The 461363-nt window shown below is 44.1% G+C and overlaps 10 protein-coding genes across 21 annotated transcripts; 5 read left to right on the top strand and 5 right to left on the bottom strand.

Annotated features, from left to right (window-relative positions):
• Positions 1-24946: 24946 nt before the first annotated feature.
• On the bottom strand, positions 24947-36937 carry LOC128761958 (TBC1 domain family member 10A-like). The gene is made up of 9 exons (XM_053869616.1): positions 36294-36937; positions 32757-32856; positions 29958-30065; positions 29646-29752; positions 29452-29566; positions 28398-28463; positions 27831-28020; positions 27610-27764; positions 24947-27002 (listed from the first exon to the last, which is right to left on the bottom strand). Exons 1-9 carry the CDS (start codon positions 36476-36478, stop codon positions 26529-26531), a joined length of 1500 nt encoding a protein of 499 aa, XP_053725591.1. The 5' UTR covers positions 36479-36937; the 3' UTR covers positions 24947-26528.
• A 378-nt stretch (positions 36938-37315) lies between these two features.
• sf3a1 (splicing factor 3a, subunit 1) lies at positions 37316-42960 on the bottom strand. 2 transcript variants are annotated; one of them, XM_053869607.1, is made up of 16 exons: positions 42882-42960; positions 42693-42770; positions 41368-41471; positions 41088-41289; positions 40742-40999; positions 40444-40518; positions 40214-40364; positions 39942-40138; positions 39623-39740; positions 39229-39536; positions 38903-39151; positions 38629-38830; positions 38406-38557; positions 38045-38146; positions 37900-37971; positions 37316-37823 (listed from the first exon to the last, which is right to left on the bottom strand). In XM_053869607.1, exons 2-16 carry the CDS (start codon positions 42738-42740, stop codon positions 37722-37724), a joined length of 2340 nt encoding a protein of 779 aa, XP_053725582.1. In that variant the 5' UTR covers positions 42741-42770; positions 42882-42960; the 3' UTR covers positions 37316-37721. The 2 variants fall into 2 exon arrangements, with proteins under 2 accessions (XP_053725582.1, XP_053725583.1); XM_053869608.1 differs by lacking the exon at positions 42882-42960 and having other exon boundaries at positions 42693-42875.
• ccdc157 (coiled-coil domain containing 157) lies at positions 42648-48145 on the top strand. Of its 5 annotated transcripts, XM_053869612.1 has the most exons (11): positions 42651-43311; positions 43380-43530; positions 43864-44443; positions 45307-45384; positions 45457-45626; positions 45914-46090; positions 46155-46323; positions 46438-46577; positions 46653-46726; positions 47029-47253; positions 47376-48145. In XM_053869612.1, the coding sequence occupies exons 1-10, from the start codon at positions 43064-43066 to the stop codon at positions 47228-47230; spliced, it is 1989 nt and encodes a 662-aa protein (XP_053725587.1). In that variant the 5' UTR covers positions 42651-43063; the 3' UTR covers positions 47231-47253; positions 47376-48145. The 5 variants fall into 5 exon arrangements, 4 of the variants coding, with proteins under 4 accessions (XP_053725589.1, XP_053725588.1, XP_053725587.1 ...); XM_053869613.1 differs by having other exon boundaries at positions 42650-43311; positions 47033-48145; XM_053869611.1 differs by having other exon boundaries at positions 42652-43311; positions 47029-48145.
• slc7a4 (solute carrier family 7 member 4) lies at positions 47826-57932 on the bottom strand. Of its 2 annotated transcripts, none has more exons than XM_053869609.1 (5): positions 57805-57932; positions 55615-56679; positions 53531-54231; positions 52968-53076; positions 47826-50011 (listed from the first exon to the last, which is right to left on the bottom strand). In XM_053869609.1, exons 2-5 carry the CDS (start codon positions 56594-56596, stop codon positions 49800-49802), a joined length of 2004 nt encoding a protein of 667 aa, XP_053725584.1. In that variant the 5' UTR covers positions 56597-56679; positions 57805-57932; the 3' UTR covers positions 47826-49799. The 2 variants fall into 2 exon arrangements, with proteins under 2 accessions (XP_053725584.1, XP_053725585.1); XM_053869610.1 differs by lacking the exon at positions 57805-57932 and adding an exon at positions 57400-57644.
• A 228-nt stretch (positions 57933-58160) lies between these two features.
• Positions 58161-61004, bottom strand: dgcr6 (DiGeorge syndrome critical region gene 6). Its single transcript, XM_053869617.1, has 5 exons — positions 60732-61004; positions 60492-60652; positions 60249-60349; positions 60033-60173; positions 58161-59728 (listed from the first exon to the last, which is right to left on the bottom strand). The coding sequence occupies exons 1-5, from the start codon at positions 60833-60835 to the stop codon at positions 59651-59653; spliced, it is 585 nt and encodes a 194-aa protein (XP_053725592.1). The 5' UTR covers positions 60836-61004; the 3' UTR covers positions 58161-59650.
• LOC128761953 (rasGAP-activating-like protein 1) lies at positions 59810-77472 on the top strand. Its single transcript, XM_053869606.1, has 22 exons — positions 59810-60720; positions 61884-62152; positions 62287-62343; positions 63728-63841; positions 63998-64059; positions 64878-65007; positions 65396-65477; positions 65538-65678; positions 66536-66627; positions 67515-67632; positions 67709-67862; positions 69469-69533; positions 69663-69775; positions 70151-70343; positions 71166-71303; positions 71770-71914; positions 72898-73070; positions 73358-73495; positions 74387-74522; positions 74624-74744; positions 74863-74939; positions 76654-77472. The coding sequence occupies exons 2-22, from the start codon at positions 62022-62024 to the stop codon at positions 76797-76799; spliced, it is 2526 nt and encodes an 841-aa protein (XP_053725581.1). The 5' UTR covers positions 59810-60720; positions 61884-62021; the 3' UTR covers positions 76800-77472.
• Positions 77473-81238: 3766 nt separating this feature from the next.
• Positions 81239-122879, bottom strand: dtx1 (deltex 1, E3 ubiquitin ligase). Of its 2 annotated transcripts, none has more exons than XM_053870164.1 (10): positions 122592-122879; positions 121803-122346; positions 98791-99520; positions 90938-90999; positions 90631-90792; positions 88591-88652; positions 88354-88512; positions 86665-86826; positions 85800-85889; positions 81239-84969 (listed from the first exon to the last, which is right to left on the bottom strand). In XM_053870164.1, the coding sequence occupies exons 2-10, from the start codon at positions 122059-122061 to the stop codon at positions 84745-84747; spliced, it is 1911 nt and encodes a 636-aa protein (XP_053726139.1). In that variant the 5' UTR covers positions 122062-122346; positions 122592-122879; the 3' UTR covers positions 81239-84744. The 2 variants fall into 2 exon arrangements, with proteins under 2 accessions (XP_053726139.1, XP_053726140.1); XM_053870165.1 differs by having other exon boundaries at positions 90631-90762.
• A 2511-nt stretch (positions 122880-125390) lies between these two features.
• On the top strand, positions 125391-348366 carry ttc28 (tetratricopeptide repeat domain 28). Of its 3 annotated transcripts, XM_053870003.1 has the most exons (25): positions 125391-125763; positions 132466-132765; positions 264252-264399; positions 270531-270803; positions 271601-271731; positions 299294-299801; positions 315284-316080; positions 317106-317650; positions 319442-319965; positions 324116-324225; positions 330464-330593; positions 330671-330889; positions 334671-334830; positions 337240-337380; positions 341021-341165; positions 341255-341434; positions 341505-342043; positions 342146-342393; positions 342861-342985; positions 343053-343284; positions 343366-343442; positions 344671-344694; positions 345373-345502; positions 345575-345682; positions 346073-348366. In XM_053870003.1, exons 1-25 carry the CDS (start codon positions 125740-125742, stop codon positions 347683-347685), a joined length of 7431 nt encoding a protein of 2476 aa, XP_053725978.1. In that variant the 5' UTR covers positions 125391-125739; the 3' UTR covers positions 347686-348366. The 3 variants fall into 3 exon arrangements, with proteins under 3 accessions (XP_053725978.1, XP_053725979.1, XP_053725980.1); XM_053870004.1 differs by lacking the exon at positions 344671-344694; XM_053870005.1 differs by lacking the exons at positions 125391-125763; positions 132466-132765 and adding an exon at positions 207942-208709.
• A 1133-nt stretch (positions 348367-349499) lies between these two features.
• Positions 349500-368772, top strand: LOC128762002 (phosphatidylinositol transfer protein beta isoform). Its single transcript, XM_053869710.1, has 11 exons — positions 349500-349598; positions 351803-351833; positions 352234-352379; positions 352698-352789; positions 352884-352891; positions 352975-353049; positions 353120-353203; positions 357770-357847; positions 359745-359855; positions 360387-360509; positions 362502-368772. Exons 1-11 carry the CDS (start codon positions 349579-349581, stop codon positions 362547-362549), a joined length of 816 nt encoding a protein of 271 aa, XP_053725685.1. The 5' UTR covers positions 349500-349578; the 3' UTR covers positions 362550-368772.
• Positions 368773-368878: 106 nt separating this feature from the next.
• LOC128762000 (transcriptional activator MN1-like) lies at positions 368879-384534 on the top strand. Of its 3 annotated transcripts, none has more exons than XM_053869709.1 (3): positions 368879-371090; positions 371183-374262; positions 374339-374514. In XM_053869709.1, the coding sequence occupies exons 2-3, from the start codon at positions 371238-371240 to the stop codon at positions 374365-374367; spliced, it is 3054 nt and encodes a 1017-aa protein (XP_053725684.1). In that variant the 5' UTR covers positions 368879-371090; positions 371183-371237; the 3' UTR covers positions 374368-374514. The 3 variants fall into 3 exon arrangements, with proteins under 3 accessions (XP_053725684.1, XP_053725682.1, XP_053725683.1); XM_053869707.1 differs by adding an exon at positions 383353-384534 and having other exon boundaries at positions 368881-371090; positions 371183-374748; XM_053869708.1 differs by lacking the exon at positions 368879-371090 and adding an exon at positions 383353-384534 and having other exon boundaries at positions 371098-374748.
• Positions 384535-461363: the final 76829 nt, after the last annotated feature.

The raw sequence follows: 461363 nt of genomic DNA, 5'->3' as shown, positions 1-461363 counted from the left end.
CCCAGTGTTTTTTTTCAGCCATAATCTCTACAAGCACACTTCGGAGTGACATGTTTTTATGGGCCCAAAAAAAAGGCAAACAGCTTTCAGCATTCCAACACAGCAGACACATCTGTCTATTCATAAGTGGCAAAGCTTGCAGAGGGGGAGGGGATCAGCCTCACCTGTCGGAGGTAGAAAGCCCTTCAGCGAAGATACGGAGCATGAAACAAAAAGAGTGAGTTTTACTGACACATGCCAGATCAGGAAGGAGCGCACTTAACCCTTTCAGGGCGTTACGAGACACAACTGCAGGTCATGAATTAAACAAAGCATCTGAGATTATCTTGGGCTAACATCCTGTCAGCATATTCACGAGGCGTTAACGTGTTAAACCTCGGCCAAACACACCAGGATAAGTAGGCCAACCCTATAAAGTTGGGTGTTAAGATTGGGTCGTAACAGTGTTTGGACGCGGCTCTTTCCGCATTCAGCAGTTCATGTCCGCGACGTTGCCGTCGTTTGCGCCATTTCGTCACACAAATAGAGCGAGAGCAAGTCGCGCTTCCGCCCAGTTGGAGTTTCGTGTCGAACAATCTTACACAGTAAAACACTTGAAATTTGAAGCGTCATACACTGTTGACATGTGACGTGCACACACAGTCAAAAATGTCACACACCCGCAGGCACACAAATGAAATTTCCCGTTTTTCCATTTTGGATAGAAAATGAAATTGAAGCAGGAAACAGGAAATAACTTATTTTAACTTATCAAGTGAAGGACTGCACTTCGATCCACAAGTCAGAAAGTAGCTGAGTAATAGCTTTGGTTTGGACAGTTTCCACATTTAAATTGAGGGATTTATTTATTTTTTTGGCTGAGAATAATAATAATAATCTCATTTTGCGTTTTGTCCAAGTGGATCTGATGCTGCGCCTGTAAACCATGCTGTTGAAAAACAGACAAATCACAGATTCCGTCTCCAGAAAAAAGGTAGAATCCAATTGTTTTGCGTGCTCCCCCTCCCTGGCTCTCTCCGCGGTTATCAGCCGGTCTCTGGAGGAGCGCTGGTTTCCGTAAACGTGATGGGGAGATGTTTCCTGTGGCAGGTCTGTCTGCTGCTGATTAGAGTCCATCCATCAGCCGGACCTCCTCAGAGCCGAGAGGAGGCGGCTGGTCAGATCTTCTGCTCTGTCCTGACCAACCTCCCGTCCAAACAAGACCCCCCTCACCGCCTCACACACACTGTCAACAAGGATGGGTGGTGTGGTGCTGGAAGAGAAGATGTGATCGCAAGTTTATACTGGCGCACATGATAAATGTGTGTCAGCAAAACAGATTCAGAATAAGTTATTGTCAACGTTGGGTTTTTCTGTAAAGCTCACGCAACTGCCGATATGCAACACTTTAAGAAAGAATATACATGATGTCGGAGTGGAAGTGGACATAACAACATGATTTATGAGTGCTTGCGCGAAAAAGAGAAAACTGTCTGTTCAAGTCTCACAAGCCGTTGAGCAGAGGAACATCCTGATGAGTGGATATTGAATTGAACTACAGTGAAGGATTCTTTGACACGTTTTTCTGTTCACTCTGTCCTTGAATCTGCTTTTTCTTGCACATTGTTTCTAACATCTTTTGTATTTGTTTTTGCACTTTGTGATATCATTTCTATTTTATTGTGAGATGTTGGGTACAGAGCATGTTACGAAAATAATTTCCATTGTTTCATAATAAATGTATTAGATGGTAAAAAGACTTTATGTTCAGAAGAACTCATTCGCTACACCAAGATCTTTATCCCACTGCATATAAAGCTACGATAAGGAAGAAAACTTGGAATAAAAACACACCCTCTCACATTCAAATGCGTGTTTTGTGGATAAAAAAAAGATGTTGTTTCATCATAGCAGCCCAGAATGATAACAGAGGTTGGGATTCAGTTGGTGGTTCATATCAATCTGATCGCTGCAGTAAATATAGGGTTCTTCTCCCCGAGGGACCCCGGGTAAAGCACCTACAATGGCAGGATGCCCCCCACCCCAGTCTAAAAACAGCCGCCCGTTCATGCCCCCCATGGTGCTCCGGCAGATTTCCAAGCTCCCCGCCACTTTCCTCGGCCTCCAGCGTCGTGAGTAAACAGGAGGTTGCGAGCTTACATCCCTGTCAGAGGAAGCCGCACAAGGTCTGGAGGGTGAACTCTCCTGGTCGTCCGCGGGGCCACACTATGGAAGAGTGACTCAGAGAAAGTGCCTAAAGAGAGCAGTCCATTGTTTTGGAGACCCTTTATGGATGCATGGCAATGTACAGCAGTTTGTGTGCCCCTCTGCTTTTACAATGACGGCGGAAGGACCGTCGTCCTGTCTGCTAGCACGGTGTACAAGGTTGTATCTGTCAGGGAAGGGCTTCACTTCCAATAAAGAAGACAGCATCTATCGAAATGTAGCTGATTCAGCACATCCCTCACAGAGTAGATACCTGGCAACATGTCTTAAGTGAAGTTGAGCAGGAGGATACGGAGGTGCTGACACGTCAGGCAAGCATGTGACCTGAGGCTCGATGAAGAGATGAACAGCACTGAAATGAAAATCTATGACAGTCACGCGACGTTATTGTGTCTGTGAAGTCAGACTTTTGTGTGTCGTTGTGAGTACATTTAACTCACCTGAGGTGCAACTGAACATGAGACGGGCAGGAATTTGCTGAAATTTATGCTGCAATGTGACTTTGAGTGATTGAAGGGCCCCTCGCAGGCATGTAGTTTTACGGATGTAAAACATTCCTCAGGGAGCCCTAAGTGACACGCTGCCACTGACCGTACACCTCTACCTGTCACAGCGCTGAACCTCAGGCGCAGTCGGACAATGCCCAGGTCAACAGGTCTGCGCTGCAATAACAGCTTCCATTCCTCAGGTACGACCTTTGCCCCGGTAGTAAGGGTCTGAGGAAGGTCAGGAAAACAGTCTGAGGAAAAATAATATGCTTTATCACAATCCAATCTGGAGTTCATCACCAGTGGAGGCTGAAAACACCCAGAGTCGGTTCTGTGATTAGAGCTTCCCCTCGGATGAATGTGGGTCAGGGGAGTCCACTTCCATGGCGCTGCTACTGTGGCAGGGGGAGAGAGGATCCCAGCTGCGGCGACACACCACCAAAACAAGAGGCTGGGCGGGAAAGATTGATGCAGCCGTTAATACGTTTGAGAGGAAGGATTACAGCATCACATTGTGAGTGTGGACGTAGTAGAAGAAGCGCAGGAGGCACTCGGAACAGACAGTGACGGATTTGCTGAACTCTTGGCGAGCGCCGCTGCTATTGTTCTGAACCTGCGCAGGCTTGTCTTTAGGTCAGATGCAGCAGGTTTTGAACAGCAGACTTCCTCTTTGTAATCCAGCTGCCGTCCATCACCAGTGAGGTCTGCAGAAGATTCAGGCAGCTGCTGCTGATATTTCTGCTCAGTTGGGAGTCAGCAAAAAACCTGAATCTGGTATTACTTGTTCTAAAGTCATCAATATTAAAGTATAAAACCTAAACTGATGAAATTCAGCTCATTCAGTGTTGCCAACTTAGCGACTTTGTCGCTATTTTTAGCTGCTTTCTGGACCCCCCGAGGGAGAAAACTAGACAAAAGCGACAAATCTAGCCACTTTTTTTGGTGATCAGAGGATCCAAGATCACGGGAGGGGGAAAAAATAATTGCGCCGTTTTCTCTCTTTCCCTGTGCAGAGAAAGAGACAGCTCCAAAAAAAAAATTTAAAAAAACAAGCAAGTATATGTAATAACAGCACCAATAAAATGTCAGTCTCTGTCTTCTGATGCTGGGGAGTTGGCAACACTGAGCTCATTCAGCTGAGCGAAATATTCTACTCATGAATGTCCTTATATACTGTATATCATGGCCGTATTATTGAAAAAGCAGGGCTGCTCTTCGATAAGACAAACTGAGTTGCTGCTTGGCCACATGATGATCAATCATAATTCATGCTCTAAAAAATAACTTATTGGAAAACAGGCTGCACATGTGTCAGAGAAAAGAATACGTCATGAAAAGTATAATAGAGTTTTGGAAAGTAATGATGAAATGCTTTATAGTTCAGCTTCAGAACTTCGCAATATTTCCATGTATTTTATAATAGAGCTTTGACTTTAGTGGAAATAGAGGTAATTTGTACATATAGACAGATAGTCATCAAAAAAAAAAAGGAGAACCGCCATCAACAACTAATTTCAGAAAGAGTGCATAGCGACTCTACGGTCAACAGTAGAGATGCAAAGCTGAGGGGAGCGTGGTGCTTTCAGGACACGATACGCGATACGGTACAGACCACTACTTGTTTAAAAATGTATTTACTGGAAAAATACTGAAGGATTCCGTATATCAAGGGACAGTGGCTTTGGTTTTATTCGTCATGCAACAGTTGCTAGCTGTCTAGCAAATTATGATATCGCTAACTGCTAGCAACAACTAGTGTTCTGAAGGTTATGTAGGTAAATAAGATGAGATACAACAGTTATACTACAAGCTGAGTATCTGTCCATTGAGGTGGGCGACTAACTAGATTTGGGTTGCTAGCTTTGTTAGCGCCTCTGCTAAAGTCACCGTTCACCAGACATTTTCACCTGTTATTCCCATCTATTGTGCCACTTGTGGTGAGATACATAACAGTGTATCATAGCTCCAATAGCAAATGTGACTGTGGTTTGTATTACTCTGTTTACTAAATGCTACGTGTGCGCACTACGTGCGTCTCCCAGGCTCCTCTTGTGCTGCACTGACAGACCCGCTACATTCCTCCGCTAACAAGCGTCTTCAGAGAGAAAAGGGAGGCGCAGCGTCTTATCTGAGCAAATTCCTGCAGCAGGCAATTAGCTGCCAAGTGAGGTCATTAAATCACAAATCCGCTGTTTGCGAGTGAATTTGCTGCGATAAAACCGCTCATGCACATTCCATCACCCGTGGAAAAGTAGAGCCGCCAAGGTCGTGACAAGTGTTTTCTGTGAGAGCCGCCAGCCTGATAAGTGCCGTTCCACTGAAGAGGCTGCGATACGCTTCACGCAGACTCAAGCAAGTGCAAGACTTTCATTGGACTGCAAACACTGGTCGGAGGCCTCCAGTCGGTCACGTCATACGCTCTGGAAGTACATCACAAGTACCGCTTTGTTCGAAGAATCATGTTTTTGGATATAATGTTGCCGTCACTTTCACCCACGACAAAAGCTAACAGCCATCATTTTGGTCGTCCACCACATAACTGTCTGACAATGACATTTCCCTCTTTGTAGATGGAATTCACAACTGTTTTTTTAATGTGATGTGTCAGTTTGTTATGGTCACATTTAGTTGTGCAATCGGTCACACTGCTGCTTACACACAAACCTCAGTTGATTGTAGGTTTTGGGGAAGTTATGACTGAAGAAAACATGGAGTAATCTGGTTGGATGTTATTGAGGGAAAATATCTGCTTATTTTATGGAGAAAAAAGTACAAAAAAGGGAAAATATGTCCTTATTTTGTGGAGAAAAAGGCACAAAAACGGAAAATATGTTCTTATTTTGTGGAGAAAAAAGTACAAAAACGGAAAATATGTGCTTATTTTGCGGAGAAAAAAGTACAAAAAGGGAAAATATGTGCTTATTTTGTGGAGAAAACGGTACAAAAAGGGAAAATATCAGCTTATTTTATGGAGGAAAAAAAATACAAAAAAGGGAAAATATGTGCTTATTTTGTGGTGAAAAAAGTACAGAAAGGGAAAATATGCGCTTATTTTGTGGAGAAAAAAGTACAAAAAGGGAAAATATCAGCTTATTTTATGGAGAAAAAAGTACAAAAAGGGAAAATATGTGCTTATTTTGTGGTGAAAAAAGTACAGAAAGGGAAAATATGCGCTTATTTTGTGGAGAAAAAAGTACAAAAAGGGAAAATATCAGCTTATTTTATGGAGAAAAAAGTACAAAAAGGGAAAATATGTGCATATTTTGTGGAGAAAAAAGTACAAATAGGGAAAAAATGTGCTTATTTTATGGAGAAAAAAGTACAAAAAGGGAAAATATGTGCTTATTTTGTGGAGAAAAAGGTACAAAAAGGGAAAATATGTGCTTATTTTATGGAGAAAAAAGTACAAAAAGGGAAAATATGTGCTTATTTTGTGGAGAAAAAGGTACAAAAAGGGAAAATATGTGCTTATTTTGTGGAGAAAAAGGTACAAAAAGGGAAAATATGTGCTTATTTTGTGGAGAAAAAAGTACAAAAAGGGAAAATATGTGCTTATTTTATGGAGAAAAAAGTACAAAAAGGAAAAATATCAGCTTATTTTATGGAGACAAAAAGTACAAAAAGGGAAAATATCAGCTTATTTTATGGAGAAAAAAGTACAAAAAGGCAAAATATGTGCTTATTTTATGGAGAAAAAAAGTACAAATGGTAAAGAGCGGGAGGGAAAATGTGACATCAAATAAAACTAAAAATACAAGGCATTTAAAAAACAAATTCCATTTTATGCTTGAAAAACCTTTTTTTTTAATAACAGCGATGCACCTATCTAACTGCTGTTTGAGTGATCCAACGTCTCAGTGTGTTTGGTTGAAGGCTTTATATTAGGGCTTAAACTTTAACACGTTCATATGATTATTTCATGAGAGAAAAAAAGATCATGAAATGACACAACTTTGCAGGGGGATTTTTCAGCGCTCCAGTTCCAGGTGCACCACATGATGTAATGTGATGTCAGAGCCTCCAGAACATCCATGATGAGGGAGGCTAAACAATATTGCACAGATGGAGATTTTTAAAAAGTGTTAAAAACTTTAGGATTGAAGCACAAAAAATGTTGCTTAGTTTGAGTTTCATCAATGGAGCACTTCCACTGGCAGTAACACAGAAGTGAAGTGAACCACAGCTACGCTTCACTTCGTCCAAAATGTCCACCTGCACTGTTCGATGAAAAAAGTCTCTCTGTCCCCGTCCCTGCAGTGGCCGGCCACAGCTTGTCGGAGCTTATATACATTACTGTCTTGAGTGTGAGGCTGCGGAGTGACCTGCCGCTGGCCCCGGCACACGCCCAATAAGAGTCGAGCGCAGCAGCAAGGCGCCAGTGTGGAGATGACAGCTCCAACTGGGAGAGGAATGGCTGAGGCAGAGCTCACCTACTGTATCATCCCCCCACATCAGCCTGTCGCTGCCTCCGCTCTAACTCCTGCAGCTCACAGGAAGACTCCCGGCTGAGAGCGAGAAAGCTGTCGTGCTCTCAATGAGTTTTAAGGACGACAACTGTGTGGGTCGATGATGTATACAGAGGGGAACAAAAGGAGGCTATTCCAAGGCTGTGTGCCCCTGAAAGTAATAATACACACTCGCACACAGATTATTGTCACTCAGTGGCGGCCGCCTTGACTCCTCAGGATCTGCTTCTCCAAACACACCCTCTTCCTGTTTTCACAGGGAGAGAATGGGAGCAGCAGTGGAGGAGAGTGAGGACGCAGCAGGGTGAAGGTGAGGGTGAAGAAGCCTGGGAGGGTCTCTGTAAGCCTTGTCCATCCTTCCTCCAGTCGCCTTCTTATTCAAGGAGCATGCAGATAGAAGTCGCCACTGGCAGAACAGACGGATGTGAGTCATACAGATGTACATCTGAGATGAATATGGCCCGATAGTTCTGGGTACTGGAGACTGTCCCAGCTACTCAGGGCAAGAGGTGGGCATCTGTCCAGCACAGGGCTACTATAGACGGACATTTTATTTTTTTATCCATAATGATCTCTTTTAATATTAGTGGCCACTCTTAGTTAATAAAAATGTAAATGTTGAAAAAAATATATATACACAGTAGGAAACAATGTAATACAATGCACAGAAATGTAAGTCATGTAAAAATGCGATACATGTCTGCAAGGTGGCAGCAACAACCGATGGCAGCCAAACAACTGAAGCAGTACGAGAACATTGAACAAAACATCAGCAATGATTCACCAAATTCAACATTGAACTGACACATAAATCTGTTTGTCAACAAGATGCAAAGAGGCTGACAAGGAACCAAAGCGTTGCTGTGCTGCAGCGTCTTCTCCGCATCCCTGCAGGAAGTCTAAGATGTTGTCTGCTCTCATGAGGGATCGCGGGACACCAAGTTGCAGAGCCAAGCTGCTCTGAACCAACCCGTGATCACCTGCGCTTCAGCGGTATGAGAAATCAAAACATGAACTCCGTCCTCATTTCAAGGCTTTGAACTGTTCCCAAACAAAGAGGACACTTCAGAGGACACTCAGGAAAACATGAGCTGCTCGCATGAGAACTGCTGATTCGTCATGGTGCCTGTCTGAGCAGGCGTATAGTGTCTTCCTGGAGCCTGAGCTGAAGCACCTCACAGCTGTGTGGCTTTGGTTGAGGCATAAAAATCTCAAGCAGAACAGAGCTCCACCTGAACAAGGTTCTGAATATGTTGTTACTGAACAAGGTTCTGTTTGGAGCACAGAAGCTCTCATTCAAGCATCGGACAGCAGGTCAAAGGTCATGTTGCAGAAAGGATTTTTAAGGTGACGTGTACTTGCCCGAGACCGTTCAGAGGTTAAGTACAAAAGACTTATAGTCTTTAGCTGTTCAGGAATCATCCAAAATGCTCTTTAGAAATAGCACTCAGAAGCAGCAGCACTATTTAGCAGTGACGCACTAAGTTTGTCTTGAATTGGTGTAGAATTTCTCTCTTTCTTCTCAACACATCAACACACACTTATGTTCGGATTAAAACCCTTCATTACGTCACCAGTTTTAATAAATGTCAACCCCACTTTAACCATGGGGAGTCGCCCCCCTCCCCCACATGTGAATTTTTCCCCAACATATAATTATTCCCAGCAGCCAGACATGTCCGTCACCTGTTGATCACAGAGCCCAGCTTCTATACCGGGCTTGTTTCTCCTGCTGCCGCGTCTCTTTGATCAATAATTCCATCAGGCACCAATATGGGCAGCAAATAGGGGCTTATTGTGGTGTAATTACAGGCCCGGGTCTCTGTGTGGGAGCCAGGGCCGTCAGCTGTGCCGTGCTCTGGTTCCTCGCAGCTCTTTCAACTGGAACCGGCAGCTTGCAGACACACACCTCTTTCTTCTGCGGTGGCCGCGGAGGATTCTGCAGAAGTCACCAGTAACGTGAGCGAGCATCTCATTGGGGATGGAAATGGAGAGCACCTGTGACATCTGGAGAGGCTGAGCCGCACGTGCGCTCTCTCATTCTCACTCACTCACAGTCTCTCAACGTTTGGGCAAAACCGCTATGCTAGCTAGCAGGACTATAAAATAGGAACGGTGTTGTTCACAGGTGAATATTTAGTTTTGCATGAAGTCATTTAAGCTCGACCACGATCCGTTTTCGAAATCTGAATCGATTTTTCCCATTACAATGAATGGAAAAAGAAATAATGCGTTCCGAGCCTTAAAATAGTCTTTTGTAGGAGTGAATGTAGAGTGTGTGCTGCAGGTGCGCTGTTCCTCTATGTGTGTGGCCGCTGCATGTGGGAGGGGTTGCCGAGTGAGTGACGTCTCTCCAGAAGTGAAGAGGTGCCCGGTGCGTGTCCAGCTCTGAATGTGCGCTTCTGTGCAGTTTGGCTGTGACAAAGTCATAAACCAAGTCACGCTCTGTCCCAGACTCGCCTCATCCCTGTCCCAGCTCCAGCCCACAACAGGACATCAAACCCTGGAGTGAGAGTGAGCACCTCCCCTGTGACACTCTACCACGGTCCAGTGCGAAGACAGGAAAGGTTTTACACCTCAATATGAAGAAAAAACAGTCAGTAAATGTAGCTAACGGGACACTTCTGCTCACAGAGGCTGCGTTATACACAATAACAAAGCGCGTCGTGGGTCAGCTGATAGCACGTTATGTTTTTTCCGGCTTATTTCGGGGGCGTTCGAGGTCTGGATTTTCGTTCGAAATCCGAAGCAAAAAAATCTCAAAATTTTTGTTCGAATTCCAAGTTTGAAAACCGAGGCACCACTGTATAGCCAACGTGGTTGGTGGGTGCTTAATAAGTGACAACACTATACGTGAAAAAGGATTTTGTGATGCGAATTGTTTTAAAATATGCAGCATTGTTTCATGTTGTGGGGTTATAAAAAATGAGAGTATTTCCAGAAAAACAAAATAAAATAGAAACACATGCTTTTCGGAGGTGATGAGAAAATGGGGTGACTTTTGAATGATCCAAAACAAATGTATATTATTGGCGATGAGAGGTGTCTTCCTGAAGCAACACTAACAGGAAACACCTTCCCGTCTCTACCTCAGTCCCATTCACTCCTGCCTGTTCTAATCTCATCTGCTGGCTCTTCTTACACTACACACCAGCATAACTCCTCTTCTTTAGGGTCCCTCTGCTCCTGTCCACACCCTCGCCCAAAGCCAGCCTCCTCACTTAACCTCTCGAGTCAGGTTAGATTATCTCAGTGCTCAGTGTAACAGCATCACCACTGCTCCATCAAAACAAATGTAAAATTCAGAGTCAAAAGCGGGTGACCTCTCGTGCAGCAATCGTTCTCTCACGTCTCTGACCATCCGAGGTGCAGATGTTCGTCTGGGGTTGAGGTGACAACAGCACACACACACGCGCGCGCCATCGTGGCTGCAGCAAGATTTATGATCTGCTATAATGAGTTCATATTAGTACAGCGAGGAAACTCCAGATGTGATTCAGAAATGAGGCTCCAGTTACAGTGGGGAAACGTTGCCCAGCGAGGAAGCTGCTTATTTTCACTACAGTAGGTCAAATGTAAGTCAGTGATGTCAGCGCTTCGGAGTCACATTGTGTTCTACTGCGCGCAAACAACAAACGCACTGCGGTACAGTGGTCGCCCAGTGAGCGTGCGCTCCACACCGTGATGAACATCTGCTCCAAATGCAGCGGGGAGTGGAGACATGCTGGATTGATTATGCTTTTCCAGTTTTACATTCTCCCAGACAAAGTGTGTGGCGTGGAGTTCTCCTTGCAATCTTTCAATCACCTGATCAGGCGGCGGATGGAAACTTGTATTTTATCATCCTGGAAAGTTTAGAACGACAGATTGGTATTTGAAGTATTTTTTTTCTTTATAAAGTTTTGGATCAGGAGGCTAACACTCACACTCTCATCCAACCATCACCGGCTGACAGGACTTTGCTTACTGACCATATTGAGGCCATTTTAAGGATGATGTTTAAATTCACATCCACTTAGTAAAGGTCATTTAATTCACCTCATACAGTCCATTTAATGAAGCAGGACATAGATACATATAGGTTAGCTGTCCAATGGTTTGGAGACAGTGGCACTGAGGAAAAGACAGGAGGCAGAGCTGGAGGTAGCAGAGATGGAGATGCTGAGCTTCTCTCTGGGAGTGAGCAGGATGGATAGGATCAGAGGGACAACTCATGTGCTCAGGTGTTTAGGAGACAAAGTCAGAGAGGCTAGATGGAGATGGTTTGGACATGTACAGAGGAGAGAGAGCAAGTACATTGGTAGGAAGATGTTGAGGTTGGACCTGCCAGGCAGAAGGTGGAGAGGAAGGCCAAAGAGGAGATTGATGGAGGTGGTGAAGGAGGACATGAGCTGAAAGGAAAAGAAGAAGAAGAAGAAGTTTAGCTGTCCGATGGCCCATTGACAGGGCAGATCTCAGTCTGCAATACGAACCAAGAGGCACTGTGTGAGCCGCCCAAATGGTCATTCAATGGACTGAGCCATGTTTCATTGAGCTTAAGTGTATTTAAACAAATGTTGGACAATAAAACCAGCACCATTATTCACCCCTTAAGCAATGCAGGCTGTTTAAAGGACCATGAAGACCATTTTTTTGGAGCGGAGTTTGTGTTTCCTTCAACTATTTAATCTTGTGACACATAATCCTGTTCAACACTCAGTTGCCAGGATGATGATGAGAGCGTGTTGCTTTGTTTTCTTTCTGTACATTTATATAATAGTACATTTCTAAAAGATCAACAGAGATGAATGTACTTATAGTCATTTATAGCAGATGAGTGCTTACAGTAAAGTCTTGCCAAAAATATGATGACTAAATCATAATTTCATGTCATGTTTGACTGACCATTTTTATTCAGGAATTAGATGACATGAACTTCTTCATTTCACTTGTTCGTAGTGACTAAAGGACCATATTACATAAAGGTATCAGACAGTGTGTCAATATGGCCTTGAGAACTACAGCAGCCCGAGTCAAAACCTGAGACAACAAAATGAGTTATGCTGAGTTGCAGTGATGTTTTAGAGGTTGAACATCTTGGAAACCAAAGTCTTCTCACTTCACATTTTATTGCTTTGACTTCTGACTTCTGACCCAACGGTCGCTTGTTTTGACTTGTGACTTTCTTCTGTTGACTTTGCTTATTGTTGCGCTGGAGTTTCTCAGCCTGTCGTAGCCATGAGTTGGAGTGAAAGGCTGCATCAGTCTGTTTCCATGAAAACACACACTCAATTATTACTTACCTCATGCCAGTCTTGGTTTTGTTGTATCTCATAAAAAAGTATGATCAAATCACTTAATGTTTTTCTTATACACTGGTTCATGTTCTATTGAAATGGATGAATTATTATTTTTTAACTAATGTGTTCATGTGTTTTGCCTGTGTCTACACTGCTCCACTTGCACAACTTCACTGCACAGAGAACCAGGTTGAAGAATCGGTTGCTCATCCCACTATCCACAGTTGAAATCCATGTTTGACAGACAGGCCGACATGCCAACAAAAGCATAACCTCCTCAGCTCAGGTGTTAAAGATATGATGAAAATATGTTGCTGGCTTTATAGGATTATATTGGATTTGGAAGTTTGACATTCCTGCTTTAATTTGCAACATCATTCCCCAGATGAAACCATGAGAGTCTCTGACCAAAGACGGCAGTCATCTAGCGGCGCCAAGACTCTGATACTCCTTTAATGTTTCATTGTTTGCAAGTGTGAATCACCATAGCTTTGTGTTGATCTGCTTCATTTCTACACGGTTGACTCATCCAATATTGTACGACATTGTTCAGCCCAACAATTGACAGACATCCTCGTGGACATCCTTCATATCTGGCCTTCACATCTGATTGTTTACTGTGGTGATGGCTCACCTTCTCTCAAGTGTCCTTCTTTGAACAGGTTTATTTTTGGAGATCTCCTCTGCGTCATGGTCCCCCGCCAGTTTTGCTCAGGAGTACGGGAATTATTTTGGGAATCTCTCTGTGAGTTTTGGGAAAACAACAATGATAAGTAAAGTACTGCACAAGACATGGACACACAACCAAACTGTGCACAACAGACAGGCTCAGTTGTGTCGCTAGAATTTCAACTGAATATAAATACAGGAACCGAAGCGTAATAAAAATGTAATCTGGGGGCTCAAGAAGCTCATATGGCGCATCGAGGAATCTTTAGCGCATTTGTAGTCTATACAAACGCTTATTCAGTTTGGGATCAGGAGCGAAGGTGCCCCTCACATGACCCTTGGACTTGCACAGAGATGTTCAGAGTGAAACCTGGCACAGAAGATCTGATCAACAATCCATCCTTGTGGATCATAATCCAGAATAGAGCAACAATATTGTGAGAGCAGATCCCAGCCGCCGGCTCAAAATGAACCCTGAAGTCTGCTGTGTGTGGCTGCAGTGAGAGAGTCAGTGTGCAGGTACGTGGGGAGGCTCATTGGAAACAACTCTGAAGCCACAATCCTGCTCCGCTCATGGGCAGCAAACCGGCTTAGTTTGTTTGTAGCGTTTTCCCATGCGTGGCCGATTTCTCCCAGGGCTGGTGTTGTTCCTGGGCTGGAGCGTAGCGGGAACAATGAGTGTAATTATTTTAATAAAACCACTTGTTAGTATCCAATTGGTCATGGGCCAGAGAAGAAGTCGCAGATACAACATTGGAAGCTTTTTCTGGGCTCAGACCGATGCTCTTTCCACATTTCCTTTAAAGCTGGGGCCTATGTGGAGGAAGACCTGAAGCAGATGTGCCGACTGTGACGCGTCTAGATGGGATTAGTGCTCAATAGGATGGAGAAGAAACACAGACAAAAGTATCAGTGCATGAGGTTCGCTTAAACGGCTTTTGACGTCTGTTTCATTTCGGTAAAACAGCTCTGACCCAGGAAGACCACAGCAGCAAACATCAAGAAGAAGAACTCCGTCACCAGTTCTTCACGAACAGGATGCAATTTGAATTTAGATTCTGCCCCGAAACCTAGTTGGGACAATTCTCTCCCTAACACTTGTTTTGGCTCAAACACTCGTGTAAGTGTAGTGTGTCCCAATACTCCTGCTCCCTTCAGACCGAGGGGGCGTCGGAGCTGACTAGAAACCAAGTGGGAAGACGAAGTGCGGATAGATTCCCAGGACACCAAACCATGGTGTGAAGAAAAAAATCTACTGGAAAAATCTCTGACACGACCTTTAACTCAGTCAGGGAACAAAAGTGAGACCTTTGCTTTTGAACAGATCCCACACTCCATCCTCCCCTCACTTGTGAACAAGAGCCCCAGGACCTATCTGACGTAGATTATTTTTTAACGCACATTTATGAAACGTCTTTCAAAGGATTGGTTGACCATCTTCAGCTGAAGAACTTGAATTTTAAAATGCAGGGGTTTTCCTTGTTTTATGTTCTTGTGATGAAACCTTTCAGAAGGAAATGATCTGTAACATTGTTTTGAAACTCTTCTCTGCTCAGTGTCGGATAAATAATTACGTTGGATTTTTACACGGGAGCAGGTTTATTTGAGCTTCCTGCCAGGGCCTCCTGCCTGCGCTGAGATTTGTGGTTCCGCCCAGTGTTGTGGAGAGAAGCGTTGAACCATCAAACACCAGCGTGTTTTCCCAAACCTTCACGTGTGGATGGAGGGCCGTGGGTGAGCGCTGACAGTCGGAGCCATCAAAGTGGCTCTGCCGCTGCCAAATGTCAGAAGGCCACGAACAATGGCAGGAAGGGGCTGAGGGTCTTCAGGAGATGAGACGCACAAACATCTTCAGACTGGTCCTGAGGATCTGGGTAAGAGGGTTTCGCTTCCTGTTTTTGACTCAAATGGCGGCGAGCGTGTGCCAACTCCACTAATGACTCAGACGTGGTGAGCCGGCGCTAATCGTCCAACGTTCACGTGCGTGAGCCGGGTCTTCATCAGTGATGTGTCTATGAACACAATGGTTTGTTGAGAGGACTTCCTCCCCATATGGCGGCCTGAGCCGTGCTCCAACACTAATCTGCCCCCGCTGTTTATAAAATAAACAGCCACCCCCCCAAACACCGAGCCGCCGGACTCCCCCTTCGCCTGTGCCCTCAACGTTGCATCTGGATGACCTTTGACCTTGCTTCCTGTCCAGTGGCATGGAGGCAAAATGTGCACTGTATGCATATTTTACTGAGCGGAAGCGGGGATTACCAGCCAGCTCCCGGTGGAGGAAGCCACACATGTGCCATCCACCCACTCCCCCATTCATTCACCAAAGGAGGCACATTATATACATATTACTGTACATCACACCAGCTCTGTTTATTAATGTGAAGATTGGCAGCTTGTCTTCAGTCTTACCCACCAAAATAAAATACATTCTCCTGCGAAATGATCAATAATGAAGCGCCTCCACATGGATCCAAGAAGAGACGATGCGTGAGGCAACTGACGGTCCCTTCACTCCCTCCAATAAGAAGATAAGCTGCTGAGAAGCGGCTCCGTTATTAGTGTAACGTTACATCTAATTGCTAAATCGCTGCCATTCAAAAGACAACAGCATTAACTTCTCAAAACAAGTGTGTTTTCACACACGGACCCCCCACCCTCGCTCGATGCCTGGCCCAGCGGTGGAGGAATGAGTCAAGATAAGCCAGCGCTCGGCCTCCGTCAACACATGAGGCTCGCGGAGGCGAGTAGAGTTACAGACGCGGGGAGGCCGGGGGGGCGGAGGGGGGGGCTCCTCTGGGGCTCTGTGGGAGTGGGGTAGGTGCCGGGGGCCGCTAAGAAGCTGGAGGCGGCTAATCTGCCCCCGGCTGCTCCTCTGATGCCCACCATCTGTGTCTGTAAGTCATCATCATGCAAGAAATAAACAGCTACCCAGTGAGAGCCAGCAGGACCCTGTGATCTACTGTTGCAGCGCAGTCCCACGTTTGTACCCATCTTCACGTGCGACTCCCTCATCTGATCATACCGGCAGTGGAAGACACTACGCACATGAGTGAGGCCGCTGGTGAGCCCTTCTATATTTTAGTCACAGAGATACAAATAAGTAAGAAATTAAATCTCAATAGCACCTTTAAATGTCAATGAAAGGAAGGATGATCAAAAGAAACTTTTTAAAAAGGCTTCAGTTTCAGCTAATATTGGCGACAGGCTGCCTTGAAGAACTAAACCATCTTATAACAGTGGTTAATCCTGGGCTGTGAACTATTTCTGGGAGTGTTGGGGCGACCCACAGTGGCTCTCTAAACAGCAAAACTCTTGCTCAAGCTGCGAGACTCTGACTGCTTATTCAGGTCGAGCTGCCTGGTTAGATGCTGACTTTCCATCATTGTGGACCCTATGCTCTACAGTTAAGTCTCATGAGCTTTCCTGCGAGTCATAGAATGTCAGCCATATGACACATGTTTGTCTCAGGACTTGCACTGAAGGCAGGCAGGCTTTTTAAAAAATCTTCTTTGTGTTGATGCTCCGTCACCACTTCCAGTTCCTCATCTTCACCAGCTGGTCACCCTGACCTGCACATGTGAATTGTGACCTTTCATGCAGAAAAAAAGTGATGCCTTTGTTTAGAGCAGCTGCCTAGCTACCTGATGCCCTATGATAACCCCAGTTCAAGCGGCAATAAAGGGATTTTGAAAAGCGATAATGCATATGTTTCCATCCAAGCTTGATGCAGGCGAAAGGTATTTCATGAAATTTTTGAAATAAAAACAGAGCGTGATATAATGATGACACTTTATTGGTGTCATGATGATACTACAGTCGCAGTACTGCTACTAGTACAGGTCAACATCTCAGACTGGCCTCCAGTAGCCTGGCCTTCCACGATGAGTATTTAGATTGGAGTTACAGAAGATCGATGAAACAATGCGAATAACAGATGAATTACATATAAACTTTCATTCGCAGGGAGCATTTCTCCAGGTGCACCACATTATACACTGTGATGTCAGAACCAAAACATCCATGATGAAGGAGAGACGATGAGGGGAGCCACTTCAAGAGTCGGGTTTTTTCGTGGACGGATTCGATTCAAATGACGTGATTTTTATATTAAGTATAAATATTAAAAAGTGATTTATCATTTTTTTCTTCTTCGCGTTTCTCCCTCTCCTCAAATCTTGGTAGCAGTGGCGCCCTCTATTGACGAGCCACCTACTACAATGTATAGTTTCCTCAGGTGATGGCGGTGAAGGATCAGGTCACGAGGTAAGTCAAGTTACGACCATTTATAACAGACACAGATCAAGCCAGAGGATCAAAACTGAGCTGTGAAGTTCTGAAAATTGTGGCTGTACATTTGATGGGCAGGTGACATCACCTCCAACTCTGGCACATGCGTCTCTGTCATGAATGACTTCGTGGTTGCTCCGGCTTCATTCGTAAATTCCCTGGGATTCATGCCGACATATTTCCTGGCAGAGCCTCCGCCGGATTCCGCAGGTGTCAGGAAAGGTTCCCCTCACATGCTCGGACGGTTTCAGGAGCCCGGGGGGCTGCTGAACCAGAGGATGTGCAGAGGTCAGAGGCCTCCAATGGAGATTAAGCCAAATACCTAAAACTCCTGGAGGAGGTGGCCCGTGCAGGTGTGCAGCCTGGACTCACCCCCCTCATCCCCTTCATCTGGAGTCAAAATAGCCCGCAGGAGAAAAACAGCCAGCAGGTGATTAGCAGATGTAGTTATTACGCCTCATTTACCTTTTTACTGTTCAGCCACTCTGCGTTATTTCACACGACAGAGGGGCCTTGTTTTTGACGGCACAGCAGAGACACACCGGGAGACGGAGGTGAAGGTTAGAGAACCCTCCCGAATTATTATGGATTCTTTCCCTCTCCAGCATTTTGAGAGTGTTTTTGAGACAGACTCGCTCTTTTGTGTATCCATGTAGAGCAGGGGTCACCAACATGGTGCGCACAGGCAGAGTAGCACATGGGCTGTGTAAAACATATTAAATACATTTTCATGTAATAACCATCTTATTACATTTGATTTAGTGATTTAATTTTTGGAAATTATTGTGAAAACTCATCAATGAGACAAGTATTTGAGAGGAATATCATTTATCAAACCTCGGTTTCGAACGTCCTGGACACGCACCGGGCACCTCTTCACTTCTGGAGAGACGTCACTCACTCGGCAACCCCTCCCACATGCAGCGGCCACACACATGGAGGAACAGCCACCTGCAGCAGACACTCTACATTCACTCCTACAAAAGACTATTTTAAGGCTTGGAACGCATTCCTTCTTTTTCCATTCACCGTAATGGGAAAAATCGATTCAGATTTCGAACAATTCGCTACTCGAACGGCCGTCTGGAACGGATTGTGGTCGAGAACCAAGGTACCACTGTACATTGTTATTTCAGAAGTGTGTACTGGCAGCCCTTCAGGTCACACAGTTGAGAAACACATCGAAAAAACAGTGGCCCACTTCCTCATCGTTTGATATTAAGCCTTTGATATGCCAATTACTGTCCAAAACATTTGCTTTTGTTATTCGTTTTTGCGTAGCATGTAGTTGAATGAGAAGCAGCCCCTTCATGAATGGCAACAAAACCATGAACCATGGTGCATTTTTACTGGTTAACACAACATGATTCCTGCTAAAAGAAACAAACCAGTTTTTTGTTTTGTGTAGCATCTGGTTTGATGTAAACTACCTGTGATAAAAAGTGCAACAAGAGCTTGAATAGGTGAGAAAATCGGGGAGGAATGAACAAGAACCATGGAGGTGCGAGGGTCTGGCGTGTCAGAGTCAGGCTGTTTCTCCTGCGCACCACATGACAGAACCTTCTTGAATCTTTCAGGACAAAATGTCTTCTTCATGTTGAAGGAAGACGCAGAAGTCCAAACTGTGAAGTATGAAGGAATAATCCCCCCAAAATTCTTCTGCTAAATGAGCGTCTAATTTGCTGGTTTGTTTCTCCTGGCCCATTAGGAATGGTCCTCTGAGAACATGAGCACACAGAGTGAGGGTGCGAACATGTGATTCCAGGGAACGGACTATTACAGTAATGGCCCAGAGCTGCGTTTGAACAGCGCGCAGCGATGCTTGTCAGCTCAATGACTGTCAAACAGCCGCTAATCCGGAGTGCAGCCTCCACCGGGAGGCGCCGAAATGCGAACCCTGATGACATTTAAAGCGCCTTGCTAAATGCACCCGGGAGGGTTTTTTGGCTTGTTATTTTTTGGTAAAGCTACCAGCTGACATGTGGAGTCACTTGCGAAGCGTAAATAGAAGGGAAAGTTCTGTTCTAAATGATACAGAGACGCGGTGTATATTTGGCGGTGATACAGTGGAGAGTCCAGCCTCAGAACTCTGGGATGAAAAAGCATCGCTAAGGATGAAACAAGTGTTCCAGGTTCGTCTCTGTCTAATAGGGTTTAAACTGCTCTTCAGGATGAGTCATTACAGCGAGTCCACCTCTGACCTTGTTTAATGTTCATGTCGTCTGCTTGTTCTCCGACTCAGCCTCCTCTACGGCGCCCTCACTGGCCACGCAGCTTCATCATCGGCGTCCTGTCCGAACGATCCACATCTCCCCACTCATCATCTCCGGACGAACCAAAGCAGTGTCAGAGTTGAGAAACAGACCAGGTGTTAGACGGCGACATTCGCTGCAGCAAGCTCGATCATTCGAGCAGCACGTCAGAGGGGAGACATGGGAAGCTGAGGATGGGGAGCCAGAAAAGTGGAGATGAACTGAGGAAGGACTATGATGGAGAAGGCTAGTGGATGTTGGACTTTGCCAACTGTTTGCAGAGACTGAGGAGGTTCACCTCCAGACCAAAGAGGACAGTTGAGAAATGATGTGTGTTCTCTCTTCCAGTGAAAGTAGCATAAGTGTTGTCCTGCTGGAGTCAAAAGAGAGAGTTGCTAGTGGGGATTCAAGGCCACAGGTTGGGCGAGAGACTACTGGCTCCACCTCTAGGACACTATGGTGCTGTTTACACTGTGACTGAAAGGATAGAACCCGTGTCACGTGCCTGAATCCCACCCCAACGTTTGGAATCTGGAGGAAACTTGGGGCGACAATGTCTTCGTCACTGTTGTGAAAAGCTCCAGTGGAAAAACTTTGTTTCTGACTTAGACCAGCGTTTTTCAATCCTGGTGCTGCGGCACACTGACAACACTTATGCTACTGTTCGCTGACATAAATGCGCTCCAAAATGTAAAGAGAGAAAGAATAGTAGTTTTTATGAAGCAAGTTCAGGTAAAGAATGTTAAGGATTTGTCTGGAAACACAAAACTACAATAAAAGAGAAGTGATAAAACCCAAACAGTAAAGACAAGGAAGTAAAGAAATAAATACATCATGATATATTTCGCCATATTGCCCGCCCCTTTCTGGACACATTTGAAACAAATACATTTTCTACTATTTGTTTCTGCAAATATCCTGGCTAAATGAGTGTCAGTAGTCAGTTTTTCACAAATGAAGAGGGCTTATCTATAGGACTTTAAGCACAAGTGCGCTCGGGCCCAGGTTCCTTTGGTGGTGAGCCCCGGGATTTTTTCAATGAACGAAGGGTGTCGTGGCTGGAAAAAGGTTGAAAAAGACTGACTTAGACACTGACTTGAAGCGCATCGCTTTTTTATGGAGAAGACTTTGAAAAATGACAAAGAAAGTGATGGATCCAGTGGTTTTCACTATCGCTGCGTAAACATGGTGTGAGACCTTGTTTTTGGATCAGAATAGGATCAAAGTTGATCCTTCCTTCAGGTGAAACACTGTCAGAGGTAAATTTATACCTTTCACTGAAACACTCAGGATATTCTTGTATCTCTGTCCAAGGTGTTTTCCATTTTCTGCTGGAAAGCGAAGAGGCCCAGACGTCTCACTCTCAAGAAAGCAACAACACGGGGTGTAATCTCTCCAGCTTGTTCTGGTCTCCTCCCATCTGGGTTTGCCCCGGAACACCTCACCATAGAGGCGTCTAGGAGGCATCAAGCCTGCTACTTCCTTCTGTTGCTGCATGTGGGATGGACCTAGTCCACACAGCTCCTCATCCTTCAGATGATTCGATTACCCATTTTAAGTCAAAGACAAATGTTCTCCCTGAGTGCAATAACCGAGACTTCATCCCCAGCGCCACGAAAAGTGCAGAGCGGCTCAGAATGTCGGGCCTCATATTTGTTACTGTGGCCTTTTAATGTGACCTGAGCCCGCCTGTCAAGCTCCATCAAACATGGGAACTGGATACCTGCGGAACACAGGCGCCTTTGCTTGGCCTTAACCCACCAGGCCCTGGGAGAGGAGAGAAAGTGGCCCGCATCACATGAATCACGCTTTGTGACGGGGGTCCGTTCGGTCTGGGATCACACGGAGGACCACAAGTCTCTCTTTTTACTGCTCCTGGGCCTGGTAGCTGAGGAGGAGAGAGGCGGGATGGCCCTGCGAAGCCGTGGATTTCCGTTGATGCAGAGATAAATCAGATCATCTCTGGAGTGAGGGGCCGAGCACAGAGGGCGCCTTCTTGCCTTTCCGCCTTTGAGATGTAAATGGAACGGTGGCACTGAAAGAGGTCCAGGTGTCCGATGCAAAGAGGGAAAGCGTGACAGCGCATGCATTCCTGAGGCCTCCACCATTAACCGTCTCGCTGCCTCCGTGGGCCCAAGATAATCTGCAGCAGCAGCATATACTCTGTTGCCATGACAGGGACTTGTATCTCACTTCCTGGGAAAAGAATCCAGGAATGGTAAAACATGCAGAATTAGGATTCAGTTTTAGATGCGAACCCAAAATGGTTTTCAGTCATCGATAGCGTCGACAACAAAAATCTGTGCGTCGATGCGTCATGTTGCTTTTCTCTGGAATCATGAAAATATGTTTATTTCTGTTCCTTTATTTGGTTCCTGACTGAGGTCCGACTCCAACTGGCCACCATCGCTGCGCGCCACTGGCTCCGCGTCTCCACCTCCGCGTCACCACCTCCGACTGACCGCCTCAGTCACAGTCACGGAGGAATTTGAGCAGCGACGGGTCGTAGTGTTCTAAAGTGTGGCTTCATTTTGTTTGCGAAGATAACGCGTCTTAAGGACGAGCAAACCCCTTCGACACCTTGGTAGAATGATGAGAGAGTGTTCCGTGTTTGGTCTGTGACGTCACACACGCTCGAGCTAACAGCTAGCATGTCGGTTAGTACGAAGCTAACTTGCTGTAGATGTGGTGAAGTGTCCTCAGACTCTCTCCTCCTAATAATAATAACCAGACCTGAACTAGGGAGCTACACTGAACACATCGTTTTAGATTATTATTCAAATAAGACCTTTTGATGTGGATGTTGGTCAGATATTTTATATGAGATACATATCTGTGCAGTGATAAAGACTCTCTGTCAACTGTTTTATGCTTCATGCTTCACAGGGTTAAAACATGGTCCTGGATTATGTGACATTATTTTAATATGCTTGTTTAATAATGTTTGTTGTCTGAGTATCACAGTGAGATGATTTAAGCAACTTAAGGTTGAAGAGAAATTCAAAACAGGTCCAAATAAAGGTAAGTGGACTGATCGAAAATAATCATTAGTGAGTTAGTTTTCAGCATCATCCCTGACCCCATGAGTCTCACACACACGCACCAGAGCCCCGCCAGGCAGATTGAAATTTAATGTTGGCTGAGATAACAGATGACAGGGACGGTCGTCCCAACCCGCTCTCCTCCTCTCCTCAGAGGAGCAGAGGTCAACAGCTGCGGCTCACGCCCCGCCGCACTATTAGGGAGCAGTTAGTGAGGTCATCAAGGTAGCAATTTGGCCTGCAGCAGCCCGGGGCAGCAGAGCGGCTGCGCCCACACCTCTGGTGCAGAAGAGGCTCTGCGGCAGGTCAAACCGGGAGTTAGGGAAAGAATGGCAACCTGTCATTAGTTCAAACGAGGAGGGATGCTCCGCCGTGACCTTGTTTATGGGGGTGAGGCACCTCCACGCCAAGTTAGCAGGACGGTTTGAGTGGAATGTCCTGTGAGTGACCTTTATCCATGCAAAACACATGCAAAAGAGACATACACTGGACGCGAACCAGCAATCTTGTGACACACAGGGATGTGCTTTAACCGCTATACTGCCTCTAAGTCACATGACCAGCTGTTCAGGTGAGCCTTACAGCCCTAGATATTTGTAGGATGTGGCTCTTTTCAGCACAGCTGTAAAGAAATGTGGCTCTGTGAGTCAGACCTCAGTGACTTTGGACTGGCCCAAGCATGTCTAAAAATTAACAAGACGATTTACTGGTGTTGAATTTAGAACTTCTGTAGCCAGCAAGGAGGTCCATGAGGGTTTGGTTGGTCAGTCGACTCCAGGAGCCCAACAATTTGTACCTCATTCTGGTGACTCCCTCCAGGTCTGTTGCCCAGGACAGCAGCAGACCTCAGCTTTCACTCGGAGCGGAGCCAGAGCCATGTGTCCTATATGTTGGCTTTCAACTCCAAAGAGTCAAGATTTGCCCTCCACAGCACGCTCACCTCTACCAGACCAGAAGTTTAAACCTCAAACAATTCAGTTGAAGAAAAACCATCTCAGCATTCATTTGATCTCTCTCAGTAGAACCTTGTCAAGTGTGTTAGAAACAAATCTTTCAAATCTTTTCATCACTTTTTTAAGGAGAAAATTGCGACATGGATTGAGACTGCAAGTAGTCGTGAATGCCACACGACCGTTTGGTGAAAAACATGACTCACTTTGTTTTCTCGCTCCACAATCCTGCCATAAATCTCTGGTTTTACTTTTCTATTGTTCCCTCTCAGTCATATTTCCCTCCCGCAGAGCAGACAATGGCCTTCCTGTTGACACTGACCAACACATGGGTGGTGGAGTGGCCACCTTGGTGGAGGGTGTTCATAAACGTTCCTAAATTGTTGTGTGGATGCAGCCATCAACAACCAAAAGCCTTGTTGTTTGACCTTTTTTTCAAGGTCATATAAGGTGCACCTTATTCTGAGCGGTTCCTTGGTGTCTTAGAATGTTCAGAGTCTCCCTTAAAGCTGTCTGGTTCTCTTGCTTTTAGTTTGGTTATTGCAGAGAGAGTCATTTTGAGTCAGTGGAAACCCTCTTCTCTAGCCTGTTACAACAAACGGCTGAATGACATGGTTTTTCTCTCTCATATCTTGAAGAAATGCGATACACGCTCTGATCTGAGGTCCATTTTTGGAGGCTTTTGAGGAGGACAATGAATGATTTTGCGTTTTGAATTGTTTTTCCTCTGGGAAAAGTGGTACAAACCCATCATATATGAATCACTTAACTGCAATGTGGACACTGCTGCGATGTGTACAATAGTTCCCTGAATCATGGCATTTGATATATATTTCATGTTATTATTGTTTAATATTATATATTTTTTTATTATTATTTTTGTCTTGTGATTTTTTTTTTAATAATTATTCTTTGTTGCTTAGGTGGGGAGGTGGGGTGATGTTTTTTTTCCAGTGTCCATGAGTATTTTTGACTGAAAATGAAAATAATGAAAAATCGTCAGACTTATATTTTAGACCTATTGGATGTTTTGATGTCTGGCTTATTAAATTTTAGGGCCGTTGCACCACCCAACAATGGACCAACAATTTCATTCATGAATGTGAATGTGTCCGTTAACTTGACAAATTCCACTCAATCCTGCCTCCAACACTCGACTGTCAGGGTTGATGCGACGCAAAGCGATGACGTGTGGCGCCATCTGCTGTCGCGCACTTCCATCGCAACAACCAAAGAAAATACCGTTATAGAGAACAGTCGTCCAAAAGAAATCAATATGACGAGTTGTGACTTTTTTTTAATTTTTTTTAATTAATTTATAAAATCTCCCCAGGTGATGTCTGGATGCTTCCCAACAGCCAACCACCAGCAGGTCGACTGATCAAACCCCACTAGTGTTGCACGCTTTGGTTATAAGAACACGTTTTTATGGAGACTTTACACTCTCAGCAATCTTCGTTTCTTATGACACATCAAAAATATATCGATAGAAATCGTCATTTTTTACAACATAAAAACAGAACAGCCAGGCGAAAGTGTGTAGTTATACAAGCCACTATAACTATTGCATAAAGGAAAGTGTCAGAAGGTGTGTGTGATCATTCGAGACCGATTACCTTTTGTCCAATAACTCAACTCAAACTTATGTACAAGCAAATAGGTGCCGCGAAGCTTTTCCCTTTAGTGGCGAACACGAGCCAGAGTGATTGTCCACCTGCAGGCCGCTGCACTGAAACGTCACCTGACTTTCCTCGGAAGCAAGAGGTCTGCTTTGGAGAGTCTAGAGAGGACCTGAACATCCGAGTCAGCACCATTTAGTGTTCAGGAGGAAAACGGTTGTCTCAACAAATACAGACCAGCGCTTGGCAGGAGGCAGCATTTTGGACAGATAGGAGAAAAAACAAAAACAAAAAAGGAGGAACGTGGTGTTCCCTCACTTCCCTGCTCAACTCCCCCGGTACGCTCAGTTTTGGTCAGTTATAATAAGTCGAACAAAAAGAAATGACCACTGATGCAAAGGCAAAAATAAATAACTGAATTCAGATGAAGCAATTCAGTTCGATCCAAACGTTAAGACGACGAAATGCTCCTCGACTGACGACACAACTCCCACACTAAGACGGAATCGCAGTCCTGCTGTGATCAGCTTAAACTAGGAATATTGCTGACGTCCCCAGTCAAAACACACGTGAAATTTAAGGCCTCGCTGTGATGATTGTGAACCCTTTTCTGCAAATATAATGCATTTTAAAATGTTGGACTCAAACTTTTTTTTTCGTTTTCCGCGGACTCATGGGTCAGAAGAGGGGTGAAGACACCTGCAGGACCAGGAGCTGGTGTGCACATCACCTCCAAGCAGACCTGACTCTGTGTGTGTGTGTGTGTCACGCAATGCTGAGATGGATAACGTAAGATAGTGTGTGTGGTCTCATGGAACAGTACAGTCGACCTGAACTGTGACACACAACATGAAACCAAGACCATTCTTATTCCGCCTGTATTAATGTTTTACGCCGTCGTTGTTGAACGCACTTGCACAGGTGTGAGGTCACAGTAGTGGCTGCAACACTCCAGACGAGTGTCAGACATGTTAACCGGAAGCACAGGTGCAAAGTCACAACTTCCAGCTTGGTCTCCAGGAGGGTGTAAAGCAGTTCTCAACAGTGAGATGTTTAGTATTGAGGCAGCAGCAGCAGCAGGGGCATTTGACTATAGTGTTGCCGTGACTGTGCCACACCCCTCCTGGCCCGGGCGGCGGCTGCCTTTAATAGTAGTAACTCTACTGCTGTTTCAATGCTGCCCACAAGCTAGTAGATGAGAGTAGGAGTATAACACACTTGTGTGAAGGTCAGGCTGGTGATGCTGGTGCTCATGACTCACGCACACAGTTACAGGTAAGTGTCCTGCTCTGTGCTGCTGAGGCTTTGAGTGGATTGCTGAAGAGGCGACTCTTTGGCAGGAGGTTCATCTGCAGGCGGCGAGGCCTGCAGCTGAGCGGAGTCTTTTTCAGTCTGTGGCGCCATGCTGACAGCAGGTGGCGCTGGTGGATCAGCTGGCGGAGGTGGAGTGTCGCTGGGGAGCGGGTAGGGGTTGGGGATCTCCTCTGCCAGCAGCGAATTCTTCTTGCTCTTCCGCTTGCTCCTCTTGTCCTTCCTCAGCTGCGGCGTGGGCATCTCCAGCACGATGGTGGGGTTCTGCTGCAGGTCCTGGCGCCGCGGCGGGTCGGCCAGCATGATGAGGCGCGCGCCGTGCATCCTGGGCGGGGATTTGAAGTTCAGCTCGCCGCGATTCTTTTTCCATCGCTTCAGCTGGGAGTGATGCTCTCGTTCCACGTCCCGGGCCGTCACGGGGACTTCCAGGACCTGCGGCAGACGCACAACGCAGTCATTGACTGAACAGAAAAAAAGTGACTGGAAGAGCGAGCGGAACACGAATGTCAAAGGGTCTCAGGCTGGGACGGCCAGTGTGGACAGCGCTTCACACAAGAGCCGCTTTTGTCTGTGTGAACAGAGACTCACACAAGAACTGGGAAGATGACGCTCACCAGCAGTCTGTAATGGGTTCATCATCTCCAGACCACAGAACATCTGCAGAGCCAGCAACACAGGAGAGACATGCCCAGCCTACAGTATGTTCTCAACCGCCCTGCACAACCTCGCCCTTTAATGCGCGTTTAAACCGCAGTGCTGCCTCCTATCGACGGATTTTGGTACTGAAACACTACAGGACAAGAAACATTTCCCAAGTCAATAATAACTGGATAAAATCCAGGCCAAGGTCTATAGAAAAGAACACGTTTGGATTCCAGGAACATGAACTTGTCTCTCATGACTGAAGGTAAGTTTTTTATTTTCTTAAAAAAAGGGGTCACACATGAAAAGAACCTTCAGCAACTTGCCATGTCAGCTGACGGTGAAATCTTCTCCGGCCAACACTTCAAACACAGCAGATCACGGCTGAGACTCTCACCTCTCGCACCATAAAGCCCTCCTGCATGTAGCGTGGCTCAATGGCTCGAAGGAGCTCCATGGTTTCGTACTGGCCCTGACAGGCCTTCAGCTTCTCACGACTTCCCAGCATGGACTTGAGCAGCACCAGGCCCACTCGGAATATGATCTTCACTCCTGAGAGACAAAGAAACCCACTTGTCCAAAGCCATTCTCGTGATGCTTCGCGAGGTCAGGGCTCACCGTCACAGAGGAACATGTCCCAGACCCGCAGCACCGAGGCCCAGGGCAGCGTCCTGGAGAAGGCGCACATGAACCACTCGGTCATGTAGAGGATGGGGTCAATTTTGTGCTTCTCCAGGTGGCGGTACGCGAGTGGAGAGGTGCGTCGCAGCAGAGCAAACAGGATCTCGCCGTCCAACTGGATGGCTTCCTGGCACAGGTAGGAAGGGTTCAGTGCGGAAGCAAAGGCCATATTCAAGTTCAGTGAAGCTGAAACATGACACTATTGCCGATGTTCAGCAGTCAGAACTAAACTAGAGCACATCAAACTGCTGCAGGCCTCAATGCACAGCGACGCCAGCGTTTCCCTTCAGGCTTCCAACTCACTTATTAGACAGTAAAGCTTAATAAAGTGCAAAGGCTTATTAACCGACTTCGTGCGAACACAGTCAACAACACTTCTGAGGTCTAATCACAGCTTTACTGACACCACGTCTGCGTCACAGCGTGTCAACAGCGAGCGCTTCAGTGGCAGCGAAACAACAGTAAAACATGCTGTTAAAAGCTTCTGAGGTGCAGCAGCCTCACCAGGCCGGGGCTGTAGTAGCCAGGAAGGTACTTCTCACAAATCTGCACAAGTCCCCAGAAGGCATCCTGTGGAAAAACATACAGATGGTGATGTCAGACGGCTCCCGAGGACATTTATCTGCGCTCACATGCGAGTCAGGCTCCAACAGGAAATTGCTTCTTTTGATAATCAAAGAAAGAGAAACAGCCCCTTTGCTGGCTTTTGTGGACCTCGCTTTATTTGGTATCTAAAGTAAAATATACCGTATGAACTGGTAAATAATTGAAAAGGGGAGCAGTTCTGTGCCAAAGAAAATAAAAGGCCTCATTTGTATCTACTTTCATCATAACTATCTCTCCAGGGAGTTGGGTGCCGGTTTCATTGTCACGGTCAGAGTGTGGAGATGATGTCATCTCCGCAGGTGACACTTCCTTTTAAAATGTCAAACTTTGATCAGAAAGTATTGACGAATAATCTGGAGCGGCCTCCTAGTGGTTATTTATGACTGAATATACCATTTAAAAATGTCAAAATATTATATCTGACTCTTGTGAAGGACTGTAAAAATGAGGCCACAACCACGTGGCCTTCAACATCATCGGGATCTGGTTGTGAAATATAATAAAAAGGGGACATCAGGGGTGTCAAAACACAACAAGGGACTGCTGGCAGTTTTCAGGCCAATATGAAAAAGATGATCCATTTCTGATGTTGCACTGAATAGCTGGACTTCTGGGGTCAGTGACTGCACGAGGCTGAGGTGTGGTCCGTTGTGACCCTTTATGCAATACATGTCTTTAACTTAAGCTCGAGTCTTGTTTTGTTGTCGACACGCCCGCTGTAGCTGATCCCTGCCCGTGTCTCAGGACAATACTTGGGTTACCTTGCTGCAGAGAATTTCAAACCAGGCTTTACAATGTTTCACCCCCACAATAGTACACAAGCCAAAGAGACCATTTCAGGGGGAAGACTGCGTAAGATGACCCTAAATTGCTTTATACGCATCAACAAATCCAGCCAAATTCTGCCGTACAGCTTATCAATGACAGACAATGAAGTCAGGAGATGAGCTACCTCAGCGGGCATGTGCATGAGCAGCACGGCAGCGATGGGAGCCTGAGCCTGACAGTAACCCTCCTCTGGTCTGTACAGAGTGTAGGCCTTCAGAACCCGGAACAGATCCTTCTGCCTGCAGAGATTCATCGGACAATGAATCAAAAAGATCAGGTCCTATTACTTCCAGTTTGCAGGTTCACAGCAGGACTCACCCATGTCCTCCACGTGACACAAACATCTCATGGAATGGGAACTGCCGATGCAGGTCTTTCTCAATGACATCGATCCATTTCGGGTCCCCTGGTTGACTGTCCAGCTCCTGACAAATACATAGAAACCGCTGGTTAGCAGAACAACACAGCTTCAACCACAGACCGAACAATTCCACTGAACCATGTCGGCGTGCGTGAATTTAAGAACATCTCAGCCACAATAGAAACACCAGAGAGAAGCCACAGTTTCTGTTACAATCTAAATTGCGGTTGTAATTCAGAATTAAGAAGTGAAAGATGCTGCTGTCTGACCTGGAACTTTCCTTGGTTCTGCTCTCGCTTCACTTTCCCTCCAGAGAGGTAGAGCCAGGCTCGACCTCGCAGCGCCGGCGGGATTCCTTTTTGGCAGCGCAGCCTCACCTGAGCAGCAGGGAGGGAAACAGAGCTCATCAGATGGAAGATGTTTACCTTCACTTCTTCATTGAACACTTCAAATAACCACACCGCTGGATACTGGTGATTTTGCAAAAGGTTTAGCACATCTGTGCTGAAGTCATAGTTTCATTCTTCTGATGTGAAAACTATGGAGCCTTCAAGTCTGATTAGCTGCTGCTTTTGTGCAGAGGAACAGCATGTGACCTATTACATCACTGGAGTTAAGACCAGTAGGAGTAGATGCCAGTCACTGCTGGTACAATTCCTGCACTCTGGATCATTTACATCATTCAAAATTCTGCTTCGTCTCACATGAATAACTGCAGCCATAATCTTTGAGACGGAACACAAAGAAAAGAGCTGGGCTGGGGACAGAACTCGCCTTGTTTCACACGACTTTACAAAAACGTAGCGTAGAATCTTATCACTAAAACAACTTCCATGATTCAAGAACTGTGGTAGCTGACAGCATGAGTAAAGTTCATTACTGGGATTCGAACTCACAGCACTTGTGTGAAAGCGCAGTGTGGTAGCCAGCACTATAATAGTCAAAGCCCTCTGAAACATTTGTCACACCAGTTGTGAAGGACTGATTTGATTTGTGCTAGTTCTGCACGGAGGGCACGGGCACCTGAGCAGCATCGGACTGAGGCCAGAACCAAGGCAGAGTCTGAAAGAGATGCTAGATCGCACAGCCATGCGACGCACGCGCAACTCAGGACTGTTGTTCTGTGAGGTCCTATCAAGCTCAACAATAAACTCAAGTTACAATGACCTGAATATGATCAGTTCCCATGATGCTTTTGCAGCTCAGTCAACCACTCAGTGGTTGATCAGTAAAATAGGGAATTTACAGGCAAAGAGCTTTGTGTCTCGAAAAGACAGAGACATTGATACATCAGACGCATGAAATTACAGGCGTTTTATACACACTAAAGCATTCAAATGCGCCGTTTTCACCCACGAGTATAACACCAAGCATCCCTGCAGCTCCGGCTCCACAAACTGGCTCAGCTGTGGGGAACTGACCGGGCGAACAAAACACCTGTTGGTTTGCCTTCAGTTTTGAGTTTGTTTTCATCACCAGTCTCCATTTTGGACCCCGTTTTCAAAAGAAGTTATGTCACGTTTCCTTGTGCATTTTTAAGATGGTATGCGGCCATCTTTCTACAATGGACAACAAGATCTCTGCTTACAGACTATAGAAAAATATGAACAGATTTGCATTGTGTAATATGGATTCATGCATTCATTCAACTGCATCCATTCAACCTCCTGTTCCTTGAATGAGTTATGTGAAGAAATGTTAAGTCATATTTCTCTATTGACTTACTATAAGACAACGCAGCTTAGGTCTAATTATATTACATATTATATTTGTCCGATTTTTCAGTAACAACAACAAATAGTCAATATATAAATATGCAGATCACTGAAACTTAGTCATTTATAAGTAGCTCCCGAGGTGAAAAGGTCTGGGCTTTTCAAGAAAATCCATTCATAGTTTTTTGGTGCTCAGGGTCTCCAGCATCGGGACCCTACACTAGGATTTTCACAGAGGCAAAATGAGCTTGAAGTCTGTATGGTTCCATCGAATAGTAAGAAGCCTATTGAATGGTGAATGCATAGATGTTGTAGGCAGAGAACGGTGCACTTAATTCTCCACTATCACCATCTGCAGTTGATCATTGTCCTTTATGATCCATAAACCTCTCTCTTTAACATATAGAGAAAAAGGAAGGCTATCTGTTTCACTCAGGCACAAAAGCTACTAGCTAGGAAAGGCGAAATAAACAAGAAGGGGTTTTTTTTTTCACAAAAACAATGTACATTTGCACCTCAACGCTGGAAATGGTGTCTAAATTCAGAGCACTACAAAATTCCCAGGGGGCGTGTCCCCGCAGTTGTGTTATACTGCACCTTATACGAAATGTAAGCCAGATTTGAGGACATTAGTAGACAGTATTTTGTTTAAAATGGTTTGAAACAACTCATAACACTGAGACCAAGTGACCTTGATTGCCTTTTAGCAAGTGGAACGACTACGACCAGACAATGGCGGAGCATGAAAACAATGACCTTCAGTTTGTGATGCATGTTGGCACATTCCTCCCTCCCTGTGCACTTGACTACTCATAGTCTAAACACACACAAGCTCGCGCGCACACACACACACACACACACACACACACACACACACACACACACACACACACACACACACACACACACACACACACACACACACACACACACACACACACACACACACACACACACACACACACACACACACACACACACACACACACACACACACACACACACACACACACACACAGGCATATTTCGTCTCCTCTCCTCAGAGCAGAAGTCGGTGGAGCCCCACCCTGGATATGAATAACATTTGTCACGTTACGTGGTGTAATGACTGGATAGGTCAGGTCCTGCCCTGCTGCTGACTCATGGAAATGAGGTTAGCTTGCACCTCAGTGTGGAACTGCTGAAAGAGCTTTACCAGGTAAGCAAAGAGAAGCAGCGAACATCCTGTTCTCATCCGTGAGCAAACAAGACTCCATTTGTTCTGATCATGCACGGCTCAACGGCACGTGGAAATATGAGTGTCACAGATCAAGTTAATCACATCAGCCCATGTATTGGTCAGGAAGCACAGACCTTATTGTATCTCTTGATCATCCACTTGTCCCAGTGGTTCAGCATGTCCAGCCACTTCACCTCCCTCTGCCTCAGGACGGCAGGAGGCACATCCTGAGCTCTGGAAACACAACAAACACAAGTTTATTTCAAATGAAATACTGTCGGATGAACAGATTCACATCATATAAATAAGTTGCTGCTGAATTTCATTTCATTTTAGATTTTCCATAAAAACATTTTTTATATTTACTTTCTGAGATATAAAAAAATAAATAACATAAAAAATACAACTTCTGTAAAACAGATGTTATCAAAGCAGTTTCTAAACATTGCAAGAAACTTCCATCTTTGGACATAGGAGCTACTTGTGTGGCCGTCAGTTGTATGAACACCAAAACGTGCAGTCGGCCTAAAATAACCACCAGTGAGCGCAATTTGAGGGGGGAAATAAATCACAGACACAGTCCTTTTAATGGAGCGACTCATTCTGCCTCAAAGAGTTGCTTTCCTCTGACTTAAACATTTAGGTGAGACCACAACAAAAGAGAAAAAACAACATGCTATATTTTTCAAATGAAAAGGAGAACGTCAGCAGACTGGAACCAACATCATGAGTGAGGTCTGACATTTAACTGAGCAATACAATTATCTCATCAGAACAGGCCTGTAATTCTACCCTTCAAAGATTCTTTTTTTTAACCAGGGACCTTCGTCTTTTACTTAGAAAAGCGGGAAATCTGTTCAGCAATATGGTGAAGTGCTGCTTCAGCTCGGAGAGAAGAGACACACTACTTTATGTCAGTGCCAAGCAGAACAAGTTCAACCCAGCGTTTGTGGATACACAGAGCCAAGAGAGGCCCTGCAAGTTACTGGGCACTGACGTTGTGGCTGCCAAAACCTCTGAGTCAGGAAGTATCCCGCTTCCCCGGTGATGGATCCAGCTTTAGGATGAACTCATACATTGGAATCACTTACAGGAATCGGTTGTCAGGAAGTTGTCTTAAGGTCAAAAAATGCTTAGTTGTTGAAAACACGGGCTGTTTTTCATATTAAATATGGTATGAATCCACACGGATCTTTTCCTAAGAGTCACAGATCCCGACAGTGGGCGAGGCAGTGTGACTGCTCCAGCCCATACTTGATGAAGGCAATGCATCATAATGCAACACAAGTGGGGAGCAGGGGGGGTTCCAAGTAGGAGTCATACTTACTGCTGCGACACAAAGTTATGATGACAACAAACCCTCGAAACCACTGAAAGCCCCGAAACACTCCAGCAGGAAAAAATAAACACAGTGTGAAGAGGAGAGAGCGTGTGTCTCACGAAGCTGTGAAAGTCAAGCTGATGATCAATTGAGTATTGAGGGAAGGTTGACACAAAAATGATTCTGTTCTGAGTAACATCTTTTATCCATGTTATTGACATCAAAAAATGAAAATAAAAAGTATAATGGCCATGAAATATTGATATGCAACACTGACAAAAAGGTCTAAAATCTTCCATGCTTCAATTGTACCTCATACCTCTGGCATTCATGGGAAGAATTGCCTTTTATTTCAGATAGAGCAGGGTGTAAAAAGTTGTTAAGCAATGAAAGAAATCAGAAGCAAATCACAGGGATCTGGATGAGCTGATGGAAGAGAGGACCAAAACTCGCTAGTTGACTTTCATGGGCTCCAACAAACAAAGCTGCCTGAAACTACTTTAGACTTTTGTGCGATCAAAATGATGGTGCATTTGAGTTTTAGTGCTGGGCAAATTAATACCACTACATTGTGGACAGAAGAAATTCAAGAAAGATTATCACTATGCAACAAATAACCCAAGGAATAATGTTTAAAGTAAAACAGAATGATCCCAGGAGAACTTGGAGCCGTGGCCCCAGCACCAGTTCAGTCATCCAGATGGCTAGTTGGTGAATCATTAACTGGGTAATGTTAACAAAAACTCAAATTTCCATTAGACACTTTTCCTCTTATCTGCGCCGTGAAGCATTACACTGGTGACTAATGGGTTAAACCTGTGCTGGAGGCAGGGGCACACATTTGACTAGGTTTAGAAACTTAATTAAATTCATGGTCCTGAAATCACATTTGGAATCACATGGCCTGTTTCAAAACACGACCCGGGACTCAAGCGAGACGAAATTTCCCAGGCTAAAAAAGCGAGGAGAAGCAGGATCTTGTGACTCGGTTCTGGTCAACATGGACGGTCAGAAACACAAAGTCTAATGTCTCTCACTTTAATGGCTCAAGCCAGGGTCCAACACAGACAGCTGCGAAATATCAAATACATTTGAATATTCAATAGACGTAAATCAGTCTTTTTTTTAGCAAGACAGGTATTACTATTATGCACTAGCATCGCTGTGAAAGTTTAGTCCTGAGATGCCGTCCTTGCGACTCAATAATGGCCGTGATATGAACTCTAAACATGCAACCCAGAAACATCCAACGGAGTATTTCGGTGGTTGCACTGTGGTTCATTTAGGTTGAAACATAAATAACAAATATCGATGTCAACGTGAAACTAAAGCTGCTGAATTACGGCTCTGAGACTGAGGGAGAACTATCAGTCAGATGGGATCTGACAGTCTGTTTGTTGAACACACACCAGGTTTTATCACGCTTCAGAGTTCAAGTAGCAGGTGAGTCTTTAAATGACTGTGTGTTGTCGTCCTTGTCTGATCCCTTGATCAACTCACAGCACCATCACCCAGCAGTCTGGGCTTCTATTTCTCCATTCAGAAGATTAAACAGTCTGACCTTTCCTTTCCATTGTGCGTGTGTACACGACTGTCTAAGACTGGACGCTGACCAAAACAAAGCATTCTCGACCAAGTCTTTGTCCAGAATCAGTTAGTAAAGCGCAAATCAGAATTTAAAATGCTGTCTGCTGCTTGGTCAGTGATGTGTGACAGCATCCTTCCATGAAATGACCTGTAATAGCTGTGTTAGTCTGGCCTGACTGTCACTCAATATTTCAAGGTAAACACATAAATATCTGACAAATAAAACCATGTCACCGACTGTAACACATGGTGTGTCCAGGTTGACAAACACGTGACTTTTCTGAGTGTGCATGGTTGTAAATAGTAAGCCCTCAAGTGCTGTTTTGAAATTTAATATTGGAATTGCCCAAAATTAGGTTTGAACAGTTTGTTGTCCCGATGGTCTCACTGCTTTTAATCGATTAGTCGACTAATAGAAGACATATATTTCATCCAAATATCTTCAAAGTTCTGACATAGCAGCACAATATAATTCTTAATGTATATATGACATTGTCAGTGTAGCTACAGGGAGAAAATACCAAGCGTATCACTCCCGCTAAATAAAGATTATAGGCAACTTCAAGTGACTTTGATGGTGACACGAGTTGAGCTCACTTGGGCAACAACAAAGATGCAAAATGGGCGTTTTTTAAATAGTGCTTTTCGCATCATAAATCAACTGGCACTCGAAAGAAAGTGGGCACAACATGCCACGCGGCTGGCGTTCAACAAAAACACACGACTTTCGAAGCATGTTACAGCTGAATCGAACGAGACTTACGATTCTTCCGAGTACTGCTGCGCTCCGCCGATAAATCCATATTTGTCCGTTTGTCTCTCGCTGGCGAAGCCGTTGATCTCGGAGTCGGACCCGAGCGAGCTCTCGTCGTCTATGTGGCTGCTGCTGATGGTCCGGATGCTGCGGGTGTCCACCGCAGCCTGGCGGCCGTTCTCCGTTTTGGCCATGATGGTCGGACGTGCTAGCACGGCGGCTAGTCAGGGCAGCTAACGTCAGAGCGTTTGTTGACAGCCTCGAGTCAAAAGTGCTCCCCAGCATATGGTGTCGAATCGAACCTGGGCCAGGCCATTCATCCGCGCTGTCGACCGATACACACGCGAACCGGTGGCTCACCCATCAAACGTTAAACCGCAACTGCCGAACTGAAACCAACTGAGGAGCAGAGATTGAACACTCGCTAGCTCGGCTGCTAATGTCAAGTTAGCGCAAAACTTTCCCCTGCTCTGAGCCCAACTCAACTAAGTAGAGTGTTTTTCATTGTTAGCGACTCACTAACTGGATTACCCTGACACGTCTGCGGCTAATTCAGGCTTAGCTCGATGTCCTGGCACCGCGGGTGGACAGACGGAGCTTTCCCGGCAGCAGCAGACACCCAGCGGAGCGCTCGCTTTACCAGCCCTGCTGGCTCAGCAGCAGGGGCTCCTCTAGCTGCCGCCCTCGGTACTGCAGCTCGCATAGCGCCTGCCGATCACGCCCACGTTCAGCAACACCTACAGTATCTCTACAACACATGTTGCCTCGGAATATAAAAACGACTTTTAAGGCATTTGCTTTTCCATTTTTGGTCAATATCAAGACGAACTAGTGAATTACTAGTTATACTAGCACCATTATTACTGTTCCAAAAATACATTTTCTTCATCTCACACACACATTGGACTGGTTGTGATGTTGTAAACATAGCACATCAGGTCCCACAAATGTAGATGAGATTAATACTGTGGGAACATCAAAAACACGTTCATTCAACAAGGGTGGCTAAAAGAAAGTTTGTTTGATGTCAGTTTAATATTGAACATCAATAGCATGAAATCCCTTACACAAAAGTTGAACTGCAACAAACCATATTGTCTTGTAAATCAGAATACTGGAGTTTGAAAAACAAAAATATGCTGTCCCTCACTGTTGTGGACAACAGGACAGGATGTTACAAAAGCCAATGACTCCATGTTTAACAAGAACATTTGGTATAGGATTTGCTTGTCACATTATATTGACCTTTCTTATTCCTTTATTTAAATCAACATAATGGGAATATCACAGTTGACTGATTCATTGTGGCTACACATATATTTCCACCGTTCTTGAACAACAACTAGATTTTTTTTCCTTTTTTTTACGATAAGAATATAAAAAAAAAAACAAGCAAGCAACAATGCATCTGCATGAGGCCTGTTCGGTCTCGCAGGCTCACTTCTTTCTTCCTCCTCTCTCCTTCAGAGCCAAGTGGATCACTGAACCGTTGTTCATGTTGTAATACGCAAGCGAATTGGAGTCTTTGATGAAGATACCCTGAAAAAAAAAGTGTAATCATCATGAAGTACATTTGCTTTTCATTAACCCTCAGTATGTCAACTGATGTATTTACCTCGTACTGCAACTTCTGTTTCCCCGCTGGCATCCCAGTAGCCTCATGGATCTTGACTTTGATGACAGACACCTATTGAGACAATTGGTCCGTGAGACACACCCAGAGACTGACGACAAAGCAACTACACAAGTAGCTGAACTACCTGGTCTGTGAGTGGGACGGTGAAGTTCAGCACTTGGCCGGTCAGCTTCCATTCAGACTTATCCTGCATGTTGGGGACCTGCACCTTAACTGCCACTGGACCCTGGAACAACAGGATGAACAGACATTTTTGATTAGAAAATTGACTCATGACAGCAGCAACCCATAAAAGTTCATGGTCAAAAACAGTGAGAGGGTTCGAGTCCAACCACTAAAGTGTCACTCATGTCTAAAGCAATACGTCCGTGGTGATGGCGGCTCCTATGTACTCAGAGACGCCTCATGTTTATATGCTATTGAAGAGATGGTTGTAATGTTCTCGGCCAGTGACTTAACACTGACTTTGGAGAAGTCTGACAAACCTTGTTTCTACGAAGGAACTCCTCCTCAGGAATGAGGTTTTCCTCTGTTTTCATCTTCTTGCTCATCGGCTCGTCATCATGAAGTGAGGCTGGATGGGGTGGAGGCATGGGGGCACTGGGAGGTTGTGGAACTGGAGGAGCTGGGACAAACGCTACAAGAAGACGAGCAGGATTTTAAGTAAAGGCATCTTGGGGACAAGTGTTTGGAGAGCTGTCATATTACCGGCTGGAACCACCATGGGAGGAGGTCTGGGGGCCATGAGATGCGGTGCGGGTGGCATGGGAACCACATTGATGCGAGGAGCGGGAATCATGGGAGGCATTGGCGCTAAAACCTGTCCTGGAGCAAGACGCACCACTGGAGCCACTGATGGCCTCGGAATGACAGGCACGGCAGAGAGAAGAGTAGTGCGCACTGGCGCCACCTATCAAGACAACTGAGGCGTTGAAGAAGAAGAAAAACAATCACGGTCCCTATTTTTCAAAGAGAAACTCACAGAAACAGGCGGGCGAGAGATCGCAGGAATTGGTGGGGCTGGTTTGGGCATACTGGGCGAAGACGACGGTATCGCAGATGGGTGATGCATTTCATTCGGCTTGCTCGGGCCAATTTTCTCCTTGTTGTCGTCCTCTCCGACCAGGCCTTTAGCCTTGTGAATGGCTTCGATCTGCTCTTGGAGGGTGATGTTGGCTTGAGCTGCCTGCTGGGTGCGAGCCATGCTTCCTGAGTGGCCATCCCAGGTCACCTACAACAACAGGAGAACAGCACATTTAGCGCACAAACACGTCTAGGCGAATCTTTTCTAAAGTTCCCAACACAAACCTTCTCCTCAGGCTTCTGGATTTCTTCTTCTCCGATCTTCTTACCGATGGCTGTCTCTTCAACACCGAAGATATCAGTACGCCTCTCAGCCAGCTGCTTCAAGCTGCTCTCGATATCCAGGCCAGGAGCGTACACCTCATCTTCAGTCTGCCTGTCTCTGATGCTCCGGTCTCTCTGCTCCAGCCAGCGAGGATCCAGCAGACCGATACGCATGTGCTCCTGCATCTTACTGGCCAGGATCCTCTCACCCGTGATGGGTGAGATGAGATATTCATCTGTAGCTATGACTGTTGGCTGAGGTTTGGAAGCTGGTGATAAAACAACACAATATTAAAGTCACTCATTTTCAGAAGCTGTGTCATGGTTAGTGTCAGAGTGGGCAGAGGCCAGCTACCTTTGGGATCATAGTCTTTACGGATGATGACCTGGTCAGGAGTCGGGGGCAGTGGAGGCGGCATTGGGTTCTCAGGTGGCAATGGTACCTTCATGACGTCGTCCTCATTATCGGATCCCTGGAAGAACAGGATATTATTACTGTCTGTTTTTTATTGGTGATTTTGTATCAGTTTGGCAGAATAGCTCCACTGCAGCAATACTAAAATTGTCAGTGTCAAATAAAAAAATAAAAAAAAAACATTCAAAATTTTTAAAAACACATTTTTTAAACAAAGCAATTACAATTCCTTCATATTGTTTTGCTCTCTTTGACTCACCTCATCCATATCCTGAAGCTGAGTGTCTTGATCAGGTTGTGACAGCATGCCAATGTTTCTGCTCTCACGCTCATCTTCCTCATCTTCGCTTTCAACCTCCATCTCAACCTCCTCGCTCTCGCCATACTTCTCGTAGCGCTCCTGGATGAGGATGCGAGCGCCGAGCTCCTCTGGGGTGGTTGGTGGTGGGAAGTGACCTGGAAGACAGACAAACGTTACTTGACATATCTCTTCATATCATTTTCTCAGTGAGATGATTTAAAATCCATTACCTTGCTCATTGGGTTGGAAGTCCACTGTCTCTACCACCACAAAGTCATGCCAGTCAATTTGAGCGTACGCCACTCTTTCCTTCTCCCGCTCCTCTTCCTCCTTCTTTCGCTCTCGCTCCTGATACTTGGCCCACTCGACACGGTACCTCACCTGGAGATAAGCACTCAAATTATTTATACTGAATATGATCTGAAGACATGAATAAAGGCGCAGAAGTCTCAGACATTACCTGGTCCATGACTTCTTTTGGATTCTCGGCCTCTCGTTTCATCTTAGCCAGCAGGCTTTTGGGAGGAATTAGAATCTGCAAGTTTGAAGAATAATGAAAAGATTAATCATGAACCAAAAACTCTTCATTCTGACCAGTAAAAAAAAACACATTACAGACCTAAAGAGGCAAAGATTTTTTTTTGGTTGAGCGTGTTGTATCGTCTTAGCTTGTTTTAGTTTAACCAACAATGACATCATGCTAAACATAAGGCATCTATATACGTGAACCACAGACAATCATGGAGTCCATTACTCACTTTGGTATACTGCTCCACCAGTTTGGTGAAGTAGTTAAAAAGGCTGTGCTGTGGTCGCAGGAAATCAAATTGGTAGTTCCTCTGTTCCCTCTGCATTAGCTGAGTGAGGAACTGACGTCCGTTGCGGGCAACAAACTGGGCGGTCAACTTGACTACATCCAGGTCAAATGCAGAGATTGACGGAGGGTCGGCTATGAACTCGAAATCAGGAGGAGGTTCTTTTGGGATCACAATCTCCTGAATGACCTGTGACTGCACCTGTACATTCACAGAAATAAAGAAAATGCCATCAACACAGACATATAAATAGCGAAATTCAATATTTAAAATATCAAATTAGGCCTACCTTCTGAGGCAGCTGCTGCTGTTGCATCGTCTGTTGCATAACTTTAGGCACCGCTGCAGATGGCTCCTGAGCCTTTCCTTCCTTAAATTCATTGACCTTATGTCGGTAGTAGGCATGGTATGGATCGTTGGGGTTGAGGAAATTAAACTTTGGATTGTTGATCTCATTCTGTCTGATTCTTGCTTCAAATTCAGGCCCGTTCCTGGAAACAAAGCATTAGAATGGCACTCAAAGACGTACTCAATTGAGTACAAAACACTCACAAACACAAGTAACTCACCTGGCAACAAAGCTGGCTGTCTTGTCAACAATGTTTCGGACTTCAGGAGGAGGGTAAATGATACCCACGATCGGTTTAGTGGCAGGCGTTTCTTCTGCATCATTCTGTTTTAGAGTTCAGAAGCATTAAAATGATTTAAACAATCCCAGACATGAAAATCTTTATTATCGTAGTACATTATTAAATTAAGCTGAAAACCAACTACAGTGGTGCCTCGGTTTTCGTCTCGGAATTGGACCCACGATGCGCTTTGTTATTGTGTATAACGCAGCCTCTGTATGCAGACGTGTCCCGTTAGCTCCATTTACTGACTGTTTTTTCTTCATATTGAGGTGTAAAACCTTTCCTGTCTCCGCACTGGACCGTGGTCGAGTGTCACAGGGGAGGTGCTCGCTCTCACTCCAGGGTTTGATGTCCTGTTGTGGGCTGGAGCTGGGACAGGGATGAGGCGAGTCTCGGACAGAGCGTTACTTGCTTTATGACATTGTCACAGCCAAACTGCACAGAAGCGCACATTCAGAGCTGGACACGCACCGGGCACCTCTTCACTTCTGTCACTCACTCGGCAACCCCTCCCACATGCAGCGGCCACACACATAGATGAACAGCTCTACACTCTACATTCACTCCTACAAAAGCCTATTTTAAGGCTTGGAACGCATTCTTTCTTTTTCCATTCATTGTAATGGGAAAAATCAATTCAGATTTCGAACAAATCGCTTCTCGAATGGCCGTCTGGAACGGATTGTGGCCGAGTACCGAGGTACCACTGTATTTGAAAAGAGATCTTTAGTAGAAATCTCTGTCCGCAGTAAAACAAGACACAGATGTGTAAATGCAAAAGTAATTCTGACAATTTTATCAATAATTAATTGATCGTCACTGATATATTTAACCAACATGATTACATTTTTCGTATTTTAGCCAAAATACATATTAATAAAGGTTAAATAAGTTATAATAAAAAAAGGAGATACATAAAAGTGAAATGACTAATGACAAGATCATTACAGTGTAACATAAGAGGATATAGGTGACTTGGCCTCTTAAATACGGTGCATTCCAGTGTGTGTATAAACCGCACCAACGTGCTTCTCTATATCATTTTACGTGATTCGGTCGTTTATACAATGACGTTGGACATTAAAACGAGTCGTGGCGTTGAAGTTAGCCGACAAGCTTAAGTCATTACTTTATTATGGTGTTATCTTTGATCAGTCTTCCACACAATTGACCAATTGCATGAATGAAAGCTGCATGATAAAAGAACAAGCGCTGAACTCCAGTAAGCGCCAGCGAATAGCTATGTAGCTTAGCTAAGTTACCTTGTTGTTGGGCTCCGGCTGGATGATCTGAACAGGCCCCGGTGGCATGGTGGCGTCTTTCGATCAGTTGGAAGCGCTCTAAAAGCGATTATGGCCGATAAAATACCGTTAATTTATTTTCACCTACCCCACGAACAACACATTGCTATGCTGAGTGAAAAAAAAAACCGAAAATCTTTGAGGACTTACCGCGTCGTGCTTACGTTGACCCCGGTTCAATGGAAGCCAACTACTTCCGGGACACCCTCGCAATGCATTGTGGAACATGGTGTACTCTATTTCCTCAACGTTGTCAAGGAGACGACGCGGCAACAAGTGACATCTGACAGTCGTCTCATTTTAGACTGCAGTGAATCCATTATCAGGGTGAAATGACGCAGTTTTTGGGGCGCCAGGATTGTATGGACAGCCTGCGGAGAGACCTCGTCGATCTCCAAGGTGCGATTGTGGACGTGTTTTCGAAAACCGGTCCGGTCCAATGTCCCTCCTGGAAGTTCCCGGACAAGCTTTCATGCAACCTGGACATGGTGTCTCTCCTGGATCAATACGACCATGTGGAGGGGGAAGATGCCTTCAACCAGCACGCCCACATTGTTCTGCTGGAGCTGGTTATCGACAGGTAGCACGGAACTCATGACAAAGGCACAATGTGAGGAGGTTGATTATTATATTTTATATCTTCTTAAGGTTATTACTTCTTCTGCAAAGCTTTGACTCGTATGTTGAGGCACCTGGAAGCAGCAAGCAGAAAAGATCCACCCAGCAGAAAGGATGCATTTCCATTGGACTCGTTGTCATCAAGTACTGGAGTCATTTAGTTGAATTTACCAACAATAAGGTAAGAATATTGTGTACGATAAAGCTTACTGGCAACATTGTATATTTGTAAATTATTTTGCATATGTTTGAGTGGTGATGCTGTGAACCAAACTGCCATTCTATTGATGTTATATTTGTTATCAATGAAGATAACAAATCCAACAAACATTCTGTTTTTTGGTCGTCGCTAGATTCTGAAGAAGCCAAACTGTGTTTCACTCAAATAGAAAACTACATCTTAACTGTATAATCTGTTGAGGTCAAGACTTCTGTGAACCATTTAGAAACATTTGAGGGACATTATTTAAACAGCTTCTTTTGTTTTATCATTTCTACTTTCCCCTTTCCAAAGATGATGAGCCCAGAAACAGGCCCATCCAACGTCACTGAAGCCATCCCAAACTCCTGCAACCTGTCACCGAGCCTCGCCGACCCCGTTGAAAGTCACCCGTGTTCCACTGATGTTGTGAGCCACAGTGCCAGCTGCCAGACAGGAGAGCTACCCTGCGACGCCTGCAATGAAGTGCAGTCCGTTCTGAGACAGACGGGCGCAGCACTGGTCGGACTGTTTACGGCTGAAGGTTTGCCTTCGTCCATGCAGTCTCTTCTCGCTGCCTCAGAGGACCATCTTGAACCGGGTCAGATGACTGATGTTGATGTGGCACAGTGGGCCAGTGAGCAGCTCAGAGACCTGCGGCGCTTGGGCAAACACATAAGAGAAGTGAGGGAGACAGTTCAGCCTCTGAAAAAACAACTGACTGCAGCAGAGGAAGAGCGGGAGAAACTCAGATTAGAGAGCGAGAGTGCGATAAAGCAACTGGAGACAGAAGTGAAGAAGTATAGCGCCACTGTTACAAAACTGGAAAAGACACAGACGTTGATGAAAGACAAGGAAGAAAAGCTGCTCGAGGAGCAAAAGCAGCTTCTAACAGGTAACAATGCTTCTTTCTGTTTTCATTTGAGCCAAAGGGAATCAACCTTCTGTCTGTCTTTATCTTTCCTTGCATCATAGGCCACAGCTGGTGTTCCTCAGGGCTCAGTCCTGGCAAAATTCATACATTCATTATCACAACTGCGCTGCTTATTACTGTGACTACATGATAATCCCAAGACACGTGGCAGCTAGGATGATAACAACAACAACAAACATGGAGGAATCCCTGAACAAAAGCAAACAAAAGTAATGCTTTTGTTCAGGGATGTTTTTTGCAACGCAATATCCAGGGTTTCCACTACTCTGAATGTACTTGAAATTCTAATACAAATATTTCCAAGACATTAAAAGAGCTTTAGTTTAAATAAGGTTTTATAAAAAACTTGAATGTTGCCACCATCATGATTTATTGTGCCATTGTCAAACTGATGCAAAATAAACAATATTTTGTTGTTTAAATGCATGTATGGGTCCATCATTTGATTCAGCAATAAACAACATTCTTTCAAATTAAACAATGTGGCTTCTTGTGGCAAATATTCTTATACGATTAAACTGCGATTAATTGAGATTAATTAATCCCAAATGAACTAGATTTTTTTAATCGAATCTCACCCCTAATAAAAATACATCACCACAACAACTGGAGTAATAGGTGCTACATTAGCTCAGATCAAGTCATGCTTTAACATTAGCATCTGCAGCGTGATTAATAAATATACTACGATTAATTGAGATTAATTAATCGCAAATTCTCGAATTAATTAATGATTTTTTTAAATCGAGTTCCACCCCTAAAATAAACAAAACACCATGCTGCTCTCTCCACCTTCCTCATCACTTATACTCATGTATCAACAGAGTTATTCTCTCTGAAGGAAAGCAACTCAACACTGGAAGAAAAGCTGACTTTGGAACAGCAGTCATTACAAGCGCATCGTAAGTTTGGATGTGTGATTTGACTGGTTGATACTCGTTGGTTCTGTTCATCACTGGAACTATATTCATCAGAGGCAGAGCAGGCCTCTCTGCTGGAGAAAGTGAGGACGCTGCAGATGGAAGAAGACTTGTGTGGCAAACTACAGAAGAGAGTCGTGAAACTTGAGCGTCAACTCTCGGAACAGCAGCTGCTTTATGAGAAGGAAAAGGCCAAATACCAAAGTGCGTGCCGTCAACAAGAGGTGATTCTTTGTTATGATTCTTTCTATCAAAGCTGTAACAAATGATTTAGTGTATATTATTTAATATTTCCAGGACATTTTATTGAGAGATAGATAGTCAGATAAATACAGATCGTATTACCTCTTGGGGAAGTTTAAAAAACGGGTTTATTTTATATTAAACTGCAGATATATCGCATTCATAAGTGATGTTTAATATTTATCATGAATACACATCTTCAAAGTCTAAACAGGAAGTTGAAATGACATTTTTAAAATGCTGATGTCTTATATGAAACGTGTTTCAGTCGATGCAGGTGAAGCAGAAGTCTCTTCTGGAGCGTGTGGACACTTTGGATGTGGAGTGTGAGGAGCTGCACAGACAGTTGGGACTGAAGGAAGAGGCTGAGTTGGACCTCTACTCTCAGCTGCAGGAGATGTCGCGAGAAAAAGAACACGTGCTGACGCAGCTCACACCTCAGAAGGTATTTTCAGACACTCTCACTCAGATCAGATATGGGATTGTTAAGTCTGTTGTTGACTTCCTAGGAACTCTGTGTGTATCTGGAGAGGGATAAGAGAAGACTGGAGTCAGATGTTGGTGATTTGAAGAGGAGTGTGGATGATCTGCAGGAACTTGTTCAGTCGCTGAAAGAGAGAGAGAGGCTTCTGGTGGCTTTTCCTGAGCTCAGTCCACTGACTTTGGTCCAACCACAGAGTGAGCGACAGCTGAATCATGACACAGTTCATCAGTAGTAATGTGCTCAGGACTGACCAGAGGTGGCGGTATGCACGCTGTTCTAGTGATGTGATGTGATATTGTGGTCACAAGGTACAGGAAATGTGCTTTTGGATATGGAGCAGCAGTTCCAGGCAAATTCCATTCGGATCAAAGTTCTGGAGCGAGAGAACGCGTCACTTCATACGAGTCTGGTCAAACTGAAGGAAAGAGCCCAAGGTGATGAAGTGGAGGTAGGACTCATTTATTCACCTAAAAACATGTGTTATTGAATTTGGTTAATGGTTTTTTTTTCACTTGTAAATCAGGACACATCTCATCCATTGTCATCCGGCACATCACCAGGGCACAGCCACGTGTTGGCGTCACGCACCAGTTCAGCGTAAGTATGCTGATATATTCTGTCCTGAAGAAGGTGGGAAGCCATGTTAAGGCTTTACTGCAGGAGGTGTGCTCTCTTGGTGAGGAAGTTAAAACCATGACCTTCAGGAAGATGGCTCGAAGCAGGGCGCACTGAGGAAGTTGTGCTTTCATTTATTCAGTCAGGTGTAGAGAGGAAGGTGATCAGGTGATGGGGTTCTCCAGAAGCTTTGAAGGGTTACTTTTGAAATGATCCAAGCAGCTTTAGAAAGGTAGCTGGAGGTATTGTTCTATGGTCTGAGATGCTTTTACCTGCTCCCTCAGACAGAGTGGCAGTGAAGCCATATCCGCTGACCTGGAGATCTGCAGGTGGTCTGAGTCTCCTACACCCACCGTTTCTCCGCCATCTGTGAAGCTCCACCTTCAAACCCTGGAGCTCAAACCCGACGCCACGAAGGCTTCAGCCAGAAAACACAGAACTTCCCACTCGGCTCCATCCAGAGTCTACAGACTGAGAAGAAAGTGAACCACAGAGAGTGAAATGCAGAAGTGAGACTGACTGAGTCACTATGTGTCTGATCCAAATGGAATCAGAATAATTGTGAAAAGACTTGATTCTGAAAGGCTGTAAATGTGTTGACTGAACAGTGAAGGTTGCTTTGATCTCGCAGCTTTGGCAACATCCAGTAATGTCACCGAGCTGCAAAATAAGATCTGTGAGCCTCAAGTGGAGCCTCACATCAGGGTACGTGCACTGCCAAGAAAAGCCATACGTGGAATTAGAGAGGTGACAACAATATTCTCCATCGCATTTCACCAGGATTCGACGTCATGAGTGTGTCACTGCTGCTTAGTAACAAGCCAATTTCTAGTCTTTCCATGTGAATTAACACCTGATTCAGGATTTCCAAGAAGGAGCTGTGACCCCCAGGTTAATCTGTAAAGCAGATCAGACTTATAGTTGTCCCTTCATCCGTGTCATTTAATTTCATGCCATTTCAGACATTGTGAGCACGACCCCCTTTTTTCTCAACCACACACACAGTAATATCAGCCACACACACCCTGTGATATCAATGTTAGCACACTGCATAAAAAAAAACCCTGTAAATGCTGCTGAAAACATTTATTTTTTTGTACATTTTGCGATCGATACAGACGTATAATACAACAGAACGATCAAGATTGTAATGTGCAAGGTAAGAGGTAAGAAACAAGCTGATATCATAAATCTGTGCTTCGACAAGACAGCAGTAGAAGTGACAAAAAAAAGGTCTTACAAAAGCACGACGGCAACAATACCCGGCCTCCACATCAAAAGCAGAAGAATGACACATTTAAAATAGTGCGCAAAGTTGCACAAAACATGTGACAACTCTACATTCTCTCAAGTGTGTTTATTTGGTTTGTTAAATAATTGTTATATAAGAACAGTGAAATAAAGTGGAACTGATAAACCGTTTGGTCAGTTTGCTGATTTAAAATGTTTAAGGCCATTGGTTTCATTTGTAACATGCAATATAGAATAAATCTGATATGTTTCGGAGAGCAAAACATCTGATAAGTGGGACGGCCTTGCGGCAGCTGTGGGAGCCCCTCCGTATATTCCGCTCTCTAATCCAGGTCGAACTACAGGCTGCTGCAAATCTGTCGGGATTAGAAGCATCGGGAGTGAGACAAAGCAACAGCCCAGATTTGAAAATACCTCAGTTCAATAGATTTGTGCCTTTTATATCCAGAAGGTACCACAGAGTCGTCATATGATAAGATAAAAGAGTAAGAAATGTGCTTTGCTATTTTAATCCCTTGTTGTATGAGGGGAGACTTGTGTGAGAAATATCAAAATATATAGGGTTTAGGTAGTTTGGAGAAGCTTCCACTGCATATGTACTGCACCTACAGTAGGCCTGTCACGATAACAAGTCAATTAATCGGACAATAATAAAACAATGAACTGTCATTTTGCTGGCCTCGATTAACACAATGCGCATGTTTGCTTGTTTGATTTCCTTGTCTCCCGTCTCTTACTGCTGCCTATCTTTGCTCGCTGACAGGAGGGCTCATACTGCATCGGTTTTTAGATGCATCTTCAGGCGCATTTGTAAACTTCAGTTTAATTGTTATAATTAGTTTATAATATTAAAAGTAATTTAAAATACAGTGTGCTAATAATAGTAAGAGCACTTGTACTAAATGAAGGTTTGTATTTAAAGAGTGTGCTTGAGGTATTATTGACACACTGCCATTACATTAGTGGTTACGGTTTAAAAATATTGCAATAATATCATTTTTCAGCAATAATTTGTGGGACAATTAATCGAGCAGCAAAATGTGCAATCGTGACAGGCCTCGTGTGTTGATGCTCTAAATCTGGGTTGTTGCGCAACACAATCACTACAATTCCCACAATGCAGCAGTAAACTTTTCAAGCGCCTAAGCGTCAGAGAGCTGTATGCTTCAGAGAAAGTGTTCATCCTGTTTTGTTTGGGACTATATTCCTGGTTTTAGTCTCTATTTAAATGACAAACGTTGCTGTTTTAATTACATTTTAAAATGAATAATGCCCCAATATGAATCACAGGAATGTTTACTTAATGAAATGAAAGGAGCATTAATGTAATAAAATAATATTTATTGTATTAAAAAGTGGAATTGTAGCCTAAGACTCTGGGCTGGGCAGTAAGTACGAAAACACAAGGTTAACGTCATCGGAGTCTTGCTTCTCCTGAGACTTAAAGGGACAACGCTTGTCACTTTAAATTCTGCTTGAGTTTCAGAAAAATAACAGGTGCTTACATATCCAATTTCTTCCACTGAGTGTAACTGAATGGACACAACGAAAGCACCGTACACAGTAAACACGTGGCAAGGTTGCGAGAAAGAGCTGGTCTTTTGAGGATGTAACTCACTGAAGAGGTGTAAAGTGGTAATAAAGCTCTCTATAGAACATTCGAGTATTACATGATAGAGACAGATATGCTTCACAAAGAGACGGCGTGCAGACCCGCCTGTGGTCAGTCACACACCAGCCAGAGTGAGAGAGTAATAGTGGAGAGTCCGGGAGAGACGCTGATGATGGTGGTGGAGCGCTCGCATCATCTGGTCCCGTTGTCGGATGCCGGTGCTGTGGAGGGGTTAACGTCAGGCAGTGAGGGGTCCACCTGACCCTCAGGCTGGACGGACTGGACCGTCTCCACCAGGCTACCACTGGGCAACACGACATAGCGAGCAGCCATGTCTTGGGGTTGCAGTTCTCGCAGGCCTTCCTTACTATGCCACATTCCGTAGCCGAAATACACAACCAGGCCTGAGAAGAAGACACAACAGTCATCTCTTATAAAAGAGAAAGGCAGGAACCTATGCAAGCTGAAGGAGTGTCATGGTACTTAAAGAATATATATTTTTTAACTTTTAACTTTTCTGTACTTTTCACTTAACTTTTTAACTTTTTTAGTTTAGTTAACTTGTGGAATACTACTTGAATGTAAGTATGTAACGGAGGAAAACGATAAAATGATTTAAAAAAAGAACATGAATATTGTTACATCCAGCAAGGTGTTAATGTTTTCATTGGATTTGGTTTGTTTGTCTGTCAGTTTATTGGCCTGTGCTCAAAGTAACTTGAAAAGTTATGGAAGAAATTTTCATGAAATATGTGGGAGTGATCGCAATCCAGAATTTTTTTTTTTCATGTCAACAACTATTGGCTTCTCTGTCACAATAAACACCTTCCTTTTCATGAACCATGTTCCAGCGAGTTTTCAGCCCGACACAGAAAATATGTTCACTCCTCGAGCTCTTTACTGGCTTACACAAGGAGATTTTAGCTGAAGAATAATTATCATAATTTTCTTCCGGCATGATGGCAAGCCTTCCTGGAACCCACAGCTGAGCTATTTGGCTAGGAAAGCACGCACCACCAGTTTGGCCGGGCAGAGCGGAGCCGTTGCTTCCTCTACGCAATTAAAATACTTGATTGTTTTGGAAATCAGAGGTGCCAGCTGTCGATTCTTGGGTGTGGTTCCCTCAAATTTCCTGTCGTGAAATAACTAACATTATATGTTCTCTTTTCGAATGTAACATTGCGCCACCAAAGGAAGTGGAGTTGTGTTATATATGCTGTCCAGGAATGAGCTGCAGGATTTCACTTGGATTACTAAACCTGCATAGTGTGACCTCTCCACCACACGCGGCCCTTCGACTGTATGAATGCACCCTCCTGCAGTAAACCAGATCTCGTAAAAATGTGACTTTGCTTTTTTTGGTTCATTATGACAGCAACTCAGACATCACTTCCTTGTTATATGTAATTTTTCTTTTTTCATTTGACTGTTTTGTATTTAATATACATTATGGCTGTATATTCGGTCACCGATGGTGATCGGCAAATGCCTCTACGCTAGCCACCAGTATCTAAAACTTTTGAAAACGTCTGGAGTGGAAACTTTCATAAATGCCGTGCTCTCTGTCTCGAAGTCCCGCTACAAGCGGCCAGTATGTAAATATATCACGGACGTAGCAAAGTCTCAAGAGACTCACCAAACAGTGACATCTAACATCAAATTAAATGTTGTTCAGTTTTGACAGAATAGTTGCTGCATTGTGGAAGTTTTTTCCCCCTATTTTTTGCCTTCTTGAAGAGGTGTATTAAAACTGTCAAACTGAATTAAAATGATTTAATGGATCATGTTTTCACATCATGTACACAGAAGGTCTCCTTTTGATTACAAATTCATTGCCAATCCATGTGATCCGTATCAGTGATCGGCACTGTGGATGGTGATCGGCAGCAAAAACCCTGATCAGAACATCCCTAATATACATCTTAAAATGTACGGTACACAACCACGCCAGCCCCGAGTTTTCTCATCATAATAACATTTTCTCATTCCCTTTGTCTCGGCGGCCCCTCGGCACAGTCACAGTACAGTACATAATGTGGCCCCTGAGGAAATATACCGCTGGTCTAAACTGTCTGAGGGCTCTTACTATGACTCCTAAGTGGCTGACTAGAGAATTGATTTTCAACAACAATCGTCCAAATGAAATGAAGACATGCTAAGAATCATGGGCAGGACTTGATCCTCTTAGTGAAGAAGAGGAACCTACGGAGGGGAGACATTCCCAGAGACCCTCAGGGTGAGCTATTCCACGAGCGAGCATCTTGTTAACATGCTGAGAGCTGACAGTGGTGTTTAAAGGGCTTATTGGTCCAGCAGTGCCTTAAGCGAATCATGTCGCTCCAGCAATCCTCCTCTCTCAGAGTGGCCTTAGCTCGGCTTACAACCTGACAACTTGATTATGATCACGGTTGATTCATTTATTACAAATGAATCTGAAAAGACCTTCTAAAATAAGAAGCATATTGTGCACATTCTTGGGAGTTTTGAGTCGAATTAACTCCATATAAAACTTTGGTTTCAAGTGCATTGACTTGTGTGAAATAGTCATGAATTTCATGACTGGTATTCAGAACATTTCCCAGCTTCCCAGTTTTTTGTCAGTCTCCTCTAACACATTGTAAACACCCACATGACAAACAATATGATGGCTACATTATTGTAACAAATTTTTAAGTTTTTGTGTCAAATTCATTTTCTTGAAAACCCACAAGTTGTTGGTTTTTCATTTCTGTTGTCAGGGAAGTTGTACATTTTGACTCCCACTATTACAGTCAACATTTGTCTCATCGTGGTTCCAGCATGAGGTTTTAAGAAGCTCCCTCTTCTTCTCTGCACCTCGTCATCTGATGTTAGCATAAACAGTCTTTGTAGATTTGTAATGTATCTATTTTCTTTTCATTAGGTATTTTGCTTCCACAACGAATGAAGCATTATTAAAGAGCATGGAAAATGGCATCAAGGTGGGTTACTCACCTCATTTGGTGCTTTTTATTTATTTTTTTGGCTGTTGTCAGAAAAACTAATAATAGATATAATAATTTTCTGTATGTCTGGCTCAAAAGTTGCAACTCTAAACCATTGTGTTTGTTTTTTATCAGAATTATTTTCCGTTATTAATGTTTACTGCCAATGTTCATTTACATGTACAATGCTGACCCAAATATTGCACACCTTATTTAGCTGTCAAATCTATGTAACCCCTGCTGGTGTTACTGTGACGATGAGAGATGCACAAATGTGAGTGACACATATGTAAAGCTAATTTACCCAGGGATTATAAGAGCTGTAATCCGAAACTTAAAGGTGATAGGATCAATAAAGACAAAAACAGCATGAGATCTGCAAGTGTGTGTTTCTTACCGACAGCGATCCAAACTGCGAAGCGGATCCAGGTTAAATAGCTGAGTTTGAGCATCAGGAACACGTTAATGAGGATGCTGGCAGCTGGGGTCACAGGAACCAGAGGGACCTGAAACAGGCAGCGCTGAGTCAAATCTGACTTCTTTAGTTAAAATGACTGACAAAGTACACGAACAAAAGAAGTTTTCAAGGTGAATTAGGGCATAACACATATGGCAGAGCAAGTTGGGGATAGAATCATAACTGAAATGCTAATAATCTGATCCAGATAGTTGGTTTCAGTGCATGTGTTCTGATTTTACATTAAAAAGGTGAAGCTTTGAATACAGTTTTTAACATATCATGAGAGAACGGAGCACATGGAAAACATATGTTCCCATAGACTTAGGCAGACTGAGTCAGAGAACGTATACAATAGTTCATATAAAAACAACCGTCCTTCCAAAGAGTCAAAATGGACACTGTTCTACTTTGCAAAAACGCTTTTCCATTTCTAGGATTGAATCACAATGTTATCAGTTCTCTGATAGTAACGAAAGACCTATACATCCTTATCGACTCACCTGGAAAGTTTTGGTGTTGGTCTGGGGTTCATGAACCCAAATGAGAGCCAAACTGATAACAAAAGCACTAATGAAAATAACCAACAGCAGTGACAAGCTCCAGACGGGCAGGGCCAGCTGACTGCTCCCAAACACAACAACAGAGCAGAGGGACACGGAGCTGACGAAAACAACCATCACACAGATGGCCACCACCTCGCCTGGCTCAGCGTCTCCCAGCATCCGGCCCAGGTACGGCTCCCATCGAGCCTTGAGCTGCCCGACTCCTCTCCGCTCTTTTGTCTTCTGCCGCTCCACCAGCTGGAGTTTGTCAGAGAATGACTCATACTGCTTCACTTCCTCGCTGTCTCCGTGGATGGACTGGGACTCGGCGTTGGCACCGGAGGACTCTGCCGGGGGGTTGGGAGAAGATGCTGACTTGGAGCTGGTCTTCTCCGGCTGGAAGCGCAGCACGATGACGCTTGCAGCAACAAAGGTGTAGGCCAGCAGAGTCCCGATGGACAGGAACTGCACCAAGGCCTCCAGGTCGAAGATGAGCGCCAGAATTGACATTAGGACTCCAAAAACCAGGATTGCGTTTACAGGAACTTTGGTTAAAGGGTTGACACGAGCAAAAATGGAGAAGAATAGCCCATCCTCTGCCATGGCGTACACGATCCGAGGGAGCGAGAAGAGATTGCACAGCAGCACAGTGTTCATAGCTGAAACACACACATGAGCATAAATGTTAAAATAGAAGTCAACAATTTTTATTGCAATGTAGACACACAAGTATATTTACACTAGTGAAAGAAATATATATCGATATTTATTATTTAAGTCAGTGTTTGTTATGTCATACAAACTTTTTTTTTTTTATCAGACAAACATACTTTGATTTAATAATATCTCAAGGTAAAAATAGACTTCTTTGATGAATAACAGTACTTTGTTTTTAGCAAGCTTGGACATGTAATGTTTGGCTCAGTATCTGCCAAAAACGAATTAATTAAATAAGGCCAGTGCTATCCAAGTGATGTTTGTAGCTCTACTTAACAAAGATAAATACTATGTTGTTACTCTATGATTATGATCTATTTACTATTGGTATTCTGGGCTGCGTCAATATAGTTTAACTATCTGTTTAGATGAGAAAACAAGTAATAAATAAGTACAATATATATTACAACAGAAGACATATGGAACTAATGACAGTATTTCAAGACTGAATATCACATCTTGAAAGACTTCCACTTCAGAGACAAAACATTTCTGCAGGAGATTGATTTCACAAAACTGTAGTTCAAAGGTATAAAAATGTTGACATGTCCAAGTAGATCTGAACTATACAACAGTTGAACACACTAGTCCATGTGGAATCATGTGGAAAGGAAAAATATGTGTCACATGACCACCAGTATAAAAATAAGCATTGTGTGTGCAGCACATTTGTTTGCTGAGGTGGGGAATAATTTTTCTCACAATGTTGTGTTGCTCCACCCTATCCTTCATTCCATAATCAATTTATTTTCCTTACACAGTATATCCCCTCTATTTTCTCCATTAAAAAGTCTTTTTTTGGCCTTGTGTTGGTGCTGTACACAAGTGAATAAAAAACAAACTTTCAAGAGAGAAAATACACAAAGGGCAACAATAAATTACATGAAACATGATAAGACAGTTGACAAAATATAAGCATAAAAGATAAACCCTAGCAATATAATAACTACCAAGATCATCTGTGAGTCTAGATACAGATGTGCTTCAAGATGTGTTTTTAAAAGTGGACAGTGAGTGTTTGCCTGATATGAAGAGGGAGGACATTCCTTAGATAAACCGCAAACCATCTCCCCTCTCAACTTCATTTTCGTTTTTGGGGACTAAACTAGCAGATGGTCAGCTGACCTGAGGGACCAGCAAGGGACATGAGAGTTTAGAAGCTCTGCCATATTTGGTTTGGTGAAGTTAGAAGTTCATCAGCAGACAGTGCCACGAAGTCTGTTGCATTACTACTCAGTGTAGTAGTAGGAAATAATCTCCTACACATGAAACACCCGGGTGGTCGTAATCTTTTGGCTTTCGTGGATCAACAATATGATACTCACCACAGATGGAGCCAACAGCTACAACAATCCCGGCCCAACTGTAACCCCGACGGAAGAAGGCGTCCGACAGAGCAGAGTTGGGGTCCAGCGTGTGCCAGGGAACCATGAGCGTTAGCACGGCGGAGACCAGGATGTAGGCGGTAGCTGCCAGCGCCAGGGCAATGGCCGTGGCAATGGGAACGGCCTTCTGAGGGTTCTTAGCCTCTTCACTAGAAGAAGCGATGACATCAAAACCTACAAACGCGTAGAAACAGGTGGCGGAGCCGGCAAGAATTCCCGACCAACCAAACGGAGCGAACCCCCCTTCTTTCTTGCTCCAGTTGGATGAGTCTGCCAGTATGAACCCAAAGACGAGGATGAAGGTGATGACGCCCATACTGATGAGGGAGAAGATGTGGTTGAGGTAAGAGGACACTTGGACGCCGAAGGAAATGAAGAAGGATGCCACGATCAGAATTCCGGCTGCCAGGAAGTCGGGGTAATGAGCCAGGATCGGAACATCCCAGCGCATGACGTGTGTTTCCGTAAAGTTTTGGATGGCGTGGTTGAAAATGGAGTCCAGGTAGCCGCTCCACGCCCTCGCCACAGCAGCACCACCAATCATGTTCTCCAAGATCACATTCCATCCGATCAGGAAGGCCCAAATCTCCCCCACTGACACATAGGTGAACATGTAGGCAGATCCTGTTTTGGGGATGCGTGCACCAAACTCCGCATAACAAAAGGCCGCCAGCAGTGAAGCAAAGCCTGCGAAGAGGTAGGATATAATGACAGCGGGTCCGGCGATGTCTTTTGCAACTGTTCCTGTCAGGACGTAGAGCCCAGAGCCCACCATCCCACCCACCCCCAGCAAAGTCAGGTCCAGAGTTGACAGGCAGCGTTTCAGTGACGTGGCCATCATGTCATCTTCCAACGTCTTCAGACGATTCAATTTCTGGCAAAAGCGCACAGCTGGCGCGAGGCCTCTGGGGCAGGTTGCCATGGCTACGGATCTTGTTAGGTCGGCGGGGAGGATGTCACTTTTTTTCAGTCACACGGGATCCATTATCTCTCCACTAAGCTGACCTGTAAGACAGTTGACAAATGAAAACGTCAGTCAGGAAAACCAAGAGAGCTTCTGTGGTGTGAGGCGGTGACTCAGGGGATGAATGTGAATCCTACATGTCAAAGACTGACATTTACAGTCTCTGATCACCAGGAGGACACAATACTTAGCAACTCATAAGGTCAGCGTCAATAAAAAGACATCAAATACAGAGTAAAAAAATAAACCCATGAGTGAACACAACATATGGTGTTGCATATAAACTTCATTTCTTTAATGCAGTGCATCTGTTTTAGCTCAAATGTAGTTTGAAATTACGGCCTCAAGTAGACGCCATATTTGTTCAGTTGTTTCCTCAACTTCTAATAAGCTGTGTCAAGACTTCCTTATTTATTATGTCACGTCATTTCACTGAGATGAGGAGGCCACCACATTGGTTTTGCGGTTAGAGCTGCAACTTCACAGCAAGAATCGATGTGTCCGGTGATGCGCTGATAACCATGAAAGAACCAACTTTTCAACCAAAAACTACTCATTATTATCAAGTGGAATTATTCACTGAAACTATTGCACTTTCTTATCTTAATTTTATCCAAAGTATTTTCTTTAATATAATAATATTAATATTTTTTATATTACATTCACATCCATTAAACCTCTTTTTAAAAATAGCATTCTACATTGACTTAATGTCACTATCATCGTATGTTGCATGTAACATCTGGCTATATAAAGCTTACCATATTGTGCCACCACACGGTTCGATCTTTCAACCATGCACTCGCTCGCTCGCTCATCCAGAACAGGATCATGTTACAGCGAAACACACTCCGATATGGAAGCAGACTGTTGACACTCGAACATCCTATTCCTGCCCTCCACCGGCGGCTCTTACGTAACGCTTTATTCCCTATCACTAATAAAACCACGCCTGCCGAGCGCAGCCTTACATTGACATGAATATGACGATGTTGCACACCCTTCAAACGCGATGTAAACGGACACAGCGCGCGAGCGACTATTGAATAATTGATATCAAGATGGAGACGGTGAGGGTCGTTAATACGTGAGGTGTTCGCCGCCTTCATCACTCAAACCAAGGTGAGTCGCGGGGAGATAAAACTAACGTGTTGATTTAAACGTACCTTCGGCGTGACATATGTCGTCCCCAGTGTTGTTGGTCCTGCAGCGGCCGGTGCGCATCGCCTGGTGATGATGGAGCAGAAGCTGCGTCGTGGACGAAAGCGACGGACTCCGGAGCCGAGCAGCTTCTTAAAGCGACAGTAGCACTGCAGGAGGAGGTGGGGTCACCAGCGACCCCCACCGGCGACACGACCATGGCAGGGGAAGTAATAGGATTTCACTTGAGTTTTGTGTCCTCTGTACGATGTATAGCAACCAGTCAGTAGCTCGTCTTTCCATCCATTCATATTCATCCACTTTTATAATTCAAATATAAACTGTAACCAACAAATTTGCAGAAATGATTCAATATTCATCAGGTGAATTAGAGGGGAAATGTAACAAAAAAATTTCAATTGGACAGTGCAAACGAAAGGACTTTCATGTTTCTGTTGGGAGGGTGAAACTATGGAACACTTTGTCTTTAGATTGTAAACAATGCACAACCATATACAGTTCAAGATTTTTTGTATGCTTGATTTATGCCGGTAAAATGATTCTGTACGTGGGAGAATATGTTCAAATCACATTTGTCTCTTTTGTTTTTAATACAGAACAATACATTTCTTTTTTTATTATTTAAGGAGGAGGTGATTCTTCTCACTCCTTTTTGAATATGTCTCTCTATGTCTTATGTTGTCCTATTTTCTTATCCACTTTGTCTCTCATATAAACTTTACTACAGTTATTTGTTTAATAAGTGTGACCACTCTGTTCTCCACAAGGACTATTTCTTGCAACAGTGAAAAAGTAAAAGTACCCCTAGTAAAGACCCCTTGCTATTTACTCACAAAAGAACAAGTTAATTGGTAATCAAAATATAACTATAAAAAGACCAATAACACTGACCAAAATTGGAACCTGACTGATGTAGCTGATTCATTTTAAATAAATAATGAAACAATATTAAAGAACACGGACAGGTATCATCAGAAACCACTACAATAGCATTGGTATTACACATTATACTTCCGTTTTTTTCACATAAACTCTAAATACCCATGGTTACCAAACATCAGCAACGTTGTCAATGTGAATATATAACTAGACATATTCATGACACTTGACAGAATGCACAAAGAATTGAGTAATTTTAATGTGTTTAATGTAGATATTTCATGTGATTGCCCCCCCCAAAATAATATAATCACTCCTATGTATGTAAAATGATTAACTACAATGATATTATACTAATATTCAAACTTTGCTTGTGTGTCAATGACATAAAATACTGTCACAGTCTTAAATAAATCCAGAAATGGTGTAAATTTCAACAAAGTTAAACCTTCAGCTCGAGCACAAGACAATTTCTGATCTTGTGAAAACTGCAGGACATGGAATAGAAAAAGCCCATGAGACACTTTCCTTCTTTCGAACAACACCACCGTGTAGTCTTGAGTCAAGTTTCTGCTTCAGAAGTCAAGGACAAGACATGTCCCAGAACATGTGACTCTCATCCTCTTAATGAACAGAACTTTGGGGAAGAGAAGAGGCCATTTGTGTGAGCTAATAACCTTCATGTGATTCTGCTCTCCATGTCTCTGTCACTCCCAGCCAAAAACCAGAATGCAGTTTTCACGGAGAGTTCGAGGAAGGTCAAAGCGTGTGAGCACTGGCTTAATTAGTAGTCTGACAGGTTCGATGACTGATCTACTAACGTCCTTATCTCTGCCTGGTGTTGATCCTGCTGTTACTGTCGGAGTGGCAATCCCTCCTGCTGAACATACATAGAGATCCCAAACAACCAGCAGCTCATGGCAAAGTGGAGAGGGTTGTCGTTGTTTATGACGTCGATAGAATTTCTGTTTTTCACGAAGCCACGAACTGTGTGTCCTTCTGCTGAAGCTTCAGGATCAATTCAAGCAGGTTCATCTGCATCATCAGCTCCTGCAGAAAGACAAGAGTGAAAAATCAATATCTCAGGACACAAAGAACACACTACACTAACAGCCCACATGGTTAGCTTAGTAATGATTTCTTGTCGAGTAAGGTAAAGCTGCTCATTTTACAGTCCCAGATGAATACTTGACTAACAAGTATGGCCTTGCCAGAGATGAACACGTTTTCCAGTATTTCTTTATAGCATCTATGTCTAAACGGTACTTTTTTCTGAAGCTCCTCAATCATAATGCAACCGCTCCTCACAATGAAGGACTCCCCTCTCCTGTCCAAGGGAAGAACTGCTCTCAACCTGAGGATTTGTGGTGGTGTAGAATCCAGGGACTCCAGCTTTCTCCAGCGTGGTCTGCTGATCTATAACCTTCTGATCAATTTCCACTACAATCTTCTTATCCATCATGCTCTGCTCTTCTCGCACACGCATTTCCAGAGCCTGGTAGAGGCAATAAAAACGGAGTGAAAAATAGTGAGGATGAATTGAATGAGAAATAATGTCGGGTTATCTCACCTCCTGCTCTGCTTGTTGATTTGACTTGAGAAGTGCGAGGTTGTGGGATTTGCAGGACTGCAGTGATTCCTTGTGTCGCCGAACAAGGTCCTGCTTCAATGCTTAACAAATACAAAGCATATCAACCGTTTATAGTATTAATAGCAGGCCTTATCAGCAACCCTCCTCCACATATGTAGTACACAAGTAAAGTGTTCAATCAATAATCGGCTTATTACTTCGCTTATGGTCAGAAAAAGTCACCTTGATGTTCACAGTGCAGCTTCTGTCGCTGGTTGTAGAGGTTCTTCTCAGTCAGGTGTTGGATATCGAGCAGCCCCTGAACTATATCGTACACTGTCCCATCGATGAGAGCCAGGGCCAGATCACTGAGGGTGCTGTAGGACAGTCGCTGCTGGTAGGAGCTGAAGACAACACGTTGTTGCAAACATTGTCACTCCGTGCCTCATCTCTGGAGGCCACAGGCGGCAAGGTAAATCTTACCTGGGCAGATCTTTGACTAAGGCCTGCAGCTCTGACAACAAGAAGTAATGTCTCTCCTGTTGTTTAGCGGAGTCGATGCTAATGACTGCAGGATACACATCCATCTCCTACAGCGGTTTCATAAAATGAGACGGATTAAATGCAATTCTAGAAGAAAATATTGAAATATAATATATAGGTATCAATATAAAAAAAAAACGTCTTAAGAGGATGACATTGCTTTAAATCAGCGTCTACCGAAAGTCATTGTATTGTTTACACTCTCGGTTCCTTTAGGACCCCGCTGGGCTGTCCTGAAACATGCCTGTTCATAATGTCTTGCTAGGCGGTTGTAGTTGAACACTAGATGGGGCTGTTCAATATATCAAGAACCAGCCAAAGTAAGAGTAAGGTAAGAGTGAAATGTAATAGCAAAATACAAAGATACAGAGTACAAAAAATACTAAATACTAAAAAAATACTAAGTTTACTTACGCTCTTACTTGTCATTTTGGTTCCATCGACTGTTTCTGTTATACAGTAATGTGTAAAGCAGCATGTAGAGAATTAAAGAATTAGCATCTTACAATTATCAAATATTGAGGAGCCATTTATTTGTGTGTCTCTTGGTTGTTTGTAAGAGTAATATTTGATCATTTGTACTAAATGCTGTGACACTGCCGCTGACTCACAACAACAATTCATGTGTGCACCTGACTCCAGCAGCTGAAGGCGTCTGTATGGAAACTGTGTCCTTCTGCTTCTGTTGGCTTCCTTTGAGTTCTGCCTTCAGTCCAAACCATGCAGCTCTGGTGTTTGCCCGGCCTTTAATCCGTGCACACCATTAGTAGGATAGACTTGTTGGGGTGACCCCCACTTCATGCCTCAGTGGATGCACAGGCTCTAAAATATTTTTACACTAATTAATTAAATATCGTAAACAGAATTGCTCTTTTGATCACCATGTAATGATGAAGAAGTCAACGCATTTAGAAAATTATTGGTAAAATAGTTCTTATATCTTCATTAATGTATCTTGGTTGTGGTAAAAAGTTGTCCTATGTATTGGACAAAAGTTAAATTTGATTGATATCCCTTTTGTATAGATATATCTTTTTATTTGCTTTTGTGTTTGTTTAATTGGAAACATATAAACGTTATTGTTTTTTATAGCCTCTCCGAGAGCGACAGTGTAACCGGAAGTAGCAACAACGCCCCCCCGCCGTGTTTACCTGCTGGTGTGATTTTGTCCGGCGGGAGCGCGCACGTGTCGCGCGCCTGCGAGGGTCGGCGCGCCGTCACGAAGGTGGCATGAGCAGTCGAGGGAGAACGGTGAGTTCGGGAGGATTGGAGCTGCTTGATGAGAGCTGCACCACCATGGCCAGGAACACATCGCTGTATTTTCGGATAGTCGAGGGAAGGAACCTCCCTGCGAAGGACGTGTGAGTAATTTAGGGTTTCCTTAGCGAGCTTTGTCGGACCTGTTCATCTGCGTTATTTCACTCTCATGTGTCAAATACCTGAATGTCAAATTAGATTCTGTTTCAGAAAAAAAAAAACATCTGTTCTCTTGCAGCTCTGGAACCAGCGATCCGTACTGTATCGTCAAAGTTGACAATGAAGTTGTTGCAAGGTATTGTCCCCCCCTTTTTTTTGTCTTACTGCTGATCGCATGCGATCAAGGAGAAGTGTTGATGTGTATGATCCCGGAGACAGCGTGGTCTGAGAACCTGATCCCGGTGTGTCCTTTAAAATACCCGCAGGTAACCATGGAGAGGATGCATTCATTACTGCATGCAGCCGCCGCTGTGAGCTCAGGCCAGCTGGGTTTGAGTTGGATTCCATGTTTTTGAGGCAGTAGACAGTCAGTACTGTGTAAAGGAGTATTTGGATTTAACTTGGGGTGATGTGGAGTAGATCATTTACATTTAAATAGTCCACATTTTTCACTCTTTTTTTGTGATGTAGGCTGTCAAAATACTGAGAAACATCAATGGAAAGCACAACGTTGTAGTGGTCCCTTCACCTTTTCAAGTCGTCTATTAAAAATTCTCTTTTATTATTTCATTGACATAAATCAAAGGTAGAGTCATGCGTTAACCTGAACGACCTTTGTGATCGACCAGTAGATGAAGGTCAAATCTGAGTCTGAGTTTCCCATGATGATTGATGGTAGGTGACACAAGCTCAAACATGTGACTCTGGGCTGGACGAACCATCGGATGAAGCGCCAGTTGGAGATCTTAACCCCAAAACAAAGTTTATTTATCTGCAGCCCTTTTGATTATTATTTTACTATAACCTCTTGATGAGTGGAGTCATTGTGTGCAACGGATCAATGCCTTTGTTTTCATAGCACGCCCACTTTCGGTCGGTCTGATAGTGAGTCTCTGTTCTGACCCATGTGTGCTTACTTCTTCATTTCCCACCGTGGTGCTTCTTTAATACTGGCTTCTAAACATTTACTGTTCAGAGTTTGTCTTATTTGTGGTCTAAATATCACGGAATGTGAGCTCATATATCATTGAAAGTAACATCCTTAGAAAGGAAACCTTGACGTTATTTTCAACACCAAACTGTTTAAATGTCACACATGCCTCTATTTTGATGTCGCAAATGGCTCCCCCAGTATGTTAGTCACCTTTGTTGCTCAACAACTGCCAGTCCACCATCGCTGTTGTCCACCTTGTGACCATTATTTGAGTTAAGTCGTGCAGATAACGCTTACGAATAGGCTCTTTTATTTATTTAATAATTAATTACTGATGTTAATAATAAATATATATTTTTAAATTAATTAATTAATTTTTCCTTCTTCCTAAAAAAGTCAGTGGAAGTAGAAGCAATTTCCAATAGAGAGTTAAATGAAGTTATAGAAAAGAATTATACTACAGTATAAGAGTGTTTATCATATATATGTGTGTATTTTTTTCCGTCTTCCTAAAAAATCAATTTGTAACCATACAATAGAACAATGAACAACTTGAAAACGTGAGTCTCCCATTGATTTTCTTCAGGACGGCAACAATGTGGAAGAACCTTAATCCTTTCTGGGGAGAAGAATACACCCTGCACCTCCCCATGGGGTTTCACTCGCTGTCCTTCCAGGTCATGGATGAAGACACGATTGGGTGAGTCACCTCAGAGCTGCGTCTGCAACATGAGCGATGTTTATCTTGGATCACGAGTTCATTCAATCCAGACAGCAAGTAAACAAAAGTATCTTATATCTCACTGACGTAAATAAGGAAGATTGATTTGAGTGGACTTTCAATGTTCTCCTGCAGCCATGATGACGTTATTGGGAAGATAACTCTCACCAAAGAAGCCATTGGATCGCAAGCTAAAGGTACGACTGACTGTTTATATGCGCTGTGCGGTCACATGAGGGAGTCAAAGGTCAGGCCGATTGCAGAAATATAACTTTTTAAAGCTTCTGGGAAAGTTTTCAGTGGGAAACGTTTCCCCCGCCGGTGAAGAGACGGTCACATGTTGATGTATTTATGAGTCGACTCTCAAGCTTTGTGTTTGTATGGCCCTGATTTGTGGGTCATAAATCATCTTCAATGTTTTAGAATGAATGAAACACTGAATCACCTACTGAGTTTTGAAATCGACCTAAAAATTTAAATAAAAAATGTAATAAACGGGTTGTTTTGTCCAAGGCTGCTCATTTTAAAATCACTTTTATTCACTTTGTATTTTGGTTTTGCTTTTTCTATTAAGGTACTGTATCATAATCATTTTTGTGTTATAATTGTCATCTATGTTTTGATATTAGTATCTTGTTTGAGCTTATATTTAAGACGTTAATATTAAAATTACTGTTTCTTGCTTGTTTTATTTGTCACAACACGATGATGTAGTTATTTTTTTAAATGGCAGATTTATTAATACATACATTTATACATACATAAACCTCACCCTATTATTTATATTCACTTTGTTTGTCTCTTAATAAAGACATTGTGTTTGCTTTTACTTCACAGTGTTGTCTGCAATTTACATTGAAATACAAGTTTTGTCCTTAAAATAAAGCCTTACATCTGATTTGCTGTCACTAAACATCCAGTGTGATTTCTGTTTTTTTTGTTTGTCTTTTGAGCAACATTTTTACTCACTTTACGTCTCCTAATATACCTAATTCATGATGTCTGGTCTCGCCAGGTGTGGACTGCTGGCTGAACCTGACAAGGGTTGACCCAGATGAAGAGGTCCAAGGGGAGATCCACTTAATTCTGGAGCTTCTGAAGGAAGGAGAGAAGATAAGCCTGCGATGTCAAGTCATTGAAGCAAGGTAGCATCAAGAAAATGAGCTTCATTGAAATGTATCTGAACATTCATCACTGCTGAGCCTTGCTCAGAACAAACTGATCGACAGTTGCTAAATCTGAAGACTTCCTCACTAGCCTCCGTGCTCCAGTGTGCCGCTATCACACCACTCCATGCCCCATCTGCGTCCCAGCCTGTCTCCCTCTCGGTCTCCTCACTAATAAGTCGGTCGATCAGTGTTTGACACAGTTATTCAAACCTCAGCTCAGAGTAATGTTTGATCGATTGGGGTCAGGTGAATCGGGGCTCATCAATCTTTAGTGACGGCTGTAACATGCGCGTCAGGTGAAATAAGCTCTCCGGCCCGATGATGTATGGCTCCTGATGCGATATTCATTGTGCTCCCACCTCAGAGACTTGGCACCCAGAGACATTTCGGGAACCTCTGATCCATTTGCAAGAGTCATATTCAACACCCACAGCGCTGAGACCACAGTGAGTGAACTGATGTCTGGAATGCAACAGATAGATTCAGTTAACCTCATACGTCTTCAGATCATCAAAAAGACCCGCTTCCCTCATTGGTCCGAGACCCTGGACTTGGAGTTGGACCCTGAGGAGCTCAACGGCGAGGGAACTGTCACTGTGGAGGTGTGGGACTGGGACATGGTGGGCAAGAATGACTTCTTAGGAAAGGTAAGTTTAAGTGACTCAACGAATTATCAAAGTTCAACCGCTTACTTCCGTCTGAATGAGGTCTGGATATGAGGTCTGGACATGCCACAGCTCCCGAGCTGCATGTGGCTCTTTGCCCAGTTTCATGCGGCTCTTCACCACATGAGCCGCGAAAATTAGTCGGAAAAGTAAGAGCTATTCTAGTGAAATTTCAAGATATTGGTGGAAGACTCTGAATCCCGTTTAACTTTGAAACGTAAGCAGTGTGCCTCGCCGCACATGCACTAAGCCCTTCCCCTATTCAATGGCAATGAGAGTCGCAGTCCTTAAACTTAACATGACTTAGTTCTGCGTTTCACTTTGGCATGACCTAAATTAAACATATGGCATGTGTTTCGCGTCCGTTTAATTCAGTTAATTCAGTGAAGATGAGGCGCTCCAGTCTGCAGCGTCGCTCACAGACCGGGGCCACGTTATTGGTGGAATGAGCCACGTAAAAATATAAATAAATTAATATAATATATCTGTGCCGCTTGATATTTTGAAGACGATCACGGTAAAATGTATCCACCCCTGATCTAGCAAATATCAATGTTCAATAATAACAACGTCACAAGAAAATAGAGGTCCACAAGATCATGTCAAAATTGGTGACTGCAACCCCAATTGCACTGAGGACAGTTGACCAGACGCCCACAGGAAAACCCTGCCTTCGCTGTCTACGTGTAGATTATATATCCCAAGCCTCGCCTTATACATGTAGTGTGTGTTGAAGATTTCCTCATGTTTTGCTAGCACCTGTTCTGTTCTGCTTCGGTGGTTCCCTGTTCTCCATCCAGGCTGCTGTTCTCACTTCTAATCTTATCTTGCGACTACAGGTGGAGATTCCCTTCGCTTGTTTGCATAAGACGCCTCACTTCGAGAGCTGGCTTCGATTGTTACCCCTGAGAAACAGCGAGGTGGATCCCGGGTAAGGATCCCTGTTTATGTGTCATAGTTTCCTCCAGGTTTTATTTTAGCAATGTTTGGGGCTGTGACCTGACATTATCTTTACCAGCGTATCCTGATAATTGTAGAACCAGGTGGGGCTGAGTGTGATGCAACTGGAAGTGTGATGGCGAAATGAAGCTGCTAATTAGGTTGAGATTCACACTTTCAGTGGGAAACACATGCACAACACAGATTGGCTCGCAGCCAAAGTCTCCATCAAAGGAAAAATGCTCATCGGTATGGTGCTACAAAGGAAAGGAAAACAGCAAAATAGATGCTGTAGAGGTAAACACAATTTCTTCACACACAGACACAAAGCGTTTGTTCACTCTGGTGACCTCCTGGGTTGCCTTCAGTGTGATGTTCTCCTAGATATACACACCCTTAGCAGGGCAGCCAGCGTGCTGTAATGTCAGTGAGCTGGCTGAAGCTTCCACAAGTTCACAAGAGGCTAAGTATGTTAAAAAAAAAAAGATAATTTTGCCCCTAATATGGGACGTGACTTGGACTAGAACAGTGCTTCTCATTTACTTTCCCCCCAGGAAGAAGTAAATTGTAAATTGTTATAAAGACACCTCTGCATAACATTGCATCCTTGTTCATATTAAAGAAAAGAAAAAAGTAATATACACCAACTTATAATAAACAAAAACATTATTAACATTGTTTTTGTCAGAAAAGATTTAAAAGTGCATCAATTTGCCTGAAATTAAAAAAAAAAAAAAATTATGAGAGGATGTGCAATTGTAGTAAGGCAAAAAAGTAACAAAGTACCCTGAGGTCACATGACCTCACTATTCGAGAAGGACTGGATTAGAAAGTTATAAAAAAGCAACATCTCTAGATTTGTAATGTTCTTCTTCTCAGTGGCAAACTGGGAGCATTGCGGCTTAAAGTTCGTCTGGTGGAGGATCGGATTTTGCCCTCAGCATACTATCAACCCCTCATTGACCTTCTGGTGGAGTCCGTCATCTCCCCAACTGAGGTGCAGGTCATTTACACAGAAGATCACAAGGATTGTTTTTTTTATGTCATTTATTTCCTTTGGATTTTCGCCCCAGGTGGAGGACGTCAGTGCTCTGACTATGCTGGAGGAGGTGACCACTGTGGAGAGCCGCCAAGATGTGGCCATGACTCTGGTCAAGATCTACCTGGGCCAAGGTCTGGTGGTTCCTTTCCTGGATTATCTCAACACCCGAGAGGTCAACCACACCAGTAAGAGCCATCGTCTTAAAGAGCACTCACACCCATGATACGATGGAGTGCTGTAGTGTGTGCATATTGCTTATGAAGAACCAAAGGAGTCTCAGACAAGTGGAATATTTCTGTGAATCTACATTACCCCCCGAGTCCATGGTGATTACATCATCATGTGTGGTTGGACTGTCATCATGTCAGTGAGTCAGTGGTTATTTTAGATTGTGTTGGGACTTTTGCTCCTCGGACAGCTCCTGCTCGCCCGCTGACAGTGAAATGACTTCAGGTCTGTGACTCTGTGGTGTGTGGGCGGCTCCATCCCACCAGCGCTATATTTGCTGTTTGTCACCCAACTTCTCCCCGGTCCGGATTAGTCACGTTTCTGCCTCCACATCACACGGCGATTCCTCTAATTCGCGCTCTTACATTGTTGTTGGAGTACGTTGCGATAATGAGCATCCGGCCAAAGTTTCCATAGCAACTCCACAGGACTGGAAATGGTCTATCACAGATAGATGATAGTGACGAGCCAGACGTGATGAGACAGGAGCCACAAACATACACCACACACACCCACAAGGATCACTAACGCTAATGTCTTTTTTTTTTTGCCATGAAAATATTTACTTGGCAGTTAAATTAGGTTTGAGAGGATTAGCAGTCACTCAGAGGATTAGTGAAGTCGGATTTGTCTCACTCTCACTCCTACACTGGCGTGAACACAAACAGTTCTATGGAATGTGGAGCTGTCCTCGTCATCGGTGCAGCAGGTAGATTCACGGTTCGCTTGGATGTTCCCATGAAAATGAATGAAAATTGGTTGAAGCACCACTTCATGATGGTGATTTCAACAGTAAAAATGACATCACTCTCAAGGTCATTATTTAATATGGTCACTGGCTGTTATCCTCTGCTTGTGAACAACATAGATTGTGTGTTTGAATCCCACAAAGGGATGAGTGAGCTGGCTAATGCTAGAACACCGAACTTTGCATTGAATAAAGTGCCGAATGGAGCCTGTTGTTTCTCCAGACTCTGTCCTCAGCGGAATGGAGTCCTGTAGAAGAGTAGATGTACAGCTGTAAGAACGATAATGTCAAAGCTATCATCGACCACAGACTCTTTGATGATGCAACCCTGCCAGTTGAAATCTCTGAAGGAAATGGTGGCGTGGCAAACTCTGCGACTGGTGACGTGTAGAGTCTGATCATCTATTCAGAATTCAAGACGTTTCCATGACGGCAACTGAGAACAGAAGCTTTTGAACCTCATTGCTGGACCACTTTAACAAATATATATATATATTTTATATTTTATATATACATACTTTAACACTATATATATATATATATATATATATATATATATATATATATATATATATATATATATATATATATATAGTGTTAACAGTTGTTTTGAAACTTTATACTGGAATACTGGAAATTTAAATGTGGTGTAAAAGCTATGTGTCCTGTTAATGTGTCCTTTGTGAAATGGTCCCATACTTTCATGTTTTGGGTCTCTTCTTATAGTGGATTGTGCTAAGAAAGACATCACGACATTCACGTTATTGTCATTTGATTCACTTCTATTTTATTGATTTATTTGTGTCCCTTTACAGCTGACCCCAACACTTTATTTCGCTCCAACTCACTCGCATCCAAAGCCATGGAGCAGTTCATGAAGGTGAGTGCTCGCTTTAATGTCAGCTCAGTGAGAGACAGTATACGGCTCATGGTTAGCCATGAAGGTGTAGTGGAGCTGAGATGCCAGATGTTGTTTCCTCATCTCAGGTGTATTAAATATTCCCAACAGGCAGTTGGTATGTTGTATCTCCATGAGGTTCTGAAACCCATCATCAACCGCATCTTCGAGGAGAAGAAGTACATCGAGCTGGACCCTTGTAAGATTGACCTGAACCGACTCAGGTAACTTGTCGACGCATTCCTGCTTCTCCGTAGTGTTTCTGAGTGAAAATGTCACAACAAAAATCTACAGTTTCTTCTCACTCCACCCATGAGAAGAAGACATCAGTGTAAGATGAAGAAAGCAATGTGAAATAGAGGGCTGGCTGTTGCTTGGCAACTGCGACGAGCCCCCTGAGATGTCGATCTCTGACATCCAGTATGATCTTGCATCTCACATCCTCTCTGCTGGCAGTCGCCTCGCCTGCTGTCACCTCGTGTTTTCTCCCGTGTTTTAGTTTTTCTTCAGAAATAATTCTCTCATGTAAAACATCAGCTCTCCACCTGTGAGTGTCTTATGGTTGACGTAGCCACTAAGGTTTCTGATTCTCCACGCAGGAGGATTTCGTTTAAAGGGGCGGTTTCAGAGGCAGAGGTGCGTGACAGCAGCGTGGAGATGCTGCAGAGCTACTTGACCAGCATCATAGAGTCCATTGTGGGCTCAGTTGAGCAGTGTCCTCCTGTCATGAGGGTGGCCTTCAAGCAATTACACAAGAGGGTGGAGGAGCAGTTCACTGACCCAGAGAACGAGGTCAGTCCTGGGACTCAGAGAAAATGAACTATAATACGTTACCATACGGTTGAGAAGATCCGGCCTTTTGTCCGTCCATTTATTTTATTTATCCACCCATCCATTCCAACCCCATATGTTCCATCCAACTGTCACAAGACCATCCTTCCAATGCAACAGTTGCAACACCATCCACCCATTGCTTGCAACACTGTTTTCCATCTTATACCCATCTATCCAACCATCCATCAATCTATTTATCTCAACACTTTCTATCCACCAATTTATCCATCCGTCTCAACACTTACGATCCCATCCATCCCACCATCCACTCACCCCATTCATGCCCTTATACTCCATCTATCAGTCGCATCTCTGCTGTCCATACATCCATCCATCAGTCCGTCCTGTTGAGCTCAACAGTTCATATCCACCAATTTATCCATCCATCTCAACACTTACGATCCCATCCATCCAACCATCCACTCACCCATTTAAACCTCATATACTGTATTCCATCCATCAGTCACAAAACCATCCATCCCAACACCTTGTTTTCCATCCATTTAACCCCACATATTCCATCCAGCCGTCCCATCATTTCATATCCCTTCTGTCGATGTGTCCCTGAGCAAAGCTTTTAACCCCCGATTGCTCTCGGCACCGTCCCTGAGTGGCAAACTAAATATCCTTGCAAGAAGATCAATAAAGCGTACTTTCGGTCCTCATCCGTCCATCCTTTCACCCATCCAGCTCAGCATCATATACACCCGTCTATATCAACATGGTGTGTTTCCATAAAATCGCTTTTATTTATGGTCTTTGTGTTTTTTCTTCTCCCAGGATGTGAAGTACCTAGCGATCAGTGGGTTCTTCTTCCTGCGTTTCTTCGCTCCTGCCATCCTCACACCTAAACTGTTTCAGCTGAGGGACCAGCATGCTGACACCCGCACCAGTAGGACTCTGCTGCTACTGGCCAAGGTAGCATTCACAACAAAAACAAACAGCCGTTCCTGTGAATAATTTACTCTAGACGTGCCACTCTTGCTGGAGACTGTAAACATGCGATGGAGGGGCCACATGCTGCTTCAGACTCAATAGCAGTGTGACTTGTGTGTGTGTGTTTGTTGTCCCACGGTAAAGAAAACTTGCGCGTCCGTCCTTCTCTTGCTAATGCTTGGATAGATGCTGACCGTGGTGCTGAAGTGCTGTTGCCATGGGTCCGCACAGAAGGGGAAGGTGCTATTTTTACTCCGCATGTGCTTCAACCTGTCTGTGGTTCAAAGCTGAATATTAGAGAGGGACTTCCTCTTTGCCCTCAGGCAGGTGTGGGCTGGACAAAAGGCCTCACAGCGTGATTGGCCTCAGAGGATGGGCCTTTTGATCCCCAACTGATGTCCGTGAGGAGGCGGCCGATACTTAATAATTATGTCTCTGATATTGGCAGGCTTTACAGAGCGTTGGGAACCTGGGACTTCAGCTGGGTCACGGAAAAGAGCAGTGGATGACCCCGCTACATCCCATCATTCTTCAAAGCGTGTCTTCAGTCAAGGACTTTCTGGACAAGATGATAGACATCGATCACGACTCTGGTAAGAGATGAGAGCCTCATTCAGACTGTGATGTTATTAAGGATGAAGCACAGAAACTGTTTTGTATTTCAAGCCTTTAAGAAGTAGGGTATTGTATTGAGTTTATTGAGGTTTGAGTAAGTTTTTAAATTTTCACTGCACCACACATGCACAGAGAAGATGAGCGAGCGCCAACTTGGCACTGCCTATCTCAGTCATCATATCCAGTCTGCAGTCCTGACTCCACCACCAGGCCATAGCAGACCCCTCCACAGCATCCCACCGACAGAAATAACTAAAATAAAATCCACACTATTTGTTTACTTTACTGTCTTTATGTAGCAGTTTTTCGATGCAAGGTCTGGGTTAATAAAAAAAAGTGTGGCTGCTCAGAAGTGGTTACGGGGTGTGTAACCTTTGTCTGAACCGGGGCTCAGTGGAGTAAAGAGTTTTAAGCTGAAGTGTTTGGGGGCGGAGCCGCTTTAGCAGGCCTAACAAATGCACTGCACACCATCTGGCTTTCAGGGAAAATGGCGAAGCTTTGCTGGAACAGAAAAGGAATAAAAAATTCAGCAAAACAATGCTTAGCGACTTAGTGAAATATTAATAACCAGTTGGAAGAAAAGAGGCGCCATGGTAAATGAGCTGGCGGGGAGCTGAAGTGAGAAGTCACCGGCACCTCGCCCATGCCGCGGCCGATGCCTTGGCTGCCTTCGCCCCGTCATCTGTCGCCGGGTCTGTTGTTGTGAATCATCTGCACTCTGACTTCTCACGTTTCAGCCTCCTCGCACTCATCACACCCACCCTTTCCCTCTCAGAGGCCAGTGTGACACTCACTTTTCAGAAAAATTTAAAAAAATAGAAGAGCCGTTGTATTGATCAGGAGTATCCACCCAGAATTTTAAGTTCATGACAAAATGATGCTTTTAAAATCGTGAAACAAGATTTATCGTCACAGCACCACCTTGTGTCTGAATCACAGAATGTCATTCTGTCTGTTGCAGCGTCAGAGCTGCCACAAAGAGCCGTGTTCATGCCCTCGGTCACAGTCAAAGAGGGATACCTGTACAAGCACAAGGCGGAGGGAACCCAAATTCTGTCTCGCTTTGCCTTCAAGAAGCGCTACTTCTGGTTGACCAGCGAGACCCTGTCTTATGCCAAGACCCCTGACTGGCAGGTGAGTGGGAGGGTGGTTCGTCTTTAACGCTGCCAGTGAGTCAGAGACCCTGGTCTCGGTGTCAGTGAAAGTTGCGTGAAAGTGACTCAAGTGTCAGTAAACTCTGCCCCTTTTAAGATCCTCTCGCAAGGAAAACAATTCTGCTTTCACCGTCATCTCATTCACGTTATTGACTGGCCTCCTCCTTTGATTTTACCCTGCAATATTTCTAAAAATCAGCCACAAGCTATTGCAGGCCATTATTTCACAGTGAATTTGTCTGCGGTTGCTGTGGTGAATTATTGCAGGTGCGGGCCTCCATCCCGATCCAGTGTGTGAGTGCTGTGGAGAGGGTGGATGAAAATGCCTTTCAGCAGCAGAATGTGATGCAGGTCATCACCCAGGACAACGACGGGCAGCTGCACACCATCTACATCCAGTGCAAGGTGAGTTATTAAACCCTTGCAAAGCTTGTTGATTCAAACTCACTGGTTTAGATTTATAAGTCCGTAGCACATGACCTTGTGTATCGGTAAGGACCCCATACTCAACTACCTTCTCTCAGGCCCAGAAATGTTTTAGTTCATGTACACAGGATTTTATTTAGTACGCCACATATTTGTATCGAAAAATGTTAACTCTCATAGTTAACATATATGAATCTAGTTCAATCTAGGAGTTTTTTTTTTTTTTTTTTTAGTTCAGTTTAGTTTAGTTTCAGTTAAACCCCTTACATGTCTTCTTCCAAAAATCGAAACGAAAACAAAAATGTTTTTAACAATTTAAATTTTTTTGTAGAACACGTGTCCAGAAATTAACTCAGTTTGATGATGTTATCATTTATACACTAGTTGGATCACGTTATGTAACAAAAGAAATCTCTTTAGGTTAATAGACTTAATAAAGTGGAAGGTGAAAAGTGGAAATATGTTATATTTATCTATGAGATTAAATGTATATAAAAAAGGAAAACTTGTCTGGTATTATTATTATATTATTTTTTAAAGAATTTTGCATTAACCCTTGGACATTGAACATTTGTTTTATTTCAAATTTTGAAATAAGTCGGTATTTTACAATGAAAAGCGACAACAAGTAATCAAAACTTTAAGTCCCCCAAATAATCTAGAGATTTAAACACAAATTGAAAATCTGATATCTGAGTGTCATATTTTCTGAATTTTTACTAAAATGGAAAAAATGGAAATGATACACACTCAGAGTCTGTGGAGGCTCGGCTACATGTTCAGTGGGGATGCCGTTGTTAAATCTGTGAAGTTGTTACAGGAATAAAACACCACAATTTTCTAATTTTGCTTCTTGTATTGTTTTATTAGAACGTTAATGAGTTGAACCAGTGGCTGTCAGCCATCAGAAAACTTAGTATTTGTAATGAAGGGATGTTGCCCTCCTTCCACCCGGGGGCTCATCGCAGCGGGAAGTGGAGCTGCTGCTTGCAGACGGATCGCGCTGGTAATTCTTCTCCGTTATTATTCTTAATAAAACTAAATTCAAGCTACTTTGTAAGAAGTTTCCTGTGATCCTTTCTTTCACCTTTCATGCTTGTTCTGCAGTTGCTGGCTGCAGCAGAACCCACTCAGCTGTGACTCTTGGGGACTGGAGTGACCCCTTAGATCCAGACGTGGAGACGCAGACTATATTCAAGCAGTTCCTCCAGGGAAGAGACAAACTCAGGTCAGCCCCGACCAGATGTAATTCCATCCTTCTACACCAGAGGCCAGTGTTACTGCGCCGTTGCTTCTCACCACCAGTGTGCGAGAGAAAGCCTCATGTTTTCCTTCTGGTTCTGCAGGAAAAAATATTTGGAGACTCCCGAAGGTGATCCGGAGCCCAGCCATAATGAAGCGCTCAACTGTGATCGTCCAACAGGTCTGTCGTCCACTTCTACACTGACTTGTTTTTGATGGGTTACGAGTCACTTAAAGTCAGTGATGCAAATAAAAAATCCACTTGTTGTAATAGTAATATCAATGTTTTGGAAAATATTGCTAGTTCATTTTTCTATAATTCAACACACACAAAAGGTGAAAATGAAATACAATTTTAACAAGAAAATATTATGGTTTATAAATTCACTTCCATAAAGTTCTACACTGTGTCAGAAAAAAACTAAACCTGCTTCTCTTTTTTCTGTTTAAAGTCTATTTTTTTCTTTTAATTAAGAAAATGTAACTACATTCAGTAGTTTATCCTAACAGGGCCCAACTTCTTCCATCTATAGCTGTTAAACGTTGCAGTAGAAATGCTGTCCCAGAGAGAAAATTATTGTTGAAGTTTTGACTATTCAGTGGTACCTCGGTTCTTGACCACAATCTGTTCCAGACTGCTGTTCGAGAGGCGAATCGATTTTTCCCATTACTGTTAATGGAAAAAGAAATAATGCGTTCCAAGCCTTAAAATAGGCTTCTGTAGGAGTGAATGTAGAGTGTCTGCTGCAGGTGCGCTGTTCCTCTATGTGTGTGGCCGCTGCATGTGGGAGGGGTTGCCGAGTGAGTGACGTCTCTCCAGAAGTGAAGAGGTGCCCGGTGCGTGTCCAGCTCTGAATGTGCGCTTCTGTGCAGTTTGGCTGTGACAAAGTCATAAACCAAGTCACGCTCTGTCCCAGACTGGCCTCATCACTGTCCCAGCTCCAGCCCACAACAGGACATCAAACCCTGGAGTGAGAGCGAGCACCTCCCCTGTGACACTCTACCTTTTTTCATGATCGAGTTCTGGATTTTTGTTCGAATTCTGAGACGTTCGAAAACCGAGGCTCCACTGTATTATTCTGTAGCAAATGTGTGCATTTGCTACAGAATAATGCTACAGTCTACTGTGGTTAAAATGTGATATTGACTGTGAACACGAGTGTAACCTTATCCTGACAGCACAGACTTTTTCGGTCTCTACTACACAACGAAAGACCTGAACATATATCTCTCCCTCCCTCTCCTGTCTGCCGACCCAGGTTCATTACTTCAAACCTAGTTCTGCATCATGTGACTGAGTCTCCAGAATTATCTTACTGAGGACAAAATGTAGTATCTTAATGCATATTTGAAGATCCAACTTTTTTTTTTTTTTACTTTCACCGAGTCACGGATGCTTTTTACCTTTATGTTTCACTGAACTTCCTGAAAGCGCCGGTCCACGTCACTGATGTTCCCTTCCAGCTGCTTGAATCAGGAAGAGAAATAATTCATAATGGCCGCCCAATATGAAGTTCTTACTCTCTTTTAGGTGTATCCGAGTGTTTTTCATTGATTCACATGAGAATCTCTTACAGTTAAGTGATAGGCACCTGTGTATGTCTAATATAAACACATCCATTTTATTCAGATTTGTGCCACACAAAGTGATGAACAGTTGCCATATTGTGTTTCACTAGTTATGGGCTCAGGATGTTGTGGGTTTTTCTCACTTGTATGTGTACATTTATTTGTTGGGATTCTGTAGCCAATGGGCATGAGAGAATCAGAGCAGGCGGTTCAGTAACCTGGGCACTGACTGGCTCAGTGAAGTAGCATGTATGTGTTTATGTTTCAATGTACTCTGCCACTGGATTCAAGTTAAGTGTATAAACGCCTAAGTCCATTTTCCTCAGGTGTTGCAGATGGAGCGGAATGCCACGTTCCCCCCCAAAAGGCAGGTCGCAGCTCCGCCGCCCGACTCCTGATGGTGATCGACGACTTGGAACAAGCTCACGCTACGTTCCAGGAGAAAGAGAACGGCGTTATTTTGGATCCCTAGAATTAAACCCAGCTGGGATTCGCTTCAATAAAGAAGTGACGGGACTCCTGTAATCGTCCAGGAAGAGATGCGGCCGCAGACTTTTACTGCGTTTTAAATATTTATTTTCTCAGAGTGCCAGCGACTTCAGCACTGCCACAGAGGCTTTTATATCGGACTGTGTCTGGCAACGTTTATTCGTAGGAATGAGCAATCGCTGCATGATCTCTTATCAACTTGTGATGGAATGTGAAAATTGTCTTTTTATATATTTGTAAAGTTTTTATGCAAACGGCTTGTTGTATTGTCACTCTGAAAATCTGTAAATCTGCTTCAATGAAGGATTTGTAACATTTTATGCGTCCTCATAGAAACTGCATACGACAAGAAGGAATATTGTTTGTGTTGAGGCCACCATTCCGTGATCGCCTCATTGTTATTTGGGTAATATTTACCTGCCATATTGAATATTAATATCCTAAATAAATGTTACAAAATATCTTTCCATCAATGTTATGTAAATGCTTTTATACTGCCACTTATCTGAGGCTGCAGTCTGTCTATTTAAGATGCCAAACACAGGAATTTGATGAAGTCTTTTAGTCATCTAGAGCTCTGAGCTCTGAGCACCAGCCGACACTCCAGTCAATAGGCCATGTGGTTTATTTATGTCTTTTGTTACTTGCTGCATTCAAAACGCATTGTCATCGATTGGTGAAGTTCCTCAAGATCTCCCTCATGAGCTTTTGTTGTGTCAAAAATAAAGACAAGGCACCCATCCCTCGAGCGCATCCTCTGTTGTTTGTTTTTATGTGAATTTTATTTTACAATATTGGAACCCATGAACCACATTTGACAAGGAAGTTGCACCTGTGAGGGCGAAACAGTCCTTAAAATCGTCTTTTGAATTAGTTTTTGACAAAGAGGTTCTACAATTCTGTTGTTATTGAGTCATGAAATCTGAAGGTAACATCTAAGCTGTCTGTCTGTCTGTCTGTCTATCATCTGTCTGTCTGTCTGTCTATCTGTCTATCTATCTATCTATCTATCTGTCTGTCTGTCTGTCTGTCTGTCTGTCTGTCTGTCTGTCTGTCTGTCTGTCTGTCTATCTATCTATCTATCTATCTATCTATCTATCTATCTATCTATCTATCTATCTATCTATCTATCTATCTATCTATCTGTCTGTCTGTCTGTCTGTCTGTCTGTCTGTCTGTCTGTCTGTCTGTCTGTCTGTCTGTCTGTCTGTCTGTCATCTGACTGTCTGTCTGTCTGTCTATCTATCTATCTATCTATCTATCTATCTATCTATCTATCTATCTGTCTGTCTGTCTGTCTGTCTGTCTGTCTGTCTGTCTGTCTGTCTGTCTGTCTGTCATCCGACTGTCTGTCTGTCTATCTATCTATCTATCTATCTATCTATCTATCTATCTATCTATCTATCTGTCTGTCTGTCTATCTATCTATCTATCTATCTATCTATCTATCTATCTATCTATCTATCTATCTATCTATCTATCTATCTATCTGTCTGTCTGTCTGTCTATCTGTCTATCATGTAGTCTTGCTTTTTCCTGTCTCAGAAAATGTGTATAAAATAGTAGTAAAGTATCCTGAAGTGTTATTATCATGTTAGCTAGCATTCCTTTGACTGCAGAACACTGCTGAGAGCAACACAGCCAGACTTAAACTTAAATATATATCTATTTTAACTTGTGATTGAAGGACCACCTGATGTCCACTAAAGGATCCAGGAAAAAAACTGGGAGTGAAGTTGGAACCAGCTGTGGCGCATATGTACTGGTAACTTTAAAGACTTAGAGACTTCACTGCTTCACATTAATTTGACTGAACTTGCATTGACTCCAAAAACAACAGCATAAACGCAACATGTTATATTGCTCTCCTATTGTTCTCAGTGCTTTGGCCCAGTAAGCTAATAACAAGAGATTTTTTGAGTTATTCCATACGGTTTTGTTCTCCCAGTGTCCCATATGACAAACACATGGCAGAGCCTCACTACGAGTACAAAAACCTGAAATATCTTAGTATCCCTCTCTCTTTAGAACTAACATTCAGAGTAAAAAGTGACTTCCCTTAACTCTGGCAGCAGTGACAAACAGCAGCCAGATACAGAAAATGACTATAAAGCAAATTTACTACCAGTGACAAATACCACTGCTGCACCTCAAACCTTGAGAAAAGCTCATTTATGTCCATTTACTGCGGCGCGGCTCCCAACAGCAGCTAAGCTGACAGCCATAGCATGAGGAAAATAGGTCATACATGATTCAGTATTCAGAGTGTCACCCTAGTTTTGGCCAATGGTCTTGCTCATCCTCATTGCTGTGACTCCCCCTCAGCATGTAGAACCCACTCAGGTGGTGTAGAATCGCATGATCCAGCTCAGCCATACAGATGAATGAACCCATGACTTGTGTGTGTGTTGAAACCACTTTCAAAATACGAAAAGTGTTTGGCACTACAGGTCAGCCAGCAACTTCCTGTCTTGGCAAAGAATTGATGCCAGGTGAAGGGATGCATATGTGAGAGTTAAAATACCAAAGTGAATACAGTAGCTGGGATTATTTAGATCAGAGGTGGGCAGTTAAATTTCCTAAAGGGCCACATTATAAACTGTGACCGTGGTGAGGGGCCATCAAGCCAAAATAAAGGTGGCGGTGACTTCGAAATGTGAAGGAAAAAAATCTTCCGTGACGAAGACAAAATGAACCACAAAAGGTTCAGTGGAATTAAGAAGGATATTAAGAAGTGAAAATATGGCATGAACCAACTTACTGCATCAGTTGTATAGTTTTGGTGTGAACTCAGGAGGGCCACAAAAACACAGGCAAAGGGCCGCATATGGCCCCAGGGCCGCATTTGTCCAGGTCTGATTTAAAGTAAAGGGGTGACTTCTTATGTGACAGATGCGTGATTTGTCTTTTTCTGTGTTCTTTCTTGTGCATGTATTTTTAAGATTCATAGATTTTACTTTGATCCTCCTCCAAACATCAAGCAGTGTAGATAGAAATGTGTGCACCATTTATTTTACTTTTTTTTTTTTTACGTGGCTCATAATAATAATAATAATGATACATTTTATTTAAAAGCGCCTTTCTGAACACTCAAGGACACTGTACAGGAAGTAAGAACAATAACAATAAAAGAGCAATAAAATCAATGAAAACACACAGACAGAACATGGAATGTAGATGGAAGATGGAATAATGTTGCTCCGGTCTGTGTGTGTGAGTGATGCTGCAGACTGGAGCGTCTCATCTTCACTACACTGAATTAAACAGACTTCACCACCATCAACAATGAATAACAGGTGAAACACACACCATACTTTCAGTTCAGGGACGGACACAGTGAAACGTGGAACTCAGTCATGTAAATCGTGTTGGTCATGGATCTGATGACGGTCCAAGTCGTAGAACCACGACTCACATCGCCATTGAACGTGCTTCAAAAGTTTCAGTTGCATCATAGTGAACAAAAAAACAATGCTTTAGACAAAAATGTCAGAGACAGCAACAATGTTTATTATGTTATTTAGTGTTTTACTCTGACTCTGACAGGGGGGGCACATAAATACAGTCAAAGCCACACTTTCCCCCAGGTTTGCATTACGTGCTTGTGTGTCATCCAGTGACTGACCAATGGCTACATACAAACAAACAAAAAACCCTCCACGTTGCTCATCAAAACCTGCTATAGAATTATACATACTGCTTACTTGCAAGAGAAAGAAAAGTTTGTGGAGAACCATCATTATGGGCGATGATGGTATCTGTTCCAAAGAACCGAGTAGAAAAATGTGTTATGAAAATATTACAATACAAGGCAAAAATAGGATTTCAGTGTATTTTTTTGCAGTTTATTGACATTTTATCCTCAGCATAAAATTGGATATAAATAGTGGACGATCTATTAAAGTGAGAGTGTCTTGGCGACAGAATTCATGGTTTAAACAAGTGAAAAGAATATGATTTTATTTTATTACAAGGTATTTTTTCTGTTAAAATACTCCTTAAATGATTTACAGTAAATGCATGTGAAACTGTACTCAATAGGTACTTTAGGTATTTATCTTCAAAGACCTAACATATCATTATGTTTATAATTCAATTCGTAATGAATTATAAAAAGGAGAAAAGTATACATTTTTATATTTTTTATAGTTTTTGCACTGACCTTATGAATAAATGTGGGCAAAGGGCTGCACTTTGACCAGGTCTAGTGTAGATGTTTTGACATTTTGTTTGCTACTTGGCAAGAAGTTGACTTTGAAGTTCAGTTTGTGATACAACTTGATGTTTTTGTTCCGTCGAGCGGCTGATAACAAAACAGCCTTGAGATTTGTGACGTGTCTTGGGTCAATCACATGAATAATCCTGCTTTTTATGGATGACTCCGACGTCTGCAGTGCATGGATGAGCTTCGCTTTGTGTTTCGAGTCAGGAAAGGACGACAGGGGCGCTGAAGGGGCCCTGGTGCGGGCACGTTTATTTTCCACGAGAAACACACAGACATGCAACATGATCATCACAACCGACTGGTAGATTAAGAAGCCCTTTATAGTTAAATAAATGTCTCTGGTAACATCTCACTTTGAAAATAGCAATACGTGGAGACTGATCCATAGAAATCAAACCACAAACACATGGTCCTAATGGGCACCCAGAACGGAAACCGCGCCGATGGTCCACACGTCAGGGCGATCGAGGCGGGCAGCCAAACGCTGCGCCGTCCTCTCTCGAAAAACAAATACGTCTCTACCTAGCTGGAGTTGAGATGCAGACCACAGTGCTGAGCCACGTGACTCTTCCGAAGATACTACAATGTTTGAGTTGCGACGTCAGCTAGCTTGCTCACAGAATGGTTAACATGCAACGTTACTGCATCTTTTATAGGACACCGACCTCTGACCGGCGCGCTCGCCTCACATCCACACAGACTGAGACACAACTATATCCACACCAGATGTTACATGAGCGTTAAAAGACAGAAGATTTGGGTTGATCTCATCCCTTCTCACTCTGAAACTGAATATAGATATGAAGAGAAATACAGCAATTCTATGCAACTGGTCAATAAAAGTAATAAAAAATATATATTTTGTAAAACATTCTTGGAACCTCCTCACTTAGCATGGACACTTCCTATAAAGACAAATCAAAAGAAACAAATCTGCCTTTTGCTACAAGTAAATGTTCTAAAACTATGAAATTGCATAAACACCATTTCCTCTCGGTTCATCAGACGAACACTGTCAAATCCCCCAGTGCCGAATAATTCTGTACACACCTGAAAAAGGGCCGGCGTTCGCTGGTACTTCGAGGCCGACGCCAACAGGAATAGATATTTGGGTTTCTGCCAGGAATGAAACACTCGATCTTTAAAAGTCCCTGATAGTTTCGAAGCATTCTCACTACCTGCTGCCCTCCACTGCTGAGGGCGTCAGAAAGAATGGTTCCCTTTTTCATGACGCATCAAGTAAATCCATGAAAACTACCAGTGAAGTTAAGAGTGACTTGAGATACAATAGTTAATTAGATGAAGCCACATTTATGCCATTTGTTAAAGCGATTGTTTGGATCGTTTTATGGAAAAAAAATACTGGATGATCGACAGTTCAAGTCAAAGGTTTTCATTCAAAACGCTCCTTGTGACAAGTAGAAAGCTCATTTTACTGCTATGATACATTGAAATAAGCTTAGCAACAGGTTGAGCTCATTTTCATCGTCGACGGAAAAATAAAAAATTGCCAGAAAAAGTAAAAAGCAAATGGAGTGGCTGCTCACTCTGCTGTCCTGGACACACCCGGAACATTACGGAGAGTCAAAGTTGATCTCAAAAATGAGTCAAACAGGCTTGAATTTTCTGAATCTCAATGAATCAAATTGAGCTTTGGCTCATCCAACAGTGATAACTGTTGCAGTGCATTGTCAGTCGTGAAGCACGAGTGATGCTTTCTACCGGACGCTGCTGTGAGACAGGAACTGACATCGCAAGCACAGGTATTTATATTGCTGGCCTGATGGAGAACTTGACAAGCCTTTTAACTACATCAGTTTTATTCCACAAATACTTTAAATCCAAAAGAAATTCACCAGTAATGATGAAAGTAATCATTTCCAAAATGAGGAGGGAAAATTGTCAAGGCGTTCTGCGCTTGTCTTGTCTGCTCATCTTTACCTCCCTCGTGTTCAAGCCGTTCAAACCAGTTTAAATCGAGACACTGGCGCATCTTCTCCTATCTAAGTAACAGATGAGTAGAGCCGGGCTCCACAACAGTCCAAAACACATGAAATGATTTCTGAGTCTTAACAATGTGCTCCGCCAGACAGCAGCCAACGCAGCGTCTCACGCTGAATAATTGCAGCTGATATTAACCCCGTCGGGCCAACAGGAAATGCTGACCAAACCAGTTCTGGACCAGCAGAAAAGAGCAATTGCCAATTTGAAAAAAGGAATAGCCTTTTCCATGCGGCTAAAACTCCCTCGCCCCCTCCCCCCAGCGACGGTGATGAAACACCTTGACCGCATTCGCCGGTCCCACGGCGGCTCCACTACACAGACTCTACATGGACGACAGCAGCAAACGCGAGCACTACTTGTAATATTAGACGTCAATAACATGTCATATATATATATGTATATTTCAACGATCCCTGACATTCCGACAAAATACTATTTGCCAGTTTATATATATATATTCATGTGCCTCTGTGTAGATATGTGGGCCACTCGTCTTTACATCGGTATAAAAATAAAGTACAGCATAAACTCCAGAAAGTGAGCTTACATGTTTAAGGTACATCATATCTGTTTTCAAACTTAAAAAAAGGAAACAGATTCCAATGCATTAAAGACATTTTAAATAAATCTGTTGCTTCAAAGTTCAGTGGAAGACTGTGATTGGCCTTCTCGTGAATTCCACAGCGCGGTCGCCAACCTGATAAACCTGACATCAATATCCTGCGTGTTGAAACTGATCCCATATATTTATGGTGAGTTATGATGGTATCGTAGAGTTCCAAGTTCAGCTGGAGCTCGTGGGTACTAGATCTGATGGCGACGATAAGGTGAGGAAAATGTAGCTCGAAGCCGGAGCTACGATTTGCATGGTTTCTGGAAGGCGGAAAGATGTTTTGGCGCTGGAAGCAGGAGGCCGGCGCGTTGCCTGACAGCAAATAAGCTCACGAGGGAGATGGAGATCGCAGGCAGGCATGTAGCCATAAATGGATCTCAGAGGGAAAGCGCCATCCAATGGAGGCATGTGGGGCTCTTCTCCTTGAGGAGAAGGCTGGAGATAATAACTGCCTTGGAGCACAGGCTTGATGGATCGTGCCGGTGTCAACATTTGCCCCAGCTAGGAAAATAACGCACGTTTGATATTCACCGAGGTCGGCGTCATTACTGTGTCAACAAAACAAATGAGTTCAACCTTGGAGTGCAGCAACCACACAACCTACGACATTCATGTTGCTACGCTCTGCCTGCCTAGATCCTCTCACAAACACGACAACACACGACAGCAAGCAGCAATGATTCTCAGCCTTTTTCGCTCACTAGTTCATGCACTACGGAACCTTTAGTACACAGCTCTTCTCACTAATGTTCACCAGGTAGTGAATAGCGCTGGAGGATGTCATGTTCTAACAATTTAGTCTTGAGAAGTTCGGCACTAAAAGTTATTGCAGATTTGGTTCAACATTCAAAAGACAGCTCTGGCGCGGGCCTTGATCTTTCAGCTGTAGTGCAGTGGAACCAAACTCGTGGTTAAACCCAAAATTGTTAACAATGTCAACAAAAAAATCTCAGCTAGTCGTTCCTCCGCCCAAAATTTGCATGAGTTGAACATGCTTGAGGCATTATGAGGAGAAAGCAGAGGGGTTCTTCAAATCAAATATATTGATCTTAACCGCCACATGACTGGTTTCATCTCAGACCACTCTCAGTCCTTCAGGTTCTCCTCGCCGACCCCTTGTGCCGCAAGCTCAGTCAGGACGTTGTCCAAATAGTTGTGGTCCGGGTAGCCGTGACCCGTCAGGTTGGAGCCAAACTCCGTCTTGTGATGGATCTCATTCCACACCACCGTGTCCGACTCGCCTGTGGTGCTGGAGGTGCCGATGGTGAAGATGAGGCGACGGTCCCATGCCATGATGAGAAGCTTGAGGACCTGAAGGTGAAGAAGAAGATTTTAACCACTCTGGCTCCTGATTTCCCTTCAGCTTGTGTGAACGTGCACGGCAAGATTTAAAGTCCTGCCTTTGAAGTTTTTGTTCAAGTACATGAAGCCCACTGTCTGTTCCAAACTTTCAACCCATTTGAAAAAAGTCAGTTTTTGCAGTGTTTTCTTTCAAATACAAATGCAGATGGAAATGAGATGAAAAACATCATGTCATTTTAGGAATCCATAACAAAAAAAAATATGCAAAAAAATATATAGGGCTGCAACTAACAACTATTTTACTGGTCGACAGGTCAACATATGACATGGACGGGTTGAACTCTGTCATGTATAAAAGAGTATTGGAAAAAAGAAAGGGAATATATGTGAATTGAACTTAGTATTTGAATTTAAATTGTCCTTTGATGTGTCCTCTTTTAATGAAATGGTCCCACACTTTGGACATTGGTCATTTAGGGACCGAGTTAGTTGACTATGTCGACTAGTCATTGTTGCCCTACGAGCATTTAATGGGCATGATAAAGGATCAGACAAAACTTCTCACATTTGTGCGGTAAGGACGTACAGTATGTCAGAAAAATAGACAGCAAATATTAAATACTAGAAAGGAAGAAATACATTCAAGTAATTCCCAGTATTTCACATCAAACATTTACACTCATAACAAAAATTTTATGATCTCAAACCGTTTTGAGAAACGGTTGACAGAACACGTATAAGTATTTGGCCAATAGAATCTGCAGTGGGGAAGACATTCAGAGCAGCGTTCTCACGAACCGAGGATGTTTTCAGACCTCTGCTCTGCAGATCGAACTCACCTTCCTGCCTTTGTCGTTGTCCGGGAGATAACAGTGTCGCGGGAAACCTCTGGCGCTGAACTTCTTCCCAGGGTTCGGGTGCTCATTGGTCTGCAATGACGTTAGCGCTCATGAGATCTTCTTATTTGACATAGAGTAAATGCTGTCATTACACCAAGGATGCGGAGTGCGAGGGGCTTTATTAATGGCCTTGTTAATGTATTAAAAAATGCGTTGTTCCTGTGTGTGTCGCTGTCTTCAGCGCTACTTGCATATTGCGTGAAGAAGATGTCTGCTGTTATTAGTCTCGCACATCTTGCGGTCAATTCATTTATGGATTGCTCCAACATAAATAAGACTTGACTTCAATACTCAGTTAGTGGGAAGACTGCAGGCCGAAGACGGATGACCTCCCGATATACAGTGTGCTGCCCTGCGTGCTCAGGTGACCTGCTGTGTGGGTCCCCAGAGAGGCGCGTCCTTCTATCGAGGTTGAAAAAGGTCACTTTATTGACTGGCAAAGCCAGCCCCTGTAGTCAGGATGAAATATGCACCATCCCCTCTGTTGAACGCCCAGACTGCAAAACACCCATTCCTCCAGGAGCGTGACGTGCATCTAATGGCTTTCGGTCGATGAGACTCATTTAAGTTATTTTCATGTCGCAAGGAATCACTTGATAGATATCACCAAATAATGGCTCTTTTACTTCGAGGTGTGAATGCGTTGAGTGATGGCGGATATTTCCTATCACAGTTTCTCGTCTGAGGACACAGTCGCTCACCTTGCAGCACGGACAACTGTCCGTCAAACCTCATAAAGGAGCTGTTGTGGGGACAGTAAAGACTGAGGGACGCGGGAGATTTAGTGGCGCGCTACGGTCCTCACCTGAATGCCTGCAGGAATGTCATAGACGATGCGGATGGTCTTGGAGTCTGGGTAGCCGGGGAGGCAATGCGGGATGACGTGATACTCCATCTTCCCAGGAGGCTGGGTCCCAGTCTTCTCCCCGTAGATGGACTTGCACGTTGGACACTGGAGGCTTCCGTCCTGAAGAGGAAGCAGACAAGGTTGGCCTAAAACTTGCCTCATGAAGTCATCTAAAGAAACATTTCAGCTCTAAGATGGGAACAGACGTCCTTCTCCCCAAAACGCCAGAGTTTCCTGAGTTGTTCCCAGCAGATGTTATACTTGGTCATCCAGGCTACCTACCTAGTGGAGTCTAGTCACATGTCTTCCCTTCCCTGCTGAGGAAAGTTATCAGCTAGACCAGGGGTGGCCAACCAGTCAGAGGCTGAGAGCCACATTGTTTTATGTTGCAGAAAGGAACCACATCCTACAAATATGTAAGGCTGTAAGACTCACCTGGTCATGTGACTTAGCGGCAGGATGGCGGTTAAAGCACATCCCAGTGTGTCACAAGGTTGCTGGTTCACATCCGGTGTATGTCCCTTGTGCACGTATTTTTAAAATTCATACATTTTACCATGATCCTCCTCGAAATATCAAATATGACAAATATGTTGCACCATTTATTTGACTTATATATTTTCACGTGGCTCATGCCACCAATAACGTCGGCCCAGTCCGTGTATGTGAGTGACGCTGCAGACTGGAGCATCTCATCTTCACTCCACTGAATTAAATGGACATCACAGCGATCATAAATGAATAACAGGAGAAACACATGCCATACGTTTAGTTCAGGGGATGACATGTAAATTGTGTTGATCGTGGATCTGATGACGGTCCAAGTCTTAGGACCGTGACTCACATCTGTATTGAACGTGCTCCAAGCCCCGTCCCTCCGGCTTGAAGCACTTGTGGCGAAGTTTATTGTTTACGTTTCAAAGTTAAACGCAAGTCAAAGTCATTGAACAATATTTTGAAAATTTGCCAGAATCGCTCTTACTTTTTTGTCTTATTTCCTGTATAAAGGATCATCGCAATAGCAACTTGACCAACATGGCGGGCAGTTCGGCGGCTCCTTTGGTGAAGAGCCGCATGAAACTGGGGAAAGAGGCGCATTGCATTCCCACGCAAAGCCTGATGGAGATTGCTGGGAGGGGGGTTGTCTTGGCCTCAACTCTTGGACAATGGATGGAGGCATCCAATGGCCCATTAGTCAAACTCAATATTTTATCTGTTCATTCTTTATCCCAGCGTTACATGAAGGTTTCTGCTTCCAATGAACAGGATGGGTAACCAACAGAAACCAACAAAAGCAAGAGGCAAACACAAAGAAAAGCCGGAGCGAGAATGAAACCTCAGAGGCCACAGTAGCTACCACTGAGTCCCACTGCTTCCCAACACTAACACGTTCTGTTATTCATTCACTTTCTGCCGCTAAATGAATTAGTTCTGCTTAAACGCTCCATTCATGACGATAAAGTCGGGAAGAATGTGAACAAAACAGTGGCACTGAATGAGCTGCTGCGGTTTCGGAAGTACAGAATCTTCCATGGGGTTTCAGGAACAGAATCTCTGAGAGTAGATTCTCTCTCACTCTGGCCGTCAAAGTTTATCATTTCAGACCGTGACATCAGAACAATTTCTGGCTCACGAGGATCTTCTCACCTTATTGCCGTTGTTGTACATGGCCACCAGGCACAGCAGATGGTACATGTGCCCGCACTTGCCAAGTTTTCCCACCAGTTCTGGCTTGATGCCCTTCTGCTGCAGGACGCCTTCGTAGCCGGACGCCATGACCAGCCTCTCCATGCAGATGGTGCAGTCCTGGAATAGCCAGACGAAATGCTTCTCACACGCCTGTTCATCGCGCTTTCACGCCAAACTTGCGAGTCTTCTCATTACCTCGTCTGGAGCCACTTTAATCTTCTCTGTGTATCTGCGCACCACATCCTCCGGGTTTTTTCCTGGACAGAAGAATAAAACATGAGAGGGGCCCGGCTGACAAGAGAACAACGCCTCCATCGTGATGGATGACAAACGTCTTCATCTTGGTGTGATCTTGCTAAACGTGTATAAATAAAGCAGCCATGAAAGAAGGGGTCACCTTCAAACCGGCAGATCACATGGTAATCCCTCCGAGTGGAAGAACCTCTGCTGCTTCAGTACCTTCCAGACATCCTCCCCCCCCCACCCAGCTGTTCTCTGAACATCAGAGGAGCAACAGCCAGAGAAGCAGAAGGGGGCAGCGGTGAGAGCGAAATAAAGAACTGAGGATTGATCTACCATTATGTAATGGTTTCACGCAGCCAACACACAGATCTAGTCATGTTGTTCATACAGCGAGATCACGTCAACACATCTGACTGCTGCACTCTCATGAAACACTGAGGCTTCACAGAACTCTTCTTCCAGGCTGTTTTTAGAATTTCAACATGAACAAGTCACTTATTTCCATTAACACCAAGGTTACGTTGTATAAAACTTATCGTCCTGCTCATCTTGTGTTATTTATTAGGGGTGGGATTCGATAAAAAAATATATTTGTGATGAATTAATCTCAGTTTAATGGTATAAGAATATTTGCCACAAGAAGCCACATTTTTCAATTTGAATGAATTTGGTATATTACTGAATCAAATGATGGAGCCATACATACATTTAACCAACAAAATATTGTTTATTTTGAATCAGTTGGACAATAGCACAATAAATCACGATGGTGGCTACATTCAAGTTTTTATATCACCTTATTTAAACCAAAGCTCTTTTAAGGTTTTGAAAATAACTGTATAAGAATTTCAGTTTCATAAGTCCATTCAGTGTAGTGGAAACCCTGGCCATTGTGTAGTGAAAAACATCCCTGAACAGAGGCAAACAGATGCTTTTGTTTGCTTTTGTTCTGGGATTCCTCCATGTTTGTTGTTGTTGTTATCATCCCAGCTGCCACGTGTCTTGTGCATTAGTGTGATCAGTGGAGCAGGAACTCCTGCACTGACAAAGGTTCCCTGTTGTCTGGAGAGCAAAATAAAATAAAATAAAATAAAATTAATCATAGTTAATGCGTTACAGTTCCACCACTAGTTATTAAATGAAGCTGGGGTGTCAAACGTAAGGCCTGTGGGCCGACACCAACCCGCTCCATCATTTAACGTTGCAGTATTTTTCCCGCCAACAGACAGTGGAGATGTTAGCAAAGTGGTCTGGAAGACAAACAATGGCAAAGAAGTTAGGGATTCAATAAAAAGGACAGAACTCTTACTGTAGTAAAACTGGAGAGATATTTTCATTAAATTCAAATGAGTTTATTCTTAAGAATGCATTTCACTTTTGGCATCTTGTGTGTGTTTATGCCTCACAACTACATTTAGGGCAAAATTCAGATTTTTCAGACAATTTTTTACACTTGTCTCTATGTGCTGTGTGGACACTGTTGCAGTCTGTTATTTGTCCATCAAAAATGTCTCACAGCTTATATAACAATTTCTGTGTATCATGTATTGGTCACATTTTTTTTCTCGACCCTGGTAAAAAATATTTTAAAAACTCCAATTCCCAGCGCCAGAATCTCCCACAACAAAAGACCGTCTCGTCCTCAGAGAAAATGAAACTACAGTAAATTTAAACGGCGTGTTGCTCCTCATAAGACGATGGAGAGAATCTCCGCATGACCGGCCAAGAGGAGGAGGTCGGTGCAGAGATGCAAATACAGCAGCCTGACTGATCAATTAGGACGAAGAGTCTCGTGGGAGGAGGCCGGTTTCCTCGGCTCACATCGACCAGCACTGATTCAAACCTTGGCAGTCAAACTTCACAGAGAATTCCATCTGAAACGGCCTCACTACGGCAGTCAAGTGTGAATAATCGGGTTTTACGGCTGCCATTTTGAAGAAAAAAAAATCCCATAAATGATAGCGTGGTATTTCTCTGGCTCCTCTGCCTCACCTCTCCTCAGGTGCTTCTTCTTGGTTTTGCGCCGCATGCCATTGATCCCCGGCACAGGCTTCATGTCGCTCTTGTTGATGGGTGGTGGGTGCAGGATGGGCTTTGGGGCTCGGGTGAGACAGACGGGTAGACCTGCAGCGCACATCAGGATACCGGTCATACCTGATGCATATACGTAACACACACACACAAACATGAAAAAGAAAATGAAAAGGGGGGTAACTGTATTTCCAGTCTTAATCGATCACACTAAAGATATGATGAGCTGTTTGTTAAGAGGATCGGAGAAAGAAGAACGTCGACTCACCTGCTAATGCCGGGTGAACTGGTCCGGAACCAGTCAGGTTCTTCACTGGGAGTGCTGGAACTCTGCAGGGAAAATAGAGAACGGGTTACTTTTTAATTCTCGGGAAACTGTGGGCTTTAAAATGACAGGTTTGGTGCCTTCACCCTGAATGATCCCAGCAGGTGTTCGGTCACCTTCGTCTCTCTCGCTCTGAAATCTGTTATTATCTGCACCATGTGACAAGACTGAGCACTTTGCGGCCAAACGCTTGCACTTCAAATGACCCCAGTCAGATTGCATAAGAATAGATCTATCCAGCTGTCATTTCGCAAAGACAGAGGAGTCCAAGCAACACTTCCCCATCCCTTCATCTCTTTAGTTCATACAGGTTGTAGCAGTGTCTTCTGGTTCTGGTGGATCCTTACACGAGCAAAGAATGTCAAGTATATTGAAGCATAGCTTTTCAGATGAGGAAATGAAAAGTAGCGAAGAGTTGGGCGCAGGTCACATTGTTTCCCATCTCCCGATCTACTGGCCGTGCACGTCATTGCGCAAAAACACTGAAGTAAAATGTCACATTTGCTTCAACACGCTGTTCTCAGCAGCAGCGATGGGATGAGACAGCTTGACTCACGCACAAAGAGCCGCAGCCGAGGTTGATTCATGTTGACATTTGTTGAGGCCGCAGTCCGCCACAAACACCGATGACAGAGACGGTTGACTCGCGCACTCGTGAGGTCTGTGGAGCGAGGCGGGCGAAAGCACTCAGGGCTTTAATAAGACGACAAGTGGGCCACTCTTATTTCATGGAGGCCTGACTTTTGATTTAGGCAACATCCCCGAGGGTCATCGAGCGTTGCAGAACAAGCTACCTGTCAAACAGCAGTATGTTCAACATCAAGAGCTACAGCTTGAAAATCTATCAAAGATGGATGACGCTAGTGAACCGTTAGATGTTGCAGTCTCAGACACTTATGTCAGCTGGGGATTTAGATTTTAATGTCTTCATTCAGTCGCAACAAAATAGTTTTTTAAATATTCATTGTGGGGTGATTTAATACCATGATAACTAGTCAACAAGAAGACCCTTAACTGGTCAAGTCATCTGGTGTTAGGATGAAGAGGCACAGTATTCATGTAAGAAGTAGTTGGTACACAATGCAAGATGCTTGACAGAGAGTGCAGCACACCTCCCTCTCCCTTGTTGCTAATACAATGTAAATTAAATTTCCTTATAAGGTAAAACTGCAAGTACACATCTACATTGGCCCATGGTCGTATCACCTGTCCATTATCTTGACTTATCAAACACATTCCACTGCTTTTCAAATCTCTCCGACCTTTGACCGTGACACGGCTGAGGACTTGAGCTTCAGGCATCTCACAAATCCACATCAAAAGATTTAGCTTTGATATCAGCCAGAGCTTCTGCTGCGGACTCCAAACTGGATCTTCAATGAGCAGTGAGCCAGAGAGTGTGCAGAAGCCCAGCTGAGGCTAGGAGGGGGGGGGGGGGGGGATCTTTATGATGTATAGTTCTTACTTTTTACTTACGCCAAATACAGTGTTACATTTCTATTTGTGCTCGTTCATACGAAGGCAATACACTTTGTGGTGCAAACTTTATTTTAATGGGTTCTTGTCGCTATTCAGCAGGATTTTCCTGTTGGATCAGGATATTTTTCATGTATTCTGGACCGTGACAAAGCCTCTGATGTTAGCACAATACTTATAATACACAGATTTCAGTAGGGAGAGAAGCCAGGACGTGGGTCAGCCATTGTTTTAGGAGGCTTCCCAGGACTGGTCCAACTGGCAGCAGGTGCCGGGGCAGCCTCAGTGGTGAGATGATGGTTGACTTGAGAACGCCTCAGTGTTCCCCAGGAGGGCTGAGGTGGTTTCTGCGGAGAGGAGTCTGCTGCGTTGCTCCGGATGCTGCCCACGTGACCCGACTTTACTTTCTACTAGCTTTCATTTGAATTTGTTTACAGCACCGTCCACTGCTCATTGCTTTTCTTTTTTTTCACCATCATACAATGCACATACAATACATAAGTATAAGTATATGCACAGCACATTTAGTTATTTTATTTCAAGAGCCTCTGACAGCAGGCAGCAGAATAAACAAAATAAATAGAAGCAGATTTTTTTTATTCTGGTTCCAAGTTCTTGAAATGCTGCATCAATTATGTCCAATGTAAATAAAATTTGTCTGATCCTCAAAGTATGAATTTAAATTTTTCCCATTTAAGATGGTGCCTAATATCACGAAGCCAAGCTCTATGGGCCGGAGGTGTCAGTAAAGCTATTGGTGCACCTACAGGCATTAGATAGTTGCTGCAACAATCTTACAAATACTGGTCACACTTTACATTTTACCCTGGAATAGTCACTGAAATTCAATATTCAGCGCTAAACAACACCACAATTAATATTTATTTCTTTGTTTTATGTTGATGTTTGTATTTTAATTTAATTTAATTTAATTTAATTTAATTTAATTTAATTTAATTTAATTTAATTTAATTTTATTGTATTATTACAATGTTTTTGTATGATGTATTGTATTGTATGACTTTGACTAGTTGGTGGGATCCCCACTGAGCACGGCAATAAATCTGATTCTGATTCATAGTTACTATGTGTTCCCAAACTATCTTACAGGTAACACAACAATGAGCACCTCCCTACCTTAAACAAGCCATTGAATGTGGAGAAAAAGCTTCACCATCATGCATATAAGTCAATGACCTTCGCGATAAAATAAAAGTGAAGCGACATCTTGAACTCAGTCATTCTCTGTCTACCATTTAAAAGCCGTCCCCTATGTTGTGTTTCGACATCAGCGCTGATGTCCTGCCACTTTGACAAGGTGTGTTCAGTCGACCGGCCTGAATTTCATCACCTCGGCATTTCTCTCGCCCTGCCAACTCTTGTTTTGCTTCTCCTCCTGACCCGTGTTCTCCACTTCCTTTCCAGTGCCCATCTTCTCACAGCGTGCTGCACCCATCTCTTCCTCTGCGTGCTCCTCCTTGAGACAAAAACAGACCGTGCAAATCCCTTTCACCACCATTTCTGTAACAGTTTTCTTTTAGCTGAGTGAAGATGAGAACTTGAACCCCCAAAACAGAGCGCATGACGGCCCAGCGAAGTGCTGACAGAAGCCCACGCCTTTATTAAAGACCATAAACAAAGAGTTTAAAGGAGAGGAATTCTTCATAATTGCGCATGGATGTGTGAGGAAGGGGATTACAAGACGCCTGGCGCGCGTCACCACACACCTACGACGCCCACAGGAGAAGAGATAACAGCATCAAGTCTTTCTAAATTGCGCTAGTTTGGTCCAGATGAGAGCTCATGATTTATTCATTCATTTCAGTATTAATTTTGTCCAAGGAAGAGCGCCGGAGCGAAGTGGTGAGGCAGCCCACAGGGGGATAATGATCTGCACTCAGCACACACTACTCCCCAGCCAGAAGTGAGACGAGCACATTTAAGCAGACAATTTTGCCGTGAAGGAGTCTTGGTGTGAACTCGGCTTCACTTCCAACAATCTGTATCTCTTTCATCTGCAGAGGCTCATGCAGATCCTGGGAGAGAAGGGGGACATGGACCAGCCTAAACCTTGTGGCTGATGTTTCTGTTAGGTTGAAGGTTTTAAAAGACGACGGTGCTAAACCGAATACGCATGATCAGACCATGTTGCAGAACCCAACTGGCCATGGTCACGATGAACAGATTATGTGAGTCAGAGGTCCCGCACAGTGTCATATTTTTATGTTTTAAAAATCACATTTCAATCTCTGAAAAAACACTAAAGTATCGATTTATGAGGCAATGAATAGAACCGTTTGTGTAAAAGGTTCTTGTGGACACCAGGTTTGGCAACAGAAGATCCTTCAGTAACATCCTTTTAGTGCAGTTAAAAAAAAAAAAAAAAAAAAAAAAAATCAAAGCCTATGTGGCTTTTACAGCCTTCCGTTGTGCACAAATGCGAGTCATGTATTTTTAATAATTGTTTTTATTGTGCATTTATCTACTTGTATGGCCCTTTTCTCCTCTTCCTTTCCTAAAATACACACTATAAATACACGCGACTCAAGTTTACAATTCAGATTTAAGTTCTAACCCATGCTATTGAGTAAATCAGTCAGTAAACACATAAACTACAAGTGCACAGCAGAAATCTAAGCAACACTGATGTCAGTCAATACAGTACAGTAAGTCACACATTCCTGCTGATGCTGATCCAGAACACTACAGCGAACAACTTGGAAAGTTCAAACACATACATTATTTAAAATCTTATCACGCACTTAAGGGCATATCGACCACTTTGACATCGCATGTATGTGTACAGTTGGCGACCTTCGAGCTATAATGACGCAGCCGGCATCTGCTGTGACTATACAGGTCGTGCTTTACAAGCCTCAATTCTTCATTTTACCGCGTGTGAAATGTCGGCGTCAGACAGTGATTTATCGGCTCTCAGCTCTCACAATATGAGGGCGACGTGATTTGTGGACAAATGGCAGCAGATGATGCCACCTGAAATACGTGTGCATGTACCAGAGCACATAAAAACACACCCATCGCTTTTATACTGCAACAGCAGCTCCAAATGACAGACTCTCTGCGGTTATAAACACCTCGTGTGAGCCGTGGTCGCAATGTCCACAACACACGCTTCTGCTTGGATTTAAAAAAAAATGTTTTTGTGTTGATGTAAATGACTAAACTTACATTTCTCTTGCTGAAAATAGTACTACGATGAACCTGATACTGAACCAAGAGCTGAGCTCAAGCTCCACTTTTGATGGTCAGAGCAGTTTTTATTATTTTTTTTATTTTTTTTATACTTAATAAATCTTTTTAATCTGTCATAGGTGTTCACTGTATTTAACATTCAAACATAAGTCAAACAAAAAATATTATTATTGAATATATATATATATATATATATATATATATATATATATATATATATACAAACTTATGAAAAAGGTAAAATTGCATGATGTACATATTTCAGCCATTTAATGTTCAAAATTCAATAATAAAAGCATCTTATCTGTGATGTGAAACCTCTACATTTGGAACCTAAATAAACAGGTGGAGAAATTGAGTTTCATTCACCCAACAAAGTGACCTGATACGTAGAGGGGAGAGTGTAACGGACCAGAGAAAGCGGGTGAAATCACGGCAGTGTAAAAGTGGCTGCAACAGTGACGGCAAAGAAGCTGACAAAAACACAACAGTGTATTTACATTAATCTGTTGTAGCGTGGTAATTTGAGGGTGAAAGCAACGTCGTGTTAAGTACCTGACAAAGGCTTTAGTGGGGCGTGGGTGTGTGAACGTTACACTCTGTGTGGGCTCCTCTCTTATCTGTCTGTAGCACACTTGTGGTAATGTGAGTTCACATGACACTGTGTGTGTGTGTGTGTGTGTGTGTGTGTGCGCCTGTTCACCACATTCATCCTGTGCGCTGAACCACTCGCCTGGGAACCGATGTTTGTCTCTGTCTCTCACTCAGCTCCCAACAAAGATCTCAAAAGTGGAAGACGGGCTTTATCTATTTTATGTGCCACACATCTGCACCCACTCTTTGCCAGCACAGACAGTCGCCAGTGCTCAGCCTCTCCAGTGAGTTCTTCCTGTTGTGTGAGTTCCACTCACAATCATCAACACAACAAACAGCAAAGTGAATGGAGAACATACTTTATATAGTTTATAACTCCGTCAGATGATAAAACCTTGAGAGATATCTGAGATATATATATATAAAGTAGATGAATGACTTGATATTGTGGGTGTAATTATGTGTGAATAATGGAAATATGTGACGTTAAGTAGAGCATGAGGAGATTATATTCATTGATAAAATCTGAAAAATAGAGTGTTTATGTTTTATATTTTAAGAAAATCTACTAATGATTTTGGATGGATAGACATTATAATTGAGGAACTCCAGTTAATAATAATAATAATAATAATAATAATGCAATCATTTAGAGAAAAACATGTCAAACATTTTTTGGTTTCATTCAGGTAAAAAAAACGAATGTGAAACTCTATTTCAAAAACACAAAACTCAGAGTTGAGAACATCCTTTGTGGTCTATTTATGTTTGAGTGAACAGCTGTGTGGCTAATATTTTAAGAGTAGAGCATTAGAAAATTATATTTTGCCAATGAGAGGTAAAATTCGTTGAATAAAAATTCAAATATTCATTCAAAACTCAAACACACTAACTAACTAAATGAAATGAGTGAGTGAAGTATCTTTGAAAAATCAAATTGTGTTGTGGTGAAAAATACAAAAATGTGGAGACCTGCTTTCAAAATAGACTCAAAGTTAAATGAATGTTAGCCTGTTAAATAGTCCATTAAATAAAGATAAAAAATACACAAATAAACTTGAATTGAGGTGAGATGGATTTAAAATAATTTGTTTTCTGAATTCTTTTATTAAAAAAAGGCAAAAACAGAAAAATGAAAATAAAAATGTGCAAAATGTGAACGATTGATGACTAAATCCTAACTGATGTGCATTGCCATGCAAAATAAAACAAAAAGAAATCAATTCAGCTCAAAGGTGAGGAGGGTTAAACAGCCCTGCTGTAATAAATATCGACTTCATCTTGCTGCTGGGTAGATTTGGCATATTGGCTGCCTGACACATTGACTCACTTCTGCTTTGTAGTACATGTGAAAACAGGAATGGATATCTTTGACCTCAACCCCAGCTCAGGTAGATCACGGACACGGAAACACAAACTTACAACAAAAGCCTTCAATGTGTGACAACTAGCTACTTGGAACGGAGACGAATCCCATCAATCCACCTAACGTTTGTGTCGACACAAGATTGAATGTTGACTAAAATGCCACTTAGGAAAAGTGGGTCGAGCACGTGTACTAGTGACGCAGCACACATTGTTTACAAAGAGCGGTTGGCCAGAACAGCTGAGAACCCAAAGCTTCATGGTATCTCCCTTGCAAAGTACAACAACTCAATAGCAGCATAATCTTATTCCTGTAAGAGAGATTTTATGTAAATCTCTTAGGCTTCTAAAGCAGCACAGAAAAGGCTGAAAAGGAGGGAGAACATGCTGAAGTGTCTCTTTTCCCCTGAGCTGAAAGCACAAAATTGAACCCAATTAGATCGGAGGAGGGTTTATTTTAGCAAAAGAAAGCAGGACTGGAGTATCGGTTACAACACTTTTGCTTGGTTTCTCTGCCCGCATGGCTCTGAGGTCGGAGCACTCTGCTGAAGTCTCCCGTTTTTTTCCTCTTGATCCATTATTCATCCTTCCCCGGTGGAGCGGTGCCTCCATGGCAAATAGGCTTCCACAGCTACACCAGAGTCCACTTCACATGTCTGACTGCTCACACACACACAGCCACATCATCAAACAAAGATGCCGTTGGTTACACACTCACACAAGCCGGCTCGCATCCAGGACGTCCACACGGGCGCTTTCACATCTCATGAGCGGATACAGCGGGGAGCGATAGTAACAAATGAGAAGTATTTTCTTGCTGCTGGTTTTCTCACCAACGTAAGCTCATTATCGGCCTGAAACCAGAGCAGCCGATACTCTTATGGCTGTAACCTCAGATGAAGAGGATGAAGACCTTTCGGAAGATTAGCTGCTCTGCATATTAACAGATATTCTTTAAAAAAAAACAAACTCGGCGAGAGCGACTCAGAAAGCGAGTGACAGTAGGACAATGGTGCATTTAAATTCAGGCTGATGCTTTGTGAACCAGACAAGCAGAAGTGGAGATTGTCTCCCTTTAGTTCCTTCCCTTTGGCTGAAAATGACCATCATGCATGGGCTATATTTGGAGTGAGTGTTTGCTACGTTACCCTGGTGGGATGGTGCCTCTGGCTGTCCCCATGGAAATGCGCTGAGTGCCCGGGCGGTTCAAGTTGTTCTGTCCGTTTATGGTGAGCGCATGGTGGCCGGTCAGCGAAGGCATCACGGGGGAGCAGGGGAAGTTGGCGGTTGAGTGAGGTGACTGCACCTGCTCGGCTTTGGCCGGCCCGCTTCCGACGTTGATGTTGTTGTTGGTGCCGGAGGAGGCGGTCGTCGGCGACCAGAGGGACGTCCCAGCAAAGGTGTTGCTCTGCCGGACGGCTGTTGGCGCGTTTCCCTGATTGGCCGCGGTACCGCCGTGGTGCTTCCGACGCTGTGAGGCGAGGATGGCATTGGACGCCGCTCTGGTGCTGTTGACAAGGATGCATTGCTGACAGGAACAGGGCTGTCCCGAGCTGGCGCCCACAGGCCAGGACTGGGATTTGGGGATGGAGCCCATGATGAGCGGGTACGCCAGGTCCATGCGCCGGCGAAGTCGCCGCTTGCGCTGGGTCTGCCTGTTTGTTTGGGACATGCTGTTGAAGTCGATGAGGTAGCAGAATCCAAGAGAGGTGAGGTCCAGCCAGGGGTGCTGCTTCTCGTAAGCATTCTGGATGGTCACGCTAATCTCCATGTCGTACGGCGTCCACGAGCCGTTGTCATTTTCCCACTCCCACACCACGCCTTTACCTGGCGCTGACGAAGGCTCGTAGAAGTTCCTCTGCACTGGTCTCATGGTTCCTAGGGAGGAGAACCGACACGTCAGTCATTACGGAAATCTGAAGCTCTGAAGCTGCTTCTAATGGAGAAAACTGGAGCTTAAATCCGTCATTCTTAAGAAAGGAGTGGGGCCCTTGGCCCTCTACTAAAAGCTTTTTTAACGCCTTCGGGTTGTGAGGACCGCGAGACGCTCAGTTTTAATACATTAGCCACGTATGGTGGCAGTAGTGAATCACTGAATTGACTTGACAGCTGCAAATCTGTGACAGTTACCAACAATAGAGAAGTTCTTGAAAGGAAAAAATGATAAAGAAAGTCATAGCGCCCCAACAGTAAACGCTGTTCATGAAAGCACCAGTAGAAGCAGTTTTGAATTAGATTTAATGGCAATATTTTCATTTACACTTGACTAATATCTTCTTTGGCATTTAAATAAAAAATATGATTTTTATTTTATGATATTTAGACATGGTTTTAATATATTTATTCTATTCATTTTTTTCCAATTTTCTCAATAGTTTGCATCAAGTGTATTTTTCTTCTTCAGTAAATTTGATGAATATGACTTGAACCTGGTTGTGCTGCCGGTTGGACGTTTCGTTGACAAATCTTTGCAGTGATAACGCGGTTTCATGTCATTTCACAAGGTTTTGGTTTGTTGACGTGTAAGTAGATTAAATATGGTAAATCAGTTCCACTGAATGGGCCCTGGGTCCATGTGTACTGGGAAAGATGGACCCCGAGATGAAATAGCTGAAGAACCCCTGACTTAAATGACACTTTTGATGCAGAAAATGGGAGGAGAAAACCAAGGCACCACCCTCTGAACCCTCCAGCTAACTTGAACTGAGGCCTCCAGGCATGGTGTTACAAATGGTGGCTCTCAGGCTCCTCCACCTGAGAGCTGAGTTTGCACCCGCTTGGAAAAACATCCTTGTGAGCGCCTTTAATGGGGTATTAAACTGAAGGAAACACACCCCGTCCGCTCCGTCACCACTGCCTTTCTGCTAACATCCAGATGTTGGACGTCAGCTGGCAGCTCGGTGCCTCCCTCCACTGCAGGTCACTAAGCTCCCACCTTCATTATAACACAATTACTGCGCTCACTTGGGAAATCAGGGCACCTTCGTCTATCCATCTCCTGGACACACGTCAGCGGGGACGCGCCGACACCCCCCCCAGCTAATTTAACGGGTAAGTGCCTCCTCCTCTGCCGGGGCGCTATGGAAATGTGTCGGAGCGTGAATGGGACGGTGGCATCTACCGGTGTCGTGGTGGATCCAGAAAATAGACGTCAGCAGAAAAGGGTGACCTTGAGTCGCCACTGCAGACGGCTGCTTAAGGACTCGGCCTGATGGCTAATTCCATTCGCTGCCGAAAACACACACACACACACACACAGACGGATGACTGCTCAGTCAGCCAGCAGCTGCGCCTCTCACGACTTCACTCAGTCATGTAGAATCTTTTTTTTCTCCGCACTACCTGCACTACCTCTCTCCTCTTACCTAAAGAGTTATAAAAATAAAAATCCAGAGGAAGACTTTGTAGATATCAGGACATGAACTCAAACTTTCAGCGTGTGATCAAACATTCCAGGTGGAATGAAATATTCATCACCGTAATTGATAGCGGTATAACTGCATTAGCCCTGCGCTCCCATGACAGCAGTGGACAGCTCGCTCGGCCCGCAGGGGAGAATTAGCTCAGAAAATGTTTCAGGACAGATCAATAATGGCACCGATCCAGTCTCGCTCAGTGGTGAGTTTTTGAATGTTTTGTGGTCCACTTCAACACCGACACACAATGAGTACTACACTGACAGCATTGTGATTCTGGATCTCAAAAATCACTGGAAACATAAATAAATCATTTTTTCACTTTTAATCTTACGTCATCTTCTGAATTTAAATTATTCATTGACCAAGAGACCCATTATTGGATGCTTCCACACCTACTTTAATTTAGTGTTTCGACTCATAACTTGTCTTGTTTTCCGCTGATGCTGTGTATTCAAACTAGAAAATCACTCAAGAAAGCGAAAACCTGGGCCAAGCTGCTCATTAACACCCATAATTTTTCAACATATAATTCAGTACAATTTCAGCTTCTGCATATGACAAAACCTCTTTATCTTATACTATTATTTTTCTGTATCACTGAAGGAGTTAAAAGTCTTTAAAAACTTTGAACAGTGCAAGAGTTTCTGGAGACATTTACCATTTAAAATGGAATTGAATTTATGAATTTATACACAAAATTTATGATCCATTTGGTCACACTTTCTTCACCTCTCATTTTCATTAGTGTTATAATCAAGACCACTGCAACTGAGTCCAAGACATAATGGAGTCTGAGACAAGACCAAGACAGTGTATATCAGGAGTCTCAGACTGATCCACGAATGAGCTGCAGTGGATGCAGGCACACATTGGTGAACAGATCAGGTCTCAGCAGCACCAGTCTGACAGCAACAGTCTTCAGACACCTTGGTGTTTCTGGATCCTCCTGATGGGTTAGGAACAAAAACTGTGTCCTACTGTGGCCCTTTTGTGGATCATTTTGAGACCCCTGATAAACATCAAAGAAAAAAAGAAAACAAAACTGAACAAAAATTCTTCTTTGACCATTTATGCTTACCGATAACCACCGATAACTCTGTTGGTCTTGAATAGAAATCCAGAGTCTGTGTCGTGCAAAAGTGGTCTTAAGACTGAGACCAATCTCGAGCACTACAACACTACTATATAAACACGTATTTGAACATTTTCAGTTTTATCAAAACATTTCACTGTAAGTAAGGTGCAGGATCTGATGGGATATAAATAAACCAGTCATTTGTCTGGGGTCCCCAAACTATTTGTTAAAGAGAAGCACAGAAGGAAGTGCGACCGTCTCCACCGACCAAACAAATGCTGATGCAACTCATTCCTTTACAGAATGCCGCTACTATCACTGAAGAGTTGTGCATGTTAAGCTAAATTAGACAAATAAAACACAGAGCTATCAGAAGCTGTGCAGTCCAGAATGTTCATGGTAACTTTTGCCCTTTGAGTGACCCAGTGGAGAAGATGTGTTGACATCATAACGGCTGAAATGACGCTCATTTCCTCTGATTATTGAAGCAGACAAGTGTTGATGTTGGCCGGTTGAGCCTCACAGGAAAGCGTCCACTCCCCTGCTGACCCCATGTTCTTTTGGCTCCGCTCCTGTTTGGTGTCCTCCCTCTTTCCATGTCCGCTAAGTTACGAGGGACTGAGCCCATCAGGTGAACTCAGAGTCCCTCACCCCCTAAAGAGTGCAGGTGAGGACACACTGACCGCTGGTGGGTGAAAAACTTCAGTCTATCTGTTCTGAGAAGCATTTGTTTTGCAGCAAATCACTCACTGGAATGGAAAGGCGGGCGACATCAGACTGCAACAACATGGAGTGAAGCAGACTCATCGTCATCCACAGCCAGACCTGGTGATGGCTGAACACAGCATCACAATGAAGACAGTTTGACCTCGCTATGCTTGAAGCCGTTCTTTTCTTCACACTTAAACCCTTCACAGCAACAGAATTTAATTTGACAAAATGCCTTCACCAGGCATTTATCTGGCCCTGAAACACACTCAGTCAAACTATTTCCTGAGGAGACAGCCCTGGCCCAGTTTCACGCGGCTCTTCACCAAATGAGCCGCCGAACTGGCTGCCATTTTGGTCGAGTTGCTGTTGAGATGATCGGATATATCGGATTATACAGGAAATAAGTAAGAACTATACCGACAAAATGTCAAAATATTGTATCGCATTGTAATAAGACTTTGACTTGGGTTTATCTTTAAACTTCACCGCACGTGCTTCAAGGTGGGGTGCTATCTACACCGCTTGATATTCGAAGGAGGATCACAGAAAATGAATTTTAAAAATCCATGTACAAGAGACATACGCCGGACGCTGACCAGAAACCTTGTGACACACAGGGATGTGCTTCAACCGCTATACTGCCGCTAAGTCAAGTGACCAGCGACCTGCTCGACTTACGTTCACTCGTACTTAAGACCACAGCTGGCAGATACTTTTTTATTCATTTTTTTTTTTTTATTCAATGTCTGGCACCGCAGCTCATTGCAGCCCAGCATCGCGTACGACAGTTACGGCAGAACAGTATCCCAGCATCTCACTCTCACACAGCTATCTACCACTGCAGTAGTACCTATAACCCTTGCGTCGGCAATTACGTCCAATCCGACTTACGACCAGTTGGTCGGAACCGATCCCGGTAGTAAGTTAGATGTATTTGTAGGATGTGGCTCTTGTCAGCAGCACAGTAAAACAATGTGGCTCTGACTGGTTTAGAGTAACCACTTCACTTCTCTTTGCTTTTGGACCGAGGGAGGAAACCAGAGGACTCGGAGCAAACCAAAACAAGAGACAACATACAAACTCCAGACAAGGTCAGAGTAGCCTAAAGCTGCAGGTTTGAAAATGTCTCCCCGACTAATTCTTCTGATATAAAATAGGGAGAAAACTGAGGCATTGTTTGGGAGCGCTGCCCATTTCTTAGAGGTTGTCAACCATCCTCCCTTCTCCATCTCCTCCGCTGGTGAAGCCAGCGTTCGCCTCCACCATCTCGCCTGGCTCCCCTCCAGCTCCGTCTTGCCCGGCCATTCTTCACATTTTCCACCCTGTCACCTCACCGGACCCCCGTCCTGCTCTCACAGAACGCGGACGGAGAGCGGCAATATCCAGGGGCGGAATAAGAGCCCACATCACCTTGTAGTTAATGCTCTTCTGCTGGGGAAGTGGCCGGATCAAGCGTTTACATTACATCCTGATAATTTATAAGCCGTTGCAATTTCCCTCCTGCCGCGATGAGCCTATTTAAATGTAGAAGCTGCTCGTTTTCCTTTTAAGCACAAGAAGAGAGGCCAGTAACAGGTCCTGCACCACATGCCTCGGATCTGTCTGTTAAAAATGAGCTCACCAGGAGGAATACTTAGGAAGAGAGGCGCTGCAGTCGGACAGCACAGGCCAAAGTAACAATCTCTCAGTGCATTAGTTAGCGTTATTATCTGCCCTCGGACGAGAGATGCGGAACAAGGCCTTACATGGGGTACGACTTCTACATTTAAGACCGTTTCTCCTTTATTCCCATGATGTCGTAAAGTCTTGGAAGTTCAGTTTAAGGTCAATGCTAAATGAAAACCTCTCATATGGAAATCAATGGAACTGCCTCTGCCAGTGTTACTCTGTAATTACTTTCCACCGTAAAGGCACAGGCTCTGAAACCTCGAAGCACACGCGCTTCCTGGGTCAGCTGAGGCTGTTCCTAATTTCCTTTTACATTTCGTGACATCCAGCCGAAACAAAAAAGCCTGCTGAGCAGAGAGCCCTGTTTATGTCCGACAATATGCTAATAGATTCTACAGCATGTTGGGAAATAAAATAATTGAAGCACGTTTGATGTTTTCACATAAACCCCACAGCGCAGAGTGAAAAAAAAGCAACTTTCATCTTCTAAAAATAGGACTTCACAAACAATAAACCAGCGCCGGCTGTTAGTATGATGAAGAACGCTGCCGAGCGGTTAAAAATGCATCACTCGCAGAGCGAGAGGGAGAAGAGATCTATCGCGAAATACGAACTTGCCATTGAAACGCGACGTCAACAGACAGTGGAAAGCGACTGCGGTACCTGGAAGCGCTGTCAGAGCATTATCGTCTCAGCAACGATTTAGGAGAGATCACAGCGCACAGTAAATGAGGTCGACGCTAAGATGGTCTTACCACAATGTAAGGCGTGAGATCAAAATTTGCTAAGCTCATGACTTTAGTTTGAGGCTTTCGTTTCACACAACAAAGCCCGAGCCTCTTCGAATGACTGGAACTGAAAAGATGAAGAGGTCGGCGTGCACTGGCATCTCAGCAACTAGAAAAACACAACAGTACTTCTGCGACAGCTGAGGAAAATGTGTGATCTGTCTCCAGATAATACAAAGAGAAATATTGATAAGTCATCTCATTTACTTTTTATGGAATTAGTAACCCAAGTAATTCATTCAAAACGTAGCAGTTCCTTGTAGTTTCTTTCTTTCTTTATCTATTTTTAAGTTTGTAATCTTGTGAACTTCTTAAATTCCTCTGGGCTGGACTATGAACCCAGGGTCAATTGGTTACGGCAAGGTATGGTAGCTGCCACACATTTACTCCAGGGGAAAATGTAAATGGAAGGAACTGATAACTCCATTTCTTTAAAAAAGACATATAAGCTAACGACAGATGAAACTACGGACGAGCCTACGGAGGTCAGAGCGAGGCGATTGTCATTATCAGCACAATGTGTTTTGCTGAGCTAACAGGGTTTCCGCCTCACGTGAAGGAGCGTGGCACACGGCCATGTCTTACGTGAGAGTCGCCACGTCATGAGAAAAATGGTCTCTTTTTAAGGATGAAATCTCACGAGATCATCGAAGCACAAGGATAACCCGTAACACGTCAAGAAGGTGGACAGGAATATGATGGTTGTTGGCATGATTTTCACCGGAAGAAACCTCATCATGACTGAAGTCTGTTGCTAGTGGAACTCACACATTATGGTCGGACATATGAAGAGATGGACCGCTGCTCATTGCAGTGAGATTTACTTCTCATGATTAAAAACGAACATTTTTATTCTCCCCAACTTAGTCAACATCAAAACATTCTCCCCAGCCTCAATGTTCCTCTATTGCTTCTTATTGGCTGCGTTCCTTGAGTTTTTTTCCAGACGCGCCTCTGCCTCAGTTTCAAAAAATCCAGGTGGAAACTGAAAAAATGAAAATAAGATAAAAATGAAAAGATGAAGCAGAACGCCAAATAGATGTTTTATGAGGATCCTTTTGGAGCATTGACCGGTTGTTTAAAAAAAAAAAAAAAAAAGTAAATGGCCTTGTTATTCACTTCGATATTTTGAAATGGCTCACAGTCATATGAATTCATTTGAATTTGAAATGAAAGCACAAGCGACAGACGCCGGACACGCGCCAGCAACCTTTAGGGATGAACGCTAACTGCAAAATCAAGTGGGCTGTAACTGACACAGTTTTATTGAGGTCATTGCTAGCAATGACCTCAATGGGACAGCTACATTCTGAAACTTGCTTGCAGAACCTACACAACAAACGGAAAAGTTCATTGCCTTTTTATGAAAATTTCTTTGAAATCTGTCCTTCCTATTTTGAATTATGGTGTTAACCCAGATACACAGAGACAGACCGGCAGACAGTCAAACGCAGACCTCATTTTTGTCTAATATCTTATATGCTCAGTCAGAGTAAATAGGGGACGTGATTATTGTTATTATTGTTACTATAATTTGTGGTTCTATGTTGAGTGAATTTCACATTGAGCATTGCACTGAGTGCTGTTAAAACAGGCTGGAGCAGCTAGCATCCACCCTGGTTCTCTGACGTGCCTTTGTCTCTGCTGACGTGATGGATGAACAAGAGCACAGGAGGTTGGTGATGGTTGAGAGGTTGGAAGAAGGGAGCAGAGACATAAAAAGAATGAGAGAAGGGATGGGGTGTAAAATAGATGAGACAGCAAGAAGACAGAAGCAGGGAGGGAGGTAAAGATAGTCTAATGGAAGGAGAGGTGGAGGAAAGTGGGAGGCAGGTACAGAGTGAGACGCTGGATTGGATGGACAAGTGCCAGTGGAGAAAGTCAGAGTAAGGCGGGGAGGAAGTCGACGAGAGCAGGACTTCAATAACCAAAGAAGATGTCTCACTTCTGCTGCAGAAAGTGAGAGCAGCAATGAAACAGTGGAGAGAAGAGGCTCGGTTCCCACTGCAGCCATCATCGCCTCGTCTCCACACGGGCCAGAACCCTTCCTGTGTTCTTGTGCAGCGTTTGCACTTTGTGAGGTTAACACAGAATCTGGAGGAAACCGAGTCAAAGTGCTGTCCACCTGCCAGCTCCCGCTGCAGAGAAGCAACACACTGAAACAACATCCCGGTTCCGAAATGTCGGAGGCCCCTTTGCCTCATTTAACCTCCGTGGTAGTTTGATGAATGAAGGAGAACACGTTTTCAGACGGAAGTGCGCTGGAGCTAAAAGTTCAGTCCTGGACTTCCCTCTGGTCCCGTCTCTTAGAAAGTAAAAACAAAAGAAGAAAAACTGAAATGAACTCTTTTGGAGAACTGTCAAACTAAAGCAATGACTTACAAATGTGTACTGGGACTCGGAGTGTGTTGTGGTGGATCCATTTTGAAGAGGACACCACAAGTGTGAGGTTGTCTCCATCTCTTTCACACACTCGTCAGCTCCTTTACGACCAGCAGGAACCTTGTTAGCATGTCAGCGAGATGCCACAACCTCACAAGGGCAACGCAGCAGCAGGCATCGCTGCAGGCTCCACACACACACACACACACACACACACACACACACACACACACACACACACACACACACACACACACACGGTCAGTTGCATCAATGACAGACCGTCTCTGCCAAGGAGAAGTTCCACAGCCCAAGTGAAACAGGCTTCTTACACTCAGATGAGTCTCGTTCACACACTAGAAGTGAACCAGACTCATCAACTTCATTGTGGTAGGACAGCTGATCCGTCACAGCAGAAACAGCTTTCAATTCTTTTTTATGGTTGTTGTTGTGGACCAATGAGGTTTAAGTTTCAATCCATCACCACATTTTTGTCCCGAGGCAGCAGCCAACTGGAGGGCGTTTTGAAATCCTGGTGTGAGTCCAATTTCAGCACGGAGCTGTTGACTATCGCGCTGGCACATTTGAAAACGTCGAACAAGAGAAGCTATAAATCGTCACAGAGAAAATCCTCAAAAGTCTGCAGTTTTTCCAAGTGGAGAAGTCGAGCTATTTGAGAGCAGCAACTGATGAGGAGGAGGAGGAGGAGTGAAAATCAATTACGATGACGGGTAGTTTAAAATATATGTTGACTTTACAGCCTAAAATGTAGTCATATAATATGGCTGATGTAGTGCTAGACTCATTGATTTGCCAATACAGGCCTCAGTAAGTATTAGGAAGTGAGCAAGGCCATAGGATTTGAAGGAGTGATCAGAAACAACCAAGCATGAGGCCACTTTGGACAAACAAGATCTCTGTCGGTTCATACCTGCCTATACTGAGAGCTACGTCATGATTCATAACACAACTTAAAACTATGGGTCTGTGGGTCACATCAGGCCGATGATATACTTCAGTCATAAATCTATTTCATAACATGGCTGACAAACACACAGCTTTCCCTCCACAAGTTCCATAACGCACTGCAACCTATTAAGCAGCCTTTCAGCCAGGATTTTATCAAAAGCAACAGGGCGTCCAAAGCTCAGCCCACAACCTATTCACCTCCCAACACCACATGACTGTCTTAACTTGCTTTTTAAAAAGAGGTTGTCAACATTTATATATATATATATATATATATATATATATATATATGTATTTTTTTTTTTTTTTTTGAATGACTGACTATATTGTTCCCTGTTAAGCCCTGCTTGCATTCGGCAAGCATGTAATCCTCCCCTCCCCAGCGCAGTTATCAGGGAGCGGGGGGAGGAGCTTTGTGACAAAACAACGGCAATTTTTTTTTTTTTTTAAGCGTAATTAAAAGAGTTATTTTTGTTAACGACTGTGTTAAAATTGGAACGTGTCGGCGTCAATAACAGTGCTTCCATGCCGCGAGGGTGGCGACTCGTGAGATATGGATAACCACCACATTGCAAACAGAGAAACAGGCAGAAACACCCTCTTCATAGACACCAGTGAGATGACACTCTGAGTAGTGCATCATATAGGCACTAACAATGGGAAATTTAAGGCGTCCTGCTGGGAAAAACTAGGCGTCCTCCGAGCTAAAAGCCTGCAATTACGCCATTAAAGCAGTTGTAGTCTAAGAATAGTTTTTATTTTCAGTGCTGTTTGGAATGCGACTTTTTGGTTGACACTTCTGACTGTTTTTCAACCGTATATCAGGTTCCAACTGATTCACAATTTCGATAGCTGCGGTTATATTCACACTTTGTGCATACCTACAGTAGACTGTTTAATGTGTGTGCATGTGGAAGTGTGTAGGAAGGATCACTCAAGCGTTACTACAAAACACTACCAGTTAGCTGCTGTAATGTTATTTTATTGTTGTTTGCAGCGACATGCAAATCTCTGCCAGACTGAAGGCATCAAAGGAGGCGTGGTCAGGGCGAGGAGACTGGAAAATCGGAGCAAACTGGAGCGCTGACAGAAACGCTACATTTCTACTTATGGAGAAATTTACTTAAAGAAACTTACTATAGCGCTCCACTGGGATCTATTATCAGTTTAAAAGCCCAGACTACTACTGTTTCACGGGCTACTATTCCATTTCACCCAGCAAGCCAAGAAGGCATAGTATCAAATAAGACAGAGACTCAACACTGTAAAAGGCTTTAGAGCAGATTAAGTGCTCGATTCTGTCCAGTCCCACATCGCTCCCCTGATATGCGAATTGAATAATATGGAGACAGCGGTTGTTGCCTCAGGATCAGCTCTTGCTTCTTTCTGCACCATTGAAATCCAGTGACAAAATATCCACACAAAATTGGAAGAACAGGCAGCATCTTTGTAACTTTCTCCAGCACCCTGACTTATTGTCCATTTGGGGGTGTGTCGCCATGTGGTTATACAATCCTCAACTGTGAGTTTTGTGATACGCAGGTTACCATTTTTAGACATTACATATCGTGGTGGAATTTGGTTTGCATGCTTTTATTTTGGCGAGCCGCTGAGATGGTCGACGTCCGGTGCTGAATGTTGGGAGACAAATAAAACTGGAGCAACAAACAGCACCAGTGTTATTTGTAATGAACATGTAACTCGACACATATGATCTATTTCAGACCAAAGGAGATTATTGTAGAAAACGTTATCACTTCCTCTTCTCTTTGTAACAGGGGTTGTTGTCTTGCTATCACAGCAAGCAATTACTGCTAACTCAATTGAGCAAAAGTGAAGGTGACACCCAATATTTCAGGGTTCCACCTCCGACATGCAGCTATCTCTCTCTGTGACAACGTCGTACATCACGTCAGGCATCGCAGCAGGACAACAGCCGTACATTAGTGAAATCATTGCATGCGCTCGGCGCTGAACAGATTGATCGCCGATCCCATGACAGAGCAGAGACTGTTCTCCATCAGACTGGCCCCCGTCGAACACGAAATGCTCACAGCAACATGACTGTCTCCAGAATGAATCACACGCTGCAAGGACGCTGTACTTAAAGTCACACGCGGCCTGGGATCTATTACCAGGAAGGGTGCTGACGACCAGAGAGGCTGTTTCATGGAAGGCGCCGTGATGGAAAATAACTGCCGCGGATATTACACCTGACAAATAAAGTGGGTCGGACTCATTGAGATGAACAGCCAGCAGATAATAAGTTTGTGGGGAGAAGCTTCTTCCAATAACTGTCGGTCACAGTCTGAAGAACAATCGAGCAGTCCGCGATGCATCTCGCGTGAGGTCAAAGGTCGTGAGATTGGCGCATGCCAACAGCCAACAAACACAGTCAACATTTCTTACAGACTTTGTTGGAAGACCCCCACAATATTTCAATGATGATTTATGATAATATTTTCTGTTACAGCGATTCTACACCACCTAAACTTAAAGCTGTGAATCTGTACTGGTGCCTCCAAATGACCTAATAGCTGCAAGAAAGATGCATAATTTATAGAGAGCTATCCTCAATTAATAATTAATTATTTCCAGAGAATTCTGAGCAAATCCAGTGCAGTTTGGGTTCAACTTTGAAAATTCATATCTATATATAAACCGGGTGGGCAAACAAGGCCTGGAGCGATGCAACACCATCGATGCAGAACTTCTGTGATGCCCTTGAACTTTCAAGAATCACATCACAGGTGTGAAAGTCCACAGCACTTGCTGTGAAAAATACGTAAAGAGTTGATATATTCTCGTTTAAGATGGAAAATACTGACTGCTCTTATTTCAGATGCATAAAAAACAGCATGTTAGAGGAATATTTTTAAGGTCTTTTCGTTTTTTATGGAAAATTTGATTGTCCAACTTAATATATACAATATATATATATATATATATATATATATATATATATAGAGAGAGAGAGAGAGAGAGAGAGAGAGACAGAGAGAGAGAGAGTGCTGTGTGAAATACCACACACACACACACACACAATAGAAACAAAATAATCCAGCATGTAAAATGAACCAAAAACTAAAATACTGTTGCAGTAATAAAGTTATATAGTGTATTACTGTAATCATAATTGTGTTATTAATTGATTTTCATTTCTTTTAAAATTATATTTCTGTGTAAAGCGTCTACTGTAAAGTTTCTAACTCCAGTTAATGCTGATAAAGACATTTGCTATGTTATTTTAAGTATCGTTGCCTCTTATTTCCATTGCAAACTGACGGTGGCAGGAGCCCAGTGACAAGTCGGCGACACCCTGTCAGATTGACCTCCATCTACAAAGTGAAAGACTGACATGCTTCTCTTTCCTTGGTCAACACTCCATCAACATCCAGAAGTTTCCATGAACGTCGAGCGCTGATGTGTCCAGGAGAGGAAGCGTGAACTCGCTCCAGCTCTGAGGCTGAGCTTCTGACACCACTGCCCTTCTCAGCACTTCAGGTTGCTACTGGCTCTCCTTGGCTTTTAAGCTTTCATTTGCTTCCAGCAGACACGGTCCAACATGTCGACCTGTCTTCTGCTCTCTTAATGTGCTCGGTGCCATTAGTGGGTTCTTCACTCTTGCCACTAATGACCACCCACGTGTGATGAATTTCTTATATTCATGTCACTGACTAACAACACACTGAAATAATCATAATAACAGAAGTTTGGCTGTTAAATTCCACATGACAGTGAGCTTTAAATTCCGCTGTAAATTGTCTTGGCATCTTAAAATGATTGATTTTCTCTTTGATCCACAGCCGTATTTTGTGTGTAGTTTTATGTCGCCAGGTATCAGGTGCATACCAGCATTTGTTCATTTGAGAACGGACAATAGTCATTGCTCAAGTTTTAGTCAAGTCTCTACTTCAATGGTCTCAGAAAGGAGAACTAAGAGGTGTAACTATTCCACTATCTGAGTTCTAATGTTAGAGCTTGTTCCCTGCCTGAGTGAAGGTGCTGAAGTATCATGGAGTCTTGTTCATGAGTAAAGACTGGAGTGACAAAACAAAGCTGTACTCAGTCGTGAGGACGGTGAAGAAGGTAGCTGAAACAAGGCTTCTCTTCCAGCTTTCTTTTTTTCCATGTTCCATGAGAGGCTCACTGTAGAACCAAAGAGAATCCAAGTGCACTGGCTAGGGCTTCTCACCTAGATGCTTCCTAGATAGTTAGGTGTTTATATTTTTTAATAATAACTTAATGTCTCATCCGTTCCGGAGAAGAGATCCTTTTCTTTTGAAGAAAAAGTCTTTTCTTTGAGGCTCCAGCGATTTGTCATGCGACTGCTGCACGTCACCACAGAGCGCTGGTGTGATCCAGAGCAAATGTGGAGACCAAAGCGCAGTGGAATTGGTTGCACTGCTCCAGTGTAGACCAAGACTGATCAAAGGGGGGGGGTGATCTTGGCTCGCCTTGATCCGTGGTGGCCGTTGTTACGTCACCGCAGCTCTGGTCTCTCTCTCAAACGATGCCTTCTGTAAATGTGACACGCTTATGTAAATGAAACCGCTGCCGTTTGACAGAAGACCAACACACTTGCTTTTTCACGCGTCGCTTCCAAACATCTGGCTCATCCTGTCTTTCACTGCGTGGACATGGAAGCTTATACGGTGTAACCAGTGGACGGAGCTAAATTTGTCCAAGTAATCACACATTTAGCTTCTGTTTAAAAAGAATAATTGAAAAAGCCTTTAAACTAGAAAGTTTAATTTGATTCCAGGCCACTGTAAAATGGAAAGTCACTTGGGAGAAGCTCCGAGGAGTTAGCACCAACAACCCCAATCCACCCTGAAATTTACACCACTCAGACTTAATCGTCCCTTTTTCAACCTTGTTGTATCTTCAGTCCTCATGATGCTGCGTTGTTTCTGTTCATTCAAGCCGCCACCCGAGCTCACGTGTCTTGGGCTGCGACCCCGAGTGCTTCTTCTGACAGTTGTTTACTGTATCTTCAATAACAAGAACGGCCTCTGCTTCTGGTTGGAGATGTGTGGCGTTTCTAAGCATAACTGTTTACAGAGAGGTGATTTGGCTCGGCGACTGTGGAGTTTTTCTGCTGACTCACGCATGCATGTTGGCGGTGGTCTGCCTCGTATGCATGTGGAGGCAGATCTACAGAACTCACACTGACAAACACAGGCTTAAATGGAGAACACGCTGATCATATTTATGCAGTAGCAGACTGAAAATTACCATCACAGGAGACTGATCCTTTGTCGACTTACCAGTCTTACAATTGGTATGAACTGACAGTCTGTTTCTGTCGATTAAATCAGATTTAAAAACGTACAAACAAAATGTTTATTTTTATGTTCAGAAATAAGACGATCTTCTTTGTTTATCAGGGTTTCCATAGTTCCTGTTGAGCCTCCACCCCAGCCACACCGATCTTCTTCCTACTTAATATATAATCATAATATCACAGCCATGAACTACATTGCTTACCTATTTTTTTTTATCTGATGGTGCTGTTTCTAGAATTCTTTGTCAAACAGTGTCAAAGTCCACTTCTTAACCTCAATACCTTTGTCTCCAAAAAGAATGCAGCAGTTGCTTATTTTTAGCTTTGGTTGTTGGTGTTGTGTCAGGGAAATGTTTTAAAAACTTTTTTAAAGTAATCTTTTCATATACTCTAAAGTGAATTTCCAAAATAAGAGCATGCCTGTGTGGCTATCTAACTGAACCAGTTGACTATATGTGGGAGCCACCTGTGTCACAGGCAGAGGCTGGGTCATATGAAACATGAGCCTCAAATGGTCCTGGGGTTATGATTTAGTATTTCATATCGAATTCAATATATATTTCTCTGGTGTGTTTCGGCTAACCGACACATGCATTCTGCTTTTCAAAACACTCAAACTTTTGAACCTGCAATAGTTGTGAAACACAACCTGTTGCTTCACTCCTGTGTTTGTTATCTACTATACAGTACATTCTACTTCCATTTTTGTTCTCATTCCATTACTAGCTTAATAGCTGGTCCTTGGCTCCACACTTTTATTAAGATGTGTCTGTTCATCTTCCAGACTTGATGCACGTTTGACCCCAACCTCAACTCCTCGCCTCGCTGGCTGACTAGAAGGACTCTGGAGATGTTTTTGTTTGAAATCTCAAACACGGGTGATGTTAGCACTCCTGGCGTTTTTACTGGGTCACCATCTGCATCGGGACGCATGACTGAGCCTATCGCTGCCCTCAGATCCTCCCGACTCTGCAGAAAGGAAGACAGTGAGTGGAGTATCGCTTCAAAGTGGCTTCCTTGATAAAAGAGATAAGAGCTCCGCCTCAGAAGTGAAAAGTGGTGACACTCCCGTTTCAAAGTTAAACGGCCCGGCCGCGAGACGCCACCAGCGGCAGAAGCTTCGCAGTCTGCTCATCTCTGTAACGCGATTAGAATGTGGGCACAGAGACCGAAGCACTCCATCCCCTGAAAACATGACTCACCGACAGGAGCAGAACTCTGACGGTGAGGGTTTTAACTGATTAAATGTGGTGAGAACTTCCCAAAAATTCAATTACAGTTAATTACAAAGTGATGATGCTGACAGCTGTGGAGGACAGGTGAAGGTGCTAAATGTACAGTAGGCGCCTCACGAATATACACACATTTTGATAGATTCACTTACCTGCAGTGACCACCACAGTTAAGAATCAGCTTTGGGAGGAAACCAAGACACTTTCTATTGTTATTACAACCCCTGTGTAACAGCCTGTCGCGCTCATTTAAAACAATAACCGAAGACATCATACAGCATGTTCACGACGCAGCGTCGGGACCTTAATGTATTCCATCAGAAAGCAGCTGAACAGCCAAGACTCCAGATTAGATAGCATGTGTTAGAGAGACCCAGCAGGGGAATGTGAGCACTTATGTGCGCGGCCCTTACAGTGTCATTTCACACACTCCTCTCTAAATGTCACTTGCCATCAGGAAAACCCTCCACATCTCCTTCCGTCTCTCTCACACTCCTTTGTTTCTCCTTCCACAGAGCTACTTTTCCTGCAGACATTTCAGCAGCTGCTAGACATTATAGTCGAGTGACACCTCCACATTCATGACACAGTAATGTTATTAAAGGACAGGCATCCTGGAATTATGAAACAAGAGTGGGTTGGATTATTTGATTCAAATTTGCCTCTTGAGCCACATGTATGTAGAATATTACAGGAACTTAACAACAAATTTGGATTAACAGTTTGTAATTATACAATAATTATTAACGCCCCAAATCCCCTCCCACCCTCGCTACCTGTTAAAAAACAACCTAAAATAAATATACAAATAAACTAATAAATACATATAAATACAAAAATTACGGAATTGAAGAAGTGGTAGCGAAACAAGGAAGCACAGGGGGAAGTTTTGACATTTACCGAGTTGGTGACAATAAAAACCCTATTGCTCTCCAATCTGTAGTGACTTTTTTTCAGAAAAAACACACCAAAAACCACCATAACCACCTCCATGATGTGTTACGTGTTATCCACTGGTTTCAATGTTTCCACTTTGTTTTAATATGTTTCATCATGTGAGAGTCCATCTTCAAAAAGAGACCATTTTTCTGAACCGAGGCGGATCTCAACTAAACCGTGGTAGTGCTGCACAATTGTTTAGAAATTAATAAGTGATAACCCAGAAAAAAAAAACAAACTAAAGAATGATATAATCCGATGAATGCGTTGTATGTTCTCTCATTGTTACGGTGCATAAAACAGAAAAGCAACCGTCGAGGTTCATAGATGTGAGATGAAAAGGTGGATGATTGTGAGGCTGACTAGGTCTGGCAACCACTGACTGGAGATGCTTAACAAAGATTTCTACTGATCCAAAGAGAAATGGCAATGCATGTTTGTGGATGGGTCATTACTTCCTGAACATCATCTTTGTATTCATGATGATGTCGCGACCACATTTACAACACACTGTTTTATTGTGCTGCGTCTCCGAAACACCCACTCAGTCCACGTAAGCAGATAGCAACTGCTGGTGGGACGGTTCGATCATCTAATCCCGTAAAATGTCCAATTTCGTTCCATATTTATTCAGCTAAATCTAAAAGTAGAACAGTAGGCCTTCAGGCTCTGTTGCTTCTTCTGACGCAGGAGGGATTTCACAGAAGTCCGCTCTGATGCGTGCGGCTTTCTGACCTTTAGCATCTTTATAGAATCCCGTTTGCAGCTTCCTCCCACAGAGCTCCAAAAAAGTTCCCACATGTATTTTACTACAAAGGTTGTTTTTTTTAAGCTCAATGCTTTTATTCGCAGCATTATCCCAGTCAGCAGGTTGGATCGCCTTTTTCTGCAAACTGTTTGGTTAGCATTTCACAAACCAGATATGGGAACAAGAGCCTCTCTTCTTTGTCCTCTGATTTGACACTTTCATTAGTCAGGAGGTCATTTAACGCAGGGAGGGAAAGGGAGGGGACAAGGTTCCTGTGATTATGCAACTAAGACAACAGGACAGCAAACCTCTAGTGACAGATTATCTCTGCAGCAGCCGACCATTCAGTTCTATCTTTACTCCAACACCATCTCCAAATGACGTGACACAGTTTTCCCCGCAGGATTTGCTCATTTGCAAAGGTCACTTTAAACGTTGCTCAGCTAAAACCCCCTCTTGTGTTTTATCTCACTGTATTTACGTATTGGGCAACCCTTTCTGTTGTCTCAGCACTTCTCAGTTTTACTTGAATTAAAACTGTTTTTCTTGGAGCCTCATTAAAGAAAACATAACTCCATATTTGTGGAGAAACATTCATGAGTTTGGTGAGGTTCTATTTTTAGGAAAAGCAACGTCTCAAACATATTAAAATGTAATAATAATAACACATCATGAAACCGAAAAACGAAATTACTCTGTTGAGCATATTCTTATGGATTTATCTTTAAGCACAAGACTAAATGGAAATATGAAGATTTGTCCAATGTGAGACCGAGGCACCTGCTCTGTCTATATTTCCGACCCTAGTTCTTCGCAGAAGAGTAAACACGGTGGAGTCAATGCTTCTCCGTAGCACAGGAGACTTGATATACGATGGAAATGGCAGATAAGCTGGTATGTTTTGGCTGCTGGAGTGGGTGTAGTGAAAGGGGATCAGTCCACAGCAGTGTTCAGAGGTTCAAACGCCACTCTGGGGAGAAGAACAAATCGATCCCACTTGGCGGGACGCCAGCCACGGCCCTAACCACACCAACGTTCTGCGCACGTGCCTCCATGCTCAGACATCCACCCAGTATTCATATTTAACATGATCTTGGCGTGTTATTTTTTGTGCATGACCTGGTAACTTGTGCCTTGTGCTCACAGGTTTGAATCCGGCATAAGACAACCCTGGGTCTGAACCAAACCTTCCAGTGTGGGATTTCCCTCCATCATGAGTTATTTCCTGCGGGAACCCCCACTTATTTCCACAGAACAGATGTTCATTGATGACTTTACATTGGTAGGTATCTGTATAATAATTAATAAAAAGTATAAGTCTTCATAAGCATATTGCAGCAAGGTCATCCTTCACACCGGCACTAACCTCCGTGCCAAAGCATATTTGATTTCTAGTGATGAATTTGAGGAATTTATTTGTTTGTCTTCATCACTACATACTAAACTCTAATGCGACCAGTGAGGTGAGTACTTCTGCTGCGGTTGTTTCGGCAAGTACGTTATTGTTCATTCTTTTGGCTCAGACAAACCAAATGCTTCATCTTTAACATTTGCATCTGATCATTTGAGTCGCCAAACAAAGCATCCAAACACATCACCACTCTCCTGGTCACCAAACCTACACAAGATCCAAGAGATTCACCACTGGTTGCACTAAAGTCAACATATCCATACGCCCAAGTATTGCGATACTTGATTGTGCAATAAGTATTGTAAGGATATTTTTGCTAAAATATCTTAATACTTGACAGAGTGGTATTGTCTTGATATTTTAAGCCGGCTACATCAATACTGAATATATCTATAGATATTTGGAAATGCAGCTGCATTTGCGACATGTTGAATAATAACCTTCTTTGTTTTTGTACACTGGAGTTACTTTATTGAGCAATTCATTCCTCTGTGCAAACTTTATTTGAAAATACGACTGAATTGACATTATAAGAATAAACTTGTTTTCATGCACATAATATTGTACTGCATTATCTGATTTCCCCCTTTAAAATGATGATGTTTTTTAACAGTTGCTAAGACATGAAAAATGGAGAAAATAAACCTTGACCTGACCCTTTCAAAACACATTTTTAAAATACATTTTTTAAGATGTAGATTGAGTTTCAGTCATGTTGCGCTACTGGCTCAGACATCTACATCATTCACAAGCAAGATTTGTATTTTTCCCTGCCAAAAATCCAACTCTGCATTTTCCCAGTCCCGAGCGTTGCACGGTAGTCGCAGTGTACTGGTGCAGACTTTTGCTTCAAACTTTTCATGGTCATTGTGTTGTTATATTTAAATACCACTCAGCGCCAGCTCTCCACCAAACTGTTGATTAGAAGGTACCGACCTGACGCATCTGCGGTGATGTGACGGTGCTTCCATTAGAAATATTCACGGCGATAAACCGCAGCCACCGTGTCATTAGCTGAACGTTGGTTTAAACCCACAGCAGCTCCTCCCTGACCACAGAGAGCAGGCAAGGAGCAACACCACAGCTGCTGCTGCTGCTGCTTTAAATTGCACCCCAATACACACACACACATACACACAATTTGGGGACACCAAGTTCCCACAACGCTCTTTGCTGCCCTGCCAAAAAACAGCCTCAGAGAACTCGGAGATTACGGGCTTTGCAACTAAATGGGGTTTCCCCACAGGGACACTCTGTAAGCCTCCAGCGGGGTAAGTGGCTGTGGCTGATGCTGTGATACAAATATAGCTAAATACCATCTCAAACAGATGCAGTACAGTGTGGAGCGAGTCTGCTTTCTTGTGCTGAGAGGGATGTCTACCGATTGACAGAGGTGTGTCCATGTTTGGGAACCAGTCGAGGCAGAGATGCCCGCGTCTGTCAGGTCCCGCTGCGACAGGTTTATCCCGGCCGCGGAGGGCAGCGCAGTGAGGGGAGATAGACGTCATTGCCACGGTGCAGTGGTAATGGCTGACAAACAGTGGCTCTGGTGTTTTTGTGCTCTGGTTTATCAAGGGAGACAACACCACCACTGGGAGGGAGCCAGTTACAGACGGATGTCCTCTCTCGACATTAATCAGTATCAGATGGAAGGAAAACAGGCTGCACTGTTTTATGCTGCCCTGCCATCTGACCCTCTTCAGTTCAAGAAGAAGTTCCTGTGTCAAAGATATGAGGAGGAGCAGCTTCATGGCCCAAACTTTGGATCATTTGAAGAGAGTGAACCATAATAGCCTTCATCTCCTGGTGATGGTACAGATGAAGCTTCCACCCAACACTGGCATGGACATTGCCCACCGTCTATTGGCTTTCAATACCTCTATCGTGCCAGGAGAAGATCATATTCCAGGAGGTCTTCAGCAGCTGAAGGTTGCTTTAATGCTGTGCCCTTGAATCTCCCTCTTCCCCACATCTCAGTTTCAGAGAACTGAATGAGCCTGAGAGAATATTCTGGCTCACTCCCGATTGATTGTAGTTGTCATTACTATAAAAAAAAAAATCGTTTTAAAATGATTCCGCTGACAAAACTAAATATAGTGTCCACTGCTGTTTGTTTCTATTTTTCCTTTTTCACATCTGCAGGGACGAAACATACTGATTGGACATCTAGGGATTTTACTTTGGCACTTGCTGTTGGCTCAAGTACAAACTGTTTTTAGTAACTCAAATTTCCTCCAGTTTCTTCAAGCACTTTCCTCTATTTTATTTTTAAGAAGAAGAATATTCCTTGTGCTGGAGAACATTTAGAAGCTGGACTTCTCTCAGGTCATTGCAAACTTTTCATAATTCATAACATTTTTCCCACCTGATTTCTAGTTGACTTCCTCCAGCGGTTTATTCGTGTATGCAGTGTGGCAGAATTCTAAATATGGAAGGATTCAGAGAGCATCGCTGCATCTTTCACTTGAAACACTTCAACTGGGGGAAGTTCAAACACACCCAGTGACAGAACTGGACAGAAGCTGTGATCCAAATTTGGCCAGTACACACAAAGAAACTTTAGATCTGGTTGATCGATATAAAAGTATTTCTCTGTCGCATGATTAAAGTCGTCACCACACAGTTTTGTGCAGCTTCTACATTTGAAAATACAAATAGATATAGTCATTTAGTTCCATTTCTTTGTCATCTATTCATATTATTTAGTTTTATCCTCGGGTGCTTTCCAGCTCACGGCTGCCCAGGTTGAAACATGACAATGGTCTGACTCTTTGTCTTGTCTGCCTGCCTGCAGTCTCCCTTGATATCGTCCCACGCTTGCTCATCCTCATGCCCTTCGCTCTTGAATCTTGTCTATAAAAACGTGACTTTGAGAGGCCCAACTTGGTGTGTCACAGTTAAAAAGAACTGCCTTCAGCTCTCGTTCTATAGAAACTTACAGTCACTTACAGTCGTGCTCCATTTGTGTAATCCTCGATGGCGACTGGGGATTTAAACGTACATAAAATCTGTTTGTCTTGAGGCCACAGGAACAGCCTGCTCAGCCTTTATAGCTCAGTCACATACTTCAGACGTGGCGTACTTAAAAGGTAATGTTTGTCTCTAAAGCACTCTAAACAATTACGCTGACTCTTCACACAAGTGAATGAAACAAGCAGTGAAGAGTGAGGAGCATCACTGTGTTCTGCTGCGCTGGTTTGCCAGCTGAACGCGTCTCTGTGACCTTTGCCAAGGTCATGGCATTATCCCGAGTGAATAAATAATTCAGCACTTTTTCCCCATCAAGGTTGTTTGTATGCTGCTGCGTTGACCTTTATTATCCAAACCGACTTGTGGCTGATTAACATGGACCGTCCCGGAGCGGCAGGGACATAGAGGACTCCAGCGTTCTCTCCCCTGGTGGTTACATAACGTCTGTGAGTCAATTACACAGAGGCCGTTTTAATCGGTCCCAGTGAGATAAGAAGGCGAGCGGGTTCTGCTTTAAGAGGACGCGTGCGGGAAGAAGAGGCTGTGCCACAAGTCTCTCACCTGTGTCCTGTCGGAACTGATGCATGGACTGCAGGTCGATGACGTACGGAGCAAGCTGAGCGTCCACCTGTCCCAGGACGACAGTTCCTCTCGCGTCCCCTTTCAGGACATTCTCAATATGGTGGCAAACGGCGGCGCTGTAGGGTCTCCATCGCCCGTGCTCGTTCAGCCATTCCCAGACCACCACCCGGGCCAGGTTCTGAGGCGGGTAGCCCAGACCGTTGACAGGCACCAGCATCCCTGATCCAGGACGAGCCATCGGGCCTCCACAGTTCAGCTGCCGGCCGGTGTCTTCCCTGACACTGTGACCCCGTCAGTCAACAGTGCCACATTTTCATCAGCGCCCAACAAGAAGAGCTTCGATCAGCAAGTGGTTTTGTTTATCCTCAATTATCTCCAGGGAGCAGCTTTGCAGGCATCGTCGTCCATCCGTGCTTCCTGGCTGCTTTGATCATTCAAAAATAATAAATAAATAAAAACGTGCCTCTGATGTCTTGAGCAGATGCTGGTGAGCGGTTTCGGGGCAGCAGTGGGTAAACAATCTCTGCAACACAGAAGTGACACACAAGTGTTTCACCTGAAGGGCTCCGTGCACGACAACTGTAAACTGACAGTGTTTGTGTTGTGCATTCTGCTCGGTGGATCGATCAGTGAATACAGATCGTTGAGCTGTTTCATCCACGTCATGTGTTCGAATGACGGTGCTGATACAGACCTGTAGGCAGCTCACATCTGGCAGGTAATGTGCCACTGTTTAAATCTAAAAAAGAAAGACGCATGATCACCAACCTGTTCGCGGCTACGCATCCACGCTGCTCCCCATCACAGAACCTGCCGTCCACGTCCACGCACCAGCTCCGATCGTCCGGTGTCGTTGCAGAAAACCACGTCGTCGTTCGCTTCCATCAGCTCCAGACATCAGCGAGTCCGTCCGTGCCCCGCTTCCGTTGGCTGGCCGCGAGCCAGCCCTTCGTGCAAAAGCGTCGCTCACTTGAACTCGCACGCAGTGGGACTCGGAATCGACATCAGATTGCGCACGGACATCCAGACGCACCTGTGCCGTTATTCACTGTAAGAAATCACACCAGCTCGTGAAGCGAGCGTCAATGTGGGTTCACTACTTCCGGTGTCAGATTTCAAAATAAACCTCCTGTTGTCAAAACCTGTCGAACGAGCCTCTACAGAACAGTTGGTGTACATTAATTCCTGTTTCTCTTATTTATTATAAATGCGACGTACTGATAATTTTTTTACGGTAAATGTAGTTTGTTTAGTCAATATTTATTTAAGTTCAGTCGATTGCTCAAGCTACTTTTCACGGGTGCAATTTTACAAACTGAATTTTCCAGTGGCAGAAGTGTATTTTATTCAATCTATTGCCAGGTAGAATTACATGCTGTTTTACATGCGAGTAATTTCCCCAACACCACTGGTATGTTCTCCTCATACTGTACTACTGTGATCTCCCTCATTCCAACAACATATTGTGGAGTTAAATGATGACACTAAATTGACGGTGTGTGAGTGGTTCTTCTGGTGTATGAGCCTTGTGCTAGACCGTTGTTGACCCATTGCAAGACTCTCATCCTATGTAGCTGGGATGGGATGTTTCAGTAGATGTATCTCACTCTGATCATTTGATCAGTCTTATAGTTGGTCATGTTTAAGGTAAATTAAATAATGGTCAAACTCAAGGTCTGGAGGGCAAATTCAGTCCAAGTCACCAAGTCTTTTTATGTGCCCCTCGGGAGCTTTAAATATGTATCTATAACATGATCAAAATCAAATGTAACACTAGTATAAGTGCACCAAGACTAGACTATTAGTATTGCATGTTTGAAATATCCAACAGAGAGATGAGACAATAACAATAGATCTGGGACCTTTCACAAGCAGTAGGTTGATGGAAATTGACATGCATCTCAAATGTCTCTTAAATACTGCTTTTCAAAGTAGGTTACAGAATCATGACTTTATGAACAACTGTAAGAGAATGGAGTCCATTTTTTTCTGTTGTTTCCTTTTATGTTATTGTCTGCAGCTCAGGGCCTTGCTCACAATCATCTTGAGTAAGAACCTTTTCAGTTCAGTTGGCCAGTGTGGCACAAAAAAAGAGATTAAATAATCTATTTTTTAAAGAAATGTCGAATCAATACCCTTAGTCATATTCATCCGACACAAACAAGTCAGGCTTCTTCCAATGCACGCCGCAGTTTCACCCAGAAAGAATCTTTCTTTGCTTCTAAAGGCCGACAACAAAGTCAGCTCCCTATTCGAGAGCGTTAGAATAAATCTTAATAAATATAACTGGTGGCAGAGATGCCTGCCTGCCACTCATTCGGCTCTCCACCGTTATGCAATGTTGAAAAGACATGACTGTCATGACAGTTCATCCACACCAGGAGTCTGTAGCAGTTCAGGACTTCCAACATGCCTATGGCGAAATGATCATGAAAATACATTGTAGCAACGTCGCCATCTACTGCTCAAGTGCCATAGTTGCATCTGGCCTAGAATTTAGTGCGCACTTTCTAGATGTTAAATGGTTTTAAGAAACTGTAAAGCGCGTCTTATATTTCTACTATGAAGAAACAAAGCAAACCATATTTCAGATCACATTATAATTAAGGATATTTAAACGGCATTTCATTTTGCTGAATGATGATTCAATGAGAGATGAAGCAGAAAAAGAGAAGCCAAAATATATGTCTACATTGGACCAGAAGACTCCGAGTGAAAAACACATCTGTTCATAAGTTGTGCGGTCTAAACAGAAATAAGTATAGTCACCACATTACCTGCAAGGAGGTGGTGGAGGAAATCAGAGTTCATCGTGCAAAAAAGTCTCCAGTGCATTACATACATGTTTTAAATAAAGTTGTACGGGTTAATTTCACTTTTGGTACTGCTAAAGTGTACGTTTCTTTCCTAACCACACACACGTTCGGAATAGGTCCAAGAATATTTATACATGTACACACACAGACAAATGTCACGACCAGCAGTAATGTGTGTCAAGTGAGACACAACAGAGAAGACACTGACCCCCACATGATTTTATTTATTTATTTAAAATCTTCGTGCTTCCAGGGCAAAACAGCTGTCTCCTTTACAACCAACCTCCCTTTGTCATTTCCTGTGACAGTATCCAACCACATGCGCACACACTGACATTGACACAGGCGGATGAACTGCATGAATCGGACGAGGACGTTGTGTTACACATATGGTGACATTGGAATCTTCTGCTTTTCACGCTTTACTTTCAAGTCATTCAAATACTTAGCTGTATATGCTATATCTAAATCTATTTATTCCTACTTCAGGCACATTTCAGCTCATACTACTATTACTACTACTACTACTATTAACAACAACAACAACAACAACAATTCTATTAATAATAATAATAATAATAATAATAATAATAATAATAATAATAATAATAATAATAATAATAATAAGAAGAAGAAGAAGAAGAAGAAGAAGAAGAAGAAAAATACTGAGCTGGGACGGTGGCTCTTCCCGCTTCTGCCCACAGCTCTGGCAACCGCTCTACACGGCACTGGCGAGGCAACTGTAGCTGAGGTTGTTTGCCGAACTATAAAAGCAAACAAATACGAGTAAGTGAGCTTGAGTTTGCCTCAGCTCTTCTGCCAATGGGCTGCCTGCCTCCTCCTCTTCCTCCTGCACAAATCCGCTATGGCAACGAGAGGAAAAAAAAACAGGAAAAAAAGGAAAAGATTTGACAACATGGCGCACTTTCCCTGAGAAAAGTTCCTACACTGACCTGCCTTTGGACCTTTCCGCTCGACTTTCTCGCTCCTTCGTGGACGTTCCCGCCGTGGTTTGAGCAACTTATAACACGCATAAGGAGGACAAAACGGCCAATAACGGAGTGTGATGGGAAGAGAGCGAGCTACAGCAGGCTCACAGGATGGAAGCGGCTCAGAAAGAAAAGGTAATAAAGACTTTTGTCGCTTCAAGTTGCACTGTCTGCTCCGAGAAACGGCGGCTTTCGGCAGCTTGTTCTGTTCTCGAGCAAACCATGCGTGATGGAGCACTGACGTTCTGCTCCACAGACTGGACCTGGCTGACAAGATAAGGATATTACACAGTCTTGAGCAGCCCACGACCTTCTTCTGAAATAAGCTAGCATGCTTCCAAATGGATAAAAACAAAAACTTTTCCAAAACATTGCAGCTTTGTCCCTTTTCAACACTTTAGAATTCCTATGGCTATGCAGCAGAAGCTAAACAATATGTTGACACATTTACTGGTGCATATTCTCAAACTGATTCGTAAAAAGAACACAACAAAATTGGGAAATTCATGATACTAAATTATAAAGCTTGGTTGTCAAGGGGGCCAAAGCACGTCCTGTGGGCCACATGTGGCCCCTCGACTGGAATTGGAAGACGCTACATATATTGCACTCAGAGTAAACTTATATTTTTGTTCTACACAAATGTATTCTCCGTAAATATTTACATTTTATTTTGGTCAAAACACATATAATTTGAATCCATATCAGAACTTTCCCCCTCAATTTCGACATATGCTGTTTTATCCAAGATTAATGAGATATTAATGACTGTAAAGCACAGCATCAAACTTCAGGCCCAAACCCAGATCAACAAGTGAGCTTTAAATGTTTGAAGTTTGAGAACTAAATTCTGTATGGATTTGAAGTGTACTGACTGAAAAGTAAATAACTTCCAGCGCATGTCAATATCATAACCACAAACTCAATTAAACTGATATCATAAATATCAGCAATTAATGTGTGAACTTCCAAAAAATGTCAGTTCTTCAAAGCCAAAAACAGTCTTTCTTGTGTTGCAAATGAAAAAGGCGACTGGTATTGCACTAAATTTTTACTTTTGCCACATTTTAGTAAACAGTACCCTCCAGTAAATGTGAATTTTATCGAATTTTATTGTCTTGAAAGCCTGAATAAGCTAGATGCATTGTCCATGAGTGTGAGTCGTCCATCCTGTACATGCCCTGTGATAAACCCAAGAGGAAGATAATTGACTTATTTGAATGATTTTTCTCAGATGTATCAATTCATTCCCAGGTTATGATGACACACTGATCACATCCTCTTGTACCAAGCTTCTAACACAGATCAAGATTGATGTTTGTGCCGCAGACTGATACTGCACTTTGCATATTGAAGCGCAGGTCCAGCTAATATATTCAATATATCATGTCAATATGTTGCTGCACTTCTGACGCATGATTGCAAAGAAGTGATGTCAAGAAACATGTCGTCTGTTATGAGCCTGGGGATCAACGTGGTGGATGATGTGCTGCTTATATCACTCCCTTGCGAGCTTGCACGCAGTGTATTTCCTGCCAGTGTCATATAATCATGGATGAAGCAAAGCTGAAGAAGCTAAAACTTCCTATATAGAGAGAAAAAAGAGAACTATTTGCAGCTTCAGTACCCTTCATTAAAGTATAAAAAAGTTGAATAATAAACCCAGAAGTATTGCGGTAAAATGGTTATTGTAACATGTCAAAACACCCCATTATACCTTTATTTAAATGACAAGTCATTTGCTGCCTAGACTGAAAATATTCTTGAGCGGACCAAACTGAGCCAGCAACACTCATGTATAAAAGTTGGTGTGATGAGGAGGTGCCCAGCATCTGATGACTGAAGTTTGGTTGCTATGGTTGGAATGATCAGAAGAATGTGCTGGAATTACTCATGTGACTAGATGTGTTGACTCCCATTAAAGTGATGCTGGGAGAATAGGGCTGCAACTACTGTACAGACAGGCTAAAACCCTAGAGGACTGATGATGCTCACCCTTGCTTCTGCAGTCACATGATTCTCACTGTGCTGCTGCTGTCTGGGTCTCTGGGTGGCTTCAGCTCAGTGACGCCACCGAAGGTGATTCTCTGCTCCCATCCCTGCTTTGTTTAGTAGGAAGACCCCCGGATTCATAGGCTGTAAACAGCGAATACACATTCATTAAAGGCCGAACAAGTTTCGGTCTTCGTCCTTAGAGTTGGAGTATAAAGCTCACTGAATTCTAAATAAGCTGCAGTACCTGGTGTCAAGATTACACTTCAGAAACAGACCATTCTGATCATTTCCTGGCTGGACGCAAAGAAAAAACAACTTTAGAGACAGAAGAGTCGTGCAAAAACAAAACGGATTGAAAGGCAATGATATGAAAACTGCTTCATGATTTGTAACTTTGAATTTCTTTGAACCCAGAACTGTCTGCTGCTTCTCCTCCCTCGGCCTCTGGAAGTAATTACACCGCCTGCCCAATCCCAGAATTCAGTCTGGGGAGGAGGTGTGGTGAGAAAGAGGTAGAGCGGAGGTTTGGCCAAAAAACATGCAGCCAGAGAGCATTTTCATGATTCAGTAAAACTCCTAAAACCATCGCAGTAAAACTCAAGTGCTACTTCATTTAGCTTCTGATATTAGTCTGATTGAATAAAGATGTTATCGAAGTGGTCGCCAGTGTTCTTTAAGTTACATTTTCCTTGGTTTCATTGGTCTCCTTTCACTTTTAAAAGCTCAGTCCTGTTTGCATTCTGAATGGAGTGCGGATTGAATTAGCTTTTTGTGAGTGCTGATCAAGAACTTTTCATACTAGAAAGGCACTGAGATGCCAAGGAGTTCATTTCACATGACTTTATGAAAACACAGCAAAGCAATAAAACAACTTCCATGATTCAGTTGTGTTGACTCATGGCTAAAAACAAAGTTCTCTGCTCGGATTTGAACTTGCACTGCTTGTGTAAGGCAGCGTGTTGTAACCATTGCAATCAGAATGAACAGTAACAACACATTTTGTCACCAGAGTCAGTTGAATGTTGATTTATTGCAGCGATAGGACTGCATGTTTTGTTTTATTGAGACAAGTTTCATAGCTTTTCGACAGTTCTCAGCGGAACTGGGCGCACGAGCAGCAGAGGTGGGAGGCCATTCAACAACAAACGCTGACTACATTTCATGAAAATCCATTCACAAAACACAACATCAGCCACTCTGTGGTGAATATAATGGTGTACCCTGCATCCTACCCTGGATCCTAATGAGTGTCAAGAGTCCAGGTGTGCTGCTGATAGGGCACCTCTGGTCTTCAACAATAGAACTCGGATGCTTGTCCAAAACAATGACCTCCATTAGCATTGGTTTCGCCTCTGTTAACATTCATTTGTTAGCCTCTTGGTAGCACTCAAATTCGGCCTGTGATTTGAGTTGAAGTGTCTTGTTTTAATGCTGCATCTGCACATCTTGTGAACTGCAATTCGGATGTCATTTTTCTTGATGGATAAGTGTTGCTGCCATCGTGGCTCTAATGTCTGCTGCTGCAGGTCCTACTGTGCAGGCAGGGCTGCAGCATCACAACAAGTTGTGTGATTTTCTGGAGAAATGCCACCTTTGTTTTGTCGTTTTTACATCCTGATGTAAGATTTTAAGGAGTAATAACATTCATCACATTTATAAATAGCATCTTATTAAAATGAATAAATAAATAATATAATATCGTCTTATATTTGTCATTTTACCGGCTGATCATGATGATGTCATAAATGCCCATATCAGCGCATATAAATCATCGACGCAGCCCTATTTGTCTGTCTCACTTTCCGTTGTTTTCCACGATCCAGAGCTAAAGGGTGCTGGTTGTCAAATCTTGAGGGAGTATGAAGTCGAGATGTGTCACTCAATGTTCCTGGGTTATTGCTATTTTTGCTAAATAAATAAGACACTTGCCAATAATGCCGCCGCCTGAGCTTGGCTTTGCTTGCTTCAGGAAAAAGCATCAAGGATGCAACTTGCCAACTTAAACATGCGGCTTATCTGTGGGGAGGAAGAGATGAAAATGTCTGCAACCATAAGTACCATCTCCAATTTTCTGTCGTCACAGAGTGGCATCGACTGTATAATTCGCTCCGTGGGCCTTTTTTGGATTCTGATATCTAAAGGAGCTGTTTCGAGTGTAGTGCATTGATCTGTAATCGTCGTTATTCAGACGCTGTTCAGAAGTAGAGAGACTGAAATGATCATGTGAGGACAAAAGCAGCTCTCCTGACAGCCAGACAGAAACACTGAAGCTCAAACTCACAAATCAAAACAAAGACATGCAGAGAAGAAGACAAATGTTCTGCCAAGTTCCTGATCTCTGACAGACTCTTTTTATTCTCCTGTAGCGGAGGATGATTGAAAGCGCGATGCTCTGTGATAACAGCCGTCGGTATATTGTTTCTTTAGACGTTGATCAGAAGAAACCTGATCCTTAAAAGTGTAGATTTGAAGTCTTCAGTCTTCTCATATGTTCAGAACGAACATATAAAGCTGGATCTTGTTGTGTCTGAGGTCTTAATAGTCAGTATAAATATTTCCAGGTTTATTTTTCCTTTGCCTTTTAAATACGTCACATCTGAGGTTAGGTCAGGCTGAATTCTTCATCTCTTCTAGAGGAAGAGCAGTGTGATCACCCAGTCAGACCTTCAAAACAGCATCCAACTTACACACCACTTCGGTCCTTCCCACTTTGAGACTCTCCTCATTGATCCACCATTTTGACTGGCCGATTTCAGCATGATCGGTGAATGCTGGTCACTACCTGTCATTGCCAATCGATCACGTGTAACAACTGGCGCTCAGATGAAGCCCCGCTGGTTGTTCTTTTGATCTGTCATTCAAAGTTTGCATCCTGCAGCACATGCACGGGAAAATGCTGGGAAGCGCCTTCATATTAAAGACGCTATTTAAAACACCAGCACTTGACAGAGCACAGAGAGTTTTCTGGGCTCATGAAAGTGGGGTCGCTGGTTCCTCAACAGTCGGCTGTTAGCGCAGCTAACACCTGCCGATCCAAGCATGACATTTGGAATGTTCATCTAATTTCCCAAGAAATAATCATTAATTTCACCAAGATAGATGACCAGCCCTTCGGAAATGACTGGAACCGTCACCGTTTTGGAGTCGGGTGCAGCATTCACAGGTCACTTGTATCTGAAACTTTTGAAAAAGTCCTGACTGGAAACTTTCATCAATGCAGTGCTTTCTGTCTCAGAGTTCCGCTGCAGGCATCAAGTGAGTAAATATTTCACGTACATCGTGTCAGAGATTCACCAGACTGTGACGTCTCACATCAAGTTAAACGTTTTTCAGTCGTCCTTTTGACAGAATGGTTGCTGCATTCTGCAAGGGTTTCGTATTTTTTGCCTTGTTGAAGAGGTAAAAACGTGTCTGAATTCAAATGACTTGAAGTTCATTTTTTCCCATCATGCAGACAGAAGATCTCATCGTTTTGATTACAAATCCACTGTCAATCTTTGTGATCGGTATCGGTGACCGGTGGTGATCGGCTGATCGGTAATCGGCAGGTTATCTCTGGTAATCCTGATCAGAGCATCCCCAGTATAACACTGTTAATGTGGTAAATGACTATTTTAAATGCAAATGTCTGGTTTTTGATTTGGTGTGTAAAGGCCCATTTCCAGCAACCATCAGTCCAGTGTTGTTATTAGGGATGCACAGATACCAGTGTATTTTTTTTCCAAAGTGGGTAGTGTATGAGTACTAGCATTTGAGTATTTGTAGTACTTATGCCAATTACACATTCTATCCGAAATGGAGTGGCCTGCGCATTCACCAGATCTCAACCCCATTGAGCTGTTGCGGGAGCAGCTGGACAGTGTGATGCCTAAGAAGTGCCCAATCCAACTTGTGGGAAGAGTTTCTGGAAACGAGGGGTGACATACTAAAAGCTAGAATGCGATAGGTCTGCAATGCTGTAACTGCTACAAATGGAGCATTCTTTGACAAAAGCAAAGTTTGAAGGACAAAATGATTATTTCAAATAAATCAGTCATAAATTATTTTTAGTATACTGACAGTATTTTCAATTCATTTTGCAACTCATTTGATGTATAAAATGTTCTCATCGAAAACATAAAACTGTCTCGGTGACCCCAAACTTTTGAACAGTAGTGTATCCTACATTAACTTACGATTTGACTTTGACTTGTTTTATGAGTGCCAATTAGATGTATAACGTGATTGCATTTTATTGCAATTTGAAATTATAATTGTTCTTATTTGATTGGCGGCTCCGTTGAGCGTGTTTCTTATCTGCTCTCTGTCTGATAATGCTGACAGAAAGCACCCTCCCCTCTCCGACCCCCGCTCTTACTACCAACTCAGCTGGACAGCATGAATTTTAAAAATCCATTTGGAGAAAGGTTTAAAGCTCCGTCTGAAGATTGGGATGTTCTGTAAGCATTTGCAGGCCGTGCTCTGCCAGTTAGAGAAAATGCAGAACTGGCTTGGCTGACAAATTTCAAGCAAAAACCGATCAGACTTTCATGTAGCGAGAGCTGCTCTATGAAGGGGTGTAAATCAGTCAAAAGTCTGAAATGAAATATTTCTTCTCTTTGCTGTGCCGCCGTCATTTTTACATTTTTGGCGCACAGCGCTTGGTCCAGATGACTTTTGGCTATTCACTTGAAAGAATTTCCACTTAAAGCTCCAGTTGAATGCTTTTACATTCGTATGTGCAAATGCCATCGGGCGGTTAAGAGCCAAGTTTAGTGTGTGTGTGGGTTCTTAATGAACAGCATTCCTTTCTTTGAGTTCTGTGGGACTTGATTGTAACTCCTCGCTGGCGTCTCCCCGCAGTTCTCAATCTTCGGCGCTCGGACAGTGGGCCGACCCCTACGGAGTGTGTCCGGGGACGGCGGTGGACGCTGCGGTCTCAGCAAAGCAGAGTTCATGGAGAAGGTGCAGCAGAGCAATGAGGCGTGTCAGCGCGGCGACTTCCAGGCTGCGGTGCAGTTGTACGGCGAAGCCCTGCAGGCCGACCCGCAGAACTGCATCCTCTACAGCAACCGCTCGGCCGCTCTGCTCAAACTGGGCCAGCACCAGGCGGCTCTGGTCGATGCAGAAAGAGCTTGCGAGCTCAATCCCAAATGGCCGAAGGTAAGACTCACCCTCCTCATCTGATGTAGCGACGCTGCACGAACATGATGATGGCAGTGAGCTGCGTTGTGTTAAATTAACCAGTGTTTGCCGCAGACTGCTATTACATGAGCGGTGAAAACCCTACTAATGACCATGTTTTGATGAAACTCCATTTATGTTGTTACATATGCAGATTATTTATAATCTGTTTACACTTTGCTGAGTAAACCCTCTCACATTCATCACATGATTATCAGCTACTCACTCCCACATTCTGGTCTCTTTCTGTAGAAACACGCTGCTTTGCTGCTCCTCTACCTTTGGTTTCCCTCATACATTCTGGTCTCTTTCTGTAGAAACACGCTGCTTTGCTGCTCCTCTACCTTTGGTTTCCCTCATACATTCTGGTCTCTTTCTGTAGAAACACTGCTTTGCTGCTCCTCTACCTTTGGTTTTCCTCATACAGTCTGGTCTCTTTCTGTAGAAACACGCTGCTTTGCTGCTCCTCTACCTTTGGTTTTCCTCATACATTCTGGTCTCTCTCTGTAGAAACACACTGCTTTGCTGCTCCTCTACCTTTGGTTTCCCTCATACATTCTGGTCTCTTTCTGTAGAAACACGCTGCTTTGCTGCTCCTCTACCTTTGGTTTTCCTCATACATTCTGGTCTCTTTCTGTAGAAACACGCTGCTTTGCTGCTCCTCTACCTTTGGTTTTCCTCATACAGTCTGGTCTCTTTCTGTAGAAACACGCTGCTTTGCTGCTCCTCTACCTTTGGTTTCCCTCATACATTCTGGTCTCTTTCTGTAGAAACATGCTGCTTTGCTGCTCCTCTACCTTTGGTTTTCCTCATACAGTCTGTTCTCTCCCTGTAGAAACACACTGCTTTCATTCATTTAAATTCATCGTCATGTTTTGGCTTTATAACTAGACATTTAATGCTGCCCATAATTTACTTCTGAGGAGCAGAGTATAATCTCCTTGCGTCCATACTTCATATTTTCTTCATACTGTATATCAAAATCACAAATTGTGCCACAATCAGGTACTTTGTTTGTTGTCTTTGATCCAATTCCTGCTCATTTTGGTTCAATGAAAATGTCAATGCTGTAAGTGGCGCAACATGAATAATTGTGGTGACTCCATCACTTCTTAAGATAAGTGGCAGTAGTAGTACAAGTAGTTTAGCATAAAAGGTTTAATAGCACGTCTGACCTTAAGCCGTTCCTGTTCCGTTTTTAAAAATAATTACATATTATATTGCTGGCACTTATCTAGTCGCATGCTGGTTGTGATTTTGTTAACAGAATAACTCCAACTAACCGAGTAATGTAACTTACAATGTTGGTTGGAAACACACTAACTTAGAAGTGATTTGATTTTCTACTGCCGATAAATGATAAATAAATTTTGTGTCTGTAGAATACAACCTATGATCAAATCACTGTGATAAATCAATTCCCCAGTGACTATGGTGTTTACCAATATTTTGAAGGTTTTTTTTGCATTCATCTGAGCGGTAGCTTCTTCTTCGTGGCTGTCATGTCGGTACTTTGTAGCACTACTGCCACCTACCGTCTGTTTGAGATCATTGCTCTAAGAATATCAAACATTGATTTTTTTTATTTTAAAGACATCTCAATAAGCCTTTGGATGAGAGATTTGGTGGAGGTTTGCGCTCTCTGAGTGTATTTTCTGTTCTGTTTCGGTTTCCTCTTCCATCCAGCAACTTACATGGATGTGAGTGGCAGTACAGTCCTAAGAGCCATCGCTCCCTCGCTCCTGTGGCAGATGTTTAATAAATGGTTGCTGTACGCCATATTATGAGAGCAAATATAAGCCTAACAGGAACAGAGAACTACATCAGTACTCAGCCAGATCACTAACACTGTTTATACCATGACGCATGACTAGCACAGTCCAAAATCAACCCTCTCTTCACCTGATTCCTCAAAACTCAGGTTGCAATTCTGAGATAAATGCTCTTAGATGAACCTACTCCCATCTTTTTTATTGTTATTGATCCTGTTTAAATGAGAATCTGTGCAGTTCTTAGATGACTTCACTCACCACCACGGCACTCACCCTATGATGATTGAGCTCATGACTTCATCTGTCTCTGAATGGTCTAATCCTGGAGGAGACTATGTGGGTTTATTTAGCTAAATGAGCCCTTTGTTGTAATGTGTTTGTCAGGTCAGAGCCAGAATTTGCTTGCTACTTTTTGTTTTAATTCTGGGTTAGCCTGTAGTTGAAGTCTTTATTTATGTGTTTGCATGTCAACAAGGGTCCAAACAACCTTAAAAAAAAGACTTGTTTTTGGACTGACTCTGATGTTTTTAGCTCATTTTCAAGTCTCTAACTAATGCAGCAGACTTTGGTCAGAGGAAACGCACACAATCACAGGAAGAGCACGGAAGGAGACTTTAAAACTTGGTGCGATTGCGAGTCACCCAGCGCCAGCCTCTCGGGCGTATTCATGTTTAGCCCTCACACATATCATTTTAATGCGACAAACGTGTAAAAGATGCATTTTGTTTCCTTGCATTGTGTGCACTCTGTGAGGCCACAAGTTTGTCAATTCCCTGCACGCCCTCTCCACTGTAGCTGCTGATCAATACCAAGTTTTCTGAGGTCTTGTCTTTGATCTTGTCCAGGCTTCGCAGATAAAGCCCCGATGGATTTCACATTACTCAGCCCGCTGTTGGAGAGAGATTCCTCCCAGTGATGGCTGCGCATTGATCGGGGGATTTCACTTGCAGAGTTACTTTTGTCTGTCAGGGAAAATTGACGATTATGTGGATTTATTTGGGGAAATTATTAGGCAGGTGGAGAGAACCAATGAGTGTTTGTTTGTGATTCCTGTGATGTCAAAAGGCCCTGCAGGTGTAATGTGGTTTACCTATCCTGTGAATAGTCAACCATAAATGCTTTCAGTGGTGAGAAGATCATAGGTTATGGATTGAAATTAGTTGAAAGCATGATGGTCAGAATGTATATTTCAAATTTGACAAAGCAAAGATTGGTGTGAAACAACATGGTAATAAAATAAATCAAAATTAAGTCAGGATTACTCTAAATGTCAAGTGTTATAGTAACAACAAACATATGCAACATTAAAGAAATATATTATTTAAAAAATCAATGTTGTATTACATAGAATATGTGCTTAAAAATACAGACAAGAGGCGATCTATGTTTTGAAATATAAATATGTTTAAATGATTATAGTGTGGTTTTATCTACTGATAAGTCACAGGCACAGACAGTCAAAGGTGTCCATGTGTCCACCGAGCACCTGGTGTCAACAGGTCTTCACTGCTTCAATATAAAGTTGTCAATCCTTTATCGTCTCCGGATACTCTGAGCCGCGCAAGACATTAATTTCGGAGAGATTTCAATATTCCGTTCAGGCCAGCGAGGCTGAAGGATAATTGAAAATTGCTGCTAAAATCATTCCCCTTTTCTCCACTTTATATGCTGTGTAAGCACAATGAAGGCTTTGTGGTCGGGTGGGGGATGGTGGCCTTAATCGAGCCTGTGTAGCTGTGCTCCGACTTGGATTTAGGAGCCTAACGGCTCTGGCTGTCTCTTGCTGGGAGTTACCGACTCAGTGAGGATGTTACTTTTGTATCACTAGGTAAAGAGATTACGGTGTCTGACGTGCTGACAGCCGCATCAGATCCCTGCTGGTCCTCTGGTGGGATGCGTTTCTTTTCATCACCACAAGGGGGCAGTGCTGCCAAAGAGGACGGCCATGTTTAGCCCAGGCTTCATAGTCGTTCTCAGCATATATCATAAATCAATGCTGTCCAAATATCAGCATGAGAACCTTTTAGACTGAATTTGCCTTCTGTTTTTTTCCCCTCACCAGCTGAAGGTCGGTTCAGAGAAAGTAGTTTTCAGTGTTGTGCCTGCACAAGATTCTCACCTATATGATCGGTCCATGTAAGGGCCGTCCACAGTCCAGCTATAAGCCCAGCAGCTGGGACATATTGGGGCCACTCACACTATGCAATGGTCGGTACATCCCAAAAAGAGTCCAGAGAAGGGTGGTGCAAATTAGGTATTGGTATTAATTACAATGCAATATACAATAAAATACCAAATATAGTTGTGTTGTAACTAACATTTAGGATCATCACTATTTTACAAACTCATAAAATTATTAGGTGACTCAAAGGCTATTTTTTGTGTGGACTGAAAGAAATGTCGAAGATTGGAAACCAGAATGTAGGGCTTTGTTTATTGAGATAAGATAAAGTGAAAGCCATGCCAGCAAGCATTTGACCTGCAGAGGATTGTATTCTCTACCTTATGTTACAAACCTACTAGAAATCCAATTTGACCTCCTGCTTTGATGTGTGATGACAACATCTTACAAGAGCACACTTCACTCCAGAAACTCAACATTCAATACTTTGTGCTGTGATATAAAATAGCCGCATAACACTCTGGTCGTGAAGCATTGAAGCAAGATGATTCCCTGACCATAAACAAGGTCATAGAATACCACATCTTGCTTTGAGAATGTGCATTAGATAGTCTGTTGTTTCCATTAGTCAGGGTGTCGTACACACTACAAATGAGTGTGATTAATCAGGGAATGGAACTTTAACGTCACGCAACATAGTGGTGCATTATGAGACTTGCGGTACAAGTTCTTGGGGGGTTGTTTGGAATCACAGTTCATTCATTCATGAAAGGATTTGCCGCTCTTTTTGGTGGAGAGCGTCGCATCATGTGCTCCAGTAACTCTGTGTTGCAGCAGTGCAAGCATGTTCTTCAGTGCTACTGCCACCTGCTGTCAGATTGAGCTCATTGCTATCAATGGTATCAATATATATAGAGAGAAAATAAATGGAGAGCGATAGAAAAAAAGAGTTGTGGGTGGAAGTGAATGGTTTCTTGGAAATCTGTGTTCTGATGTGACTGTGGTGCTCTGAGTTTAACCCAACTGCCTGCCACGTTTTCTTCTGACCTTGGTTAGTGCATTTCTCCAGAATTTCTCTGTTCGCCGTTCTGTGGCCCGTGATGGATTCAGCGAACAAATGAGTGAGGATCATACACCAAGGTGTTATGCATTGCTGCACAGAACTGATTAGTGATGATGGTCCTGCCACTGACGGGGGGCCTCGGGGAAAGAGAAGTGCCGCCGTGCCCGGTGTCATACAGGCCATCTGCCACACGTGGATGTTCGATGACAGAACAGGGATTAAATCTCAGAAGTGTGCCGGCATTCAGCTCCATTGTAAGAACATAATATCATCAATCACTCCTCCGCACCACCATCACAAGCGTACTTCAGGATTGGCCCGTCAAACGGTGACAGGCCTGCTTCTGCTGCCCATAAGCCCCAGTGAGCAGCCCACCCCTCCTGAAGCCCACAGGCGGCTGGTGAAGGAACCCCCCTTGTCTAATCTGTCAGCTTCCCCTGCAGCGAGTGCCAACAAACACATTCAGAAGGAAAATGTGCGGCTTAATGACCCGAGACAGCTCCGGGCCCTTTGTACCTCGCCCTTTTGGTGAATATAAAAAGCTTAAATGAGAACAAAATAGGGTGTCATTTCATAGACGGGGGCCTGGTGCTTGTGTGTGTCTGCTCACGTTTCAAGCCATTGAGCCGCCGTCAGAGGGGAACTGTAAGAAAGCGCTCGCTCAAGTCGCAATGTGTGATTAATGTAGGAAATGAGTGTTTGCATGTTTCTATAAACCACTCCAGCCGACATCGTTTGTGGCACTGTTTAGTTTACATCCGAATGCTTTCGCGCCCACAATTAATCAGGTTTCATTTTCTAAAGCAGTTTAATCATCTGACCGTAATTAAATGTGACTGGTGTCGAGATGGACTGCATCCTAATGGAGTATGGCTATTGCACATTGTTATACTCGGGTCTTATGAACCTCAAATGTGCGCTTTGTTTTTGATAGCAGCTGTTAGTTGTGCTAACAACCCATGTAAAACGGTCCTTATCTGCCTCAAGAGATTGAATTCAATTTGTGTGCTCAGAAAGTGAGTTCACGTCCTGGGCATCATCTCTGGACTCACACTTCAGCGGATAGGGTTCATAGGTTTGTCCTGAGGCAGATGCTTGTGTTATATCCATAGTTTTTGACCCCAACGCCTCCAATCTGTTGTGTTCTGATAGAAAAGCCATTCAAGCAGGCGAGTACTAGTCAGACCTCGAACTGGTGGAGGGATTCCTAACCTTAAACGTGATGTCTTAAGAGGCAATATTTGGGCATTTTTGTATGGATCCCAAACTATCATCACAAAGCAGTAGTTGGCACTAAAGAAGTATGACATCAGCGTCATTCAATTTGTTTTTTTACAGCTAACATTGTTTTGTTTAGGACGAAGAAAAGTGGCACCAACACAGGTGATAACCTCCTTTGGAACTTGAGTCAACGAAAGTCATTGTAGATTTGGGACTTCATCCGCTCAACATCTGCAAAGTACCACGAAACTCCAGGCATTACAAAACTATCAAGGATCAGTGATGGTGGTTACATATGAATGTTTCCTGACTCAAACTTTCTTTAAGCAGATCTACTCTCAGTGGGGGAGCGATGAAGAACAACCAATACAGTGAGCACAGCAGCTAATCATCTGCAAAGAATAGTAACAAGATCTGAAGATCATTCACATCCTGTAGAAAATTCACCTGTAAAGTCCTGAGTGGGGCCTTTTTTATGCTTGAATACACCACTTAGCTCATACTGATATAAATAAAGTGCCTCACAATTTAGACATTTAGACTTGTGTCTGTAGATTTGAATAAAAACCCTTTAATTCTGTTGCCAATGTACTGCACCTCCTTGCAGCCAACTGTCTCCTCTGTCATCAGTCAAGCTGCTGAAAGTTCCAAGGGAACTAAGACAACTGCGACGTCAAGGGAAATGTCTCGGGCACTTGCTTACGCACGGTTCTTGGCTATAATGGTTCTAATCACGAGGATTCTCTCTCCTCAAGCGTTTATTGTTTGCACCCACTCGTAATGATTCGTCAAATCTGTTTCCCAAATGAGCCTGTGACATATTTTTAGTTTCCCAGCGAATGCAATCGCTCGTGAACATTTTTCACTTTCCCCAACATGAAGCGTCCCCAGGCGTCCCAGTGGAGGAGCTCTGGGTTTTTACCGAGACAATGAGTGGAAAGGTCACCGAGTGTGAAGAGCTGAAAAGAGACTGTAATTACAGCACCAGCATATCCAGCAATTGTGTACAGAATAGATGCTGACACCCTGATGAGACCAAAAGCTTCTTTTCCCCGCAGTGCTCGGTGATGAGACTGCGGAGTGTGGAGCGGAGAGAGGAGCGCTGGGTGTGATTTTAAGACCTGTGGCTGAGGCATGTGTATGAAGACGGTCTACGGTTTATTAATGCTCTTCTGTCGGGATTACCGTCTGGAGTGTTGGCTCTGCAGAATAAAGACCTGGATTTTTTCGATTCAGTCTTGTCACGTCGTCAGTGGGCCGCTAAAGAATATTGACCGTAAAACTCAAGCAATTATTCCGAAGAAAGGCGTCGTTTTATGATGACAAAGGCGTTTATGACATTCTATAATGAAAAGAATGAAACTAGATAAGTAAAAGATTTATAATACTAATAAACAAAGGAAATAAAATCTGATTTTTTTCAATTGAAATATTATAAATAAAGAAAACTAATGTGAGATATTGCCAAAGGACAATAATATTCATTTGGGGAACATAATTAAAAGTTTTCGATTGAGGAAAGAAAGTGCACATTTTGATTGTGTTTTGTTTGGAATATTCATGGTTGTTTCTGTTTCTTTTCAGTTAATTTAATCAAATGAGCTGAAACAGCAACTTGAAAATGAAATACTCACCCTCCTTCAAAAAAAAAAATCTGATTTGGGGAGAGTTTTATGTAAATGAGTCCCCAATCATGTTGCAAATTAATTTTTAATATGTAACCTGATGAATATTTATGCCAGCCTGAATCTGTGCCAAGGCTGACATCACAATGTTTACCTATGCAGTTATTCTAAAGAATCCGAGTCTCACCCTCAACTGGCCAGCTTCATTCTAATGATCCGCTAAATTTGTACCGGAAAATCCATCTGAACAGCAGGCTGCTCATATGTTAAAAAAAACAAACCAGTGTGAAAACCAGTGCAAGTCACCCAGTTCAGAGTTCGGAGTTTGCTGTGGCCAAAAAAAACTAGCTAACTTGCTCCATCATATTAGCTCATTAAGATCATATGAATTTTCATAAAGTGGCTCCTTTTTATCAACATAAAATATTCATTCCACCTTCCAGCCATTAATTCTCAACAGTGGAAATATAATTTGGCAAATGAAGGCGTGTTTTTGCATTTTACGGTCTGTTTTGTTGTTGACAACATTCATACTTCTGCTTCATCCTCCTCACATCATGTCTCAGAGAAGGTCCAACCAACCTGTTCCTTTGGGCACGACCTAAAACATGTGATCATGGAGGAACGATTAGGAACCTTTGCCTTTTCGTTGAGCTCTTTCTTCATCTTCACGGAACAATATTGTCACTACCGGAGTCAGTCTGTCTTATGCAGCATCCTTCCCTCACTCACCAGAAGATGGTTCAACTCCTCAAATTGGGGAGAAACTTTCTATTGAGATTTTAAGGTTTCAGCCTGAAGGAGCCAACCTCTCTCCCTGTTAAAATTATGTCCTTTGCTTAATTTGATTCTCTTCAATAGACATTCTGTTAGCATCTTCTTGCAATGCAATGGATTCTTGCCGGTTTCATTGACTTCATTTGACAGGCTTAAAGACGTCCTCTGTGTGTGTTCCCCTTGGATTAAAAGAATCCTGCACATCTGCAGTGTCTTAACCATATGATTATAGTGTTGTTAAGACTTCTGTTCCTCTTCATGAGAGTTTGTGCTTTGGGTTAAAATAAGGTCTCGCTGTCTTTTTCCCCTCTTCGCCCGGGCGGCCGCTGTTTTCCACTGCCGTTTCGGACTTTGCCACGGAGAGAGTCGAGTCATGAACCACTAATGAGAGGGTTCCCTTTAGCTTCCATCCAGCCAGCTAATGAACAAGTCAAATGAATGGCATTTAATTACAGACCTGAGCGAGCGGGACGGACGCAGGCCTGGCGCTTGCAGACGCTAACCTGAAATTATTTGTCTGGAAAATTTGTGAAATAAGCGAGAGCAATTAAACGACATTTTTTTTTCAGCCTTTAGAAAAGCTTGTGGTCAGGCAGCGCCGCGCTTGTGCCCCGGCGAAGGAAAAGTGATCACACGCGATTTGGCTCTTTTGATTTCGACAGTAGTTCTTGGCAGCTGCGTCAGATATATCAAAGTCAACGTTTTCTCTTTTTGGTATGCAGCAGCGCCTCGACTTTGGTGGCTTGCAGTGGTGCTCTGCTGGGGAATACGGCGCACGCTGGCTAATGATCTTGTATTATGTTTGATGGTAGAAGAAGCTTTTGATCGGGTGTGTTCTCAAAAACCTGATGAATAGGATTCATGACAATCTAATTTATCCTTCAAACAACTTCACAACTTTTTCTTTGACTCTCAAAGACTGTGAGAAAAGTATAGCTGTGGTGCACTACTCATCTTGACTCTTACTTCCTGTTTACTCTTTAAAAGAAGGACGTGCACAGTACTTGTTTACTATTCTGAGTCACAATTGGTCTCAAGCAAGTCTCATGTTATTCTATATTTATATTTACAACAATAGTGTTTGTCTATAAGCCTGTGAAGGATTTGTATTCCTTATTTTAAGAATATGTGTTACGCACGACTCCCTCAGTGAAAAGCCTCAACTGGCTTTTTCATCTTGAAAATTTATTATGTGAACTGCTATTTTTAGAACGCTGTTTCTTTTCTCAATAGAAATGTATGAGCGATGATTACGAATCCCTCTGCTTGCTGTGTTGGTGGCCAAGCGGTTTTGTCTCTGCCACTCAGGCGCCCGGCAAATTGCAGTGCCGAGTAAAATTCAATCTGCCTTCAAGTAACACAATATCAGGCATTAAAAACACACGAAAAATGTCCTCTGTGTGATGATGACCGCTACTTGTGAGCAGCTGCTGTGTCCAGCATCGTCTAAAAATAAAATGTTTTAGTGCCGGGTGATTTCATTTGATGTCATCGCTCTGTCGTGACCCCCACTTTCTCCCCGTGAGCGTGTTTCCAGACTGTCCTGAGGCTAAATGAGTCAGAACTGGCTGATGTCACCCTGATCGTAATCTGTGAAGCCCATCAACACCTCAGATTCATGATTTGTTTGGATTCTGGGAGTATGCCTGTTCCCTTTTTTTACAGCGTGTTATCGAGTTATATGATTATATTGTGTATTCACTGGGGACCCACACCCATGAAGGATCTGCAGCCGCCATCTTTGCTTGTATCCATTGAGGTATAATGCAGAAAACACACATCTGTGTGTCAATAAAATCTTTCTTATTTCATAGGTAATGTTCTAAATTTATAAGCTCAAACCACATGATTTATTTTTGAAATAATACAGTATGTATGAAGTCATTTTCCCTCCTCTATTCTTCACTGACTACAGCCTCACGGTAGCCTATAAAAACTCTGGAAGCCTATGAATTCTTTTCTTTTCTGTTAGTTGGGGACGAAAGTGGAGCCTGTGTTCAGATGAGGTACTTGAGTGCCGCTAAGCTCTAAAGTTATTGACCATTACTCTAAACTTGTTCATGTCGTCATAGTTAAATCTACTTGCTCCACAGTCCAAAAATGATTCATCTGGACTGAGCCTCAGGTTCTCAGATATGGTACCTGTCATTCGTCTCTTTCAGCATGCCTGAAGCAGAATGTGCTGACTGGGTAGAAGTTGTAGACCTCAACATAACTTTGCTGTGCTGAGTCCAGTTTGCTGCTGAAATGAACACCCAACCATTTCACCAGTTAATACCTCTTCTATTCCGCTTTGTCCTCCAGAGCGAGATTGCAGGGGGAGCTGTGCCAATCTCAGCACCAACAGGTGATAGGCAGGGGATGCCGTGGCCAAGTTGCCAGTTCATCACACGGCAACTCGCCCACACATTCACACCCATGGGCAATTTAGAGCGCCCAGTTAACCTGAACCCCAAACAATGTTTTTGGACTGTGGGAGGAAACCAGAGAACCTGGAGAAAACCCACACGCACCCAGGCAAACTCAATGCGGCAAGGCGAGAGTGCTAACCACTAGGCTGCTGTGTGGCAATAAACCACCTTTAATATCTATAGATTTAGTGGTGAGTGGTGATATTTTTGTGTTGCTTCACACGTATGGCGTAACATAGTGATGTTGGGAAAATGGTCTTCTGCGTCCTATATTGAGGCCAAAGGCAGCCTTCCATGTTGCATGTTGACACATAGGTATTTCAATGAAGTATGCTGAAGAACGCTTTGTTCCGATGTGGCGTTCAAGGAGCGTTGGAGCGAGAGGTGTCGGTACACTGATGGAAGTCACTGAGACTGAAATGCATGGATTTTTCTGAGGCTTTATATTGCAAGTGACATGTTGTTTTATGTAGAAGGTCAGGAGTGCCATGGCTTACCTAACCGCTGTTTCTCATACGTGATGAGCTGCCCACAGCATCAGGAAATGCTGCTGAAGGTGGAGCATGTCCTTCGGTTGAAAACCTATTGTGTTAACATGCAACGCAGAAGACTGCATAGGATGCAAAAGTCCTCTTTCCCAACATCAATATATTACGCCATGGGAGTAAGGATGTGTAGCGAAGGCGAAGTATTTTCTTCATACAGAACTACTTCCGAGATAGACGCTTCTGATATTGTGGCATTTGTGTGTTATTCAGGCCTTCTGCGAGAAGGCAATATTGAGGTATATTACATTTACTTGTAAATCGGAAAAACAAAGATGACGGCTTTTCCGTTGCTACGTCAAACTTGACCTTTCTGTTGGCATAATTATTTCAGAGCCTGAGACTGACTCCTGCCAATTCCTGAAACGTTATTTGTGCAACAGTGCACTCACCTGACGCAGAACGCCATCTTTTCTTCCCGCTGGTAAGCCAGTCGAGACCGATTGGGTCCTCGTTGAGGCAGAAAGGCAGAAATGGCCACTGAACTAAATCGAGTTGGGTGACAATTAGCATCTGGTTAATGCTTGTTCTTTTATATATTATTATTCTTTTCACCAATAGTAGGGCATCAATGTGTGGAAGATCATCGGTCGGTGCTTTTTCACTTCCACGTGGGATTTTTTTGGGCCTTACTGTTCTGGAATTGCTCTTTACTGTCTTCACTGCAGCAACAGTGAGCTCATCTTGTACAGCAACAAAAAGCACTTTTCTGTTTCATGGGGAGTCGTTATTGATTGACCACCTGCGGGCCGTAAACATAAGTCTCTGTTATGAAAATGCCAGAAACAGTACGCGTCAGACGTATTGGATTTGAAAGTTTTGTTTTTTTGTTTGTTTCCGATATTGTTTACTAGATAAGCAATTCAGAAAATGAACTGCCTGAGGTCCCAGTGTCCCAAAAGAAATAAAATCTGTTAAAGGCTTGGTAAGCACCTCAAACCAGAAACTTTCAATCATGTTAAAGAATGTCTGAAACTACGGAATGCTTTTTCCCCCTGGATGCAACAAATTGATTACTGGCTTAATAGCTTTTTGCCTGCTATTCCATGGCAGGAAAATGTCAAAAGACCCAGAGAATGAAAGCTCATTGACATGCTGACGGCATAACCGCACACTGCTGATAGCGGATCAACCCCACAAGCCCGAGGAAATGAGGAAAACAATTGCACCATGCTCCCAGCACATCACCCCTGTGGTTATACAGATGTGCTTCCTCTCTTCTTTTAGGGGATCCTCTGGTTTCCCACCTCGGCTGATGCTGGCTCCGCCCACATGGGAGCGTAACAGACCTCAGGCCCAGGAGCTGGAAGTCTCCAGAATTAGCACAGCCTTGTACTGCTACATGGAGCAAGCAATCCCGTTGGGGAAGTGGGGTAGTGCCGAGAGCAACCCACGAGAAGCCCATTAGTATACACTGCATAAGCGTGGAGAGATGAAGAGCAGCGCTGGGAGTTTGTTTCCGTCCCACAACTGCTTCCCAATTCAGTCGCACTCACCTCCCAACTTAAGGTGACTGGAATACAATGGTTTTCTGTAGTGTCACATCCAGGAGCTGATTCACACCTGCTCCGTAACATGTGGTGAGCAGATAGCACTCAGAAGTCTGGAAACCACTGATGTATAATTAACACGCTGGGGTCGCTGCTCCATCTTGCTGTGTGTTTCTCACCACATCTCTTCAGTATCGCACCAAAGTGGTAATGGCCTGGTTTTTCGCACATACTTGCACAGGGATGAAGGTTCTATAATTCTCTCTCCAGGTGTGGAGAGGGAGTTTATTATTCTTGTTTAGTTTTAGAAACAGAAGCTTCCTATGTTACTCTAAAGTGAGGATGTCACCGGAGTCATTGTCGGCAGATCAGCACTGCCTGATCTATTCGGGAATTCTTCTATTATTAGGCTGAATTTAATATTTCATATTAAAGCCATGACTAGCAACGTCTTGGTTGATCATCCATGACCATGGCTCGAAGAACTATTACGGCACATATTCGATCAGCTTCTGCAGTGTCACTAGGTTTATTTTCAGGGTTGTAGTGATACTTTCATGTTTGTTTTTGGCAAAGTAGGGTTGGTTTTGAACCGGCTGCCCTGCAGGACCCTTTAATAACGTCTTGCTGACGTTTTACTGGACCAGTCTAGCTCTGTCCTCTCACCTGAGACCACTTTGTGATCCCAGTTCTCAGATTTACGGCGGAACATCAACGTCCCCACCACAATATGGTCATGAATCGCAGGAAGGTGGAGGAAACTGACTTGTCATCACGAAAGAAAACCAATGATGGAACAACCAGGCCATTCTGTGTGTTCAGGGTAGTCAGTTGACCTCATTCTATTGGGTACAAAACGTTGTTGGACCCTAACCCAAGAGGAGACTTGTAGCTGTGTCTATTAGCTTAGTTGCTGAGTTAAATCCAGGTTTATGACAAACAAGTAACCTTGTGGTTTGTCTATATCTGTCCTAACATCCTCTTTTTGTCTGTTCATCGCACCGTAGTGCAAGTTCTTCTGTAATTATTGACTAAACATGCATGTCGTGTATGATTAATGATATGAAATAATTCATGAATGTTTGGAAGGCAGTCCGGAATAATGAGCGCCTCATATTATGCTAGCATGTTTCTGCGATCAGTCACACATGAGACAATTTAAATATTCAAATTCTACTCAGCCAAAGATGAATCTTCTCCCTCTGTCTGAGTGGTTTTTGTGTGTAATGGCCTCCAGTCTAATTCATTCTTCTAAAGTGCTCCTTCTAGATCTCTGGGCTCGTTCTTAGGCAGCTAAATTACTTACTTGTGTCAGGTAATTACAATTACTCTGTTTGAGTGCCTGGACCGCCGTGTCTTACTTCGATATTTCCCTCTAATTCTTTTCTTCAATAATGAGTTTTACACAGAAAGGCAGGAGAAACAATAACGACAGCCGCGGAATGGAGCGGCCTGCGGTGAAATATCTGCTGTGAAACACAGAGTACAGGTGGTGTGTTTATGTGTGAGTAGCTGACAGATGCCTGCGTTGATATGGATACGAGCTTGGTATTTGACCAGAGGCTCCACTGCACCACCCAAGCGTTTACAATCATTCGCCAACACTACTGCATTAGAATTGAATTCGCAGAACAATCTAGATTATCACCACCAAGCAATCGTGAAATAATGCATTCATTGTTTTGGACGAGAACGTAGATGCAGTGAGTCGACATTAGACTGGTAAGATATGACGCGAAGGTCATCATGCTGCATCATCGCTATTCCTTTGTCCGCATAGGATGATTGCCTTCTCATCATTGTTGCTCTTTGAAGGAAATCTTGTGTCAATCTGGCCTGCGGAATCATTTGGTTTGTGACAGCTTCAAACACTTGTAGGCAAAATTCCACTAAATATTAATTTAAAATGCATTGAAAACTACAAGATAAGAAAGTTGATGTGTACCTGTGGATCAAGGGGAAATAACCTTGTGTCCTGAGAATAAAAAGGGAGGCTCAGTAAACCCTGAAAGTAGGCCAGAACCAGCTGTTAGATTGATATGACACATTAATGTAGACTCTTTCAATATGTCTAACTTTCATCAATGCGTCGTAGCGACCCATCCTTACTCTCATGGTGTCATATATTGATGTTGGGGAAGTGGATTTTTCTGTCCTAAAGTAGCCGGAGGTGGCCTTCAGCATTGCATATGAATGCATTAGGTTTTCAATTGAAGCACATGTTCACCTTTCATGGCATTTCTGGCCGTGGCTAGCACGTCACATTCTACATGTAACAACGTGCCATTTGCCATTGAAAGCCCCTCAGACAGTCATAGTGACTTTCTGTATTAGCACTGTCAGTAAGGAGGAGAAAATCCACGATGATTCAGTGAAGAGAGCTTTGGAACGTCAACATGCAACGCTAAAGGCTGATTTTTTCTTCAGTATAGGACATCTCAAAAGCCCACTGGGAGTGAGGATGGATTGGTTCTATGAGTATTTTTCCACCAAAAGACTACCCTCTTATGCGGCAGGACTCCCAGCTACATACTATAACAGCCAAAACTCACTTTTTTGTCATTCTTGTTTATTGACAATATTGTTATATCTTTGGTACCTGTTCATCTCACCCCAGCCTCAGTGTTGTACTGATGCATATGAACAATGCATAGTGTGGCTGTCGTCTAGGGGTAGCCGCCCAGACCTACTTTCCAATCTGAATTCAGTCACCTGGCGCACCTTTTTGTGGGTAAACTGTGTGTAGTAAAAACTCTTCGGGGCTTGGTGAAAAGTCTTAAGAAGTCGGCATGACCTTTGCACTTTGCCAGTAAGGCTCATCCTGGCGCTCCATTCTTCAATATATTTCTTATTCTCTTACTTTAAGAATTATTTGACTATTATTATTATTTTTTAAATAGACTTTCACTGTGTTTATAGTTTTTGCCATTGTTTCGTTGTTGTTCCTCAATAAAAAAAGGAGGATCGAAAATGGGGCACGATTGCGTCATATTTTTTTCCCTGTGTTGTAAATAGGTTAGTTACACATTCCTACTGTCCAGTTAAGCGACCAGTAAGCACACTCACATGCAAATAAAGAGGATTAGGAGTCCACTCCGACGAGCCAACCACCTGATTGTTTCTGGAGCAGTTCTATAATAATAATAATGTAAAACTGAAATATTTGATCAAGTCTTCTTGAATATAGCTCCAGCATCAGGAGCAAAGCTGGTTGTATTATCAAGTCACATTTTAGAAAAATCTAAACTGATAAACACTCGATCAGATTACAAAGCTTAACATGGTTATTAACAGTTTCAGAGACAAATACAAATGTGAAAGAAGAGTTAGCTTACAGTGGTTGTTTAAGGGGACTTTTTGGTCTGTATGGACTCAAGATGACAAATAAAAGAAAGCACCTTTTGCTGTTTTGCTGATGGTGATATACTGTAGAAGCCAAGACTGAAGCATGGTGTGAAGCTGGGCAATTGTATGCTGAGAGAGTTGGAATTTCCTGAGTTGATATTTGTGCGATTTAGGTTGTTATGAGGGATGAGTTGTAGTCTGGATTGTTGCGGTGTTGTTTATCAGGTCTACAAAACTAGATTCCCTGCTGTTATTATCATATATATCATGAATCAGTTCAATATTTTACTTTTATTTCAACAACTCAGTTGACGCAACCACAGCAGAAACCGTGTTTGGTGTTAGATATGGAGTGAAAGATAGAACAGTGAAAAACAGAAACAACTGGGTGCAATATTATTGCTGCGATAGTTGTTTTAGGTGATTCATCTACCTCACATTGTCACGTTGAAAAGCATTTATTTAGAAGTTCAGGGCAAATGCAGGTTGTGTTCATGCGTCTTTGATCAGCTCTTTTGCAGTCACAGATAAATGATCACGGCCTCTTTCAAAAAACACATCTCTCCCCTTAAATGTCAGCGTCAGTATCAGCACCACGGGACTTCCCGCACGACTCCACCAAATCAGGTAATGAAGTGACAGACTTAACAGTTGCTGTATGCAAAACTCATTGCTTCACTGACTTTATATCCTCACATTGATGTCGTCAGAAAGAACGTTTACATGACTTCTGGCAGGCTGACAGGCTGTAAGCTCGCAGGAAATGACTGTCACACGTTGCATTGAGCTTGTAGTTTAATAGTTTCATTTTTGACAAAAGAGTTTCTGCATCAGTTAAGTGCTCATGTTAGATCACTTAGACCACCAAAGAGCACTTTAGAATGATTAATTCCTTCAAGATCTGAGTAAGTAAATATTGGCTCTGCATCTGGAAGAACGTTGCTCAATTTCACTCAGTCCGACACGCCGCAACTGTAGGTAACCACAAACCTCACTCATGCTCTTAATACAATAATTTTTCCAGGGGTAATGTGAGATTGTCTCATCAGGCAGAAATAAAAATAGGGGAAAAATAAAGTATCACTTCACATTTGCTAGTAGAACAACTCTTGTTTTTTAGCTTGAATTGAAATAATCTTGAGCTGGCTGTCGTGAATAAAATAACTAAATAGAGGTTCTCATTCTGAATAATTCATACACTTAACATGACATCCAACCCTGATCCTGTGACATACTGTAACGTTGCTTGCACTCGCTGTAAAGTGAGGATCCCGTAACACAGCGAAGACAGTTGACTGAACCAGAATCGGCTCGCTTGACACAAACTGATACTTTGGTGGCGACTCAGCGGAGATAACAAGACGTCGCATCAGCAAGTTCTGATAGCAGTGGTAAAAGAATACTGTGTTGACCTTGAGACTGGACTACGGTCAGTTGTTGGTCTAATATTCATAAAGAACATATGATATGCTAATGTTACGGTAATTTATCATGAGCTATAGGATACTGTAATAGTCGTACTTTGTATGAGGCTCCTATTTTTTATTTTCCTTTAGTGTTGACATAATATTTTTGTTTATTTTGTTCATTAAATCTCTGGTATTTAAATTCAACTATAATGTAGTGCTAAATCTTTTTATTTATTTACGAGGTCTACAACAACAGAGTGAGTTGGTACTTTAGTTCATCAATCCGAATGAGAAATAATGGATAAAATATCACTGAAACTTGCATATGGATTTGTCCAACAAAACTTATATAAATGTTAAGTTTATGTCAGTGTTAAATTCAGCAGCTAGTCTGTAGAATGACTCGTGATCTAAGTCGTGCCGCTTTCATCTACCAGTGCGCGCTGCCTTCACACATCACAAAACCATATGTGAGGTTGGCGTGGCGTCATTCTTATTTTCTTTCTTTTCGTCAAGACACCAGGAACACCAGTGTTGAGCATGAGCTCACGTTTAATCAACGGTTGTGGGTTCTGTCCTTAGTGAGTCTGAGCAGTTCTCCCGCCTGCCACCGCCGTTTAATACGCAGCAAGTAGCGGCGAGAGAGAAGCCGTTCAGGATCAATAAAAAAGTCAAGTTGGATACAAGAGCAGATGACAGGAGCGGAGGGCTGCTGGTGAACTCACTTTCACAGGTGCTGGAAAACTGAATTGATTTGTGGCACCTCAACATTAGACATCAGATTAACAAAATGAATCAATGTTTTAAACTGTACAGCTTAGAAGAAAAAGCATCTTCTCTGATACAGACGCATGTTTTTGACTTCATTATTGTGGATTTCACAGAATATGCTAAAGTTATTTGGCGCTTTTTTATTCTGACACAATTTTGAATTAAACTCATTGTTGTCAGATGCGACTATATGTGTTATTACAATTGCAAGTATTTTGTGTAGTTTGATTTGTTTGAAGGATTTGTTGACATTTGAAGGATTTGTTTTACACTCGGTGAAGCTAGACATACATGCATTTTGAACAACAAATAGAACACTAGACTATACGCCCATGTCTACAGCTCAAATAGTCATGTCCGCAAGCTGAAGTAATTGATGTAAATAATGAAAAATTCCTCTGACCTACTTTAGATTTACATTCTTTAATGTTGCCTCACAATATTACACAACATTGCAGTGACAATGTAGCTGACGACTCAGCAGTTTGTGTGTCTTCAGATGCCGGAGCAGCAATAGCATGTGGAGTTCACAGTCAAAGTGCGACAACTATTTGACTGGCAAAAGCATGTTTGTGTCATTACGACAATAATTAAAACAGCCTTGCACAGGAGGGCACTGGGGTAATTAACGTCAGTGACAATGAATATCAATTATCATTACCTCATCGTCTTGACAGTTGGTTCCTGCAGATGGCGCAGAGTTTTATAGCCACCTGTGACCCTCATATAGCCCAACCTTAATGCTTAGTGATGCTTAAAATTCATGAGGAAGTAGCAGGATGGTGGTGCAACTCTATAGCTTGTGGTACAGTATGTCAGCTTGTATTTTGATAACATCATCTGACAAGGCATGACCACCTCGGCTGAGAGATGATGGAAGGACAGGAATGCACTCTGATGGCATTTCCAGTTGGCAATCCTTTGGATTTCAAGTAGTGCTCAACAAGTTGAGTATCTGGAAAAACGTTTGGGCTCTTCTGTCTGCGAGGCATGGTAGTGCACGGCTGATGTGTGTCTGTGATCTCCGGATGATGCCTCACAAGAATAGCTTACAAGCTAGGGAAGTTTTTCATTGGCCGCACTCCGTGTGCGCCATGTCCATGGGGCTTCTGGGCATTTGGTAAAACCAGAAATGACGCCAAACTACTGAAGACGCAGTTGGTTGGATCTCATTCTCCGCCATCTTTATTATGGTGCTTTCTGCATTCCAGAACAGACTGTGCAGTGATGTCAGGATATAGCGTGTACGGTAGCAGACATTTTAAATGGATTCAGCATCATTGAAAATGAGAATCGAATTTTATTGGCGCACCCCAACTCAAAGTAGCACTTTCTACTCTTGAAGTGTAGCCAGAAGTACAGGCACCAAGCCGTCAGATGGAAGACGATCTCACCTGATACCTGCCGGCAGTGATCTCACGATGTGAGACATACACATCATTTACCCATGAGGAAAGAGGTGATCTCCACAGCTGCGCCAGGAACACACAAGCAGTGGCAGATAGTGCCATGAATATATACACGCTTGTTACTGACTTGCGTCGGACTGCTCCAGTAAATCTGGGACATTGGTCTCTTCTTCTCATGCGATTGAATGAACTGATAATGCATACCGCTGGAGTCATGAAGAGGAACCCTGTGGTGTGAGTCTAAAGATTTCCAGTAAATGTTTATAATGGAACTCAAAACTATTACGTATTGTGCTCAAATATCACTCCTCCCCTCCTTATTTGGTTCCCTCTCCATTCATTGTTAGCTGTCACTCTGATCGCACGCGTTGTTTTAAGTAGTCCTGCAAGTAGTTTCCTAATTACCGTTCAGTGAGAACGTATTTTTCCAGAACGTGTGCATGAATAAATGTGTGAAATGGAGCTCACAATAGTGTTGCGTTCATGGTTTTGATCTACTGAGCCATGGAGTTTCTGTTTATTATAATTTAATGTTACTTAATTAGAGCATGGTGCCAGGCTGCCCTGCTAAAATGATGTAAGTGGGAGAAAGACCAACTGAGTGTTGGAAGACCAAATTATAAAAGGAACGTAATTTGCTCGTTCTCTGGAGCAGCACCGATGAAATCAGTGCCGACAGATTACTTGTACTTTCCCGCATCGTAGGAAAGAGGCAGTGACCGCTCAAAATTGGTAGCAGACTTCTTGTCAAAGGTGTAAAATAGATGCTGCTGTCAGTACCAAGTGATACAGTTGTTACTAAGATCACGCGGCTAAAAGGGTTGTCTTGAAAGTTGGGTCAATAACGCCTGCAGCTGTGTGCATTTTAACTCGACTCAAACGCAACAAACACTTTACAAGAAACCTTTTGCTTCCACTGGGAAAAACTGGAAGCTAACTTGAACCCGTCAGAAGGGCTGGGTGATTCTTTGACCTGCCAACTCCCTTGCTCTCTGCGAGCTACCTGGTGCCCATGGGCACCATATTGGTGACCGCTCATCTGGCTTATCTGGCGTCACCCCGTGTCTCAATTGAACTCGAGCTTGCCAGCTCCTTGGATGCACTGCTCTTCCGGACCATTAGAGGTCGCCGTGTTCTGAATATGACTGTTGATGGCGAAGACCTGTCAGTTCAAAATATGGTATGTACGTTCTGTTGTTGCAGGAATGAGCTCCCATAGTCACTTGTTTCACTGCTTGTCTGGCATTTTGAAAACAGTATATTAAAAAAATCCAGAATAATGGAGATGGAACGATATGAAAAAAAAATATTGTGATAATTTACAGGTTTCTGTAATTTAGGTCACAATCCAACCTGCTGCCATAGATAACAGTTGTTCTGGTATCGTCTCTCCCCCACTCTGATCACTCTAGACACCATCCCAGCCCTCATCACACGTGCCTGTTCAGTCACATCTCTGGATGCTTGTCATCCCTCTCTCACCAGAAATCTTCCTTTCGATCTCACCTTTTCTTGATGTCTTAGTCAGCTCCATTAAGTTCCTCCTTATGCTATGCATTTTAGTCAATATTTTTAATTGATTTTCCAGCAAAAAAACATTGAAAATGCTGAGTCTTTTGATGGCATTTCCAAATCCGACATCAGTTTTTCGTTGTGTGAAATTAGGCAAAATTGACGCCCACCATATACTCGTGAGATCTAGACAGCAACAATGACTTGTCTGTGGCTGGACGTTAAAGTGATGTTTGTCATTCTCCTGCGATGAAATTCAGGGAGACATGGACAAAATATGTCTCTGAATTTAAAACAGCCGTGGGGATTAACGTGATCAGGGGATTTTCACATACTCTGTCGCCTTTTGAACAGAAGCGAAGATTCAGTCGCGAATAGTGCACTTTGGGAAAAGGAGACGCTTTAGATTGTAAGCGTCCTTGGAAAGAGGCCTTGAAAAACAGCTAACCTGTAAGAAAGATTCATTTATAATGCATGTATCCCAGCAGCTGCTTGAATACTCCAGGTTCCTCAGTGCCTTAAGTCAGGATTTTCAAAGTCTACAGGCTTGTCTGGATCTGAGCTCTCGGGTCCACTATATTGCCTCAGAGTAGATGCCTTTTCAGGAGAGAGTTCTGTAGAATCCTGCACGAAAACAGAATTAAAAACGTTCCTGAAAATCATTTAAACATCAGGAATGAAAATAAATATTCCCAGTTCTGAGGTAAAAAAAAACAACAAAAAAATGTCTGCTATTGTTTAAGTGTTTCAAACTTTTTTTATGGATAATCATTACATCTATAAAAATGGAGGTCACCACGGTTGGAGTGGTCATGATGTTTCTGCCTGCCAGTGGATTCAGCAGTGATTCTGAGCGAGACACAACAAATTGCCTCCTTGCGTCAGCTGCATGTGTTAAATCATGACCTGCGTAAAAAAGAGGTCACAGCCTTGGTAGTGCGATGATGCCTGGGAAACTCTTATCTAACAATGAGCTGAAAACAGGAAACAACTTTGGATGATTATCAACAAAGCTCGGAAATCACCTCTTTCGTTCGCCAAGGTCACGGTTGTAAGTGTCATATGATCAACACTTTCTTGTTTGTAGCTTTCCAGAGGTGGACTGAGCTAAATATAGGTTATTGTATTGCATCGAATGATTCACTAAGCTTTTCATGCTTCACTCAGTCACACCATCTATATGTTGGACTGCGGGAGGAAACCGGAGTGCCTGGAGAAAATCCGCCCCAGCATAGGGAAAACATACAAACTCCACATAAAGGAGATTTCAAAACCAACAGTTGCCTCAAGCTGAGTGTTCACATTCAATATTTATCGAAGCCACTTTCGCACTGCAATTGGAAGCCGTTTTTTTTTTCCGACAAGGTTGTGCGCTCCCGGAAACTCCAGGCCTAAGGCCAACATTTCTACCTGAAAATTCATCACTTTAAAGGCTAATGAACGCTATCAGGAAGTGAGCCTGGTTCCAAGCAGTGCATCAGAGCTTCACTTGATCTTGGTTTTAAGATTTATGAAAGTTGGGGCGTTGTCAGAGGTAAATGTATTTCTTGGCTGAATCAGCTATGCAAACATTTAGGACAGAAAAATGTTCCAGCACTAGAGTAAATGAGTGTCAATGTGTTGGTGTGCATGGATTGGGACCACGTGTACTACGGAAAATGTGAGATTCTCTTGATCAGTGGTCAGTTATTACATGAGATGAGATTAGATAAGATGGTAAAATAGCCATGTTGGTCCTGAGGAACCTTGTTCTGTGTACAGAAGGAAAAAAAAATGGGGTGACAGTACTGTCCAGACGATGTGGAAGTGCAGTACAGTGTCAGTCCTGCAGTTCAGATTATACGGTAGTGAGGCAGTTCTTCAATAAATCTTCTCAACCTCTCAATAAACAATATATGCATTCAGTCACCATGATTTCAATGATCATAAACTATTTACGTATTTACGTATTTAAGAGTCAGTCACTAAATACCTAAAGTAAATAAACATTTCTAATTCAAATGTGCATGTTGATTTTATATGCCACAGTGTTCATATGTGGCAAAACATCTTCAAGCGTTCGTCATGAAATCTGAATGTATCTTGCATCTGAGTGCTTTTTAATGATGTCGTGTTTCCATCGACTCATAAAAGGAATAAATTGCGCATTTACCCAACGCATTGACATGTTTATTTATGAAACCGGTTCCTTTCAATTTCATCGGCGTACTTTGTGTAATTGCACATTTGCATTCACAGCAACCGCATCCCAAAGCAACTCTTTCTGGCACAAAGCGTCCGTCAAAGACGCTCAGTTTTCATCATCCTTAATGACTATGATGTAAGTGAAGGACTTATTTCACGCAAACAAGAAATGAGGTTTCTTCACACGCTGGGTCTGCTCGGATCTCTTCATTCTAGGTTACACCTTCTTCCCCTAATCCTGGTATTACACCGTCACCCGTCTAAAAATAAGTCCTCACAGTCCTTTGTTGGACCTTGGCACAGTTTATTCTTAACCAAACATAATTAAAGATGATAGTTGGAAGGCTGCGAAGAGCCCTCAGGGGATTTGAGATCTTTTGTGTGACACCTATAATTAATAAGAGAAAGCAGGTCTGTTAAATGGGGCTAGCTGGAGGACTCAAGGAGACGCGGCGGCAGTATATCATCCCTTAATGTCCCAACACTTTAAGCTTTAATTGTTTTTATTTCAATGCTATTCTAATATTCTTGGCTTATTTGCAGTTGTCGCAAGGCAAAATGTTTGAGAGAAAGATGCAGATCTCACTGCAGGTGCTGATGGCTATCTTCCCGAGTGGCTTGTTGGCGACAGAACTTAACATCAGATCATGCTGGAACAGACCTGAAGCTGTGACAAAGAGTACAAATGGAAATCCACTTGAAAGAGACTATATTACAACTATATTAATATCAATCTTTTACCCTCCCTCCCCTTCAGTAGTGCGTCATGAAATCCCTCGATTTGAACCATTGACAAGATACAAATGCAGTGAGAGCCGAAGATTGTGGGTTGCTGAAGCAAAATCAAATCACACAGTGTAAACCAACACAATATTTCATGAATAAAAACACTAATTCAAGTAAGGTGTTCTCATTTTCCAAATAGATATTGCGCTAAATGGACTCATTTAAACTAATAATGAGCTTCATTTTGTTAGTACGTGATCAGACTGCTGCTTTTTCCTGTTGATCATTTCTCTGTATGGAGCATAGCTCATTGTTTGCATGGTGCGCCATCACTTTTTTTTAATGCAGTCAAGAACGTTTGGGGCCATATCGCATGATGTTTCTGTTATTACAAGTGAAATGCAATCCATCAGTAAATGCAAGGCTCTGTATTTCAGTGGGAATTGTATTTGAAAGAAAAATCAATCTTCAAAAATTTCAGCTTTATTGAAATGACACCAGACTGATGCTTCATTCACATGTCTTATACCATTTGACTCAGTCAGATTATTTCTGCGTGCTGGTTTGAAGATCATATTGACTGCGGGACCTTCCTATTGACATGTGTTGGTTAGGGTTAACTTCAAGTTCAGTATGCGTGTTCACGTCAGCAAACATTTTGGAGATAAAAAATTACCCAAAAGTACACCATGCATGTCAAACATGTCTGATGTGAAGATGTTGAACTGATAATCAGATCATTTTGTGCTTCTTTTTCAGCATGAAATCCACAAATGTGGGTTACTTTAGAATGATACGGCAATAGTGGGGTTAGGGAAGAATGGAAGAGGATTAGGGCCAGTGAAGAAAAATTCTTACTTAAAAGTCAGAATTCTGAAATTAAAGTCAGAATTCTGAGTGCTTTAGTCTCTGACTGGGTCTTTCTTCAATACAAACCACATATCCCCCATATAGACCACATATTCGACATATTCTCTTCAGAGTCCGAATGCTCATAACAGTCTGAGCATGATGTGCCACTACTGCAAGTATTTCTTTATTGCTAAGTGAAAGTCTAATGCACAGCTTGATGAAGTCATCCAAATCTGGCTTATCAACCTCCATTGTGTGAGTTGTAGCCTCCATCAGTCACTTTATCTGCGCAAGAAAAAGAAACCAATCATATTTTAAAATTGCTGAAATAATGTAGTGTCTGATACAGAAACAGTATACGTATATTTTGTATATAATAATGTATAGTAATAATGTATAATAATAATAATGTTCTCATTTATGGCCAGTTATGAATATTACATGTCGTCTCCTCACAGCTGTATCTTCACAGCCTGTGAAGAAAACAAAGACTTTAATCTCAGAATTCTGAGTTTAAAGTCAGAATTCTGCCTGGCCCTAATCCTCTTCCGCAAGGAAGTGAAGAACTATGACCTTTGCTATTTTTTTGTCAGCCCTGTGAAAACAGATTACATGTTTATTAAATGTAGATTTGCCTTAACTCAGTATTTTGGTGTGAAAGAGGCAGCAGCAGTTGTCATCGCTGATGTTTGGGCCCGTGTTTTGGCATGTTACCAGTGACAGATGGCTGGGCAGATCAATATATGTGCTCTGTGTCAGGGAGTTTGATAGGTGTGCTGGTGGGCTGCTTGGCATTGTCCTGAAAGTAAGGCAGATGAAACAATGTGATCAACACAGGAGCAATGAATACGGAGCAAAGACATTGCACAGAAGACAATACCAGCTGTGTCAACTGCACGACTTATCACTAGATGTGTCACAGGTTTTTGGTTTGGTGTGGGATAAAAGAAGGGATGAGCGAGAGCTGACTGAAAGTGGATTTGATCAAAATACTTGAGAGTGAAAGACTTGAGGCTTTTGGTGAACAAAAACCAATTGCACAGACGCATAGCTAGCAACTTTATTCTGAAGTCTGAGGTCAAAAGCAGAAGCTCAGTCCCATTAGGCGAACAAAGAACAAAGGGGAAGATATTCCTCAGAACCTGGAACACAGGTGGGTCAGTGAAGCAATATTATGAATCTAATCCAGGCTGAGGTGTCCTGGGAGAGGCAATGGAGAAAACTGAAGGCAGAGGCCACTATCAAGGTTCAGAGATCTGGCAGTTGGATGGCCTGGAGGTACCCCACATAAGAATGGAAGGAACATACAAAGTCCATGCAGAAAGGACAGAGGTTCACCCCAGACCCAGGATTGCCTCAAGGTAGCCTGCAAGCGATATTTCGGAGGCTTTAAATGTGACCAGTATTAAAAATTAATCCAACTAGAGTCACTAGATTCTGTTGAGTTGCTTTAGAACTGGACTGTTTTGTATGTCCACTGTACATATGATCATGCAGGCAGTCAAGTTTATGGAGGGATTTGGATGGTCTATGATGCATTAGAGCATTTGTAGCTGGGGTTACACTGTTGGTTATGGAGAGGCTGCTGTGAAGTACAGCACCTCGTCTCATACTGTGGACCGTGGAATATTAAAATTGAGGCGGCAAGCTTTGGCAGGAATTCTGTTTTCATGTCACTTAAAGAAAGTTGTGGGACAGTGCAGCCAAGGATGTAGGAGGAAGGAAGGGAGGGACTGGGCTTTATGGGGAATTGTGTCATCTATATACAGTAGAGTGGAGGTGATGTGAACTGTTGCTGAAAGAGTGAGGGTGAATGATGAGGACCGGGGTCCAAGGACAGCGCTTTTTGGGAACCCAATGTTGACTTGGGAGGGTTGGAATGGAGAGTATTTCAGCCATGTAAACTGCTTGCTCTTTATTACCCGCATGAGAGGCATAGTGAGTGATGGAAGTCCATCTCCAGTAGAATGTTCGTACTGCGAGTAGGAGGCCTCCTTCAAGTAAAAGGGCTCCTGATCTGTCATTCAGGCCGAGATTAAATCAGGAACTGAAAAAGTGTTTTCATTCAAATGCAACTTTGGCACATTAAATGTAGCTCTTACTAAAATTAGAACTTGAAACTACTTGAGATTTTACTCTCTGGGTTTTCTGACCATCTGTACTGACTGGTTTGTGATTGGATGCTTATTTTAGCATGGCGGTGGATCGTGATTGGCTCTGATGTGGTGGAATAATGTCTGGCACAGCTGTCTCAACCTCTGCTCTGATCTCTCAGCAGGGTGAGGGCGGGGGTCTTTGTCTTATATAAGAGAGCGTTTATTGGATGTGGCAGACTAATAAAGAGCCTCACTTTGGAGTAGAGGTGAGAGGTCATCGCTGGTGATAAGAGGCTAGATGAGTACTTGCGAGTGTCTGTCTTTTTTTCTGTCTGTTTTTAGGCCCTCGTTCATAGTGGCCACGTCCTCCGGGGAATGAAGGGAGAACTGGACCCGGATTACAGCGTCTCAACGCCATGTTCCTGTCACTCAAAGAAGGAACATTTCCTGTTTCCCCCGTTTTAAAAGTAGTCTAAGAAGCATGGGAGGACCAGAGGGGCCAGGGGGATAATGAAGAGATACTACCCTGCTATCAACGAAAGAATATCAATTTCAGATGACATATTATCGAGAGATGGAGCCGCCATCAAGTCTTATGAAGGGGTGTCACACCATTGTGCATCTTGAGATATGTGATGTGCAGATGAGAATGGGTGAAATTGAGGACACGAGGGACTTGAGGGCGTTATTTTTCGATTAGGCTGCATATTCAGAACTGGCGCGACATTCCCATGGATCCGTGTCTTTCCTTGAAAGTCCACTAATGTGCGGCGACATAATTATCATCACAGTTTAATAATAGTAAATTACCAACTGCGCCAAAATTAAGATGGAAACATACTTAAACAAGGACGAGATAGTGGTGACGGCTACACTCAAAGGTCATGAATAGAATGTCTGCAATGGGCTACATCTTTGTTTGCTTTTCTGTCTTGACTCTTAATGATATATGCAGTAAAAACATGTGTGTTATTTCATAATCCATTTCTCATCCTGCAGGAAATTATGACTTTGAAAATGTTGCATTAACTTGTGCGGCAAAGGAAGGCATACATTATTAAATAATTTTTCTGAAGGCAACTGTCAGGTGCCTCGAGATTGAGTCGTACTGACAACGGAATTATGGCTATAAATATTTAGATTTGTGGGAATAGAGGGGAAAAAATGATTCAATTCTCGGGTGTCAGATTTGACCAGGTGTTGCTTTCTGTGAACGTTAATGCTACCTGATATTTTCTCCCAAATAATTGCAAATGAAACCCTTTCATATCTTCAAATGTAACAAAAGGAATTCTGTACACCAGGATTATTTCCAATTTTACAGATTTATGACAATATTTATCATCCGTTTTTATATTTGGGATTTTTCAATGAGACCTCGAGTGGGTATTCTTGAGAGACACACCTTCTTCTGCTCAGCCTTTTGTTTATATTTGAAGTGTTCCTCTGTGCCGGGGACTGCTTGATGGCCGGGTGTTGCTTCTCAGATGGCCCATTCTCTCTCAAGGCTTGGGAGAGAGTAATTGGTGGTAAGCGCACAGCTGCTCACTTCACACTGCCGCCGCCGCCGCCGCTGATGGAGAAGCCATGTTTTTGCTGTTATGAAGCCAGTAAATTCAATTTACTGCAGATTTTACAGTGTGTGCAGCGAGCTTCGCCTGAGACGTGATAATGCTTCACTCCTCACTGGGGGCTCTGATTCAAGTTTGTTTATTGGGGCATGGGCTGCTGTTGTTTTGCAGGCGACAGGTGAACAGGGGATTGCACTAATTACAACCTCTCTGCTGCTTCTTTGTTGCCATTTTCATCCTCTTGTTATCGGAGAGAGTTTAATTTTCCATTGCCATGCATTGGTCCAACTAACCCCTGTCAGGTAGAGTGAACCTTGTACTTGCTGAGACGTTGTAGCACAAACCTAGGCCAAAATCTTTTTTTTTTTTTGTGTTTTGTGGTTGCAAAGGCTTTAAAAACCTGGATGAAAGTTGGGACATTGCCTTTTTGGTACTATTCTGATCAGTTCATGGATGACTTGCCAGTGCCAGTGAAACTACTACAACTTCAAGCCACTCATGCTCCCCCCTCCTGGCTGTGTGTGTAATGTACAGTGTCTTTTAATGTATGTGCTACACTGCATTCTCCTGTATAAAAAGCTAATCTAGTCACATTGGTACGGTGGCCAGGAGAGCTCACAGCAAATGCAAAACGCAAACTTCCTTGGCAACCGTACATAGGCCATAGAAAACAGCAGAATGCCAGCATTCACATTGGTGCCAAATGTTTTCCCTTCAAAATATGTGTCACAAATCATTTTCCCATCATTCCAGGAGTTATTTATTTATGTTTCACTATGTATCATTGTCTTCAGTAGTACACATGGACGCTCTGCTGAGTTGGAGGGATGAAGATTCTGACTGGATGCAAACTCAAGCTTAGTTCACCCACTCAATTTAGTATGAGCACATGTTTGGTAATTTTACCAAAGGTGAAAGTCCAGATTGTCTTTACTGACATCATGGGGTAAAGTATTGATGGGCACATGAGCCCTCATACAAATTTGAACAACCATTCCCATGGAACTTCACATCATTTTTAAACTGAGTGCTCCATCTGATGGGTTTTTAAAATGCACACACAGTTTCATGAAGCCTCATTTACCCATCACTAGGGTAAAGATAACTGACATTACGGACTGAAAACCCACCAATTACAAAGCAACAGGAACCATTCCCATCTTTTATGAAAATTCAATCAGTATTTTATGATCTCCAGGCAGTGGAACCATCCTCGCAGACGTAAAATAAAATATCATCATCGTGGTCCCTGTGCGTTTGGCTAGACAAGTGCTGTTTGGAAAGCTGTAACGGATCACTTCACAACTGTCCGACGGCATTTCTGCACAGATTTTGCTTTAACACAATAATGTACGACGTTGTCATTTTGCGTTGTGTCGCGTCTCCTCTGTTTTTTCCCCTCCCTGTCTAGTGCACCTCAGCTGGCTGTGTGTTTTTGCTCTGATTGTTATGCAGACTGTCCTCCACCAGCCCGTCTGCTGGAGCTCTCGCGGGGCATGTCTTTCCCTAATAAACAGCTCAGTGCATTTGTCTAATTTCTCCTTATTAATGTGCCAGGAACAGAACCACCCGGAGTATTAGGAATTACCCTGAATTGCCCTGCGGACTCATTGCTGTATGAGAATGGAAGGGCCTCATCATTAATGTTTCATAGCTTAATCATACTTCAGGCTTTGGTTTGCCTACTAAAGAATATGAGTTGTGTGTGCGTGTGGTTATTAAAAAATGGGAAGGGTCTCCGCAGAGGGCTCACTGAGGTTGTTCATCTCTTTTATAGTGTTTGTTGTCAAAGCTCCGTCTCACTCTGGCTGACACTGTGTCAGCTATTAGGCAAGGCTGCGGACACCACATGCTTTATTTTTGCGGGTCTGCTGAAGTGCTATTGTGTGTTGTGACATGCGACTATTTGAAACCCTGTTCTCTTCTGAACACTCTGGTTTCCTCCCGCAGTCCTAAAACACGCAGATGTTGACTGGTGACGGTCTGGAGGTGTGAGTGAGTGATGTGTATGTACCCGTGTGACCCCATTAAGAAAATGAATAAATTAACTTTGACACGTTTGGTCTTGCTTTTAATTGTGTTATTGACAAAATTAGGCTAAAATGTGTTGCATCATCGCTGGGTATATCGTGGTTGGCATAAATCATTTGACCACTATTGTGGTGTTTGAGACACTTTGCAGCTCATACAAATATCATTTCTTTGTATGTGCCATATCTCTCTGAAAAAGATGGCGATTCACTGCGTTTTTTAAACACCTGACTGGCGATAGATCGCAAACAAGTTAGGCGGGGCTTCGCTCATTGCACAAATGAGACCATTCATCACAGCTCTGCTCGCCTGTATGCTCCCTCTCGTGAACAATTAACGTGCCGCAGATATTTTACTGCTCTTCTGTCCCCTTCTGTTCCTCTCTCTGTCCAGGTCCTTGTTGTACCTGAAGGCGTCGTGACTGCATTCTCTCTAGCTTGTCTGGCAAATATAGACATTGTGCTGAAGGGTTTTATGCTTGTGAATAATGTTCATTTTTCACCGGATATTGATTTAAATATGAAGCAAAGTGAGTGCTGAAGATTGAAGGGATTTATTCCACTCACCATTTGCTCAACAAACTGAACTGATTGTTTGGAAAATAACCTGAAGACGAACACAGCGATGGTCTGAAAACTATAAATGTAGCTGTCACTGGAATTGATTGTAATGCAACAAAGCAATGAATTTCATTTGTGCATCTTGCTTTTGTTACCAAGAAGTCTTGCCCAAACAGTTCAATGGTAAATCAACGTGTAAACCAGACTGCAATAAGATTAAAAGTTCTGTTGTAGTTTACCATAAAAACCCGAAGCCAAGGATGTGAAGTGTTTTTCTATTAAGACCCGCCCCTAAATATAACTGTCCATCATATGACTCACTGTGTATGTTGTATACGTTGAAATTCAATTCTTTCCGATCACATTTTGGACACAAACTGCGGTTCAAACGAATAATCTTCAGGGCATTAAATATGCAGGATGAAAATATTGCACCTCACATATACCATGAACCTCTGTTGCAGTCTGTCATCAGACCCAGCCGACACTTGCTTTTCTTGACAGCTGAGAGGCAGCTCACGACTTCTCCCATTGCTTCACCTCGCTTATTGTGTAGCTCGACTCTGTTTCTTGCCAGTGATGAGCTCCAGGCGCCTTCTGATACCAAAGTCAACATCGAAAGATTTACTTCTGAGCTTACCGAGTCTAAAGCAGTATAAATCCCCCACTCGCCTGTTTTTCTTTGTGCACTTCCTTTTTTAATTCCTCCTCTCCTTGGTTTCGCCAGAGTTTTATGTGGGATCAATATGCAGGTCAATATTTATGGTTAGATATTTACCTATCCAATTTGGTTTAAGTGGCCTGCTGTCCTGGTGCTAATAGAGACTGAAGCCCACGAGGGTTGGATGTGGGTGTGTAGCGGACAAAACTTGTCAGCATAAATCAGCTGCCACTTTAAATAACATGTCATCCATGTCCATGCCAACTTTTCCATTTTTTTCTCTTCTTTTTTTTTTCTAAATCACACTTCTTGTCTTGGTTTCATGCTTCTCACGTGTGAATGTTAATGGGGAATTATTTCTGTGTACACGCCCGAATGTTTGGACTAATGGCATCATGAAGACAGAGGTATGAATACTAAATGATAACCGTGATAGACAACGCGTCCCCTAATGGACTCTTCATCTGTCATGTGCTGTGTTTATGTTTACATGCACGGTGCAACTTGGCTGCAGGCTGTTCAGTGCTGAAAACACATTTTTTTTAATGACCTTTTTTTTTATTACTGTGATGAAAAAAAACACACCTTGAATTTATATTATGTCTGAGGCATAAAGATAAATGTGCTATACAAACTATTGGCAGCCGTAATTTGTTTCAACTTCCTTAAATAGTCAATAGTAGCTATGATATTTTTTGTCACATTCCCTCACATGTAGTATTTTATTGATCACGTTTAAGGCCGTCTTGCCCTGCCCCCAATTACAATATGGAAATGCTGACCCCAACCACCCAGCCAGGACCTTCCTTGACTCTGCAGTTGTCTGCCAGAGGAGATCCAAAAGGCAACATGCACCTCCACCTTTAAAGCACTGGCTTTTATCACCTTGCATTCATTTAATATTGGCCGAACGGGTATTTTGCTGAGACCTCATTCATCATCATTACCTTTTCAGTACTATTATTATTAGTATACGTTATTGTATTATTATTATTATTATTTTATACTCCAATTCATGCAGGGACGATACACCATTTCCCATTATTTATTTTATTTTATTTTATTATTTATTATTTAATTCACATCAGTTTTTTTTTTTCTATTTATAAAGAGGATTATTCACTCTCATAAATATACAAAGCAGTTTATGTGCCATAAAAAGTTTCAAGAGGATCTTCTGACAATAACAGACCTGAGAACTCTGTCATAACTGGCATGAAACTTCTTTGTCACGCAAGCCAAGTGACATAATATATATATATATATATATATATATATATATATATATATATATATATATATATATATATATATATATATATATATATATAATGAATGCAGTCTGTGATGCGCTTGGCGAAATGTGGAGTGACAGTTGGCAGCCAGGTGGAAGCATCAGCAACTCGTACCCATCAATGAGTTCATGGTGTGCGTTTGACAATAGCTGGTGTTTGAAAATAAAAGCTTGTCACTTGTATTTAACTTGTGTTTTTGCAGCTCCGTTGAACATGTGACACGCCTGAGCTCAGCGCACCGTCTGTTCACCCAGAAACTGATATGATGTTGCATCTTCTGGACAAAGAAAATTGGTTCTGAGTAATATAGATATATGACATTTTCAGGACAAAAAATGTGATATTTTTGATAATAGATTCCTCCCACTCCTACAGTAATAGCAAAGCCTTATAAGCTTCTCTGCACTTTCTTCACTTCTTCATTATTTGCAAGACTAGCCTCTCAGGCTACATTAGTCTGGCAGATATGTAGTTCATTTTGAGGTGGTATAAGTACACATACGTCTCTAAAGCTCAAAGATGACTTTTCCTAATCATCCAAGAAACTGTATTTAGAGAATATTTGGTTTCAAATTCCATTTCAAGTCAATAACATACACTGTCAATTAGCCAATGAGGAGCAAAAGGTGTCGTGAAACCTGTTAGTGATGTGAAAATGCATCAGCTACTGTGGATTTCTACTGTGGAGCGTGGCAAGACTCGCCCCCTCCTCAACCTCTATGATGCAGAGTTATAAAACATGCTTTCAGAGACCTTGGGAATTCACACACATCTGCGCCTTTTCTTCTGCATACACTCTTAAGCACACTGTTTGCAGACGGAGATCTGGGGATGACACAATAGCAAATAAGTGACACTCTCCACGCACAAAGAGCATCAGGCTGTGTTAACGTTGAGACCGAAAATGTGCCATCTACACTTAAGCCGCAACACTGAGTAGCGTTTCCTCAGCGCTTAAAGAAAGCAATATGTTCCTCCAGGCTTTGCAGTGGAGACGTAATAAAGAGAGATTAAAAATCATAAGACAAAACAATTGATTTAAACGTCACGGTGCATCTTGTCCCTCCCCCTGCCCTGCTTTTTATTGGTTATTGTCACTGGGATTGTTCGTGGTGAGTGTTCCTAGGAGACTCTGTCAAGCTGAGGGATCCTTGCAGAGGAGCTTGGTGTGTAAGCACTAAAAGAGGGAGGGGAGGGGGCCATGGTTGGAACATCAATAATTCACAATGGTATTGCTAGGGAAACAGGATGTGAAGGTGTAAGGACCAATAACACATCGCTCACTAAGCAGCGTGCAAATGAAGCAGATTCAAGCCCGGACATTTATTTTCTTGCCATCGCTAGGGGGCATAAATATCGTGATCACATAAAATCTTTATTAATAGCAGTGATTTCAAAGAAGCTGTGTCTCCCCCCCACAAGCTCTGGGTTTAATTTACTGGTCTGTTGAGGCTTCTGATTTTATAAACTCAGTATGGTCGAAAAGAGCATGTGGCTATTTCCCAGGTCTGCTGATTAAATTTCCAATCATAGCCTGCAGGGCACTGGCATTACCACCATAAAATACCTCCACGCTGCGCCGCCGTCCAGACTGAAATTGCTCTTGCTCCGAATAAACTCGGCTGTTTCCTTATTATTGATTTCTGTTGAGATGAGAAGGAGGGAAATGGAGTTTAGGCTATCATTAAAACAGAGACACGGAGGAATTCAGGTGAACAGCTCGCATTAGTGGCGGCTTTTGTTGCCTCCGCCACCACAGGTGCTGAGTGGGCTTCATGAAGAATTCCCTCATGTGCTGTTGGCTGCTTGCTGAGCTGGTTCCCGATATGGATGCGGGTCTAATCCATGACTGCGCTGATTGGGTCAATCATAAATATTTTTCATTTGGAGACGACGATGGTGTGAAGTGCAGTAAGTCGGATCCGTGGCAGGGTTTATGTTTCATCTGCTTCATATGAAGGCAATTACATGGAGATTTAAATCCGATAGCCGCCTGGTAGCTCCATCCTACAGCGCTCGGCAGCACTTTCCGCTTGTTTTTCGGCTTCTCGCCCGTCCCCGGTGACTAGTTCCCCTCCTCTCAGTTGCCCCTCCACGATTTTCTCATTAGTGATTAGAACAGAGTTTCCATTTCCAGGCTATTGACTGTGCTGTTGGAGACTGAGAGCCCATCACATATACGTTGCTCACACTAATTGTTTCCAGTCATAATGAAGTTCCTCTCAGTGTAGGAATGGTAGTTAAGACACATTAAGATGTTGGCTACACTACTACTGTGAATACAACCTGTCACCTTCTCCTCATGATTACATATTTAGTGGCATTAAGTAACGCTTAAAACAATTAGCTGAATCACAACCGCACACTCTCTAACTAGGCCTGGGTGACATGGACAAAAAAAAGATCGCAATCTGAATATTTTTTTTTCATATCACTAGATCTAGATTATTCTCAATTTTTTAAAGATTGTTTTCAAAATGCCAGGTTTTGAAGCATCTGTAATGAAGAGTGTAGAAACTACTACTGTTAAAACATGAATTGACATTAATCCAAAAACAGTACATTAAGTTAAAATATCATAGAAACTATACACAACAAAGAAAATACACACAATTAACTCTCTACAAATGTGGGAAATACAACCGTACATTCTATAACAACAACGGAAATGAAATAAAGTAGATGCTCTGAATCACTCTGTCAAAACCATTTGCCACAAACACTGTGATCCTTATTGACAGTTGCCAAAAACACCAACAAACAACACGTCTTCTCAATGAGTCGAAAAAAATGTACTCAATTTTAGTATAAGACATATATATGTTGGAGTGGCACATCTTCGCCAACATTGGTCGGATTCAAAACATGGCGACCTCAAGTGGACAAGGAAGACAGGAATGTCCAAGTAGCCAGTGAGACTGTGTTAAATGGAGAAACAGAGTGATCTAGGTTATCTAGATCATCCAGACATTTTCCACAGTCCTTAAGGTCGATTCATCGCCAGCCCTATGTCTTATGCAGGTGTCTTCCGTCAGCAAAATAAATCAGAGAAGATGAGATGAGATTGAGAGAACAGTGTGAATGTGTGGGCTAGAACAACTTGTCATTATAGGTGACTGAGGTCAACTTTTATATTAGCGGCTGATGGCTTCATGTGTCAACATGGCTTTTGTAACAAGGTGACGCCATAGCACGCACAAGTGAGGACAACCCGCGGTAAGAGGAGAAATGGCCGAGGCTCTAAGACAAAACGTTGAACCTATGGGATCATTTCACAATGGTCACATCAAAAGCAAAAGTCACCTCTGAAAGCACAGTTTGAGAAGTGACAACAATGTTTGACATATTACCTTTATTTCTTCTTTCTTTTTTTAATGACTGCACACTGTGCTGTGATCAGTCGTGTCGGTGTGTTTAGCTCCCTCTACACGTCATGTGCTGACTAGTCCCCTGAAACAAAATTGGTTGTTTTTGGCTGCGATTCAAACTTGTTAATAGAAATGGATGTCTTTCAACTTAATTTTTGACGACAGTTGTGTACATCAGACGACAGTTCTGTATGTTAAGCTGCACGAGGTCTATTTTGTGTGAAGCTCTAGTTCAAATCTACTGTAAAGATAGACAATTTGTCAAGGGATTGTGGTTTCGAGGGATTGGGACGGTAATGAGGTTACAATGGCTTGTGTAAATGATCAGATCCAGCAGTGTTCTGAACCTCTGTTGCTGATCAGATCACAAGACCACTGGCAACAACACTAACTGAACAGTAGAGATGGGGTAGTGACCTTATATCCTCCTTTGATGTACCTCGAAGAGCCAAGCGATTTGTTCAGCTTCTTGGTCTAGAAAGGAGATATGGTGGCCTGTTTAGGGTGGAGACAAAAGCATGTATACGTGAAACATTGCCCCCTCTTTGATTTAGGAATGTATTGTCCCCACGCGGGCTGATACTGAAGCTAAGGTAGCAGGGAACCCTGAAGTTGTAGTTGTTATCTCTGGCATCTGCAGGAGTGAAATGAACCTTTATTTCATCTTTTCTGGTGCAGGTTTTTGGAATTTCCCAACAAATTCCAGATCATAACTTACATACAGCTAATAGCGACGCATTGTAAGATGCTTGTTGTTCTTCTTACTCGAGGTTGTTGAGTTTCAGGGTTATTGGGTCACTGATTATTTATTATGTTGAATGACAGAGGCTTCATTGTCTGCTCATTAAAGTATTACTCATTAATCCTGATTGTTATATGCTGTGGATTGTTTCAGTGTAATCCACTTACATGTATTTAAAAAAATCCCTGTTATTCCATTAATGATCTCAAACTTAGTCAAACAATTCACGAACTCTTGTTAGGGATGTTGTGGTGTCAAAGGTGTTGTAGAACAGTGTGTGTACTGTTTGCCAGCTGCTCTCTGCGAAATCCTGATGGGGGAAACCCAAATACAAGTGAATCCTGGAGCGAGTCTCCTCCCAGTCCCTTGCTGGGAACACCTCCAAAGGGAGGCAGCCAAGAGCCAGTCTTTGTTGTCCACATCACCTCGATTGACTTCTCAGTGGAAGGGAGCAGCAGCCAGTTCAGGCAGGCTGTTCCAACTCTAATTCTGTTACTTATATTGGAGGACGCCAGACAGCAAGGAAACTTTTTCAACTGCTAGATCAACAGTTTAAGAAAGCAGCGCTGAATACAGTTTAAAGTGACTTTCGCTTGTTCACAGGTCCCAATCATGGCTGCCTATTATGGGCTGGTGGCCCATCGTAAGGAAACAGCAGATATAAAGGAAAAAAAAAGCTAAAATAAATCATAAAAACACGTCACAGGAAGGAAATGTGGAGACATTAAAAGATAATACACCCACATCCCAAAATATTAAGCTGCTGAAGATATTGTTTGCATTTATGGACATTGCCTTGACCTCCCTTTGATCTGAAACATACTTGTCGGTCCACCTTTAAAACTCATTTTATTAGGCTTGCATGTATGAAATATCCGCCAAACTTTTACTTAGTTCTACGTCATTGAGAGTTAAGCCATCCAACTATACGGTCGAGCAAGTCCAAACATCACCTACGTGATGGTGTGATTGAAGCTAAAGCTATTTCATCTCAAATGAAAATCTTTGTCTCTGAGTCAATGTTGAGTCAAAGCACTGTGTTTGGCAAAGGCCCCATGCCCCATGTTACGTCAATTGGTCTAATTTCATGATCAAATGCGTCAGGAGAATGTTCTATTTTGGATCAAACGAAACTTTAAGTAGCACAGAATGACTTGGTTATCTTTAGTTCACTGCCAGGGATTTCTTCTATTTATTTTATTATTATTATTATTATAATTTCTGGCCTGACACTTTGTTCCCGTTTCTCCATTTCGTATACTGATTTCAAAATATTATAAAGTTTTGGAAACTATTGCAGTCTAAGCCAGGCATGTCAAACTCAAGAACGTAAAAAAGTAACATGACAGAAAACTTAATATTCACCCTTTTAAGACTTGAAATACATCTGTGACTGAGGAACCTGTCGATGCAGAGGAACAGCTCTTTCTCCTGAATGGACAAGCTTCACCCAGACAAGACTTATTTTGTTCAGTTTGTCTGCAATCTTTCACTAGAATTTGTGTTAAGTTACTCAGCATGACTCCTGCACGAGGTGTGAAAGAAGACCAATGGAGTTCCTCAAAGTGAAATCTGTATTTCTCGGACCAGTTTTAATGATGTGTGTCCGTGTATTTTTTAAATTGACCTCGTAAAGCATTGTTTTGTTGTCAGCGTGCTATTCAGACGGCACGATGTGTTGCTCCATAAGGTTCTTGCCAAAAAATGATGTCAGAAAAGACAGCTCAAAGTACTTATTATTCTGAGATTTTGTTTCAAAATCACTGGGTGTTAAGAGCGGTAAAGTCATTGCATATGAGGGCGCCAGAATCTCTCAGTGCCAGTAGAAAGCATTATGAGTCACTGTGCCACTTCACCCAAAAGAGGAGGCCATTAACCAGCGTCTGCTCTTCACAACTGGCAGGAGTCTTCCCACACTGTGCCAGGAACAAATTGATTCCACTGCCGTTCATTCTTCTCTTCCTCATGCAGCATCCATTTGTTTCCGAAGTGATAAAACAGAGGAAGCTGAGCAAATGTGTCACACACTCAGACCTTTGTGTTGTAGTTCAAACACTGTCACAGCAGAAAAATAGAGTGATGTTCTGATATCAGCAGACGTCTGCTTCAAGTGACCCATAAACATGGCACTACGCTCCTCCTGTCAAGTGTTTCATAGCACAGCCTTTTATTCTTCCTCTCATCCGCTCAGGGGATGATTCACTCCTCACCCTCTTACCGCTTCTTTAATATACCTTCTGTCACGGCTTCAGCCCGTGTCAAATCTCTGCTCGGCCCTGACACCTGGCAGTGGAGCAAGACATGCATTATGTTTCCTGGGCAGCAGCACTGAACGTTCGAGCAGCCCCAAGAGCCGACGCCTGTGAAGAACACTCGCTGCTCCAGTGAATTCCACATACATTAGTCTCTCATCCAGCGCTGAAGAAGTGTCTGTCAGATAATCATCCACTACTGTCAGTATTCGCTTTAAGCCAATTTTGCTTACTCAAGGCAAATTGCATTATTGCGTGATCAATGAATTTACAATTATGGTCAGCCTTTTAATGCTATTATGAATTTATGTTCAGCAAAATGCCATGTTAATTTAATCTAAGGTAACCTGAAGGCAGACTGAATTTGACTTTTTTTTCCCATAAAGGCAACATTAGTATTTAATGAGAAGCAGTTATAAAGTGTTCATCGTTCTCTAGAATATTTCTTCCTTTTAAAGTTTCCTCGGTTCCTCATGTCCCATCCTGTCTTGTTCCCTTTTAATAATTCATATTTGTCCGCATTGTGACTAGCAGAACAGAAGAAACAGATTTATCGTATGATAAACAAAAATTTAGTCATGAATGTGTTGTATATACTGTTGGCAAAAGAGAGGGCCACAAAAACACAGGCAAGGGGCCGCAAATGGCCCACGGGCCGCACCCTGCCCAGGTCTGCTTTAGAAGTTGTTGTCCACTCTTGACTTGCAAGCACATTGTGGTTAGCTGATGATCATCCTCCAACTCCGCTGACGATCCCTCTATCTTTTGTTGAAGCTGCTCCCCAAGTATTGCATGACACCAGAAAGCAGCTAACAATACGAGACTGCTGCTGTTTTATTAATCCCCTTCTTCCCAAATAGATATCCCTTCTTCTCTAAGAAAAGTTGTCATTTCATTGGCAGCACTAAAACTTGTTTTAGCACTTTAGGAAAAGGTAAATAACAATGTCTTTCAATTATTCATGAGCACAACAGCGAGATCTTTGATGAGGAAACCCGTCTTGATTTCCTGACTTTAAAGCACTCGGCTCTCTCTCTCTCTCTCTCTCTCTCTCTCTCTCTCTCTCTCTCTGTGCGACTGCTTGCTTTCTAGATGTGGATGATTCTAACTACGGTGGATGGAGTGTTGCTTTTGTTACATTGTGGCCTAATTAAAGCCGATATTGACTTTAAAACTCAATGTCAGGGAAATCTGTATACAGGCAAAAAAAAGGGGCTCATGCAGAGTTTTTGACTCTCACTGGAAAGGTCAGACAATTTAACAGTTCCGTCTTGATTTTGCCTTCAAGGCCTGGCTAATCATGCATAAACATGAATGAAAGAAACGTCTTTATTATAGGTGCCTCTTGATGAACTGAGCTCACTTGAGGCAAGTGCATTCCACTTGTTTTGAGTGGACGGTGGAAATAATTTAGGACAAAGGTGTCAAATTAAAATGAAACGGCCACAGCAATGACATGAAAACTAGCTGTTCAGAAGCTGCGACTCCATTTGTTATCATGAGCTCTGAAAGAACATGACTCAAGACGCTGAGCCTGTGCAGATTTTATCATGTGACATATCTGTACAGGCCGTTAAGACCAAACTCAAGTGACTTGAAGCGTCTTTCTTTCCCACCTTTCACCAAATTGCCTTCTACCTGTTTTCATTTTCAGAATTTTTCTGGATCAGTTCTCGATATTTATCATCTCTGCTTGTTAAGTTACAGCTGGTCGAAGTGAAATGCTTTATGCATAATAACTCTGGGTCATGATATTGTCATTCTCTGTGCACTTTAAACTAGTTTTGAATTTGTTTTAATCTTGATGCATTCATAGCTCTTATGGACTTGGTGGGACAGATTCGGCCCCTGGGCCTTGAGTTCGACTTGGGCCACTAAACTGTTAATGTCTGCGAATGAGAGAGAATCACAAAGAAAATGTAGAAGTATCAATGTGTGTGTCGAAAAATTAAAGAAATGAATTTTATAGATGTATATGCTGTATGTGTAGTATATACTGAGTGGACAGTGAATCAGCGTATTACAAAATGGCATTCCTGAACCTACAGTGGAACTGCTCATTTGCATATAGGAGAAAAGGCACTTCAGATAATTCGCTGTAGCAATTATCATCTTTATTATTCTGCGGCCATCACACGTTCTCTTTTGTCATTTGCGTTCACACATTTATGAACCAGGTCGTCACTTTGACGAATCTGGTGTGACAATTGCGATCCTCCCTGCTGGCTGTGGGCCTACTACGCTGACTTCTAGGGCACAATTCCCGGTTCAACCCCAGGTAAATAGAGGGGCTTCATCAGCAAGGGCATCTGGTATAGAATCCATGCCAGAATAACACACTGAGTTGTTCCCCAAAAAAAGACCAAGCCAAATATTATCACGTCTGTCTATGGCAGGGTGTATAGCGCTGGAGGTTGAGTTACATGCGCCCCTTTGAAAAGTCATAGCTATGATAGGGAACCGTGGATGATCACACCTGGTGTCCTTGAGCACAACTTTTTGTGGATTCCACTTAGTTTTTATGGTATTAAAACAAGTGTGTTATATGAAATTATATTATTACATCCTGGAGACCGAGCATCCCCCAATTGGGCTTTTCTCTGCACCTCTACATAGGGACGTGTTGTGCTTTTGTGTTGGAGTAAACTTCAAGCTGTGTTAAAAATAATAATAATTGGGCGCACTGATTTAGAACTCCCAACATGTGCAATGAATATCCATAACTTTCCAAACTTTGTTCCCGTGTGTTTGTCAGGAGAGTGAGTCACCAGCCACAGACTTTACTTCCCTAGATTGATTTGAAATCTGGATACAAATTGTTTTTAATAGTTGTCAGAGTTAACCAGGTCAAAGTCTTTCCATGTGTACTTTGAGTTTCTCTGTGACTCCAACAGCGGCAAAAAAGAAATGTGGAATATTATATCAGCATCAGATCCACGCTGAGCCTGACTCTTCGAATGCATCAATAATTGATTATTGAAGGCGCATGGCTTCAACTGTTTCACATCACTGCTGAGAGGCTCATGTTGGTGAGGCTGAGACGTCTGTGCAGGTCTGGATATTCAGGGCCTTAATTTAAGGTCAAAAAATGCTCCCTTCAGAATTATCGCTCATCAGCACGCTGACATAACCTCAGGGATAAACAAGGTGTTTTGGAGAGAGGCACCGAAAGTAATCAGTAACAGTAAATGAGCAAACTCCACAGGGTGCACTTAAATCTGACTAGCTTTACAAATGTGAAGAGATTTGGCTTGGATCTTCCTGATGAGAGCGATTCATCTGGAGTTGCGCTGCATCAGCCTGAACTTTACTAATGACCCATTAGGCTCAACGGCTGCCACCTTTTTCTAACCGGCCTGATACAAATTCAAATTTAAATGTCATGCTGTGGCACCAACAAGAGTTTCTTCCCCTCTTTCCTTTTCCTTTTATTGACAAGAAGGTGGAACGCTTCAGGGATTCAACGCTCACAACTCCTGAGCTCCTCAGAAGCTGCCAACAAATGTCGCCGTCTCATCGGAAAACAAAAACTAATGAAGGCGCAAATGAACCGTTCCTAAATTAAAATTCCGTACAACAAAGAATTATCTTGGAATGTCACGCTAGATGCTGATCTGCAGTCTGGCAACCGTGTTCATAAACGATAAATGAAACAAAGTGATGTAGACTATTCATCAACAACAGATTTAACAAGCATGCAAACAAGTTACGACTTCCTGGTGCAGTCATTTCGCTGAGGAGTGTGACATCAGTTCTTGCTAAGATCGATCGGTCCTTGAGAAGAGCTGAGATTCAAGACACAGCTCCAAGTTTCCAAGCCTAGTAGTGACCAAAGGAACCAGATCGGAGTTTTTATCTTTCACTTCTGTCTTACACTCCTCAGACCTGGACGCAGATTTATGCAGAAGAGATGGAAACATGATCAAAAAGCTGATGCAAGCATAAGATGTAATTGGGTTTTGCTGAAAGTCTTGTACAGTTAGAGAGCTATAATAATCTGCAGCTTGTATCGCCACGGTCTGTTTTGCTCGCTTCATGATGCAACATAAGAGTTGCCTCAGCAACAAGTTCGTCCTGCTCAGCAAAAGGAGGAAAGACTTAACTTAATGGCCCATCGGTATCTGCTGTCCCGACACACTGTTCGGTCGCCAGTTCGCCAGTTAAATGCATAATTGAATGCCATTATTCTCCCAATAATCTAGTTCACACGTCGTGACTGCATATGACATTCATTACCCGCTTGGTCAACATTTTTTAGCATACATATGAAAATATCTGGCGCCCTACAGCGCGCCGTCTACCTGAGGTACTTCCAGCCTCATTTGCATGCACCTCATATTTGTTTTAGCCAGAGAGACCGTGGGCTAATGCAGTGCACAAACACAGACAGGCTCTCTCACACGACTGCCAGCTCCTTCGTATCCATCCGTCTGTCATGTTAACGGCTTTTAATGGCGCCGCATCTCATTCACGGAGGCGAGAGTGTCATCTTCTGTTCTCGCTTGTGCCTCCGCCCACGAAGGAATGCAAAGTGGTTATTTAAAAATAAATATTTTTCACATAATGTAAAACTTGCTTTTATTGCTTCCTTCAGCTCTGGCTGATATAAACTAATGAAGCAACATGCAATGATGCTGTTAAATATTGTAATAGCTAAATCACTTGCTCTACATTAAAGAAAAGCCCCTGCAGGAAGTGATGGTACACTGATTCATAATAGGTGGATTAAAGCATGGCTTGTTCCAAATGCTCTTCAGAATACACTGGTGTTGCATGCTGGAAAACCCTTGTCCATTCACATACACGCTTCCTCCGGTACTAAAAACTCAGACGTGCTTGTCTGACAAGTTTGTCAGCAACATATCTATAGCCATCCACCAAGCGTTTCAAACTGATGGTGATATTCTTGGATATTGGTTTACCAACTAGTAACATGATACACTGGAAAACAAATCTAAATCTCTCAAAACGTCAGGTGTTGTTAGCTAGCTGTAGCTATGTTTGCTCCTCTGCCACAAGATTTGGCAAAAAACTCCAGTAGGATCAGTTAATACAAGTATTCTGATGAACGGTAACTCACGTATACTTCTTTTAAAGTAGTGCCTGCCCACGCCCAATTGTTTTGTAATCCGAAAAGCCTTCATGCAGCCTTTAAAACACCCGCACACACACCTCAAGGATGACATTCTTTTAAAAAATTTTTCATCTCCATATGTCTGCTGGAATCAGAGATTATATTTTACCAGGAAGTTGGAACTGTGACAGTAAAAGCTGGAGAAACTTGTTTCAAAAATCTAATCTTCATTGTCAGTTTCATTGTGCAAAGTTTCTTTAGAGCCAGTGAGATTTTTTTTAACTGATCCTTTTTCTAGTTTAAGAAGAGTTTAAGAAGCAGTTGTATAGAGTTGGCTATAACAATGAGCCAAAGAAATGGTTCTATTGGACTTATTCCCCTCCAACCTTCAGCTCTAACTCTTTCATCTTCACATCGACTTCATTATTGTTGTGCAAAAACAAAACAAAAATAAAACATTGATAAAATAAGTAGAGAAGTTTCGACCAGGATTTTTTAAAAACTGTGGCTTAGTTGTTTTTTATATTTGACTTCAGTACTTTATTAGGAATATTTTAAATATAAGAGTTTCCTTTATGCACTTCTTATGTGCTGCAACTGATTTCTGACTGTGAAAGATGAGCGGTTGTTAGGGCAACATTCACGTTACATCTTTGGTGTCGAGGTTTGTCTGCAGATTTCCACCATAGAGGTACAGGGGTGAGAGTTAGGTCGGCCTTGTTTCTGTTTCCTATAAGTAGTGTTGGATGAGGATGGTAGTGATTGGACAAGTCTGATTATTGTAAAAAAAAAATTACAGACCCAACTGTGACTGTTTCAAGTGTGGCTCGCAGAACGTTGAACCTGGAGGACAACTTGAACACTTTGCTAAAGAATGCACGAGATGCTGCAGCACCAGCATGAGATGAATGAGGGTACATTTTTGGAGAAGTATGATGGACCATAGTGACAAATGATGGAGTAAGACTGACATAGATGTCTCAGGTTGGGACATGTACACCCATTTGTACATCGAAGCACTTTGCCATGCTTTTTGTGAACCTCAGCTACACAGCCACTCGTGGCCGGAGCTGAGGTAAAGGAGTTGCGGTTGACCTGAGACTTGATTTCCTCACACACACGCAATTCTAGTGCTTTTTTAGGACTCACTTCCAAATCAACTTGGATCATCCGCCCCAGTCTTCTCAGAGCACACTCTCCTCCAGACAGCATGCTTAATAAACTTTTTGCCGCTTTGCCATAGTCAAAAATCTAAGCGTGCAATTGTAAAATAATTGAGTGCAGTGATATGAAATATTGAATGAATATGCTGACTGCTAAACTTCTGCTTCCTCCAATATGTCAAGTGAGGAAAGCGAGCAGCTTTACACCCTTCACACTCCCACTAATTGATTTAAATTTTAATTTGATAACAAGATGGAAATTGAAATTATTGGTTGTCGGAGAGTGCGGCATCTGCGGTCAGTGTCGCTTCGCTGTGGGACTCTCGTCCAAATTTGTTCCCAAAGTAATTCTCAACACGGTCAAATAAGAAAAGAGAGGGAGGAATTTTATCATGTAGGGATTTTTAAGTTTGACTGGTATAAAAACAGACAGTTCTTCCTTTCCTTTAATAAAGTATGCATCAGTAAATAAACTCATGTGGAACATATTCAAGATTAGAAAAGCACTCAGAGAGTGCAAACCTCTGCAAGGTGCTTCAGTCCACCTCTGACTAAATCTCCCAAGTATCCTTTAAAGTACATTCCCGGGTCCAGACGGTAATCCAGATCACTCCCAAAATTGAATTTGTTCCTGAAGATTTCATCTAGATCCAGAGCCAGACAGAGAGACGAACCAACAGCGTCAGAAACATAACCTTTTGGCTTACGAAGCCTGATGCCTTTGTATCAGTTAACTAGGTCCTACATCCTGAAAAATCCCATTAACAACACCAGTGTTTGTTGTGTTTTAATAGCACACTTTCACAAGTGGGAAATGGTTAACTATCCGCTTCACTCTAATGGACCTCTTTTTAACACTTTCTCACCCTCTCTGTCTCCTGCTGTTCAGCCTCTGAATATTAATGGCGATAACAATTTGCCGACTGCTGCTCTGTTCATTTACTGTCTGGTTTAAAAATAAAAGCAGCTGGTGGTTTCTGTGTTGGCACTCAGATCTAGTGGGTCGCTGTACCTGCTGCTCCAGATGCTCAAAATGACGGCGTCCGCACTCTGGAGCCTGGTTGCTCCCCTGGACGGTGCGCAGCTGCTTCTGAAAGCCTTCCTCCATGCTCAGTCTGCACTTCACTTCACAAGCAGCCTGCAGATTACTGCAGTTTCAGCACTGCGAAATCCTGCGCAAGGATTTTTTTTTTGAAATTCTTGACGCATTTGAATCAGATAATGAATGGAGCAAATGTTTGGAGCAGATGGGCTTTTGAATTTTTCAGTGGCTCATGAAGACAGACCAATAACCAAAGCCCTGATTAAATGTAAAGGATGCTTCACTTATCTCGCCTGAGTGTGGAGCCTCTGTCGCAGGTTATCATTGGATCCAGTCTGAGCTCCTGTTAAATGGGTCATCTGTGCTGCTATAAATCCTGCCACTCAAGATCTCGCTTTGGACCGTCATAGTCATGTAATAGCAACCACTATATATGAGGTAACCAACCGCACAAGTGATGAATGAAGACATGAGCAGTTGCTGTAACCAGACATGCGATTTGACCCATCAGTGCCAGGCATCATGGCAGGGTAGTGTAGCCTCACTGCAAGAGGGTGGGTTTGAATCAGAATCAGAATCAGAAAAACTTTATTAAGCCCAAGGGAAATTGTGTTCGTAACGTGCTCCGCACACATCACAATAAATTAAAAAATAAATAATATTATAAAGTGCAAAAAAACTATACCAAAGAGCTAAGAAACAATGTGCAAGAAAATGCAGTTCAAGAAGAATTGTAATTTTTTCAGGGATGAATTGCAAGTTTTTGTAGCCACAGGAAGAAAGGACCTCCTGTGGCACTCGGTCTTTGACATGGGTCGTCTCAGTCTGTTGGTCCACGTGCTTCTGTATTGGACCAGGAGCTGATGGAGGGGGTGGGTGATGTTGTCCAGGATGCTCCTTAGTTTCAGGAGCATCCTTCTCTCCATAACCATCTCCAAGGAGTCCACTTTCACCCCCACCACATCACCAGCTTTGTGGATGAGTTTGTTGAGTCTGTTAGTGTCCGCCACTGTTAGTCTGCTGCCCCAGCAAACCACAGCAAACAGAATTGCACTGGACACCACCGACTCATAAAACATCCTCAGCATTGTCCTGCAGACGTTGAAGGACCTGAGCCTCCTCAAGAAGTAGAGACGACTCTGTCCTTTGTTGTAAAGGGCCTCAGTGTTCCGAGCCCAGTCCAGTTTATTGTCCTGCTGAAGACTGGGTTTGGGGTGAATCTTAGTGGGGATGTTGTTTTTTTGCCTCCCTAAAATGTGCTTCTTTTTGGTGGAAAATGATGGCTTTTTATCTCCACCATAAAAGAACCTATACAAAAATGTAGGATATTTCTCCGCCAACAAGTTTTTGTTTCAGATTTTTACACATGAGAATGAGTGTCTGTCTATGCCCTGCGTTACTAGCAATCTGTTGGTATCCACTTGGCATCACGTGTTGCGATACCGCACCACTATGATCGATGGACAGGAATTCACAGCCGCCTCTCAACCCGTGGTACAAAAGTAGGTCTATCTTATGGGGGCAGGCCACTGGAGAATCGACATGACGAATCGGAATGACAGACCTGGAGAGTCGACATGACGGATTGGAATGTCAGACTTGTAGCCTCTTCTGTAGTAGTATATTAAAAGCACGTTTTTGGAGACTGTGTCAGTTAGAAGCAGCTGGGTGAGATGTGATTGCTAGCAACTGCTACTATTTGCTTCTCCTACTGTGGCCTCTTTTTCTTCTAGATGAAAGTTTCCTCTCTATATGCAGTATGTCACCGAAAATACAGTCTCTGATTGGTTTATGTTCCGTGACTTGTCGGCAGAGTTCAACTTTGGGTACGGTGCCACTTGAAAGGCGCCATGCTGGTGGCCCATATTGTTCCATAACAGTTTGTCACACGTAAAGTGCCAAGTCACGTAGGTGATTTAGAGCGTGCTGAAACAATGACGGTCAGCACCGTTGCAGAAAACAGGCATAAAACAAACTTGCAAAAGAATGAAGTTTGAATTTCTAGGAACATAAACCAAACTTTCTGGACTGTGAGAGTAAAGTACGAGGGTCCACGAATGAATACAACAGAACAATTTCCTGCAACATGAAGCACATAATCCTTTCTCACTTTAAGAACACTTTGCTTAGTTTTTGCACAAACTGTACTTGTCAAAAATGAGAACACATGATGAAAAGTGCATTTATTGACTACAATACTTGCAGTTTTATGCAGCAAAGAAGCTAGAGTCATGACACAATAACAGAAAATTGTTTGGCCTTAAGGTTGATGGAATACTGTGATCAAAGCTGGACTGCCAGTTGAGGCAATGCCACACAAAGTATGGGCAAACCATTTGTTTAATGTGGGAAAACTTCTATGGCATATTAAAATTGCAATTATCGTAAGTGTGCATAGATGTTAGAACTTAAGTGATGATAAAAAATGATAATACATATTTATTTTGGCAATATTATTATTACGCTTGCATAAAAGAGCACCAACAAATTCAAAATCCATCTTGAAAAAAACCTAAATTACCCTCTTCAAACTATTGTTTTGGATTAGTTGCGTACATTATTAATCCTGTTCTTGAAGCATATTGTGAAGTCTGCAGTATAGCAGGGTTGTTGTAACCCCTGAGTCTCACAAATGTGATGTGTTTGGAGAAAGCACTCATTGCATTGGACACTCTTTGAAATGACTGAAACGACTGAGGAGGCTGCCGCTGTCATCTTGTGCATGACTCAATCAGAGGAAGTCAACTGTCAATATCCTCTCAATCTATTCCTACGTCCATTTTTCTTCTCCGAGTTGTTCCTCCTTCTTTTTCTCCCTCACCCGTTCCACTCTTGTCACTCTGCCAGCCCTCAGGCTGTGAGCTCTCAGTTGCCATGGTAATGATGGAGTTTCTCATCTTTGTAATGTGATGTCTTATTAGGTTTCATTGGGGCGTGTGTCACTTTTTTATTTCACGCGCCATTTGCTGAGCTTCGCTCTCCCATTGAAAACCCTCACGCCTGAGAGGTGAGCCGTCACTGCGCCGATGGTGAGGTGTAAAAGCTCAACTGCAGGTTTGTCAAGAGGGTCCTGGTGAGGACGGTGGTGGGAGGAGATGTGACTCGCTACCCAGAGAGTACATGTCCTTAGTTGCAGTGTTAACTCACAGCAACGATAGATGAATCAGAATGTGAAAGGCGTGCGTCTCACCAGTACTGAGCTTGATTTTGCTCTGTGCCAGTGAGGGGTTTCTGCTGTGACCCAGCAGGAGGCAATGTCTGTGTTCTCGCAATCCACCAGCAAGATAAGGCTTTATTTGTGCTACACAACCTCTACTCCATGTCTTGTGATGTTTTTGGATTTAATGGATGGCAAACTATATTACTGATGATAGCTATGGGAAAACAAGGCATCTGGATCTGAATGGTTTTTAGCTAAGTATCCAGGAGTGGATAGTGGATTTAAATCTTGTACAGGGTAGGAGTTTTAGCTGGACTAAATGCATCTGGGGATTGTAGAAGTGGGAGTGATCTACTTATGAGCTGTTGGAGACTATATGAGGATATGTCACGGTCCATACTAGTCGGGGATTATGGGCCTAAAACTGGGCATATACTGTGTGGTTCTTTAAAGTGCATTATTCAGCTGCTGCACATACTGTACTGTACGAGTGAATCACAATTACACATGATTCCTGTTCCCACACTGTACGATCCAACGCTTGGATGGTCTCTTCAATGTCAGTGTAGGTGGCGCTCCCGGATTGAAAATGTTAAGGAATGGATGTTCAACTCCAAGGATTTTAGAGCAGAGAGTGCCACCTAGCGGGTTCTGAAAACGAAGACAATGTTTCATGAAACCTCAAAAGCCCACCACTACTTAGACTGTAAGTCCATATACGACATGTCGGAATCTCAAGTACGACGAAGGAGTAGAAGCTGGAAGTATGAAATGCATGGATGTTTACAGATTCTCTCCTGTGACTTGCTGAGAATGGACAACTAGGGGAAGTGCATTGGCTGTCTGTACCGTCCTATGTGCAGACACAAAAAAGAAAAGGCGTCAAGAACGTTACGCCATGCTGCTCTATCTTTGTCTTATCTTATCCTTGTTTTCTCTTCCGTATTTGTGCTCGCGAATGTGTAGTGTGATAGGTTGAGCTAAACTGTCTTGTGAGACTGCTTCAGCATTGCACTAACCTCATAAGGTACGATCAAATGGTTTGATTTTTATCTGATCGATGGGGAGGTGGTCGCCACGTATCAACCACCTGATCCCCAAAATAGTCGCATGAGTAAAAAATTGTGTCCTAATTTGCCAAAAATCACCCAGCTTTATGTTTAACATGCCTGATCTTAGGTGTCACTTTTGTTTCAGAACTCCAAAAGGCAGCCACAGTATGTTGTGACATCAGCTGATATGATGGCAATGAAACACTGTACTCACCAGACAACTATACTTTTTTGGACACACCTGCTGGATATTGACTGACAGGACTGGCAACAAGCTAAATTAGCTGCTAACTGCTACGCAAATGTTGTGATAGCAGGCTGCAGTCACTGTGTGTCGGATGAAATGTTCGATTCCCTTTAAACTCAGGAATGTGTCACGTTGTCAGGGGAATGCAGTTAATCACCGCAATAATTCGCCGCTAGTGCCGCTCTCGAAGTAAGCCGTTCCATTCACAAAAATTCCTCCTATACATCGGCAGCAATCACCACGTAAAGATCGCAGGCTGGCGGCAAGCTGAGTGCCTTAAGCCAGCCAAATAATTGACAGCAATTCACGCGGAGGCCTGATAATCAATGACTTGTATTTAAAGCAGGAAGCAATTTTTGCATTGTCTCTATGCAAACCCTTTTTCCCTGTATGTACGCAATTACAGCCGCTGCTTTGAACTGAGCGTTGGAGAAAAAAAGAAACAGCGAGAGCGGCGCATGTGGTCGATATCTGATCAATATTAGCCCAGATGCCACTGTCAAACACATCAATAGAGTTTCTCCAAGAGAGGTTTTCATCCCCCCACCGTGTATTAACTGCCTTATGTCACCCCACGGGGCTTTAAATTACCACGCCTGCTTCATCTGTTCTGTCCTCAGCCCTCTATCGGCGTTTTAGTGACGAGAGCTGACAGCACCATTGTGACTGTGGATACTCGTGTAGTGCCGGCACATTGTTGATTCCATAGCCTTGCAGAGACTCTCTAAAGCAGGGCACAATAAAGTGCTGCATAGTTAAGTGATTCAGTTCAATAAGTCTTACTGAAGATGGCCTCGACACTCCTGATCAAATACTACATTCTGCCATTACATGACTGCCAATCCAGGACGGTGTGTGTGGAGATACTGCTCACCAAACTGCTTTTCCTTTCCATGGAAACTATTTTCACTTCAAGGATGCTTTCTTGGCCTAAAGAAAAAAATAAAACTGATCTATGTTTACAGTAATATGACTTTTTTTTTCATGTACACACTTCTTCCTTGGAAGCCAACATATTGTGATGAAATGAGATATATTGGTGGATACAATGATATGAATGACATATCCTTATTTCACTTTGGAACGGTTAAAAGAGGTCATCAGAGGAGGCTATCTCGGCGCTTTGCGTCTGTTGGAGTTGGTAGCCAGGTTTCTGGTCAAGCGGGTTGCCTGGTTTCTTGTTGAGTGGGTTGCCAGATTTACTACCGCAGTGCACGTTTGTTTTTCAAATCACAGCCTATGCGATCCGAAAATTCTTTACTAAAATAGTTAAGGTCCAAAAAGCCAAAAACTGGAGTCCAAAATGAATAGTACAGGATTTTATTAGGTCATTGATTAGCATCAGGAACCGTAGCATCACTGTCCCTCTGGCTCAACAGCGCTAAGGAACACTATGCTGGCAAGGAGATGTTCTGTGACGGACTATTATTAGTTCCTTTTTGTTTTGTGGGTTCAGGCAAAAATCCTGCCATTGTTTTAGTAGCTTTGATTTTGTAATTATTGTAGAACAAGCTGGTGTGCACTGGAGAGGCTATATTTGATCTTGCGTTTTTGTTGTATTTTATGCTTTATTTAATTTTTAGAAAATAGATAAATACTGGATGAAATGTCGACAGGAACGTCCTGGTAATGCACTTAAGGAATATGCATGATATTCCAACATTAAAGGATGGTTTTAATAAACATTCCAAGTAGATGCCTCTCAGTGGAATACTACTGCTCTGCTGTTGCCTCTTATCCTTTCAGTTTCACAAATATTAGGCTAAACTCCAAATGTTGCCGTGAAAAGAGCAAATGCAACCACATTCTTACCTTTTGAACTTTTTGCACTGGACTAAAAACAGCATATGGTTGAATTAACACAATTCCCGCCCAGCAAACTGTGCTGAATTTAAGCTTTGAAGTACTCTGACGATTCTCGGTATTAATGCTCCTGGAAACCTTATTTTGGATGGGCGTCATGAATAATATAAGCAGGCAGTGGCGTGTGTTTTGAGACAAATCTTTTCAGTCTAATGAGCGAGTGAGGTACGTTTCACCTTCGCTTTTGTGCAACTCTATTTAAATCGGCGTTGACTTGGCCATGTGTGGTCTCTCCTCCATGAATGCACTTGTTTTTTTAAGTATCTTCGACAGGCTCACAGAGGAGGGACGTTCTGCTTTAGATGGCATCTGTTATCTTCCCCTTCCTCTGGCTTCATGCCAGGTGTGCGTTTGTCAGATGGCAGTGCTGCTAAGATGGTGCTTGTAATGGATGTTGACACTGTCGCGATGCATTCTCCTTGACTGGGCCATTTATAGTATTTTCAGAGCTTGCACATCATAATTTGTATCTACATTCATCACAGTGAAATTAGCTTGCCATCCTCCGAGCTTACCTTGGTCTGTCAGAGTCTATCTGGATGTAGAAGTGTCTGAAGGGAAGAGTCTTGTCAACACAAAATAACTCAATAATGGATTCATTAAAGTCATCTGAACTTGAATTTGTTTGACGTCTCACTCATCTACCGCTTCATCAGGGGCTCAATCACAACTTGCTAAAGCTTTTCTTTTTGTTACTACCCAGAGCTCAAACAACTGATGAATGACCAGATCTACAGATTTTCCCTGTGCCTCTGTTCTTTATTCACCACAACAGACCAGCAGAGTCCTCAGGGTTTCTGCCACATATTCGCTAGTGTGGCGCACCGCCATGTCTTAAACTACGACACTGTCAGAAAAATTATCTCTTTTTAAAGATTAAATCTCACCTGATCAAACGTATTACAATGAAGTGGAAACATCAAAACAAATGGATAACACGTAACACATCATGGCTGTGGACATGAACGTGACGGTTACGACTGAAGTCTGTTGCTTGTGGAACTCAAGTCATGCATTCCTGGCCAGACGTGAAGAGACGGCCCGCGTGAGAATGGCTTGGAGTTACTTCTCAGGATTAAAAACCTGCGTTTTTACTGTCACCAACTCTGTTCGTTCCCCTCTGTTTCTCTATCACTTCTTGATTGGCTGCGTTTTTTTCCGTTGTTCCAAGGGGAATTCTGAAAGGAACCCTGGACTCCTGATGACTGAGAACCTGGCATCAATCTCAAGTCATGGTCTCCTATTTCTGACTCACTGAGAACCGTGGTATCATAGGAGCTCTGATCCTCCTCTTGACTGTTAATGGTCTCACCTAGATGTAGGACCAAGGTAAGGTCAGGAGTTGGACAAAATAATATGACAGTATAACTACAGTGGTTGAAAATATTGACGTTTTAGCAATTTGGTGCATTTCCTTGTCCCCACTGTCAGTATCTAATACCTCATGGTGTGTTTGTGGGTTCCAGTTGCATAAAGGAGGGTAAAATGGGCAGAGGTAGTGTCCAGTGATATTCTATTGCCTCTCCTTCTGACTGTGACTGTGACATAACAGACTGACCATGCTGTAGATTAGATTGGATTAACTTTCTTCGGCACACATAAGGACATAAGACAATAACTCGCTGAAACTGCTGAGCCATTTTGCACTTGGTTACACTGTTTGTTCCTGTTTACATGCAGCAGACAAACTGTCGAGTAATGTGGCCTGCGTGAGGACGGGTGGCACTGTGACCACTTAAGTCCTTCTGGTTCAACTTCCAATTGGCTGAGGGTGTTAAACACTAGAAAGGGAACACTGTCTGACACCAGGACAGTGAAGCGGTCCCTTCTACAGGTTGCTGGATTGGATTACACTGCCACTGAAACGGTTTCACATGAAACTAGTGAAGAATCTGAGGAGACTTTCCATATGTAGATCAAATGTTGGCTTAAAAAACAGACTAGAATGTGTCCATCTTTGTATTCCTCAGATTAAATTCAATGTTTTCCTTTTGTATATTAGTGATGATATACCGTTGATAAAATTTCTTGCACTGTATCGTTGCTTGCAAATGATTTGATATTGTCGTTGTCAGGGGTCAAATATCCATGCAGTATGAAATCTTGAGGTCTCACGCTACTGTCCATCCTGGCTGTGTTATAATACAAAATTGCCATTTAATAAATGATGATGAGTCATTTCAGTCTACTCACCTTCAGTGTGAGGAATTAATAAAAGTTGCATGATTTCTGGTTTCAGGCCAATTCAGCGATAATTAACCGCGGAGTGAAGTGAGAAAATTGTGAGGTTTGCTCTAAAATCTGAAGGAGCAGATTTGGGTCAGGGAGATTTGGGGGTGGTGAGGCAGCTGGGGAGCTGGTTTGGACTGTGGAGGCCGCCCTGTGTACCATCTGGATGAGCTGATTGTGTTGCAAGCCAGTTAACCTCATCAAAAACTGTGCCGTGCGTGGCAAGAAGCCTGGAGCATCCATATCCGGCTTAGATGATTATGACTACCGTTCTGAACCTCTCCGGTGCGTGTGCTTTATCCCTCATAAATGTTAGTTGCTGCGTCGATCATTTGAGCCACGACATCAGGTACAAAAGGAACTGAGAACTGGGCCTTGTGACCACCCAGCGTTTTGTGTGGTGCAGGGTGCAGTGAGGTAAGAGCCGGGAAGGTTGAAGTCTTCCCCTCACAAACTGCAAACATGGTGAAACTTTCCTGACCACTGACATTCTGTGTGGTAACAAGCCACGACTTCTTGTCGTTTCGCCTCCTGGCGCGGTTTGATGAGGTCATCAATTGTGCCAATAAATGTGTCAGGACGCCACAAGCCTTTGACGAAACCCAGGTGTTATCATTTTTCCCACAAGGTAATGAAAGGCTGATAACAAAAACACACACACTGTACAGTGCATAGTCTAAATCAAGGCCATTTCCTTTCTCTCTCCATATTACTCTATGCACTCTCCACTCAGGGCAAAGCTTCAAAATAGCGCATGCTGTTCATGCTTAAGTGACATGAAATGAAAAAAAGAGAAAAACACCACCTTTCGTTGAGATGTCAGGTTCCGTAATAATCAATTCTTAAGCACCACTTCTGTGCCGCCGTTGTTGAGACAGTTTTGTCAGGAAGGTGAAAATCAACACCTCTCAACTCTGAAGTGGTGACCCAGGTTCTAATAGCTCTGATTACATCCCGCTTGTGTTTTTAAATGTAGCGCAGGAGCCACTTATGAGACAATGAGATTCTCGCTGTTCGTTTTCCTGTTTCTGTCGCTTGCAGAAGGTGATTGACACGTTGACGTGCGGTGGGTTGCTTGAAGAACAAATTACAGTTCTGGTTTTGTGATTGGAGTCGGGGTTCTCTCATGGATTGTTTTTTTTTCCTAGAAGAATTGCTGTCTCCAATTGGGGAGTGGGGGAAGCGATTTGACGGATTTTGACAACGGGGAACTCAAAAGTACATGCTTCACAGTCCTCCACTTCTCACTACATTTCGCCAAAAAAGAAGCTGAAAACTCTGCCCATGTAAAGATGAACCCAACATAGGGGGCCCGTATGCTGCTAAAGTGTTGGGGAGAACCCTGGGAATGAGACAGTCCGACTGTTGAGTCAGCACTTTGATGTACTTGAAGCAGTTAAGTGTGTTTGCAGGGCATTTAATATGACCCTAGTGGAGCACTGTGTCCAGTTTCTTTGACAAAAATATGCCTTTTCCTCAGTGCTTCATTGTCTCTGTAGTGACCGGTCAGAAGTAGAACCCACTTTAACAGTCATCGCTCAAAACAGTATTTTTTTTCACATGTAATGTCAAATTGGCCTGGTATTTACTATAGATGTTTCACAGAGTGAGTCTGCTGTGTTGGGATTCTACTCTCCTCAACGGCAGTCTTCTTCTGTTCTTCTGAGATTTTTTTTTTTGGCAAAAACCTCAATTGTCTTTCTTAATTTTCTGTTTTGTATTCATCTCTTTCGAGTGACAGGCACAGCCAAGCTCAGATGCTAAAGCGGCCAGATTGTGACTGAGATTGTGTTGACCTCTCTCTGTTCAAAACACTTGACCTTTGGTTGCTCCTGATGGTTCACCTCCTCACCTCTTGTCAATGACTATGTGACTCATACATGAGCACATTTGAGTAGTTGGAAGTAAAATCACTAAGTAATAAAAATACTGCACACAAGCAAAAGAGTTGTTACCAGGTTACTTCAATGGGTATATGAATCATTTGTTGTTTTTAAATCAAAAGAAATTCTTCACACATTAATGTGCATTGACAAAGTTTTCCTAAATGGAGGACACAACTGCATTAAAAACTTAAGATGTCGGGACTTGAAATGGATTCAGGTCATCAGCCCTGACACCCTCATTATTTTTGCTTGGGTGTAAAATATTTCCATTTCAAAATTGACTATGTACAGACGCATTATTAAGCTGTTGTGTATCTACCTGTATTATGCGTCTCGGGGCCCCAATGAGGATTTGTGTGGCACCAACACCCAGAAGCCTGTCTGTGGTAGCCCTTCATTTATGGCAAGTTGACTCTGCACCATTTCCTTCTTTGAAATTATGAAAAAAATAACAGCGCAGTAAGCCTTGCCATCACTCAAGAACTATCAGGTGATCAAAGAGTAGCAAAATAAAAGTAAAAGGCTCTTTTGTTTCTATCAGTCAAACTAAAAAGTGGGACGATGACCAAGTAGCTAAAACACATGGGCACTGAACTACATTTGAGCTGTTATGCTACATCCATGACAGTTGCTAGGTAACACAAATGCACACTTCCTGTTACACTAGTGTCAAGCACTCATTTCAAGACTGACCATCTTTTTGCCTACTAAATTATATTATACTACGTCTAATGTCTAGAATGTCAACACATGCTTCAAAGAAATATTATTACATTAATAAATGACAGGGGGCACAATCGTTTTTAACAAGCATACACTTCGGTGAAATGCAACAGATGTTTTGGGTGGTTATTATAGTGTTGCTATCTCCATCCCTGTCATCTTGATTCGGTACAACAGACCACACACACACAGTCTGTGCACAGCATGATGAAAGACAATGGGAGCTTGATGCACAAAGAGCATCTACACATCTGTTGTGCTCTTTAGGGGGAGATTTGGTGGATACCCGCCCTCTTTGTGATATGCTGGGGTGTGGGAAGCTGCATTTAGGACACAGCATGGAAACTCAGAAACTCTCATGCTCATCTTTCAACTGTCTTACATCATCTCTTGTCCTTTTCTTCTTGGCCCACATCAATCGCTTTAAGGCGAAGCCTACAGGGAAGGCCAGTAGATGGTCTCCTCAGGGTTTTCAGTTTTGAAGAAACCCGCTTGCTTTTTTATCCTGCGACCATTTGTGAAGTCGGAGAGCAGAGTTCTGAGTGTGGAACACTGAACTGTGATATGGGCCTTCGTCAACAAGCTGTGTTTCTCAAGTGGACCCGTTTGATGTGTTTCAGTGAGCCACACTAGAAACAGCTGTTGCTACACAGCGCGAAATGAAGGTTAATGGCTGATGAAGGTGGATGCAAGTGAAACGCTGCACAGCTCAACCAAAAAATAAGTTTATACATTTTCTTGTGTAAGAACGGCTTTGCTGCTCACAGTGGCAAGTCGAAACTATTCTGTGGAGCAAATCTAGATCAGTAGGCGCCCAAACTCCCTCAGTTGGTCCTTAACTTTCTCCACCTAGTATGTCACTTCAATCTTCTTCTCTGGCACTGCCCATCAGAAGTCGCCACATCAAGACAGCCTCCTTCATGCCAGTCTATCATGCGCATTCTAGTCTGACCTTTCCTCTTCACGACCTCCTTTATTGTGCCCATGAACCCCAGTCGTTGTCTTCGCCTTCTTATTTTACCTGGTACCTCCACTTCTGTCATTCTTTTCCCCTCTCACCAATAAATGAAGAGCATTTTCATGTCTGAGGATTTTGCTCAGAAGAGAACCTATTATAGTATATAACAGTTACATAATAAGAATCTTTTAATAGTAATATAATCGTAATAATTTCTTGAGTTACAGACAACACAAACCACATTTTTTTCTTTCCAGGACAGGACTATCAAAGGCAAGAACCTCTGTCATAAAAAAAAAAAAAAAAAAAAAAAAACACGTGTGCAATAACACTTTCACAGATTGTACTAGCTAGAAATGCTGCACTTGTCATACAGAGTGTCAAACCCACTGTGCTTCTGGTGAGTCAGTAATCCTGTTTGCCTGTACGTCTGATCAGAGCTTTACATTAAGATGCGCTTCTTCACAGCTCACTAATGTCTGATTAAGTGATTAAATGCTAACATGGAGTAGTACAAGTTTGTACTTACCACAGAGCCTGAAGTGGTTTAACATGGGGTGTGCTGTAGTGATGAAGTCAAAGTAGGATTTATTTGAGGTCCACGGTGATGGAGATGCTGAGATGTGATAAATGGCAAATGTACTACGATGAAGTGATGAGTCACGGAGTGTGTGTCAGATTAGAGGTCCAATAAAAGTGGTATTTGTATCTGGTCAGTGGAGGTATATATGTGTGTATATGTGTGTGTGTGTGTGTGTGCAGGGTGAGGGTGGTGATGGATGAGGAACGAGCAAGAGAAGGACGAGGCATGAAATAGAATGAGGATAAAGGACAGCGAAGTCCTGGCCAGTGTGGGGAGGGGGAAGGAGACTGAGACAGAGATAGAGAGACCGAGAGTCGAGAAAGAATGAGGGTCACGGAAAGACTAAGCCACTCCTAAAATTGCTGATGGTTGCTGGTCCGGGCTACACCGTGGATTCACTGGCAAATTTGCATTCACTTTGACAGTATCTGAGAAGTGAATCAGGTACTTCCTGGGCTGACAGCTGAAGGTCTTTCATACCACAGAAGGTGAAGACTACAAAGGGAATTAAAGAGCCAGAAGTCTGTTTTGGAGGGAATTATATAAAACCTTCAGGAATAGTGTTCCAGTTCGGAGAATAGAAGATGTGGGATGAGGATACAAGAGAACGAACACAGCAGGTTGTGGGATTCAAATCCAATTTTCTTAAATCAACCTTATTTCCAGGAGGATCCACAAGAAAGATCATTGGTGATGATGTCAATTTGATTTTGAGAATTCCACGGTTAACTTTGCGGCTTTCTTTTTAATGACCTTCTTAATGCGCTGCCCCGGATCTCACGCTGTGACTCATTTTCATTCTGGGTGTCATGATCTGTTTGAGGAGAGCAGGATGGTATTCGAACATCTTCATATTCCCTCCTTATCCATCTGTCACTGAGTGACGTTGGCTGCTCAGAGATAGTGGTTGCTGTCTTCTGTGGTCCCTTTCTTGCTTTCTCCATCATCTACGACGCCATCGATCAATCTGCTCTGTCCTCTGTGGCTGACTCACAGCTGTCTTCCTCTCTTCCTGGACGTTCAGGCATTGGCTGATGACCTTGGTTTTTCTCCTTTAATGGGCAGTGTGTAACCAGGAAAAACAGATGGCTCTCTAACTTGGGACTGGACTCTTGAACTGGGCAAGAAATCCAGCCAAAACAGCGACTGCAGTAACAGACTCTCGCTCTGTGGGGTGCATTCCGGTAACTCTCTTCCTGAACCAATCGAAACTGTGACCAAGGAGTGTAGCAAACAGCGATCATTTGACTAAATGTGAAAGGAGAAGGGAAGGCTTGGGAGGTGCCTCTCTGGATTTTGGTTCTGGACTATCTCATATTTTGAATTTGGAGGGAGTTGTGTTGCTATAGGCTTTGATTTTGTCCTATCGATCTTGAAAAGTTTTACTGTGGACTCCGACAGGAGGCTGTGCAGGAGTGGAGTGAAGATGATTCAAGGGGAAAAGTCAAACTATAGACAGCAGAGGAGATCGCTGTTGTCATGTGAGGGGTAGCGGAAAGACTTTGATGGGAACGGACTGCCCTTGGAGTGAAGCCGAACCCCCTCGTGACTTCCCGTTTCTGCTGTGTCAGCTGCCGATGCTGACACTCAGCATGATGTGTATCAATAGATTCATTCCTAATGTATTTGTCACCACATACATACATACACATGCTTGGCCGAGGATATCATGTTTAGCACCCTTTAATGAAGGATCACTACACCTAACCCTGGTTTCAATGAAGGCAAAAAAAGCACAGCGGTCTGACTGGCCTGCACCAGTGGAATATAAATGAAGACAACTTGCTGATACATTAGAGCTGGACGAAGGGCCAGGGTGAAGGAGGACACCTAACTTTGATACCGTGGTGACACTCATGCTACTTTCCTGTAACTGAGCCATGTGTTTTCAATCCGCACGTCAGCTGTCAGGATGAAAGAGCGGCCTGTCTGTGCTACACCACTAATTTAAGGGATTAACACCTGTTCTACCAAGGCACATTAATCCAAATCCCACTTTAACCCCTTTGATCTAAAGTCAGAGCCATTTAAAGAGTGGACTGGCCTAATACCCCAACAACAGTGACCAGAGACTCTACACTTACCTGACCGAGCAGCTGATATCATGCTACACTTTGCAGGCTTCTCATTACCAGCGCGTTCTTTCCGTACCGCGCGCACGGAGTCATTAGTGAATCTTTTTGTGCATCACTTCTCCCCACACTTCAAAAGGGTTAATTAACATTTCATGTGCTCTCACAGGTTTAGGTTATTTAAAGCAGGGTAGGCTGTCGTTAGCATGAAACTCTGCCACTATAAAGATATTATAGCCTCATAACCAAAGGGAAAATGTTCGGTCGACAGTGTCAGGGTGGCTTTGTCTTGAAGCACCTTTCATCAGTCAGACCTGGACGCTTCCGGATTGTCAAATATGAGGAAGATATGGTAAGCTCATATTTTGAGATGAGCACAGCTCTATAGCGACCACTTCAAACAGGCTCGGTTGCCCACATGATGCAGCTTTGCTCAGATGTCGAAAAACCTATTTATCAATTAAAGGAAACGTCAGGCATTGAAGGGTCCATGATTCAACCAAGCCGTAGAAAGAAGAAAAGCTGTTTTCATTCTGTGTGCAAAAAAAAAAAAAAATCAATAACATTTTGTTTCCATGCACGACAAATGACATCATGATCATAGGAATGTGATACTCTGTTGACATATCTGGGTCAAACGCCAGTGCCATTTTATGACGTAGTCAGAGGAACCGACTCTGTAAACAACTCTGACGGTAATATCAGATATGAGATTATCGGACGTGTATGCACGTTTTGACAATGTTGTTTCACTCCACTATTTTTCTTTGAAAACTGAGGCTATGGCAGTCTGGCATTTGAAACGAACTCCCAGGCCTCTAGATTCACGTATAGCTGGTGACTCCCCGAAAGTGTCAGCGGAGAGTCCCTTGTTCTCTCAACATGCTTCAGTCCTTTTTTTACACATTTTTTATGAAGATATACATCTTTTGGGAATACTAACGGGCTTACAATTTCACTGGTGCAAACATTTTTTTGTCACTGATATATGTATGAACAGTCAGGATATTCCTCTAGTGATGTCATCAAGGTGCGCCTCAAGATCTTGCATAGTGCAACACTGTGCTTCCACTTAACTTTGCTCCTATTTGCTCTTGAATCCAACAGAACCACCTTCGTAGATAACATACGTGAATTTTATACGGCATATTTCCGGAAAGTATTGTCCACCTTGTATGTAAACTGTTAGTTATGGATTTAGATACTCTGGAATGGTAACACGCCGCTGTTAGGATTTAAAATAAAAGGCAATACTTTACCAGCCAAACTGTTTTCCTACCCTCATCGTGGGTGGTGACTGAAAGACCAAGCTCGCACACATACTGTATGTGGCTGAAATTAGGCTTGATCTGGGTGAGGAGCTTGGTCGTCTGGGAGAGCCTCAAAATAGAACTGCTCTGTGTCCGATCAAAAGAAGCCTCTTGAGATGGCTCGAAAGGGATGGGAGTAGACCCTGGGGACAGAGCTAGAACATGCTAGGGTCATGTGTCAGTTGAGCTGGGGTAGTATACCCTTGTTGAAAGTATCTCTTCTGTGCTCCGACGTGGAAAGCTTTCAGCGAAGCAAGCTAAAGATGACTAGCTTGATGGCAGCTGTGTAAATATTTTATATGAACGGTGATGTCTCAACGTACATTGTAATGTGGAGCAGCAGGCTTCTATGTTGTGACTGTCTAAGTTAATCCTGTGCCTCTTCTGATGTTGCAAACATATCAAACACTTTAAATGAGAGTCTTATCGCTTTTGAAGCCTCCGAGTGAAAACCGTAACACGGTTGTTGATTCTCAATAAACCAGATGCTAGAACACATTTATTTCAACCTCAGAGAAGCATACAAATATATAAAGCACGTCACGTTTATAGGGATCATGCAAGTGTTGACTAGTTTTGCAGTAGAAATAAACCTGCTGAAGCTTGGCTTGGAGTTATGGTCTTGTTAACTTACAAGGGTGCCGAGTTTCTGAGATCCCTGTGTGTGGAGAGAATGTGGAAATGGTTGGTACCTTGACCTGCCTCAGCAGCTTGATTCACGGCTCATCCACATGTGAGGCTGAGGTCAACTGCAGCTCGGCCTTGACCTGGCAGGGTTGAACTCCTTTGGAAAGATGTGATGCGACCTGTTTGAACTGACGGATAAAGATCAGAGTGACACTGTACATTCCGAGGTAAACTTGTTTGCTGACAGACTAAATCAAGTACTAAAAATCAGATTCATATTTAGTTGGAATTGCCACCTTCCTGGTGGACCACCCTGACAAGGTAACGTGAATGTTGTATGAATAATAACAATAAAAAATATCAGTCAAGTAAAAATAAGCGACTCTAAATTTGGATGGGCTATGGTTGGTTGGTTGGGTTTTGAACTCTTCATCTACGTGTTGCTTCTCTGTGCTGAGCTGTGCTCTCTCTTGTGGTGCTGGTCATCTGTGTGTACAGTCATGCGCCCAAAGTAATCAAAACACAAAGTATCTTGTGCACAAGCCGTATGATTTCAAGTCTTTCCTCTGTCAAATGTGGTGTCTATTCATATCTCATTTGTAGTTCTAACTATGAGAAGTCGACATGAGTCTCAGAAGTTGCCAAAAGTTTAGTAATTTCCTGAAAACCTCTCCTTTTAGCTCATAAGAGGCAATACCACGTACATGCCCGAGGTTGTGTGCCTCAAGTGTGGGATTGTTTGTTATGGAAACGCACAACCGATTTGATAAGAGTGAGAGCTTTAAACAAAAACAGACTGTGGGAAAATTTGTTGTGGTGACGTTGCCGAAAAAGGTAATTGAAAAATGGCGGCATGTGTTTGGGTTTTGTGGATTTCTAAATGAAGGACTGGTAATGGGTGGGACCGACCACACAGCGGTTTCTGTGCGAGCGTGTGTGTGTTTGTATTCATGGAGACAGATAGTCACACACATTTGGACACATCGTTCTGATCCATCACTGTGTTTAGTGTGTAGGCCGAGGACCACACAGGATCTCCGGCTCATGTATCGCAGTCTGTGGCGGTGTTGTTATTATTGATCCGACCGCAGATGTCAAGCTGGAGCACATAGTTGACATTTAAACAATTGGTGTTGGCCTGTTTCATCCATGTCCAAGGACAATGTAGTATCAGGCGCAGCAGAAGGCAAAGTGCCCACCATTTACAGGTCACTTCTTATAATGTTGTGCAGATTCCCAGCCCAAATTAAACAAGGAGCCATGTGTCACACCGTTAGATTTCAGCGATGCTTTTGCAGTGTCGTTCTGTTGTGTTGTACTACTTGTAAATGAGTCACAATGATCTACCAACCATAAAAATACATTTGTTATAGTTTAAATAAATATATTCACTATTCTTTATTGCTCTTGTTATTGTTATTATCTTGCTTGTTATTCGTTTCTCTCTGCAGCAGGTTCAGAAAAAGAGACTCTGCTGGCTGAGACACGCCGTGCAAAGCATCTTCAAACTGCAGAAAATACTGAAAATATCAGATAAATAAAATGTAAAGTAAAGCCACACCTTAGCCTGTTCAACCAAAACTATTTTGTTAAATGAGAAAACAATAGAGGAATATGATTTTACATTTGTTTACATAACATTTGCACGGTGGCAGTTGCATGACTGCATGAATCAAGAATGCAAATCTGTTCATGTTTTTCCGGAGAAAGGTCAGTGATTTTCGACATACCGGCTTCTGAGCAAGTTTTGAAGGTCCAGCGTTGAGACTGGTCATGAAAACAAACTAGGCAATGCTCTGAATGTGTATCATGCTCCTAGTCTACCACCTATATTTTAAGTTGAAAAACATTTATTTAGATGTATTAATCATACACATTACTGAAAAGCACACACAGCTCTCTGAGAAATTGCAATGAAATCCATAAATCATTTATGTTGAACATCCACTGCTCCTGTTAATGATGTAATATAGACGTACTATCCGACAGGCTTTAGATCTTGACAGCGTTTTTGCATAATGTCACATAATGTAAATCAATATTTTCAGTATGGTGCTGTGGTTTTTGTGGCTGCTCTCCATCCACTCACTTCTCTGCAACAATTTGCCAGGATCAGTGGGTGTTTTTCGCGAGGCTTCAGCGCACCGTATCAAGTTCTGATAGTTTTTCGATTAGAGACATACGGAGCCGGTTATTACTTCATTAAACTCATAACCATTTCACCTCTCGTCTTTTCCATATTAGACGCGGGATTTTTATAAAACAATATCAGTGTGTTCAAGGCAGGAAAATGAAAAAAAGCCTCTTTGGCTCCTGTAAGGCAGTTAATATCACAATTTCATTTCATAGCGAATAATGAGGAAAAAAAGATTAAATGTCAAAAGTTGAATGTGCAGTAATACACTTAATAAGAAGTAGTATGAAGCTGACTTTTTTTAAATAGGAATTGGAGTTTAGATGGCATCGATTAACCAAGCCTGAATTGGCGGTCACCAAAATATCGCACACTGCATGTTGGGTTTTGGAAGCCGTTACCACATTTGAACTCAGGTTTTGACCTCCTGCTCTGAAGCCAACCCCCACCACAGCTTGATTTATGATGCGCTGGTGCTTCAGATGGACTCCATGTTGGAGCGTGCGCCGTGAAATGGGAAAGAGATGATCTACAGGCGGTTAACAGACTGGCTGAATTCATCCATGGAGAGAACGTCTCAAACTAGTCTGGTTATTTGAGCCTTTTAAGTGTGATGTTACAGTGTATGAAAAGACCATATCACAATAAATCAGCCGTTTCAGGACTAGCCAGTCCTGCACCCAGTTCACTTGGGGTGAAGTGTTTTTTCCCCAATGGTTTGGACCATTATATTCAAATGCAATTTCTATATACACATCAAGAAGATGCTGAAATTCTGACTCCTCTAATTCAGACCTATCATAGTAGCCGTGGATTCAAACCAGCATTAACTGATAGTGAACCAATCCATGCTGAAAGTCAAAGGCTGACATGGTTGGATCTCTTCTTGCAGTGATGTCACCCTTTATGGTTTGATCCTGTAATCCCTCAACTGGACCTTCGAGAAGGGTATTAAGGATCTGCAGTGATCATACTCCAGTCAATCACTATGTCATGAATAGAACATATTTTTCTCGATTTAAAGTGTCTTCCACGTGCCTTAAGTGAGCAGTTTTGTGCACAATTCTCTTCATGTCGTGTCACTGATGTAGATTTGTGAAGCTCCATGTCTAAAACTGGAGACTTGTCGATACGCTGTTAGTGATGATTGTGTGTGTATAACTGAGTGAATCCAACCACAGATGGAATCATGACGGAGTCCACCACTGACCTGACAATCGGAAGGTCTGGTTAAAAGCCCATTTGTACGGATCTGGATTCTGACGGCTCCGTCTGTCTGTGTTCATTTCTACCATATTCCTGCACGTTTCCACAAACCTTATGGACCAGACCAGCAGTACCACCGGAAACCGTGGTGGACAGTGTTGCTGTTACTACCAGCTATGTAGCACTGATGAGACAGGAAGAACACATAACAATGACGGAAACTTTCCGTCCTCCAGTTGCGATATATTTAACGGCCTCACCGTCCACCGCCTCCTACAACGCTGCCTCCGTTTTCCGCTTTTGTGCGAGAGGCACATCATCATTACTTCTTCCACAGTCACCATGTTGGTTTCGGAGTTTGTCATGGGCTGCTCCCCCTGCTGGATATATGGGTGGACAGCAATACAAAGTTAAAGAACGTAACATTTGAAATGAACGTGTACAATTCCGTACATAAAGAGAGTATAAGTGGGCCTGAAATCATAATGTGTGATTTTTAGAATCCACTGTTATAAGTTGATTGATGCCTTATTGAGCTTATATTACCCTGCATTTTAATGTCAATGTAGTTTTAGTCCTGCGCTGCTGCAAGATTGTCACGTTGTGACCAGTTTTGCTGAACTTGATTACTTTCCGAGACAGGAGGTGAAGGAATTTGGTTTCTGTGCAGACAGAACCAGACTCCTTCAAGTGTAGATGAGTTTTTCCCATCACTCCTGTCTGCCCTCGAGATAAAGCTGCTCCTCGTGGACAGGACCGAGCAAACAAATAAGGTTTGAAGTGTGTTGCCATCCGTTGCTCTGGGCAGGTTGGGTGGCCGGCGCACACGACCTTCTCTTCGCAGGGCCTCCTCACCCCCATCCATCCCTATTAGAGGACACTTATCAGGGACAGAAACCTCGCTGTCACACTCCCAGCTGGGCTTCCCTGGAGAAAATGTTGTGACGCGTGATACCCCCGTGCTCAGAGATCCCTGTTTATGTGTCTTGTGTGTTTCGATTATATTTGTGGTCGGGGGGTTTGTTCGGCGCAGATACGACCCTGCGACTCTGCGATAGGCAGGGGCTCATTAATTAGAGGGTCTCATTATCCCCCCTCAGGCTCCAGACACTTAATCAACACCCAGCTCCAACGAAAAGACACACACTCACAATCACACACTTGCAAACACACATTCAGACTAACTCTGACACGTGGCGCAGAATGGGGCGTTGAAAAAGAAGAGGTGAATGAATGGGTGTTGATGCGAGTTATTTGTTTTCCCTGATGTTGTGTGTGTGCTTGTCATCGCTGTTTAGCACTTTTATTATTATAATGTTGTTAAGCCTTCAAGGCAGGTTCATCCATCTGCCATGTCTCACTCTCCAGGAAATTCATCAAACACTGGAAATTAAAGCCTTATCCATTTTCCAACCTGGAGGTTGAACAAATGAGTCTGTATTTTCTTGTGATGGTTGTATCTATAGTTTGTATGCTATCTATTACAGTAATGCACTTTGCTGTGTGAACAATGAGGCTGTTTGCTTTACACCCTGACTGGAAGTTGTTAATACATTCAGTTCCGTACATTCAGGATTAGTATTTTACCTTGTAACGACTGTTTAATATCGTAGTTAGCATTAGAAGGATAGAAGCTTACAATGGTTTATTTTGGATCGGTGCTTTTGATTTAATGATAGACTATCTACACAGGAATTTATTTAAAAAAAAATAAAAAAACATTTTCCATTCATGAAATTACTTATCATGTGACCCTCTCCTGAGGAAATTCTGTTCACGTGGATGTATACTGCCCGTAAACATCAGCAGGATCTAGAAGTGACAAAAGGACAGCTTTTTTGACTGACTCTCGACACCAAAGACGGTCTGCACCGCGGCACTAACAGAGGTCACAGCTCACGTGACTTCTTTCTTCAAACCTTTATCGACACTCGTATAGCACCAAGGTTTGCTTCAATCATTACAGTTGGCTTAAAACTAAATGCAGTACCCAATCAATGCATCCCAAAATGACAAAATTCAAGAGTTATTGCTGTTTTGAAGCAATGTGAGTGAATGGATGTTAAAGATTTAGCCATAAGCTCCCCAAAACTAGAATGAAAACAAAGTACTTATGTTTAAGTATGTAGATTAGGAACAAGAAGTGCAAGAAAGATTAAGTTGATAAAATGGTTCGTCAAATAATCTGTCAGGATGTGTACTTAAATATAAATATAGATGGCCCTTTTCATTTGACCCTTTCCCAAAAAGCTTTTTAGTGTTTTGGTGAACTTACAACCCATTTTATGACTGTGTTGTGAATGAATGTGTTGGTGAAAGCGAACAACCATGTCTTGATATCCTAGTAGGTTCCACGTTTAGCCATCTTTTAGGTTGGAAGACGGATCTTTAGAGTGACATACTTTTTATTATGTTTACATTCTTTGCACATATTGGCAAACAGGTTTCTTTGCACTGGTTTCTTTGTAATAAATGATAAATTTCCCCCCATTTTTCACTCAGAAGCACTTTGGCTGCACTGAGCAGAAACTAGCCTCAAAAATACCAGTAAAATCGTGATAAAATCGAAATCCTGATGTCACAATAAAATAATCATGACATGATATTTTAGCATATTATCCACCATAGGTGACAATATAATTTTAAATGAAAGTAACCCAAGTGGATAGAGGAATGTTCTCCTTGAGTCCTGTGTAGTATCACAGAGATACTGATGATGTGGATAATTTAACATAATTAATCGATTTTTTTCTTCATGTGTACATAAATTAACAGTACAAAGGGCCACAGAAGTACATGTAATATACAATTCGATGCGCAGCAGCTCTGTGATATTAAAGCAATGTTCTGAACATGCACAGCTGTGCAAATAGCAATGAGGCGTTTTACATGTTGGAAATATTCAGGGAGCAGTAATAATTTAATTTGACAGTGTTTACATGGGCGTCGGTAATGCATGACCTCGTTTTTACTATTCAGCCAAAACGACATTTTTCCCAAAAGTGCGTGATGAAAAATTAGACTCCGAAACCAGTTAGTATTCAGATATTCATTCTTGTTTCCTGCATGTGTCTGCCGGTGACTGGAGGGCTCATCCTCACGTGAGTGTGGTCGACGAGCAGCGAGGATGAAGAGCGAGGAGAAAGCAGCAGGTTTTCATTTATGTTGTTGATATGAGAAATAGTGGTGGGGTACCTTGTAATCCTTTGTCATCCACTTTCAAAATAAAATAAGACGGGTTGCGACTTCCGCTGACCATATTAACGTTGTATCATTACGGACATTTAGGAGTGAAAACAGTGAGGTGTTGTAATATGGTTTCTACTGTAGTCTTTAGGTTAAATTTACATGATCTACAGTACATGATGTATACGGACGTACACGTTCTGGGGTAGTACCGAGGGGGTTCCCAGTCCATCTCCTCAGTCTACCATGATCTTGGTCTTTTCCAAGTTTGACTTTCGAGAAACACTAAAGCAGAGAAATATCCAGAAGAAATCTGGTTTGACTAACTTCTCTTGAGTTACCCCAGCTTTACCTTGAACTTTCTGGGGGAACATCCAGACTCAGTCTTGTTTAATGTTGACTGGTTAGCTCAAGCAAGACACTTAGCATTTGTAGGCGTCAGTCAACCAATGGTTGCCCAGCGCATCATTGCACCACTGTGATGCTTTTTTTCATAGGTCAAACTTTCTTCAAAGGGACAGACAGTACAGTGCCCCCTTTGAAGTCTGAAGTCTCGATCCATCCTCCATAACTCGTGAACAAGACACATAGATACTTAGTATTCCATGGATATTCAACCATGTTCGGATTGAGAGCAACAGTCTGAGGGGCACTGATCCTCATCTCACTTGCTTTGGCTGTCAACAATTCCACTAGTTTATGGATGTCTTTAGCCTGATGGAACGAACACAACAACATCATCAGTGAAAAGCACCGATGAGATCCCGAAGTCACCTTTCTGAAAGTGTAATGCGAATGCAAACATTGGAAGACTCAATTATTTATAAGGGTACCTGCTTATCTTTTCTCAGAAATCTTGGGACAGTCTGACCTTCACAGTCCGATGCTAGTTCTTTCCAAACTCTCTTGTTTTCCCATAGAATTATAATCTTATACCACTACGCATTATATTAGAACAACACCGAAACAAACCAGCGCAGCAGCCTAAATCATATTTATGAAAGTAGACGCAAACATAAGGCTGCGACATTTTTGAGGGCATGGTTGGCAAGAACAAGAAGAGGAAGTACAAACTTTTAAACAGCTCCAAGTTGTGGAAAATGAAAGAGCGGGGTTGTGTTTCCCTCTGAAGCCCGGAGTCTGATTTCCTGTGCGGCTATGATTGGGAAAGCAGAGGCACGCACAGGGAGCCGCTCCTGTATGGAGAAGCCAGATGACAGGCTTCACTTCGGAACAGACGGTCGCTGAATGGCACACCAAAGTGGCCCCTGATTGATCATCTGACAAGCCTTTCATGATACAATCTCATGTGTATACCTCTGTTGGATGTGCTTTAAAGAGTACACGCACAGGAGGAGCGGTCAAAGGAAGCAGATGAATAAGAATGCGATTGTACTTTAGTGTATGTGAAGAGTTATTTGTCCCGATATTCTCAAAGTGCAGCCGTTACTCTTGCCACCATGGGAACCAGCCACACAAACACAAGGAAGCTGGGCACCGTCTTTATTTATATTTCTGTGGGGTTGTACTTGGTTATGACACATACTGCTAGCGAGGGAATGGGAGTAGTTGCCAGAATAAGCCCTGAGAAATACCTAAGCACATTGGTGATGGAGATGAAAGGTTTATTCAGATATGGAGGGCAACACATTCTCACTCCTAACGTCTCAGATATTGACGGTTGTCAGATGGACTTTCGCATCCCATGTTGACATAGAAATCCGCCTTTTGCATTAGGCTTTTCCATGAAATCAAATATTTCTACTCCCCCAGAAGTTGTTGGCGTTCAGTCAGAATGAAGCCAGGGTGTGCCGATCATGAGCCTCCTTGTTACCTTACTTGTGGTGATACTCAGTATGCATACTGTAGTACTGTACGAGACCATGAGCTTGAATTAATGTGCTACACCTTACGGGACCATGATGGAAGCGCATGGTCACATGAGGTAATAATATACAACATATATACCAAGTGACATCAACTTGCGGTGCAGGATTGTGACCTTAATGGTTGCCGCCCCATGTCTTAACCGTTACATCACTTACATTTAGCAAGCTGGACTGTCCAATGAAGCGCTGCCTACGGCATAAGGAAATGCTGTGGAGAGAAAACATTTGATTCTGTTGACAGCCAAGAGGCCCATTTATGAACGTTATGATCAACATTACATACAGATCTGGGTACGTACGGAGCCTTCTGTCCATGCTCTGCGTTCATTTCGTCCGTATTTTTGCTTGTTTCCACCAAGCTTAGGACCAAACGGAGCCGTACCACTGGAAACCGGAAGCCGTGTTGCTGTTAGTACCTGATACGTAGCTCTAATGAGACAATAGTGGCATATTTAATGGCCTCACTGACCACCACCTCCGACTACACTGCCACCGTTTTTGTCTTTAGTGCAAGAGGTACGTTATCAATACTTCAGTCGCCTTGTTGGTCTTGAAGTTTGTCTTTGTCATAAACTTTTGACGATATATTAGTGAACAGTAATACCAGCGTAAATAATGCATGGAAGTATATGATCATTGATGGTAGCATTGTTTGACACGGACAAGTGCAATTTCGTATGAAAAGGAGCATAAATGGACCTTAATAGGTCAAAATGCAATGTGGACAACTGATTGCCCAAAATTCCACTTGACAGCCATCTCACTTGTGGTTTCAATGACGATGAGGGTAAATTCTGATGCCTGATTCAGCTGCAGAGAGCAGCTGGGAGCCAGTGATGGGAGTAGAAGACGGATGAACTTGTCCTGTCATTCAGTCAAAGCAACAACTTCCAAAGATTTTCAATGGGTTCCTCAGTATATAAAAATATATTTAAATGTATATCATTTGTGAGATGATAAAGAGACGCTAGAATTCGCCTCTTGAAGTTTGTGCCAATAAAGTTATTAATTCACCGGAGGCTTGTGCCAATGACAGATGAGGCACTCTCTTGATTAAATATGTATTTTTAAAACAATTTAACTGGAGATAAGTAGATCAAAATGAAAAGTTGTTTTAAAAGCAGCCCACAAAGTACTGATGCCCTTGCTCCATATTTAAATATTCTCTCCTCTAAAAAATAATATTGAGACTTTAGTAGCTAACGTTTATGCCAACAGAGGACTATAATTACAGCTTGGCGTTTCCGTTCGTCATCCAAACTTCCTCCAAGCATCTTCATCTCTCATTGCAAACACAAGGTTTTGGTTCATGATATATCCAACTTTTGGGCGATTTGAGTGATACAATTTTCTGCCGGCTCTAACCGGGAAGGAAGTGTTAAAACACCGTGTTCATGTTCATCCACGTGGATTAGCCAGTGTCTCATGGACTCCCAGTGCACAGCAGGAGTTTATCCATTAGGCCATATGTCAGATTGTCCCCTCCTCCTGGGTGTCTTTTGTTATCTGAATGACCCTGATGTGCACCGTGGACCCCCATGACCCTGCTGAGACACCAGCTTATTGACCAGCTCACAGCTCCATAGACTCCATTACCTAAACCAATTTAAATCACAAGCCAATTGTTTGCACTACGTGTGATACGGGCATACCCACAATCTCACCACCAACCTCTCATACTCTCATATGATGGAGGTATAGTTGTATCGAGTTGCCACAAACACACTGCATAATGAATCCCTCTCTAGGAAAAGGTGATTCTTTGGTGTTGACTTTAAAAACTCAGAAAAGCAGGGGCAAATCCTTGGTAACGTTATGCACACAAAGGCAGTGCCCAGTAAAATATTGCACTGCATACTGTTTTTGACAAGCCCCTCAGAGCAGGAGGAAATGGCGGAAAAGGTACATAAACGAAGGTGCAGTTTTCCCGCAGCCCTCGTGTTTTTATGCATATAGTGTCCTTAATGGGAGAATTCAATCTTCTGTGCTTGCTGGAACTGCCGCCTCGCCCGACGGAGATCTGGACGGCAGGTTCACACAAGCAAGGAAGAGAGGTGTATCTTCTTAGCTCATTAACACCATTTCCATCAGCAATTTGTGTGGTAATTTACAGGTGTGAGGTGGCACCAGCAAAAAAAAAAAAAAAAGTTGTGGGCTGTTTGTGTAATGTTGCGGTACTCACTGAACACTGACATGAATGCGTAAGCATAGGCAATTGTTTCGGTTAGATGAAGAAGGTCAGAAAAAGAGAAGAGTCTTACATGTAAAATAAACATTCCTTGTTTATTTTAGTCTGAGCAGCTCAAGCAACTACTGTACCTCAATCTATGGTGGCCTGAAGTGGACAAAAAGACACTCTAAAGAGGGATTCATCCGTTTTAGAAAGGATAAATATTTATGGACGTTGCTCTTCTCTGATATCCAGAGACTTAAAGTGTGTGATTTGATATTAATATATGCTTCACCGTCTGTATACTTATGTGAAGATTAATGTTATTTATATTTATTTTCAATATACTACAGAATTAAACATAACATGTTTTTTTTTACTACATTCACATTCTGTTTTGTTTCAGTACTGAGTCACAATTAAGTTATAAGCTTCTACGGTAGCCAATAATCTTAAGTAAATCCAATTACAGTCATTTCTCAAAAATAAACTGGTGCCCTGTGTGGGAGTTCTAATTTGGTTGGAATATTCTCTCAGTACTTGTACTTTGAAACACTGTTGGTTAAATTATGCGACATGAACAACATCTTTAGCCTGTTTTTATCTTGGATTTGCTCCACGATACTGACGCTGTCTAAGCCTCCGGTGTGATCGTGGTTGCGTCCGCCTTCTCCTCAGGTTCCGGAGTCGGTCGGTGAGTGAGCGGGGTGGACTGAAGTGGGCAGCCCACGGTCCGCCCCCCTGTCTGTTCCGTGCGTAATGGTGCAGCGCAGTGGAAAGCGGCGGCGCTATGACCCTGCAGCGTGTGCTCTGCTGCGAGTGTGTAAACTGTGAGGGAGGAAGTCATCACCGAGTCCAGTTTGTTGCTGTTGCAGGAATCACTATATCCTTCCAGCCCCTCAAACAAATTCCAGGGATTTTTTTTGCGCTTTTCCTCCTCCTCTTTCTGCGCGTCACCTCCCCGCCTGTCGCGCTGTCGATGCCGGACTCCTTCATCTTCACCTCGGAAAGTGTGTTTCAGTCACTGGAAAAGCGGATTGGATCACTGTGATAAACCTTTTTGGAGGAAAACAACCGCTTTTTCTTAAATCCCGGCGCAGCGGACTCAGTTGCACCGCCTCGGTATTACTGTCTAACCCACTTATCTGGACTAGTTGGGAAAGTTGAAGGAATCCTTTTTCAAAAACGTGGACGCAGAAGGGAGTGGGCTCCTAGCGCGCTTGGATTTACGCACAGTCTCTCACCAGCGCTCGACAGCATGTGTGTGTGACTTGTCCTCCCGAGGTGTACCGTGGATTTACCCGCTGTCTGATCCGCGTGGACGCTGTCGTCTGCCCCTAAAATAACCCGCAAAGCCGAGAGTCGCACCTCATCATGCGTTGCTTCGTGGAGAACATCTGCGGCAAAGCTGAGGGAAGTGTCCAGACAGCATGACTTACCCGGAGGATTTCTCAGAAACGACACTCCAGTCTTGTATGAGATCTTAATGCTGTTCCTTTTTGGTTTACAAATATGATGAAATGGCAGCCCCGGAAGAAGGTGAGTCTGTTTTCTCTCCATTTATGGCAACAAACATCTTCCATCCATCACCTTTTGGATCCTGAACTCGGAGTCTAATGTCTTGAATAATAGCACTTCCATATGACTCTCAGGAGAAACCGATGAAGACACACGAGAAGTTCAATAACGTATAGAAACAGATGGTGAAACGGCACAACTCTATTAAATCTCTGTCTAAAAGTTGAAGGACTGGCTGTCAATCTGCATTTCTCAGACTTGGCCGGGTTTTTCTTTTCCCACTCAGATGCATTTGTAGCGCAGTCTGACTCTCAGGTCCGCTTCCACAGCCTCGGAGTATTACAGCATGGAAAATATGTGAAAATCTTCTGGGGTCCGTAAAAATGGAGAACACTGTGATGCGTGCGTGGCAGATGGCTATCAGCAGGGGGCGCTTTGTCAACAAGAAGCTGTGTGAATGACCATTGTAGGAGGAGTGAACGGATCATCACCCTCAAACTCATCAGTTCTACGCGTTTGGCTCAAACCAGATGCTTTTCTATTGAGTTGTGCATCTCGGGGTTCAAGCGTCACTTGTCACAAGAGGCTCTATCTCTCCACTGCTGCTGGTGCGGAAAGTAATTGAAGCCCATTTCAGTGTGTTTGAAGCCACTAATCCGTGGCAGCCAAATGAATTTGTATGATATTTGTTCCATGTCAAGTGTCATCAATGTGCAATTTCACCACCATAGATGGGATGAAAGTGGAGGATCAAAACAAAGCTCCTTAATGTGAAATCATCAACAGAGAAAATGTAAAAAGCTGTGAGTGAGCGCTAATGATTTCTGCAGCTGTGCAGTGTATCTGCCAGATTCATCCATGAGAAGCCCTTTGAGGAGTAAAAGCCTCTCCTCGCTGCATGAAATTGATTCCCAGTCACACTGCAGTCATGAGTGCTCTACCTGAAAGTACCGGCTCCGTTACGTTCGCTTTTGATTTCAAGAAATTTGACTGAAGTGATCACTGCAGGATGTAACGCAAGAGTTTGACTCATTAACCTGTTGGCGGCGTTGGAGCCCGGATGCATACCAGCGGACGTTTATTCATAATAGAAAACTGCTGTGTTTAATTTTCGGGGTATTATTGTCTGTGTCTTGTAAACCTGGTTCAGCGCCAGGGAGAGTCTTAGTTTTAAACAGCTATTCTTCTCCGCCCTGAAAGAGAAACTGTTTATTCCAGCTGCTCGTTTTTTAACATGGAAACCTCGAGGTCATTGGGTTTGGTTCAACTCGGCTTCGTGTTTTGCCACCATGGTGGTGAGAAAAGATGGCTTCTTGACTGAGACACTGTGAGTGTCTTAAGTGTGAGACCCCAGACTCTCTAGACACTTGTGTGTGGGGTAGAACAAGTTAGCCGAATGAGTTGCAAGCATGTCCCGTGTATGGATTTGAGTGAACCAGTCAGGGAAGTCCTTGCTGGATTCATTACCGTTTTATTTTACTGCCAAACAGGAGTAAAGAGGAGCCCAGGTCCCTCCTGAGACACTGGTTAGGTGCTGTTCATTTGAGGGGGTTGAGTCAGTTCTTAATGTCTGGTTGGTCTACCTCAAAGATGGAGAGGAACTCACGAACATCCTGGTTTGTCACTCAGTCAGAGGTGGCTGAACAAGCCAGGAGAAGTCAGAGTCCCATAATGCAGACAAAGTTCAGAGAGAGGAGCTCTGACACAAGAGCAATAAGCAGAGATACATGTGCCAGAGTAGAAGATGCACAGGATTTTTTGGTTGTGACTTGGACTTAAACTGAAATGTTAGAGGGACTGCTCATGCAGAGAAGTTTGGAGAGTTGGACAATAGACGTAATGGAGGTTCATGGATGTTATTATTGAGCACAAGGTGTGTGACAAGTAGGGACGGTGATCAAGATAAGTCAAAGTTAAAGAGGCAGTTTGCAGTGGCACCCTGGGAAATACTGAGAGAAGAAGAATCATTTGACGTCATCCCCTCTGAAGAACAGCCAAGATGGAGGGAATTCGCTCAAGTGAAACTTGACAGTGAGGAAGAGTTTGCCAGTTTAGTGAAAATAGCCTTGTAGTTAAGCGCTCAAAATTCTTCAACAAGATTCAGGGAACTCAATACTCCAATGTTCACAGTCATTTCGTTGACATGTGCAGTTAAACAAAGGGATTTATTTACTGACTTTGCTCCAAATTTGTGCTACATGCTGTGAATATCCTGACAAGAACTGAAAAGGTCACATGACTACAAGCAATCATTGACTCAGCTGGTGTTGATCGTGTTTTCAGACCACTTCATCTTTGCTGTTTCGATTAAAATAAAGGCGTCGTGATCCAAAATATTATTGACAATAACCTGGAACACACCATATAAAACATGCATGATTGTGTGTGATTCCTCTCAGAAGCATATGCATCTGTTCCTGCAGAAGTAGAGCTGAGATATGATTCATATTTCCAAATGGTCTTCTAGAGGATAAAGAATATTGTATTCTGTGGTCAATGTCATGTAATATCCAGGTATTGTGTTGCGCTAAATACAAAATAACACACACCAAGAGTGTAAACAACTTCAAGGACAGTGGTGATTTGTTTTTGTCACGTATGTTTGTGCAGCTCCCAGATCTTCAGGGTTGACATATAGCTTTCTCCGGCGAGAGCGACAGGATGCCCCGCTCATGTTTCTGTGCCCAGACTCGCTGGGAGCTGAGACTCGTGCTGTCAACCTCCACACTCTTACATCTCTCACCATGTTCGCTGGCTTTTCACCTCAGGGAGTTTCTCTTGCTCACTTTCTTTGATTCTGTATTATTTATGAGCCACTATGGGGAAGGGGCTATCGCTCGCGCTCTCTCTCTCTCCAGTCCTCCGGCGATCCCTGTGACGTCTCTCGGCTGGCAGCCGCAGCAGTGGCTCTGGACTATCGGAATACATTTTCAAACAAGCAAAACTGTTTGCATTTGTGAAGACAAGTTCCCTGAGAATCCTGGCTGTAGACTTTCTGAGCTGTCTGAACGTGTTGTGGCGCATTTGTCCACTATTTCACCATGGTGTGGCATTGGATTGGAAGCGACATGCATTTTCTTTAGAGTATCCATTCGTCCACTTTATTCCGATTATAGATGGTAGGTTTGTTGGAGCTTAGGACGAAACAAACAGGGCCAACGCTCAAGTTTCTTCAGGAACTTCCTCCATCTTTAGGTGGACTACAGAGTCATTTTTAGGAGACTAAATATCTGCAGTATGACCAGGGTCTGCCCCCAGTTCGTCTCCGAGTCTGAAGCTCCTTTGGGAAGAAAAGCTCAGCAGAGATTCATTGGTTCATCTATAGTCCACCCTCAACCTATGGTCACAAGGATTCTGGGTCATGACTGTGTTGAGTTGGGTCCTTGCAAGGGCATCAGACTGGATGCCACCCCAACACAAAGGAGAAGCCGTTTGACTCTGACCTATAGAGAAAAGTCCTTTCGCTTCCTTGTGACCATAAGTGTGCTACACATTCTCACTTCCAAGGTGTCAAATAGCGACTCCCTTCAAGCGCACTTGGCCCGCGATGTTGACACCTAAGTCAGCCTCCAGTGTTACATGTTGATGCAATGGGCTATTGAAGCACATGTTCCGTCTACTGCGGCAGATCCTGACGCCATGGGCAGCGAGTCGTGTTAACGAAAAACGGAGGTTGAGTTAGGGTTTGCCATGGGATGGCGCTCCTTTCTCTCTATACACTACAATGTGTCACTTGGTATAGAAAGCGCTCTTGGTGAGGTAATAATCTTGACAGTACAGCTGGACGAAGAGAGGCAGAGACGCTGATAAAATTTGAGATGGGTGGAATTCTTTTAAGTGAGACAGAAATGGGAAGAACAGTTGGAGGCTAGACGTTAAGACGGTGGCGCTTTTGTGTTTAAGAGTGAGCAGACCTGGAGTGATGCAGCGGGGATAATTAATGACAGGCAGCGATAGCACCTGCTGTTCCTGATGCTGCACAATATTTACGGCACAGTTGGAGAGCAGGACGCTGCGGCATGGTCAGCACCGAGCGCATCTTTAAGTCTATGAAATGATAAGGGTGGGGGTCAGAGACTAGGTCAGGGGGAGAGGAGGGAGCCGCGACTCAGCATTATAGCTGGAATTTATGTGCAATGGCGCTCTGCTAAGTCCCAGTGCCCGGCCTCCCCTTGGGAGAGGTGGACAGAGATGGAATGCAAGGTCTTGCTTGCTCATATTACGGCACACTGGTCTGCAGTATTCACAGGCTGCAGCCTGGAGAGAGACTCGTGGGAGTGCAGTGTCAAAATACACAAGGAGAAACAATAGATACAGTGGTGACTGGGCCATCTTGCTCCCATTAATCCTCATTCCAGAGGACGTGCATATTCCACAGTGTGAGGAGATAGATTCCAGGATGGCAAGATGTAAATGGGAAGATTGATTTTATGTGTGGTACAGTCCATTTGCAGGCATCAGAGCGCTCATGTCTGATATGAAACGGCATTCTTTTCCACCCACACGGCTCCTGCAGGTGCAAGTGGCACTGCGTTTGAGGGCATGGAGGTCATTGCAACCCGGGTGTGGTCAGCTGCTCTTTGCGACCACAAGTCAAAAAAAATCACGAACAGGAACGTGCTTCCTTCTTTTATGAGCTAAACCATGTTGCAGCGCAGCCTTTAGTCTTGTGGAGTGCCAGTGTTCTCACACAGTCTGGCTGAGGAATGATCTTCAGTAAATCTGCCAGTGGCACTTGAAAAACATCCTCTCAACATACGGCTCGAAAAACATGCATTCTCGACTCCGTCTCACAGCATTTATCAGAGTGCGGCTGCCAAAACCACAGTTCCTACATTCCTCCACAATATAACTCCACATGGGACGGGTTCCAGGTCCAGAGCCGGGGTGTAGCATGAGCTTGTTCTCTTCAGGCCATGCAGCTGTCTTCTGCTGCTGTGTTGTGGCAGGCATTTCCTGATGCTATGGACGCTGACGCGGGCCAGAGATGTGTGAAAAGCAGCACTAATGCCTCCCTGCCTCACAGTGACGCCCTTAAATCCTGCTAATTCCATCTCTTCTTTTGTCAGAGATGGGATTCATAAGCTCTTCTTTGAAGGCTCAATTTTCCAGGAGTGTGTCCATGGATTAGCCGAAGCCTCATGTAGCCACTTGATATTCCGTCCTGTGGATTGATGGTGTGGGCCGGCACTTGAGTGGTCAGCATCTTGTCCTTGAGTAGATTATTGATGAATATTGAGCACGGAAAACATTTAAGTCAATTAACCCATAAATCTCCCTCCTACTAAACCGCCAAGTATAAGGGGAAACAATATTTTGAGCTCTGACTTCTCCCTCAGGCACTGCTGTTTCATATATTTTTGATGGTGAAACACAAACTTCTGCACAGCAATTTCCCAAATACAAAGCCAAATTCTGGGCAGATTTCCCTCATGGTTTCTCTGGTCTCTCTGGCTTTGCCTTTAGTTTTTCTTTTCATGCCATGCTGAAAGTAGCTCAGGCAGCTCAGAAATGTTTTACTACTTGTTGTAAAACCGTGCTGGAAGGAAGAAGAAATGGTGCAGATGACGACCCACTGAGTCGCTGCCATTGCAGGCTCTCGCTTTAGCTGCTGTTCACTCTTGTAAATTTGGGTTTATTCAAATGAGGCGTATAGTAGGAAACGTATGTGAGTCCCCCGTTCATGCGCTCGGAGATATGCGGGCCGGCACTGCTTCCAGTCCTCTCCGTGGGATTGTCTCCTAAGGGAGATTCATGATTCCAGCTCCCTTAACAAGGCAGACAAACAGGTGGTGACTGACAGGCAGTCTGAGATAGATTCAGTAATGAGGACTGAAGAACAAACCTCAGTGGTCTTCCATCCCCCCCAGTCAGCCCCCTAAGCTGCGCCTTTTCCAATGATCTAATGCCTCATAGATTTTATACATTTAACTGTAGAGGTCATCCATGTAATAAAGTCTATTCCACACGTATAAATCCTCGACTGTTAACCCATCATTCATACCCAGTTCTACATGTGACTTGAACTTAAACACAGATGACATTTACTGTATGCATTTGCATCACTGCATAGTATTAGTCTGCATTATAGCACGGTCATGATTTAAGTACCCTGGACCTTGGTTCTTAAAAAGGTTTTCTGGAAAATAGAGTGTGGTTTCTTCTCAGTTTGCAATGTGCTACAAGATCAATCTGATATTAGCAGATCATTTTCACTTTATTCATGTGAGTTATTCGCTGATTTTCTAAAGATTGATTTCGACGTTTCAACATGTCGATGCGAACTGCGCAATGCTTCAAGAGATGTATTGAAAGCTGTCGAATAAATGGGGATATATATGTTTTCTTTTTATGTATTATATTGATCATTATATGCATTTATTCCCATCCCTTCTGTTTCACACTCCCTTACTTGTCTATTTGTAATATAACTGCGATGCTATCGATCTATGAACGGCTTAGAACGCTGTGAAAGAGCAAGACAACAAATGTGTTTGCTTATTATTGTTGACATCCCCTCTCTTTCTCTCCATTTTTAGAGAGTGAGTCATCCATGTGTACTGATTATAGGATTTGGGAGTCTGCTTTCTAAAAGGTGCTGTAGAATATTTGACTGACCCAGTGGTGCTACCATGCTCTCCATGTGGCATCTTTTGAGGTGCCACAGATATTCCTGAGTAGGTGGATGCCCTGGGGAAGACCTGGCTCATGCTGGAGAGACTCTCCTTCTCTGCTGACCCGGGAGCACCACGCTATTCCCTGAGGAAGACCACAGGAGGTCTCTTGTTTAAAAGTTCTCTTTGCTTTAGATTGAAGCTGGAAGTTTAAGGACTGATTTTATTTAGATCTGATATTTGCAGATAGGGGAACAATCATATTGTAATAACATATTAACTATTTTCCATCTCCACATAAATCAGTTATGTTGATATCACAAGATGCAACAACATTATGGGCATTTTTTTTATTAGCATTTCCGCTCCTTTTATCTTGGGGCGTCTCTGAAATTGCTCTCCTTGACAAGCGAGCGTAACGATTGTGTCGGTCAGGATGTGATTGATGGGAACAGCGCGCAACCACCATCCAGCAAATATCTTGTCTCTTTCTCGTTCAGCCTTTTTACTCCTTCTCCAACAGTCTTGTCATTTGGTCTGTATTCCTGTAACAGGGATCAGGGGTCATGTACCAGCACATATTGTTCAGGAGCCTGGAGAGCGCTGCTGTTGCCACGGTGAATTCTCCGGCATCAGTAGATCCGCTGCTGCTTTTAATGGTGCAGTATGGGCCGGGTGATGTATTATTTTAAGTAATGTCTGCGTTTATTGCCATGTAAAACATGTTTGCCTCCTCTGCCACCTGTCTAGGTGATGAAATCATGCTGAACGGGACGTTTGGGTCGATGGATCCCATCTATAACACTCACTTTCCAGCTGTTCTGATGAGAGCTGTAAAAAAAGACCTATAATCACCCACTGGATCCAAAAACTGTAACTCGCCATATGACAGTTGGTGGAGCACTTCATGTGTAAAATGAGCCTCCAATTTATAAGTGAGAGTGTGTGTGAGTGTCCACCCCTTAGTCTTTCACCGTGCGTTCAAGCTGCTGTCGCAACGTCAGCTTGGTTTGATGCAGCTGTGGTGTCTTTAATACTGCTAACACTGTCTGTCTGTCTGTCCGTCCGACCCCACTGCTGGACCACACCTTCTCAGTCAGAAGTGTTGAGACGTCTTGTGAACATGGTGACCTGTAACACTGATACTTTCAGTACATTTACTGTCTTCCCTGCAGGAGGTTCAAGTTTTCTCTTGTTCCCTTGAAACAAGACCAAATAATGCACGGAGCCTTGCAGTACTTCAGTTGATATTCACCCTAACCAGCCCCTCATCCCCCCAGCCGTGTTCCTAGTCAGAGTTAAAGGTCAAAGGCGATTGATGGTAGTTTCTGGTGGTTCGTATTAGGTCAACAGTGGTGGCTGTGCGTACACTACTTCAGTTATGGTGGCATGAGTATTGATGAGTCCACCTTTTTCTCAAACAAATCAGAACCATTTTTTGACTCCAAATTCAAAAAGCACATCCAGCAGTTCATTTTTCAAATACCTTTACGTAGAACTAAAAACAAGGGTGGTAAATAAACTCAGTGGATGAAAGCATACGTTCCCTAATCATGGCACTTCTCGGCTGTATCACCCCTATATTTAGAGCCAACATAAGCCCCTCGAGTTTGCTGTCCTGTGTGGATCCTTTTGAGACGTCAGTTTTGCCTAGCTGCCTCATTAGGTCTGGATGAATTTCGGGTACAGTTCAGGTGCTGACTCAGTCCGCACAGCCTTGGGCTTTAATGAATGGACACATTATGCTCTGCAGACGCTCATTGCTTTCCGTTTGTTGTTGCTGGGCACTGCATGGTCTTACAACTGTGCCCTGGGGACATTATTGTAACATATCCACGCTGGCTGGCATTTGGACATGTGAAATTGTCCGTGGCTGACTGTCAGCGAGCTCTCATGCATGTGTCTGTCAAGGGCTGCAGCAGCAGCAGCGACCTTCAAACAGACTAAGCTGCCCTTTTGTCCCAAGTCTCTGTGAAGATGCACGGCAACATCTCATTTGGGAAGGTGTTCATTACACCTGGAATGCTGTGTTATTCATAGCTCTGCACCACACGCCTCTGCTGCTTCACAAAAATGGGGAGCACTGGAGGTTTGGTGCACACACTCAGGTGAATAATAAATCACAGTTGGGTGGGTGGGAAAGCCGTTCACAAATAGCACTTTTCACACATAAAGCCTGGTGATGCGAGCGAGGGTCGCAGTCGCTGCCATAAAGAAGAGTAATAGATGGGACTTGGATGACCCACTTGGTGGTAAAAGCTACTTTAATGACCAATTAGTGGCCTGACATGTTGATTTTAATTGGAGGTTGCCTAGTCCAAACCGTATATCTTCACTCCAGTGAGTCAAGTATGGTTAGGTATCATTAAATGGGATCTCAAGAACACCAAGTAGAACGCAGTTATACAAAATAAAACCACAAATGATGCTTCCAGCTTCTCATTCTATTGAGGTTGCCCTTAAATTTTATGGCCAGTAGAACTGGTAAAGGTTGATCCAGATTGTTGACATTTGTGGAGGCAAATATATGTCTCCCATTTTCAGCGTCATTCTGTCACGTCAGGCTTCAATCTCAACATAGATCTGTTGCTTGCAGCTTACAGAAAGTCGCCCGAGGCGAAGCAGGTGGCTCTTCCAAAAGCGCCGCACGCACACGAACCCTCGTGGGAGCCGCCTTGAGTGCGGCGCCACTCTCTAGGAAATGGCACAACAGTATCGTCTGGTTGGAGAGGAGGGATTATGATTTAATGCTCGTGTTTTTGGGCTTAATAAAAAGTGAGCAGGTGTTTAGACAATTTAAGTTGTGCTTTGCGTGCCAATGAGATTTTGGTCTCATATGAGTTATTTGGAGCGTGTTATTTCCCGTTAATAGCAGATCTGTCTGGATGTTTGGCTGCCAGCAGTGTTGTTTTTCCCCCCCGCACGATTTTCTACATGTTAATGGGAAGTTTACAGAAATATATTTTTAGTCCTGTTAAAAAAACATAAGTCATAACTCACCGAGGGGAACATGCTGAACAGATCGAAGAGCTAATGATGTTTTGAATTGCCGTAGACCAAACCATTCCCCTATTGGTAAGAAATACTTTCATACTTGGATGATTTTTGCGATCAGATTGGGTTGAAATCAACGTAGACATTAAAAGCAAAATGCTGATTTGCTTTCACGGCACTAACAACCGTTTATTCTTCCCTTAAAATGGCAGCTACAGAGGCGTCTCCATCCTAAATCTAAAGGCCCACTTATGCTCAACATTACATTCGGATCCAGACACTTCTTTCTGTGCTCTGCATTAATTTCGTACTTATTTTTGCATGTTTCCGCAAAGTACGGAGTACGGGCCAAATGGAGCTGTACCTCCGGAAATCATGGGGGGCGGTTTTCTACTACATAACTCTAATGTGACATGAAGAGACTCCTCTTCATGTCACAAGGCATTTCCTGAAAATGCCTTGTGAGTCTTCTTTCCTTCGCCCCCCCGACTGCTTTGGTGTTCTACAGGAGGGTGGAAGGACACCCCCATGTCGAGTGGAGAACCTGGAATAGTCCATTAATACTTTGAAAACCCTCTTGTCTTCTCAAGGCAATACAGAGATTTGTTGCTGACATTTAGCAAGAGTGATAGAAATGTACCCACTGATGGCGCCAGATGGTCATTCAAAAACTTTGGCTAGCTCCTGTCATAATGTTCGCTCAAGTACTTTTGAGGTTCAGTTTGTTAATAATGTATAATGAGAGGTCCAGTGGCGCTACTTATTAAAAATGCTCACTGAACTCTGGTCGTTCCAAAACTGCAGTCAAGAAGTCCCAGTTTGCCTCTTCATCTCCCTCGTGTCATCACTTTCTCTGTGTTTTGTCCTTGTAAATAAAGCATTGACTTGACATTTTTGATATGGATTTCTAATCAAAGTACCAGACAAATGCAGTGGCTTCTTGATGGAGCTGTCAGTCCGAAAAGAGCGAGACGTCTGTGCTGACGCTGGAGTTCTTTATTTATCCTTCGATATACATTATTAAAAAACTGCAGAAAATGTTGAAGTATAGAAATGGTGGCAGTTGAATGATTCTGCTGTGGCACAGTTCATCTGACACTTGTCCTTTGTAAAATGGAGTTTGTCAGTCTTGTGAACACGGTGGTGTGAGGCAGGCAGATGTACTGGCAGGTTGACAGGTAACGGAGAATTTTGGTGACGCAACCCACCTCCCGAGACAAATCTTGACTATTATCACCGGCACTTGTCCCTAAAGAGAGACTCCTCGTCCTTGTTTCCTGGCGTGACGGAAATTGTCATCCAGGCTCCGGATGCATCAGACGGGAAGCCGGGAGAGAACAATAGATAAGAGTGTACCTTTGATTGCACACGCGCTCTGTGACCTCCATTTTCCTCATTAGCTATTGATGCTTAATTGTCTCAATCGGAGTGTGTCTTCAAGTGCTTTCCTGCTTCGGGAAATTAGCATCAAATGATCTTGTTTGAGTGGCCGGCTCTCTTTGTGTGTGCCGGGTGGTTCCTGGAGGGTTTACGTCCAGGGACGGTTCCAGAACCTGGTTTGAATATGGTTTGAGTTAATTACCGAAGGCGTCTCTTTCCTTATGTCGTCTATTTGTATGTAATCGAATTACAGATGGTGGTTTTCCAGTTCCTATTGAATGAAAATGTAACTGGTCCCACGAGGAAGGGAGAGGGGTAGAGGCGAGTGCTGATCCTCCTCCAGCTGCCCACCCACTCGCCCGTCTCCTCCTCCACCTCCCGGTCTCATTTTGTCAAGTCTTGTGCTCGGGAGTTAACCGATGTGATGTTGGGGAGAAATCGTTGTTCTGCCCCGTTCTGCAGAGATGCATCTGTGCCGTAAAACACCCAAAACTAACACTGTTTGTCTGATGGATGTCTCATTAGTGGCCTATTGCTCTCAGCTAAATGCGTTGTGTTGTCGTCGGTAGGCAGGCAGCCTCAGTTGCATCAGGCTTGCGTAACACTTGCCTGATGGAAACGTGGTATTCTAACTTCTGCCGAGTTTCACAGTGAGCTCGGGGTTCAGATAACTGCTGAAGAAAGTGGTAAATGTGTTGTCCCACATGAAGACAGTTGACCATGATGACAAACCAAGTATCTAAGCACCGGAAGATTCTGAATCTCTGGAGCTTGTTCCGCTATATTAGGGCGAGATGGCAAACAACTGTGAGTTCCAACATCGAGGGAACCGTGGTCGATTGATGCCTAGTGGAGCCGGTGGGCTTTTAACCGAAAACCGGGTCCGGTGTTTATTCCGTAAGCATTTCCAGACCACAGTTTCAAGCCATGTTTTGAGACTACATCCCTACTGTATGGGAGAGCGAAGAGACAATATTGTAAAGAGAGAGGCACCAAGTGGCAGCATTGCATTTTCAGTATCACTGTCACAGCCAAAGTTACGGAGCCTTAAAAAGCTTAGATGTAGCCAACTGTGCTGTGCCACACTCCTGGGGACTGAAATGATGGTCTGAAAATGTTTGTTCTCAAAGCTGCAGCTGGGTACTATTTGTTTATCAGATTTTTTAAACAGTCTGTTTGTCAATGAAGGTGTGACAGAAACTGCTGTGACAACCCATGCTTGTTTGCTAGTTGTGCTGACATTTATCTGGAAGTGTGAGGGCTCTTTTGGGCGTCTGCGATGAAAACATTAAGGGAGGTTGGCAAAATCGCACCTGCAGGTGGTTTGGAAGACATGAAGACAGCTAATAGTCTCTCCACAGCTGTTGTTTGTGTTTCAATGCTCGCAGTGCGTTATAACTGGCCGAACATTAGCCATCTCAAGATAAGATAGTTGAGGTGAATATCTTGACTAAAAAGGGAACCTATATCATCAAAAATAATAGAAAATATAGCAGAAAATATAGCGCTTTGTTAGAAATGCTGTCCTCGGAATCCAGTCATGATTTAGGGCAAAGAACATGACTAAGGATTTTTTTTTAAATCTGCTCAATTCAAATTTGTCAAGTGGGAAGTATAACAAACACCAGACACCAATCGATTACAGTTCATCTGCCCTGATGCCGTCCCAAGCCCAGGACAGTCACGACCTCAGACGTAATAGAGAGCAGATTCCTCTGCGTCCTACTTCCCCGACTTGCTGGCTTCGGAGTGTAGCTAACTTTATAAACCTGACACCCCCTTTTGTTTCTGCTTGTTGGATATGGGAGCGGCTCTTGTCATGGCCACTGATTGGAACGATCAGCTCTTTAGCTTCAGGATGTGAAGTTGGAAAAGTTAAATGCAAAAAAAAAAAAAAGCAATTCAAGCACTTCTCTCTACCCCGAGAGTATGAGTGCCAGCGTCTGTCTTTCCTGTTTCACATCTTTTTGACTTTTCTTCTGGTGAGATTCAACCCTCTCATCTTCCCCACATCTACCTCTGCATACCCTCTGTACTCCGTCTTCATGTCGTTGTATCTTTGGAGGCGACCGCCTTTAGCTGCAAATTGGCCCAATTCTCACATTCCATTTTGCGAAGTGGAGGCAGGTAGACTTAGAGGGGAAGCGGGATACCTGTAACATAGATAGGAAAGGGAAATTATTAGTCGCCCTGCGTGGTTAAAAATAAAAAAACGACGTTTCCCTCCTTAAGAAAACACGTGTGTTGTGAAGTGGAAGTGATACAGGCAGGCGACGGTCGTGGCTTCTCTAAGTAACAGAGAGAAATATCAAGACATTTCCGTTATCTACAAGTCAGTCAGTGTGTAAAAGCATAAAATTAGATATCCATGGAGCATAAAATGAATTCTGAGACCGCTGCATAAGGTCAAAGGATATGCTCAAGCTAAACCCATGATTAGCTTCTTGTTTGACACACCATGCTAATGCAAGGTAAGAAGTCCCTTCTTGTCGAATTGCTCTGTTCTGTCACGCATGAATCCACCTTTGAAGTCTGTTAAGTCTTTTGTGACCCGCTAAGAATTCCTGATAAATATATTGTTCTCTCGCCTGTAACCTAGCATTTGAGCTGCTCTGCTGTTGTTGTCGGCTCTTCACTCTTGCTGCCCCATTTTCTCCATTTGCCACCTTTCATGGTTTGAGATTAGTGGGAGGGGAGCAAATTACAGTTTTATCTTTGCCCCACCGTAGACTCTCTTCTCAGTCTGGATCGCTCTCTCTCTCTCCTGAGTGAACCGAGCGCCCTCTTCTCTCCCCAATTTGTCAAGATCACTCACCCTGATTGGTGTCATTTTAAGTGGGGGCTGATGTCTGCCTTTGGAGACGAATGATTATAGAGAGACGAAATGCAGATGATCCTTAATCTCTTTTGAGAAGTGGCACCTCCTCGCTCCTTTCTTCGCCTTTTTATCTGATGATCCCATTTGGTTTTCTCTTAAAACCGTCCATTTTCCTTTTGACCTTTCTATACTCTCTTTGAAATCCCTTTTTCTTCCCGGTGCTATTGCAATATTGGGTCAAAACGTGAAAATCTGCAGTCTGTGATAACATCTTTGTTTATAAAACTAAATCCATTAGGATCCTTTTGCTCACTGTTTAAACACATTTCAAGCAGCTTCTTGGCTGTAAAATTCTGGATACATCAAGGACGAATTATCTATTGAGGGATGTGTTTGGACGTTTTCATGGACACGTCACTGTTTGGACAAACCTGCTATGCTAGCTTTATTTGCTTTGCTTTCTTCGCTGCTTCCACTTTACGGCCCATGTCCTTGAAAGGTCTCTGTGATGCAGCTTTTCGTTTGGAGTGCCATAGTAAACAGTCAACTTGTGTACTCTAGTATATGACTTGAAAAATGATTATACTGTATCTGTGTGTATCTTCTCGTGAACCATGAATGAAGACGTCAAGATTGCGCTGTCAATTTTATTATGGGGTTAAGCTGTTGCTATGTGAAGCAGTGAGCGAGAGTTTGCTTGAGTCTGTCGTACTTAACTGAAGGCTCAAAGTGTAGCTAGGAGGATGACTTGTGACACAGCATGCTATTGCTAGTGAAGGTGGCTGCCTAAACCATATAGTGCTGCGGGAAACCGTGCGACAACTATAGGTGGTAGCTGGCTACACGTTCGAGTGATAATACTGTATATTCCTATGAGCTAATATTGGTGGATAAGATAGATAGATAGATAGATAGATACTGAAGGCACCGTCAGTTCTAAGCCAGAACACAGGAAACTTCTGGAGTTCAAAAAACACCACCAGCTTGGTGTCAAGAGACCAAATCTGCGTCCAAAGACGGCATGAGAAGTGATATCTCAAGTGCTGAAGTCAGAGTGTGGACAACAAGCCTGGCTAAATATGTAGGCTAATCTGAGCTTCTGTGTGTTGCATAAATATTACATGACTGTTTTCTTGGTACAGGCCCAGATTAGTGCTCAGTCTTTTCCTTCTATTAATTGATACTCTTACTGTATTTGACAGTGTTGCTGTAACTAAATCTTCTCTGACCTCTTTCGACTCTCTGTACCGCTCCCACTGTACCGAAGCACACGAATGGACCCGGATCCTAAGGGCCTTCTGGGATAAGCGGCAGAAAGTGTTGGGAAATGAGGTTAAGTGTTGAGACTGACTGACCTTCAATATTGCGATGCCCTCCATATCAGACTCTGACAGCCCGTGAGAGTGTGAAGAGAAAGGGCTTTGCGGGACGAATTTTAATTGGAGTGGGATACAGAGAGCACATGAAGCTTTTTTTAAGACGCCGTCCTGTACGTTTATTGCTTCCGAGGCTGCACAGTAATGCATTTACGGGTTCTTATGATCGGTATTAACCGTCTAATCATGTTATCAGTGCTGCTTCGAGGCTGCAGGGCAGAAGCACTTCAACGTGGCAAAGGTTTGATTCAAATGAGAGTCAGAGATGTCAATAGATTCCTGGTTAGGGAAGCCAGACACTTTATCAAATCCAGCTTTTAAAGGAGTGTGCTCAACATGACAAATACATTTTGCTTGACTGTGGATCATGACTGTAAACGAAAGAAAACAGTTTTGATTGGCTTTGGAATGAGTCATTGATTCTAGCATCTACTTCCTGTTTACATTTGGGGAAGCCATCTTGGATTGTGTACCCGAGTGAGGATTCTCTGGCATTCTGACTTGGAAAAGCACACATTGAGCGATATAACAGGTTTAACCGGGAACTTCGTTTTTTCTTGACTCACTTTTTGTCCAACTCTCTTGATGTGTCATCCAGGGTGAACTGTCTCCACTATAAAGTGTTGATCGACAAGTTCTTCACCGTTGATAAGCAGCTCAACTGACTGTGCCACACTGTCAACTGTCGTTGGACCTATTGTTTTTCTTCTTCTCCTCTTGCGACAAGCGTCTGTGGGCTCTGCTTTTTAAACAAGCGTGCTACCCCTCTTCTATATTCTCTCGTGCTGTTGCACAGGGAAATGGGGGGTTGGGTCGATGTGACAATACTCCTTGGAAACAAGGTCCTCCATGTTGCCTCTGGACATGTTCCTCTATCAAGCAGTTAATTTTATGCAACTCTCATCACGCCTCTCGAACCGATAGAAACTGAGAGCAATACTTTCAGGACGGGCTTGAAATAAGAGAGGGAAATTGAGTGGGAACTGTTACTATGTGGAAAGGCAAGTGGCATATTACCATGGGAGCTCTTGCCTTCATGCTCTACATCCGCTCCCCTCCTTGTGTATTCGTCCCAAATTGGACTATCTTCCTCATGTCAGTTTCATTTTCTCACCTAAAATTTGAACCATATTGGGCTTGTATGTTGGTGAGAAAATGTTCTGCTAACAAGCTTTGCTGTTGCTATCACCTAAGTATAGTAAGAGATTTTGCAGTCAGGATCAATATTAAGCTTCAAGACATTTATCATCTCTGCTTTTCTACTTAATGGAAGTAAAGTAAATGGAAAAGGTTTGACCAAACACATGCCTTTCAATTCATCTGCCATTATCTGCACATGAAGATGACAAAAAAAAAATGCATAAGCAAAGAAATATTTGACTTGATCTTGACACAAGTAACAGTTTGAGTTAACCTAAATCACCAGATACACTGCGTAACATATCACTGGTTTTCATGGACTGTTCTTTGTTTAATACAACAACTGCAGAGCATTTATAACCAGCATGTTCTTAAAGTGCTGCTGACACATTTTATTGTAAGATTCTTGTTTTCCTAGATGACTACTTTTGTTTTTCCAAAAAAAAAAAAAAAATAAATAAATAAAATCCAGGCCATTTCCCATCCTCTTTTTTCTCCTCTGGCAGCACCATATGACTCAGTACTGCCTGCAGGTTTGTGGGTCGGCTTCAGGAATGGAAATGAGAAGCTTTGTGGCACTGAGTCAAAGATCAGCAGATTGAACATTAGCCGGAATGTTACAGCAAATGTTTGCATATTTTTAAAATTCAAATTAGCACGGGGTATTGGCTCGGGATCGAAGACGTGCAGTGAGTGGACACCTGTTCGATTAACCCCTCATGATGTGTTGGAGTGTCTGGGCGTGCTTGAGTCATCGCGGATCGCTTTCGCTGTCTGTGCGAATGTGGCAGCCTTATTGTGCCGACAATAAGGCGCCACCAAATTCAGAGTGTGCCGCCCGGAGCGAGATATTACCTGAAACATATGGCTCCTGTGTTGGTTTTCCCAAAAGCAAAGTTTTCCCTTCGAGTTCAGCGTTTAGTCAAAAAGATTTAAATGGCAGCAGTGGTGGGACTGCAGCAGCCCGGCCTTAGGCGGGAATATTTATGGTGTACGTGCCTGTCGTTGGTGTTTGACTTATCGCTGGGTCACGGGATGCGGGTGGATTTAGGTGGTACTTAATCACTCTCGCCTCGCCGCCTTTAATCAAGTCCCGTAGCACACTGTCACTGTACCGGGTCACCTCCGATATCTGCTTCCCTTCAGCTGTGTGTGCGGCCAAGGCAGTCACACAGAACTTGGGATACTTATCCATGGACCTTGCACTGCCCGAAATGTTGAAAGATTTTTTTGTTTTTGTTAGGATAATAATGATATGATAATAAACTACATGTGAGACTGTTATTTACCAATTTTGCATGATGAAAGTACAGTTCACTTTGTGAAGTGTTAATTCTATATTTAAGTACTGTTTAGAATTAAGTAGTCGTAGTGCATGGTAAATTAAAGCCCAAATTGAACCTGAATTGTGAAGCTTTTAGACAAAAACATTTATCTGAACAAGTTGTTAATGTTGCCACTCCTCCTGACTTGTTGCTGCAAATATTATTTATTATAATCTTATTATTATCAGTTGATTTTGGCTTTGAGTTCATAAATAGTAGGCAATATTTCACTACTAAGTGCATTTCAGTTGAATACTTTGCCTTTTTCCATTGCACTGACAACCTAACAGTATAAATGTAAACAGTTGACTGTAACCTTATTTTGAATTGATGCTGAACTCCTCGTGTGCAGTTTGGTTCTCAAGTTTGTCGCTGTAATTGGTCTCCATTTAGGATCGGGTCCGGGCTTCATTAACTCCCAGTAAGCGATTGGCTCAACATCATGAATTATAAATCATCCCTGCGCACGTATGGATTTTTATGCTATATCTCCACAGTTTATTGCCCTCAGCAGAGTCTTTCTGTCCTTGGCTGGTTTGTGTGTTGGCTCCGTCCCGCTTTTAACCTTTATCTAAAGCTGTGACTGATGGTCTCCACCAGCCGCCTCCCTCTTTCACCTCTAACAGATGATTAATGTTGGAGACAAATCCACCTTGTTTTCCCTCCACTGTGCATCCATCCACGTGTGTGTGTGTGTGTGTGTGCGTTTGATTGTTGACTCTTCTTGACTCTTGTTGCTACAGAATATGGTTGTGTACCTTTTACTCTGGGAGTTGTCTGTGTAATTTCGCTGAGGATGAACAAGGCGCCTCTTGACTAACTCTCTGCTGACTAGTGATCATGCCAGTTGGGTATTGAAAGTTTAATGCTAGTAGATGTAGAAGATTGCCTTCCACTTGTGCTGATTAAATATTTAGGGGTGTCTGAATGGCATGTTTGACATTGCTAGGTGCTGAGGGACCCTGCTCTCTGTGTGAAGTGAGGGCCCATTTACTGACTGCCAGCTGTCTATTTGTTTGCGACTGGGACCTCGAGCCAGTGAAACTGGTGGCAGACAGAGTAGGAGGTTGGATTATATTTAGCCACGTCCTTCCAAACGCCACTTTGTTTACACTCTGTGCAGCGCGGCTCCGTGACTGTGGACCTTGAACGTCCTTTTGAACGTCGTGGAAAACACTAAAGCAGGTTGGCTCACAAACCTAATTGGCTTGTCAGCACATTACTGTTGAGCGAATTCGTTTTGGGTTACGGTGCAAAAGCTGCCAACGTGGAGCTATAAACTGCAGCTCCAACTTAACAGGTAATTATTTCTTTTCCTACTGAGACTGCGATTTGTGAGTTCTCCTTGAAATTCCAAGTCACATGCTTGCAGTAAAAAAATAACCGAGTTGTGAGAAAGTCATAAATAGCACAATCCTTTCATCGTCTACATTGTTTTACTCACAGAACTGCATATTAATATTTATTTAAGGTGACTATGGACGTTCATTTTGGAATACTAGTCAGACTCCAGACTTCAAGAAGCTTTGCTGCCAACCTCACCAAATGCCTCACTGTGGTCTCTATTATTCAGTAGTGCTTCCTGGGCACTCTGATTTCCTCCCTGTCCTCCGCCCCAAATCAACTCTCAATTATCCATAGGTGTGTGTATGTCTGTTGAAAATTGCCCAATGATGGACTTGTGTCCTACGCTGACATTACCGAGATCCCATCCCATGAGCCGTAGATGGTAAAGAAATACCAGCAAAATTAACTGCTGTGTAAAATGAAAGTTAACGTCAAACAGAATACCCAGGAAACTGCACCTAAATGTGAAAGTAGGTGACTGCTCTTTAGGCGTATTTTTAGGAATACATTGTAGATATAAGTATTTTGAAAAATTCTCCCATTTTGTTCCAAAAAAGAACAACTGAAAACACATTTCCAGTTCTGGCAACCCAATTCCCTCAACAAACACATTTGACCGTCCAGTTTTCTTTCTTTAGTTGAAACACAATGCCCGATCGTGTCGGACTTGTGAAAAGAAGAAAAACCCACAAAGCAGCTTTGACACGAAGATGAGCTTTTAAAGCATTCCTCTAAATCAGACCTTGGCCGTGTTCCCTCCCAAAACAACCGACTGTGTGACACCCAGCACAACTGCAGCCTGCAAGAAGGAAGATAACAAAAAAGAAAGAGATGCAAACTTGGTCCAGCTGGAATGCATCCCCTCTGGTCACCAAAGTAGGAAGAAGTGAATGGCAAAGCATGTCTGACTGGGCCGGCTTGCATGGCTGCAGAGTTGGACAACCTACAAAAGGAGAGCATCGATCAGAGGAGGAGAAGACCTCCACAGGAAAAGCCTGAAGGCAGGATGAACCTTCTGCTGCACAGTCAAATCTTCTTCTGAGGAAACAAATGCTCAAAGGATCAAAGAAGCCTCTATTGATGTGATCGCTGCCGGAGCTCGCGAACGCTACACGCTGCACGGTGATGCTCAGATCACTGTATGGCATCCGCTTCTGCATTCTCTTCCCCTCTAGTTTTAGCTGTTCTCTCCCTCACACCAAATAGAACTGTTCCACATGGCTATAAATAAAGATGTGCCCTTCATACGTGGGTTAGCAGTGAGACACAGACGTCAGTCTTCTTGACGGCTAAACCAACAGTTTAAAACGTGTCTGGTTGTGGTCCCGTCCACAATCAGTGTCTGCTCTCATTGTGAATTCCGTACCGTGCTGAAACACAATACGGTTTGTTTGCCCAGCCATTATTCCATGGAATGTTTTGCCTCTGTTTTTCATTAAGGGGACTAAATCATGGGAATTCAGCACATACTTTGAAAGATCTGTAAGAAATGAGGTCATGCAGAGAGTTGTTCTCGTGCTGAATTGCTACCCTCAAACGTGCGCTCATCCACACTCAGATGTTCTGATGTCATGCCTATTAACCTTTGTGATCCAGTGCGCTTTCCTATAGCACATTTGATACCCAAGACTATCGGAGATCACGGTTATCGATCGATGATCATGTGTTTTTCTTGGTTGGAAAAAAACACATTTGTTTTTAATCCTTTCAAGGAATGTCTGACTCACTCGATGATGGACTTGATGTAAAATGACTACATGACTTGAGTCGTCAAGTACTGCAGACCACTAAGTGAAAAAATCTGAACGAGTACTTGGTTGTGTATAGTTTGTATCATGCTTTAAATCTCTAATAACCATACCATTGACCTCATCATTGAGTAGGGGAGCCTAGATTCCTTCAAGACAATATTGTAATGTTGTTCTGATGTTCATTCTTCATTTATTTTTGGAGGGAAAATGACAGATCGGTGTGAAAAAGGAGAAATGTGTTTAAAAAAATAGAGTAGAAATTCACATTTTCAAGGTGTGGCATTGTAATATGAAGAGTACAGGAATGTAGGTCAGTAGATTATTAGGGGCAACTACTGATGCCGAAAAGTAAATTAATCTGAGGGAAACATACATGTATTTCTGTTTTAATACATAAGAAATATGAGCAGATTTTTTTTTACGGTGATTTAAGATTATTTTAAACATCATAATAAAATATTACAGTCTGGGAGAATTTAAATAATTTCTGTGTGGAGTTTGTGTCTTCTCTTGAGCTAGTGTGGATTTTTCAAGGGCACTCTGGTTTCCTCCCAAACTCCAAAAACATACATTGATTGACTGAGTACTCTAAATTCTCCGTTGGTGTGTGAGAATGGTTGTTTGTCTCTGCGTGCCCTGTGACTTGGCTGGCGACCTGTTCAGGATGTGCCCCACCTTTTGCCCAAAGTGGCTGGGCAGTAGAAAATGAATGGATACAATATTTATGTCTACACACGAACATTAAATCAATGTCTCCCACTGTTGATTTCTAGTTTGTGCTCAAAGGGTGTGATGGGGTTATCAAAAGGCCACATGACCGCACGGTACCGTGGTCTATCCCACTTTGAAATGTGATGCGTGGTGGATTTTGGGTGCAGCAGGATGACCGTAAAGCTGTTGGAGTTAACGTCATAGTGCTGGGTATGATCGGCTTTGTCTTCTCAGGCTTCAGGGAAAAATCCCTGAGTCTACCAGTCTCATTCCCAAGAATCTTTAATATGTTCCAAGAAATGTACATTAATCTGAGAAAAGAATTCTTTCTCGAACTTGTCTGAACCAGTTAAAGAAGTCCTTGCTTGGTGGAAACAGTAGAGTGACACTGTCACGCGCAGCAGACGTGCTCTCCGCCGGACCGCTGCTCCACACCTGCCTCTTTTTCATCTCAGCGCTGAAGCTGATCACTGACAGTAATTAAAAATTCTAATGATATCTGATTTGCTATCAAGCAGGATTTGTAGAATTAGAGATTATTAGCTGGTTTTGCTTTGGCTCAATTACCCGTTTACCTCTCATAGGAGCTTGTAAGCTACGTCTCATCTTTGCCAGCTCGATACCTTCCAGCTGCACGCCCACCGCAGCAGCTGCAGCCGCTCACAAACATCTCTGCTTCCCGGTCAGTCGGAGTGCACAATGTCGCGGGAGAGGATCCAGGCAGCTTCCTGCGACGGGATGCCCAAACACTGCTGCCCCTTGTTCAAGTGCGCTGCTGAATATTCACAAGATGCAAGCTTCCTGCTAAAGTAACAGATGAGCAGAGTAAACATTCACAGCAGTGTGTCACCGAGGTGACTGGGGTTTAACAAATGGGACATGATGAAACACAGTGGTGAAAAGGCCGCTTTTCAGATGATAGGCAAAATGGGAATACACGTGTGGCGAGAGGCAGCAATCCTCTGGAGCAATCTATAGCAGCCCATCCAACCCTGAAGGAGCGCACAAAAGCCTGAGCCCTTCCTGCAGCATTAGCAGTCTTGTGTGGGATGCTGTATAATCTACCTGCCAGATTAAGATGACATGGTCATTGTCTAGAAGAGAGAATTGAATTATGGTGTGTGAAGGGGGTTTAAATGAGATTAGAGTGAAAGAGCTCATCCAGCAGGCGACTGATGTGCAAAGTCAGGCACTCCGACTTCACGCTCCTTCCCTCTCACGCCGATAACCATGTGCGTACGAAACACAAATATCCACTTATGTCGTGAATTTCTCCAGCAACTCATCCCACAGGTGGGAAAACTTCCATGACCAATTAAATGTAGGACAGAAACACATCCACTCCTGCCTGCTTATCCTTGCGGGCTGTTTTGCATTCACCTAAGTGACAACACACAAAAAGATTTGACTCCAGAAAGAAAACACACGTACAAATGCATATTTATAAAGAAGATACTCCAGTGCTCATCCTCTCGCTCTCCGATTTATTTATTTGTATTCTGGTGACAGTGCAGTCTGACTCTCTTTTCCTTCCTCTAATGTGTTTACTGCAGTAGCTTTGCCAGAGTTCCCCTAATGCGAGGATGTGGGCTAATCCCTTGAATGTTTGCGATTAGTTCAACAATACCGCAGCGCGTTATGTCCATGATTCTTCTGTGTCGAACCACAAAGACATATCTTTAAAAATCGGACGTTTCTATTTTATTTTTCTTAATATGCAACTCAGCTAAGCACTAATTGTAACGGTAACCTAGCGAGAAGTTGCTGCTGTTTTTCCTTAACTCTTTATCCCAACCCAATAGAATGTTGTCCCTCATAGACTGGCTGGTTCTGCCGCTGGCCCATATTCCCGTAAGCCCGTCTGGACTTTGGAATGTCTCTGGATTCTTGGGTCAGAGCTGGCTGAGGTGGCCAGGAATAGGGCTGCCTGGGAATCGCTCCTCCGATCTCTGAGGTTGCTGAAAACAGCAGGATGGCCGTTCGACTAGGAAGTTTACAGGCCAACATTAGCTAACCATGACCCTTCTGTTCATCCACTACCTGAGTCTTAATCTCCTTGTGGGGGCAGTGGCCTTTGCAAATAGACCCAGACTTCTCTCTTGCTGTCAGCTCATTTCTGGTGCTCACCCCTCCAGGGTTTGGGTTTGCCTCAGAACACACGTATGGCCCGAACCACCTTCACTCTGTCCAGGTGGAGGCGCGTTAATGCCCAGCCTGAAATCATTCTTACAGCTTTGGAACATGGACTAACACAGACCTCTGTTGAGGAACATTTTGAAGGAAGAGTCTTTCAGTCCAGCTGTCTCACAACGGAAAGTCTATCCCTTTTGTTCTCACCTTTCCCTCACCGGTGAACGACTTCCCATCCTGCAGGGTTTCCGCTACATGTTAGCGAGTGTGGGATCAGAGTCGCCACACCACCTGAAGAATGATCTCTTTTTAAAGATGAACTGTCACGTGATCGAACATATTGAAACAAAGTGGAAACATCAAAACAACCCATCATAGAGCTGGACTTGAACGTGGAAAAATCCTGAAAGCAACATCAGAATAACTGAAGTTCGTTGCTCATGGAACTCTTACATGGTCTACTGCAGAATTACTTCTCATGATTACAAAGTAACGTTTTTATTGTCACCAATTCAGTAAATGTCAAAACTTCCCCCTCTGTTTTTTGAGGTGAGGGCCGTTGCTCCACCATTGTTTAAAAGAAATCCTGCCAGAAACCCTGTCCTGGAACGGTCATTCTGACCTAACTTGAGCGAGAACCATCCTATTTTATAATGGGCCTTTTTAAAACAACAAAATCCAGTGTTAGCTCACAGAACATGTGGTGCAGGAAATACACAAGTTCATATGAGAAGATCGGAAAGGCAGACAATCGGAAGCAAACATCACATGTGTGATAGCAAACCTAATTCTGTTGTGTCCCTGAGTGTGTCCTCGGGGTTCGGTGTGCGATAACATGGTAGCTTTTTTTTTTATCATGCTTGTTTTTAAGTGTTAAAATGCTTCCGTGCGCTGTAATCACAGAGAATAATATTTGCGTGTGAGCGCTGTGAGGCAATATGTCGAGAGATTCTGCAGTGTTTTATCTCAGTTGATCACTGGTTGATAAGAGGCACATCTGCTTTGCGACTTCAGACATGATATTGATTAATCGCCCTGCGTTTTCTATCGTCTCTCATCCTCTATGACGATGTGCTCGGTGCTTGTCTCAGCGCAACAATCGAGGGTGGATGGATTAGAATTAGCAGATGGATTTTATTTGCATGAAGCATCAGGGTGCGAACACAGACGGTGTCAATCTGCTGACGCCAGGTTGCTCCTCGCTGGGGAAGAGCCAGACCAGGACGCCCTGTCTGGAACCCAGCAGGGGCGGCAGGGGGTCGGGGTGCGTCCAAAGTCCAATCTGTCTAATGGGATTACAGAGACGGGTCGGTTAATGGCAGCGTTTAGCTCAGTGGTGTGGCTTCTCCCACCACAAATGAAGACAAAATGCGACAGAAACATAAAAGCACAAGACATTAGAGAGGTAATACGATGAGTGAAACAAGTAAGAGCATTAAAAGGATGCAGGACATCAGAACAAAGCCCTTAAACTTGAAACCTCCTAGCCCGTGTTTTGGAGCCAATTATCGGCCTTCCTGATATTTTCATGCTTTTTTGTTTCCCTTTGTTCTCCTCTTCTTGCCTGGTTATCGCAGTCCCGCACGCTCCGCAGGGGGCTGGCCGCAATCATTTGCTTGCTGTGGCCGGTGTTTGTGTCAACCAACCATCACACTCCGCTCGACTTTCCCCAAATATCTGCCTCGGAATTTGAAAGTAGAAAGAGAAATATTTGAAGTGAAACAACAATGTTTTGTCTTCAGGAGCGGCAATGATCATTTCTTTTCCTTCTCCAGTGACATGGTGGCTGTTGCTGGACCCAAGTGCAGTTAGCGTCGGTTGACAGAGGACTCGGAGACGAGATTAAATTAAACAATTTAATCGATGGATCTTTACAAATAATAATATTCACAGACAGACAAATAACTATAACTAAGGGCGCCGGGAACCAAAACGCGGACCGGGAACAACACACAGGGAAGGGGGTTAATCTGAAAAAAACAAGAGAGGCGGATTAGCAATCGACGACCTACTATATAAATGGGAGAAAATGAAAACACACACCCGGAGTTAAGCTCGACGCGGTGGTGGCACTAAACTGAGAACGCTTGGAGGTGGTGACGACACACACGCACACAAGGAGTAAACTTTACGGAATGATCTAACTAAAAAGTGAGACTAAAAAACTGCTCACAACGCGGACTGAATTGAGATAGGGAGGCGAGAGTGAAATGAGGAAAGCGAGGGAGAAGAGTTACGGCTGAAATGAGGATTCGAGCGCGCAAGAAAGTTGAAAAAAGGCAGGATTAGGAGCAAGATCATGGAAGTCTTGAGAAAGGTACCTGAGTGGGGGCGATTCGCTACCATCTGGCACACGTAGCTGGCGTCGAGGAGAATTTATCCATGGAAGGAGAATTAGTGAATGACCGCCAGCTGCGTATGCCTGTCAAGGTGGAGAAACAACAGGAAACGGAAACGAGGGAAAATAGCAAAGTAAAAGCAAGGAGGAAATACCATAAAAGACAGACGGGATTAACGTGAGGACATGACATCCAGATGGCAGCCTGCGTCGGTCAAATTCTGCGAATGAGTGGCGCTGGTTTATCGACAAATATTCCCGGCAATTAATTCATAACTGTGTTAAATACAGATTCAAGAAAAGGTCAACTACAGGATGAAAACTAGCCATGAGAAAAACAAAACAAAGCACAATTACTCGGGTGTGAAAGCGGCAGATGTGTGCTTCAGCTTGCTCTCTTTTCTCTCACTCTTTTCTCTTTTTTTTGGAGCAATAATGATTCTTCGAGAGAACAAGACTGTACAGAAGAAACAGTCAAAGAAGCAGATTCCTTTCTTGCAACCATTACATGTCATCACTCCAAACTAATCGTGTCCTGGAAATTGAGTCTGAGTGAGAGTGCTGAGCTTGGATTTTACTCTGCTCTCCTCCCCCCCTCCTCAGTTTTTCCCCTCATGGTCCCCCTTTAGTCTCCCATCAGCTCTTTATCTTAGCCAAATCTGTAATTCCTCCTTCTCCATCCATATCTGTGTCTTCTTTTATCACTTCCCCTCCTCCTTCTCTCACTGTTCTTTTGTTCATCCTACTCACTTCACCCTTTTTTTCCTCTGCCTGTTTTTCTATCTCTCCTAGAATTATTTGCCACTTTACTAGTGTGCAAGTTGAAAAGCATCCCGGCGCCTCTCCGCTGCCGTGTTTGCTTTCAGACAAAAAAGTGAGTTTTCAATTAAAATGTCTGACTTGGGAAGGATGGCGACACGTCCGGGCCGTCTGGAGCTCAGACCAGATTTGACGACGGATTATTTCGTCTTCCTTCTTTTCCCCTTTTCTGTTGAAGACACAACAGAATTAAAAACATGCAGAGAAATGTGATTCATATTTCTTTCATCTCTTCAAAGTAGCGGTCATAGTTTTGAGGCCCATAGGAGTTGAGAATTTTTTGGGGGGAGAGGTTTGCCAGTCGTGTGCTAGTTTCATTCCCAAAAAGATGGCTGTGATAGGTCTGATTTACGGACCGCAGGTGTTTCAGAAAGCCATATAAATCATTGCCACTTTAGGACTGTGTAAAGTGCCCTGTCACGGTTCTGACAGAGAGGAACTGAGCGCAGATAAACTGGCAAGTTGTAACAAAGTTTATCCACTGAAACACTGTCAGGGTGTCGATGTTGCTGGATGGTGTTGGTGGTGCAGGCCGGCCAGGAGTGGTCCTGGATCGCGGGTTCATGTGGACAGGCAGGAGGTTCTGAGGCAAGGGGCTGGCGTTAGAACGGGTCACTCTGATGACTATTGACTGCCTGCCGGTGTGGCTTTGACAGGTTTGCCATTGGGCTGCTGGAAGTCAGAAACATTTCCCGATTTTTGAACCGTAAAAATAATAATGGCAAATAGCGTGCTCTGTAAAACAGGTATGTCTAACTCAAGGTTCGTACAGTGAGGCATAGCCACATACTAATAATCATTGCCCTAAGGTCAAAGGGAAATATTGTTTTGGTGCCCCTTTATTTTATTATGATTTTGCATTTCATTTAATTTCCACAAGCCTGCACTGACCTTCAGCGGTGTAATATTTTGTTGGGAAAATGTTAGCAGTAAGCCATTATATAGATTGACCAACACAAACCCTAATACGTTCAATATATCTCGCTCCTACTTGGTCATCAGATGGTGCCGTCACTGCTGAACACACGGCACGGCGGCTCTGTGACTGGTGGAGCAGGTTGCCAGATTTTCTATTACTGTGCGCTTTCGTCAGCTTGGTGGCACGTTTTTGTTTTTCAAACGGCAGCCAGTTTCAAAGTCATGTTCTATTACGTCCCAATCTCGATTTGAATAGGAAAAAAAAAAAAACATTCCGGCCGACGACCAAGTCATTTCAGCTGACATCCAGTGGATATGTTTACCTCTTCTCTATTGTTCAGAAGGAAACACTTATTCCCCTCTGATGTTCTTGTCGCCAAATTATGTGTAGAAATACAGACTCCTCATCTCGAATGGAAGCTTAATAATGCATCTCGTACATTTCCTCGCCCCACCACACGCACCGGACCATAATATCAGCAGGGTGAAAGTCTGCTGTGAGCGGAGATGCTGACTGAACCAGAGACCCCCTGTCTGGTAATTGCACCTCGAATGCTATCTCTGCATGACAGGTGGTCAGGCGATATGTTGGGATAAATCGCTCCATAAATTACCCCGAGTGGAGGAATTGCACTTTTGCTGAAAAGGAGGAAATATGTGCTTTGAAAGAAAAGGCAAAACGGTAAGCAACGGGATGAGAAATATGATGAGAAGTGGAAGAGGGGATTTAACCGTGACACCGGGGACATGCGGCTTTGAAAAGTTGATTCCTGATAGCATTGTGGGCAGTTGTTATCTTTCAATACAAAAGCACAAATGCTGCAGGTCTGGGTGAATGAGCTTGAAGAGCAAGAACACAGCCCCGAGGAGAGACACGTAGATTAAATGCACGGCCGCCTCTCCAGGGTGGGAAACTGTGTCAGTCTCCCTCTACATATTTCATCCTCTACTTACACCGTTGTCAATCTCTCTGACACATCGGTCCAATATGTGTTTATATACATACATACATTGTATGTGAATGAGGCCATTTATATGTAGCGTATTGAAGGAGAAGATTAAAAGGAGGGAAATACAGAATATAGTCAGTGTAACACTCCCATCTCACAGCTGAAGCAATTGATTTTTCTTTTTTTTTTCCCCCTTAAAGAAGCGTCTGGACTGCTGATAGCTGGGAAGGGAGGTGTGAAGAACTGGCATTCTCAGGCAGGGGACTCCAATTCACACACGTTTAAACTCGGAATGAAAAAAAGGATAAACAGTAATAATCTGTTTCTTTGGATGGCAGCGTGTCTAAAGTCATTTGGGGGGAACAGGCTGCGCACGAGTTTCTCCACCACTCTGGCTCATTGTCCTCCACTACATGGCTCGGCCTAAGCCCGCCCTCGGGGTCAGATTACTCACAAAATGCCTCTCAGCCTTTCCAGGATTCCCCTGGTCTCAGCTTATCATTCTTGCACACATTCAGCAACTTCTCCGGAAAGCAAGGGCACTGTTTTAGCAAATTCATGCTAAGCCTGCCAATTCATCAAACGCTGAATAATGCGGCTGCGAAAACAAACATACATTTTCCACCTGCTACCTGGAAAAACCTCGGGGATTGGAGACTTTCTGCAGGGAAAACGGTTCATGTTGCTACATTTATTGGGCGCGTTGACGGGCGTGAACTTTAAATGAAATAACAAGTCAATGTCAGCCACTTAGTGCTGTCGTTTGGCAATAAATGGTTTCTTAATGGTTAGTCAATTTTCTCACTTCTGCCTGTAGTCTGGTATGAAATGATTAGTGACGCACGGCTGTGTCAGGAGAGGGTGCATCAATCAAGCCGGAGACAAAAGGCTGCTAATGACAGCCGCGACTGAAGAGGCTGGCGCTTGTTAAGTCATTATTTTATCCCGCTCCAATACATATTTTTCCTTCTGCGATTGAGTGTTGCACCCCGTAAATCACCAGTCTGGATCGTGTTTTATCAGCTGTCAAGGGGAAGATGTTGCCAGGAAGTTGCATGTTGGTGCCTCTTTTTTATATTTGCAAAACGCGTGGATCATAGTCCCAAAACAAACTGAGACGAATTGGTGACTCTACATTGCCAGTGAACGCAATTATGCTCAACTAACAACTTGCTCTTGGTGTCCACCTCCTCTTGTCAGTATAAAGTTCGGTTGTTTTAGTAACTAAGTAAATGGATTTGGGTCACGATTGAGCAGCACCAGTGATATTTTCGACGCTAGCTTTTCATGGAAGCTTCACTGTCAAATGAAGTCATTTTGAAATGAAGTATTTGGGTCAAGTTGCAGGGTCAATAAGTTGTCTCACAGTTATGTTGTTGAAGGCATCAGCAAAACAATATGTCTTACTGGAGATTGTGGTTTCATTTGAGAGACCAGCCAGGTTTAATATTTTGTTATGCTAGTCGCTTGAGTTAAATGTGAATTGTTTAATAATAAAAAAAAAATTCAGTAAAAAACAAAACATGGTGAATATGAATGATGGATGTATTTTTGGCTTCATTGCAAATAATTTCCCGTTTAACACAATGTGCACAGCTTGATGGCTAAATAAGCAGTAAAAAGGTAAAAACTGTTTATTAATCTCTCTCAAACTTGGTGGCTGAAGCCTATCCAGGCAAGTCACACACATACACACTGACACCTCTTACTGATACTGACACTAGACTAGGGTCATCAATGAAATGTGGGAGGAAACTGGAGTTGCTAGAGGAAATGAGCACAAGTACAGTGAAAGTAGGTCGTCCGATCAGGCTTCCCTTGCAGTGCGAATAGTCTGACTAATAAGTTTGGATGTGAAGAGAGTGGGTGAGTGGGTGTTTCCAGAGTCTGGCCTCAAACTGCTAAGTCATAGTACAACGTAAGCATTCCATGTCTAAACGCATGAAGGTGGTCTCAGACTGGAGAAGAAGAGACTGTTCTTTGATTGTGAGTGGGGTTCTCACGAGGTAAGGCGAGCGCCAGGAGAAGTTATTCCACACTCATGTGTTAATGTCGTGGGATCCCTCAGTCAGAGCCTGTTAAAAGTTTGGAAGGTCTTACCGAAACAGCTGTCCAAGCCACTTTGCAGCGCCTTTGAGGTTGAGATGAGATAAATAAAACACCCACGTTCTTGCTCTTCTCATTCATCACGTCTTCTGCTGTGTTTCTGCTGCAGATGTTGACGTAACATGCAATGTGTTCCACTCCTCTGACGTCAGGGTGGGCCGCGACGTGAACTGTGAGCCCCACGTATCATGAGAGTTTAACTGCGGAAGACTCCGCTCTCACAACTCACTCTTTGATCAGTGTGGAAAAGTGTAGCCCGAGCCAGTGTGTGGGAACACTTTCACAGAGAACATACCTTGATGGGGAATTGAAACTGACTTGGAAGAGGAATGCGAACCTCCTGGGGTTTAGAACAAAGCGCTTGTGTTAGTAAACAGATGCATAAATTCTGTTCTTCAGTGCCGTGTGTAACAGCTCGCAGACTCGGGCTGCCTGTTTGCTGGTGTATAATTTCTGCGTCCCTCCGGCTTCCTTAGTTATGCATTCCGGAAATGCCATCCAGGAGAAGCATCATTGACCAGTGCGCCAAGGAACGGCTCTGCTCTCGCACTCCTCCTCTGAAAACTAGTGTTGTATGCCTGTTTTCTGTACTGAGACCTGACTCTTCATACTCCGTCCAGCCACTCTCACCTTTTTATTCCTCATTTACTCTGTATATCTTTGCTGTAAATGCAGCCTCAGGGGAGAGAGCAGTTGCATTGTGACTCCTGAAGCGCCAATGGCTTTGGAATGAATGCAGCCCCAAACCCATCATGAGACATTGTACGTCAAATATTTCAATTCTAATCTTACAGATTAGAGCATCAGAGAACAAAGGATGCTGAAATTAACTGTGTACCTCCTTCCTCCTACTGTTATTATTTCTCTGTGAGTGTATTTTCTGATAATGTTCAGCGTAAAATTTCAACCAGGATTACAATTTTTTTGGTATCAAAAAAGGAAAGAAAATGGACAAAAAATGGTGTCTACATACTGTATTCGGTACAAATGTATGGTGTTGAATGGTGAGAAAGGCCAATACAGTATGTATGCTAAATTCGAGCTAGTCCTTTTCTGTCTTTCTATATCTTACTATCCAAAAGCTCATATACTTTGTTACACCAAAACAAATGAAATGACATGGTGGAGTAGTGGCTAGCGCTACACGGTCACAGCAAGGAGCTCGCCGCTTCAGTTCATTGCCTGAATGGGTTTCCTCTGGCCACTGCGTAGTCCTGCCCGTATAATAAAAGCAGTTTGTTTTTAATTTTTAACCTGCTCATAACATCTTAAAAGAAATGCATGTTTCATCCACTCAACTTTATTACTGATATCAAGTGAGAATGTCAACTATTGCACCGGCATTTTGCCTTGAAAAACTTCTGTTTGGCAGAAAAAAAACCTGTCGTAGCTGGTGTGGTTCTTGAACACTTTATGGTTTTTCGGTCGCGGTAAGTACTGTAGTAGCGACTTTCCTGGCACCCACACTGTGTTAATGGAGTAACTGATGATACAGTTGCCGTGTTTTCTGCACCACAAACATCAAATTATCGCAGAGTTTATTTGCTAATTCCACGCACAAGGCTGTCAGCCGAGTTCACTGGATGAAAATGAGGTCACGAACCAGCCGAGCAACTCCAGGCCTCCTCGAGGTACCTTCCTCCTCTCTCATGCAGCGGCGGAAATAATTGCATTGTTTTAATCCTGACTCATCTGGAGTGTTTCCCCGAAGAGACCAAAGCTTCGCCGCGTCTCAACCAATGGGATCGTCTTATCGAGATGTGATCAGATGTGTCAAATCTGATTATGGATTAATCAAATTTGCCCCCTACGTCTTTAAATAGCAGCCCCTCTTTCTAATCCCTCTCTTTGAGCAGTGCGAGCCCTTTTCCAGAGCACTGAAGTGTTGCTCCACCCACGCTTTTCGTTCATAGCCGTGCAGCCGTCACTCCCCCCCTGCTCCCGTGTGGCCTCAATTAAATCAGCTCCACATTGTTCCGTCTCAAATACCCCACAACCTATCAAAAAACAATCCAAATATTAGCAGTATTAAGCTCCTACCACCTGGAAATGCCACATTGTGATGGTGAAATGTCTTATGATGGGAGATAAAGAGCTGTTTCTCTCACTTCTTACTTGGCCATTAAGACAATACAGCAAATTTAAATGGTCTTAATTTCCCACTACTAGCTGCAGCTGGACTTCAGCATCATGGTTGTGTTTTTCTTAGCAGCCAGGAGACACCATGGGGCTGCAGAGTCTCTGCTTTACACAAAAATTGACTACTTTCATTGATGCTTTTCAAAGGTTTCTCTCTTGCCCCTGAATCATTGTTATGGGCAGCATTGAGGATGGTTCTTACCCTTGTATTAAATACAACCGGCTGTGAGTCACAACTTTTCATCAATAAACATTACAAAAAAAACTTGGAGGTCAACAGAGAAAAAAAGAGTACAGTAGAAGCTAAAGGCCTATTTGTGCTCAACGTGAAGTACAAATCCGAGTGCAAACGGAGCCTTCTGTCATTCTGTCCGTATTTCTGTTGCGATATATTTAACGGCCTCACCGTCCTCCTACAACCCTGACTCTGTTTTGCTTTTTTGCAAGAAGCACATATAGTATAAATAGTTCTTATAGTCTTACAGTACTCTACAGTCGCCATGTTGGTTTGGGAGTTTGTCGCTGTCATAAAACTTACAGGTTACAGCCATACCAACGCAAAGAACGCATGAGCGAAGTATGCGATCAGAGACGGTAATAGCATTTGAGAGGGACGGGTACAACTTCGTATGTAAAGGGAGCATAAATGGCCATTAAGAAGAATTGAAACCAAGAGTCACACAGTGGAATGAACGTAGTTCATTGTCTCGCTTCAATAATATTGTGCTCTGTTGAATGCAGGGTTTAGAATTTGATATATTTCTGTGGGTGTATTTTTACAAGTTTGAAAGTCTTACCATTCGACCAGACTTATTTATTTTTTATTTTTTCGGCTACATTTTATCTTTGGATCTTGTCAACAACGGTCTTTGATGGCGGTCTGATGCAGCGCGGACATTTTTGCTGCGTTTGTTCATGACAACCATCTTTCATCTCTGACATTCAGTGGCTGTGTAGAATATTCAACAGCAGAGTTTGGTGTTGAGCTAAAGTTTTTGCTTCTCAGCAAAACAGTTCTCAGTGTCTAACTTCACGCTGCTGATGGCGATATTGTCATGCATCCAGAGCCAAGCTTCCTGTTGGATATGTGAGGAGTGGAACCCATTAAGACAAGCCAGTGTGTTGAAAGTCTTTTAGTGTCAGGTTAGCTGTCTTTGTAGTGACAACTGTGATGATTCCACTGGTGTCATACTGGAGTAACGTGCATATTTCCGTGTGAGGGAATATTACATCTGAACATGAATCATTTACCGGGGCTGTATGGAGATCATAGAGCGACGCGTCCTCCAGGATTGTCACATCTTCCTTATGAAAGCAGTCATCACCTCCTGTGTCTTAATGATAGCGCTGATACGCCACTGTACATGAAAAGAAGTGGGGAGTCAGAGAAAGCCGGAGCAGGCACACATCTACCTAATTAAGTATTTCTGTAGCCAACAGCCCGAGATAATGAAGGAAGCGGGGGTTGGTTGGAGTCACTTTGACAGCCTCTTCTTTTCTCTTTTTTGGTCTTCCAGAAATAGCCCTGTAATAAATGACTGTTGGAAATAATAACAAGTCGGACTCCCAAAGATATTTATGAAGACTCTATCACGCTGAACCCATCCATGACTTTCTCTTTTACCATATACGTTTCTTTATTTAGCATGTTCAGTGGGATTGTGCAGCACGTTTTCTTTACGTAACCAAAATGGAAAAATGTGATTTTAAAAGACACTAAGCCTCCTTCAGGTGATTATATAGCTGCGTCTATATGTTATATGTGGAGGTGGGAAGGATATTGCTGCCAAAATGAGACTAGACATTGTGCCAAGCATCATAAACATTCTTTTCTTTCAATATCAAACAGCCTCACAGCAAAACATGGTGGACGTATGAATCCAGCTGTGGGGCACTCAGTGATTGGAGGGAACCAGTGTCCCTTCTTCATGGTTGTGGGTTCCCTACTGGCACTCCGGTTTCCTCCCACACACCAAAAACATAACAGTTAGTTGAGCAAGTCTTGGTATGTCATTTATGTAATGTTACCTATCTATCTATCTATCTATCTATCTATCTATCTATGTATCTATCTATCTGTCTGTCTGTCTGTCTGTCTATCTATCTATCCATCTATCATCTGACTGTCTGTCTGTCTGTCTGTCTGTCTCTCGGTCTTTCTGTCTGTCTGTCTGTCTATCTATCTATCTATCTATCTATCTGTCTATCTATCTATCTATCTGTCTGTCTGTCCGTCCGTCCGTCCGTCCGTCCGTCCGTCCATCTATCTATCTATCTATCTATCTATCTATCTATCTATCTATCTATCTATCTATCTATCTGTCTGTCTGTCTGTCTGTCTGTCTGTCTGTCTGTCTGTCCATCTATCTATCTATCTATCTATCATCTGTCTGTCTGTCTGTCTGTCTATCTGTCTGTCTGCCTGTCTGTCTGTCTGTCTATCTATCCATCTATCTATCTATCTATCATCTGACTGTCTGTCTGTCTGTCTGTCTGTCTATCTATCTATCTATCTATCATCTATCTATCATCCATCGATCTATCTATCTATCTATCTATCTATCTATCACTAATATGTATGATATATACAACTGAATGACAGAGTGTAACATTTTAATAAGGAAAACAAACTGATAATAACAAAACGTATCTGACAGAATTATTATTTTCTTCCTCTGAATTGAATGGCCTTTGTTGTAGACGTCCTCACAAGGTGACTGATCAAAACACCCCTTTGCATTGTGGGATGAAGTTTTCCCTGACAGTTAGTCAAACACTGTTGGCATCACTGAAGAGTCAGCAGTGGCTGTCAGCACAGTACAAATTGGACATTTGTTACAAAATACTTTTTTGAATTTGAGTTATTGCAGCAATCCCTCAGATGCATCCAAATTCCTGGCTGACGCTGGAGGGGTGAAATATATGAATTTAGTCAGCGTGATCTACAAGCAATATTCTCTCTCTCTCTCTCTTTTTTTTTTAAACAAAGAAACAGCATGTGATTGATATAATAAGGCAGAGAGATGCAGGTTTTGGCTGAATAGATAAAACAAGTCTGGCTGCGCTGAGAGGGCGCCAGGATGAATAATTGTTTGACAGGCCGGATGAAAAAGCTGCGGCGGGTGTTTGGAGCCGTGTGGTAGGAGGCTGAGGAGCGTGATGTGGTGGAGCCCGGCTTTCTGGCCATACATCACGCTAATACAGCAGTAGGACGTAAGCTAGTGCGGCGCTATGCAGAGCAGCCCGGGAATAATGTGCTGCGTTTGCACCCGCTCAATCTGATTGAAACACACAGCTCATGCTGCGCATTTACTCAGCCCTGCATCATTCCAGATTAATACGTTTACTTTTTATCAGTACTTTCTCCGCCATGAAAACTGAAAATAGGGCACACTTCTGCAGCTGGTGGGTGACAAATGGCTACATGTGCCATTTATTTATACTAGAGAGAAACTCATTTAAATTTGGCCGTGGTAGTGTAGGGGCTGACCGATGACGATGATGGTAACAAAAAAACAAAAACAAAAATCACGGTTAAATCATCCATCAACTCATCCGATGTGTTCTGTAAATATTAGTGTGTATTATTTATAAATACACAAGCCAGTTAATGTATGATGATCCGGATGCCCCCTGGACGCCGGGGAAGACCCAGGACTCGCTGGAGAGATCATGTCTCCGGTCTGGCCTGGGAACACCTCGGGATCCCCCGGGAAGAGCTGGAGGAGGTTTGTGTGGTCAGGAAGTTTGGGCTTCCTTGCTCCGAATCCTGCCTCCGCGATTAGACCCCAGATAAGCGGCAGAAGAAGGTGAAGTTAAAGTATGATAACAAAGTTGTTTCTGTAACTTCAAGCCTGTGTCAAAATGGAGCAGAATCTGGATTAATTCACCATCGTCCAACACATTTCATCGCAGGTCTACACCCCAGGTGACCCCTGGTCACACTGATAATGTTAATCCAGCGTCTACAACCTCAGAGAAGCTTTACTGAGCGGCTCCGTCCTAGCTAGCAGAGTGCGGCTAACCACATTTAGCTTTAGTACAGTAGATCCAGCAACAAGTCCTTGGTTAATGATAGCATTCTTGTTTGATTCAGGTTTGAAGATCAAGTTTTCCCACTGATATTAAGCTTTTGTTTTCATGTTTTTCAGTTCTTTGTCATGCCATCTGGAAAAATAGGGTTTCACGCGCCAAACCGAGAGAGCTGTTTATGGTGGTTTGAAGCTGTAAATGTAAACACTAAAGTGCTTATTTAACTTCATACATAACAAACATCCTGTGCCACTTCAGACACCATTTGCCACGCTTGGCATCCACCCGTGGGATAAACCTGTTCACAGATCACAGTGCCACATATTGATACAAGATATTCAAAGTCATATAACTTGACTACAGCTGTTGCATCTAAAGATAACCTTCAGTCCGTGTCTGGTATTGTCGAACTTTAAGGAGGGTGTGCGACAGCAGCTGCGAATGTTAATATCCAACCAAACCGAATTGCAACTTGAAGTCATGCGCTGAGACGCTCGCGCCTGGCGTGGGATCAAAATGTCAGGCCACAGAAGCTTCCGCCAAATCTCCAGAGATTAGCACCAATGTTTACATCGGGCAAATGCTGCGGCTCTTTTCGCTTGACATTCTCATCATGGTGGTGTACAGACCCCAATACTGGGAGGGTCCGAGAAATGTATTTTAATTGTTACTTTAAGATAATGATGACACGATTATTGAAGCTTCCTCAATGCCTGGAATAATTTAACCCTCATTTGGCTGAGCTGAGCTCTACTGTTGACGTGTCTTTGATCAGTGAAGCGAGCGACGAAGCAGTCCTGATGAGAACTGCGAGCCCTCTCTCCCCCTGACATTTACATTATAGGCCTTGTCTTTCTTCATCCCGGGTAATTAGCTCCTTCACTGCTGTGCAGCGGAAATCGTGGCAAAAAAATATCCCCGGGAAAAATGCTGTAACACGGCAGCTCTGCCAGGTAACTTCAGTTGCGATACCAGAAGGGTGATGGCTACTATGGCTATCACTTATAATGCCAATAGTGATGTGTAGTGTAGTAGTGTGTGGGCAACTTTTCTTGGTCTTGAACTCCACCCCCTGCTGACTCTTTCATTAGTGTGGACGCCTGCTGACTTCAGTGCATCGTCTCTCCCCGAACTGAGGAGTGAGGTGCACCTTTTTAGGGGGGAGTATCGCCCAAATATTAGGCTGTGATGCAAAGATGCATTTTCAGTTAGCTAGTTAAATAAAGTTGTCACTAGTGACAGTCTCCAGCTCAGATGTGGGTGAGCCATTGTGTTGGGGAGAAGGCGAACTCGACTTCTTCTGCTAATAAGAATATTTCCACCAGGGAATTAAATATGGATGCAGCCCGCCTTTGAAAAGGGTTCCCTGTGGCGCTTTGAGATGTGGGGGGTCGAAGTTGAAAGATGGGGGTTTAAGAGGTGAACCAATTTGTTGACTCGGTCGCCGTTTTAAATTGTGCCCCGATTTGTTTCTTCTTCTTCATCACGGTTGATGTGCGTGAACTAGTGTGAGGTTTCAAATTGGGGTTTTAAGGGGTATGAGAGGGCCCCTGGGGTGGTGAACTGGTCGTGCGGCGCATCGCGGCGTTTGACAGTGCAGCTGTAATTGCTCCCTGGAGAAAAAGAAGAAGGGGAAGCGTCTTCAAAACGCAGACTTCTGAAAGAAGTTCGCCGCTATCAGGAAAGGAGCGCTACAAAGGGAGGAGTGAAACCTTCGGGGAGTGGCTGTAAGAGGCGTTTTATCATTTCCTGTTAATAACCGTTGGAGATGTTGATGAATTACCTGAGATGTTTGGCTCTTGTCCTTTGGGGCAGCCCAATCCCCCGTCCTCATACTGCCACATCCCAATTCTCTGGGCAATTTTTTCGTCCTGGAAATTTATTTCCCTGTCCTTCAGGTTGATGGTTGTTTAGAGCTGCGCCTGAGTCTTCATGTCCCCCAGGACGTGGGGCTGAGGCCTCCTGTCAGCATGTGGTGCGACGTTCAAAGACCCATCCAGTTGAAAGCTCACTGTAAAGCCAAGTGGTTAAGGTGATTCACATTAGCAGCAATGTCCTCTGCCGTTCTGGGTCATGAGATTGGCTCGGGTCACGGGTGGAGTTTTTTTTTTTTTTTTTTTTTTTTTGGGTGGGGGAGAGAGAGAAGGATTGAGCTTTTGGGGAGAAATCACCCTTTAATAGCTACACTCCCATCTGCTGCTGGGAGATAAGTGCCACGGTGTAGCACCCGTATGGAGCTTTACTGGGCAAAGTTTTATAGAAAAAGTGAGTCATAAGCTTCAATAATTGATCAGAGTGTCCGAAACCATCACTTCTTTTTTGTCTGGATTTAGTGTGTGAAGGGCACAGGCAGATGCAGAACTGTTGCAGAGACACATCTGCTGCTGTGACTTGTGTGTGCTTTATTAAGGTCAGGTGGGTCACAGCAGGAGTGATGGGTGAGTTTATGATGAGTAACCCTTTCACCTTCTGCCTCCTTTACCCATCCATCATTTCATTCTCTGACGATCGTGATGCATCGTTGGACGACCGGCGTCCAGAAATATGATTGTTTAATAATCCGGCTTGCAATTGGCCGACTGTTGCAACCCTGTGTAATGCAGATTAATTTTCACCCTTCACGCTCCACTGCTTTAAGGAAAGCTCTTTTGCTATAAGAAGTAGCTGGAGTCCCCTCGGGTAGGACCCGGTTGTTGACCCGTGATGAACTCCTGACCAGAGCTGCCATGTCCCAGTGACTGGTCGCAGTGACACTTTGAATGGTGAGCGACCAACGCCGACGGAGAGACAGGATGGTGCTTGACACCGTGGAATGTAAATGAGGTGACTGTTAGCATCCCTGTTCAGCGACGGCTTTCTTCATGTTGCTGAAATTGAATTCGGCTTTTTTCAGTGTTGTAGGGCAAAATATACAGTGGGTACTAATCCTCTCTGTGGTCGTGCCGTCCTGCACAGGCAACCACCTCCCCACTTTCACCCTCTTATGCATCTATTCTTCCCTTCCCTCTCCCTCCCTCACCTCCCCTTCTGCAACATTCACGGGGTTTAATGGGAATTATCCACAAATGGAAAGAAATGACACAGCTAGGGTTCACTGGCTTTTTGTCAAACCATATTGGTTCAAGTCAGACAAGGCGAAGCAGCAACTGGGGCACACGTTTCTTCACTCTGCTGAGAGGCCATTTGTTATTTGGGCAACGTAAGCACTGCATTTCCTCTGCTGGTGCTGCAGTTTGCGGTTCTTTCTTGACCTTGAAGAAGGAGAGACATGACCCATTACCGTGTGCGTGAAGACGACTTTGGTTTTCAAAAGAAGTGCTGGTTTAGTTTGAAGCTTAAGAAGCAGTGGATGGCTCCCAATACGGTGGAGGATCTGTAATTTGGCCATGATATGGATTGTCTTCCATCAATGAGCATGTTTTGGAAGCCATTTTTGAAGTCTTGAACTTTTTTTTTGCTATTCGGATTAAACTCTGTTAGCATTGGTTTCGCCTGCAGTTAGCCCCAGTTAGCATCTGTTTGGTAGCACTTGAATTCTGCATTTTTTTTGTCATTTGATCGGCCATAAATTCCCACATTGGCTGCAACTCACAAAGGAACGGGGGGCACTATATTATTTAATACTCGATCTAAACTCGGCTTCACTTGACCACAATCACATACAGTATTTTCCCCCACCCAATATTGTGTTTGGTGTTGTGCGCAGTTATTTAGACGAGCATTCTTGAGTCACAGTCTTTGTCCCTACAACTGTGGCATTGGGAGTTGGATGTCCAAAAACAATGACTGAAATCACCAGTGAATCTGCCCACAAAAAACGTTCCCCACCAATGGCTGGATCAGTAAGGAGTGCTGGGGCTGCAGAGTTGACGTCTTCATGTTTGATTTTTTTTTTCTTTCGTGGATCAAACGCAGTCTAATCTGGGTTAATTTCACACAAGTTTATGCTCATATTTGATAAACTGCAAATGTGCCGAGGGATTTCATCAACATTTCCTTTAAGCTCTAGTCAAGCGAAAGGGCTTGATTTTCCATGCTTCTGTTAGATACGACGGATCTTGTAAATGTAGTTTTCCAAGTGTAAATACTGTGCATTGATAGAACAAGACATGACAATGTCTTTCAGCCAGATCCACTTCATTTATTAGAATTAATTTTTTATTTTTGGATTCAGTCCCAGCTCCCCCTCAGCTGTCGTTCTACTTGAGTGTCCAGAAAGCTTTGACTGTTTTCCCCTCACCTATCTCTTTTGTTTTTACTGGCAACCGAGGCTCCCTCTATTCTCTTCTCAAGTGAAACTCGCTGCTACTTCTGACCTGCCAGCTCCAAATTGGCAACCTGACCTTCCTTGTCTTCCTCGGGGCGTCTGCACAAAGCAATGCCTCGACCAGGAGAGACAAAAATGCAATTAAGAGGTGACATAAACACTCAGCCCTGTTGTAACTGTGCCCTGGAAAAAGGGGGGAGGGAATAGTGACACACTTGCATACATCTGGTCTATTAATTTGAATTTCTAAGTGAAGGCACGTGGGCGAACACAACGGCTGTGGCAAGGTTTTTCTGAATTAGCCTGTGAGGAGAATGATGCCAGCAAATGATGTCTGACACTGATACATTGGTTACATGCTGCAATTGAAATACATAAGTAAACAAACAATACAATGAAATTGTGTGTATTACCCATCATTAGTCATCTTTTTGTTTATTTTTATAATGTAATGTGTGTGTATGTTTTTTAAAATGTATTTATAGTGTGACTTATTACTGTGTGAGACACATTTGTAATACTTATTTTTAAATGTTTCTTCAGTTATTCTGCTTTTTCAAGTTGTACAATTTTCACATTTTTGTTGTTACCAAAGTTATACTCTTTTTGTCACCATTCTTGTTAAATGTATTTATTTATTTTCTAAAATTCCCATTTTTTTGATTCGTTGAACCACTCAGGACGTGGCAAGGACATTTTACAGTTGACCCCTAAGACACATTTAGGGACACTTAAAAACAATATTGATCCTGATGATGGTCTGGATCACTCCCAAAACTGAATCATTTCATCTTTGCCCCACTTCACATATTTCCTGAAAAGTTCTTCCAAATCCGGACATTACTTTTCAAGTTATTTTGAACACGGACAGACAAACCAGCACTGTTGACAAAAATAACTTCTGTGTATTGTGAGCCCTTCCAAGCTGTCCAAAAACAAGGACCGTTTTTCGTAAAGTCAGAGACCAAAACTAAAGCCTGGGTCTTTCGTGAAGGGATATTTACTTATATGTGAATTCAGTTCTGTCTGATGAGTCTTTGTCAAGTTACCGCTTGACAGTTAACAACTAAGCATTGCTTTTGAGACTCTCTTTCTACATCTCAATTCTTTAAGGACTGATGTTCCCATCGCACGTTATAATGCTATTGGGAGAAATAAATAGGAAATATAAGTACTGTGGTCTGGAAAATCGATTCTTTCATCAATACTTGCGGTATAACTAGCCATTAGCAGCGCAGGGGAAAATAAAAGTGTATATATATATATCGGCCGATATATTGGACCTTTTCACACTTATGACTTCAATACAAATGCATCTTGCATTTAATTGGCGGTCATTATCGGCTTAAAAAAAAAAGACTTCTGAAAGAGCGGCTGATACTGTAGCATTTATTCTAGAGAAAAAAGACTCCCATTAAAGCTGTTGCTGGAGGAGTTTAATTGTCAGCCAAGGTGTGTGACATTTGGAGCTGCGGATGAAACGTGGCCCAAAGTCCAAAAGGTTTTGTGAGGGACCTGGTAATTACTGTGGGTATCTGCTGGCTGCAGACTTAATAAGACAACTGATAGAAGGAGAGCGCACACACGTGTACAGGCAGTCGGGACATATTGAAAGTCATAGCCGCCGTTAGATTATTGGTTTGGATATCATTCTGTATTCCAGTTTCATTTAAGGTGTTTTTCAGCCCTGCGAGATAAGTAGGAAACCCCGAATATGCAATAACGCACGGGTTTCAAAGAGGTATTTTTGCTGTACGCTAAATATATTTTGTCCATATTATATATGTTTGGCTACCGTCTTTTCTTAGCAGCCTGTCAAGCCAATAAAAATAGAAAAAGACGGCAGTCATGATGTAGAAAAACATTGACCGTAGTGGTCTCAAATATATGTAAATATTGCTTATATATTATACACAAATCAATAGCCCTTCTGTGACTCAAATTTTCAAAAGCATTTTCCCATGAGACACGAGGCTTGCTCGGATAATTCTGATCAATGCTTCTTCATTTTTCTTCTCATCTTCCTAACATTACTATCCTTGCGTGTATACAGTTGAGGCGCGTTGCCCCGTGCCCCAGTTCAGCTTGACAGAGTCAAAGGGATCCCATTTGCAGCTACTAGCGTAAAGCACTTAAAGGAAATGGATTCTGTAAACTCCAAACTTGTGTTCATCTCCACAGGCTCAGGGGAAAAGCAGGCGAAAACCAGATGCTTAATCCTGCTGGTCGGAATAAAAAAGAAGTCTATCACTTTATAGATTTTTTTTCTTTTTCTCACCTGTGAGAGAAAACGTGAAAAGAGGCGAGGTTTGATGGAGCAGCATAATGAGGCTTCCCTGGCTGATATTAGGAGGTTCATACATCGAGCGCCGGATGGTATCTTCATGTCACGCCGTGATGAATGACTTATGTTGGGACATTTCCACCGGTGGCACGGCGCCTGGTTACGTGGAGTGGATAAAAAACAAAAGAGTGTTTACTTTCAAAACAAAGCTGAGGTGTGAGACCTGAATCACCGGCTCATATTTTACAATTAACTGGGTAAGGATGATATAATGCGCTCCAATATCTGTATTGTAGCTAAGTAATAGAACATCACTCACGCACATCGCCTTCTAATGATAAGTTATGAGCTTGAGTCTTCCATAAATGGTGCAGTGTGGGTGATTTTATGTCCATGACTGGGGCTTCAACAGGGGCTCAGTAAATGATGCTGCTGGGGTTGGCTCCATCGAATGGGGTCATCACTCCTCGGGCAGCCTGATAGGTCATTCATACAGCTCTGCTGTATATGGTGGGAGGGGTTAGGACCCGAACTTCATTTATCACGGCGTGTCTGTTTCAGCCCTATTGGCTTGTGCAGAGACAGACTGCGGCGTTAACACCCTTATTAACCAAGCCGTGTCCTCTAGGTGCTAAAGCGCACAGCGCTAAGTGGAGAGTCCGAACAATGTGCTAATTTGAATTTGTAGGTTTTCCCGATGTTCATTTGCAAGGTGGTGTTGCAGAGCCGCGCCTTGCTCGGGGTAATCATTAGCATGCGAGTGGGGTTTTAGTATGCAGCTCAGGAGAGGCGCTGACTGAGAGAGGTCCTCAGCTTCTGGATCTATTAGCGTCCCAGCCCCGCGGCCGCTCATCCCGCCCTTTACTGAGACAACACTTCAGTGAGCACTTTCTCAAAGCCTGGCCATTCCTCTGCTGCAGATGCTTCTCCTCTCCGAATGCTCTGGCTTAGGCCGAGAAATATGACACCAGAGGACACCCACAGTCTTCTCATGCCCGTGCGCTTCTCTACCCCGCTCACGATCTCACATCCAATTTTCCCCTGGCCATGTGACACACACACACACACCCTTAAGACGCGGCAAGATCTTCCAAATACCCTGTAAACACGTGTTTGTGTGGTGGGTTTCTGCAGGCGCGTGTTATTGATCAGAGTCCCGTCTCCGGGCTCCTGCTGTTATCGCTGCAACGTGAAGCGAGAGGTCAGTTCAAAGCGCTAAGACCTTAAGAGCAATGTGTGTGTTTGTCTGAGTGTGTGTGTGTGTGTGTGTGTGATCAAACCGGGATTAGAGGAAGCACAGCGTGCTGTGGGTGAGTGAGTATTTATACGCATTCATGTTGTGTAGCAGGTTACACGCTTAAGCAGCTGTAATTAGGTTGCAAGCCAACGGCCTCAGTGAAATATTCAGCAAGTCGTGTGCAATGTTTTTACACGTGTTGTGCATGTGATCCCTGTAATTCTTCACCTTAAATATCCTGTGCTATGAATGTATGTGCTGCTCGGCTGCTTTGGGGACACGTAACCGAGGTGTCCTCCGCTCTTGAGCTTGGACTGGCTCCAGTGTTCGCTGGCCTTGATCCGAGGGTGAAGTTGATCCTTTAGGCGTTTGTCCAATTTGAAAACTTTTTCTTTGTCTAGTCTCCATCTTTGGACACTAATGAAGGGCTCTAAAGTTTCTGTGTGTGGGAGCGATGGATGATGTGCCACACCTCTCGCCTGCGCCCATGTCGATGGAATAAGCTGTAGGATATAGAGATGAGTGAATGCTGTCTTACGATGAAAACAATGTTCCAAAGCAGCGGATACTGCGGAACCTTCCGCCAGATGGCAGACAGGAGAACAGTCCATGGTGCGGGTGGGTGGGGTCCGAGAGAGTAGACACAGGTTTCACATATTAACCGATAACTATCGTGTTATTACCTGTGATATTTAGGGTCAAGTTTGAGGAGATTGTTAGAAGAGGAAGTGGTCATTCAATTGTTTTTGATTCATGTTGTTTGACTGTATTTGGAAGCTGAGTGAGTGTGGATGAGGCTTGAGTAGATGAGGTGTCAGCCCTGTTATTCTTCAGTATTGTTCCTCCATAACTCATTCTGATGTTCTTCCCTCCATTACGGTCAAAATACTTCTGTTTCTCGTCGTACTGCTTCAGCAATAGCTATAATGGATAACCTCTACCTTCTCTTTTAAGTTTGTGAAATGGAATTTTGGGTCAATAAAGTCGCGTATCTTGCTTTTAAAATGCTTTTTGTTCTTCTCACTGTGCAATGAAGTGTCGTTGACTTTCACCTTTCTGTGGCATCGTGCTGTGTGTATCGTTCACTCCAGTTTGCTCTGAATCTCTCCTGCTTCTTTCTTCTCGCTGGCATTGCCATCTCTGACAAAGTGTGTTTCTGAATACATACATGATCCTCTTATGCTTGTTTTATCTGCCGATCCATTCATAAAAACGCATGATCCTGATCCAAACTGTGGATACAAGTGGACGGCTGATGTTGATCAAACGTCTATATTTTGTGTACGTCCGTCTTTGAGTGGGGAAAATGCGTTGTGCTTTGACTGCCAGCTGGGTGCAGCAGCTCCCATTGATCGCTGGCATCCACGGAATGACTCATCGCTCTGAGGGGTTTTTATATGGCTTGTTCGTTTTCTGCAGTCGGATTCCTTTTATGTTCAGAAACATCTGTTGGAGGAAAAAGCCCATTTCTACGTTTGATCGTATCAACTGGCCACAGGTGATAAGAGAACCTGTTCGCTCCATCATATTACAGCACGGGTCATCAAATTACACAGCACACGGTGAACCAGGACGATACGGGAGCCTGGAAAATATGGCTAACCCGATTAGGAGGCAGACACAATTAATGATGCGCGGTGATAGCCAACTAACGCTGAGGTAACTCCTGGCTTAATGAGCTTACACAGAACGCGCAGATGTATTATAAAACCAATCTGTATTATCTGAGCGGGGCACCGCCTTGTCCATTATTGGAAGTGATAGTCAGGATCAGGAGTCTTTTTGGCACTGTTCGGGAGCAGTAAAAGGAAATCCACGCTGACTCAGTGTCCAGAAACCAGGCTTTCAATACTATCTGGAAAGATCATATTGTCACAGGAAATTGGAAAAAAGAGATTTACTTGAACCTGCAGGTGATATCTAAGAGGGAACCTAACTCCCAAGAATGAAACAAACAAAAAAAGAAGAGACTTTTTTTAATCATAAAGTGGTGATAAATTAAAATTCTAATGAAGAGAAAACTTTTTAAAAAAGTGACTAAAAAGTTTGTATCCTTCAACACTGCCAGGAATTATGAATAAATGATGACACACAGCTTTGCACGCCGAAACTCTCTTTTGGAGCTTGTCGATGTTTGTTTGAGTGGCTGCTGTTTCCCACGTGAAATCGATGCATCTCTCTCTGGATAATATTTCCCCAGTCGGGCTTAACTGTGTGTGTGATTGATCGATTATTTCTAAAGGACGCTGCTTTCATTTACTGAGAAAAATCCAGCTCTGCTCTCCATAATCTTTTTCTTCTCTTTATGTTTTCACCAGCCGGGCGATGTGCTGGAGCGTGTCATATATATGATAAGTAGAGACGCCTTGCCGCTCATCATCCAGTTAAATTGGTGCGGCATGGCGTTCATATTGCGCCGGTTATTGGGTTTATAAATACGTTGACCTCGCGACGTGAATGTTGTGGATTAAAGTGAATTTATCTCTGGGGAAATCCCTGGCGTTGCAGCCTGGTCTCGCAACTGTCCGGTGTGCTGCTGGTGCTCTGGGAGGAAAATGGAGGAAATCAGAAGAAATAGGTCACATGTGATAGTGAGGCTGGTTGGACTCCTGTACAGTGGACGAGGGTGGAATAACAAGAGGCATCTCTGTCTCCGTGGTGCACTAACCTTTACCTCTCAGCTCGGCCCTCTTCCTCTCCTTCTCCACCGCCTCCTAAATACACATCTAACCCTGTGGGTTTCTTCACCAGTGTCTTTGCTCACCCTTCTCTTTTCTCTCTCCAGTCCGCGCAGCTTCTCGCCGCCCTGTCTCTGATTTGGCTGGCCTTTACTCAATCATGCATGACTCCTTACCAGCAGAATCAAACGTCAGGGCTCCTGTCTTGCTTTTCATTAGAGCTCCTCCATGAAGGCTGACTTGGAGTCGTTTGAAGTGTTGCGGGGCAGCTCTGGAGAAGCCACACTGCCAGGCCAGCTGCTGCTGACTCTTGTTTGATGAATCAACTTCCCGCCATGCCCAGAGCACCCTAATGAACCCGGTACCAGAGCTGACACTGACAAGCAGCTGGGCCTACTGTTTGGCTCTGTGAGAGATGTAATGGCTTTGTGGACTTTGCCTTCCGACTCAGTAAGAAATAAGAGTCAACCTGTCCTCACAGAGGACTGCGGCACTCACCAGCAGTTGTATTTGGAAGTGGACATTTTAACTTTTAAATCTTCCCAGTTGAGGTAGTTTACCCATTTTTTTTTTTTTTTGCAAATCCAGACTTACCTGGTTGCATGAAGCTACTTGGTTGGACAAAAACATGGAGCGTTCAGAGAGCCACTTTAATCACACCACATGACTCAGTTTCTCTGCCAGTTCTTGTTAGAACAGCCACTTTAACCTGTGACTTCATCTTGTTAATTCTGATCAATTAATCCCAGAAAAAAAGGAATCGCTCCAAATAATTCAGATGAATCACGTAAAAAGTTTCCTTTTTCAACCTGTCAATTCTATTGTGACGTCATAACCAAAACATCCATGATGAAGGAGACAAAATTAGATTGTGCCAATGGATGGAAAGACTCAAATTCACTCGATACTTTGTGTACAGTGTTGTTTATACACACCTGCTCCATCACCGTCATCCTGCGGTTTTATCAAACCATCGTGAGCGCCACCTGCCTAATGGCTGGATGGCTGCGCTTGGATTCCCGCTTTAAGAAAAAGGCTATCGGCCAGTGTTGGCTAAGAGGGCGTTTGTCGACCACGCTCGAGTTCTCTGTCAAAGCCAATTAAGCGAGCACAAATAAAGATAGAGCGTGTGGTGCCACTGGCCTGGAGTGATCAGCGCAAGGTAGCAACTTCTGCCATCTCTGCCTACAGTACGTATCGACTCAAGATGACTTCTGGGATTGCTAGCAATGATCGGAATACTGAAGAACACTTCAGCTTTTAGCTTCCATCAGGTATAGTTTTAAATGGAGACCACAAGCACCGTATTTGGTAAATACCTCTCTATTTACGGGAAAGTTGCAGCTGTTCGCTTCACCACAGCTCCAAGGTTTCAGGAGATGTCGGCCCTGTAGTGACACTCAAGCCGTTTATGGATGTTACGTTGGAATGGTGGCCTACAGCTAGCTTCATTCAACATCTGGCCTTGATGGATTTAATCTGGTGTTGGTAATTAATGCTTACTTTCATTGCGAGTCCACCCTGGTGACTACGGAGGTTTGTCTGATTCCCAGCCTCAGAAATCTGTTTAGCAAGGCTGACCTGCCGTTTCGCATCTCCAGACTTCCAAGTCGCTAATAAAAATGCAAGTATGCTCGCTGCGCTGATGTGACAAATGGAGCTATAAATCATAGCGGTGGGGTGTGACACGGCTTTTCTGACTCTGCTGATCGCAATGTGCTATAGGCGCGTTGTTTGTTGTTTGATCTGCTGGTTTATCACTTTCACGCTGCTCCATTTCCTTCCTTAAATCACGTCTCTTACCGGACGTCCTCGGAGCAGAAAGAAAATTGAATTCCCTCTGCCAGGCGTTGACAGGCATGACCCCACAGCTTGTCTCTATTGTTCTCTTACATCTGTTTGTGACAAATCTAATAGCTAATATCACGCGGCGCCTCTGTTGTCTCTTACGAGGGATGCTAGCTCTGACCTTTACCGAGCCTCGCGTTTTCTTCCCGCACGTTACACGACGGTCACCTTTCCGAACTAGAAACCCGGAGCGCTTCCAGGCTGGGTTTCACCTGGGTAGTCGAATTGCCTGTAGTCCTCAACCACAATTGCGGCACTTACCTGGCGCCCATTGACACCACTCACTAAATAATGAAACATTTACCCTTTAATCGCCAGCTCCACAAAGAATGATCAGTTTAATTTGCCCTCATTAAAGCCGTCTAATCTAATGGGCTAATTAAGGGCTTTGAATGGAACAGCAATCACCAGAGTCCACGACGCCTCGCGGGAGGAATACATCAAAGGATCATAAATATTTGATTGCGTCTACCTACACGCAGATTGTACGGTTCCTCCTTTCCACTTGCATAAGTGCTTAACATGCACCTTTGAGGTGGCTTAAGTTGTCAGCACAGGGTCTCAGTGGACTCAGTGGAAAAGTCAGCCTGCATTGATTTTGCCTGAATAACAGCCCCACATCATGTTCCCTCTGTCAGGAATATTGCTTAGAACCCGCTTTCAAACTTGATTTAGAGTCTTTTCGCCTCAATCTGGAGGCCATAGATAAGCAGCTGCGTCAGGATGGGCTCACTTGGACCCGGGGGTCAGATGGGGTGTACACTTGGCTCAAGGTGAGGGGTGCAATGACCCCCGACAACACCCAGTAATGACTGACCTCAGACCTCGGCAGTCTGTTGGGATCAAATCTGTGCTTCAAATGAAGACAAATAGACTCGCGAATCTGGCCTCTGACAAAAATTTAATTTGGCTCGGGGCCCATTGTTCCCTCCTGCTCGCCGAGTTTCTTTGTTAAAGGGCAAAAACACAAATTTTTCAAGCCCTGTGAATAGAAGTGTCACCTAGAAAGAGTAATGTTTACGACACGTAGCGAATGACAGCATCTAAAACCCATGACATTTTTAGGTCAGATTGGCAACAACGTTGACACTCCTGCACTAAAGGGCTAAGAAACAGAGGTATGAAAAGCAATGTTCTCTTTGTTCCTCTCCGACCATTAGTGGTAGTCGCATCTTTGGGTCCCATCCCGTGCAAAGCTGATCCTGACTAATATGTATTTGAGGTGGATGCGAATGTTTCTTGGGGAGATATTGATGTATTTTTATTCAGCTTATACTTGTGTCTATGGAGTGTATCTGCAACCTGCTGGAGCGATTTGATGGTCTGATTTCTGTCCCATTATGATGCTGGCAGGGGTCCCGTTCAGAACCAACAGCCCGGTGGGAGATCAGAAGTCATCTGCAGTGGGTGGATCTTTCACACACCACAGCAGCGATGGGTGTGTCCCCCCTCTGAATGTAGCTTACGTGGCTTCTATCGATTTCCACATTGGAGAGGATCTCTATTACTGCTGCTGATAACCGATCGGAGCACAGCAGCCGCAGCAGACCACAGGCTACTGGAGCCCAGCTGGAGCCGATGGTTCAATGGTAGTGCATGTTTTATTGGGGCGCAAAACCGTTTGTTGGAGTAGCCATCCATTCTTTTATCTTTTTATCTTCTTTTATATAACAGTTTAGAATACATTGTGGCTACCAACCCTTTGACTGTGATTTTTGCTTATGAGAAGAAAGGACACACCCTTTGAATGTATCATTTCCTCTTATATGTTAGTAAGTTGTCCTAACTAAAACAGAGGTACTGTAATTTCTGGACTGTAAGCCACTAATATATGGATATAACAGGCTGAAGAGCATCATGCTGCCAAAATATTGAGCCTTGTCACATCGAACTGATGAAATCACAGGCGTTTTATTTACCTTAAAATGCGCTGATCTCGTATCGGAACTTCAGACATGCGGCCGAAAACAGCGCATTTTGAGCGCTTTAATGTAAATAAACGATGTGAGGACATCATGAGTCAAGTTCAGAACATTGCCCAGTTTATTTGAAGAGCTAGTCTCCATGCTGTACCCCATTTTCAAAACTAGTTTAAAAGTGAATCTCCTGCATTTTTAAGCCGGGTCCACCACTGACCCTTCACCAGCGGCTTATAGACCAGTGCAGCTTACGTATGAACCAGATCCGTTTACCTTCTAAAATCTAGTAGACGCAACTAATATTCCTGCGCGCTCTGAATTTAGGGTACATTTAGCCGGAAAATCTGGAAGCTCAGTCACAACAATATGCCTCCGACAATTTCAAGTTGTCGCAAAAAAGTTTCATGTATCACTCCGACAGCGTCACTGTGATAGATGTGGTCATTGTTGTTTAACTTCTGCTTTACCACATAAAAGAGAAACTTTTTGGGGCCTTTCTTTATTCTTTTTAAGTATAAAGGCATGAATATTTAAAGTAGCTATAAAATATTAAGGTTCTGGAGAGCAGACGTTCTTTTATGCGCTACAGTTATTCCATCCACTGAAGGCCTTGTTTCGCTTTCACACACACTTACACACCCACACACACCACAATCATAGAGACGTGCCCAAAAGCACCTAAAAATCTAACCAGGGTAAAGAAAATAAAAAAAACATGGCGCTTCTCGATTCGATCCACTCTTCTGTTGCATCAGCAGCTGCATTACTGTAAGTAGTGGAAAGCAAATGTGCAGGGAGCATCCATAAGTTGCGCTTAATAGACTTTCAGGGAAAAAAGGCAGTTGCGTATATAGTTATGCTCTGCATAAAGCCCTGTTCCGCAGGGCTTAGAAAAACTTCACAAATGAGCACACTGTCCACATTTCAGCCTCAACGCTTTACTTAATAATGTATGTTGTTGTGCTGCACAAAAACACTGTGCTGTGAATTACTTCTGCATTAAAGTGATATTCATGTGTACCATGACCATTGAGATGTATCCAGTTAATGCTTTGGCAACACATGCAATGAGTGAAAATGGATTGCTGCATTACATTGTACCTCAATTTATTTCTGTTGTCTCAATGGATAAACAGACTTCAGTGCTTGATGTTGTTGCTGTTGTCATTTTCAATCAAAATGTTTGGTAATATTGTTGATCTCAACAGCATCACTTGTTGATATGGTTAAATATTGGGGTGTATTTAGCGCGTTTACGTATATCGCTCAAGTCTTAAGACCCATTTACGATCAACGCTATGTATGGATCCAGATACGGATGGATTTCCATTTCATCCAGATTTCTGTATGTTTCCACAAAGCTGACGGATATGGATCATGGGGCAGTGTCACTACCCCGATATAGCTCTTATGAGACATTACAATGGCAGAAATTCTCCGCCCTCCAATTGCGATATATTTAACAGCCTTACCGACCACCACCTCCTACAGTGCTGCCTCCGTTTTTGTCTTTTGTGGCACGTTCGCTTTTGAGGCACGTTATCAAAACTTCTCCTACAGTCACCAGGTTTGTTCTGTAGTTTGTTGTTATCATATATCATTGACTCTGGGCTGCGCCTCCTGGTGGATACATTGGTGAACAGCAATGCCAACGTACTGAACACATCGAGGCATGTAAAGTTTGAAATGGGCCTTAAAGGTGATTTACTGATCTCACCTGCTGTGATCACGGGAGCCAAAAACATGAATCAACAAAAGCAATTCTCAATGTTAACATATTGAGAATTGTTAACATATATATATATATATATATATATATATATATATATATATATATATATATATATATATATATATATATTTATGTATATATATGTATATATATATATATATATATATATATATATATATATATATATACAGAGAGAGAGAGAGAGAGAGAGAGAGATAGAGATAGATAGATATTTTGTTTTTTTGTCAACTTGTATAGCTATTCAAGGAAATAATTCTTACTTAGATTTGCATGGTAACAATGGTGCTACAGACCAAATGAAAGAGCGTTACACAACTGCACTGTTTCTTATACTACATTTAGCCTTGCTGAGATGGAGACAGTAAATTACTTTTATTTCGCACTCTGATGCTCTTCTTCAAAACACCTTCCTTTTAATGTCTCCCGACTTGTTTTGTCTCTGTTTTATTTATTTATTTTTTCACAATAAAGTTGTGTCTTCAATTAAAATGTGCCGCTGTCTTATCAAAAGTCCCTGGTAATAAGCGCATAAAAGTGAGCCGGTGCTGCCGACTTTATTTGCAATTTCACAGCCGGTCTCTTGATATTTCAGCTGCGGCTTCGTCCTCCCCTGAACCCCTCGGCGCTCGTCCTCTGGAGCATTATACAGGTTTTTCACTTAAACACAGCACTTTCACAGTCTCCAGGCTCTCAACTGTATCGCTGTCGGTATCGTCCTGAATTAGTATTCATGCGGCGTCATTTAAATTCAAGGAAGCTGTTGTGTGAGAAAGACTGGATGAATTGACTTGTAGGATTATGCAAAGGCGGAGGTTATATGTGTGTGTCGGTGCGCCGTCGTGTTTTGAAGACAGTGGGAGATTAATGAAAGGAAAAAAATCCTATAAGGCTGTACGGCACATTGATTCTGTCATTTCTGCAGCGGCTCTTTCATTTATCCATTTATTCCCCTGCTTGCAATAATTTAACACAACCCACCGGAAAAGAGGGGAGTCTGTCAACGGCAACTCAGAATCATATTTTGTTTGAAGCGTGTGCTGGCTTTCCGTTCATGCCCCACCTTCATCTGCTTTCTTGGGTTGCTTCAGCCGGGCCGAGCCACTTGAGAGTAAAAAGCCAGATCTCTTGGAGAGTCGTCATATTGCAGGCCAAATCTAATCAAAGGGAGAAGTGCTTTTAAATGTCTTTTGTTCCCCGGGGCTAAACGTTTGTGGGCCTCTGTGCTCTCGCCTGCGTGTCCTGCCCAAACCGCGCCGCCGCTAGATGCAATTAATATTGAGCGGATACCGGGGCAGCCTGCGCTCGGCTGGTATAATAACAGTGTTACAACAAAGGTTAATGCTTTGGATCTAATCGCTGTCCTTGTCATTTCCAATGCAGTCACGACGGCGGTGCAGGGATGTAGATGTTTAGAGGGGGGTCAGGAGGTCCCGGGGAGAGACGGGTGAAGGGGCTGGAAAAATTAATTACTGGTCTCTATAAATTCCATGTCATGTCTCATTTTACTTAATTCTCCATCCCGGACTGAAGAGCTTAGGAAGACTAATGAAAAGGCTGATGGCAAATTAGCCCTGGTGACACTTTTGGAGCTGAGAGCGAAGAGAGCGTCTCGGCCAGATGGCAGGGTGGACTGATGCGGCTGTACAAAACAAGCGTCGGCGGAAAGGTTAACACCCTTGACACTTCAAATGTTGTATAGCGCTTGCTACTTTGCGCGCACACAGCTTATCCCTCATGCTTTGCTGCTTTAATTGTGTGCCCAGATATGACTTTTCTCTGTCTGCTTTCGGGGGATTTGGTGATTTGGCTGCTAAATAATGAGCCGCCTCTAGTTCTGTCTCTGACTGGACTCCAGTCAGGTTTAACAACTCAATAGGATTTAAAGTCTGATCAGTCCTTAGAGACAAGTACTGCGAGACGCAAAACTTTCTGGAGTGAAGTATTGCCTCCCCTCATTCCAGACACCGCGGCAACATTGGATAAGAAGGACGACGTCTGCGTGAGCTTTTTCCAAGGCGTTGGAGAATGTTGCAATTTGTCAACATGGAGTTTGAGTCATTTGTGCCGAGTTGCTGTGCGCCAAACAAGGCAGCTTGGGGAGTAATTGACGAACATACGTTCTTAATTTGTGTCGTCTTGAGGATCATTTGTTCGCTTGATGGCAGAATCTGAAGCAGAAATATGAGAAGAAGCGACTCTTTCTACTCCTGTTATTATTTTACACGCTCTCACTGACAAAGGGAATGAACAGACTTTTATTATCTACTATTTATGGGTGTTATTTCTTATTGAGCTGCAGCCCGACTCGAGAAGCGCGCGCGCCTTTTTTCTCGCTCCTTATAGTTTCTGCAACGAAGCCAAAAAGAAGTCCCAGTGCAGTACTTGTGTGCCGTTGACTCCCTGAGCAAACAGCCGAAAATATTGAGGAGTAAAACAATACTTGTTCCTGCAGATGGCATACAGCCAGAGAGTAACCTGCTTTTATGTAAAACTTATAATCCAATTAACAAATACAAAACACCCAGTGATTGCTCTATTATTGGAAGACAAAGCAGAGAGGTGCCATGTTCTCGAGACTGCTCATGTGGAAAGAAGGCAAATGGCGTGAAATGAGTGTGTCTGGAAATGTGTTTGTTTGATGCCTCGCGCTGTCCCCAGGCTGATGTGCCTCTCCCTCTTTTTTTGCTAGGCATACTTCCGACAGGGTGTTGCCCTTCAGTACCTTGGTCGTCATGCCGACGCACTGGCCGCCTTCGCCTCCGGGCTGGCCCAAGACCCAAAGAGCTTGCAGCTGCTGGTGGGGATGATAGAGGCCGCCATGAAATCTCCTCTGCGAGGTAAGCAACGCAGTCGCTGCCTTCATGTTTCGTCTGACACACAGATCTTGAGGTAACACTTTGAGACGCATATTTTGTGGTTTAAAGAAGGGCCACCCTTCTACCGTTTCCTCCTCGAGACTTTGAGTCCGACGGTCGTGTCAGGTGTTTACCTCATGCCCTGCTGCCTGCAGCTTTAGCATCTTATTGTCAGCCGTCCCGATCACGAGCACTGATAGCTTGTTATCTTAATGAGGATCCAACACTAATGCCATTGTCTGTGTCTGCCCCGCAGTCGGCCTTTCTTTGACGGGCTGAGTGGATTCCTGAGTGGCATAGTCAAGTCCAGATTCTTGCTAAAACGCTTGCCGTTGTTATCTACCATGCTGCATTATCTGTTGTATCTGATATAGGACCTTATTGTTCGTGAGCAGACTGGATGGTAAACTAGCATCTGAAAGAGGCAGCGCCACTCTGTCCCCCATACAATAGGTGGGAATTCAATCCCATGTAGTGGCATTTCATATGCCTCCTAATGGCCACAAGTCATGCATCTGTGACCCCACTGAAATATGAGGCTGTGTTTAAGAGGAATAAGTAAGGAACATATACATGGATGATCATCTTTCCCAGCCTCAGAGCCTGAGCACACGTTGGTATTTCTATCCTTGTGGGGACACGTGAGGTTTCTCATTGCCATAACCCTTTCCCCAGCCTCTCCCCCTAAACCTAACCATCCAAAACACATGGCTGAACTTAACCATGACTCTAAACCAAACTTAAACCTAGGTATAATGACCCAGTTATTTTGAGGTCCCCGCTGTATGTCATAGTGTTTTGTCAAGAATTGGTCCCCACAAATCTGGATAAATAAGGCCCATCTGAGTTTGGAGTCGTGTGACGGCGAATCCACTTCTTTGTGGAGAGTGAAATTTCCTTTGATGAACCAAATGTGTTTTGGTTCATTGAAAAGAATGCTTGGAGGAATCAGACTTTGGCCAGGGTGAGAACATACAACATATCCATTTCATGAAAACCTTTCCCGTCTTTACATTCATTCACCTCATTAAAATGCAATTAAAATGCTGTGAACAGAAGGTACACCAGTACCAACGTCATTGACAAGTGAAGGGAGGACCAGGGTGTATAGTGACATAGTGATCTGGATTGGGAGTAGAGTTGGAGGAGAGGATGAGGTACAAGCAGAGGGGGAGAGGACAGTAAGACAATTGGACCGAGGCAGAATACATGTGTGTAAATGAGCGAGATGCAAGAGCGTTGGTGAAGATGAGGGAGTACACATTTCAGAGCTTAAGTATTTGGGATCTGTTTTACAGCGTAATAAACCGAGGGAGGAGACGAAGGGAGTGCAGGCAGGGTGGAGATGGCTGTCAGGGGTGAGCTATGACAGGATCAGTGAAAAGAGATGCTTTACAGGACTGTAGTGAGACCTGTCTTCATATCTGCTGTAGAAACGGTGGCGCCGACTCAAAGCCAAGAAGCAGAGTTTGAAGTAGCAGAATTGAAGATGCTCTGGTTTCAATTGGGAGTAACTGGGAGAGACATGTAAAGGCAGAGAGGCATGGAGACAAAGTTAGGGAGGACAGATGGTTTGGACATGAGAAGAGCAGAGACAGTGGACATGTTTGGTTAGAGTGTAAAAGAAGGAGAGAGCCAGTCGATGCGGAAAACAGGGAGTTGAAGAGGAGTGGAAAGCTCTTGTAAACTAGTTGTAGCCAAAAACAAACAAACAAACAAACAAAAACAAAGCAGTGATATTGGCCCAGCAAGTGAACAGCATCGGCAGCTGCTATTATTTTCTGCTCTTCTTTAAAAAAAAAGGCGAGTGTCACATCCAGAAAGCTTCTGATTCAACGTTTAAGGAAGTATTGCAGATCCTCCGTCTCTCATCTGAGTCATTTAAAGCACATAATTCCATCCCTGGAACCAGAACAAGAAGAGGGTTTTGGGTGCGAGCCCAGATTGGAGCATCATGGACCAGAATGGATCGCCACTAGAGGAAGCCCAGTATTTTGCCCAATCCGTTTAATCTCCTAATTGTTTCGTCCGTTTCCCACAGTGGGAGGGAACCGGCAGAGGACATCATCCAAAGGTGTGTTGAAGAGAGAGGTAGCTAGGTCAATGGATTTAAAAGCAATGATCCTCTCAGAGGGGCTCCTGGCACACTGAGACCATAATCAATGTGGCGCCGGTAAACAGGGAGGATAAGCTTGTTGCTCTGCTGAAGTCCCCTGATAAGTGAGAGATGGGATGCTGTCTCCCAATCATAACAGCGGAGCAACACCTCAGCTCAGTTGAGCCAAACAGAATCAGACATTTGATTTGTTTTGAATTGAACTGGCACGTATAATTCAGTCGTCACTAGTGTATAAGGCAATGAGAAAAGAAGCAAGTGCACTGTTATCCAGGTACATATGAGCCCTGAATGAACAAACCTTGGCGGATAGAAACTGTAGCATCACTGAAACTCACAGAATACAGAAAATATTGCTGAAGACTTTTGACACAAACGAAAGTACCTGCCAAGAAGAAAAGGTGTTTCATAACTTTCATTTTCAGTCAGATGAAAAGGTCCAAGTTTCTTACAGATGATGAATTGATTGAGGGTTTTTTGAAAAGTAGATGTAACAATACGATACAAAAGGTCCAATTTTTGCTCACGGTTCCGTGAAAAACATCACAATAACAGCAGTAAGGAGGAGAGAGGATTGAAGGAGCAAGGATAAATCTGGAGTTCAAAATGTGTTACCTTCAGCTGCACAGCATTGTACATTACTAAAAGTGGGATGAGCCATTGGCAATACACGAGCGAGACAGAGCATAAGCTTCAGTCGTCCCTCGTCGTTGTTAAATGTAAAGACTAACTCTGTGAATGCCGTTTCATCCAGTTACAATGTTCTTAGCACCAGTTGAATAAAATTGAGGTAACAACACAGTCATTACACCACAACATTGTGACAGATCCAGTTTACGGACCTGGCCCAATATGGATCCATTTGGAAGTCCATCAAAGGCAACTTCGTCAATCACAAGTTACGTTGTCAATACATCGCTCTCCTTTGTTGTCTTCAAGCGATGGCGTTATCCGAGAACCTCTGGGGATCGGACTCGGGCTGGTGACCCTGTTGCTGCCCACCTCAATGATGTAGAGAATATAGGCTGAGGCCACTTGCCAGCTTCAGAAATCCTGAATGAAAAGTTCATCCTCAAAAGTTTTCAAACGAAAGCAACTTAAATGAGTCTGAAATGTTCTCCTAGTATAGTCAGTCAGTTCTGAATGATCAATACCATTCTATCACTGACAGGCTGAAGCAGTTTTACTTCAGTGTCTCACTGCAAATCTACCTGAAAACATGTTAATCCCTTTGCATCAGCCGATACCATCTCAGCTTGAGCTCTTGTTCATAACCACTTCTCCCACATTGAGATATGAAAAGTGATCTGTCTTCCCCAAAGCACCTTTCTTTACTTCACCGTCACCGAGTCAATCTTAACAGACCCACAGAGACAATTATCAAGCCATGTGTCTTCACGGAAAGAGAGCGCATTGATTTCTACAAAGAATGCTTTGATTTTTGTTTTTTTTAATCATGTGTACAGTATAGTTCCCTGACTCTTACCTTGTCATTTACACCCGGCTCCTCTGAGAGATCAAGGCTTCTGCTCATTATTCCGGAGTTTAGCAGCTGTCTCGTGTCTCACGCTGGATTTTCCCCAAAACATCCTGTCAGAACTGGAAACATCTCACCTCACCGCCTTTTTTTGCATGTATACACTTAAAGTGAAGCGTTTTTATTCCTTTGAAAAGGGAAGAGGCAGCCGGGCATTTAAAAATGGAACACTGAAGTAGGTGAACCTTCAGCTTTGGGGACCATGTGGTTTTATCGTGAAGTGATGACTGTGTGGATCTATTCAGTTTGTGTTTCGTGAAATTGCAAAACCCTTCTTTGTGGAGTGCAAGTTGTTTGTGCCGTTTCATCATCCTTGTCTCAGTGGTTGTGGAATTTCGCTGCCCAGTACCTCCATAAGAGCGTGATAGGATCATTCCTGGATTGCTCTTCAAATGTCTGCAGGTGCACGTCTGTCTGGATGTGGACTGGCAGCCTCTCACTGCTTCCAGTTATGGGAATAAGATAATGAGTGAGCAAAACCGACTCTCAGAATAAAAATGTTTTTTATTCCAGAATAGTATTGATGAAGCTGTTGGCAGATTAACTATATAAATAATCTATCTAACTTTCACATCTCCTTTAAGGCTTCAAGGAATTTAAATAGAGGCGAACATTTGACATATTATATGGATAGAGTTTCAAGCTAACCCATGCAGGCTTCAGCAGCCATAGGATGTTCCAGCTGCAGCTGGTGTCTTTTGTAAGTCTCAGTCATAATGAAAGTGCGTCTCTTCTGCCTGGGAAACCTTGGCCTCCATTATCATCTTCGTAGTCCACATTAAGTGATGTCATATTCCTGCTGTCCTCTCAGAACGGCTTGCTTTTTCCAACAATGGCAAACTAGTTGATGAATTCAGAAATGTTCCGACAAATGGAGCTGTGATCCCATTTTAAAGATTAAAATGGGGGTGGAGTGGTCTACATTAAATAAAAGATTCTTACGTCCAGTTTCGTTTCAAAGACAGCGGCTGTGGAAAATCATCATTTATCGGTCAGTATGTATTTGTGTTCGGAGTTATATCTTATTTTATCAAGCCTTTAAACAAAAGCATTTCAGTAGATCATGAATTCATCTTCAGTTACTCCTCAGTTTTGACTCATGACTCAGCGCTCCATGTGACTCTGTTATATTCATGCACCGTCCCTGCGTGAAGAGAAGCGATGCGTAAAAATCTACTTCAGTCACGTCACTTGTGTTGCGCTGTGTGTAACTGCAGGGTTCGTATCTAGAGAAACCCTTGCTTTCATGGTCACGTATCGACCCTCAGGAACAGTTTATCCGTGCGTTTCTTTGTGAAAAAAAAAAAAATTGACCTAATTAGAAGCGATGAATGATGCAAATATAGCACAAGCAAGAGCATTAATCCCCTTGATAAACCTCGGCGCTCAAATGTAAACGTACATGCACACAATTACAACACGCAGACACGCTGGGGTGTGTCTCAACTGCACTTACTTTGCTTGCTCGATATTGCTGTCTGCCAGAGGCTTTGTAATCTGTAGGGGCAGTGCTTCCTAAATCCCAGTGGTCCACCATTGATTTATGTCATTGTGTGCATTCTCAGCCTCTTCTGAGGTCACCTTGTGTGTCTGCCCCGCATTCCTACACCGCTGCAGCTTCTGCTGTGCATTAGCTGCATTAGCTTCCTCACATAAAAGAAACCGGTGATGCACATGTTTTAGGGCACTGACACAATGTTTACATGAGGGAATACCACCTCCACGTTATTTGGAGTAAAACAGTAGCAGCAGTTAATGTAAATCCTGGACTGTTAAATAATGCAGTTTTATATCTTAATTTCATCGTCGCTAGTCAGCGCTGGGATCGTGTGTTGATGTATAATAATTCTTTATTTTGATATTGCGCTTCGATTACGTTTAGTTATTCAACAGTGTTTGTTTACATTAACTTCTTTAGAGTCATTTCTCTGTCAGTCTCTGTGACTCAAACCCTCCTAAATGGTGTGAAAAAACATTGTTCCTCTTGACATTTTTGCCATTTCATCTGTGTTGTGTCATGACTCCCCAGTCAGATCATTATCGTGGGTCTGCTCCCGAAGCATTTAATTGTTTCCCCTTCATCTCAAGCAGTTTCCACCAAACTCACACTCTGAGGCGACGCACAAATATCAGCGTGTTTTGTGGAGGCTGAAACCCACAACGTTTCAAACTTGTGTCATTTTTCTGCCGCTCTGTCACAAAACCACCTGATATAACCGCAGCTAGCGCACGGAGCAGAAGCGGAGCGCGTTGCCTTAATGTCAAATTGTCAGCTAAAGGCGTCAGTCAGCCGACAGAGACAACGTAACAATTACTGAGGAAAATGAAATTCAGACAGCAGTCACGTTTATCTGAGACAGTCAACACACCGCAGTATGGGATCTGTGTCAGCACAATGTTATATTTGGTATACGTGCTAGCCTGCTTCTAATCTGGGTTTCACTCATGTTTCCTCTGCAGAGTCTCTGGAGCCCACCTATCAACAGCTGCAGAAGATGAAGCTGGACAAAAGTCCCTTTGTGGTGGTGTCTGTGATTGGCCAGGAGCTGCTGACAGCTGGCCACCACACAGCCTCCGTTGTAGTCCTGGAAGCAGCTTTGAAGATCGGCACGTGCAGCCTCAAGCTACGAGGATCCGTCTTCTCGGCCCTCAGCAGCGCCCACTGGTCGCTCGGCAACACAGAGAAAAGCACCGGCTACATGCAGCAGGACCTGGAGGTGGCCAAGACCTTAGGTATGAGGACGTGGGTTGATGATTAAAAACAATCGGAAATGCCCGAAGTTTTCAAAAATGTGAAATCCCAGGGTCAAAAATGGAGAATCAGACTTATGTTTGCCACAGTTCAGCTGTTCTGTTCAATGTACAGCACTTCAAATCGAACCACTGAGTGATTTAAGGAGGGCACTTTTGTCTTGTTCACACAACTATCCCTTTAGCGTTGACATCTGCAGTACTTTTCCCATGATGCCGCACAAAGCTTTGGTTGGATCCAACGTAAAAATATTTTGTCGCTCTATTCATGTTTTATCTTTTTCATTGAGAGATGTTCCGCGCAATATTGTGTGCCCGCCGATGAACTAAAAATGACTGTGAACCATTCACTGGGGAACGATGGCAGAGCCGAGCAAAATCTAGAGCAAATAATAGGACCTTGAAGGTCTGAAAAGAGAGATCATTGAGTGTGCCAGAGAGTGGCTCAACTCTTCACATGACCGGACAGAGCAGCTGGAGATAAGAAGCTGTAGCTCTCAGGTGAAGTGCTCCTCTTTAGCCCAGACTTTGAGGCCTCCCTGTCAGGGAGGAATAATAAGACTTCCCCCCTTTACCCTCTGGAGCTTTGAGATCAACAAAACCAGCTGTCAGAAGAGCCACTCCACTGTGGAGAACCAGCACTTTCCCTTTTAAGGTCGGAATGGCATGTAGGCGCCATAGATCGTTACATGCTAGTGGGAAGGAAGTGGCATAAACACTCAGCTTTGGATCATGAGCCCCAAACTCACAATCTGTTTTGGCTTTCTTTTCATCCCCAGGTGACCAAACCGGAGAATGTCGTGCCCATGGGAATTTAGGCTCGGCATTCTTCTCTAAAGGAAACTACCGTGAAGCTCTGACAAACCATCGCAACCAGCTGGTTCTCGCCATGAAGCTAAAGGACAGAGAGGTAAGGAGCAGCTCTGGAAACACTCTCCGCACTTCCCGAATCAGGCTAGCTGTCACTGCGAGAATAATGAAACCTGGTAACATTTTTTTCCCCTCTGAGTCTCTTATCAGGCTGGAGGTGAGGGATTGTGCTGTGCCCAATATTCATTTGTTCTCGCAGTTTAGAGGGCATCTGAAGGAGAACCGCGAAGGACACACACTGCTTTTTCTAGTTAAAAAAACAGGTTGGTTTTGGGTGCTACTGAACAAACGTGGAGGATAAATGGCTTGCAGATCTGAGGTCATAACAAACACCTAAATTAGATGTGCAGAGGCTTCTGGGTGTCCAAGCCTTACTGTTTTACTCATCGTACAGGGTTCATTTTATGAGCATCATTTTCTGTAGGATTAGGACACTGGTTCATTCTGGTGGTGTGTTCAAGGCGTCGGACACAGTAAAACATCTCAAGAAAGGATCAACTCTGAGATCCTATTTTAAATTGGAAAAGGCGCTATCGCAGAATAAGTTCCTGACCTTGTGGTGGAGTTGAAGTGTGGGAGGAAATAACATCGTGGAAGTCTGATCTTCAGTTTGGTCACTTGGCTCTTGTCACAAGTTGGGCGAAAACTTCCCTGTTGATCTATGGTTTCAGTCTGAAGAATGGTTGCAGGCTTTGTCTCTCCATGGTGTCTAGACTCCACCTCAGAGACACAGTCGTCCAGGCTTACTGTAGAGGAGAACTGAAGGTGATGTGCTGGTGTCATCGAGTCAGGATGTCTTGACCTTGTGATGAGGTCCTGGGCAGACCCAGGAATGCAGGGACTTCATGGTTGACCTGTGAATCCCGTGGTAGAAGAGTTGGAGGAGCTTAGCTTGGACCTCTTTACTTTGACAACTGTCCAAACAACCAGACTTTGGATGGAAAAGATCCATATGAATTGAATATAAATCTAGCATTCATAATGGTGTTCAACCAAAAAAATCTACTTCAGTTTCAATTATCATTTCTTTCATAGCTGAAATTGGGTCAGTCAGCTGAGCTTCCCATTCATGGCTTGCAGAAATTGTCTAATAATGTCGCAGTAATATAGCAAGAATGAGGTCCTTGTTTTGTTTCGGGCGGTGTTTTGTGTGTGATTGGCTGGATGTAGGTCTGGCAGACCTGTCGTGGAAACATTTAGGCTTGGTTTTTTTTTGTACTGGCAACAGTTTGACTGGCAGGGAAGTGAATGGGCAGCGGCGACTTTTGCTTACTGACCTGTGTCGTCTTTTTCTATCTTCCTCCTGGCTCGGCCTCTCTTCCTTTGCCTTTGACCGACCTCTGTGGCCATTGTTGGAGGGTGACAGGTGCTTGTTCCAACACAATTCCTGTCACACAACGAGAAGAATGGCCTCCACTTCCCCTTCATTCCTTATCCTTCCCGCCAGGCCGCCAGCCCCGCTTGTTTGTGTTCCCTGATATCTGGAGACATTTAAACAGTCCAGTCGGAGGCAGCTCAAAGCGCGACGACAAAGCTCTGTAAGAAATGAGGCCAAGGGCCACCTTACATCCTCCCTGCTCATATTCTGAAGACATCTGCCAAGCACCGGTATGACTCTGCTCAATATCTCAACTATTAGACTAAGCGGCACAGGGTGACCTGCCTGTGTGATCGGTATCGCTTATCGGCCATCACTTCATGTGAGACCTCAACACACTCATGTTTCTGACGATACAGATGCAGGATGTGTTTGTAGTTTTCACGAATCTCTGGTAATAGTTGCATCACCAAACTTCTCTGTTGGCCCTACAGGACCTCCCTGAACCCTCCCCCTTCTTCCTCCAACGGCCCCTTAATCAGAGTCATATGTGTGTCACACCACCTGGCCCTCCTCAGTACACGCTGGAGCCTGGCGGAGCCCTCATTACGGCCCCGGCCTGGTGTTTTTGTTTCTGCTGCCGACTTTTTATCTGGCCCTTTTTGAAGCTGAGGTCACTTCCTACAGGCCGAAGACAGGATGTTGTTCCTGACTGTATTCCCAGTGTACGCGCTGACTTCTCCGAGCGCAGGATTAAAGAGAATAAGTAGCACAGATCCTCAGGAGATGTTCCATGTGTGGAGCTTTAATTACGCAGCAGTTACAGTCCCTCAGACAAGTCATATGTGAGAGGTGTCATAAGAGTGATCCTGCTGAGCCCGTGTGGCTTCGTGTGATATGCAATGTGGGTTTTTCTCAACTGAGGGGTTGATCATTTGGCAAAGATGTTTGGAGGAGCATCAGAGAACAACCTCACCATCATTTTCCTTTTATTCAGCAGAGAGTGGCTGCAGCTCACCATGATTATATCTGCTTGACGTGGTGCAGATGACTTTGGTACATTTTGATGCCAGTAAATATTATTTAGGATTTCTCTGCATTTCACTGTGCTGTGTTCTTGAAGCCACTGTGGAGAAGAGCACAAGATACTGAGGTTCATGGATGATATAAATGAAAACATGAGGAGGACAGGGGAGATTTGGAAGGTTAAGTATAGTGGAGGAACAGGAATTATTTTTATTTTACTTTATATCAGACAAAAGAAAAAAAGATAAATGACTCTGGGGCAATTTTTATGTATTTGCATCATAGATATTGTCGCCTTTAACCGTGCCAGAACAGATTGTGTGTTTCCAAATTTGTGTGGCTCAACAAACCGCTCACACGTGTTCATAGCAGCGCCGATCCAAACTTGTCGAGTTGGAACGCCGCTACCAACTTTCTTCTTGCCAAAAACTCCCATGCCTCGGTCTGTTGGTGTTTTCATTGTGAAACATAGACACGGACAGAAGCCTGCAATATATTTTATTAGCTTTATCTCTGAGTCTACGTTGCACATGCTGGGGGGGAAACACACTAGATGCTTATCTACACACTCTCCTCGTGAGACACGAGAAGGAGACGAAAAACAGAAGTGTTTATAAATCACAAGGCAGTAGAGTCCCTGGATTCTGTTAGATCAGTGAAAGAGTTTACTTTCATCTGCTAAAAATAAAGTCCCTCCCCCATAAAAATCATAAAAGAGATCCATTCAGCAAAACAAGGAAGACCTGATGTTGACCTCCACCCTGGCGAGTGGATGGATTGTCATGAATCTCTCCAGGAAACTCACCTACGAGGAGCTAAAAAAGCAAACAGAATGAGAACGAGTGCTGCTCCGTGAAAAGGCTTGCAGAGTGAGCGCTCTGTCATCCGTGACTGGGAGCCACAGTCCAAGCCAGTGAGGTCATTGGCTAGTGTGAAGTTAGTGTGTTTCTTTAGCTCGCCGCTTTTGGGAAAATCCTCCAGCTGTCTCGCTGCTCGACCCTCTTGTTGCTGGCGTCTCTTCTAACTTTGTCCCAGTTTCCACACCTGGCGTTATCCAAGAACTGAACCGTGTTCCAGATCTCCTCTTTCAGCGCCAAACAAAGAAGCGACAGTGACGTTTCCTCCTCAAACTCCTCCATTCTGCTCCTTCTGCCTGTGATAAATACTAGCTTCAGAAGAAAGGGGCAACCTCTAATTTAGGGTGTGAGTATTTTGGAGAAACCGAGTCGGCTGGCTTAAGCAAAGTCTGTCATTATGCCTTGCGTAATGTAGAAAAGAATCTTACTCCCCCAACCCATCGAAGTCGGTGAGGATTGGAGAAAGCGTGGAAAAGTTTTTGTAGATTTCTCCGCTGAACTTCGTCTCCCGCCCCTGCTCTCTGTGCACCTCTCCGCCTCCTGCTCCATCTGCCGCAAGGAATTTACCCAAACGTTGCCCCACTCTCTGAAAATGACACAGACTATTTCATCACCGGTGTTTATCTAGCTGCAGCATTGGGGCTGCGTGGATCCTCGTGGAGCCAAAGCTCTAGTATAATGAGGCTGAGGGCTGAGAGATGAGCGTCTAAATAAAGGTTGAAGAACCAGACGGCGAGAGGCTGTTCCTCCTGTCAGGACCAGGGTTTGTTAAAGGATGTCAGCAGCTCTCCAGTGGAGGAGAAGACAATTAAGGAGTCATTAGGAAATAGATATGTTCCTCCACATCCTTTCCCCGGCCCCACATTAATATTGGCTGTTATGGGAGGAACCTAACACCCGCTTGCTTCTTCATTTCCTCGCCCATTTTAATCTACAGGGGATACCAGTGGCACGCATTGCATTTTAAGTGACTGAGAAGTTTAATTGTTTGTCATATTATTTTAGACTGACACTTTTGCTAATGACCAGAAACCAGGGCTTTGAAGTCCCATTTGATTTGAGACATCAGGTTCATAAAGTCTTCATTGGGTAATTGAGCATCGAGAGTCTCCGAGGGGAGACAGCAGTTTACTTAGCCAAACCACAGTCGACTCTTTGACCACACAGAGATTTACCTTCTTCTCTTCCCTTGTTGTGCTGGACTGAGGCAGACGTAGTCACGGCGCAGCTGCTCCAACATCAAGTCCTGCCTGTTGTGCCTTAATGACACGCAGGTTCTGCTCGGCCCAGTGGTTCAGAACCACTCGACAGGCGCTCGCTTAGCCATGAATCATGAGAGATGGACAGCAAGCTTCAGCCAATGGGCCATGACCACAACTGGGAAGCCAGAAAGTGTGTGAGCGCATGTGTGTTTTAATGAAAGTACACAGCTGCTTTCCCACATGAAAGGACTTCACATGTGCAACGTTTATCGTGGATTATCTCAATATGCATGTATAATTCCAAGTGTTCTCATGGGAACATGTGACATTGCAGAGCAAGCGTGTCCATGATGGTTTGCTTTTAAATGTAGTGTGTTTAATGTGAGTGTGCGTACGAACAGATGTTTTCACGTGTGTGTGTGTGTGTATGGACCGATTGTGTGTGTTAGACGTGTTGTGTTTTCGTTGTGCGTTTGCTGCATTGGAGGTGACGGAGCTGCGTGTCTCCCCCTGTGGAGCACTTGGACGCCTGTCAGAGAGATGAATGAGTGCCGTTATATCGACTCCTGCTCGCTGCCTCTCTGCTGCCTCCTTCCTTCCTCCTCCCTCTGTGCCGTACGCTCCATTTCTCCTTTACGCTGCCCTTCCTCTCCCTGGCCACTTCCTTACTCTTCCACCCAACCATCTCACCAACACGCTAACCTGTCCACGGATGTTGAATATCATTGGATTTATTGGCGCTTTCAACAACAGACATTAATAACAAATGCATTTCACTCGACAACTCTGGATGTTCCTGACCCAGACCTATTGTGCTTCCTCTTCATCCAGGATGAACAGAGCCTCCACTCCCAGCCTCTGCTGGTTATTTATTGTTGTTTATTGTTATTTATTTCCAGTATTTCACAGTAAAGTTGAGATAGGATTTATATTTCTTACCAATCCCAACAACAAAAATGTAGGAATTTATTCCTCCCTTAGGTACGAAATTGTACCCGTCCATTTCAAACGTTTGTTACTGTCACTGATCACATGCTTCCATGCATTCTTTACTGGTATTGCTGATCACCAATATATCCACTAGGGGGAGCAGCCCACAGTCAAAAGTCTGCACAAAAGAGGAAAAACATTGTAGGAGGCGGTGGTCGGTGAGGTAGTTAAATATATGGCGACTGGAGGACGGAGAAGTTCCCCCATTGTTACGTCTTCTTCGTGTCTCATCAGAGCTACATATCAGGTAGTAACAGCAACACTGACCCCACGGTTTCTTGTGCTAGTACTCCGTTTGGTCTGTATCCATAAGCTTTGTGGAATCATACTGAAATATGGATGAAGTGAAAGCAGAGCATGGACAGAAGACTCCATTTGTATCCAGATCTGTATGTAACATAAAGCATAAATGGACCTTTAACACTAACAAGGATATTATTCATGAGCATGTCCGAATATACGATGGGAGATCCTGCAGTCGTCTCCAACTTAGAAACATTTCAGCACCAGTTTCAGTCCTTGTGTGGGACTGCATGGTTCTTTCACTTGCGCAGTTGTGCAGGTGATGCAAGCAAACTCTGACACGTGGTCACGGTCACCTCAGTATGGTTTGGGACTGTGAGAGGAAACCTGAGTGCCAGCAGAAAGAACACCACCCCCAGTTGCCTAAGCTGAAGAGCTTCCTAATATCTACAGCTCAGTTAACTTGAGAAGCTAGTGTCTGTTAATAACTACACTACCAGCCATAACATTGTTTTGCCTTACAAATCCGTTTAATTCCTCCACTTGAATTCGCTCCATTAGGTTTTGATACTTATTGCCTCTTTAATACCTGTCTTGTTTATTCCTTCTATAACTGCAAAATCCATTTTTATCGATCCGAAACTGTTTCATTTATCTCCGTTAGCTGCATAAATTCAATCAAGATGCGCTATTAAGAATGTTTTCGGCACCTTAGCATTAATACACAAGTGTCAGAGCCCGTCATATTAGAGCAATTTAACCAACCGCCGCGGTGCCCTGTGTGGATTGAACTGTTGACATTTGGGGAGTAGAGTAATTTATCTTGAATATTACACCCTGTCCATCTTTTTTTTCTTCTCCTGCAATCAATGGCAATACAGAGGGACAGATTAGATTACAAATAAACAGTGACACAGCAGCAAGAAGCTCCTGGCCGTTCTGGCGCTCAGTTATGGTTCACGACATGATTCTAGAAGACAGCCGGCAGACGCGATGGCGATGGTGCTTATCTGCCCGGCGGCACCAGGGCTTCCACCACACCACACCGGGGATCCCAGCCAGGTTTTCACCATTAGGAAAATCAAACGTCCCGACATTAATCTTGGCAGTGGGACTTGATGTCGCACAGTGTGAGGGATGAAGTTGGACTGCGCTAACTCATCTTCTCAGATAGCTGTTGACGATAAGGGATGAGACCCTATTAAAGGCGATGCTGTTGGTTCACATGGCTTTGATAGAAATGAATTACGCCTCCGTACAGCCAAGTGCTGCCGACTCCATCTCCTCCCTACACGCTGACTCATTCCATTCCCGCCCTGGCTGTCTGACGGAAATACAAGTGGTCCAGAGAGGCGAGCTAATGTGTTAGCTTTTGTAAATTAATTCATTATCTCATCTTATCTGCTTAATCCTTATTACCGTGTGGGTGAGTCGTTTTATGTAAATGATGATCCTCGCCCTCAGACAAATATAAGCCGTCCATTACAACGCTCTCTGTGCTGGGAAAACCGCTGGCCCTCATTTCGCCGCCTTTGCCCCACAGTGCAAGGCCCTCATCCAGGTCCAAGAAGCATTTAAAGCCTTGGAACTTCATCCTTCCACTAGCACAATCGATAGCAAGGCTGTCAGAAAGACGAATGGATGCTGGGGAAGTCCATTGTAATGAAGGGAAAGTGAAGAAGCAAGGGAAAGAGATGTGTTTGGAGGCGAAGGGAACACCCCTCCTGTCTCCTCAGAAGATGTTGCAGTGATTCGAAGGGATGACGCTGACCCCTGGACACTTATTCTGTTCTGTACAATTACGAGCCAAGCACTGAAGACGTGATCACTGTGCGTGTATCTCTCTCCAAGCAGTTTGTCTCGAGGACTAATGTAATCCGTAACCAGTCTAATTTGTTATCCCATTGCAGCACAGGCAATATCACTACAGGCAAGCTAGACCCATCATCCGCATTACAGATAAGCAGCAGCCACTTTTTTTTTTTTTTGCTCCTCTCATGTCTAATTTTATTCTCTGTTTGTGGTATTAATATCGAAGCCATGTTTGCTTCGACTGTGGAAAGTGTCTATCGTGACGACGGCGCTCATCTCCAAGAAGTTTCGCACCATATAAAAAGCAACAATTTAGAGAACTGCTTCCATGATTCAGAAATGGTTTTGGCTCATGGTAAACGTGTGTCCTAACCACAACACCACCAGGTCACTAGGCAGAATTCCCACCAAGATTTTTTTCGTCGTAGCAAGACCAACGAGTCAAAGTCTGAATGATCAAGATCATCGTTGCGGTTAATCCTACGAGGTCACGACATTGTTGAGTTTTCAAAGCTTTAGTGATTGTACCCAGCTGTGAAACATGTTTTCAAATGAAGAAATATTGACTCATCAAGTCGCAGAATGGCAGGAAAGTGCTTTTTTTCCTGATGATTCAGTTGTACACTGTGTTTTATGAAGTCAATATATGTGGGAAACCTTCAAAACACCAAAGTCTAATCACAGTTTTTCAAACCAATCCTGAAAATGTATTGGAAATCCATTCTCAAGTTGTTCAAACAAACCTTTGCAGCAGCAAATATAGGCTCCTCTGAATGCACGACACTAAGCAGTGGAGTCAGGGTGACATGTATGATTGATCTTCAAATGTAACCAAACTAAAGAAGCCCCTATCTCCTTCCATGACGAATACCCTGACAACATAGGATTAAAACTATTGTGCCGGTGAACCCCATCTATCACGTTTTTTGTGCGTCTAATGTGATGTGAGTTATGACCTTTTTTGAGTTACAACACCAACTCTGGATATGGTGGACGCCACCGTGCAGAAGGGCCGATTCCCCACGCAGCAGTGTGAAATTACCCCTTTGATACAGTCAAGCCCAGCCCGACGAAGAAACCTACATTAGCGGTCTTGAGGGGATTTCATCTGGCCTGCAGACCGCGACCACATCAAGTCCTCCGGCTCATGAATCATGTCAGCAGCTGCGCAGTAAAAAGATATTGTTGTGACAGGGGAGAGCCACAAGTCCAAGCCAGCTCCTTCTCCAACTGGCCTGGGCCGACACGCCACCCCACGCCGCAGCCTTTGTTTACATTCCCTCCCCTCAAAGTCCTCACCGGCAGGCATTAACTTTGGAGGTTGTTGATGTCGTTCCCGTCAGGCGCTTTCATTTGTATGCACGCGTGAGCGTCTTTCTCGTGTCATTATGCAAACAAGGCTGCATTCTAATTGGTGATTAGGAGGAGGTCAACGATCGGGGATAGTCAACCAACGCTGCGCTCTGGACACTGCAGCTGGACTGTGTTTTCATTTGTTTGAGCAATTATTGGCCTTGATGAATGGCTGTGACTTTGGTGTGGACGGCCAACAGCTCCAACACGGCCAGCCACTGGTCATTACTTTGATTTGCAAGCAGATGAGGATCATTCAATACGTTCAGGTGGAAGGAGGGAAATTGAATTCACCGCGCTCTCAAGATTGATACGTGAAAACAAGGAGTTCAACAGATCTGTTTTTAATTGATTCATGGTCCTGCGTGACTTTTCCTGTCCACTGGCCATATTAAACTGCCATTCGCTCTCACCTTGTAGCGCAAACCGTCTGCCAGAACTCCAGTCTACGTTTTCAGCTTAAATCAATTACAGCATATTTATCATTTGTTCCCCTCTGTGGTGCCTAAATACGGAGCCGACCACTTGGTTTCCACCTAAAATCTGTCCATCTCTTCACCAAAGTGGCTGTTCTTTGGCTCCATGGCTGTTTGCTTTCTGTCGGCAGGTGTCCCATGCTGTGATTCTGAAACTTACCTGAAGCAGCATGACGCCCCCCTATCCTTGGAATCCACCCCGCGGCAACCTCCCCAAAGGGCTTAAAAAAGTACCGTAATTTCCGGACTATAGAGCGCACCAGAATATTAGCACTAAATTCAAGAAGGAGAATAGATCTTCTTCATACATGAGCCGCACCGGACGATAAGCGGCAGTAGTGCTGTCTGCGCTGTGGACAGGTCAGTGGTGCACCGGCTTAAAAAACTAGTTTTGAAAACGGGGTCCAGCATCAAGAGTGAGGAAATAGCAGAGACAAGGTTACATAGGCAAGGTGCAGCTCTCCAGCCGGGGTCAAGTCAGCAGCCAAAGCCCGACTCGCTTGTGTTCACGTCTGACTTTTGAGCCAAACGCACTTTGTCTCGAGACAGCGTCTCACATGTTTTATTCACATTAAAGCCCTCAAAATGTGCTGTTTTCCCCTGCATGCCCAAAGTTCAGACACCACTGCTGGTCTCAGCTGCTGCTTCTCGATTCCAGTCCTCCAGGAGATCGACTCTGTTGACAGAGCTGTCTGTTGACAGCACATTTTGAGTGCTTTAAGGCTAAATAAAAAGCCACTGATTTCATCGATTTAATCTGCTCTGATTTAATCTGATTTTAGCCTGTCAAAATCCATATATTAGCCGCGCTGTTGTATAAGCAGTGCTCAGACTGCATGTAAAAAGTAGCGGCTTATAGTCCGAAAATTACGGAACTGTGCCTAAGCGGCCATCCGACTTTTGCTGCTTGGAAACTTTGTCTAAAAAGTACATTGGGTCATTCCAGCTGGACGTCAGTCGATGAAAACAGGTGGCATCTAGTCATCAGGTACAAGACAATCTCCCTTGATACTCAACATTGACAGTTATACGTGACGGTTATAGTCCAGGTTTAACCGTTTTGTTTTGAGTATGAGTAGTAACATAAAGCTACTTTTTTAAGTTGTAGTTTTACAAACTACTCCCATGCTGAATGTAGTTTAAACAGGCCACACTTTCTTAGTGGCTTCCCCAACACCAGTGTTCAGCTCGGTGTAGACGCAGATTCTTTCTAGTGGTTTGGCTTTACAGTGAAGTTCTGCTAACTGGGATGAAGTAATCAGTCGGCAGCCGAAAGGTTTTCGATGTTTGCGTTTGTCATCATGCTTCTTGTAAGATAAGGAAACGGTCTGCAGGACTCCCCTCGCTGAAGGCAGTAATCGTGGCCTCTCTGTTTATCTCACACTAACTCCTGCTTTCTGTGGTTTTCATTTCTTCTACAATGCGTCTCTCCCCTCACATCTTTAGCTTGTGTTCCAATTTACAGCTGTGTCAGCATACTTGTCCCAGTGGCACAGTATCAAGCCCTTCTCCGCTCTGTCTTGGACGGGAGCCCTGTTTCTGCATGAGGACTGGAATGTGTCTTTGTGGAAAGAGTTTTGAGACGGCATTAAGACGGAGAGAAAATACAGGGCCCCAAGTGAGTGAAATGAAAGTACTCCATCTTCGGAAGGGGCCGAGGCCTGTGGCTTTCTACGTGACCTTGCTGTACACACAATGCGGTCTGTAAATAAAAAGTGGAGACAGGCCCTGGCTGGCTGCACATCAGAAAGCAACCGTGTGAAATCAAGTTTGTGAAATATTGATTAGCCCAAAGGTAAAGCCTGCCGAGGTATTTTATAGTAGCCTGCCTCAATTTGGAAAAGTTACTAGCTATTTCTGCTGCTGTCAAGAGATTTAATTACAGCCGTTGGCTGCAGCCGGCGGTGGGACGGGGCCAGCGCAGATTGGAGAGACATAATTCTGTCACCACATACCAGCATACACAAAGATAAAAAACGTGCGCACATGTTAATGGCGTGGCACTTCCAAGTCTGTTAAATATCGCAGTAACAATGGGACTGATGGTGGTGAGTGACCACACTCTCTCGCAAAGAGACATAAAAATGACTCAAATAAACACCAAGATCTTCCACCGTGGGGGAGATTTTCCAGCAGCCCAAGGCAAGTCAGGTCTTTTTTCTCAGATCATTTGTGTGAAAAACAAAACTTGCCTACCGCACCTTTATTGATGATGCTTCGCTCAAACTTGACAGGATACAAATATTTATATGATGAAGGTTAAATGGTGGTGTCTATATCCAAGTTTGGATATCACCTTATTTAAACTAAAGCTCTTTTAATGTCTTGAAAATATTTGTATAAGAATTTCAATTTTATAAGAAGTCCATTCAGAGTAGTGGAAACCCTGGCCATTGTGTAAAGAAAAACGTCCCTGAACAAAAGCAAACAGATGCTTTTGTTTGCTTTTGTTCAGGGATTCCTCCATGTTTGTTGTTGTTGTTCTCATCCTAGCTGCCACGTGTCTTGTGCATCAGTGGGATCAGTGGACCAGGAACTCCTGCACTGACAAAGGTTCCCTGTTGTCTGGAGAGCAAACTGTTTTTTGTTGTAATAAATTAATCGTGACTAACTTGTTAAAGTCCCACCACTATTAAACACACAATTTCTGCACATAAATTCTCCGTTTCTATAGTGAAGTTGCAACAGCCAATGTGATTCCTTGTCAAGCGACTTATTAAGACATATTTGTCAGACATTTCCTGCGTGTCCCTAAACTCCAGTGTTTGCCCTGCTGCGTGCCTGAATATGTGCACGGGCACGTTTTGGAGTTCATCTTCATTCAAAGGGGCTTAAAGTGATGATGGTCGGGTTATCCTCCAAAGAGTTAATGATGAGAGGAGCAGTTGCTCCACTGAGGCCAATCACACACCAACAAGGTCTGACAGCGTGTGGAGGCTTGGTTTTGTGTGTGGATCCTGCTGTGTGCGTGGGGGGCTCTACCTGATGATGGTGTTTGTTACCTGACTCTCATTTGGATGCATGCCTTGTCTGCGTACTTGATTTGCGGGGTTTTTATAGGCGCACAAAGCCCACTTCATAATTGTGTGGCTTCGATTGTGCTGGCGTCAGGCAGGAGGGGCGCCTGGTTCCGGCGGGTGTACTTCAGGTCTGCGCGGCACATCGACGGAGCCCGACGTCAGCTTCCCCATCCCCACCCTTCTGGGAACTAACTGACAGGCTTAATGACACTGTCGGGGTTACAACGTGTCTCCGACTCATTTTAGAATGTGATTGAAGTTCGCCGTGGGTAGCTTTTCATCAGCGTTGAGAAGACAAAGGGGAGCTTTTCACTGTTGTCTTTGTATGTGTGAGCGGTTTATGTGTTTGCACATGTTCGAGCCGAGCGAAATGGCTTTACGCTTGCGGCTGGAGTCATGTTCGGCGAGATGATGAGTTCGGTATGAGCCTGTCTCTGGTGTCTACTGTGGTTTTTATGACGCACCGCGCACAGGCGAGTCGCGACGGAGGCGCAAACGCAGTTCAAGGTCACATCCAGGGCTTAACTAAACCAGCTGGTGGCCGTAATGTAATTGTACGCAGGTGACCTATATTTGAATGCTGTCATGGCTCAGGCTCAGTGCAACACCAGATACTGACATCATGGCTACACATTGAAAGATGAGCATCTGAAACTGAACCCAAAAAAGTTTCTTGATCACACACTGCTTTCATGTTTCAGCATTTTGAAGTGTTTCTAGTCGAAAAAAACATGTACCCTTCCAGTCCATAATTGTCCGGGTGATTGTTTCAAGACGCTGGTGATGGTTCACCTTAGTTTCGGCCCCCAGATGTTCAATGAGTCACATCATAGTTGCTGATGTTTGTGTGACCAACTCCACGCACTCTTTCATTTCCCTTGTCTTTTTCTCTCGTCATTTCATATCAGGTCTCAAAGCAGCAACTTGAGACCTGATACGCTCTTGTGTGCGATTGCTCTATCACTCTGCTGTGAGCAGAAAAACCAAACCCCAGCAGTAATCCACTTTGTTCAAATGAGCCCAGCTCGTTGCCCATCATTGTTGCTCTTGACAGGTGGAAATAGAATTCAATTGGCGCTCATGTGTCTGCTTTGAGTCAACTGACACTCTCACGCTCTCGCAAAGAGCATTAAGTTTCACCTGCGGAAGGCTTTGTAGCTCAGTCAGAAAAGGTTTAGCAAGAGGCTGTTTTCTCTCTGTCTGGCAAATCCTCCTTGCAACCTACTTGTAAAAAAAGGGTTTCATAAACAACTCTCGTCAGTAAACTTTTCAGTCATCAACTCTTCCTAGAAAGTAGCTGACATGTGACCTTTAAAGAGCTACACCAACATTTGTTTTCTTACGCATATGAATGGGTCATTTTCTTGTTTCTTTTTTTTTTATTACGTGGCCACGGCTCCACTTCCTCTTCCTCGCTCTTGATGGAAATGCCTTGCTTGCTTGTTGTCTGGGCGACTTGTCTGTAGCCGGGGCAGCTGTGAGGATATGGGGAGGGTCAGACCATACTTGGATTGACATTTGACTGGATCAGGGGGTCACCTGTTGAAATCTGATGAAGAAAATCCCAGCACTGCAGGCGTCTTATCTGCACCTCCTGACCTGGCAGGACGTCTGGCTCGCTTTAGAATGTCTAAACGCAAGTCAAGTTTGAGGTTGAATATTCCGATCGAAAGCTGGTCTGGCCTAGTTAAAGCTTATAGAATTAGAGAGCGATAAAAGATGCCGTGACAAGTCGTCCATCTACACGGACCTGAGAAGTTGCACCCATGAAACAACGTTGTTATCTTAACTCAACCGTTGCAGAAGTTATAAGCATCAACACCGTTGAGTGGGGGAGGTGGGAGGAGGTATTTTGGCTGTTGCTGACACATTTAAAGCAGCTGTGCCTTTTCCTCCCTTCCTTCATTGTCAGCTCTTAAAATGTCTTCCAGCCTGCTGTGAGGATACACATAGGATATGATGTGGTTTTTATGATCAACGACGCTTCTCTTTTTCCCCCTTTTTTTCTTCAATAACACATGAACGCGAAACAGTCAAGTTAAAAGCCCATATTTTCCATTCATCAAATATCAGACAGTCTGTGGGCGATATCTGGTATTCTTTTTTTTTGGTCGTCTTGTGTGTGTGTGTCTGAAGAAAGCAGCGCTTGAGAATCGCAGGTGGTTCTCCGGAGATGCCAACTTAATTTGTGGTCTGTAGCAAAAGCCAATCACCCGTCCGCTGTGGCCTCTATTCTGCCACGAGCAGGAGATACCATCAGAGCTCCTGCTAGCAACTGTTTACCCGCCCTGTCTGTCAGGCGCCGCGCGCTCACAGCCGGAGGGCCCAACTGGCTCTCGCTCCATCGCCGTCCTAAAAGAAACAATTATTTGCCAGTAATCTTTTCCCATCTCATCAACACCCAAAGAAAACCTGCCGTGTCCTTTATCTCTCTTCCACCCGTGCCGTTATCCCTCCGCTCGCGCGGCTCACCGTTGCCCATAAGTCCCCGAAATGAAGGGACTCAGCCGAGCGTTGAGCTGCTCCTTTGCTAATTCTGGACTTACGGAAGCTAATTAGGTAATTCAATATTTGATCCACCTGCCTGTCCAAACAGCGGCATGCACATGCCTTTCTTTTGATCAGCGAGTCTCTGGCTCCAGCAGGCAGATTCACGAGCTCTTGTTTTAGACATGAGTTTCAGGGATTTGGATTCCATCATGGCGCGCGATGGGGGTTTACAATCTTCACGGTTTCAAATCTCTGCCACAGTATGAAGTGATGCGTGTGCTCACATGTGCATATGTGTGTAATGTGTAATGCTGGGCAGCACTGGGATCCTCTCTTTCTAGTCTTTATCAGGGGCACCAGTGATGTCCATTCTGGGGTGATAGTAAAGGCCCCAGTGGTGCTGAAAGCTTTAGTTTATTCTGGCGTGGCGGGGAAAAGTGACAGTCCGTGGTGCGGCGCGGCGAGGCGAGGCGGCGGTTTACGGGGGATTTGCCATCTTGGTTCGACTGTGCTGTCCTGCTGAGCGGCCAGACCACAGTTGCCACTCTCACACGGTTTGTAATTACTCATGAAGAATAAACGTGAAGGAGGAAGACAGGATTTCGATGGTTGGTAGTTAGAGCCCTACAACTTTCTCCCACATGAAAATGCTCATAGAGTTCGCTGAGCCAGCGCTGCAGACTGCGATGAAAGCGCAGAGTAACCCTTGTGAGCCGGCCGTTTGTACTCGGGAGCGAGTTCGCGGGTGGTTTCCATCCAAAGTCTTCCTGACGTGTATTGGACTTGACTGGTGAAGCTTGGTAACTACATCAAAACTCATTTAGGATTTCGCCCTTGGCATCCCCGTGAATGTAATTCCAGTAATCACCCCTTCGCTTTATGGTCGGTGCTTTCATTCTTGCCAAATCCGGAGTTTTACCTCTGACTCGCTCGATAGTCGGACACTTAATTCTTGAAAAATTTGGCATGCCCCGCGGTTATTAAACTGTGGCTCTGTCAGTGCTGAAACTGTGAGCTAAAGGGCTAAAGAGCTTAATACAACTGTGGATTTGTCACGACGAGCAAAGCTTTCACATAGCTTTTATTCATTTCAGTCAAGACCACACTTCAGGACAAAGGAACTTGTTGAACCTTGCGGGAAAGCCTTCTCAGCAGTTGACATCCGAGCGAGACTTGTCCAACAGAGTGAAATAGCTTTGTTCATTTCCCGGTTCAAGTATGAATAAATAGGTGTGCGCCAGCAAAAGCAGTGGCAACATGTCCGTATTGTTATTGAACACAATTGTTTTTGGATCTTGGTGTGTTGTTTGGATGTGGAAATGAAGCAGGCGCTACTGTGAGTTACTACAGTATTATGTGCGCTTGTGGTTATGGTTGGCAAACATGCTCGGCGTGATGTGATGGGGGTGGCTGGCTGTTGGCAGGAACACGACCCAAACTCCGAATTTCATCCACTGTTGAGTGAAAAAGATGTGATGTAGATTGATGTTTTGAATCTTCAGAATGAGCCTCCTGAGTTATTGTGCACAGAAGACTCAGATTTAGAGGCTAAGGACCTGGTGTGGATGACTACCTGAAACTGAAACAGAAACAAGAATGTGTAATGCTATTTCAACGTCAGTGTTTTATGTAGGTTTTTCTAGTCTGCCTCATTGTTCTTTTGACCAATCGCGTTTCACAGACCCTTTGACCCTCTCCTACGGTCATGAGCTTTGGGTCATGACGGAAAGAATAAAATCTTCGATTCAATTGCCTTCGACAGGCGGGGAGGCTTCTCTCACTCGGGAGAGACTCTGTGTAGAGCTGCTGCTTCACTGCGTTGGAAGGAGCCAGGGCGCAACCCTTTGGAGGTGTTTTAGAACCAGCCAGAAGGGAGGAGACCAAATGGGTGGACCCAGGACCAGATGAAGGGATTATCCTCACTGGCCTGGGACCATCTTGGCATCCTCCAGTCTGAGCTGGTGGACGTTGCCCAGAACTGGAGAAGGATGTTTGGTGCTCCCTGTTTCGGGTTATGCCCGTTCGAAAGATAGACAAGCAGGCGAGGGTGATGGATGAATGGATGGATGGATGGATGGATGGGTGGATGGATGGATGGATGGATGGATGATGGATGGATGAATGGATGGATGGATGGGTGGATGGATGAATGGATGGATGGATGGGTGGATGGATGATGGATGGATGGATGGATGGGTGGATGGATGGATGGATGGATGGGTGGATGGATGATGGATGGATGGATGGATGGGTGGATGGATGGATGATGGATGGATAGATGGATGGGTGGATGGATGGATGGATGGATGGGTGGATGGATGGATGGATGGATGGGTGGATGGATGATGGATGGATGGATGGATGGGTGGATGGATGGATGGATGGATGATGGATGGATAGATGGATGGGTGGATGGATGGATGGATGGATGGATGGATGGGTGGATGGATGGATGGATGGATGGGTGGATGGATGATGGATGGATGGATGGATGGGTGGATGGATGGATGGATGATGGATGGATAGATGGATGGGTGGATGGATGGATGGATGAATGGATGGATGGGTGGATGGATGATGGATGGATGGATGGACAGATGGACGTTTCACAGATGGCCTAAGCTATTTTACAAGAGCTCGTGTCACAACGTTTTTCATACTCCCAGTTACCATATTTCTGTTATGATTTACAAGATTTGTGGCCCAAACCATGCGACCAACCTGGAAACAGCTATTGAAATGATAAAGAAAACATTGTGTGAGCAAGCAATCTCAATTTAAATGGCAATGTCAAGTGCTACAAACAAAGCGGAGATAGACAAACTTGAGAGACACTTGTAAATGCAATGCTGAATTTGAGCTGGCCATGAACTCAGGTATAAGAATTTAAAACTTTTAGCCATGTATTTGTCAAAAGGACACCAAACCAAATTTAATATGGTTTAAATGTGTGTCATGAATATTGAAAATGTCTGTGTCATAATTGAGTTTTAAAAAGTTTCAGGTTTTCCTCTCCTTCTTCCATCATAAGTGCGACTTTATTACTGTAATTCCAAGTTTTCCAAGCTCCTTGTGGCTCATTGACTATTGCACTCGTGTGTGCCCAGGATTCTGTCTTACTCGAATGCACCACATAAAGCCTGTAAATCACATCTTTCAATAATTCACCCAAACCTAAAAGAAAGCACTGAAAGAAGTCATGCAGCCGAGTCGCTGGAATCTGATAAGTTTTAAACCCATTATCCATGAGTTACTTGCTGTTGCGAATGGATTAAAGGAGCAGAACAAAAGATTAATCACTCTAATAAAGGGATTTATGAGAACGCCTGAGTTTCATGTCAGTCCTGTTTGAGGCGGCTCACCCGGCCCGTTCGGAGTGATACAGGTTCCCTGCCGTGATGATATTTTCATGTCCCTCAGAGAGGGTTTGGTTTGTAGTCATGCCCGCACGTCAGGCTCGACTTATCCAGCTGAGTGGTCTGACAGCTACGTTGCCTCCGATCCAGGGGGCTTCAGTTTACCCTTGAATAACCCCGGACAGCGTGTCCTTGGACTGACTGTCTCATTTTCTGCTTAATACTTACAGCAAAAGTGGGGGGTCTGCATGCTACGTGTGTTTGGCTTTGCCTTCTCCAACCCAGCGGGAAGCCATAAGAGCAACTCATTAGCTTTGAATTGAAGCGCTGCACAACATGCAGATCGATCAGGTGCTGGAGTTTTCTTTGTGTTGAGCTCTGGATCGCAGCAGAAAGGGTGAGGTGTCCTTTTTTTGTCCGCCAAATTAATCGTCTCCTTGTTGGCATTGGCAGTCAGACTCTGAGTTAGTGGCTGCGTTTGTGAATCCCATCCTGGAGGCACACGCAACTGCAACTGATGCATCCTTGGTGAATAACGGATGCGTAGTGCAAGAATAAAAAGCTATATAAAACGGCACCGTTGGAAAATCTTATCTGTAGCTCTGTTTAATATTCATGATGTGGCTCATAAAAGTGAATCAGAGAAGGAAGGTGCACACATGCCTTCCACATGGGAGGCCTTTTTTATGGTTGGATGGAGAATATATATCATATTACAGACTCAATCTTGTATATGAAGAGGACTAGGACAGAAACTGGAAAAACACTGAGAAGGCACATATCTCTGCCAAGAGCTTGCATGATCTATGAGTTGTGTCTGAGCAGAAGAAGACACAGCGTCTTCATCTGTGTTACACAGACTGGGTGATATATCGATATAATTCTCATGTCGATATTGACACAGGTACAGACATTAATTTGGGGTGATATTATTTGATATATTTTGCAGTAGAATCACGACAGTTTCTCCAGCCTCCAAAACTAGCTCCAAACAAAGTCATTTAGCTGCGTTGTTCTGTCCAGTCAAACACATATAAAGGCGGCTTGTCCAGATGTAGGTCACCAGAGCATTTCTTGGACCTCATTTTTTATTTTGACATTTGTTCGCAATCTCCCATTTAATCGCAACACACTATTATTTGATTCCTAAAAACATGACCTAATGATCAACGTCAGGATGAATATATCTTTGAGGAATAATCGCTGTTGTTGTGCTGGAAATAACAAGAAAAGAAAAGAAAAAGTACCATTTTTGCCCACACAAATCGTAACAAGGCATCATAAGTGCATCCATTTTTGGACCCAGCCACCCTGACTTCCAATATTAAAAAGCTAGGAGCACTTTACATCACATTGTGTGCCTGAGAGTGATTTATTTTTTCACCTTGGGACATTGAAAAGTGGCAAACCTTAATGTTTACCTCAACCCAATCCAGAAATGCCTCTCCAAAACCTCAGTGATTTCCCCCTCTGTCGCCACAAGGTCTCTGAAGAATTGATTCCCTGCACCAGTAGGCACCACACAGCTCTGCCTGTGGAAATTCCTCCTCAGAACAGAAATAAACAGCCGCCCCACGTCGCCCCGCAAGGCTTCGCTCTGATTTAGAGTATTTTAAATTTAATTCACAGTGCCTTTCTTCCCTGGCGTGTCACCTCCTCAATTTCCTCCTCTGCTAAAGTTTAGATTCATGTGTTTGTATCAGACGGCGGGGGGGATGTTTTTGCATTTCAGCGACGTTGACATCCTGTCACAGGGATGTGTGCGGCGGGGGAGAATTAGCCGCGCCAAATCACAGGCTCACCTTCGTCTTTGGCTCTCGACACTTGGCCACATCTGTAAAACGTTGTTGTGTCTAGGCTATTGTCTTAAAATACACACCTCCCCTCCGCCCCCACGAGGTCCACCAAGATTTTCTTTCAAGCAGTGACCTTCAGTGACAAATGTTTGTCACTGTCCTTGGCTAGATCCCGAACTAAAATGACGCAAAAACAAAAACATCTGGTGAAGTCCAGGAAGTGCTGCGCTGATTCATTCCTGAACATGTCCACGCGTGACGGCTTTAGGGACAGACAGTCTGATGTTACAGTAACAGTCACGAGTGGAGCTTAGCCGAAATTTGACCTTACGTGACAATCACTTCTTTGTGAAAGTGTCCTGTGAAGCTAAAGAAATAACAAGGTCGCCGGCTGCGCGGCGTCGAAGTCCAGAGAGCCGGACAGATTAAGAAAAACAACCTTCTGTCTGGCGTCTCATCGCCATTAGTTCTGCAAATTATGGAGATACCTATTTAAGTCCCTGGAAGTAGATAACGTCCCACATCTATTTGTCTCGCTTTGGTCCACTGCGGCGGAGTGTGACCTCAAATCTGTGCCTTGTTTTCTTCTGTTAGAAATTCAGCGACTAAAAAGGGAGTTGCAGTGTCTTCCGGTGTGAGGCAAACACCAGTCATTCTTTTTAACCTGAATGTTTGGAAATTATTCACCGACTCGGACAGTAGTCAGCGGCGTAGAAGGGATTGAGAACTTGGTAACAGTGTGCAGTGAAGCCCCTAACTGTACCTCACTTACTGAAGATCCTAATGCTAGCAGTCCAGTTCTTTTCTAGTTCTGCATTTTCTTGGTCTTTTCTAGAAAATATGTACAGGACCACGTTGGCTTTCCAGTAACTTCCAAGAAGGTTGACGACAAATATGTTCACGAGTCAACGTTAAACGTAAAATGAACGGTAAACACACACACACATATATATATTTTTGTGTGATGTGCGATAGAGGTTTGCCACGTCCCAGGCTGGGATCTGTCAGTTTTAAATTGAGATAAAACTTTGTACAGGTGAAGTGTGAGTGAGAACGAATGCAACAGTGCAGTTTTGGATCCCATCTGAATGTGTTGTCTATTACCTATTCAGTAAACAAGACGGCAGTTGCAGGGGTTATATGGTGAATTCTGTGAGCATCTATGGAAGCAACTCCCTTTGTGAGGTTAAAAAAAAGTGTCAACAATGTCTCTGACTTGACCAGAAACTCCCACATGAAATGTGAATGCGTCATGTTTTCCACATAGTTGCTGAGAAACTCAAGTGAAGATAAGCCAACGCAGTGCTGAATTTAGGGCGACTCTGTGTTTGAGGAGGCAGGGGGGTTTCTGAGTGGGAAACGTTTCCATGGTGACGACATCCCAGGGAGGGTCATCTGAGTTCAAGCGCCGGTTACACATCCACACACACTCGGTTTTAGCACCTGAACAGTCCTGAGAAAGAACTGCCAGCCCAAACAAAGTCTTAGGGAGGAAAGCTGTTGAGACACAGTTTCAGCAGGGCAGAAGGTTCATCCAAAACGTTTAAATGGCGTATGGAACCAAAAGTCGAGCAGAATATTGCAGCACTTTTCCTGTTTGGCAATAAGACGGCAGTGACGGTCGTCCCTCAAGGTTACATCACTCGGGGTTTGCAGGTTGGCGTTCACTGCCTCCATGTTGGACTGGTGAGTGTACGTGTGAGTCCAGACAATCCGGCGCAGCTGTACCTGCCCTCGCTTGAGGGAGCACGGTATTTTGCTGCTTTAAAAAGCAGAAGGTTTTGCTATGCCAGAGGAGCCCTCATTTGGTGGCACTAATGGCTGCTCCCACCGGATCCATATCTGTGTGCAAACACCGTGAGAGGAGAATGGAGTATAAAGTCGTAAAACCAGCTAAATATTTAATCGCCCGCTCCCCCTCGCCGACATGCCGACACGCTCTCCGCACTGGTTTGGACGCATGTTTGCATGCGTCTTCTGTGTTTGGGACACGTCTGTTCAGAACTTGCAAAAGCTCTGAATGTAACACCTGGGGAAGTGGCTGCCGTTTTCCTCATTTAATTCCTCAAACGCAGACCCTCATTGGCAATTCCTGCACCCTCCACCCCCCTGGCCACGCTCTTAACTCCCCCCCCACCACCACCACCACCACATGGTTCTGTTCCCTGGCAGCGAGCTCCTGACGTTGCTCAAGCCCAGCTTGTTAAGAGAGACACTGGTGCATGGTCCTGCTCACCTTCCCAGAGCACTGCCTTTTAATTAGACAATGTTTGTGTGCGCGCGTGCACGTTAGCGTTTCTCCTGCTGCTGAGGATCAGGGTTTGATGCTCCGTCCCTTTCATGCTGGCTTGAAAGTGGCTGTGAAACCACATATGCACATGAGAGGACCGTCACTGAAGAGGCGCGCTCTCCTCTCATATTTTGCTTCAGAGTGAGCATCTGCTCTGCTTTGTGGCATCACGGCTTGCACAAACACAAAAAAGAGAAGTTGTATCATTTATAAAGACTGAAACATTTAGGGTGTCTTTTCACTCTCCTACAGCATTTTGTGGGTTCTGGTGGTGTAACTTTAAAAACTCGCAATCGTCAGTCCAGCCACATCAAGAGGTTTTGTGGCGTAGTAAACGAGAAAACACAAGATTTGAAGGACAGCGATGCGACCACCTCGGGAAGAATTGAATCAGGCTTCTGGCGTGACTCTTGTCCTCTGCTGTATAATCCCATTAAATGCACCTCTCTGGAGTACCGCTGCCCTGTTTTCCTGCTGGACATGCTGTTAGAACAGAAAGGCTTTTAACACCTTCTGTCTCCTGGAAGTATCATCACCTAGACGACTGAGCTTGAATGAGGCCAGATAACCACAGATCTGTGTTTGAAGGCCTTGACAGCAGTCGGCTGTTGCAAATTGTTTCATTGGAGAAGGAGATAATTGTGCTCAGCGCAATGAATGACCCGTCTGCTATTAAGATCAGAGCCCAGCTAATGTGCTGGACTGGAGAATATTAAAAAATACTTTGTAAGGACGGCGAATGATGAAGCAGCTCTCTGAACCCGGGGACCCATCAGGACAAAGGAGCTTTGGCTTTAAAACAGATGAAAACACTGATGTCAAAGAAAAGACGTCTCCTCTTTCAGCCTCCAAATAAACACGAGAGCTCCACTTGTCTCCCTGGAGTCAAGAGTTTATCAGCTGGGATTCAGATAGTCCTCCATCTAAGTGTGCAATGAAGACTTTATAATAGATCTGATCTGATGTGAAGGTCACTCGGGTGGGGCTATTGGAGGTATTGGAAAATATGGCTTCATCTCAAAAGAAAATACATGTTCCCTGCTGGTGACTTAAGATCGACAAATCCTCAACATGTAAAGACTTTGGTCTCGTTGCCGAGTATTGAGGCCCAAGTCCAGCAATGTCCAAATGAGTCTTTGTAGCATGTGTTTACAGTAGAAATTGTTCATATTTTATGACATTTTTTGTGTATTTAAAGTCACTAAATGAGTGAAATTGAAGGGAGTTAGTGAGTTGAAACGTCATGCATCAATATCACCTAACCTGACTGCATAGTTTTTCAACTTTGGGATTTTGTGTTTAAGCTTCTTTGCAACTAACTGGCGAAGTTAGAGTCTGAATAAGGCATCAAGGTCACAAATTCTTTGTTGAAGGTCAAGGAGATCTTGCACCAAGTTAAAACGACTCGTCAACTATGATCGACTATTAAATTAGTCGACAAGTCATGATGCCATCACTCTCTTCCGCCGGAGAAAGGCCCCCAAAACGTTGAAAATATGGCGCCATTTCACAAAGGATACATCAAAGGACACATATCTTTCACGCCACACTCTTTACAACAATGTATATCCTACTGTATTTGCGACATTAGAACCAGCCATGTTGGCGTGTTCCTCCACTCGTTCATGTCGTAGTAGTCGACTAATCGTGAGGGAGTCAGTGACTAGTTGACAACAGAAGTAGTCACTAGTTGCAGCCCGCCTCAGATCAAAGCAATGGTTCTGTGTACCTCACTTGTAGCCATCCACTTCAGCAGCTCAGCCACAAGATCCTGGCTTGTTGAGTGGCTCCTTGGGTGGTTGCTTGGATGGTTGGAGAGCAGCTTGGCAGATCTGGGATTTATTCACTGCTGCCAAGTAAAGGGAACCTTGGTTGGAATTCAGTATAATTCCAACCAGTGTGGTGACGGAAACCAAAACTTTTAAGGGGAATTTGATCAGCTCTTTGGCTACTGGGTCATAATTGGCGACAGGGAATTGTCTAAATATGCAAATCCATATTGTGAATTACGTTGACTGGAAGTTAGTCAGTGATGGACGGTAATAGAATGTAATGATCTAGACCAGAACGTACCTTGGTTGGGATTTGAAAAATATGTATAGATGTTTGGGAAGGAATGTGTCGAGCTGCATGAGGGAAATGAAAATGAAAAAGTTGAAAATTGTACTAAATGAACAACAAGCCATGAAAATTCATGTATTCTGTCTGAGGCGCCGTGATATTTGAGCTACCACCACTGCGTATTTGGTGGGAGCGACGCTGTGATGTTGGAGGGCTTGAGTCACAAGTTAGACGGCGATGCTGTCCCTGAGCCAAACACGGTGCATCCTCTGTGAAAGGCAGAGCCGGCTCCTCATTATCCGCCTATCTTGGCTCCCATCTGAGGAGAAAATGCAGCGTTGCACTCTCACTTTAGGGGGACACTGATCACAAGAGCAACTCATCTCAACTGGAGAAAAGATTGCGCTCCCCTCATGCTTCTTTTCTTTTTTTTCCTGTCTCAGTGCCTGGCACAGCGCTCTGAAGACGGAATCTTTTCTGTGTCTCAGCCCTGAAAAGTGGAAGTTGGAGAGATGGAGCGAGGCTTCAAAAGCCTGATGTAATTGAGCAGCTCTAGATCTGCTATCTGGGAGCATGAAACAGCAACAGTTGTGATGGAGGCGTAATTGACTCACTGGGTCTGTGTAATGCCTCGGCGGGTCTTTAAACTTGAGCAAACTGCTGGAAGTCCTTGTGTCGTGGGGAAATTGATTGTCGAGCAATTTGAAGTTGAGGAAAATCGGTGGACGTATTTGATCAATTACCTGGAAAGGGAACAAGAATGTGTTCATTATGGTGCTGGTGAATTTTTTATCAGCGTGAGCCGCTCATATTCACATTTATTGCTTCATTAGATCAGGTGGAAACATGAACCACTGGTCACTGAAGGGTTTAAAACCCACACGTCTTCTGTGTTTTCACTTGACTCAAGCTGAAGATATTCTGCTGGTGCAACCTCACAGCAACCAGGTGTCGGGTTCAAATCCAGCTGGAGGCAAGTGTGTGTTCTGCCACTGCCAGTGTGGGTGTCCTCCGGGCACGGTGGTTATGAGTCTAAACTGCCCGTAGGTGTTTGTGTGTGTGAGTGGCTGTGAGTCTAAAGTTGCGTAGATACACTCTGGAATTAAATTCACTCGTGATGTGGTGATCTCTGAACGCAACAACAAACAACGTCTCACTTAGAACAGGGGTAAATTGAAATTACAGATCACTGGACACAACAGGTCACGAAGAGTCACTGAGATGAAAAGGTCAACACGACTACAGCATTGAATAGCTTTTCTTTTCTCTAGTACTGTTTGTGGAGAGTCTCTCACTGAAAGACTGGGCCGGAGCTTGAGACCAAAGTAGGACCAGTTCTCCAAAAAAATCGCCTCTTCCATCTTTAAAAGAATTGTACTGCGAGGACCAGACTTTTCAGGCGTGAAACCGGTGACTGACAATAATGTAGCACACATTCCCAGTCAGTATGTGGCGTCGCAACACAAGAATAAAAAAGCTTTTGCCATTGCAGACCTTTACTTTTTTGTTAAATTCTGGATTGAAAAATACTATTAAGCTAATGTTCTGGATTAGCTTCTATGTTAAACGGTTTCCTCTGTGGCATCTAAGAACATGTTGTCGCTTGCTGCTCATTTTAATACAAAAGTAGCCAAAAGATTTGAGATACTACTGTTACTGCATCGCTGTCAAATAGCAGAACAGAGGGAGACGTGAAACCGATGTTTACACATCTATCCACTCTGGGTCCAGGTGTGTAACTCACAGGACACACAGTCAGATGACATGAGAAACATAAGGGGTGGAAAGCGAAACAAGGAAGAGAGCAAAGTTACCCTCAAGTACTTTGACAAGTGTCATTTCTTGAACCCACATAATTACACTGAATCAACACAAATCCCTCTCAGGCATATTAAATTGATTCCCAGCTCTCATCCCTTGCAGCGTCTGCAACTTTCTCTTCAAGAAGCCTGCTTTAATGAAACAATATTGTATGCCTCTCTAGAATCCACAAATTGATTCTGTGTCTCTTCATTTGTTGGAGAGTGGAACACGCCGGCCGCTGTATCGCTGTAATGCCTCAGACAAGGAGGACAGTGCTTCGACCTCAAGTGTCACACTGTCGTCTTCACTGGCCGCCATCCAAAAACCTTCTCTTGGCCGAGGAAGGAGGTTCTTTATTAGCGGGAGGCGCATGATTAATTCAACATCTGCTCACGCACCGGCAGCTGACCCCCATCCCCAGCTGTTTACCCTCTGTATAAACAGTTAATAAACCTGCACTGATTGTGTCTCATAAGAGGTCAACGCTACACTTCTAGAAAGCCGTCAATTGAAACGCTTGTACTTGCTTTAAACACGCTGCCTAATGGAATTGTGCCGCTTCCTTACACGCGCTGCTTGAGGAGATGTGGTAAACAGTGCTTGAGACCGTGATAAGCTTGGTATCCACAGCTTGAGATGGCTGCCAGCAGTCAGTCAGTCAAGCCTCACACACACACACACACAGCAGCTTTGGTGTGAAGCTCCACGACAGTCCTCCTTTCCAGCCTGATTAGCGCTCTTTGTTTGGAGCTTGTGTCGTGCCATGAAGCCTGATTGCGGAAAGCAAGGTAATGGCTTTCCGACAAGCCCACAGAGCCGCTCATTTGCATCGCAAGTCAGGTCAAAATCACACAGGGCGTAGCAGCATCAAACCTCCCTCGTGTTTCGCTGCCTTTTCATCCTTTGTTGAGAGAGTCTGTGCAAGCGCTAGTGTTCGACTGGAGGCCGTGTTTCAGTGAGACCGAAAACTAAAGGGGTCAAAACCATGTTGACGCTGGAACTTGAGTCGCCTTCTGGATACGTTTTAATCCGCTCATTAAAATGACCTGGATGAATAGGAGCCTTCACAAACAAGTTGAGGGCAGCCCTTCAATGGAGATAATGAATGAACGATGGGTCAAATATTTCTCAAGCATTGGCAGTGAGCACTTTTGTTGCGATAAATGGCCTCTGCCAAGAGCCGAGGTGGGTAAGGAGTTATAGGATCTTGAATTTGGGTTTCCTCCTGGGAAAAATAATCTCTGAAAATCAGCAACAGGAAGAGATTTAGTCTGATGATTCATCCGTGCCTTTGTGGTCTCGCCCCTCACTGAAGTCCCGTGTCTTCGGGATTACAGTGAGATCAAATGAGACTGCGTGGGATCAAGAATCTCAAAAATTCACGGTCCAAGACCTATAAAGAAGCTGAGAAGCAAAATAGTTGCTTACATTGTCTGTGTCGCTTACCATGAAGGCTTTGAAGATTTATCCGTTTTTCAGTGAACGTTGTTTTCCTTCTTCTCTCGCTAGGCTGCCTCCATGGCCCTGAGCAGCTTGGGCCACGTCTACACAGCCATAGGGGACTATCCAAACGCCCTGGCTAGCCACAAGCAGTGCGTCCTGCTGGCCAAGCAGTCCAAAGATCAGCTCTCGGAGGCTCGGGAACTGGGAAACATGGGCGCCGTCTACATCGCTATGGGAGATTTCGACAACGCTGTCCAGTGCCACGAACAGCACCTGGGGATCGCCAAGGCGCTGGAGAACAAGCGGGAGGAAGCTCGGGCGTACAGCAATCTTGGCAGCGCCTACCACTACCACAGGAACTTTGACAAGGCCATGTCCTACCACACTCACGTCCTGGAGCTGGCCCAGGAGCTGGAGGAGAAGTCCATTGAGATGAGGGCTTATGCCGGTCTGGGCCACGCTGCCCGCTGCATGCAGGACTTGGAGAGGGCAAAGCAGTACCATGAACAGCAGCTGTCTATAGCGGAGGGTTTGAAGGACAGAGCCGCGGAGGGCAGGGCCTCCTCCAATCTGGGTATGTATTCAGCATGTTATTTATATGAACTTATTCTCATCATCTCATCTTAATACAGAGCGATGGACGGAGGAATTTTAGCTACAATCTAACCAGCATAAAAACTGAATTTACCATCAGTTAAAATTGGCTGCTTTGAATTCAATTCTCACTTCAAAGTAATCCGCCTGATACATCAAAGGCCTGTCTGTATTGATGTCATTCGCAAAGCGACTGTGGTTTGAGCAACAGCTAGCGTACATCATGTCACCCTTGTAAATCTGACTTCATGCTCCATGTCACTGCCCTATTTGCTTCTTCATCCCGTTTTGCTTCCAGGGCTCAGTTTTATGACGTCATTTCCTGGCCGCATGCGCACATTGGAATTTCAAGACGTAAATTCCTGTCCACATGCGCACATGGGTGTAGCTGCTTGACACATAAATTAGAATAAAATTAGCAACGTCATTGCGCCACGCCTCACTACACGCTCGTATTTCATCAAGAGAAGCAGAATTTGAATTACTAAAGTACTACGCCGACGTATTAACTGTATTTTGACCTTATTTTATACATATACATCACTACATTTGACCTGTATTCAACAATTCGGATATTTTAACAAGATTTCAGATAAAATAATTGGATCTTTCTGTGCAATGTGCACGCAGTTTTCTATCTTGCCTACGATGTTTTGTTTATAAAATAAGTTTAGTCATTTATAAATAATGTCGGTGTGTTTTCATGTTTTGTTAATAAAATGTAATCCTCAGAAAAGTTGTGATTCAATGAAAAAGACGTTTGTCCTGTTGTTTATTTGGTTGCAATAAACCAAATGAACCACTGAGACCTCGTAGGCAAGATAGAAAACTGCATGCAAATTGCACAGAAAGATCCAATTATTTTATCTGAAATCTGTGACAATCAGTGATGTTTGTAAATTGACCACTAGGTGTCGATAGAGAAAAAGAAATAAACAAGAAGAAGGACTAACAGGCTATAAGATGAACAAATAAACAAGGTGACCATCACAAAAGTTTCCTTTGGACGATTCATCAAACAAAACAAAATCTTGTTAAAATATCCGAATTGTTGAATACAAGTCAAATGTAGTGATATATATAAAATAAGGTTAAAATACAGTTAATGCGTCGGCGTAGTACTTTAGTAATTCAAATTCTGCTTCTCTTGATGAAATACGAGCATGTAGTGAGGCGTGGCGTAATGACGTTGCTAATTTTATTCTAATTTATGTGTCAAGCAGCTACACCCATGTGCGCATGTGGACAGGAAATAACGTCTTGAAATACCAATGTGCGCATGCGGCCAGGAAATGACGTCATAAAACTGAGCCCTGGAAGCAAAACGGGATGAAGAAGCAAATAGGGCAGTGACACTCCATCCTCTGTCTCGCGCCTTTGTCCCGCCCCTTACATGAATTGGTACATTAAAGGACGGGCTCTATCGCGGCAACCAAGACGGTTACAGCCAGGTCTTTTCAGGTGACGCATATTTAGGAGCACTCACTTAAATCGCTGCCACTCCCCTTTATATCCCTGACTTTGTCGCCTGTCCAGTTTTGCGGATAACTTTTTAAACCAACCTTTGAATCAGCTGCCGACTTTGCCTTAATTCAAACGAGTTTTTGCTTTCAATTTGATTTGAGAAAGCACCAGTGCTTAAGTTGGGTTTCACATTCAGGCCCCCAGATTAATCTTAAAATGTTACGCCAAGCTGGATTCTCCTTTCACGAACAGTTCCTCGGGTTGTGAAGGCTCTCGGGACTTTAAAGAAGTGGTGTCCTGCGGATTGCAGCGAATCCGTGCCATTTCATTATGGGTTCGTCCCACGATACAAATGACAATTGCAGTCCACATAAAAGAGATTTGTGCTCAGTTTAACACGGTCTAACTCATCAGCTCAATGTGCCATCAAATATCCATTACCCTGTAAGATAAGTGCTGCGCCCCTTTTGTTGTATTCACCTCAGTAATTGCCGCCGATAAAGAATGACTTACAGTAGCCATCAGCGCGGCGGTGACCCCGTTTCTTCTGGACGACTCAGGGCCCTGATGGAGCAGTTTTAACCTACGTATTAAAGTCTTCATGAGGAGCGTGAGGTCCGTCATCCAAACATAAATCACAGATCGATCGTGACCGTAGCGACGATGACGGCGAAGTACAACGGCTTGTCGTAAACCAAAGTGCCTTATGATTAGAACAATAAATCTATATTGATGACGGTGAGAATATGTGTCGACCATCGCGTACAGGACGCTGCTGAAGGAGGAGCTTCTCCCTAAATCCAATGTAACTACTGTTATTAATTATTATTATTATTATTCCAGGGGTAGTGGTTAGTTCAACCACTTCCCGGCAGGAAGGTTCACTTCCAGCTGGGGGCAAGCTCACTCCTTTCTGTGTGGGCTTTGTATGTCCTCCCCATGCTTGCATGGCGTTACTCCAGGCACTCCGATTTCCTCCTACAGTCCAAAACCATACAAAGGTTGAATACTCTAAATTGCCTGTAGGCTGATGACCTTTTCAGGGTGGCTCTTGCCTCTTGCCCAAAGTACCTGGGATAGGCTCCACCCTCTCAGCAAGACACATAACAGAACAAGCGCTAGAAGATGAATGAAGATTTCTTTTAGTTTGTTTTCAACCATTTTAATAAAACAATATCGTAGGTCAGGCCTGGCCAACCTGTGGCTCTTTCCCCAGTTTCATGTGGCTCTTCACCAAATGAGCCTCTAAACTGGCTGCGATTTTGGTCAAGTTGCTGTTGAGATGATCATTTATACAGGAAATAAGACGAAAAAGTCAGAGCTATTCCGGCGTGGAGCATGTTCAATGTCGATGTGAGTTGCGGTCCTTAGACTTGGACTGCCCTCAGTTCCTCGATCAACATGATGTACATGACTTAGTTCCACGTTTCACTTTGTCATTCCTCAAACTAAACGTATGGCATGTGTTTCACCTATTATTCATTGTTGATGGTGGTGGAGTCCGTTTAGTTCAGTGGAGTGAAGATGAGACGCTCCAGTCTGCAGCATCACTCACACACACAGACCGGGGCCACGTTATCGGTGGCATGGGCCACGTAAAAATATATATATAACTAAAATAAATGATGCACACAGCGCTGCTTGATATTTTGAGGAGGATCACAGGAAAATGTATGAATTAAAAAAAAACATGCACAAGAGACGTACACCGGATGCGAGCCAGAAACCTTGTGACACAGAGGGATGTGCTTTAACCGCTATACTGCAGTCACAGACTCATCTGCCAATGCTAATCATTCAAAAGGTTTTAGTTACATGTGGCCATCATATGATAGAAATAAATATTTTACGGTGAATAGTTTGTATTAAAATTAAATATGTACCATTGTGAACTTAAAACCATACGGATTTTGGGGAAAGCAAGTCACACTTTTTGGTATATTCTCCCTTCGTCTTCTGGACTCTGAGAGGACCTCACGACTTTGGAGCTCGTCCTCTTGACCATCTTAGGTTTTGAAGATGGTGACATTATGGTGGCATGATGAGACTGGAGGTTAAAGGCTCATGGAAGGTAGAAGTGATACACGTGAGCGGAAGGCGAAGCCAAGCAGTGACAGTAGCCACCAGTCAATCTGGGGCCATGACAGTGGAGGTTGCTCCTGTATCCTGTCCTTCTGCTTCTTCCTCCTTTTTGATTCGTCTTTTTCCCTCTCTTCTCTCACCCCTACTGATTGTAATCTGCAGCTGTCAAGCTCTCAGTAATTGAAAGTGGCTTGATGAATCGCTTAATTACCTTTAATAGCTGATCCAAGAGGAGCTGAATAATGAAGATAACGGAGAATGAAGTTGAGGTTGTGCCGCATCACTCCGTTAATGTCCCCTTGTTGTTGTTGTTGTTCTTGTTTGAGTGTTGCTGTTCTGCCACTGGTCCCCCACAAGCCCGCTTTATTACAGGAGAGGATGGGCCGACGCGAAACCGGGACGCCGTTTCAAACACTCGCGCTCTGTGGAATAACAAGCTCGGATGAAAGGGAAAACAGTGTGAGAGAAGTGGGAAGGAGAACTTTTATTATGCCCTCTCAGCGTGTTGTTAATGTTGTGTGTAATGTGGGTGGAGCCGCCGCTGACACGGCTCGGAGGCACAGTTGTATAGAGATGGCCGAGCTTTAATATCAAGCCATGATGCCCAGCGGTACCAGCAGACCTGGCTCAGCACACGCTGACCCATAAAGCATATGAAAACGCTCCTTTTTCCCGGTCCATATATTATTCATTAATTGGCAAGCTCACCCCCCAGTCAGCAATATTTAATATTGGCGAGCGACTGCAGTGCTTTCTCTATAGTTCACTTATCTTGCAACAGAATTTCTGTTTCATTTCTGCTTTTGGCGTCAAAGATATTACATTTGGGCTGTTTTTTTGAAGAACTTAGTCATCACCCTGGTGGTGAGTCCAAAGCCTCGGTTTGTCTTCGCGTGCCGTCCTGTGTGCCGCACGTTTTGAGGAGCAGATGAAATCTCACCGAGTAGAGATGCTTATCACTGGTCGTGTAAAACAAAACCGCTTTGAAAATATCACGTTACCAGCTGCTGAAGTTGTGTTTACGGTCAACCGTGACCTTTTTGGAATCACACCCTTCAATCTGACCCTCTTGGAAGCATGAAGTCTGGGCTGGTTCTGACCAACGGCTTGTGTCATGGAGACTTCACCTTTGGAAAAAAAAAAAAAAATCTTCTCTATCTCCGTTCTCCCTCACCGACAAAGATCACTCTCACTAGTGCGTTCAAGCCTGTCGTAATTCCCAACGTAAAAAGACAGAGCAGTGATCCTCAACAAGTATGTGGCCACCTGGAAGTAAGTTATTTGTTGTTACGGTCACACTGGATATGCAAGTGTGACACTGAAATATGGACTGGTGCATCTAAGCAGGTGGTTGTCTGAAGTGTAAGTCAAGCAGATGAAGCTGATAAAGTCAACCACTACATACTGTGTAATTTCTCAGGTTTTAGCAGCTTCTTTTTCCTCCTTAAACGTGGACAAATAAATAAAGCTATTTTTCTATCACTATATCTATCTAACACCGTGGCCCGAACAAAATGACCAGGTATGACCTCTGATCATAACTTTCAAAACCATGAATTAGAAAATATAAGAACCAACAACACTAGTAACTTAGGTTGTTGCATGTTTTTTCTTGTGAATTCTCTTTGGTAGATATCAATGGCACTTCACAGCAAATGGCAAATGATTGTATTATTACTGGATCACACATATGTTGTCATCCATTAATGAATAATGAGTGCGTTATGAAATATTCACCCACACAACAGCAGCACGCCAGATCACTAACAACATGCTAATAGATTATGAATCGCTGGTGAAACAATGAAAGCAATGGTAATTTGAGCTACAAAATAAACATAAACATCTCTTTGCATTTTTTTGCAAATGGGATTTTTAAATCACATGAAGTTCAATGGAACCTTCTTAACCTCCGTGAAGCATATTATTGTGTCTTTGACATCACGATTGAGACTCTTTGCTCAGGAGGCGCTTGGCTGGAAGTAGGTTGCTGTTGGCTTGAAGGGCACGACGGAGGTGCACATGTATAAATAACATGCAATATACACACATGCCTGCTGTGACCTCTTTAGTGAAATATAAATGTGCTCAAGTGATATAAATGTTTTCTAGGGCAGGCTAACTCTGCCTCAAACATTGTAGCCGAACCTCCACCGCTGTGGACATCCTGGAAAACCACGTACGTTTCTATTTAAATATATACCGTAACTTCTGGAGAGTAGAGCGCACCGGAATATTAGCCCCACCCACTACATTTAAGAAGGAAAATAGATCATTCATTCATAAATAAGCCGCAGGTGCAGTGGTGCTGTCTGTGCCGTAGGAAGGTCAGTGGTGCACCCCACTTAAAAATGTATGAGGATCACTTCTAAACTAGTTTGGAAAACAGGGTCCAGCATGGACAAACAATGTCGTGAACTTGAATCATGAGCTCCTCACATCTTTTATTGACATAAGTGTTCCAGTCTTATGCACTGGATGATTATGTGTTGCAAAAAAAGTATACTTAACTGTGATTCAGTTTTGTGCCAGGGAAGTCCTTTTTTTCAAGTTGTATTATTAGTCAGCATGAAATTCAATTATTTGTGTGTAACCCTTTGTACCACTTTGACTGATTTTCTCCTCAATTTTTGACAAGATAGTTCCATTTATTAATGAATAAAGACGGCTACGACAACTACTATTGTGACCATTACTACGACGACTACTACTATTATTACGACTGCTAATAATAATAATAATCTAGCATTCATGGGGTCATTTTAAAAAATGTTATTAAAAGATCTTTAAGAGAAACTGAATGCTAAGAAAATGTATTCAGTCCTTTTCTTCTTTTACTTTTTCTTTTCTCTTGTTATTTAATGTATTGACGTTTTCCCCTCTCAAGCAGTTGGGCTCAGGTCATTTCTTCAGGGTGCTTTTTTCACCTTGCAAAAATGTTTGCATTGCGTAAAAAATTCTTAAACATTTAAAACATTAAAATTGTGATGACAACTGTATATTTTAAAGTTTTGATCCACAATTCTTTATTTTGTTTTTATTTCTTGTACAGAATAGTCAGATTCACATAACTGACCCTTGATCTGGACCGAGTTGCTAAGAGACTGAAGAATTGGAAAATGGTTTTGGTTTGTATGTATAAATCGTGTTCTGCAGAAGTTGTGTTTTCAGTAGGAGGAGAGAGATTTTGTTCCAAAATATATCCACAAACAAAGTGACAGGTGACAAGAGAACAAGGGAGGTGGCCGCTACAGCACAGTCCTTGTTATCCAGAAGTAATGGTCGTCTGTTGAGGCAACATTATTGGTGCTTCAGCAGCTAACTTCCAAGTCAATCCTTGTCAGCAGTGTTTAATTGTTGCGGCTCTCCGTTCTCCACTTTCTTCCCCGTGTATTGAAAAACAATCGAGCTGATGCATGATTGTTGTCAACTAAAAGGTTATTCCTCCGACGCAGTGGAATTACACACTAGAGGAGCGCGTCGAAGCATCCATCATGGCGCCGGATCTCCCGGCGCAGGTATTGCCATGTTCGTTCTGACGGAAGATCAAAATGAGGCGGGAGAACAAAGCTGATATTTAGGTTACTTAAAAAAAAAAAAGAACAGAAACTGATGTCCTGTTGTTTTTCTCTTCCTAATGAGCCGCTAACAATCCCCAAAAAGTCACTGATTCTTTGTTGTTTTTCTGCCCGTTGTTTTCGTCCTTCTGCTGTTCAGCTTTTGTGAAAATCAGCAGAATACAATCCCGAGGGAGTCTGGGTGAAAAGAAGAAGAAAAAAAGCTTCATGAGGATTTTTTTGTTGTTGCTGCAACAGATATATCAGGTGACTCCAGAGTCATTGGGGGCCTAAAAGGTCGGCGTCAGGAGGTCACCTTTGACCTGACCGGAGCGCGACAGTTGCGACTGGTGCTAACAGATGCAGGCTGACGCCGCAGTCCAGTCGTGATCACCTGTGATTCTAACACCTTTTCCGCAAAGAAAAAGCACCAGTCGCTTCAAATCATCTTTTATTCAACTTTCTGTTCTGCTGGCTGAGTTATTCATTCTTTATTGTTTTGCTTCTCCGTCCTCCAGACAGTCCCGTGTCACCCGGGCCGTGGAAATGACTTAGTTTTGCGTCTGTGCTTTCGGAAACTGCAGATTGTAGATATATTATCAGACTCGCTGGGAGAGGCAGCTGGAGAGTATGGAATTTGCAGAGGAATTTAGCGAGCCTAATGGCCCAGACGGGATAAATGAAAATAGAAAAATCTGCAGATAGAGCTAAACAAATACAGGAAAAGTGCACTTGGACGGGACGGGCGACATCTTGCTCCCTCGATTAATGAGTGCGAAGATGTCAGGCAAATATTAGCTGATCTGCAGCGAGACCACATGACAAAAACAACGGATGATTAAGCTGTGAAGTAGTGAAGTATTTGAGCCTGCAGTTCAATATCTCCAGGAAATATTTGCTGGCCGACCCCGATCTTTGTTTGTGTATCAGGCTCCAGACAGTGCTTGACGTCCTTAGACTCTCAAACTGCCAAGACTGGACAGCAAGCTTTATCAGAATCAGAATCAGATTTATTGCCATGGTCAGTGGGGAGCCCACTGACTAGGAAAGTGCCTTGGAATAAAATGCATCAAAAAACAAATAAAATAAAATAAATAGAATAACATTACAACAAGGCTGTTCATGAATTTAACAGTCTGACGGCCGAGGGAAAGAAGCTGTTCCTGTGACGGGAGGTTCTGGTCTGGATGGACCGTAGCCTCCTGCCAGAGGGAAGAGGAACAAACAGTCTATGTCCAGGGTGAGAAGGGTCGGCTCTGATCCGACCTGCACGTCTCTGGGTCCTAGAGACATACAGGTCATGAAGAGGTGGCAGGCTGCAACCGATCACCTTCTCAGCAGAACGTACGATGCGCTGCAGTCTGCTCTTGTCCCTGGAGGTGGCGCTGCTGTACCAGACGGTGATAGAGGAGGTGAGGATGGACTGGATGATGGCCGTGTAGAACTCCACCAGCAACTTCGTCGACAGTCGTAGTTTTCGTAGCTGCCTCAGAAAGAACATTCTCTGCTGGGCCTTCCTGATGAGGGACCTGATGGTTGACTCCCATTTGAGGTCCTCAGTGATGGTGGTTCCCAGGAAGCAGAAGGAGTCCACAATAGGAATGGATAAACCAGCCAACATGAGAGGGGACAGAGGAGCTGTTACTCTCCTGAAGTCCATGATCATCTCCACTGTCTTCTGAGCGTTGAGCTCCAGGTTGTTGTTGCTGCACCAGGACACCAGCCGCTCCACCTCCCTCCTGTAAGCCGACTCATCTCCATCTGAGATGAGCCCGATGATGGTGGTGTCGTCCGCAAACTTGATCAGCTTCACGGACTCGTGGCTGGAGGTGCAGCAGTTAGTGTACAGGGAGAAGAGCCATGGAGAGAGAACACAGCCCTGAGGAGACCCAATGTTGAGGGTCCGAGTGTCAGAGACAGTCGTCCCCAGCCGCACACGCTGACTTCGGCTGGTCAGGAAGTCTGTAATCCATCTGCAGAGGGAGTCAGGCACGTCCAGCTGGCGAAGCTTGTCTTCAAGCAGAGTTGGAAGAATTGTATTAAAGGCAGAGCTGAAGTCCACAAACAGGATCCTGGCATAGGTTCCTGGGGAGTCCAGATGCTCCAGAACGAAATGAAGGGCCTGGTTCACTGCATCGTCCACAGATCTGTTGGCTCTGTAGGCAAACTGCAATGAGTCCAGGTGAGAAGCAGTGAGAGATTTCAGGTGAGAGAGAACCAGGCGCTCAATATGTGGCTGCGCTGCTCTGCTACTCTCTACTGCTCTCTCCTACTCGCTGTAGCTGCACTTTACCAGACTCCACTCTCCAAACAAGACAGTCTTTCTCCTGCTACAGTTAGTCATATTTATGATGCCTGTTTCATGCAAAATGAAAACGTATGGTACAAAAGTCGTGTCATTCAAGATAACAATGCTCAGTTAAGTAGGAATTAAAGATGGTACATGTGGAGTCAGCAGTACTTGAAACATAAATAAAAAAAATAAATAAAAAAAGAAGAATTGGAAGTGTGAATAAGAGGTAATGCTGACTTCTGGTTGCATATTTTTACTCCTTCAAAAGATATTTTGCAGAATATAATGCTGCTCACATTTCGTGATTTCTGAATTCCACCATTTGAATCTCTTTTGTTTCTAAGCAAATGTCCTGTCAAACTAAAAGATGCATCAACCGCTTTGATGCCTTTGGCTGTGGTAGTGGTTGATAAGTTAGTTGTGTTGTTTATATTTACTCAGAGTAGATGGTTTCACTTTAAAAGTAATTTGATTCCGCCATCTTTGTTTGCCTTCAGAAGCCGCCAGGAGCCAAAATCATTGCCAGCACCGCCTTTGATCAGATAGTTGCACGCGCAGTTTGTAGTGAAGGAATTATTGCATTTCAAATGTCAAAATTGCTGTCGTCTTTTCTTGGGTCATTGCATGACAGACCCATGTTTTCCTTTAAGAGTTGTAACTCATCCATATAAATCTTAAATTTCACGGTTCATCAGTATTAATGTGTGCTTGGGTTTCACTCGTGCTTTGATCTTCTGTGACACGTGTCCAGCCTTACAGTTTTAGATATGTATAAATTCATTCCCATTTTAGTTCAACAGAAACGGCACGACCTGGTGTGGTTGTTGATGCCATGACCTGTGGCACCACACTGTTTGGCTGAGGTCCATGAGAAAACAAAGGTTATTCATGTCAGGAAACTCAAAATGCGGATTCGGCCAAAGTGACTGGTGGTGAGTCGGTGATGAAGCCGAAAATGTTTTGGTTGCACATCTGATTTGAGAATATATTTTTCACCATAAACAAACTACTTACTCACATGTGTATTAGCAACATATTATCAATTTAATTCATATTCATGAAATACTGCTTAGTGTCTTGTTACGCCTGACTGTATGTTAAATTGGAATGTGCACGGAAAGTTCGCTCCAAACTACACCGTAAGTACTTATTATTTACAGTGAATAAGTCATTTATTTATTGATGATTGGTATGTCTTCCCCAATGTAAAGTGAAAATTAGCCTCTAATAACTCAGAATGGAATGCGTACTTCCTGTAAAGTGCTTGCATCCTCCAGTTTATGGCCCCTGTCCTATTGTAGATATTACTGTCTACGGTGAGCTCAATCCTGACATAGAATCTAAATTTTTGGCAGTAAAATTTCGACACCTGAGAACAGCGTGCGACAGCTTAAATTTCAATAAAAATGAGACATGAATATACATGTATTTCTGCTCCGTTCCACCTGCGCCGATTGATGTTGTATCACTTTATTGTGACATTTTCACAGCCTGTTTACAAAATCGCCATGAAATCTTTTGCATTTGCCGACTGCACACGTTTGGTGTCCGACAAATGGGTTCACTTACGGTGTGGAGGCACTCAGGTGTTGAGGGCAGTGACAGTTGGTGAGGGTCAGCAGGAGAGGAAGCAGCTCCGCCTGGCCTCCTAGTGCCTCCCTCTGTCCGTGGGCTGCTGTTGGCAGACCACCCACCCAGCATGCGTCTATCCATCCCATATCCTATTTGATCCGCCTCCTTGCCTTCTCTCTGTCAGACGGTCTGCAGGAGATGCCATGTCTGAGACCCAGGATTTTGTACCTTCACAGCAGACTGGCTCCGCCCCCTATCCTTCTGCAGTAGCCTTGGCTCAATACCTCCCCCAACAGATCACACTACATTATGTTGACTTCAGTTAAAACAAGACAAAGACATGAAGCAGCACTCACTTCTGGAAAGGGTGAAATCATTGGATTACCGGAATACTTTATTTCAACGGCATCACCAAGCTCTTTTCTAATGATACAAGTCAAATAAATAAAAGATCAGACATGGTTTTTGAAGCTGCTTTTCCTTTTAAATTGGAGTGAGGAAAAAAGTCCACCCACCGAACTCATCATATCTTGCTATCAGTCTTAGCTGATAGAAGAATTTGCTGGAATGGCATGGGTGAGGTTGAGTCTTGTCATCTCTCCTCTGTATAAACCTCGTCCACGGCAGCAGCAGTGATTCACTCAACCCAACACCATTTCTCAAAGTCGTAATGGCAGCAGATCCTTCTGTGTACAGTCGACTGTGTAATGAAAAGTGACAACGCATCACGATGCTTTTAATGTCTTCGCTTGTGGGGGAGCGGATGGGTCTCTGGGCGGAGTGTTTGAATGAAGTGCCGAGTCTTTAATCCTGGTTCTTCGCCGCTGTCTCCAACTGTAAGTTTTATAATTTAATAAGTCACAGTCAAGTGTAATCGCCAAAGACGGTTGAAGATTAAGTGGATTAGAAGCCGTTTTGCGGAGGACACCTTCAATTGGACTCTGAGTAGTAAAGGATGATAAAGAAGAACTGGCTGTTTTTTTTTTTTTTTTTTTGCCTTCAGCGCTGCCTCAGGCTGAATGATGATTTTAATATCTGCTTTTTAACCTTTGTCAGAACCCCAAATCCATTTCAATTTTCCCCGATTTCCTCTTGCTATTAAAATTAATAAGACCATGCGCCTTTTTTTAATTTAATGCACTCGTCTTGATTTTGAAGAAGAGACTTTCTTGGAGACCATATATTTGATTCCTATTCAAATATATACTATAACTTCCGGCACTGGAATATCAGCCTCACCCTTTAAATTTAAGAAGGAAAATCTTGTTCATGAATAAGCCGCAGGTGCAGTGGTGCTGTCTGTGCCGTAGAAAGGTCAAGGTCTTGAAAATGTATGAGGATCACTTCTAAACTAGGTCCAAACGGGCTCCAGCATGGAGACCGACTCATGAAACAAACAATGTCCTGAACTTGAATCATGAACGCCTGTGATTTCATTGGTTTGATGTGAGGAGTCTCAATATTTTGGCAGCATGACGCTCTTAAACCTGTTAAATCCATATCTTAGCCACATCGTTGTATAAGCCTCAGGGTTCATACTGCAAGAAACATTATGTGCAAACAAGGTTTTTTTTTACGATATCATCATCTCTTTGCTACATATATTCCTCCACTTTCATTCCGCCGAGAGACAAAGGTCTTTAAAGGTGGAAACCACCTGTAGTGTTCTGCATGTATTGATGGTGGGGCGTCTCAGTTTCTTTATGTCGGACAGATGTAGTCACAACAACTGACGCATTTCATAAGATAAGCATTTTCCCATGGAGTGTGTCAGCGAGGACACGTGCCCATAGTGATGTGATACTGTTGCAGTAGTTCAGTGGGCTGACTTTTCACTGTTTTTAATGTCAGTTGTCAGTCTGAAGTTCCTGTCCAAAGCCATTTGGGGGCCATTCGCAGTCCTTCATCAGATTCCATGTGGCCCGCAGCATGTGCCGGAGCATTTGTGACTCTCAAATACTGCAAACCTGACAAAATAAAACCACCTGGTACTGATGCTATTTGCTTAATGATAGTTTGAGCACCTCCAAAAGTAATTCTTTCTACTACTTTTCTGGTTTAAAACTTAGCCTAAGCTAAGCTGCAGCAGTGTTGCACTGCATTTTTCGAAACTGCAGCTTCAGTGCTGCAGTTCCAGAGTGGGAACAGGCCAGAGCTGCAGGGTTTTATCTGGAAATGTCAGTTACACTTCAGTTTGTACAGCATCACAAAACCGGACTTTCATTGTTTTAGTGTGCCAAATACTAGAGTAATATTTATATAAAAAAAAAACATTAGGGTTTAGGGCTGGGTATCAATTCTAATTTCAAGAATCGATTCGATTCCGATTCTCATGACTTAGAATCGATTATCACGATTCGATTCGATTCGATCCGATCCAATCTTGGATTAAACCATTTTCTGAGCTGTTGCCATAATCACATGACAAGTTACGCAACGTATTAATACTAGTATCATATTGACATTCAACAGGAAATGAATGAAGGATTCATAGTAAATCATAGGAAAGATGTGACTGCTCATGGGACTGGTGCATTATTAGAAATATGACATTCAAAATTCACCCAAAAGATGCTGCTGTTTAATACTAATGCATTTTTATGTTATTATCAAAATGAAAAAAAAGATATTCTCAGCCACTGAAAATGTAAACAGAGTGCTGGTGACTGACTTCACAGCAACCTGACGGTCATTGTGCAGTATGTGAACAGTTCTCTGTGGTCTGTAGTACGTACGAGAAGAGGTCCCACTCCTCATCAATATAGTGAGTTGTCAGATTCGTACTACCCTACTTCTCCTCTACTTCTCAGCTCTGTTCACCTTCTGCTCTGGAACTGCCCTCCTGAAAGTGCGGCAGCTGGATCCCTATCAGGCCAGCTTCCTCTTTCTCTTCTAGTCCCACCTTCAGCCGATGTCCATTCACTGCACCAGCATCACGCTGCAGAGTCAACCCACCTCACCAGCATGTTTACTTATACTTTGAAGGCTGACAGTTCATAAGGCTCTAAAAAGGCCCACTTCACTTTTTATGTCCATGTAAATATTTATTCGGTGCCTGACTTTTCCTCACTACATCTCCTCCTCGCTCCTGTTTATCTCCTGGCTATCTTACCAATTAGCCTGCTTTGTTGACCTGGTGATGAAGAGGTTGGATCAGGTTGTAACACTTCAACCTGCAAACATAAGCAAACAGACTGTAACAGCTCCACAACAGCTCCAGGCTTGTTGCTGTCGAGTCGTGAGCTGAAACTAAGTCGTCAGCGATTTTCTAATTTCACATGAAACCCAAATATATCGAGTCACTCGTGCGGCCATATGTGTGTACAATATTCCTCAGTGTACTCACTCACTTTGTATATTTTTGAGTACAATTATTTTGTCCGTTGTGATCAAACTTTAGGTTGTTTAAGACAGAAACACCACTATTATCTACATAGAAAAGCGTCAACCTAAAAGTTTTCAGAACTCTGTATAGACGTGTGATATGGCAGGGATACACAGTATATTCGTGTCAGACGTTTCACAAGCATGTTTTCTCAGTTGAGATGATAATATGCTGCAAACATTGTGGTCAGTAATGAGGCCCGGTTCCTGTTGTTCTCTTTAATTGCCTTTAAATGAGCCAACACCAACATGGGAGTCTTTATATTCAATGAGGTGATCTGTTCAAACTCACTCTCAGCACAGAGTCGTCGAACAGCGCTGAAATAAATGTTAAAAACACACATGGTCGTCATTAATTCCTCCATCCCGGACTCACCACAAGCCACAAAGCGTCTCTCCAGCGCCGCTCCCCCTCCGCCCCTGGCTCCAGAGCCGTCGCTGGTGTCCTATCACCGCCCGTACCGGCGACACGCTGAGTCAGCAGAAATGCGAAGGCCGAACAATTCCGTGGATGAAGGACTGGACGATTTGCCTGGCAGCAGATTCCCCAGTCGAGCCTGAAGCCATCCAGTCCTCTCTGTTATCTGTGCAATTATTCTCAGTGAGAGATGAAGACGAAGAAGCCCGAAGAATAGTCTCCGATCGAAGGTGGAGATTTTGTGACCTCACTATTCCAGAGTGTGTTCACAGAGGTAGAGACTTTTTATTCGGCACTTTTGCGTTTATACACGCAACGTAAAGATGAACTGAGCTCTGTGGCCGTTATTGTCTCTCAGCGTTTATCTGAATCTCTTTTTGGGAGCTTTCTATCTTCCGTAAACACACTCCCCCGCTTTTCCTTCAACTTCTCTAATGGCCTGTTGTGACCCCGCGTTGATTTGGGTGAAGGACACAATCGTCACCGAGTGATTAAAGCAGTCTATTTTGGTTTGATAATGACGTTTCAGTGACTGTAATTGTGCAGTGTGAACAGAGCAGATGGAGCATATTTTAACAGCTGACTTGTTTTGTTCAAGAAGCGCTGACTTGGCACTTGAATCTTTTTTCAATTATAAGTTTCACCCTGAAAGAATAACCTTGTCCTGCCTCCGTATTCTTCTCACCCCGCAGGCATCATTCACCAGATGAAGGGCGACTACGAGACGGCGCTGAAACTCCACAAAACCCACCTGGCCATCGCTCAGGAGTTGAACGACTACGCTGCTCAGGGCCGGGCGTACGGCAACATGGGCAACGCCTACAACGCCTTGGGGGCTTTCGACCAGGCGGTGCGCTATCACCGGCAGGAGCTGCAGATCTCCATGGAGGTCAATGACCGGGCGTCGCAGGCGTCCACACACGGCAACCTCGCCGTGGCCTACCAAGCCCTTGGTGCTCATGACCGCGCTCTCCAGCACTACCAGAACCATCTCAACATCGCCCGCGAGCTCAGAGATGTCCAAAGCGAGGCGAGGGCGCTGGGGAACCTTGGGAACTTCCACTGCTCTCGCGGAGAGTTTCCTCAGGCTGTCCCCTACTACGAACAGTACCTCCGCCTGTCCCCTGACCTGCAGGACATGGAGAGTGAGGGTAAAGTTTGTCACAATCTCGGGTATGCCCACTACTGCTTAGGCAACTTCCAGGATGCCGTCAAGTACTACGAGCAAGATCTCGCACTGGCCAAGGACCTTCATGACAAGCTGAGCCAGGCCAAGGCGTACTGCAATCTCGGGCTGGCATTTAAAGCCCTGGGGGACTTTGCAAAGGCTGAGGAATGTCAGAAGTACCTGCTGTCGTTGGCGCAGTCCTTGAACAATGCACAGGCTCGTTTCAGAGCTCTCGGAAACCTGGGCGACATATTCGTCTGCAAGAAGGACGTGGCCGGAGCCATTCAGTTTTATGAGCAGCAACTGGCGTTAGCTCACCAGGTACGCAGCGCTGCTCTTTCGTCTTTGCATCAAGAAATGTGTTTTACCCAGAGACACAGTAGGTAGCTTTGGTGACTGACTCCCAACGGTTCTTCTTCTCTGCACACGGTGGGATCTCATCCTATCAGGGGCAGCACCTGTTCTGAGGCCTTCCCACACGATGCACACTGGAATCACTTTTTAATTTTTAAAAGGATTTTACACTCATTCAGAGATGGCAATATTGTTGCCTTTGAATGTGTAACTAAAACTTCCAATGATTGAAACTATGGCCGCAAAAAACTATTCAAAACCACAGTTAAAACAGTGAACAGTTAAAAAGTAGCAAAACAGCACTCAACACAAGACAAGTCGCATGTTTGTCAACCATGCACGTCATATGTGCCTGCCCTCATTTTCGCAGCCCACTAGATGGCACTCTCCCCTCTAGAATCTTTGGATTTGAACAACCATTGAACCTCAAATTATTTTTTAACCAAGAGCACCACCTGCTGGGTTCTTAAAAGAAAGACACTGTTTCATGAAGCCTCATTTGTCCATCACTACAACCGAAAATATTTTATGATATTTAGACGTTGTTCTATTATATTTATTTAATTTTATTCATTTCTATTCATTACATACAGTTTTTCCAATTTTCTCAACAGAACATGACTTGCACCTGATTCTGCTGCTATTGGACTTTTCAATGATAAATATCTCTGCGCTGATCACATGGTTTCATGTCATTTCACAACATTTTGGTTTGTTTGCATGTATATGTTTATTGAACACAAATGAAAACAGTCATTCTGAAATCAGTAGTCAACAGTCATGAATGACTTCTATTCCTTGAATGGGCTCCAGAACCATTCATTCTGGGAATGGCGTGTCCCGAGATCAAAAAGGTTAAGAGCCCCTGGTTAAGAAAAGCAGTGTAGCTTCACCAATTTACTGGTGCTGAGATTTGGATAAAAAGAACGATACATTTGAAAGTGCAGGGCTGGTGGAATTCTGGATTAACCACAGTCTCTCCTCTGCTTCAGGTGAAGGAACGCCGGATGGAGGCCTGCGCCTATGCTGCCCTCGGCGCCACCTACAGACTTGTACAGAAATACGACAAAGCTCTGGGCTACCACACCCAAGAGCTGGAGGTTTACCAGGAGCTGGGCGACGTGTCGGGGGAGTGCAAAGCCCACGGCCACCTGGCCGCGGTCTACATGGCTCTGGGGAAGTACGCCATGGCTTTCAAGAGCTACGAGGAGCAGTTGGAGCTGGGACGCCGGCTCAAGGACCCCGTGGTGGAAGCTCAAGTGTACGGGAATATGGGCATTACCAAAATGAATGTGGGCGTGATGGAGGAAGCCATCGGCTACCTGGAGCAGCAGCTGGCCACTTTGCAGCAGCTGAGTGGCAATGAGGCCGTAATGGACAGAGGGAGAGCATATGGCAACCTGGGAGACTGCTACGAAGCGCTGGGAGATTTCGAGGAAGCTATCAAATACTATGACCAGTACTTATCGGTGGCTCAGAGCCTGAATCGGATGCAGGACCAGGAGAAGGCCTACCGAGGATTAGGAAACGGACACAGGTGAGCGTTTCTGAAACACGGGATTCGACACGTATACAACCTCGAAGCACATCTCACACGTGCCTCTCATCTCCTGACCGGCCGTTGTCGAGTGCATATGCAGTGCTGCTTGAGATGAAGCCTTCTATTCTTTTTAAGCTCTTGATCCAAAAGAAAGTTGGCGATTGTTGCCGCCAATGAAGTCTGTTTGAAGGCAGCCTGAGAGGCTGAGCTCGGTCCCAGTCTGTCGAAACTTACTGTTCATTTATGAGTGAGCCGCGTTTTAACAGACTCTTTTATTAGCCATCCGTGCTACGTCAATATTTCAACTGTACTGCCAGACGCAGAGGCTGTGTCAGTACTTTCAAATGGGTTTACACTTGATAATATGCCTTTCAAAGGATGCTCACTTAGCATCAGCACTAAAGCAAAGCTCCTTTATGATTTTATTTACAGGCCAAATACTGTTTTTTGTAGGTTCTCAGACGTCTTCATACAAAATGTCACTCATTTAAGTGGAACGAATATTCAATCTTGAAAAGTTTTTCTCCTTTATTCCAAAAAGCTGATGTGAAAATCCCATTAGAAATAGAAGTGAAGTGCGCTTTTTTATGATTCAGAAATTAGATTTTTTTTTTTTAAGTCATCGTTTCTTTTTCTATTTTTTCTGTTGTGGCCACTTTTGAGTTTCGCCATTTTCATGCCCATTGTTCATGTCTGATAATCTGTGAGAGGAGTCTTCTTCCTGAGCTTGCACAGTTTTCCTCTGAATACTCTGGTTTCCTCCCACAGGTGAATCGAACTTGAGTATAGTATTCAAAAAAAGTTAGAGCCCCTGCTATTTATAATCGAACACAGTTACTGTGAAGTTTTTCACGTGAATTTTCCCCATTAACGCAAGGAGTAGACTGTAATTTTGATAGTTTAAATTAATATACTACATTGTTCCGTCGTCTAGTAAGAGTAAAGAAGTAGGGGTGACCTGTGTACTTTGTGACACTCGTCCCCATTTCAGTCTGCAAGTGATGTTAACAATATTTATGTACAGTAAAATGAGGTCTAAGTGTTAGAAGACATGCACACTCAATTGCATGTTGCTAGGCAACAACCGTATGTGTCAGGGCTGCTGTCTTCTGGCGACGCTGTGCTATACTATTTTGCACAGGGATTTTATGGTCAAAATAGACTTAAAATTGACGTTTTAAGAGTGGTTTTAGCAATACATGAAACAGGTGTAGTACCAAAATAAAATCCAGTGAATGAGTCTTCATCATTTTGTGTATTAGTTTTTTTTAAAATTATTATTAATCATGTTTATTGAGTGAAATATCTCAGATCAAGACCAATTTCCACTGGCTTTGTTAAGAATTTGCACATCGGCAGAGTGTCCTCCCTCTTGGTAAGCACTTCAGCTGGTAGTATTTTTCTCCGTAAAATGTTCACTGATGTCTTTCTTTTCACTCATGAACCTGACTCCGCCAATCTGTTGATTATCTAAGCGCAGCGACCTTGGCGAAGGAGAACCTTCTGTTGTGCAGTTTTCGTCATTTATTTTGTGCTACATTAGATAGTGAGCTGCTTAGAAGTTTTAATTAACCACAGTTGCCTGTGAAGAGATGGTCTCGAGGCAAAAAACCGCCATGTGTTCCCTGAAGTTGCATGTGGCGACCTTACATCATCTTATTGAAACCGCTCTGCTCCTTTTTGCTTGCTACTTTTCTGAACTTTTTGGTCCAATAATTATTTGAAAAAAAGGTTTTTTCTAACTTGAGATCAAGTTCATTGACTCAACTTCTCTCCATGTCTCTGCAGGGCTATGGGAAACCTTCAGCAGTCACTTGTGTGCTTTGAGAAGCGCCTGGTTGTTGCGCATGAGCTCGGTGAGTGCGGAGGAAAGGCCCAGGCTTACGGCGAGCTGGGAGCTCTTCACAGCCAACTGGGTAACTACGAGCAGGCCATCTCTTGCCTGGAGCGTCAGCTGGCCATCGCACGTGACACCCAGGACAGACTTCTGGAGGGCGACGCCAGCTGTGGCTTGGGTGCGGTGTATCAAGCTATGGGAGAGTATGAAACAGCGCTGCGGTGCCACCAGAGCGATCTTGAAATCGCGGAAGAAGCCGGGAGCCCCGCGCGGCAGGCCCGGGCGTACGGAAACTTGGGCCTCACGTACGAGTCGCTTGGAAACTATGAGCGGGCGGTCGTGTTCCAAGAACAACACCTGAGCGTGGCGGCTCAAACAAATGACTTGGCGGCAAAGACTCTGGCCTACGGCAGCCTGGGAAGGACACACCACGCACTTCAAAACTACTCGCAGGCCGTCATGTACCTCCAGGAAGGTGAGTGAGTCGCGGGCAAACTGCCTTTTGTTACCAGTGCTGATCGGCTTAGACTTCCTGAATTCATGAATATGAAATTCAGAGCCTATTTATCGCTAAGCTTTTTCCACATTTTGATTCATCCATGTGTGTGTTTTTTTTTTTTGGTGTGGCTTTTGTGACAGTGACTTCTAAGTGCAGGTGGGTATTGTCTGGCCTATTGTGCGGCTGTGTCATATTTTTACTGCATTTAGGCATTTAAACAAAACTATCAAAATTCATGCGGAAGCACTTTTCGCTGTTTACCACGAGCTGCTGGTCACAGCTCTGTATCTGCTCTCCTCAGAGGGCTCTTTGCAGAGAGCTGCCAACAAATCTGCTCGCACCGCTGCCGACAGACTCCTGCTGCTCACGTGTCAAAGTCTCCGGTGGATTATGGGAAAATAAAAACCGCAGCGCACCCTCTCAAAAAGTCATTATCTTCGTCCAGAAAGTGTTCGTCACAGTGGATGTGATAAGTGGCGAGTGCATGAATGTGTGTGCGCTAAATGTGCGTACCACCTCCTGGTTTATGCCCACTGACAAGCTCATTCTCCTGCTCCCCCGCTGCGTTATGACCTTAGCTCTGTTTGAATCCCGGAAAATTGCCGCTTCTCCACCCTGGCTGTGGTATATTTCACCCGGTGGGGAGCTCATGCAATACAGGGCGACTGTATCTCCTTCACCTCCAGTCTGCCTGCTTTAGAATAAGCCGCAGTTTCCGTCGACAGGCCACGCTGCCGTCCTCCTGTTGTCCCCTACACTGTCTTTGTCTTGTTTGACACTGTCCTCTCCTCACTCCGATAAAGGACTGTGGCAATGACAACACTTGTCAGACAATTATTTCGAGCCAAGCTACCCAGACCGACAGACTGGCAAGGCTCTTATTTCCCCTTTCAAGTCTTTGATCATCTCTTCTGCATCTCTAAAGTCCAGTGTCAAGAGGTGTTTCGTTGGATTCCTCTTTGAAACAGATGCAAAAATAAACGCAGCCCTGTCGCAGGAACATCGAATGTGATCTCATTCCACCTCAGTGGGCCGAGGTGTGCCGACTGCCTGGAACTCAGACGCAGAAAAATAGTAGCGATGGCATTTGTTGGTTTGGAACCAATTCACAATTTAAGACATGAAAAATTCAACACTTCAGAGCACAGATCTCATGTCAACGCTGAGATTGATCCGAATCAGAATCAAAATCAGCTCTCTACTACTACTACTACTACTACTACTAATAATAATAATAATAATAAAGAAAAAAAATAAATAAAAGACAAATGAATTAAAAAAAAAAAAAAAAAATAATGGAAGTTACTAATAAATAAATAAACCACAAACAACAAAGGCTGTTCAAGAATTCATCAGTCTGACAGCCGAGGGGTAAAAGCTCTTCTTGTTACGGGAGGTTCTGGCATGGATTGACCATAGCCTCCAGTCGGAGGGAAGAGGGAGAAACAAATGCCACTTCATTGAGCCAGTCAGCACCCAGGATATGGAACTCAACAGATTTCATTGATCCTGTCCACTGTCTCTTAAAAGTATGGTGCACGTCTGCGCTGAGATTTTCCCACCAATACTCCTCCAGATGAGCTTGACAGTGTTTCTTGGGAGTGGGAAGTCTGGGTCTCTTCACTTGGACTGCTGCCTCTGTGACCCAGATGGGTAGATGTCGATCAATAAATGGAACGTGTTTAACACAAGCTGCACTACTGCACAGTGAGGTACTGGTGAATGAGCATAGATTCATATTTTACATTCACTATAGTGATTTGTATCTGCAGAAACAACAAGCTACTGGCAGGTTTAACATTTCCTACCGTGTCCTTTTCCTGCAGTCTTGCATACATGTCAGAAACCAGTTCCATCACAGTGACAGAACCATTACAGTCCAGTAAACTCCATTAGAGCGCCGTCGTAACCAGTAATAGGATCCAGTGGATCTTGGATGATGTATAGTGGGGCCATGCGGCAAGTTACATATTTTGATTTTCCACATCTGGTCAGAAGAAAAGGTCACCGTAAGTCATGCGTACGAGCGAGAGCGAGGGTGTCGGGCTATTGTTTCCAGCTCACTTGTGGCGTCGGCTCATGAGATTTCATGGTGTTATTCTCCTCCATGTGTATGTGGTGTTTGCACATAATGCCCCTGTCTGAAGCCAGAGGTGCGTAGGCCTCGGGGGCGGTGAAGATTCTCTGGCCCAGCTGTCAGGCGGGCTGTAAAGTGCTCTCCAGCTGCTCTTCAGGGTGCAGCCAGCCTCGGCCAGCTCCTCATGTCAGCGGCGGCTGCTGCGTGACTGCGCCTGCGGGGCAAACCGTGAGGCAGGCGCGGTGACAGTGACAGACACTGAGTGATTCCGAATCGGGGAACAGACAGAATGAGTTAAGAAGGAAGAGGGATGGAGGGAGAGAGGCAAGTCGTCAAACAGGTTGAGCCATAATTCACGTGTATTATTTCACTGTCAACTGGAGAATAAAGAAAACATGGAGAGGCTTGACACCCAGGCTTGATCATAAAGAACTATCACAGAGATGGGGAAGGTGTGTACGTGTGCGTGCGCAGATGAAAGGCCTCGTGCTGTAGCTGAGATGACTGCAGGGTGAGACTGTCATCCAATGAAAAGGATAATTTAGATCTGTTTCCTCTCCCTTGCTCCAGCGCTTAATGAGCCCTAAGCAGTGCAGAGTCCCACAAGCGCTGCCACCACAGTCAGGAAGAAACAGGTAGACACAGCAGGGGAGGGGCCCCGAGGTGAGGGGCTGAATACAGGATGTACTGGAAGAAGAACACAGAAGTGAGTGTGCGAAGAGATAAGGCCGGGACAGTGGCTGACTTTAAAGCGTGTCTGTGGAGGAGTCGCCGAGTCTGCACCGTCTTCTGGGTCTTGGGGGAAACGGCCGACTGTGTCGGGTCACAGTCTGTGTTCTTGGCTTATCTGGTCCAGCCACGGACTATTTTCCAAGAACGCTGAGGAAACAGTCGGAGTGGCTTGGCCCATTTTCTCCGGTGACCGAAAACTGTGTTCGGACCAGTCCGTTATTTGAGAGGAGGTGACATGCCACTATCAGTGAGAGTCAGTCATGAGCGAAAATCTGGGGAGGCGGGGGACTTGACCTGCTCTGTACTGAGCTGAAGTGTGAAAAAGAAGGAAGTGCAATAAAAGGGTAGATAATCTATGTATTTATCTGTTATAGAGTATCTCAATATCTATTAATCAAATTTTAAATGTAGAAAATATGACGTAAAATCCAGAAAAACTATCTACACCCATCACTCATGTTTAGAATTTGTGGTTGTTTTTCTATTATTGTCAGTTTCCTAGTTCAGTCTTTTCCTCTGTTTTGGATGTTCAGCTGTGAGCTTATTAAAACTGCAGCGGTATAATGCATTATATTACACATATTTACTGGGAAATGGTGATTTCAGAGTGTTTACCGCTGTATAAACCCAAATTGAATCTCAGATTTTGCACTTGTATTAAAGGGGCGTTGCTAGCTGAGCACTCACATCCTTGCGTGATATTGCTTTTCCACCGCCGCCGCATTGTTGTTTTTATTCATCATCGTCCTCCATGGAGTGGCATTTTCATCTCGGTAATTGGGCAGAACCAAGTCCTCGGCTGGCAGGCGGAGGACACGTACAAAGACGTGACATATGCTTCACTGCTTGAGGGATGCGAGTTAAAAACAAGCGCGTTCTCGCCAGGTGATGCGACGCACTCACACACACACGTTACACGCTGGAATCTCCCGCAGCTCGCGGGCAGATCTCAAAGTGTCACAGAGAAAAGAACACAAAGTCGACTGCCCACAGCTTGTTATTAGCTCGTCGATGTCTGGCAAATATTTGGAGATGTGTTCATGATGTTGTTTGGCTTCTTTTGCGAGCATTAAGCATGTGTTTGTGTTTGCTCAGCCTGTCGATCCGCAGCATCGATTACCATGCAGTCCGATTATTCCTCCAGCAGCCTCCCTCTTTGTGTGTGTTAGGGCCCCTGCACAGGCAGCGTCTTACTATTGGAGGCCAAATACCTAAAGCTGTTCTCTGTCGGAACATCGGGAACATGCTATGCCCACATCTGTTACTGTGAAAGATACCTAAGAGTCTCTCTCTCCCTCCTCTCTGCCCCTCTGCCAGGCCTGCGGCTTGCCGAGCAGCTGGCACGGCGTGAGGAGGAGGCGAAGATCCGCCATCGACTTGGGCTTTCTCTGTGGGCCAGTGGGAATCTGGAGGAGGCCCAGCATCAGGTGAGGCACCTCCTCTTCTTTGCTCCACTTACATTTACTTACCCTGCACTACACCATCTGTTTCAGCAGGGTTCAGAAGGCACTTTCTCAAAGTGGGGCATCACCTGTGAAAAGGAGGCTTTCAAGGGGCCTTCTGTAGTAATCGAATCTCACGCGCCTGTAGAGTAGCTTTGCATCAAAGCAGCGTTTGCGTTTCTCCAGTTAGAGTGAGAAAAACGGGTGACGCTGCGGGTTCCTAAAAATATTCCGCAAAAATTTAGGGAGCCCTGTTTCAACTCATTCAAGTGTGAGTGCACACCTTATTTGTCGTAGACTTATTTTGTTCCAATAAACGAAGACACAAAACATCCCGACAGAGATGCTGTGAGATCTGTCATCGTGACCCACATACTAGGGACTGTTTTTTTCATTCCATAAAGTGTATTTTGCTACGTATTGTATTCACCTCAATGACGCTGAGGGTGTGTATTCCAGCAGAGGAGGATGCAGCACCAGTCTAACCTGTAACACACTGTGGTATTTCCACCAAAGTGTCGGCTGAGAAACGTTCCCTTGGCATCTGTCAGATGTTGGTGCCCATCAAATATCTCACTTACTGTGTACGATTAATCCAAAAAGATACTGGTGTTTATGTGTCCAAGCATCCAGTATTAAAACCACAATATCAAACACTGGACGCATGTGTCCACTGGATGTCACATCCTTCAGTCGCAATTTGAGTTTCCTTTTTACTTCACTTCAAATGAAGGATTTGATGGCACTTTCTACCACATGCCAAACATTGACATCAGCAGGAGACAATATTTGTTAAACTGACGTTTGCCAACCATGTGTTCTACTTCCTTGTGATTGACTGACATGTATTGGTTATTGCTTATTTGCCAGCGCACCAAAATCTTAATGAACTTCTTAATGGACACTTACGCCTCACGGGAGCATCATGTTATCATTTATAGCAAAAAAAATCAGTGCATTAATGAAAATTTTTTTCACCCTGTCACAATGAGTCCAGGTCTACTCCCTGGTTTCATATGCTTGTCAAACAATCTGCTTGACAAATACAGTATTTTGTGAATAACAATGTTTTGCGTGTGACAGAAAGTGACATTGAATCCTCCATTTCATTTTGTTGACTCATTAAAATGTGGGACACAATCCACGAGTGGTTGTACGTACGACGGTAAGAGGAAGAATCCACAACACGACAAAGAAAATGGAATCCATCATGCTGATACAGTACCTTCCTGTGAAGCGTCCTCAGGCCTCAGAGGCAGCAGCATTCAAATCTTTTTTTTTTGCTTTGATAAACTCCCACAGTAGGTACAGAGCTCCAACTCACCCTCTCTGACTCATCATGTTGACTGGTCTCTTCTAACTTTAGACCATTTGCCAACCAACGACAGCTGGAGTTTGTTTTGAACGTACAGTGAGAGGAGAGGACTAGATGAAAGAATGGTCTCCAAAACCGATGCAATTCACCATTCCGTCGTCACAGAGTCTATAGAAATGTCAAAAATACCCCTCTGCTTCAGAACCAGATCTCATCTCTGAGGAGAGATACAACAGTAGTAGAGAAGTATTTCTCTTTTCGTATTGTTGGTTCGCGCTTCCTGTCCATCCTGTTGCATCTTATATGTGTTTCTTAGACTGGACATTTCATTGCTACTACTATGTGGTGCAATGATAAAAGCTGATTCATTCTTAACCTGTTCGATCTAGGGGCCCGCCTTTCTCTGAACAAACGGACCCGGGGCCCATTCAAGAAATAGAACTGATTCATTGCTCTTGATTTCCTTCGCGATCTAATAATCTACTTACACATAAGCAACGCAAAACCTTGTGAAATGACATGAAACCATGTGATCATTGCAAATATGTTTGTCATCGAAAAGTCCAACCAGCAGCAGAACCAGGTACGAGTCATATTCAAAGAAAAAAATACACTTGATGCAAACTGTTGAGAAAATTGGAAAAACTGAATATAATTCTGAATAAAATAAAATAAAACCATTTCTAAATAAAATTAAATAAAAATATTTTATTTAAACTCACTTATATCTTCATAAGTGAAGTGTAAATAAATGTATTACCATAAAAAACTGCTTCAACAGGTGCTTTCATGAACAGTTTTTACTGTTGGGGGGTGCCACCACTTCATCATTTTTTATTTTCAAGATCTTCTCCATAGTTGGTAACTGTTACAGATTTTTGTCACGTCAATTCAGTGACACACTGCTGCCACCATATGTGGCTAATGTAGTAAAACAGAGCGTCTCGTGGCCCTCACAGCCCAAAGGCATAAAACAAAAAAACTTTTAGCAGCCCTCTAGGGGGCGCTCGCGGCCCAACCATGGGCCCCGGCCCTGTGGTTTAGATTCACTGCTGACCATTAAAACATAGAAAAGCATAGTAACCATGAGCCAGGTATGGGAATCTAACCCAGACGCAACAACGTCCATCAATCCAGTGATGTGAAATGATATTACATTGGCTTTCCTCCTCAGCTGCACATGAGAAGCAGAGGCAAGTTAAATTGAAAAATTTTCAGTAAAAGCCCCTCGGGAGAGAGAGAAAGTGCTGAAAGGGAAGAGAGAGAGCAAGGGGAGATTACAAAAAAAGGACGCTGCAGACCTTGAACACGACTCCTGGCAGTATGCTGTGGAGTCTGCTGAGCTGTTGTCATCTCCGCAGACAGCCGACAGATGACTGAATAGTTTCTGAATCGGGACGGTCTCCGGGGTCTGCTGCCTTACTCTGACACAGACACACACATAATAACTCCTTTTCGGCTGCCCACCTGTCGAGCGTCTGACTTCTTCCGTGGTGGTGATACTTCCTGGATGTCTGTGTGGCGGCCGTCTGCAGGGACCTTCCTCAGCTGCTTTCATTTAGCAAATCTAATCCAGAGGTTTGCTGTTATGATGCACGCCAGCTATGTGCATCTAGGCGACCCAGATTGCTTTCTTCCCCGTCTTGTGTTGTAGTTCTCAAAGAACCAACATTGTCTGCTTGCAATTATTTATAACGAGTGAGGAAGAAAACTCCGAACCAAGGTGGTAACTCCACCAGACGCGCTGTGCCTCTGAGTCACGCTCAGGAATTTGTGTTCAATTGAGCAAAAATATTATTCCAACAAACCGATGCAACATATTTTCCACTGCCTGTTTGCAATACAGCGCTTGACCTTTAGAACCCCAGTGCGACCGCAAACCTCCGTCGGTGCCCGTGTTCACCGCAGCGCTCTCCTTATTTCCGTCATCTGGCTACAGCGCATCCGTGACGGGAAAGAAAGCCATGGTCCACTAGTCATGACAAGCAGCCATAGGTGATGTTCAGAATCAATAATAACATGCTTCAAAGCTTAGTAGCAATTTAATTTAATTTAAGTTTTATGTTGTGACTTTGTTTGTGACTCCCATGCCTGACCTACTTTAGCTTTTGTTTTCAGCCCATTGTTTCTTTTTGAACTGCTTCTAAAATAGAAGTTTCTGGAGTCCAATTGCTACTTGTTTCTGTGTATCATAGCGACGGGCGACTTGCATGCCTCCCGCCATCAAATCAGATCTCACAGTTCCCTGACAGCTGCTCATGAAGTCACCTGCCAGCGTAGAGTGTAGTCGGCTCTGCTGGACCTGTGAACGCGAATGAATAAATGCATATTAGCGGCCCACATTACCCTCACTCTCATCACCGTTCAGTGAGAGGTCAGTGTGCGAAGACCTTTCAATAAAACATCGCAGGTACATATTCCCTTTGACACACTCATGTGACGTGTCAGATTTAACTCACGTAATCCTCGATGCAGAAACGCTTATTCTGAAGGAAGGTGAGAGATGGCATCTGTGTGAGAGTCACATTGATCTGACTCTTGGATTGTGATCTCTGTCTGAAGTGCAGGGAGTTTTTATAAGTCACAGAGGCAAGTCGTCCATAAAGCGTTTCCATCTGCTCCCCTCAGTTATGGAGTCACACTGGCATTGCTTGACACATGAAAGGTGGTCACTCAACGCGCTAAAAAGAAGGTTTAGATGACACTGTTTTAGCTAGAAAGGACCAGTCGCTGGGATTGTAATGCTGTCCAGATTGGAGTAGCTTGTTATCAATGAGCCTCTATACCAGTGTTTTTCAAGCTCTTTCAAGCCACCCACACTTAGTTCATTGAGAAAATGCTGAGGCTCACCACCAAAGGAATCTCGGGCAAATTGTGGTTAGTTGGAAGTACTGTACAAAATCCCTTTTAATTTGTGCAAAATTGTGGCTACAACAAGAAATTGAAGGAAATGTATTTGTCTAAAAATGTCTCCAGAAAGGGGTGTGTTATATGGCAAAAATACATCATGATTTTTAAGTAACTGTTTCTATTTTAGCACAATCTCTTTTGCATGATTTTATTCTAGTTTGGGGAATTTCCAGATATATCTATAACATTCTTTGCAGCCTGCTTTATAACAGCTATGATTCTTTCTCTCTTCACATTTTATTTGGTTCTGCATTTAGTTTTTAGCTTTTAAACCACAAAGCAAACTTTGACAGACTACGAGTGTCAATGACGCTTTGAAGGGAGGTATCACATTAGCTCTGTGAGCTCAGTGACAGTCTTTGGTGTCGCGGTTCCTACAAAGACCACTCCATCGTTCTGTCGTGAAGGTGTGTGGTCAAGTTCGAGGTGCATCAGGTTTAAAAACAACTTGACGTTGCGCATTTGACCGGCGTCTTTGCTGTGAGTGTGTGAGACGAGGAGCATTGTGCACAACACTGCACACTGCGAGTGATGGACGAGTACAGTCAGCATGGATCTATTGTTTATAGAAAGAATGTGACCGAATCCATGTCATCTCCTTGCATTGGTAGCTTGTCAAGCTAGCACAAAGCTTTAATGTTGTCACATCGTTCACCTCTATCTCCGGACAACTTGGGTGAAACTGGATCATTTCCCATCTGAAGACAAAAGCTGGATTATATCACTTTCACCTCACATTGTTAGTGTTAACACAGCATCTACAACCTCAGAGGAGCGAGCAGCCAGGACGTCTGTGTTTACATTGCTTGACACAAGTTCTTGTTTGATGAACATCGACGTTTGTCTCAAGAATAAAATGTGTGCTGTTTCTGAATTTGTATGCGAGATACTTTCGGCTCATCCTCTGTTTACACAGAAATAGATATGACACCCGTCAAAACATGAAAAATACTGAATTACATTTAATCTGGAGCAAAATATCAATGTTAAATATTGTCATGAAAAAGATATGATATCTACATGATCTCAAGTTTTATTGCTGTTGAGCAATATTACATCCTGTCGCAAAAATAATAGATGTATCTAAATACAACTGTACTCAATGTTCTTTAGTTAATGTTGTCATTTCAATGGTATATTTGATCAAACCATAACTCTAACTCTTTAGTTTAGTGCAAAAAAAAAAAGTGTTCATGTATTCAAATATCGACATCCAAACATGACAAAAACTTTGTCAGTTATTGAGCAGAGATCTTCTGCAGATCTCGTCACTCCTCCTCCGTGACCTTGGAGCTCGCAGCGCTACAGCGCGCTACTACGAGAAACATACGTTTTTACTCTGCAGAATCCACACTGGAATAACAATCCATTTCAGTCTGGCCAGCAGCTTCTTTTTCCCCTCAGCCATCTTTTTGTCTGCTTTGAACTGTGGTCAAACAGTGTGAGCAAAGTGCTTTATTCTGTCGGTGGCCTCATGTGGAGTGGCTCACTAGTCTCAGCCCTCACGCAGGGCGGTCTCAGACACAGAAATAGGGAATCAATAAAGGCCTCCATGAATCAGCACTCCTGTACGGCTCCGCCGTGCCGCCCTACCTCCTCATTGTCTCTGTCCTCTCAATCCAATGTCCGCCGCTGATTAAAGGTCCTACCACGCCACAGAGTTCAGCAGGCATTTATTCCTTTGTTTCCCGTGATGTCCAGATAAAGATTTAGCTCCTCATTGCCCTTGTTGGTGCCCATTCAAATAAGACCTGAAGAGAGGTTTCACTAGATCCACCCGGCCATTTGTCAAACTTGAAGCCAAGTGGCCCTTGTGTGAAGGGAAGGTGTGAGGAGGAGGTGAGAGGCTGCCATCTAGTGGTGGCCCTCACAACTCTTCAGCTGTAGCGCCAGCAGATGTTATGTTGACTCGAGATTTACTGGCTCTGCAACTTCATTGTTGACGACGGAATCATCATAATCATCATTAATTTGACTGTTATCGTTGTTTACTTGCAGCTTTATCGTGCGTCTGCGCTGTTTGAGACGATTCGGCACGAAGCCCAGCACAGCACCGACTATAAACTCTCCCTGTTTGATCTGCAAACCTCCTGCTACCAGGCGCTCCAGCGGGTCCTCGTGAGCCTCGGTATGTCTGCAGTCTGTAATGGCTCTTCACGCGTGTGCTGTGCTGTTCTGAACACCTCTGTCTCCTCCGCGTCGCAGGACACCACGACGAGGCGCTGGCAGTGGCGGAGCGTGGCCGCACACGCGCTTTCGCTGACCTTTTGGTGGAGAGGCAGACGGGCCAACAAGAGTCCGACCCTTACACGCCGGTCACGGTGGAGCACATTTTGGACACGGTCAACAGCCAGAGAGCCCTGGTTCTTTACTTCTCCATGGCAGCTGGTTATCTGTACAGCTGGCTGTTGGCTCCAGGAGCAGGTGAGACGCTCGCATTGTCTTTTCTAACACTGTCCTCGGGCTGCGGCGTGACGTGTTCCTCAATCTCTGATCACAATGTTTCAGTCAAACCATACACGTGGTGAGTCGTGAGCCTCTTCATACTGGATGGGGTTGAGGCTGGTTCTGGTTGCCAGAGGAAGTTCTTTAATCATGTGGCGGCTTCAAAACAGCCTTTTTATCTTTTGTTTTGGGTGGAGAACTTCAGCGAGTCAAAGTCTGCCTTTTTATTTTACCGTTGCAAAGATTTGAAGCCAATAACTTTGAGAGAATGTTGCAGGGCAATAACTCAAATTTCTCCACCTTGACCTAGTTATCGCTCCCTGAAAAGTCTGAGTATTTCCATCATGTTTCTCTCCAAACTCAGTCAACGGCTTAAAATGAAATGGCTCTTTTGTATTATATTGTTTCTTTTCGATGGCTGGTTTCCCCCTAACTGAAGGGTTTCCACCACATATAAACAAGCGTGGAACACCGCCACGGAACAAAAAAATCCTGCCACACCTCTCTCTTTTTAAAGAAGTAATCTCACCTGATCTAACGTGTTAAAATGAGGTGGAAACATCGAAACACACACATCATGGAGGTGGACATGAACAACGCGGTTTTCGCGTAAAATCCCATAGCAAACCTGGTAATGACTGAAGTCCAAGTCACACTTTCTGGCCGACATATGAAGAGATGGACCGCTGCTGATTCGAGAGTTTAAAAACATTTTTAGTGTCACCGACTCAGTAAATTTCAACACTTTACCCTCTGCTGTGTTCCATTCCAGTGTCAAAAGCTCTAGGTGGAAACACTGAACTGAAATGAAATGCAATCCCTCGAGCGCTTTTTAAAAACAAAGGAATTTTTTTTTACTTTGTGTACTTTACTATTAGCACCTTTTACTTCCTTCCAGTAGCACTAGCTTGACTAGGTCCACCCATGCAAGTGTATAGCTGGGTTCCAGTTATGCCCCGGAGGTTGGAGCTGGGAATGACATCACTGCGTGTTCCTGTTATCAAAGTCGGAGGACAAGATAGTGAGATCCACATAAGCTAAAGCAGCTTTTGCTGTCCATTTGCAATGACAATTTGGATGAAGGCGAAACACAAATTTCCAGAATGTGTGTGTTATTTCATCGATTGGAAATTTGCACTTCCTGTTTGTGTTCATCTTCGCTTGCGTACGACTTTTTAACTTGGGAATCCTACACTGTGACATCACTTCTTCATCTTCTGAGATGCTAAGGTCATCGCTCCATCTTCTTCTGCAATATTTACTTGACGTTACAATTTTTTTTTTTTGTGACAAAATGCTGATTTTAAGGCCAAAATGAATGAAGAACTCCAAAAACAACTCCAAAGGTGATGTACAGTTTGGTGAGGGATTACAATGCGCTACGTGTATCTGATCCCATTATGTCAAAGGAGGAAAGATTAAAGGCCAGTCATGGATGCAAATGTGCTTGATCAGCATCCTGAAGGGAACCTTGTCCATGACCCCAGTTGGAGTCCAGTTTGAGGCAACCGTTCTTGAGCCTGGCTCCCTGGACTTTTTGTAAGTGGCCTCCACTACAAGCAGCTGAAGATGAATGAATTGTTTATGAGGTTATTACTAAAACTTTTTTTAGCCGAGTTATTTTGGTCAACTCCCAAAAAAAAAAAGCATCAAAAGTATCAGATGAAATTGTCATTTTTCCAACCGGCCTGTTTACGCACTGTTAAAGTGTAACACAATGGCACAGTCAGAAGCGTACACACTGTTTCTTGTTCAAATAAAAGCGGATAAGTGGCTTAAAGGCTCCGGCTTGTTTTCAGCTGCAGGGGAGGACAGGAAGGCTTTCACACCGAGCTGCGGTGCCACCTGACACTTCACTGTTGGGATTTGCCCCCTGTCCCGATTCTTGCCTCGGAGGGCTTTTGCCAATGAGCCACACTAATTGGTAGTGACAGCGCCAAACAACCATGGCGATATGGAGACACATGCCAACAGAGAGTCGATCTCTGACGCAGCTTCTGTCTCTCTTCATCTGTGTCATTCGACTAGGGAGAAAGATGTTTTTCCCAAGTTCAGCTTTACCTGCCGTGTCTTTAGTTTGAAGGTGATGTGCGGCTCTAGGGAGGTGACGCCTCATCCAAATTCTCCAAGATACGTGGAGCACAACAGGAGTGATGTATGGCACTGAAATTGCCACGAGCAAAGAGAAAGCCACTTGCTCGCTAATCGTCTGTCTGTCACTTCCTGGCGTTCCACAGCATCCAGCTGGCTCGCCAATATGGCCGCGTCGGAAGAGCCTGCCGCTCATGAAAGGCGTCAAAACGCTCCTGCTAACCTCATTGTAAATCATGTGTCTTTGTGCCGTCTGAATGGACAAAATATAGCCATTCAAATGCATATTCAAAGCAAGTCATTTCTGTACGTTCAAGCCCTTCAAAGGCTTCCACACCCCCGCTGACACTCCTGCGCGACAGTCAGCCGAGCTCCCACAGCGGGCAGCAGATGGCACAGGCGGCCCACTCTTATCTTTTATTGACTGTTATTTGTTTTATTAATTTTGCTCCGCAGATGCGCTTGTGCGCACGTGGCCTCTTTCACAGCTCCTATCTCCTGTAGTGAGCTTGTAAAACACACATGTCAGAGGAGGGAAATGAATAAATTAATATGTTTAACACATGAATTCAACATCACAGAGGTTTCGCTTTATTACTCCACGCTTTCGCCAGCTGTTGTAGACAATAAATATTTTAGCTGTGCATGCACGGTTAGGCTTGAATGTGTCTTTTAGTCACAGTCAGGATTTTGTTTTATTTTAATATGAGCTGCGGTATACAGCGCCAAATGTAGGGGACACCTATGGCAGGGTGACAGTGCATGACAGGGGGCGCAGAGACAGATAACCATTCATGAGAAATCGTACGACTGAGTCAACAAACAATTTCTGCAGACCACACAGCTCTGATTAAACCCCGAGCATGAAGTAGAATGATCTTGATATTAGGGCTAGGGCGCAATTTTTCCATGATAATATTAAATATTGATATTTTTGCCCAGATTTTCAAACCATTGTCAAATGTAGACCAAGAACTCGCAGCTGGATTCACCAACTGTCACTCCTCAGTGCCGTTCCGCAAGCGCACCACAGACTACATTCATCATTTAAATATATACATATTTAGCCAATTGGCTAGAAAGGCGAGACAAAGTGTGGCCTGACAAAAGCCTCTTTTGCCAGAGCTTTACGCTGGTTACGAGAGAAGTGGCAGCCTTGTGCTAACATGTTGTTGCGCTCTCGGCGAGCAGATACTGAATAACACCATCTGTGGGATGGATGCTTGTCCTGGGCTGTAAAACTGTGGGGAAAGTAGTTGGATATTGGTTATTTAATCCAGCTCCCACTGCGACTCCCAAAATATTACTGTCAGAACCTGTTCTGCCACCTGGTTATTGCACATAAGCTGCTTTGTATATTTATATTATGTATATTTATAAATATGCAAATACAAACACGGTCACCTCTTTGACTCAATGTCTGGGAAACCGTGCATTTTTATTATCATTTATATTATAAATGACAATTGCCATGCAAATCGAATCGGCACCCAAGTATCGGAAAAACATTGTCTTGAGTCAAATCGGCCCAGCCTTCCTACTTGATATCACAGATAGAAGTGTAATATAAAATCAATATTTTAAAAGAACCAGTGGTTGAGTCCCTTTGTTGTTATGACAGGAACGCTCCTCTATCAAGGCACAATATGGTATCATCTCATTCCTACAGGCATCCTGAAGTTCCACGAGGTGTATCTGGGTGAAGGCGTATCCGAAGGAGGCTCGGAGTTCCAGGAGGGGAGCAGTGTCAGCATGGTCGGAGGATCTTCTCTGGAGCAGCACATTGCCAGCGCTCGTGAGGCTCTGGGGGTGGAGTCGTACTACAGCAGGTGAGATAAATATCTGCTCCTCACAACTGTTTAACAGCGATAGCTGCGTATTTCAATTTCCAAACTGTTATGACTCCCTCTACCCCCCACCCCACATCGGTGGAAGGCCAGTTTATGATCCATAAAGAGTGTAAAAGAGTGTTATTCTATCCCATTACACTCAAGGAGCCTTCACGACCTGCGATAAGTACTACTTCAGTCTCCCCGATGGGAATAAATGAGATGGAATAATGGCTCCAGACTGTTGAACTCAGCCAACAAAACGGTGAACCTGACATGTAAGAGGAGTTAGACTGAGTTGAGAAAAGGCTGTCAGGCATTTGGGAGAGAAATCAATGCAGTAAACAACCAGCCGCTGGAGGACTGGAGCGGGGAAATACAGGTGTGGGTGGAAGTGAGATTACAGATGACGTTACAAATAAAATATGACCCACATTTGTACCACGCTAATGGTTCGTCTTAGTCTGACTTGGGTGACAGTCAAGCCCTTTTCAGGTAAGGTTTCTTTTGTTTAGTTGAGTCCTTGAATTCTGTCTTGTTTTGGGTTGTGACATCTAGAAGTCTATGCCCTTTCTTGGTCTTCACCTATTGAAGTCTTGGCCCTTTTGAAACCGTTGTCATTCCCTGACCTTGACCTCCTGTTCAGGTTTTTACCTCTAGAAGTCCTTTCCTTTTTAGGTATAGACTTCGAAAAAGGCTGTTGTTTGTTGGTCACGCCCCTTTAAAATCATTCTCATTCTCTGGCCTTAACCTCTCGAAGTCCTTGCCCTTTATTGGTCTTGACCTGTTGACGTCTCTGTCCTGGTTCTGTTTTGACCTCTTGATATCCTTACCCCTCTTTGCACTTGATCTGTTGGTCTGATGTCTAAGAGTTATGCCTCATTGGAATAGACATTTCCATTTACCGTAATTTCCGGTAAGCAGCAGTCTGAACCCGGCGTCTTATACATTGACGCGGCATGGATTTTTACAGGCTGATGAGCGTCTTATTTACCTTTAAGTATTCAAAATACGCTTTTTCGCCGGCGTGTCCGCAGCTCCGCCCACAGAGCTGATCTCCTGGAGGACTGGAGATGAGAAGCAGCTAAAACAGTGCATTTTGAGAGCTTTAATGTTGATGATGAACATTGCTGGGTTTGTTTCATGAGTCAGTCTCGATGCCGGACCCTGTTTTCCAAACTAGTTTGGAAGTGATTCTCCTCCATTTTTAAGCCCAGTGCACCGCTGACCTTTCTACAGTGCAGACAGCACCACTGCACCCGCTGCTTTTGTATGAGCAAAATCTATTTTCCTTCTTAAACTTGGTGGGTGTGGCTAATATTCCGGTGCACTCTGTAGTCTGGAGTTTATCTAGTGTCAGTCACATTTTTTATCTCATATTATTGTTATTATTTTTCTTTATTTGTCGTGAACTCTCTGCTTCCCATCGTGGACATCTTAAAATCCTTTGGCGAGCCGCGGTTTGATCCAGACTGACCAGCTGGTCCACCACGTGCCAGCCGGCACCACCTCAGCTGCCTGGGCCTCCTGTCCCATTACCAGCTCATTTACCACTCCAATGGGAAGACGCGCACTCGCCACTGCGCTTGGATGGTCACAATACGGAGCCACTTACCAGCCAATTCATTCCTGTCCTCCAGGACAGAGCACGGGAGGCATCGCCCGGAACTAAGGGCTGAGGCCACATGAGTGGAATGGATATAGAGAGTTGGATGAAAAAGTGTGTTTCAGGTTGTTGAACTTGGAGTTAAATTTGTGAATATTTAATTAAATGTTTAGCAGACATGGGGGTGAATTCCTCAGACAGCTACCTTGGGAACACTGTTGCAGATATAGAGGAATGGGAGTCAGGGAAAATCCCACGGAAGGTGAAATGGATGCGGGGAAACAGTCTGTTAATTGGAGCAGAAACTCATAAGAAAATGTTGCTAACTAAACCTTTGCCAGCCTCAGCAGGAAAGATAACACGCAATCGTTTCAGATAAGAAGAGCGGGAGCCGTGATATCGATCTCTCTGTGCAATGAACCAGCCTTGGACTATAAATGGTTTCCTGCTGGAAACCGTTCATGCAGCAAGTCAGCGGTGGCGATGCTGTCATGCGTTTGATACCATCGGAAGCGCAGATTGCACACCTGTAACTTTAATTCTGAAACTTCCTCAAGTCTTTTGAGACCAAGCATGAAGGAGCATTGTGGAAGAGCAGTCATCCATGGTTTTGACATTAACAGCGTTTTAATGAAAAGATCTCGCGCCGGCTTACTGTCTGCGTGTTTGGGAAATCAGGCCAAGTGTGTGATGGTTTTTGCACGGATAAAGAGATTGTATTCCTCTACAGAGAAATCTGTGTTTTGAGTCCCGTGCCGAAGGCTCTATTTCTCTTACTCTTGATCCTGTTGTTCCTCATCCAGGGGGTGTTCAAACAGCGAGACGGAGAGCGAAGCGGGGGATTCGCTGGACCAACAGTTTGAAGAGCTCAACAACAAGCTCAATTCCGTCACCGATCCGACCGGATTCCTGCGCATGGTCTCCCGGAACAACCTTTTCAACAGGTGGGAGGATGTCACCTCATGGAGCGGGGCGCTGCTGCTTATTTACACCCCGAGATAAAGAATCAACCAGCACCCCGGCTCATCTGTGAAAGGAATCCTTTGCTTCATTGTTCATCCTCTGCAGATGCAGAGCGTGAATCCTCCTTATTAAAAAGAGCCAGGAGAGTCAAGCTTCTAAAGCCTTTATCAACTCTCCGCTGATGGTGTGTGCCGAGCGACAACAATGAGCCGGGTTTTTTTAGATGTTTGCCCCTTCTGTTTGCTGTGCAGATTATAACAGCAGTGAGTCTGACGGTGGCTTTCTCCCGCACCTCCCTTCAATTGTTTATTTGGACACTATATATGTGTGTGTGTGAGTCTTGGCCATATTTCCTTGTCCTCGTCCACAGTTGAGCTGCTCTTTGATGAGGGGTAATTCCACATTTAATTGAGTCTCGGTGCTCATTAAGCCCCTTTAATGGGCTGCCGGTAATAATCCGCTCATTCTTTTGGGCTTCAAAAAGTCTGAATGCTAAAGCTTCTGGAGCCGCGGAGAGTTTCATTTATCACCGTGCTTTAAAGCAGGAGATAATGAAACCAAATCTCATTGTCCTTTCATGTTGTGGTGGTGAATTTAAACAGGTGCTCTGACGCTGCTTTTCTTTTGCTTTATTTCGTCTTCAATATTGCGCTGTCCCTTCCTGGTTTCTGAATGAAAACATCAAGGGGGGCGGAGTCTACAATGGCTCTCCATGATGTCATCTCTTCCTCTGGTATTATCACCCGCTGACCTATTTTCATCCCGCGATGTAATCGACCCCAATTAGGTGCTCAATGAAGAAAGGGCGATAATGACTGTCTCTTTGTAATCCACTCAGTGTCTGGAATAGTTACATATTCCAGAAGCATAACCATTGACCCATTTCTATGTGATAAAGGACAAAACTGATGGATGGATGGAAAAAAGTTTTAAAATTTGACCCAATATTATCGTGGAAAACAATAGGAAAAATCTTGTTTAGTTTTCAAAGATATGCAAGATAATATTATTTATATTAATATTAATATTATTTACTAGAAAAACTAACAAAAGTTAATACCGTAATTTTGGGACTATAAGCCGCTACTTTTTTCTCGCGGTCTGAGTCATCCACGGCTAATATATGCCGATTGAATCAATGAAATCGGACGCTTTTTATTTACCCTTGAAGCTCTCAAAATGCGCTGTTTTGGCCCCTTGTGTCCACAGCTCCATCCACAGAGTCGACCTCCTGGAGGTCTGGTATGGAGAAGCAGCCACTGAGACCGGCAGTGGTGTCTGCACTTCAGGCACTTGGGGGGGAAAACAGCGCATTTTGAGGGCTTTAATGTCAATAAAAGATGTGAGACGCTGTCTGGAGACAAAATGTGTTCGGCTCAAAAGTACAACATGAACACAAGCGAGTCGGGGTTTGGCCGCTGACTTGATCCCGCTGGAGAGATGCACCTTGTCTATTGTGAGAGCAGCGTGGATAAATCAAGACGCTCCGTATTACGCAGCTTGTTTCTGCTATTACCTCACTCTCGATGCTGGACCCCGTTTTCACAACTCGTTTTGAAAAGTGTTTTTAAGCCTGTGCACCACTGAACCTGTGGCTTACAGACCGGTGCGGTCTGTTTTCCTTCTTAAATTGAGTGGGTGCGGCTAATATTCCGATGCGCTCTATAGTCCGGAAGTTACGGTATATCAGTACTGAGAAAAACTGAACAGAAAATAAATATTTTGTAACTTTAGTATCTTCTTTTTATTGTATAATTTTACCACTTTCCCATTTATATTGACGCTCATGGTGAAGCGCTGTTGCCTCCCTGTAAACACCCTTAAAGCATTCAAGGCTTACTCCATTCATTAATTGAGGACTATTAATCTTAACTACATGTTATGTTAACATGTAATAAAACTTTAGTTACATTCTGGCAGTAGCTCTCAAGGTGTTACTATGATGGATGAGCCCCTGCAGTTGGACACTCCTGTGTTGCTTGCTGCCACTTTATCATGAGGCGTCTGTTGTCGTTTGGTGTGTCTGAGTTTACATGAGGTACTTACTTACTTTCAGTCGTATTAATCGTGATCTGAGTAACCTTGTAGTGTCCAGCAAGGATGGAGCTCTGATCATGGTTTTGTTGCAGTGCATTATGGGAGTTAGGTGGGCTTTTTCCGGCAGCCGTAATTACAATGTCTACTTGGACTTGTCATGCAATTCCTCATGCAAGCGCTTCAAAACAGAAGCATGTCTGCCTTGTCAGTGCTGGCGGAACACTCACACTTCAAGTAGGAGTTCAAGCAGGTCTCCACCACCACCCGTCGTCCTCCTTTCTCTTATCCAGTCCCTGGACATTTGAAACTCACCTCCACCTATCCCTCCTTTTCTCTCTCATGCGGTGTGTCAAGTTAAAAAACGATTGTTTGCTTTCCCATGGAGGCTCCCGCCAGAGCCCGAGAGGGAGACAGAGTGTGGGGACTGGAGGGGATCCAGTGGCCTGGGGCGAGCAGAAGGCCAGCAGGATAGATGTCGACTGGCTCGCGGCCCGAAGACACTGGAGCTGGGGAGTAGATTGAAAGGAGTGACAAGTGTGGCCATAAAGCCCGGCCTTGTGTGGCCACTGTACCACGCAGCTCCTACCCCACGGCCAACCATTAGCTCTGCCGTGTTCTGAGCGAAGAGCTGACGCTCCTCCTGACGTGACAAATGCGCTTTGTTTCACTAACTCCCAAGTTAAGGAATAAGTCACAGCCCCAGCCTTTAAGTTGTGATGAATACATAATGTATGAAGAGTGGATCCTTCAGCAGACCCCCGAAGCGCAACACTGCCATCTTGTGGTTCATATTGATACTTGAGATGTCGATTCAACTCGAGCTTTTGAGGGTTTTATGTCGCCCTGAATGAGTTTCCTCCCACATTCCACTTGTGTATGTCACCTCATAAGAACACTGCCTTTGTCCTGATGCTTTTATAAAGTCATTTTAAATTTGTTGGCTCACAATTTCCTAAATGTAAAATCATTTTTTAATGATTATTTTATGATTGAATTCCACACATGTAAAACAATGTGATCTAATCGTATATGCACTCGTCCTCATGCTCTGTAGAGAAACTTCAGACCACATTATTGCTTTTTAAACAGCCACCATTTATTTATTACGACAGTCCAAGAGCCAAACCAAGTTCCCTTGTGAGACAATGTAGCACTTTCTTGTTCCTCTTATTCAGCTCTTATTCAGGAACAGCGAGAGCTCGATAACAACTGATGTATATCAGTGCTGGGTTCAAGTTACAACTATAAGTTATATATAGTAACTGTGTCCCAAATGACTGCCGGACTTTTTCAGATGGTTAGAAGTACTTATTAAATTCACTGTAATGTTGAGATGACAGAGTTGTTTTTCAGATTCCAAAGCGGTGTGTTCGCGGATGAAGGTCTTTGGATGTGATATTCTCTTCTGTTTGCGGCTTTTTGACAGCTGCTGCACCGGCAACTTTGAGTTCTCCTGGATTTTAATTGAACTCACTTTGACAACCAAGCTGTGTTGATGACATTGCGTGCGGCTGCAGGCGTTGTTACAGATATGTCTGACTGTATCCAGTCGACTCATTCCGGATTATGTTTGCGTTTATCCAGGAGTTGTCAGAGTATGACCAGCCTCTTCAGTAACACAATGTCTCCCGCCAAAGACGGCAGCTCTTCTCTGCCGCACCGCTCCAGCGGGCTGGGGAAGCCTCCTCTCCGGGCTCTTTATGACCTGCTCATTGCACCCATGGAAGGGGTAAGCGCTCGCCCTCCCCCGGTGTTTCATAAGACTCGATGTAGATATTGCTTCGAGGAAGGAGGTTTACATGTTGTGTTGGTCTTCAGGGTCTGATGCACTCCAGCGGACCGGTGGGCAGACACAGACAGCTAGTGATGGTCCTGGAGGGAGAGCTCTATCTCATCCCCTTCGCCTTGCTCAAAGGCAGTTCGTCGAATGAATATCTGTATGAACGCTTCAGCCTCATCGCAGTCCCCTCAATTCAAGGCCTCGGATCCAGTTCAAAGGTAAAACCTTTTTTTAAAAGATAAACGTTGTCTTCTTCTTGTGAATGCTATTTGTCGTCTCACCTCACAGGTTCACCCCAGACGTCCGGGACCAGCTCCATGTGGTGGGGTCTCAATGGCGGCAGTGGTGGGGAACCCCAGACTGCCTTCCCCGGTGATGGACCGGTGGCTATGGGGGCCGATGCCGTCGGCAGAGGAAGAGGCGCTCATGGTGGCGGAGCTACTGGGCTGCCAGCCTCTGGCCGGCTCGGCCGCCACTAAAGAGAGGGTGATGAGCGCTCTCACGCAGGCTGAGTGTGCCCACTTTGCCACCCATATTTCATGGAAACTGGCAGCGCTGGTGCTCACTCCAAACCCCGAGAGCGTCACTGGCGGAGCGGGTTCCAGTGTGGGAACGGTCGGACGGGGCGGGGGAGGAAGGAGGGGGAGCAGCAGCAGAGGAAGGAAGGGTTCGGTCGGGAGCGGCTACACCATCCCTGAATCCCTCCACATGCAGGACGACGGCAGCGACGTGGAGAGCATCTGTGACAGCCCGTCCCTGCAGGAGTTCCTGCTCACGGCTGCAGATATCCTGGACTTGAGGTTGCCTGTCAAGCTGGTGGTGTTGGGGTGAGAGGGCTGTTTATATCTTTTGAACAAAACATGGAGCAACTCTGACTTGTCCCTTGCCAGAGGTGCCACTGCAAGTAACTTGCCAACATCTCCTTTCAGCTCGTACCTGGAGTCCAGCAGCAAGGTGACTGCCGATGGGGTCGTCGGACTGACCAGGTCGTTCCTGGCTGCCGGTGCTCAGTGTGTCCTGGTGTCCTTGTGGCCCGTCCCGGTGGCAGCCTCGAAGGTTTTCGTTCATGCTTTCTACACTGCCTTGCTCAACGGGACCAAGGCCAGCGCAGCATTGGCTGATGCCATGAAGACGGTTCAGAGCAGCAAGCAGTACTCACATCCATCCAACTGGGCTGGTCAGTCCTGACTTTACCCCCACTTTATTTTATTTTATTTTATTTTATTTCAGAGCAGTCCTATTCATTTGAGATGATTAGTTTAACACTGTACTAGCACAACACAAACTACTTTGTTTCCACCCACACTGCGATTTTCTTGTCCAATATTGTGGCTAGATTATTTCAGTGATACAAGTGAATGTTGTGTTTTACCACGCCAAAACGTTTAGTTTCTACCTGTTTTAACTGGACCAGATGTGCGATTCAGCTCAAAGAAAAGCAATTGAGGAAACTTCAGAACAAAATCACAGTTATTCTATTCACACATATTGTCATTGTGTTATGTGTCGTAAGCATATCACCAGTGTTCACAAAAGTGTCTGTGTTTAACGCTGCGTAAATGTGAGGTTTGTTTGTACTTCAACTGCAATATTGTGTTGAATATGATTGAAATGTAAGCAGTTGTGTTGTGGTCCTCTGCGCAGGGTACATGCTCATTGGCAGCGATGTGAAGCTCAACAGCCCCTCCTCTCTCATTGGCCAAGCTCTGGCTGAGATCCTGCAGTACCCAGATCGTGCTCGTGATGCCCTGCGAGTGCTGCTCCACCTGGTTAGCAACAACTCACTGTACGCACATCTCGGTGCCGCGGTCCACTCAAACATGTCCTGGATTTCAGGTGGAGAAGTCTCTGCAAAGGATCCAAAACGGGCAGCGCAACTCCATGTACACATCACAGCAGAGTGTGGAGAACAAGGTGGGCGGGGTCCCCGGCTGGCAGGCTCTTCTGACAGCTGTGGGCTTCCGTCTGGACTCTGCAGGCTCCAGCATCCCTGCTGCTGTCTTCTTCCCCACCGCTGATCCGGGGGACAGGCTCCAGCAGTGCAGCACCACCTTGCAGTCGCTCCTGGGTGTGTAGTTGCTCATCCTTTTGAAATGATCTGTTGCGTAATATTTCAGCGCGCTGTGATTAATACCGCTCTTTTCATCAGGTCTACCACCACCAGCTCTCCAAGCTCTGTGCAAACTCATCACAGCTTCAGAAGCAGGCGAGCAGCTCATCAACCGGGTACGTCCCTTGGATGGCAGAGCGTTAGATTCAGACACACATGGAGCTCTTGGTACATACTACAAAGTATTGCACGCCCTGCTGTCAGACTGCCGCATTCTTCGGATCAAACTTTTGTGTCCGTAAAAAATGCTGTCCTTGTTTCAGTCTGAAACTCGGATCAATTCCCAAACTATGGTCTAAATGCACATTTTCATCCACTGGGTGACAGTGGGTTAACGTCCCTCAGCCATGAAAAAAAGCACTTTTTATACTAGATTTTAGGTTTTTTGGTGAACTTTTTTTTCCACACTTCAGAGCAGCACCAAACTTTCTGTTGTAAAAGTATATTTATAGTGTTTTAGCTCAAAAAACGAAAAACATAGAAGTATGTTGTGGCAAAGTTAGACAGGATTCAACGTCTGCTTTTCTAAGTCCAGAAAATTCAAGAAAAATTCCATCTGAAAACAGAGAGGACTCAGCACAATCGTAGAGCAGCTGCACTAGTGAAGCCTCAATACAAGGGTCAAGAGTGAAGCAGACTGAGTGATATTGGAATAGAAAAATCTGTACCGATGGAAAGTGTTTATTACGATAGGAAATGAGTCAGAACACGTTTTTCTCACTCAACCATATTACCTCTTTCTTTTTTTTTCCATTTAAACTGCAGTTACACTGTCGAGAGCTCACTGTCATGTAATTTGGCTTGGAAAAGGTGACAAAAACACTCACTCACAGCACATTTTTTAACCCTTCTTCAGCCATTAAATCAACATAAACCCAGCCCACATGTCTATAACTTCACTGGTAAAGAGGTTCAAGCCTCAATAGAAACGATGGTGTCTTTACAGCAGAGCAATACTTGGCTCTAACCTTATTCTCTGCTCTACATGTGTGTTTTTATAGTTAGGATTGAGGTTCTGTGTGAGACCTTGCGGTGTTGAAAACTCATGTCTGGGTGTATGAACGCAGTACATCACATTACACGTGCAAGCGCACACCTCCAAATCTGCATTGAAATCCCAATAGTCCTTTAAGTTCATATTCTTTCACATCCAAACATGTGGGGCGATAATCTTTATCCCTATTTCCTCTCTATGTGTCCATGTGACTTGTAAGTCTACTCAGTTATGTGTTATTTTCCCAGTGCCTCTCCTTCTCTCACTGCCCTTTCGTGTATGAGAACGCTCTGTGTGCATGCTATTAAACTCTTGTTTTCTCTTCCTCTCATCTAACTTGCTCTCTGAAGGCTGTTAAAAATATGGTGGCAATGGTGAGTCTTTCTTCAACTGCCTGTTTCTCTCCCAGCTCGTACTTTATTACCTTCATTAGACGGATCAAGATCTGGATTAAAGAAATATAGTTCCCTCCCGTCTCAGTAGTTCCTGTACCCCAGTTCATTGGAGGGCACACTTGAGGCGATCAAAGTAAATCCCTACGTAATCTAAAACAGTAGTGTGGGAGAATATTTTTACGCTCTGAACAGTTACGTCAGATTTACAATGGGATCCTTGTTTTGGACGCAGTAATCCTCTGGCGTGAAAGGGCACCTGTGTTCTGGACTTTGTTCTGCTTTTTTGCGCTTCAGCGTTGCAAAAACAAACGCGCTGAGCTTTGTGTAGAAGAGTAGTATTTTCATTGTGTAAGTAATGTAATGCAGAACAGTATTTAGCGCTTATTTTTAGTGTATGTATGTATATACTATATATTAAATTGTGTGCAAGTGTTTGAATTTCTACAAAATTGAATTAAAAAAAATAATTCATCTTAAGTGTAATACAAAATCATGTCATGTGTATATTTGTGCTTTTATTTTTATTTTTTAGGAAATAAATACTGCTCAGTCGCATGCCATTTTGGATAGTCCCTTATATTTTTCATGCTATTTAGTGTCATGCATATTTTTTGCATCACTTTAATCCTGTGTCTCTCCATCGTTCTCCCCTCGCAGCTCCATCAGGTGCTAGTTCAGCTTCAGACAGGTGAAAAGGAGCAGGACTTCTCCCTGCTGCCCATTCAGGTGTCCATCAGCGTGCAGCTGTGGAGACTGCCGGGGTGCCACGAGTTCCTAGCTGCCCTCGGTACGCATCGTGTTAGACTCAAGGAGACCTTTTTCCTGTTGACGCTAACCATGTTTTGCTGTTGCCATGCAGGGTTTGACTTGTGCGAGGTGGGCCAGGAAGAAGTGGTTCTGAAAACCGGCAAACTAGCCAATCGCCGTACCTTGCACTTTGCTCTTCAGTCTCTGCTGGCACTTTTTGGTACGTGTAAAATGCTTTTTTTTCCCCACTGATTTATAGATGTTTTCTCAAAAGTCAATATACGGTGTCCTGGGATCAGTGCTGCTCAGCTGTAATGTCATGGTTTTGTGTAGACAAGAGGTGAGAAACTCAGTGCGGTGACTAAAGACAAAGTCGAGGGCGAATCAGATGCAACATTTGTCTGAGCTGGAATTCTGAATGTTTATTTTAACACGCTGCTCCTCGCCGCCTCCTTATTTTAGCTGTGTTTATCTACCACTGTTGTGTTCAGCTTCAACTTCAAATAGTGGTGACACATTCTGCGTTTCTCTCTCAGGCCTGCTGGCTAAATAGGCCTGTAATGAGCCTATAAAACACATGTACCTGATCAATACTTGCATCTCCCCTCAGACTCCACAGAACTGCCCAAGCGTCTGAGCCTGGACAGCTCGTCCTCGCTGGAGTCCCTTGCTTCGGCGCAGTCTGTCTCCAACCCTCTGCCTCTGGGTTACTCCACCCTCCCCTTCTCTCCTTCCTGCCTGGACAGTCAGGCCTCAGACGCGATCTCTGTTTATAGTCTCAGCTCTGTAGCTTCCTCCATGAGCTTCGCTTCCAAGTCCGATTGTGATTTCCTCAGTCACCGCCAGCGCAGCGGTGCCACGGCCCACTATTCAGCCCACCGACACCCTCACGTTCCACGCAGTCGCTCCTCTCCCCACGGGGCCGCCGCGACACTGGGAGGCACCCGAGGGGAGGAGGAGGAGTATGAAGGCTTCTCTATTATTAGCAGCGAGCCCCTGGGCAGCCACTGCGACTCCTTGCCTTTTCCACCTGGACACAGCCAGCGTCACCACCGAGGAGGGAGGGGGGTCTCTGGAGGCTCCGCTTCCAGGGCGGGAAGAGGCTACACCGTGTCAGTGTCATCCCGAGGCAGCGTCAGCACCCCCACTTCCCCGGTCAAAACCTGCCTGGTGCCAAGTCCAAACTCGCCCTTTCAAAAGGTGGGTAAAGTGAGCAGCTCCGACACGGGTGAATCCGACCAGTCCAGCACGGAGACAGACAGCACGGTCAAGTCTCAGGAAGAAAAGGTGGCCCCTCTAGATCCTCAGGAGCTGGCGCAGAAGATCCTGGAGGAAACCCACTCGCACTTGCGTGCCGTTGGTAGCCTACAGCGGGCAGGGGCAGAGGGTGCCTCTGCAGGAGGAGGCACAGCTCGAAGCAGCGCCTTCCGCGCCTCCGAAACCAGTGCGTTCAGCCGGCCGAATAGCAGCGCCAGTGGTCGCCTTCACTCTTCCCCAAAGCCTAAACCCCCCTCCCGCTCTTCTTCCCTGCAAAAGATAAGTTCCGGTTACAACAGCCCTGCTGTCTCCGAGTCTTCCCAAAAGGATGGCAGTCATCCATCGCCCACGCTGGACAGCCACGCCCAGTTCAAATTAAAGTATCCCAGCTCCCCGTACAGCGGACACATATCTCGATCTCCGAGCAACATTTCGCCCAGTTCCGGCCACCAGTCCCCTGCTGGCAGCGCCCCCTCCCCAGCGCTCTCCTACTCCTCTACTGGATCTGCATGCTCCACATCAGCTGAGCCATCAGACCTGGACCGCCTCAGAAGAGGCGTCATTGATGAGAAAGTCCAAGCTATCCACAATCTGAAGACCTTCTGGGCCAATGCTGCGGCCCAGCAACAGCAGCAGCTGGGTCCTGTCAGAGCCGTCCACGCTTCCCCGGGACCTCTGGCTGCTGCCAGCCGGGATGTGCTGAGTCTTCTTAACCTTTCGCCACGGAGGTGCTCCCCGAGTGAAACTCAAGACAGCCTGGAACTGCGGGAGATGGGGCTGCAGTCACTGGACCGGGGGAGCAAGAACTCTTCGAACGGACATCACTGCTCCAACCCCAGAAAGGTGGCCCCGTCACCCGCCTTCTCCACGAGCAGTAGTCCTGGTGCTCATTCTATCAGACTACCTGCTGGCAATGGATACAAGTTCCTCTCGCCAGGGAGGTTCTTCCCTTCCTCTAAATGCTGAGACTTTCAACGTGGCCCCCCCCGGGTTTTACAAGCAGGAAGAGAAGGGCCAAAAAAGCTGACCGCTTCAAGGACTCATCCGGTCAGTGAGTGCGGTCTTGCAACGGCACTTGAATGCTTTAGAGTGTCTTGTCTTCGTGCCCATAATACTGTAAATGGCAATGAAAAATACTCCACGACCTGATACTGTGTTTGTGTGTATCTGTGTGTCAGGTTTCTGTAAATGCCATTTAGTATTTGCTCCAGAAAAAAATCTTGTTTGTGTGGGCCAAAACGCAACAGCTACAACTGATTTTCTTTGTTCGGATTTTTTCTCTTTTCAAATTTAATGGTTATTGTTATTATTATTATTATTGTTTGCAATGTTATTAATGTTATAATAATTAATATTATGTTTGTAAATTAATTCCAGTGGTTCACAATCAGTATTAAGCGTTTTTATATGAATAAAAGGTGAAGAAACATGTACCGTGTAAAGATGGATAGAATGGAGGAAAAAAAGATTTAATATTTTTTATTGAAATCAAACGGGGCATTTTGCCTGATTTCTTTGTGAATTGAGTGTCTGCTCTGAAGCATGGGTTCTCTTGCTATTCAATGTTCAGTATAATGTATGACTTTTTAGCCATGATTTTTGAGATTAAACATCAAGGTTTCATGCAACCACCTGCCATTTATCAGTAAACGGTTTCAATTAAAAACACAGGGTGGCTCTCTTGTATTCTCACTGGTTCCACAGCACACACCTCCGGACTGACTCGGTTGTCTGAAGGGAATACTTCTAAGTCCCTCAGGCTTCTCCACCAGGTACAACACAGCAAGTTTCAGACTAAACTTCATGAGATGATCAAAGTCTGAAAATATATCTGACGACATTGTACCAACCTTACTCGCAGCACGAGCTAATAACTAAACAAGTCTCAGTAACTGCAAATATACTTAGTCAGTTTCATTCATTACAAATACAGTTCAAATAATGTTGAACCAAAGTGTAAAAGGGGATGAATATGTACTTCCTAAGGTTCTAATCCATAGGGTTCAAACGTCATACGGACCAGCTGGGTCCCTCACGGACCATTTTTAATGCACATTTTTAAGGATTTCCACTTGCTTTTCCTTTGGCTTTTATATACAGAGAATTGATATAACTCTGGTGGTGTTGATTGGCATAAAAGCCAATGCTAGTTGTCAATGTTGCTACTTGGTTGGTCACACTGGGTCAGCAGGGGAAATGTCTGGAGTTGTTTCTTCATTTGTTACGTTTTTTTTTTTTATGAGAGAAGCAACACAGGACGCCATGGAGGTGAGTGAAAAAGCGCTAACTTCTTTTCAGGAGCACGTCTTCGCAATGCTTGATGTGTTCATCGATCTCATCAATAATATAAAGTTAGAAAGTTTTCAGTGCTTGGCAGCACATTAAAAGTACAGTACCGGGGGCAGGTGGTGTGTTGGCATTTGTAAGATGCATTTCTGGGGACTCAAAAAAAAAAAAGAAATATATATATATATATATACACCGTGATTTGTACCTGAGAATGCTATTTGCACTGGTCCAAATATTCTGTGCACGTATATATATATATATATATATATATATATATATATATATATATATAAATGTTTCAAACCAAGACTGAATTTTTTTTGCCCCAAACTTCTAAGCCAGAGTGGTTCCGGTCATACATATTTATTGTATTAGTTTTGTTGTCATTGCACGTGGTTTGTACTGCCAGGGACTGTTTATGGTTGGGGGACAAGCAGATTAAACGCAAGAATTTCGAGGTTGACTTCACTGAAGTCACGTGGCAGACTGCGCCCAAATACAAGTCTATGACGTCAGCACCAGTCATCCAGCGCAGGGCAGTGCCGGAGGAGACGAAGGAAGCTGGTGAACATGGTCGTCGCCAAAGAATAGTGAGTTGCGAAGCGTGAATGTTGCCTTTTTCTGCTGTTTTTGGCTTCTCTCAAACCCCGCGGAGGGTCCGGGGCGACTTGAGCTGTGTTTGAATGTTGTCCGACCGGTGAAAACTTGGTCTCAGCCCGAGTGTCTGAGCACACGCGGGGCGGCTGGCGTTGCTCAAGAGCAGCTCCGGCCTACCGGCTTTGACAGCGGCGCCGTGACAGCGACCGTTATCTCGCTCACTTCCACCAAAACTCTCCCTAAATCTCCTCTATTATTCACACTTCTGGCACTAATAAAGCCAGTTGTACTACTCGTTACGACTTGCGGTAATGTAACTTAAACTAATTTGCTGGATATGTTCTTTTTCGCTTTCCAATTTCATTCTTTCTATAGACTCTTAAATGATATCGAATGATACGTTTGTAGTCAGACGTAAAGTGTTGTTCTATCCAGCCGGAGTCCAGGCTACAGCGTGCTGTATCCGCTGAGACAGCTAACCACATCCACTCACTTCACGGCTAACTGTTAGCATCACGTTGTGTATGGGAGCCACAGGTTGATATGTTGTAATTCCAGATTGTTGAAAAAAAAGAAACATCTAAAAGTACAGCAAACCGACACACAAGCGACTAGCTGTACACGCTTTTGTTGTATGAACCATTAAACTTCTGCTAAATGTGTTGAAGCAGTTATACATTTTACGTGACAGATCCGCAGATTCGACGTTTTTCAAACCGCTACAAGGCTGTTTACTTTTGCCTCTTCTTATAGCTGTAGATAAAACAATACAATCAATACATTCACGACGTGGTTACGTTAAGAAAAAAGGGTAACAGTAAAACCAGTGATTGCATCTCTAGATTGCAGCGGTCTGTATCAGATCAGATCAGATTAGATTTGACTGCCTTGTGTACATTGTTCACTGCTCATGTCAGTAACAGTGGTTTTCCTTTGATACGGTGTCGAGGATATACACAGGGCAACTGGATTTTGAATTTGCTCCTGCTAATCTTCACACCATTTTTACTTAAAACTGAGGATTTGAAATCCCCTTTTTTATGTATCCGCACATTTTTTGAGGGTATTGTGTTTATAATTAAAATCGGCTATATAAAATCAACAGTACCGTCACTGGTTATTAGCACCAGGAACTTTTTAGAAATGTTCCTTTGTGTATATTCTATAAAAAATAGTGGATGAAATTATACCTGCATATTATCATTTTATTTACTATCATGTTGGGTACAGTACTGTGAAGGTTTTAATGTTTAAGGTCAGAAGTTAGAATGCATCAAAATGTATTCCTGTTGAAAGTCTTCCCCAATGTTCTGTCACTGGTAAGTGTATATTCCTGGTCTTTTCTGGATGTTGTCTGACATTCCTGTTGAGACACTCCTGGCAACTGACAGCATCCTTGCTACCCCGGTAAACTTCATGGAGTATTTCCTCACCCGTTATTCAACGGCGAATTATTGGCAATGTTGGCCAGCGTAAAGTTCACCGTGGCATCTCCTCATGCTTGCCACATGGGTTGAGTTTGAGCCGCCTTTTGTTTGTGGAGTTAACATGACACTGTCAATAAAGGCCCCACAAGAGGAGGACGGGCCCTTCTGTACAAACCTTATGGAGCCAGTGGTGACTCATTTGTTAGAGCTGAGCACAACTTTACCCAGTCTACTCACTTGGTTGGGCTGCTGCAGTTCTCCTCTGGGCACAAAGGAGCTAATATAAAACCCATCCTGTTAGTGCATAGGATCCATCGTGGCTTTCCAATAATGATATTTTTCCATTTGAAAAGTCATTACTTTGGTCGGTTTTATGTGTGCATTGTATGGGTTCCCGTTCCTCCTAGTGAATTGTTTCTTCATTTTACCATCTTTGAATCACCTTAATTTCGCTGCTGCAGCTGCCTGGCCTACTTACTCCCCACGTTGTTTGTCGACCACATAGGTGTTGTACTTTCCATAGATAGCCAACCACGTGACTTTTTTTCCTTAGGTGTTTCTGTTGACAAAGTTTGTTCCCTTCCTTCACTTGGTCGTTTTATTTATTATTGCCATGTCTCTTTAGAAACACTGCATAGATTTTTTTTGTCCTTTTAGTTTTAAACTTTTGTTGCTAAAGTCAGGTCTCAGTTTGTAATGTAATATTATTTCCCAACTTTGACTGTTGTGTAGAACAAGGCTTTGTTTAATGACTGCCCTTTATTTTGCAGCCGTGTGGTTTTGCCCTGCAGCGTAGAAGAGGTAAGTTGTCTGCTGTCTCTCTAACCACAACTCTCCATAATCATCAGCGTTGTTTGACTCAGCATAGCCGCAGCTGCAGCCGATCTTTTGTTATTTAATTTACCATCACCACCATAATTCTTGCACTTTATGGCTGAATGAGCTACGTTGTAATCTGTATGTTTAATGAATTGATTTTTCACCAACCTATTTGTAATAAACTCACAAATTTAAAACTCCCTGTTCACATTTGCTTCATTGTTTATTTTCACTTATTTTCAACAAAGACGTACCAGAAGTTGTTTTCGTGAAAATACGACAAGTATAGATGACACAGAAAAATACAGGGGGGAAAAAAAAGCTACCAAATACTGAATTCTATCGGTGCGTAATTGTTTTTTTTGTTATTCACTTTTTCCAGTATCAGGTGGGCCAGTTGTTCTCTGTGGCTGAAGCCAGTAAGAACGAGACGGGAGGTGGCGAGGGAATCGAGGTCCTCAAGAATGAGCCTTATGAGAAAGATGGAGAGAAGGGACAGTATACACACAAAGTCTACCACCTTAAAAGGTAACTTTTGGACGGTGAGGCCTTGAGGCGCAACTCCCAATATAATGGAATATTCGTCTGTAATTACTCTTTAACCAGTGTATTAAGGTGTATGACATTTATAAAGGTGCGTTTATTGCACATTTTCAACTCTCCAATTTTTTGTTAAAGATGTAACTGCGACAATACGCCAGTTGGTGGCAGTATTGTATATCTGTATGTATAGAATAGTTTGTCTGGAGTGGCTGTTTGCATGTCCAACTCCCCCTGTAATGACTAGATCATAGCTGTTTTCCACCCACGTGTGTCTGACCCTCTCCTGTTGTGTTGCCACCACAGTAAAGTCCCAGCATTTGTCAAGCTGATAGCCCCTGAAGGCTCCCTGGTGTTTCATGAAAAAGCCTGGAACGCCTACCCTTACTGCAAAACCGGTGAGTCCCATTCCCTCTTTACTGTTTTACACTCTTTTCCCTGTTTTCATTGAGTCTTTCTTTGTTCTCTCTTTTCATGGTACCTCTAAATCAGTTGTGACGGTATGTATCTTTTGAAGCATATTATAAAAATGTTTGTGATGTTTGTGATTTTAATTGATTTGTGACGTTCGTCTTTTTTCCAGAATGATTATATGAAAGATTCTTTCTTCATTAAGATTGAGACATGGCACAAACCGGATCTCGGAACGCAAGAAAACGTAAGAGCGTGAATCAGGCGTTTTATTTTGTCCAGAAGTATTTCATGTGGTTCTGTTGATTTTGCTTCAGGTGCATCAGTTAGACAGCAATGAGTGGCGGGATGTGGAGGTCGTGCACATCGATATAGCGGACAGAAGTCAAGTGAGCTCTGCGGTAAGTGGAATCGCCTGGATAACTCAGGAGGAACGCAGTTTGGCGGCTTCATGTGGACACACATGGTCATTACATGCTTGCCCATATATTCTTGCTCACATTTTCTCCATTAGAATCAATAGTGAACTGCTGATCCTGCCCAGTGATCTATTGGCCTTAACTCGAATTAACATTTGTATGAAGGTCAATGGGGAGAATAATGTGTAAAATGTGTTTCCTCGACTAATGTGGTGCCAGTGTGGCATGAGAGCTCTCCAAATGAACACGTCATCGACAAATGTGTTTTTATTTACAGACTAGCTTGGTGAATCAGCAAGGTGATTATTATATACACAGATAATATAACCGACTTAAATATACGTTTTTGAAACTAACAAAATATTAATATATATATGTATTGATCCATCAGATGGCAGGTTTTGTCTTCCACTCAACTATAAATTCTATGCAAGTCTGTAAGCAATGTTCAACACATCCTCATAAATCATTGTAAATGAATGAGGGTGTTCACTTGCTTTTATTTTTTTTCAGCTGAAAGTCTGATTTGTTTCTAGTCGTCTAATTTGGCATTTTTCTGTTGTTTGAGTATTTACATTATATTGCTGCCCAGAAAACAATTGGTATTGCACATGTTGGTCCATTACTGAAGATGGCTGGATGAGGTTAGTGCAGCACAGGTAGTTGTTCAATTTGGATTTGGTTCTAGTGTGAAAAGTGTTCTGTTCTCAGAGTTTTTGGAAGAACTGTGATTTGAGCAATACACTGGCAACACATTGGTGTATAAATACAAAACAAAATATTAGGGATACGCCGATCCCATCCCGGTATCAACCCGATCCAGCCTCTGGCATTGGTGAAAAATTGCAGATTCGGGAAGCTGATTCTGGCAAATAAACTTTATGGTAGTGCTCACGTTGACATTAGACGCGGCACCGGTCATAATGATAAGATGGTAGCAGGTACAGCATTGAGAGTTTCTTGTGTCAAAAGTACTGTTAAAACCACGATCATGAACTACAGCCATCCACACTCCAATGGCCAAGTATTTGGTTTTGGTTTAACACAGTGTGGAGCTGCAGCCGGTGCTGGGATTTCCCTTTTGCTCTCACAGTAAAATGTGAATAAAGTCAACACATAGTGTTTTATTATGAGGTTTTCCCGGATTCATATCACTTTCACAGGCAGATTTCCTGTCTGTTTGTTCCTCTTCACTCAAACTCGAAGTGGGGGTCATTCGCAGCTCCGCTAGAAATAGAATCCTTGCTCATTTAAAGCAGTGCAACAGCGGTGCAGTAGCACAAGCAACATTTGGTGAATGCTTGGTTTATATATTTGTAATTACATATGAAGCCATTTTTGCCTTTTACGCTATGCGTGACCAGTGTTTTCCCACAGCATAGACAAAAGGTTAATAATTTAACAGTGGAATTGGATTGTTATCAGATGATACCCAAAGCCAGGTATCAGTACCAGGTCAAGTATATGGTCATCCCTGAGAAATGCATTGTTCCCATATCTATATTGAGCAATGATAGTTTAGGTCCCCCCGACTCGTCTGAAGTGTAAACGGCAGTGGCACAGGTCCCTTTTGTGAAAGTTTGGCTTTCAACGTACATTCACCTTTGCACGTCCTTTTTCAAATTAGAAAAATCCCTGTTTTTCCACCAATATGAAATAATTTTCCATCTTGTTCAGTGCTATTGGCATCATATCTCCTGTTTTTAATGGGTGTCTGGTTTTGTTGTGTGCCTGTGCTTTCTGCTGCTGTCAAAGTCATTAATCATATTTTATTTTTTGTTAACATAAAGTTGACAGTCCTATTCACTAAAGGCATGAAAGGCAAAATAATATTTTCATGCGGAAAATACTGAGAACAACATTGTTTGGCCCACAATCCAAAATGCGTCAGTGTTTTTTTTTGTGTGTGTGTTTAAAGGTTTGCGCATTATTGCTGGTGCTTGACATCACATTGCCTCATTTTATTTAGGTGTGTATATCTGTGTGTGTTTGGCAAGGAAGCATCGGTTTCTGGGCGCAAGTGTGTGTTTGTTTGTAGTGGGTAGTTAACAAGGCGATGGGTACGCCTCTCTGCAGGAGTGTGTTGTGACTGCGGGCCCTATCAGCTCGCTGCCTCAGGCGTTGCTGCGGGGCCTGGGACGCACCGCCAGCACCGATGAGTTTGTTAGTGTAATTAAAGCTCACACTTCTAACCAGAACCAGACACACACACACACACACACACACACACACACACACACACACACACACACACACACACACACACACACACACACACACACACACACACACACACACTATTGCTTTATCACTGTGTTTTATTCAGGGAGTCAACCACGGCACATCGATTCACAGACCTCATTAGCGCTGCAGAGTGTATTGTTATAGTGATGGAGCTCTCAGCATTAAAACAACCAAATCACTCGGTGTGTGTGTGTTTGTGGTGTTGCATGGCTTTCTCTGCGATTGGCACCCTCCTGGTGGCTGATAGCCCTGAAAAATAGCTCTTAGCTGCAGGCAGATCATGATTTATTTATAATAGCTGGGCCCTTGAGTTGTTGATAATTTGAAAGCTATTTCATTTATTTGTGTTTCTCTTTCCTGGCTGACGATTTGGAACCAGTCTCGCGCCGATGGCCACTGTTACAGTCAGCATGCATCTAATGCATCTGGCGTTTGCTGCTGTGTCTGAAGTGGACAGTACTTTGGGTTCGGTAATGGTTGTACTGGTGACCTCCGCCAAGGATGTTTGGTTTTTGACAGCGCTGGTTTGTCGGTGTACAAAATGATTTAAGTTATGGGATGATTTAGTGACATTTCAGGAAGAAATGATTAAATGTTTGGAGTGATCCGTATCACTGTCAGCATTATTATTTTTTTAAAGCACTGTTCAATATTTCGAGAGAGGACTGTTCAGATTGCTATTTGGATCCAATATTTATTTGTAATTTTTTTAAAGGCTGCTTTGTCGATGGGAGTGGTTGGGGTGGACCGATGCTCCTTGGTAGATGTTTGCACTCTCTGAGTGTTTTTCTAGTTGGCTGATACAAGTTTGTTAATGATCATGAGTACAATGTCAGAGGGTCTCCTCCTCCTCCTCTGACCCCTGCCTCTTGTGGTCTGGATTTTCTGCGTGATCGATCATCCCATCAACTCAAGCCACTTTCTGCACAATGGATTATAAAGCAGGGGGCACACTTGAAGATTTTCAAAATTGCTATCGATATGTTTTCTGTCAAAGACCCTGCGCATGACGATGGTGCAGCTCACCACCCATCACCATTTTATCCCACCGCCGATCCAGAAGCTCAACTTCCAAGCCAGAAATCTCATGTGCTCACATGAGATCAATCGAAAATGAAACCTCAAAGATGAAACAGGATGATAGTAGACAGTATCACTACCTCTGTTCCCAGGATACATGTAAAAGCTCTGAAGAATGGACCTGAATCGACCACGATGGTGGCAAATCTGATGTGGTTTACTCCTCTGGATGTCAGTGTCAAAAGACCCCCCACCCCACCCCACCCCACCCCACCCATTTCTTACTCAGCTTGCTTCTTGGTCGGCTGCATTTTTGTTCCAGTTGAACTCAGGAGTAGTTGAACACATTTAACTAAATTTGATTGTCTGCTCCGACCGTCAAATCGGGACAAACGCAGCCCAATCATTGTCGTGTGCGTGCGTGTATCCCAACCCAATAGCTGATGGTGGACGCAATAAAACGTGAAAGCTATGTGAATGTCTGTATTCATGGTATGTTGCCACTGCAAGGCAGTGAAAAATGCTCTCCTTGGTCTGTGTGTGTGATAAGCACAAATAGGCAGGGTTTTTGAAACGGGTGTGTGACACACTGAAGATGACGTTTCCTGTCATCACTTACGACTTCTGTTTTCTCTTGGAGTGGTTCAAGCAATAGTTGGCATCTGCCGATTTGGCTCTTGACTCTCTACTACTAACCATCTGATGCAACTCCACCCACTTTTTCTCACCATTTATCACCGGTTCATTGCCTCTGCTATCCCAGGCTCGGAATTGTTGTGAACTAGTGACGGAATATGCGTAGGCAGCCTCATTGGTCTCCATCTTTAGACTCCTTCCTGCCACTACCAAAGGACTTTTTTTCCTTTGCGGTTAGTTATGGTCTATTGGATTCACAGTTGCAGGCCGGGCTGAGTGTGCCTCAATGATCCCGCAAGTCAGGAACACAGACTGTGATCACTGTAGGGAGCCTCATAAGTGCTACCTACTCCAGTAGGCACATGGTACTGAGATCATAAAGTGTGCCTTCACATGGACCAACAAAGGTGATTCAAGTGCACGGCTGGAATAGAAGCAGCAGCTATTTTTCTTGCCTACTTTTGAGTCACCTGTGTAAATGAACTCTCGTATCCCTGGAACTGTTTGACAGAAGCAGTGGTCTGTGCTCCTCTGCTGCAGAGCCAGATGGTTTACATGTTGAACCAGTACTGCTTCCTGTCTGCAACAGCAGCAGGGATGGATGCCCAGGTATTTATCTCTCACAGCCCTTGTCTGTCTTTCTTACAGGACTACAAGTCAGATGAAGACCCCGCCATTTTCAAGTCATCCAAAACTGGTAGAGGCCCGCTTGGACCAAGCTGGAAGGTAAAAATGCTCCTCATATGAAATTTATATTGTTTTACATAATACAGTGGCAGAAAAAAAGTTGAAATTTGACCCAGGTTATAAAATGTTTGTTTCATTTCAAAAGGTGTGGCTCCATTATACAGACACAATTAATGTTTTGTGTTTATTTAGAAGAAAAACAAAACTATATTCCTGTCAGCTCTCAGCCTTATTGGTACCAAAGCCAACTGTTATTTGTTGACTGAGTAAAAAACTGTAATGCACAGGGTGTCTGTCTCTTTCTGTCTGTCTGTGTCTCTTTCTCTCGGTTTGTTGTGACGCTTTCATGGAAAAATGAAACAATTCTTTTTGGATTTCAACTTTATTCCTTGTTAACTGTGGCTCACTTCAATTGTTGCATGCTCCGACCCAACAAATAGTGTTGGGGTTCATTTTGCTTCCAAGTCTCTTGTAAGTGTTGAGTGGTGGTTTGATCATAAGAACATCAAAGATCTGTGCTAGGCGTGTACAAGAGTGTGCGCATCTGACCCTGTAGTTCAGCGTTTCACTTTTGTCGTCATGGTTGTGTGTCAAAATTTGTCAGACCAGTATCCAAAAGCTGCTGACTTATGAATTTGATCCCAAAATTAATTTATTGTCTCCTGTCATGCCTCAGCTGTTTCACTTGAAACGTGATAAATAAAGCAGTCCTGAATTATCATAGAGGTGACTTCAAATGAAGTTCGAATATCTTCGTGTTTCTCACCAAAGATGCAGCATCAGAAAGGGGTCAGAGCGGAGCCAGTTAGTCTGCGGCAGCGGAGAGTTCCCAGTGAGAAACTTTCTTTCCCTTGAAGAATTTGCTCTGAACAAAGGCTGCAGCAAAGTGCTTTTAAAAGTATGAATAAAGAAACGTAACTTTTATTTTGTGTTTTTAATTAGATGGCTTTCCCGTCCACTGTGGACGTTTTTGAAAGGTGTTTAAAAAAAAAAAAAAAAAACAGCAGTTATGCGACAACAGAGACACAATTTCCGCCGCTTCTCTGAGCAGTAAAACACTTGTCTATCTCTGCATGCACACATGCTTGCTTATCGGTACACTTTGTATTTCTGAAAACTTCTGCTCCTTTGAGTGGGGCACGGAGAGGGGGAGAAGAAATGTCACCGTAAGTGTTTTGATGTGGAATCCGTTTCATGTGAAGTTCTCCTTTAGCGATGACAACTTTTCTAAACCCACTGCAAATTTAGAAATGTTTCTCATTTCCCTTCTCTTGCTCTCCTCCATGATCATGGCATCAAAAGGAAGTGGGATGAGGGTGATTGAGGCGGGTCTGTGGCATTTTCTCTCGGAATGCCGAGCCAGAAAGCAGTGATTAATTAAACAGGTGTTCTCGCAGGGAGAGCGCCTGTGTTCTGGGGCGAGCAGGTCCTAGGTGTTAATAATGTAACTGGCTTTGCACCGCCGCGCCTTTATCGCTTCACAGGCACCTTTTTATCTGCCTTCCGTGGCCACAAAGGCATGCCTGTCGGGAATGGTGTCGCTGTCAGGGCGGAGGCAGAGAAATGGTCCCTTCATCTGGAGTTTATCCACTTTGCTCTTCTTCCACCCCCTGCCTGCTTTTCTTCTCGTCTTCAGACGGAGCAGAGTGCAGGCAGCGGATGGATTTAAAAAGTATGTTGTAGATTAGGGCACTTTTATCTGAGCGCTGCACATCTTCATATTGATAATTATTTTATAGAACGCCACGCTCTAAGCATTATGTATTAATGTTTAGGAGGTTTTTTAGCTTCATATCGACTGAATTTGGCAAAAATAATATCCCTGCCTTGTGCTTTTTTTTTGCCAAGTATTCCTGTATCAGAAAGTTACGTTTCTGCCCTCTTATCTAGTTTCTGTTTTTTTCTTAACTTTTGCCTTCTTTTTCCCCCCGAACAGAGAGAGCTTGCAAGTAAGACAGACTGCCCAAAAATGTGTGCCTACAAACTGGTCACGGTCAAGTTCAAGTGGTGGGGCCTGCAGAGTAAAGTGGAGAGCTTCATCCATGAGGTGAGAACACTTTGCTGGTCAAGAAAGGCGACCCACAGAAGTGAGAAGGAGAATGCACTGCAATGCATACTGGGCGTGAATCGAAACGCCGTTGCGTAGGTGGAATTCAATTCATCATGAGGCCTTCATCGAATGAATTCCCAGACAAATAACATGAGCTGCCTCTGAAGCTCTTGTTTATTAACCTCTGATGCGTGATGTACTAATGAAGAGAGCGACTCTGTCATCTCGGGTTTTAATTGTCCATCTAATGAAATTTTAAATCTCGAGCGCTACACCAGAAGGCTCAGTAAATCGCAGCCTTCCTCCTGACATTTTTAATAAGCATCTTTGAACAACTGCATTCTCATTTCTAAAACTAGATAGATGCTGGAACTGGTTCATGTATTTTTCTTTCCACTCCTCATAATCACAACTTGAATCTTTCACTTCATAGTTGTTATACAGGGCCAAACAAAATGTCATTTACAGGCAAAATACCATCGATAAAATCGATTAAAAAAAAAACAAAAAACGATACTTCCCTCCCAGCAAGAGAAGAGGATCTTCACCAACTTCCACCGTCAGCTTTTCTGTTGGATCGACAAGTGGGTGGAGCTGAACATGGATGACATTCGGCGGATGGAGGCTGAGACCCAGAAAGAGCTGAACGAGGTGAGTTGTTTGTGTGATGGTAGTGGATCGGTGTGATGCAGTTGAGCAATGGGCATTTTCTACTGCGCTCATCAGTCAAATTGAGAAAAAAAAGTACTCATATAATACTTTTTTTTTTTGGAAGACAAGGTATGTTTTGGTTATTGGTGTTTTCAATTTTAAAAAAATACCTCAGTGTTCATTTAAAAACAAGACGTGCTTTGCATTATTCAATTTTTGAGAAGAGAAAAGATGAACAAAGTTTCTTTTTTCTTTTTTTTCCATTCAGCTGTGCCTCCAATGTATTTCTCTTTTTCCTGAAGGAGTTTAGGTCACAATACTGTCATTTTTACTTGTTAACAAATTGACTTTTCCTCCTGTATCATACGACATGTCCATGCAGACACACGTCTTGTCTTTGTTGACTTCTACATGAGATCATCTGAGGTGTTCAACTCAATGTGATGGAAGGAAATGAAATCATCGCCTCAGGCCATAAATGAAGTCATAGACCACCTTGAACACACTTGATGAAGAATTTCCGCTCCACAATATGACTCAGAATATATGTTGAATTTGTAAACTTTTTTTCAATAGACCCTCAGCCAACCAGTCTAGATTGCCCGATGGCCCCCGTCTACCAGAGCACACTGAAGCCATTTATCTCGATGGCTGTTGTGTGACCATGCCAATGATTCCTGTGTATTTGTTGTCCAGATGCGTGTGAAAGGATCTGTGCGAGGTACTAAAGCTGCTGCTGAGTAGCCAGGTAGACTGTAACCTCAGTTACTCTCTGTTCACGGTGGGCTTCCTCTGTTGGTGCACACTTGTCTTGGGTGTTAGAGCAGGTACTTGCTTTCATGTCTGGAGCTTTACAGTGGACTATTCTATTTTATATTCGCAAGCACATGACTGTCATTTGTAAATACGAAACAAATAGTCCAGCAGACTGCCAGAAATGAAGGCCACTATTCTAAATGCCCATTGTGGAATAGTCAATAGATGTTTAGAGTTTTTCTTCACAACTGATAATGTTAATGTTGGAAAGCTTGAGTCACCTGGAAGTGGAATGCAGTGATGAATGGTAAGAGCAAGTGAACACTCAATGTTGTCTGCCACTAACCTGGATTTCTGAAGATGAATTTATAGCACTCTTAGATCATCGATGATCCAGACTGCGGATCAGAGTATCTGTAGAGTTGTGCCTTCCATTTGGTTCTGGCAGGCCAACAAAAAATTGTCCTGGAGCTTTTGGCCGTACATGGAGAAACCGTGTAGGAATACAAGCTGGACTGGTCAAGACGGGCCGGCCTCATACATTCCTGGCTCATAACCAGCAACGCAGCATTTCGTGCCCCGCTCCGGCATGTGTTTTCCATTTTCTCTGGGAGCCAGCAAGCGTTGGGTGCCATCTTAGAAGAACAAGGTGGAGGCTCTCGTCCAGATGCACCGGCGAGAGAAATGGGAAAGCGCTGCGCGCACTGAACCTCTGGTCTCCTGTCAGCTGGTTCACAAAAAATGTTAAGGTTGTTTCACAGCGGCCAAAAAAGAAATGGCAGAAGCCTTTCTGTTTATGGTGAAGATTTGAGAGCGCGGAGACGCCTCATGGAAGAAAAGGCCAAAAGACCAGGTGTCTTCAAAATGGCTGCCCTTTTCCTCATTAGCATACAAATGAAATTCCGCTGCCGCGAAGGATCCGGTGCTGTGATTGAGGGAGAGGGCTGGAGAAGGGAAAGCTTCCAGCCATTTCATCAGATCCAGCTACTGCTCTGTTTAGACCCACGTCACATTAACATGTTCATTTATCAGATTCAGCTCTAATTGACTTTCCACCGCCATCAGCATTTTGGAGGCTGGATCTGACTGCCATTCTTTCTTTTGTACCAGGAGGACAATTGTAGGAAAAATTGGCTGCAATTTCTGTTCATGGCGAGAAGTGAATGGCTTAACTGCAGATGACTTCATGCGAGCTGATTTTTTTTTTGTTGTTGTTGTTTTTACGTTCTGCTACAGCTCCGCAAACAAGGCGACGTCCGAGGAACCTCTGCTGCTGACAAATAGAACCAGTTTGGATTTGAACGGAGCAAAAAAAGGCGGCGGCGAAGGAGAGCGCTAAAACTCCTTTGGTGCTACTTTTTACCCGCCGGCTGCGGAGGACTGAGGTCTGCCAGCTGCAATCCATAGAGCAGACCTCTGCCTTCCTCCCAATCCTAGACGTTTTGCCCACCGAGGAATTGATTTCTAGAAACCAACACGATCCTAGATCTTTTTGATTTCCTGTGCTGAGAACCGGCCTGCTCTCAGCACCGTGCTATTGACCAGGCTCTGTCTGCCTCTGCGAGGAGCAGATGTGTTTTGCAGAGGAATATTCACGTCATGTATTGGACCAAACCCTTAAAACGGTTGTGTATAATTTTCCTAAAAATATAATTCACAGGATGCTGCTGCCCTTTTTGGACCTCGCTCTTGTCCGCTTCACTGTTTTCGCTGCCGTGGCACGATGCATTCCCCCGGCATGTGTGAGTTCGCCACACTCGTGTTCCTTCCTGCCACTAAACTCCATTAAGAGATTACTAAAAGTGTCGACGCCTCAGCCCCGCAGAATCCTTTGCTCATCAGCCCACCTCAGCAGAAGCACTGCATCCCATTAACACCGACAATCATGCTGGTACAGGTCTCCACTCTCACTTGTGTGCGGATTTAGCAGAAATCCACACCATCACACGCACATATGACACATGTAACAGGAAGCGCACACGCACACTGCAGCCTGGACTCATCCTCGCAGGTGTGAATGCCTTTGTGGTGAGTGATATCCTGAAAGTTCAGGCCGGGCAGATCCATGCAGGCATGATCAGCCGGGTGATGTGACTCTGGAAGTGTTTACAGTTTTGTCCACACATTCGCACACGACTTACACCGCAGCATTTCCCTCCACGGCAGGCGTCCCCGGAGCAAATCCGCACTGATAAACAGCCACAGATGGTGCTACACCCCTGCAGCCTCTGTCGCAAACCAGACTCACCTCCTCCACCCCAGAGGCTCGTCTCACTCGTCTGCCGGAGCAGATAGAGGCTTTTCCAAATGCCTTCTTGTCTCTTCTTCCAATGCATGATTCATTACTCTCACCAGTATTCAGTTGCCACCAGCAGCACACCGCTCACTTTTGGACTTCTGGGCCTTGTATAGCGGCTTCACCTCTGCCACACCAGCTTTGAGCTCCAGCTACCTCTCATGCGTCTGACGTGGCTTCCCTCCCCGCAGTTTAACTTACCGTGTCTGAGCAAGTGCAATTCCTTCAGCAAGCAAAAACAAGCCTGTGCATTGTTTTTATTTCTGATTCATACCAGCACTTACCAGCTACCGACAGCCGTCGCTTCACCTCCTGGAACCTCACACCTACTTTTTTTTTTTTTTTTTTTTTTGAAGAGTAATCTCACTTCAAATGGTTTTATTCTGACAGTAAGGCGTTTATTTCTGGCTGTCCAAAGTGTGTGCCGCAAAAACATGTTTACATGCACTAGCAATATATGAAAGTAATTGTCTGAGGCGACGTCGCACCAAAAATAGTCTCAGGTGAACTATGTGACTCGAGGATCATTTTGTGTTTGTTGCTCATTAGTTGCCTCAAACAATTGATTTCCTGTCGTGGTAAAATATTACATTTCGGCTCCACTAAGATCGTCGGCGCGTGCCATTTTTATCTCCGCGCTTTCAAAGGCAGTAAGATGAAACGGATCCGTAGGTTTCGCGCAGCGGAACGTGTGAAAGGATTGATTTTCATTACTATCACGGTTTCTGTCTTTTTCCAATAATTCTCGCTTGGATGTCTAGAGATGACCTAAATTCACTGTTAACAATCTGTCACCACGACCAGAGACGCTCACAAAGCAAATGTACAGTCTTGTTTGTAATTTATGAACTTTATTTTCACTTGCTTGCTTTTTTTTTTTTTAATTATTTACGATCAGCTGAAATTCAGGGGACCTGATACTGAATGTATAATGATAACTTGTGCCTTTTCTGTCTGTAGAACGTTTGTCTGCCATTAAGTCAGCATATTGTATCTTAATATCAAATAAATTTGAAAATACCCAGCTGGAGCGCCTCGACTCTTGTGAGGGATATCGCAGCCCTCTCTGCTACCCACACTTGTTTTTCGTGTTTCTGTCTTGACATTGTGCTCGTGTGGGCCTTCAGCTGGCTCTCCCAGGGCCGCATGTGGCCCCCGTGCCACACAGAGCCGACGCTAGTTCATCCTTTCTAAAGGCACTTCACCTCAATCTTGTCTGTTTTTAGCCTGGAGTCAGTGTATGGATTCCAGGAGAGATCCATTATCTTGCACTAGTGATGGGCTGATGAAACATGATGCAACAGTGTCCTCCTTTTCAGAGCCATAAAGTCATTGTGATGAAATCTCACATCAGTTTTCAACCTATAACAGCTCATACGCGGAGTTCTGAAGGTGAGGACACCACTCGGTTGAGCTTTTTCAGCCCCTCACTATGGCTTCTTGTAGAATATGAACTCACAGTTTCCAAAAACTGGTGAAAAGCAATGCTTCTGTGAACATACCCCACTTCCCTGGTGCTTGAGTGACATGACACCTTCGACAAATGGTGTGTTCCAGCTGCGGCTGAGTGGGTGAAATGGCTCCTGTTGTGGGTGAAGGGGGAGGAGATTTTGCCACAAAGCATCAGCAAACTGGATGCCCATGCTCTTTTATTAGGGAATGTCATGTCAGAATCCCTCATCTTTCATTGAGTTTTCAGTCTTGCAAATTGTATTCTTTGATAGGAATGAAGTAGTAGAAACACAGTCAGGCATCAGTTTTCATTTTAGTCACTGATTTAATGTACTATTGTCAAATTTGGGGCAGGTGTTGGTGTACATAAATAGCCTACTTCCACTGCTAACTCTGACCCACACAGCATAGGTGACTGGAACCACAAACATTCATCTGCTTTCCAAACTCATTCTCCCAAGGCGTCAAATAACAATCGTCCTTGAGCTGCATTTCTCTCTCTGTTATAACGTTGGTCGTGAGGAGAAACATTTGACTTCATTGAAACACAGATGCAACATGTGGCAACATTGAACTCACTAGTCACCAGTCGCTGTTTAAGTGTGAGAATGTGTTGTTTTTTTCCCCCTTAGCCTGCATCAACTATTAGTCACTTTCCAGATTGATTCTTCAGATTGATAATCTGTCATCAAGCTCTATCAACTCTAATCTTTGTAAACTCTGCCCTCAACATGCTTTGTTGGCACTTGCACCTCTTTTTTTTAAATGTATTTCTACCTGTTGTGGGCCACATAAAATGACTAGGCAAGTTTGAGTGGTGATCTGGATTTACTCCAGCACTGGTGGATGGTGTTTTCCTTTCATAGATACTGGGCCCTGTGAACAGGGTTGTACTGTATCATGAATGAAACAGAAAGGAGGAAGTTTTTTTGGCCACAGTCTGTTGGGCAGTGGTCATAATATTATGGCTAATGAGATGGCTACTGAAGAACAGTGGAGATATTGGCAGGGTCCCTTCATTCTCTGTTAAAGCTACCGCTGGGAGCTCTATCATCCAGGAGATGCTCGGACTAGATCTGTTTCTCTGGCACAGTGCCTCTTCATTGTCCTGGAACTGTCTAAAGGGCAGGACTCATTTGCCGCTGAAGGTATATTCAGCTCTGCCATCCTGGACCAGGTAAAGCACATGCCAGTCCTTGCACGGAGTTGTTGCGCCGCGTCTCTCAACACGTCCGTGTGGGCTGAGCAGCTTTGTAGGATGCAGACTGAACTGTCTGGCAGGTCGAAAGAGTCACTCAAATGTAGACAAAGAATGGAGGGAGAGAGAGAGAGACGTCCGTTGGCGCTGAGCGCAAACCATATCTGCCCCCTAACAAGTAAATAGCTCTGTTGCTAAAAGAAGAGACGGGCGGACTCGCCTACACACCACCTGTTAAGTGGCAGTCGCAAGATTCCGCCGTGTCTGCCACGATGAAGGCAGAAGTTGTGGGTGAAGCGGTTTAAATAGAGGCGACAGATGAAGGCGTCCACTTGGAGGAGCCGCCTCGGACGTTACGCAGCGGGCTCCTCAGGCCTGCTGCCAACTAACAGTTGCCGACGTAGTCGAGGGTCTTTACTGCTTCCTGCAGGTTAAAAAGAAGCACCTTTGTCCTCGTTGTTTCCTGCCCCAGCTGGAGCGCTCGTGCCTGTTTTTGGAGGAAGTGTCATTGTGGACCCCGGGATCCCGCGAGGCCCTCGTTTCTCGAGTTTTTCTCGTCCGGCTATTTGTGCCGCTCACTAACCGGCTGATGTCAGAAGTGCTTCCTCATCCTCTGGGCTCAGGTCAAGTTTAGCAGCAGAGATTCTCGCCGCTTCTTCCTGTTGTTCCCAGTGGTGATGGCGGCGCGGTTTCCTCCTCCTCCTCCTCGTACAATTGTGCCTTTCTAGATGACAGATGCTGTTTAACCCTTTAACCCGCGGTTCAGCTGAGTGACACGGGACTGGAGCCGTGGAGACGGATAGAAACCGTCGTCTGTCCCAGCTCAAGAGCATGAATTAACAGAGAGGGACGGTGGCTTCTGGGATCACGTCCTGTTGGGGAAAGTATTGAGACAAATTGAGTGGTAAATCGTGCGAGGATGCCACTTCTTGAAAGGCCGTCCACTCTGGTGACATCAGCTGCAGCTCTGAGCTGAATCCATCAGCGCCTGCCACTGGTTTGACGCGCAACTTGTCCGTCGCTGTTTGTCAGAACCAGACGGAGCGGGGAGTGATTGAGACGCAACACGCGCCATGTCATCGCCTGTTTGAAGATATTCAGATCACAGTTGTCTCTGAGTCTGGGAGGAAATGAATGGATGAAATGATTTCATTCTAAATACACATCCGATTAGATTTTCTTTTATCATATATTTTAAGTGGTGGGACTTTAACAAGTTAATTACGATTCATTAATTACAACAAAAATGTAATTTAATTGAACAGTTTGCTCTCCAGACAACAGGGAACCTTTGTCAGTGCAGGACTTCCTGGTCCACTGATCACACTGATGCACAAGACACGTGGCAGCTAGGATGAGAACAACAACAACAAACATGGAGGAATCCCTGAACAAAAGCAAACAAAAGCATCTGTTTGCTTTTGTTCAGGGATGTTTTTCTCTACACAATGACCGGAGTTTCCACTACTCTGAATGGACTTGAAATTCTTATACAAATATTTTCAAGACGTTAAAAGAGCTTCAGTTTAAATAAGGTGATATAAAAACTGGAATATAGCCACCATCATGATTTATTGTGCTATTCTCAAACTGATGCAAACAATATTTTGTTGTTCAAATGTTTGTATGGGTCCATCATTTGATTCAGTAATATACCAAATTCATTCAAATTGAAAAATGTGGCTCCTTGTGGCAGTCCAATCCCACCCCTAATTTTATTATATATTTCCCATCCTTGACAGAAATATTTTTTCTACTTTCTACAAAATTTTAAATCATTTCCATGAATGTCCCGCAGTGTGTTGGAGTGTTTAAACTGTGGGTTGTTTTTCTGCGCAACACAACCAACTGTAAAAGTCCACACCAGAATATTTACCAGAACAAATGAATCTTCACTGTTCTCAGTCATTTTAAACGACTGTTTTCTTCAGACAAAACTTCAGCAACACAGAAACGTGATTTTTCCTGATGGTGCCGACTTCACATGAAGTTGATGAGCTTCCTGCTGCATGCTGAAGTCAGCGGTTTTTAATTTGCCTCAGGTGAAACGATGTGCGTCCTCCTCTTATTTTCCACTGGGTGGGAAATGGTGAGACAGTTCAGAGACATGGAGGAAGTCACTGACAAACGCTAGCAATTTGGCCCAAGTTTACTCTGAAACACCAGTGTGAGGAGATCACGCCTCACGTGTGACCCGGTCCTCTCTGCTGTCATTCAGGCCCGGCAACATGGCTGCCATGGTTACTGTGTCAATTCCTTGTGTCTGTGTGAAATAATGATGCCACTGCCAGTCGGCGAGTGCCACATGGGCGGCTCCACAAAAAGAAAGGTTCCCTCTCTTCCCTCCCAAAGTCTGGCCTGGAATTCCACGACAAGTTCTCTGCCCAACCTGTCTCCTTAAAAGTGACACTACCTTTTGCTCTTTTCTCCCTCCCTCGCTCCCTCCCCGCCTCCGAAGAGGTTCCATATATATTCCCACCATCACATGTGATGCTGCACCTTCCCAAATCCCTGTCCTGACCTGTCTCAGCCCTGACACTGAGCACTTGGTCTGCAAAACAAAAGTGATTGACTATATATATATATATATATATATATATATATATATATATATATATATATATATATATATATATATACAATATTTTGTTTGTTTCAGTGATTATTTAATTCTATTTCTTTGCTAAAATGTGTGCGACACTTCCATAATGTTGCCAAAGTTGTTTTGCTTTGGTTCAAAAAAGAAAGGGGTGGTTTGGTAACATATGAATCTCTGATTCATTTTACTTCTTTCTTTCCATCTTAATGGAAAAGACTGTTTTGAGATAAAAGAAGCCCATCACATCGTCTCTTTTCATGAGTGCGCTTCTCGTATAATCCGCTAGGGGGCACTGTGTCTGTTTGGTAAAACTGCCACAGCACAGAAAGAGAGTCAGGGGGAAAAAAATGATTTCCCTCAAAATTCTCCAAACCTCTGTCGTCCGTCTGCAGGAGGGACGCAGGTCTAGGTTTTGCTATATGCATATTTGTGGTGAATAATTTCCATTCGGGTGTTTTTATTGCTACTTGATGAAGGTCATGACAACACCTCCATCAAAAGGCCTTCACACCCAGACATTGGATCCAACCTTCCCCTGAATATTCTCCTTAAAATATATGGTTTAGATCAAGCACCGCTAAACACCTGACCTCAGGTGACCTCGCGCTAGCTGGTCAAGCAGTGAGCGACCTCAATATAGTATTATCTTGAAGAATATACATTATTTTAAAGGATCTGGAGGTGGTTATTGGAGTGAAATGCTGCCCCTGTTGGACAAAAACATCTAAATATTTGTCCCATTGATTTGAATTCCTCAGTGTCCACCGATGCGTTGGCTGGTCATTGATTATCTGTCTGTAAAATCATGGCAAATAAAGTTGATTTAAATATATATGTGGTGGAAGAGGTGCTGGTGTGTTGCACGTGTAGAACAACAATGGATGATCTAGTACCGTTGGAAATAGGAAATCAGTTTGGGTTTAGACCATTTGTTTTTGTTTTTTTTTGTCATATTTAAACGGAGTGAAATACTTTCTTGATATTTTTATTTTACTTTATTTTATTTTATATTGCAGTACAAACCTATAAGTGTGTGTTCTGACACAAGTTCTTCTTGTGTAGAATATAGAATAGAGTTACATTTCCATAGCTACTTTTTATTTATTTATTTTTTTTACATTGTTTCGAGGTTTTTAGTGTTTCACTGAAAATAGTTTTAAGTATCTTGGGCTTTTTTGCTTCAACTGCTGCCCCCACGACATAAACAAACAGAGAAAGTGGAATTTGATATTTGAATCATTATATGAGTTATTTTAAAAACTGAATAAATAAATCGTAATTCAGGTTATGAATTGTTTTTGCATGTAATTTCATCCCAAAAGATATAACTATAAACAGAACATTAGCTCACTGGCAAGCTGTTATAAAATAGAAACGGAAACCCAATAAAAAGGTCCTCAAAAGTCGACTTGGTGCGCACCTGGCGTACATCTGTATTTGTGACTTGTTGTTTTGTCCGAGCGACATCGTCTGGTGGTCGATCAAACCCAGTGTGTGACAGACATTTCCAGGGATCTGATTCACACTTTACAGGCTCCACTCGCGCAGACTCCCCGGACCACCTTAACGTCGTTAGTCCCGCCTCCCGCTCTGCTGCCGGCCCGCTGGTTGGCTGCCGCTCGCTGGATGGAAGCGGCTGCAGAAATGCAAAACTTGTTGCTCGCTGCCGAGGACGCACTGGTGTCACACGGCGCGGCGGAGCGGAGTGTGTCTGTGAGTCTCTCCGCGGTGAACTCGCACTGATCTCAGCAGACGCGCCTCGCTCTCTGGCGGGATACACACGCGCACTCTTTGGGACGGCAGAAGCAGGCGCGGCGGAGCGAGGATGCGGTCGAGCCGCCTGGCGGAGGCGCAGAGCGGCTAACGCGCGGCTCAGCTCCCGGCGCGAGCGCTCGTGGACTTGACGCTTGTTTGGACTTTTGGAAGCGTATTTCAAATATATGCCTCTCAGTCATTTTCGCCGAGATTCCTCTCTAAAACGGCGGCCGACTCCGGGGACTCCTCTCATGTTCTGATCCACAGAAATATGCCGCGTCGGAGCGTTTGACTGGAATTTTCACTTGATGACAAATTTGTCATTTTGCTTTGTCAAAACGTTTCCGTTCCTCTGAGATGCTGGTGTGCCATGCGTGCGCCCAGGAGACGCTCGCGTAACTTTGGATTAATTTGCGCAGCGAGTTAGAGGCGTGTGTTTTTCACATCAAGAGGAGAGAAGAGCTTCGTCTGGACCCTGGTGTCCGTGGAGAAATTCTGCCAGCCGCCACCATGTGCAGCAGTCAGGTAAGTTTTGATACTGGATGCCAGTCCACTTTCAAGCCTTAATGTTTCTTCTCCGATTCTCTCTCTCTCTCTCTCTTGTGTGCTGTGGACAGGACTGAGCCCGGGTCTGGCAAACTTGCCATCATGTGGGATTGATTGCAGGAGAGCATGTTTAGGCTGGAGAAGTTTGCTTCTCAGATTAATAGCAGAACCCCCGGCCAGTCAGAGAGAAGCGTAAACCAACAGAGACTGAATATGGGCTCTCATTATAAGAGTCCCGGGTTCCACGCTGGAGGCCCCCCGGGAGCCGTGGACGCAGGCATGGGCCCCATGAGTGACACGCAAATGCTGGGGCTCAACATGAACATGAACGGGGAGCAGTACGGAGGGTTTCATCCGCGGGGCCACTCAGACATGCACGCAGGTGGGGGACTCCAGCCGCCGCCGCCGCAGCAGCAGCAGCAGGGGCCCATGCATGGATTTTTCAACAACCAGCAACCTCACCCACACGGCCATCAACCTCATCCCCACCAACATCACTTCAGCGGGAATTTCGGAGGGCCGGAACCCGGGTCGTCGTGCCTGCATGGTGGCAGGCTAATGGGCTATAACAACAATGCCATGGGACCACAGCAGAGCTTCGGGGAAGGTTTTGATCCTCTAGCGGACGGACAAGCGGCCGATGGCTTTCCCCAGCAGCAGCAGCAGCAGCGGCATGGCAACATGCCTGACTTCCAACACCACGGGCCTCCCAACAACAACCATGCTGTTCCAGCGCCCTGTCTACCCTTGGACCAGTCCCCGAACAGGGCAGCATCCTTCCACGGCCTCCCCTCATCCTCCTCATCGTCCACCGACTCTCACAGCCTGGAGTCGCGGCGGCTTCCGAACCAGGCAGCCGTGGAGGGATTAGAGTACAATTTCTCTAATGAGCCCCCGTCTGGACATTTCGACGTACCTGTATTCTCCCCCTCTGAGTCTGACTCTCAGCTCCCTCACTTTGGCCCAGGTCGGCCTGTGCCGGGTGGGAGTTTTCCCGGGAACGCCGGGATGTCACGAGCCCCTGGTATGCAGGGCATTTCAAAGGGACATCAGCCACAGCAGCCTCAACATGGAGTCTTTTTTGAGCGCTTTGGAAATGGCCGAAAGGTTCCTGTCGGAATGGAGCCGGGGGTCAATGCGAGGCATCCTCTAATGCAGCAGCAGCAGCAGCAGCAGCAACAGGCTGGACTGATAGCCAGACAGAACTCGTGCCCCCCTGGCCTCCCGAGACCCCCCCAGGCAGAGCCTGGCTCCACTAACCCCAACATTCTGGACGGAGGGGTCATGATGCCTGGCCAACACAACCAGTTTGAATATCCTATTCATAGACTGGAAAATAGAGGTTTGCACCCCTATGGGGACCCCATGTTTAATATGCAACAGCCAGCTCCTCTCCCCTCCCAACAGCCCCCAAATCAGAGGCTCCAACACTTTGACTCTCCTTATATGAACATGGCCAAGAGGCCTAGATTTGACTTCCCAAATGCACATGGTGGTGAAGGCTGGTGCGGTGGCCTTGATAACCACCTCTCCCCTTCTGCGTACCCCGGACTGCCTGGAGAGTTCACCCCCCCAGTCAGCGAGGCTTTCCCTCCCGGTCCACTTCAGCATTCAGGACCCGAGCAGCAGTCGCTGCAGCAGCGGCAGAACGCAGCCATGATGATCAAACAGATGGCCTCTCGAAACCAGCAGCAGCGGATGAGGCAGCCCAGTTTGCAGCAGCTGGGTCATCACGGAGATGTTCCCTCTGGTCCGATGGCTCATGGAGGCTCAGTGGGAAACATGCCTCAACCCAACTTTGAGAGGGAAAACAATGGCAGAATGCCTTCTATTGATGGACAAAATTCTCACGTCACTCAGGAGAACTCTTGGTTCCAAGGGTCTCACCCTCCAGGAGAGATGATGTCACGGCGTATGGGTGGAGCAGGCAATGAGTCAGGTCCTCATGACATGGGGCTGCAGCAAAATGGGGCTGGCATGATGTTTCGGCCGGGCATGGGCATGCAGGAGCCAATGAGGATGCCTGCAGATGGGCATGTACAAGCGCTCCATTCTCCTGGAATGCACTCGCAGTTCAGTGGGAACATGGGCAACCTCGCACAGATGCAGTCTCCAGGAGCAGGAGGAGGGTCGGGGCATCCAAACGCAGCAACGGAGAGGCGGCCAACTGACTTCCCCGCGCCTCCGATGGGGGCACAGCCACCATTTCCCTACGGAGGAGCCAATCGTCCAGGTCCACCTCATAGTGTCCCCCAGGGTGTGAGCACCTCACCGGGGAGCTACTCCACTCAGTCTGAGTTTTCCTCGGGCCAGCGGTCGTCCGTTAGCAAGCTGGGAGCACTGTCTCTGGGGAATTTCAGCAAAACCAGCGCTAAAGACAGTGTTTTTGGCCAGAGCTGCCTGGCGGCCCTTTCTACAGCCTGCCAGAACATGATCGCTAGCCTTGGGGCCCCTAATCTCAACGTAACGTTCAACAAGAAGAACCAAAACGAGGGCAAGAGAAAACTGAGTCAGACGGAGCAGGACATTAATAGCAGCACATCGAATGGGACTGGCAGCGCTGGTCCTGAATATTTTCAGAGCAGCACTTCCCAGAACAGCCAGATGCCTGGCACTGGGAATAGCAACACTAAGCCTGCAAGTCAAAGCCAGACGTTGCAGGGGGAAGCCAGTGCCCTCTCCCCAAATTACAACATGGACGCTACCCCGTGCAGTGAGGGGAAGGCAACAACAGGGAGTGGGAGAGGGAGAGGGAGGAGAAAAAGAGACAGCGGACATGTGAGTCCTGGGATTTTTTTTTCCTCTGACAATGGCAACCCTGTTGTGAGTCCAGGCCAGCAGACCCCTTCAGCTGGTGTTGGGGAGAGGGGAGGGGGCACGCCCCACGACAAACACCTTCAGTCACCCTCCTGGGGGAAAGGAGGAGACCTCATGTTGGGCGATCAAGCCGACCTGATGTCCTCTTTGGACAGCGGCATTCAAAGTGTCACCAAGTCTGACTCGAGCTCACCCAGAGTGGACTTTCCTGACGATGTCAGCACCCACTATGGCAATGAGGACGAGGTGTCCTCCAGCTCAGATGCGGCAGGCAACTCGGCCTCTAAGCCCAACCGCAGCCCCATGATAAGCGGCTCACCTAACGTGCAGAGAGGTGAGCATGTTTTGATCAGCGGACAGAAGCCCCTGGGCATGGGCGTGAATAATCATACTACCTCTACACCGGACAGCTATGGACTCACTGGCACCAGTGGAGTGAGCCATCCGGGGACTCCAGGGGTCGAGCAGGTACGCACTCCATCCAGCACCTCTGGTCAGGACGAAATCCACCCTCTGGAGATTCTGCAGGCCCAGATTCAGCTCCAGAGGCAGCAGTTCAGCATTTCTGAGGATCAACCTCTGGCCATGAAGAACGGCAAAAAAAGCGGCGACTGCCCTGCGCAGAACGGAGACAGCGACCTGGCCAACTGCAGCCCTGACGCTGGGAAGAACTCCATGGGCACTATTGACCTCGACACTCTCATGGCAGAGCAGCACGCCACCTGGTTCGTGCCCAGCGACAAGGCCATGATGGATGGGTCAGAGGATGACAAGGCCATGGGACCCTGGGAGAAGAAGAGCCAAAACAGCAGCAAAGAAGGTAAAGGACAAGTTTTTATTCACCCTCTCTGTCCACTTTTGTTTCTGAGCAAACCAATCTTTGCCACGTAAAAGGGTGAAATAAAAGTCGAGTTATTATCCACATGCATTTTTTAAATTAAAAATATGAAAACAAAATTCAAAAATGGTTTATGGTTGTTAAAGTGAGAGCCTCCACTGGACGCGTGTGCGCCTGTGTGCTCAGACTGTACAGTCACTTCACCACAATACTCGGAGAACAGTCCACGTTTCCGGCGGCTCTTTATCTCGCTTTTCAGGGTGAACACCTCCAAAGACAAGATTAATAGCTTTTGGAGGATACGCGTTGACGCAGCGGGGTTCCCCCCGCTCGCCTTGTTTGTTTTTGTTATTATCCCGGGATCAGTGTGGCCGAGGGGGAATGGAGCCACAGGATTACTCGGGTTAAATAGCAACGCAAAACTATGACATAAATCGCATTTGTCCGTCGTTGTGTGTAGAAGATCGTTTCCTCTTTTTTTTTTTTTCATTTTTTTTGATAAACAAAAATCTATTTATGCGTTGGCATTTAAGTCCCTTGTATTCCCTCGCTGTGTTGTACGGTATTTTTATTCAATTGGTGCTTTTTTCTGTTTGTAAAATGTGTAAAAATAATATAAACGCGCGCGCACCTCCGTCACTTTCCACTCATTTCCTCCGCCAAACCGCGCCAAATACACGAAACCTACTGAGCTAAAACACGGAGTCACATGTCGCATGCGTGTATTTGCATCGATGCGTGTGCGCGATCGTTTCACTGCATTTATTTCCAATGAAAGCGCGAGCCGTCTTTGTTCTGATCAGCGCTGGTGCACGGAGCCGCGGGGGCGCGCAGCGCTCCTGTCTGGACTCGCATTGTTTATGTGCGAGCGCGCAGTGGGTGTCGGGTAATATTACTCCCATTGTAACTTAGAGCCCTAATATCACTGAAGTCACTTAAATCAATAGATAAGTAGCACCACAGATTTTAGCCTCCGGCAAACACACGCACACACACACACTGTGCCACTGTGTGTGAGTGTGTTCCTGTATATATATATATATATATATATATATATATTTATTCAAGGCATTAAACCTTATGAGAGTGCAGCAGAAGCTGAATATATATATATATACATATATATATATATATATATATATATATATATATATATATATATATATATATATATATATATATATTCCCTTAATTTGAATAATTTCAATAATTCTATTTAAATACTTTTTTTTTTTTTTAATGTATTAAGCTCACACTCTTCCATGTGGGGAAGCAGCAGCTAGTGTTTTCAGAAGAAGTGCATTTCTCCACTTTCCCTCTCCGCGTCTCCTCCGTGCAGCTCAGGAGCGATCGATAGCTAGTTAGCACAAATCACGGCTCCTGACAGTTTCTCATTTGAGTGCTTCAGACAGCAGAGATGAAAAAGGGTGGAGGTGTGTTTGGGAGGGGCGGAGGATTTGGAGATTGAATCTGATGCTTGGGCTACACAGAAGGGAGCAAAATAACATCATCATTTAAGAGAAGTCATTGCCCACGCTGAGGTTCCTGCATCCCAGCGCCACCTTCTCTCACCACTGCTCTGGCTTCTCTCCGTCACTCGCGTTCTCGCACTCATTTGGTTTCATCCAGAAATAATAAGTCAAATTCATTTTTATTGAAATTAACAAGAGGATGTTTTTGCACGAATTTTCCTTTTCAATTTGTCATGTAATTATTTTTGCGAATGAAATCTGGATGTAAATCTTCATTTAAAAAAAAAAAGTACATTATATTTAGTATCCTCGTGTTTCTTGTTTTCGTTTTGTGAGTTATATTTTAAATGTGGTGTGAAATGTGTTTGCTCTCACACACACATACTTAAAATGCTGTTTTAATTCATGATTTTATCAGTACATTTAAAAATACATTTATTATCATGGTAAAACACTAAAAGAAAGTAAACAACACAGTTATTTATTCATTTATTTATATATATATGTATTTATTTAAAGGTAGAAATTAATTTGTGAGGATATAAAAAAATATGTAAAATAAAATGTAAAAATGCAATTGCCCTTGAATGTGGTTTGCAATGTTTTAAATACACAAATTATGGATGATGGAACACAGACACGCTTGTAATCAAAATATTATGGGTTTTTTTTTAACATATATTCAAGCCATTTTGAAAGTGCAGCAGAGGGTAAATATGAAATGAAAATATTCTTAATAAATGAATCAGAGAAAGCTTTTTACACTCCCTCACTCTGTTTGGGGTCTGAAGCTATTAGCCTGGGTGCACACATAAACCCTGTGAAATAAAAGTGGCAACATTATTTATTCAAAATGCCATATCATTCACAAGGACACCTTTTCTTTCTGACATCAAATGAAGTCTTAAAATCTCGAAATGATCCGTCAAACTTAAAATACGAGTGTAGCCGGCGAGCTGTTGACAGAATTTCCTTCAGAAAGAGAAGAACATTTCTCGCTCTTCCTCTTTCCCTCTGCTGTGTATATATCTTGAAGCTGACGGTTTATTTGGAAACTCATGCAAAGTCCTGATAACAGGGGCAGGAAGTGATTCGGTTATTTTTATTTTTCACTCTGTTTGTTCCACACATTTTTTTTTTTTGTCCTTTTCTTTTTTCTTTCCCAGCAGAGTTTGTTGACCCTGTAGACTAGTTTCTCTCAGATTAATCCGACCCAAACCCGCTGTGATAGTGATCAAATCTCGGCGGTTCTGACAGCTTTGAAACAGGGGGGGAACTTGCATCTTATCGTGGCTGCTCCAAAGCACTTTAATCGCCAGAGCGAGCGAGAGTATTGATATTCCGGCGCCCAGATCCGTCCTGTGAGACTACCTGCCTTTGACGTTCCTCCGTGACAATGGTGGCGGTAATTTCTATTTCCGTTCGCCGAAGAAAGAAGAAAGTGATTGGCACATGCTTGCATGTGGATAAAAACAGCTCGGGGCGGTGTGTGTTCTTTACCTGTCATTACAAGGTGTTTTATATCAAAACTCCTGTGCAGCAGCAGACACACACACACACACACAGTGATGTGTGATAACCATCATGATCATCGTAACAATTAGCCCTGGTTATATTATTTCCCAAACTTATCTTGTCTCTTCAGGTGTCAAACGATTTTGGATGGAGTGGAAAGCTTCTGTGTGTTGCTGTGTTGTTGAGGGGAGTTATGTGAGGTGACTTACAAGTTGTGTATGATGGTCAGTGGACGCACACTGTTGTCAGCGTTTTATTCAACGCAAACCAAGTGGCTGTTTAAACTCCAGGGACGTCTGCCTACAAATCCAACCACAGAATACAAATACAAATTGTGGAAATACACAGGTTATTTTAAACGTCTGTTCTGTCGTCACACAGTGCGCTTATCAATGTATGAATTTTCTACAAACTATTTCCGCAGAGTTGGTATTATTTACTGTTTTAATATTCAGAGGTTTTGTGCACATATTGACAGAGTGAGTGTATTTTAAAATACTGCGTAATAACTTGTGTCGCAGTGAGCTAAAACAGAGAGGGAAAAAGTTTTAGAAAGTGGTGGAGTGAGGGGGAAAAGAAGAGTCTAAATCTAGTCAGTGTTGAATAACAAGTCTGTAGTAATGTGACATTTTCTTTGCGTGTACTTTTCGTTTTCCTCTCTGTCATAAGCTTCAAAGAAGTGTGTGTATTACTACGTAAGTAATCGTGGAGTTTTTGTGCGCCGCTGGTTGTGATACTTTTGGGTTCCAAGAACATGAATTTAACTTGAGAGAAAACAAATGCATGACTCATGCGTGGACCGTTTCAAGTGGTTGTCTTGTCATCGAAGAAGGAAATGAGGAAAAGTTGTGTGAGGGACAGTGGAGCTCATGATGTCATCGAACCTCCTCGCATCAGAGGCTCCGTTCAGAACCAGCCAGTCAATCACTTCCCATCCTCTCATTTGGGTTCCCAGCGATCCTCCCGGCCTGAAGGCTGCCAGTGTGTGTGTGTGTGTGTGTGTGTGTGTGAAGCGGATGGGTGTGTAGCTGGAGAGCGCTGAAGGCGATGCCTGCCTGGACGTGTTCTTTTTCTTCTCTCCACTCTTTATGTCCGAGGCCCCAAAAACAGAGTTGAAATTTAAACCAAAATAACCTCTGGTGCCCTTTGCAGTGAAATGTGCGCCTCTGATCCCCCCCACCCAGATCCCCTCCATGTTGGGAAAGGTCAGCTTCAGCCCTCATAAATACCTATCACCCCGACTTTCCTCCGCTCGCCTCCATTCACTCCCGCCATCACAGGTGTTTCAGAACATTCCAGACTATTATGCTGCTGTTCTCTGCGCTGGTTATTTTTGTGCTGACAAAGACTGGCTCCTCACACACACACACACACACACACTCACACAAGGCCGGAGCGCTAGTTGTTATGCTAAAGGAATCTGACCTGATGTCACACACTGTCATAGGAGCGGAGGCCTTTGGGTGTTTTTGTCAGCGAGCGGAGCCTTGTGATTGGGCCGGTTTGTGTTCAGTGAGGACGGGGTCGCGGCCTTGGGTGCACGGGGTCAGAGGTGAAGTGTCGTCATGGAAGTCGAGCTCGGGATAGAGAAAAGGGCAGAGGCTTGCCGCATGAGATTCCCGAGCCTGGGAAATCAATGTGACAGTTGGAAGAGAAAAGAAGAAAAAAACACACACAGCTTGTGCTTTATCCTCCTTTTCTTTCCAACATTTGATGCTTTTTTTTTTTATACACAGACAGTGTTTTTCGATTACCAGTCGAGTCAGGATGCTTGCTTTAATAATTTTATGACTTTGACTGTTGCAGTGCATTTTGGACAATGGTGACTTAGAACCTCATTTTAAAGACTAGCATTTTGAATTTGAGCCTGTTTGTGGTATAAGCGACTAAAATATGAGAAGTGTTGGCTGGTATGAACTTAAACATGTGATGGGTTCATTCGAAAATATAAGATAAGATTAGTCTCTTAAATATTACTATAAAGTTAAAAAAAAAGCAGCAGCTAACTGCTACAACTTTAAAAAGAAGCAACAAAAGGCAGCTAACTGCGTGAAAGAGCGACACCTTTAGCATAGCAAAAGGCTAATGTTGACTTTCTACCTGTCTGGAGTCGCAACAAAGTGGTAGAAAGCGTCTGAAAGTGCCGTTGTTTACCTGCGAAGCCGCGTTGTTGTGACACGTAAAACCCTTGTCAGGCCGTCAGCTGGCAGACACATCCGTGTCATCCAGACATGCGCCGCTCCTCCGCGGCAGTCAAAGCGGCGCCCGTCGCAGCAGATCGTGGCGTCTCTGTAGACGACTCCAAAACCCTGCCGCCTGCCAGCGTTTGTGCGTGTCGTCGCGTCACTAACAAAGCGCAGCATTTGGTGTGAACGATGGAGCGATATCGGCACATCAAGCTGAATCGTGTATTTACCTTTGCGTGTCACAGCCGTAATGTTTTCCGTCTGTAATGTGGTTAAGCTTATTTAGGAGTGTTTGTGGCGGAGCGCAGCTGCTCCTCACCGTAACTGTTCTCCTTTTATTAGGTGTTTCCCCCGTCGCTTGTTGGTGCTGAGCACTTGTTCCCCTCAGATGAATAGGCTATTATTGAGATATTACCCTGGATATGAATTCGCCGTTAGTCTGCGAACAGCCATAACAAGATGGATCTTAATAGGAGAAGAGGAAAAAAAAAGATTCCTCCCCTTGTAAAATGTCACGGCGATTTGGGATTTGTGTGATGTAGAATTTCACACCGGCGTTTCCACTTGTGATCGAACACGGCTCCGTGGATAATGCTCTCAATTTAAGTGGAGTGTCTTGATTTTTCGGTAAAAACGAGTGCCTCTCCCCCCACAGCGCTCTGGCATAATGCAGGCTAATATCATAATCCCACGCTGGTCAAGTGTGAGCGTCGCTGCACTTAAACAGGGATTGTCTCATTGAATGTCATTATACGCAGCGTTGTGATGAATTCTCTCTGGAAACAAAAGGTTCACGCTGGAAGCTTGCTGCCTTATATCATCTATATCATCTTGATATGAGCTAAAGCGCCATGCCGTTCAGCTCTGTCTGAATCGTGTAAACCTGCGTCATGGCTCAGAATGAAGCCCTTTTTTTCCTGTCAAATAAGATGTTGTTGGTGAAATAGCACTCACTGAGGCTTAATATGACTTTGTGAAGGATCAAAGTCCGTTCAAGTGAAGGCCTTTTGTGTGAAGGAAGCTGGAGATCTCACACCATATAGCAGCAACACCTTATCCTACAGATGACATTTGAGTTTAACAGCGGAAAAGCAGCCTGTGATCCGCCCACAAGCCAACAGTGCCGTGCTCCATACACTAGACCTGAGGAACCCTGTGGAGAAGAAGAGGTGTGAGGTGCGTTCTGGGTCATGTGATCTGCAGGTTTAGCTGCTCTTATTGAGCGACACATTTATTCTGTTTTTAGAGTGGCTCAGAAACCTTTGAGCTAACGTTGTGAGTGTGTGTGTGACGGCAGTGCGACACGTGTGAGCGTCTATCTGGAGCAGCAGCTGAGGGGCTGGTGTGAGCGCGGCAGCAGAGGCGGCACTGTTGTTGGCATGTTGTGTGTTTTTGGCCTGGCGTGTTGTCAGTTCGCTGTGTGTCAGCGGCGAGCCGGGGGAACGCTTGGCTGCATATTCAGGCCGGTGCGGACCCTGCTGTGCCCAGCTAGCATGAGCTGCCGGCGGGTGCTGGAGGGCAGATGAGGGGGGCGAGGTGGGCGGCCGGCGTGCTGAGGTGTATCGCTGGACCCTCTGGCAAACGCCGGGCCTTGTCACAAACGCTCCCCTCGACACCCATCTCTTATCGTGTGGGATAGCAGGGAGGAAATTCCCCAAAAGTGGCGGCGGGAGAGACGCAACACCGCGCAAACAACAGGAGCCTTGGCTGCTTGACCTTTCGCAAAATCCCCCCACTTTTCCATTCCAGTGGTCTCAGCTCAGACAGGCTGGGGGGCAGAGCACCGTGCCGCCTGCCCACTCTGCCTCAGACTCGGTGAATCTTCCGGCCTCGTCCCCGCCGCCCTGTGGGGTTTAGAAGGGAGGCGGGATGCTGAAACTGGACTGCGTTGGTATCACAGAACCCAGAATCTTGATGCTCCATGACTTATGTTAATCCATTTTCAGTCGGTTCCAGTCGCGTGACATGACACAGCAGCTCCACCAGGACTATCATTCAATCCATTATTTCACCAATTCTGCTGGTGAACAATAGGTCAAAGTTACTCATGCTAAAGCGCCGCGTCTCGAACCAGTTTCTCGTCACACCCGTGGTTGACACGGAGCATCAGTGTCTCCGAGCTGAGCAGCAGACTGTTGTGATGTGGGCTTTTCTTCACCCAGACTGTGGCGTCTATCACAGCCTCTCCCTCCGCTGACACGTGTAACTCAGCTTGTCAGAGCCGTTCCGTGCCTGTCTTCACACCAACCGCGAAGCCGAGCCTCTTTTGTGCCGATCCGTTTCAAGCATCCACACGGAGCGGGGCAGAGATGCGATCGGAGCTCGGAGGAGACGGGAAAGTCGTCGGACTGATGTTAGCGAAGGATCACTAGCATCTTCACATGCGCCTCCTTTGTGCTGTGAGCGCGCTTGGAGGCAAAACCCAAAGCACACAATGCAACACGCGTGTCAAAACACATTGTCCTCTATTATCTCGCTCGCTCTTTTAAATATTTCACCCTTAAACTTTCTTGATTTCTGTCCCACAGCAACTGGAGTTTGAAGCGTTTGTGTGTAGCTCAGTGGGAAGGAACTTCCCATCATCCTCTCGAACCTGGATTCTCTTTCCCGAGTTTTCTTCCAAGTGCAACCACAAACCTGTAGTGGCGTGAACCGATACATTTTTAAACATAATTCATTGGTCATAATTCTCTATTTGACACCAGAATGGTCGACAGTCGCCGGAAACTGTCAGGGAGGAAGGGAGTCGATGTCTTTGCTGCCTTTATTTTGTCCCTATTCAGAGGTGTCTGAATCTCATTTTGTCTCCTCCATCATGGATGTTTTGGTTGGGGTGTAACATTGTGAGACTTGAAAGTTTTTTTTTGTGTTATGAATACCTCAAAATGAATGCGCTCAAGTTCCAGCCAAATAGCAAGGTGTCATTCCATGTGTTCTTTTCGCTGACACAATGAATACAAAAACTCAATTCTGAAGAAACGTTGACCAGGTTTCACCTACCTTTTAATGTGTGGCTAGTTTAATGCCCTTCAACTGAACATTTATAAGACTGAAACCTTCCGGTTCATGGTGTGCCATGACTCGTTCTGCCGTTTGACTAGAGGTGCCGCACCTTGGTGACGCGGGGTCCATGCCGCGGCACGGCCATTATACCGGTAAATCGGGTCAATCGGGGTTAAAGGCCGGTTTTGTGCCTGCCCTCTGACCTTCCGATCGGGGTCGATCTTAGATTTGCATGCTTGACCCGGGGCCACTCCACGTGTGCGAGGGCACCGCGTCTCCTCTGGGTGGTTTAAAACAGGGAGGTGGGATGATTCATTTCACGGCGCAGGTTGTGAGTGGGATGTGAGACATGACGCTGGTTTCATTATAAATGCCTTGGTTAACCCTTCCCCGTCTGTTCTGCTCCTCAGAAGCGGAGCTGTCGCAGAGCAAGAGCGGAGCCAGCGGCGCGGGAGCCGGGGGAGCGAGCGGCGGCGGGACCCACCTGCAGTGCCTGTCCGTCCACTGCACAGACGAGTTGGGGGACAGCAAGGGCCGAGGGGCCCCGGTCTCCTCCTGGCGCTCGCTTCACTCTGATATCTCCAACCGATTCGGGACATTTGTGGCAGCACTGACTTGAATGAAAAGACGGCGGCGAGAGAATGAAAAGCTTGAGAGACTCGTAATGATGATAAAGAGCGATGGCAGCGAGGAGGTGGAGGTGAGGCAACTGTGAGCACCTCTTGCCTGTTCAGGGAGAGAAAGACATTTATATTCATAAATGCACACACACACTCACACACACACACACAGACACTTAAAGTACACACATGAATAGCATCTCCCCGCTCACAAACGCAGTCACACTCTCGCCCACTCCGTGCTGGACAATGCAGCGTGGGCTCCACTCAACCATATCGGAAAAAAACCTCAAATCTATATATATTTTTTTCTTTTTCTTTTTCTTTTTTTTTTTTGAAGAAAATTAAAGAAATGTCAAGAGATGAAAAGCAAGAGGAATTCAGTTACCACTGGCTGCGATTGTGTCCCAAGCAAACCTCCAGCTCCGTTCTAGACTCCAACACACTGTTTTTATTTACAATTTTTGTAGGTGTGAATTTGAAAGTCATTTTATGTTTGACCTGACGACACCCTCAAAAGAGTCCCATCAACGTGTCCCGGCCGCAGACGAAGGCGTGAATGTAACCGGCTTCTCCTCCTTTTATTTGCTGCTTTTGTTTCTTCGAATCCTTCCTCTGCCGACCGCATGAGCTCGGCCACCTGTAAACAAGTCAGCCAATGGCAACTGAAACGTTTGTGAATAAGGGAAATGAAAACAAAAAAAAAAGGACTATTGGTATTGCACATGTATAATAGAGAAATTGCTGTGTGTTAGGCAATCTTGTAATCTTTAAATAAAGCTTCTGTTGAATTTCTGAAACGATAGATGGAGGACTGTGACGGCAATTTATGAACTCATTTTTGTTCGTTTTTTTTGTTTACTTTTTTTTTAATAATAAGTAAAGTGCAGTCGTCTGTTTTCCTGCATATTGTATATATCTGTATATGTTTTATTGAGTAACTAAATAACAATAAATATGACGTTAAAGGTAGCTCCGCTCTCCTGGTGTTTGTCTGAGCAATGTTTGCACCCCGAGGATCATCAGTCGCTTTAAAGAAGGGAAAAAAAGCTCCAGTATATTCCAAGTGACAGATGTGACAAGGAAGCGCAGAAGTGATCCGCGATGGCTGACAGCGCGCAGGAACCAGCAGCATCGCAGGACGGGAGGCGACATCAGAGGGAGACGGAAGTGTGGCTTCCTGCTGGATTAGGGGACTAAGATGATTAGCCGCACGCACAGGCTTATTGAAGTTGTAAACAAATGTGGCGGCGCTTAATATTTTAGGGGCTTGATGAAGATGGTGCCGAGGCTGGCTTAACCCCGGCGACCCTGCTGAGAGACGTGGTGTTTCTTTTGACTGTGTTCAGAGCGTCGTCGTGCTCTTTATTTACCACCGACTTTTCATGCTTTTGGTGAGATGCTGTTACGCAACAATGACGGATTCCAGTCAGAAACTGAGGAGGAAGTTGACAAAACCACAAGCGAGGAAAGACGTGATGTATCAGGGGGGAAATATAGTAATACGGATACTATAATGTGTAAAAATGCAGCGGGAAAATAGAGGAATGACGTTGAGTAGAAGTGTCCATCGCTTGTCTGAGATTGGGAGCAGCCACTGGAGCTTGGTCTTCTCCTGCTCTGCAGGTGGAACACCATGGTTTTAACCAAGAGAAACCGGCGTAATGGAACCTTCCATAATCGGGTTGGCATCCAAAAAAAGAGGAGGAGCTGTGGTTCCACTTCAGAGTCTCCCAGATAGATGAAGTCTCCACCTTCACTTTAAGGGAGAGTCTAGCAGCCTCACAGGAAACGCTGTCGCTTCTTGACATGATCTTGTTCCTTGCCAGTGGAAGTTTTGCCTCCTGGCTCAGCTCTTTTCCTCGTGACCGGACCCTCCTTCCTTCCCTCACTCTTGAACAAGGTCCCGAGACACTTGAAGACATTCTGACTGAGAGCCACCATCTTAGATTTGGAGGAGTCAGACTCAAGCTCTCTCAGAAATAACTCTATGCCTCCACAAGTTTTGACTCCCTTGGGCTCACATGGCAACAACGAAGCTCACACTGTAAAAGCTCATCTTAAAAAAAAACAGAAAAATGCTGAGAATTTGAAACAGTTTTTGTGGCGGTCCTATGTTTCATCTGCTTATTTATGGAAAACTAAGGTGTTAAGACCTGGCTGGTGAACGCATTGACATGAGTCGGGAGAGAAAGTTGTGTAACTTCACTAGTAAGAGTCTGCTCTTGTTTCACTACAGTTGCAGGAGACACCTATTGGCTGCCTCCTCGACACTCTGTCTGGTCTTATTCTCACTTTCATATGTGCCATATGGACAGGCACGCGGGGCCCTCAAGCAACAGCGCTAAGAACACGCTAACAACAGCCTTACAGTACTTTATTATAGTGGCATGAACATGTTCCAGCAGTGAGACCTGCATTTTTCTTCCACTGACTTGCTTCACTGTTGGGTTCTACCAACGGATGATGTCATCTGGATTGCTAAATCTCAGCTGCTCAGGTTAAGTCCTCGCAAAGTGTTTTATTGTGATGCCAGACTCATGGTTTCCTCCCACCGCCCAGTTTAGACAAAGAAATCTCACCGTTTCTTCCTCAAACATTAGAGTGGAAGTGCGAGTCCTACCTTTTCATACAGTAAAATGATTGAATGAAAATCTGTGCTATATTTTCCTCATGAAAAGTAAGATGAATCTTAAGTTCCACTTCATATTTGAAGCCATTTGAAGTCATGTGACTAGAGACCTTGGAAGTTTTAAACATTTTCTTTTTAAACATACATCAAATATTTGACTTTTAAATGGCTTATTTTGGTGAGATGAGGAAAATATTGAACGTCATTTTATTAGCTGAAAAGTATTTATGTGGAAAATGAGCTGAGAAGCCAACGGAACATTCATGACTGCCGATATATCTTTAAGTATTGGTAGTTTCTCTTCATAACGGAACTCAAGATGCCGTTTTTGACACTTATATTTTTTGTCACTTACATAGACATATTTGTCCAAAAAAGTTTATCAGTATCTCGAGCACTTTGTGAACAATTCTAGGCCCATATTTCAGTAGGTGACTGTTGAATTCAAGAGCTGATAAATGGGCTTTTCTAGTTGTAAATACAAGTCATGTCGAGTTGTAGAAAATAAGGGCAACTGATGATGAATATTTCTAAGTCTATGATGTGTATATTTTATCCTTTTATCATTGGGTGATCGAGGCAAAAGACAAGCCTTGACTATCCAGAGTCTTCAAATGAATGTATTTGCTATTCACTGACTCACTGACTGACGTGAGTCGGGACACTACAGACATGTTTTGCGCACACGCACATGTTTGTATTTCTATCCTTGTGGGGACACTGTGAGGTTTCTCACGGCCATAACCCTTTCCCCAGCCGCTCACTCTAAACCTAACCATCCAAAACAAATGGCTGACCTTAACCAGAACCAAACTGAAACCCAAGGATAATGACCCAGTTATTTTGAAGCCTTCATCCTCAAATTGAGGCTTAGCCTCCAGCCAGTGTGTCTGTACCAAGACCTGGTCCCCACACACACACACACTCACACACACACGTCGCTCCCAGGGCCGTCGTTGCTCTGGATTGGCCATCTGCATGAATGCTTAATGCTAATCGATAACTCCCTTGTGAGCCAGCTCGGAGGTGGAGACGTCAATGCGAGCTAACAGGGCTAGCATCACACACACACACGCACACACCCCGCCAGCCCCTGTGACTCAGGTGTGTTGGTAAATGTGGCCGAACCTGCTGTGGAGGATCGGACGCCTGTCGTGATGGTGAGATCTGGTGGCAAACAGCTGAGACTGGTTCTGTGAGCGTCTGTCACGTCGGCCCAGAGGGAAGCTGATGTTCGGGGAGTGGAGGAAAGTGGGAAAAGCCACAGGGACCGACGCTCATTTCTCAGCGAGGCTGGGGTTGGTCTGATGTTTGGAATGGCAGAGACGCGTCAAACATCTGAGAAAGTGATTCATTAAAAACACTTACAGCAGGCTGAGGTTTTAATACGGGATGCCATGACGTAACATGGCTCCTTTAATCTGGCCATTGTTCGCAGAGGACACGCTGTTCAGGAGAGGTGTCATGACACTGGTTGGACGGGTGCGCGGCGCGGCGACACTGCTGCTCTGTTGACTGAGAGTTATGTCAGGTGTGGGGAGTGTGAACAGGCTGTGCTCATGCTTGAATGCACTTCTGCCTCGCATGTGCTGAGGGGTGGAATACTGGATGCCTTTCAGGTGGTGCTGCCTGCCTGACTGAAAAGAGCTGAGCCAGAGAGCAAAACTCTCCTGACGCGTCTCTGCTCCTCCTCCCTTTTCTTCTGAGGCTTTGCTGCACAGAACTTGTGAGTGTCGGCGTCATTCCCTAAACAGTGGAGGCAATGGAGAAACAATTCGAGATACAGTTTTGTGCCACACACACTGGCTGAGACCAGCCGGTCCAGTCAAGCTCACACAGCATCAGGTGTCTGCAGACTGGAATGAGCGCGTGTCAGTCAGGTGCTGCTTGTTTCAGCCGACACCTGATTGGTTAAACTGCGTGTTCTTGATACGTCGGAACAAAAACCTGCACCCACTGAGGCTCTTCAGGGGAGTGAGTCGTAGCCAAAGTGAAGCGATCATACGGATTGGATCCCAAATAAATGAACTCCAAAATGTAAAGACGAATGATCACTGTTATGAAACAAGCTGAGATAATGGACTTTAAAGATTGGTCTGGAAACTCCCAGAATCAAATGATGCAGCCAAACTGTACTCAATATTTTCATATTTTCCGTGTCCTATTGTCATCACAAGTATTTACATTCAAATGGTTCAGGGCGGTTCTTTGGCCTAAACCACACCTGGGCAAAGTGTGGCCCGGGGGCCAAATCCGGCCCTTTGACTGCATTTATGTGGCCCTCTTGGAGTCAGAGTAAAACTATAAAATTATTATGATGATTCAACGGAAACATAACTTTCTTTGATTATCTTTACTTAACTGAGTATTTCTTGTCCCTCAAAATACATCAGAATTGAAAGTATTTTGAAATGTATGAGACATGTATGAGAATGTGGATTAAATGAAATAAAACACAACAAACCAACATTTTCTGGCCAAGTGTAATTTCACAATCCCACATGATGTCATCACTTTAGATTTTCAATTTTCTGGACTGTTTCACATACAGGAATGAGGTCACACTTTAGATGCTAACTCCTAAGCTTATTAACTGTTATTTATTAGTAGTTATGGTGTTGTCTCGTATAAACTGTCAGTGACCTTTCCAGGGCAAAATACAGTCAGACTAAAGGCAAGTCAGTACTTTACTATGATACATTTCAGATGCTAATATGATGCTAATATAACATATGAATAGGTAGTTTATTTGTGGTGAATATGTCAAGTGTAAGTGTCACTAGAAATAGATGCATGAGCGTGACGAAATTGTGATATGATATGTATAATATAGGCAACAGTAGAGGCTGCTTCCAAAGTCAGACTCAGGTGGTCATTGAGTCCAAGGTTACCACCACATTGTTCTCTCTACCTGGTTCAAGACAAGACAAAATTTTGGAGCGATTGTTCTCACGTTCAGTGGTTTATTAGTGTGTGGCTCCTTCAGTTAACAAACCTGTTGCATTTCTGCAACAAAGATGTGAGAAAAAATGTTGGTTGTACTGGCGCTAGCTTTGGAATGAGAAGAATGCTAACACGTGACAGAGAGGCAGGAGATCCAACATGAGAGGAACATACCAGTAAAATTCAACCTGGATTCCTTTGTGTGGAGTTTCGTTCTAATCGGTGCGCTCCGGTTTCCTCTCACGGCATGCCACTGAGGCATGAAGGCTGGATGCACGCATTCTCACATCAGAAAAATCATTATTTTATTTGAAGCTGTCCAAGGACATCGACGTTTCTCACTTAATATTTAGACAAAATGTTGACTAGTGAACACAAGAGACGATATTTTACTAAATTATTTGCGTCTCCTGTGGCTTGATCTCATTCACCTTTGTAATATTTAAGGAATAAAGCTGCCGCTGCTGCACCGTGACACCGTGAGCGAGCCTCCGTGGTATTGGCTCAGGTCAATATCGACGTTGCCGGATGGTTCCCTTCAATGGGCGAGGCGGCCATGTTGGGAGGGAGAAAGCTGTGTGGTCGCCTGAGAACTTGCGTGTTTCCCAGCCAACCCGCATCTGAAGAATAACAATTTCACGAGCTATGAAGAGCATCCATGGAGCCACGGGGGTCGTGGCCAGAAAGCCCGGCCAAACGCTCCTCTCTCATGCAGCTTTCTATGTACTCCTATAAATACTTCTCCTATTTGTATAGAGGCGATATGCATCTTTGGGAAAATACCACAATGTTGACATAAGAGCACCCTCTACACCCTCGCGGCCCCCTCCTCGTCCCGGCACCCAGCTCTTTCCCCCGCTGAACCTTTCACTGATGGAGAAACCAGGAGAAAGAGAGGGGAAGAGAGATGGAAGGAGGCTGGGGGTAAAAGAAGCGTCTCTTAGAGGCTTCCACGGTCTTTAAGCCACTATGGTATCCACCAGAGCCCTCACATACACTCGGCCTCTAAAGGGCTTTTGTCCTGTATAGAGGGGGCTCGGCTAAATTGGGGGTGCTTGTAGACTGGCGGGTGGGATCGAGCTGGGCTGCAATATATTTGGCTCCCACGTTGCCATCATTGGAATGGTGCACTTTCTTTTTTTTGAGAGAGAGAGAGTCGGGTGTGTAGGGGCACAAGGGGCTGTGGATTTTTTTTTTAGGTGAGGGGGCTTTTTGGAACGCTTCCAAACAGTGCCTTTTTGCTTTCAAAGAAGGCCCACTTGTGTAAATGTGCTCTTTGTCCCTTTACCCATTGTTTGAATAGTATTGTGGACTTTTGTGAGGAGCTCGCAGGAGCCCGAGGGGCCAAAGAGGGACCAGAGGGGCCTCTGTCTGAATGACTTGGAGTCAGGACAACAAGGCAGCGTAGGGGCCAAGGTATGATGAGGGTGAACGGTGTATAAATACTCCTACGAAAACAGGCATGCCAACAAAACACATGAATATCAAGCGTGATGTGGTTGCATTGAGATAACACAGGGCCAGGTGAGATTAACTCTTGACACTTCCACAATGAAGGATGTTGTCAGCATCCAACAAACAGCACCGGACCCTGGAGAAACACGTTACTGGGCTTAAACCTGTGCTCGCATATGATATCCGACATACAACATCAATGGTTTAATTCTACTTCTCCCTCCAAAAAGGTATGTAACTTGAACATGAACAAAGAACAGAAGAACGTCCTCAGGGGCCACATTATAGACTGTTGTGAGGGGCCGTCATGCCAAAAGACTGAAGAAAAGTAGCAAATTTAGGTTCCATTTTTTGCTAAAATATTATCCAACAAGGAGAAAATTTGAAGTCAATTATGCAAATTGTATAAAAGCATTTTATTCCACAGTATTGTTTCAATATATATTATTCATTTATTTTGAGGGACAAGCGTACTGTTTGAATTTAATGTAGCAATTTAATATAATTATGAATAGTTTGACATGTATTACCATTATTATTATTGATATTTTTAATTTTCAGGTCATAGACGTCTACATGAACGTTTGAAAGACAAATGTATTTGGCAGTAAATATGACTGCCTCGTGCCAGAACTAAAGTTTAGCAAACTTTTCCTGAAAGTAAAAGTTAAGCTTTTGCAGATACAATTTGCAATCCATTGTGGTAAAGCTTGACAAACAGCAATACGCCACCATCCGTCTGTTACCAAAATTCATGCACCGTCAATGTTTATAAACTGTGTGTGAAATGTCCACCAAGGCAGACATAAAACTACTCACAGGTCTAAAACACCGTGCTGACAGAAACTCTGTAAACCTTGGATTTTAAAAGATAAATAACTTATTTGGGTCATAGTCTGTGGAGGAAACAAGAGTTCAGAATCCCGCTGCGAGGACTCTAAACTGTTGCTAAGTGTAACAGTTGCCTTAATAGAGCTGAATCCTCTGCGTCCCTTGTTGCCACCAATTCATGACTTCCATCTGTCGACGCTCTAAAAGACTCCGGCAGGTGGAGGAGACGCAAAAACCATTTGCATGTTGCAGCCATCCATCCTCCAGCCCACCATGGGATGTGGGTCAGTCAAGTATAAATCTGACACATGTTGCAAAAGCTGCCAGAAGACAAACAGGGTTTCAAACTCCTCATTCGTATTGCTAGCAAAAGAACGGTGTATAGATGCGACAGGTGCGTCACGCAGAGCAGAAACAGATTCAAATCCAATGAGGATAATCCAGTCAAGATAAAGTAAGAGCTTCTAAATCTCCCCCACCCCCTCACCCCCCCCCGGGTCCATGTCAGGACAGTCCACCTGATCATGTTACTCTTGCTGTTGTCTCGGAGCAAATCCCCGCCGTATGCTCAATTCCTCAACATTCCTAAACTCTGATATCCCGTGACCTCTGCTGCCGCCGGAGAGCCGCGCGCTGCCTCTTCCCGCTCGAAGGTGATTGAGCACGGCGCCCTGCTCCAGCCCTGTCCGGCTTTGTCTGGGGACGTGTGCCTGTGTCAGAAACCACAATTAGTGGGGCGCGTCCCATACCATTAATCACAGGGCCGTGCCGGACCTCACTCACCCACCGCTGGCTCAGTCCTCGCACCTTCATGTCCCAGCTCCTTTTGAGGTGTTTTCAAGTGTAAAATCTGCTGCCGACGGCCACAGTCACAGCGACTTCACCAGTTCTAAACAAAGCTTTTGCTTTCCCAACAACCACGGCGTGACAGCTCACAAGTGTTTACTCATTGATCTGTCATAGACAGCACCTGAAGAAGTGATGTTTATCTTTCATTTCAATCTGCACATGCTTAAGGAGGCGCCGCAGCCAATAAGCGCGTGGCTTCAAGCGTCCCTGCCAACTTTCCGTCACGACCGTCTACTATCGCCACGTGTAGCGTGAGTAGCACGTCTGGTCGCTACCTGTCGACTGAGGGCGAAGTAAATCTGAATCTGCAGAACAGTGCAGTGAAAAATAGTATTACGATGGAAAACTGCACTGTGACTGTGCAAGGCAAACTTTGGTCTTTATCACTGCGCACCATCGAGCGTGACCTGGAAACCCTGACGTGCCAAGAGAGACATCCTTGATGGCAGGTCTGGGAATGTGTCTGCTCATACTTGCCTTTGTATAACCATTTACAATCCTTCTGATCAACGGACAGGTGTGTAAGAGTTGTAGAAACGTGGTGGGAACCTTGTGTCCAAAGCTGTCTTTCTTTCTGCGCTTCACAACAACCATCATTTGGCAGTGTGCTAGTTGTTGCTGTGCTTTGTCTGTCCTTCTCTCCACAAATCCATCTATCCATCCATCAGTCCTTCCATCCATCCATCCATCCGTGTGTCCATCCATCATCCATGTGTCCACCCATCCATCGGTCCTTCCATCCATCCTCCCATCCATGTGTCCATCCATCCATCAGTCATTCCATCATTCATCCATCCATCTAACCCACCCATCCATCCAACCCACCGACCCATCTATCCATCAGTCATTCCATCCATCCATCCACCCACGTACCCATCCACTCATCTGTCCATCCATCCACCCACCTACCCATCTATCCATCAGTCATTCCATCCATCCATCCACCCACCTACCCATCCATCCATCCATGTGTCCATCCATCATCCATGTGTCCATCCATCATCCATGTGTCCACCCATCCATCAATCATTCCACCCATCCATCCATCCATCCATGTGTCCATCCATCCTTTGGTCATTCCATCCATCATCCATCCTCCCATCCATGTGTCCATCCATCCATCAGTCATCCATCCATCTAACCCACCCATCCATCCATCCATCCATCCAACCCACCTTCCCATCCATCCATCCATCCATCCATCAGTCATTCCATCCATCCATCCATGTGTCCATCCATCCTTTGGTCATTCCATCCATCCATCCATGTGTCCATCCATCCATCAGTCATCCATCCATCCAACCCACCTTCCCATCCATCCATCCATCCATCAATCATTCCATCCATCCATTCCACCCGCCATCCATCTATCCATACAAATGCTTTGCTTTTGGCTCATTTCTTAAGCACAGACTGACACAATGATGTTCTGGTGGCACTGCAATGAAGCTCATGCTATATCCCTCAGTGCTTAAAAAAAACATAAAGTACTGTACACAGGGGAGAATCTGAGTCCTCCCCTCCTCAGAACAGTCTATATTTCTGCAAACTCAGCTGTGCCAAGACATTCTGGTGGAATGGGTCAGCACATGACCGAGCTTGGTCATGACGACTTCAGAATAGTACGCAGCTTTGATGAACAGCTTGATTCAGACACGCGCTGCTGAGAGGTTTTCCAATCTGTTGTCGCTTCAGATCATGAGACAACCTCCCAATTTGGTCGTGAATTGATAGTTTCTTCCCCAGGATTCCCATCCTCCGCAGCCAGAGGGTAAATATGAGCCTGACCTAAAACACATCCGCCTTCTCCTTCCCAGAGCAGATCAATAGTGTGGCAGGATGTTAAATATTTGTCATCAGAGAATCACACATTGATGGGCGGGGAAAAAAAAAATCAATGAATGATAGGATGGAATGAGGCGAGGTGGCACGCTTGCATATCTGGCTCCTGAGGGATGAAGAGTCGAGGGGGAGGGAGGGGAGGGAGGGATTGAGATTTGTTGCTCGCAAGGGGTTGTTTCTTTCCCTCCTGGGAACTGTGTGTTTTGTCGATGGGGACAAGCAAAGAAGAAGATAAGTGGTGGTGAGGTGAGTCGCTTGAATTCACAGGTTTAAAAGAAGTCTGTATTTAAGAAGGAATGAATTTTCTATCGCGGTACCCCCCCAGCCCCCCACTCACTTCCCAACACAGAGGAATCAGAGGAAGCCAGATGGTAGCTCAGGCCTAATATAAAATCAATACAGCGCCTCGGAGCGAGCTGGAGGAGGAAAGAGAACAGTCAAACAGCACAAATGCCAAAATCAAGTCTCTTCTTTGCTCAGTGAGGAGCTGACTTCTCCACCTACTCCTTTACAATGCGCCTCCGTGGAAGACAAGGGAAGCAGTGTGAGCCACACCAGAACCTCACTGTGCCACGGAGAGAGAAAGCAGGAGGGCCGAGGTACAGATAGCCTTTGAAGGAGGAGAGGACTGAGGGCCATTGAGAAGTCATTAGGCTAATGATAATTGGCATGGAGAATAAGCTAAGAGATAGAAGGGGGGGAAGAGTGTGAGGGGGGGGAGGGCTTAACAGATGCAAAGAGGTGATGCCTCACAAGTTAATGTGATTGACAGCCGCGTGAGTCACAGCGATGCGGGGAAGAGCGCTGGCAACTCTGCGGACGGCTCTTTGCTTGGTTCACCAGCGTGTTGGGGAGAGATGAGAGGGCGGCAGGAAAGTGGCCCCTGGTGACCGGCCCGCTCGCTAGGTGACAGATAGCCCGGGGAGTGAGGGGACGCCGGGCTGTTTAGCTGACAATTAAGGGGGGTTTATCTTAATTTGAGCTGTTGCTCCCAATCCACCCTGGTGATTTATGAGTCGCGCACTCGTGCTCTGCCCCTCAGCACCAGGAGCAAGACAAAGAGACCCCAGCGCTCACAGGTGCACTGTCATGTATGGAGTGGCGCTACGTGTGCGTGACAGACCAGTTTGTCCTATACTTCAGTCACGGTTCACGAGTGAATGTGTTTACCAGTTGCATTCCCTCAGTGTACTCAAATTTGACATGGTGCCCTCAAGATTTGAAATCTTTACTGACTTCAGTGAGCAGAGTCAGCTTTAGTGCCAATGTCAGTGAGGATGCCTCCAACAAGGAAAGTGCTTTGGTACATTGTGGGAAAAAAATCATAATTATTCATAATAAAATAGAATAAAATGAAATAAAATGGTTTCAGTTTCATTTAGTTTTCAACATATCGTCATGCAATGACTTTAACCAGAGGATGCTCTGCATTCAAGATACAAGTAACACCCGACTTACGAGCGGGATCGGTTCTGACCAACCGATCGTAAGTCAGATTGGACGCAACTCAAACTGTTGTACACATTGCTGGGCTGCTACGTGCTGCGGTGCCAGACATTGAAGCATCTGCTGGCCGTGGTTGTAAGTACAGGTGGACGTAAGTCGAGCAGGTCGTAGTGCGGATCTCTGCAGATTGTATTGTTTACTGCGTCAACTTTCCACTGCTCACTTCACTGCTCAGTTCTCAAACCCGGAGGTTCAGGTGGGTGCTGTGCATGTGGAGTCCACCATGTTGTGACTGTGTGCATGTTGAAATACGTCCACCACCGGAGTGATGTGAACATCATTGCTGCTGTCAGCCATTCCTGTTTTTGCCGAATTTGTCCGGTGAGTTTGTGAAAATTTGTAAAACACGAAATGCCACTTAAACAACAGGTTGTCTTTTCTTTAACAGCAGGGTTTTGGGGGATTCAAATTGACTCTGACATCTCATTTCTACCTTCAGTCCTTGTATATTCATACTTTTAGGAGTTAGCCAGTGCTGTATAGATATCAGTGGCGCGAGGAATGCAGAGCAGCACTGCTAACTCGTCTGCAGGAGCATATCAATCTCACACATTACTTGATCTTGACAGGCAATGAAAAACATGCTACAGATGTTTGGAGGCTGAATTGACTTTAGCCAAACTGTATATTGCTGTAGGCCCATTTAGGAACCAGCATTGTGGCGGCAATGGAACCAAAAAAATTCTGCCCCTGTTTCCTAAAATGTTTCCAATAGTTTGCATGAGAAATTGAACTGAATTTTTGCCATATAATTTGCCACTATATTCTTTAAAAAAAAATCCTGAGACAATGTAAGTGTTGAGTGGCGTGACTTGACACGCGAGGCTGTCAAAAGTGGCGAGGCTGAGAGTCACAGTATCAGCGGCCCTGGCTGACTGATATCTGCCGGCAGTGGAGCAGCGTTGCTCACTCTGGGCTTCGTTCGCCTCAGCCATGCTCCGCCGGTAATGAATCATGTTAGAAGAGAGACTGAAGCTTTAACTTCTTGGCGGCTGGCCCCGGAGACAGCAGCTTAGGGATTGGGTTCCTGTGAGGTGGAGTGACCGCGGGCAAGAGTTAACTCGATCTTCAGCTGGGTGGGGTACGCAGTGAAGAGGAGGCAGGGTGGAGGAGAGGGGGTTGGCGGGACGGGCCAAACAATGCGAGTCACTGTTCTCAACCTATCACCCCCCGGGGTTACAGAGCAGAAGACATGCTGCTGCAACCTCATCTCCTTCAGTCGCCTCTCACATAAAGGCCGGGGATTTCTGCAGAACCCCGGCTCGGATGTTTTTTTTTTTTTTTTTTTACCAGGTAGTGGGGTTGGCCTTCTGGCCTGGAGTGCTTCAAGCTCCGTGGTTATAATCCAGCAGGTATTTTGCTGGAGGGTGGGAGCTTGGCAGCGCAGCGCTCTTCATTCACACGTCATCCACTGTCTTTCATTCTTGTGTTGATGGTCGACATTCAGGAGATTTTTTCTGTCAGTCCACTCCACTCAAGCTTGAGCGCCGCTAAATTGTTTTTTCTCTCTTGTTTCTTTTGGAGCTGAACAATAATACTGAGAGCAGAAATTCTGCTTTTAAAAAGTGAGAAAGCGAATATGAAATAATTTTGTAGCCAGATATAACAAGCTCCCAGGTTTGAGGTGGAGAGACAATGATCAATGCTACAAGAGTTCGACATCGGTTCCCACTGTCTCCAGAGTAGAGACGCGTTTCGTACTGAAGACTGAGGAGAACATCAAAAGCGGTAAGCGGAGACGGTCCGGCCAAGTTCTGCATGGCGGCGAGCACAGAAGAGGACTGAGGGGAAACCTTGCTGCTTTGACCTGTCAGCGTATCAAGTGGCAGGAGATTCCAAGGAGAAGGAGGATGGGAAGAATTCCTGATATAATCGCGTCTCCTCAGACAAAAACAATAAACTCTCCGCTGCCTCTTTAACAGACACAGCTGTTCAGTGGCGTGTAAACAAATGGCTTATCGGCCAATCGCGCGGCTGCAACTCAACAAGGTGTGGCGGAGGCGACTGGTTCAAAAGATGGTATTTCACAACCACAATTTTCCTGCATGACAGTCGTGTGAAAACAAGAAAATATCCTGTGAGTGGACAAGTACGGAGGAGACTAGCTTGACGTCAGAGGAGATTGACGGAAAAGAAAGGCAAAACAACGACACAATAGAACACCATCCCTCACCACCAGCACTGCAGCACCCGATAAAGAAGAATGTGACACTCAACAAAACTAAAAGTGCAGACTCTGAATGGTGTTTTCTGTGAGATGCCGACGTCATGCGCTAACCAACAGGGTCGGTTCCGAGCTGGACCATCTCACTTGAAGCCAACAAGGAAAAGCGATGAAATAGAGAGCAAGCACAGGAAACATAGGGTGGACCTGCTGAGCAACCTTTCGCTGGTTTACAGAGGCTACGTTTCCTGCTCTGCTGATCTTTGCTGTAGCATTCAACCCTGAATTCAGACCTCATGAAAGCATGGGTCCAGGTCAAGGTGCTGGTCCAAAGGGGGATGTTGGAATCATCTCAGGTGTCTTCACGAGTGGACCTGAATGACCTCCACGGACACCAGATTCTATCCATGATATAGCACCTTGGTGGGAGGAGAGATTGTGCTGGGAATTCTTAAGCAACTGTTTGATGCCAAACTGAACCAAAATCCATCGGTTTCCAACAACTTGTTGACTTTAAAGAGCCGAGTGGGCCCAAGTCGGTTCCTGCCAGGTTGACCACACACCCTGGCTACAGTAGCCAGTACAGTAGTAGTAGTTTTTACTGCAGTAGTTAAGAGTTAAACTCAGATGACTGCGACCTTGCAGCGATGGTAGGCCAGTGTGCAATGACTTCTCCAGAAAGTCCCACAGACTCTCCATGGGGTGAAGGTCTGGACTCGGAGGAGGCCGTCCATGTGTGAACAGGATGACCTTATGTCATCATGGAAGAAGCAAATAAAATCACAGAAGAACTTGTCATTGAATGCTTTCAGGGATTCAAATGGCCTTGTTAGTTGGGCACATGGTGTTGCCTGACCCTGACTGCAGTAGAAGGCTTCTACCTATTTATATACTTTTGTATTGGTGGGTTAGTTACTTAAGGAGTTAACTGACTGACAGTGCTGTAAACAAACAGCAGAAGCGGAAGTAATGAATTGAGTCTGATGAGATCAACAAAGAGGCATCAGTTTCCTCAGTTAGATCTTCATGACTCGACTGTCACTGTGATGTCAGGAACCTGTTTTTCTGAGCCAAAGAACCTTCCTCCTCGGCTCTTATCTCTAACCTGGAGGGGGAGGGATGACTCCAGGGGAAGTCGAAGTTTCAGCTCAGGGCAAATAGTCTTCACATGGCATGAAACCTCATCTATGCCCCCACCTCCTTCATCCATCAAGGCTCTTAACTTTCACCCCTGACCCTGTCACACCCTCCTCTGGGCTCCAGGAACAACAAAAGCAGGAGATTAGGGAAATCGACGGGCTAGAAGGGATTACTGTAGCTCTTTTCATCTCCGGCTGCGCTCGCAGTTGACACAGTCTGTTAGCGGTACTTCAACTTAATCTAAGTGCGGTTTGCTTTTGGGGTTTGTGTGCTTGTGTGATCCCTGCAAAATACATGGACTTAATCGTGGCAACATCCAGCGCTGTCACTTTCAAACATGTCCACCCATTCACTACGCCAATAAATAAATGCCGCCACGTGGTTGTGCTCAGGCTATAAGCCGAAGGAAAGGCTCCAGCGCGTTTGTTCATTCTGTCCTGCTTCTGCTCAGGTGCGAGACAAAGACAGGAAGTAAGAGCCTCAATCGGACGTCCAATTTGAGAGAGGTCAACACTGAGCAAACAAGTTGAACTGCTGGAGGGAAACAACTGGAATGAGGACCATTGAAGATGATAATAAAATAAAAATAAAAATAAAAATAAAAATAAAAATAAAAATAAAAATAAAAATAAAAATAAAAATAAAAATAAAAATAAAAATAAAAATAAAAATAATTAGTTTAAATATCAATGTGTTTTATTTATAGCATTCATTTTCATTTTCAGTCGTGAAGATAAAATAAAAATCAAAATAATATGAATGAGTTTAAATATCAATGTGTTTCAATTTTTTAAGTTTTTAATTTTCATTTTCAGTAGTGAAGAAAAAATAAAAACAAAAATAATATGAATGAGTTTAAATATCAATGTGTTTTATTTATAGCATTCATTTTCATTTTCAGTAGTCAAGATAAAATAAAAATAAAAATAATATGAATGAGTTTAAATATCAATGTGTTTTATTTATAGCATTCATTTTCATTTTCAGTAGTGAAGATGAAATAAAAATAAAAATAATATGAATGAGTTTAAATATCAATGTGTTTCAATTTTTTAAGTTTTTCATTTTCATTTTCAGTAGTGAAGAAAAAATATAAATAAAAATAATATGAATGAGTTTAAATATCAATGTGTTTTATTTATAGCATTCATTTTCATTTTCAGTAGTGAAGATAAAATAAAAATAAAAATAATATGAATGAGTTTAAATATCAATGTGTTTTATTTATAGCGTTACTACTATTTAATAAAGCATTTCAGTTTTTTTTAACATGGTGGACGTAACAGGACTGTCCAGTCACGAAACGTCCTGACTTGAATTTATCCTGAATGCCTGTCATGCTGTTTGCGTCACCGCTCACTTGTCTGAGGAAGCTTCTCTCCTCGGTCCAACAATAGCTATTTGTGCAGAAAGATTGCAGGCCATTAATTGATAGTAATTAGTGTCAACTGCAGGTTTAACCCCCCCTCCCTCCCTCCACCCCCGTCTCCTGCCCCGTCTCTGGCCTGGTGGAGTGTCCCTAAATTGCCTCAGTTCACCGAGTCTGGCCGCCGGTCAAAACTATGTACTGGGCCCTCTGCTAACTGTTAAGCCGTTTAGCTCTAATGCCAACAACAAACACTCTTTATGTGCATGGAGCCCAGCGAGCCGCCTGTGAGAGAGGTCAGACAACTCTATAATCGGACTCGACCCATCTGCCCGCCGCTCTCCCTCCCTCACTGTGTGGCAGGTTGGAACTCCTTGGCAGGGGACTAAGTGGGACGTGGGGACACAGATTCCCACTGACATTGCAGCAAAACAGTGAAGCAACTGCAGTGATCCCACGACTTACCAGTCCGTCTTACCGGGCCTCTAGGTGCCGATGCCACGCTCGGAGCCAACGCGGCCGGCCAGTGTTATGATGGTGCATAATCGAGTGTGGAGAGGTGTGTATTTATGAAGTGCTAGTTCAGACGTTTCATTTGCCACAGACTGGTGAATGTGCAGGGAGGCGTCTCAGCGGATGTGTCACCGCCCGCTCCGCTCGCCAACCCTTCCAACAGTTTTTCACCCTCAACCTCGCACCACCTCCTCGGCTCCTGCAGCTTATATGTGAGCTTAATTTAAAGCTCATTCTCCCGATCCAGACATCCAGGTGGAGACGTCTTTCCTCCCCTTTGTAGCGGTGAAGCGGCCCTGGTGGTTGTGCACCGCTGAGCAATTCTAGCGCTCCTCTGGGGTGTGAAGAAGGTGCGCAGGCTGGGAAAAAGTGGCGGAGAAAAAGAGCATTCTGCTTTTTTTTTAACAAGGTGCCATGATAGCAGAAACCCACCTCGACGGCTTTAAGGAGCTATATTCCCGTTTTTGTTCTCTTCTCTGTTCAGTTGAACAGTGGAGGTTGGCTATAAAGAATTTCAGATTGATATTTTTAAAGAGAAAATGCCTGTTGTTGTGAATATCTTGAGAAACCATCTCACAATTTATCGCGTTAACAGCGTTGAAGTGAGTGCAAAATCCTGTGAGTGGTTTTATTGGATCTTTTTTGTCCACATGTTGAGTATTTTGAACATTTTCAAATGTAATAAGAACTGTAGAGAATTAGAAAATTGAATAGAGTCTAAAAAGCCGAGCACAAAATGTAAACAAAAATAACAATAATAGTCTGTTTATCTCAACAACTCTACTGAGTTCTCGACCAGTTGCCACTCTATTACAAAGCAAGATAGTCTTAACACGGTACTTCTACCAGTGTCGCAGTGACCTCCGTAGAAGTGAAGCCAGAAGGTGCTGGTTGCTTCTGCACGAGAACCCAATGCTCACGGTTGCTGCAGCAGCGGAGGGAGTTGAGAAACAAACTGGGCAATGTCTCACTTTGTGGCGTCTGTCCGCCCAGATTTACTTGCTTGTTGTTGTTTTTGTCCTGGCTTTTGGGCCAAATCCTTACATGTAAGCGTTCATTCAGCTGCTCTAACAAGCCTACTGGGGCATGCGCTGAGCTATCTGTGGGACATGAATTGGACCTGGCCGAGGGCACCGATCACAGGGAGGGAAGGAGAGAGACACTGACAGTGCAGGGCCGAGCTCGGTTTTCTTCCCCTCCACTCCACAGAGGAATTCTGGTGAAAACTGTGCCAGTGGAGGTAAAAGGACAGTTCTCTCTTTTAGCCTGACCCTGCAGGAGCTGGCTTTTTAAGCGGTTACACAGTCGCAGACAACTTTTTGACAGCGGGTTTTGTTCCTGTTTCCGTCGACTTGAGAATAAGCAACATCAGACAGCGGTTTGCCGTGGTTTTGGAGTCACTCTTTTTAGGGTCCTGGCCTAAAAACCTGCTGCTTCAGAATCAATGTGTTCTGTCTGATGCCGGACTGGACACCTTCCTGGTGAGAGGTGTTCTCTGCTTGTCTGACCGGGGAGAGGCCTAGAATCGTGCTGGGGTTCACCTCCGTACAGCCACAGAAAAGGTGGGAGAGGTGTCTGCGGAGAGCGACGTCTGGGCCTGCTGCCCTCATGACCTTTCCCATCACGGGTTGCCACACCTAGTCCTCCTCCACACCTGGAAAACACAGTGGAATGATAAAGTTTGGGCCAAATAAAAATAAGGGCAAAATAAAAATGGGTATGAAACCAAGAGGCCAGCAGACATCTAAAAAACCCATGAGTCAAAAGCATGCATTTTTGGTTAGAATGGGAAGACTGATAAATCGCACATGCACCGATGGAAATCAGGGCCTGAGGCAGGACATGAATCCAACCTTGAGGTCCATGTATGACAGATTTCCTAAACTGCCACATAACAAAGTGTATCTGTTGTGAGGAGCCAGCGTCAAAAGAAAGACAGCAATAACCACAAAACATGCTGGAAAAATATCCAAAATGTACTTGAGTAAGAAGGACAAAATGACCCTAAAAAAATGAAATGTAAGTAAGGATATTAAGAAGTGTAAATATGCCATGAAACCTACTGAAATATTTCATTTTATATGCATTTGAATATAAACCAACGTAAATATGGACCAGATGTTCAAGACAAAAAGGCGATACTGAATCAAATTATTGAAATAATATTTCAAAATACATTGTTGATATTCCTTCAATGTATTTTGATGAACATGAAAAACACACAAATGTGGCCAACGTTTCGTCTTTAAACAAGAACATGCTATATTTACTGCTGACGTGGTGGTGGGGACTAAAAGAGAAACATCAGTGACAGAAAAGGGCCATGAAAATGCAGGGATGGGGCCACATATGGCCCCCGGGCCACACTTTGCCCAGGTCTGCTGTATGACTTCAGTATAAACTTCAGTATTAAGTGGTAATGTGCGGGACTTATGCACCACACACGAGCCGTCTGAAGGGACCCCAGTAAACCAGGGAGAAAGCTGGTGCCTGTGGAGAAAGTTTCGAGGGTGATGGTGGTTTCTCTGCGTCTTTGTTCCTCTCTGAGGCCTGAGCTGAAGGACATGTCACCGCAACAGTGTTCCGGATGAGACAAGAGCACGTCTCTTCCCCCCATCCCTCCCTGCTTCTCTCTCTCCCTCTCTTCCTCCTGCTGTACAATCACACTCCCTCTTTCCTTTTTCATTCCGTCCCCGCAAACACAAACACATAAACAAACTCAATTAGCTAATGACAGTGGCCCGGCCATTGGGTGGTCCTAATGAAGGTTTACTGGCTGCCTGATGTCGGCTCTCAGCCAGTGATTAATAGCTACGCCTGCCCCCCACCCCCCACCCCGCGCTCTCTCACAAACATGCTTGATATGTTGGCAGCGTAGGCTCTCAAGCATCATGTCTTAACTCACGTCTGGCGTCACTTGTTCATGCACTGGTTAGTCCTTACATCGCATGTGCTACTTTGACACATACAGTTAAGCTTCAGCGAGAGAAATCCCCGCTTGTCCCTTTGTAATCGCTGTGACCAATGAGTTTAGGAGTTAGTTCTTTCTTTCCGATGGTCTTTATGAGTCGGAGAGCTCGATCACTGAAGCTACCACCACAAACACGCTTCGATTTCTAAACAGTGGTCACGTGAATATTCACAGGAAAAAGATAGATGGCAAAATTTGGACCGCTGTTGGAAAGCAGAAATATATTCAGAGTACAAAACATTTCTTTGTCTTAAATGTAAAAACTAGGCCTGGGATTTGACTTTAAAAAATCATCTTGTTAAATAGAGAATTTGTGATGAATTAATCTCAATTAATCGCAGTTTAATGGTAGAAGAATATTTGCCACAAGAAGCCACATTTGTCAACGTGAATGAATTTGGTATATTACTGAATGAAATGATGGACCCATACATACATTTAAACAACAAAATATTGTTTACTTTGCATCAGTTTGACAATAGCAACATCCAAGTTTTTATATCACCTTATTTAAACTGAAGCTCTTTTAATGTCTTGAAAATATTTGTATAAGAATTTCAAGTCCATTCAGAGTAGTGGAAATCCTGGTCATTGTTGTGGAGAGAAAAACATCCCTGAACAAAAGCAAACAGATGCTTTTGTTTGCTTTTGTTCAGGGATTCCTCCATGTTTGTTGTTGTTGTTCTCATCCTCGCTGCCACGTGTCTCTCTCTCTCTCTCTCTCTCTCTCTCTCTCTCTCTCTCTCTCTCTCTCTATATATATATATATATATATATATATATATATATATATATATATATATATATATATATATATATACAATTCATGTATACCTCCAAACAGGACAAATTATCAATTTATCAACTGTTTTATTAAACCACAATGGACCCTAAATTCATACTTTTTAGCTTGGAGAAAACCAGAATTGGCTTCAGGGGCTCGACAAACTTCGCAAAGGTACGACAACAGTTTGATGTCTCTTTCGGTCAATTGGGATTTAGTGGGTACATACCAGATGGCCCTGAACCCCCGGCCATCTCTGTTAGGAACCAGCACACGGACCTTGACACCAGAGTCTGTGCCCGTGTGACGTCACTGCCTCTTTAGCATCAACGGGTCAACAAGCCTTCCAGCACCTGGACTGGTCGCACAGGAACTCGCATACATACATACAGCTCTTTGGAGTCAATTCAGATTAGTGGCTGCTTCTGTTGCATTCCGATCCAAGTGGATCATTCACCTGCCATGTTTTTACCAATAACCAATGAAATTTCAACCACTTTCGATTCTGTTCTTAAAAGTTCAGAGTCATACCTTTGCTCACTCAAGTGCACCTTGTAATGCGTGGATTTATTTTTCTTTTTCTAGTACAGTTCTGAGACACATCTGTTTTACAGAAGCGCGAAACAAAGAATTACAGGTGAGTAAAATGTAGTAGTGGGGTCACAGGATCATTTCATACCCTGTTGAAGTTTTCATGGAGTGTGTGTCGACGGTGGTACCACTAAACTCTTTAATGAGTCAGATTGGGATGGTTAATAAAAGCAAAAAAAAAGTCTTTTAAACCGAAGACAAGAGCTGCCATGAGCAGAAGCTGTAACGTGATCATTGGCTCCTCCGTGCTGTAAAACAGATTAGAACCTTGGGGGAAGCACAGTGGCGCAGGAGACGTCCAAACACCGCGGCGGAAAAGCTGCTGTTTAGCTTGCGAAGGGTTAACACATGTCGGGCTCTCAGACTCCATGTGTGTGACGCACTGTCTCGCTGAGGGAAAGTCGAACAGGAAAGGCAGTCTAAAAACGGTCCCTGTGCAGCGAGGGCCCAGGGTTTTCTTTGGCCCTCTGCTCACATACTTTGCACTTGTTTTTCCAATTTGCTTAACTGCCGTTCAATGGTTCGGGGATTTGCTCAATGGTTCCTCTTTTAATTCCACTGGTGGAAGCTTGGTTATTGTTGTGCAGGGGATAGCTCTGTTTTTTTTTTTTTTTTAAATCATCATTGTTGGATGGCGGCCCAGAAGCCTGACACTGACCCTGACCCGTGCCTCCCAATCGTGGACGGATCTGGGTCCACCTGAGCGAGTTCTGCTGTCGCACCTGATCTACACTTCTCGTGTGTGTATGTGTGTGTGAATGGGGTCAGTTGGGAGTGTAGACACAGCAGTGACAAGGCTTCATATGTTAATATGCTGCACATGTGGCTCGGGCATTGTCGGGCTGTGGTGGTCAGAATGACCCCCTACCCACTTCCACCCCATCCCATTCATCCCAAATGAATGTGGCTCTCCATTCACGCTGCTTTCACAGAGGAGGGAGGGCAGAGGAGGGGGAGGAGTAAAGGGGGAAGGGGGGATTTGGTGTATGTGTGTGGGGGGGGGTGGAGGTCTCAGAGGGAGAGAGGTGGTCTTTCTCTTCTCCCTGGCTCAGGGAGAAGGAAAAACAATTGGTGTGCAAATGGATGTTTCTTCCATATTCCTGGTTGACCTGACCCCCCTCCCTTTTTTTTTCCTGTTCCTTCCTTCCTCATGATCCAAACTCTTCCTACATATCTTCGACCTGCGGATCTGAGAAATGCGTGAGATGCGTGTGTTGGAACAGGGCGAAAAGATATCGGCCTTCTAAATGACAAACTCAGGAGTGATCACGCTGGGGCTTGTTTCAAATATGGTTGTGTGGGGAATCACTGCATCCTGCCGTCTTTGCATTGAAATGATTCACACTTGAAACGGTGCACTTACTTTCTTATTTACCAGTGAGTCATAACTTTGATCCCACTGTCTTTACCTATTCGCAGTCTTTCAACATAGAAGTGAATGTCGTGTACATGCTAATGTTTACTGACTGAACAAAGGGGTAAACAGTCAGTTACACCATCATAACGTAACATCAAGTCAGAGGTTAAAACCTGGTGATTTATGACCAACACTTGTGTGTGTGTGAAAAATATCAACCCTCCAAAGGCAGAGGATGTGTTTCATGTGTTTGTCTTAAAAGTGTGTGTGCTGGTGCCTGTCAAAGGAGAAAAGCCCCCCAGTGTCTTCTGTAATTTTCATAGGTCAGACCTGACAATGGCCACTTTGATAGAGAAGCTGTGGAGATGTAAATCACCCAATGGAGCGAGACAAAACAACTGTCCTCCCACTGGCCCCCAACCTCTCCAAAAAAAAAAAAAAAAACCCTGTGAATTTAGATTTTTAAAAGACTGGGCAAAGAATCGGGAGAAGAAAAAGTCTGTCCCTCTATTTTTGATCCGGGCCGAGGTGCTAAATGAACTATTTTAGTCCGCCGCCTTCATTCCTGGGAAAGTTTGGAGCATCTTCGGGATCGCCTGGCACCTGGAGTGGGTCGCCCAGAGACGGGACAATGCCGCTGAGGTTGGTGGGTCGCCGGAGCAAGAACCTGCTTGGCTCCGACTGTGGACACGCTCCAGGCCTTTTCTTAATCCCATCACCGGAGCAGCCCTCGGGCTGAAAAGACCCTCTGGAGAGGGCGGGAAAGACTCCAGTCCTGCTCACAATTAGAATATGCCTCTGCGGGATATGTAAATAAGCCCATATCACACCTCTGAATGGATTTGGAGTATGTGCAGAGCTGGAGTGAAACACCATCCACCGTTAGAACACCAGCTCGGACACATGTGACGCACTATTTATTTGTGGCGCGTTTGTTTTAGTTAAAGTTCTACGAAAAATTCCGCACAGCATTGTTTGTAGTGTCAGATCCAGTTCGGTTGAACATCAGGATCAATGCAAAGATACAGTAGCAATTCAGCAAGTACGATAGCTGAGCCATGGGCTCGTTGGTCTAGGGGTATGATTCTCGCTTCGGGTGCGAGAGGTTCAAATCCCGGACGAGCCCCAGAAAGTGCTCTGTTTTACTAAAACCCCACCGTTCCTTACACTCGTCATGAAGGAATTGTGTTTGAACATCAGCATTCATTCAGCTTGGAAAATGAAACATGGAGCATCCAAAAAACACGAGGATGTCAGAGGCAAGAGTTGTCGCAATGCTAGCGGTATTTGAAAGGACTGAATTCTGCTTCACGCCACTGCAGGTCACTCATTCATACACAGTCCTACACTGATGGCAGGAGGCAGAACTCACTCTGAGTCACAGGTTGACCAGACAACCTTCGGAACTTTGCCTGCTCTAGCTACACAGGCTGTTGGCATCAACCTCATGGATTTGGGTCCACAAAAACCCATTGCATTTTCTGGAAAAATCTGGAAATTCAAGACAACGTCTTGAGTCATAGCAAAGGATCACATTGCAGTGATACCATCCAGAAACCCCAACTTTCCTCCCCCCCGACCAACTCATTTCCACAAAGTACCCCCAAGTTCTGCCTACAGATGTTGGACTTCTCAATTGGGCCCTTCATTGACCAGTCGCCACTGAGCGACTGGGGCCCCTCAGCTAAAACACAACAAGATCAATGGACATCCTGACAGTCTGCACATCTTTATCCAACGATCTATCACCAACCATAAACTATTTGAATTTCACTGGCTGCAGTTGACTTGAAGCCCCAGAATTTCTTAGTTCCTACTGCTTGGTTGTGAGCGGATGAGATATACATTTTCATTTATGCAGATCATAATTTAGAATCTTTGTTGTCCTGCAACTATCACTTCTGGCCGTCACGCTCACGGGGTCACGCAAAGAAACACCAGCTGTGGTCAGTAAGTCTCGGCAGGCCGCAGCTATATTTCTATTCCCATCCAGCGAGCGTGAGCTGCAAGGCTGCGTGGAAGCCTTGGAGTATGAATGAGCAGCGAGGCGGTCAGACAGGCAGACAGTGGTCGGAGATAAGCAGATGAAAGCCCAGGGGGCCGCTGGTGGGAGAGAGATTGATCCATCAAAGTCCGCAGACAGCCCGTGTGACATTTGATGCCAAAACTCACAAAAAGGCACATTGATGGTTTAGGAAATTGTGGAAGGAAAGCGGGTATAAATAAACACTTTGATGAGGAGGAGCTGACATGGACTAGCGGAACCTCAGAGCCCGCGAGTTCAACCAGATATAAGTATTTATTTATCGACTTAAATAAGGCCCACACAGGTGAGAAGGTGCGTATTATTTTCCACCCTCAGATCTTTTACTCCCATAGCGCTAACAGCTTAGTTAAATCTAGTTCTTTTGGGGTTCAAATATTCGCCGTGTAAACCGGTTTAACTCCGACCAACAGCCAGTTTTCGTAGTAGTTTCAGCGGCTTCTGGAATAGTTTTACATTCTCCGCATTAGTATGAAACATGATTGATGCTCCTTCCAGACAGCTGTGATCATTATCTGCAGAGCAGGAAGTGGTTAGAGTCAAAGAAATGCAGTTGTTGTTTGATTTATTTTCCTGATCCTATATTCACAACAGGCGTGTCTGTTTATTCTTTGCATGCAGGAACATGTGCCAGAAACCACAGGTGGAAATAGCTATTAGATAATGAACTCAATTCACCTCCAGTCGGTGCAAACAGCCCGAGGCCTGAGAGCAGTCAAGTAACAACATCTTCTGGATAGAAAGTGCAGCTGACAACAAGTTGCAAACATCCTGGAAAAGGGCAACACACCTCATTATCATGTGGATCATGGTTAAACACCGAGCTGATGCGGCTGTTATATATTCCTGTGTGTCGGCCGTTCAATGGTGACCGGACCACTGAGTGAAACAGAGGGATTTATTCGATTCAGACTTTAAGTCAATGGATGTCACCCTGAGTAGATTTCAGGAAATATGAGCCAGAATTTATAAGCACTTTACATTAAAGTGGTTTTGTCTTCTGTTGTTATTTATGCGGCTGCAGCCTGACAGAGTCAAGTGGAATTAAACAGGACTAAATGCATCGTATGGAAGATCATATTAGAAGAGGGAGAAGCCCCGCGAGTTTAGAAAAGGAAGCAGAATGTGAGCAGTTTAAGATAAGATGCTTCACTTTCATTGTGATGCCGCAGCATTCGTGAAACTTCAGGAAATCACGTGACGTGTTACTGCTTTGTCATTGGTCTGATTTTCACAGCGGCGAATCAGATTGCTAGTTCAGAACAGATGCCATGTCAAGCAAAAAAAAAATTCTCAGATTCTAAGGAGGAGGCAAGAATTCTGACTGACTCAACTGAACGAAGTGTTACTGGAATTGGACTGGACTGATTTGTTTATCCAGGAGACCAGTGACCAACATGACTGAACACCTCATGAAGCCTAAGAACTCAAAGGAGAGGCGGCGAAATAATCATCACAGACTGTCTGGAAGCGGTGACAGCGTGAGATTCTCTGGAGAACAGTGCAAGATTTATGTGCCTAGGATGAGTGCTGGAGCTCAAATAACCCCAGGATGTTCCGGGAAAAAGGTGAACACTACGCTGTATTGGGCTTTAAAAGAGCTTTAACAAAAGGGACTTCAGAAGACGTGCAAATAAAGCAAAACCGTTGAAAGAGCAACCTCAATATTTTGTGTCTATGTAGAGTTTGGAGATAAGGTTTTGGAGGCAAGATGGACTGGAATGTGGAGAGGATAGACCCGGAAGATGGTGGATGAAGAATGTTGGCCATGGACGCGGCAAAGAAGGACATGGAGAGGATGGTCTAGTTTGGTTGAGGACAGAAATAAGAGTCAATTTCCCCACCCCTTAACTAAGGAATGCTATTTCTCAACTCAAATGTTTCAAGCAAAGACACCTTTAACTGTCCGCCCTGCAAATCCAAAGAGATGGTGGCTGAGAGTTTGGCACCAGGAAGCCGTGTGGGAGAGTTTGCCTAGAGCTCCTGAGCTGTGGGAGCGACACATCAAGACACAGAGAGCGCACTGTTCCAGATATCTGAAGAAGAGGCGCAGGAAAACGATGGCACCGAGGTGGGAGTCATGAAAAAGTGTCTTTGTGTCAGAGGGTTGAAAAACAGCCCATTTAGAGTGGTCTGCCTATTAGCCGAACAAAGGCGAGGGTCTGTCTCTGAAATCTGCTGCAAAGACTATTTAGTGTGTCTACTGTATCAAGGCACGGCACACAGGATCTTCTTCTTTTGCGCAAGTCTCTGGCTGCTCCCCATCTTCTCAGAAAGGACTCACCCTTTCTCCAAATCCCCCCTCCGGGCCCGGGATACTCTTCGGCTCCTTTCTGTCCCCTCCATTCATCGTCTCCTCTATTCTGTATCCTTCAGCGCAAAAAAAAACAGTTTTGTCTAAAAGTGTAAGACAAACATGGTGAAAACCAATGTGCCGATCTCCGGTGACTCTTATGACAGGGCCATTGGATGCTGTGTCCTCTGGTGACCTTTTGTTTTTTGACTTCTCCATCCAGCTGCAAGTCGGTCTCCTAACACTCCTCACACAAGCTGGTAGCCGTTTATGACACTGCTTTGTCATTTCTTTGACACGGATGTTGTCTTGGAGGCCTCCAGCCATCAGGACGCAGCTGTTTCTGCTAGCTCGCCACAGGGCTCCCTCCTAGCCTCTAATATTTTTGTTCATATTCATCCGGCAGGACGGTTATGATCTAGGTGTGATGGGTGTGTTGAGCATGGGTTTAGAAAGTGGAGAATACAAAGGGAGCACTGACTCAGCAAACTGTTTAACCGGCAGAGGCCACACCTCAGGTTTCGACATGGAACTTGTTGGACTACTGGGACTGACTTCCGTAGCGAGACACCAGAAGTCCAAGTGACAAACAGACAGGTCTGCATTCTTATCCGTGTAGTCACTCGATCGAAAGTGAACCCTGTCAGTTCCTCGTAAACGCTTTTTACTTTCTGCATAATGTTTTGTTTTCAAGTTTCAGGAGCTGTTTTGTCAACAGCTACTGCAGCTTCTGCCGCCACCATGCAGACGTGTCACTAAGAAAGGGAGCTTGAATTATGAACCTATAACAGTGTCATTCAGTCCAGCACCGTCTGCTGCCTTTGCAAATCTGTCACAGTTTAAAAATCCATATCCTTAAAACAACACGTGCTTCACTCACAACGCGACTGACTTTATACTTTGCATCATATGGGATGCCAGTTTAACTGTTGACTGTTTGTTGTTGGAGAAAGTAAAGCAAGTCGAAACATCAGCACTACAGTTGCTAAAATAATGACTCAAATGATGGAGCCATACAAACATTTAAACAACAAAATATTGTTTATTTTGCATCAGTTTGACAATAGCACAATAAATCATGATGGTGTCTATATTCAAGTTTTTATATCACCTTATTTAAACTGAAGCTCTTTTAATGTCTTTATTTGTATAAGAATTTCAATTTTATTAGAATTTCAAGTCCATTCAGCGTAGTGGAAACCCTGGACATCGTGTAGCGAAAAACATCCCTGAACAAAAGCAAACAGTGTTTGTTTGCTTTTGTTCAGGGATTCCTCCATGTTTGTTGTTGTTGTTATCATCCTAGCTGCCACGTGTCTTAAATTATATAGTAAAGTATATATATATATATACAGTGGTACCTCGGTTTTCGAACGTCCCAGACTTTAAACAAATTGGAGTTTGAACAAAAATTTGGAGATTTTTTTGCTTCGATTTCGAACGAAAATCCAGAACATCTACTCCCCGGAAAAAACATAACGTGCGCGGACCGACCAGCTGACCCACGACGCGCTTTGTTATTGTATATAACGCAGCCCCTGTATGCAGACGTGTCCCATTAGCTACATTTACTGACTGTTTTTTCTTCATATTGAGGTGTAAAACCTTTCCTGTCTCCACACTGGACCGTGGTAGAGTGTCACAGGGGAGGTGCTCGCTCTCACTCCAGGGTTTGATGTCCTGTTGTGGGCTGGAGCTGGGACAGGGATGAGGCGAGTCTGGGACAGAGCGTGACTTGGTTTATGACTTTGTCACAGCCAAACTGCACAGAAGCGCACATTCAGAGCTGGGCACGCACCGGGCACCTCTTCACTTCTGGAGAGACCTCACTCACTCGGCAACCCCTCCCACATGCAGCGGCCACACACATAGAGGAACAGCGCACCTGCAGCAGACACTCTACATTCAGTTGTAATGAGAAAAATTGATTCAGATTTCGAACAAATCGCTTCTCGAACGGATTGTGGTCGAGAACCGAGGTACCACTGCAACAAAGATGTATAGAATCCATAAAATTGGCTAGGATAATGCAATGTTTTAAGACTCACAAATGGTCTTCATGGTACTGATGTCCACACAGGAGCATTGATATTTGGTAATAAGTAACCAGGATACGTTTTTTATTAAAAATTCTACCATGACACATCCATAATTTCCACCAAATAAAACTTTTACTTCCATCTTGCCAGAACACTTGTCTCCTGGGTTAATGAAGGGATCTGCCCTTTAACACATCCAGTGCGTATCACACACTCCTGGAGGCGAAAGCCAATGACGTCCAGCGCGGCCTGCTCTACGTGAATGCCTGTGAGGGAGCCCGCAGTCAGGAACTACTCATCATTAGACGCCGATCAATAGGTGCGGTTTGATTGACAGGCCGCGGTGTCTGATGTCCTCCCTATCACGTCCCCGTCTTTGACAAATTTCCAAGAATTTGCAAGCGCCGACTCGGCGTCCTCACTTTGAATGCGTGTCCGAGGAGGGAGGCTGGAGTTTGAAGCGCCGGTGCTATTGTGCAATGTGTGTCTCCTCACAGGCTAGTTGTAAATGTTTGGCAAGCCTCTGGTGTAGGAGGCGACGCGGAGCCGACTGCAGTGGGTGAAGCACGGAGCTGCTTGGCTCAGGCTCCATCTGCTTGTGTGGAGGGACAGTCGGGATCAGTCCAAGGAATGTTGAAACTCTGCCATCATCATATTCTATAAGGGGCTTCCAGGTCCAGACTTAAGAAAAAAAAAACTTTAATGTCCTTGGAGAACGCGCCTCATTAATCAGAAAAAAAAGGGGGATAGTGAATAATCTTGTTAGCAAAGATCACAAAAAAAGAGTGATCCTGAAATCTCATTTGATTTTTGCTTCTGCTAAATGAAGCAACGCGCACTGGAGAGCAGTTTCTAGTGACACCTACACTCCATCATGTAAACTAACACAAGCACCTACACCTCCGTCCACGCTTCAGTGTTAAAGAGAGGAGAGAAATAAAGACTGTGGAGTGAGAAATATATTCTTATACCTGTCACTTCCTCTTCCTGGCCTCCTCTCAGCATCTCAACGGAAAAAGATGACCGACCTCAACTGGATGACTGGGCTCCTCGGCTTGTTTCCAAACTGTGAAGCAGCCTCACTAAGACTGTTTCTGGAGGAATGTACTGTACATCGACTGATGACCTCTTTGCCTCACTCGTGAACAAGACCCCAAGACTGCTGGGATCTTTCCTCCAACCTGGACAAGACACCCCACCCTTTACCGACAGTCAACCATGGTCTTGTGATAGAAGCAGCTGCTCTCACTGGAATAGCAGAATGTGACGTAGATGACGCTCTATATTTGTTGAGCAGAATTCAAAACAGATGTGACGCTTCAGACTTCAGCGTGCGTGCACCTTATTGCCACGTGTGAAGACATGCATTCATGTCAACATCAGTCAACAGTGTGATTCACCAACTCAAAGAGGATTGTCGAGGGGAACAGGAGGTGCACCTCGGTATATACACTGCCATCACGTCTCATTCCAAAGACAAAGGATATGGACGATCTCAGCTGTGCTGCCGCCTGCGATGCTCTGTGCGGCAGTGTCACAACCTGCACAAGATAATCCATACAGTCAATCCCACGAGTGCACATTCATCTCCACCTTTCTTCTCTTCATCTCCTTCTTTTGTTTGAGGATGAGTGTGGCAATAATATAAAGAAGACGCTCTCCAAGGGAGGGATGGGTGGTGAAAGTGAGCGTCCCTTCCACTGAGGCTGCACGGAGCATGATGTGCACTTATGCGCTTTGTACTTGCTGGAGCTGCCCTTTATGCTCATGGATTTTCAGATGATGTTGAGAAAGAATCAATGGTGGCGCAGCCAGTACCAGGAATGCGAGTCCATCGGAGGAAATCTGCTGTTAGATAGTATTGGGAAATAGATTTTTTTTTAAGACAGCAGCCCCCCTTCTGCACCTCCAGTCGCTTCACAGGCTTTCTATTCATACAATTACTTCACAGTCAACAAAGAGAGATGGAGGTTTGGATGAGAGAGCGTGTGCGCGGCGACTGAATGCTGGCGGTTGCCTGAACGTCCAGGTGTTCGCCCCTGGAACGCCGAATGTGCGCCGCCGTTTAAGTGTTGAACAATGCCAGAAACCTGCCCTTGTTGTCAGGCTCCCCACATGTGCGGACACGCACACTTGCTCACATGCACACACCGAAACACTGATATTTCTTGTGTTGAACCCCCTGAGGAATTTCGAGGAAGGTGTCAGGTCTGTCTCTGGTCTATCTCTGGGTGTGCACACAAGCTTCCTCGCGCTCTCCCTCCTCCAGGCTTCACTATTATCGCTCTCTTTCCTCATCCTCCTTGTCTTCCTCTCTCCTCCCTATCTACACTCTCCTCCTCCAGACTTCTTTCTGTGCCTTTACTTCCCACCACCTCGCCTCGCTCCTTCTCCACAGCGTCCCCTGCTTTCTCTCCACTGGCTTCACTCCGCAACAATAAATTACACACAAACCCAATGTACATCTCTTTGTTCTGCCTGCCAGATAATTCAATTCATTTTAGCCGGGCTCTGCATTGGGAATGATGAATGCATCGACTATGCAATTAAACAGGGCGGTGCATTAAAGCACTCCCGGCCAGCTCCCGTACATGCGCTGCACATACACTCTATTAGACCAATATTCAAATGCAGCTGGAGAAGAGCGGACGCTGAAGAGTGATTCACACTTTCTTTTTTTTATTTCTGCTCATTATAACTTCCAGAGGAGGGAAACTATAAGGAATTGGTCGGGACTTTAAATCACAAACTATCAATGGAGCTGCAGACTCTGGCGAGTCACCACGTTTTTGTCGGCTGATGCCAGCATTAAAGCTGGTGTGGAGTTAGTACGATGTTCTGTTACCATGTCGATGTTAGAGCTTTGCATTATGTGGCCCCTGGTGCAATATGAGGCCGTTTGTCAGCTTTTTAAGGGCCCACAATGTACGTGGAGTATTTTCCAATATGCATTTTTTTAAAATGACAGTAGTAATAGGTCTAAATTAAATATAATATGTCCATATTTTCCATCCCAATTTCCCAAACTAGACTTCGTTCATATATTCTGCATCTCTTCTTCCTTCTTTGAATCAGATTAAGTATTTTGTATCTTTCTGCCTCACTTTTCTGATCTTTATTTTCTCCAGCCTACTTTCTTTTTTTACACCCCATTTTTGAAAGCTTTATGGGACTATAAAGGATGCACAACAGTTTGCTCTTGGAGTTCCTGGTCCACTGATCACACTGATGCACAAGACACGTGGCATCTAGGATGATAACAACAACAACAAACATGGAGGAATCCCTGAACAAAAGCAAACAAAAGCATCTGTTTGCTTTTGTTCAGGGACGTTTTTCACTACACAGTGGCCAGAGTTTCCACTACACTGGAATGGACTTGAAATTCTTATAAAATTTAAATTCTTATCAAAATATTTTCAAGACATCAAAAGAGCTTCAGTTTAAATAAGATGATATGAAAACTTGAATGTAGCCACCATTGTGATTTATTGTGCTATTGTCAAACTGATGCAAAATAAACAATATTTTGTTGTTTAAATGTATTTGATTCTGTAATATACCAAATTCATTCCAATTGAAAAATTTAGCTTCTTGTGGCAAATATTCTTGTACCATTAAACAGCGATTAATTCAGATTAATTCATCACCAATTCTCTAATGAACTAGATTAATTTTTTAATCGAATCACATCCCTAGTCTAAACACAGAGTCAATGCTGCCAATATAATACCCTCATGTACCCTGAAATATTGTGAATAGTCTCAATAAGTAGTATGCAACAGAAGTAACCTCAAATTTTCCTTTGACAGCAGGTGACGACTAACTTTTTAAATCTTTGCTTGGTTGAGTGACGTGACAACAGTCTTGAAAACTTGAACTCCAGCCTGTAAGAGTTAAAGACATCAGACAACAGTTGAGCTTCCATTTGCAAAAGACGTATGCAAGCCGCGCCGTGATGGGCTCACTAATGTTTCCCTCTGAGGTGTTGTGCGTGCGTGTGCTCGTGTGTGTCCAATGCTCTCAGCAGGTAAAGGAAAAGCAGAAGACATGCTACCACACTTGAAGTTTGTCCTTAAAAAACCCTTTGTCTCCTTCATGGCATCTGGTTGTTTTGCTGGACGTAAGCTGTTTGTATCAGATGGTGCCGTCCATCTGTGGAGCTTATCAGAAGGTACCTATAGAGTCAGGAGGTATGGACCACATCGCGCCGTCTTTGAGGTGTTCAGAGGACACAGAAGGCAAATAGGCTTTTTAGCACATGGTAAACAATGGAATGTTCATGTATAATACAATAATCTTGGCTTCTTCCTTTGACAGCAAGTGTTACAAATCCCCGTTTTAAAAGACAGAAATGAACAAACTACCTGTAGATGTCACATCTCCTGACCAACCCCTTTTTCTTTCTTCTCAGCTGGCGGCGCTCTGCGCAAAATAGCTGGCTTGTGACCCACGATGAAGCAGGTCTCAAGGAAGTTGAGACAAGCCGCGCGACAACCTGTTTACCACCACCGGCTTGACCTCCTTATTTCTCTGTCAGCTAACATTATGAGTCGTCCTCACCTCAGCGCAATTTTCCTGAAGCTCCTGGCTGCACACATCAGTGTTCTGGGAGTATGAGAAGTTGTTTTTGAATGATGTTGATCGCCCAGACAGCGATCAGACCCTTTACTTCCAGGCATCTATCATGTTTGTGCGCAGTCGCGCTGTACACGTAGTTTCCGGCGTCCAGCGTCGAGTCGCCAGAGGCGAGAAGCTCACCGCCCGCTGAGAGTTTCCAGAGACAAGGTGCAGCTCTCCAGTGGGGATCAGGTCCGCGGCCAAAACCCGACTCGCTTGTGTTCACATCTCGGACTCCTGAGCCGAAAGAGCTTTGTCTCCAGACAGAACCCGTAATGTGAAAGCGCCCTTAGTCACTGGTCAAGCCTCTATTGGGCACAAGAAGACACTCAGCTGTGCCAGTTTGTTGTGGTTCAGTGGTTGAGTTGAGTTGAAATAAAAAAAATGATTTATTTGACAGATCGATAGATAGATAGATAGAGAGATAGAGAGATAGACGGACGGACGGATGGACCGATAGATAGATAGATAGATAGATAGATAAATAGATAGATAGATAGATGGATGGCTGGATGGATGGACGGACGGACGGACGGACGGATGGATGGATGAATGGATGGATCGATAGATAGATAGATAGATAGATGGCTGGATGGACGGACGGACAGACGGACGGATGGACGGACGGACGGACGGACGGATGAATGGATGGATCGATAGATAGATAGACAGACAGACAGATAGATAGATAGATTGAGGCAGCAGGGTCATGTTTCCTCCCTCACACTAAAACTTTGGTCAGCAGAGGTTTTCGGCCGGGGGAGCTCTCCGCTGACGTGTAAGAACATGAATATATGGTTATCGTCTCATCGGAACTCACTGGGAATAATGTGTCCAGATAACCATCGAGGTCAAGGTCTCCGAAACCACAGACGGGAAGGTGACCACGAGGTCTGCTGATCTTGGCTTCCTCCCTTCAGACAGAGAAGAAAGAGAGATTTACGCCGGCACCTGCGCCGCACGCCGTCCCCGGGCCGAGCACCCACTTTAAATGCCGTGGGATTGTGGGAAGGCTGAAGGTGATTAATGGGGCGTGTGTAAACAAAGCCCTTGAAACAAAAGCGAGAGTGTAAAGAATAGAGATAAGGCTCGACTCCAGTCAAGTTTGGCATCATCCCTCTTCTACTAACGACCTCTACTGTCGCCAACGGATGGCAGGGGCAGCAAGGATGGGGGGAGGGGGGGGCGGCAAGGATGGGGGGGGGGGGGTCTGGAAAGGGAAAGAAAGAGAGTCAAAGGAGCCTTGACACGCACATTCATTCCTTAAATGAGAAGAGATAATTGTGAGAGGAACCGACCTGTCTTCATTCTTTGGGTAAAAATAAAAATGCATGACCTGCCTGAAATATGGACAATGCCATTACTGATTTAATGTGAATAGACCACTTGTTATTGTGCCTCCGTAAGGCCTGCGCGGAATTCCTGAACAGTTGATGCCACTGAAAAATAGCAAAGGAGATAAACCTGCTTTGTCGGGAGGAGATGGGGAGGAGGGGGGGGGGAAATGTCATATGCAAAACAGGTGGGTAAATATATGCGTCAGACACAGTTGATGGTCCGCTGTGCAGCATTATACTTTTGGAAATCTTTAGCGAGCCTTCAGAAACACTTAATCTGTTGCCACGTGCCTTTTATCAGTGGATGGATGAGCAGCGCCGGCCGGCGCCGCTTCTCTTCTGGGCCTTTGTCGGCCCTCACATGAGCAAGTGAGCGGATAAATGTTTAGTAAGCACAGTAAATCAGAACAATAAGCCCATTGAAAGTGCATTCATTCCGCCCGCCACCATATTATCGGCCTGAAGCTAATATATTTAGCCAAAGTGAGCCAGTTAAACAGATTGATATGTTCCGGTGATGTAAGCGTTCCTTGATCAAGACAGGCTCCTTCTCCGCTGATTAATGAAGTTCAACCTGTGGCGCAGAGCCGTGTTTACAATGCGATAGAATGCAATAGAAGGAGTGCGTCGCCTCCCCTGCAAATACTTCAGATAAGCCTGAGTTCTCCTCTTCCTCCCCCTGCGCTGCCTTCGCTCGTATCAGTGGGCAAGCTGGGTCTTCTCGCTCTGAACGCAGGACCATGGAAAACACATCACGTCATGGCCGATCCCAGGACGCTCCTCTCACAGGAACCCACGTGTCGGTTCGTCCCGGATTAGAAGGAGGGACGGAAATGAAGAGATCAGACCAGTCAGGAACTGTGACTTCATTGTTGACTGAACACACACTCAGGTAGCTGCTTGGCTCTCACCATCCGACATCCCTCTGGTCGTGTCATGTCAGAGATGACAGGTTCGGGAGCAGGTCAAGGAGAGAAGCAAGCAGCCATCTTATCACCCACAACCATAAAACACCTCACTACACGACTGACTGGCTGCGGGCGCATCCATCCAGCCCAGCGCTGGTCAGCACTCGGCACCAGCCTGGAGTTTCAGCTGGAGTCAATGGTGTTCCTGATGAGCACGTGCTTTACTGGGAGATAAATGAAACACAATGTTAGAAGACACAAAAAGACAAGCATTTTTAAGTCACATTGACTCTTTTTTTTTCCACCAATAAACGATCTGTGCTAAATACTGGATTAAAAAAAAATCTCACTCTTTTTTTTCATTGGCATTCACTATATCAGACTACACAATGAGTCAAGAAATGACACACATTTGTAATGATATCAAGCACAAAATATGAATGTGCACATGTTGCAGGAAAATACAAAAGAAAGGAACATAAAAAAGGTTATAAAATTCACATACGATCTAATAAACTATTTTACTCTTCAGCTGTCAAACTGTTGAATTTGTGATCAGCCTTTGTTATTTTATTTTTTTATTTATTTATATTTTTATTTTCTTGACAGCACTTTATTCCAAAGCACTTTCCTAGTTGGTCGAATCCCCACTGACCATGGCAATAACTTTGATTCTGATTCTGATATGTAAATACTTTTTATTTATCTAAAAAAGCCATTTACCCCATTTCAATTCAAAACATTAGGATTTTCAGTAAGTCAGCATCATTTTTATGAATGCAATTCTTCAAGATACATGGGGCAAGATGAATATGCGATATCATAGCTCAAGATCTAACACATTATATATATATATATATATATATATATATATATATATATATATCCAAAATGTTAATTGGGCAGAAAATATTTTTTGGGTGGAAGGCAAAACCACTGTTCACATTTGCTTTTCATTCATCTATCGGTTTCTCTTTTGAAGTGGTCTGATACGTAATATTCGGTTCGGGTTAGAGGGGCTGCAGGGCTTTGTTGAACCAGAGGAAACTACTCTTTATCTATCCACAAGACTGACTTCCTCAACAGTGAGGAACAGCAATATACTTGGAGCCCAGAGAGGTTCATTTTCACCAGTCTATCATAAGTTATATGGGCATGTTTTGAACAGATATTTCTGTTCTGGATAAGAGCAGCATGGCGGCTACAGTCTTGCGCACACTGTGACGTGAGCTCGACTGCCTATCTTTGGTCTCCACTGAGTTGTCCGCGCAGGGTCCAGGAGGCTACTGCAGTCCTGCTGACCTGTTGATCCCGTTTGAAGTTGACAAAAATTCCACAGCATTTGGAAGTGGCGTGGGCGACCTTGTTGCAGCTGTCCCCTGTAGTGCCAATGCTCAACCCTGATGACGCCAAGGACAAAACAAAGCTCAGGCGTCACTGGCCTCCGTGCTGTTTTCCACTCCTGTTTACGTTGCAACATTGACGTCCTCAGTGGCGATGACGTACCGTATGAGTGAGCGTGGGCAGGCTGCATCTCAGTGGAAGATAAGACCCTGGGGTTTTGGATGGTAGGCGACGGATCCACATAAAAAAATGGCAGCTATTTTCCTTTTAGAAGAAATAAACCCGACAACTGTCTGCGCTCACTTTTGCCCCTATTCATCAGTTTGTGCCTTTGCTCAACAGGAGTCTTTGGGTCTGCTTGACCTCATGGCATCTTACATATTGTCCATCTTAACCTGGAAGTCAATCTGAAAAGGTTTTTTTTTTCCACTGATTCAAATGGTACATTCCCAAAGTGGGATGCAATGGTACACACCAGTGCACGCGGCGTTATTGTGTATTGTAAAACAGAGGAGTCGGTTGTTGCATATTGTTCATGTTCACATGTCGTAGCTGTGTCTGGTTTTGTCGGCGAGCTTCATCCTAGTAGGCGCCCTGGTGGTCCTCTTCACTGTACAGGGTCTCCTGGTATCCTAGCAACTTGCCAAACCCTCGGGCTGACTGTTACCTTTTGGTCAGAGCCATGATTTCCCCCCAGTTGGAGTGAGGTGACATTCATGTGTGAGGTGAACACGACCCCTCCCGCCCCTTTCTGTTTCACCGTTCTTTGCCAGGGCTGTTGGGGTATAATGTTCAGTGGCCTGCTTGTCAAAAAGCATCGGTTCAGATTCCTGCTCAGGACCAAGCGGAGAGGAATCAGAATCAAATGTATTGCCATGGTCAGTGGGGATCCCACCAACTAGGTAAGCGCTTTGGAATAAAATAAAATAAAATAAAATAAAATAAAATAAAATAAAATAAAATAAAATAAAATAAAATAAAATAAAATAAAATGATCACGAACTCAACAGTCTGACGGCCGAGGCAAAGAAGCTGTTCCTGTGACGGGAGGTTCTGGTCTGGATGGACCGTAGCCTCCTGTCGGAGGGAAGAGGGACAAACAGTCCACGACCAGGGTGAGAAGGAGAAGAAGAAGACTTGAAAGAGCTGGATCACAATGACTGTTCCGTGGATTTGCTTGAACTAGAGGAAACTCAGGGAGTTCTGCTGGTGGGGATCATGGGAAGCGGGAACAAGATGCTAAATAGACGGCATGAGAGGAAAAGGAAATCACTGATGAAAGCGAAATGTTTTGACAGAAAAATGAGGAAGCACTGCTGAAAACGGGTCCATGCAACAGGAGTCCCTGGAACACACATGCATTTGAGCACAGGCTTTCCAAAGCCCCACGCTGGAATGTCAGAGTGCTCGGTGGCAATGGACATTTTCAACACTTCATTCACACCAAAGAGCCACTTCAATAATTCATCACTCATTCTCTGCGCGGCGCCTCTCCGCAGCAGGCTAATAGTTTTCAACACCCTTTAAACTCGGCTTTCACGCACACAGGGACGCACACAAGAACACGCGCCTGACATGGAGATAACTCATTTGTGTTCAGCCCAAGAAAGACTTTTTAATTAAATTGAAAAATAATTCCAGTGCTTCAATTTCCAGCGTCGCGATGAGCAACGTTTGGGTTTGACCTCCCGCCGCCCCCGTGATTTGTCTCCTTAGCGTCAGGCTGGTTGCATTCCGAGGCCTTGGAGGCCTTTCTGGCTCAGTGATGCTCACCAGGGTTTGGAAAGTGAGGTCACTCTGTACGTACAGTATTATGATGTGTTTGTGTGTCGGTTTATATGGGTGTGTGGGATATTTCATTGTGCCAGTGGGATTTAGCTTTGGAAAGGCTAATTTGGGTTTAAGGGCATTGGGCCACTGCCAGGCGCACGATCCAGTCTAATACCCGTTTAAGACAGCCGCAGCCAGCCCTCCCTTCCCTCCGTCCTCATCGCGTCGTGGATTTTACACCCTTAAAATAAGCCCATTTGGTCATTTTAATGGGCCGAGTGGATTTTTTTGGCGTTGTTTTTCAGAAGACTGGAGGTGCCTTTTTCAACTCTTGCTGGCCCTGGGGCTTTGTTGTTGAAACAGTTGCTCCTGATTAGAGTTGAGTCAGGAGGATGGAGGGTTGTCGGAGGGTCTACGGAGGCATCAGTGACACAAATAGCTTTCCACTCGTCTTTTCTCTTTCTTTCCCTCGTACTTAGACCCGCTCGTTTCCACCCTTTTCCAGCTGCAGTCTGACCTCTGCTATTCTTCACTATGATTCCTGTATGTTCAAAGGCGGCAGGATGTCAGTAATTGGAAGGGATGTGATGGAGCGGGGGGCCCCTCCTCAGGGCTCGGAGGCCCCCAGCGCTCGGGAGGTCAGGGAGAGTCTGTCTCACACTGACATGCAGGCTCGGACGGCAGCATCCAGCCACAACAGGCCCGAGGCAGCGCGATCAGCAGCAGCCCTGTCAAGAGCGGAGCAAGTGAGCAGGATCTGCTGCGGCTGCTCACAGTCAACCAGCAGATTTCCCACTGGATGTAAACTGCACCACGTACCACTGGACCCATCTGAGGCTGGCATCCCCGCGACCAATCCTACGCTTTCCTCTCTTTAACGCATGCAGAGCACAGCGTCGGCAAAACTTTCCAATGCACCACCACATGACGGAATGGATAGTTTTGCACAATATTGCTTTGATAATAAGCTTACAAGCAACAAAACTGCTTGAAATAATAACAACGTGGCTTGCAGAGTTGCACTGCAGCACATTCTCTCGCCTTACGTCGGGTCCATAGACAAATGTCTTCGTAGCTAATAGCATTAATGCAATTGTGAGTGTTGCCTTGTCGTTGTTGAGCTTTTATCATCTAAATGCATCGTAACAACCACTGGCCGCTGGATGCTACAGTGTTGGTCGCCAACATTCATACTGACATAACAGCAGCAGTGTATAGTATGAATTAGAGATCTACTTTGAGTCTTTTGCTGTCTTAGACTGAATGTAGCGATCCATACATCAATCGTTTAAGTCACTTTATTGTCAAAATACATGTTAATTCGACAAAAAAACATGTTATTTATATTGAATAAAATATCAAAGTACACAATAATCGAAGCGCACCAGTCGGATATTGTTACCCACAAACAGCATCATAAATCACGATGGTGTCTATATTCAAATTTTTATATCACCTTATTTAAACTGAAGCTCTTTTGATGTCTTGAAAATATTTGTATAAAAATTTCAATTTTATAAGAACAAATACATTGAGAGTAGTGAATATATAGTTATATAATCTTTTCTTCTTTTATATATATATACATACATATACATACATATATATATATACATATACATACATATATATGTATATATATATATATATATATATATATATATATATATATATATATATATATATGTATGTATATATATATGTATGTATATGTATGTATGTATGTATATGTATATATATATATATGTATGTATATGTATGTATATGTATATATATATATATATACACTTTACTTTATTTTCTCCAGTGTGTCCCAGTGAAGGTGTTTCATGGATCGCCTTCACGCGTACAGCAGACGCGTCGTCGAGCCATTAGCTCACCTATTCACCCCAGCTTAGACCACAGAGGCGTGGAGAGGGTGGCTTAAGAGGCTACTTCACACAGACTGGCTTTAAACAAAGATGCCTGGACAACATCAACATCAATAACAGCCGCACCACCATCACACAATCCTACATGTATGCTGCGCACTCTCAAGTTGGGACTGACAGAGGCTGAGGCATAGACACACACCTTCATGGATACGCTTGTATGTTTAGGAGGAAAGAGTCAGAGGCAGGCGTGTGTAGTGACACAAATAGCACATTACACAGGCGCATAAAGAGAGTCTGTCTGCGCCTTTAGCATATGTCATCTTCAGCGGAGCGCTGTGGTTGAAGGCTGTCCTGGCGTTGGAGGAGGCTGAGTCGGGGAAACACCCAGCTGACACATTGGCCCTGGCGAGCCACAAGACGGAGCTGACATGGCTCTCCCAAAACACTACCTGGGGCTTTGCCTGTGCCATGTGAGATTACCACTGGATCATGTCCAAAAAGACACTACCCAACCCCAAAAAAATTGGATTCCACCCCTCCCAAAAGACTGACATTTGTACAAGGACACGGCAATGAGAGGAGGCGAGGTCGATGCCGGCCACTGTTACATCACGTTAAGTCTCTGCGTATCGCCTCTGGACTCTTTCTGGCTGCGAGACTCTTCCTCCGGCGGGACAAGGCCCCCTGCTGTGTCCACAGATCACACCCTTCTCAACCCCTCCAAATGTGCCCCCCCCATCCCAATTCCTTCCCCCTCCAAAATTTCACCCAAATCTGAATGACTTCTCCTCTCTGTCTGTCTCCTCGCATCACCGGGAGCCAACGCGACGTGAGAAATGACATTTTTATTCCCACAAAGAATTGCATTGGACAACAATGGCCGAGGTTAACCGCAGTCTGATGTTTTTCCCAAAAGGAGTGGCGAACAATTGGACAATTCAAATGATAGCACAATTCAAAGTGGAAGCCAAGCTGGTGCTGAATAATTGGGTCACTTCCAATTTTTTATTTTTTGCGAGGAACCCTAAAACCAAATTGTCAATGAAAAAAGAACCTCTATCAATAGAAAAATGCAACTTCCTATATATGCATATAGGAAGTTGCATTTCTCTCTCTCTCTGTCTCTCTCTCTCACTATCTATTTATCTATCTATCTATCTATCTATCTATCTATCTATCTATCTATCTATCTATCTATCTATCTATCTATCTATCTATCTATCTATCTATCTATCTATCTATCTATCTATCTATCTGTCTGTCTGTCTGTCTGTCTGTCTGTCTGTCTATCTATCTATCTATCTATCTATCTATCTAGCTGTCTGTCTGTCTGTCTATCTATCTACCTATCTATCTATCTATACAAACAGAGAAATACAGCACCTGAGGTAGATGTTTGTTGACTCCACAATAACCTGCAGGTGAATATATTGTCTCAGTGGACTTACATTTCGAACGTGAACAGGGATGTTTCTTGGCCAACGTACAGTAGAAGTTCTGAGAGGCTGTGGCTGCAGTGTCACCTGACTGCAAAGGTATCGCCTTGCACTAAGAAACATGCTCTGGAAATCAATCTGCAGTCTCCAGTTCGAGCAATATCATCTGATCTTGATCGTACAAACTGTGAGCCAAAAAACACATCCACGTGAATGAGCAACAGTACATCTGTTGGCCATCGCTCTTTGTCATCCTGAGAGAGATTCAAGGGGTGAATAGTATAGATGACCTGAGCGTAGCTAAAGAAAGGGGGGGGGGGGACGTTACAGGAGGTGAAACATAAGGAGAGGGACCCAGGGAATGGAGGACACCTGAGCCGGCAACCTGAACCTGGGGGAAAGAGAAAACCACATCCCAGGGGAGAGTGGCAGCGGCTGGGGTAGGCCCGGGTTGGACTTGGCGCCTAGGTCAAAGGATGATCCTGTGTTCCCTCTCAGACAGTTGGGTGAGGTTTCACTTCAATAGGATTAGCTGGTGAGCAGGTTGGTGGCTCATTCAGATGTACACCATCTCATTAGCAGAACAGTCAGTGACACATCTCTGTGTGGGACGACTCAGATAAGATGGTGCGCGGGGGGTTGAGGGAGAATGGGAGTCCACACTGCAGGCCTGCCCATTCCTTTGTTATCTCTTCTTGGCTATAAAACAGTCAGCGAAGTGGAAGGAACGTCAGGTATTTCCACGCGTCTGTGTGTGTGTTTGGGACAGCGGGCGCCCATCCACACTGCAGCATGATACCTTGATGCTAACATAAAAGAGTGTTAGATGCCCAACATTCGGTCAGGTTCTTTAGATGGAATTTACCTATTCTGTACGTAGTTTGGTATTTACCTGTGTTCTTCATTGTGACATGACATCATCTGCCTTTTTTAATTGTGTAGCGAACACGCTCCGAGGCAAAACAAAATGGCAACAATAATCCGACAGATGCTCTCGCTAACTCATATGTGAAGTCGAATTTGTCCGTTTTTTTTGTTGCTGTTTTTATTTACGTGAGAGATAAAATCATTCCCCGACGATAACTCGTGTGTTGTGCGCACCTTGTCGCACACCCCGGCGAACACAAAGAGATCGTCTAAACTGGCGAAATCATAATTATATAAATCTTAATTAGTTTCCAGGGATTAACAGTGTGCAGATTGTGTGAGCGGAGAAAACAGTGACAGCTTGAAACCACGATTATCGCACTGCGTAGGTATAAAATTGAGGTTAATACCTGAGATGAAACAAACGGCTTAAGAGTCCCAAACCTCCGTCTGGCTGCCAGGGGATTCTGGCAACACGGGGATTGAAATACGCTTGTTTGACGGGGAGAAAAACACCAAATACATGCAATTTATTCAACAGACACATTTTAATCTTTCCAGGCTTCAAGGGTCTCCGTACATGTTTTAAATAAAATGTGATGAATTGCACATGCTGGGTGTCGCTTACGACGCTGCTCTGCGATAGATACGATACGTCTTATTGGTCTTTCATCCGCAGTCTTGACGCCTCTCACACAGTCCCTCCCTCCAGGTCCCTGCTTTTTCTCCCTCCCCTCTCTCAGTGCTAATGTTGTTAAAGTACACAGCATTATTGAGGGAGTCTGCGCTTGCAGCAGGAGTCACATATTAGGTGGCTCATTTGCTTTGCACATTGACTGCTATCAGATTTCAGGTCAATGACCTTAATGACCAGACAGAGAGAGGATGGAGAGGAAGGCTGGAATGAACAACAGGGTATTTGTTTGGCTGGAGGTGTTATGGGAGGAGGTGAAGGAATCATAGACGTTTAGGATGTGGACTTGACAGGTGTGAATTAACTGCGGTTAGCTTCACTGAAAAAGCTCAGAATGGGGATGGATACCTTCTGACTGGCTTTTTTCATCTGCGACAAACAATACGTAAGAGTTCTGTTACCGAAGTAACTTTGTTCCAACCGTATTTCGTGAAAAACACAAACTAAATTTGGTGGGGTTCAGAAGTCCAAGCTGGATACTACAGTGGAAGGTCTTACAACTGAGAGTCTGATGGCCCATTTATGCTCAACATTCCAGATACACCCGAGCCGTCTGTCCGTGCTTTGCTCTCATTTCGTCCCTATTTCTTCATGTTTCCACAAATGAATACGGACCAAACGGGGCAGTACCTCCGGAAAACACAGGGGCAGTGTATACTACCCGATACGCAGCTCTAACAAGACACGACAAGACATAAACATGGCGGAAATTCTCCAGCCTAAAGTTGCAATATATTTAGCAGCCTCACCGACCACCGCCTCTTACAATGCTGCCTCTGTTTTCCTCTTTTGTGAAAGAGGTACGTTGCCAATACTTCTTCCACAGTCGCCATGTTAGTTTTGGGGTTTGTCGTCATAAACTTTTGACTCTGAGCTGCTCCCCCGATGGCTATATCGGTGAACAGCAAAAATTCGTGAACAGCCTTTTTATTTTATTTTATTTTATTCCAAAACAATTTCGTCGTTGGTGGGATCCCCACTGACCATGGCAATACATCTGATTCTGATTCTGATTCTGACAACGCATGGACGTAAGTGATCATTGACGGGAGCATCGCTTGAAACGGACGGGTACAATTTCGTACGTACAGCGAGCATGAATGGGCCTTAATTCTGCTCACTCCGGACGGAGACTTTGGTATGTGTAACTTTCTCAACCCACCCTGCTTTTCATGCAGCCTTTCTCCTGCGACTTTCTGTGTTCACTTTTCTCTTGGCCACCGCCCTTCTCTCCCTCCTCATGGGTCATTAGCATGTTGCTGATGGGGGCCGGTCATCCATTGAGCGGTGCGTGGAGCTTTGGCCGGGGCGGCAGCGGGCCTGTCAGGGCAGGTCATTAAGAAAACGACAGGTCGGGGAATACATAGACAAGGTTGATTGGTTTCCTGCAGCTGTCAGCACAGCCCTGCAGCATCTCCTGACCCTGTGATCCCCATCTAACCTGCACACATGCACGGATCAACCACACACACACACCTGCACACACATTTGTATACGCATAAACAAAGAGAACACATGTGTCCGCCGGGCCACGTGCGCACATCGGAGACATTCCTCCTGCCTCCTGATTGTGCAATAAAGAATGCGTCTTGTCTTCCTCTGGTTTTGGCCACATAAGTATTCTCTGTGTTTAATCATGCTTGGGAAGTGCTGATGTGAGCGGTTACTGAGCGGACGAAGAAAAACAGAACATGGAAGAGGTAGATGAGGAAGCACTCGTATGGACAACAAATGGTGGAGAAAACGCGATATAGTCCGAAGTAAACAAAGGGATACGGAAGAGGATTAGGGCCAGTGAAGAACAAAATAATAATAATTGGCAGAATTCTGACTTTAATCTCAGAATTTCTCAGAATTCTGACTTTAAAGTAATAAATCAGAATTCTCTAAAGTGACAATTCTGAGATTAAAGTCACTTTAAAGTCAGAATTCTGAGAAAAAAGTCAGAATTCTAAAGCGCCGGCGTTTACGTGCACTGGCATAAAGTAGGGATTCCAATGTGTCAATCCGAGGGCTGATTTGGATGGGTATGCCCAACTGTTTGTGGGCTCATTTACATGAGTGGGAAGGGTATGTGATGGAGAAATGTATGGCCTGTTTACATCAAGTGGTCTAGGACTCTTATATGGGCATTTCCTCTGCCAAAAGGGAGGGAAATAACAGACCTGACCCAGGTCATTTCTTGGTACACATTGTAGAGGGATCCCAAAGGGACGAAGAGGGTACATGTGACCTGCCCTTGCAACGGCAGCCATTGTTATTTGCAATTGTTCCCCAAGATTTTCTCTATCTTGTGCGTCAGTTGGAATCCCGAATGCATGTTGTTATCCAGAGCAGTCCTCCATGCGCCCAGCTAGACCTCGCAGCAGACAGTTCTGGTTTCTCAAGCGTGAAACCAGCACTGCCAAACGGTCACTCATTTCTTCAGCATGTCTGTACCTGTGATCATTTCCTGTCACTGGCATCCCAACCTGCACATATTTGCAACACGCTTGCATCACCTTGTTTTGTACTACAACACCTTCACCCCAAGCAGGAACACCAATAACTCCCTGAACCCCAAAAGGGTTCTATCCTTGGACATAGGGACCTGTTTCTAGACCAGCCGTGACAAACCTGAACAATAGAACAAACGGACTGGTGGAACACAAATGCTTCAGAGCCCTGTTTGGACAGGTATTTCCTCCGGCTATGTCACAGTGGAAGTGTTAATAAAGCACGCATACTAGTGACGCAAACTTTCACAGAGAGGACCGGAGCTGATTCCTATAAGTCGGATCAGTCCACCCGCCTCCGCCAGTAAGGGAGCTACAAAAACAGACCACCAAATGAAGTCACAATTATGAATAAAGAGCTGTGATGGTATCGATTCAGTATTGGCGTCGGCAGCATCAGAAAACCCATTTTCATTTTCTGAGGTTAGAATACGTGCGCAAGGTTCTCTCACGCACGTACCAGAGGAATGCTAGCTCACATCCGTCTCTGCAGCGCTCTTAATGTCAAACCCAGAGGCTCTGACACCGGGCGCCCTTCCATCCCCCGCGCCTGACACACCCGCCCAGCTCCAAAAGAGCCTCCAGTCTCAAGCATCCTCAGCCTACCTGATGGACACCGCCTCTTGCTCCGGGCCTCGGTGCTCCAAATGAGCCCTATAATAATGTTACTTCAAATGTCAAAGGCGGGGTTATTAGTGCATATGTTTGTGTGTCCGCTGTGTGGCGGCCATGTGTGGATGCCCTCCGCCCATTAACCAGTGTAATCAAATGCATTAATGTGTAAAAATGTCATTTAGCACAACACGGCCCACTGCAGGCTGGTTAGCCGCCTCTGACGGACAGATGAGATTTGACTGACAGTCCCCGGCTGTGGCCTGTCTGGAGGGGCGTCGGTGACACACCAGCTATTCTTCATGCTCAGAACCCTTCGCACAGATCTTTAAAAGATCCACGTGTGATCGCATCCTGTCGAAATGACACCGGGCAACACAAGCGTTTAGGGACACGGCGGACAACCTGTGGCGTCGGCCGCCACGTGGCGGTTGTTAATGCACAATATAATTGCTAATGGAAGCTGTCTTTGGGGTGAAGTGCTGTTAACCTCTGATCAACCCCAGGTCAACCACTTATGGGCTTGATAGAATTCATTGCATTTTGCCCACTTCATCATCAGCATCTGACTGAACAATTTCACACCGCTGACAATGACAAACACACCGGGAGAGCGGTGGAAGAGGCTACAGTGGCTTTCGCTGTATGTCATTTATTTTCTTTGCTGGATAATAACAGTATGTTACTGATAATTACACCTTCGAGGTCCACACCAGTGTAGTTTGTATGACGGTTGTTTAGACACTGCTGATGCTCAATATGGATTTTTCTTTCTTAACCACGACGAGTCACTCCTCTAAGACGAATAGAAATCCTGTCATTCGTGTTATGTTTTCTTGAATTTTTTTTTTTTTCCGTTGTCAAGAAAAACAAGAATTGTCTCTGACACACCACATTGGATTTATTAAACATTTTTATTGAATTGTAATATTTCATCAAAAGAAATGGCGTTAGTAAGTCATGTCATGCAAAAAAAACCAGAAAAGCAAGCAGAGAGTGCGACCCTCCACCAAGCATCATCTGTCCTCCACCAGCACATGCTTTCAATGATGAAGTATTTTTCTTAAAAAAAATAAATAAATAGAAATAAATAAATAAATCCTGGATCCTGATGGAGAACCGGAACACTTCCAAAATTGAATCATTGGTTCCTTATGAGATATTTGCTGAAAATTTCATCCAAATCGGTCCATAACTTTTCGATTCATTTTGAATACAAACAGAAAGACAGACAGAAAACACAACCTCCTTTGGAACAAACTGAGTCTGGAGTGATTTACTTGGGAAGTAAAGAACAGAGTGCAGGCTGGATGGAACGGGTAGAGACGACTCACAGGGGTGATCTGTGACGGAAGAGTATCAGCTAGAGAGAATAGGGAAACTTAGTTGGACAGCAGTGACAGCAGCTGAAAATGGATGGACAGGTCGTGGAGAAGTTTGGAGACAACGTCGGAGAAGACTGACTCAGACAGTTTGGGTACGTGGAGCGGAGCGACAGGGAGCAAGAATATTAGAGGAGATGGGTAGAAGGAGAAGAGGGAGACAGCCAATGAGATTCAAGACAAATAAAACATTGCGGACAGAATTTTTGACTCACTCAGGCTCACAACCAATTTCCTTGTATCTCAAACAGACATGTTGAAGGCAATGCATCAAAGTATCAAGCCAAAACAAATAACAGCGGCGATAAATACGAAGGAAGTGCTGTTTTCTGCAGCGCCGCCGGCAAATGATGTTAAGCCACACGTAGCTCCAGGAGTGTTAATAGTTTAATTGCCAAATCGCTTTGCTTTCTTTTGACGTGGTCATGTGCCTGCACCCCTGTGTGCGCGCGTGTGTGTGTGTGAGTGTGACAGTAGGGCAAAGCAGCAAGACGTGGCGAGGTAAACGATAGCGACTCTAATTAGCAGGGTGGTGGCTCCTGTGCCGTGCCGCTTAAGAGACAAGTGGTTGGGGACTTGGAGGTGCCAAGCTCAGTGGGGTGGACTAAGAAAAACATCTTTAATTGCTGAGATTTATTTATAGACAAAGCACCTCTTTCAGGGTTAGTGGGTTAAGACTGCTCAGGTCCTCCGTGGGCTTCGTCACGCAGTAAACAGACGCTGCCAAAATCCTACCCCGCGTCCCCCCGGAGTCACTTTACCGACTGCTCACTGTGACACCTGCGGATGAGCCGGTACGGGAGGTGCCGGGTGAGGAAGAAGTCAGGAGACGTGGATGGAAAAGGCCAAGTGGGGAGGTTGCTAGTGGGGTGAATCCCTCATTGGAGGCGTCTTCATCTCCCACACAATCCTCCTGAGGCTCCCACTTCTCCATTTCATTAGTTTGTCAGCTTGCACGAAGGATTGTGCATTAGGCCTTTAATTTAGTGGATAGCCAGAGGCTGCGCTGCCTGGTGGTTCTCAGCTCCACAAGGCTGGAATCTAACTAGGATCAGTTTAACTCAGCGGCTCATCTGCACACATAGCGAGACACTCACACACACACGGACACATTAGAGCCTCATGAGCCAGTGCACACACCTTGATCCATTGTTCATGAGAGGCTTCAAGTGGAGGTGAAGCTGGTGAAATGTTAGGGTGGAATTTAGAGTGAAATAAGAAGAATCTAAATTTCATGACTGTCAGCATCTATTGTTATAGGAGACAAAGTCAGGGAGGCTAGATGGAGATGGTTTGGACATGTACAGAGGAGAGAGAGTCCGTACACTGGTAGGAAGATGTTGAGGTTGGAACTGTCAGGCAGAAGGTGGAGAGGAAGGACAAAGAGGAGGTTTATGGAGGTGGTGAAGGAGGACATGAGGTTTGTGGGTTTGAGGGAAGAGGAAGCAGAGGACAGGGTGAGATGATCCGCTGTGGCCACCCCTGAAGGGAGAATCCCACAGAGAATGAAGGAGAAGAAGAAGGAGGAGGAAGAGGAGAAGGAGAAGGAGGAGAAGAAGAAGAAGAAGTAGGAGGAGAAGGAGAAGAAGAAGAAGGAGGAGGAGGAGGAGAAGAAGACGATGTTGAGGTTGGAACTGCCAGGCAGAAGGTGGAGAGGAAGGTCAAAGAGGAGATTGATGGAGGTGGTGAAGGAGGACATGAGGTTTGTAGGTTTGAGAGAAGAGGAAGCAGAGGACAGGGTGAGATGATCCGACGTGGCCACCCATGAAGGGAGAAGCTGAAAGGAAAAGAAGAAGAAGTCAGCATCTATTGTTAACTTGAAACAATTTTTGGCTTGAAAGAAAAAAAAAAAACCTAAATGACTCTTCATTTTATTTTAGAAAACATAATGATTTATCTGTGGAACATAAACTTGCTTTTCGATTGTAAAAGAATCTTCTGAACCCCCCCCCCACCCACAAAAAAAACCCAAACTTAATTACATGTTACAGATTTGTTTCATTTTGTTTGACTGTCAAAATGATGTTTGCCCTGGAGAGGAATCGGAGAAACAATTACTGGAAAAATGTCTTACTTTTGCTGACAACATGACATTAATTTGGCTTCTGTCTTAAGTCTTTTTCTTTCTTTCACAAACCGTGTTCTGCTTCTTCCCTGAATTGACGACATCACAAATTTGCTTAATCTTTTTTCTTTTTTTTTGTCAGATTTTCTGTCAAAGACATTGTGTTTATCTTCAGCATTGCAGCAGTGACTAGCGTCTTTGTCATAAAGGTGCATCTCTCGGCCGCTTTGCTAACTATATATGTCCTACCCTGGATTTATTCTTGTGTTTGTCTGGTGTCGGTGCCCAGCGCTAGCCGTCATAAAGCAAATCATGAGGGCGTATCCCAGCGTCCAAATGGAAGGCTGCTTTCTTGTCGAAGTGCGGAGTGAGTGATGCCCTAAATGGCTTTTATAGACTGAAAGAGTCGTTCTGTTCGGCACGCTGACGTGCAGTAACTGCTGTGGACTGGTCAAGGTGTGGGCGGACCTCCAGCTAAACAACGACTGTATGACGCAATCCAACACACAAGCCGCATGTACGTGTGACATAAACACAGTGATGTGCATTGGGGGAGAAAGCAGTGCACCCACTCAGAGGCAGGGACACAATTAAGTGGAACAAAGAGAAAAAGACAAAAAACACATTTGCAAGAGAACAAAGTTGTCCATCTGACAACTACTGCTCCTTCTCGCCGCTTGTCCCGCCCCCACTAAGCCAGCCCCATGGTCTCCTCTCTCTGATTCTGGCATAAAAAAAGGGGGACTATGGGGGTGAAGTGGGTGTCGGTAGGGATAGGGGCCCTTCTTTTGTTTCCTATTACAACATGCATTTCATGGGGAGGCCTGGCTTCTGACCCTGCAGAGCACATACTGCGTCAGGGCTGGGAGCTCCAAGGGAAAGGCCCATCTGTGGCATCCATCAGGGCTGCACTCTCCCGCTGAGGTACTGTCAGGATCCTGGGGGGGGTGGCTGGGGTGAGGGGACGGCTTTAGGGGGCAAGACGGGGAGGGGGGTTGCTGAAGAAAAGAGGGGTAAAATAAGGGCAAAAAGGTACCTCCCAAAATGTTACGCAAGGAGTTCAGCGTTTGTTGGTGGGTCTTGCAGAACGTTTCCAACTAGGAGAGAAATGAAACACAAACCAACACAAGTCCAGTTGAGCATTTACCTCTTGCTCAAGGGTTTGTGAATGTATGCAGCTGCCCTGTGACAGTGTGCGATCAAAACATGTTTTGGATAACAGAGCAATGTAAAAATGTACTAACTAATTTGTTTAGAATGTATTAGAATTAGAAACATTTTAAGCCCAAGTCAGTTTTCCTGGAGCGATATGAAGATGATGGCTTAAAAACAAGCAGGTGTGGAGAGGTGAGCGCTATTAAAGGCCTGTTTATGCTGCCTTTACGTACAAAATTGTGCCTGTCCATTTCAAACCGATCGCATGGTTCCATGCCTTCTTTAGGTCGGCATTGCTGTTCACCAATATATCCACCAGGGGGAGCAGCCCTAAGTGAAAAGTTTATGAGAACGTCAAACTCAAAAACAAACCCACAATACAAAGAAGTATTGATAATGTACCGCTTGCACAAATGACGAAACGGAGGAAGTGTTGTGTAAGGCGCTGGACGTGAGACCAGAAACATAGAGTTTCCACCATTGTTATGTCTTCTTCATGTCTCATTAGAGCTATGTAGCAACAGCACCCCCCATAGTTTTTGGTGGTACTGCACCATCTAGTCTGTCTGAAGAACGATCCGTCCCCGCATAACGTTGACCATAAATGGTTCCACTGCAAGTGTTTTCATAGTACAGTGGTACCTCGGTTCTCGACCACAATCTGTTGCAGACGGCGGTTCGAGAAGCGATTTGTTCGAAATCTGAATCGATTTTTCTCATTACAATTGAATGTAGAGTGTCTGCTGCAGGTGGCTGTTCCTCTATGTGTGTGGCCGCTGCATGTGGGAGGGGTTGCCGAGTGAGTGACGTCTCTCCAGAAGTGAAGAGGTGCCCGGTGCGTGTCCAGCTCTGAATGTGCGCTTCTGTGCAGTTTGGCTGTGACAAAGTCATAAACCAAGTCACGCTCTGTCCCAGACTCGCCTCATCCCTGTCCCAGCTCCAGCCCACAACAGGACATCAAACCCTGGAGTGAGAGCGAGCACCTCCCCTGTGACACTCTACCACGCTCCAGTGCGGAGACAGGAAAGGTTTTACACCTCAATATGAAGAAAAAACAGTCAGTAAATGTAGCTAACGGGACACGTCTGCATACAGGGGCTGCGTTATTCACAATAACAAAGCGCGAGGTGGGTCAGCTGATCGGTCCGCGCACGTTTTTCCGTGTTCGAGTTCTGGATTTTCATTCGCAATCCGAAGAAAAAAAATCTCAAATTTTTTTTCCGAACTCCGATTTGTTCGAAGTCCGAGACGTTCGAAAACCGAGGTACCACTGCATTATGAAATTCAAAGACTTCATGACAGCATTAAGAAAAGTGACAAGTAAAGATGGCGTTTATGATGAATGTATTGCCATCAAGCAGCCACTCGTGAGCCGTCAGACTTATAAGATACAGCGTCCGTGATTCTTCATTCACGTTCTACGAAGCATAATCAGCTATGAAGACGTGGCTCGAGCATGTGTTTATGATTGATGAAGGTTGACGATTTTCAACCTCATGTGAAGGGAATATGACTTAAGTGAAAGCTTGTGCACAGGACTGGGCTACAGGCTCAGAAATGGACGCAGATGAAACAGTGAATTTATTTTCAGATGGCATACCAGAGGGGTTTTTCAAATACCAGAAGCTCAGGTGAAAACTTTTGAGGGTGGAACTGAGAGACACCAGATGTTGCTCTCCGTCTCTCCCGTGGTTCTCCCCTTGTTGCTGATACCGGCGGAGTGGTAAAAGTGGAATGGTTTGAAGGTCAGTTTAAATAAAAATACTTCAGCGAGTATGACAGGCAGGTTGTGCTCTGGATAAATGCAACGCTCTGATGCCAGCTCACTGAAACTGATGGATTGACTTGTAAGATGTCATGGCGGGGAGGAGAAGGATATGGCTGCGGTTGGAGGCTGTGTGACGCACTCTGTGTGTGTTGGGGGTTACAGAGTCATGCGCACGCACGAGCACACACACATGCATGCATGTGCAGCTGGCCGGCTCTGGCCTGGTTCTGGTCAGTTGCCCGTGGCCACTGCGGGCGCAGGAGTCAGCTGTCAGCCTGTGACGGATTGATACAGACACCCCGTGCCTCTGCCGCCGACACTCCCTAAGCTCCACCTCCCTCCCCGACCGACGCAGTCATGCCGTGCCTGGTGGGCATGTTTGAGAGGAGACGTATTGGGGTGGAGCGCAGGGGGGAGCCTCCATCTTGGCTGTGGCCTGTATTAGAACATGCCCTCCTGTCACCCCCCTAGCTACACTGTGGGCTTCATATCTCCCCCGTGTTAGCTGCGCGAGCGCGGTCCCTCTATCACTTCATCCGTCCCGCTGACAGAAATGTGCTGAAGGTCCCGCTGGGCCTGTTCAATCACAAGTCTCGCTCACTGCCAGATAATGACGTTCTGGAGAACCTGGATCAGCTCGCATTAGAAACCTGGCTTTTGAATTGTGTCACATATACACTCCGCCACGACTTGTGAAGTTGCAAATCATGCCAGTCGGCACGATTACAAGCAGATGTCAAGTCTGCATGGCGGGATTCACTTTGGAGCGGTTCAGTTAATGAAGTTCATAAATGGTTTCTAGAAAATGATGACCTCTGCAGGGGGCGCCGGAGAACCTCCAGGCGGCTGCGATGACACGCCTTCTTGTCATACAAGTGAGATAGGCTCTGTCAAAATCACCAGTCTATGAACAAGTCCAAAAAAGGGAGAAGACATTTCCACCACATAAGAAATCAGGCAAATCCAAAGACCAAACAGATGCTACCTAAGATCAATGTCACATAATTCACTTAGCCACTGTTACAATAAATGCAAAATTTGAAGAGAATAATGTCCAAGGACAGGTCTTTCAAATGTTCCACACTATCTGATCTGGTTCACTTCAGAGGTGACTAACCTTTATTTACCGGGGACAACTAGTTGAGTCCTTGTCTGACCACCTAAATTGACTGCCACGGATTTTGTCATGAAGTCTGATCAAATCTCATTGTCCTGTCAAACAGCTTAGCATCAGACCCACATTTGTATTTGTCATGCTGCATGACAATAAAGTGAACAAAACACCTGGATAAAAATGGGAAGAGCGACTCGGACTACAAAAATGGCCAACGCCTTGAGTTTCCCACAATCCTTTGCAAATGTGTCGCAACTAGTATTCTGATTTCAACTCATCAAAATGCGAATTAGCAAAGCGTTTATAGGGCTTTCAAGCAATGGTGGCTGTCCAACGGTCGGACTCTCGATCTGGAAACATTTGTTCCCACGTGCTAACTAACTGTGCGCAACGTGTTTTTGAGGCTGATGCTCCTCTGACTTGACCACACACCTGCATGGCAGAAAGATAAAGTTGTTTATACCAGGACGCATCAGACTCTCTGCCTGCACTGCTGAGCTAACGGAGCTAACTGCTAACATGACCCCTCATTTCAAACCTTTATTTACACTCATCGTTGTTTGATAGTTCGCTTGAGACACCAAATAAATGAGCTCCAAAAATGCAAATACACTAAATATAAATTTATTAGAGGGTGTGAAGCGACACAGTTGAAGGTAAATTAATAATAAAATAATCAAATTAGCTTAAAATAATATGAATATTGAATTTGTGTTTCAGTTGTAATGAATTTGAAAAGAGTAATAATATATATATTATGTTGTACTACCACTATGGCGGATCTCAAAATCTCTATTTAAAAAGCCACCAACTTTTGCTTTAGCTTTAAAAAACATTATATTTATTTACTATATTATTTTTCACTGACTGACTAAATAGTGTACAGTTTGCAAAGATATTTTTGCACTTCAGTTGTGTTTTTGTTTGTTTGTTTGTTGCACCGTTTTGTGCTGTGAAATGTGTAATGCATACAAAGTGAGGTAGAACTGGGCAGCTTGCTTTTGCTAGTTTATCACAGATAGAGGTGACTTCATTGTATTACAGGCAGCCGTGATGGGAAGCTCTGGATATAGTGCTTAATATATAATAGAACATTTTTCTTGCTGTGTTTTTGCATGCCATCTCTCGCTCAGTGGAATGGATCCTCCATAGAGGTGTGTTTTATGGTGGCCTTTATGAGTGCCGTCTGCCTTGGTGTATCCATCCCTGTCGTCTCTACCCTCTGTCTGTCTGTCTCTGTCTCCTTGGTCAGTGTGAAGTGTAATTGAAGGAGCAGTCTTCACGTGGCCCATAGGCATGGAGGGGACATTGTGTGCGCTGTGGCGGCAAATTGCTCTCCTTGCTACTCCTGGCTTCTCCCTCTCCTTCACTACACCTCTTCACCAGACAGCCTTCTCCCATCACCTGCCTGTCTGGTCTCACGTGATGCTTGAATGTCGAGGTGAGATTCTAACCAGCAACGTCTTCGGCAGCTGTAGACTTTCGGAGTCGATCTTTAGTGATTCAAACTCTTATGGGACGTCATTACCATGTGACACGGGAAGACTACTGCGGTGTATAATGCATGGTGTTTTGTCGGAAAGTTTTGAAGTCACAGAGGTTAAAAGAACTGCAGGCTGTGGCCATGAGGGCTAAAAAAAAAAGAAGAGAAGAGAAGAGAACACACACCCACTCAGGTGAGATGAAGTGTCAGGGCGTCTGTGATGGGTAATGTGTGAAGCCTCCGCTACGAGGAGAGATTTGAGCCTGGAGAGGAGCACAGACCAGGGAAGGAGGACTGAGTGGAAGATAGACGGCGGTGAAAACCTGCGGGAGGGAAAGTGGAGAGAGTGGGTATTGGGGCAGAGAGGAAAAGGCGCGTGCTTCATTAACTGAGGAAGTAATCCTGGCTAATTAAGCCTCTCCATGACAGCGCTGTCAAGGATGACTGATCCTTCAAATGGCACCTCCCTCTCCTGACTGACAGCATCCTGCTCTCGCCGCTTCCAGGGTGAGAACTTTCCCTTTTTTTTCTTCTATTCCCACGGCTTTATTTTCTCCCTTCAAGCCCAAATCAAACCTGCCGTCCCATGATGTTCTCCACCCACCGAAAGAGTGTTTATTTATTAAAGCTGAGATGATCGCCACCGTGTGCGCCGTTGCACTGGTGCAAAAATATCGCAGCGGAAATCAGCCCATTAGAGGCGCAGCTCATGGATTGCTTGACTAAATAATCAGCTCCATTGGCTCCACGTGGGTTCAGGCTTATTGAGTGGAGGCTTGGCGCAGCGCCCTTTATGAGCCCATAATGATTCTTCAGCCCGCAGGGTCGCAGCTTCATCTGGCCTTTAACACAGCTCTGCTTTGGCCGGGAAGATCTTCAGAAAGAAATTTCACGAGATGTTTTCATTGGAGTCAAACATCGGGGAAGATGTTACCAGAATAAGAAGAAGGGAAGACGATAGGTTGGACAGCCAAACCAAGTGAGGATCCAACACTCACGCCACATGTGTCCGCTGACCTCCGCTGACTCTCTGCGTCCCCCTGCAGGACAACCCTTATAAAACAGCAACCTGACGTGCAACCAGAGGCCACAACGTGTGACCCAGACGGCCAGACACTCTTGTACTGTCCACCCCACCATCAATCCTCTGCTGCCTGCCGTCCCAAGTCAAAGGACAGCGGGCCGGCGCTCGTAAACATGCCTATAAAAGTCCTGTTTGCATTGCAGCAGAAGGTAGCGCTCTGTCTCGGAAGCTCACGTGAGACTATCTTGGGTGTCTGGCAACCTGAGAGTGGCAACAGGTGCTGGTGAGGTTTCGTGTTACACGACTCGACCGCAGACGTCCACGGTGATGACATTTTGTTTATATCCACTCAGGTTACATTGGCAGGTAAATCCAGGTTTTTGCTCAAACGGAGAGTCAAATGAAATCAGTTTGCGGAAGCGATTGCTAGAACCTGAAACATTGCAAGTCCTTTGTTTAAGGTGTTGCACCTCTGGGATTCAGACTGCATTTTATATTATCACCTGAACCGAGGAGTGGATTTATTCGTAACGTCGCAACACACTGCTTTAAAAAAATTGATGGCATGTTTTAGAGTTTGAGGGAAAATCCTTTGGAAAAGTCGGCAATGCCACAGAGCCGACAACCTGGTGGTGAAGTTTGAATTCTGCCAGGGAAGTTTTGTGTTCGCCATCAACACAATTCTTGAATCAAGGAAGTGGTTTTATTGAACTGAATGTAAGGTCTTTTAACCCATAAGCACAAGAGTTTGTTTCAAATAAATATCACATTAAGGGGTGTAGCTTGAGAAAGGTTAGTGATAAAGGCATTCCGTGAATGAGCGACCGAGCGGCGGCCATAGTGAAGGACATAGCTTTTAGGTATCTGATCCATTGCTGAACTTCTTCTTCATCTCTGGCTATCATTACTGATGCTGTCCGTGTTTTTTTTTTTTTTTTACATGTATTAATCTTGTCGGCTACGCCCATCCCTTCCCTGGACTCCGTGGAGCAGGTTTGCTATGTGCTACTTGTGGACCATCAGTGCGGACTTGCTGTCGCCACGTGCAAAAGCAGGGTCACTTCCTGTCTGACTACACTGAATATTCCTCTCCTGAATCTGACTCAGGTTAAATGAACTCTACATACTCCAAAGTTTTGATGGAAGGATGGCCACAAGTGTTCCTCCGATAGAAGTTACCGTTGTCCGCCGTCTGCTTGTGCAAAGTAGCAACCACATCAGGCGTCATATTTGCAGATGGGCTTATTTAACTGCAGCGATATTTCGACTGTGGCGCCTCAACAGTGGACCAACTACATGAGTGTGAACCTTGTGGAATTCTAATAAATAGTGACCACATCCCAGACTAATTGGGAAGCTATGGTTACATCCAACAAGTTCCATGATGAGATATCAAATATGTCGATGCAAGTTAGCTTAGACTTTTTTTTATGACTCACCTGAGGGTCAGGTCAGAGTGTTACCAGCTGCTCTCTCTCACAAGAGGCTTATTAAAGTATCTACTCTCAGTAGGTTTGTGAAATCCAGAGTTTCATCACGATGATCTTGGATCAACATGTTGAAAACTCAGTCAGGATGAAGTCAAGGATTTGCACCTCAACATTTTTTTGCATCTCCAGTCACAGTTCACTGATCTTAAAATCGGAATTTTGACTTGGGTTTCTGTTTGACCGAGTTGATCTCTGTTAGCCAAGTCGACCTGATGATTGTTTGCACGGACAAACAAGCCAATCTTTCTGAGCTCCGGTGTAATAAAAGATAAAAATAAACTCGGTGTAACTCCGCGTGACCGAGCGAGAGCAGCTGCCAGCGGCCGGTCCTGCTACTGCAGTTGCTCGAATGGACAACGGTGGCTTTCTCCACTCCAATCCCATAAGCTCCCCGCTTCCCTCGGGTGCCTCGACCGGAGTTAAAGCACTAAGACCCAGGCAGTTAAAGTTTACAGTGTCATAAAGCGGCCTCACACGGGCCAGCTCTCTAAAGATAACGCTAAATACACAGTGATTACAGAGCGTGGTCGGCGGTTTGGAACTTGAAACAGCAGATGGACACAAAGATTTGCACGTTTACGTCCTGGCCTGTGATTTCCTGAAGCTGCGCGACACTGCGGGACCGCAGTCATGTGCCTTGGGTTAAAACACCTCAGAGATCGTGTCTGTAAAAAGCATCTCAGCCGCTCAATAGCATTTTCCTGTAACACTGAAGAAATGCACAGCAGGTTTGACAGAAAACCGCGCGAGGGTTTATTCTGCAGCCTAGCATCGCTTACTCTTTTTTTTTTTTTTTTTACTTTACAGTTCCCAAGTGAGATTTTGTCTGTGTGTGTGAGAGAGAGAGAGCAAGCGATTGTGTTCTGGAGTCACTGGGCCATTTTTAACCGCAGTCACAAGACGCCAGTATAGGGATAGAAAAGAGATGAGCTTCAGCTCTCAGAATAGTCCCTAAGAGGCCGTGAGGCCCCGCCACTGACCCTGGCCTGCATTCCAGTTGGCAGACACACAGTTGTTGGGTCAGACATGGTTCCTGTATTGGCAAGGGACAAGACGACACGGACGGGGGAAGGAGTGATGCAATGTGCTCCGTTTTACCGCTGACAACTGCGCTGCATTTGGGTCGACCCTATATGGAGGAGCGGAGAAGATGTAATGTGATAAGCTTTGTGAAATTCTTTACATTACATGTTCGATTTTTTTCCCCCCGTTCATCCAAAGCATCTGCTTTGACCAGGACACATGGTATTTTTAGCGTGAACACCCATCTATGCATGAGCAATAAAGTGTGGTAGAAATTTCAAAACGACAGCTTTGCATTTTTTGCGGCGGGAAATGGCCTGTAAATGATTTTACATTTTTTCCCAAATTGCGCTGCAGCAGTTGAATTCCAAGATTTAAATCAGATTTGTTAATTCAATAATTCCAGATAACTCAATAATGGTTGGTTCGGCGCTCTGCTGATCCACTTCTTGAGGGATTTAGGCAGATTTTTGGGAACATTTTTATTGACTATATAAGTGATTTATAGTTTATTTTGTGTGGGCATTGTAATGACAATCAATTCTTCTATCGAATCATGGAGTCAAAATAACGTTCGAAACATTTGAAGGCACTTGTAACAACAACCATTGCAAGTTAAGTTACTGGCTGTAACGGAAGAATAGAAATAATCCAGTCCTTCTAGCTAATTTGGAGCGTTCCCTGTGGAGCCTGTTGATGCGTTCCACTTGTCACTGTCACGTCTAGGTTAACAATCAATGCTGAATTTTAACCCAAAATGTTGTGTTTGCATCCTTCAAACCTGCAGCGATGTAGTGTGTCACACACTGATCATTCATGGAGGACACCCTGCAAGGTATTTTGTCAGGAATTGGTGCCCATACAAGCAACATACACGCTTGTATTTCTATCCTTGTGGGGGTGGGGATTTTTCATTGCCATAACCCTTTCCCCAGCCTCTCACTCTAAACCTAACCATCCAAAACAAGTGGCTAACTTTGAACCAAAGTTAAACCCTGTTGTTATGACCCAGTTATTTTGAAGTCTTCGTCCTCAAATTGAGGCTTAACCTCGTGTGGTCCAGCCAATTGTCCCCACAATGTCATACGGTCCTCACAAGGACAGTGTTTTGTCGAATGTTCCCATTCATATTCTATTAGTTTTTTGAGTAGGAGCCTGGTTAAACCCCGACTCTAGCTGAAATCTTGACGCGGCTCACATTACTGAAGTGACTGTTCCACCCGGTTCTGTGCCTCTCTAGATTTCATGAATGTCACTGCTGGAGGACTTATGCTCACAAAAATCCCAGCACCTCCAGGTGTCCAAAATACAGCAACATTTCTTCCGCGTTCTTCAGAGCGAGGTGTTGCTGCAGTGATTTTTGTCGCACTCCCCCGCCACAGTTGCAATTGCAGCCGTAGACACGTCCGTCCCAAGCCAACTCCTCTGACCTCCAGATCACCAGCAGCCCTGACTGCAGACGCAACAGTGAGGAGAGTGGCTGTGTATATGGAGATGGAGCAGTGATATGTGCCTGCCCTGTGGGATCCCCAGTATGGAAGTGTGGCCTGGACTCAGTCTTTTATTTTCAACACCCGGCTCCCAGGTGGTGACAGCCCACTGCTAAGTGTGGTAATAGCCAATTGATTTTGTTCTCTTTTTTTGTTAGTGGCCAGACATAAATCAAAGTGTCTGTCAGGACCTCAATGTGGTTGGGTTTGTGTGTGTGTGTGTGTGTGTGTGTGAGAGAGAGAGAGAGTGACAGTGCTCGGGCTAGAGGAGTGACAACTACTAAAGCAGTCATGAGTCTCAGTCACATCACAATTGGGAAAGTGGAAGTACAATTCATTCAAGTTGGCTTTCATATATATATGTAAAGCATGAATAAAATAACATTATAAGGTAATAAAATACGTGTTTAGGGTCTTCATTTATTTGAAAAATAATTGTATGACAATCGTATCATGTTAATAAATATCTATTTTACATTATTTATTTAATGATTTATTATGATCTGGTAAGGTGGTAATTACTAGATAATTATTTAGTATGCGATTCCGGCATTTTTTTGTTATTGCTTGTTTTTATTTATGTCAATTGCTTGCTCTTATTTAATGCAGCAAAGGTGGAATTTCAAAAAACATCTGTAATTATTTTTCGAGGACGCAGTTAAATCTTTTACTGAAGTTGTTCTTGTTGCCATTCACATTAATGAACTCCCTTGTCCTGTTCACGCTTTTATGATGCATGATATTGATTTTTATTTTAATACCACATTACTTTTGAGGCTTTACAACGACAGTCTAAGTGCTTAAAATTATATGATGATCCAGAAACTCCAGTTACAGATCAATCTGCACAGAAAAAGAGGCAAAAGATACAAAAACTGCTGCACAAAAGAGGCTTTTATTTCATTTTTTATTTCATTATTGTTACTTTTTTTACAGCAAATGTATTAGCAGCGACAGCATGTTTCATTTACAACAAGGCCGTGGTGTGTGCTGTGTTCATAGTAAAAGCAGAATCATTCATTCTGCCTCACACTCATGATCAAACACAACATCACATGATAGAAGATGTTTTTTTTGTCTCAGTGTAGACGGTGAATAAGCCGTGGCCGGGCGAATGCCAGTAATTGGGGACAGCTCTTTTATTCAACATTTTCTCCGCATCTATCCGTCTATATAAGCCCCCTCCCCTCCCTCAGGAAGTCGAGACGTGGAGTGGGAGAATACAGATGTGAGCAACACTGGATCCATGTTAATCCTTTTGATTCAATTATGGTAAATGAGGACTCTGCTTCCCTCTAAACAAAACACATTATGCAGAAGAGCAGCAGGCCGTGGAGTCTGATGTAGGGAGGGGACGCAGCAGGGGTCCGGGGAGGTCTCCTGGGTTACCTCTGAGCTCCTGAACCCCCTATCGTGACTCTTCTCCCTCACGGCTCTCCTTGCACCAGCGCTGGTCCTGATGGCTGAGACAATGAGACCTGAGCCACACACCGAGAGCCGCTGCGACCAGCTGCAGTCATTCCAACACAGAGAGAGGTGAGGGAGGGGAGGGGGGGTCTGTGCCAAAGTGACCTGCTAACACGGGTCCTGGCTGACGCAGACCATCCCATGAAAGAGAGTGTGTGTTTCCCTGGACGCACAAAAAAAAGAGGAGGGGGGTGTAGGGGCCTGAGGAGGGAGTATGTTTTTGAAACAGTTAGACAATCTGTTTGGATTAGGCCCACTGCCGAAAAGACATGGAAATGATGGGCAGGCGGGACAAGGGGAGGAGAGGAATGGGTGCGGAGGGGGAGGGGGGGGGGTAAGAGGAGAGGCAGATGGAGAGGAAAGGTGGCGGTGGAGGGGTTGAGTTGAGGCAATAGGGGGGAGGCAAGGAGAGCGGAGGGGTCGGAGACTGGAATCTCAGGATCTAAGGATCTTTGCTTGATGTTTCCCAGATGTTGCTGGTTCCCCCCAAAACCACACCTCCCCCTCATGGCTTCTACACGGGGAATACACAGGAGCCCAGTTAGTGATGTCGGGCAGATGGGTCAGCGGCGGAGTGGAGATGGACCTCCTGTGGTCCAGAGGAAATGGGAGGAAAGAGCCGGCTTCTAGTCTCAACAGTCGCAGCCCACGGGGCAGGAGAGGGAGCTACGATCCGGTCGGCCCCGAACCTGCTTTTGTGGGAGTCGAAACATTCTGTTACATCCAGTGGTGTGGCTCAAACTGCCCTGCTGTAGTTTTAAAATGCTGGGGCATCCTTTGTAGTAACACAACATGAGTTTTATGATGATGTATACATGAAATATGGCAAGTTTAGGTAGTTGAAGTCAAGTTTTATTTCCTTTTTTCATTCATATTTTTGCCAAATTGAAACTATCATCTTAATTTTCAAGCAATTGCGAGTCACTCCCGTGTTGCCCTTTGAGAGATTTATTCATCTTTTCTATAGAGATTATTGAAATAGCATTGTCTTTGTTCGCAGTTTAATAAAAAGTGAGGCCCTCCCAGAACTGGTGCAGGTGCCTGATAGTTCTGCCGCTGAACTTGCTGCTAGATTTACGGCCCCTGGCTGCGGTCAGCCGTGTTTCAGAATGGAGGCGTGTTCTCCTCCTCCGATCTGCTAAAATACTTACTTCTCCGCTCGCCGCCGGCTCCGGAGCAAATTTTGAGGCCGTATATTAGCGAGTTGTTGACTGGTCACTCCGGCTCACATTTGTCAACATATTACAAGGTGTCAACACTTGAGCGACAGCCAGGCAGCCACCACACACATCTTTTATTAACTCCTCTGCAGCAACAGGACCCTTTAATTCACCAGTAAAACTTCAGTTTAGTGGGCTCGACTTGAGTGGCTTTTACTATGCCGACGATTACTCGCTTTCAGCTGCAACTCAGGAGGGATATTTGGGAACCGTAGTGCGTCAGTTTGTTTCATGCTAAAACCTTTTCCTCACCATCTAGTTATCAACAAGAGCCGCTCAGAACTGCTGTGCAAGACTGTCTGGATCCAGTCCGGCTCATGCGATATTTCAAAACCTTTATCGACCAAGCTGACTTCATGATATTGCCAAACAACTTAGCTCTTTCCTCTCTGTGTAATCTCACATGCTACTGTTTTTACACTTACATTCTGTGGCCCAGAGTTTCTATTGCTGCAGAACATTTTCCGTCTTCTGCAATAGTTTTCCACATGACATCACGCTGGCTGATTCAGACCAGATTTGATTTGCTTTCTTCATTATTCTCATCCAAGAATTTGAACTTAAGATGGTGTATTCTCATTCCACTGTGGGGTAAAGGCAGGTTAGCTTTTGAAATGAGACACTGGAATAACTTGCGTCATTTATGTTTACAGCCGCACCACTCCATTCTAGGCCTTAAAGGTCCCTCCACTCTGCCATCTATTGCTCAGCAGCCTCTGCCTTCATGACATCTGCTGAAGTTTTCCCACCCCTCATCCCTGCCAGTACATCATCGAATCCTGCAACACACATCCATAGATACATCGCTCATAAATTTCTTTCACTCTCCATTAACATGACCCGGTGTTTCAGCCGGCCAGGGATCAAGTTCCCATTCAGGTGTGTTGAAAATCCACGGAAGCATGAAGGACATAGGTCACAGATGCCTTCTCTTAATTTGTGGTCACGGTTTCCCGATATGGACAGAGACATTCTATCTCCTGAGAGACGGTTGGATATCCTCCTCTGGATGGGGTGGGGGGAGGGTATTTTAGGAGCATCTCATGGCTATTACAGGATGGGACTATGCGTGTGCTATAGTGAGGGGTGGGATTCCACAGCTGCCTCTTTGACCCCGACGTGTCCCTCACCAAACGCAAAGTCTAGACTTTGCTCAAAACATTTAAAAAAAATGAGAAGATAAACAACGTTGTAACTTTCTCTGCCCCTCAAGGACTCACTTCAAGAGAAGCTCTGTAGACTTTTTAGGCTCCATGCTACGACACACTGTCTATTAAGACCATGAATAAGTAAAGCGTGGCAATGGTGCCACCAAAGAAACAGATATCGCACTATTACTTATTTAACCGCGCTGCTGAATAATTGATTGTTTATTCCAAATGATCTTTCTTTCTAGTGTACATTTTCGGTTCGGGTGTCCCGTGCGAGCGCCACCAGCAGCATGTGATTTCGGCTGCCAAGTTCAGCTCGGACAACTTTTTTTTTCAAGCGCTGGTGCGAAACTACTGAAGGGGTTTCGGATGATCCCGTTCCTGACATCAAAGGATGCCAACACCAAAGTCAACAGCCAAGAGAAATTAAACACCCGCTGAAATACAGACTCTCCAAAATTGTTTTCCTTCCATGTCTCTTTTCCAATCCGTCAAGGGCCCACAGCAGCTTTCTGAAGTCTTCTCAGGATCAGGACCAATAAAAGTGGGACCTGCCTCCCGACTCACTATCACGTCGAGTGTGGGTTGGTTTTGGGTCCATGTGGACGTCAGACTTGAGGTCAGCAATGGAGGGACGCGTGCGTCCTCTACTGAATGAAAGACCTTGGCTATATCCAAGCTGAATGATTTACACTGATGCACGTCACCTGGGAGGATTCCCGGGTCGCAGCTTGAGCGTGACTCCTCTGCTTGGCACACGCTGGTATCCTAATGGATGCTAATCATTCACCGCTTTGGAGAACGCTGAGATGATGTCATTTCCATACCTCTTAGCTCTGGTGCTCTGTTAAAGCAGAACTAGAGGGATTACAAGATTTCAATTATGCAAATGACGGACCAATAAAAGGGCATTATTTGTTTGCTCTAAACATTATAACACAAAGACTCGGCACATTCACGCACGTCTTATCGCAGCTAAGAGTCTCAGTCCATGTCGCAGTAGCAACCAATTCCAGCCACCTTCTCCCTCCGTATTTTCACAGCTGGATCCCTAGAGGTTCCCACGACTGAGTCAAGATGTTCTATCTTGGGTGAGCAGCAACCAGCTGCCAAGCTTGTCAAAGCCTACTTAGGCATAATGAGTCAACGTCTTGCTTCATCATAAAGATACAAAGTAATTTAAGGAAAAACAAAAGCTGCTTCTGTTTCACTTTTAACAGACCGGTTTCACGTCTCTTAAAACTAAGCAAAAAGAAAGAGTCAGAGAAACAGTTTGCCTTGCTTGAACACTACGTTTTACCTAAATAAGCGTGATGGTGGTATTGTTTGAACTTCAATCTGCTCTGAGAGGTTTCGTAAAGATCAATTACTGTCCTGTGCGACAAGTCACTATGAAGTAAAAAGTGCTTCTATTGGCGCCAGCAGGAAATCGCAATGTTGCGATTACAAACATTATCGCAATTCCAACCTGTTCTGTCAGGTGCTGCAATTTTGTCCAGTGACCACAACTTTCTCGCAAAGTCCACCAACCACTTCAGTCCCCGTTCGCCCACCACTCTATGTGCCATCATATTCACAACCACCTTGTTGAGATGAAGTCATACGTTCATATTTGGCCACAAATATTGCCGACAAGGGTCACGATTCGGATGTGAACAAATCCGAGTAAATTCATAAATGTTCAAATTCCGATTATTTGAATGGATAGTGGACAGAACTAAAAAGCAGTGCACCGTATACCCTATGCAGGGTGGACGTGAACAAACATGGCTGACGGCAAGTTCCATTTCTCTTGACGCTATTTCACCAGACAAAGTTTTAGCTTATTAATGAGCTTTTGTAGGCAAAAAAACAACACTAGTTTTTTCACAAGCTAAATTACAAAGGTCCTGATTTCCTGTCATGTTGTTCCAGGAACATAAATGATGACACCGTTTTTTAAAAATCTTCTGCAAAATTGGCCGCAAAAATCAAATCTGTGAAATACTAGGGACTGTTTTACATTTCTTCCTCTTGTCAGTCTGATATTTGTTTTTCAAAAGCTCACTTTACGATTCTATGAACCATTCTATGAACTATTGTCGCCCCACAAACTACTTCACTGCAGTAAAGTGTGCAAGTATTTGGACAATAAAATGATACAGATAATACAGATGACATGGCAAAAAGTGGTTTTGAAATGGACAGCGTGACTTATGAGGATGGCTTTTGACCTCGTATTCTGTTCTGCCATGAGTTTGTGTCGACTACCAGAGTTCTGTTCTATTGTACTGCTGTGTCTTCAGTGTGTTTTACTACTTTGTTTCAGGGATTTGTCTCGGTTTCTCTCCCCGCTTAATGACGCCCTCGGTTTTCTTTCTTTTTGTGCTATTTTTAGAGTATAATTACTTTGTTACTTTCTCTCTTGTGGTCCTGGTCTATCTCTCATTTCATTCACTTAGGTTCCGCCTGTCTTGGACCCTGACACCTTCTCACCAGAGACAGCACGATAACCAGTCCAGCATCTGAGTCTAACCTCAGAAAAAACACAATCAAACCTTCAAAAGAGTCTCTTGCAGAATTGGTTTCTGATACTTGTTATGCAGTATATATATATATATATATATATATATATATATATATATATATATGTATATTAGGTGACTCTTCTTCTGTGTTATGACTCCATAGAAAATTCATTTATTACACCGTTGTAAACAAATTGTTTCAGCCAGCTACTCTTCAAAGTCAACTCAATACAAGGTCAGAAAATCTACATATCACAGTGGCGACTGAAAGTCAACACATAACAATTAAAATATGCCTCCGTCGTCACAGCGATGAGAAATCATCCGCCTCCTCTGGTGACACCTGACTGTTGGGTGACAGCGGCAGGAAGATTGTATAACTCAAGTGTGTAAAACAGTCTTTTACTGCATTGTAAAGATTTACTATTGCGAGTAAATAACGGTGGGAGAACAGGGCTTTTAAATGGAACCCAATCAATATGTCAGTGGAAGCCGCAGTGGAAGACAGGACAGTGTCTGCCGCCACTTCCAGGTGGAGCGGGCGCATCATTTCCACTTGACAAATCAGACACAACACTGTTTTTTATTTGTTATTCGGCTCGCATTAATAACTCTTGGTGTGTACAGGAAATTATGACCACCTGGGTGTCCTCACATGTGAAAAGTGAAGGACTAGGGCTGGGATTTGAGGAAAAAAAATTGAAGAATTTGTGATGAATTAATCTCATTTGATCGCAGAGTTTTCAATCTGAATGAATTTGGTATATTGCTGAATCAAATGATGGAACCATATATACATTTAAACAGCAAAATATTGTTTATTTTGCATCAGTTTGACAATAGCACAATAAATCACGATGGTGGCGATAATCAAGTTTTTATATCACCTTATTTAAACTAAAGCTCTTTTGATGTCTTGAAAATATTTGTATAAGAATTTCAATTTTATAAGGATTTCAAGTGGAAACCCAGGTCATTGTGTCGTGAAAAACATCCCTGAACAAAAGCAAACAGATGCTTTTGTTTGCTTTTGTTCAGGGATTCCTCCATGTTTGTTGTTGTTGTTATCATCCTAGCTGCAACGTCTCTTGTGCATCAGAACATTTTTATGATACATTAAGAACCCACTCCCCTCTCGACTGCACACGTCTGATACGTCTTCTGACAAAGTGGCATTTGGAGCCTTTTAAACTGTGGCTTCTTCAAAGTATTAGAATAAATAGATGTGACGAATAAATGGACTTCTGGATCATGAGCCAACTTTGTTCTTAATCACAGGAATGTGCATTCGTTTACCGAAAATTGCCAACATGCAATAAATTGTACACCACGCAAGGAGACTTGCACACACACGCACGCACACACACACACATATGCACTCAGACACCTTAGCCTCACAAGCCATAAATTGCATAGCCCATCTAACAAGTTCATTTCCGGAGGCCAGAGAGGATGGCTCCTCTGACTCTGGAGTCAGCAGCCTTGTGAGGATCAATGGCAAGAGACATGGAGTGAGGAGCACGGAATGGAGCTGAGATACAAAATCAATCAGCAATTTAATCGCTTTCGTAGGGAGCGACAGAAAAACAGAAGCGGAGGGACTTTTCTTAAATGTAAAAAGCTGCTCTCTGACTTAACCCATGTCATCTTAGCCATGATTTATAGAAGCTTTTCAGAGGCTGGCGCTTTAGTGGGTCCATGCTGTAATGTCCATGTTGCTTGATCGGACTGATGCGATGTGTTTGCAGTTCAGTTTAAACCCGCCTGCCTCCTCCATGTCCACATCTGATAATAAGCATCCTGCGTGAGTGGGTTTTATTGGAGGTTGCAGTTGGTGTTGATGGTGTGGAATGTCTGCGGTGGCTGAGGTGGATACGGCGCGCGGTGTTGAGGAAGAACCCCTCCAAGTCAATGTCCGTGGCTTGGAATTGACACTATTGAACCGGCAGGCTTTAGACTAATAAAATGAGTGACAGCTTCTGGCTGCAAAATCGAAGATATGGATTCTCTGTGGGGGTGCGGGGTGGGGGGAGAATCAAGTCAGTGGGGGGAAAGAGAAAACATAAAACCGCTTCTCCCATACTTTCAGGTGGAAGTGGAGACCTGAGAGACGGGAAGTAGGGGAATTGGAGACCTTCACAGTACAGTAGGAGAGAGGAGTACATTTTGGTTTTTTTTACTTTTACAGCATCATTCATCCTAAATATTGATTTTGGGCCTTTGAAGTTTGCGTCAAAACAAATTCTTGCCTGATTAAGGTGAAGTTCTTCTGTTGGGATGAAGGTGAAGTCAACATTGTTTTCCTTGAAGATTCTCATTGTGTTTTTTTACTTTCATTTTATACTGCCATAATACATACTTCTCTCATCTTAGGCATGTCAAACACAAGGGCTGTTCTCATCCATATTCGCTTTGGATCGGGACTCATATTATGAGTTACTCATATTAATGAGTAATAATTTAGTCAGTCTAAATACAGTAATACGAGCACGTTTACATGACGGCTCAGAAAACCCAATTGCTGTATTTGCCTGGCTTTGTTTGGACTTTTAAAATGCAACTAAACAGCTTAGTATGACATCTGGAAAGAAATTAGAATTCTCAAACTACATGCTAGCTTAGCAGCACGAAGCTAGCATGTAGCAGAGTAGCTCGATTGTGACCTGACTGGGTGATGTGCGGTTATGTGTGCTTCAGCTACGCTGTGGAAGACAAATAATGTCTAACAATATATACATATATATTCAATTGAGAAGTTGTGGACATGATTTGAGGTTTAGGGTGACGACATGACCTCCATGTTAGCAACTGTTAGCATGGTTGCTAAGTTAGTTGGGGCTCATGTCGGTGATCGAAAGCGTGACTCACATCAATCATTCTTTTGACTCAAAGAATCTTACGAGTTTATTCCCAAAACCTGCCGAAGAAAGCGTGTTGAAGATGATGACAGTTGAACCATCGCTCTGACTCGCTGAGTCTGGACCTCTGAAGTTAAACAATCCGCACGAGTGCTGTCTACGCAGTTCAATATAACAGTCTGAAATGGCTTCTTGCTACCTGTCAACTTCGATTGTCCTTCCTCTATTGGAACCGGAAAGACTGAGGAGCTCACGTCGCCACCCACCGTCATGGAGGTGAACTACTGCGTTCGATTTTCACTGCACTGAATGTCAACCAGGTAAACATGACGCCATCTTAAACTTGGTGGCTTAATCGAGCTATTGCCTTAGTCGGTCTACTCTCTGCCTGGATACTTTATCCAATACAATACTTTATAATTACAAACTACTGGCTAATATACTGTGAAGACACATACGAATACGTATCCTATTTAAGGTAATAAATGTTCTCTGTTCTAAAGTGTGACCGTATATTCTGTAGCTTGCCAAGAAACACTCTCAAATGACTTGAAAGTGGTATTTAAAGCTGAGAAACCCTAGTGGATAGAGCATAAGCCTTCTTTAATATTTCTAAACATAAATGGTAACGGTAGAACGCGGAGGAAACCTCAGCAAGCAAAGGCAGACAATAGAAACTCTACACATGAGGACTGCTCCGCTGCCTGAGCCTGAACCTGGTCACTGTAAATAATGTAAAGTATGGCGCGTTCAAGTTTGGGGACCTGTTGCCAGCGCGTTCGCTCACGTGTTGGCGTGCGTAACTGTATATTCGTCTACATATGGAGTGTGCGCACATGCTCATGTATAGTTAAGCATACCGGCTAGATTGTCGGGGCGTAACGGGCCGATTCTTCCAGAACCTCAGACATTGCTGAAACTTAGCAACAGGAGCTGAGGGCCTCCTTCCCCAGAGAGGTTGGCTGCCGAGACACATTCATTACCCGCCCAGAATCTTGGGCTGGATTAAAAATTCATGCTGTTTACAACAACAAAAGGCCCCCGTTAAAGAATATGAGCCCTTCTGAACAATGGCTCCACCAAACCGTGAGCAGATTGCTGACATCTCAAAGGAGACCGCCAGTTGTGTGTGCGAGTGTGCGTTTGAATTAGTGTGCTGCACACAGCAGTCAGTGTTGCGCATTCTCTGTGTATGCACACACTCTCTCCGGCAATGGTGATATAAATAATGATACTGTTTACTGCAGCAGGGAGTGAAAACAGCCAGGGGGCACTTGAATAAGGACACCATTCCCTCAAAGTCTAGTGCTTGTCGTGCTGTTTGTGCCCGTCATGTAATGAAGGACCATGTATTGTGAATGAGCGGCACATGTGTCAGGAGGTGCCGGTGTCTTCTCCCAGGAAGGAGCGAGCGACCCGCTCTCCGTTTGTCGTATCGACAAGTGCGTGTGTGCTGTGCTGTCGACTGATTTGTTGGCGCAGGGTCTTCGCTTATGAGCTCTATTCAGTGTTAATTAGCACACTCCACAGCGATCATTATATCAGCTTCCTGTGGCGACGACTGATTGCATTGTCTCCATGGGTGAGGTGGTGGGAGCCGGATTTATCAAGAGGTTACCAGCGCTCTCTTACAGTACACACTCACAATCGCACATTCAAGCCAACGGAAGAAAAAAAAAATGTAGGCATCTCTGCAAATGAAATGTAGCGCACGAAAACAGAGACACGCAGCGTGTGAAGCGTCACGCCAAACAGGTGCAAGGTCAAAGCAGCAGGCCAACAACAGGCAGGGCTCATCTTTCTTAAAAAATAGTTTGGCCATAGACACGAGATGGTTCATGGCTGTTGTGTGCTGTTTGCATTACTGTGACGTGAATGAGGTGAACGGTCATGTGTGCAGAGGTCACTGAAATCCCTTCTGTGTGTGCCCAGAGACAGACCTTTGACCGGTATTCACCATGAGAGACCTGTAAACAGAGGAATAGCTGGTTGCACGGGAGTGAACAGCATAGCAACTGCCTGACAGGAGGGCTGCTGTGCTAACAGACCATATAAATAAGTATTTACGAGGTGACTTCATTGGCTGCTGGAGGCCATCGTCTTGCTCTGGCCACGGATGGTCAGCAGGTTTATGCTTTAGGAGTACCTCGGTTCTTGACCATGTCCGTTCGAGAAGTTTGAGTTGTTCAAAATCTGAATCGTTTTTTCCCATTACAATGAATGGAAAAAGAAATAATGCGTTCCAAGCCTTAAAATAGGCTTTTGTAGGAGTGAATGTAGAGTGTCTGCTGCAGGTGCACTGTTCCTCTATGTGTGTGGCCGCTGCATGTGGGAGGGGTTGCCGAGTGAGTGACGTCTCTCCAGAAGTGAAGAGGTGCCCGGTGCGTGTCCAGCTCTGAATGTGCGCTTCTGTGCAGTTTGGCTGTGACAAAGTCATAAACCAAGTCACGCTCTGTCCCAGACTCGCCTCATCCCTGTCCCAGCTCCAGCCCACAACAGGACATCAAACCCTGGAGTGAGAGCGAGCACCTCCCCTGTGACACTCTACCACGGTCCAGTGTGGAGACAGGAAAGGTTTTACACCTCAATATGAAGAAAAAACAGTCAGCAAATGTAGCTAACGGGACACGTCTGCATGCAGAGGCTGCGTCATACACAATAACAAATCGGTCCGCACACGTTATGTTTTTTTCGGGTTTTTTCGGTGGCATTGGAGATCTGGATTTTTGTTCGAAATCAAAAGCAAAAAAATCTCGAATTTTTTGTTCCAACTCCGATTTGTTCGAATTCCGGGACGTTCAAAAACCGAGGTACCACTGTATATCTTAGATATTCCCATTAGAGGGAATGTAAAACCTGTGTATAACCCCCGTTAAACTTTACAAAATCTAAAGCTACGATAGGTGATCTTGAAAAAAGGTCTGAAGGGAATTTTAGGCAACTTGGAAGACAGTTTCAATGGCAATAACAAATAGACAACAATAACAAATGTGAGTATTTTGATCAAATGGAATTCCAATGCAAATAGCAAATGAAAAAAAGCATTAGAATCTTCAGGGTCAGAACATTGAGTTCCTTGTGCTCTGGCAGTCCAGTGCAAGTTATAGTAAGCATCCGATTACCTTTCCACTGCTCATTTTTCCACCAAAACCGCTGTTGCTAGAAATATTTGGATTTCATCTCTGTGTCAAACAATTGGGAAAACGGAACTGAAAGGAACGTGACGCTGGACAAGCCTTATATATATGTTCATTTCTAGCCCGTTAGCTTCTACCTTGATGCCGCTCCTCAATAACCCTTACAGTGAGGACAAAATACTTGCCAAGCAAGACGGTAGCAGCTGTTCAGCCTGTCAGACATTTGTCCAAAATATGAGTTTCCTCCAGATATTTACCCTCAAAGCCCATAAAGGCGATAATTATTCAGCATATGTTGAGCTTTCCATGAACTCTTTTAGGATGCTGTAAAACTATCCACAGTCAGCTCGTGGGGGGCAACAGCTGAAGGCCCAGACCTCCCTCTCCCCAGAACCCTCCTCCAGCTCTTCTGGGGGGATTAACGCATCGTTCCCATAATCTCTCCTGCCTCAGGGCCTATTCCAGGTCGACATGCCTCCAGATAACCACACCGGGGAAGAGTCCACCAGATATTCAGTCTAGATGTCCGAGGCACCTCACCTGGCTTCTCTATATTCTCTGAGCCTTGTTCGCAAGGCAAACCAACACATGCTTCAAAACATAGGCTATTTTTAAGTTGACTTTAGTGTCTAAAAGTGACGCAGAATTTAGCTAATGCATGGACATTCAGTTGAAGCACGTCTCCTTCCCTGGTATTTGCTAAGAGTCTCATGGAAAGGAAGTGGTTGAGGTTAAGGTTTATCCATAACGTGGCCCTCCTTGCACTCGCAATTGTGTATCACCTCATTGGATCACGACGCGTACGGCCCGTCCTTTTGTACGACATGAGGCAGAGGGCACATCTGACTCTGATGTGTCACCATGGAAGGCTTGAAAATAGTGGGTGACGCCCGAGGTGTGAGAATGTGCTGGCAAAGCAGGATGGAAGGAATGACTGCCTCTATTTCTAAAACCAACTTTAAAAAAGAACCCATCCCACACGACACAGCCAATCACCTCTCTACCATCACCTGTGGTCATGAGCTGCAGAGACAGTAAGAACAAGGTCACAAACGCAATCCGCCGAAATGAGTTTTCTCTTTATGGTGTCTGGGCTCTGTTCTGTGGATAATGTGCGCAGTATGGCCATCGAGAAGGTGCCCAGAATAGACGTTCTGCTTTTCTATAGCAAGACACGTCAGTTGAGGTGACTTGTTAGGATGCGACCGAGTCACCTGCTTGGTTTGGTTTGTTCCAAAAATGTGTCCCTCTGTTGTCCTGGCGATGTTTCAAAATTCCTCAGGAGGAGCTGCAAGAAAGACTGGGCCTCTTGCTATTTCTCATTGTGCTATGGTCCCGTAGGGCGGAAACAAAGACGCTGAAGCCCTTTAACTGATTCGGTACTCAGGTTTACCTTGTGTCAGCAGAGTATTATTGCAGCACTGTCAAGCTAAAACATGTCATCATCTGCCGCCGCAGCTCTCTAAACGCATGGCACTGACAATGATGCAACCCCGCGCTCACAAACAAATGAGGCCGTATTGATCTGAGACATGGCTGCACTGACACTGATGCTTCCCTCAATAGATCAGTCACGCACCTGGTGCTGCTCCTGCTGCAACCCTGCACTTTCACACTGCTACCAAAGGACACCTGACGCTTAAATAGTCTCACTTATCACACAAAGTGCAGAGGCACACAGTGCTTCTTAGACCTTGACCTCATAGATTAGCCACAGCGCCTACACACAATGGAGAGGTTGAGTGTAGGTTCTTTGTATTTATTACAATGTATTTGAAATAAAGTAACGTGTGGACAAAGGAAGAAAGGGATGAGAGATTGCATGTTGTTGAAAGCAAGTGTCTCGCAGTCGGCTGCCATCTTGAAACTAGTGAATCATGTTTGACTTTATCAGCTGCACGGTGGCCAGAAGCATCTTTCTCTGACTGTCCTGGGGTGATGTTGCTAGATTTGAAGAATGTCAACCGGAAATGGTGCTGGGAAACCACACACACACTCTCAGACGTGGGTATTATGAGCAACGTTCTCAAATGCTGTGACATCTATGTGAGATATAAGCAGGGCGACGGTGACATGCAATTTCTGTTTGACCTTTAACTGGATTAAATTTCCACCCTGCTCAATTTATGATTACATAGAAACCCAACAGATTTTTTCTTTCTTTTTTTTTAACCCATCGCTTTTGTTTTACACGTGTGCTTTTCTCAGAGAAGTTGTCTGAGACTGCATATGTGACCTGCGTGGCTTGTCTGCGGATTAATGACCTCATTAAGACAGCTTACGCCCCAATTTGGGGGTCATCCTCCACACACACACTCACACAAAGACGGACTTCTTCCAGCTTACTATTGGACAAAAAGACTGATATTTCAGGACCAAACAGTTTTCATTCAACAGTCCTGCAAAATAATGCCAAACAATTGGTTGGTCAGCTGCTTTCAATCTTTATCTAAGATTTTAGAAAAGTACATGCATATGTTCACACGTGTACATGTACAATGTAGCACTGAGGTGTTTAGGGGAAACACCATCGTGACAGCTCTTGTGTTTGCCTGCTCAGGCCCTGCGGGAATAGAGGCCACCTTGCTATCGAGCAGCTCTGTATGTGTCTGCTCATGTAGGACATGCCCTGTACATGCACGCAGAGCCAGCATCTCATGCCTGAGTGAGTCTGCTGCCTGGCTCTGGACTGGGATGTGCAACCTGTTAAGGCAGGACCAAGTCAAAGTGTCACATTCCAAAGCTGAGTCAAGTAATTGGTAGAATGGACACAGTTGTTTGGTACCTAGGATTCACAGCGATATGGGTTCACACACCGAGGCGCCATAATCTTACTTTGTATTTGGGAATTAAGATTAAAATGTCATAGTATCTCAAGAATAAAGACTATAAACATGCAGTACTTTTGTAGTGCTGGCAATGACGGTTGGTCATAGAGAAGAAGCGATGTTCATCTCTCCTAACTACAACTTTTCTTTGCTGTCAATGTGCGGCGTTGCTTAACTCTTTAGGCAGCAAAATTGGCATTTAAACAAGCCAAGCTGCAAATATAAACCCAATGAAGTAACCATTTTACAGAAGCAGATGGCTGATGCTTGTAGCTTCAATTTGAGCAACATTTAACAGTGTGTTTATTTGAAAGATCTGGAGTAAATAGAGATTGAAAACGTCACCTGGAATCGAAGACAAGGCCGGTTGTAGCTACGGGTAACAGTGAGCAAGACAGTGTGTTTGACTGACTCAGATTCAGAAGACTCTGATGAAACCTGTATTTTGAGACAGAAAGTGGCAGCAGCAGCGCTGCTTCAGCATGTTGTGACACCGCGTCTGTTCGCTGTGACAGTTCACAAGCTGGAGGTGATTCATGGTCAAAACACTGTGACAGAGGTAGCAGCAATGTAACACAAAGGTGGAACCCATGGGAGAAAATATACTGTTGTTCCAATACCAGCGCTGGTGTCCACGATCCTGCTGTAGTGATGATACCCAGCCATTATCATCATTGTGGATGAGGAAACGAGTCACCAGTGGATCAGTTAAACAGCTATAAAAGCAGTGTAATTCACCTAGTGACGTCATGATGTACACATTAGATAAGAGAATTCAATTCCATCCCATACTTTGGATTATAACGAAGATTTTACTCTTTCACAGTATGACTTTATCTCAAAGTGTTTTCAAGCCACGGCCTTTCAAAATAGTGATATCAAAGTCGCATATGACATTGAAAAAACTCCACAAACCACATTAGCTTGCCTCGGGTTGATGGTGGATTTCACCACACCAAACTGCTGCAAAACCAGAAGCAAGACAAGTATTTCCTCCTCTTTCCAATAGATATATGCCTTTCTAGTTTGAAGATTTCCACTTTATTAGATTTCTTTTGAATTGTATCATCCACCGTGTTGATGTTCATAACTTGGAAAGTTGATCTCAAAGTTCCCCACCACAAATTCAGACTGAAATCTGGATGTGTCTCACGACCTGTGTCCCAAAGACTGGCCCTCAAAACTTGTAGCTGATACTTGTTTCAGGTTAATTATTTAATTTATTCATACACGTATAGCTTTCTTTCAGTCTGTGATGCCTTGCTGTCTGTAACAGAGTCATGACTTTCATCATTTGACTTGGGGATCTGCCCCATAAATATTGCACACTTGCTCGCGGTGTCTAAAATTGCGAGCTGCACA

This window comes from Synchiropus splendidus, chromosome 7 (assembly GCF_027744825.2).
Source record: "Synchiropus splendidus isolate RoL2022-P1 chromosome 7, RoL_Sspl_1.0, whole genome shotgun sequence".
Lineage (NCBI taxonomy): Eukaryota > Metazoa > Chordata > Actinopteri > Syngnathiformes > Callionymidae > Synchiropus > Synchiropus splendidus.
The sequence above is the reverse complement of the archived record's forward strand: the minus strand, read 5'-3'. Positions and strand labels throughout refer to the sequence as shown.

What these genes read in the sequence shown, in the direction of transcription:
- LOC128761958 (XM_053869616.1), bottom strand. Translation starts at nt 36,478, where the DNA reads ATGGCCAAAACGGAGAACGGCCGCCAGGCTGCGGTGGACACCCGCAGC. An exon ending in CAGCAGTACTCGGAAGAATC is followed by an intron (nt 32,857 to 36,293) that starts GTAAGTCTCGTT and finishes TTGTGTTTCCAG; the next exon opens with AGCTCAGGATGTGCCTCCTG. An exon ending in AGGGCTTTATGGTGCGAGAG is followed by an intron (nt 27,003 to 27,609) that starts GTGAGAGTCTCA and finishes CGTCTGCCGCAG; the next exon opens with GTCCTGGAAGTCCCCGTGAC.
- sf3a1 (XM_053869607.1), bottom strand. Translation starts at nt 42,740, where the DNA reads ATGCCACCGGGGCCTGTTCAGATCATCCAGCCGGAGCCCAACAACAAG. An exon ending in TGGTGGAGCAGTATACCAAA is followed by an intron (nt 40,519 to 40,741) that starts GTGAGTAATGGA and finishes TCAAACTTGCAG; the next exon opens with ATTCTAATTCCTCCCAAAAG. An exon ending in AGCTTCAGGATATGGATGAG is followed by an intron (nt 39,741 to 39,941) that starts GTGAGTCAAAGA and finishes CTGTTCTTCCAG; the next exon opens with GGATCCGATAATGAGGACGA.
- ccdc157 (XM_053869612.1), top strand. Translation starts at nt 43,064, where the DNA reads ATGACGCAGTTTTTGGGGCGCCAGGATTGTATGGACAGCCTGCGGAGA. An exon ending in GTGCGTGCCGTCAACAAGAG is followed by an intron (nt 45,627 to 45,913) that starts GTGATTCTTTGT and finishes AACGTGTTTCAG; the next exon opens with TCGATGCAGGTGAAGCAGAA. An exon ending in CGCAGCTCACACCTCAGAAG is followed by an intron (nt 46,091 to 46,154) that starts GTATTTTCAGAC and finishes TTGACTTCCTAG; the next exon opens with GAACTCTGTGTGTATCTGGA.
- slc7a4 (XM_053869609.1), bottom strand. Translation starts at nt 56,596, where the DNA reads ATGGCAACCTGCCCCAGAGGCCTCGCGCCAGCTGTGCGCTTTTGCCAG. An exon ending in AGCTGTTGGCTCCATCTGTG is followed by an intron (nt 54,232 to 55,614) that starts GTGAGTATCATA and finishes TGTGTGTTTCAG; the next exon opens with CTATGAACACTGTGCTGCTG. An exon ending in CGCAGTTTGGATCGCTGTCG is followed by an intron (nt 50,012 to 52,967) that starts GTAAGAAACACA and finishes TCTTCTTCTCAG; the next exon opens with GCCTGGTTGTGTATTTCGGC.
- dgcr6 (XM_053869617.1), bottom strand. Translation starts at nt 60,835, where the DNA reads ATGGATGTGTATCCTGCAGTCATTAGCATCGACTCCGCTAAACAACAG. An exon ending in GCTGCACTGTGAACATCAAG is followed by an intron (nt 60,350 to 60,491) that starts GTGACTTTTTCT and finishes GTATTTGTTAAG; the next exon opens with CATTGAAGCAGGACCTTGTT. An exon ending in ATCAACAAGCAGAGCAGGAG is followed by an intron (nt 60,174 to 60,248) that starts GTGAGATAACCC and finishes TGCCTCTACCAG; the next exon opens with GCTCTGGAAATGCGTGTGCG.
- LOC128761953 (XM_053869606.1), top strand. Translation starts at nt 62,022, where the DNA reads ATGAGCAGTCGAGGGAGAACGGTGAGTTCGGGAGGATTGGAGCTGCTT. An exon ending in CAGGGAAGAGACAAACTCAG is followed by an intron (nt 74,745 to 74,862) that starts GTCAGCCCCGAC and finishes CTGGTTCTGCAG; the next exon opens with GAAAAAATATTTGGAGACTC. An exon ending in CAACTGTGATCGTCCAACAG is followed by an intron (nt 74,940 to 76,653) that starts GTCTGTCGTCCA and finishes CATTTTCCTCAG; the next exon opens with GTGTTGCAGATGGAGCGGAA.
- dtx1 (XM_053870164.1), bottom strand. Translation starts at nt 122,061, where the DNA reads ATGGCTCGTCCTGGATCAGGGATGCTGGTGCCTGTCAACGGTCTGGGC. An exon ending in GAAGAAGCACCTGAGGAGAG is followed by an intron (nt 88,653 to 90,630) that starts GTGAGGCAGAGG and finishes TCTTCTGTCCAG; the next exon opens with GAAAAAACCCGGAGGATGTG. An exon ending in ACAACGACAAAGGCAGGAAG is followed by an intron (nt 84,970 to 85,799) that starts GTGAGTTCGATC and finishes CTTCACCTTCAG; the next exon opens with GTCCTCAAGCTTCTCATCAT.
- ttc28 (XM_053870003.1), top strand. Translation starts at nt 125,740, where the DNA reads ATGGAAGCGGCTCAGAAAGAAAAG. An exon ending in CACCTTGCAGTCGCTCCTGG is followed by an intron (nt 343,285 to 343,365) that starts GTGTGTAGTTGC and finishes TCTTTTCATCAG; the next exon opens with GTCTACCACCACCAGCTCTC. An exon ending in GCGAGCAGCTCATCAACCGG is followed by an intron (nt 343,443 to 344,670) that starts GTACGTCCCTTG and finishes TGCTCTCTGAAG; the next exon opens with GCTGTTAAAAATATGGTGGC.
- LOC128762002 (XM_053869710.1), top strand. Translation starts at nt 349,579, where the DNA reads ATGGTCGTCGCCAAAGAATA. An exon ending in ATGGTCGTCGCCAAAGAATA is followed by an intron (nt 349,599 to 351,802) that starts GTGAGTTGCGAA and finishes TTTATTTTGCAG; the next exon opens with CCGTGTGGTTTTGCCCTGCA. An exon ending in CCCAGAAAGAGCTGAACGAG is followed by an intron (nt 360,510 to 362,501) that starts GTGAGTTGTTTG and finishes GTTCTGCTACAG; the next exon opens with CTCCGCAAACAAGGCGACGT.
- LOC128762000 (XM_053869707.1), top strand. Translation starts at nt 371,238, where the DNA reads ATGTTTAGGCTGGAGAAGTTTGCTTCTCAGATTAATAGCAGAACCCCC. An exon ending in CCAAAACAGCAGCAAAGAAG is followed by an intron (nt 374,749 to 383,352) that starts GTAAAGGACAAG and finishes TCTGCTCCTCAG; the next exon opens with AAGCGGAGCTGTCGCAGAGC.